This window comes from Pelodiscus sinensis, chromosome 5 (genome assembly GCF_049634645.1).
Source record: "Pelodiscus sinensis isolate JC-2024 chromosome 5, ASM4963464v1, whole genome shotgun sequence".
NCBI classification, from domain to species: Eukaryota; Metazoa; Chordata; order Testudines; family Trionychidae; genus Pelodiscus; species Pelodiscus sinensis.
Window position 1 is genome coordinate 75496314 of NC_134715.1, and position 501774 is coordinate 75998087.

The 501774-nt window shown below is 43.1% G+C and overlaps 4 protein-coding genes, 1 long non-coding RNA gene and 1 other non-coding gene across 21 annotated transcripts; 4 read left to right on the forward strand and 2 right to left on the reverse strand.

Moving 5' to 3' along the window:
• Positions 1-9411: 9411 nt before the first annotated feature.
• RWDD4 (RWD domain containing 4) lies at positions 9412-17978 on the reverse strand. Its single transcript, XM_075930276.1, has 7 exons — positions 17844-17978; positions 16466-16546; positions 15677-15786; positions 15424-15568; positions 13122-13239; positions 12453-12661; positions 9412-11119 (listed from the first exon to the last, which is right to left on the reverse strand). The coding sequence occupies exons 1-6, from the start codon at positions 17865-17867 to the stop codon at positions 12603-12605; spliced, it is 537 nt and encodes a 178-aa protein (XP_075786391.1). The 5' UTR covers positions 17868-17978; the 3' UTR covers positions 9412-11119; positions 12453-12602.
• A 158-nt stretch (positions 17979-18136) lies between these two features.
• Positions 18137-67710, forward strand: TRAPPC11 (trafficking protein particle complex subunit 11). 2 transcript variants are annotated; one of them, XM_006130162.4, is made up of 30 exons: positions 18137-18215; positions 19275-19498; positions 26057-26226; positions 27007-27077; positions 29146-29260; positions 29459-29558; positions 31523-31596; positions 33833-33929; positions 35560-35693; positions 36621-36768; positions 40879-40972; positions 42370-42449; positions 42543-42621; positions 42734-42788; positions 45420-45565; positions 46951-47012; positions 47105-47237; positions 47928-48058; positions 48967-49122; positions 49692-49879; positions 50579-50727; positions 53136-53257; positions 54950-55069; positions 57152-57217; positions 57325-57481; positions 59713-59824; positions 63053-63144; positions 63456-63589; positions 64958-65125; positions 66678-67710. In XM_006130162.4, exons 2-30 carry the CDS (start codon positions 19295-19297, stop codon positions 66720-66722), a joined length of 3402 nt encoding a protein of 1133 aa, XP_006130224.2. In that variant the 5' UTR covers positions 18137-18215; positions 19275-19294; the 3' UTR covers positions 66723-67710. The 2 variants fall into 2 exon arrangements, with proteins under 2 accessions (XP_006130224.2, XP_075786392.1); XM_075930277.1 differs by having other exon boundaries at positions 18188-18326.
• Positions 67711-99483: 31773 nt separating this feature from the next.
• STOX2 (storkhead box 2) lies at positions 99484-329315 on the forward strand. Of its 13 annotated transcripts, XM_075930279.1 has the most exons (8): positions 101506-101643; positions 244561-244724; positions 286182-286481; positions 286876-286947; positions 287286-287399; positions 293382-293534; positions 313665-315930; positions 323606-329315. In XM_075930279.1, the coding sequence occupies exons 5-8, from the start codon at positions 287381-287383 to the stop codon at positions 323799-323801; spliced, it is 2634 nt and encodes an 877-aa protein (XP_075786394.1). In that variant the 5' UTR covers positions 101506-101643; positions 244561-244724; positions 286182-286481; positions 286876-286947; positions 287286-287380; the 3' UTR covers positions 323802-329315. The 13 variants fall into 13 exon arrangements, with proteins under 13 accessions (XP_025044024.2, XP_075786399.1, XP_075786393.1 ...); XM_006130166.4 differs by lacking the exon at positions 244561-244724 and having other exon boundaries at positions 101533-101643; XM_075930280.1 differs by lacking the exons at positions 101506-101643; positions 286182-286481 and adding an exon at positions 209231-209367.
• LOC142829735 (small nucleolar RNA SNORA76) lies at positions 129317-129449 on the forward strand. Its single transcript, XR_012904479.1, has one exon. It is a non-coding gene; the product is annotated as a small nucleolar RNA SNORA76 (small nucleolar RNA).
• A 23995-nt stretch (positions 329316-353310) lies between the features above and the next one.
• LOC102450432 (uncharacterized) lies at positions 353311-373614 on the forward strand. The gene is made up of 3 exons (XR_012904260.1): positions 353311-353849; positions 368152-368228; positions 372863-373614. It is a non-coding gene; the product is annotated as an uncharacterized LOC102450432 (long non-coding RNA).
• Positions 363332-456902, reverse strand: ENPP6 (ectonucleotide pyrophosphatase/phosphodiesterase 6). Of its 3 annotated transcripts, XM_075930286.1 has the most exons (9): positions 456832-456902; positions 454703-454851; positions 400464-400643; positions 388214-388325; positions 383082-383223; positions 381144-381323; positions 376911-377048; positions 370070-370193; positions 363332-368069 (listed from the first exon to the last, which is right to left on the reverse strand). In XM_075930286.1, the coding sequence occupies exons 3-9, from the start codon at positions 400618-400620 to the stop codon at positions 367864-367866; spliced, it is 1059 nt and encodes a 352-aa protein (XP_075786401.1). In that variant the 5' UTR covers positions 400621-400643; positions 454703-454851; positions 456832-456902; the 3' UTR covers positions 363332-367863. The 3 variants fall into 3 exon arrangements, with proteins under 3 accessions (XP_075786401.1, XP_006130237.2, XP_006130236.2); XM_006130175.3 differs by lacking the exon at positions 456832-456902 and having other exon boundaries at positions 454703-454855; XM_006130174.4 differs by lacking the exons at positions 454703-454851; positions 456832-456902 and adding an exon at positions 429455-429784.
• Positions 456903-501774: the final 44872 nt, after the last annotated feature.

Sequence of the window (501774 nt, forward strand, 5' to 3'; positions counted from 1 at the left end):
TTTCTCGCCCCAGAGGAGGCGGGCGGCGGGACCAGGCATCCCGCCGCTCGAGTCCTTCGGGGTGAGAAAATCCCCGTTTGTAACTGCGGATCCGACATAAGTCGGATCCACGTAACTCGGGGACTACCTGCAATAGTAAAGGCAGCTGACAAAACATATGCAACTTCTTATTTAAATGTTACCATATTGTAGAGTACACTTTCAAATTTTTGCATTCCTGAATTTTGCCCAGAAAACAAAAGCAGCTGCACTTATTTCCAAAGTGTCCATGAAATGAGGTGGTGGTGTTGCCCTCTCATAGATCCTCTTCAAGTAGCAAAGAGAAAACACTCATAGATCCTCTTCAAGTAGCAAAGAGAAAATATTCATCCATTTCCCCTCAAGTCCTTCTGACCTTTTAGAAGGTTGAGTTTACTGACTCCCAAGTAGCTCTAGTAGTCCACAGCAACGTCCTCTTGCCCTACCTGTTCGGGTGGTTGTGCCTTCCACACACACAGGCTACGTCTACACTGCAGGCTTCTTGCGCAAGAATGGCCGTTCTTGCGCAAAAACTTGTGGAGTGTCTTCACTGCACGCGCTTTCTTGCACAAGTAAATTTACAGTAAAGCATTGGAACAGAGGGGTTCTTGTGCAAGAGTTATTCCTCTCCCCATGAGGAATAAGCCCTCTTGCGCAAGAAGGCAGTGTGGCTGGGCAACAGGGGTTTCTTGTGCAAGAAACGTCTATGGCTAAAATGGTCATCTTGTGCTTTCTTGCACAAGAGTTCGTCTACACTGCCATGGACACTCTTGCACAAAAGCATATGGCAGTGTGGACATGCTCTTGCACAAGACCTTTTGCACAAGAACTCTTGCGCAAAACAGTTCTTGCACAAGAAGCCTGCAGTGTAGACGTAGCCATGGAGTTTCTCTGCTAATTATATCCACCCTTTCAACACACTCAGCTCATATCAAGCTGCTAGGTTTCATAACAAACCATTCAACAATTCACCAGAAAAATAACTTCTGAGTTACTTCTCTGGATGCAGAGAGGTGCTAGAAGAGCAACATTTTATTTTACATCTCAATTCCACAAGTTCCCTTTTCTCCTGTGTGAAACAGAATTTTTTGTTTTAAAGCTTGTGTATTGTTGGGTTTTTTTTTAAATAAAACACCAGCTTTTTGGGACACTATCTTTACTATGTATGTACAAGGAGCCTTGTCAACTTGTCAAGCACAATTAAAGTACAAAATTGCCTCAGACCACTAGTCAGCAAAGGCTCCATGGTCCTAAATGAACTCTGCATCTGCAGGCATTAGTCTGTTCTAAGAAGGGAAGAGCCATATAAGCCAGAATTTAGCCTTATGACTATCGGGGGGGGGGGGGGTGGCTCCTGCATTTGAGGAGTCTGGGTGTGGGTGCTCGAAGCTCTCTAGAAGAGGGGGAGGACATTGGTGGCCATGCTGTGACCCTGATCCCTGTCCCAAGGCCCCACCCATGTTCCACTCCTGCTCAGCCCCCTTCCATGAAACCTGCCATCTTACCTCTCTTCCCCTTCCTCTAAGGACCCCATCCCTTGAGAATCTCCCACCTGCCATTTACATCTCTCTGCCCCTTCTGCAGAAGCCCCTGCCCACTATTTCTCTGAATTGAAAGGGAAAAGCAGTCTCATTGGTTACTGGAACTTTATTAAACCAGTACAGAAGTATATAACTACAGGCAAAATTTATTACTATATTGCTTGAGTATCCTCATAGCACTGGCCAGACTTCTGTTCCAGCATGCGTTGCGCTGAGAACAAAACACAGTCCTGTATTAGGAAATAGACTAACTGGGAATAGTAACTTTTCTATTTATTTCAAAATCCTTGTTAAAACCCAATGCCAAAATATTATATACTGTATCGGTTGAGAAGACGACGCCCAAATTAAGCTCTTTAATTGGCTTAATTGAACATTTACTGCAAACATATACACAAATTTGGTAATATCTTTTCATATCACAAGCAGCTTGCCTTGACACTGATTTTTTTCAAACATTAAAATAAAAAAATACGGGGGCTTAAAGAATTGCCAATGATCAGAAATGTACAGAAGTTTAAAGAACACAACATAAACACAACACAATGTTTCTAATTTAAAACAATATCTTTTAAACTCTTCCAGTCCATTTGTAATTTCTGCTAATTAGGCCATTCCAGCACTCCTGAAAGATACGTGTTTTGATTTCTCTTTCTCTAGAGAAGACTGCTATAAATTCTCGAAATAGGCTCCATAAGCTGAACTGTCCTTCAGCCAGTATCTGTCAATGAGAAGTAAAGAGGTCACATGAGTTAAATAATCTATTGGAATCTGTGTCAATATTTATAAAACATGTACATTAATTACAAACATCATCATGTTTATTGGGATATATTGTGACAACTTACATTCTGTTTGTTGTTTTTTTAGAAAATCTGAACTGTTTTGGAAAAAATATTTTTAAAAGTGAAGTTAGTATTTGTAAAATGTGTTAAGTTGTTGACTCAATGTGGTAGCTGGCCGGAAGCACTATATTCCACCCAACCCATTCCCTACTGCTGTGTCTAGAATACATCCCTCTGTTGGCAGAGGGATGTAAATGAGGCACTTCAAAAGTGCAAATGAAACAGGGATTTAAATATCCCGTGCTTCATTTGCATAATTGAATCATGGCGCTCTTTCGAAAAAGCGCCATTTCAAAAGTGAAACAACGGTCTAGATGCGGTTCTTTCAAAACTGGCAGGCTTTTTCTAAAGTTCCTGTACTCGATCTTTCGAAAAAGCCTGCCGTTTTCGAAAGAACTGCGTCTAGACATCAGTTAAACTTTCAAAATGGCACTTTTTCAAAAGAATGTCATGACATGATTATGCAAATGAAGCACGAGATATTTAAATCCCCGCTTCATTTGCACTTTCAAAGTGCCTTATTTACAACTCTCTGCTGACAGAGGGATGTAGTCTAGACACAGCATTTATGGCTCTAGTTCATTTGCCTAGCACAATGCCAATAATCCACAGAACCGGGTCAACTGAGTTTTGGATCATAACCCCCGACTATTCAAATTTGAAATTTGGTATTGAGAGTTTTAAAGGTTAAAGATCAGTGACCATGAACCAGAAAGCATCAGTGGAAGCAATCAAATAATCCATCCTATATACTACATGAGACTACATGATACTCCTTTGGGGAGGGGGCAAAATAGTACGCAATCATATGATTAGAGACTATGAAAATTTACGTGAACAAAAGGGCAAACTTATTCTTGTACTTCCTCACTTTTGAGTAGCTAACTTTGCAACTTTAACACTACTTTAACTTGATTGTTTGTACTTGAGATTGTGATGTTATAAGAAAAGGATGTGGGATGGGGGAGGTAAGATATAAACAAACCTACACTGCATGCTAACTCTTGTACTAATATTCCTGGGAGAAAAAAATAAAACTGATATACTATAATATTTTGTAATGCAGATACAGAGTCCATGCACTTAGTGCACTGATGAAAACCTGATATGTTCCCCTTTGCTATCAGAATGCCACTTCAAGGCCAAAAGATCAATAGTCTTCCAATTAATAGAGATCATTCCTATGCTGGAGATTGTATCTCGCTAGATGAAAATGTTTTTCCCATTCTTATTTTCCTTGCATCTCAAAATGTACTATTGACACAAAGATACATTTTTCCTTTAAAAGTCTACTCATGATGTATACTCTAACATAGGCTACTCAACTTTGGAAGCCCTGGGAGCCACAATGATACTCTCAGCACATGCAGAGGGCAGCAGCTTAAGTGTGATTGTATATACACGTAAGAAGATATTTGCTTATATATTTTCACATTGTTGGGCATAAATACAAAAAGTAAGGCACGCCTACACAACACACAGGCCCCATTTATGTCAGTTCTGCTGTTATTAATAAAATGCAAGATTTACCCAATTTCCACTCATATGACAGCACTTTTAATGAGCAATGACAGTCCAGGAATTTAACTACTAAAATGCATACCAACAGAAGACCGTTATATTAACTACTTTTTTGTTTTGGGTCTCATCTGCAGGCCGCGTGTTGAGCCCCCTGTAAACCCAAACCATACCACGGGCCGCAAACAAACAGGCCACGGGCATGGGCCGAGTATTGAGTAGCCCTACTCTAACAGATTCTTAGCTTCTGAGAAAAAGATTATCTATTCTGAATGATACTTTGCAAACTCATCATGGGCACTGAAAGTCAGGTCGAACTCTTTCACTGATAATTACCAGTAATAGAGGCTGCAGAACAAAATTGTGCCCTCACACATTTGCACAAGCCTTTTATACTCCTGTAATGTGATGCAGTTACAATTTGGTCTGCTCTCTCTGCCACTGCTACCATACCTTCTAATGCTGTCACCTTATCAGCAATTACAACCCAGGCAGCTTGGGATCCACAACCCAGGTGAGAGAGTTACAAATCTGTCAGAAATTTGGGGAATTGGAGAAATTTGTGCATCAAGCACTTGAAATCACATTTGCTGTCAACATAAGTGCTCACATATTATGTCTCGTGAAATGAGGTTTACAGGAGCTGTTGACAAAGGCTTCCTCTGTCGACCAATCCGCGTCTTGAGTGCTGCGCTGGGCTGACAATCAGCTGAGCTAGTGCAGCACAGCGGCCATTTTTATTTTAATGAAGCCAGGGATATTTAAATCCCCGCTTCATTGACTATGTCGGGTAGCCTATTTTACATGCCTCTGTCAGCAGAGGTATATAGTCTAGACATACCCAGAGTGAGAGGATGGAAGGAGAGGTAGAGGACAGAGAACTTAAGTCTGAGAGTAAGCCCTAACAGCTTGAGAGCAGAAACAGCGGGGAGGGAGTCCTAGAAGGCGTGGTGGGACCCCCTAACCCAGAAATGAGTGGCAATCTCCAGCCCCTGGGAAAGGAGGCAAGCTACCAGCGCAGGCAGTGGCCAGGGAAAGAGGAGCCCTTGCTACATGACACAATCACCTCAAAGCAAAGGATATACATGAGCTGTGCTGCTGCCATGGAGAGGCTGGGAAGTGTGCTACCTAGCAACATGGCAAGGAATGAAGGGAAAGGGATGTATTTGGTGGCAGTGAAGGGGAAAAAAAGAGATCTGATGCTGAGATATTTTGCTTATTTTTCTAGTTAGTGTTGTAAAGCAGGCTTTTTCTGTCCATAGCCTTCGCGTATAGCCCATCCTGCCACACAAGGCCCCTCACACAAAACCCAGATACTCAGAGGAGCATGGGCAGCACAATGCAGTTTTGTGAATGGAATTTGATCTTATAGGCATTCTGGGACTCACAGGCGCCAAAAAAAATAGGGAGGTGAGCATGACTAGATAGTGCTTACAGATAAGCCTCATTTGACCGTTGCTTGACCAGTCTTAGGGGCAAGGGAAAAAGTAAACATAGGGTAATAAAACATAATTGTCTAACACTAACTATGCCCCATCTGGTCCTGTCCACAAGGGGATCATGCATACATCACGAAAATTCCTATAGGGCAGTATTATCATACTACCTCATCACTAGCCTATCAGGCCCTGCCAAATGCAGACCCTAGCATGGCAACAGACACCGAATTTTTGTATAAAAGACCCTCTACCCCTTTGTTCGATGGAGGTTCCGTGTATTGAGGGCACGTGTCTTTTTTTTGCCCGGCTAAAGGATTGATCACCCTGAGGCTGCCTCCCCACCCTTCGAATCAAATATAGGGGTGCACGAGTCCTGAGCATGCTCCGAGTTCTAGTGTGTCTTTATGTTGTTATCGTTTCTGGATTTGTAAGTATTGCTTAAATTTATTAATTGATGGTTTAGTTAATAGTTAAGTTGTATTAATTATATCCTATAATCCTGTGAAGTATAAGTAAGTCATATTAATTGTATTGTATAGATAGTGTGATTTTGTGCTATGTTAAAGGGTTAAGCTTTAGCCCAGGTATTAGTGTTAGAAGAAAAACCTTTGAGTTGTCAACTTGTAACAGTAAAAAATCAATGACTAACTCCACCAGCTGTCCTAAAGTGACATTGGAGGGATTGGCTGTGGGTGGTTCTTTTATTATCATTATTTTGGCTTTGTTTTTTGTATTTTTCATTTGTATGCTACGTTGTCTTAGGCGAATTAGGGATAGTGATTTGATATAAGTGAATTGTAATCAAAGAATTGTAATCAGTTGGGTATAATTGTGCCCAAGCTTTTCTACGCTGTAAAAGTACTAAGCAATTGCTAGTTTAAACACCTACTTGTTAATTGCTGGTTGTGACCACTTAATAAATATCATTTGTTTCACCATCATCCAGTAGTTTTCACTGGGTAGTCGGCTTTAACCCTTGAGGCTCCCATCACATCACCGAACCAAGGTGTAACAGTTAGAAAATGAAGTAAGATTTAATGTATACAACTCAGTTCAAATGTTAGTCTGCATCAGCTAAAATAACTTCACATAATACTTTGGGATAAATGAAATTATTCAAAAAGGACAGAGGTGCTCACCAACCAAGCTACTACAAGACAGATGCATTTTTGTGTTCAGAAAACCATTTTGAGGTGAAGGTTGGTTTTTTGGCTAACACACAGAAATATGGTACACCTGAACCTCTTTAATCTGCCAACCCTGAGAAACAGGGTTGCCAGATTAAAGATTTTGTCAGGCCAGAGAGGGTGTGGGGGGAGAGGGAGGAGCATTTTCCTGGAGATTTGCATCCCTTGCTGCTCCCTAAGGGCATGTCTACACTGGGGAGTTATATCGAAATAACTCCTCTTATTTCAAAATTAGGCAAGCGTTCACACAGCAAGTCCATTATTTTGAAATTTTCAAAACAACAGGTTGTTTATTTTGAAATAATAACCCCTGCTTGTTATGAGAATAATGCCTATTTCAAAATAACTTATTTGGAAATAATCTCGTAGCGTAGACGTGGCCTGGGAGCAGCAGGGAAAAACTTCTGGCGGAGCTTGTTATGGTGCAGCTGAGCGGAGAGGGAGCGGCCACACACACAGCCACTTTCTTCTCTCCCTGCCCATACCATGGGTGTTCCCTAATTAGGGATACCCAGAGTTCAGTGTACTAAAACATTCCCCAAAACAAAAAAATCTAATCTTTACATCTACCAGAATGAATCTACGAAATTGGTGATCTCCAAAGCATTATAAGAGAAGGCATTAGAATTTAGTTTACAGTGTAGTTGCAACATTGTGTATTTTGCCTAAAAGAGTAAAAACAATCCTGTGATAATTTCTATTAGGAAATAATAATGGTAAAATACGAGGGACCAAGTAAAGTGCTGTTTATATTCCATACTTTACTAAGTTGTAAATAATCTTTTCAATATTGCTTTCAACTGTGCTTCAGTAGAACACAATAGGATGTCTGTATGGCAAAGAAACACATAAATTCACTCTTTCCTCTTCATTCCATCTACTAACAACTCATCTCAGCTTTTGTTCATTCTGCACATTGGATATTGCAACTTCTATTCTCTGACATTCCTCACCCATCCTCCTCTTCCACTCCACTGCAAAAATACTCCAACTTTACCAGATATTATGGCCCTACACTCAAGAAACCCTTATCCCCCCACACACACCAAATTCAAAGGTTGTATGACCACTCTGTTCCTGACCCCAGTAATGCTATTGGTTTAAGTTTTTTAAAGATATTCCAACAAGGTTTTAGTTCAGCTGCCAGTAACAGAGATCCCTACTCTCAATGAATGTCTTTCCAGCATGAAGTACCAGAGCTGCTTTTTCAGTTATAAGATGTTAGCTCTTGTATAATACCAAATACATTTTCCTTCCCCCTCCCTCCAAGCCCCATTTTCTATTAGAACAAAGATATTACCTTTCCAGCTCCCAGAGAAACCAACAAGTGTACAAGGCTGAATTGTTCCTTATCCAGTTTATTGTCATGGAGACAGGCTTGTAACATTTACTAAATTAGTGGAAAGAGAACAGAACTGGAAGACAGGCTGTTTTGCAAGCATATATCTCCTTGGGGTATAAAGTGCCAGGATAACTTCAGATCAGCCCACACCATAGAAGCCAGCACAGAAAGCTGATGATCAAGTAGTTCAGAAGCCACATGCTGTACATGTACTTGACTTTCCTTACAGCAATAGGAAAGGACAGGGTTGGAGGTGGTTCCTGTGCCCGCCCCCCACCAAATGATCTATTCAGATAAATTGTCATGGTAACTAAATTCATATACCAAGGAAAACAGAGAGTTCAGGGAGCTTTTGAATATAAAAGCCAAATCCTTCTGAGGCTGGGAAAAATTAAAGCTGCAGTGATCGCCTCCCCTGAAAGAAATACACCAGCTCATGAGTCTTTCTCCTAAGGTGTTATTGGCTTCTTGGTGTTCTTAGCTTTATTTCTTATACAAACGCATTTTTAGTTTAAGAATCCAACCAATAGACTTGCAACCAAAAGTATCTAATTTGTCAGACGTTTAGCTTTCTCCAGAAGATGTAATCTTATCTAATATACTTTCATTTTTGGTACTCGTGGTTCAAAACTGAAAAACCATTTTCTGATTATTAAAATTCCATCAGAAGTAATAGTTGGTGGTGCCTTTATCAAAAGAACCTGCTCTTATAAATCAAATTCTGTTTGCTTTTGGTTTGCACTGACCTGTGTGTCACTTTAATACAAAGTGCAACATTTTAATTCATTATTTGAACAAGGACTTGCCAGAGCTCACTGCTTTATAGGTCTCCTGGATCTTCCCCTCTCTCTCTAAGCAGACAGCAAGGCACATCCAGCACACTTGTCTTCCACAGACTTAATTTCATACCATTGCTTTTGCAGAAGAAAATACAGCTGTAATTTTGAAGTGAATTTAATCTAACCTGCTGGAGAATGGGTGTGGAGGATGGTGGGAAAGTAGTTTGTTGGAATTCACAACTGCATTCATGTGTGTAGTTTATAACCCTGCTAGTGTATCAGTAATCTATATCATCCAATAATAAAGCAAGTCCATTAGCTGAAACTGTCAGATTAATTTATGCTACTCTTATCAGGTGACCTCTCCTGTACTGGGCTGCTCAGAAGCATGACTCAGCACAAATCTTCTAGGGAAACCCAATCAGTACCCTTAACATCGCTTCCTTCACTAAATGTTGTATTACATGCAACAGAATGCACTTTTTAAATGAATGGTGTTTGCTGCATGACAAAGCTCAGCAGATGTGTATCCGATGGCTTCACATCAAGTGTGACTAAGTGTCCCCAAAATAAGTACACTGCAACAATTATCCTGAAAAGTATACAGTGTAAATACTGAAGAAAAAAGGATTCTCTTGATAATTTAAGAACCCCTTACTTCATAATGGGAAGAATTTTATGTAAATCTAAACATACTACTATTTGCACAATATAGGTCTCATGCAAGAAACCTCACGCCATGGCAGATATAGGCATTTATTAAGATAAAAAAATCTCAAATATTAAATGACATTAAGGCATTTCATATTCAGTTACTGTTTTTGTAATAAAGAAGGTTTTTTCTTTGAAACAAGACAACAAACTTGTAACAAAATGTTTTCCCAACACATGGGGGAGTGGTTATTTTTTAATCAGTGTCCTATAACTCATACAATAAAATCCTCATTGTAAATGATTGGTTATCCAATAGAAAAAGCCACCAAATCATAAAAATCAGAAATTGACTATCAATAAGACAACTTCACACAAACACCCTAGCCTCCTGTAAAGATACATGTGAGAATGACACCACCACACTGAGCTGAACTAAAAATGCATGCTGGTATTGTAGCCACTTTTTTCTTTGTTTGATTGTATCTAGAATAAGGAGCGTGTTCCTTTTTGAACTAGCATTTACAACTGTCATGTGCTGTTACCTTCTCTACCCCTGTCTAGTTGAAACTTTGAGCTAATTAATCAAAACCACAGAGTCAGAAACTTATTCTGCTTTCAGATAATAGCATTACTGGCAAACCGATGGGAACTCAGATGTATCATCACCCAGGGGCAGCCCGTCCATATAGGCGAACTAGGTGATCGCCTAAGGTGCCAAGTTAAATGGGGTGCCAAATTCAAGTTAAATGGTGGCGCAATATCGTTGAGAGGCTTGGGGGTGGGGGCGCTGATTACATGGTTCGCCTAGGGTGCCAGTTGCTGGCAGCTAGTCTAGGGCCGCTCCTGTCACCACCACATGTAGGCAGTTCAATTCACTTAGAACAAGACCAAAATCTTTAGGCGCTCTCTAGACTCATTTTTTGCTGGTAAAACTTCTGTTGGCTTGGGGGGGGGGGGGGGAATACAACCCCGACACACATAAGTTTCACTAAAAAAAGCACTGGTGTGTGGCCAGTGTGGGGTTTGTTGGTGGGAGTGGTTTAATTATGCTTCCTCGGAGCGGCTACACAGGGGACCTTACAGTAGCATTACAGCATTCTGCTGTAAGATCAATAGCATAGACACAGCTCTCTTCCACAACGAGCAGCTACACTGGTTACAACAGAGCAATTGGAGCAGCACAGCCACACCAATGTGAGATGTGCAATGTGGACATAGCCTAAAGGTCTAGACAAATCCTTGGTTATAACTGTGTAGTGTTCCCTTTCTGCATTTGTAGAGGAACAAATCATGAAGGCTTTGTTTAAAGAGTTTATTTATTTTAATGTACTATATGCTGTCAAGTGATTAATCACTTTTAATGTTTTTATTCCATTGGAATGAGAACTTCAGGAAATGGTCAAAATAGCAGAGGATTCACTAACAGAATTTTACTATATTCTTACTACAGAATAAAACAATATAAATTAACACTGCATATTTTCACTATCCTTTTCAACATTCAGCAGAAAGCAAATAGGTTCACTCAACATTCTGTATAAAAATGTCACACTTATCTTCTGTTTAAGGCAAGTTTTTGTTTATGAAGAAAGATGTAAGACCAGAATAATCTCTGGATAAGCATCTGTGGTCAGGTTTAATAGTTAGGAAACTGTTCTTTTATAAAATGTTCCACTCTAACAAGAGCAAAAAGCTATTAAAAGAAAGATGTTGACCCAAATTGCACTGTATAAAAAGGTGAAGTTTCCTTGTATCAAAATCCATTATTCATCATCTTTAGAACCCGTTTTGCTTAACTATAAAAGACAAAGAAAAAATGTTCAGACATATTGCATTTATTAGGCATTAGAAACTATATTTCTATTTTTCACTACATACAGGCATATTCAGTTACTAGTACCAACTCACCAATCTAATGCATCTAAAAGTTAAAATGACTCAAAACTAATCCTTTATAGCTTATACGTTTATATTTCATTGACCTGTGAACTTAAGACTCCGCTTTCCCATATTTTATGAACAATTTTATATCCAAAACATAGTACATTCTGCAGTTAATCTTAGACCAGTTTAAACTTTGTGAAAGACAGTACCAGAAATTATTAATGTTTCCGTTTAATAAGAAAAGGCTGATTCCAAAAGTGTGTGGGGATTGGTAAGTCAAATAGTGCAGTTTTTAAAAGTATCCCACACATTTCTACAACAGTCATTAGTGGATTATTTAGTGTTTAAAAACTGTGACAATGCTCACTTGTATTTAATTAAAAAACATATTTGGTGGGCAATGTGACCTGGTTTCTAAAGATCAAATGTAATACTTAAAACAGTTGTAGTCTATCAGGAAAATTCTCTGAAATTCAAGACATCTGTTCTAAATAACTACTTTCAATTGTGAAGCCTTTCATTCACAAAAATATTTCTGTATCACTCACTGCTGCAGTTTTAACATAGTATTTAATCAAATATATTTTGTTATAAAATGGAACTTGTTAAAAATAGCAATGTCAATTTATATTCCAGCAGCAGAAGTAATGAAGTGGAAATGGCAAATGAAGGAATTAACGGATCAATATTGTTGGATTCCTTGTACTACCCATCCTATCTGTATTCATCTCTCTCGTCTTATAGTTAATGTTTTTTAGCTCTGTTAGTACAAACCTAGCATAGCAGGGTCCTGATCCTAGGTGCTACAGTAATACAAATCAATAATTAATAAGTGGGCAGGAAAAAAAGGCAGAGGTGACAGGCACGCAGGAGACAGTGTAGCTGCTGCTTAGAAGAATTACAATTCCTGAAGCGGCCCCTTGCTTCTACTTATTGAGGAGTCTGTAAATCTTGGCTGCATCCCTATTAGTTGCCCATTTGAAAACAGCACATTCAGTGCATTCTGGAATTTACAGCTGAAAGTTCTCTCCTCAAAAACTTAATCTGAAATGCTCAAAAGATACATTTCCCCTTTAAACTCAGGGTATAAGACAGTTAACGCTTTCAGATTAAATATATCTTAAATTTCAGAAGAGATGTATTTTTAAAGCTTTGTAAGAGACTATCCATAGGATTTATGGAGAAATGGATAAAAGTCAATTTTTGCAGATTGAGAGACAATTTCTAAAACTTGAAATTACTTACATGCTGGATTGTATACAGAATTTAATCAGAGACCACAGTCACATCCAAATGTTGTAGGAAGAAAAGCAAGAAAAGACAGATTAAATATAATTTATCACTACATCTGCAGAAAAATAATGTTTTTATGCAACAGTTTCACAGTTGTAACAGTCATACTACCTTAATTACATCTACCCAGTTCCATCCTCGAGGAAGCTCTCCTTTGTGATCTATAGAAGAAATAGCATTTATTTTCAGCTCTCAGACTGCAAAAGGCAGACTCTAGCAAGATGTTACAATTTTAAGAACTGAACTCTCATATTATTGGTCTGGTCAACACAATATCCGACAAGTGACTGCATGGAAAGCAAGAAACTCATAGTACAAATTTGCGGCAGGTGTAGTGTGCAACTCTGTGCGAACTTTCCCATTCAGGAACTGAGGTAAATAAGCAGAACTAATTGCCATATCACTGCTATGTCAATCAATTTTTTGTGTCAGATTGCTGTCACTGATGAAAAACTGTTTGGTAGTTTTATGAGCAAAGCAAGTGAAGACTGGGATGAGACCCAATTCATTCTCTTGTGACCCAAGGTGGATCTGAATCTGTCTTTGAATGTACAAAACTAACCCAAACACACGGCATTATTTCCTCAATTCTGTAAAAGGAGTAGACTATATTGAACAAACCTGTTCTGTCTGCTAGCTTTCGTTTCTGAGTTTTGGACAACTGTTCCTTTTTGTCTCTTTTCTTACTTGATGGAGCTATTTCTTGAGTTCCAGCTGAGACATTATTGCCTACAGATGTCTGAGAGGAAGAAAAGGTATAATTTAAATGTTTCTCCAACAATGACTGAACTGACAATTGATAATTAAGGTATCACCATGATGGGTAAATTACAAATAATGTTTGTAAGATTTCTTATTGAGATATTCCAAGTATTTTTAATTACATTACTACTGAATGCTGTCTGTGCTTTATCATCTAAGTTTTCAGCTGCAGTTTAAAAGTAGTCTGCTATATATCTGAGAGAGTTTATCTGTCTATGCATCTATGTAATTGCTCAAGAAGTCCCCTAAACAGTCTGGGACTGTCCCAGCTTTGAACCTCCCACCCTCAGGTGCCTTTTAGGGAGGATGGGGGGGAGGGTGCTGAAATGATCCCCTCCCCATTCATTGTTCGCCTTTGTCAGAAAGCCAGGGGAAAATACACAGTTTGCTGCATTCCTCATTCTGGTTGGGGAATGCAGGGGACAGATGGCCTGGCCTGCCCCAGTTGAGAGACATGTATCCCCACCCCTGTCTGTGCCCACTGGAGCTGCAGCAGAGAGGCGCTTCTCACCTGGCCTCCAGTTGCTGCGGTAGTCCTCTCTGGGGCACCCTTCATACTGAACCCCACATTACCAGCCCCACCCCCGAGCAATTATTTAAATGAAGAAAAACAAAAAACTGAGTTCAAGACTCAAGCAATGCCAGGTTAACCTTCTATATTTTAGTACTATATATTTCTAATGTTCTCACTGTTGTATCTAAATTGTACAAACCCCACAACATGCCCTGACTTAGTGGGGATAGAAGTGGTTCCGTGTAAATATTGCCAGTACCACTCACTCCTTGCAACACCCTTTTAAATACCTGAAAACTGCTATCATGTCCCCCTCAGCCTTCTCTTTTCTAAACTAAACAAGCCCAATTCTTTCAGTCTTCCCTCTTAGTGCATGTTTTCTAGGCCTTTAATCATTTAATGCTTCCTTCTTTCTCAGACTCTCTACAGAGAAAAAGTACATCAACAAGGGTCCAAATCTAGAGGCTTCTCTCTCTCTCTCTCTTTTTTTAAATAAGATAACATGTAGAAAATGTGAATTGGAGGCTGGACAATATGAAACATAAAGCTTCCAATTTTAACTGGCTCAAATGGAAGCTCTCGGGAATCAGAACATCTATGTTAGGATAATTCTAACCTAGTTCTGAACAAAATTATAAATCAAATAGATAAAAATTGGTGCATATGTGTTTTCTAAAAATAGATTTTTGTCAAGTTTCCCACTCCAGATGAAATGCTGCTTTTAATAGATAGGGTTAGAAGAGATGGTTTTAATGAAATCACTTTGAGCAGAGAATGTGCTTCATGTTCTCTAGACTACTGAGCTACTTAGAGTAGAACATAGAAGTGTTATCTAAGAAATTTAATATTTTTATTTCCATCAGCTAAATATTTTTCACATTCATTGTAACTGATTTGTTGCTTCTGTTATTCCTTCCCTCGCTCTTCTGCTCAAACCCAAGCTATCAGCCTAGCTCATCCATTCAAAACCCACTTTGGCTCTAACTGACTTTCTTTGGCACTAGTTCTATAGTCACCCTGGTTCTCTGTGTTAGATTAGGAAGTGTTTCGAATCACTGCTGCTCTCATTTTTCTCATAGGGCACATCTACACAGCAGGGCAAAAGTCGAATTAAGCTAGGCAACTTCAGCTACGTCAACTACTGCGTAGCTGAAGTTGAAATACGTTAATTTGGCTTTTGGCACTGTCTACACAGCAGGAAGTCAAAGGAAGAACATTCTTCCTTCACTCCTCATGAAATGAGGGTTACAGGAGTCGGAGTAAGAAGTCCTCCAGATTGATATTATTTTGAAATAATGGCTTGCTGTGTAGACGCACATTTCTTAAATTTAAAAACAACATCAATTAATCTAAAATAATGCTGCTGTGTAGATGTGCCCATAGAAACTTTTTGGTAAGAGGATGAACACTGAATACTTCAGGTCACACCCGCAGAGCAGTGCTACACTTCCTTCCATCTACTTTTTCCTAGCCGTTATCTTGTTGACATACACATTGATTTGCACCTCATAGATATGCTCCAGAAATTTTCTATAACAATGTGAGATGTTTAAACTTATAGTAACTAACCTTTCCATTCCTTTCGTTGTATTATAAAGAGTTTTTCTAAATCTGAACTTTTTTTTAATACCCCAGTTATAGACTTACCACAATATGAACAGGTTGATTTTCCATGAACAATTCTTTATTATCTTTGGCATATTCAAAAAGTGTATATGTCATGGCAGTTCCAAGATTAACTTGAACTTCTTCCATTAATTTATCTAATATACTTTGTTTTACAGCTACAGATCTAGAAGAAAACCATAAAATCCAATTACAAGCTCAAAAGAATTAAAGAATATGGTCAGAGAAAGACCACATATAAAACTAAAATGGAACTACTAACTGAAATACTTACATAGTGTTGTTGAAGAAAGCATTCATGGATATGTTTGGAGCTGTCTGTGGGTATGTTTCTGGCCATGAAATTTCTATTAGGAAAGCTTTGGGATCACCATTGTCACCTATCTGAAAAGAGATGAAACATTTTACAATGGGCAGTCTGTTTATCATCAAACCTTAAAAATAAAGTGGGTGGGGTTACCTCTTTCAGTATATTAAAAAACCCCTTTTCCTGAAGGACGACAGTGAAGTCATCACATGACACTGTGTCCCGCCTGCCTCCTCTCTCTCTCTCCTCCCACCCCCATCCCCCTTTCCCAGTTCTAGGATGCTGTGCAGTGTCTCCTTCCTCCCCCCACCCCTGTGCTCAGTGGCTGGGAGAAGAGCACAGGGCCTAAATATGCTCTATATTAAATATAGTTCATATTTACCTTGACTCAAAGTTTCAAATTTCTTCATAGTAAGCTTTCTGAGAGTAGCAACATGCCACACATTACTATCCAAGATATCTGTCATAAGGATGTTAAAGACTAGTCAACTATCCGATAAGCAAATGCTTATCGGATAGTCAGTTGACTAGTCAATTTCCTTCCTTCCCTTCCCCCCCACATCCCTTGCTGCCTCTAGCTGATAGAGGCAGCAAAGGGGGGAGGGAAGGGGAAGAAGGGGTACTTCAAAGTGGCAATGCTGCACAGCTGAACTGAGGATCAGCTGTACGGCGCTGCCACTTTGAAACCCCAATAACTTTAGAATAACTTTAAATGAATGATATATTACACCTAATTAAAGCTCCATGTGGTCTTACCCTATACTGAAAGGAAACAGGACTAAGTTCTCTGAAACATTCATCTCCTTCATAAATAGAACGTAATGCTTCTAGCTCCATCTGAAAAGAACAGGTGGATGAAAGGTTAGGAATTTCAATACAATATTAACTTTTAAATTCTTTCAAATGCTTTATATAAAACAGACGAGTGTCAGCATAATATACAAGTAGTTTCTCTCTCTCTCAACCCACTTCTTTAGATGAGATAATCTTGGATCATGTCTCAAGACCATCTCATCTGAAATGGGTTTTGCCCACAAAAGCTCATGATACTATCTATCTATAGATATATAATGTTAGTCTCTAAGGTGCCATAGGACTACTTGTTTTTTAAGTTCCATGGCTACCCCTCTGAAACTTAAGCATGATATACCAAAATCCACATTTTCTGTTTTTCATTAAAAACAAAGAAATTAAAATGTAGACAACAATTGATCCAAGATATCCTGGCTATTACTGAAACAAAACACAGGACTATGTAGCGCTTTAAAGACTAACAAGGTGGTTTATTAGTTAGTCTTTAAAGTGCTACATAGTCCTGTTTTTTGTTTCAGCTACACCAGACTAACACGGCTACATTTCTATCACTGGCTATTACTGTACTTCTATAATCCAATTTCAGGGTTGTAGAATAGGACCTCAACAAACCTGGCACACTAGTCTGAATACAATTTACTTTTCTGCAAATCCAATCCCTATCTTGGCACCTTTTTCCGGCAGTCCTGAAGACCGCTTTTAAAAAAAACAAACAAACAAACAAAAAAGCTTTATTCTTAGCTTCCCACAGGAAAAGGCCAAACATTTGTTTCAAGAACGTATCTATCCTCCCTATATTATTTTCTACAGAACTACAGGGACAGGATTCCATAACTGAGAAGATCCCAGAAAAACCTACTAATCGCCAAGTACCTATCCCAGGACGATTTTCTGCAGGGCATATGCAGTTACTAGACTCTACCCAGAGCGTACCCAATGTACATGCTCAATGTACGAAAGCATTTTAGAGAATTTACCAACTCCACGGATAACTGCACGATGGCATCCAAGAAACAAGGGGGCTGACGTGGGATTCACCTGACGGGTAAATGCTCGGGGGCTGACCTAAAGTCTCGGACAATCTTGGCTTCACAGAGAAGCGGCAGGGAATCCCGCCTGCAGCCAGGCTACCGGCGGGAGGGCAGCGGCTCTGGCTGGCGCGTGTGGGGTCAGGCTGGCGAACCCCGCTCCCGGGGCTTGTTCTGCACCCGCTTTCCGAGGCGGGTTTATGGGGGGGGGGTTAAAGTTAATCCGCGATCGCCAGGCGGGCACAGCCCGGAGTCGGGGGCAGTTTCGGTCCCCCAGAGGGTCGGCGTCTCACCTCCTGGTCCTCGTTCGCCGCCATGGCCCCGGGCTGGGAGTCCCTGCCTCGGCCCAGGGGCTCACAAGCCACCCGCAGCCGGGAACCCAGGCCACACGGGCGCGCATGCGCAGCCGCCCGCCAGCCAAAGCACACCCCTCAGCCAGGGCTGCTGTATTGAATGCCTATCTCTCGCTATGATCGGGCTCGTCTGTGACAACGTTATCAATCCCGCTCGGCAATTGGCTAATTCTTGCGGCCTCGCCTCTGTCCCCTTTTTTCATTGGTTCCTACCCGGGTTATCGAGAGTTCAGGTTTGACTTTTTTTCTTCATTAAGCAGGGAACGCTGATTGGTGGCACGGGCTGTCACTCCTAACCTCTTGTTTCCGCAGGTCAGGCTCTGGCTTTCAGTTGCTACCGGCCGGTCGGCGCTGCGGGTTGGGGGCTCGCGGAACGCCCGCCGGGGGCTGCTGTTGGCTGCGCCGCCCGTCCCGCGGGGAAAGGTGCGGGGCTGGCAGGAGCAGGGAGAGGCGGTGGCGGGGCCGGGGCGGGGACTCTCGCGGCGGGAGGGGGGGGGCGGTTGTTCTTGGTGTTTGTCTCCCGCTGCCCCCGCTCGTGCCCGTTACTGGAAGGTTGGGCAAGCGCCACTGACCCCCCCCTCCCCCCAGTGGGAGCAATAGTGGCCCTTTTAATATCAGGTTCTAAACGAAACAACGCTCTGCACGGTGGGCCCCTCCCCCGCCCAGCGAACTGCGCCTGTCGGTAGATACTGAGTATGGAGCTTTTCAGAGCAGGGGTCATCTCTGTACAGTGTATTGCATCAAACCTGAGGCTGGTGCTAAAAAACCCAGTGCCACCATGGTGAGGTCGAACATGCTTGTTGCTCCATACAGTACCTAGCCCTTGCAAAGCCTATTTAAGCAGGCTGTTTCTTAGTGTGTAAGAGAGAGAAGCCATGGCCTGCAATTGACTCTGCAAGCTCCTATATTTGCTTATTGGGGCCATCAGAGTTCTCAGACCATCTGCTATCTACCTTTTCAATTTCACATCTTGGGGCAGGGAGTATTTGATGAACTTATTTGTTGTACATCTATAGTTAGTGGCTGTTTGGCTTACTATTTTAATAATAGTGAAAGTGTTTGAGCAGTATGAATAAAAACAGATGTTTGATCTTAATTGAGATGTACTGCATGTGTGCCCTCCCCTTTCTGGTTCTTTTATGCCCTCCAAAAATTGATTGATTGTTGGAGTTTTTAAAAATAATCCCTGCATCTAAAACTGTTTGCATTCCTTTACACAAATGTATTTTAAGTTGCACGAGCAGGCTGGATTTAATTTGGAGCCTATCTAAAAAGACTGGTTTAATTTTTTTAAAAAGATAGTTTTCCTATCTCATAGGAAATGGCATGTTTGAAAAGAGATTTGAAATACAGGGTACTTTTGTTTTTCAGGCATTCTGTAAAACCTCAAGATGAGCCCAACACAGTGGGACTTCCCCGTGGAATTATGTTGTCGGCCTATGGCCTTTGTAACCCTCACTGGCTTGGATGTAGTGTATAATGCTGTTCATCGTGCAGTTTGGGATGCCTTTTGTGCAAACAGAAGAGCTGACAGAGTACCAATTTCTTTCAAAGTGCTCCCTGGTGACCATGAGTATCCCAAATGCAGAACAAAGGTACATAGTTTGTGGAGGTTTTTATAAAGTCTTAAAATATACTAAACACGTTATGAAAACTATCTTCCTGTCAAGTAACGAGGAGTCGTGTGGCACCTTATAGACTAACAGATGTATTGGAACATAAGCTTTTGTGGGCAAAGACCCACTTTGTCAGACGAAGTGGGTCTTTGCCCACGAAAGCTTATGTTCCAATAAATCTGTTAGTCAATAAGGTGCCACAGGACTTCTTGTCGCTTTTACAGATTCAGACGAACACGGCTTCCCCTCTGATACATTACTGTCAAGTGTTTGCTATTTGTGATTTTTTTTTTTTTAAATCTTCAGTCATAATAAATCTGAAAGCATTGCATGGTAAAGGGGCACTGTAAGTCTTAAATCAGCAATTAGGACAGAATTTTAATGTCAAGTATCCAAATTTTAGATGTTAGAAAAAAAATAAAATTTGTTTGAATGAGAGCAAAATACAATCTGTACCTCTATATGCAGCACTACAGTGAAGTTGAAACAGTATCACAGTAGTTAAGCAGCATAGTCCAGTGGTTACAGTGAAATGCTAAAAATCAAGAAACCTAGATTTTATTCCTTAATTTTCTTTTTAATTGACTGTGATTTAGGACAAGTAACTTGCCTTTTGTCAGTTTTTCTTCCTGTGAAATGGGGGTAATACCCATTTTATTTTATAAAACATGTTGTTATCTTTACATGACAGATACTACAGGTTGGACCTCCATGGCCTGGTAACCCCAGGACCTGACCAATCCCACATCAAGGATTTTGCCAGACCAGAGGAGATCATTTCTGGCCCCCCTGATGCTAGCCCCCTCTGGCTCTGGTCCGATCACTAGCCTCCCAGCCAGCTCTCCTCTCTTGCTGGCAGGGGTAGATGAGAATTTTGCAGGGCCCAGGGCAGCACAATTTCACGGAGGGCCCCCCTCAGAGAAAAAATAGAAAAAAGACCTCCGCCCTATGCCCACTCCACTCCAGTAGCCCCACTCTGATCATGTAAGCTACCTCTCCTCATCTCCTCTCCTAACACCTCCCTACATGCCTGCCCTGCCTCTCTCCTCTGGTGCTGGTCCCTCCCCTCCAGGTGTCTGCCCTTCTGCTTCACTCCTAGAATCCTCTGGCACCTGCACCTTCCCTTATCCCTGCACCCTCCTGTTGCCTCCCCTTTCCCTCACTGCCCCTGATGCCCACCCCCTCATCACTCTCTGCCCCCATTCTCCTCATGCCCCTGTGCCCTCACACATGCCTTGCTCCATCCCCACCTTCCTCATGCCCACCCCTCCTTTCAAGCCTTCTCCCAGCACCACCTCCTCCCTCCTTTTGCCCCCCATGCCCTTACCCTCTCCTCTCCCAGCATCACCCTGTCCCCCCTTCCACTGACACCTCCCCTCCTGCCCTTTTCCTCATTGTCTCCACTTCGTCCCCTGGCATTTGTCTCTCCTCCATGCTGTCCCTTTGTGCCTTCCCCTTTCTTCTCATGACCTGCCCCCCTCCTCTCAAGCCCTTTCCTCTGCCATCCACCTTCTGACTTCCAGTTTGCAGGCTGACCGCGACCCCAGCCCAGGCTCCAGACCACGTGCCGAACCGAGCGGTGTAATGCTGAGCCGCGCAGTTTTAAAGTCCCGGGCCGTGACGTCATGCCACACCTGGGCATCTCCCTTCTCAGCTGTTGTGTGGCGTTTCAGCACGCTGCGCATGCCCTCCCTCAGCCCCACATGATCGTACTGGCCAGCGCCGGGGAATTTAAAGTGCGGGGCTGCGGCGCCCTATCACAATCCCCCTTCTCCTCCAGCAGTCGCCAGCTGGCCCTTCGGTGGATGGCCCACCGAGAAATACCCAGTATCCCGTCGGGCCGGGCCAGTCCGCTCCTGGTGCTGGCATGGGGCCTATTGAAGCGCGTGGCCCGGGGCAGCCACCCCGCTCTCCCTGCCCTGTATCCTCCGCTGCTCGCTAGCCCCCCACTGCCCAGTTAGCCCCTGCTGCAGCACCTGCCAACCCCACTGCCTCTGCATGCACCGAGGTCCTACTACCATGCTGGACAGCCCCGCTGATTCTGTGTACCGGGATCCTGCTGCAGTGCCCAGCTCCTACTGTTGTGCCGGGCAACCCCACTGCCTCTGCGTGCTGGGCTCCCGCTACTCTACTGGGCAGACCCACTATCCTGCCACGAAGACCCACTGCCATGTGTTGGTCTCCCGCTGCCCTACCAGCCTGCGGGGCTCCCTTGCGCTAGCTCTCCACTGGGACTTTGGCAATGCCAGACCAGAAAATCCCAGTTAAGAGAGTTTCAACCTGTTCCTAAGTGCATATTATTTTATTTTTCCCGAAGTTGACTTTTCTTTAGTTTCATAATCTCTTCTTCTTCTTCCACCTCTGTCACCTCCTGCTTATGTAAATCTATTTTTATAATATGTCTGTGGTGTACTTCTGGCCCTTGAGCCAGAATAGGGTGGAAAGAAAATCCCTTCATGCCGTCTCCCAGTGTTTTTCTCAGGAATTGAAATTAGAGGGGGTGTGAGGGCTGATGAGGGGTGAGACTGTGAGGGTGAAGGTGGGCTGTATGGCACCATAGTAAAAACTGAAAAATGTTTCATGACATTTAATTAGATTTAACTCATTTTAAAATCTCACAAATTAAAGTTGGCTATTCAAGCCTTCTATGAAGCACTACGTCTACATCCTTCTTGGTTTCTTGTTATAATTTTGCACAACTCTGTTAATGAACTTCTCAAATGCAGTGCATTCATCTTCGGTGGCTTCTTGTGCATCCTGTACTTCCATTCCTTCAATTGATATGCTCGTTAGTTCATTCACATGATCAGGCAGAAGGCGACTTCTGGCAGAACACAAAATTCTATTCAATGATGAAAAAGAACGCTCAACTATAGCTGTTGTGACTGGGAGTAGCAAGAGATGAATTCCTACTTCTTTCATCCCAGGAAACATAGCACAAAGATCCAGTCAAGCCACTAGTGATGATAAAAAAGAAGTTGAAGTCAAATCTTCATTCATTCGTCGTATGATATTCCACTCTGTTTTCAAATTCTCTATTCTGTCCTGAGCACATGGGAGCCCCATTACTGGTAGTGCCTCACTCTACTCAGTTGTTGTCATTTTATAGGACAGGCATCTGTAAAAGCTACATAGAGGTTGAGTAGAATCTAGAAGTCGCTGTTGTAGATTTTTAAGAATCAAGTCTGTGTACTTTTTCAGTTGTCTTAACAAACACTTCTTGTCCTCTTCGCTTAAGGATTCAGTATAAATGCCTTCATTAATCAATTTCTGGACTGAAATCTTTGTTTCCTCCAGTACTTTTTCAGTGGATAGCTCTGTGATCCAAATGTAGCTTCTATTGCTGGACAAAGATCTACTACTCTTGTAGCACATGCCTGGATGGCATTGTTTAATGACCCAAGTGGTTTCAACAGTAGGTTTACGAGAGAGAGAATGGTGGTAATCTTCTCTGAATGTAGTAGCAAAAGTAATCCACCAGCCTCACTACTTAGATCCATCTCATCTTGAGGTTTAATAGAGAGAAATGCAAAGTGCTCCACTTAGGAAGGAACAATCAGTTCCATACATACAAGATGGGAAGCGACTGTCTAGGAAGGAGCATGGCGGAAAGGGATCTAGGGGTCATAGTGGACCACAAGTTGAATATGAGTCAACAGTGTGATGCTGTTGCAAAAAAAGCAAATATGATTCTAGGTTGTATTAACAGGTGTGTTGTAAGCAAAACTCGTGAAGTCATTCTGCCGCTCTACTCTGCACTAGTTAGGCCTCAGCTGGAGTACTGTGTCCAGTTCTGGGCGCCACATTTCAAGAAAGATGTGGAGAAATTGGAAAGGGTACAGAGAAGAGCGACAAGAATGATTAAAGGTTTAGAGAACATGACCTATGAAGCCAGGCTTCATGAACTGGGCTTGTTTAGTTTGGAAAAAAGAAGATTAAGGGGGGACATGATAGCGGCTTTCAAATATCTAAAAGGGTGTCACAAGGAGGAAGGAGAAAATTTGTTCCTCTTGGTTTCTGAGGACAGGACAAGGAGTAATGGGCTTAAAGTGCAGCAGGGGAGGTTTAGATTGGACATTAGGAAAAAATTCCTAACTGTCAGGGTGGTCAAATATTGGAATAAATTGCCAAGGGAGGTGGTGGAATCTCCCTCTCTGGAGATATTTAAGAACAGGTTAGATAGACATCTGTCAGGGATGGTGTAGACGGAGCTTGATCCTGCCTTGAGGGCAGGGGGCTGGACTCGATGACCTCTCGAGGTCCCTTCCAGTCCTATGATTCTATGATTCTATGATCTTGGAAGATACTTTCCAAACCCAGTAATAACGGCTGGAGTAATTTTAAGACAACAGCCAAGGATCGCTCATGAGAGAGCCTGCGGGTTTTCCCAGATTGGACTAATTTGAACTTTAGTCCCAGTGTATCTTCTATATTTTCCAAGATATTCAGTCTTTTTGGACTCTTGCTGAAAAAAAGAATATAATCAAGACATTAAATTTATAGCTTTTAAAATGTCTTTCGAAGATTCTGCAGCTTGTACTAGTGCTAGTTGGAGTAGATGGCCTCTGCAATGTGTATAGGAGAGATTAGGGTTACTCTTGAGCAAAGCTTGTACTCCACCATGTCTTCCAGAGAAGTTTGCAGCTCCATCAAATGCACAAGCAACCATCTGTTTGGGGTCCTATTGACAAGCTTTTAACTCTTCTAAGATGTGGGTTGTCACAGATGCAGCTGATGTGTTTTCTATAACTTGAACATCTAGAAATGCATCTGCTGGCTTACCTCTGACATCAGGATAACATGCACAATGACTTGATGCCCACTTGCATTGGTGCATTCATCAGCCATGTATGCAAATATTTTGAATGTGGTGAGAAAGTTCTTCACTTCAACTGTTGAGTCTTTCAGTGTTGCACCGCTGCTTCTAGCTAGTCAGCTGAGTTTCTTGCAGAAAGATAATGAGCATTTGCTGATCTTGTTCGGAACCAGTGTTCAACTTCAGGATGAACAAGTGACAATGCACTTAACATTGGCCTCCAGTTTGTAGTGTGTGGTATCTCTTGCTTAAATAGAAAGTATGATGCCACAGCCATGTTTGTTTGCGTGAACTGTGTTGTGTCTCCAGCATTCTTAACGGCCTCATTAAGTACTTCTAAAATTGGCTTTGAAAGAGGGCTTATAAGGCTTTCTGCATGTGGATGCAATCCAGAGGCCTGGTATTTTGCTGCCTTTTCACGTAGTTTGTCAGCATTGGCTTTGCTGATCGGTCTGATAAACCAAGCTCCTCCACTTTTACCAGTTATAGCATTGGAAAGCTTTCCTTCTTCGTAAGCTTTTTTGCAAGAGGTGCCATCTTTTGTAACTTCAATAAATGGGAACATTTTGATCGACAAACGTCAGGAACTGCTTTTAGGTTTTTCTGAAGAGACGCTGTTTCTTCAGTAGGTAGCTGTATTTGTGCTTTGGGCTGGTTGGATGTAGATACACCACTTGACTCTTCAGATGACATATTGATATATTCTTGGTTCTTGATGTGTTCTTTACCTTGTTTAATTTTTGAGGCCTTTGAGTGGAAAAATTGTTGTATTGTTTTCATTTTCACTTTGACCAGTAATGTATAAAAGAGATATGAATAAATTAAATGTTTTGTTAGGATAATGCAAATTTAACATAAGGATAATGCAAAATACACCAAAATACATAATAGAAAATATCATATTGCCTCTATATAAATCCATGGTACGTGCACACCTTGAATACTGGTGTGCAGATCCCACCCCATCTGGTCACCCCATCCCAAAAAAGTTATATTGGAATTGGAAAAGGTACAGAGATGGGCAACTAAAATGATTAGGGGTATGAAACAGGAGGAGGGATTAAAATGACTGGGAATTTTCAGCTTAGAAAAGAGAGGACTAAGGGGGAATTATGAGGGGGGGGTCTATAAAATCTTGACTGGTGTGAAGAAAGTGAATAAGGAAATGTTATTTAATCATTCACATAACACAAGAACTAGCAGTCGCCCAATGAAATTAATAGGCAGCAGGTTTTAAAAAAACAAAAGGAAGTACTTCTTCACACAACATAAAGTCAACCTGTGGAACTCTTTGCCAGGGGATGCTGTGAAGACCAAAACTATAACAGGGTTAAAAAAAAAAAACCTATATAAATTCCTGGAGAATAGGTCCATCAGTGGCTATTAGCCAGGATGGAGAGGGATGCAATATAAACTGTATATGCTTTTAAAGTGTGTATTAATGTTTCAAATTCAATTCAGATTTCCAAACAATCACTAAATTAGCATGTAACTAGTTCACAAAACTGGGGGGGGGGGGTTGGTGGAAATTTGGGAGGTATACACCCCTCATAAGAGGGGTGTAGGGAAATCCCTGCCATCTCCATTAGGGAGAGAGCAAGATTGTTGGAGGAAAGATAAAGTATCCCCAAGACAGACATGGAATTTCTCATACATATGCCAAATAGCACAAATAAATAGCATTGGTGACTTATTAAAATAAGTTAAATTAATATTTTCAGAGAACTTCCTATGAGTGGTACATTCCAAAAGGGATATTGAAGACTGGCTGGATGAACAAACATCTGAATCTGGTCCCAGCTCTTGTTGTGGTGTTCTATGAACTGGACTGGGATGAGGCACAGTGGAAAGAAAAACAGTCAGAATGTGCTACTAGAGTAGAAATTGTCAGGTACAGTTATTTTATTTGGTTATAAGTATCTACTGAAGTGTAGGTCACGAATTACTTATACATGTCCTAAAACAATTTTATCTTTTCTTTTGTTTTAAAAATACAATTTTACTCTGAGGTGAAAAGACTCCTTACAGATAAATTATAATTGAAATTTTATTTTTATATATATATATATATATATATATATATATATATATATATATATATATAAAAATAAAAAGAGGCTTTAATGAAGTTTTACTTTAGAATGTAAATTAGCAAAAGTTGCTTGGCACTGCCTTTACTTCCTGTTTTCTGAAATCAGTGAGGTTATGCCTGTGCTACGGCTTTTGCCCAGAGTATGCAAATGAAGCACTGATTAGCATTTTGTCACACTTCATTTGTATAATCTATTCTGAGCCGATTTTGCACAAGAGGTTTTTGTGCAAAAACAAGCAGTGTGGACTTTTCCTTTTTGCGCAAAAAGGAAACGTCTACGCTGCTTGTTTTTGCGCAAAAACCCTTTACACAAAAACAGCTCAGAATAGATTCTGCAAATGAAATGCAACAAAATGCTAATCAGCGCTTCATTTGCATACTCTCTGCCGGCAAAAGCTGTAGTGCAGACAAAGCCTGAGGTGGTGTAAAATGCAATTTTTACATGTTCCCTGTCGTTTTTCAGACACATTGTATTTTGTAGAAAATGTGTGCTTTTTTTAATGGATAATTTTTAAGGAGACCAAAAGTCATTGTACAGATATGAAATATGAGCTTGTCATTACAATTCTTCTATTTCAGGCAAAGTTTGCAAGGAAGAAACACAAAAGTTGCTGTAGTCTTGATTCAAAAGAAAACACCCTTACCTCCAGGTATGAAAAGGTTAATCAAACTGCAGTGCATGCAAATATGAGGACCAAATTTTCGAAGGGGCTTTAACGTGGCCATCATTTGTGCACTTGCATGCACAGTTCTCATGCACTGCACTCCTTCCCCCTAAATTCACTCACTGTTACATGTACACAAACAATACAGGTTGAAATTCTCTGGTCTGGCAACATCCATGGTCCAGCACAGATGTTGCAGGATCAGAGAGTCCTGGTGGAGGACCAGCAACAAGGATCCCAGTGGGGCCGGGTCCAGCAAGGTAGTGGGCTTCCCACAGCAACCTGATGGTGGGTCTGCCCAGTGCATGGCAGCAGGGTTGAGAGATCCAGTGCATGGCTGTCTGGCGGGGCTGGTATCCGCAGTAGGTAAGTGGGGCAGGGAGCCACAATGCACGGCTGCCCAGTGGGTCCCTGAGCTATGGCAGCAATGGCTGACTAGCAGGGTCGGCTGGGCCAGCAGGAGGTGGGGAGCGAGCTGGGGGGCCAGTGTCAGGGATCCACAAATGACCTCCCCTCATCCAGCAGAATCCTTCATCTGGAACCAATCAGGTCCCGAGGGTGCTGGACCAGGAAAGTTCAGCCTGTAGAACTTTTTCTCTGAAAAATTGGCTGTAAAATCCCTAGTACTTTTTTCATTACCTCGCTCTAGAAGGAGGAGAGGAGGGGATTTAATGTCTAGCTTCCTATATACAGTATTAAGTCTAGTGCAAATATGGCTGTTCAAATATGGCTGTAACCTGTTCTATAAAGTGGTTGTAATTTAATGCTTACCTGAGATCAATTTAAAAATAAACTATAATTGCAGCTGATTTAAAAGTTGCACAGAAGCTGTAGCATTTTGGTTTAAGAATATTCAAATGTCAGCATGAATATTTCCTGTACAGGCAGTCCCCGACTTACGCGGATCCGACTTATGTCGGATCCGCAGTTACAAACGGGGCTTTTCTCGCCCCAGAGGACACGGACTGCGGGACCTCGCGGTCCTGCCACCCGTGTACTCCGGGGCGAGAAAAGCTGCTCTGTCTCTCCCTGGTCTGCGGACCAGGAAGACGCGAAGCAAAGCCGCGGAGGGGCTCGGGCAGCGGGGCAGCCCAGACAGAGCAGCTGGGGTGCTGCCTGGTTGGTCCCCGCAGCGCCGCCCCTGCGGGGACCTACCCAGCAGCGCCCCAGCTGCTCTGTCCTAGGTGTCCAGATTCAGCTGCTGTTGAAACTGATCAGCGGCTGATTCCAGGCAGCCCAGGGCAGAGCAACTCTGCCTCGGGCTTCCTGTAGTCAGCCGCTGGTCAGTTTCAGCAGCGGCTGAATCTGGAAGCCAGTTCCGACTTACATACAAATTCAACTTAAGAACAAACCTACAGTCCCTATCTTGTACGTAACCCAGGGACTGCCTGTATTAAAATGTCAGATGGGAGCATGCATGATGCTTAAGGCACTTCATTAAGTCTGTGCATTTAATCATTCTCTGTTTCTTTTACCCATACTGTTATGAGTCTCTCATTTTGACTGGGGTGGAGAGGTGTTTGTGTTAAGAAGTGAACGTAGTACATTTTTTTTTAACTCTTGACTAAATTCTGCAAGGGACAAGTTCTCCTGCCTGACTGTATGTTAGTTGTCCAGGAAAGACATTTGAAGGGGTTGCATCTTGAATCCATCTATCCCAGGTTGTAACTGCATGAAGTCATGGAAGGTGGAGCTTCTTTGTTTTTACTTGTAATACCTCTAAAAGCTACTGAATTGTGAGTTTTTTCTGTCATTGGCAAACCATTCTTTTACACCCAGGATAAGTTGGCTTGCCAATCAAACTTCTTTTTTGGGGGGATTTTTAAATGACACAACTAGTACCGTAAATTTATTTGTAATGTGCTATGTGAGTTCCCAGTTTGTTGCCCAGGTCTGGGGGTTGTTAAATCACAATAGTATTCTGCTAATCAAAGAGTCTCTCATTTTAGATACGTCATCTTTTCTGTATCTTATGATAGTCAAACTTCAAGAGTGCAATTTGACACTGCTCTGCTAATTGATGTTTTCTTGCATGCCCTGTTGCTGTCATTAGGGGAAGATGTTATTGCTTCAGAAAGAGCAGCAGCTTTATGTAATGCTTGTGACCTCTCTGGAAAATCCTTGTTTGTATTACCCCACACTGATCATCTGGTTGGTTATATTATAAGGTAAGTGAACTGGCAAAAGACTTTTCCTCTAGTGCATTTTTCCCGTGTATAAGGGAACATATGATATACCAAAAAATTGACATCTGCACATCAGCTGTAGAGCAGTTGCAAACTTAATTTTTAATGTATTTTAGAATTTGTGTATATTGAAAGAACTTCCTATGTGCTTAAAAAGTGACAAGCAATTTTCTCTTGCAGATTAGAGAATGCTTTTTATGAGCATGCACAAACCTACTACTATACAGAAATAAGAAGAGTAAAATCTCATAAAGAATTCTTGAATAAAACAACACATCAGGTAATATTACTCTTTTTAAAATAAGATCATTCAAAACATATATTTAATGTACCCTATATATTACACATGGGATATATTACGGCTTTTTGAAGTATCAGAAGGTTCAAAGAAAACAATTACTTTCACACTTTTTTTCACTTCTAGGCAGGGTTTTTTTCTTAACTTACAGCAACTAAAGTTCACCTTTTAAAGGTGAACTTCAAATTAAAAAAGGACTGTGGAATTAATTTCAGAGTTACATTCTTAAAGCTTCCACTTGTCAGACTTGAGGGGGTGTATTTGTAAGCCGAGAAACAAATTTTCAGCTAGCTTCTTAAAAATAAAATGTGTGCTAGAATTGTTTTGGTACTTCTGTCTGACTTAAGGTATTCCAGAAAACAACACACCAAATTCCAGGTGTCTTGCTGCAGTCCTTGTAATCACTGGTGTCTGTATAGGACATCACAAATTGATGTATTATGGGCTATTCTCTGACTGGAGAGGCAACAAACAGATTGTAAAAACTTTGCAAGACAGGAGAACTTACTTTAAATTTCAGAGGGGTAGCTGTATTATTCTGTAACTGTAAAAACAATAAGCAGTCCCGTAGCACCTTAGAGACTAACAAATGTATGAAGCCAGGAGTTCTCAAACTTTGTGATACTGCGACCCCCCTCCCAAGTTGCTCCCGGGGGGTCGGGACCCACAGTTTGAGAAATGCGGTATTAAGCCATGAGGGTTTTGTGGGTAAAACCCACTTCATCAAATGAATTAAAGCAGAATTTGTGTGTGTGTGTGTGTGTGTGTGTGTGTGTGTGTGTGTGCGCGCGCGCGCGCACACGAGAAATTCTGTAAATTCTGCTCTCTATATATAAATAAAATAAAACATCAAAAGGAGTTACCTGTCAATTGTAGGATCAATGTTAATGAAACTTACTAAGTGGAGGTGGATGTGTCTCATTGACAGTATTTTCCCTGCCTTTGATTTTCCCATTTCCATACCAAATACTGTGAATGACAGGTAACTTATTTTGCTTTTATATATACTGTGGATTCTGTAATTCTTTCTTCAACTTATCTGTTGGAGTGGGTTTTACCCACAAAAAGCTGATGACCTAATTAAATTTGTTAGTCTCAGAAGCTATGTTTAGACTACAGAGGGTTTTTTTAAAAAAGTGGCCTTCTTTCGAAAAAACTTCACCTGCGTCTAGACTGCCATCGCGTTCATTTGAAATTAAATTGAAAGAACGTGGCAATCTTTTTCGACAGCGGCAAACCTACTTTTACAAGGAAGAACTCCTTTTTTCGAAAGAGCTCTTTCAAAAAAAGGCGTTCTTGAATGCCAATAGGGCTTTTTCGAAAGAGCATCCAGATTGTCTAGACAGTCTCAAGACTTTCGAAAAAGCAATCTGCTTGCTCAAAAGAGAGTACCCAGGCAATCTCCTTTGAAAGAGCTCTTTCAAAAAAGCCTATTTAGTCTAGACGTGCCCTCTGATGCCACTGGACTGCTAGTTGTTTTTAAGAAAGTTTTAGTGTTTTTTCTGTGCAGTGCTCTCACTCCGGCTGTAGAGGGACTACAGACTTCTGGCCTTAACTTGGTTCTCATTTGTTGCCTTTTCCATTCAAATATTGATTTGGCACAAGAACTTGTGTTGCAACCACCAACTGTCCTCCATTTTGGAAGGCAATAAAAATTGCCTTCAGTACCACCAGATGTATCCTTAAGGTATCTATTTATGATTGCTGATGGATAGTACAAGGTGGTCTCCTGTTCCTTTTGGGGGTAAGAGTAGTAAATTAGGTTCAGCAAAAAAACTCTGTGCCTGCTGTTCAACTACTACTCATGTAATTGTTTTCTGCTGTACTCTTATATTTTGGATAGTTCTAAGGGATCTGTGGTTTCTTTGAGTGTTAAATATATTCCAATTTTGTAAATGTTGTGTTCAGTTTAAATTATGGCACCATTATTGGTTTGTGTTTTGCAGCTTTTATTTGTTAGACATCAGTTCAAAATAGCATTCTTCAGTGAACTGAAACAGGATACACAGAATGCTCTGAAGTATGTAAACTTTTTTAATCACAGTGATTTCTTATTTATGTTGGTTTCAGGGTTAGCAAAATGTAAAATTTAAATGTTGGCAGTGTCAAATACTCAATATTTTTAGTTCATTCTACAGTGTAAGGAATAATGCTTTTGTTAGTCTGTGTTCAGAGTAAATATTGATTCAAACAATTTTCTTGAGTTTGTGTTCACTTTTTTTGTCGTATGTCAAATGTGTTTCTCAATTTACATTGATGTAAAATTACTTATAGACTAAAACCCAAGTAGGTGTTATCATTTTAAAATTTATTTGGACAGGTAGTCAGTCAGTTCACTTTAATAAATGAAAATAAAATGGTTGCATTAACAACAGGGGGCTGGACTTGATGACATTTTGAGGTCTTTTCCAGCCCTAGGATTCTATGATTCTGTGAACCCTCCTTTTCCAACTCCTCCTGTTTTCCCCCCCTCCCCCCTGCCCCCCCCCCCCCCCCCCCCCGGAAAATCTGTAAAGGTTAAAATCACAGTCAGGAAGTACAAAGGTTAAGATTCCTACTTCATCAGTAACTGATGATGTGTTGTACTCTGTAAAATGTATAAGATGTACATTAGGACCCAAATAGCAATGCTTTAAAGGTAGAATTTAATTCAAAGGGTATAGTAAATACTCTATGCACACATGCTCAAACTCTGTCCCCTCTCCCCAACATTGCTTTTGGAGCCTTAATAGTTGGGTTTCCTTAACAATGTGCATCTGTGCATCCTTAATGTTACATTAAAATAACTTTTGCATCTAATTCCATTGTTGTTAATAATGAATATCTGGAGAGACATATATATGCCTGTTCTTAATATCAGCATTTAAAAAAATCTCAGTTGGGCTCTAAATCACATTTCTGTTGATGTGAATGGGATATAGGAAATGTGAGCTCCCAATCTTTACTATCATCATTTGTCAATATCTTTGCAATAAAAAAAAAAATTAACCGCAAGTTAACTGCTTTGTTCGATTAGGGCCTCACTGCTCACCAGGGCTGTCTCTAAGGGGGTGCAGGACAACCTCCCCGCCCCCATCCGACCCCTGCCTGACCACTTCATGCCCCTGCTCTGCCCCACCTTGGCCCTTTCCACCCTTTTTCTCAAGCCTCTTCTTCTGAGCAATGCTTAGAGCTGGCAGAACAGAGCAGGCTGGGGCTAGGTTGTTCCACTTCCCATGAGCCCAACCCCTGCTGTCAGCACCAGGCTGCACACTAATCACCCGAGGTGCTCTTGGGCCTGCACTTCTGCATCCTCCCAAAACATGGGGCCCTCCAAAGCGTGGGGCCCAGAGTGATTGCCTCAAATCATTTTATGGACAGGACTGCTCTGCCACACACCAAGCCACAACTCACTTTAGGTAGAAGAAGCTTGCTTGTGAGACAGAAGCGACACAGAAGGAAAGAGGTTACAACAGTACAGCCAACAATTATGTCTCCTCCAAATTACACCTGTCTTCTGTGTGAAAATCAGTCACTTAAAAATCCACACCCTTGGCAGACATCATCCTCACATCAAGAGATAGCTGGAGGATCAGGGCATAGACTTCACACTTGGAGCATGCTTAGAGCTGACCCTGAGGTGGTATTACTTAGCATAACTTGCTAAGGAAAAGCCTTTCTGTGAATACTTTCTGGGAAGGTTTCTGAATTTCACTTTTGGATATATTTAGATGTATATTTAAAACAGAAAGCTGTAACTAAATCCAAACTTCTCAGTATTCTAATTTGTTGCTTAACAAGAAACAACCACTGCTTAAATATCTTGACTTTTGTGCTATATCTCTGCATTGGTTCTACTGTTTGTCACATCTCAAGATTTACTAATATTTCAAGAATGGTTTTTAATGTTCTTTTGACAATATGAAACCTTAGTGTTCTTTTGACTGTTGCGGTTTGTATTTAGTTTGCTTGTTGGAAGCGATAAACAAACAGAATACCGCAGGATTGTGGGGGAGGATTTCTTTTCTTTTTAAATCACTCCTAAACTGCACATGGAAAAAGGCAGAAAAGTATTGTTCATGATCAATAAATACACATCAAAGTTTGCTTGAGGATGTTGTGAATGCAGAAGCAATTGCACGTGTTACCATTATCAATGAGCTTTTTACCAGAAAATTTGTTTTAGTTGAATACAGATTTTATCTTTTCCAGTAATTTGTTCATGAATAATTGTTTTGGTATGCCAACTCACCCAATTTATAAACATTCATATTTAGAAATTACAGAACGGCATATAATCTTGTACATGAATTGAGGGCGCATGAAACCAACATGTTGGAAATCAAGACCATGGCAGGATTTATAAACTACAAGGTAACACATTTATTGTAACCTTTAGCAAACCTATACATTTAAAAATATGAAGATATCTGGAGGACTCAGAATCTGTAAAGATTTAATGTTAAAGCATTAAAGCATTTAAATTACTACTCAGATGCTGTTCCCCTAAATTCTATCTTGTGGAGGTTACTTCGAATTCCATGGGGGAAATACTTGCTCAGTAGAAGTTGGGTTTAGGTGCTTAGAACTCTATTCTATCATTTAAGAGGCTAGATCAATGTTTCTCAAAGTGTTCTGCTGGCCAGCTTTGGGAAAGCCAGCGTCTGTAGTCACAGAGCCTCGTAGCTCCTAATAGCTCTGGTTTGCTGTATGGCTGGAAATGGTGAACTGGAGCCAATGAGAGCTACAAGCTTCATGGTTACAGACTGTTTAGATCAGGGCTACTCAACTTTGGAAGCCCCAGGTGCTGTGAGTATCATTGTGGCCCATGCCAAGGGCCGCAACTTAAGTGTGGTTGCATATATACGCAAATAGCTTCTTTCACACTGGTGAGCATGAATACAAAACACTTCCCACAATGCTCGGGAGCTCCCAGCACCTCCTCAATAGAGACTAGAAATGCCAACACCTTGTTACCTATCTGTTCCAGCCAGCCCATCCACTTGTCTCTTTCAATGCTTACTCCACCTGGGAGACGCCTCGCTGTTGTGGAGCGTAATCCCAGTGGAGGCCATATTCAAAGGCTCCCACCCACAGGATGCATGTTGAGCACTGTGTAAACCCAAACCGCACTGCGGGCCACAAACAAACAGGTCGCAGACCGTGTGCGGCCCATAGGCCATGTGTTGAGTAGCCCTGGCTTAGATAAACAAAGTGGTGTGGGCCTGCTTCCGGCTTTCCCAAGGTGAGCCCGCAGAACCGTTTGAGAAACACTGGAGTAGAGCTTAATATGGCTCAATCTTATGAAGTGTTTTTCACCCTTTTCAGTTCCCACTTGAGGTCAGTGGGAATAAATAGCACTTCACAGAAACAAGTGCATGTGTAGTCTATAGAATATTCATCCATTTTAAAAGGCAGAGAAGGAAAAGCAAACCTGAGGAAAGGATGGCTCTTCCTTTGGAAGAACAAATTTTACAGGACCTTGGGTCAGTGAGCAAAGTGTCTTCCTACGTACTAATTAAAAAAACTTGTGTCTTGAGCTTTCATCAAGGCCCTTGAAAGTGACATACAACTGGTTTGGATTACTGCAGACTACATAGTCTCTGTGGGGAAGATCACTGGCTCCAAAAGATATCTGGTGTTGTTCATCCCTCCTCTTCCAAGTAGCTCAGCAATTCCATGTTGGATCTGGGAAATTGTGTGTTGTTCACTTTCTTCTGTGATGATTTTGATCTGTGCCTTAGATTTTTTTTTTTCTGGACAGGACTAATCTTTCAGTTCTTGCCATAATTTTTACATCTAGAAGGACCATGTGGACAATATGTTGCTCTGAACCCTGTTTGTTTCATAGAATACGCTATCCAATGTTTTTACTTCTAAAATGTTGGGGATCTTAACATTTACCCACTATGTGTCTAATATTAGATTTACCTTTAAAAATTTTAACTTACATTAGGTTGTGACTAAAGGTTTTAAAGTCTGTCTCTTATTTTGACTCTCATAGATTTGTCGCCTCTGTTTTCAACATAACACCCCACTGGATGCTATTGCCCAGTTTAGGAAGCACATTGACTTGTGCAAGAAAAAAATAGGGAGTGCAGAGCTGGCTTTTGAGCATGCTGCCTGGATGTCTAAACAGTATGTTTTTGCTAAATAATACTTACACTGTATCTCACGTATAAACATTTCACAAAGTTAATTGTTTTTATGTCTAGGAAAGCAATGAAATTCTGAATTTTGCTCCCTAAAAGAGATGCAGTAGATATTAAAGGATATAATACTATAGTTGGGGAAAAAATACTTACATATTTATTTATTGTCCTGTATCAGACATGCATGCTACATTAATCACTGATGGTAATTTATAATGGTGGGAATCAGTATGTGGTACCTATTGTGAGATTTAGAATCTGATCCTACTGTTGTGGTTGGAAGCTTTGTCTAACAGACTTCAGTGGGTGTTTCATCTAAGCAAGGACTGCATGATTGGATCTGAAACGTCATAATGTACACCAAACTGACACAGATCTTGGTTTCATAACATTATACTGTGTTTTAAATATACACTAGATAGCAGGCCTTAGCAGTAAAGATTTCTCTCCTCTGGGAGGCTGAGGAGTTCCTCATATCAGAATTGCTGCAAGTTAGTTGTGGAGGAGTTATGAACCTTTCTTTGTCATTGCCCAGTCTTTGTTGATTCTGCATATAAACAGAGGAATTCAGTCTCCAGGGCTGTCAGTCAGCTTCACTCATGAGTATTGAATGAAAATAGAAGTTAAAACTCTACACACTTTACAAAACATAGTAGAATTATTTCAAAGTAACTGGGCCCTGACCCTTGCAGTTTTGCACTCCTGTGAATGCAGTTGTAGGAATGAGTCTTTGGGTTTCAAAAACCTATGAAAGCTTTGGATGAACTGGAGCTGTAATTTGATTTAAAATGACAAAAATTCAAATCTGTTGTGTATTGTAATTAACTATAGTCACATATATCATACAGTTAAAGCGCAGCTTCTGTTTTATAGTAAATATTCATGTAAAAATGTTTTTGTTCTGTTTTTAAAGATTTCAGGCCTTTGGAGACTTGTTTGATGAGGCTATTAAACTGGGCTTGACAGCAATTCAGACTCAGAATCCAGGTTTCTATTACCAGCAAGCAGCATACTATGCACAGGAAAGGAAGCAACTAGCAAATGTACTCTGTAACCACGATGTAAGTTGCAAACTTTTGTATCTCAATCTTTATTTCTTAATGCTTTAGTATAGATGACGCCAAAGCCAACAATATGCTTGTATGCAATAGAAATACCTAGTACAGTATTTGGAAGGATTGACAATGAATGAATATATTAGTCATCACTTTATCTCAAAATATCTCAACTGCAAAACCAATTTTTAGTTATGTAGCAGACCTTATGTAAAATATTTTCTAAATGTTTATACACTGTTCAGCACTTATGTCAGTCTGAAAAAGGAGCCTCATTGTACTTCGCTATGAATACTCAATTATAATTATACCTAACTACACTGTCATGCTGATATATCAATCATTTAAAATATTAAGCTGAATTCCTACTGATGCTATTTACCCAGCAGTGACAGATAATGTTAGGAACTGGTGAAAATAAATAAAACTGCCTATAATTGTGCAGACATTAAAAGGAAAACTAATTTGTTTTTAGCATAACCTGTAGTAAACTAACGAAAGCAAATAGGCTGTGATGTCATATAGGATTGGTGAGAATTAAGAATGGTCTGATGCAGTATAGCCGATGGTGGATCTATCACAGTATCCTGTTTTCTGACAATGGCTAGTGCCACACGTTTCAGAGGAAATGAATGTACAGAGCAATTCTATCCCATTGTCCAGTCCCAGCTTCTGATAGTCAAAGACTGAGTGACACCCAGATCATGTGGTTGTGTCACCAACTATATTAGCCAATTAGCCCATCAGGTCTCTCCTCCCATGTTGGTCTTCTTTCCTGAGCCTCCGGCCTCTTCCCCTCTCTCTCTCCCCCACCCCCCTCTATCTCCCTCTTATTGGTCACTTGCACAGTATTTTTTAACCCTTTTTTTACATCCCTACTATTAAAGTCATTGAGTGACTCCTAGTTCTTGTATTATGTGAAGAGATAAATAACGCTTCCTTATCAACTTTCTCCACACCATTCATGATTTTATAGACCTCTGTCATCCTTAGCCATCTCTTTTCTAAATGGTTCTAGAAATTTTAATTTCTCCTTATGTAGAAGCTGTTCCGTACTGCTAATAATTTTTGTTGTCCTTCTCTGTACCTTTTCCAATTCTAATCTTTTGAGATGGAGTTACCAGAACTGCATGCAGCATTCAAGGTGCGGGTATACCATGGATTTATATAGTGCCATTATTCATGGGTGGTGGGTAAAATTAAAGCTGGGAGGTAAAATTAAGCTCCAGCCCTGCCTCTGCCATGAATTTATTCCAAAATCTTCTTTTGTTATGCTTCCGTCTGAGAGAGTTCCTCAGATTTATACCTTCAAAAGAATGGCACAGGGGCAGGAACCTCTTTCACATTCTCTGCAGTGATGACTGATGTAGACAATTCATTGAACTTTTCTACAGTCGTTTTGCTGTCCTCTAGTTCTCCTTTAGCATTGGGATTGTCCAATGGCATCACTGATTTGTTTGGCCACATAGCCACTGACTCCATGGGTGCTCTGGGGCTCATGCATCCATGGGGGAAAAAATAGTGGGTGCTCAGCACTAGGGATGTAAAAGAGTACAGTAGTTGAGTTGACAACTAGTATTTCTCTCCCCTCCGCCCCCCCCCCCCCGATCTCTATATCAGAGGTAGCAAGGGGAGGGAAAAAGGAATCGGTGCTGGGGGGAGCTGACTTAAAAGCCAGTTCCCCCTAGCACCGTCTCCACAGTGTGGGGGGTGGGCAGGGGAGGCAAAGGCGCCGCAGCGCTGCGCCTCTGCCTTTTAAATGTAATAAGAGCAGAGGCTCAGAGGGGTTAGCTTCTGGGGCTGGCATGAGCTAACCCCCTTGGGCTCCTGGGAGCTACCCCCACAGCGGCTCTGCAGTTTAAATGTAGTAGGAGCCAGGCTGCTGCGCGCACCCGGTTCCTCCTACATTTAAACTGCAGAGCTGCAGCAGAGGTAGCAAGCATCTCCCTTCCCTCCTCCCCCATCAGCAACTAATTGAGTAGATGATGGAATTTCCATCGACTACTCGATGAGCTGATTAATCGCTATTTAACATCCCTACGCAGCAGACAAGAGTGAGTTCTGTGCTGCTAACACTGCCCTTGGGCTAAGGATTTTGTTTATAAACAGAGGCCGGGTGATTAGGATAACAAAAGGCTTGTCATTATGTTAAGGATCATTAGATGATCCTGAAAGCATTGCTAATCATGTCAGTTAAAAGATAGGAAATGAAGGAATGTAGGAATAAATGGTCCATTTTCAGAAGGGAGAGAAATAAATAGTGGTGTCTTCCAAGGGCAAGGGTGGGCAAGAGGTGGCTAGTGGGCCGGATCCAGCCTACAGCCGCCAGCACCTTTATTAAAAAGCAGCTGCTGCTGCTTTAAACACCAGGCTGCTAATTCCTCTTCAAGCTGGGTATGGAGGAGAAAACTTTGTGCACTGTCCCCAATCCCTTAGCAAAATACCCAAGCTCCCATTGCCCAGTTTCCAGCCAGTAGGAGCTGAGAAATTTTGCTGAAGGCAGGGGCAGCGAATGAAGCCACCTCCCTTCTCTCCCTTCCTGTGCTGGAGTAGAGCTATGTGGAGCAACTCGTCTTCCCCTTTTCCCCCCCAGGCATGGATCCTGTCTCAGGTTCATTCAAAGCTGTTGGCTGAGAGCCTGCTAGATAAGTGCCTCCCAACCAGAGCCTGCCTCTGGCACCCCACCTCTTCTCTTCCCTCCAACTAACTGCCCGGACACCACCCTAACCTTCTGTATCTCCTCTTCCCCCCCCCCCCCCCTTCCTCCACCTCACAACTCTCTCCTAGATCCTTTACCTCCTCCTAAACCCCTTCCCTTAGGTCAGAATCCTTTCCTGCACCCATATCCCTCATGACCCTGCACTCCATTCCCCTGTCCCACATCACCACCCAAGCCCCCTTTCACCCTGCTCTCAGATCACAACTTCCTCCCAGATACTGCACCCCCCCCCCCACCCCTCCGCACACTCCTCCACCAGGTCATAATCTTCTTTTACACCCATAAGCCCTCCTGGACCCTGCACTCCAAGCCCTTGCCCCAGATCATAACTCCTCCTTCACCCAAATTCCCTCTCAGACCCCCACCTTCCCTCCTGCACCCCTTCCTCTGTCTTAAGCTCCCTTCTACACCTCACCTATTGTCTCAGACTCCGCACACCCTCCACAGAAATGCGGCTCTTGACCACTTACCAAAATCTTGGAGTGTCCCCCATTAAAAATTATTGCCCACCCCTGCCCAAGGGACTTATAAAAGTGGTAAACAGAAAGGTGGCAAACTTTGCAGATGATACAAAATAAGTCCAAAGCAGGCTGCAATGAGTTACAAGACTCAAGGATCTCACAAAATTGGAAGATTTGGCAACAAAATAGTAGAGAAAATTCAATGTTAAATGGAAAGTAATGCATATGGCAAAAAATATTCCCAGCTGTAAATACAAAATGATGGAGCTTAAATTAGCTGTTACCCATTAAGAAAGAGGTCTTGGAGCCATAGTGCTTCCAGAGTACTGCAAATTCATAAGAATCCTTCTCACTGGGCCTGTATCATCCAGAACTTTGTCTTTAGCATCAGAAGACTTAAAGCTTATCTCTGGTCATCAATGGGACAGATGCAACTGAATATGTACCTGTCGTTAAAGTGCACCAAAACCATACCAGGGAACCTAGATGTAAATAAGATTGCTTATATTTTCATCCAGAAAGCTACAGAGACACATACTATCTTCAAACTGGAATATTAGAGAAGACAGCTTGTGACTATTTTAATATATTGTAATTCATGCTCAGTAATTATATAGTTCATAATGATGATGCATTCAATAACTAGAATAGGAAAGAAACGCATAAATATGCTGAAATGACTTCCCTTCCCCTCCCGGCCTCCTGCCCCAAAACAAGCAGAGTGTCCCTCACCCTACACACACCTCTTCGAAAGCACCTGCTTATCTGGTTTCATGGTAAGTAATATTTTACACAGATGGTTGAAAAAGCTAAATACATTAAGAACTTTATGTTCCTCTTTAAGTATGTGGATTTTTTGCTTATGTACTGCAGTGTTATCTTTCATATTTTTGAAATGTGAACCCTTTTTAAAGGCTATATTTGCTGAATTTACAGTCTTCTGTCATCTATCCGAATCCGGATCCATTGGAAACTCAAACTGGATTGCTTGACTTTTATGGACAGAGATCATGGCGTCAGGGAATACTAAGTAAATATTTTTTTGGTTTTTAATTGTTACAGAGATCAGACAAAGGGATTGAGGTCCTAGTCCTGTAATGTGCTTGGTTTGGCAGACTCCCAGTACCTATGTAACACCTGTTGACATCAGTGAGACTGAATAGGTGTTGTACTCTGCCCTGCAGAACAATCTGTGGGACTAGGTCCTTAATTTGTCCTTTTAGTTGGCAGTGTAAATCTGAAGTGTAATGAAGGAAAGTATACATAGTCCAGGGGTGGCCAAACATACTGAACCTCTGAGCTGCATATGACAGTTTTGAGAAGATTGAAAGCTGGGGTGCACCTGCCAGAGCTTAGGGCTTCTGTCCTGTGGGAAGCACCTGCCGGGGTTTGGGATCTTTGATCCTGCTCCTGCTGAATCCCCAAGCCCTGGCAGGCATGCCTGCGGGGCTAAAGCCCTGAGTGCCCCTCCCGACCGTTTTGGGCTTTAACTCCTGCTCCATCATCCTGCTGGTAAGAGGAGAATGGGAGGACCTGGGGGGGCCTTCACAAGCTGCACTTTAACTGTAAGAGAACCGCATGCACCCTTGATCAAGACTCTTCTTTTTATAAGATTTCTCCTTCTATATAGATGAATACATCTTGTACCCAACAAGCAATGTGTTTAAACTAATTAGTGGTGTAACACAAAATAAATAGTACAAAAATAGTGGTATCAGTTCTATATATTATATCCTCAGTTTTATATTCTGTTGCTTATGGTTCGCTCTCTCTCTCTCTCTCTCTCTCTATATGGGGGGTGATGGCTTTTTTTTGTTGTTGTTGTTGTCTTTTTCTAAAACTGGCAAGTATTTAAAATGTTGAGGCTTGAATCAAAATTATAAATATCAATGCAGTTTAAAAGTGAATAAAACTTTGTTTCCTGCTAAGATGTGAATTCAGAGGCCTGTCTTTTTTGCAACAGTTGATAGCTTCATGGATGCATAAAATAAGCAGAGAGAAGCATTTTTACATTGCTTTAAGTGTTGATGATGTCAGCTATTGGTAAAGAAATATAACTGTGAAGTCATTATTGGGAAGCCAGCAAATAGTTTGTATTATAATGTATTTGTAAATTTTAGCATTTTCTATCCAGTGATCCGGGCATCTCTGAGAAGTATGTATTTAAAATATGTAAGTTCACTTTTAAATTATTAATAATATGCCCGTTTGAAGAGTGTTTGTTGCCAAATTATCTTTGCAGAACAGAGAATATAACAGAGTTCTCCAAATGTAAACATTCTATCTCCTAAGAGATGGCATAGTTATGAATCTAAGAATTTACAGTCTTCTGAGTTAGAACTGTCTTGTTATTTTAAAAAAAAATGGTAATTCCTTTTTAGACTGGGCAAAATTTCAATGTAATGGATTTTTCATTATCATTTGCAGGTTTTGATCTTTCTGATCCTGAAAAAGAGAAGGTGGGAATTCTAGCCCTGCAATTAAAAGAAAAAAGTGTTCCTCATTCTGTAAGTTACATCTACAAAATAGTGTTAGAACAATTTAAAAATTATTTCTAAATGTAAACATTGTTATATCACTATTGCTGATTTATCTGTTAGGAGCTAATAATCACTTTGCTGAGTAATGCTGTAGCACAGTTCAAGAAATACAAATGTCCAAGAATGAAGAGTCACTTAAGTAAGTATCAGTTATCAGACTAATCTTTGAAACTCTTTGCAAAAATATTTTAAGTATTGCAATATTTAAGTATTTTAAGTATTGTAGATCCTATGGCTTTGTTCTTTTTCAGTGGTTCAGATGGGCGAAGAATATTATTATGCTAAAGATTACACCAAAGCACTAAAGTAAGTATTTGTGAATGATTCCTTAGAACATTATTTTTCTAGTTTGGAACACAGATCTTACCAGTTGTATAGTGGTGTTTAAAATTAATTTAAGAGACTTCTGCTATTGCATGTGGAGTTCTGGGAGTGAACTTTAGAGTTTGCTAATTTCCACTGTCTGACCCACTATATGGTCTACTTGAAAAGTTACCCTTGAAAGAAAGAGTAATTCTCAACTAATGGTCCACAAATAGGAACAGCCTAAAATTTGGAATTTAGTACTTGAAAGTTGCAAAGGGAATTTAATTACCACTCATACCACTGCACAATGAATGTCATGATTTTATTATTTTAAAAATGATAAATGTCATTTCAGCTGTCTAATCTGAAACTTCACAGAGATGTAATTGTAGGGATCCTGACCCAAGAAAAGGAGTTGCAACCCTCTGCCCAGCACTATTACCCTTACTTCTGCACTGTTGCTGGTGGAATGGTGGTGGTCTACCACTGGGACTGGGCAACTGGAGAGTCCTGGCTGCTGGTTGGGAGCAAAGCTCTGAAGGCAGAGCCACCAGCAGCAGCAGCACCGAAGTAAGGATGGTATGGTATGGCGTTACCACCCTTACTTCTGCTCTGCTGTCAGTATAGCTGGGCCCTCAGTAAGCAGCTGCCAATTCTGAAAGCAACAATGCAGAAGTAAGGGTGGCTTGGTATGCTATTAGGGTGAATGTGGTGCACTCGTAAGAGTTGGGAAGGAGCCACTTCCACTCTGATTGAATTGGCCTTGTTAGCACTGATCCTCTGCTTAGTAATGTATTCAGTAATGCACTGGTCCTCTCCATACTTTGCTAGGCTGGTCCTTAGGTGGTGGACACACAGTCCATTGCTGGGGTTCTACTTCAGCTTGGTAGAACTTGCTGGGAGCTTACACTCTGCTGGCATAGCCTTGGAGAGCCCAGGGTCACCTCCATGCCACGATGAGGCAACGGAGTAGAACTTTGTGGACGATACTGGCATAATGGGGGGGAACCCTCATACTGGCATAATGACAGATTTGGTTTGGGTTTTTTTGCAGTTGGTCTTAAACCCTTTCCTGATCAACAAAAGGTAAATCAAGAAAGACACTATTAGCTTAGAATAAGGGTGACTACCAGGGCTGGACTAAAGGGTGGGCGAGCTGGGCAGCTGCCTGAGGCGCCAACCGATGGGGGGTGCCTGATGGCAGTTGTAAGGGGCGCATGGGGCCCTTCCCCGTGGGGCCCTGCACGACCAGGTGCAGCCTGCCTGGGTGGCCCTGGGATGCGCTCCAGTGGCAGTGGCTGGGTAGCGCATGCGCCGTGCACATGCCCACGTGTCCTAGGGGTGGACTTGTGCATGTGCTGTGCGCCCGAGGACAGGCCCACGCGCCCTGGGGTGGGCCCGTGCATGCACCCTGGGTGGCGCTGCCCATCCGGGGCACCAAAATGGCTCGGGCCGGCCCTGGTGACTACACAGAGTTACTCCTGAGAGAGTTTTACACCCTGTGTAGGGCATAGAATTCATACCTTCTATAGATTTTTCTTTTTGGCTCCCCCACAGAAAAATGGGAAAGCAAAGAAATCGGTGAGGAACTGATTCCCTTTAATTGGGAAAGGGTTTAAGCTGAACTGGAAAAAAACAGCCACCTCTGACATGGCTGCTCCTGCAGAGAGCAGTTCACTGGGAGAGAAGGGGGAGGCTGGGCGTGAATGGGTGGAGTGATCTATGGAGAGGTGTTGAGGGGCAGGGATGGGGATGGGTGCCTGCTTGTGTGTGAACAACTGAGAGAGACTTGCTCTCGCTGCTGCTGCATCCTGGGCTTGTACATGTAGGGCTGTGAGAAGCAGGCTCTGTCCCTGAGGCAGAGCAGAAATGTAACAACAAAAAGGCAGGCTGCTAATGTTTAATTGCTCCCATTCTTAGGCCAGGTCTCCGCTAGACTTGAAAAGTTGGGTTAAGGTACACAACAACTCCAGCTATGTAAAATATGTAGCTAGATTCAGCTTACCTAAACTGAACTTGTCACTATCTTCACAGAGCCTGTCAGCTTCCCTTACTCCTCGCAACTGCAAGGAGTACTGGCACCAACCAGAATTGCCCTCCGCATTCGATTTAGCAAGTTTTAACTACCTTATGTCAAGGGAGGCAATTTGATTATTTTTACTGTTGGGTTTCCTTCATTCCAGTTGTCCCAATAATAGCCTGATAACTGAGACTAGAGAATCTTTTGTCCTAAGTGTTTGTTTGCTTTGTTAACAAGAAACATATGTTTACAATTGTTCAGTAAGTTCCATTTAAAAAACCAAAACAATACTACCAACAGGCATTACGTTTACCATAACATTTACCATTTTGTGTCTATGCAAAAGTAAAAACAGTGAAATAAGCTTCCTTTTATAAAATTGGTGATCACTGTCTAGTGGAAATGATGCATCTGTTTTACAGATTCTTGCTCAGCTTAAAAAAAAATCATTGGCTGTAATTGATAAGCTCTTTGGATTTGTTGGGGCTTTTTTTGAGGGGGATTTGGGGTTGGCATCAGTATAGTTCACAATACAATAGGATTACTTTACTTAAATTATACACAATCCATTACTTAAATTATACACGTGTCCCTCTTTTTTCCTTTTCCAGGCTGTTGGATTATGTTATGTGTGAATACCGTAGTGAAGGATGGTGGACTCTTCTTACTTCCATATTGACCACGGCTCTCAAATGTTCATACCTCATGGCACAATTAAAAGATTACATTACTTACTCTCTAGAGCTGTTGGGTAGAGGTATCCTTTAAAGAAGTTTATCTCATGCCTACTAGTTATTACAATGTTTGAGTCTTCAACGTTGTTGCTAATTGTACCAATCATATGCCTGACATTAGGCCAAATGCATCCCAGTGTAAGGGGTGCAATTCCCCTGACTTTGAAACCATCTTATGCCAGAACTGAGTTTGATGCCTTTTCTCTAAGGGTATGTCTAGGCTGCATTTCTCTTTTGAGAGAGGAATGCAAATGCAGCCAAGTGAAATTGCAAATGAAGCGGGGATTTGAATTTCCCGTGCTTCATTTGCATAATCATGGCTGTCCATTTTTTCGAAATGCGCTATTTCGAGAGAAAACTCTGTTTAGATGCAGTTATTTCGAGAAAACACCCTTCTTTCGAAATACTCCTTATAAAATGAGGTTTAAGGGTTATTTTGAAAGAAGGGTTTTTTCTGAAAATAATGTCTAAGCAGCATTTTTATCTCGAAATAGCTCATTTCGAAAAAGCAGCCGGCTGCGATTATGCAAATGAAGCACGGGAAATTCAAATCCCTGCTCGGCTGCATTTGCATTCCTCTCTTGAAAGAGGAATGCAGTGTAGACATACCCTAACACAGAAACTTGCACATTTTGCTGTGCTATAAAAGTTAGGAGTGAATCTGAAAGATATTAATCAGTTGAAATAAAACTTAGTAAAACATAACCATAGAGAGGCTTATTTCCTTTTGTAATCGCCTAGCTAAGACCATTTTCCTGGCTCATTCTGACTACGTACATGCACAGACACACAAAAGCACAACCTCCTCTGAGAGGGGTAAGTGTGAGCTTTAATTTTTAAATAAAGACTATCGATAATAACATATGTAAATGTCACTTTTACTCCTAGTTAACTACTTATTGGGGCTGTTCTGGAACAAACCAAACTCTGTTGAGTAGTTTTAGATATATTATTAGGACATTTCTTTGGTTTTAGTTTGTCTCCAGTTTTCCTGCTTCATATTAACTTGATTTCATTCACTGTTCCTATTTTGTCATCTGTTTTGAATCTTGTAAATTATTAAATACTTTACATAGTCAGAGCTTGGAAACAGACATTTATTTTGCCACAATTGGCTGAGGTGGGAATAAGAGGAAAGACTTAAAATTAATATAAAATATTAAGTAATGGCATTTGTATTTGGAAATAAGTTTTCTAAAGATTAATGCTTTAGGTGTCTTAGTTCACTTTCTTTTAATGCTGATGAAAGATTTGGATTCTACTGGTGTGGGGGGGTGTGTGTGTGTGTGTGTGTGTGTGTGTGTGTGTGTGTGTGTGTGTGTGTGTGGTTTTTTGTTTTGTTTTTGTGGGGGTTTTTTTGTTTGTTTTTTTGGTAGTCTACTTTGCTTTCCTTAATTCTGTTCATTAGCATCCACTCTAAAAGAGGACCAGAAGTCTCGTATAGAAAAGAACTTGATTAAAGTTATTATGGTAAGCAAAAAGAATATAGCTTCCTTGAAATATGTGCAACAGATTTTTCAATATTTGATTATTTTATTTTCTAATCTTCTGTCTGGGTACAGAATGAGAGCCCAGATCCTGAACCTGATTGTGATGCTTTTGCTGTGAAAGCTGCGCACAAGTTGTGGGCTGACCGTGTTTCCCTCATAGGCAGCAATATTTTTACAATAGAAGTTCAAGATTTTGTACCATTTGGTAAGTAAGAAAGCTTAAAACAGTAAATGATACGTTGATAATGTAAATTGCACTTATTTGCTAGATACACAATTGAGAATAAATATGCAAAATGTATTATAAATGCCAGCATTTAAAGTTAAGCTTGTGGCAACAAATTCTTTTTTTATCTACATCATTAGGGTGGGAAGATAGTGAGGAAAGAAAACAAATTATATTTTCCCCCTTTCTTCTTCTCCCAAATGGATACATGTAATTGGTACAAAAACAGATTGCAAGCCTTGCCTAAGGAAGAATCCTCTGAACTGCAGCTGATCCACAGAAAGCCTGGAAGAGAGAAAGTTCTGCTGAGCGAGGATGCAATCTCTCTGAAACAAATCTCCCCAGGGGTGCAACAAGGATATGTACTAGCTTAAAGCTCACAAATTCAAGGGCATATGGGGGAGGCATTAGCAGCTACATAATTGCAGTGAAAGTGCGCAGTTTTCAGCTGAACTGCTGTCCATTTGTATTTCTCAAAACCCTGTGTAGCTCTCCAATGTTACCAAGCATCATGCAGGAGTAATATACCCTAGTATATTTATGAATAGATGGTACTACAAATTGTATTGTGTAGATGTCACATACAAATTGTACCCAGAAGAGGGAGTTTATGATGGCATTCCAGTGTTCTTATCAACTTAACAAATACCTTTTTGTTTTAAATTCTAGTGCAATGTAAAGCAAAATTTCTTGCTCCAAGTTTTCATGTGGATGTTCCAGTTCAGTTCAATATTTACTTAAAAGCTGATTGTCCTCATCCAATCAGATTTTCTAAGCTATGTGTTGGCTTCAATAACCAGGTAATTATGTTTTATACATGTGTGCATCTTTTAGGGAAAGGTTAGTCTCTTTTAAGGGGTATTACTGTAGCTTTGCAGTTTCATTATACTTTTTCCATTTTAAATATTGAAAAGGGATCACTTTTACCTCCTGTTTTTCTAGGAAAGTATTCTCTTCTCCATCACTCTTCTGCTGAGGACTATGCTGTTTTAATAAATTCTCCAACACATCAGTGATTTAGTATAGACAATAATACAACTTTTTGTCTCCTTGTGGAACTTGTAAAACAACACTTGAAATTAGGCATTTTATTTAAAATCTAGAATTACAAATAAGACTTTCTGTATGTTAAACTAGCTAGGATAATTGCATTTTAATTAAAGCAAAGTGCAATTATGCAGTACTATTGTGGAAACTTTTTCCTCTAAAGAAACTTATATCTAGGCAACTGATAGATACATTAGGTTTTTGATCTGTACCACTAGGGGTACATATACCCAGCAACGTTATTTCAGAATAACTGATGTTATTTTGAAATAACATAATGGACATCTACACACCAAGCCATTATTTCGAAATAACTTCGAGCTGGAAGACTTCTTACTTTGACTCTAGTAACACTCATTTTGTGAGGAGTAAGGGAAATTGAAGGAAGAGTGTTCTTCCTTCGACTTCCTGCTGTGTAGACAACTTAATTCGGTTTTGGCGCTATTTCAACTTCAGCTACGTCAGTTGTGTAGCTGAAGTTATGTATCTTAATTCGACTTTTGCCCTGCAGTGTAGACACGCTTTAATGTTTACCATTATAAGAAACAGAGAGCTCTAACAGGATTTCAACTTTAGTCAAGTAACACAGATCATCAACATTAATTAGATAGATATCCTATTGCTGATAATATATTAACTTCATTTGTTTCATTTGCTATAGGAATACAATCAATACTGTGTGGTAGAAGAAGCATATCAGAAAAATGACATTCTAGAGTATTCATCCCAAGGACCAATGTGCCTAGTCCCTGGTAAATCAAGAAAGTTTACTTTCAAATTTGTTGCAAAAAGTGAAGATGTGGGAAAGAAGATTGAGGTTAGTTATCTCGATTCATAAGTTTGGCTTTCAAAGTTCAAAAATGCAAGATTGATTGCAGTTCTTTACTAGTTAGTAATGTGGCAGTATTGTCCAAATTTAAATATAATTTGCTTTTCAAATAGCATTGCAAAGTTAAGTATAAGATTTCATTGCTTACTTTTGGTATTTAACAGTTGAAATAATTTTTATAGAACAATTTTTCCAAAGCAGATAACATAGACTTAAAATTCTTGGCATCCACTTTAAAAAACTGATTAGAAAAAGGAACAGGAAGGAGTGAACAATATCAAGAATTTCATATTAAAGGGGAGTGTGTGTGTGTGTGTGTGTGTGTGTGTGTGTGTGTGTGTGTGTGTACACACAATAGTGTGTCTGCTCAAACGCATCCCCATATTGCTAAAGTTACGTAATTGAAACAGCCTGAACTGCAGAGCCTATGTTGAGATTTTAATCTCCTGTGCTGTAAGCAGATTTAGTGGCAATTTGTATGTTGTATATAAAATGTGTGTATACTACAAAATTACTGGAAGAGGGAAAAAAATTGTATTTAAATATACATGTTTCAGATCACCTCTGTGGATTTAATCCTGGGCAGTGAAACTGGCAGATGTGTGATTTTGAATTGGCGTGGCGGAGGAGGAGATGCCGCTTCATCTCGAGAAGCGTTACAAGCAGCTCGCTCCTTCAAACGCCGACCTAAACTTCCAGATAATGAGGTTCATTGGGACAGCTTGACAATTCAGGCAAACACTATGTAAGTTAAAGTTTAAAAGCCATAATGGTATAGATTACAAATGGTACAGATCACAAATATCTCCCATATATATGTGTAAAATAAAAAAAGTAAAATGTAACTTGTTAAAGTCTTTCTCAAAGACTTACTGATTTACCTATTGCCCACCCCGTCATCAGTTATCTTCATTTTCTTAGAACAGAGACGGAGTGAATTCAGATCACCCTTGTCCATATCTCCTTTATCATGGCCCAAAGAAGACCAAACAAGCTTTAGCCCCCTTTATTCATCTTGCCAATTTGTTTTTCTGAGTAAAACAAACAAGGAAGAGTTATTTATAGCAGTATATAAATACACAAAGGCTTGAAATGATATACAAGGAACTATTTTTAGTATATTTATTAACTTTATTACTAACTGGCCATTTTCAGAATGAAATCCTTACTTTTACAACATTTGTTTTTTGTTCAATGTGGATTTCTGTATCTCTGGTTACAGAAATGTAAGTTCCCAACTCTTACTGGGCCTCCAGGCATTTTTAATAGGAGCTGTGCCTGTGTTCTGTGCCACTGATTTTCAGACATTTCAGATACCCTGTTTCAATTATGTACCTCCCCTAGAGTTCTCATTTGAGTAGTTGGCAACTGTAAGCTAGCTAATATGGACTAAAAATTGAGCCATCCAAGAAATGTGGACCAGTATTTTCTTTTTTGATTAAAGGATCATTTCCAGAGTGCCAAATATTTCTGTTCAACTACAACATGAGCCTCCTGCCCTGACTAATGAAATGTATTGTTTGATTGTAACTGTCCAGTCACATGAGAAGACAGTTGCCAAAGATGTGAAGCTCACGGCGGGTTTAAAACCAGGTATTTATTTCTGTTATGGTAGCATCTTACATGTCCGATTTTTCCTAGTTATTGTACAGAGTTAACACAGAGCCACGGAGAGCTTACAATCTAAATCTAGAGTTTACACAAATCATGACATCAATAACAGCTAAACAGGATGGAAATGGAGGTGGAAAAGGCTATAGTGGAGGCAGATGTGTGTGAAGGACTGAGTGGCAAGAAGGGTCTCATTCACAGGAAGTTGCCAGCTTAACCAATACTAGATAGTAGTGTTTTGTAGGCATCTGCAAAAAAGGCAGGTTTTAAGAAGGGATTTAAAGAGAATTTTCACGTGGTCTAACTGTATGTAACGCTATTTTTGCCAGTAGATTGTAGATATTTCTTGCTGAGCCACTAGCAAGTTTCAGTTACAGAACTAGATTTAAAAGTAATGTTTCCAGTGCACTTAATTTTTCCTCACAAGGTAACCGTTACATTTCAGGTAGCTTCGCATAGTTATCTGATGAAGTGGGTTTTGCCAATGAAAGCTCATGATACTATATATATTTTTAGGGAAGCTGCCTTGTTAATCTGTAACTGAATAAACTTAAACAACAAATAGTCTTGCAGCACCTTAGAGACTAACAAAAAATATAGATGGTCTCGAGCTTTTGTGGGCACAACCCACTTCAGTTTATATATATTTTGTTAGTCTCTAAGGTGCCACAGGATTACAGGCAACCTCCCGACTTATGACCTTCCACATTTACGACTGTCTTGCTCCGGCTGCCAGCTCCACCCGACACAGCCCCAGCCGGCTCTGGGAGCATCTCGTGCCACACTGCCTCCACCCAGCACACTGGGGACTACAACTCCCAGGAGGCAAAGTGGGCCACGAATGGAACCCCCATTTTTATCATTGCACCAATGGGGGGGGGGGGGGTAGGGTTTGACTTACGACGGCTCAACTTACAATGTTCTCCAGGAACCAATTAGGTTGTAAGTGCGGGGGTCGCCTGTACTCGTTTTTATGGTTACGTTTTGTTAGCTTAGACTTTGTATTCTTATACCTATTGATGACAGTAGTGGTTGAGAAATATGCTTTGCTCTTGTATGAATTTGTGTATATATTATAAGCTCATGCAGAGTCTCATTCAAAGGACATAGAAATAGCAGTCTTTCCATTGATCAACTTCATTGAGATATTTGGATCGGATTCATAATGGTGTGTCTGAATCCCTGTCTGTATTCCCCTTTACTCAGATTCTCAAAATTTGATAAACGTGTCATTATGGGCTTGCTGGTTACTTTAAAAGAGCTATCAAAATGTACGAGTTCTGTTATAGGAAAGACTGTTTCCTGTGACAGGTTGTCAGTGATGTGTGATGCAATTTCTAAGATTTTTTTTCATTACAAGACTTTGTAAATTGAGCCCATAACTGAGCAAGATTCCCATGAACTTTTACAAATATGGTTTTACATACGTTCAGTGTTTTAGAGCGTGGAAGCTTTGTTCTCTTAAAATATTTTATTGCAGAAAAAAGTTAAATTGTTCACAATTTGACCCCTACGACAATGAATTATGTTTCCCACCAAACCCATTTATTCATTGGTAGGCTTCTACCAAATTCACAGTCTATTTTGATCAATTTTATGAACATAGGATTTAAAAAATAATAAATTTCATTATTTCAGCTATTTAAATCTGAAATTTCATGGTGTAATTATAGGGGTCATAACCCAAAAGGAGTTGGGGAGGAGGGAGGAGTTACAAGGTTTATGTAGGGGAGGTGATAGCAGTGCTATCCTTACTACTACTGTTGATGGTACTGCTGTGAGATACGAGTAGCTAGAGAGTGGTAGCTACTGGCCAAGAGCCCAGCTCTCAAGGCAGAGCTGCCGCCAGCAACAGCAAAGAAGTGAGAGTGGCATAGTATGGTATTACCACTTTTACTTCTGCACTGCTGCCTGCAAAGCTGGGTGCCCAACCAACAGCCACCACTCTCCAACTGCCCAGCTCTGTAGGCAGCATGAAGTAAGAGGGGGCAAATGCTGCAGTCATCCTAAAATAACCTTGACACCCCGCATAACTCCATTTTGGTTTCCTCCAATTTGGGAAAGGCTTGTCTCCCCCCTTAAAATATCTGTATATATGTGATTAAAAACAAGCAAAAGACCATATTTCATGTAAGGAGAACAGATTTCATGTGCTGTGTTTTTTATGGCCATGAGTTTGGTAGAGCCCTACCCATTGGCATAGGTTGCTGAAAATCCATCAGTCTAACTGTTGACAAAAAATAAATCTTTATTCTATAAAGCATTCATGTAGTTTTGTGTCTTGCTGTTGATAGCATTTGGTCAAAGTACATTTCTGGTAGCAGTAGTGATTTTGTTTTTGTTATACATATTTATTTTGGGGGTGTAAAAAGAGAACATTTGTGTCCTAGGGCAAGATGCCAATCTGACTCAGAAAACTCATGTGACCCTTCATGGAACAGAAATGTGTGATGATTCTTATCCTGCATTACTTCCTGATATCCCTATAGGAGATTTACAGCCAGGAGAAAAGGTGAATCTAATTATTATCCCCATTTTCTGACTAGGAAGATAGTTTAGCTATTAAAAAAAACCGAAAATGAGCATTGGCTAGTAAATGCTAAATTTCATACAGATATCAGAAAGACTAGAATTTAGTTTCAGTTGTGATGATGCCCAGTGTCTGAACTTCTGTCTAATGCAGCAGTAGGGATGAGCCTTTAACTTCCTTATATTTCAGTTCTATGGACTAGTTTGATACAGTGAGTTTGAGGTTTGTGTCATATAAGAGAAAAAATATCTATTTTAATATAATCCAAGGAGTCTGATCTCAGCTGTAAATCCTTTACCGTATATTCCGGCGTACAAGACGACCTCTGATGTTAAAAAACATCCCCCAAAAATCGGGGGTCGTCTTGTACGCCGGATGCCCCGCCGCCGGAGCCCCTCCGCGGCGGCTTTCAAAGCCGCGGAGGGGCTCCGGCGGGGGGGCAGCCCATGCGCGCCTGGGATGCCCCCCCGCCGGCTTCCCCCGAGGCTTTCAAAGCCGCGGAGGGGCTCCGGCGGGGGGGCAGCCCATGCGCGCCTGGGATGCCCCCCCGCCGGCTTCCCCCGAGGCTTTCAAAGCCGCGGAGGGGCTCCGACGGGGGGGCAGCCCATGCGCGCCTGGGATGCCCCCCCGCCGGCTTCCCCCGAGGCTTTCAAAGCCGCGGAGGGGCTCCGGCGGGGGTGGGGGGGGCAGCCCAGGCGCTCCTGGCGGCTTTGCTCCCGATGCCTCTGGTCTGCTGGGGACCATCTCCAGCAGACCAGGGACACTGGGAGCAAAGGAGGCGGAGGGGCGCTGGGGTATAAGATGAAACCCTATCTTTTAATTAAAAAGATAGGGGTCGTCTTATACGCCCAGTCGCCCTATACGCCGGAAAATACGGTAACTCAAATAGGCAGTTAACTTGACAGAAGATTTTATTCTTAATGTGTTAGTACCTGAACATGCTGAAGGGTAACAGAATTGTTAAGGTGGTTGGAAGAGCATAGAAATAGGGGGGTTTTCTGTTGTCCTAGAAGGCTGAAGAGAAGGAAGGGGGTAAAGAAAATGATCAATTTTCATTCCCCATTTGGAAAGAGGAGAATTTATTTAGGATGAACTTGTTCTTCTGCCTATGGGTTGGCAAATATTAAAGAATCACTCTCTCTTCTACAAGTACACACTGGAAAGACTGTAAGCTGCACTGATAATTTAACAGCCTGAGTGCTAAATCTCATAAGAATGCAGAGTTGAGTGACACATACTGCTTTTTGTTTTTGTTTTTTTAAGGTGGTAGTGGTAGGAAGGAAAAAAGGATTGGGTTGATGAAATGGACAGCAGTTAATGTCTACTAGTAAGAGTAACTGTAGTCCTACATCTTCACAGTAATATGGTAAAACTCATGCAGTTTGAACTAATAGCTAGTAAATCATAGGCTTGTTATGGCAAATTATACCTAGTAATGGCTCCAGCCTAGTAATTGCTCCAGCCTATTACTCTAAATAGCAGGAGAACATCAGTAGTGGAATGGCCAGAGCTGCGCTACTCCTGTATTGGCATTATACTTCATGCAGTCAGTAGCTAGTTGCCCATTATGATTCCCTTTAGTCTGAGTTAATTGACGTACACTAAATGAATAAAAGGCCATCTCTGGTTGCATTTTGAGTACTATTTAACTGATTTCTTCTTTATATCTTATAGCTGGAAAAAGCTGTATACATTCGTTGTGGAACAGTTGGTACCAGGATGTTTCTAGTCTATGTTTCCTATTTAATCAACACTACTGTTGAGGAAAAAGAGATAATCTGCAAGTGTCACAGGGTATGATCTGCTGAGTTCAGTTTGGGATGACTCTTCATTTTATATTTATATATGAAATGGTTAAGGGATTTGGATTCTTTGTGTAGGATTTTTAAGAGCAAGTCTAATTTCAATGGTATCCATAGTAGAATAGTACTAAATGGATTAATTAGATAACCTTGCCAAATATATTTAAAATTTATTCTTTCAAGCTCATACAATGTACAGAATATCTAAAATAAAGTGCATAGGGCTCTCACATGAGATTGTGTAAAAGAAAAACCTGTAATTTAACTTCTGCTATAAGGGAAATATTGAGTCCAGATAGCAATGTAAGCAACTAGTTGAGTCACTACTTGACTACTCACCTCCTCCCCCCCCCCCCCACCCTGCTTGCTGCCTCTGGCAGCAAGGGGAGGGGGAGCAGGAGCCAGTGCTGGGGAGAGCCAGTTTAAAAGCGGTCTCCCCCCAGCACTGCCTCTGCAGTGCAGGGGGAGGGAGCAGAAGAGTCAGAGCTGTGGTAGTCTGGGACCCGACGTCAGCTGGGACTGTTGAGTCCCAGCTCAGGCCAGGTCCAGACCTACCCCAACGGTGGCTCTGCCTTCTAAATGTAATAAGAGCCACCCAGCTCTTTTAAGAGCCACGTTTAAAAGGCGGAGCTGCAGCAGAGGACTCAGCATGAGCCAGGACTTGGACTGCTGTGCCTCTGCTTTTTAAATGTAGTAAGAGCTGCCTGGCTCTGCCTATATTTAAAAGGCAGAGCCACAGCTGGGGACCCAGCATGAGCTGGGACTCAGCAGTCGGCTCTTACTACATTTAAAAAGCAGAGGTGCAGGATTCCAGGACCTAGCATGAGCCGGGACTTCTGAGCCCCAGCTCGCACCGGGTTCCAGACTTACAGCCTCTTTGGCTCTTCAGTTTAAATGTAATAGCAGCAGGGCTACCTTTGTGTCGGGATCCTACCATGTTTAAACTGTAGAGCCACAGAGGGACCCCTTATCAACAAATTGTGTACTTGATACAAATTGTATCAAGTAATGATTAGTCAGTTACCCAGTTCTTATCATCCAGAAGTGATATGGTTACTTTCTGAATGAGGAGAAAGATGCACCATATTGCCTTGACTGAGAATGCCTAGTATAAGCTAGACATCTGTGTGTGTCATCTTGAGAGAATGTTGCTTTTCCAACAATTGCTATTGAAAGATTTAAGGGGCAAGATTAGAGGGATAGAGAAGAATAAATGGACGCGAGAAGCCATATTTTTGAGGTGACTTAACTTCTGGCAAGTGTGGAGGAATATAAAATCATGTGGTGTTCCTTAAAGCTTAATGTTGGAGCAGCAGAGTTTTTATATATCTCGAATAATTCCAAGTCCTAGTGTGATTCCTGAACTGTGTAGGGACACTGTTAAACTGATTTTTTTTTTAATACAGGAAAAAGTTAAAAGTAGCTTCTTATTCCATAGTCACCTATCAATTTTTGTATTAAAATCAAATTTTCCTACGTCTGATATGCATTTTTCTTCATATTGGTGTCTTAAGTACTCAGAGAAAAGTTGCAGAGTAAAGCTGCCCATATAAAGAAAATAAGTTTCTCTCATATCTTAAATGTTACTTGTAACACATTGTCATGATTGCCTAGGGTGGGGAGGAATGTTTGGACTAAAGTGCAATGTTTTGCTTTTGTTTAAGTTGACAGTGATCCTTCATGTTAAAATTATTTTAGGAAACTTTATTGAGAACAGGTATTGCATCAACATTTTATTTTACACTTTATTTAATTCTGTTTCAAGTGTTACATATTTAATAAATTAATAATCAGCGTAATTGTAATTATAGTTTATAAGGAAAAAAGGAAAAATGCCCTTATCTGATTGAGTGAGCACCTTCGCAAGTATATACAAGAAAGGAAATATATTGATTTCTATAGTTGCTTTGTCTGCCCATCGTTTAGGGAGAGGGACAAATGATTCATTCAAATGATGACATGGGGAGGACTGGGGTATGTTGTGATGAATTCAGTTTTCTGTAAATTCTTTCCTGTAATCCAATGTCAGTATTTAGACTTGAAATTTAATACAGTCTTTTCCTTCTCCATGCAGGATGAAACTGTAACTATAGAAACTGTATTTCCCTTTGATGTTGCTGTTAAATTTGTTTCTTCAAAGGTATGTGTTTTGCAAATTGATGGACATATCTTAGAATCATAAAAATCTGAGTAGAGAAAATGTGACTAATGAAGTATTGACACATTGTTTGTCTCTTCTCTTGGTAGTTTGAACACTTAGACAGAGTCTTTGCAGACATACCTTTTTTATTGATGACAGACATTCTGAGTGCTTCACCTTGGGCTCTTACTATTATAACTAGCCAGCTGCAGCTTTCGGCTTCTATGTTACCAGTAGACCAACTGGAATCTTATGTGGAGAATGGTGAGAATTTATATAATTCTTGCTTCTTAAATAAGATTACATTCTTCTAAAAAAACCAGTGGGAATTGGGAAGAAATACTTTGTAATATGGGTTGTACCACCAAACATCGACACTCTCTGGTCCGGCAACATCCTTCATCAGGCAGGACCATAGATGATCCTGGACAAGAGAGTCTGGGAGCCTAAGGGCAGGAGGGACAGCTGGGGCAACAGGGTCGGCAGCCCAGCTGGGAGCAGCACAGGACTGGGACTGGAGCCTCACGGCAGGACCTGGGAGCTTGCGGCTGAGGCTGGAACCTCACAGCAGCAACTGTAGGCATAGGGCTGGAGTTTCCTTGCAGCCCCAGGAGCATGGGGCCAAGGCACCGCAGCAGCCCACGGGAGCATGGGTCTGGAGTTAAGCCCTGCAGCAGCCTGCTAGAACGCATTGGACTGGAGCCCTACGGCTGCTACCGGGTGCACAGGGCCAGAGTCCCATGGCAGGAGCTGGAGCTTGTGCTGCCCAGGGAACAGGCAGCAACTGGGCAAACAGCCCAGCCAGGTTTGGGGGTAGGGAGGTAAGGACAAGGCAAAGTGCTTGCTGGGGCATCCTTCCAGCGGCAGGCGATGGGCTTGGGGTTGTTGGCAAGAAAACTCCCCTGGTCTGGCAAATTCTCTCATTTGGGACCGGTCAGGTCCCAACAGTGCCAGACCAGGGTGGCCCAACCTGTAGCAGCCTATTGATATTCATTTGGAGTTTCTCTAAGTAAGATGAACTCACAGAGAGGAACATATTAGTTTGGGGTACAAATAGAGTTTCACCTTTTTCAGCTGTCTCTTGTTATTTGGAATGGAGAAGCATGGAAAGTCTAAATTAGACAGTGGTTGATCTGATTTGGAATAGACACAAGTACAGATGGTGATTTGAGTTATGTAGAATTTTGCTTAGCACAGCTTTCTGAAAGTCATTGACTTCTTGTGACAATATAAATTCTGAATTGTATATAGAAGGCTCTGGAACTGCTGGCAATTGCTTAATCTTTTTAAAAAACATTGCTTTGTTGAAAGGTAACATTAATATGGGTCAAATGAAAGATGAGTATTAATTACTTCATGAAGCCACCCTCAAGTTTTGTCCAGCAGTCATTCTTGTTGTATGAAGCAAATGGATTGACTGAAAGCAGTGCTCTTTTCCTGTTTAGGAGCTGTTTACAGAGAGAGAAAAAATTACTGTCTCTGGTTCTGTTACACATTTCAGCACCAAATAGGACACAAAGTAAATAGGCTTGTTTTTAAAATGAGCTAAAAAAGTCCAAATAAACAGATATGAAAAGTTCCTTCTCAACTTTACATTTAGTAACATGGAAATAAAAGGTGTTTAATCCAGATCCCTAGAAACCAGATCTCAAGTGAAGCACCTGAGACGACGGATTCTCAAGCAGCCATTCTTGAGAAAAGGCATTTGATAAAGATCGGCTTTTATGTACTACAAATACCTTTTGAAATGTACATACTATGCCTCTAGAATGGTAGGTTTTGAAATTGTAAGTCCATACATATATGATTACTCTCACTCACGCATGAAATAGTGTGTGAATCTATTCACACTAGCCTACGAAGAACAATTACATTCAAGCAATTTCTCCATCCTGTATTGCATACTGTCTTATTAGTTAGAATATCTTGTAGTTAAATAATAATGTACTCCATTCTTCTGAGACTTATACGCTAAGGACTGAGAAGTAGAGCAGTCAAAAACTTTTCAGTCTTTTATTAGGAAATGTTGACTTCATGAAGTTGCCGTGTTCCACAGGAACTTGCCAGTTCTGTTGAAACTTGCCACAGAACCAGCCTGGCATGCCAGCCCACCTACCAACCAGTTTCTGAGGCTCCTACCATACTCCACTTGGATGGCTACTGGAGAGCAGTTGCTTCCAAGGTTCATAGCTCAGCTAGGGCACCCTGTTTGGCTTCCTTCCCTATGTTTCCTGACTTCAAAGAAGGTTCAGGGAACCAGCTTTCTCAGAAGTTTGGCAGCTCTGGCTCATGATCTCTGATGTTTTTGTGTACAGTTTGTGAATCAGTTGGGGACCCTTTAGACTGTATATATTGCATTATATGCAACACCTTTATTCCTAAAATGTGTATATAATCTGTATGTATTAGTAATTTTAGTTTTTCAAATCTGGATGGTTTCTGTGTGAATATTCAGCATGTCTTTTGCTTTAACATTAACAGAATATTGCTGATAGTTGTTTTGCAGACAGGCGAGAGTGCTAGTGAATGTTTTTGCCTTCAATGTCCATCAGTTACTAATGGTCAAGGTGGAGTGGCTACTGGACATTATGTAATCTCCTGGAAGAGGTAAGGTTTCCTTCTCTGGTTGTTTTGAAAGCAGACTTAGAGTGGGGTAGGATAGGTAGGCTATATTTGCTTTTTTCTTCCTTGCTGGTCTTGATAGTGGAATTGTTCTGTTTGAAAGCAGCAGAAACCCTTTTTAAAAGTGCACATGCTGCTGACATTGCATCTAAATGGTGATAGTTCTGTTTTTATTAAGTTTTCATCTATATGATCTCCTACACTAATTCTTAAGTTTTCTAAAGTCTTCTCCTCCTCATCACATATGAAATACTATTTAAAAGACCAGTTAAAGACCACTCCAATTGTATAAAAAGTACTGCTTTAATGGTCAAACAAAAAATAAGTGAACCAGGGCTGTCAATAAATTGCAGTTCTCTCATGAGTAACTCAAAAAAAATCATGATTTAAAAAATTAATTGCAATGAGTCATTGTTTTTTTCACACTGTTAAACAATAGAATACCAATTGAAATTTATTAAATTTTTAAATTTTTCTATATTTTCAAATATATTTATTTAAATTATAATACAGAATACAAAGCACTAACATTATAATTATTTTTATTACAAATATTTGTACTGTAAAAATGACACAGTAATACAGTAAAAGCTTTGTTATTCAGTATTCAGTTTACCAGAAAGCTCAATTAACCAGCATTTCTGATATTTTCCAATACAAATCTTCAATCTAGTAACCAGGACTAATATACTTCCCTATATGTTACAGGGCATCCCCACTATAAGTTGCCCCAGTATACCTCCATTCCATGCTAATGTCATTGACTCTTGTAAGAACTGATGTGTTATAAGTCCTCCCATTCCCTGCTCTTAATTCATACAAAAAACCAACAACCCCAATTTGCGCAAATGGAAGTCAGCCACAGGAAAAAAATTCCCTGCTTTTAAGTTGTTTCACTATAAGTCCAAGCTATTCAGAACATATACAGCAAGGACAGCCGTAGGTAGTTGCATATTCTCCATTCTACTTCCATGCAAAAAAGCAGAAGGCAGTTAAGCAAGCTAAAATTTATTCAGGAGCTTATTCAATAAAAAATAGCTTCCAGAGTATGTCATTAGGCTAAATCTGTAATAACTCCTGCACCCTCTACATCTGCAATGATAATTGATGTCAATAATGATAACCCCGAGGCACTGCCAAGATCCTGAAGTGCCTTCTGAATCATCAAAGTAAGATTAAATAATGTTTAGTATAGTTTGTATCGTGTATTTTCAGTGATCTAAGTGTATGCCATGCGCTGCCCATAGAGATAGGTAGTATTATAAGAGAATCTCCTGTATAGGAAACTTTACCTGTATACACCAAGTGCTTCAAGAAACTAGTGCAGTGCTGTACTACTAATAGAATGGTGAGTATCGGTATACTATTTTATACTTTTTATTATATTCTACTTTGAAAATTGACATTCCATATGAAAGTATAACTTTCAGTTAACCAAAATATTTGCTTAACCAGCACTGCTCATGCCACCAACATGCTGGATAACAGAGCTTTTCCTGTAATGTTTTTCTGTTCACTTCATACAAGTACTGTGGTGCACTCTCTATATTGTGAAAGTGCAACTTAACAAATACAGATTTATTTTTGTTACATAAACTGAATGCAAAAGCAAAACAATGTAAAACTTGAGCGCTTACAAGACCACTCAGTCCTATTTCCTATTGAGCCCCATAGTTAAGGGAAACAGATTTGTTTACATTTACGGAAGATAATGCTGCTCACTACTTATTTACAATGTCACCTGAAAGTGAAAACAGATGTCAGCATGGCACTTTTGTAGCTGGTATTGGAAGGTATTTGCCTTTTCATGCTTCAACCACCATTCCAGAAGACAAGTTTCTATGCTGCAGCTTGATTTTTAAAAAAATGTGTTCCTTACATTTGTGACTGAACTCCTTGGTGGAGAACTGTATGTCTCCTGCTCCATAGTTTTATCTGCATTCTGCCATATATAACAGCAGTCTCAGATGAAGATCCAGCGTGTTTGATTTAATAACTCTTTCATTGCAGATTTGGCAAAACACAAAGAAGGTTCCAACATTAGCTATCTTTGAAATCTACAGTTTGAACCTCTTTAGTGCGGCTCTTTCTGGTCTGACAACATCTGTGGTACAGCATGAGTTTAGTTAGCCCGATGACACGTATTCATGGCTATAGCCAAGTTTCCTGTGGTCCCATAAAGTTTGTTTACTGCCACCAATCCTGGCTCTCAGTATTCTGTGTTGTTGTTTAACTCTAATTTACTCCTAAGAGCCTACTAAGCAATGAAAGTGCTGGTAATGCTTCTAGACAATATTGACCTACCCTGGTCCAACAAATTCTCTGGTTTGGCACCGGTCAAATCCTGATGGTGTCGAACTAGAGACGTTCAACCTGTACCCAAAGTTTAAGAATCCGAAGTGCCTTCCATACTCTGAGAGGGTCGAGGTGTGATGCATATTTCCAGAAGTTTTTAAAAAGAGCAGCACTGACGTGGAAACTACAGAACCCAAACTACTAAAAAAGAAAATCAAACTTCTGCTGGTGGCATCTGACTCAAGACGATGAAGATGAACATGCATCAATCCACACTGCTTTGGGTCATTATCAAGCAGAAACTGACATCAGCCTGGGTGCATGTCTGCTGGAATGATGGCTGAGGCATGAAGGGATATATGAATCTTTAGCACATTGAATGCAGTTATTTTTGTACATAATTGAACATTTGTAAGTTACACTTTCATGATTGAGATTGCATTATAGTATTTGTACTAGGTGAATTAAATACTATTTTTACAATGCAGACATTTGTAATCCGAATAAAGTAAGCGCTGTGCACTTTGTATTCTGTATAGTAATTGAAATAAAAATATTTGAAAATGTAAAAAAGTCAAAATATTTAAATTTATGGCATTTGATTATTTTTAACAGCGTGATTAAAATATTTGTATAATTGCTTAACAGCCCTAAAATGAGCCTAATCTTTCCCATCTTGATATATGGATTTGTATTTTAGAGCAGATATTAGAAAGTATCTCTGTCTTCTCTAGATTTTAACATCTTTTTACAAGATTATTATAATAAAAACATCCAGCTAACATTTTTCTCATTTTTGAACTGTTAAGATGACTAAATATTGCTTGTTCGTTTGATTCTTGATCCCAGTTTTCTGTTGGTTTAGTGATTTGATGTCAAGAATATAAATCAGTCTACCTTTGTGGTTTTCTTTGATAGGAGTTCAGCTATGGAAAATGTTCCTGTTGTTTGTACTGTGATCACTTTACCACATGTGATTGTAGAGAGCATTCCACTCCATGTTAATACAGGTAATACTAATATGCATGAAATATTTAGCCCTAGGATGTATGTGTGGCATGCTCAATCAAGGCTGTGAAAGTCATAACAGACATTGGTCCGTAGGCATTTGTCCTTTATTGCCACGGATTAATTTATAACATATTTTAATGATCTATTCCTGAAGCATCTGATCAAATGTACTTTAAATATGTTTTGTGCCACTTTCTGCAGATTTCTACTTTTATTGAGTCAAACTTGATTTTTTTCATATGTGAAATCAAGAAATTTATCGTCCTATCAGATTATATAACCTTTGCATTCATTCCATTTGTCTCCCAAGATCTGCCGTCATTTGGTCGAGTCAGAGAATCCTTACCTGTCAGATATCATCTGCAAAACAAGACAAGTCTAGTCCAGGATGTAGAAATATCAGTGGAGCCAAGTGATGCCTTCATGTTTTCTGGTCTTAAACAGGTACAGATGTCCTCTCTCTCACTACAGTGGGATGATACTTTTGATGTTGTTGTTAAATTATTTTAATAGACTTCAAATGGAAGTGCTGGCCTCTTTGGAAATCTTAGAGTTTTTGAGCCCCAAGTTTTGAAAAACTCCCTCCTGTGATGATGATAAACTTTTGCGGACTCCTTATACATAATCTACAGACTCCCCAGAGGTCCACAGACCAAGCTTGAAAGCCACTATTTTAATTTTACAAATTGTATTTAAATATGAAATGTTATTTTTAATGTAACTTTACTATAAAATAGTAAAAGAAATATTAAAAATAAATAAATTGTAACAAATCTGTCACCCAGTTCAGTTTCTGCCAAAACATGGGTTGTGAAATTTTCTCTTGTCCTTTTGAATCAGGTGACATGCAAAGAAACATAATACACTGTAACAAATATGGGCTACCCGAAGTGAGTGATAGACTTATAAATGTTAGCTTGTGATAGCCCATTAGCTTGCTATCTAGGGTTGCTAGGTGTTCGGTATTGTCCCAGACAGTCTGGTATTTTCATCTCCTATCCAGTAAAAAATTCAGAAAATACTGGACACCTAAAATATCCAGTATCTTCTGTTTCTTTGTAACTTTTTTTTTTGCCTGCCAGGAGGCGAAAATACCAAACACCTAGCAACCGTACGACACACTCAGCAACTGGGCCCAGCTCCTGTCTCTCCAGCTCCCTCCCCCCCCCACATCCCCTGACTTACCTGGTTCTGCAGGGGCATGTCTTGTTGCTGGTACAGAAAAACAAAATGGCTGCTGGCAAAAAAAACCTCTTAAAGAGGCCATGCTAATTTTTTTTTTTTTTTTTTTTTTTTTTGCTTATCTGCTGTCGGGGTCCTATTTTTTTTTTTTTTTCTCATCTCAACAACTTTGGTCTCCTCCTTTTTTTGCGGGGGGGAGAGTTTTGGTATTTTTGGTTAAACCATTTGGCAACCCTATTACTATCACATTTGCTATTATCCGATCATATTGCCCTAGAGTTATTTAGTAAATACATATCCTTAAGATCTGGTGAACTGAAGAATGAGCAATATATCTGGAGGAATATGCGCAGCCAAACTTTTTTTTTGTTAATCTTAGGAGGACTAAAAATCTTCTTAAGAATGTTTAATTACGGTATGTCTTTCTGGATAGACTAAGGAAATGCATGTTGACCATATGATTCAGTTTGTGAAACGGGGTAGAAAAGAAAGGACTATAATACCTTTAATAGTGCTTTTAGTCTAATTGATTAAAGGGAATAGTTAAGAGAATAATGTTTAACTTTGGAGTGTGCAGATGTTTAACATATGTAAAACAGCTTTCTTTCCTGGAATTATTTATGATTTTAGATACGATTGCGAATCCTTCCTGGCACGCAGCAGGAAATACTATATAACTTCTACCCTCTCATGGCTGGATATCAACAGTTACCATCTCTTAATATCATCTTGCTGCGGTTCCCAAACTTCACTAATCAGTTGCTCAGACGATTCATACCAACGCACATTTTTGTAAAGGTACAGTTCTAATGAAGGCTTTTGGTCTATTTATATTATGAATGAATTCTTCCAGAACTAACTTGGGATTTATTTTGCTTTTGAGAAGGACAGCCCCAGTTCTGCACTAACTGAGTGGACAATTCATTTGAGAGCAGACTTTACTTGCTTTAGGATGCACAGGCACAATGCTGTATATACATGGAGGCCTGTGGACTTCACCGGGGCTCTGTGTGGGTGCAGCAATCTGCTCAGGCATTACACAATGCTGGCCAGGGCTCTGTATGAGCAACAGGAACTTTGCCCATAAAACCAACCAGAGTTACTTTCCTGAGTTATGGTTCTCCTCATAGCTGCAGTGTATTGCCCATTTTGCAGAACATTTTTGTTCTGAGTAATGTGTTAGGTCTAGAAAGATAATAGTAATTCAATAATTAAAGCTTCAATTTAAAATTTGGCATGCATTTGAATATTGGTGGAACTATATTTGGTTAGAATATTTCCAAATTTTCATTTCTTATCTGACACCCCATATTATATTTATATTACTCAAGTCAGAATTGATTGCAGAAAGGGAAATGTGGGTGTTCATAAAACCCTAAAACTCATCACAGTACAGAATATTTCCAAACCTAAATTACTATTAGAGTAGAAGATTTAAGTGCAAATGACATTTATGATACTAGACTTGCTACAGTGTTGCAGCTACTCAGATATGAAAACATTATTATTTCATCCCATCATGGCAGACAGGTTTCATGCAATCTCTGGCCCTTTCCAACTTACTTTAAAGCCTTTCACTTAAAACAGGGCTAGCTAGCATTGTGTCTTTCCTTTACAGGATCTTATGTTAACCTTTCCTATTGGAGCATAAGCAATGAGTGAGAGGCCTGAAGTGTTCCTTTATGTCTTTGAGAGAGTCTTGTTTGAACATCTATAATCCTCTTATCCCTTGAAGCAGGCTTCGCGTTCCTCCAGTTTTACTGCAGCTAAGAAGGCTAGGTGGAATTTAGTATTTATACTCACTGTCAATCAGTTATCAAGACTTGCTTTTAGGTCAAAACAGAGATTTGATATGCTCCCTCCAGGGAAAATAGTTCTGAGCATTTATAAGAGTTTTTAATTCCTTTTTTCTCTTCTCTGAGGTTATCGGAATCCCCCTGTTCTTTCCTGTATACTCCTGTGCACAGCTATGCTATTCCTCTAGCCCTTTTCCCAAAGGACCCCACTTGAAACTTATCTTAGAACTTTCTGGAGCTGTTCCTGCTTCCTGCAAGTATTTGTCATCAGAATTATTATCAGTGTAGAATTTGTATTGCAGTAGTACCAAGAGACTCCAGTCATGGTCAGGCCTTATGCTAGGTGCTGTACACACATGTGTAAGGATATGGTTTCTGCCCTGGAAAGCTTATACAGGAAGTTGGGAGCGTTAGAAGACTTGAATGTAGAGAACATCACAATATTTTGTGCTGCCATTAGAAATACTTTGATGCTAGGAAAGTTACAGCACTGATTATACATTGTTGCATCCTGTTCGTTTATGGATATGTAAACTGACTTTTTTTCTTTAAAGCCACAAGGTCGACAAGTTGATGATACCTCTATCGCAGCTGCGTAACTGCAGACATGGACTTATGCACTAGAAGGAAATGCGATTTTTCACAGAATGTATAAAATTTTGCTTTTTGAACCATAGCTTTGATCAAACTTTAATTCATAAACTTTTATTTTTTTAATTACAATTATGACAACTACCATTAGAACTCATGTTTAAACATTTAGTTTTTCATAAATTTTCACTAATGAATAAATATACAGAATACGTTGGTGCTCTGTTTCGCATGCACATTCTTCTAAAAGTTAACTTCATGAATGTTAAATACTTTAAGAAGTATTATTATACCTTTGGATTGTCTTGAGAATGAAAATGAAGAAAACCAAGTTCACTTGACCAAAAAACAGAAGTGCCACTTTCTTCATTAATGATTGCTTGAGGTGCAATATCTGTACTTTTTATCATCAGGTTTTGCAGCAATGAAAGTGATCATATCTGATAGAAGCTTATTTTTGTGTTATTTATATTCAGAGGGTAGAACCGTATGTAGCAGCCTGGACTTCGATTCATAAATAACTTACTGCTACAGATGGATCTGTTGGCATTGAGTGGTTTCCTCATGCTTTAAGAAGGGTCATTAATTTAAAAGGCACTTTCTCTCCAGCAGTACTAGTACCGTCTTTCAAAATGTTTCACTCAGCAGTGACTAATCAGTAAAATATGCAGCCTTTGTGATTTTCTTAATTAATTAATAATACCATACAACATTAACCTGAAATGATTTCAGTTATTAAAAATGCACTGCTTCCAGATCAAAGACACATTTTTCTCAGTATTCTGCTTTGTCAGGTTAGAGATACCTCCTTGTGCAGCTTTGCAAGCTGATATTAAAAATATACACAGTAAATCATGTAAATAAAAATTGTGTTGTGAAATCTTTCATTGTTCATCTTTCTAAATAGTTAAATTAAACAATTGCATTTTGATCTCCTGGAAATGATCGTATTTATTGTCCAAGTGAAGTGATATTAAACAACTTATTGTAACTGAATATTTGTGAAACTGAATTCAATGTGTTGATTTCTTAATTATATTGATTTGTATGTAATGAATAACTGTCCACTATGGTCTAGTGCAGTGGTCCCCAACGCGGTGCCATTTCTGTGCACCTGCCAAGTGATCAGGGCCAGCCCCGGGCGCGTGGCGTATGGGCGGTTCCAGCCCCTGGGCACGTGGTCAGTGTTGGCCTCGGGCACGCAGCAGTTAGTTGGCCCCAGCCCCGGCCGCATGGCACAGGGGCGGGCGTGCGGCGCATGGGCGCCTCCGGCTCCAGGCACACGGCGCATGGGCGGTGGCAGCCCCATCCCGGGCACATGGAACTTGGGCTGTTCCAGCCCCGGGCGCATGGTGTATGGGCAGCCCTACCCCAGGTGTGCAGCACAGTTATGGCGCCAGCCCCAGAAGTGCGGCGCATGGGTGGCGCCAGCTCCGGCCCCGCCCCCAGGTGCATTTCTGACCTCGCCCCCAGGTGCCCGGCGTGTGAACGGCCCCACCTCCGGGCGCCCGGCAGCCCCAAAAGGTTGGAGACCACTGGTCTAGTGTGTTAGTGGAAAATATCTGGATTTGATTCTCTTATGTCTGCCTTCAAACTTTGGTAAGCTCTAAACCTAAAGGATCCTGATACTATGAACCCCCTTCCAGATCTACCTGCTACCTGTATATCCCTACCCTATTCATCTCTGATATTTTATGGTCGTCTTAACACTACCTGTCATTAGCCATCTGTTAATATTTCACTGTTACCTACCAATGTAGTATGACATACACAATAAAAAAACAATCCTAAGGTTTGAGCTGTTAGATTGAACAGTTATTGGGCAACTGAATCCATGCTTTACAATGATTGGAGGGGCTTACATCAGCACTCTGTGCATTTGTTTTTATGGCAGTTAATTTAATTCAAGATGCAGCAATATTATATAATCAAACTTACACACTGTTTTAAAGCTTAATCTGTGTAGCATATTACAAAAATGCAATACAGGCATTACGTACAAGATAGGGACTGTAGGTTTGTTCTTACGTTGAATCTGTTTGTAAGTTGGAACTGGCGTCCAGATTCAGACACTGCTGAAACTGACCGCCAGTTCTGACTTACATACAGAATCAACCTAAGAACCCCAGGCGTCCCCAAGTCAGCTGCTGCTGAAACTGATCAGCAGCTGATTCCAGGAAGCCCGGGGCAGAGCAACTCTGCCTGGGGCTTCCTGTAGTCAGCGCTGGTCAGTTTCAGCAGAAGCTGACTTGGGGACGCCTGGGGCAGAGCAGCTGGGGTGCTGCTGGGTTGCTCCAGTAGCGCTGCTCCTCGGTGCTACTGGACCAACCCAGCAGCACCCCATCTGCTCTGCCCCAGGCGTCCTGATTCAGCCGCTGCTGAAACTGACCAGCAGCGGCTGAATCAGGACCTGGGGCAGAGCAGCTGGGGTGCTGCCGGGTTGGTCCAGTAGTGCCCAGAGCGGGCGCTGCAGGACCAATCGGCAGCGCCCCAGCTGCTCTGCCCCAGAGTCCAAAACAAAAGCCTGCTCTGCTGGGGGGGGTGGGGGGAGCACACTAGCTGCGCCCCCCCCCCCCAGCAGACCAGGGACACGGGGAGCAGAGCCGCAGCGGCAGCGGGGTGCCGCGCCTCTGAGGCTTTGCCAGAGCAAAGCCTCAGAGGCGAGGGACCCCGCCGCAGCTGCCGCTTCAGTCCCGGTGCCTGTGGTCTGCTGGGGACGGTCCCCAGCAGACCACAGGCACCCGGACTGAAGCCGCAGCCGCAGGGGGGTCCCGCGCCTCTGAGGCTTTGCCAGAGCAAAGCCTCAGAGGCGCAGGGAACCGCCGCTGCTGCCGCTTCAGTCTGGGTGCCTGTGGTCTGCTGGGGACCGTCCCAGCAGACCACAGGCACCCAGACTGAAGCGGCAGCAGCGGCGGTTCCCTGCGCCTCTGAGGCTTTGCTCTGGCAAAGCCTCAGAAGCGCGGGAACCCGCCCGGTGCCCCTGGTCTGCTGGAGACGGACTCCAGCAGACCAGGAGCACCAGAGCAGCTTACGAACGGGGCTTTCTCGCCCCGACCTCCGGGGCGAGAGAGCCCCGTTCGTAAGTGCGGATCCGACATAAGTCGGATCCGCGTAAGTCGGGGACTGCCTGTAATTAATAAATACAATCCACCACTGTAGTTTTTCCCATGAAACCCCTTAGAGATGTCTCAGAATCTGAGGGGGTATGTATATGATAGTTTTGGAACCCCTGCTTTCTGGGGGAACCCTTTCATCACTTGAACAAAAACTGTGGTGAAGCCAGTAAAATTTTTTGTTTGTAAGAACTTCAGGGTCTGGCCCTAGATGGCTGATTTCAGAGTGGTAATGGGAGCTTGAGGGAAGTTGTATACACCAACTTCCAAGAGATTAATACAGCATTTCTGGGGCGCACATGCAGCTGGAGAGAGGTTGTTGATTATTGGAATGAGGGAAAAGAGCTACAAACCTGTTGCTTACTTTCATTATTTTCTTCCAATTGCATTTGCTCTTGTAGGGATATGTCTAGACTACATGCTTCTGCCGACAGAGGCATGTGAATTAAACATACCGACATAGTCAATGAAGCAGGGATTTAAATATCCCCTGCTTCATTATAATAAAAATGGCCACCGCATTGTGCCGGCTCAGCTGTTTGTCGGCACAAACCGGCAGTCAAGACTGGGGTCAGTAGACAAGGAAAGCCTTTGTTGACCAATCCCTTATGCCTTGTGAAACGAGGTTTACAGGATCGGTCGACAAAGGCTTTCCTTGTCAACCGATCCCCGTCTTGACTGCCGGTTTGTGCCGACAAACAGCTGAGCCGGCACAATGCGGTGGCCATTTTTATTCTAATGAAGCAGGGGATATTTAAATCCCTGCTTCATTGACTATGTCGGTATGTCTAATTTACATGCCTTTGTTGGCAGAGGCATGTCGTCTGGACATACCATAGTATGGCTGGCATCCGGTATTTGCCCCCATTAGTTCACTTTTCAACAGTTTTAAAAATAGAAGTTACATATATTTGACCCTCTTGGATTGTCCTCAGTTTCCAGCCAAATGTTTTGTTTAAACTACAGTTCAGGTTGAAAGAAACTTCAGTCTTCTATGCTATTCTGCTTTGTTCTGAAAGTATTTATACAGCTATAATATCGAGACCTGAGATCTTTCCCAGGTAACATTCTATCAGTAAATTATAATGACTTTCCTTTTGAAAGGCTACAAAGTGCGTGCATGTGTATAGATACACAAACACCTTTTCTTAGTTCCAAAAACTTGAAAAATGTTTAGGAGCAGTGAAGATTACCATATCTGTTCTAAAAATGAAATAAATGAGGTATAATTGTACATTGAAGATCAAAAGTACAATTTATAATGAACATTATACAGGCAGTCCCCGGGTTACATACAAGATAGGGACTGTAGGTTTGTTCTTAAGTCGAATTTGTATGTAAGTCGGAACTGGTACATATTGTAGGGGAAACTCTAGCCAAACATTTCTCCAGAGCTCAGTTTTATTCTCCCACACCTCACTTCCCTCGGTCCTTTATTCTCAAGCTGAGGTGTCTGCTGAGAAAAGCCACTCTGTGTCTCTCTGGTCTGCTGGGGGGGGGGGGGGCGCTAGCTTCGTGTCTCCCTGGTCTGCTGGGGGGAAGCAGCTAGTGCGGGGTTGCCTCACCCCGTTTGTATGTAACCCGGGGACTGCCTGTATACTTAAGTCGTACACTAACCAGAAACATGAACTTGTGAAATACACTGTGTAGGGAAAAGTTACCAAAGAATTGTATTTTTTATAATTTTATAAGAGCAGCACTTGGACAGTGCAAGTATAATCTCAGTGACAGACCTTCAACCAGTCTAGGCTTAGGTGGTCTATGATAACCATTACACAGACCTTTTTAATAGACATTGTATATGCTGTTCCCTAAGCTCTCCAGTCTTTCCCACTCCAGTTGACCCAGGCCAGTTAAGGAGGAATGAGTTCCAATTGATGGCATTAAGAAGATAATGACTTTACTAAAATGTTTAAACCCTTAGATATGTAAATAATACTTTTAAAAAATCCCATTTCTTCAAGTGATTGCTCTTGTTAATTCCACATACGTATGTGCGTGCTGCATGCACGTTTTGTCAGAAGATTTTCCCTTAGCAGTACCTGTTGGGCCATTAGGGGAGCACCCTGGAATGGTGCCGCTATATTGGCTAATCTATACACCTGCTGGCCCGCCATATCCTAAATTCCTTTTCTGCTCGTGATGGAACTACACACTTTGCTCTTGCTTTGCAAGCGCCTCTTAGCAGTTCTCACCTGTTTTTTGTAGTGTGTGAGAGTGTTTTTCTAGCTGATTGTTTTTATCTTGTAAATATTTAAGTGTTTAGTAGTTACTTAAGCAAGGGGCTTGCTTCGTGTCCCCAGTGTGTGGGGTGGGGCATGCCCAGACCCCAAGGCTTTAAGCTCTGTGTGAAGTGCCAGAAAGCCTATGCCCTGCGGGGATCCCCACAAAGCCTGCCTCAAGTGCCTTGGAGAAGTCCACCTGTCCAAGTTGTGTAAGATCTGCAGGGACTTCATCAAGTTGCAAACCAAGCAGGAAAGAGTCTTACTTGAAATCATCCTCATGGAGATGCTTTTATCTGGCACCAGTGTCGGATCGAGCACCGGCAACCCAGAGCGCACTGGCTTCGGTGTGTGAGACACCGAGTCACTTGTGCGCCTCCCTAGTGCTGCGAAGGCCTCGGCACTGGTCCCAGTCTTTATTGCCTCAGGAGAAGCAAAGACCTAGTTAGGGCAGTCTCTGGCGAGGCATGTGCTATCTGTGCACCCTCAGGCAGTGCACGTGGCACTGGCAGACATGGCACTCAGACCATTGTGATCAGGTCAGCACGGTGGTCAGGTCAGCCTGTGTTGGGATCCAAGTCCTGTGGAGGCCCTTCCGGAGCCCTTGATGCCCAACAGCTTTGAGGCCACGATGGACCTCATTGAACTTATTTCATCTTTGACCCTGGTACCGTGAAGCCAGAGGGCACCATCGCGTGAATCTGGCACGGGGTCTTGGAGTCTCTCTGGTACTTCTCCCTTTCAGTAGGGGTGGGAGGAAGTAAAAACTCTGATTGGGATAGTTGGGTTTGGGGCATTTGAAAGAGTTTATTAATCCTCTTTTTTGTGAGACTGGGACCAGGGAAGTAATTTGATAAACTACTAGGAATTTGCTCGCTGCTATGGCAACTAGTTTTCTATCCAGAGTTATCCCAGGATTTCATCAAGGGCTGAAAGGTGAAATGCTAGGCACGGGCCTGCAGCTCTCTACTCATGTGAGGCATCCCTTTGAAGTCAGTTGACTCACAAGGGGATTATTTCTGTATAGGCTGCAAACTAGGGATGTAAGCAACTAGTCGACTACCCAATAAGCCTGTTTCACTCCCCCTTGCTGCCTCTATATTAGAGGCAGCAAGGGGGGGAGCAGGAGCTGGTGCTGGGGGGAGCCGGCTTAAAAGCCCGTTTCCCCCCAGCAGCGTCTCTAATGGGGGGAGGAGAGGCAGAGACGCAGTGGTGGGCAATGGTGTGAGTGGGGACTGCTTCAATCCCCGCTCTCACTGTTGCCCACTGTGCCTTTGCCTCCTCTGCCCCCCTGTCCAGGTTCCCCACTGTGCCTCTTCCTTTTAAATGTAGTAAGAGCCACAGGAAGCTCTTACTACATTTAAAAGGCAGAGGTGCAGCTAGGATAGCAAGTGCTCCACCCCACCCCTTACCGATGAATCGAGTAGTTGATGGAAATTCTATCAACTACTCGATTAGCTGATTAATTGAAATTTAACATCTCTATTGCAAACAAGATTACCAGCCAGTCAGATGGGATTCTGGGAGGGCAATTTACATATATTTGTTTTATTTCCTAAAACAGCTTTTGCTGACACTGACCATTCCAGTGATACTCAGCTAGTTGCTTCTGCCACTTAAATAAGTACTCCAGATCCTTTGTAAACAAAATACGACTTTAATCCTTCTGTTCAATTCCATGAGTGTTCTCCAAGGAATTATTCTGTAGGAAATTGTGTATTGCATAGTGGAGGGTCGTGGTTGGGTAGGGAATATTAACTACGCCAGGGATAAAGCGCTGTGCTTGGTAATTGCTTGCTGAACCCAGTTATGACAGCAGCAAGGTCTAGGCAAGGCTTTAAAAGAAGTGAAAATTCCTCTGATAAAGAAATGGAATTGGTTTGTGCCTAACAGGCATATTTTCATGGGAATTTTGAGGAAATTGTGCTCTAAGATAAAGAGATATCTCTTGATCTTAAGTAATTATAGAATAGCTTTGAACTGGGGATCAGATAAAATAATCATACCTCCTCATCTGAAACCAAGAATATGATTACTGTAAATTAAAAACAGAATATTCTTTGATATTTGATAAAAGACTAAATCTGTAGAAAAATTAAATTATTTACCAGAACACTATGTTTCAGTATGATGAAACTATGCCAAAGCAAATAAGCCTGATAGAGATAAACTGAGAAATGCTCAGTAGTCCGGTAAAGTTTTTTTTAACCCGTTCTTATTCAACAAATCAGTTACACTTTTTTGGTTTAAATGAATAAATGTTTAACAAATGTTTAAATGTACAAGTAACACAATGTCTCTGTTCAAACACTAGTGTCAACATTTTATTTTTCTGTTAGCTTAGGTATACAATTGAGTGCATGTAAGAAATAAATGGTAGAAGACCAACCACAGCTGGAAAATACCCCAGTCAATAATATTAATGGTCTTCATGTAAAAGCAAGGCATGTATTTAATGTTATTTCTTTGTGATGTATATACGGCATTCATGTGATCTTAAAGATTCATCATGGTGACTTATAGGAAACTCTGGAAGCATGTTTGAGTGGTTGTACTAAGCATACAATGTCAGGTCTCAAGAGTGCTGGACTACAGAGGTTTACAGCACTCAGAAGCTTCAACTCCTTTTTAGCATCTAAGGGTATGTCTACACTACCCCGCTAGTTCAAACTAGCAGGGTAATGTAGGCATACCGCACTTGCAAATGAAGCCCGGGATTTGAATTTCCCGGGCTTCATTTGCATAAGCTGGGCGCCGCCATTTTTAAATCCCAGCTGGTTCGAACCCCATGCCGTACGGCTACACGCGGCACGGGGTTCGAACCAGCCGGGATTTAAAAATGGCGGCGCCTGGCTTATGCAAATGAAGCCCGGGAAATTCAAATCCCGGGCTTCATTTGCAAGTGCGGTATGCCTACATTACCACCCTAGTTCAAATTAGGAGGGTAGTGTAGACATACCCTAATGGAATTAAGCTGCATGGTTTAAAATAAAATTCTGTTTATGGCTACATCTATACTTGGAGCTGGGGCCATGGAGATCTGGGTAGATGCCACTGATGCCACTGCTTGTGTTACCATGGCTACACTACTATTTTTAGCACTCAGTGAGAGCTAGTCCAAATATGTCTGCCTTAGCTGGGAATTACAAATCCCAACTCTAGGTGTAGACATACACTATGAGAAATGAATTGCTGGTCTCAACCCAGTTTCTAGGGGAAGGGTTGCTTTTGCAACCCTTCCCCTATTACAGTAGGCAGACATTGGCATGTTAACTGGCATTCTTAGCAGAAAGGACATGGACTTTTTTTTGTCTAAGCAAATTATTTCTATGGTGGAAAGACAAGGAATTTCCCCGCTCTAAACCATCTTTTTTGCTGGCTCTAAACGGTCAATAACTACCCAGCCAATAAATCTATTTGTAGCCTGATCTGTTTGCATTATAATTGAAAAATATGATGATGCACAGTTTACAGCTTTAAGACCTTTTCATGTGCCCATTTGTCCATGTCCTTCTTGGAATGTCATACATGAAGGGCCTTCCAAGTTAGGGTTGTGAATGCCACTGATTTATGTGTTAATGCAGGCACCCAGGCTAGAATATAATGATCTCACCTCTCCTATCCCTATTTGCCAAAAGTTGGAAATGGGTGACAAGGGGATGGAAAACTTGATGATTACCTGTTCTGTTTATTCCCTCTGGGGCATCTGGTATTGGCTGCTGGCAGAAGACAAGATCCTGGGCTTGATATAGACCATTGGTCTGACCCAGTATAGCTGTTTTTATGTTCAGTGAATAGAGAACATCACTCTCCAAGACTTTCAGCAATGTTCCCTGTAAGCTGAGCATTTGGGCAGTCACCCAGGAGAGATTCAAATGCCCCCAGCTGTTTAGCAGAGCACCCAGAGCTGACAGCATGCATTACCATTGGTGGTGCACATGCCTTGGTGCACATAACACGATTTATTCTGCACATGACTGGAAAAAATCAGAAGGAACATTGACTGTCAGTAAAGGATAACTCATGTTTGAGACAACATGACTTCTCCTAATGAAACAGGTTCTTATGGCCAATCTTGCATGTGGCTATTCCTGAGTTTACAGTGGATCCCACATTTCCTTAGTCAGTGGTGTACTTGTTTCCAACTAATTCTAAAGTGCCTCAAGCATTAAGACAGCTAAATGACTCCAAACTCTAATCCATCCAAACAGGATTAATCTCATTGCAAAAATTCAATAGCGTATCAATGTTTTGTCTCCAAAAGAATATAGGCACACCCACTGTAACAAGTAACCTCCCCTCCTCTTTGATGTGTCCTGCTTCATTCCTTGCACCTGGAAAGTATGAGTCAGGTGAAAGTGCGGAATCAGCCATTCCCTGTGGTTGGCCTCTTTATTACTTTGCTGTTTAATTTGAAATCACTTCATTGCTTCTTACTTAGGAAAATGCCCATTGATTTGGCATGGAGCTATACCTGAGTTCTGATTAGATCTCTTTGATTGAAGATGTCTGGGCAGGACTGAATCCAGTAATAACTGACACCTAAATAATCTACTGGTTGTCAAATGGAAAACAAGTCCTCAAAAGAAAGGGAGGAAACAAAACAAGCTGTGTCTGACATGCTGTTTTATGCATTATGTAAATATTGATGTACCCTTTACGTAAATGCAGTTTGCATTATAGGCAGAGAAGGAAAAAACCAACTATGCAAACTTGCAGTGACATGGATTGCGATGAATCTGAGAATGGATTTAGAGATTAGGCACTAGAGTTTCTTCCTCTTGACTGTAGTCCTCCTAGTTAAAGAATAGATGGGTCTGTTTCTGTGTGTCTTTTATGTTGTTTTTACATCAGTGGAACTTCATGGACTTTAATGATGCTGTTCCTGATTTTTACCATTGTAAATGAGAAGAGAACTACATCTTAAGTTGTTACACATAGGCTACGTCTACACTGGCATGATTTTGCACAAATACTTTTACCTCAAGAGTTTTTGCGTTAAAAGTATTTGCGCAAGAGAGCATCTATATTGCTCCAGGACTCATCTTAAGAACAATGCGTTTTTGCGCAAAAAACGCGTCTACATTGGCGGGACGCTTTTGCGCAAAAGCAGAAGCCTGGAACCCTTTTTGAAGAGGGCAAAAGGGCACCAGCCCTTTCTGGGGGCAGGGGCTGGAGCTCCTTTGAGACACGTGCTTAAAGGGATCTCCCCAGACAGCCTTTTCTCTCCTGCTGTGTGCTTTAGGCCCTCTTGCAGGGACTGACAGCCGTAGCAGTTCTATTTGTGGTTGCCCTCTGCCTTTTTGGACACCACTGCCTTGTGCCTTTTAGTGCCTTTGGCTGATTTTTTTTATCTCAGCTTGTTTCTTGTGCCATGGAGCCAAGGGTGGCCTTGTGCCTGCTCTGGCCCCTTCTGGACATTTTGGAGTGCCTGCAGCTGCTGCTCCAGGCTGCTGCACTCCTCATCCAGGACCTCGAGGTGCAGGTCGCTCTGGACTCCCTCACCAGGGAGGCCATGGCATTCCTGTGGCATCCCCAACCCACCATGCAGAGGTCCTTGTGGAGACTGGACACCAGTACCGACTGGTGGAACAAGCTGGTCCTGGGGCAATGGGATGACCAGCAATGGCTCCGCAACTTTCCCATGCGAAAGCAGACGTTCCTGGAGCTATGTGCCTGGCTTGTCCCTGCACTCCAGAGAACTACCACTTGGCTGTGGGCACCCATCCCAGTCGAGAAGATGGTCGCCATCGCACCACCTGTCGGTGCTACCGATCGGTGGCACACCAGTTCGGGGTGGGCAGATCGACCGTCGGTGCCGTTGTCATGCAGGTAAGTCCCAGGGAGAGTGTGTGGGTGGGTGGGTGCTGCACTCCATGCCCAGGGGCAGGCCAGACTCCTCAGGCTGGGTCACCCAGAGGCTTGGGCCGTCCCTTCCTTGCACAGGCCTGCTGGTGGGGGGGGGGGTGCCGTGAGGCAAGGGGGCCCTGTTGCGCGCGCGTGTGTGTGTGTGAGGACAGGGCATCACAGTGGGGGGCCCCCCAAGGGAGCACGCACTCACCCTGCCTTATGTGATGTGTTCCCTTGTGTTTTTCTGCACTCTTCTGCAGGTCATCCATGCCATCAATGATGTCCTGCTCCAGAGAGTCATTCGCCTACGCGATGCGGAGGCTACTGTGGCCGGCTTCGCTTGTCCTTGGGTTCCCCAACTGCGGGGGAGCCGTGGATGCAACCCACATCCCCGTCGATGCCCCAGGCCCTTGTGGACCACCATGGCCGCTTCCTGGACATTTATGTGGGCTGGTCCGGCAGGGCACATGACGCCCGCATCCTACGCAACTCTGGCCTGTTTGGCAGGCTGGAGGCGGGCATTTACTTTCCCCAGTGGGAATTTACTGTCGGGGACGTGCCCATGCCCACGTGTTGTGGGGGATACAACCTACCCCCTGCTGCCCTGGCTAATGCGACCCTACACAGGGCAGCTGGACCACAACCGGGCCCTGTTCAACGACCACCTCAGCCGGGCCCGCAACCAAGTGGAGTGCGCCTTTGGGCGTCTGAAAGCCCGGTTCCGTTATTTGCTCACCCGTCTGGAGATAGGTGAGTGGAATGTCCTGGAGGTAGTGGCCGCGTGCTGCGTGCTCCACAATCTCGAGGAGCGGAGGGGGAGGTCTTCCTCCCGGCATGGATGGCAGGCGAGGGCTGCCTCTGCCTCAGGGCTGGAGGGTCCCTGGCTCCTGTTTGGTCCCGCTGCAGGAAACAGAAGAAAGGATGGGTCAGTCATGCATCCCAGCCACTGTCTCCACACCCCGTGCCCTCCACCCCTGAGCCCTGGTGACACCACAGTAGTGTGGCTTGGGCCCACTCGGTTACCCCCCGTGTTCTATGTTTGCATACAGGACCGCCCCTGGAGTAGGGTCCTCCTCCATGTATTGTAACCACCGGTCTGTGTCCTGGCCCCTTAGGGGGTGGGAGGGTGCTTGTGTTGTGTTATCCTGTGGAACTCCCTGCTGGGGGAGGCTGTGAGGCTTTGGGCTAATCAATGATGTTTGACAGGGAGCAAGATGAATCCCCACACAGTGCCTGGGAGCACATATGGCAGATGTGGTCTGGGCTCTCAGATCCCCATCACTTGGGATGTCTCCTGGACGGAACCAGGAGAGTGACTGGGAAGTGTACCATCCTTGCAGCAAAACTCAGGTGGCCCTAGGGCCAGCCCGAGTGCTTCTCCCCCCCCCCCTCGCCCTCCCACTAGCCCTCACACACGGTAGCCCAGGGACATGTGTGGCCGCAATGGGGACTTCCCTCAGGGGGCCAGCCAAGGCACCGGGAGCAGGCGAGGGGCTTAGTGAGAGCCACACTCACAAGGTTGTGATGCTGCGGTTTTCCCAGGAGCAGATGGCTGTGCCTCACAGCCAGGCACGGAACAGTGTGCCGTTCTGTGTGCCGCACCCTTGTGGAGGTGCGGGCTCTGGCCTGAGCCCCTGGGGCCCTGGTTGGTTCCAGCCGGCATCCACCCTTCCCCCCCAGTCCCGCCGTATGTGTGTGAGCAGCACGGTCCCAGGCATGCCCTGGAGCTGCCTGCCGTGGCTACATGCCGGTTGGTCACCAGGCTGCACGTGGTTGCATGTGCTGCATACTGCTAATGCTACATAGTGTGCAGCGCATGCGGCCTGAGTGACGTGCTCTTCCCCTCTCCCCTCCGGGCGCCTGACTTCCCCCCACCTTGTGAGTGCAAAGTGCAACTCTCACCGGTGGATCCTTCCCCGGCCTCCGAGGATGCACAGAAGACATTGGGGCTGCCGGAGGGGGCCTCCACCTGGAGGGTTGCAGTGTTGCCCTTGTCCTCCAACCCACTGGCTGGCTCATCTTCCTCCCCTGGCCTGCTGGGCCAGGTGACGGGGGGCAGGGGGGCAGTTGCAGGTGTCCACAGGCACGGATGGGCCATGTGGTGCTGCCTGTCCCAGGATCTGGTGGAGCCGCTGGTAGTGGGGGCAACTGTTGGCTCCTGCCCCCTGGCTCTCAGTGGCCCAGACATAGCCCAGGTGCAGCTCTTTCACCTTAGCCCGGACCTACTTGAGGGTCTGGGCTGGATGTCCCTGGCGCGAGAGCGCCTGGGCCATGCGGTCAAAGATCTCTGCATTGCAGCGACGGGAGCAGGTGTCGTGGAGGGCGGCCTCCTCCTCCCACAGGTCCAGTAGGGCCTCCAGCTCCCCCGGAGACCAGGATGGGGCCCTTCGTTTTCTGCCCTTTGGGGCCTCCTGCGCTGGGGGCGCGGGTGGCTGTTCCCCCTTCCCCCCCCCCCCCCCGGAGCGGCCATCCTGCTCTGGTGGCTGTTGGGGATGGCAGCAGAGCCGAATGACAGAGCTCTGGGCAGAGGCGACAAAGCTGCTTCTGCCTCGTGGCCTCTGCCTTTAGGGGGTCTCGGGTTACCAGGAAGTCCAGAGCCGCCTGCAGGTACGGAGCGTCCAAGCAGCCACTAGGGCTTTTTTCCATTTAGACTGCTTTTGCACAACATGTCTTGGCTGCCTGTCTACACTGGCCTCTTGTGCAAGAACACTTATGTAAGAGGACTTATTCCTGAGCAGGAGCGTCAGAGTATTTGCGCAAGAAGCACTGACTTCTTACATTAGAACGTCAGTGTTCTTGCGCAAGAACTCGCGGCCAGTGTAGACAGGCGGCAAGTTTTTGTGCAAAAGTGGGTGCTTTTGCGCATAATCTTGCCAATGTAGACACAGCCATATTCTACACAGAAATTCAGCTCCAAATAGAAGCTTCCATACGTAAGGCAATGCATAGCAACTAAATAGCTGTATACTATATAACACAGATCTACTCCTTATAGCATGCTCATGTTGGTGCTGCAAACAGTAATGTAGTATGTCCATGCATTAAAATGTTCTCAATGGATGTGAAAGCAGGGCAGAACTCTGGTCCCTGTGAAATCAAATGAAGAAGACAGTGGGTTGGATTGTCTGATATCTCTGCTCAGAAGGCACAACCCCTGAATTAGAAGTGGGGGAAGGATAGCCTTACACCATCTTTGCACTACTTGGTTTATGGTCAGCTGTGGGGGCTGGAATGGCCTTCAGCATAAATTAGAGCAATTCTAAGGAACCTTTAACTGATGGCAGCTTTGTGCAGGCTACTTATGTGCTACTGTACAGCCCAGAATCCTGTAGCACTGAGTGCTACCAATATGCCCCCTCTTGGACCAGTCTCCAACATGTCTGCTGCAAGGTAAAAGACAGCATAAATCAATTTTGAGAGATACCCAATAGTGTTCCTGGGAATTCTGTCCCAGGCTAGCCTGTAATGACCCCCTATCTGTTGCTAGAGGTAGAAGGGCAAATTTTGCCCATTATTTATTCTTATTTATTCTATAAAATTGAAGTGAAAATGAATTGCCAAATTGATCTGTCTAAGGCTACGTCTACACTGGCATGATTTTGTGCAAGAACTCTTTTGCGGAAGAGTTCTTGTGTAAAAACTCTTCCAGAAGAGAGCGTCTACACTGGCATGTGCTTTTGCGCAAGATCATCCTTGCCAGTGTAGACGCTCTCTTGCGCAAGAAAGCTCTGATGGCCATTTTAGCCATAGGGCTTTCTTGCGCAAGAAATTCATGTTGCCTGTCTACACTGGCCTCTTGTGCAAGAACAGTTGCGCAAGAGGGCTTATTCCTGAGCAGGAGCATCATAGTTCTTGCACAAGAAAAACTGATTTCACACATTAGAACATCAGTGTTCTTGCACAAGAACTCGTGGCCAGTGTAGAGAGGCAGCAAGTTTTTGCACAAAAGCTGTCTCTTGCACAAGAGCGCGCCAATGTAGACACAGCGTAAGGGTGGAGGGTCCTGTTTAAGGTCACAAAATTCACCAAACTTCAGCAATTCTGATTGTTGTTGTATTGGTTGCTAGGTTTAATTCTGAAATTTACCCAGCTGTATCTCAGGTATGGCATGAGCAGCACAAATTATGAGATGACCCCCTCCCCTCCAGCCATACATTTTTGTGATAGTGTGTCCATCCCCACCACCAAGGAAGGAATTAAAAGCAGAGGCTACAGAGAGGGCAGCCAATCAGGACCTGGCAGGATTACATAAAAGGAGCAGTAGGCCAGGGACAGTTAGTTACTGCAGGGAGCTCAAGGAGTGAGAGAGTGCTCCTAGTGGGCTGCAGGAAGGGCAGAGTATTGGACAGAGAAGGGGATGGGGTTAGGTGGGGAAACAAGAGGGAGCTCCTGCTTGGGTGCTGGGAATACAGGATCCCTGGATTGGGATCCAAAGTAGTGGGTGGGCCTGGGGCAGTCGCTGGACTGTTGAACTAAAATATTTCTCCTTGGGGAGAGGGGAAACAAGACGGTAACATAGCTGGAGGGCTGAGTGGCTAAGAGAATGCTGCAACATTGGACAGAGGCTGGTCTGCAGGCGGAGACAATGATAGGAGAGGCTCTATCTGGAGAAGGTACACTGGGTTGGTAGAGCTAATACCCAGGACAGCCAGTAAAAGAAGCCACTGTGGTGAGTCAATCCTGTCAGAATGTCTCTTGTTTAAAGCTGTCTCCCAACTGAAACTGGATTAATGTTGAAAAATGCTGGAAAAAGAATCTCTCTCATGACCAGTTCCAGTGTGGTACCTATCCTCAGAAACCCAGAGACTGCACTTAACTATAAGGAGGAGGGATAGCTCAGTGGTTTGAGTATTAACCTGCTAAACCCACGGTTATGAGCTCTAATCCTTGAGGGGACCATTTAGGGATCTGGGGCAAATCTGTCAGGAATGGTACTTAGTCTTGCTGTGAGGGTAGGGAACTAGACTTCATGACCTCTCAAGGTCCCTTCCATTTCTATGAGTTGGTATAGATGGTATAAAAACAGCTACCTGCTAGCTAGATGCAAGGAGGTTGCCCTGAAGGAAGCCAAATTCCTTTGTCAATTGGAATAGAAGTGTAATGGTAACTCTGTCTAGATGAGGGACTCCAGGTTTGGTTCTGCTTGGATTTTAAGTTTAAAAAAAAAATCTAAGAGACTTTAAAAATGCTTCAAGAATAAACTCTTAGGCTATGTCTAGACTGGCATGATTTTCCGCAAATGCTTTTAATGGAAAAGTTTTTCCATTAAAAGCATTTGTGGAAAAGAGCGTCTAGATTGGCACGGACGCTTTTGCGCAAAAGCACTTTTTGCGAAAAGCGTCCGTGCCAATCTAGATGCGGTTTTGCGCAAGAAAGCCCCGATTGCCATTTTCGCCATCGGGGCTTTTTTGCGCAAAACGGTTCTCAGTTGTCTACACTGGCCCTCTTACGCAAAAGCATTTGCGCAAGAGGGCTTTTTCCCGAACAGGAGAGTCGTATTTGCGGAAGAACACTGACATTCTTACATTAGATTGTCAGTGTTCTTGCGCAAATTCAAAGCGGCCAGTGTAGACAGCTGGCAAGACTTTCCACAAAAGCAGCTGCTTTTGCAGAAAAACTTGCCAGTCTAGACACGGCCTTAAAGAACTTGACTAACTTTTTTGATTGTGAAGGCAGTTCACCTGCCTCGCCATGTACAAATACACCCTAATATTTGCCCAGTAAAGACTGCATGCCTTATTAAAAAATTCCCCTCAGTCCTTGATTGCCATCATGATGCAGAGTCTGATTTTTAGTGGGATACTCCCTTCTTGCCATTCACTGAAAGAAAAATACATTTATATCACAGAGTTTAACCGCGGGAAAAAACTCACCAGATAATCTAGTCTGATCTCCTGAGTTTCACAGGCTACCAACACCACCCAGCACCTGCTTACTGAACCTAACAACCAAACTCCCTTCCAGCAGAGAGAGCTGTCTGCACCCTCCCATGGTCACCCCCCACAGAAGCAGCAGTCCATGAGAGGGGCAGGTGGCAGTTGGTGCTTTTGTGAAGCCAGCTTAAAAGGCAGCTCTCCACAAACACTGGTTCTTAGGGAGCCGTCTCCCTGCATGTACCGGCTCCTGTTGAACTGACTGGAGGACAGATGGAAGATGATAAAATATGGGTAGGGTTTGATGAGAAACAGTCAAAGGAAAGAATCCCATTCAATCACATCAATAATAGCAGACAGCTAAAAGGTGACAACTTTAAGTGCTTATTTATATACAAATGCTAAACGTGTAAATATTAAGATGAGTGAACTTGAGTAACTTGTATTAAATGAGGCTATTGTAAAGCAGAATAGCAAAAGAATATAACAACTCCAGTTTTGTAACAAATATGTAACAATCCAACTGCTAAGTATAGTAACCCAATGAATGCAGATGTAACATCCAATGTGAGCCTTTAATGTATCATCTTGAACAGTGCATGTAAATGATACAGGACTGAAATATCTGAATGCATATACATCCACTCATTATGTTTATAAATGTAACATCTATGTGAAACCAATCCATATATGTAAACATGTCCTATTTCAAAATGGAGTCCAGAACTCCATTTTAAGTTGAGAATTCTACTGACATCCATTTTAAGTTAAGATCTTGTCACGTATTAAAGCTACCTGTATATCTCGCTGTTAGGATTTAAAATTCAAGCTAGTATACGGGTTGAAATTTGAATAATATAAATATTCATAAGCATCTTATGTCAGCCAATGATTTTAAAACATGCTGTTAAGCATCTTTTCTAAGCCAATCAGATCGTACCTAATGAATATGCATGAACCCAGACTTTTTAAGTCTCTGCCGCGCAGCAGTTGCTGTTGCGTCGGGGCATCGGGCTTAGGGATAGGCTTAGCTTAGGTTACAGAGAGAGTGAGTCATCCTTGTCCTAGGTGTATGAAAGAGGTCCTGTAAAGATATTCTTCTAGAGAAGCTAGCGGAAGGCTATGCTACCTCTATTTTATATAATATAGTATTTTCTTGAGTCAGGCTGGCGGAAGGCCAGACCTCCTCAAATAGATTAGTTAGGTTAGTTAGTTTAGTATTTTAGATAGATTAGCTATCGTCCTCGAGTTTGTACAGCAGGTTGCGTCGGTCCTCGCATGTCGGCCGTCATCGTGCTTGTTCGTCGGGCTCGTCGCGATTTAGATAAGGTTTTATTTTAGGATAGAATTAGAGTAGATAGGACAGAGTCATCAATCGCCTGATCCGGCTGCACCGAAGCGCAGAGAAGAGGCAGCAAGGACCAGAGGGCTTCACAGAAGGTGAACCGACCATCTTCGTCCTCCATCCGTGCTTCGAGGGATCTTCTGGGCTGTTCCTCTCCTGCAGCTTTAATTAGCCAACGGATTGTAGGTCGCCTAGCGTCGAGATCAGCCGACGAGAGACGCCTAGCTGTCCTCCCTAAAGGCTTTCAATTAGCCCGAGGGTTGTAGGTCACTAGCAACTCATCAATCGTCTCCGTCGCCGTAGACTCTGTGTAGGTATAGGGGCCTGGAGGGACTTCCCCTCCTGGTCCATTTAATGTAAAAAGGGGACTGCCCCCTCACTTGTTCCTTCAAGGCACTGTTTGTTAAATTTTGTTAAATAATATAGCCTTGTGGTTTTCAATGAAAATTTGGTCTTAAGTTTTCATTTTATACACACCTAACATCCCTGAGAAATTATATACTCTCCGGTGATTAGATACGGAGTGAGAGTCGCACCTGAGATACCATCCCTAGCGGATGAGACCAGGGTACGGTTACAAAGTATCCATCTGGAGTAGCTAGTCTACAGGACACTTCTCCATCTGTTCAAAGATTACAGTAACAGAATTTGGCGACCGCGGCAGGACTCTCTAGAGTGTATTTTTCTCAGGCTTTTATTCTAGTATAAAATACCTTGAAGGAACACTTGAGTGTGGTTCGGGGGTTGTTTTATTTAAGGGCTTAGATAGATAGATAGAGGGTATCCAGGAGGGGAAGGATTGAACCTAGCTGTGAACTGGCCACTCATCGTTTGGGGATTCCTAAAGCTCCTGGGGCCCAAAATCTCCTTTCCTTTTTAAAACGGTCCCCTTATCACCAAATACCCCTCTAGTGTAGTGTAGTTAATTTAATAAGTGCTGTAATTAAAGAAAATCCATTAAGATTTATTCCTCTTAAGGTCCATTGACCTAAGAGAAGAACACCTTGGAGATAAGAGTAACCCTTGTCCAGGTGTTTCTGATCAAAGAAATTTTTTCCTTGGGTTCTGTAAGGTGCTTGCTGTTGTCTGCAGCAGAGCAAGCAGCCTCAGGTTTTAAACCCCTTTAGAGGTTTTTCCTCTGGGTCATAGAACGTTCGTGGCAAGGTTGCCATTCAAGGTCCGCCATTTTGAGAGGCCTCCTTAGAACGTTCGGGCGTGTCCGCCATTTTGTAATTTGCATTCCGCCATTTTGGCTGTCCGCCATTTTGTTATTGGGGAAGCCATTTTAGGTATAGAACGCTCCGCCATTTTAGGTTGGCTTTGGAACGTTGGGTGTGTCGCCATTTTGAGGCGTTCCGCCATCTTGGGATTTAGAACGTTCATAGTTTCGCCATTTTGTAGTTGGCTTAGAACGTTCGGTGTTGCTTGGCAACCGCCGCTTTTGCTGCGCAGCACCTTTGCAAGGAGCTTGCCCAGCCAGTTTAATATTAGTTTATGGTAAATTTCTGCAGGACAGAGGCCTGATCAGCCTGCTGTTCCTGAGTAACCCAGAATTTTACCAGGTTTTTCCCAAACTTGTAAGGATAAAGTAAGGTCCTTATAAGTTTTAGCATGGCAGCTAAGAAGATACCGAGGATCTTCGGGCTAGATGGCAGCAAGCCGGCTGTGCAGATTAATAAAATTATTTTGGAACAAGATATTAATGTATTCATTAAATATGTTAATTTTTGGGATGTGAATGATTTAAAGGGAGAAAACTGTTTAGATAACTTTAAAGTTATGTATGAAAATTTTGTAACAGCTAAACCTAAGCCTAGTATAAAACATAAGAAAAGAGCTCTTATACAAGGACTGGCTATAGTAACCAGATCTTTGGATGCAGAAGTAAAAGCCATTGCTAAACAGCTAAAGGACACATTAGAGATCAAATTGGCACAGGACGTGACAATACAAAAATTAAAGAGTGATTTAACTTTGAGAGAGAGCAAGAATGATACGCTGCGCTCTCAAAGAGATATGTTATCTCATCAAGTAGATGATGTCCTCAAGAGATGCCAACAGTTAGAGGGGGATCTAACTGAGAAAGTAGCAATGTTTAATGATTCAAAGGCTACTGTTAGGCACCTCTTGAGTGAGAAAAGACAAAATACACCTGTCAATGTAGATCACTCTGGATGTCAGCATAGAATAAAAGAATTAGAGCAAAGATTAGGTCTTGCAAGGGGTTTTGTCTCTGCCATAAATGAAGGGGTAGAGAAAGATATATATAACAATACTATTCTAACTAATGAATTAGTGGAAGGAATGATGGAGCCCATCATTACAACCAAGGTGTTCCACCCTAATAATCCAAACCCAGTAGTAAAATATGAGAGAAGGGTTCTGTCACCAGAGCAGGCCAGAGCTGTAGGGCAAAATCTAGGACCTTGCAGAAAAACGAATGCCATAGACTGGATGGCTAAACTAGCAAGAACAAACCTCACCAGTGATGACATGTTGGTTGTCCTTCAAGAATGTCTACTCCCCGAAGACCTGATTGCTTTTCCCGCAGACCTTGCCAACTCAATTAATCCAGACTTCAATCAAATGTACAAGGCTTTATACAATGTTTTCTACCCAAATGATGACATCAGGGGTAGATTCTATTCTGAAAAACAAAAGGAAGGAGAGAGACCTGAACTCTATTTCATCAGGAAAGAATTTCTTCAAAGATTAGCAGGATTGAGTACAGGAATCGATGGAAATATAGTACACGATACTCCTGAGTTCAGGAAGTCACTGTTTTAGGACTACTTCCTTCCATTAAAGCCACCTTAAGCAACATGGATGTGGAGAGAATTCCACTAGAACTAATGAAGAACCGAATAAGAGAAACATTTGAGTGGCAAAGGCAAGCCAGGCTAATAAAGACAGTGGTCCCACCAAAAAGGATTGCTGAAGTCAAAGAAGCGAAGCCTCCAGTAAAAGGGAGAAGACGACCTCCTCCTCCTCCCCCAGCACAGAATAGGGCTGAAGGTGCGACCCAATCTCGTCAATTCCAATCAAGACAAAACATTCAACAAACAGAATCTTCAAGAATACCCTTTCAACCCACAAAGCTCTTCAGAGGAAAGAGGGAAGAATTGGCAGCTACCAGACAAGTCCTCACTAATAGACTGTCCAGATACTTACCTTGGCCGAAGATTCAAGGAATGGACATAGACCAGATATTTAGTGAGTTGACCAGAATTGAACATGGTGGAGAGCACCTTCAGAATGTTCAGGTGCCACCCACTGGCAGCAGCGCCACCTACTGAAGAAGCCTAGATTGGCCTCAGCCCCTGCAAGAACTTACTAGAATAGAATATGACCAGTTCGGAAGACCTACTGTTCTAGTTGAACTGAGAGGCCAATTTGGGGCAACCAAGCAGAAAATGTTGGTGGATACAGGGACGTCCACTAGCATCATATGCACAAAAACATCACCTATGACAAAGAAATCTAACTATGCTTTCTCCAAAACCTTGCAATCTTATAATGGAAAGACATCAACGATTCCTTTTGCTTCAGATATAACATGTAGGATTGGGACAATAGAAGCCAAGATGCCTATCGGTTTGCAAAACCTAGACGGTGTCGGCATAATGGGAATAGATGCAATGAGAGAACTCGGAATAATTATTGATCTACCTAATAGACGAGTTCTTAGGGCAGGAAAACATCATTCAGATGCTGCTATAGTCATCTCCAGTGTACATCGCTTAGGAGCCATCAAAGCGAGTGAGGACCTGAAAATACCAACCTGGGATGATGACATTCAAGAAGCCATTAAAGATCATCTAGCAGTGTTTGCAAGACACAAGCAAAGTTGTGGGAAGACCTTAGAAGTAGTAGATGTTCCTGATCCGGATCCGAGACCAATGAAACAGTACAGGTACCCTGTAGAAGCAGAGAAAGGCATCGAAGAAACCATTACTAACCTGGTTTCCCAAGGAGTCTTAATAAAGACACAGAGTCCATGTAACTCCCCGATTTGGCCTGTAATAAAAGCTGATGGAAAAACATGGAGACTTACAGTGGACTACCGGGGTGTAAATAAAGTAACCCCGAGTATGGCTCCTGTTGTGGCCAAATTCCCTGAAATCATGGCCCAAATTGCTGAAGGCGCCAGATGGTTCTCGGTATTGGACATCAGCAACGCATTCTTTTTAATACCAATTGCCACCTCTGCTTGGCATAAGTTTGTGTTTACATTCAGAGACCAGCAGTATACATTCACTAGGCTCCCCCAAGGCTTCCATAATTCGCCTACAATTTGCCATCGCACCATACGTAAAATCTTGAAAGATCTCCCATGTGCGAGACATGTAATGTCATATGTCGACGATATCCTTATTGCAACCGAAGACAAAAAGACACATCTAAAGGTGCTAAAAGTTGTTTTAGGAGCTCTGAAACAGGCTGGACTTTTAATTAATCCAGAGAAGGCACAGCTCGTTAGACAGGAGGTAGACTACCTGGGTGTACATCTTGGTCAAGATGGTAGAAGACCAGATCAATCCAGAGTGGAGCTGATCTCAAAGTTACCTGCTCCAACGGATGTACACAGCCTCCGTACGTTCCTAGGCCTGATCGGATTCTCACGAGATTTTGAGGAATTCGGTAAAAATGCCCGACCACTCTACAAATTATTAAATAAGAGACAAGAGTGGGAGTGGGGCCAAGAACAACAACGAGCCTTCCAATATCTACGGACTGCCTTAATGAAAGCACCAGCTTTGGCGTATCCCAACCCTGAAAAAGAGTACCATCTTACCTTAACAACAGGAAAAGAAGCATTAGGAGCGGTTCTTTTACAACACCAGGGCACCTCTTTAAAACCGGTGGCCTATGGGTCAAAAACCCTATCTGGTGTAGAAAGACAGTACACCACTTGTGAGAAAGAGGTATTGGCTCTGACATGGGCGCTAATCCACTGGGAATACCTAATTGGAAAGGCACCCGTAGTCTTACGAACCAGTCATACCCCAGTAAGCTACATAATATCCGGCCAGGCTAATAATGGAAGAGTTAGCCATCCAAGGTTAGCAAAGTGGACACTAGCCTTGTTGAATCATGACACCAAGATCGAGCCAACGAAGCCCACATCATTGGTTCCATCAGTCCTTGCAACACCAATAAGTCCCGAACAAGATCATGAATGTCCAATTCCAACTCAAGTAGAAGCAACAATTAAATCACCTTTCAATTTACTGTCCAAATATGAGGATGTCAAGAACGAAGCTACTCATAACGTCTGGGTAGTAGATGGCAGTTGTTACCGCCATGAAGGCAGTATAGTTAGTGGTGCTGCAGCGCTCCATGCATCTACAGGAAGAAAGATTCAAAACCCTGTAAGTTTACCATCAGCACAAGCTGCAGAGATCATTGCAGTGATCCTGGCATTGGAGAATGCTGATACCACAGAAAACTTAGCTATTTGTACCGATTCTGATTGGGTACTCCGATCTTTTATAGATTGGATGGTCATCTGGAAACAGCAAGACATGTGCACTAACGACAGACGACCAGTGAAGTACGCTCAATTGTTGAACTATGCCTGGAAGTTAGCTGAGGCAAGAAAAGGAAAAACCTATCTCTTTAAAGTACGTGCACACAGGAAAGATAAAAAAGAGATATCTTTGCTTAATAATCATGTGGATCAATTAGCTAAGCAAGCTGCCATTTTGGACAAGAAATTGACTTGGAATTTACCACCACAGCATGAGAAAATCGATGCTGTCAATGTTGCTCCACCATTAAGAGATACTGTGGACATTGTCAAGGTGCAAAATTCTGATAAGGAGATCAGCACGCTATTAAATCAGGGACAATATAAAAACTATAATATCAAGAGACATGAAAAAGGACCCATAATGGCTCAAGAAGTTGTGAATGGCCAAGATACTGGGATTCCTCTTCTGGTAATGCCAACTGCACTGAGAACAGACTTGATCGAACTAGCACACGCGCAAGGTCATTTTGGCCTAGAAAAGACCCTCTGCCGTATCAAGACAGTGGCTTGGTGGGCTCAGATGAGAGCAGACACAGAAAAATACATCAATAATTGTTTAAGATGTGCTCAAAATAATCAAAAAGCAATGAACAATCGTATCCCTTTAAAGCATCAATCCATCGATGGGCCTTGGAAGCGTATCCAAATCGACTTCATCGGACCGCTACCAAGGACTGGCAAGGGAAACGAGTACTGTTTGGTGATCATTGATCCATTCACCAAATGGATAGAGGCTATCCCCACTAGAAACTGCGCAGCCAAGACAACAGCTCGTGTGTTATTAAATGAGATCTTCTCAAGATACGGATTACCATCAGTTATTGACAATGACCAAGGGTCACATTTTACAGCAGAAATCATCAAACAGCTTTGTGTAGCGCTTGGTGTTAGACAGCGTTTTCATATCGCAGGACACCCACAGTCATCTGGACTAGTGGAGCGTTCAAATCGTGTCCTGAAAACAGCTTTGAGAAAAGTTGTGGAAACTTCAGGCAAGCAGTGGGATGTACATCTCCCATTGATCCTGATGGCTATAAGGTCAACCGTAGGAGCACATAGCTACACGCCCTACGAAGTCCTCTTCGGCCGATTGATGAGAACACCGGAATTATGGTGAGTCGAAGGAGGGGTGCCACCAGAAGGCTTCCATCCTCGGATAAAGACCTCCGAGTACCTGAAGCAACTACTGGAAATGTTGAGTCAAATTCAACAATCAGTGGCGGTTACCTTAAAAGGAAATATTCAGAAGATGGATAAAAGATTAACTGAAGAGCTAAAATTCCACGAATGGAGTGTCGGTGATAAAGTCCTATACCGACACTTCAGTGAGAAAAGCCATCCCTTATCTCCGAGATGGATGGGGCCTTGTTATATCATTAATAAAGCTGGTCCAACAGTGTACCAAATTGAAATACACACCAAAAAGAACCGGAAGATTGCTAAATGGTTCCATTCAAGTCAACTTAAGGAATGGAAAGGAAATTAGGACACGATAGCAGTTAGATAGTTAGGAGGGGTAGGAAGAAGTTAAACATCAAGAATGAAGATCATAACTAATACCCTATTATGTTTTGTCTTTACTTAGGAAAGTCGTCAAGAAGGCCTTACTAAATACTGCTTATACGTATAAGTAGAATGAAAGTTATACATCAATATATTGGGTATATAGTACTGATTGTAGCCAGTGTTTGGACCGTTACATTAAGTGATGGAGTATCTTATTTTGAAAAACTAGTAATAGGGCAAGATGAGGTATGGAGATGTCGCGCAGGGGATATTCCATTAAAATATTGGAATATTATTAGAACCACTGCGAGTGACGAGTCTCTAACAGATCATTATGTATGGACAGAAGCGACATCTGTAAATCCCATCTTTAGTACCAAATACGTTGAGACCTTTAAAGTTCAACCAAATGACGAAAGATGGCAGAACAAAGTACCAGTAATCCCGGTATATGCTCCCCAGCGTATTACTCTCAGGGTCATCCGGGATAACAAGCACTGTCATCTGGAGATCCGTGATGAGAGGGTGGGAAACGTAGTTGCATTTTTCGTTAAGCACTACGATACCACCAAACGACTTGAAATCAATGTTCCGGGTTGGTTAGACGCAAGTGTTTACACCATGAGAGGAAAATGTAGGTGGGCTTTTACGAGTGAAAATCTATGTGTCAACAACAGCACAACAAGGTGTTTAATTGGTTGCACAAAAATATTATCCAGTTGGTCAGGGCCTCCATGTATATACATGGATGTGCTGTATACCCCAATAATTAGGAAAAAGCAAAATCAAGTGACATGGATCATAAAAGTATATCACAACCAGAATGTCACGAATAATTTCCCAGCAATGGTGACATTCCCTACTGGAGCAGTCACAAACATATTTTTAAGTTGTAGAGAAAATTCAAGGCCTAAGTTACGACCCCAATACGTGCAATCACCTAGTTGTGAAGAAAACCCACAGCCTGCAACGTTTGTCTGTGTGGGACATTTCGTGGAAAATATCACCGAATCTGGTACCTGGGTGATATCCAGCATTTTTGGCGTACAATATTATGCAAAGATACTGGTAGCAGAACCTCCCCAGGAGTATGAAATGGGCCCATATGTGGTAAAAACGAATATTGCCAGGCAGGTGTTGATTGAGCCAAAATATCAAATAAAATGGATACATGTACCTTTACAAATTACTACTATGAGCATAAAACCATCCTGTCAAAAATTTGTAAGACCTCTGATGGATAGATGGGAAAGGTGGTTGTTGCAGATTGCCTCTTCCAAAATATCTCGTATTCGAGGCAGGTGTGATCTAGCAGGTAAAGTGCTGGGCGGTCTTGGTACTGGCCTAGGCATGGTATCTGCCATAGACAATGCCAGATTGGCCAAAAATATCGCCAAAGTTGCCTTAGGGACACAAGACATGGTCCACCCAATAGAGGAATCAATCCGGGGATTAGATAAAGTTCAACTTGATGTAGCAGAATTGCTCCCAATGTGGATAAAATCCCAGGAAGAGGATCATTTAAAATTGATCCAAGCCATGCAGGATATCCAGAATGAAACTGCATTGGCCTTGGCTTGTGTTCAAATTCAAAGCATGCTGTTAGAACTAGTGCGAAATATAATACGGGAAGCACTCACAGGCCGTCTTCCTCTTGAAATTGCCACATTGGTCAAAAACATGTTCTCTCCATTCGAACAGGAGAATCCGGATTTGTGGACCATGTTACATTCTCAATTTGATCCTGTATTGAATACCTTACATCTGATGATGTTAACGGTTATAGATGCCCGTAAAGAAGTCATATTCCCAATAGCCACTCTGGGTATGTTTGTTAACGGTTCGGTACTCATGCCAACATTGGACCGAGCATGGGCATACGAAACCGGTGAGGGAACATTCGCTGCAGTTAATATGCAAGCCTGTTTTGAACATCTGAAAATGGGCTATACCTGCACAACCGGTTTATGGGATCAGGGTAACTTGTGTCTAAATTCGTATGAGGGAGAGTGCACTTACGAACTTCGCCCGGTACCACTACAGAATAATATCTCAGTAGTAATTCAAGTGGATCAATCATGCTTTTGTATTCGCAGCCTATGCCGCGAATTCACCGTCAACAGATTCTATACTGTAAAAATGCCTCAAAGAACAAATCTCTGCCTGTGTAAGGTATTTGAAATCAAGGGGTGTGATATTAATCTGAAAATGACAGAGACCTCTTACCAAGAGATTACGGCTAAATATGGCATTATTAAGACGGTGGCCCCAGTCTCTTTGGGTCCAAGTTTAGAAGTGGTAAAATCAATGATGATCCACTCAGATTTGAAAGATATCATTAACAACATACATAATGTCAGCGAAAAGGTACATGTAGTGGTTCAACACGCTGCCAATAAAATTGTTAACATTGGCAAACGAATGCAGTCCAAAACCACGTGGTGGCAAACACTATTTGGTAACATCTTTGGTGACATTTCAAAAATCAGTATGGCGTCCCTTTTAACTAACCCTTTGGGCATTATATATATCATTATGACATTGGTGATTATATATATACTGGTACTCACTATATACATCTGTTGTCCATACCAGAGATCTGTACCTATTTTTGCATTTAATTCTGCTGAGTAAAATGTGATGAACATCTTCTGTTTCTCCTCAGCTGTCCATCAAGGAGGGGAAATGTAAAGCAGAATAGCAAAAGAATGTAACAACTCCAGTTTTGTAACAAATATGTAACAATCCAACTGCTAAGTATAGTAACCCAATGAATGCAGATGTAACATCCAATGTGAGCCTTTAATGTATCATCTTGAACAGTGCATGTAAATGATACAGGACTGAAATATCTGAATGCATATACATCCACTCATTATGTTTATAAATGTAACATCTATGTGAAACCAATCCATATATGTAAACATGTCCTATTTCAAAATGGAGTCCAGAACTCCATTTTAAGTTGAGAATTCTACTGACATCCATTTTAAGTTAAGATCTTGTCACGTATTAAAGCTACCTGTATATCTCGCTGTTAGGATTTAAAATTCAAGCTAGTATACGGGTTGAAATTTGAATAATATAAATATTCATAAGCATCTTATGTCAGCCAATGATTTTAAAACATGCTGTTAAGCATCTTTTCTAAGCCAATCAGATCGTACCTAATGAATATGCATGAACCCAGACTTTTTAAGTCTCTGCCGCGCAGCAGTTGCTGTTGCGTCGGGGCATCGGGCTTAGGGATAGGCTTAGCTTAGGTTACAGAGAGAGTGAGTCATCCTTGTCCTAGGTGTATGAAAGAGGTCCTGTAAAGATATTCTTCTAGAGAAGCTAGCGGAAGGCTATGCTACCTCTATTTTATATAATATAGTATTTTCTTGAGTCAGGCTGGCGGAAGGCCAGGCCTCCTCAAATAGATTAGTTAGGTTAGTTAGTTTAGTATTTTAGATAGATTAGCTATCGTCCTCGAGTTTGTACAGCAGGTTGCGTCGGTCCACGCATGTCGGCCGTCATCGTGCTTGTTCGTCGGGCTCGTCGCGATTTAGATAAGGTTTTATTTTAGGATAGAATTAGAGTAGATAGAACAGAGTCATCAATCGCCTGATCCGGCTGCACTGAAGCGCAGAGAAGAGGCAGCGAGGACCAGAGGGCTTCACAGAAGGTGAACCGACCGTCTTCGTCCTCCATCCGTGCTTCGAGGGATCTCCTGGGCTGTTCCTCTCCTGCAGCTTTAATTAGCCAACGGATTGTAGGTCGCCTAGCGTCGAGATCAGCCGACAAGGGACACCTAGCTGTCCTCCCTAAAGGCTTTCAATTAGCCCGAGGGTTGTAGGTCACTAGCAACCCATCAATTGTCTCCATCGCCGTAGACTCTGTGTAGGTATAGGGGCCTGGAGGGACTTCCCCTCCTGGTCCATTTAATGTAAAAAGGGGACTGCCCCCTCACTTGTTCCTTCAAGGCACTGTTTGTTAAATTTTGTTAAATAATATAGCCTTGTGGTTTTCAATGAAAATTCGGTCTTAAGTTTTCATTTTATACACACCTAACATCCCTGAGAAATTATATACTCTCCGGTGATTAGATACGGAGTGAGAGTCGCACCTGAGATACCATCCCTAGCGGATGAGACCAGGGTACGGTTACAAAGTATCCATCTAGAGTAGCTGGTCTACAGGACACTTCTCCATCTGTTCAAAGATTACAGTAACACTATTGATGTAAGAGAATGTTGGTGGAATGAGGATAAGCAATGGGACACAGTAACAATAGCGTACAAAAATTTTCAGGACTGAATAGGTCCCTTTTTTGAGCAGGTGTCCCTTTTTGATGCCTCGTAATCTTAAATATGCCTGGTACAGAAATTAGGCTTACCGGCCTGTAAAGGCTGGGTTGCCTCTGGAGGCTTTTTTTAAAAATTGGCATCATATTAGCTATCCTCCAGTCCATAAATGCTGACTCCATGGGTGCTCCAGAGCTCAAGCACCCACTAAATAGAGCCTCAGCATGGAATGTGATGAGTTCTGTGCTATTAACAGCTTCTGCACCTGAGGCAGGGAGTCTGTTGTTATGAACAGCAACAACTTTTCCCCTGGAGTACTGGCACCTTTTTTTGTGTGTGCACTGTGCAAAACCATATTCTGAAGTGTTCCCTAGCCTCTGTGTTACCCGAACAAAATTCTCTGCCACTTCACACACTCTAGCCTAAGAGCACCCACTCTTACCTGTTCCTAGGGCTCAGGTGTAACATCAATATAAGCATTCACCCTTACCTGTATTTAGGATCAGGCATAACCTTATACTCTGTGGATTTGCAGGGTCTTTTACAAGTAATGCAGATGCTGAGAATACAATTCTGACCACTCCCAATAAGATAGATGATCCTAACTAGCCATCAAAACAAGTTCAAGACCACCTGGAAAACTCCAGTTTGAGCAGAGTCATTGGAAGAGCGTTGAGATCTGGCAGTTTTGATCTTGGAACTGTGTCTTGGGAGTTGGTTTCCAAAGAATTCCTTTTAGACCCGTTTATATAGTAAATTTTGAGTCCTGCTTGGCTCTACTTTAACCCAGGGGAGGGCAAATACCAGCTTGAAGGCTAGATCCGGTCCACCAGCGTTAGCTCCTGGTGGGTCCCTGGAGCATCACCATATTTATTTGTATCTTCGCAGGTACAGGTGATCACAGTTCCCATTGGCCATGGATCTCTGTTTCTGGCCAATGGGAGCTGCAGGAGTTAGTATCCCAGTTCATTCTGCTTCTTGTTGCTCCCATTGCTGGGAAGCAGTGATCTGCAACAGCTGGCATCTACAGTTGTTTAGAAAATATAGCGGTAGGGGGCTGTCAGCGCCTAATCCTGGTGAAGAGCCACGATTTTATTACCCACTCCTGCCTTAATCAATGACTCCACTAAAATTTTAGTAACTAATCCTAAAATACTATAACAGAATTATCTAACCAATGATAGCCTACCACCTTAATTGATGTTCACCTCTCAAAATTAAATACACAGCAGAAAACCCCCCCAAAGAATAAGACAGAGATCATTCAGACAAACAGGAGGAAAGTGAGGACCATAATGATAGAACAATAAAGAACTGATGATTTCACAACCCTAACTCTTGAGAAGTAGTTTCTTGTCAGACTGAATGCTATCAAACCAAATTTTCTTTTAAGATCTTTTTCTTTATCTGGTGATATTGGGTGCCACTAGTGTCGGGTTTCCTTCTTAGCCTATTACACACTTTTAATGCTTCTCAGCTAATAGCTTTGTTTTTTTCAAACTGGCTTAGATAAAGGCTGTAGACTTTAGGCCTTACAATATGGCTACAGAAAAAGGCCTTATCTTTACACTCGCATCTGTTTGCCAGAAGCTGGGAATGGGCAATGGGCAAGAATCACTTGAAAGCTGTAATGGTCCCTCTTTGTTTCCCCATTCTTCAAGGCTGGGACAAGGCCATCCCATATCCACCCCAGGATAACCTGAGCACTAAGGGAGCGCAGATATGAATCTTGAGTGACTGCTAAGTTGCTGCTTGGCTCTCCACCCTGTATTACAATAACTGTACGTTCAGCTACATGTTCTTTCAGACAGCTACATGGGGGGAAAAAGTAGGATATAAATTTCAAAAGTACTTAGCTGACCTAGAAATCTATGTACCATTTTTAAAAGTGAGTTAGGCACTTTGGAGCTCAAGTCTCACTGACAGTTGACAGGATTTAAGTTCCTAAGACCCAGAACCTCAAGGATACTGAGACACAACTCCCATTTTCACTTAGGCTATTAAGGCCATGTCTACACTAGGGGACAAGTTCAAATTAAGATACGCAACTCCAGCTACGTTAATCACATAACTGGAGTCGATGTACCTTTATTTGAACTTTGGCTCCGTCCAGTTGGAGGTTGACAGGAGAAATACTCCCATCAATTTCCTTTACTCCTCACAAGGCGTAGGAGTACAATAGGGGCACTCTCAGCATTTGATTTAGCAGGTCCTTACTATACACTCTAAATCAAATGCCAAAAGATCAACCTCCAGAACACTGATCTGCAGGTAAGTATAGGTGTGGCTTCAGTCACTTAGCACACTTGAAAATTTTACTTGCAATCTTCTTAAATGAACAAGAGAAGTAGGTGACTTTAAAGGAGCTACAGTATAGCCCATTTGCCTGCAGCTGTGTCAGCACATTTCAGGGATGGATCTGGGTCCTTCAGTTTATGTAATCAATTGATCTTCTGCTCTGTTGCATAAACCACTGTAAGGCTGTGTCTAGACTGCACCCCTTTTGCGGAAAAGGGATGCAGATTAGCCACAGCGCAATTGCAAATGAAGCGGGGATTTAAATCTTCCCTGCTTCATTTGCATAAACATGGCTGCCGCTTTTTTCCGGCTCGGGGCTTTGCCGGAGAAAAGCGCCGGTCTAGACGGGGATCTTTCGGAAAATAAAGCCTTTTCCGAAAGATCCCTTATTCCTCTTAAAATCAGGAATAAGGGATCTTTTGGATCTTTATTTTCCGAAAGATCCCCGTCTAGACCGGCGCTTTTCTCCGGCAAAGCCCCGAGCCGGAAAAAAGCGGCAGCCATGTTTATGCAAATGAAGCAGGGAAGATTTAAATCCCCGCTTCATTTGCAATTGCGCTGTGGCTAATCTGCATCCCTTTTCCGCAAAAGGGGTGCAGTCTGGACACAGCCTGAGGGAGCCCCTTCAACTTGGAAACACTGATATAAAATATGAAGCCACTGGGAAAGAGCAACCGCAAACAGAAAAAGAAGTCTGCACTTTAATCAGTGGAAATTAAATAGATAAATGTTTTATTTTGTTTTCTACAGGGCCACCTCTAAAAAAGACATCAATTCAGGATTTCTGAAAGTGAGAGAGAAGACAACATAACTATATAGGCTTCAATCCTGTTCACCTTAACATAATATACTTGGGTAGTGTAGACCAAATGTAACTATTACAGAAGGCATGTTTACAATTTAATTTTAAAGGCATTAGGATGAATTTGGTGAGCCTTGGATTTGGGCATAATCCAAATTTGGATTGCTGTCTTCCCCTCTTTCCATCTGGGAAGACAGCTATAAGCTGTTAAAAACTGAGGAGTGATAGGAAATCAATGTTCCCATAATGTTTTTTAAAAATCCCCTTGTAGAAATTTCAACTCCTTTGTTAGGATAATAAAGAACTTGAAGAAAAAGGATGCCCTTATGGTAAAAGCTCTGAACTAGAAGATCTGGTCTCTGTTTAAAAACTAGATCCACTCACAGATACTAATAATTTCATGCACTTAATGCTGAAGTGAGGTTGAATTAACCCTTGCGTAAAACTGTCCAAGTTAATGAAAGAGTTCTCCCACCAATCAATCTGCTACCTGTTGGAGAGTGGGGTTAACTACATTATCAGGAAAACCTTTTATGTCATTCTAGCAAATGTCTTCACTATGGCACTACACCAGCACAGCTACAGGGCCATTGGTGTTCTCCGATGAGTGGTTTGTCACAAACTAATTAGGGTCTGATCTTCAGAGGTACTGTGCATTGACTAAGTATTGTGCATGCTCAGCCCTCAGAACATCAGGCCTTGAATTATTCAGGCCTCAGTTTCCCTTCTGTGGAAAAAGGGAGTACATTGCTCTTGTGAGGGTAATTCATCAATGTTTGTAAAGTGATTTGAGATCCTCAGATGAAAGATGACAGAAAAATGCAAAATATACTAGTGCATGAGAATCTAAGTGAAACTAACTCATTAGATTGTTATTGTCCAAGCAGAAAAATAAAAGCAAGAGTCCAAAAATAGAATAAAGGGTAAAAAGTCAATGAGCATTTTATGCAAACTTTTTGGACCAGGAGCAATGTCTTTCACCTGTTTACAATGTGCTGCTGGGTTGTAGCGGGCTGGGTATGAAAACTAATACTGGTCTTTCCCCTTGCAATAAATAATCTGAGGTATCACTTCCAAGGGAGGGGAGGAATTTTGTTTTAAAGGCTTCCTTTGTAAATCTGTAGCGTTGGCAACCCTTGCACAACTCGTCATGGCAAGAAAGAGACAGCGCTGAGTTTGGTGGGCCCTTGGGCTAAGGGGTGAAGCTGAGCAAAGGAGTGGGAGGGAGGAGGCGTAGAGAGATCAGTAACAGGCGCCCAGAGAGGCAGGCTCTGGTAGCTGCACTTCTAGCCCTCCTCCCTCAGCAAACCTCGGGGCTGCTCGAACCATCGCAGTTTAGTTCAGGCACGGCCCCTCCCCCCGCCCAGGGTTAATTCCCCCAGGCTAGCTCCAGCCACTTTGCTTCTCCTCCCCCAGTAGGAACCCGCTGCCTGCCCTGAGCAGGAGCCAGCGCAGAGCATGCCTGGAGCTGGGAGAGGAGCCCGGCCCAGGAGGTAACGTGTCTGCAGGGCTCCGCAGCTGGCGGGCAGAGGCTCGGTGGGGAAGGGGGCGGCAGGCGGGTGGAGCGCGCACGTGCAGCAGCGCTGGCCTGTGCTGGGGGGCGGGCAGCGCCAGGGCCAGCCCGGCCGGGGGTGCAGGCGGGGAGAGCTGCGCCCGGCTCTGATGGGGACTCCGGGGGGCTCTGTCGTGCAGGGGCTGCGGCGGCCCGTAGTCGCAGCAGCGATGCCCCGCAAGGCGGAGAAGTTCCTGCAGATCGCCCCGCACTCCCTGGCCGTCGTGCTGAGCTCCGGGGAGGGCCGGGAGGACGCAGAGCGGCCGCCGCGGGCGCTGCCGGGCGAGGGGCCGCCGAGGCAGCAGCAGCAGCAGCAGCTCGGGCGCCACCACCTCGGCTACGAGATCTTCGCGGACTTCAAGCAGGAGAACATGCAGCACTTCTGGAACCCGCGGGTGACGGCGGCCGTGGCCGAGACCTTCTTCCTGGGCTGGCTGGACGAGCAGGTGCTGCTGATCCAGGGCAAGGAGGAGCACCTGGAGGCGCTGCGCGAGGGCTGGGCGCGCCGCTCCCTCAAGCCGCCGGTTGGCTTCAGCATCAAGTGCCTGGGTAAGTGCCGGGCTCGGGGCAGGGATGGCGCGGCGCCGCCTGCTGCCTTGGACCCGTTTGCCAGGGGGCGCCCCCCCGGGAGGAGTGGCTGGGGGGTAGCCTGTGTCTACACCGCCTCAGGGCGGCGCCCTTGACCCCTCACTGCGCTGTGGGGTTTGTGCCTCTCGCGGATAGCCCGTCCCGTCCTCGGCCCCCGCGGTGCTTCTGTGCCGAGCCACTGACTTTGTGTCTGGGAGGAAGCCTGTTGAACCTTGCTCGTGTATGAAATATTCGCTGCAGTGTGGCCTGAATGGCAACATTTTACACCGCGAGCATGTTCACTGATTCAGCCACCTTAATTCTAAGGCAGCGTTTCTTAAACTTTTTGAGACAACGGAACACCAAACAATAGTATTTTTTTTTATGCGGAACACCTATGAAAGTGTTTTATTTAACCAAAAAAAAAATTGTCAGACAAAAAAAAGACAAAAACAAAGAAGAGGTCAGGACACACCTGTGAGTTGTTCACGGAACACTAGTGTTCTGCGGCACGTACCTTAGAACAGTGTTTCTTAAACTAACTTGGATTCTTTCCCCACACCAACTAAAACGCTGATCACAGAATCTTTATTACAGTTTAAGAAACAAAACCTGAGGCAAGGGACGATCCTTATGATGTTCCCTTGCGCATGTGCTGCTTTCTTTCATGACCCTCCCAGCCTTTATAACATTGGAAAAACAGTCTCCCTGCTCCCAGTGCACGTATATCAACAGCTCTCATCTGCTCTTATGTACTTAATTAATGGCAATACTACTGTGTGAAAATTCACTACTTTTACTTTGATCATAGGCACACTTAAATAGTGATGTATACACTGAGTTTTTATGTACTTTACATAGAGGAAAGACCTACAGGCACAAGGCAGAACAGAATTCAGCTCTTCTCTCCATAATGGTATTGGAGCAAATGTTTGTCTTTCTCAGTAAAACAAGCACATATAAGTCATAATACTTACAGCTGCTGATCCAAAGCCCATTCAAGTCAATGGAAATCTTTTAAGTAACTCAGACAGCAAATAACTCAAGTAAAATAATCCAGTGTTTAATCATTTTTCTTACTAAAATCAGCAACTAATAGCCATACACAAATCTGTGGACATTTGGATTGGACAAGCTCTAACAAATGTAGAAGTTAAAAAAAATTCGGTATGCTTGCCCATTCTGAACTGGTATTGTATATCAGAAGAGCATGTTTTAACCTAATTTTTTACAGTGTTTTGTAGGGGAGTGTAATGCTTTTATTCTGTATTTTCCACTGTTTCTGTCACCAGCACAGCTCTTCTCTCTCCTCATTCTCTTCTAGAAAACAGGAGCACAAGGGTAGACAACTGGTGTGTTAAACACTGTACCATCCAACCTAGAACATGGTACTTAAAAAGCTGCAGTCTTTGGTGGCTTTTTCCTAGAGGTGTACACATTGTTGCTCCTGCCAGTGATGTTCCCCAATTGTAGGAAATTCCGGGTCAAAAATTCTAGTCTGGATAAGGCTAAAACGTGTGTGTTTGTGTGTGAAAAATGTGAGACTCAGTACATGGGAGGAGAGGATGAAAAGCAGCTGGAACTTGCTGATCCTGAACTATAACTGTGGTTGATATTAAGATAGTGTACTATTGTCTTAACCAGTTCGTTTTCGCCTTAATTTTCCCTCAAGTTCACACATTCTTCAACTGTGCATTTAGTTTTCTCTCTAATATCCAAATCAGTTTTATTCGGTTGTTTTTAATCTGCAAGCAATTCATGACTTTTCTCTTTAGTATTTGGGGTCAGAATTTCAAGTAGCACACAGGGTCTTTGATATAATTTAGGCACAACCACCTCTCTCAATGTCACTGTTTTCTTATCTGCATTCAGTTCAATTGAAGGTTTCCCTGTACCAGGTTCTTCCTTCTCATATAATGGATAAACTTTTAACGCATTTCTCATTCCTTAAATTGCACAAGTCTCTGCACAGTTCTGTACTGAACAATGATAACTTGTAAAACTTGCCGTTGCCGTAACCGCTGAGTTTCTTTCATGCTGGGGTATATTTCATGGTGCCTGTATTATCTTTTATCAGAGAAGTTGCATCAGTACAAAACACACTAGTTAATGACTTAAGTCTTCTGTGCTTATTCTTTATCCAACAATATTTACTGTGACCATAAACATTGTGGTTAAGTGCAATGCTTGTGTTTGAATTGGATTTTAATAAGTTTGAGTGCTGTAAACAATAGAAACTATGGACATTTCATTGTGATAGTCCATATTATCTGTATAATCGCGGTACTTGTTAAGCTTTTAAAGGGCAAACTATTTGGAAGTAAAAGCTTCAGAGAGGTAGCCAACTTATTCTGTAACAGGAAAAACGTAAACAACCAATAGTCTAGTAGCACCTTAAAGACTAACAAAACATGTATATGGTATCATGAGCTTTCATGGGCAAAACCTCCTTCTTCTTTGTTCAGTAGTTCAAATTCTCAAAATATTTTCCGCTATAGAAAAATAACGATAAGCTATAGCATTCTGGAAATTTGAGTGATTTAAAAAAAAGTTTCTTTTTAAAGTTGTATACCATTTTTGAACACACATTATTATTTTTTTAAAGTAGGCCACTGGGTGGAGATAAGCAATGAGCTGGAGGCAGTTTGCAAGAGTTAGGTCCTGGCAGGTAGCCAGTGCCTTATTTACCTGTGCATCTGGAAGTATGACTGTTTGCAATTCACATTAGCTGCAGATTACTGTTCCCGACCAATGGGAGCTGCAGGAAACAGCGCAGACTGGGACACTGCTTCCTGCAGCTCCCATTGGTTGGGAATGGTGATCCATGGCCAATGGACGCTGCAAGCAGCTGTACCTGCAGATAAATGGGAAAATAAAGCACCAGCAGCCCACCAAGGGCTAACCCTGGTAAACTGCCTCCAACCCATGGGCTACTATTGTCCACCCCGGCACAGGGGCTTCTAGTAAATTCAATAACTATAGTAGGCTCACATTTCTTGAGTATCTTCCTCTTCAAAAGAGTGAAGTTATTGTAAATTAGACATTTAAAAATGTCTATTGCTGTTTGAAACATTAGTTACACTTAGTTTGAGTCTGTTTCTTCCACTCATTCCTCAGGTTCACTTATGTCAGGCTTAGTTAGTAGGAATACCAGGGGCCAAATCTGGATCACTAGATACTTTTGAACAGACCCTGAAATCTTTTTATTTACTTGTTTCTTTTATTGTCTCTGGAGCCTGGACTTTGACCATACCTTTTCGAAGAAATGTAGTCCTTGACAAAAAATAATTGACTATCTGTCCCTGACTTACTTTGTAGTAGCTTCACAACAAAAAGATGAATATATTAAGAACTTGACAATTTTTCAGATGCTCCTATAAAACATTATTAAATGTGATTAGTGGCATTTGAATTAAGATTTGACCTTTAATTACACAGCTAGAGTAGTAGTCACTTAATTACAACAGAAATAATCCATGGTTTTGTAATCTGCACCTAAAAAAAAAAACACACCAAAAAACAACCAAAAGACAAAAAACCAAACCCCAACACATTGTAATTTGGGTGTTCCTGGTGGCTTGGGCTAGTACATGCCATAATAGGAATTTGTATGGTAAAGAAACTAAGGATTGCACTAGGGGTGAATTCCTTTTACAATTTAATAAATGGTCTTTGAAGCAATAGTTGATGTCTATCATGTTTTAATGCCTTTTTGTAAGAGAGAAATCCTGCATTTATGCAGGATTTATGCCTATATTCTAGGAATTAGTGACTCTTTCTGAGTTTAAAGAGAGAGAGTGTATTGTTTTCAGTATTTGTTCTAACTTGCTAGAGTACAAGGAATTAAGCGGTGGCTCGCCATTGTGTGTTGAGGGAGTGAAGGGCAATTTAGGAACTGAAATTCTGATGAGTAACTTCCAGGTCCTAGGGTAATTTCCAAACTGAAGCCCTTACAATTTCACTTACAAAGGGAAGACCTAGTTTCAAGGTTTTATTTACAGATACATGTTATATCCCTTTCTATAGTCAATATGGTTGTGAAACAAACTACTTTTTCTTTGTTTAGCAATTCTTTACCTCTTGTGCTTTTTACAAAAGGTCCCCAAAAGAGCTTACAGAGTTATGGGGATGCTGTCATGTTAAAAATTGTGTGTCTGTTTAAGGCGTTTTCTTTCTGGTGCAAATTGCCCGAGTAAAGTTATTATGGTAGGGATTAGTAATCCGCTGGCATAGCCCTCCACCGCTCTGTGGCCACAGTTCATTGTTCCAAGATAATGGCAAACTATGGCCACTGGGAACTGTGGGGGGCCATGTCTGTAGACTCTTAGCATCAGCAAAATCTTTTGTGGCCGGCCAGTGGATTCCCTGGCTGAGCTGAGAGCCAAAGGTTGCCAACCCCTGTACTAGGGGGAACAAAGTTTACATGTTTTGTATTGCTTAAAATCTGAAGATCTATTCTAATTTAATACAGTGTTTTGGGAATTATTATGTCTCTCCCTTATGCTCCCTATTGAGTGTTTAATTGCTATGTAATAATTATATATTATTGTAACATTTCATAGTTTAAAATAGTCATAGAGTTGGCTCCCATTGTGCTAGTCACTCTACAACATACAATGAAAGATGGTCCATGCCCCCCAAAGAGCCTACAATTTAAATGTAATACAAGAGACAACAGATTGTCACATGGGGGAGTATGATGAAACAGTACTTGTCACATGATAGGCAGTGGTCTCAGTACACCAGAGAAGGGGGAGCCAGGGGTGGGATGCTAGAAGAGAGGTGACATGGTCAAAGCAATGGGCTAGAAAGTAATCTTGGCAGCATCATTTTGAATGGATATGAACAGGGCAGGAGTGCATTTGTCAAGGCTGGGGAATTCAATGATCAGGGCAAAAGCCTGGATGCAAATTTCAGCTGGTGTGAATTTATAGAAAGGTAATTGCTTCAAGATGTTATGCAGACAGCTTTGGCAAGATACAGCTGAGCCTGGAGGGACTAAGCCCATGGCAAGCCTTGCATCTTGAAAGTCAACTGATAGGCCTGTTTTCCCATATTTGGCAGAAATTCTCTCTTACCCAAGCCAACAAAGGGTGTGTCTACCTCGTAATTAGGAGGGTGCTTCCCACTATGGGTAGATACCTGTGAGTTCTGCTTAAGCTAGCACTGGAAAATAGTACCCGGGTGGGACTGTGCTTAGGTGACTAGCCTAAGCTGCTGCATGTGCCACTGCTGCCATGCTGCTATTTTTAGCTATTACACTAGCTATGTCCAAACTGTCTATCCATGCTGGGAAGCATCTTCCTCACTGCTGTTTAGCCATAACCAATAGTGTTGTGATGGGTAGTATAGGTAATCCTCTTTTTTGGTGGAAATGGGCTCTGATGCTTCAAAAGGGGAGAGAGAAATGATAGGGAGGTCTCGCATCAGGCTGGGAATTAAGACGAGTTGCTCTGAATTCCAGTAGCCAGCAAAGGGAGGTGGGAGAGTCCATGTGTACACCCAACATAAAATAGTTATATTTTTATTTTAATTTAAAAAATGGGCCAGAAAGCTGTTCCTTATCTTCACCTAACCTTTGGAGTTTCCTGATAGGGTAGATCAGCTCTTACTGTTGTTTTGTGGTTTCAGTAGGGTCAAAGCAGTGTGGTACTCTGGTGGGAGGCACAGGGAGCAGACCAAGTCTAGGCTTGTGTATGGGAGGGGTAATGGTAACATTTTCAGTTTCATTTTGGGGTGGCTATGGAATTTCAAACTCTGTAGCACCAAGGGTTATTAGATGGAGTTCTAGAACTCTGACATTACTAATCTGATGCTATGATTATGCAGAATTAGAAGTGGAATGTAAACTGGTAATTGAATCCTTCCCATAATATGGAAATATAACACTTGTTCTAAAGTTTGTTAATAAGTGCCTTGCTCAAGTGTAAATAACATGCATTTTGTGGTTTTATCTGATGTTCTTTTACTTTTACAAAATACCTGAACCTAAAGTTTGCATATGATTTAAACCCCCACCCTAAGAAAGCATAACTCAGCAGTTGATATAAACTTTGAAGCTACAATTGGAATGAATGTATCATGGTTCCTGTATATGTGGTATTTTTAGTTACTATAAATAAGATGGGAAGGACTAAATTTACACCAAGTGCATGAGTTTGACAATTTCAGACCATTTGTACATAGTCACGCATGTACTGTAATGCTTTTAGAGGTTTGAAGTCAAAGGAACTGTACTGCTAAAGAGGAGGTAAATCAACAATCAATCATAATTTATAATTGGTGAGTGGATATTTGGGAACGGAATGGAAAAATCTAGCTAGAACTTCAGTGGTTTTTGGGTCTGAGGCTGGAGCTATTCGATTCCTTTGGAAGTGATGATTCAGAGAACATCATGAATACCAAGGGCTGCTCAGCGACTGTGATACAGTAATAGCATTGAACACTGTTGCTGTGGTTGATCTCTGTACTGTCAGTTACTTCTCTCTGCCTCATCAGGTAGGCAGGATAGCCATGTAAGTCTGTGGAACACAGTGGAGACAATTCCTGCTAACAGCTGTCGGTTTAAAAAAAACCCCTTTTTCTGGACCTTTGAGGAAGAGAGTTATAACTTTCTTCCCCACACACAAGATTGGTGTGCATGCGTGAGAGAAGGCTGTGTGTGAAGGAGTGTTGGAGGGATTTGTTTCCTGTACTGGAATAATCAGTGGGAGAGAAGGTATCTCCCTGTCCCTTCCCTCACTTCCTCCACTGCCATGAGCTGGAGGTGTTTCCTTTCTTTCTTCTCTATGCTCTCACATGAATGTCATGCACAGTTGTGTGTGAGAGTCTGGAGAGGCCACGACAGGTGATCAGAATTCCCATCTCTTGTATAATGTAGGTGTTAACATTGTGCAGTCATTATAGATGCACCCTTGTTTGTAGAGTTTAGGTGAAATTATTTAGATTTGTGGTGGTGGTCTGAGACCCAGAGCTACCTTGTGAGTTAAGGTATCAGGGTTGGGATTGGAGACAGTGGTTCAAGAGATTATCTCATAGATACTAGCCCTCCTCCTCACTCCCCTTCTGTCCTAAATCTGATTTGTCAGTTTTATAATGTGTTCACTTTTTTCATTATATTCCTTTGGTATATATGGTCATGCCAATTCTCTTCCAGAATTTGATCTGAGGAAGTGGATCTGGCCCACGAAAGCTCATCACCTAATAAACCATCTTATTAGTCTTTAAAGTGTTGCATAGTCCTTTTTTTTGTTTCAGCAAGATCAGACTAACACGGCTACATCTCTGTTACTAGGAAAAGGGAGTGAGAAACTTCTGTGTTATGCGTGTGAGAGAGAAACTAACAATAAATGCACAGAAAAGGAGGTGGTATCTGCATTGTGTCCAAATATTTCTTTTAACTCTCCCAGATTTAAAAAGTAACTTTCATATAATCTGAAAACATCATAATATCCAGTTCAAGAGCTGGTGGTGAGACTGATATTGTCAGTGATCTGCTGGTGAGTGCAAACTAGAAAATAAATGAACGTAAGGTGTATGTATGATTGATTGTAATGTCCAAGTATTCTGGTCTGTGCTATAATGTAGGCTCCTACCCTGCTCTAGTGTAGTACAAATAGGCTAAGAACATACTTAATATTGTGTTTGTAATGTTTGTGTCTCTTAGGAGTGTGATTTTTTTCACACAGATCTTCAGTGCTTCTGTTGAGTGGCTTTCTTACACAATATGGTTATATTGTAATAGCTTGTAAGGTGTGTTGAAATTTCTGCCTTGGCTGGAGAGAAAGCTTTGGAAAACATTTGAAGATTTGGAGCAAGCTGAGTCTGGTATACTAAGGTGCTGATGAGGAGACCTTACAGGCATGGCATTAATCATGTTTGGTAGAACTGATTGCAAGCTTTCATGTAACTTTGTAGTGTTCTGTAACTTGAAGTCTTTGAGTGTTACAAAATTAATGATAGAATAATGCCCCCTACTTGACACTCTTTTCATTTGCCTCTATTATTTATTCTGTATCATCCTTGATGCTGACCTCTCCTTCTTTCATGTCCCCTGTGCCAACACAAATCAGGACTATGCTGTTTGTGTGTTTCCACCTTAGCAGACATCTTTTCATGTCTTTATCTCCTCTTGCGCTGTCTGTAACATCCTCCTTTATTGCTGATGCCTGAACATTGTTTGGGTCCTCAACATTAGACATGTTTGAAAGGCTTCCATACATTTTATGGGATGCCAGGCCTTTTCATTATAAGGATTATACTAACAGCGGATTTAAAAGATGTTTCTAACCTTACAGTAATAACTCTCTTGGTTATGCCCAAAAGTAGGCTTCCCACGTAGAAACTGAATTTTCAAGAATGTCTGTGCAATAATTAAACTAGCACAATCCAATCTATTGGAGGTATTGTCCATTGTTTATATGCTACCATGCATAACTGTGGAGAGGTTATTGTAACAGCTTTTTTAGTTGAAGCTAAGTGCTGCCATTCTCTGCTTTTGCCCTCCCAACAAACAATTAACACCCCACTAATTTAGCTTTAGAAATTCTTTCACAGTGATTTTGTAGTCATTAGTGGTTGACTGTAGGATGTGTAGGCTACTGGGCATTTAATGCTTTTGATTTATAGCTAGTCATAAAACATGTTTTCTTTTTCTTAATTATCTCCTTTAAACTATGAAAACTACTTTTCAGTGAGTGTGTGTTTCATAGTAATAAAATCTCTGAGAAGGAGATTAGCACACACTCCTATGCACCTTTTGTGTGCCTCTTGGTATTGCCATACAAACTGAGGTGATTTTGGCAGATTTTTCTCCCTTCCTCCTGAGTAGTATTCCCCAAATAACTTTTATTTCCCTGAAGCATTGTTTAGGATTTTTTTTTTTTTAAATATAATGAGTAACAAGTTGGGGTGAACTTTTAACTTGACAGTATGATGAAGATGCTTACAAAGTTGTTGGAAGTAAGATTTTCCTCACTTGAGCTGTGCTTCTATGAAAAAGTGCAGGATCACATATTTAATGTATCTCATATCTTGAGGGAGAAAGAGGATGAAAGATTAGCGGGTAAGAGTGGTGGAGGGAGAGGGAGGAAAATTGATAGGTATTTGCCATGAATCACTTGTCAGAAACAGCTCCATAGGCTAATTTGATCACCTGACAGTGGAGTCCTCCTTGAACCAAGTAACACAAATTGTATTTGTGGTTTCTTCCGTACACTAAGCAACTATATGATGTGTTTAGTTAATTGTGGTTTTCAGTACTTCACCGGGAAAATAAAAAGCATAAATGAAAAATAAATACATCCCCCCCCTTTTTTTCCCCCCACTCAATGCAGCTTCTGATCTAGAAGCAAAGCCAAACACACTGGTGCATTGTATTCGTTGTGCAACATGAGTAAAGGATTTATAAGGTTAATAGGCTGCTAGCACTGTATTTCTCCCTTCCCAACCTCTCTTCTTGCGGCTTCCGCCCCCCCCTCCCCCCCACAAAGAGCACCATTGTATACTAAAGAGTACTTGGCGATAACAACTCTTCCATACTGTCCAAGCTTTTAGTTCAGCAAATGTCTTGTATGTTCTGAAGAAAAAAATGACATAGAAAGAAAGTTTAGCATTGCCAAGTGAAGCCCTCAAAGGTTAGGATATGCCAAGGTGAAAGTTGCACAGGCTGCCCTAACTCTTTCCTGCCATAGTCATCCTCAGGTTGGATGTTGCTTAGTGAATGACGCAACTGCCAGGTGGTATTCTCACCATTTAATGTGTGCTCCCTGCCTTAGTTACGATATGCCATTTAACTCCCACACTAGGGATGTTAGATATAGTGTTGTTGAATAGTCATGTAACCACATGAAATCTTTTTGGTTATGTGACTATTTGATAGTCCCCAGGGATGGAACGGACAGCCAGTGTGCTCCTGGCCCCATTCCCGGGGAGCCCCCTGCCATCCCGCACTGCTGCCTCTCTATCGGGGAGCCAGTCCACGAGGGGAACCGGTTTAAAAAACAGCTACGCCATGCAGACGGGCTGCTGCTCCACACTGCTGCCTCTGATACAGAGACAGCAGCATAAGGTGGCAGTAGCCTCTGTCTGTGGAGGTCCGAGCTCTGAGGCTGAGCTCCCTGCAGACAGAGGCTGAGCTCCCTGCAGACAGAGGCTGCCACGGGAGGGGGGAAGAGGAGATGGGGGAGGCTGCTGTGAAGCAGCCTCAGCCTGGGCCATTGCAGACAGGCTATGGAAAGAGGCTGGTCTGCAGCAGCAACCCCTGTCCCCTTCTCCAAACTCTGATGGAGGCAGCAGCACAGGGAGAAGGGGAGGAAGCAGGTGGACCCACGAAGCTAGTGCTGGTGCGAACTGACTTTTAAGCAGGCTCTCCCCAGCACTGGTTCCTGCCTTCCCCACTGCCGCCTCTGTAGGAGGCGGCGGAGGGTAGAGATAGGGGGGTAGGTGGGTCTATGGAGCTGCCATGCAGGGATAGCCAAAAGCTGGCTCCCTGCATGTATTGGGTCCAGTCTGCCCCCCATATCCTGTGAACTGCTGCCTCTCCCATAGGCAGCAGTGCAGGGTTGGGGGGAGGCAGATCTGGTGCTGTGGGGAGCCTGCTTAAAGCTATTTCCTCATGGGCACTGGCTCCTGCTCTGTCCCCCCCCCCCCCCCCCTCTTGCTGCCTCAGAGGCAGCAAGGAGAGAGGGAGTGCATGCAGGGCCGGACTAAGGGGTGGGCGAGCCAGGCAGCTGCTCGGAGCACCAACCGATGGGGCGGGGGCGCCTTATGGCAGCTATAAGGGGTGCACGGCACCCTTTATAGCTGCCATCAGGCGCTGCGCACCCAGCTCCCGGTGGGCTGCAGTGGCCGCTTGTGGTGGGGGCCGCGTTAACCCCCTCAGTGCCTCCCCCCCCCCCCCCCCCCCGCAGGTGCCGGGCCCTGCCTGGGTGGCCCCGGGCTGCATGCCAGCGGTGGTGGCCAGGCAGCACATGCGCTGTGCGCCCGCCTGCACACTCCGGGAGAGATGGGGGGGTAGGCTCGCGCATGCGCCATGCACTCTTGGGCAGCGCCGTCCGCCCGGGGCCCAGGATGCCAAAATGACTCGGGTCGGCCCTGAGTGCATGTAGTCAATAAGATTAACTGATAAGCCTCCCCTGAACATTGCATATTGGTGACTTATTCTAGGAGCCCATGCAGCTCGGTAGTCAGTACTAGGGGCCCCTGTAGTCCTACTGTCAGTGCTACCCTAACCCCACTCCTAGACTTCTTTAATTTCCAGCAAATGTAAAAATAAAACATATTCAAAAAATTAAGACATTTTTAAAAATAAAAATTTATATTCATTGTTGAAATAAAAAATGAAATTCTGCTAAACATAAACACATCTCTAGGCTGCAGAGTGAGTTTTCACACTCTGTGTAATCATGTGTAAATATGGTACCCCTCTAGGGTTGCCAGGTGTCCAGTTTTGAACTGGACAGTCCAGTATTTTAGCTTTCTGTTTGGGAAACAAATTGAGAAAATAGAAATGTCCGGTATTTTCTAAATAAGATGTAATGTAGATTGTCAGGGCTTGACAAATAATGTAATCTACTCACTCATGGTGAGTAGCTTACAACCCGGAAGAGCCGGTGCAGAACGATCTGCGCATGTGCAGAACGCAGAACCACGCGGCTGGTGAGTGGGCTTGCTGCCGCTTGGTGAGCCCTGTAGATTGTGATGTAATGTGTGTCCGGTATTTTTGTTGAAACCATCCGGCAACCCTATACCTTTCTGTGCATCTAGCTAAGATGTGTGTATCTGTCTGTCTGCAAGTCCGTTTGTTCAAGAACTCCTCTTAAACAGTAAGAGATAGGTATGCAACTTCCTCTTAACTTAAAGCAAGGTCAGGGTTTGATTGTTCCAGGAAAATGGGAAATGCTGGGAATGGGACTGTTCTCTATAACCTGGAAAGGGAGCGGCACAGAGGAGGAATGCAATACTGAGAATGGGCATGAGCCCACAGGGGAGAGCTATACTGCAGAGACCTCTGGGGGCAGCTGCACCACCAAGGGCATGGCCAGGAGGACTGGGGCTCTACCATCTTGCCTGCCAGCAGACCAGATAAGTAACCCCCTGCCCCAAACACTTTTCCCCCTCCCTGCTTTTTGGTTTCAGTGCCCGGGGTGTGGAGGGATAGAAGATCCCTGACGGCAAGGGGGAGGCTGAAGGGAGACAGAAGGCCCCTGGCAGCCAGGGTGGAGAGAATGCCCTGCTGGATAGGATGGCCTGCCCTGAGCCCCTCCTTATCCCCCAACCCTTACTCTCCCCCTTCCACACTCACAGCCTCCTTTCCTACTCCTTCCCCCACATCTCCAAGGCCCTGATCTGGCTTCTGCACCCCCCATAACACCAGCCCCCTGCCCTGAAGGACCCAGGCAACAAGTTATAGAAAGAAGTAAAGCATATACTCTTTCTTTGTAGATCTATTGAACTTCCATTCGTTTTCTTTTCCTGATTTGTGTCTGCTAGAGGGGCTCTCTTTAGGTATAAGAATTGTGAAAGCACTGTTCCACTAGGATTTGAGCTGGGGGCTCTTGATAAATCTGTTTTTCCTGTTAATGCAAATATTATAGAAGTATGAGCACCTTTATATGTCTTCCAAGGATCTACAATATTATCACGGCAAGTTACTCACACAGACTATAAACCTGTCCTATCTTACATTAGCCATATTTGTCTGCTTCAGATGAAGGGAACTCCAAAGCTTTAACCACATTTTTTTGTGTATCGAAGACAACAGTTTAAAAACCGAAACACAGAAGATGCAGCTCAGAAATTGTAGCTGTCTTCCCAGGAAAGACCCTTTGGGCTCAACCCTGCATTTATTACACATTCACATCTTCCACTGACTTCAGTAAGGGCTTTGAGTGATGAAGGATGGAGCTCTTATTTGAAGTCATGTAAAAGCCACTGCTGATTGAAAGGAAAATACTAGCAATAGGTGGTAGTGAATGTATGGGTAATTGTGCCTGTAAGCGCATGTGGACTGAGGGACAGCTTAAACAACAGTTAAGCCTAAATGCAGCTTTGCAAGTAGATAGGATAATATAAAATAGAAAGCTGTATCTGATCTTTATTTTTTTTAAACCTTTTCCCTTTCCTTAACATGGATATTGGTTGTTATTGCATTACAGTAAACTTCTGATAATCGGGCACCTTTAGGACCCAGGGGGTGCCGGATTATCAGATATGCCGGACTATCAGAAGGGGGGGCTATGAAAGGTCTGGGGTGGAGTGGGGGGGATGCGCCCCTTGGCGCTGTGGGACCAACCCAGCAGCACCCCAGTTGCTCTGCCCCGGGCTTCCCGGAGTCAGCCGCTGGTCAGTTTCAGCAGTGGCTGACTTGGGGAAGTCTGGGGCAGAGCAGCTGAGGTGCTGCTGGGTTGGTCCTGCAGCGCCGAGGGGTGGCACTAGGGGACCAACCTTTCAGCATCCCAGCTGTTCTGCCCCAGACTTCCCCAAGTCAGCTGCTGCTGAAACTGACCAGCGGCTGACTCAAGGAAGTGATCGGAGAAGCCGGGGGCAGAGCAGCTCCAATTGTCCGGCTGCCCGGAGCACTTCTGGGTTCCAGATGGTGCCGGACCACTGGAGCTTTACTGTACCACCATATTAAGGTTCTGTCTTGGACCTAGTCTCTGGATGGGCCAGGTTTGAGAATGCTTTTAAATATATTGCACTCCCCCTTTAAGCACATTGTCCTCTACACACTGCACTCTATCCATCCACCTATGATATGGAGTTTAATGTCAGATCTAAGTCTGTTGGCATATCTATTTGCTTTGTTAATGCACCTGTAGATGGTTGATTGGGACATCCTATAAATATGGAAGGGAAAGAAAATAAAGGAAGTTCTGACAATGTGTGGCCAGATCATTCATTATGTATATGTCTACTATAACAATAAATGATTCTGACCAAAATGCTACACTCTTAAAAGGATTAAAAAAATGGAAAAAATCTGGACAATCTGTCTCCCGCCTCTTTTTTTTTTTTTTTTTTTTTTTTTTTTTTTTAAGACTCAGGATTCTAGTTCTGCCTCTGGGCTTCTAGTGAGCCGGTGTTTGAATTTGGATTATGAATATGCAATGCATGAGTGCACATAGTACACTAAACCTTTTAAAGTGAATGTTAGAGTTGTCTTTGGATGTATTTCAAAATGGATAAGTGGTGTGTCAATGATTTAGTATAAAAGCTGTTTGTTACGAAGATACCCCTTTAAGCCATGTAGTTCAATTATTTTACCAAAGCACAGCCTTTGCTTCTTATCACAAAACATAGCAAAATTCCAAACACACAAGTCACACTATAGCCTTTTAGCTTAACCTTGAGTTCTGGTAGTAACTGATTAACAAAGAAAACACTGTATAGAAATTTACTGCTCTTATAAACTGTATCCAAGTCCTGTCTACTTTTCTTCAAAAAGCTTAGTTAATTGAGTTATACTTCAGGACACTGAAATATCCATACTCTATTCTTATTTCTGTACTTAACCTTAGTTTCTGTGATTTCATTAGCATACACTTTTAAAGGCATTTCTTACTGCTCTTACCATAGTGCTCAATCCATGAACTGGCCTATGCTCTTGTTCAGGGGAGCAAGGATCCTATGCTAGCTGCCATATCACTGGTCACTTGCAACCAGGCATGCCAGTGGTGGGGAAGGGGAAAATGAGGAAGCTGTCCTAGAGCCCAGCAATTCAAAAGGCAAGAGCAGAGGTGGCAAGAGTCTTGGGCTCTTTAAATTGGTGCTGGAGCCTCAAGCAGTGTGCTCTGGGTGGTGCTGAAGAAGGCCCTGCCCCTTCTGCCTGAGGCTCAATCCAATGGTTTCCTGATGCACTGAAGATCAGGAAGTTAGTGGTGTCTTGAATATAGCAAGGGGAGTGCTGAGACCCCCAAATATCCAGAAGTCACCTACTACAGGAGAGATCCAACAAGGAAAATAAAAGAACACCACTGGCTATCACCTACAGCCCCCAGCTAAAACCCCTCCAACGCATCATTGATGATCTATAACCCAATCTGGAAAGTGATTCCTTGCTCTCACAGACCTTGGGAGACAGACCAGTCCTCACTTACAGACAACCCTTACCTGCAGTAAATACTCACCAGCAGCCATACCCCCCACCACAGAAACACTTAATCCTGAAACCTGTCTTGCACCAAATCCCATTGCCAACACTGTCCATATATTTGTACGAGTGACACCATCACAGAACCAAGCCACGTCAGCCACCCCATCAGGGTCTCATTTACCTGCAAATCTACTAATGTGATGTGTGCCAGCAGTGCCCCTTCTGCTATGTATATTGGCCATACTGGACAGACTCTGAGCCAAAGGATAAATGGACACAAATCAGACATCCAGAAAGGTGACATACAAAAATCGCAAGGAGAATGCTTTAACAACCTTGGACACTCAGTAACAGATTTAAAAGTAGCCATCCTTTTACCAAAAAACTTCAAAACCAGACTAGAAAGAGAAATAGCAGAGCTGCAATTCATTTGCAAATTTAACACAATCAAATTAGGACTGAACAAGGACTTAAAATTGTTGTCTCACTATAAATACAAAGCAAAATGCAAACCCCGTTGCCAGCTTTGTCCACATAATCATTCTGCTGATACCATTATTGGACCTAACCAAGTGAGTTATAAGATCAAGAACACATATTCTTGCACATCCAGAAATATAATTTATGCTATCATGTGCCGAAAGTGTCCGTCTGCTATGTACATTGGACAAACATCTCAGACACTTCGCCAAAGGATTAATGCCCACAAAACAGATATCAGACAAGATCACAAAGAAAAAACAGTTTCTTGCCATTTTAACCAGAAAGGACACTCTTTCAATGACTTAACCACCTGCATTCTGCTACAAAGACCTTTTACATCTGCACTTGAAAGGGAATCCTCTGAACTGTCATTCATGTTAAAATTCGACACTCTCCGGGAAGGAATGAACAAATGCTCAAACTATCTTACCCATTACCAAGATAGCTTCCCCAATTATCACCTCTAATACCATTAGCTCACAGACATCCCACTCTCCCCACCTCTAATATCATCAATTCACAGACACTTACCACCTTCCTTCCTTCCTCCCCCCCCCCCCCCCCCGCATCCTCCTCCTGTTCTGAAATGTGATTTGTCCTTTTCATATGTGTTCATTTTTTAATTGTATCCTTTGGTATACATGGTTGTGACTATTTTCTTCCACTATTTGATCTGAGGAAGTGGGTCTGGCCCACGAAAGCTCATCATCTAATAAACCATCTTGTTAGTCTTTAAAGTGCTACATTGTCCTACATTTTGCTTCAGCTACCCCAGACTAACACGGCTACATTTCTATCACTATAAATACAAAGACCCTCTCTTTGTATTCAGACCTTCCCATCAACTGCTGGGAGTGAGTCCACATCCATCCTGACAGACTTGGCCTCATTAACACAGGTCCTACACTCCCTTCTTTGGATATGCTAATACATTATAGATATCCCTACCTCTCTGATTTCCACTTCATGAGTCTGACAAAGTGGTTTTTACCCAAAAAAACTTTTATGCCCAAATAAATCTATTAGTCTTTAAGGTGTCAAAGGACTCCTTGTTGTTTTTGCAGATACAGACTAAAATGGTTACCCCTCTGAGCCTTTTTTATTATACTCTATGTATCATGTGAAAAGATTCTCACAAATAGCAAGGGAAACTAACTTACTGTTACAGGAGACACAGTGAAAATGACCAGGCCACCAACTGGAAATAATTGGGGAAAAAATCTGTCTCTTCTTGTAATAAAATAATATTATTCAAAACTTATTCAGACAAAGGACTTTTTCAAATTTGTTCTGTCCTTTTAAAGATGAGATTCTGTGATTTCAAATGTCTAAAATTCCTTTGCTGTGAGTTTGAATATTTTTATGCAAATGTTGGGGAGGGATAAGGCCAGTCACCTGTTCTAGGTTAGTTGAAATGTGGAGAAGTGTCTTGGTTGTTCACTTGCTTGCAAATGTTGTTTTGATGTAATGTAGTAGCAAGTCTGACAGCTGCCAAAACAATTAAAAACAATTGCCCATCTTGATTCTGATTGATTACAGTATTGATGGTTGCTACATTTGCATTCATCTTCCTGAGCTCCACAGAATGTCATTGGGAAGCTGGAGCATCAATCTTCCTCTTTCAGTCAACTAGCTATGAGGTCAATAATCCTACACCATTTTTTTTTCTTTCTAATCACTTTTGGGTATTAGTTTTCTTAATGAAGTTTAGTTTCTAAATATCTGTATGAAAGAAGCTTAAGATGACTTGCAGTTGGAGTTCTTGTCTCTTTCATTTCATTTTCGTTATTGGAGCAGAAAGCAGAGACCTCCTAATGCATTCCCTGAATGCTTGAGTGGCATTTTGGGCACAACGTCCCTGAAGTACTCACCTGCTTAAAGTGTTGAATACCATATGTTCTGTTTGTCTATTTACTGTATGAAAGGATAGGGTTAATTCAAGAAGAGGATGTATGCACTTAGGAAAGGGTACAATGGCTTCAGATAACATTCACCTGCCAACAGTTAACAGACCATGCAGGAGCCATTCCATGTCCTATCTCCCCTTCCCCCCCCCCAACTCATTGCACATGGTTTTCAAGTGGCATTGGTGACCTGATTGGTTTGTAAACACAGGAGACTCAAAAGATCTGTGTGTGAACAAGTAATGCCCTTTCTGGGGAGGGAGCAGCTATTTAGGGCAATAAAGGGCAATAATTTCAGTCTGTCTGGTCACTGTATTCACCACTGGACGCAAGCTCCTGAAGGGAAGAACTGTAGACACTGAACTCCAATTGTTGCTGCTGGACAAGCAGCATAGGTTCGCAGGTTGCTGTGGCCCTTGGCCTGGAGAGTGGGAAAATCATCAGGGCTTCCACTCCAATAGTTGAAGGCCCAAGGCCTAGCACCTGAGAGTGTGCACTCATGGAGAGTGGAGAAGGCTCAGAGGTGCGTCGTTACCCCCATAACCGTGTCCTTGTAGGACCTTGCTAGATCAGGGCGAGTGTTCTAATGTTTTATTTTTGGATGTGGTCAGTGCAGTTGATTTAGTTTTCAGTTTATTTCTCTGAAATTATCGTGTCCAGAGTGCTGAATAGGACATTTAAGAATATAGGGAGAACTACAACAAGGAGGAGAAAAAAAAGATAATTACTTCAATTGTAATTATCCCAAACTCTTTCCCTGTATGGATATTTGTAGCCATGACTAGGGTCATTTTTTCATCATCAGCCCACTATCTTACATTAATAATGTATTTTTAAGCTCTAACTGTATGCTTTCTGGTAAGGATGTCAATGTGTGTAGTTGAATACGTGATTAACTGATAAGCCTAGTCTTATCAATTAATCTGATCAATCACACACAGCTTATCGAGTCTACATGTTTTAAGTTGGCTCCCCATGAGCACCAGCTCCACGGAGCCACCTGCTCCCTCCCCAAACCCCATGGTGCTGCCACAGATAGGGTATGTCTACACTACCCCGCTAGTTCGAACTAGCGGGGTAATGTAGGCATACCGCACTTGCAAATGAAGCCCGGGATTTGAATTTCCTGGGCTTCATTTGCATAAGCGGGGCGCCGCCATTTTTAAAACCCCGCTGGTTCGAACCCCGTGCAGCGCGGCTACACGGGGCACGAACTAGGTAGTTTGAACTCGGCTTCCTAGTTCGAACTACCGTTACTCCTCGTGAAATGAGGCGTTCCCAGGCTTCATTTGCAAGTGCGGTATGCCTACATTACCTTCCTAGTTCGAACTAGGAGGGTAGTGTAGACATACCCATAGAGAGGCAGCAGCGCAGAGCATGAGGGGGCAGGCAGGAACTGGTACACACCAGAAGCCAGCTTTCAAGCCAACTCCACAAGCATATTGGCCTACACAAGCCACTTTCCCCTTTCCCCCCCACCCTCCGCTGCTTCTCTATCAGAGGCAGGAGCAGGTGTGGGGGGGAGAGGGGTAGGTGGGAACTGATGCATGTAGGAAGCCGGCTTTTAAGTCGGCTCTCCTTGTGCAATGGCTCCGCAGAGCCAGCTGTTCTCCCTCCTCCCCACTGCCTCTCTGAGGCAGTGAGGGGTGACAGGCAGGAGCTGATGCTCAGGGGTAGCTGCCTGCACCTCCCTGAGGCAGCAACATGGGTATGGGCGTAGGGGAGGCTACTGCAGAGCAGCCTCTGTCCACGGTGGGCCCAGGTTCTCCTTAGACAGAGGCTGCTGCTCTTTGGGGTGCCGGTTCATATCCTGTCTGTGGGGAGCTTGGGCCCCCATGGACAGTGGCTGATGCCACCCTGCCTGCTGCCTCTGTATGAGAGGCAGCAGGCAGGAGCCCGCCTTTGTGGGGAGCTAGTTTTTAAACTTCTACAGAGGCAGCAGCATGGGGTTCCCCAGTAGTGAGACTGGAGCACACTGGCTGCCAGCCCTGCCCTTGAGTAGTTGTGTAATCACTAAAATTTGATGTGGTTACATGATTATTTAATTAATCGCTGTCCTATTGTGAGGCATTCGGGGAGGGGGGGGGGGGGAGAGATTGTTGATACTTGCTTGGTACAAAGCAAATAGTTGGCCCTGGCTCAGCCATGTTTTGCTGTACTTTTAATATAGATAGGCCTGGTCAAGGATTTTTGACTTCTTTTTACTCTGATACTGTCTTTTGTGACCTCTTTTCTTTTGACAGTTACTTCCATCATGTCCATTTCTATCGTGTATGAACAACAGCTCCTTTAAACAACTGAAATATAACTGTACATTTGAAAAGACTTTTCCCTGCTTTGAATGCTGAGAGGTTGTATCATAATGAATGGAGGAATGGAATATGGACAAAACAAATGAACATGCTTATTTCTGCCACAACTTCATTTTCCTGCTCATTGTAACTTTGCTCTCCTTTATGTAGTTGAACTGTTCTCAAGGCAACCACAATGTTTACTTAGGTTATTGAATCATTTGATTTAGTCTGACTTTAGACTCCTCAATTGTTCCTGTACCTGAGTGTTTCCTGTTTGTCTGTTCTCCTTTTTGCTCTTATCAAGGGTTTGATCCTGAAGTTAATCTGTTAAGAACATAAGAATGGCCATACTGGGTCAGACCAAAGGTCCATCCAGACCAGTACCCTGTCTGCTGACAGTGGCCAATACCAGATGTCCCAAAGGGAGTGAATCGAACAGATAATGATCAAGCGATCTCTCTCCTGCCATCCATCTCCACCCTCTGACAAACAGAGGCTAGGGACACCATGTTCACATTTCAGAGGAACTTTCACATTCTCTTGTGTCTTGTTTCAGATTTCTGTTGGCTCAACTCAGCTATTTATTTGTAGGAAGTAAATTGGTTTTAAGAACAAGAAAAATTGGAGGTGGATTTTTGTATAAATCAGGATGATTTGGAACAACAGACAACTAAACTGGACAACTTATAAGTCACTTTGTAATTATAATGATTGAACAGTATTGAGCATTGGCAACCAATACAATCAAAATTTCTTTGCTATATTTAAAAGTTGCTAGATTCTCATGTCTTATGTATCAGAGTTTGAGTTACTGTTGTGGCTAATAATTTTGCACAATGGGATTTAATGTATTTTACATTACTAAGTGTCTAAAAGTTTTTTTGCTAAGATTTCTCTAGGCTAAGACTAAGTACCCACAAATGTAAGCCTAAAACGTAGTAAATGTTCTGAAACATGAATGTCTGCAAACAGGAGGAAGAGCAGCTAGAAACTGGCACAAATTAAGATTTAAGCAGTTGCCTTCTAATTTTCAGCTTTTTAGTATTTTCCAGCTTGTGCTTGACATGCACTGATATTTCAAAATGTTTTTGTTGTTAAATTTCCAGCATATTAAATAAAGGGGTGTGTACATGTGAGCATGTTACACTATTCTCCTTGTAATGAGTCATTTGAAATCAGTTTTTACATCAAGAGAATTCCTTAAGAATTTGCAGGAAGACTCTTGAGAGAGATTTGTAGTTGCCTCACATAGCTAAGAGAATCACTGAAACCTTAGATTGATACAATTATGTCTTTCCTGTGGTGGATTGTCACCAAATTTTCCAGGTCACAGGTGATTAAAGTTTACAGCAGTTTGACTTCATTAAGTAGGAGAGCAGAAATAGTTGGTAGCACACCGCGGTGTGTGTCATTGAAATCCAGAAAACGTGATGTATTGGTTTTCCCCTCCTCCTTGCCCTGAGGTGCTCCAGTTTGAGTTCACCATTGTCAGGTTACATGGGGTCACAGCACTGGTATGCCAGCTATTGTACTGCCTTGGCTCTCCTTTTACGGACTCACCTTTTTCGTCAGGACCAGAAAAATGAGTTTGTGAAGTTGTATCTGTCACTGAAAGGAAAACAGTGAGATCTTCCCTGAGCTCTAAAATTGCAAGCTCTTGCAGGAAGTTGTGGTAACTGGAGGCATATTACTAATGGAGTTGTTTATTACGATTATTCTCACCTCCCAAAATAAGTCTTCTGCTGTCAGCTCACCCATGGTGAGAGATCCTGTGGTGGTCAGAGGAAACACACTGTCAATACATCTTTGTAGCATCTCAAGAAAACTGATGTGGACATCACGAGCAAAGGTGCAGGGACTATAGGAGTGGCAGGTGCTGCAGCACCCCAAGTTTTATGCCTGACATTCTGGCCGCCCAGGCCACTGGGCCCACTACTACCCAGGTACTCTACCACTGACCCTGAGTCCCACTCGGCTGCCGGCCTTATTCCTGCTGCTGGCTAAGGGCACTGCTCTGTAGCCAGCCTTGTGTCTGGGTGTTCCGCTGCCAGCCCCTGCATGTGGTGTGGCCACCGGCCCTGTTGCTGCCAGGGGGCCCCATTGTCTGCGCATGGTCTGGCTCCGCTGCCAGCCCCGCATGCAGGGTCTGGCCTGGCCACCCCTAGCTGTGGCCCCAGCCTCTGTCACCTTACCCTGTCTATGTCATCCTCTCCTGAAACCACAGTCCTATTCCCAGTCCCAGCTCTAGGGGGCAGTGAGGGGTGCAGACAGGGATAAAGGGGCTCAGCATCCCCACTCCAAAAGCTCTTCCCATGTAACTGATCACAGGATCGGAGTACTGAGCCACTAGCTGATCCCAGTGGTGCCGCATCCTCTATCCTGAAGTCTTCCTTTCAAGGAGTAACCCTCACAGCTGGAAAAAGAGAGGGAAGGAAGGAAAAAAATAGAGAACTTTTCCACAGCAGGCTGCTGGCCTGTCACAAAACATCTGCACCTATTGCAGGCAGGATCTGTGGTTCCAGGATCATATTCCTGAGTCATCTCAGCACCCCTGTGTACATCTGTGATAGAGATTATCCTTAAAATGGCAGATAGTCAATAATGGTCATTTTAGAAACTGCTTTTAGTTTGCAAGCTCCTTACTCAGATCATCTTTGCTTCAATATCTGACAGGCCTGTGGGCCCCAATCTTTGCAGACACCTATGCAAGTACAACTGTATTCAAATGGGTAGTTCCATTAACTTTAATATGATTATTCATGAGGAAAGTTATACACTTATGTAAATGTTTGCTGACTCAAGGGCTTAAAGCAGGGATCAGCAATTTTTCTGTAGGGGCGAGCCAGAATTTCACCCTTCTGCCTTGGGCCATGCTGCTCTCCTCGGAAGGGGAAAGGGATTCTATGCATTGCAGGCTCCACTTGGGCTCTGCTTCATCTTCTCCTGTGATGCTCTCACAGTTTCACTTTTTTTTTTACATTAAATGATTAATATTAAACATGAAATAAGTATAAAAATAGAAATCCAAAATAAACACCCTTAATCCCTTTGTCAATAATAAAGCAACTAAAGCAATAAAAATTATCATTAAATAAAATTTTTAAAATAATTATAGGTATTCCTATAAAATACAAAAATTAATACTTATTATTTAAAATCTTTTAAAAGCTCAAAAAAGGCCAGCAGCTGGGTGGTTTTAAAAACAAAAAAACAACCTAGCGCGTGCATGTGTGCACGCAGATCAATATAAAACAATAAATCCTAGGTATTAAACTCCTATTCAAAATAGGTATGTGAATGGTGAACATCACTCTTACTGGATGATGCTTATTATTTATGGTCATTGAATTGCTCCAGCTCTGTGGGGCCTAGTGTGCCACAGGCAGGGATGCTCCAGTCTGGCAGGATCAGCCGCCTCCCCCCCTCCCTCCAGGGGCTGCTGGGGCCGCCACTGCCTGACACACAGCTTCTATACGCATGGGGGAAAGGGGAGCTGAGCTTCCACCTTTGAAATGTAGCAAGAACTTTGATACATTTCAAAGGTGGAGGCATCGTTATCAACTAATCGATTAGTTGATTAATTTAAATTTAACATCCTTAGTACAAGATAAAAAAGGGGAAGCTGGTCTGAGGTCCTGTGGAAATTCTAGATGTGCTGGGTGTATGGGTGTGCCAGAAAGAGCTTGAAAGGTGTAGTGGATGAATAGGGGAAAGGCTTGTGCCTATGGGTAGGTGTATTCAGGTTTGAGGAGTAGAGGCAAGGTTTTGGATAAGTATCTAATGGTTGGCTTATTAACCAACTCTCTGGATCTCTTGGGGCTTACCTTTTGGTAGCTGTGGTGTTTGACATCACTTAGTGACATTCTTAAGTTGCATTGACTCTCCTTGTTCCCATTCTTTACATCCATCTCTGTGGTACTGTATATTCAAACTACCTTGAATACTTTTAAATAATGGTCCATGCTGCAAGATTTTGAATATATTCATAATTGGTATTCTCTCTTTATGCAGGCGGAACAGTATGCAATAGACACACTTTGGACATACCTATAGTTTAAAAATATTAGCATTTATTTTACAGATGCCTACAAGACCACAGTTATATCCTATTAAAGTAAAATAAAAAAGGATTTATACAATAACTGCATTCCAGGTAATTATTTCTATTTCAGGCTTTCATCCTTAAGAAAATTAGAAATTACAGAAAATAATCCTAATGTTACCTCTCATTCCTCTACATGATCCAACTGGCTCACTCAGCCAGATAAATCAGCAACAGAGAAACAATAACTGCATAATACATTTCTATATTTAAGAATAGGTTAAACAAATCCAAAGTGCTACAGAAAGACAGCCTCTTCTTTTCTCTGAAATACCTTAAATTATATCCCATAAAGAGACCACCAAAGGCTGTTCTCATCAGTGGGAGTTAATACTCTCAATCCCTTGCTGTTCCTTGGGATTATCATAAATGTTGGTTCCAATTCTGGTACTAAATTGTGGGCTCTTATTTGATGTCCACAGATGCTGACCTATGTGGCTGAAACACCAACTTGAAAACAATTAGTGGGTGCTGTGCACCCACTGGCAGCCTGCTCCCCTCGCCCCTGACCTCCAGTGCCCCCATTGATCTTCTCTCCCAGCACCCAGTGCCTAATGCAATCAGCTGTTTTGCAGTGTGCAGGCATCTCTGAAAGGGAGAGGGAGGAGTGGGAATGGAGGGAGCTTGAAGAGTGGCAGGTAAGAGGCAGGACAGGGTTGGGGGGCTTTGGAGAAGAGGTCAGGTGAGTTTTGGGGTGAAATGAGGGGGGTTGACCATCTCCCAGAGCTAAAGGAAGTCAATGTCTGTAGTATGTCAACATTGCAGTAAACAGCCCACAGCAGTGAGTCTCAGAGTCTGGCTCAGCTGACTCGACTCATGCCACGGAGCTAAAAGCAACAGTGTAGACGTTCCCACTTGGGGCTCTGAGACCACCACCCTCTCTGGGTTTCAGAGCCTAGGCTCCAGCCTCGGTTGAAGTGTCTTCACTATTTTAGCTATGCAGCATGAGCCATGTGAGCCAGAATTAGTTGACCTGTTGGGTTACCAACTTTCTAACTGCACAAAACCGAACACCCATGCCCTGCTGCTGCCATGCCCCCTTTTCCGCGGCCCACCTTCTCTCACTACATCACTCGCTGTCCCCTTGCTCTTACTGACTTTCACCGGGCTAGGTAAGGCAGTTCAGGTGTGGGAAGGGATTTGGGCTCCGTCTGGGTGTGTAGGCTTTGGAGTGGGGCCAGGGATGAGAGGTTTGGAGTGTAGGAATGATCTGTGGGCTGAGGGTGAGGGGGTTGTAGTGTGGGAAAGGGCTTAGGACTGGTGAGGGGGCATGGGCTCCAGAAGGCAGTTTGTGTATGGGAGGGGGCTCCAACCTGGGGCAGGGCTTTGGAGTGTGGGAGGGAGTTTGGGGTCAGGGTCTGGCCAGGTGGTGCTCACTTCAGGTGGCTCCTGGAAGCGTCTGGCTTGGCTCCCACCACTCCCATTGGCTGTGGTTCCTGGCCAACAGGATCTGTGAAGCCAGCACTTGGAATGGAGCTGTGTGTAGAGACCCTGACACTGCCCCCAAGCCGAAGGAATGTGCCAGCTGCTTCTGGGAGCCTGCCTTAGCTCTGCTGCACTGCCAATTGGACTTCTAGCTGCCAGTCAGCGGTATTGACCAGAGCAGTACTGATCCCTTTTCAAATGAGCATTCTGGTCAAGAACCTGATAGCTGGTTATCCTATTGACTGGGCTCTGAGACTGTTGGGTGTTTTTTCTCTCTCTTTTTTTCTTTTGGTCATGTAGACATACCCTTAATAGCTTGGCGGATTTATCAAAAGGGAAAAAATGGCCTTGTAACCAAAGACAGGAATTCATGAGACTGAGTTATTCTTTCTGGCTCTGTGTCTGACTTTTTGATATGCTCACAGTCACACAATTATTCTGTGTGCCACATTCTGTACGATGGAGATAATACCTTAGCAGTGTCAAAGGAGTAGTAAGGAAACGGTGGGAAAGCCTGTGTTTTCTAATGAGTGGATTTAAAAGAATGGAAACCCCATTCCCATGGATGAAATTCTCACCCTCCAAAAATCACTTGTATCATCAAAAGGATGAAAAATGTTTTAGTGACCTGAGTCAGTGATTAAAATAAAACCTCCATTACTGAGAGAGGGTAAGAGTGTGGCCTTCACTATCCACAAAAGGTGCAGCATTGTTGCTCGGGATGGGGAAATAGTGGCCTTCTGCCAAAATTTAGTAAAGACTTGATGAAAAGAACCAAACTTTGTCTCTAAATGAGGTCACGTGTGTAAAGATGTAAATTAGGATCCTGTTTTTAGGAGAGGAGAGTTTTTTACTAATTATCTTAACAAATAGCAAAAGACTATTAGCTGCCAAGCAAGCTCTGGCCAGGGTATTGTGTCTAGCTTAATGAGTAAAGGGAAAAAAATCATATGGGGCAGGAAATGTATTGGGCATCTGTCTCTGATATTTTGGTAGTTGCTTTAATCAGTTGTTTGCATAATTTAGCTGGCTAGCTCGTCTGAGCCTTGCCATTGTGTTCAGTAGTGATCCAGCAACAGAACACAATGCCATGCTATAGGGATCTGCAAAAAAATTGCTATAATCTTCCTGTGAATTATTTTCCTTTAACAAATTAAAGGGTTTGGACTAATTTGTATCACATATAAAAGTAAAAATCTTGTGCAATGTGAAGAGGAATTGGAATTTTCAAGGCAAAACCAGAATCCCAAAGAACAGCTGCTTTGTATAGATCTCTAGCAAGGACGGAAAGCAGCTATGAGTGCAGAAAAGTTTATATTGTTGAGGAAGGGAAAGACTCATTTTCTCATAACTGAGAGGAAAGGGTGTGAAATCCGGTAATAAGTGGAGGAAATACCGATCATGTCAACTGCATAGTAAAGTATGTGGAAGTAAACATTATGTTTAACCGGTTAACTGATCAAAAAGGGGCGGTCCCCTTGCCTGTACAGCTGGGCTGGAGTGGCCCTTCCTGCTGCAGGTGGGGGATACCCTAGCCAGACTGGGCCCGCTGTGGACAGGGGCTGCTGCAACTGGGCTGGAACACCCTTGCTTGCCGTGGGTGGGGTTGCTCCAGCTGGGCTGGAGTGGCCCACACCCTTGGGGTCCTTCAGGGCTGGAGTAGCCCCCTGCCTGTGGTGAGCAAGCAGGGCTAGATTACCCAATAAGCAGACTAAGCATGTGCTTAGGGCACCAGCAAAGCAGGGGCACCAAAAAAAAAAAAAAGATTTTACGGTATAGTATTGTTTTTATTTTGAATTACATATGGGGGGCACCATAATCTTTTCAGTGCTTAGGGCCTCTAAAGGTCTTAATCTGGCCCTGTCAACAAAGGGCTGCCCACCCCACCCGTTAACTGTAACTACTAAGTTTACTGGTTAACCAGTCACATCCCTACTTTCCACTTCACTCAAACTCTCTCACCAGGTTTGTGTGGTGTGTGTTTTTTGTTTTAATGACCTTTTTCTGGGCATATCTCAGGACCTGTACTGATTTCTCCTTCTCCTTTGCCTCCCCTGCTTTCAACACTGAACACTCTCCTTCTCCTGATTCTCCTACCTCTCTAGCGGTTCCTTCAACAGCTCCTCTGGTAGGCTCTTGGTACTCTCATTTCTTACTATCCAAGAAGGTTCCATTTTGCACTCTCATCACCTGTCCCTCCGTCTTTCTCTACTCCACAAGCTGCTATCATGGTTTCAACTACAGACTTACATTGGATCCGCACTTACGAACAGGGCTTTCTCACCCCGGAGCTCGCAGGCAGTGGTCAGCCACCTTGATCTCCGGGGCGAGAAAAGCTGCTCCCAGTGCCCCTGGTCTGCTGGGAACCGTCTCCTGCAGACCAGAGGCATCGGGAGCAAAGCCGCAGCCCCAGCGGGTTTGCTCGCGGTGCCCCTGGTCTGCTGGAGACGGTCCCCAGCAGACCAGGGGCACCGCGAGCAAAGCCGCAGCCGTGGCGGGGTCCCACGCTTCTGAGGCTTTGCTCTGGCAAAGCCTCAGAAGCGCGGGACCCCGCCGCGGCTGCGGCTTTGCTCCCGGTGCCCCTGGTCTGCTGGGGACCGTCTCCAGCAGACCAGGGGCACTGGGAGCAAAGCCGCAGCGGCGGCGGGTCCTGTGCCAGAGCAAAGCCTCAGAGGCGAGGCACCCCACCGCTGCGGCTTTGCTCCCCGTGTCCCTGGTCTGCTGGGGGGGGGAGGCGCAGCTAGTGTTGGGGGCCAGGAGGGTGGCCGGGAGAAAGGGGGAGCGGGCAGCACTGCTGGCGGGAGGGGGGGGGAGTGCAGCGGTGCTGGTCGGGGGAGATCAGGAAGAGGAATGGGCCAGTGGGAAGCAGAGCTGGGGGAATTGGGGGCCGGGAGGGTGGCCGGGAGGAAGGGGGAGCGGGAAGCACAGCTGGCGGGGGGGGGGGGCGGGCGGGCGGGAGTGCAGCGGTTCTGGCCAGGGGAGATCAGGAAGAGGAACGGGCTGGCGGGAAGCAGAGCTGGGGAGGTGCAGGGGGCTGGCTAGGGAAGATCAGGAGGGGAAGTGGGGGAGAACTGGCCTGCCAGGAATTGGGGTGTGAGCAAATTGGCCGGCGGGGAGTGGGACTGACCTGGGCACTTGCTGCCTGTCCTGCTCAGGCTCCCAGCGACGCACGAGTGAGGAGGAGGCTTCCCCTTCTCCTCCTCACACTCAACCGGCTGAGTGCTCCCTGCGGCAGTCGCGGCTCCGCCTCCCAGTTGGGACTCCCAGCCACTCCCCCCGTGCATGCCTGGCTTCCATCCGGTGCGCAGCCAGAAAAGTCAGAAAATACTGGACATTGCATATGTCTGGTATTTTCTGTGGCTTTTTTTTTTTTTTTTTTTACTGGACAGAGCACACAAATACCAGACTGTCCGGTACAATACCGGATACCTGGCGTGTGTGTGTGTGTGTGTGTGTGTGTGTGTGTGTGTGTTCACACCCTCAAGCAACAAAAGATTTTTTTGTGTAGACTTGGCCTAACTGTCACTCTTGGCTCTGCCTCCTTAAATGTAAACTACTTGTTCTCCCCTTCAGGATCCTGCATAACAACATCCCTGTCTGCCTATCTAGCTTTGTATTTGTGTTGCACCCTCTCTGCTCATTGCTTTTTCTCTCTTTCATCTTTCACATTCTTCTCTGTGCCACTCCCTATGCAATGAACATCTTCCTGAGCTGGCACGCAACGTCATTACCATTTACACATTCAGATACTTGCATTGCACTGCCCTGTGGATGTTTGCAATTGTAAGGTCTTGTCACTGATTTTGAATCTCTTAATACCTTTGACCTGCAATATGTGCACTTCCCAATGGGATTTAAAATCAGGTGCCAGATGAAAGATATCAACAGATTAATGCAATTGGAGATATCAGGAGAAGACTTCCTCCACCTAGTTGCTGCTATTACTTTCCGGAGTATATGAAAGAAAAGAAAACCACCTTCCACCAGAGAGGGTGGGAGAGGAGGTAGAGCAATCCACCTTCTGTAATGTACTTTTACTAAAGAAAAGGAGAGGAGTCAAAGGGAATAAGGGTTTAATCTAGCTTTTGGCAGTGTAACTTCTGCACAAATATAGGAAGGGATTCAACTAATATTGTACTTTGTGTGAAGCTGTTCATTTTGTTGTTTGTTTGGTTTGTTTGTTTGAATAGCAGCCAGATAATTGGTTTAGATGCTTGGCTTGGGCTTCTGCCCAAGTGTAACCATATGGTATAGCAGTTGATGGAATGCAGATAATAACTTCATTGGCTTTACTGTTTAAGTACATACTTGTGCTAGCAGGTACCTTTCTTAGCTTTGCCCAGACCTGCTAGATGAACTTTAGCAAGTCATTTAATCTCTATGCCTCAGTTTCCTTCCCTTAAATAGGAGATAATGATACTTTTCCTCACTTGTAAAAGCACTTTGAAATCTACAGATTAAAAGCATCATATGGAGGTAAGTGTTTTAATTATTGGGCTTTATCACTTCCTTAACCGGGCTTTGAGATGGCAATACCCTGGGTTGTGGCAAAACTTGTGCTTTCTATGCTACAGGACATAGTAATGCTGCCAAGTCACTGGGCTCACCCATGACTTAAAGTATTGTTAAAAATTTACATTAATAACTAGTCACTCCAAAATGGGTCTAAAACTAAAAATAAAAGCTTGGTTAAAACTTGAGGCCTATAGAGTCAAGAAAACTCAAGTATTATCGCCATAAAATGTAGTCTATTTATGACTATAGGAGTATAAATGCAAAAATATTTAGTTTGCTAGATAACTGACAGTGGAACTAGCTATTTTTCTGTTAAACTGTTACTGCTGTCTCGATGGTGAAATCCACTTCCACCAGCCCTGAAATACAGTTTTTTAAGGGTTTGATCCTATCTATGCTCATTGCAGTCAGTGGCAATACTCCTGCTGTCTTTGACAGTGCAGGTTTAGGACCTGAGTGAATGGGTAAAATAGCTTTTCTCCATAAGCTAATACACCATGTGAATGGCCACTTAATAAAATTTGCAATTTGAGACTTCTAAGAAATCTTTTGTAAATGCAAAACTTGAGTATAGTTTAAATGTTGGATAGAATGTGGGTATTGTGCACCTGTCTTTTCCTGGGGTTTCTTTATTTCTGTTCTGTTTTTAAATTGTTTCCCTTCTTGTGTGTGTTTGAACCATTATGGATTTTTCTTCATGAGACTGCAGGTGTTTTGAGTAGTAGTTCAGCATTGCAATGTACAAAAATATTATGAATATTACTGATTTATTAAGTGCTGACTCTGATCTTTACTATGTTTTATGCCTATTGTGTGTGTCTCTTGTGCTGGGGTGTGGGTGGTGGTGTGTTTTTTTTTTTTTTTTTTTTTTTTTTTTTTTTGCAACTCTGGAAATCTTGAATATGCAGTTTTTCCCTTTACCTCTTTCCATTCTTTCCTCTCCTCATTCTCTAAAACTTCCCTCTCTGTTTTGTCTGTCTGTCTTTACGTCTCCATTTTTTTTTCTTTCAGGGTTCCTCTTATGCCTTCCCTTACACATACTCATGTTCACATGCACTGGCTTTATAGTGCTCTTTTTATTTCGAGTGGGATTTTTTTTTCTGCACTGCATCCTGTAAAGTGGTTCCTAATGCCTTTTTCAATACCCTCCCATAAAGAGAACTCAGCAAGGGGCAAGGATGTGTGATGGGGCTTAAAAGTGCCTGGATAATGAACAAAGTAGAAGTGACTAAGCTTGAGCTTCTGGTGTGTTTAATTGTTTGGAGTGTGGTGATGGTGAGAGTTACCTCAGACTTCTGGCAAAGCTCCAACAGCTACAGCATGTTCTAAACTCAGTGTCTGAAACAACATTTTGAAAATAGTAATTTGAGCTCAAATGCCTGTAATAAAAGTTAGATATGAGAAGTTAGGAGAAAAGCTAAAAAATAAAAAAAGTGTAGCTACCTACAGTATTAGATAAGATACCTATTAATTATCCTGTTAAGTGGTTAACTGATATAGTCTTAGATCCTCCAAACATAGAGGCAAGTAACTTTACATTCAGGGATCACTTGTGTATAACAATATTTTTATATATAAGTATTTGTAGGATTGGGTTCTTAAAATATATTGCGGTGTTGTCTTAGAGGAACATTAATAGTCATTTGCCTTAAAAACTGAAAACAGACAATTGTTTTTAATTAATATTTGTCATTGATTAGGCAACTGTTTGCCAGAATTCACTTAGTTAATTTAGGTCCCTGATCCTGTTATGAATCCATCTGACTGAAGTCAGAGAAGCTATTCAGAGTGCTTCAGGTTACCTCTTTGTGGAATTAGGGCCTTCCTTGGTACATAGTGAGGGGTTAGGGTGGGAAGCCCCCTCCCTTAACCTCTTTTAACCTCCACCTTCAAAAATCTTAACTACTTATACCTTTCATCAACTCACACCCTCTTGCTGGCTTTTCTTGCTGCAACTGTACACCTTTTAAGCACATAGAGTAGACCAGAGATGGGCAAACTATGGCCCATAGTCCTCTTCCGTCTGGCCACCAAGCTCCTGACAGGGAGGAGCAAGGTCAGTTCAGGCTTGCTGGGAAGAGCCAGCCCAAATTCCTATCAGCGCTATGAATAGGAGTTGTCAGTAATCTAGCTGCCCCTGGGGGCTGGCCCCTTCCCTTCTGCCCCCATTCCCTCCCTCCCAGCCATGGTTCCTCTAACACCTGGTCGGTGCAGTCACAACACTTGCCAGTCCCGATGCTGTGGGCAGTGCTGTTATAGCTGACTGGTGTAAATCCAGTGGAATTGCTCTGGTGGTATGAAGATCAATCAGTATCTACCATGAGCTGGATTAAGGAGCAGGAGAGTAGATGACAGTGGACCTATATTTGTGATTCTGATTGAATGGAATATATTTATAAATTTAATCAGCTGATTTGTTTAAAATTAACTTTCAAATGATGCGTCAGTCATTTGACCATCTTGATATGGCTGACAGACACCAGAGATGTGCCCTGGTACTTGCGGGCAGTTTATTTACTTTGCGGGCAGTACTATATCATTAGTTGTATGTTAGCTATATAGATTACATTTCAAAGAGAGTCAGCTCCAACACATGAACCAAGAAGTAACTGTGGAGATGGACATTGGATATCTCTGAATGTTGTTCAAACAAATATTTGTTGAACCAGTAATGCTGCCTTATTGATTTCATTTCTGTGGAGAGAGTAAATCATTAAACCACTTCTTGCAAACTTATATGTTTAGTTCTGGCTCTTTGATCAAGATCCATGTTTGGATATTGGGGGGAGGGATCTGGAAAGATAATGCCAGGCTGTGGGAGATAGAAGAGGGCCATAATGACCCTTGAAGAACTGGAAGGGGGAAAAGGTATTCAGTTGTCTGCCTTTGATATATTTCCACTAACAAGTCTCCATATTCTCCCAGCCCGTGTAAGAGGGAAGTGGGTGGAACGATGGCTGCGATCTAACCTACGTCTTTACTTTAGTATGGACTAGGGATGTAAATTCCCATTTAATCAGTTAACTGGTTAAATGGGGATAGGTGGAGGAGCTGCTCCAGCCCAGCTGGGTGGGGGCTGCTCTGGCCATGCTGGGCCTGCCATTGGCAGGGACTGCTCCGGCTGGGCTGGAGTGCTCCCCAACTGCAGCACGGCAGACTGCTCAGACCAGGCTGGCCTCACTGCAGGCATGTGCATTTGCTACCCACAATGCGGTAGGCTGCTCCGGCCAAGTTGGGCTGCTAATCTGTAACCAGTAAGCACCATTCAGTGATACTTATTGGTTGTCCATTCACATCCCTAATACGGACAGCACAAGCAAGTCTCTTCTCTGCATTTGCACAGTCTACTGGATGAAAGCACTGAAGGGAGGAGGAGCTCCATGTGCCCCTTTTTTGCCATGGGCCCCCACACACAATTCATTAGGTGAAATGGGATTTTCTTTCCAAAGTGACATGTATACCTACAGTGATGGCATTTATAAAACAATAATTTATTTTTTTTAATTTAAGTAATTTATCAGGGATGAGTAATTTTGGCACGGGAGGAGTTTACAAGGAAAAGATATATTTCAAATTAATCACTAAAACAATCTATGTGCAACATAGATTAATTTCCATTTTTGAGCTCCTGTTTGGAGGTATTAAAAAGTAGCTGATAAAATTTGCTTGAAGTTGAAACTAATTGTCATGGAAGTTTTTTTAGCTTGGGATATAAATCAGTTGGTCATTTCTTTTAGTGTGTGCATGTGCTTGTGCATTTATGCATTTGTGTATTTAAAAAAGTCATACTTTACTACATTGTTTAATATACACACATAATTGCAAACATTTAAGTTGGAATGAAAGAATGTTGGAAATCTTTTTTTTACATCTTCCTGTTATGAATGATTGGAAACAGGATGAAAATGAAATCCAAAATACATAGTATATAATGGAGCAATCAGATATTTTTTCCTTGACTGATTTGTAAAATAAGCTAGAGTGAGGAAATTGGCGAGAGAGAGAGAGAGAGAAAGAGAGCAAGAAAACAAATTCATATTCTATTTGGGGAGAAAAAAGTTTTTTTTTTGTTTTTTTTTTTTTTAAAAGGTACTAATAGGAACTTTCCATTCTAACTTCTATGGTTTTTTAAGTCCCATTGATAATTCCCAAGGCCAGGAGCCTTCCTTCCTTCCTTCCTCTGAGTGTGTGCGTAAGTACAGACATTCAAAAGTGGTATTTCATTTTTGTGTGCTTATATAATACTCTGGACATTCTCTCTCACACACAGTATGTAAATTAGGAATAATATTTACCTGGTGAAGGGGTTTCCACACACTTTGAAGCTTGTGCAGACCAAATTTATTGTGCTCACGGGGGCTTCTGGCAGTCCTCCAACCCCTTCTTGTTTGTCCCTCTTTTGTAGAGTCTCCCTGCAACTCTCCTCATTCTCTTTGTCTCCATACCAGCATGTGTCTGTGCACTCCTATGCTCTCCATGGTCCTCCATGCCAGCAACTCTGTGTTCCCCCCCCCTTTCCCTATACTATACCAGATTCCCTCAGACTCTCTGCTTCTCACCCAGAGCCTCTGGTAGGACTCTCCATTCTCTCCATCCTTTAGCCAGCCAGTCTTCTTGCACTGGAGCAATGTTTGAGCAGTGGTTTGAGCATTGGCCTGCTAAACCCAGTGTTGGGAGTTCAATCCTTGAGGGGGCCATTTAGGGATCTGGGGCAAAATTGGTCTGGGATGGTGCTTGGTCCTGCTGTGAAGGCAGAGGACTGGACTTGGTGACCTTTCAAGGTCCCTTCCAGCTCTATGAGATAGGTATATCTCCCTATATTTAACTACATGTTGACATCCCTAGAGTGCAGAGTTAATGTCTGCACTGAAGCACTACTGCAGTGCAGCTGCAGTGTCTCAAGTGTAAACAAGCCTGATCAGAGAATTAAAATCAAATAGCTGTCATGGTAGATGTTTCTGTAACTTTTGTTTTTTTACGGATAGGGTTGTTAACCCTAAGCCAACCCATTTTACCTCAGTGAGAGGAGATCCAAATTTTTCTGGTCTCTACCCTTAGACTGGATTATGAGCAGGATAGCAGATGGCCATCAATGGGGCATTCAGTGGACTCTCTTCAAACAGCTAGAGGACATTAATTTTGCTGACGATGTTATCCTCCTTTCACACCAACATGAATGCTGTGGCGGCGCATCGGGGTTCCCCTGTCTCCTGCACCCCCGTAGTGGCACGAACAGACTCCACCAGCCAGTAGAGTAGAGGGAGTTTATTGCTTCTCCAGGATACAGCACAGCAAAGATGTAATCTGGTTACAGGGCAGGCCTAGGATGCCTCAGCCCCCCTTGAGATGGGGGAGACTGGGCCCCTAAATCCCAGCCCCTTGCTTAGGCTGCTTCCTCCATGATATCAGACAGAAGCTACCTCTCTTCCAGCCCTGCCCCCCCCCCCCCCCCCCCCCCCCCGGCCAGGTGTTGGTCTCCATCTTCCTTCCTTTGTCTCTATCCCTGGGAGGCTGAGCCTGGGTGTCTGGGTTAATACACATTTGGGAGAGTCAGTGAGACTCTCCCATCACAGCGCAGGGGGACCCCGGGTCACAGAGCAGACAGCACCCCCACTATGCCACAAATGCATGGAAGAAAAGGTCGTAACACTAGAAAAAACTTCCTCAGTGATTGGACTGAGCATTAACAAGGGAAAGACCAAGACAATGAGGATCAACCAGTCCAACAACAATGCCATCACACTGGGAGGAGATGACCTGGAAGATGTGGAGCAGTTCATCTACTTGGGGAGTATTATGGGCAGAGACTGAGGAACAGACAAGGATATCAATGCCAGGATAGGGAAGGCAACAGCTGCATTCAAGACTCTTCGTCCCATATGGAGTTCACAAATAATATCTGCAAAGACGAAACTGCGAATCTTCAACACAGATGTGAAGAGTGTGCTCTTGTATGCATGCGAGACCTGGCATACTAAAAAATCTTCAAATCACAAGCTACAGACATTAATAAACAGATGCCTGAGGTACATCCTTCTCATCAAATGGCAAGACTTTGTCAGAAATGAGGAGCTTTAGAACAGAGCAGGGCGAGAACCGCTTGATGTTCAAATCAAGAGAAGAAAGTGGGGATGGCTAGGTCACACTCTGAGAGAACCATCGTCCAGCATAGTCAGTAAAGCTCTCACATGGAACCCACAAGGAAAACGCAAAAGAGGAAGACATTGGACAATGTGGAGAAGATCTACTGAGACTGAAGGACAACAACTGGGGTACTCCTGGAGTCAGCTAGAAGTTTTGCCTCAAGACAGAGTGAAGTGGAGGAGACTTGTAGATGACCTATGCTCCACTCGGAGTACAAGGGTTTAAGAAGTTAAGAAGAAGCTGTCATGGTACCATAGAGTTGGACAGCCAAGCCAAAGCCACAATTAATGTTGTTTAAAAAAATGAAAAATAAACACTCTGAAAGATGAAAGTGGCCCTATTATCTTAGATTGAGAGAGAGTGAGTGTATGTGCATTCTTTTCTTTAAATATCAAGCCATGGAAATAGGAATATAGTTTTAACTATTAAAAACTAATTTTAAATATTTACTGCATTCCACCTCTGACTGACTCTCCTACTTAGCTGAAATTTCTATTTATCTCTTAGGCACCAGCATCTATTGAAATTGTGGTAATCTAAAGGATGTAGTGAGTTGTGATAATAGAATGTCTTTGAATTATCATAAAGCTGGAATGGTCAGGTTTTTTGTATCTAGTCAAATATGATGTAATTAAATGCTATGAATAGTGGACAAAGAACATAATTGTAATAAATGTCCTTTGCAATGAGAGTTGACATGAAGAAAGCCTGACCTAATAACACACGTGTTATAAAAGCAAAGTAGTAAGGGCTGCGATTGAGTTTTCCAGACTTTGTTCAATTCTGCCTGGCTAATAAAAATTAATATAATTATTGATTATGTGAAAGGGCATAGTCGTGCAAACTGGAATGCAATCTTAATTCAAATTATAATTTAAAACATTTTTTCAGCATTTCAAAAGTATTATTGAATGAATAACAAGATTGATTTTAGAATCTGAAACTTAAAGGTTTTAACACAAAAAATTAAGTTTTAGCCCTACCCATGGTTACAGAAATCTGCCTTGGAAGCTGTTAAGTTCCACTTCTTTTCTAAAACTGGAATCTCTTTAAGACTTCCCACCAGATATTTATTGGGATGGGGTTTAATTTTAAAATGTGTATGTTAGGGATGTAAGCGACTAGTCAACTACCCACTAAGCATAAGCTTATCGGATAGTTGAGTAGTCACTCGACTAGTTGCTTCCCTCCCCTCCCCCTTTGCTGCCTCTGTCAGAGAGAGGCAGCAAGCTGGGAGAGCAAGAACTGGTGCTGGGGGAATCCGGCTTAAAAGCTGGTTTCCCCCAGCACCATCTCCACAGCGGATGGGGGACGCAGAGGCGTCCCTACCACTGCTCCTCCCTCTTAGAAATGTACAAGAGCCTCTCGCAGCTCTTGTACATTTCAAAGGAAGAGGTGCAGGAATGTACACCTAAGCAGTCCCCCTGCGCCTCTTCCTTTGAAATGCACAAGAGCTGCGGATGCTCTTGTATGTTTCAAAGGGGGAGAGGCACAGCAGGATAGTGAGTGCCCCCCTTCTTGGCTAATCAAGTAGTTGATGGAAATTCCATCGACTACTCGATGAGTTGATTAATTGACATTTAACACCCTATTGTGTGTGTTTTAAAAGAAATGCCAAGTTTCATGTTATAGCAACTGTATTTTTTTTTAAATTCTAAAGCTTTGATATAATCCCAGAAAAATATAGTGCAGTGGGAGTGCTGATCCATCATGAATTATATAAATGTGAAAGCTCTGATGCTTTTACTGTCAATCTTGGTAACATCATCCTAAAAATGGCTGTTAGAATTAAATTCATATAATATGCTTACTAATTATAGTCCTGTTTTATGTTTTTAACTGGCTTTTCTGATAGTTCTCATACTAAGCTGTGTTTCTGATGTCATAAATACTTCAGGTCTCTGTAGCGTATAGCCACTAATGAACATATATCCATGTTGTACATTACAGCTAGGCATTTAAGTGGATTCCGATAACTGGACTGTAATGTTAGAAATCACATAGATGCCAAGCTGATGAGACCTCAGTGACACCTTTTAAAATACAAGTTTTGTTTCAGATTAACTCAGAGTCCATATGGGTAGCCGTGTTAGTCTGAATCTGCAAAAGCAGCAAGGAGTCCTCTGGCACCTTATAGACTAACAGAAGTGTTTGGAGCAATGACCCACTTTGTCAGACCCACTTTTTCAGAGTCCATAGTGTCTTGTTGATGCTTTACAATGTGCCAGTGCTGTAGACAAATAAACTGTATTGCTAACCATTTTAGCTTCCACCTCATCCCCAGCATCATCTCTTGTGCAGAACCAAATTGGTTAAACTTTTTATTAGAGCACAGTAAGTTACAATTATTTTTATGTTGTAGGAACCACTGCCAAAAATCAACTTTTTTCATACTAATTCCAACAAAACACATTGGAGAAATTTGAATATGTTATGGCATGCTGACTACTGTTGTCTTTCATTTCTATCATTTTGGTAACTTTTGAGAAAATACTGCTCAATTGCAGTTGAAGACACTTTTTTTTTCTTTTTGAGATGTAGCTCTTAACTTTGCACCCCTTTCCCAATCAAATCGCATAATTGAAGATCTTGATGAAGTGTGATATTATCTTCTATTAATCACAGCCAAGAAGTTTGTTTATTCCCTCAAATTAATTTGAGATTTGTTCTTTCAGTAAAGGAAAGTGAGCATGTATGTAGGGTAGGGACAGTATTAAAGACAGGCTTTGCCAGATTCCTTCGGGCCCAGTAATATAGTGCCTGTTCCAATCCTCCTGAAGTCAATATGACTTTCCATTCACTTTGTTGAGGCTGGAATTAGACCACTTGTTAACTACCACCAGCTACTCTTAGCAGAGCAGGATTAATACTGTACAGTGTCACTTGGATGTGCTGATTCCAATGAACAGAACATGAATATCCACCTCCTCTTCAATATTCTTTTGCTACATCCTGATCTATGGGCTCTTGTATATTTCAAAAGCAGAAGTGCTGCAGGGAGCACAGGGTTAGCAGGGACTCTATAAGAGGTAGCAAGGCGGGGGGATAGGAGCCAGTGCTGGGGGGAGCCGTTTTATGGTTCCCCCCAGCACTGTCTCTGGAGTGCCTCCTCCCTTACCCCCTGCTGCCTCCATCAGAAGCAGCGGGGGCAATAGGGGACACTGCTGTGAAGCAGCCCCTGTCTGCAGGGGTCCCAGTGAGGAGCTGAGTCCTTGTGCGGACAAGGGCTGTTGCTGCCAAGCAACCCCTATTCGTGGCAGCCAGGGCTGCCAGCGCCAGCCCCTGTTTAGAGCAGGCGGGCTGCTAGACTCAGCACAAACTGGGATCGAGCAGTCCCAGCTCCTGCTGATCACTATGCCTCTGCATTTTAAATGGCTCTTACTACATTTAAAATGCAGAGTCACAGGGTGGGTAGCTCTGGAGCCGGCACAAGCCAGGACTGCTCAGTCCCGGCTCGAGTTGGCTCCTGGAGCTACCCCCGCTGTGGTTCTGCAGAGTGGCGCTTATCAACTAACCGTATAGTCAATACAAATTGTATCGACTATACTATTAGCTAGATAATTGTATTTTAACACCCTTAGGATCGGCACAGCTAAAACAACAGTGTGTGTATGTTGAAGAGTGTTCATTCATCCAGAGAGCCCTTTTCTCCAGTATTCCTATTTAAACATAATATAAAGTAATACAAATTGGAAAAGAATAATCCCAACTATACATATAATATGATTGTACTAATTTAGCTACAACTACTCAAGAGAGAGCTCTTGGAGTCATTGTGGATGGTTCTCTGAAAACATCCACGCAGTGTGCCTATTGGAGTCTGGGAGGTGGTCGTCAGTTAGACCATCCACATCTGAAGGACCTCCACCCAGCCTATGGGGAGGGTCCACTGAACCCAGAAAACTAAGTAATTACTTGGGACAAATAAAGATAAAACAGGGACGGGTGTGAGTGTCAAAGGGCTAAAACAAGGGAACCGGATGGAGACACCGAGCAGAGAACCCCGGACAGCGCCTACTGCCCCTCCACTCAGTGTGCAGCAGCAGTCAAAAATGCAAACACACTGTTAGGAATCATTAAAAAAGAGAGAGAGAATAGGACAGAGAATATCTTATTGCCTCTATATAAAACCATGGTACGCCCATATCTTAAATACTGCCTACAGATATGGTCTCATCTCAAAAAAGATATATTGGCATTGCAAAAGATTCAGAAAAGGACAACAAAGATGCTTAGGGGATTTGGAATGGGTCCCATATGAAGAGAGTTTAAAAAGACTTGGACTTTTCATCTTAGAAAAGAGGAGACTAAGAGGGGATATAATAGAGGTCTGTAAAATCATGACTGATGTGGAAAAAGTGAATAAGGAAAGTTATTTACTTATTCCCACAATATAAGAACCAGGGGTCACCAAATGAAATTAATAGGGAGCAGGTTTGAAACAAAGGAAGTTTTTCTTTACTCAGCACATAGTCAACCTGTGGAACTCCTTGCCAGAGGATGTTGTGAAGACTAGAACTTTAACAAGGTTTAAAAAAGAGCTAGATAGATTCATGGAGGTTAGGTCTATCAATGGCTATTAGCCGGGATGGGTAGGAATGGTGTCCCTAGCCTCTGTCTGGAAATGGATGACAGGAGAGGGATCATGTGATGATTACCTGTTGTGTTTTCTCCCTATGGGCATCCGGTATTGGCCACTTTCAGCAGACAGCGTAGTGGACTAGATGGACCTTTTGGTCTGACCCAGTATGGCTGTTCTTATGTAACATGAAGCCATGTTTAACATTTTGGTTGCAGCAGATAAGCTGTGTGTTGTTTCAGAAAAATGGTTTATTTTTCTTCAGTTAACAAAATCTCAGCATTTAGTGGTAGTTCCTGTAAATGCTGGTACATATTGTAATCCATTCAGTAATCCGCCTCAAGAAGTTTTCTGTTAAGTTTGGTAATTAGTGTTACTTTGTGCTCAGAGTTATATGAAAGATGATACAATTTAAGGTTGCATTCCTGCTTTCAGTGTTCCAGTTCTAAATTAAAAAGGAGACTGTGAACAGGTCCTGTCCCCTTCGGCTCCTGTAAGCCCGGGCTAGTGAGGGTTTACAGGAAAATTGCATAGCATACACAATCTACTGGGGTATGTTCACCAAGTGTGTTTTATTGTTGTTTTTTCCTTATGCTCCAGGTACATAATATAGCAACAGATGAATAGTAGCCCCTTCCTGCATCCTGGTTCAGCTCTTTATATGGCTTTCTGTTCTTCCATGGTTCTCCAGCTGGTGAGCTTGTTAGTTCATCAGCCACCATACCAGCTGTAAGCAATCCCCTGTAACATTCCAAACCCAGTCAGACTCCCTCCTACTCTTAACTGCAGCAGGGCCTAGGGCAGCGTTTCTTAGTGTGTTCTGCGGCACACCGGTGTGCCACGAGGCAGTCGGAGGTATGCTGTGGAGAGAACAGAATTCAAAATGGCCACCCTTAAAGGGACAAGCCTCCTTTTTTTTTACTTTTTGTTTTTTTGCTCAACAACTTTCCCCTGGGGAATAGTCACCCTGAAAGGGGCAAACTTCTCCTTCTCCTTCTCCTTCTCCTTCTCCTTCTCCTTCTCCTTCTCCTTCTCCTTTTTTTTTATTAAACTCAACAAAAAAATATCCTAGGTGTTCGTCGGTCTTAAAACGTTTAAGAAACACTGGCCTAGGGTGATATAAATGACTAGGGTGTAGACCTCCAAAGTTGCTACAAACGTAGCCCTAACAGCCCTCAGTCACAGAGATGAGTAACAATCTGCACTCTGGTCAGTTATATCACCTGGTTCTGTGCAAAGTTGCCATAATTTCAAACATTTTTCAGGATAGAGGTCTTAAGGGCATTTTGTGTGTATTCTGGTGAGTTTTATCATTATATAACTGCTTAATCAGAACACTTCTGTAAAGCAGATAATCTGGTCCCCATGTTACAGGGGCTCTCAGGAGCTGCTGGAGCTCCACTGCTCTGGCACCGCCAGACTCCGCTGTCATGGGGCAGCCAGAGCTTCACACCTCAGGGCTGGCCAGAGATTGCTGCCCCGAGCTGCCTGGCACTTCGGGGCACCATTGCTCCGGGGCTTCATTGTGCTGCAGCTGTCGGGGCTCTGCTGTGCTGTGGCTATCGGGGCTCTGCTGCCCCCAGGCTGTTTGTTCTGTGGCTCCAGGGCTGCTGGGGTCCGCAAACCCATGACTGCTGGGGCTACAGGGGCTCTGCTGCCAGCTCTGCAGCTTGGAGATTCTGACTCCCTTCTTGCTGCGGGGCTCCCAAGGCTCTCTGGTCCAGCAACTTCCATGGTTCTACCTGTGGTTTGGAGGCAAAGCTATTCTATGCCTCCTCAAGCTGTAGTGGGGCTCCTAAAGATTCAGTTTATCTTTACAATGTAATTGGAATGTTGGTTTAAATAAACACTCTACATTTCTTATTCCACTAGAGGTCAGTATAAACAAAGGAAAAGCAAGTGTGGCTACAGCAATTGTTTTTCTTTAACATCTTTTTTCTCGTCCTTTTTGAATAAAATACTTTCTAGATTCTTTACCAGTTGTACAATAAGGCTACGTCTACATTGCAACACTATTTTGGGATACCAGATTATCGTGAAATAGCTATCCTATGTCTTAACAGCAAGCCCATTATTTCAGGCTCACTATTCTGACATCCCTGTAAACCTTATTCCACGAGGAATAAGGGACATTTTGGAATAGCGGGTTATGTCAAAATTTTGTGGTGTGGACACAACTTATTTAATAATTTGGCACTATTTCAAAATAAGATACGCAATTTGCATAGCTCAAATTGTGAATCTTATTTAGAACTATAGTTCAATGTAGACGTAGCCTAAGATATTGATGTTTGTGGATGTCTTTTAAATTCAGTATAGCTTAAAATCAGTCTAGTACTTTGTTGTAATTATACAACTGAATTAGCCACAACAATAATTAAATGACACTATTCATCCTGTATGTAGGAAGATTGGTTTTTAGAACCAGAATATGAGCAGCACAGCCACTTTTAATAAAACTGCTCAGATTTGTAAGGAATTTCCTTTTAAATATTAGCATTAAATACATGTACATGTGCATTCACTTTTATTAAAAAGAATGTTTATTCACTTCTTAAGATGTTTGAGGCTTGAATATTTGAATTTGTGACCATCCTGAAAAGTGCAAAATAAATTTAAAAACTCAAGGCAGAACATGATATAATTCAAATGCATCTGCTTTGAAAGGCCTTGAGAGGATTGGATGTTCAGTGCCAGGAGTGGGGCTGTAATGGTGACACACAGGATAAAACCTGCACTGAATAATCTTTACTACTGGTAGTAATGCTGGAAAGACCCAACTTGACTTTCAGATCTCAAACTGAAATTTGCGGAGTTGGCAGGTAGTAATCCAGACAAAACTCTGTCTTTTTCAAACACTTTTCATAAACACTTGAATTTATTTTTTGATAAGCAAGCATTTTAGTGGAAAACTAAAAACAGGGCACAGAGTATATCTTGACTGTCACAAGATGGCTGATGAAGTTCAACATAATATTCTTAGAGGCAAACTAGATAAATAGGGCTGAAGTAGAAGTCCGTGATGACAGTAATAAACTCATTTGGTAGAAATGAATAGATTCCATGCTAGTTATGCATTCAGAATTTAATATTCCTTTCAGTGCACACTGAATCTCTCACTGATGTCAGTTGTAGGTTTGCACAGAAATCAAGGAAATACAGCCTTTATTAATAACTGCATTTTTATTTATTCAGTTCATTGTCACAGTCAACAATACTCAATGGGAAATTCTGTTCCTCCTTAAACTGCATCTAGTTCTGCCTCCTCACTTCTTTCCTGTTTTTCTTTCTCTTTGCCTGTATTTGAGACCCATCTGTTCTATATACATTTCCTTTCCTACAGCAATTCCCATCTTCCTGAGAACTTCATTTACACTTGAACCACCAGCAGTGAAGTAGATCATGTGGACATGAAGGCTATGTCTACACTGCCGGGTTCTTGTGCAAGAAGTCTTGCACAAGAAAACGTCCACACTTCCATGTGCGAGCTGTGCTTTTGCGCAAGAGCTCCCATGGCAGTATGGACGCTCTCTTGCGCAAGAAAGCTCTGGTGGCTATTTTAGCCATAGGGCTTTCTTGGGCAAGAAATCCCTGCCAAGCGTCCACACTGCCCTCTTGCGCAAGAGCTCCTACACCTGATAAAAAAAGAGCGTAGCTCTTGCACAACAAGCCCCCTCTAACCACGCCGTACTGTAAATTTCCTTGCGCAAGAGTGGGCGGGCAGTGTGGATGCTTTGCAGATTCTTGCGCAAGAATGGCTGTACTTGCGCAAGAAGCCGCGACTGTAGACATAGCCGAAATGTACTGGGGATAATTGGGGAGCAAGACAGTTCACATACCTCATCTACAGTATCAGGTTCTTTGCATACTCAAGCAGACAGTGTGCTGGTTTACACTTGCATCACATCTGGAAGGTTTTTTTTTTTTTTTTTTTTTTTTTTTACAATCTTGGTTTTTTTCTTTACAATGACAAGATTTTGAAGAATCTGAAAAATATTATGCAAGCCACATAAATGCATTGTATGGGTTGAATCCAGCCAGCCAGAAGTATGTTTGAGATCCCTCCATTTTACAAAAGAGCTAAGTGACTAAAATGGCTTAGTATTATCAGTGATCCATAGTCTGATTTGGAGGAGCAATAACTAATTACATAGATTGTCAAAACAAAGCAATTCAGAGTTAATTATGACAACTTCCCCTTTTTTGTTCCTACATATTTCAGGAGATACAGTGTAGTATGCACAGATCTTAGTCGTGCAAAGTTAAAGAGAAACTATAAAAATGTAATAACTGATTTTTTTCCTTTAATTACTTTTTACATCTGTTTATTTGTACAGCCACCATTTTTGGAATTAAGGGCATCCCTCTTATGACAGGTTGGGTCACAGGTTGGGGAAAGCTGAAGTACTCAATGCTTTCTTTGCCTCTGTATTCACGGACAAGGTCGGCTCCTGGACTTCTGTGCTAAGCGACGCAAGATGGGAAGAAGATGGACAGCCCTTGGTGGGTAAAGAACAGGTTAGGAACTATTTAGAAAAACTAAACGTACACAAATCCATGGGTCCAGACTTAATGCACCCAAGGGTACTGAAGGAGTTGGCAAATGTCATTGAGGAGCCTTTGGCCATTATCTTTGAAAAGTCGTGGAGATCGGGCGAAATCCCGGATGATTGGAAAAAGGCAAATGTAGTGCCCATCTTCAAAAAAGGGAAGAAGGACGATCCAGGGAACTATAGGCCGGTCAGTCTTACCTCGGTTCCTGGAAAAATCATGGAAGGGATCATAAAGGAGTCCATTTTGAGACACTTGAATGAGAGGAAAGTGATCAGGAATAGTCAGCATGGATTCACAAAGGGCAAGTCGTGCTTGACCAATCTGATTAGCTTCTATGATGAGGTAACTGGCTCAGTGGACATGGGAAAGTCAGTGGATGTTATATACCTTGACTTTAGCAAGGCTTTTGATACGGTCTCCCACAATATTCTTGCCAGCAAGTTAAGGGAATGCGGATTGGATAAATGGACGGTAAGATGGATAGAAAGATGGCTAGAAGGCCGGGCCCAGCGGGTAGTGATCAACGGTTCGATGTCAGGATGGAGGTCGGTTTCTAGTGGAGTGCCCCAAGGTTCGGTTCTAGGACCGGTTTTGTTCAATATCTTTATTAATGACCTGGATGAGGGGATAGATTGCACCCTCAGCAAGTTTGCAGATGACACTAAGCTAGGGGGAGAGGTAGATACGCTTAAGGGCAGAGATAGGGTCCAGAATGACTTGGACAAATTGGAGGATTGGGCCACTAGAAATCTCATGAGATTCAACAAAGACAAGTGTAGAGTCCTGCACTTGGGACGGAAGAATCCCAAGCATAGTTACAGGCTGGGGACCAACCAGTTAAGTAGTAGTTCTGCAGAAAAGGACCTGGGGGTTACAGTGGATGAGAAGCTAGATATGAGTCAACAGTGTGCCCTTGTAGCCAAGAAAGCTAATGGCATATTAGGATGCATTAAGAGGAGCATTGCCAGCAGATCCAGAGATGTCATTATTCCCCTTTATTCGGCTTTGGTGAGGCCACATCTGGAGTACTGTGTCCAGTTCTGGGCCCCCCACTACAAAAAGGATGCGGACGCATTGGAGAGGGTCCAGCGGAGGGCAACCAAAATGATTAGGGGTCTGGAGCATATGACCTACGAGGAGAGGCTGAGGGACTTGGGTCTGTTTAGTCTGCAGAAGCGAAGAGTGAGGGGGGACTTGATAGCAGCCTTCAACTTCCTGAAGGGAGGTTCCAAAGAGGATGGAGAGGGGCTGTTCTCAGTAGTGACAGATGGCAGAACAAGGAGCAATGGTCTCAAGTTGTGGTGGGAGAGGTCCAGATTAGATATTAGGAAAAACTATTTTACTAGGAGGGTAGTGAAGCATTGGAATGGGTTACCTAGGGAAGTAGTGGAGTCTCCATCCCTAGAGGTGTTTAAGTCTCGGCTTGACAAAGCCCTGGCTGGGTTGATTTAGATGGGATTGGTCCTGCCTAGAGCGGAGGGCTGGACTTGACGACCTTCTGAGGTATCTTCCAGTTCTGATTCTATGATAAGGGGATGGTTGGATGAAATAACATGATCTTGGTAACTAATTGACCATTCATTTCCAGTTGGAAATAGGTCAATGGAGGGATGATAGGAGTTGCTATAGGGAACTTTCTGGGTGTCTGGCTGGTGAGTCTTGCCCACATGCTCAGGGTTTAGCTGATCGCCATATTTGGGGTCAGGAAGGAATTTTCCTCCAGGGTAGATTGGCAGAGGCCCTGGAGGTTTTTCGCCTTCCTCTGTAGCATTGGGCACAGATCACAGCTGAAGGACTCTCTGCATGTTGGGGCCTTCAAAGTATTGGAAGGCTTCAATATCTGAGACATAGGTGAGAGGATTATTCTAAGAGGGGTGGGCGAGATTCTGTGGCCTGCACGGTGCAGGGGGTCAGACTAGATGATCATAATGGTCCCTTCTGACCTTAAAGTCTATGAGTCTATGAGATCCCTTTGAGACTGTCACCTGATGGACTGATCATACCACTGAGCCCACCTACTTGCCCTCTGGGTTGCTCCACCACTGTGTCTTGCTGAGCAAGGTGCTCTAGTAGTCTCTCACAGCAAAAGCACAGAGCTGGAGTAACAGCCTCTCCCCAGCAGAGTAACATAGACACTGAGAGCAGAAGGCGCACAGTCCCAATGAGACCAAAAAAAAGTTCACTCCTTTATCAATGAAAGAGAAGAGATGCACAGCTGTTGTTCCCTCCCCACTTGTAGCAATTATTTATACTGAATTTGATAATAGTGGTTTTATTAAGCATAAAAAGTTGGAGTTAAGTGGTTGAAAGTGATGATAGACAGATCAAAGTAAGTTACTAAGCTAAAATAAACAAATAAGGCACTAAAGCTAAAATAAACAAAACATGCCAGCTAAGCCTAATATACAAAGAGAAGTTGTTACAAATCATAATTTATCACCCTACTTATTTCAGATAAAGTTCTTCAGACCAGAGCTGATCTTTTTCTGACCTGGGTCCAGATGCTTCTCTCCTCCTCCCCCCATTGTTAGAGGGTTTTGTTTCCAGGTCTCTCTGTGCCCTCTTGTGAGGAGGAACAGTATGTGAAGCCAGCTCAAGACAATCATTATTTGCTTCCCATTCCTTAAATAGAATTTCTCAAGAGTGGAAAGTCTTTGTCTCATTCCCCCTACCACTGTAGAGAATACCAAATTCAAGCACCGGATGTCATGGCCACATCTTTGTAGGACCACCACAGCTTAGTCTTACAGGAAGAACAAAACTATTCACAGATCCTTCTCTTGAGCACCAGATCATTAAGTTCCTTAAGTACAACTAATGGCTTTCACTAGAAGACCTAGATTAAGAAATAGGTTTACACTTTATATTTGTAACTTCACATACAAGAATGATACACACACACACACACACACACACACACAAACAGATATACACATTTGGGGGATTGCAAGCTCTTGAATTGTAGGTTACATACCCCCATTTGAATTATGCGTATTCATATTCCATTAAAAATATTGATAATCTCAACAAGAATCAAATTTAACTTTTTGCATGTATTGGTGAAACTGCAACTTTTTCTAATGTCACTACTTTTCGAGAGGAAAACTGAGTAGCATATGTGATATGGCTTTTTTAGTCATTGAAATAAATTCTATAAATACGTATTTTGCATGTTAAAGCTTTCCCAGTATTAAGTAGCACAAAGGCAAGCTTTACAAAGTAGATTGAGCCAAACAGCATAAATGTACTTTTCTGTGTTAAGATTCTCTATTGAATTTTTGTGAAGACTCTTATGCCAGTAAGGAATCTGTTCACATGCCAGTAAATGAAATAATTATTATTTAAGGTATTATTGATATGCAACCAATGTAGAATATATATCCTAACAATTAAGTACTGTTATCTGCCTCTTCCCTTTATTAATAGATCTTAAAAAATTAGTTTTTCAAGTATGCTGGTTTTGAGTTTAAAGGAGTGCAAAGTCACAGCTATTAATTCACATACATTACTCTTATAATCTAAATATGATGAAACCAGGAAAGTATTTGCTAGGTGAAAATTGGCTCCCAAATTTCAGCCTCAAAGTGAATTTTTATGGATGATTTTTCAAGCCTGTAAAAGTAATAGATTAGAGAGAGGATGCTGTCACACTGCCCTTACTGTAATGTGTGTCTATAAAACTCAGTCAGCCTATCTTATGTCTTTTATATTGTTTAGGTTTGGCTGTGTCTGTCCCAACTGCACACTGTCTTCATATAATGAAAAAATAGAAAAAGTATATGATCTGAATAGGTAATATGAAAATCAAATGCAGAAAATATGAAGTGAGAATGAAAGTACAAAACCAACAACTCCACCCCATGTGAAATTCAACTTTAAAAGAGTAAAACATATTTGAGATACTATCTTGTCCCCCTAAGAGGAATTTTCATATGCAAACATTCTTTAAAGTGAGTATTTGAATAGCAGTATCACTTCTTAAATTCTTTATGAAATATACATTGGCTAATTGTAGTAAAGGTTTTGTTTTCATCATGGGTTCCTTTTGAGTATGTGTTTTCTCATCTTCTCTCCCATTTCTGTTTATTTTAGTTTCAAGTTTACACATTGATCTCCTTTGTAGATAGACTTGAAGGTCTGTTGGAGGTCAAGTGGTGACTTGTGAGAACTGAAATATGATAGGGAGGCAGTTTATGTAGCATTACATTCCTTGCAAGTCTTCCAGAGCAGTTTAAGTGTGTTGATGAACCAAACCACAGTTTCTGGAGAGTGGGGAGAATATAGAGGGGGCAGGATCAGTGCTAGTTTTAAACTGCTGAATTTATTGACACACATATTGAAATACACAATAGCCGATGGAAAAGGGGTAATATAGTAATGGATTTGTCCTTTGGATTCAGTGACTAAGACTTGCTTAGACTCTGCCAGTGCCACTTTTCCCTTTTCTAAATCCTTGCATGCTGTTTGTGCCCTGCCAGCAACTTAACCTTAACATTTTTCTGCCTCAAAAGTGTCAGAGGAGTAGCTGAGTTAGTCTGTAACTGAAAAAAAAATAATGCATAGTCTTGCAGCACCTTAGAGACAGATAAGGAGTGGGTTGTGCCCATGAAAGCTCATGATACCATCTACATTTTTTGTTAGTCTCTAAGGTGTTGCAAGGCTATTAGTTGTTTTTTTAAGATTCGTCTGCCTGAGAGAGTTGGCACCATCAACTTCTTTCCATCTAGCATGTCCACCCAACCCTGTCTTCATGGATTGCTCAGGACTTTTATCCACATGTACTCTGGAGTGTTCTCTCCCCACTTACTCCCAAACCCAGACTCTAAGTCTCTCCTTCCTGGGTCTTTTCACAAATCCCTATATAAGAATATAGGAATGGCCATATGAATGGTCCATCTAGCCCAGAATCTTGTCCTCTGTTAGTGGCCAGTGCCAGATGTTTCAGAGGGAATAAACCGAATAGGGCACTTATTGAGTGATTTGTCCCTTGTCCTTCAGTCCCAGTAAGTGGTTTAGGGCCACCCAGAGCATAGGGTTGTTTCCCTCATCATCTTAGGTCCATCAATGGCTATTGGCTATCTTCCATAAACTTACCTAATTCTTATTAGACTTTGGCCCTCACAACATCCCTTGGCACTGAGATCCAGAGCTTGACTGTGTATTATATGAAGAAATAATTCCTTACATTTTTTTTAAACCTGATGCCTATTAATTTCATTGGGTGATTGCTGGATCTTGTGGTATGGGACAGGGTGAATATTTTCTTATTCATTTTCTCCACACCATTCTATTATATCTGCCCTTAGTTGCCTCTTTTCTAAGCTGACTCTCTCTAGCGTCTCCTTTATAGCAGATTTCCATTTCTCCATTTTTCAAAGGGAGCTAGGAATCTCATCTATTAGTGGCAGTCTTCTGTATCTTCTGACTTTCCAAGGTTCAGCCCTTTTCACTGACAGATTCACTCTTTCCATTTTTCCCATTGTCTTATCCTTCTCTCCATGCAGCATTTCCTTCTGTTATTTCTCTTCCCTCTAGGGAAGAGTCCCTGGGGGGTGCTATGCAGGAGCCAATCCTCAAGGGGAGACAGTTTAAAAAACAGCCCCCCTGCAGACTCGCTGCCTGCTGCTTCTGATACAGAGGCAGCAGCGCAGGGTGGCAGCAGCCCCTGTCTGTGGGCAGTCTGAGCTCCTCGCACACACAGGCTGCTGGGGGTGGGGAGAGGGAGCGGGGGAGGCTGCCGTGAAGCAGCCTTTGTCCACAGCAGCCGAGGCTGGCCGCAGAGAGTTTGGTTCCCAGCAGCAGCCCCTGTCTGCAGGGGGTCTGAGGTCTGTGGGAGCCAGAGCAGCCTCTGTCCAAGGAGACCTCAGACTTCCTGCAGACAGGGGCTGCTGCTGGGGACTAGCCTCTGTCTGTGGCGGACCCATTCTCACCGTGGACAGAGGCTGCTCCGTGAGAGGCAGAACAGCCTCTGTCTGCAGGGAGCTTGGGCCTGCTTTGGACAGAGGCTGTTTCATGGCAGCCTTCCTTGGCCCCCTCCACCTGCCATGCTGCTGCCCCGATAGAGGCAGCAGTGCAGTGGGGAGAGGGGGGCTAGGAGGCACCACAGAGTCGCTGCTTGGGGGCGCCATAGAGCCGGCTCCTGCTTCCCACCCCCGCTGCCTCTGAAACAGAGGCAGTAAAGTGTGTGTGCGTGGGGGGGGGGGGGGGATGCGGATAGTTGACAAGATTAACCGATAAGCCTAGATGTATCAGTTAATCATATAGTCAACTACACATTGACATCGCTACTTCCCGCCATGCTGCCCACCACAAAGCAAAGGAAACCTTGTTCCCTCCTCTTATTCCATTCAATAGGTGGGCAGCCCTGCCTGTTCTTCTCATCCCCATATTTTATTTGCAGTACAGGCAGTCCCTGACTTACGCGGATCCGACTTATGTCGGATCCGCACTTACGAACGGGGCTTTCTCGCCCCGGAAGTCGGGGCGAGAAAGCCCCGTTCGTAAGCTGCTCCGGTGCCCCTGGTCTGCTGGAGACCGTCTCCAGCAGACCAGGGGCACCGGGCGGGTTCCCGCGCCTCTGAAGCTTTGCCAGAGCAAAGCCTCAGAGGCGCGGGGAACCGCCGCGGCTGCGGCTTCAATCTGGGTGCCTGTGGTCTGCTGGGGACCGTCCCCAGCAGACCACAGGCTCCCGGACTGAAGCCTCAGCCGCGGCGGGGTCCCTCGCCTCTGAGGCTTTGCCAGAGCAAAGCCTCAGAGGCTCTGCTCCCCGTGTCCCTGGTCTGCTGGGGAGGGGGGGGGCAGCTAGTGTGCTCCCCCCCCCCCAGCAGACCAGGCTTTTGTTTTGGACTCTGGGGCAGAGCAGCTGGGGCGCTGCCGATTGGTCCTGCAGCGCCCGCTCTGGGCACTACTGGACCAACCCGGCAGCACCCCAGCTGCTCTGCCCCAGGTGCTGATTCAGCCGCTGCTGGTCAGTTTCAGCAGCGGCTGAATCAGGACACCTGGGGCAGAGCAGATGGGGTGCTGCTAGGTTGGTCCAGTAGCACCCAGGAGCGGCGCTACTGGAGCAACCCAGCAGCACCCCAGCTGCTCTGCCCCAGGCGTCCCCAAGTCAGCTTCTGCTGAAACTGACCAGCGCTGACTACAGGAAGCCCCAGGCAGAGTTGCTCTGCCCCGGGCTTCCTGGAATCAGCTGCTGATCAGTTTCAGCAGCAGCTGACTTGGGGACGCCTGGGGTTCTTAAGTTGATTCTGTATGTAAGTCAGAACTGGCGGTCAGTTTCAGCAGTGTCTGAATCTGGACGCCAGTTCCGACTTACATACAGATTCAACTTAAGAACAAACCTACAGTCCCTATCTTGTACGTAACCCGGGGACTGCCTGTACTCCAGGGCCAGTTCACAACTCTCCTTCCTCCTGTAACCGTATCCTCCAGTGTTCACATAATTCCAGCATTGCTGGGCATGGGGAAAAAATTGGGATTAATCTCAGGACGAGGTGCTTGTAATTCCAGTTGATAAACAAGGTAATGGCCAGCAGGTGGGAGTAAAGAGTTACGCCGAGTTTGTTAGCAGTGATAACTCAATAATGAAGATATTTTGTATTCCTGTGGCACATTCAACTGGGGCCCTGTTGGTATTTGAGAAACAAATGAATTAAGCCTTAGAATAGCTTCTGGAGGTAGGTGGAAGTAAGTATAAATATCCCTCAGGAGAAACTGAGGCCAAGGAAAGGTACAACTTGTGCAAAGTCACATAGCAAGTCAGAGGTAAGGCAGGAACTGGAACTTAGATCTCCTGACTCTGATTTTTATTCTCTAGAGCATTCAGAGGATGTATGCATCAACATCTGTGAAAGAGAGAGCTAGGAAAAATAGCTGTGTGTGTATTGTATTGGGATCAGCTGCCAGCTGAGTGCCTCACTTTGGCTAGAAGACACACTCAGCCCTGCTTTCTTCAGAAGGGATCCTTAACCAAACTCAACCCAAGCAAAGGAGCCTAAAATGTTCCCCACCTGTGGTGCACTTTATTCAGTTCCCAGATATGCATTGGACCTCCAGGCCCCAACATGTGTTCAGTGTCTCCTCCCTTGGGAAGTTACTGCTTCTCCCCCCCCCCCCCCCAGACATGGGCACAGTTCAGTGTTTCTGGCAAGGGCCTTGCTGACTGCTGCTGCTTCAAGCTAGTGACAGCTTCTCAGGCTTCTCTTTCCTCAGCGTTCCCCAGCTTGATGCGGCCACTTGGTGCTCTTTCTAGCAAAACAGCTTTTCTCCTACAAGAGTGCACCACCTTTAGTACTCAGGGTTGGCTGGTTCCAGGCGCCCTAGCCATTAAGGGATGAGCCACTCTGTGACACGTGTGATTTTTCTTCATTCACTCTCCAAAGGAAAGAGGCTGAAAACGAATATTCTATGTCTAGGTGTGGTTTTTTTTAATTCCCAAAATAATTCTACTGAAGAGGGCAAATGATAACATTTCAGTATTGAGCCGCCTGTGGCATATCCTAGCACAAGTTGTATCCAGAAGGCTTGTTTTATCCTGTAGTTAAATGGTTTATTGAACTTGGAAGTTAAAACCAGAGCAGGAAGATGATAAACAGGGAAGTATTTTCCTGAAAGTAGGAAGAAAAAAGCTCTTATCCGTACTCACTCATCTGTTGAGAATATTATTAGATCTGCATGGGAACATCTTAACAAAAGGCGGAGACTTACTAGGCAAGTAAGGCAACATTACAGAGTTTGTGAGGATATGATATATTTCAAACAGTACTCTGGAGGTGAGGCAGCCGTTTCTTCCTTAGTCAGAAACATTCCCCATTCCTCCTCAATCGACTGGATTGATAGAGATAAACCAAATCTTTAAGAAGGAACTTAAATGCTTTAACAGCTGCTGTTCAAGTATCCATGTCAATCTAGACCTCACTGCTAGTCTGATGTGATGAGCCTGAAGGAGAAATCAGACATAGAATGGATTGTAGTTTTGCATGAAATCCCTCTGGTAGTAGTGACCCTGTCCAGTTATTCCTTCCTCCAAGGGTTGTGGAGTGTAGGAAAAAGTTGTTGATGTGCCTGTGTCACGCAAGAGATCAAATGCCAAGAATTGCTGAAATGACCAGAGGTAAGCCCTTACTTGCAAGAGCAATAGCTGATCTCACAGAGTAAGAAGTATAGTTTACTTTCAGTAAAGAGAATGCAAACTTTTGTTTTCTTCAGATAGACAACAAATCTTTGGATGTAGCAGGGGATTAAGGTTTAGCAGGACCAGAGATGCATAGGAGATCTGGAAACCAGCCATTATAGTCTGATAGACTGCCCCAATTAGGGTCAAATACTGAGAGAGAGGACAAGCTACCTCATTTCAAGGAGTAAGTGTTTATGATACAAAGGTAATATCAATGACTTAAAGGTCATTAAACACTTTAAATCTAGGTTTACACTGTGACCTCTATCCAAATATGTCAAGCAATAGACTGGGCGAGAAGCCCTTCAACATTCTGTAGTGATATGGTAGAATGCTGGTGGGAGGCTATTCTTGGGTAGTACTCTTGTTCTGGTGTCATTCTGAAAAGTGTAGAGAGGAATTTCTTAGGAAATATATGTGGGAAACAAGCTTGCATTTGGAAACATTGGCATAAGTCTTCTTTCCCATAACTTGATTGTGGCAGGAGCAAGGGGGATGTGCTGAGCTTTTCTGGCAAAGGGATGGAAGCAGCTCTCCAAACACGCATGACAAGTTGGACATAATGACCTCCTTACTTTAAAGAGGAATGGTGCAAATTGAATCTGAAAAAATAACAAATCATATTATGAATGGACAGGCTTTATTGCTTCTAATCTGCTTAATCAAATCATCTGGCCTTTCAGTATTTCTTGTGGGTAATAGTTTCTGATACGTATAGCAGATATACAGTACTGCAGAAGAAAAAAAAATCACCTGAGTTTTCTGGTAGGTAGGCTTTATCGAAGAAAATAAAAAATGAACATTATCTTAAAAAAAAGCCGTTGTTAGGATTAAACATACATTAAATATATTTGGATTGTTATCATAGCTGTACTACTGTGTTTTCTCATTCTCTCTTCTACTGATTTGTAAGGACAAGCTTTAGTAGGAGTCAAAATGAGCAGTCTTTGCTGTGAGGTAAACCAGACTAATGGTTTGCATTGACTGCTCCTCCCATAGACCAGAAGGAGAAAAACCCTATAGAGAGGGAATTGTTGGAAAAAATGAGTAGGTTTTCCTTTCATTTTCCTTTATCCACTTTTCTTTTATCCACTGCTGCTTTTGCCTGTAGTTTACTGATCTTACAACTTTCAGTCTTGTCATTGGCTTAGCTCTCTTGGCCTGAAAGATTGTGGTACGGGAAAAATTTTTAATGTTTGTAAAATTGATGGAAAATAATATATATTTTATTACCTAAAAAGTAATGTTTTTGATTAAAAATCTCTGCAATATTTTACAGAGGGCATTCCAAACTGTTTCTGCATTGGTTGTAATGGTAAAAAAAAGTTTTGTTTGTAGCTTTGACTGGCTTGGTTTTTATTTTTATATATTTCTTGTATCAAACACCATTATTCCACATATTTACTAGATAAGTGTAAATAATCTGCTTAGTGCTGAAATGATGCTCAGTCACTCTCCCAAAAGCCTTACCAATCTAATTAATACAAACTGGGAAGTCTATTGTATTTATTGTCTCTTGCATTATGCTTTTGTTGTTGAGTAAACATCTGGCAATCTGGAATATCCCTCTGACTTTGGCGGTGGTTTTCATGATTTACCCTGTCCCCCACAGAAATAGTTTTCTGGAGCTTAAAGGCACCAAACTGCATCTCTTAAAGGGCTCTGGGCTGGGCGTTGGATGATTGAATAATCTTGCTTTAGCAGAAGCAAAATGCAGGACAATTTAGCAGGCATGGATGGAAATGCACAGTCAGATCCAGATTGGCTGTTTTATTTTTTTTAATGAAAGTTAAAAGTAACTCCCCCTCTCCACAGCTGCGAGTCCATGATGGTAGGCCATGTATACATGTACAGCACTGTGGCGGCACATCTGTGCTGATGCAGCTGCACGGATGCAGCATGTCTGGCAAATACACTCTATGCTGAGGGGTCAGAGCTCTCCTGTTGGTAGGGTTGCCAGGTGCCTGGTATTTTCGCCTCCTGTCTGGTTAAAAAAAAAAAATCAGAAAATACCGGACATCTAAAATGTCTGGTACTTTCTGATTTTTTTTTTTTTTTTTTTTTTCCCCAGTGAGGAGGAAAAAAATCCCGGGCTGTCTGGCTCAATATAGTTTTTTTTGCTCAACAAACTTTTTCCTCGTGTGTTTTTTTTTTTTTTTTTTTTTTTTTTTGTTCTTGTTGTTCATCATTTTTTCTGAAACCATCTGGCAACCCTACCTCTTGGCATAATAAAACCACCTCCATGTGTGGTAGAAGCACTGACATAATGCTTACGTTGGTGTAACTTACATTGCTCAGGACGGTGGGTTATTCTGAGTGACATAAGTTATGCTAGCAATAGATGGGAGTGTAGAGATCAAATACGGTAGATACGAGCCTAAAATATAAAGATCTGAATTATTCCACAATTTGGGGAAGTTTGGATCCAAAACTTTGCATACATCTTCACTTCAGGGTTGGCCTAGGCTTTTACCCTTTGGCTGTCAGGATGGTGGATTAGGCTGGAAACCAGTAGACTGTGTTCTTATCCCTCCTTTCCCATGGATTGACATAAATAATTCTGTGCACTTTGCAGACATTGCAGTCCAAGTCCTTCATCCTTGACTTAGGAGGCAAGAAAGCATTATTCTCTCGTTTTAGAGACCCTTTCCATTAGGGCTACATAGGAAATCTTAATTCTGGAATTTTAAAACTTTTGAGATTTGGATTTTGCATTCTTCTACCACTCTGTGGCCTTTTTGTGTAGGATTTTATTTGTATTACAAAAACCATAATTTTAGGGGGTTTTATTTGTACTTGAGTGGTCACTTGAGGTGGTTTTAAAGGGGAGGGCAATGTTGCAATAATTGTGAGGGGTGTATAAACTGAGGGGAAACTGAGAGAATGTGGTGGAGAGGATGAGGGAAGTATAATGATTAGGGAAAAGGAGGTTGGGGCAGGTTGCAGTGGCAAGAGGGCCAGTAAGAAATACCTATATCTGATGTCTTGCTCTGGAGTACAGTCAAGGGTGGGCAGCAGTGTTCCCTCTAAGATACAGGGCAGCACAGCTTCACAGGTGATTAATCAGCCCTGCCTAGTGAGTCAGCTCCCTGCTCAGAGCTTAGAGCCTCTGACTGGTTGGGGCGGATTAATCACCTGTGAAGCTGTGCTGCCACTCAGCTTAGAGGGAACACTGGTGGGCAGTAATTTTTTATAGGGGGCCACTCTATGAATTTGGTAAGCGGTTGAGGGCTGTACTCTCCCATCAGGTTGATGTGCGGGGTCTGGGAATGTGGAAGGAAACTTAGGAAAAGGGATTCGGGTGTGGGATTGGGGAGGGAGTTTGGGTGAAGGAGGAGATTTGGGTGCAGAGTCTGGGAGGGGATTGTGACCTGGAGTAGAGGTGCAGGTATTTGGGTTGTGACCTGGGACAGGGGTTTGAGGTGTAGGGTCTGAGAGGTGGTATGGGTGCAAGAGAGGATTCTGGCATGGGGGAGGGATGTAGGAAGAGTGAGTGCAGGGTCTGGGAGGGATTTGTGACATGGGGCAGGAGTGAAGGGAGAGGAGGAAGAGGGATTTAGGCTGTGACCAGGGATAGTGGATTAGGGGACAAGATCTGGGAGGGGGTTGTGACCTGAGGAGTGGTGTAGGAGGAGGGGCAGTGTTTAGAGAGGTGTATTGGGGCTAGGGTAGGGGTATAGAAGGTTTGGGTTACATGGGATGGGGTGCAGGAGGGGTTCAGACGGTTGGGAGAGGGCTGGGCTGGGGTGCAAGAGGCAGGCTCTGGCTGGGAGACACTTACCTGGGCAGCTAGCAGTCCAGCAGGTTCCTTAGCGAGGATCCCTGCCTTCATGCCCCATATGTATTCAGAGCAGCTGCAGGGACCATGCTTACTGCTCTGACCTCAATGCTGTGAACTTAGGGGACGGAGGGGCATTTCACATGCTGCCTGTCCTGCAAACAGGCAGCTGCTCTTGGCTGGAAATTGGCCAGTGGGAGCTTCTGGGAGTGGGGGCCGCATGAAGCCTCTTGCCCCCTCCCTTGGACTCTCAGCATTCAGAGATGCACACATGGCTCTACTTTTCTGAGTGCTGAGTGGAGGTGCAGCAAGCAGAGAGCCAGCTGAGGCTCTTGCAAGCCAGATCCGGCGGCTTGGCGGGTTGAATCTGGCCTGCCGACAATATTTTGCCCAGCCCTGGGTTAAGTGAATGATTTTAGGAGTCTGAAGATTCCTCCTAGCTGCTGCTGCGGCTCATAAAGGGCTGGGTAGGAGAGGGGAGACTGCTCGGCCCAGTGGGTCTCTCTGGATCTGGCAAGATGTGGCAAATCGGGGCTGAATGATCCTGACCCATCTTCTGCCTTCTGCACTGTAGTTAGTGCATGCTGGGAAAGAATGCATAAATGTTTGTCCATATCCTGAATTTCTGAAAGGTCTTTCAGAGCTTTTCAGTATTTTGGATAGTCTAAGGGACATAAGTTGTTCTACTCCTTTTAAATTGAATCTAAAACCTGGCTGCCAAGGATGAGCTTCTTCACTCTCTAAACTATGGTTTAAGACACTTGAGTCGGTTGTTATTTAGTGAACATTCTGTATAACATTGCTGTTAATTATAGGTCTGAGCCTCAGTATCTCTGGGTAGAGATTAAGATCAGAAGTCATGCTCACCTTCCTGGAAAGGAGAGGAAACCGTTTTAACCCTTAAAAAGGGGACAGGATACAAATTGTAATTGTCTTGCATCCCAGAAAATGAAGCTTTTTGGTAGTTACACAGTTCAGATTGTTTCGTGTATTAAACTGTTATTACAAAGCTATGCCACAGCCCTGCCCAGTAGGTGCCTCCGGGATTCTGTACCTGTCTTTAATCTCTTGCCCAAAGCATTGTCTTACTTGCCCAGACAAGTCATTCACCATAACAGCAGTGTTTGGGAAAATAACCCAATCAGAGCGACCAAAGGCAATGTAATGATTGTACATTAAGCCCAATGCATTAAGCATTTGGAGGAGAACTAGCATGTACATTTAAAAAAAAAAATCTGGAAGCGTATACTTCTAAATGTGTGTGAAATGTAAAGAGTCTGAAATTTCACACACAGGTAATACATGGAAAGAGAGAAAAGTACAGAGTAAATGCACAGGCAGCTTCTTTTTAATGTTTGGGATGGCTTTTGAGAATCCTGCAACTTTGTACTTTTGTTCTGGGAGTAGTTCTGTTCCACTCAGATTAAATCTGAATGTAAGGGAATCTCTGAAATTGAAGAGAGAGGAGGAAAACAATGATCATGAGAGCTATTTAAGTTGTTCCTATTACCCTTGAAGTCTATACATCTTGCTCAACTGAAAAAATCGGAATACATGGACACTCATACTGAATGTAAGTATAAAATTAACAGGAAATGTTTCCTGACTAAAGCAGGACTTTCAACAGAGCTTCAGATGGGAGTTATTTCTGCTTTTGCAAAATGTAATCTATATTTTGTACTATCATTAGGAGCTACTATTTAAGAGACATCAATGAAATAAAACAGGCCTGTGTATGGTATGTAAATGATAAATAAAATAATTTGTTAATAAGTGGACATTAATTTTGTGACCGAGATCTTTTTCAATAGCTTTATTTGTATGATACCTTAAAAAAAATGTATTCTAGTTGTGATCATTTTTCCTATAGCATTTTAGGACACCAGAGTGAATTAATTACTCTGTATGATTATAGAGCAGCTTAATTCTGATTGACTTGAGCAGAGCTTGGCTTGAAACCCATAAGAACAGCTTATTTTCCAGTTTTACAAAGTTTATTGTACTTTTGGAAATAGGTTTTTGACTAAAGTTTAATTGACTAAAACCCTCCCACCACCACCTTTCGGCAATTAATGAGGTCATCCAGCCTGATTGCCAGGCTCATCTGTTGTGTAATTTATGAATACATTTTTAAAAGGGCAATGTGAATTGATATTATGGTAGTTGTATTTCTGATGCCTCTTTGGTTTGCAAGCACAGTCATTATATGGGCCAATGTTCTTGAGGAAGGATTTTGGTTAAAATAGTATATACCTGCCATGTGTTTGAGAAATGCAAGCATCCTACACAACTACTGTGGCATTCAGAATAGTGTATTTTCTTGAAAATAGCAGTTGATGGCAGATTGTAGAAATCAGCCAGTTCTTCTTCAAGTGACTGTCCCTGATGTGTTGTGCAAACATTCCATGCAGCACGAACCAGAAAATTTTCTTTATTCGTGTCCATGTGGTTGGTGCAGGACTCCATTCTCCAGGTGCTCCAGAATAAAGAGGGCCGCTAGATTGTCACCATTGTAGTTCCTTCTTACTGCTCATGGTCTAGAGCAGAGCTTCAGTGTTCATCTGTATGTCTTCTTACTGTGCTTAATATTTAAATAGTTGTTATAGTCTCTTAGTTGGCTCTTAGTGCAGTTAGTTGAATAGGGGTCTGTCTAGTTCCTTAACCTGGAACTCTACTGTGAGGTGAGAAGCCATTGTTGTAATTGCTTCTGCCCTGCCCCTCTAGTGCAGTGTTTCCCAAATGGTGTTCTGTGGCACCCCAGGGTCCCACGAAGTGAAAAGAAGGGTTCTGCGAGAAAATTCCAGTACAATAACGTTTTATGATTTTAAAAAAATATTTAATCATTTATGAATTTTATTGAAAACAATTTTAATTTGTTTGCCATGATAAGTGTCCCTGTGTAATGCCAACTTAGCCAGAGAGTGGGTATGATGATGTCACTACTAAGCGCTGCATGCATAGTCAGTGGTGCCATCGCCTGTTGCATACCACCGGAAATCCCCGTACTCACTCTCAGTGGTCTACTTTTTCAGCTCCATATATAAGACTGTTATTAGGGGTTCCACAAAATTCTTCTGAGTTTGAAAGGGTTCCTTGGCCAAATAAAATTGGGAAACACTGCTCTAGTGGTTGCAAAGTTTATGTGTAAAAGAGAACTTCAAAAGCTGCAATATGTGCCCCGAGACCTTTCCAGTCACAGACTCCAGATGAGTTGTCTGAAAATTGTTCCCTAGGTGAACTAGAGAGTTTAGGATATTTCAGAAAACATAGTTATAAACATGCAACTATGTAATTTTTTTAAAAATAATTCTGCACATGTTAAGCATGACAGAACTAAATGCTTAAGTCCTCATATATATCTGCAGAATAGATACTATGTGTTTAGAGGTAGTGCACGATTCTCTGCAACATACTTTTCTTACCAAGAAGTGGTGTGAAAGGTTTCTAAAAACTTATTTGCCATTTCTCCTCTAGATTTGTAAACCCATAAATAAATTACCTGTTTCTGGGATAAGAGTTGAAACCTGTAATCATCAAAATGACTCCTGAAATACTGCACAGTTAGAAGCTGTAATAGGAATGACACTCTTTGCTCCAGTGGTATCACAGCGGTATCATAGTCAGGAATACAAAAGGCACAGTTATTTTCTGAATTATGCAGTTAACAACAATGCAGTGGGCTACACGTTAATGACTGGTTTATTAGTGTAAGCAGTATCCGAACCACTGCTTCCAATGCAGCTAGCTGAAAGGGGAATGGATTCCTGGGTGTGGTTGTTCTCATTCAGTTGTTTAGCCCTGCAAGTTAATCAACTGTTGATGTGTAAATACAGCTCATGCTGGAATGGGAAAGAGATCCTAGGTGTGGTTATGTAAATCCAGTTCAGGCAGTGCTATAGGCTTGGTGGATGGTCAGTTGTTTATTGTAACTAATTTGGCTGTTGTGGGGTCACAAACCATGTTAACCCTAAATGTAGGAATTGTAAAATATGACCACCAGTGCTTGCAGGAGAGACGCTTGTCATTGTAAAGAGTCTCGGGTGGATAAGCCTCCCTCTTCCAGACTCCAATGGACTGGATTGGGGGGAAGGAGCTTGAACCAGAGTGAGCTGTAAGACTGGTTCAACCTATCTCTCACCCCTCCCTCTGCCCCTGTTCTAAGGATAGACCTAAAATAGACTCCATAAGAAGTCTCTCTGTTATTTTGAAATATTATTCCAGTGGGAGCTGGAATCTTTTGGCCAGCCTAGGTGGCGGGCCAAGAGCTGAAATCACTGAGAAACTGACAAAGAGCTGAAGTCACTAGGTTTGGCCCAGAGCCAGACCCATCATGGAAGCAGCAGCTGGCAGGAGCAAGTGGCCAGCAGGGTGGCTGGCTGGAGCGGGGGGCTGGTAGGAATAGTGGCAGGTGCCCAGAAGGAGCAGGTGGTCAGCAGGGCGGCTGGTGGGAGCGGCTGGCAGGCAGCCCGGTAAAAGTAGCAGTGGATGGTTGGCAGGAGCACCGGTGAGTGGCCAACGGAGTGGGTGAGATGCTCCCTATCCCCTACGTTCCCCTGGTTGGGAGGTGAGCTCTGAAAATCACCTCTGAGCTCTGATCTGCCCTGACCAAGGGCAGCAACTGTGAGTGGGGTGCAGAGGAAAGTTTGGGCATGTGAATGGGACACTTACGTTGCTGGACTTTGAGTCTGAGAGGCAAAGGACATTGCTCAATCCATTTGAGCTGGGACGTTTACTCATGGTTTGGTTATGAACTCAGTTTGTGGTATTTTCCCCAGTTAGTACCATATAACTTCTCTCCCTCTCATTAAAAGTTTCTTTTCTAAGCTCAGACTCTATGCTTGCAAGTGGGAAAGTATTGCCTCTCAGAGGTGCTCAGGGATGTGTGAATTTCCCAGGCTACTGGGTGTGGGCTCAAGCCAATTCTGCGTGGGATGGATGAAAAGGAACCCCTAGATATTGAACCCGGCCTTGGCTGCCACCTGCGCTACCTGGCAGAATGGTTACATTAGTATGAAATCTGAATCCATGGCACTGTCTAGTATGTTACATGTTGCTGGAGAGAACAATAACACTGGGATGTGGCATGTTTTAAGTACCTTTCAGACACCTTACTCTTTGTGAATTAAAAAAAGGCAGAAACTATCTATTGAGAGAAGTGGAAAGTCACATTTCTGAGAAGAAACGTGAACAAAGAGGATGGTCATAGTCTGTTGGGGCATGTTGTGGGTGGTTCTGTTGCCCAGATTGTGGAGGTGGTAGATAATGAAATGTTAAAACAAAAGTTAACAATGTGTTTTTGTGCCAGCCTGCGCACAGGGATAAAAATGCTCACTGGCTTTGAGAGGGAAAAAACACAGCTTACTCGACAAAGGTTGCAGGTATTGTTTTTTGTTGGTGATGTTTGCAGAGACACAAAATAGGTAGAGTTGCAGGTTGATACTTTTTCTCATCCCCGTTGTCAGAAACAACCATTATAGACGTCATATCAAGATAATACTGGGATTTGAAACTGCACCTAGCTGTGTGGTTCCAGTAAAACTTAGCTGGTTTCTGCGAATTGGGCTGTGAGGGTATTGTTAATCCAGAATAAGATTAGACCATGTTTAATGCCTAGTATGGGGTTCAGGGGCACTGAAATCTCTGCAGTATTTGGACAAAAATGCTACAAATACATGGAGTTCCATTAATTTATGTAGGTTCAGCTGTTTTCACAAGTCTCAGAGGGGTAGCTGGGTTAGTCCTCAAAGTGCCACGGGATTCCTCATTGTTTTCACAAGATTTCAGTTATCTTGGGCCAAAAATCCTGTGCAAATGTGGATGGGTTTGTGAGGTTTCAGCTACATCTCAACTCGAAAATTAAGCTCATGCAGTTTTGGATCCAGCCCAGAAGAACAAGCTGGGGTTCTGGTTGGGTTTGAATCCATGGATTTAAGTCTAAATTCTTTTTCTCAAAATTCAAAGGAGGTCTGATGTAAGATTTTTTTTTTTTTCCATCCTCAGTGATTCATCTATTATGTGCTTGCAGTCAACCTATAATTATAAAGCTTTATCATCACGGTCATAGGTATTTTCTGATGCAAACTCCTGTAGCAAAATACCAGGCTAGAGTTGTCTTTTTTTTTCTCTTTCTAGCATGAGAGAGGTGTTTGAAAATGTTTAATGCAGAATTAGATCCGAGAGTGTTTATCTTATTTGCTTTACCTCAGGCTTTTGAGTTATTTCTTAGGCCATTATTACAGCTTCAGCAAGCTAAGGGTTTCTGTGTTTGTGGCAGCTGCAGTACTGATGAAATTAACATTGGCTAAGATAGAGAAACCCTTTCTAGGAGGGATACCAGTAGTGGATGGTGCTGCAGGTAGCAAGGAACACAGACATCGCCACATGGATGTGGTCTCCCCTCCAGGTTGACTATATTTTCACAGTTTAAAAAAAATCTGAGTCACTATAGTGGAATGCAGGTATCACAGAGAAGAATCTGGTGAAGACTTAGAGACATGCAGTCACAAACTTCCGAATCGATTGATCCAGCAGGGGTCAGTTTAACAAACACAATAAATAGACCACCAAGCGCTCTTCCATTCACTCTGGTACTCCACCAAAATGAGAAGAGTAGGTAAAGTTGATGGGAGAGAGCCAGCTGTCAAGTTTAGTGTGGTAAGCAGACCTAAGTACATTGACTTCAGCTATGTTATTCACGTAGATGAAGTTGCATATCTTAGGTCAACGGCTCACGGTAGTAGAAGTAAGGCCTCAGGGAAGCTGGTGGGTAATTAGGATACCCTGTCTCTTGTCACATACCCTCTCTCAGAATAAAAGACGGGAACATTTTACTGTAAAGGGCAGAAAGAGAGAATATTTATCCACACGTATAATTTTCTCCAATTTCTAGCTTCTTCCCTCCACTCAAGTTCTTTCTTATATTTGTCACAATATTCTTCTCTTCACAGACTCACTTTCACTTCATCCATACTCCCATTCACCATTTCATTCCGTTCCCCTCCACACTCAAGTCTGCCCACACAGCCTGCTCCCTAGTGGGTCAGAGTCTTCCAAGCCCATTCAGTTTTCATCAGCCCAGGTGAAAAGTTAGTGAAAGCCAATTTAAAGATCTCTGCCTCTCTAATAATCCGATTTTCCTTCTGATTTTGCACATCAGCACTTTTAATGCTCCAGCAAGCAAAAAACATCTGCATCTGTCTTACATATGAGAGTTTGTGGTAGAAAAGGAACTTTCACAGATCAAAAGTAGACATGGAAGGTAGAAACAACAAGTAATCTCAGAGGATGTGGGTTTTGCCCACGAAAGCTAACAAGTAAGTGTGTGTGTGTGTGTGTGTGTGTGTGTGTGTGTGTGTGTGTGTAATATAATTAATAAATATATATATTTATTAGTCTCTAAGGGTATGTCTACACTACAGCGCTAATTCGAACTAATTTAGTTTGAATTAGTTCGAATTAGCTTAGTTCGAATTAACTAACGCATCCAGACTAAAAAACTAGTTCGAATTAGCGTTTTGCTAATTCGAACTAGCATGTCCACATAGAGCGGACCCTGAATCGGGGTTAAGGATGGCTGGAAGCAGTGCCGGCAGGGCATCAGATGAGGACTTAGCGTAGAGCTGCTGTCTCAGGCTAGCCGAGGGCTGTGCTTAAAGGGATCCGACCCCCACCACGGACAGACAGTTCTCAGGGGTGCCCTGCTTGCAAAGCAGTCCTGGCTTGGATTGCCCGGAGTATCCACACTGGGCACATCACAGCACTCGGCCATCAGACCGGCTGCACTTGCTGCGGGCTGCCATCTGGGGAGAGGGGGCAATTGGGGGGCTGCAGGAGAGGTTCCACCCTCAGAAGCCCGCAGAGCCAGCCCAGTCCTCCCCATCGAGGGCTCGTGCCCCATTCCTCCCTCACCTCCTTCCACTTACCCTTCCCTAGCCCCCCTTCCTGATGTACAAAATAAAGGACAATTGTGTTCAAAAATAGAATCTCTCTTTATTGAACAAAACTGGGGGAGACTGGGAAAAGGAGGTGGGAGAGGGGAGGGCAACTACAATGATGAGGGGTTTGGAACAGGTCCCCTATGAAGAGAGGCTAAAGAGACTTGGACTTTTCAGCTTAGAAAAGAGGAGATGGAGGGGGGGATATGGTAGAGGTCTATAAAAGCATGAGTGGGGTGGAGAGGGTGCATACAGAAAAGTTCTTCATTAGTTCCCATAATAGAAGGACTAGAGGACACCAAAGGAAAGGAATGGGTAGCAGGCTTCAAACTAATAACAGAAAGTTCTTCTTCAAAAAGCAAATAGTCAACCTGTGGAACTCCTTGCTGCAGGAGGCTGTGAAGGCTAGAACTAGAACAGAGTTTAAAGAGAAGTGAGATAAAGTGATGGAGGTTGGGTCCATGGAGTGGTATTAGCCAGGGGGTAGGAGTGGTGTCCCTGCCCGAAGTTTGTGGAAGGCTGGAGAGGGATGGCACGAGACAAATGGCTTGGTCACTGTCTTTGGTCCATCCCTTCCAGGGTCCCTAGGGTTGGCTGCTGTCGGCGGACAGGCTACTGGGCTAGATGGACCTTTGATCTGACCCAGTACGGCCATTGTAAGCTCAGGGCTCAGGGTCGGGGGTCTCAGTGGACCACCTTGATTTTCATGCACACCTGCTCCTGGGTGGCCAGGCTGGCAGCTCTCCTGCCCTAGACGGCCGCTTTCCTGTGCCTAGTGCGGAGGTCGTGGATGAGGTCCACAATGTCTGCACTGGACCAGGTGGGTGCCCGCCTCTTGCGGTCCCGGGCAAGCTCCCGGGAGCCGCCAGCCTGGTCCCGGGAAGAGGGGGAGAGCTGGGGGGCATCGGGTGGCTGGCTCGAGCCGTGCCAGGTGCAGGGTCTGCTGGCTGGGTGCTGGCAGGCTTGCACCTGGCACGGGCATCGTAGCCAGCCCGTGCCCCTTTAAGGGGTCCGGGGCCGGGAGGGGGGCAGACGAGTTTCCCTGGTGTTGGCCAGAGTGGCCACCAGGGAAAGCTGGGGAGGGCTAGCCTCCCAGTAGTTCAAATTAAGGGGCTACACAGCCCTTAATTCCAACTAGTAAGTTCAAACTAAGCTTAATCCTCGTGGAATGAGGATTACCTAGTTCGAACTAAGCGCTCCCGCTAGTTCGAATTAAGTTCGAACTAGCGGAGCGCTAGTGTAGTGCCTATCAAAGTTAATTCGAACTAACGTCCGTTAGTTCGAATTAACTTTGTAGTGTAGACATACCCTAAGGTACTACAGGACTAACTCATTGATTTTAAGTTACAGACTAATATGGCTACCTTTCTCAGACTTATTGAGGGTAGAGAGCCCAGCATAGTACTTGCATTCTCATACATTTTTAAGTGTTAAATCATGATGTAGTTTAAATGAAACATTTAAAAATGTATCCCACCTTGTAAAGAAGATAAAGAATGTGATATGGTAATTAGGCATCAGAGTGTGAGAAGCAAGAAGCTTGGCAAAGCAAGACGAGGATAACAAGTAATCTTGTTTCTCAGAGTAACTTGACAAATTTGCAAAAGTAGAACAATCTTTCCTTTTTACTCATCTGGGACTTAAATTCCATCACAATTGCAAAGAATACAACACCTTCACAGTCCCCAATAAGAAGATTAAGAAAACACTTCAGATCTTTAGCATCAAGAACAATTTTTTTTCTCAAATGTGTTTTGGCACTGTTGTATTCCCAAATGAATTTAATCAGGTGTAAATTTGAGAACTTACTTTCACTAGTCCTGAGCTGCTACACTTTTCCCAGTAGAAACTTTTGTCTGGCATTTAAAAGTAATAAAAGTTACCTTAGTGTTAACAAATTAATTGTTGCAAGGTGATTATGAAAATCATATAATTTTCTCTTATTCTTAAATTGTAATGATATTCATTCTAGGGCAGCTATTAGCCCCTTCATATACCTTTCTAAATATTTTCCAATACTGCTGTTCCCCGACTTACGACCACCTCGACTTACGACCATCCAAACTTACAACCAACCTCACAGCAGCACATTGTGTTTGCGTGTCTGTGGTCGGGCAGCATGTTTACGTTTCATTTCCTCACAGTGTTTTAGGTGTTTGCTTATGGCCATCGTGTCAAGTAAAAGGGCTGGTGATAAGGGTGGTGAGAAAAGAAAGAGAAAGACTATTGATTTGGAACAGAAAATAGTGATAGTGAGATAATACAAAGGGGGTCAAACAGTGTCCTTCATGTTGCGGAAGTTAGGGCTATCGAAATCCACTATCAGCACCATTATAAAGGATAGCGATTGCATTCGTGAAGCAGCGAATGGGTCTGCTCCTATGAAATCAAAAATTCTAACAAAGCTAAGAGCAGGTCCTATCCTGGAAATGGGAAAAACTCTTAGTGCTTTGGATGGAAGACCAAATTGAAAATGCATGCCATTAAGTCTCATGAAGATACAAGCTAAGGCTCATAGTCTTTTTGAAGACTTAAAAAGGAGGAGTATGACAATGACTAAACTTTCACAGCCAGTCACGGTTGGTTCAACTGTTTCAAGATGCGTGCAAACCTTCATAATCTGAAATTAAGTGGGAAGGCAGCCAGTGCTGATTCGAAAGCAGCAGAAACTTTCATAGAAGAATTGGATAAGCTGATAAGAGGGAAATTATTTTCCAGAACAGATCTTTAATGTTGATGAGACAGGTCTCTTTTGAAAGAAAATGCCTGAACGTACCTAAATACATAAGGAAGCAAAAACTATGCCTGGTTATAAGGCTTTCAAAGATCGTCTAACAATCTTGTTAGGAGACACTGTTTCTGGGTATAAATTGAAACCCCTCTTGATTTGTCACTCTGAAAACCCTAGAGCCTTCAAGAATATCAGCAAGGCTACTTTACCAGGCCATTATCGCGCTAATAAGAAAGCCAGGATGACGCTTGCACTTTTTGAAGATCAGTTCATGAACTGCTTCATCCCTGAAGTAAAGTAGTATTTTCAGGAGAAAGGAATTCCTTTCAAAATGTTGCTTATTTTGGATAATGCTTCAGGTCATCCTCAATACCTAAATGACTTGTATTCCGACGTGAAAGTGGTGTTTTTGCCTCCCAACATCACATCTATTCTCCAACCCATGGACCAGGGGGCCATAGCTGCTTTCAAAGCATATTATCTTCGCAACACATTGCAAAGGCAGTAGCTGCCACAGAATGTGAAAACGGCAAAACATTACGTGAATTTTGGAAGGACTACAACATTCTGCATTGCATAAGGAACATTGCTGCAGGGTGGGAAGAAGTCACTCCACAATGTATGAATGGCATATGGAAGAAAATCCTAAAAAGATTTGTGAACTGTTTCAAAGGCTCTGAAAAAGAAAAGGCCCTGGAAGACATTTCTAATAACATTGTACAGCTGGCGAAAGAAGTGGATGTGGAAATGGATAATGAAGACATACACCATATGGTTGAGGATGTTGGGGAGGAGCTGAGCAATGAAGATTTAATGCAGCTCGAGGTGGAGAGGATAGCAGAGGAAGAGAGACAAACAGCTCAAGAAGAAGAAGAAGAATCATCAGCCCCCAAAAACTCTGTGATGAAAGAAATGGCTGCACCTTTCAGCAAGATAAATGAAGGAATGCAAATGCTTGAAAAAATGGACCCTAATGTTGTGAGATTCTCAAAGGTGGATCGTTTAATTCAGGATGCCCTGGCTTGCTATAAGGAAATCTATAACGAGAAGAAAAAAACAAATTGTCCTGTCAAAAATGGATATTTTTTAAAGAAAGCCCCCCGCAGTGCTGCCTCCCATACTGAATCAATGCCTTCTACAAGCAAAGGAACTGCTGAAATAGAAGATGAATCTGTTGATGATGTTGTTACTGTAGTTTTTTACTCCTCCGATTCTTCATCCAAGTAATTCAATTCACATTACAGTAAAACTCCATTTGTCCGGCATCCAATGCTCTGGCACTCCTCATGGTCCGGCACCATCAGGAACTCGGAAGTGCTCTGGCTTCCGGACAATTGGAGCTGCTCTGCGCCTGGCTTCCCATTCAGCTGCTGCTGAAACTGACCAGCAGCTGAATCGGGGAAGCTGGGGGTAGAGCAGCTGAGGTGCTGCCGGGTTGGTCCCGTAGTGCTGCTCCTTGGGGCTGCGGGACCAACCTGGCAGAACCCCAGCTGCTCCGCCCCAGGCGTCCCCAAGTCAGCTGCTGCTGAAACTGATCAGCGGCTGACTCCAGGAGGCCCTGGGCAGAGCAGCTCTGCCCTGGGCTTTCTGGAGTCAGCCCTGATTAGTTTCAGCAGCAGTTGACTTGGGGATGCCTGGGGCAGAGCAGCTGGGGTTCTCCCGGGTTGGTCCTGCAGTGCTCTTCCCCAGGTGTCCCCAAGATCAGCTGGGGTTCTGCCAGGTTGGTCCCGCAGCCCCAAGGAGCAGCACTACGGGACCAACCTGGCAGCACCCCAGCTGCTCTACCCCAGGCATCCCAGATTCAGCTGCTGCTGAAAATGACCAGCAGCAGCTGAATTTGGGACGCCTGGGGCAGAGCCGGACTATCGGAAAGGGGGGCTAGGAGGGGTCTAGGGTGGCATCCCACCCCAGACTTCTCATGGCCCCCCCTTCTGATAGTCCGTCATATCTGATAATCCGGCACTCCCTGGGTCCTAAAGGTGCCGGATTATCGGAAGTTTACTGTACTGTATTTAAGTTACTGTATTGTGTTTTGTATTTCATGTTCATGTTTGTTAAATAAAGTTTGTTGTTGCTGCAGTAGTGTTTTTTTTCGTATGTTTCTATTTTTCCTTGTTGATTGCTGTGTTGGTGCTTGGTTACGCTTCGGTGCTTCATATGGTGTATTTCCGACTTACGAACAAATCGAGTTATGACCAGCTATTTGGAACATAACCTGTTCGTAAGTCGGGGAACAGCTGTAGAAAAGATTATTTTTCTGAGAAGTTCTTAACACAGTGATGGGCAGCCTTCAGCCCTCATGTGGCCCATCGGGATTCTGTATATGGCCCTTGAGACATTTAGTTTACAGTTGTCCACAAGCAGGCTTGCCAGATTCCACTGGTTTCCTTCCTTCTGTGTAGTTTTTTCCCAAATGTGACATATATGTAAAGCATGGGAACAGAGAAGAGGTTCATGCTGATAACACACTACATTGACTGTGAGAGCCATGTGCTTCCTCTACATACAATCCAAGCACTGCTACAGTTCAAGCGAGAGACCCAGCATATTCTAGGTACGCCAGCACAGTTAGCAAAACTACCCCATCCCAAAATACTCATGAGGCCCATTCGCTAACCTAGGCTGCCCATCACTGTCTTAATACTGCATTGTTTCCTGCAGGCCTTTCATATTTCACAGGGAGGGCTGTTGGGTTAGAGAAGTGTCTTTTCTTAGTTTCACTAAACCTTGAACAGAATTTCAAAATAGATACAATTTCCAAATTGCCATTTTCTTCTTCTGGTTTGCACTCTGAGGAAAATGTCACTCTCATAAGAACATAAGAATGGCTATATTGGGTCAGACCAAAGGTCCATCTAGCCCAGTATCCTGTCTACCGCCAGTGCCAGGTGCCCCAGAAGGGGTGGACCGAAGACAATCAAGCAATTTGTCTCCTGCCATCCTTCTCCAGCTTTGACAAACAGAGGCCGGGGCACCATTCCTTACCCCCTGGCTAATAGCCTTTTATGGACTTAACCTCCATGAATTTATCTAGCTCTTTTTTAAACTGTTATTGTCCTAGCCTTCACAGCCTCCTCAGGCAAGGAGTTCCACAGGTTGACTGTGTGCTATGTGAAGAACAACTTTCTTTTATTAGTTTTAAACATGCTACCCATTAATTTCATTTGGTGTCCTCTAGTTCTTATATTATGGGAACAAGTAAATAACTTTTCTTTATTCACCCTCTCCATACCACTCATGATTTTATATACTTCTATCATATCCCCCCTCAGTCTCCTCTTTTCTATACTGAAAAGTCCCAGTTTCTTTAGCCTTTCCTCATATGGGACCTGTTCCAAACCCCTAATCATTTTAGTTGTTCTTTTCTGAACCTTTTCTAATGCCAAAATATATTTTTTGAGGTAGGAGACCACATCTGTGCACAGTATTCAAGATGTGGGCATACTATAGTTTTATATAGGGACAGTAAGATATTCTTCATCTTTTTTTCTATCCCTTTTTTAATAATTCCAAGTATTCTGTTTGCTTTTTTGACTGTCACTGTACACTGTGTGGATGTTTTCAGAGAACTATCCACGATAACTCCAAGATTTCTTTCCTGATTAGTTGTAGCTAAATTAGCCCCGTCATATTGTATGTATAGTTGGGGTTATTTTCTCCAGTGTGCATTACTTTACATTTATCCACATTAAATTTCATTTGCCATTTTGTTGCCCAATCACACAGTTTGGTGAAATCTTTTTGAAGTTCTTCACAGTCTGCTTTGGTCTTGACTATCTTGAACAGTTTAGTATCATACGCAAACTTTGCCACCTCACTGCTTACCCCTTTCTCTAGATCATTTATGAATAAATTGAGTAGGATTGGTCCTAGGACTGACCCTTGGAGAACACCACTAGTTATACCTCTCCATTCTGAAAATTTACCATTTATTCCTAACCTTTGTCTCCTGTCTTTTAACCAGTTCTCAATCCATGAAAGGATCTTCCCTCTTATCCCATGACAACCTAATTTACACAAGAGCCTTTGGTGAGGGACCTTGTCAAAGGCTTTCTGGAAATCTAAGTATACTATATCTACTGGATCCCACTTGTCCATGTGTTTGTTAATCCTATGAAAGAACTCTAATAGATTAGTAAAACATGATTTCCCTACAGAAACCATGTTGATTTTTGCCCAACAAATTATGTTCTTTTATGTGTCTGATAATTTTATCTTTACTATTGTTTCAACAATTTGCCCGATACTGATGTTAGACTTACCGGTCTGTAATTGCCAGGGTCACCTCTAGAGCCCTTTTTAAATATTGGCATTATGTTAGCTGTCTTCCAGTCCGTGGGTACAGAAGCTGATTTAAAGGATAGGTTACAAACCACAGTTAATAGTTCCGCAATTTCACATTTGAGTTCTTTCAGAACACTTGGGTGAATGCCATCTGGTCATGGTGATTTGTTACTGTTAAGTTTTTAAATTTGTTCCAAAACCTCCTCTAATGACACTTCAATCCGGGATAGTTCCTCAGAATCATCATCCATAAAGGACAGAGCAGGTTTGGAATCTCCCTAACATCCTCAGCCGTGAAGACTGAAGTAAAGAAATCATTTCGTCTCTCGGCATTGGCTTTATTGTCCTTGATTGCTCCTTTTGTATCTCGATCATTCAGGGGCCCCCCTGGTTTTTTTAGCAGGCTTCCTGCTTCTAATGTACCTAAAAAACATTTTGCTATCACTTTTTGAGTTGTTGGCTAGCTGTTCCTCAAAATCTTTTTTGGCTTTTCTTATTACATTTTTACACTTAATTTGGCAGGGTTTGTGTTCCTTTCTATTTACTTCACTAAGGTTGGACTTCCACTTTTAAAAAGATGCCTTTTTATCTGTCACTGCATCTTTTACATGGTTGTTAAGCCATGGTTGCTCTTTTTTAGGTCTCTTACTATGTTTTTTAATTTGGGGTATATGTTTAAGTTGGGCCTCTATTATGGTGCCTTTGAAAAATTTCCATGCAGCTTGCAGGGCTTTTACTCTAGTCACTCTGCCTTTTAATTTCTGTTACACAAAAATGAGGAGGTTAGTTAAATACCTCTGTGTGAAATTAAATGCCAGTGTTGGACTGCTGAGGTGTTCTTCCCACCCACAGGAATGTTGCATGTTGTTATATTATGGTCACGATTCCCAAGCGGTCCTGTAATATTTACCTCCTGGACCTGATCCTGCGCTCCACTCAGTACTAAATCAAGAATTGCATCTCCCCTTGTGAGTTCCTGTACCAGCTGCTCCAAGAAGCAGTAATTTAAGGCTTTGAGAAATTTTATCTCTGCATCTCGTCCTGAGATGACATGTACCCAGTCAATATGGGGATAATTGAAATCCCCTATTATTATTGAGTTTTTTATTTTGATAGCCTCTCTAATCTCATTTCCCTTAGCATTTCAGCATCACTATCACTGTCCTGGTCAGGTGGTCGATAATATATCCCTACTGCTATATTCTTATTAGAGCATGGAAATACTATCCATAGTGATTCTATGGTGTTGATTCATTTAAGATTTTTATTTCATTTGATTCTACACTATCTTTCACATATAGTGCCACTCTGCCACCTGCATGACCTATTCTGTTCTTCCAATACATTTTATATCCCAGTCTGATTGTGTCCCACTGATTGTCCTGATTCCACCTGGTTTCTGTGATGCCTATTATGTCAATCTCCTCCTTTAATACGAGGTACTCTAGTTCACCCATCTTATTATTTAGACTTCTAGCATTTATGTAGAAGCACTTTAAAAAATTGCCACTGTTTATTAGTCTGCCCTTCCCTGATGTATTCTTGTATATGCGATTGTTTCTTGTCTGATCTGGCCCATACTTTATCATCTCCCCTCCTCTCTTTCTGACTGAAACCTAGAGAATCTCCATAAATGGACTCTCCTCTAAGAGAAGTCTCCGTCCTATCCATGTGCTCCTCCGCACCAATTGGCTTTTCCCCATCTCTAAGTTTAAAAACTGCTCTACGACCTTTTAATGTCAAAATAACATTGACTGTTGTACGCCTGTATTATGCAATAATCAAAGCAACAGCTCTGAGAATGCCTGGTAGCTGCTAGAACAACTGTAACAACCCCTGCATCCAGTACATTGTTCATTCCCTGCATCTTCATTCCCTGCTCTGGGGTCACCAGGTAGGACAGGAACTCCCTGGTGAAAGGAAAAAGAGACGGGTCAGCTCCTCCAGCCACCCACCAGATCCATCAGATGGCACCAGAGGTGTCATTGCTTTCTTACATAGTAACCAGTAAATAATTCTGTATTTGAGTGTTGATTGAGTTATGGGGCTATATTGTTTGCCTTTGATATTAAGCCTTGCCTAAACTGAGAAAATATGTGATGCATGTCCTCTCCCTGTGCTGTTCCTCATAACAACACTTGTTTGAAATACTACTAAGCACCTAGTATTAAAATGTAGTTCAGCATCTTTAAAAGTCCTACAAGGACAATCCCAGAAGCTAATCTGGATTTAAAGCAGGACTGCCAGATGTGTAGGTGTCATGTGAAATATGCAATACTTAGTAGCCCTGCTTTAAATTCAGACACTTGGTAGCTGTGCTTTCCTGCAGACAAGCTCAGTTCTGCATTCAGTGTGGCTACAGAAGTCACTTGCAGTGGTAACGCATGGTGCCAAGAGGCATGTACTGTAGCACCTCCTTATCAGACTGCTGAGCAGGTTTTGTTTCACTGAAGCTATCTGATCTATAATAGGCCCCAAATAGTGATTCAAATTGGGTTAAATAACACTATTTTAAAAACATTTTCTTCAGTACAGACAAAGCCTTAGAACAGTAGTTCTCAAACTTTTTAGCCTGTGGCCCACTTGGCTCAATGCAAACCTTTCCATGGATCACCAGTTGCTAATGGAAATTCGCCATTAATTACATAATTACACTCAAGCCATTTTGCTTGTGCTGCAGTTAGGGAGGCTGGGTTAATTTAACCAGTAAGAAAAAAAATATTAATTTAAACAGACTAAATCCTTTAACTTTCTCGTGTTAGTTTATCAAACTTCATTTTAAATATTACTTTATTTAAAGTAAAGTCCAACACAAAAGGTTCCTGTGTTTTCTTTCTTTATGGAGGGCTTAGGGAAACTTTTTTGAATCAGGAGCCATTGACCCACGGGGGGGGAAAAAAAAACCTCTAAAAATCCCCAGCTGAGATACTTCACTCCTCTGGTGCTCCAGCCCCATCGGGGAAGGGAGAGAGGGAGGGACAAGGAGAACTGAGGTTCAGGGCTTCCCACAGGCCAAATTTACTCTTCTAGGATTCCAAGGTTAGTGGATTTTGTGGACCCCCAGTTTCTGCGGTTGGGACAAAATGAGGGTTTCCGTGTGCGGGACAGGGCTGCCAGAGAGAGATGGGGGTACAGAATCTGGGCAGGAGGTGAGGTCTGGGAGGGGGTGAGAATGCAAGGTTTGGTTGAGAGGTGGGGTGCAGGAGGGAGTGAGGGTGCAAGGTCTGGCTGGGAGGCAGGGTGCAGGAGCAGGTTTAACCTGGCTGGGATTAGGGTGTCTGGCCAGGAGGAGGGGCCAAGATAAAGGAAAGGTGAACTGTGTGGCCAGGAGGAAGGGTGCAGTAGTAAAAGAGGATGCAGGAGCAGGCTGGGGGGGTTGGTGTCTGGCCAGAGGGGAGGGTACAGGAGCAGGCTGTGGGTGTGGAGTCTAGGCCGGGAGTACATGAGGGGGTTGGGAAGCAGGGTTCTGGGCATGAGGGGATAGGGGGGCACTTATTTGCCTTTGCATCCTGCACCAGTTCCAGACACCGCCTCTTGCTGCTCCTGTTTGCCATATTCCAGCCAATGGGAGCAGTAGGGAAAACCTCCAAGGCAGCATGCCTGTATGCTGCTGTTTCCCCCAGCTGGGAGAGGAAGAGGGGGAGTGCTTCTTCCCTGCGGGCCAGATCATGTAGCGAGGCTCAGTGCTTACTCTCTTCCCCTCCAACCCCCAAGCAGGAAGCCGGTGCTGGTGCTCCAACTGCACAGGGGAGGGAGGGTGAGATGGGACCACCAGTGTGTGCTTCCAGCTTGAGCTGCAGACCATCTGAAAGGTGGCCACAGACCACTGTTGTTTGAGAACCACTGCCTTAAAGGCAAATCCAAACCTGTTTATCAAACTCAGCATATGAGTGCAAATCCAGGGCAAGCGGAGGAAGAGCCACTGTTTTCTATGGTATGAAAGAAAGGCGGGTCACTCAATGGCATAGTTCTGGTGCTGTAGATATTTTGCTGTGGCTCAGTAGGGCAGATGTAGACTACAGTTACAGAAGGGGGTTTTCCATTGCTGTAGGAACTTCCAAGAATGAAGGTAACTAGCGAGAGTGACAGAACAGAAGTACCCTTCTGTCAACCTAGCTGCTCTACAGAAGGGTTACATTGTGGCACTCGGGTGTGGATTTTTCAAATGCCTGAGTGCCATAGCTTTCTTGACCTAAATTTTAAGTATAAAACATACCTAAATCTTACTCATGCTTCGCATGCAGCACCAGAATTTGGCCTGCAGTGCTTTCTGTGACCTTCATTGGTTAAATTCCTTTTACTTCATTAGCTAAAAAGGCTTTGTTATCTTAAGTGATACCTATCATCTATCTCCATTTCAAACTACGCAAAACACAGAATTCTTACTTCCTTGCTCCCCTTCTTTGTATCATCTCTCCCTTTCATGCCAGTTCAGAAATTGTGTGGTGGTGTAAAGAGACTATTGCATGTGTAATTAGTACACAGTATTTATATTTGGTGCTGACCATGCACATATTTATATCAGTTTTCCATCTATGTATGCACTTAAGCTATTTATGTACATGCTAATGTATCATAACATGCCATGTTTTCATGGCATAACTCTTAAATGCATTATTGCAGGGTTTTTTTCAGTAAAAATTGTATTAGTACAGGTGAAATAGACAAGTCCAACATCCTGAAAACCTAGTTCATTAGACAGTCAGAATTCATAGCCTGTTTTAAGAGAATATATGTTAATCTTCTTAAAGACAGGAGATAAGGTTTCAGAATCAGATTAAATGTGTGTTCCATGTTAGCAGACCACCCTGATACTGTCTAACAATCAATAATTTCTTCTCAGATTCATTGTTCTTTCAGTCTGCATTTAGCTCTAAATTGTGAGCACGAGAATTTTTTAAACTGTTATTACATCTATATTTGCAAGTAAAAATATTAAAATATTAAATAGTTGACTCCCTAACATAAATACATTCTTTTCTGTTTAGCTGAGAATAGGCAAATGTGCATCTTCAGCATTATTTGATTCCTAAATGTTTCTTAATATCTGGGTTTAATAGTTGAGCGTAGAGAGCAATTTATTACAACTACATAGAATAGTCTTTCTCCACTTCTCCCCCACTCATAATATTTAGGTCTGATCTGCTTGGTGCTCAAACTTGCTTTTGGCATTAATGTTCCACTATTTTAGATGTGGGTGGTAAATTGACAATTGCTTCCAGACAATCCTGGATTAAAGGAGGGGAGATAACAGTCAATACTGCATATGTTTGCAGAACTTACTCTGGTTTCTAAAAATACTAATAGTTAAGGGGAAAATGCTTGACTTTGCATAATTTTCTCCTATTTGATATAAAACAATGCTCTGTTGATTAGCATTCTTGCTTATTGCCTGTTTATGCAGCAGAGGGCACCGTGTGGTATCAAAAGTTAAAACAATTGAATTCCTTTTTTCTTCATTAATTATAAAACTACCTATTGAAATACTTCTTTTTCTATTTTGGTTACCACCTACAATATTGTTTGCAGTTTTGCTTTGGTATCCAGGTTCTATCCAGCCATCTCTTCATGAGACTGAGAAAATACATGGTTGTGTAAATCATCAAGGCCATTTTTTAATTAAAAAATACACCTATGGTACTAATTTTTTTTCACTTAACCCATACTGTTTCCTGGCATTGTTGTTATGATTCAGGCATTACAGTTATGGGAATTCTATAAGGATATGTGACATCCGTCCTGTGACAAACTGTATTTATCAAATGTATATTAGAATCACGTCTTAAATACTGATAGCATGATTTATTTGATTAACAGGGTTCTTCAGTGTTCAGCTTGCTATATATCTAGTTGAATATTATTTTCTAAAAAGTTATTCAGTGAATAATGGCAATATTTTTTGACTAAGGTACAATTAATTTTTCTTTCTCAAAGATAGCCTCTAAAGAAAAAAAACATATACAGGATGATAAACCTATAAATTAAACAATTACTTTATGTAAAGTTTTCAGTGACATCTTAAGGTTCAGGTTATTTTAATACATTATAATATGTTGTTGATCATTCAAGTAATAATTAAAGATGTAGAATTCAAGACTGGTTAATCTCTGCACATGGAAACAATGGTATGTCTTCACTGCAGTAAAACATCTGTGGCTGTCCTGTGTCAGCTGACTCAGACTTGTGAGGTTGGACAGTGGGCCTCTGGATGCTGGACTAGAATCCAGGCTCTGGGTCCCTCTGAGCTGAGGAGGGTCAGGAGTTACTCTTCCCTGGTGGCATGGTTGTTCTCAGGGGAAGTTGATGACACACTCCTCTAGGTGCCTCCCCTGGCAGCAGCTCCTGGAGGATGATGAAGGTGGACTGCAGAAGTGAGGTGATCTATAATAGATCTGTAACTCCTATCCCACAGCTCTTTCACACTGCCCCCTACTCTTTGCATCAGGACCCTCATTGTGATATTTCAGATGAAATATCGTGAAATTGACTACTTTTAAAATCCTAAGGCCATGAAATTGATCATGGACCATGAATTACATAGGGTCCTAAGTCTATGGTCTACTTTATCCATGTCATGTTTATATCTGCATTCATCAAAAATTAGATTGTCCTCCACCTCACACAATTCTTTCTTTAAAAAATCAGTCTTAAACCCAAAGTTTTTTATGACAATCATGGGTTCAGCGTATTTATTATTTATTTACATGTTTTAAGATGATATAATAGGTTTAGGCCTTAACATATTTAATATTAGATTCAGATTTCATTTTAAATGTTTATTTTTAAAAAGGAAAACTGTTATAATTTAAATAACAAAATTAATTTTAAATAAAAATTTGATTTAGATAATCTGGTGGTTTTCAAAATTTATTTAAAAAAATAATTTTTATTCATTCTGTTTTCGGTGACCTTAAATTAGCCTCTTATGCCAACATTTTAAAAAATGTACAGTAATTTTGGCGTCTGCATTTTTAGATTCTTTATTGAGTTCTCTATGACCTGATTTTTTCAGAGATACTAAGCACAGTTAAGTCTCATGGGTTTCAGCTGGAGTTGTGGGTGCCCAGTACCATTAGGAACTGATCAATAGATATTTCAGCTTGGATGCCATACAAATGGAGGTATCCAAAATCATTGGGCAGTTTAAAAAATAAGGCTATTCTCTGTTTTGGTTTCCCCAGCTATAAAATCTCCCATTTCATGTTTTCATGAAGAAAGATGGGATATTTTCTTCATGGATTGTTTTTTTTTTTTAATTGAAACAGATATGGTGTAATGTATGCATTGATATATGAAATGTCTTTTGTTCTTTTTTGTATGTGGAATGAATAAAGGTGGCATTTTAAAAAGCTGTTCTCTCCTGTAGGTCTCCACTTTGAGTCTGGAGATGACACTTATAATTGTCCATGTATCCATTAATTTTTATTGGGACAAATGTCATGGTTTTTAAACTTCATGCACTTGTAAAAAGAAGTAATTCAGCTAATTAAATAAATAAGCCAGGAAGTGATATACTACATTTCGGACGAAAGTAAGTATATTTGGCTTGAGTGTTCTTTCCCTACATAGAGACTTGTGTATTTCTGTTTGTGTACTGTGTGCTATGGTAATTGCTTATCTGCCAGAAAAAAAAATCAAATTCTACAGTCAAGCAGATGGTGTTCATGAGTCTCTCTATATAACACTTCCTACACCAGTAAATGGGAGGAGAGATGGGGGTAGACTTCTTTATATTGACAAGCAAAAATGGAAAAGTTCTGCCGTAGATATACAGCAATGGTGACTCTAGTAACAGATACTATTGGGTCAAACTGAAGATCTTTCTTTATGAAGGCCTTTCTCTCCTCCATTCTATTTACATTCTTCCTCAGGGCATTATCCTACAAACATCTCTTTCTAGATGTAGTACTCCCACTTGCAAGCAGTCTAATGGGAATACTTGAGAGCATTGAGAGCAGCCCTTAAGAATGGGGATATATAGGTCCTTAGAAACATGAAAAAAAATGTAATGGGTTAAGTATTTGGAGTGCTGTAGTTCAATAACTGATCCAAAATGGCTTCCCCCACCATTAGATCTACTTTCTAAGCACAGAAGACTCATCCGTTATTACAATATTGAGGTTTGTTTGTGGGAAATGGATTCTGTCTTCCCTTGCTGGCCTCTCCTCAGAGCATGTTTCTGTCTGTAATGCCTCTGATAAGCACTTCCTAACTTACATTTAAATCCTACTAATTTGAAAAAGTTATTGAACCATGAAAAATGTCTTGCTCTACTTTCTGTGCTCTTGCCAATAAGTAAAATTATACTAATTACTTTGAATCTCCCAGTTACTTCAGTTCAGAAATACTGCAGTATTTGCAAATAGCCTTTTTCTTCAGGAAAAAGACATACTGTATTTTCCGGCGTATAAGACGACTTTTTATACTAAAAAACATCCCCCAAAAATTGGGGGTCGTCTTATACGCCGGGTATAAACATACAGGCAGTCCCCGACTTGCAGGTACGAACGGGGCTTTTTTCGCCCCGGAGGACACGGACTGCGGGACCTAGCGGTCCCACCGTCCGTGTACTCCGGGGCGAGAAAAGCTGCTCTGTGTCTCCCTGGTCTGCAGACCAGGAAGACGCGGAGCAAAGCCGCAGATGGGCTCTGGCAGCGGGGCAGCCCAGGCGCGCCTGGGCTGCCCCGCTGCCCGAGCTCCTCCGCGGCTTTGCAAAGCCTCGGGGGAAGCTGGCAGCGGGACAGCCCAGATGCACCGCGGCTGTCCCGCTGCCGGCGTCCTCAGAGGCTTTGCTCCCGGTGTCCCTGGTCTGCTGGGGACCGTCTCCAGCAGACCAGGGACACCGGGAGCAAAGCCGGGGAGGCGGAGGGGTCCCGCGCCTCTGAGGCATTGCTCTGGCAAAGCCTCAGAGGCGCGGGACCCCGCCGCGGCTGCGGCTTTGCTCCCCGTGTCCCTGGTCTGCTGGGGGGGGGGGGGGCGCAGCTAGTGCGCCCCCCCCAGTAAACCAGGCTTTTGTTGTGGACCCTGGGGCAGAGCAGCTGGGGCGCTGCCGGTTGGCCTCTTAAGGGGGGGTAGTCTTATACGGTGAGTATAGGCGAAAACTTATGTTTTAACTAGAAAATTAGGGGGTCATCTTATACGCCCAGTCGCCTTATACGCCGGAAAATACGGTACTTGTACAGGAAAAATATGCTTAGTTGGGCCTTAAGCATTATCATGATTGGTGGGCTCTGAAATGGGAGGAGGTGCTAGACACAACTTTAAATGGGAAAGGAGGTGCTCCATGTAGTAATATATGTGGGGAGGGGAGACAGCCTGTTTTTTTTTTAAACATGATTCTCATTATGGATCCTATTGCCAGTAACACCGAGTATAAATAACACCTGTGAAAATTGGATGAGTCAGTTTCACCATGTAAATCAGTTAAATGTAGAAAGAGTTCAACAAAGGAAGCTGCTCTTGTTTTAGAACTGTAGTAGAAAGACTGATAATGATATCAAAGATCAGTACCCTGGCATGTGTGCATACAAAATTTCAATGTTTTAAACACAATTTCAAGAAACTTTATAATAAAAAGCATGCCTGGAGAAGAGAAGGAAAAATAAGTATTGGTGTTAGAATGGCATGTTTCCATTCATCGTAATTAGGGATACAGTGGTTTGTGGATATCCATGTGGATATTTAATTTTAGGGATAGCAATAAGCACTGTGTAAATAAGGTATCCTAAAGATTATGTAATATGTTTGTTGTTTCTTTTTGCAAGTAATAGAGTAAATACTCAAATTTAGGTCATGTAAATCGATAAACGAAGAGTGATAACTAATTGGTCATCTGTTGTGTTGTCCCCTGAATCTCATTTTCTCCTTGCTTTTTTGTGTGTGTGTATTTAATACCCCACACCCCAAAAAGGCAAGTTGGATATATGTGCATTAGTATATTGAATTTAAAGAGAATCTTAAGCCTTTCCTTTATGGGTGAAATGCTGGTCTGTTAGCAGGCTGTACTGTGGATATCCTGTTACGCTACAAAAGAAGAATTTTGCACTTCTATTCAGGAAAATAGTCATATAATGGGTATTTATAATAAATGTAGTTTGGGGTTGTCCTCAGAGAGTCAGCAGTCAATTCCAGACCTCCCCTTCAATGGTCAGGCCCTGTTTGTGGTAGGGATGTAAACTCCCATTTGATTAACTGGTTAAACATAACGTTTAACCAGTTAATCGATGAAAGGGGAGGTGACCGCAGGGACCACTCCATCATAGCTGGTGGCTCCCCCACCACAAACAGGGCCTGCTCCGGCTGGGCTGGATTCTCCCTCCTTACACAGTGGGTCCTGCAGGGCTGGAGCAGCCCCCTGCCCGCAGCAGGTGGGGAGCTGCTCCAGCTGCTATCAGTTAACCATTCACGTCTCTAGTTTGTGGAGCAGATGGGCAACATATAATCTGGGCTGAAAAACTCCTGGGCAACCCTGAAAACTCTAAGGCTCTACATTCTGGTCTTGGCATATATGTGGCTCACACTGCAACTGCCTCAGGTGCAAGGGAGTGTACACAAGCCTGTTGCCCCCATCCTCTGCCCCACTGAGCTCCACCTGCTCCAAGCAAGTAGGCAAGAAGCTTTTTTGATGGTTGTTTTGAGGGCGACTACCAGAATATTCCTTGGATCTAGTTTTCCCAGTCTTTTGCCACCACCTTTCCCTTTTCCTCTGACAACACATGGCAACTGCCTCCAATTTATTTCCATCTCTTCTCTCCGTCCCTCCTCAGGGATACTTCTCATGAGAGTCTTCTCATACACAGGACGTTCAGGGGCTCTTGTAGCTGCAGGCAGTGGAAGAAGTCCTGCCTTCCTACTGGAACAAAGGCTTTTATTCTCCGTATTTTTTATTCAAAAGGCCCGAGGGGTCTGCGTCCCATCCTGGACCTACAGGACCTCAAGAAATACAGGCAGTCCCTGGGTTACGTGGGTCTGACTTAAGTCAAGCCCCTAGTTACGAACCGGGGAGGGGTCCCCGCTAGTGCGGGGTGCCTCCCCCACTGTTGCCGCCTCTGTCGGCGTGGGGGGCGCTTCCCCCCAGCAGACCAGGGAGATGCGGAGCTAGCGCCCCCCCCCCCCCCCCCAGCAGACCAGGGAGACGCGGAGCGGCTTTTCTCGCCACGGAGGATGTGGGCAGCGGGACCGCGGCGCGTCTCGGTGGTCCCGCCACCCGCGTCCTCCGTGGCGAGAAAAGCTGCTTTGCATCTCCCTGGTCTGCTGGGGGGGCGGGGCGCGCAGCTAGTGCCCCCCCCCCCCACCAGCAGATCAGGCTTTTCTCGCCGACGCCTGGGGTAGAGCAGCTGAGGGGCTGCTTGGTTGGTCCCACAGCGCCGAGGGGCGGCGCTACTGGACCAACCTAGTAGCACCCCAGCTGCTCTGCCCTAGGCGTGTCCGATTCAGCCGCTGCTGGTCAGTTTCAACAGCGGCTGAATCTGGACGCCAGTTCCGACTTAAATACAAATTCAAATTAAGAACAAACCTACAGTCCCTATCTTGTACGTAACCCGGGGACTGCCTGTACTTAAAAGAAGCTAAAGTTTTGCATGGCCTCTCTGGCCTCCATTAGTCCCTCCTTGGATCCAGAGATACAGATGCTTTCTTTATTTTCATGGTGGGTTCAGCCCACCACTAGCAGTTTACAGTTCTCCTGTTTGGCCTGGCTACACCACCAAGCAGGCCCAGCCAAAAAGTTTGCAGTGCCCAAGGTGACATGCTGACAGTGTGGCCCAGCCAGTGGATGCTCTGGTTTATGTCAGACACAGTTGAGGGGTCACAGAGTCCTGCCCGGGCAGCACAGGTTGCTCGCTGGATACATTCCACAACAAGATTCTCTGCTGACCTGTGTGACTCTCCCCTCGATGCAAATAAAACACAATCTGTGGCAGACACGGATAAAGGTGATTGGCTTGGGGCTCCAATCCAGCTCATGAAGACCAAACACAGCCTAGAGCTGCGAACACACACACGGTATGAGCCATTTCCTCCAGCCTTGCCAATGCAACTGGGCTGGAGCCCCCATGCCTGCAGGGTGAGGCAGAGGGACCCCCTCCCCTGGGGCAGTGGCAGGGAGCCAGGCTGCAGGGCTGTCTGGGTGGGTATCCATGGAGCTCTCCTGCGTAAAGGCCAACAAGATCAGCAGCAGCCCCATGGCAGCGCGGGTGACCAGCTTTTCCATTGCCAGCTCCAGCTGCAGCCCCTTGTACTTGGGCTTGGCGTAGCGTGGGGCCCAAAGCAACCACTTTGCTCCCCTTGCCCTAAGGCAGGGCCTGGCACCAATAGGGTTTGCCAAGTGCATGGGACTAGTCACACTTAACACAGGCACAAAGATATCCAGATTAACCCATATCTTGATGAATGGTTGGTCAAAGGCAGTTCAAAAGCACAGGTCTAATGTGACATCACTGTGCTGCAAGCCACATGCCACTACATGGTCATTGATAACAAGTCCACATTAGTTGCAGTTCAGAGGATAGAATTAATTGAAGTGGTGCTCAACTCGACCCATACGAGAGCACTCCTGGTGATAGATAGGTTTTGGGCCCTAGCAAGCCTCATCGTGGCAGTATCCACAGTTCCCATGATGACAACCAGGATATGTCTGAACCAAGTGGGCCAAATGGCAGCATGCATCTGCCAGGCTTTACATTTGATCCCTGAGTAATGTCTAGTTTCGACCTATTCCCAGTTCCAGGGCCTCCTGGAAAAGATCATCACCAATCTCCCAGTCGTCCTTGCCTCATTGCAATGGTGGCCTGATCACAAGAAGGTCCTGGGAGGAGTCCCATTCGACAGTCCAGCTCCCTCTGTCAAGGTGGCGTTGGATGCCTTGAAACTCAGCTGGGGTGAGCACCTCAGAGATCTCAGGGCCTATGTGTCATGGGGTATTCCATAAGTGTTCTGAAAATATTGCTTATGAATGTGACATAACTGGGATATGCTTTATGTAAAAGGCTTCATGTTAAGGTATCTTTGGAAAGTGTGTAATCTACCCAATATGTTTATCTTATTTGTGTGCATGTATCATTCCTGTATTGGAAGTTAGAAATATGAAGTATAAACCTGTGTTGTTAAAGTACTAAAGTGAGGGCCATTAAGGGTACTCCAGAATCTTGATGGCCCATTGTTTACTTGCCAATTAATTGTGAATGGACGTGTTTTTCCTGTAAGCTTGGGCGAAAAGGCTATGGTTGGTCCTACCAAGACGTGGAACCATGTTTTACGTAGTTTTTCAATGAAAATGAGAAAAAGTTTAAACTGAACAAAATCTATATAAAGGTGGAAAGCCAAACAAAAGGGGCTGCTGCCAGATGACAGGGCACCTCTGCTTACCACCCAAGTCGACTGCACGAAACATCTAAGACTGAACAGGGGAAGGATTGAGCTCAGATTGGGGAAACTGTCCAGTCTGTGAAAGAAGCTTCTCAGAATAACTGAGGGTGAGATATGTATACGGTGACCATACATCCCTTTTTTCCAGGACATTCCTGGATTTAAGGGTTCTGTCCTGGTGTCCCAAAAAAGGTGATAAATGTCCTGGAAAAGCCGTTGCGATCCAGTTACAAATGCCACCTCTCTGGGATACCCTCACAGACACCCAGCGCTACCGCAGCACAGCAGCAATGCCCTGCCTCCACGCGGCATGTAAGCGGCTCCCTTGCTGCTTTGCGTGAGCACCCACGGCTGCTGCTGGTGGCATGCAGTGTCCGGAGAGCCAAGATCCCCTGCAGCCCCGGCCATGTGGCCCTTCCCTCCTGCTGCAGGACTGCCTCTTTCATGTGCAGTGTCCAGCCTGGCCTTCTCCATCCACAGGCCGCTGCCGCTGCCAGAGGGGGAGGGGCACTGGTCAGAGCTGGTGAGCCGCTCCTGGGAGCTGCCTGAGTCCCGGAAGTGACCGCTTGGAGCCTCACTGGAGTGCTGCAGAGCGGGGAGTGCTCGGGCTCTGCTGGTGTGCTCTGTGCACGGACCTTTCCTTCCCCCGCTCCCCCTTCCCACTCTGCTGGGGGAGCAGCCGTGCACAGACCTGCTTACACTGTCACGCTCCACAAGTCAGTTCTGGGTCGGTGGTGGGTTCCCCCCCAGTGCCCCTGCTAATGGGAGCCAAAGCTGGTGTGGGGACTGCAGTAAAATTAGCACCGTAGGCGGCCCAGTTCCAGGCCCAGCAAGCGGTCCTGCCCTAGTAGCACCTGGCATCAAGGCTGTGGGGACTTCTGGGGCACGACCACAGCCTCCAGCCCCGCAAACTGGAAGGCAGAAGGTAGGGGAGGGGCAGGGAGAAAACTAGGTATGGGACTTTTCAGTTTAGAAAAGAGGAGACTAAGGGGGGGATATAATAGAGGTCTATAAAATCATGAGTGGTGTGGAGAGAGTGAAAAAAAAAAAGTTATTTATTAGTTCCCATAATAGAAGAACTAGAGGACACCAAATGAAGTTAATGGGTAGCAAGTTTAAAACTAATAAAAGAAAGTTCTTCACACAGCACGTAGTCAGCCTGTGGAACTCCCTGCCAGAGGAGGCTGTGAAGGCTAGGACTATAACAGTTTAAAGAGAAGCTAGATAATTTCATAGAGGTTAGGACCATAAAAGGCTAGTAGCCAGGAGATAGAAATGGTGTCCCTGGCCTCTGTTTGTCAGAGGCTGGAGAAGGATGGCAGGAGACAAATCGCTTGATCATTGTCTTCAGTCCACCCCCTCTGGGGCACCTGGTGTTGGCCACTGTCGGCAGCCAGGCTACATAGGGGCTAGATGGATCTTTGGTCTGACCCAGTACGGCTGTTCTTATGTTCTTAGGTAGGGGGAATGAGGGTGGGAGAGGAAGGGGATTGTGCTGAGGGGAGGGGAGCAGGGCAGCAGAAGAAAGGGGGAAGGCACCAAGGGACAGGATGGAGGTGAGACAAATGCCAGGGGGCCAAGTGGAGACAATGAGGAAAAGGGCAGGAGGGAGGGAGGGAAGGTGTCAGTGGGGGTGGGAGGGTGGAAGGGATAGGGTGATGCTGGGAGAGGAGAGGGGAGGGGCATTGGGGGAAAGAAAGGGGCACGGTGAGGTGCTGGGAGAAGGGTTGAAAGGAGGAGTGTGCATAAGAAAGGTGGGGATGGAACAAGTCATGTGTGAAGGCACAGAGGGAGGGGCCTGAGGGGAACTGGGGCAGAGGATGGTGAGGGGGTGAGCATCAGGGAGAAAGAGGGGCAGTGAGGGAAGGGGGAGGCACTAGTAAGGGGTAGGAGGAAGGTGCCAGAAGATTCTGGGGGTGAAGCAGAAGGGCAGACACGTGGAGGGGAGGGACCAGAAACAGAGGGGAGAGGCAGGGCAGGTGTGCAGAGGGAGGTGTTAGGAGAGGGGATGAGGAGGAGTAGCTCACATGATCAGAGTGGGACTACTGGAGGAGTGGACATGGCGGGGAGAGAAGGGCTGGTACAGGGAGGCTGGTACCCTGAGGGCAGTGAGAAGGGCAAGAGTCAGGACAGCAGAGGAAGAGGAGGGGGAGAGGGCAGTAGGCACCAGGGGAGCTGATGGAGCAAGGGAAGGAGACAGGGCAGCAGAGAGAAAAGGTAAAGGTTTATAAGATATTTATTAATAACTTGGGTGCCACAGTGGCACTTCCAAACAAGCCACATGAACTCACAAAATTCATTCCGCTCATAGGAAGAAACTCTTAGAGGGAACGCTTCTCCCAGCATTTCCCTCCCCCTCCCCCCCCCCCCCCCCCCCGAGTTAGTGACACAAATTGGGTTAATGCAATTGCAGGATAGTTGCATGAGGGTGGTTTGGTGGGGGCCAAACTAATCCCTATTGGTAGGAGGATGGTGGAAAAAGTTCTTAGAGGGGGTCACATGACATCTTTTATTTCTGGTCATGTGTGCATCTTGACCACGAGAGTGTTACCTCCAGGGCCGTGGCTAGTGGGGGTCAGGAGGTGTGGCTAATGTGTCCCTAATTTTGGTTCCGAAAATATGGTCACCATAGATATTTAGCCAGTATCTTAGTTTATTAAGCTTATCTTATGTGTTTTTGTTTTATTTGTAGTAACCTACATTGTTCTGCCTACTCTTTCTTATGACCATGTAAATCTGTTACATTTAATAAAGTCAGATTAGTTTATTAATAAACCCCGTATAAATAATTGTTACCTTGGAGGGGGAAGGAGCAAGCACTCAAAGAAGAAAAGACAGTTATCTGTTCCATAACTGGTGGTGTTCGAGATGTGTTGTTCATGTCCACTCTACAACCTGCCCCCCTTTCTCACAGTCAACGTTTCTGGCAAGAAGGGAGTGACAGTGGGGGGAGCCAGCAGAATCCCTAATACTGCACCATGCAGACACTATTCCAGAGAGTGCCCGACGTGCTCCCCTACGGATACTGCGGAGGGGAAAACTTCTGGCACTCGTGCATATGGTCAGCGCACCCCTAATGATGTATGGATATGAGCAACACGTTTCAAAGAACACTAGTTATGGAACAGGTAACTTCTTTTCCTGGGTTGGTTGACAGTGTTTTGAAAAGATGGATAAAACAAAGCAAAATTCATGTTTCTAGCTGTACTAGCCCAACACGTTTTGGTGCTTTGTTTTACTGGATCCCTCTAGAATTGATTAAGTTAAAGATCTTGGTTACTCATCAAAGCCCTTCGTGGACATGGCCAACTATACCCCTAAGAATGTGTGTGTGTCTGTTTGACAATGATCTCCTCCAGTAGTCACATTCGTCATGAATTATGCAGCAGTCAACCTAGAGTTCCTGATAACATGAGATAGGGTTTTTTGGGTAATAAAGCCATTGCTTTGAAAATCATTATGGGAAGAGGTAAGAGTGACCACAAACCTTCATATATATATTTGTTAGTTTCAGAGGCTACATCTAGACTGCATCCCTCTGTTAACAGAGGGATGCAAATCAAGCACATTGAAATTGCTAATGAATCAGGGATTTAAATATCCCACACTTCATTAATATACACATGGCCACTGCTTTTTTTTAAACAGAACTTTTTCGTGAAAAAAACAGCAGTCTAGATGCTGATCTGTCGAAAATAAACCCTTTTTCGACAGCTCCTGTATTCCTCAAAAAATGAGGGGGAAAAAAAAGCTCCGTTTCGAAAAAAAGTGGCGGCCATGTTTATGCTCATGAAGTGCGGGATATTTAAATCCCTGCTTCATTAGCAGTTTCGATAGGCTTGATTTGCATCCCTCTGTCGACAGAGGGATACAGTCTAGACACAGCCTAAGGTGCCACAGGACTACTTGTTGTTTTCAAAGTTACAGACAAATCTTCATGTATCAGAATTGAGTATAAAATGTTTTCAACTTTTTGCTTAAAATGTCAAAAAAGAAAGGAAGAAAAATAAATGAAGGAAACAAGAAAGAGGGGAAAGGTATGAAATGGGAAGGGGTGGGGGAGGAACCGCCCTCCAGTCCGAATGCTTTGGGGGTCATGGAAATGCAGGAAAAAATGTGGTCACAAGTCAACTCTGATTTTTGTTCTTAACTCAGGATATGCTCAGATACTCTTACTGTAATGGGAACTGTGTTAAAAATCTAAACAATATGATTTAATTCTAAGGACTTGTTTTTGATGATGAACCCACCTTTGCAGGGTTTTAGATTGTGTTGCCTAGCTCATCACATCCAGCTTGGCCTCATGTATTTTTTCCTAAGGACTCTAGCAGTGACTCTAGCCATTTCAGCTGATGCTGTCTTCTTGGGGGGAAAGTTGACATGTCACAGTGGTGATTTCTCCAGGCCCTTATTGGTGATTGCTTGGCTGTCCTCATAATTTTTAGGTATATCATTATTCATATTAATCAACAAGAACTATGCAAAAGAGGTTGGTAATTTTATGGGAAAAAGGGTACTGATAAACTAATGTAATAATTCTATATTTCTATGTTTATTTATCAGGAAGTTGCTAGTGGAAAGATAACTCATCATCTGGATTTGCAGTGCAATGGAGACCAATAATATATAGGCCTGTATTGGTGCAGACAGCCTGGTTCTGGAATCCAGAACACAATAGAAGCTTTTTATATATAATGGGTGGGATTTGGATAATCAGAATAAGACAGCTGATTAGATAAGGAATTAGTCTTTCTAACCAAAAAACAGGATATCTTGCTTATTGGAGACTGGTGAGCACAAAGAAGTAAAACTTGCATATTTTGGCAGCTGTTTCCAGCTCCAATTCAGCTATTCCATTCAGCTTCTTTCATTTAAAAAGAAGTTAGAACCATAGACAATAAAAAATTGAGAACATGCTGGTTATTGAAAGCAAATCAACTGAGGAATGAATTTTCAAAAGCTGTACATTGTATCTGTTCTTTTTATAAAGAATGTTTTCTTTATGACCTTTTGCAGCTTAGTATTTAACATTTCAAAGAACTTTGGAGGACTGTGTGTAGGCTGTGCCTTCAAGAAGCAATCACCAGGGATTTAAACTATTGTCATCAGTTGCCCAGAAGCTGAAAAATGTAGGCAATTTTAATCTCAGCATTTTTAATCCCAACCTTTTGTGTTCAGATTAGGAGCACAGGGGAATATATATGAGGGGCGTTAGCAGAAGTTTTTTTCTTTTGGCGGTTCAATAATAGCATCAGCCTTTGGAAATACTTTTCCTCCTATTGTTTTTTCTTTCAATGAGTGAAATCTGTGGAGTTTAAGTACTGCTGAAATGAGTAGGGGATCAGTACTGTAAAAATATAGGTGCTTCTGCTTGCAGATGTTTGCTCCATAGGCAGTTGAAGCAAAGACCCATAAATGTCTCCCTGATGACTTACCTTTGTTTCATTTTTAAACAGAACGTGTCTCTGTTTCTTACTGGATCCAGCATTCAGCACAATGTTGGGAACTATCCTTGAAAAGAGAAGGACTTTGAATCCATAGGACTTAGAGGGCAATCTTCTGCTCTGCTTTATAGGTGTGGTGGGAGGGAGAGGAAGATGGTAGTTCCATCAAGGAAGTGATTGAGTGCATGCAAGTGGAGTTTCCGTTACTCTTTCACAGAACCGAAGATGGTTTTAGAATGAATACGTGATTAATCTCCGAATACCTGGAGAAAAGAGCATTTTAAGTGTGTGTAGCAGGGTTTGTCATTCCTTCAGAGTTTATAGGATTATTAGAATGACTAATGACATTTACCTCAGTTAACTAAAAAAGTATTGATTTCAGTTTGAAAGTGATCAGTTTTTAATGAGAACTCCTGAGAAAGTATTCCTCAGTATCTGTATAATTTCTTTGGGTGAGAATGTTTATGCTAAGAAATGTGGGATATGAAATTTCTTCTAAAATCACCTAATTTAGGTTTTGATTATTTAAAGGATTTTTTTAGATTTCTTAAGTACAAATAGTTTCCTGGGCTTCACACAAATGTACAGAAATGTGAAAAACATTTACTTTGGAAGAAACATGATCCTTTGCTGTTCCTATACACTTGGTTTGCTCAATAGTTGATGAAGTAAGTAATCTTTTACCAGGAAGCATTGAGGATTTTATTTTACAGCGCAAGAGTGGCTTTTAATTATATATTTCAATGTCGCTGTTTCTCTGTGGCTATGGCAATAGCATTCCTGTGTAATAATCCACTCACACTTCATGGTGTTGGCAAGTTTCTGTTCTCACTCTTTACTTTGGAAGATTTGTATGTTGAAAAATTCACACTAGGGCTTGTTCTCATCCCCAGTGTGACACTTCCTTGTTTTCTGTTAGGAGTGCAGTTTTTTTCAGATGAGGCGTTATATCTAGGCTCCGTCTGTACAACTTCAGGAAGAGTTAATGATCCCATAGCAGGCTTCAGACAAGCTAAGAGAAAACCCTTCCATGTTAAGGATGTTAAGGACTAGTTAAGCACTAAGGACTAGGATGTTAAGGACTAGTCGACTATCCGATAAGCAAATGCTTAACAGATAGTCAGTTGACTAGGTGATCCCCGCCCCCCCCCCCCCCATTGCCTCTATCGGATAGGTCAGCCAGGTTCCACATGGCATTTCAAATCAGCAGTGCAGCATGGAGCCCTAGGTCAGCGGGGGACTCTGAGTCCCCCACTGGCCCCAGGCTCCATGAGGGTGCTTCCGCTTTGAAATGCACAAAAGCCTCCACTGGAGACTTTTGTGCATTTCAGAGCTGGCATGCCCATGTGCAGCCCAGAGTCAGTGGGACATCCTGCTGGCCCCAGCTGCAAGCGGAGTTCCGCATTTCTCCTTTGAAATGTACAAGAGCCCCAGAAGAGACTCTTGTACATTTCCAGGGAGCCATGCAGCAGTGCTTATCGACTAGTTGAGTAGTTGATGGAAATTCCATCGACTACTCAACTAGTAAATTAATCGCTAGGTAACATCCTTATTCCATTCTAGGTAATGCTTTTTCTTGTAATTTAAAAAAAGAAGAAGAAATAAACTGAATATAGTGTATTGCCGCGTTTCCATGGGCTGGTGGTCTTGCTTTCACAGTTTGCGTTATTATGTTAAATTAAAACAAATGTATTTTCTTTTGCATAATTTTTTTTTAATTAAGAACTTAAAAAAGTTGTGATGAGAAGATGTAGGTTTTGTTTATGCCCCATTATTATACTCTTGGTAAATGGCCCTCCCTTTATCCTCTTCTTGAATGTAAAGCACATACACCAAGGGGGAAGTACTCAGAAAAATACATTCAGATATGCAAGCATAAGTTGTGCCTGTAATTTCCTCCACAGCCCATAAACATGACAGTGGAATCATCTCTGGGTTTATGGGTGAGTAATGTGAGTGTTGTTACAAAGGAGAATTGGAACACGATTCAGAAGGACAACATGCCATGGTAGTGGAGAATACACTTGGTAAGCATTCCTGTGATATGTAGGTCCTCCCTTTCCCCCCACATAAATGGCACCGGGGCAACAAAAATAATGCAGGTGGGACCTCCTTGGTCCAGCACCTTTGGGACCTAACCGGTCCCAGATGAGGGATTTTGCTGGACCATGGGAGGTCATTGCTGGTTATCCCCCTCCCCTGCCCTGCTACCAGCCCCTTCCAACCCTGGACTGGCTGCCGGCCAGCTCTCTGCCTCTGCTGGTCCCCACATCCCCTTGCCTGCTACACTGGGCAGCCCAACTCCAGCCCACTCGCAGCATGTCAGGCTCCCAGTCCCACCAGGAAGTCCCACTATGGTACACTAGGCTCCAATCCCACCGGGCAGCACAGCTGGGGCATGCCGAGCTCCCAGTCCCGCCAGGGAGCCCCGCTGCTTTGCGCCAAGCTCCCCCTGGCACCCAGGCAACTCAGCAGGGTCGAGCCTAGCAGCACTGCTGTGGTGCGCCTGGCAGCACTGCTGTGGTGCGCCTGGCAGCACTGCTGTGGGAAGCTGGGCTCCCGCCCCGCTGGCAGCTTGTTGCTGGCAGCCCACTGCCCTGCCAACCTGCTGTGCTCTTAACCGCCAGCTCTGCGCCAGGACTTTTTGCTTCACATGGTCCTGCTGGGCCATGGATGTTCCAGGACCAGAGAGTCTCGGTTTTCAGAGGTTCAACCTGTAGAGCAATCACAACTCTCCACTTGCAGTTCATCATTTCATGGCTGTTGTAAGTGTGGGAGCATAGTAAATGTGCAACCCTGGCACCAGATCCAAAGTTTATTGAAATCAATAGGAATTTTTCCATTGTTTTAAATGGGTTTTGGATCAGGCCCATGGTAAGCGACCTGCAGTTGTCCCTGCTCATGGGCCCTATCTTTTGTGCTGTCCTCGGGCAATGTCCATATTTATGTGAGGTTAGACCCAGCAATCGCTGGCATTTTGATTAATAGTAGTGTTTATTTCTGTGGTCCATTTTCCTTCTAAGTATGTATGTTAAAGCTTCAAGAGTCTGCTTTAACTTCCAACATCTCCACTGTAGCAGGGAAACAGTTCTTACAATTGAGCCTCTGGCCATTTCCTGGTTCACCCCAGGTGTTTGGTGTACATAGGAAGCATTCTGAATCTATACACTGCCTCTATATAAAAGTGCTGGGATTAGTGTGCGGCATAAATTTGGGATCAGCATGTAGCTTTCTTTTTATTTCCTCCTTTACTTGGTACAGCTTCATCATTTTCTCTCATCTGTGCGATAGCAGAGTCAATGGAAGGATAAAGCTCCACTCTGTGCTTTATTGAGAATATCTTAGGGTTGCATAAGTGAGGCAAAGCCACAACTTCAATCAGTATTAAAGAAGTTTCTTCCATAGCTCCCTCTGCTGTGTAATAAGAGATTAATTGACCCGATAGAAAGTGCTTGGCTTTGCTATTGTTCAATAGCCCATCTTTATTTCCCAACATAGGAATGACATGAGATGCTAAAAAGGAATTAGGTTTTATCTGAAACCTTGTAAAATATTCAAGGATTACTGACCCACGAAGATATGGTGATAAATTATTTGAGACTCTTTAATCTAGGATACACCGTGCTCCCTTCCTCCAGAACATTATGTGGAAATAAAGTATTTTCAGTGTTACACATCTCTGTGTTAAACTCTGTGAAGAGCCTCAAGTAATACGAGGAGTATTCATGCTTAAAGGTGTTTAAACTTTTTTCCAAACTTAGAGGCTTTCCTATCCTCGTAAAAGTTTAAAAACCCTTTCGTTTATACATGATATATATATAATATATATGTTATATACTTATAACCAAGGATTTTTAAATTGAATTTAGTGCCTAGTAGTTCAACAAATGCTCCATGGAGTTTTAGCAGCTGTCAAGATTTAGTTCCCTTGATATGTAGTTTTAAACTGTCCATCAAACATTTGTTGGCTCATTTGCAAATGTGCCTCTGGTGTTTTGTTCAGGTTTGTGTGTGTGAAAGGGGAATACTTTTCTTCTGTATAGGAGCTTGGAATTTAAAAATAAATGTGTCAGTGAATGGTAATTGCTGAAATATACAGAAATTGCCCACTTAGTGTAACTACATGCTTCCTTTTAATTTTGGAATGTTATTTTTTTTTTAAAGGAACAAACTCTGAGTGCCAATTAATTTCTTTAAGGGGGAATGGGGAAAAAGGCAAAGAAGTTTATGCATAATAAGTCTTTGAAAAACAGTGATAATATGTAATGGGTTTTACTACTACTAAAGATTTATTAGATATTTATTTTTATCCTTTTTAACATCCCATTGCAGTTGGTTAAAGTTGTATCTAATTTATAGTACAGCTGGCTCCTGCATATCAATTTGTTACTTAAGTATCAGTGTACTGAAGATATGTGACACCAGTGGAAAACAAGAAAGTTGAGGTCGACATTTTTGGCACATCCTTCACTATTATTTCTTTTGTGCAAGCAATCACGAATGAACTGAACTGTTACTACTCCAGTATTCCAAGTTTTTGATTTTTATTATATATGAGAGGTTTAATAAGTTCTTGGCTGTTTAAAAGTCTGCATAGAATTCAGTTTTTTTCTTTGTCCAGCTTGTATCTAAAGGCAAAATACCACATCCTTTCCCTCTTGATTTACATGCTTCACAACTCCATGATAATTAGGAGCTAATAGCTTGTATCAAGAGAAGACTATAACATGTAAAATGTATTCCCTTTAGTGCCAATCTGTGTTTTCGAGTAACCTGGGCTACCCAGATTAACACTCCCTTATCTATTGTCTTCTGTACAGAAGAAACCATGAATGCAATAAAAAAGTCTGGAGTGGAAACACATACAGGAGGGCCTTTTTTCCCTTAGAAGGAGTAGGGGAAAGGTAGGATTTACTTTAAAGCTTTGCTAGCTAAAATAAATACTGGACTGTATAAGTTAACACACAGAAAAATTAACGGGTGAAATACAGCATGTGTGCAGCAGCAGTGCATTCCTGTCATCACATGTTCCTGAAACATAACAGTGAGAGAAATATGATCTGAAACTAGCTTTAGAGGTGGTGTAATTAACCCAGGATTATTACCATAGTATAATATAACTTGATATCATTCAAGAGTTAGGCTGCAAGGTTGTAAGAAACTTGAAATATTTTCCCCTCTTATTTTTGAAAATTTCTTCTCACGATTGACTTGTGGATTCTCTCTCTCTCTCTCTCTCTCTCTCTCTCTGTGTTTTCACTGCCACAATATACAACTTGATATCTAAAAGTAGGATTGAAGTATAACAGATATAAGAACATAAAAATGGCCATATTGGTGAGACCAAAGGTCCATCTATCTCAAGACCCTGTGTTCTGACAATGGCCAATGTCAGATGCTCTAGAGCCGTGGTCCCCAACCCGGGTGCCCCGGCCCCGGCCTTGGCCCCGCCCCCGGGGGCGCCGTGCGTGCCCTGGCCCTGGCGCCGGCCCCGACCTTGGCCCCGCCCCCGGGCGCGCGGCGCTTACGGGGGAAGAGCCGGCCCCGGGCGCACGGCGCTTACGGGGGGAGCGCCGGCCCTGGGCGCGTGGCGCTTACGGGGGGGGGCGCCGGCCCCGGGCATGCGGCTGGGGGGGGCCGCCCCTGGGCGGGCAAGTGTCCCCGCCCCCTGGCGCCCGACAACCTGAAAAGGTTGGGGACCACTGCTCTAGAGGGAATGAACAGAACAGGTATTCAAGTGATCCACCCCCTGTCACCCCTTCCTAGCTTCTAGGAAACAGAGGCTAGGGACACTATCTTTACGCATCCAAGCTCATAGCCATTGATGGACCTATCCTCCATGAACTTATCTAGTTCTTTTCTGAACCCCTTTATAGCCTTTGCCTTCATAACATCCTCTGGGAAAGAGTTCCATAGGTTGACTATCGTTGTGTGGAAAAATACTTTGTTTTCTTTTAAACTTTATTGCCTATTAATTTAATTTGGTGACCTCTAGTTCTTGTGTTAATACTTCCATATTCGCTTTCTCCACCCCAGTCTAGATTTTATAGTCCTCTATCATATCCCCCTTTTAGTCATCTCTTTTCAAAGCTGAAAAAGTCCCAGTCTTAGTAATGCTCCTTATATGCCAGCTGTTCTATAGACCTGATTATTTTTGTTGTCCTTCTCTGAACCTTTTCCAATTCCAGTATATCTTTTTTGATAGGGTAACCACATGTATATGTAGTATTCAAAATGAGAGCATACCATGGATTTATATAGAGGCAATAAGATATTTTTTCATCTTATCTGTCCCTTTCTTAATTCTCAACATTCAATTAGCTTTTTTGACTGCTGCTGCAGACTGAGTGAATGTTTTCAGAGAACTAGCCCCAATGACTCCAACATCTCTTTCTTGACAGCTAATTAGGACCTCATCATTTTATATGTATAGTTGGGGTAATGTTTTCCTATGTTTCTTACTTTGCATTTATCAACATTAAATTTCATGAGCCATTTTTTTTCTCAGTCACCCAGTGTTATGAGATCCTTTTGTAGCTCTTTGCAGTCTGCTTGGGACTTCACTATCTCTGGCTTTTATTTTTTCTACTAGCTTCTCTCCCGTGTTCTTAGTTTTTTTCTATCTTATTATTTTTCTTTTCTTCTGTTACTATACTTTTGCTCTTCTTCTTACTGCTTTTTTGTGCTTTCAGCTGCCTGTATTGATTTCTCTGTTTTCTCAGTTTGTCTTCTGCTCCACTCTCTTTTTGTATTTTCTGCTATCCTTCAGTTTTCTCCTTAGTCTCATCCATACCCTTTTTTTCTCTCTCTTCTGTCCATATGTCAGATTTTTAATGGTGTATTTGATTCACACTCTGTTCCCATAGCCTGTTCTCTTCTTGGGACCTCTGTGGGGAGAAGAGGCCTAAAAAGGATACATGGTACCACAGTCTAAGGAGCATTCCACTTTCCTTGGTGCTGCCTCATACCTGTGTACTGTGTGAGCCTGATGTTTTTTCTGTTTTCACCAAGACAGAAAAAAAAGTAACACCGGCAATAAATTCCTGGGTAGCTTTTGTGTTGCAGCTGCATAGTAACTTTAGGACAATGCTAGTCCACACCTCATCTTGAAATATTTAGAAAATCCTTAGTTTTATAAATACAACCAGGAGGCCAGGTTTTCCTTTGGAAACTGAATCTATTTATAGTATTCCAGCACACATGGTTACCCTCCTTCTATATTGCCTGTGTGGTAGTAACTACCATCTCTTCTGCAGGACAAACACAAACTCTCATATTCTTCCTTGCTTATTTCTACACACTTTGAAAGGATCCTTATAACATGCTAAGAGTATAGAGACTGAAGTTTCAGCATTATTTGCAGGGAATTAAGCGCTATACCAAAATTGATTCCTGTGATTATGTTGGAAGCTTGTCAGCTACCAAGCTCAGCCAATGGTAATAAAGCAAAGATACTTTAATTTCCTCCTTGTAAGACATCTGATTCACTATATGCAATAAACTAGGCAGGACAGTGAGGTAAAAATCAAACCTTCAGTACATGACCTAGACGTTTTGATGTTAAGATTCAGGTTCATTTTTTTCCTGAAAATGAGGGGTAAAGCTGTTCACATGCATCCTCGATTATTTCCCCAATTTCTGAAGTGGTCCCAGGCTGCACAGGAAGGGGTGAGGCATGGAGCAGAAGGGGTGGGGCTGAGATACTTCTGGGTTCCCCACCCCCCAGGTCCTAATTGGCCTCGGGGTGGAGGAGAAGCAGAGTCCTCACAGGCCAGATCCACCTACTTAGTGGGCCAGATCCAGCCCATGAAGGCCCTTTTTGCCCACCCCTGGTTTAAACCCTTGTTTCATTTAGAATCTGAGGCAATTGACACTATAAGCCTTGACAGCTAAAATGGCAGCACCCACTAACCCAGCTATTTTAGATGTTAGTTTTCTATTTGTGAATTAGTTTCTTACTTTTTAAATTTCAAAGAGGATCATAATGTTACTCAAGAATCTTCATTTTGCTAACCCTTGATTCATCATATTATACCGGAGAAGTCACTTGTTTTATAAATCAGAGAATGGTGTGGTCTGTGAACTGGAAATCAGTGACTTTTTGATTTCTAACTACAGCTTTAACACTGACATGCTATGTGATTTCATTCTGTCTCAGTTTCCCTATCTGTAAAACAAGGATAGTAATACTCAGGGCTTGACAAACCGCAGCGAAATCCACTCGCCAGCCCCGCACCACGCATGTGCCAGACCCGCACTGTGCATGCGCTCATGGCTTGTGAACGGGGTGACCGGCTGAAATCTACTCACCACGGGCGAGTAGATAAACGGATTTGTCAAGCCCTGGTGATACTTAAAAATGTCAAGGAGGGTTGAATATTACTGTTTATAAAGGGTTTTGATGATGTAAACTAGAGATGTAATAGTGCAGTCGATTAACTGATAAGCAAAAGCTTATAGGTTAATGCTATAGACCAGTGGTTCCCAACCTTTTTGAGCATATGGACCTCTTTTCAATCTATTAAAATTTCGCAGGCCCCTCCTCCTTAGGTGGAGGAAGAAAAGGAAAGAAAGACAAAAGTAAGTTGTGGGCCTGATCCTTATTTTTAAACTTTCCATGGACCCCCTGCAGTACTGTCGTGGACCATCAGGGGTCTGCAGATCACAGGTTGGGTACCATTGCTGTAGACTACAGCCGGCCTCCGAGTTCGACCGTTCGCAGTTACGACCTAAACTGTTGTAAATGGCGGACCCTGAGTTACAAATGCGATCCGAACAGCACGATCACGTGTAACTCTGTGGGGTCCGACTTATGAACAGACCAAGTTACGACCAATTGCTTTGTCTGTATCTGGTTCATAAGTCGGGAAGAGGCTGTATATGCATTTCCCCCTCTCTCCCCACCAGTAAATTTTTTTAGCAGGCTGGCCAGCAGTCCTGTCAGTCCTGGCTTTCGAAGGGTCTGGGACCTACCCCTGCTGTGGCTTTTCATTTAAAGTGTATTAGGAACAGGGCAGGCAGGCAGGCAGCCTGGCTCAGTCCTGGCTCACACTGGGTCCGGGATCTACCTCTGCTGTGGCTCTGCATTTAAAATGTATTAGGAGCCAGGCGGGCAGGCAGCCCAGTTCAGTTCCAGCTTACGCCAGATCCAGGAGCTCAGACCCACCCCAGACGGGCTGCTGCCATCTTGCGTTACTGCCATCTTGTGCTGAAGCAGCACAGGGCAACAGGCAGCTGGTCTGCAAGGGGAGCTGGTTTTAAACTGGCTCCCCTTGCGGACCAGCTCCCACCTGGCACCCTGCACTGCTGCCTCTGAAACAAAGGCAGCAACGCAGAGTGGCAGGAGCTCCTCAGGAATGAGGTTGGAGCACACTGGCTGCCAGCCCTGCCCCTGGGGACTATAGAATAGTCGATTGATAAAAATTCATGAGGTTACTTGACTATTCAATTAACCAATATTTAACATCCCTAATCTAAGCATTTCTATTACTTTTTTGTAATAGTTGTTTGCTCATTTTTAAATAACTTGTGAAAACATTTGAAACTGTTCTACAATTATTGCAAGTTATTGACCTTTCTTAACTCTCAGTAAACTCACAAGTAGTTCTAGTTGCTCAACATACTTTTTACCAAATAATAAAATAAATACAATAATTTACAAATTTCTATAGAATACATCCGAAGTATTTTATGTCATTCTCTTTGAATATATAAGACAGCATCTTTGAAGATAGTCTGCTTCTGGTAATTAAACAAATTAAGGGGGAACATGGATGTTAAGGCTGTAGGTTTCTTCTGTTCAACTCAAAACACTTCAGGATCTTTGTGATGTGTACACTGCTGATTCTGCCTTTCATTTTAATGATGCGTCAGGGATATCCGACCATCATTTTAATGATGCGTCAGGGATATCCGACCATCATTTTAATGATGCGTCAGGGATATCCGATCGTGTTAAGGGCATCCAGCAGTAACCGTCAAGAACAACAACTATACTTGAACCTGGTTTGTACCTTCTCCTTTTATTTTTTTTAAGTAAGGAAAGGACCTAGATTTAGAACCAGAGTCTTTCTCCTCTATATCTACTAGAGCAAGTCAGTAAAACCCTATTATCCTTTAAATGCCATTTGCAAGGGGCATTTTCCCTAGCCCCATTCTTAGCTGAATGTCATTACAAATTTGGTTGAAGCTCCTTCCCCCATTTCCCTCCAATGGAAACAGCCAAAACTTAAACTTGAACAGCAAGTTATACATTTGATTTTATATAGTACTACTAACACCCTTCGCTTCAAACAGATACAACATCAAGAGGAAACTTGATCGGATTCTTTTCTTCAAAAGGAGGAAAGCTTTCAGATATGTCAGAAAACTCCTTCCAGCTTGTGCCTACAAGGAATACAAGAGGGAGAGAAAGACCTAGATGGTCATGTTGATAAGGTGCTGCAAGTATGAGATGGCCTCTAAAACATGCTTCAGACAAAAATCTAAAACAGGAGCAAGGAGGGAGAGGAGAGGAGGTTGGTGTTTGTGAGGCAGTGTTCCCTGTAAACTGCCCCAGCAGCACAGCTTCACAGGTGATTAATCAGCCCCACCCACTCAGCAAGCTCCCTGTAGGGAACCCTGAGCCTCTGACTCAGTGGGGCTGATAAATCACCTGTGAAGCTGTGCTGCCATGCAGTTTAGAGGGAACACTGTTTGAGGGTGTATTTATTTGAACAGAAATCTGACTTGACTTTTTATTCTGGGACAAATATATAAATTTGCTCTAAATTATATCAGGACAAAAATGCAGCCTATGTCATGCTAGGGTCCCAAAGCAGTAATCCTGGAAACACACATACTCATTCAGAAGAAAAGATGTGATCTGATATTAACCATATAAAATGCATATTGCCATAAAATATCCTGTATCAGCTGTACATGGAACTTACCAGGAAACTAAATAGTCAGGTTACCTTGTAAGATATGTGCACTCTTTAAAGTAAACAAAAGTAAAATGCAATAAATTACTGTCCATGTGTTTCTCAGGCTCAGAAAAAAATTAGAATTAAATACTCTGCATATCAGTGGCTTGAGTATATGCACCTTTGTGTTTAATGTAACTATTCCTTATATCCCCACTCTTTCAGGGCAAACTCTAAAATTTAATTTAGTAATTTTCAGTAGGGAATAATTTAAGGATGTTAAATAGCAGTTAATTTATTAGTCGAGTAGTCAATGGAATTTCCATCGACTACTCAAGTAGTCTATAGGCACTTCCGCATTCCTCCTTTGAGATATACAGGAGCCCCCGCTGGGGTTCTTGTACATTTCAAAGGAGGAATGCGGAACTCCATGTGCAGCCCGGGGCCAGCAGGAAGTCCCACTGACTCCAGGCTGCACATGGGCGTGCCAGCTTTGAAATGTACAAGAGTTCCCAACATGGGCTCCTGAGCATTTCAAAGAGGAAGTGCCCTCACGGAGCCTGAGGTCAGTGGGGAACTCAGAGTCGCCCACTGACCCCAGGAGCCATGCTGCGTTGCTGCTTTGAAATGCCACGTGGAGCTTGGGGTCAGCTCGGGACTCCCCAGCTGATTATGGGTTCTGCGCAGCATTTCTCCAGATCCCGGGAATGCCGCATGGAGCCCAGGATCATCTGGAGTCCTCAGCTGACCCCGAGCATCACATGGTGTTGCCACTTAGAAACGCTGCCTCAGTGTTTCAAAGGGGCAGCGCCGCACAGCTGATCCGGGGACCAGCTGTGTGGCGCTGCCACTTTGAAGTACCCCTCTTTCCCCTCCCTTGCTGCATCTGTCTGATAGAGGCAGTAAGGGGGGAGAAAGAATCGACTAGTCGACTCGACTGTCCGACAAGCACTTGTTTCAGATAGTTGACTAGTCCTTAACATCCTAAGAATAATTATGTGGAAAGCCAGTATCAGGATCTCACTGCTTGTATGGTCCTTCTTGGTTGTCAATATCTTATTTTGCTTCTTCACTTTCTCTTATTTCTTGGTCTTATTTCCCCGCATTATTTACTCCGTTTAGACCTTTGCTTCAGCCTGCCTCTTTTTCCTAATTTATTTTTTTGTTTGTTTTACCTGTCTAGCAATTCTTTTATTTTTTGTGGAGCAGTAGAATGGCAGCTCCGTTTTTCCTGTGCAGAACTGCATTATTATGAAGCCATAAAAAAACAGACCTGAATATAAGCCTTTGTCTAGGCTAGGAAAAAGTTTGAGTTTGTCAATGATAGGTAATGTGATCTGGCTCACCCTCACCTAAATTTAAACATATTTTTCCTAATGTAGATTCAGGGAACATCATTAGCTCAATTTTACAGCCTAGGATTTTTGCTATGACTCGCCATGTATATGAGGCAGCAGCACAGGGCAACAGGTAGCCTGTCTGGAATTAGTGAACTGATTAGTAAATTGTGTACTTTAAAAAAAAAATTCTTTAATTGCTTTTTTTTTTAAATGAAACTCTTGGTCATATCTTTGCTGCTCTTCATTTTCATGTTGACTTGAATTCACAAAGGAGAAGCGTCAAAAGTATGCAATACAGAAAAATGACCAGAATATCCATCTGTTAAATTTTTACATATATTGGTTGGAAAATAAAAGTGAATGGCAAAGAATCCCTCTCTGTTTCATTTTCAAAGCTGTCTGTAGAGTTTTAGTCATGTAATTCCTACTCACGTTGAGAGGGGCATATAAACTACAAATAATTCTTCTTTGCTTTGTCCAAGTAGGGTGACTGGTCAAAGGCAGTGACTTTCCCAAAGCAACACAGGTCAGCAGTGGGATTTTAACTCTGTATTTACTGACTCCCATTGCTTAACTTACTTTTCAAGCCTTTAGAATTTTAATACTATTAAATCACTTGGCGTTGCTGTCAAAGTTAGTCCTATAATTATCAACCTTTGAAAATGTGCAATAAGCTTTAGAATGAAAGAGTAATTTATAGTAAAGAAGTAAATTAAAGCTGAAATAATAATTTTTTAAAGTAAGTAATGTTTTTAAAATGCTGCTTTTATAGTAAACTTCACATTACAGCATAGATTCATTACATTATCGCATTACAAACCTGTCCATTATAAAAGCCTCGCTAAGGAGAAATTCTGTGTTTAATATATTTTTAGAAGTCTGTAAATTCATACTTTTGTGAAAATCTGAGTCTGGATATTTCTTCAAGGTGGCACATGGAATTTAGATAACAGGAATTTCTTTTTTGGGTTGAATATTATGTAATCTACAGAATAGGAAACTACTGGAGAATTTCCTGCTTCTTTGATACATTGTTTTGATTGTTAATGTATATCATTTTGTTAAATTACAGGAAACAGCACTGGGGGTGGGGAGCAGAGAGGTGCATCATTTGGAATCCATCTGTGTCACTGTGTAGTTCTTCATCTGGACCGGGAAGCAGTTTTCTCTTGACCTACAAGCCCAGCAGTGAAAAGAAAACTTGAAAGACTGATTAGACTATAGGTGTGATGGTGGTGGGGATGTCTGTGGGATGAATATTTGAATTCTGGTGAGGGATTAACCCGTTTCATTCTATGCAAAAAAGAAACATCTGAATTCAGTTTATTTGAATTATTAATTTATAAACATTCTTTTAAATATAGACGTAGAACAATATAACAGCGGATAAACACATATTTGAAAATGGGCTCTTTAATCTAGCAGTGAGAGAGATAACATGATCTGGTGGCTAGAAGTAATGAGGTGTAACTTTTAACAATGAAGGCAATTAACCACTAGAACAATTTCCCAAGAGTTGTGGTGGATTCTCCATCACGTCCAGGCTTTAAATCAAGATTGGATATTTTTCTTAAAAGATCTGTTTTAGGAATTATTTTGGGTGAACTTTTGTGGTCTGTTATACAGGAGACATATTAGAGGTCACAGTGGCCCCTGCTGGCCTTGCAATCTAGAAAGAGTCATAATTGTGTGTGAGGAGTTTGAAGAAGTGAAGCACTATGGAAATTCTAAGTATTAATAAATAAATAATAATTAATCGTTTGTAATCAGAGTGAAGTTTAGTTAAACCAGAGAAGCTGAAAATAATAGCTAAAAAGGGAACAGCACAGAAGACCACAACACTTACTCAACTGAGTTTTAACTTTTATGTGGCAGCAACTTGGGTGTTTTCAGACTTGTAGCTTAAGCTGAAATGTATCTGCTTCCCTGTCTGCCCCCACTACATGCACTGTTGTTCTAAAATGATTGGCTGTGGGACTAGAAACAGCTGTATTGAACCTTGATTTTTAAAGAGGTTGCAGGTCTTCCTGCTGCTTAGCCAGTTGGTAGCAGTTAAGACTAGAGAAGAGAGTGAGAGCAAAGTAGCTGTTTCCATATAGTTTCAAGACAGCTTGATTCCTGTGTGATGGAATGTGTTTGCAGCTGTCAGATGAATTAATCCTTGCTATCCTCATTTTGACTTGCAATCCGTTGGGTTTGTGCAGATGGAGAAGTTCTGCAGCAAATATTCTTTCCAAACAAAAGATTTTCTTTCCTTTCCTTCCCTTTATTTTTTATTTTTGGACTATCCTAAAAACACATAACTTTGTATGTAAATATATGCAAGCTGATTATAGGCTGGGGCATATGCCAAGGTTTGAATGAACTCAAGAGTGTTTCACATTAAAATGTGAAGCCCTGACAGGATCAGTGCATCTAACTTAAGACAGCTTCTTGATTAGCATGAGACTGGGTGGCTGCCTTGTTTCCTGCCCTTCAATAGCTATTCACTGTTTTCAAAGGCGGAGAACTGTTCAGCGGAGGAGCTGTGGCAACTTGAGCAGACTATACACGGTGGACTCACTGAGAACAAATGTTTGGATTTTTTGCAATCTAGCCTCCCAAGCCTGCAGGAGCTTGTGTATTAGAGAGGAATATACATACATCCATTAAAACAAATAACTGCACACACAAAAGAAACAACTGGCAAACTGCTGCAAGAGGGCAAAGGACAGAGAAGCCTCAGCCATTATGACCATCTGTTTCTCCTGGATTCTACAAGAATACATTTGCTGTTTCCTGTAGGTGATATATGCTAGATGTGTGAATGAGACACATGCACATCCAGTGTGTATGGATAAGCGGTGGGTGCTGCTAACAGGAAGATTGATCGAATGATTATTGCAGCAATGGCTTAGGCTGCTTCTATTGATTCTTGGCTTGGATCCTGATAAGTGAAGAAAAATGACTTTCACTGTTATCAAAGGGTCATTCTAATTCTGTGATGCTGGAGATTTGACAGTGCTTCTTACAGTTCCTGGGTGCTCTGTGTTTCGGGTCAAAACCAAAGGCAGTGGGGCTTTCGTAATTTGTTTGGGTCTTTTTTGTTCTGGCTCACACTTGGCTAAGCACTCCTATGCTGAATCGGGCTATTGTTTGGGATCCCAGAGCTTTTCATGCTGCAATACCCTACCCTTTCACCCCCCCTTGCTTAAGAAGCCACATAATGTGCCTTTCCTCCACATGAATCTGGAAGCTATAAGCTGGACTGATTGCAAATGAAGTGTAATGCATTGTGGGACGTGTGTAAAATTGGATCATTCGAAGGGGGGGGGGGGGGAGAGAAGGAACAGACCTGCAGTTTGCTTCATACAAGAGGTAGTGGCAAAATGTTTGCAGATTCTACCCAAGCTGTGCCTGTAGCAGACTAATGAAACGAAGCATCGCAAGCACGCTGTGAGGCCTGACTCATGCCACTGCTGCGGGAGGATTAGACTGCAGGTAGCCTCAAAATGAAGAAGACACGGAGTACAACCTTACGGCGAGCCTGGCCTAGTTCAGATTTCTCTGACCGGGCCTCAGACCGCATGAGGTCCCGCAGTGAAAAGGACTACCGACTGCACAAACACTTCCCACCAGCTTTTATTGCCCAGGCATCACGGGGCTACATGACATCAGGTTTGTAACAGCATTTTTGTGCTTATTACAAGGCTCAATGTTGGGTGTTTATTTGGCTCGCTAATACTGTGTTGATAGGTAAAAGGGTATCCTATGACTGATAGCATAAGTTGTTATGAATAATGCAAAAAAAAAAAAAAAAACCAAAACCCCGACATCCACCATTTTGTACCTCAGCAAGATTCACAGCAGGGCCCTTTCAATATGGTGTTTAAAATCTATTAGTAAAAATAAAATAAATGAAAAGAAATAATATTCATATCTATATTTTCAGCTGAGGATAGGTAAAAAATAACTTGGGTTTCATGATCAGAGCAGTCACTTTGCTCTTCTGCTTTATGAATAAGTATGTGCTGAATATTTGCTACCAAACCAAAAATTCCCTTTCCATCTAGTTAAGTATAATTATCTCTGTGGAGGCGTATCTATAGTGCATTTTCTAAAGAAGTGTCACCTGTAATTCTGAATGCTCTTGCCCTGTTCCAAGCTTGTCGGATTTCAGAAGCATAATTCTATACAGAGAAGTGGATTTGTAGTGATAATGAATATAAATACAGTATTTGTGTATAAAATCTGTCTGTGTGTGTGTGTGTGTGCATGCGCATGTACACATGTTTATTCATCGTTTTAAACATAGGTTATATGGAAATAATGGACCCTGCATCAAAATGTTTGTGCGTGGCAAAAAGGAAGCACAAATTGTAGGAACAGAGAGGCAAAAATGAGAGGAAAGATTTATGCTTCAAATTAGAACTTTTCATATAAATGAAAAAAGCTTCAGTATTTCTAAATGAAAGCTTATTCCTTTTTAAATGTATCGTACCAGCCATGTAATTTAGAAATTCGAGAAACACAAGACGAATACTTGGGAGAATGCTGGGGGGAGGGGTAAAGAATCCTGGAAACCTTCTTTGTTGTTCTACTGCTTGGTTATTGTGAAGATCAGACAGAACATTTCATTACTGTGATGTCAAATATCAATTCATCATGAAGGCACATTTTTCCTGTAAGGTTTAGTATAGGTTGAGTAGGCAGATTCCTTTAAAAGGGAAAAAATAGGAGGGAGAGGGAAAATGAAGGTATTTACCATGTACAGTTGAAAACATTTCCAAACCCATAAATGCTTGAAAGGCTAAACCAACCGCTTGTGGTTTTTAGTTACATTCATACTTTACTATTGCTCTCCCTAATAAACATGGCTCTTTAGCCAGGAGTGGGTTCTCATATTTTAAAAATGTCTCATGACTCTTGTGTAATTAGCCCCCAAATCTAAACAAAATAATGTGCATTATATTGCAAATCTGCCTACATATGGATATTGTGCTGTTTTGACAATAATATTTTTTCTTTCATGGGATGGCTCATATTTAGGGGAAATAGCAAGTATAATAACTTATACTTAAGCAGCTGAAGGAAGCTACCGTGGTATATTTTTGGGTGGTGATGGTGCAGCAAATTTAGGAAAGAGTCTGAAAGCAGATCTGACTTCAGCTTGTAATTCTAAAATCTGAAGAGTTATTTTATTACTTTTCTGATATTCTTAGTTTGCGATGCACCATGTCAGTTTTGGCTCAGACATCACTTTTAAGCTTTTCTTTTAATATGGCAATCAATTCTGATGTTGAAGAAGCTTTCAGTAGTGTTTCTGAACAGTTGGTTGTGTGGGAGTTGTTTTGTTTTAAGGACACAACAAAGATTCATTTGTCTTGGAAACAGCATTATCATAGAAGCATTATCTTGACAGATTTCTTATGATCAAATTTGAGTCCTCCTTAAGATCAGATGTGTAGCTATCTGTATTTTAGAGTGGGTTGATCCCACAACGTGATGTTACAGCTGTGAACATACAGGAGTCTGATTTTTAATGTTAATGCACACCAGTGGAGGAAGTAGGTGTCATCTAGTATGAGTAACCTACTAAAGTTATTATAGGTATAACAAAATGGAAACAAAAACCAGATTTTTTTTTTTAATTAAATTGGCAGAATTTTAGCTGGAAATGTAATTGTTGCATTTTTGTGAGTGGTATGCTTTTTTCTGTGTGTTTTTAAAAAAAGAAAAAAGAAAAAAAAAAGGGTCCCATCCAGTGCCCTTCCAGATATTAGGTTTGAGAGGAATGAGTACTTTGTCTAAGCACTTCTAGCTATTTAAACTAATCTCTCTTCCTCACAGGAAATCCATAGGAAGTCTTCTTGCATAGAAGTTGTGACTATGACTACAAATACACCCAAAATGTTGTACAGGAGAAAGTGTCCGGAACACACACAATTTTCAGACTTCTGCATTCTATTTGTCCAGTCATTTAACCTAATCACCATTACTATTGTTGTGGTTCTTTTTAATTAAATGCTGCATTGTTTGGGGGGGAGGGGAAGGAAAGACAAAGCTTATTTTTTGGCTTGATTGCTTTAGATCAGGGATATAACATAGAGATAAGCAAGTGAGAAAATAACTCTTGATGAGGCACTACAGATCTTAAATGCTGTATAACTCGGAATTGTTTGTGGAAAATTCAGTACATAAACATTATTGCTTTAAACAATACAAGAAATTGTGTTATGAAGAAATTGTGTTAAAAGTAAAGCTTTGGAAAAATGCAGTCTCTAAATGGCATCTAGTGTATTATAAAGGGAGAAATGTAGGCTCCTTACTAGAGAACTGACAGTGCACCATTTTTAAACAGTCTTTTCATTAATAATGAATGAGAACCAATTTAGAAATTTGAATTATAGTAAGCAGTATTGATTTTTAGTATTAGCCTTTTCAGTACCTCCAGGGCAAACTGCCAGTAACCTATGGCAGTTATTGCAAATATGGATGAAGTGTATATGGGGAAGCCCTCACAGAGATTGTCAGATCAGTGGAGAATAAATTAAAAATATATAAATCTAGAAAAATCTCGCATTTTACTGTTGAATAATCTCTTAGTGCTGGCTATCTAATCTGTTGTAATCCAGAGTTTCTTCAGGCCTCCTAGCAACCACTGGGTTCAAAGGCCATGCAATGTGTTCATTGTTTATGCTGAATATTAATTTGCTAGTGGAAGACTAAGGATAAAAGCTTATCTATTGCTGAAAAAGAAAGCTATTACAATGAAGATGTTTGCTGCTGCATGAGAGATTTTGAACAAATGGATGCAATACATTTTGCACACCTCACAAAGAAAAGGAATTTGATTTTTTTTAAATTTTTGTTAAGAGTCTTCATTTTCCCTCTAAGTAATAAAGTTCTATAATACCCCACTCAGACTGAAGTGGAAGTGGAAGTGGAACTTACTGGGTGTTTGTTTAATCAGAAGAGGAGATCCACGTGCTGAAGTCTACATAGCTATCAAATTGTGCTACCAAAATTGGATTGGTTGAGTTTTTATATTGTTATAAACTAATAACATTTCAACTATCTATGTGCTGTTTTAATTAAAAGCTGTTGGGGTTCTAGGTAACTTACTAATTTGAGGTTGGAAAAAACCTATTCCCCTTCACCATAAAGAAACAGTCTAATGTAAACAGCATGAGAGCATGTCTGAAGGATTTTAAATGAGTACCTTCTGAAACTACAGAGGTTACTTTCTGAGAGATCTGCAGTTCTGAGCTCAAAACTTAACAATGACAGCATAGTGGATGAAATTTAGCTCTGGTGTAAGTCAGTCGATGCTCAATTATGAGCCACTACTTTTACAAAAAGTTTATTAGCTACAACAACAACACAAAGACAAACATTCAAATAGTTTTCCCTTAGTTTTTGCCTAGTATAAACTTTGCTTCTGAAGGAAAAAGCTTGCTGTTCTTTATCTTTTGAGGGATTAAATTTTGACACAAAGCATAGTAGTAGTTCTTCAGCTTCATTTAACAGAGGGAGTCTGCCAGTCATTTGAGAGAATCAGAGAATCCTAGAGCTTTTCTTAATCTTGACCCTTCTAAATTAATAAAAAATGAGAGATGTCCATAGAAGCTTGGTGGTCAAAAGAATACACATTACTGTAGCTGAGGGACTGCAACAACAGAGAAATCTTAGGGGCTTACGTAGGGGTTCTCCCTTCAGTTGATTATTTGAAGGAACATGTACTGGCCTGAAAGTTGTGTTGTAATTGTTAGTGAAATAAACAATATTCAATTACCTACTTTGTTTCAGTTCGAAACTTAGAGACACTTTCCAACCTAGCTGCTTAATAGTGATGTAGTATACAAATCTGTGGATTCTGAAATGGTCTAGGTTGAGCCCATTAATTGGGACAGTAAAAAAAAATCTTGAATCAGTTGGCGTTATGGTTGCAGGGCCAGCTGAACCCTGTCCTCATCTCTGGTCTCTTGGAACAGCAAGGTGCTTGGCTTCCAAGTGCAGCTTTTCTCTCTCAAACTACAGTTTTTTCTCCTCTGCTGCTAAATTGGTTTGGATGGGGCTAGATTGCTCCTTTGTTCACTGACTAGGCCAAGCTTGTGGTCCTATCTGTAAGTGCTAGTACTAGAGGACCTGGGAATGCTGCTGTAATCCCTGGCTTGAATTGGTTTCCATTATATACATTGGGTTTATATTGTGGTTCAGTGCTCTCAACACCTCCATTATAAAAATTATTCCAGCACCACTGGGTCTACCCATCCATTCTGTCCTTTGGGAAATTCACCTGCCCTGCAAGAGACCTAGGACCCTCTACTGGGTACTGTCTGGTCCCCATTATGCCTCTGTTCAGCTTCAAACAGGAAAATCACCGGCTCTGACTTTTTTAGTTCTTTAGAGAAGATTCCTTTCTTCGTGTAACTCCACTAGCTAATCTTTCTAAAGCTACTCATAGCTTATTTTTCTTATCTATCTTTTCCTTGTTTCTTCCCGAAAAGAACGCAAGACATTTTTTTCCTGTGCTTTTCCCTTCTACAGTGCTTGTTTTTACTCTGTGCTCACTTATTGGACATTCATAATTGACACTATCCTACAACACTGATATTACTATATCACTATTATATTGCATATCTTCAACTCCTTCCTGGTCTCTTTGAGTGCACTCTTTCAGGCCTCAGGCCTTCCCCTCTAATAGGGTAAAATTTCCCACTGTTAGACCAGGTCCTAATCTGTAGAACCCTATGTATCAAACATCCCTGCTCAACAGGTCTTACTGGATTTGGATATCCATAGCTCTACCGTTCAGAAGCTTGTGACCATTTGTGAGTACAGTGACCACAGTGGTGTTTTAAATCATGTTTTGTTTGTACTGTTAAGATTAAAGGATTTTAAAACAACAAATGTTCTATCTATATGCATGCCTGTTTTACTTAGAATCCTAGTCAGATCTGTCTAACCCAGACCCATAACCTCTAGGGGTCTGGATCTTAATCTGTTGTCCTTAACTTCCTCTGCCTCTATCCTCAAGGGCCTTTCTTTCCAGCCAAAGTTCCCATCCTCCCAGCTCACATTCTCCAAAACAACTTTAATGAGCGCCACAGGGGGTCGGAGCCAGTGGTGGTGGGCCCAAAGCCAGAACATCCAAATTAATGGCTTTTGCATTGTCTTTGAAGTGTTCACTGGGAAGTGTATATCTGTTTCCACATCACTCCCAGGTGCATTTCCTCAGTCCTGCTATTAAATTAATTCAATGTATGCTTACAGCACACATCACAATAATCCAATAAAGATACATACCCCTTCTTCCTCTCCCCGCCCCTCCCCTCCAAGAATCAGACAAAAATATAAAACACGCAGTATACATAAATTATTACAGGCAGTTTCAAATAAATAACAGAAGCTACACTCTGCCTTCGTAGTAAAGATTTTTCTCTTTAAGGCCCACTAAATCTGTGAAGTTGATTTGATAAATCTGGAAAAGATGAAACATCTTGCCAGTCTGAATATAAACCACATCTTTGCAAAGTGCATTGCGGTGAGGGGAGATGGAGGAAGCTGAGTCTTGAGAACTCTCCATTAGTCTTGGTCCAGCCCAGTGCCCTGGTTAATTGCTACCACCAATGAGAATTAATTTGTGTGCACTCAGGCATCGGGTGTCAGACGGAGGATTAAACTACCTGCTGCAACATTCTGTGCACAGTTTTAATACTGGGCTATCCGGTTAAATTTAAAAAAAAAAAAAAAGATGGAAATTTGCTAAGATATTGTAGCATTCTTCCAAATCCAAAAGATTTTTTGTTGGTAATATTCTGGAGGGAAAAAGTTTTGAAGAATGGCACAGGTTCATTGCAAGTTTCCTCATTCTGTGAAAATTTGTAATTTACCTCCACTGATAGTATTCCAGGTACAGGCAGTCCCCGGGTTACGTACAAGATAGGGACTGTAGGTTTGTTCTTAAGTTGAATCTGTATGTAAGTCGGAACTGGCGTCCAGATTCAGCCGCTGCTGAAACTGACCGCCAGTTCTGACTTACATTCAGATTCAACTTAAGAACCCCAAGTCAGCTGCTGCTGAAACTGATCAGTGGCTGATTCCAGGAAGCCTGGGGCAGAGCAACTCTGCCTCGGGCTTCCTGTAGTTAGCGCTGGTCAGTTTCAGCAGCGGCTGACTTGGGGACGCCTGGGGCAGAGCAGCTGGGGTGCTGCTGGGTTGCTCCAGTAGCACCGCTCCTCACTCCTTGGCACTACTGGACCAGCCCAGCAGCACCCCAGCTGCTCTGCCCCAGGCGTCCTGATTCAGCCACTGCAGAAACTGACCAGCAGCGGCTGAATCAGGACCTGGGGCAGAGCAGCTGGGGTGCTGCCGGGTTGGTCCAGTAGTGCCCAGAGCGGCGCTGCAGGACCAATCGGCAGCACCCCAGCTGCTCTGCCCCAGGGTCCACAACAAAAGCCTGGTCTGCTGGGGGGGGCACACTAGCTGTGCCCCCCTCCCCCCCAGCAGACCAGGGACACAGGGAGCAGAGCCGCAGCGGCAGCGGGGTGCCGCGCTTCTGAGGCTTTGCTCTGGCAAAGTCTCAGAGGCGAGGGACCCCGCTGCGGCTGCGGCTTCAGTCCCGGTGCCTGTGGTCTGCTGGGGACGGTCTCCAGCAGACCACAGGCACCGGGACTGAAGCCGCAGCAGCGGCGGGTTCCCGCGCTTCTGAGGCTTTGCCAGAGCAAAGCCTCAGAAGCGTGGGAACCCGCCGCTGCTGCGGCTTCAGGGGCACCGGGACTGAAGCCGCAGCAGCGGCCAGAGCAAAGCCTCAGAAGCGTGGGAACCCGCCGCTGCTGCGGCTTCAGTCCCGGTGCCCCTGGTCTGCTGGAGACAGTCTCCAGCAGACCAGGGGCACCGGGAGCAGCTTACGAATGGGGCTTTCTCGCCCCGGAGCTCGCAGGCAGCAATCCGCCACCTCGACCTACAGGGCGAGAAAGCCCCGTTCGTAAGTGCGGATCCGACATAAGTCGGATCCGCGTAAGTCGGGGACTGCCTGTATTACAATTTCTTGCTGCCCGAATCTGGGACAGTGGCTCAATCTATGTTTGAAGAAAGCCATGTTTGTTCCTAATGTTTAAATATAGTTCAAACCTGACTTCCTGTAAACTTTTATCTTACATGCTTTGGCCTGCTGGAAGAGGCCAAGCAATGGTAAAAGCTTGTTCAGAAACTTAGTTTAGGGCTTATGTGGGACAAAGATCTAAAATGAATGCTCACCAGGAAAATAAAGCATACCTGGAATTTAAAATAACCTGGGATTAATTCAATGCCTAAAGAATATGATATATAAGCCTTGGAAGGCTGATCATTCTGCATTACTAATTACAATAATTTAAAAATAATCAGAGTTGGGAACATCTGCTTTGGATGAAGCAGAGGTATATTTGCATGTAGAAATGAAGGATGCCCTTTTGTTGTAAGAAGTAGTTGAGCATTGATGAACGATACTATATGAAAGTAACTTGCTAGGTTTAGTTTCCTAAAATATTACACTTTTGACACTGAAAACTAGATCTTCCCTCTCTAACCCAGAACTCCAGTAATGGTGGGCGTTTTTTATACAGAGAGATGTTTCATAAAACAGTTATGGAAAAACAGTTATGTTGTGGCTTTTCAAAGCTACAGCAACACTATGTACCTCTATACATGCACTTGCAGAAGTTTTTGGTGCATTAAGTTGGCTGTGGGCAGAGACAGTCCTCCTGGGTCTCTGAGGAAGAACACTCAGATATGGCAATTACATCTACCCTTTAAATAGATCTAGCATTTGCTCTTCTCAGGGGCTATCAATAGTCAGCAGTTGATGGGGATGAGGGCTTGCCCAACTCTGTACAATAGCCACTTTGCCATACCTCATATTCTGTGTATAAGCACTATCATTTTCTGCCCCTGCAAAACACCATTGGGAGAGTGGGAAAAGAAGGGCTTATTGTGCCTGTTCTCTTCCCCTGACTCTGAGGACTCTTCCCCTGACTCTCTTCCCCTGACTCATGGGAGAGGCACTATGGTTCAGTGGATTGGCACAGGATTGTAAATCTGAAGATAGAGTTCTAGTCCCCTCTGTTCCACTGGCTGGCTGTTACCTGGGGCAAACAGTACGTACCTAGTGATATTTCTCTTTCCAACACTTTCGGTTTGTTCTTTTAAAGCAGGGTGAGGACTTGCCTAGATCTCGCCACTCACCCCAACATGGGGAGCTTGTGCTGGTGCTTCAGCCTTCCTGCGGTCCCTCCAGAGGGCTAGAGTGCACTAAATCTACTAGGCTGCTCTTCCTCCCTCCCCCCCCGCCCCAGGCTCTGGTATGCGAGGGAAATATAGGGAGTGTCTTTCTCCTTCTCAGTCGGGTGCTACAGTGAGGGTTTTTTTCCCCTGCTTCTCACTTGTGTTTGGCCCACAACTGATTTTTCTGTGGGTCATTGCCCCCGACCCTAAAATGGTTCCCCGCTACTCATGTAAAGTATGTTTTTTTGGTGCAAGAGCTCTTGTTATGGGCTTAGCAGGACCCTTTTGTGGGAAGCACTGCATCTCAACTGGGATCTCTAGATGATATTGTAATATAAATAATGATGAGCAGCCAGAACATGTTCCTTAGCATGCAGAGAGAAATCAAGGTTCTGCAAACAGAATCCTTCAAACCAGCTTCTGGATTCTGTGGCACACATTAGACATTTCCATCCCCCCTTCATGCTGGCTGAAAAAGAAACCTACTTATTCATAATACCAGCAGTAAATGATGTGGAATGACTGTTATTAAGTACTGTTATCACTTTTACCATATCAACCAACTCTTCACAAACCAGAAATAGCTCTATTTTTCATCGAATTGTAGAAGATGTGATTCCAGTAATTTGAAAAGAGTGGGGACGGGCTCCTGTTAATTCTGCAGGAAACATTAACTTCTGGGAATAGTTGCAAATTCGTAACTTATTTTAAATTTCAATCTGTAGTTCTGACTTTCCAGGAATAACAAATAAATAGATGTTGATAGTTTAATAGCTAGATGAGATATGAGTAGGATTTGAAAATTGAAAATAAAAGCAAATGTATTTGAATAGAAAACCAACCGTAATTATGCATGCAGTTATTTTTTCTTTATAGCAGTCCCAGGGCCAAATTCTGCGGGATACGTGGCACCTTCATTTCCCAGTGAAATCAGTCCATGTAGACCCAGATATGATCAGAATCAGGTGCTATATTTGAGAATTGTTCATGTTTCCCCAATAGAATAGCAAGAAGAGGAATCCTTCAGAACAGAAATAAGATTCGGAGAGCAGAAACAGGAATATTCTGTTTTATCTGGTGTTTTGTATACTTCAAATTATTTAAATTTTGTTTGTGATCTACTGAAAGTGTGGGCTTGGGACATGGCTATACTTAGCAAACATGAACAAACCAGGAAACTGTTATCATGTCCTCTCTCAGTCTTCTCTTTTCCAGACTAAACAAACCCATTTTCTTTCCAGTCTTCCCTCATAGGTCATGTTTTTAGACCTTTGAGCATTTTTGTTTCTCTTCTCTGGATTCTTTCCATTTTGTCCATACCTTTCCTAATATTTAAGGCTAGGACATGGCTATACTTAACAAACAAATCAGAAAAATACCACCTAGATGGAAGGGCATAACAATTTGGTCCTGCAGTAATTAATTCTGCTTCCAGTTCTGTTCAGTACCTTCATTGGTGATTTAGGGTGTGTCCCTCTTTCGACAGAGGGTTGTAAATTAGACACTTCGAAATTGCAAATGAAGCCGGGTGTCACAGGGCTGACTCACTACCCTGGTGCCTCCAGGCAGCAGTTCTGGGAATTAGCTTGCCTGACTCATTGGGTGCCTCCGTCTAGGTGGCGTCTCCCCATGTTCCCCTTGTGCACGGCGTCCTCTTCAGGACACTGCCCTCTGGCAGTGCCCACTCCAGTCTCTCTGGAGTGAGTCCCCTCTTGGGGGTGGGGGTGTTATTTCCTACGCATGTACATCTAAACTGAACGCTTTTTCAAAAGAGCGCCATGATGCGATTATGCAAATGAAGTATGAGAAATTCAAATCTGGCTTCATTTGCAATTTCGAAGTGTCTAATTTACATCCCTCTGTCGAAAGAGGGATGTAGTCTATGCCTTAGATAATGGCATAGACCGGAGTGGAGAACCTTTTTTGGGTTGGGGGCCACTGACCCACAGAAAAATTAGTCAGGGGTCACACACAAGTGAGAAGAGGAAAAAAACAAACCCAAACTCCTCACTGAGGTGGCTGAGGGAGAAGACTTTCATCTCACACACCAGAGCCTTGGGGGGGCCCAGGCTAGTAGATTTTGCGTGATCCAGCCCCCAGAGGTACTGGAGCACTAGCGTGGGCTCCCCAATGCTGGGGGAACCCCTGAGCCTCAGGGGCCAGATTCAGGCAAGCTGGAGGATGCATCTGGCCCCCAGGCCTTAGGTTCCCCACCTCTAACAATGACAGTATGCTTATATGGTTTGCTGATGATACTGAGGTGGGAGGGGTTGCAAGTGCTTTGGAGGATAGAGTTAAAATTCAAAGTGATCTGGACAAACTGGAGAAATGGTCTAAAGTAAATAGGATGAAATTTAACATGGATAAATGCAAAAAGTACTCAAGTTAGGGAGGAACAAGTAGTTGCACACATACAAAATGGGAAATTATTTCCTACGAGAGAGTCCTGTGGAAAGGTATCTGAGGGTCATGATGGAACATAAGCTAAATATGAGTCAACAGTGTAACACTGTTGCAAAAAAAACCCACATGTCATTCTGGGATGCATTAGCAGGAGTGTTGTAAGCAAAACACAAGGAGTAATTCTTCAGTTCTACTTCTACTCCATACTATTTAGGCATCAATTGGAGTATTGTGTCCAGTTCTGAGTAGCAGATGTTAAGAAAGGTGTCAACAAATTGGAAAGAGTCCAGACAAAGGCAACAAAAAATGCTTAAAGGTCTAGAAAATATGACCTATGAGTGAAGATTGAAAAAAATTGGGTTTGTTTAGTCTAGAAAAAGAGAAAACTGAGAGGAGACACAACAGTTTTCAAGTGCATAAAACGTTACAAGGAGGAGGGAGAAAAATTATTCTTGTTAACTTTTGAGGTTAGGACAAGAAGCAACCGCTTAAATTGCAGTGGGGGAAGGGGTAGGTTAGGTTGGACAATAGGACAAACTTCCTATCTGTCAGGGTTGTTAACCACTGGAATAAATTGCCTAGAGAGGTTGTGGAATCTTCATCAGTGGAGATTTTTAAGAGCAGGTTACACAAACCACTTTCTGGGATGGTCTAGATGATGCTTGGTCCTGCTGCGAGTACAGGGATCTAGTAGACTAGATGACCTCCTGAGTTCCCTTCCAGTCCTATGTTTCTATGTGTGAAAATTAATCTGGAATAAAGTACTATGTCCATTTATAGAGGATTAACTTCCTGATCTCCTATGTGGAGACTCTTGTTCTGGAATAAAAGTGTTTTATTTCTAATTAGCTCTTCTTTCCTCTTATGACTTTTAATATTATGTCAGGAGGGCAGCAGTGTGAATGTGTCAATGGAACTAAGTTCTTTTGAAGCTGATCTCTTTCCTTCTCTCACTTATCATGTTCAAGCCTGACAAGTGCGGTTACTGATTTGATTCAGATGCTGAAGGTGAAGCAATTTGAGATTGTCTTCTTGGTATATCCTTCTGGAAGGTATGCCCCTCAGGGCAGAGACATGGTCCTGCTTGTTTGCTTGTGAAGCAGCTAGTACACAGGGTAAATTCCACCCATTGCAAGAGCCACTAACTTCAGGAGTAAAAGTAACTTAAATATCTTATTGGTGCCATCCTCCCACAAGTCACTGTTGGAGGGGAGGGTTAGAACAGGAGATGTGCGTCTGAGGGTTGCTATTGAACAGTAACTAATAATTGTAAGTGCAGGGGGGAGGCAGGGTAGAGGGTGTTGGGGGTGCAGGAGTCAGGGTGGGGAGGGAGATGTGAGGGTTCGGGAGTCAGGGAAGTGGGGGACTCGGGACTAGGAGTGCAGCCACTGCACTACCCAGGTGACCCAAGCAGTGGACCTGGCTGGGGCTGCGGGGACCATGCTACCCCAGCAGCCTGAGCACTGGGCTGCAGCCTAGGAACATTATGGCAACGTAGCCCAGGGGCTGTGGTTGTTGGCTGCGGCCCTCACTCCTGGCCCCCTGGTGGTGGTGTCAGGTGGGAGGTGGCTTGGGCCTCCTGTAGGGAAGCAGGGGGGAGAGGGAGGCTAGACAGGGAGGGGTGGGCAGCCCATACCCAGCACCAGCATGGGAACCTTACCTGTATACGGTGGCCAGCAACTTGCAGAGTCCCACCCTCAGCTGGACAGATTCTTACCGGGGGTGCCACACTGGGGCACACAAGCTTACTTTCACCTTTAACTAAGGGGAAACTTTTGGTGATCTCTAAACATTTTCATTTTGTATTTTATGTTTATACAGTAAAACTCCAATTGTCTGGCATCCAAGGGTCCGGCACTCCCGATAATCCGGCACCAACTGGAACCCGGAAGTGCTCCGGCAGCTATTTCAAGAAGTTGTTAGTCAATTACAGTACCGCCGGGTGGATCCACAGGTGACAGGCTCGCAATTTATCTTTCCTCTACTGCCTCCGGCGGGGGCTCGGCGGGGAATAGCACAGCAAGGGGTGAATCCTCTGCCGTTTTGCAGGAAGGCAAAGCCTGCAAGCGGTGGAGAAGGGGTGAGAGGCAGGCAGCTGCTTCAAGAAGTTGTTAGTCAATTACAGTACCGTCGGATGGAGGCAGTATAGCAAAGAGAAATTGCAAGCCTGTCACCTGCCGATCCACCCAGCGGTACTGCAATAGACTAACAATTTCTTGAAGCAGTTGCCTGCCTCTCACCCCCTCTCTGCCGCTACCGCTTGCAGGCTTTGCCTCCCTGCAAAATGGCGGAGAGTTTACCTCTTGCCACGCTGTTCCCTGCCGAGCCCCCGCTGGACGCAGTGCGGGTCCCGGCAGACCCATCACAGCCCCCCACCAGAGTACCTCCCGTTAGTCTGGTATATCTGACAATCCACCACCACCTGGGTCCCAAAGGTGCCGGATTATCGGAAGTCTACTGTATTTCCTTCCTCAGCAAGAACAGTTAAAAATAAATTGACCTTTGTGGAAAAGTTTGGTTTCTAAAATCTGAGGCAATAAATATTTTAATAGACAATTTGAAAGTATTGATTTAATGCTAGCCTGGAAAAGGCAAAGATCTCTATGAAAGATCTGGGTTAATCACAACATATCTCTTGGAGGGCTATATTATCTAAACTAATGTGCTGGCCACTTACGTTGTTTTCATTCCTTCCTCACCCCCATTTTCCTACAATTTTCCTGCAGCCTACTTTCAGAAAAAAAAACTTCTGACCACGTGAGAGAATATTCCGAATACCATAAGTTGAATTGCTTCACTTTGTCTTATAAAAGTGAGATACGAAACTTTTTTTTTAAATTCTAATTTTGCCTGTCAAAAATGTATACAGCATTTTAGAGTGAAATATCAATCTTATAACTATTATAAGGTTTGGCAGAATTTGATTTTTATTTTTTTAAATTTTAACAGATATTGATATTTTAAATATTTATATAAATTTTCATAATTGTGGGAAATTCTGATGGTTCAGACAGTTGTGGGTGTTAGAAAATTACCTAATGGCAGTAGACAATGATATTCAAAAAGTTAAAGCTTTATTACTGTTAAATACACAAGTTGCGTATTTCGACATATGATGATGACACAGGAAATATCCTTAAATCAAATTCTTAAGTTCTCAAACAGCGTTTTTTTTTTTTTTTTATTTTGCCAATCTTGTAAATGTGGATTATCATCTATGGAAATAATTTTGTCAGTTAGAGTGTGTGCAATTAAATCAGTGTTTATAAACATTAAGGCCTGATCTATACTAGGATCTTAGTTTGAAATTAGCCCCCCAAGGTATATTTTGTAAATGATGCATTCCACACAGCCAAACCCATTATTCCAGAATAAAGGGCCATGGAATTCAAACTCTGTAGTCCTGCTTTTCATGAGGGGTAACGCTGTTCCTGAACTTGTAAGTCCGAAATAACGTTAGTGTCGCATGCCGCTAATTCGAACTAATTGGCCTCTGGGATGCAGCTATTAAAGTTGCAGAGAATAGTCATCTAAACATCATGTCTGAAATAGCTGCAAAGCTAGCCTAAAATCTAATGCTTTTGTACTACCCTTTGTAAGTTATTGGGTAGATGCCAGTTACTAAAGGTGCACTAAAGTCCTAAACTACAACTTAGCTCAAGGACCTATCCTCAGTTTTGATTTTTTAACACGAAGATTTGAACCAAGAACTAAGTATGAGCTAGAATCAGGTTCCTTGCCTCATCATAAACCTTAACATGCTGGAATTTAAGCAGAAATGCTTCTTCCCATGGATTTGGCATTAATCCACCTTCTGGGCTGATAGGGGATGGACCAGCAAAAAGGTCTGACCTAAGTGATTCCTGTGCAGTGGCCTGTATAATGCTGCAGATTAATTTGAGCCTTGGAGTTGGGAGGGCAAAAATCTTTTCCCAGGTCAAAGACTGCCACCTGTCAAGTTTTAAGTGCCTGCATGGGTTAGAAATTAAATTCCCCCTATGCGACATGGTCACACAGCTGCCTATTAAGCACCTTGCAGGGGCTCAGGGCTGCGGCAGGAAGACATACCTGTCCCCCAGCACAGACCTACTGTGGTGGGGAGAGGCACCCCTTTCTGCTGGCCCCAGAATGGACCTGCCCCAGACTTGCTGCAGCCATGGGAGAGCTATCCCTACCCTCCAGTCCAAGTGTTCCTGTAGGGTGGAGAAAGGTGAAGGGAGTCCTCTTTTCCTGCAGTAGCCCCTGGGCAGCCTGCATCCCAAATACCTTATCCCTAGCTCCACCTAAGAGCCTGCCCCCCACCCCCGAGCCCTCTGCTGCAGCCCTCAGCGCGTGCGCACGCATGCGCGCGCACACACACACACACTCTCTTCCCCCCCCCCCCCACCCCTTTGGTCTTGTCTCCACCACATGAATTTTGTTTTATATACCAATATGGAGGTGATGTGCCACAATAATAAATGTGCACATAATAAAATTAATTCTGCACGTGTGGGGGAAAATTTAGAGGGGACACTTTTCAAAGAGAAGGTCATCAACATTTCCTAACAGGGATAAAGCAACATATTTTACCCTGACTTTGTTTTCAGACATACATGAACTATTTTGGCTGTTCTTTTTTTAAAATAGTTCAGCCTGAAGTGAACACTGAGCACGGAAACTTTCAGCACAATAAAGTTTGAAAAAGTTATAAGCAACTGAAATTAGAGTCTTATAATGGCAAGTGTCAGACAGCCTTAATAATAGGCAATGCTACCAGCCTTGCTTGTAACATATATTTATTTCCATTATAAATAAATGTTTTATGTATTATATTTATTACAGCGGAAATGGTAACAAATTCGAAGATGGGCCTAAGACTTGGGCCTTGCTTTGTGCATATGTGAAGTTGCCATAGAGTCAGAGCTCTCCACAAATACAGGAGTTTCTTGAGTCAAATTGCAGGACTGGAACTGGTTCCCTATGGAGGAGCTCATCATAAAAAGTAGTCTGGTTGGAGAATTTTGACAAAAAACAAAAGCAAATGTTTTCATTATTAGTTTTTCTCTGTTTTCCAACTAGCTCTACTAAGTGTATAGTAAGACATTTTCTGTAAACATTTTTTCCTTATTTTTTCCCTTTATTTAATTCAAACTTAACATCAGTCTAAGGAATTAAATTAGTCTAAAAAATGTGATCCAATAATCACTAACAAAGTTCCAGGGCCTTTTGGAAATATATATTTTTAACATGTCTTTAAAATCTGTCTACACAAAAGACTGAAATAGCTATGTAAACAATGCTCATTTTAAAACCACATGCAGTAGCTGTTCATCAGACCTATAATTTGCTGTATTGGCCTATTTATTGTTTAAAATACATTTAAAGAAAATATATTCACATACATTCAAAATCTGGATGAGTTTGGTTTCATTTTCAGTAATGTGTGAGGGCCCCTAAGAGCCAATTCTTCCTCTTTGATAAGTGAGCAAGTAAAAGTTTGGTTGACTTGTAGCTAGGAAGCATACTGCATCCCTGCTGTTGCCTCCTTGTATACCTTACCCTTCTCATCCATATATGCACTTTGTATCCTTCTTAGTGGTATTAAAAGCTACTGAGGGCAGTAATGCTGCTTGGAATAGAACACCTGAGTAGTTTTCACTAAAGTTCAGAAGGTTTGCCTTTAGAGGAGGGTCATCCAGTGAACAGATAGGAAAAACGGAGGCAGAGACATTCATCCTTAAGATAGAGGGCCAGCACAAGTTCCTTTGTAGGTTGTAATAAGAGAGGGTCAGGGAAGAGTCCTGAATTGCATCACTTACGTTGTGGGAGCTTCATTGTAGCCTCGCAGCCTGATCCCAGGAACTTTTGCCTCCTTAACTCACTTGTAGATTTCAGCATCAATAATTTAACCCAGATCTTATGGCATATCTGCATCATGGCTACATTTTTTAGTGAATCTGAATCTGATATATAGATGAGGTAACAATTCTATTCTAATATATTACAGTCAGAGTAACATATAGCCCAGCAATACAATAAACCCATCCATTAAGACTAAAGCTATTTTATCTAAACAATTTTGATTTTATGATTTAAGGAAACACACTAGAGTAAAATGAAAAATGCTTCAGTTTAATAACTTGTATACAATTAATTGGGATCACTTTTAAAGTAAGATTCAATATTCAAATGAAGATTTATTTGTTTAAAAGAAGTTCAGAAATGAAGCACTCCACCTTTACGGGATCATCTTAATTCATACGGAGGGGCCATATGTTAAGGAATGCCACAAATTTACACAGTGACTGTGGCTGCTGGATTTTAATTTGGTTTGGCATTAAACCAAAGTTGCATACAGTTGAATCATAGAATCATAGAATAATAGGACTGGAAGGGACCTCGAGAGGTCATCGAGTCCAGCCCCCCGCCCTCAAGGCAGGATCAAGCTCCGTCTACACCATCCCTGACAGATGTCTATCTAACCTGTTCTTAAATATCTCCAGAGAGGGAGATTCCACCACCTCCCTTGGCAATTTATTCCAATATTTGACCACCCTGACAGTTAGGAATTTTTTCCTAATGTCCAATCTAAACCTCCCCTGCTGCACTTTAAGCCCATTACTCCTTGTCCTGTCCTCAGAAACCAAGAGGAACAAATTTTCTCCTTCCTCCTTGTGACACCCTTTTAGATATTTGAAAACCGCTATCATGTCCCCCCTTAATCTTCTTTTTTCCAAACTAAACAAGCCCAGTTCATGAAGCCTGGCTTCATAGGTCATGTTCTCTAAACCTTTAATCATTCTTGTCGCTCTTCTCTGTACCCTTTCCAATTTCTCCACATCTTTCTTGAAATGTGGCGCCCAGAACTGGACACAGTACTCCGGCTGAGGCCTAACTAGTGCAGAATAGAGCGGCAGAATGACTTCACGAGTTTTGCTTACAACACACCTGTTGATACAACCTAGAATCATATTTGCTTTTTTTGCAACAGCATCACACTGTTGACTCATATTCAACTTGTGGTCCACTATGACCCCTAGATCCCTTTCCGCCATGCTCCTTCCTAGACAGTCGCTTCCCATCTTGTATGTATGGAACTGATTGTTCCTTCCTAAGTGGAGCACTCTGCATTTCTCCTTATTAAACCTCATCCTGTTTACCTCTGACCATTTCTCTAACTTGCTAAGGTCATTTTGAATTATGTCCCTATCCTCCAAAGAAGTTGCAACCCCACCCAGTTTGGTATCATCTGCAAACTTAATAAGAGTACTCTCTATCCCAATATCTACATCATTGATGAAGATATTGAACAGTACGGGTCCCAAAACAGACCCTTGAGGAACTCCACTTGTTATCCCTTTCCAGCAGGATTTAGAACCGTTAACAACAACTCTCTGACTACGGTTATCCAGCCAATTATGCACCCACCTTATCGTGGCCCTATCTAAGTTATATTTGCCTAGTTTATCAATAAGAATATCATGCGAGACCGTATCAAATGCCTTACTAAAGTCTAGGTATATGACTGAATGTTGACACACTGCTCCCTATTGGCAACATACCTGAGGAATCTCAAGAACATGGTCACCTAAGTCCAGTTATAATTTATGCTCAATATGCTGACTTCAGATCTGCACATTTCAAATGAGAAGCATTAAACAGGTGTTATGTTAATGTAAGGAGGGTAACATTAGGGTTGCTATTTTGTCATAAGGCTTGAAATTAATAAGTGATCCAAGTGATTTAAATCAGGCAAGCAGAAAATTTTTTTAAATAATTGATTTTAATCTTGCTTTGCTTTTGTAATTTTTTGTTGTTTTTCTGAAGAAAGGTTGTTTCTCATTTTCTGATATAAGTTGGCACTTTTTATTTTGCTATACATTATATATGTACACATTTATTTAAGCAATTATATAGCTTAATATTCATTTTAGTCAGATTCTTAATTTTTGCACTTCTGTTCAGAGAGGTGAATGATGCATTTCTTAATATTGGATGATTTTTTTACTCAGTTTTGTCAAGCTATATTTGGGTGGAACTTGGAAATCCAATTATTAAGACATAAATCATCAGCTTAAAATAGTTTCTGTTACTTAAATACCTTAAATATGCTTCATACATAAGAAAACAAAGTTTAGTTTATCAAAACATTGTTTTGTTTAAAACAAAAACAAAATTTATTTATTAAACAAAAGAATTATCTGAAGCTAGTGAATTTTCTTGAAAATGTGAGAACAAGTAGATCTTTTCACCCCATTTTTATTAATAGTTTGAAAGAGGAAAACAAGTTTGTTGCCTTTGTAACTCCAAGTTGATTAATCAACTTGAATGACCTATTCATAAACTGAGCTAGTTGAATAAACTTAAATTAAGAAGATATCTTCTCTGTATCTACAGTTAACTCTGGATCCAGGTGCTTAGTCAGCAACTTCATAGAATCATAGGGTTGGAAGAGATCTCAGGAGGTCATCAAGTCCAACCCCCTGCCCAAAGCAGGACCAACCCCAACTAAATCATCCCAACCAAGGCTTTGTCAAGCAGGGACTTAAAAACCTCTAGGAATTGAAATTCCACCACTTTCCTGGGTAACCCATTCCAGTGCTTCACCACCCTAAAATCCAGCTTACACCTCCCCCACTGCAACTTGAGACCATTGCTCCTCGTATTGTCATCTGTCACTACTGAAAACAGCCTCTCTCCATCCTCTTTGGAACCCCCCTTCAGGAAGTTGAAGGCTGCTATCAAATCCCCCCTCACTCTTCTCTCCTGCAGACTAAATAAGCTCAAATCTTTCAGCCTCTCCTTGTAAGTCACCAGTTCAGGGGATTTACTTTCTTTAAAACTTGACTTGGCAGCAAACATGAACTGCTTTTTAAATTTTTTATTTAAATGATTTTCATAGAAAATAGTAAGATTTGGCTTTAACAAAGGTCATCGTCATTTCCTATTTAATTTTAAATAGGGTTATTTATTGTGTCATTAAATATATTTAATTTAAATTTAAAGTAGGTTTTTATCCCCCTGAAAGTAAATGTGACATTTTATGGCTACTTGACATTATGTGTTTTGAAGAAAAGAGAAGGATTGACTGGAAGCTTTGAAGTAGGACTGAATTGCTGGCAGGATAGATGGATGGAAGTGGAGTAGAGACGTACCTGCTAGTCCTTTGGAGGGCCATACTTTTTGAGAGCTCGGAGAGTTCTTTATGGAAATGCTAAATCCCAAGATAGGGAATTTGGTGGTGCTGGTGATGATGATAGCTTTAAACAAGGGACTTTTCCTCTTACCAGAAATAAATTGTGACACTTGTGTGCCTTAGGAGGATGGGAGTGGAGACGTTAACCTTAGTTAATGTGGGACTGCTCTGTGAAAATCAGGGTGGCATCTCTGTGTTACTTTTTGTTGTATCAGCCTGTTTTGGGGGCCTCCCCATATTACTTTTGAAGATCAATTCCACATTTGTGATAAAAATATGCGGAGCTGTAAAAGATTCAGTGGCTTTATACATTTTGAACGCATAGCCTGCTATCTGCCCTGCCCCCGGATATGTCACATAACATTCCAGAATCTTAATCATACATATTATAGCATGGTGACCCTTACAAATTTTTTATGTGCACAGCAGATTGTGATGTCCTCAGAAGGAATGTTTTATTTTCATTCACCAATTTCATTTCCCACCTACCCCTTCTCCAGCCAATTTTCTTCCCCTCACTTTTCTTGTCCTCTAACTCTCTGCCCCTTTGGAATCCTAGTTCTTATGGAATAAATGTATGTTACCTAATTAAGTATAATGTTGACTCCTGATTCATATTGCTCATCAGGTTTGATGTCAGGATTCCACAAGGTTTCACCTCCTCCAGTTATTCATCAGTCCATCCATAATGCCCCTTGAAATTTCCTGGGAATAGACCACAGCATTGGAGGGCCTTGTGCTCTCTCCTTCCCTAAGGAAACTGTCTTCATCATGGTGAAGTGCTGAGCACTTAACAGGATTGGGTCCCAGAGAGACATAATTATTTATCTCTGTTGCTATTGTCTGAAATTTTCCAGCACTTTTCTTTAAGCACCTAATGCTGGGTTTTATGCCTGAAGACCCATGACTTGTACTGATGACAAACTCCCACAGCTCCAGTGAAGTCAAAGATAGCTCTGCATGCTTAGCATCTTTTAAAATCAAGTCTTAGTTATTATGCCCATCTTAAGGTTTGGCAATGATGGCCATAAAGTATTTTATCCAATCCTGAGTTTTTATGTATGGAGAGGGGGCGGGGTAGATCAGTGGTTTGAGCATTGGCCTGCTAGGGTTGTGAGTTCAGTCCTTGAGGAGGCCATTTAGAGATGTGGGGCAAAATCTGTCAGGGATGGTACTTGGTCCTGCTGTGAAGGTAGGGGACTGGACTCAATGACCTTTCAAGGTGCCTTCTAGCTCTAGGAGAGAGGCATCTCCATTCATTTATTTTATTTCATTTATTAACACCTAGGACACTCTGAACATAAGAACGACTATACTGGGTCCAACCAAAGGTCCATTCTAGCCCAGTATCCTGTCTGCCGACAGTGGCCAATCCCAGATGACCCAGAGGAGGTGAACACAGCAGGTAATCCTCACGTGATCCCTCTCTTGTCATCCATTTCCAGACAAAACGGTAATATCAATACCCAAAATAGACAAAGGCCCGTCTAACCAGACATCCAATACCATCAGGAAAGTTGCTATAAAAATACCTTAATCACATTTAAGTACCCCATGGGTTCATGGAATAGTGGTATAGAAAGTTACATTGAGATTTTTTAACTTTATAGTGCAAATTATAGTTTAAAATCACTACTGTTTTTAAGAAAAGAGTTTTGTTTCTTTACAGTAAATTAATGGAGATTGCCTATCTCTTAGGACTGGAAGGGACCTTGCAAGGTCATCAAGTCCAGTCCCCTGCCTTCACAGCAGGACCAAATACCATCCCTGACAAATTTTTGCCCCAAATAGCCTCCACAAGGATTCAACTCACAACCCTGGGTTTAGCAGGCCAATGCACAAACCACTGAGCTATCCCTCCCCCCTGATGAGATGTAGACAATATTCTACAAATATATCAGAAACAAGAGGAAGGCCAAGACAGGGTAGGCCTATGACTCACTGAAGAGGAAGAAACAATAACAGAATGTGTGGAAATGGCAGAGGTGCTTAATAAGGATGTAAGCAAGTAGTCAACTACCCATTAACCATACGCTAATCAGATAGTCGAGTAGTCACTCAACTAATCACTCCCCCCCCCCCCCCTGCTTCTATTAGAGAGAGGCAGCAAGGAGTGGAGAGCAGGAGCTGGTGCTAGAGGGAGCCAAGTTAAAAGCCGGTTCTTCCCAGCATGGTGTGGGGGGGTGGGGCAGGGGAGACAAAGGTCTCCCAACTGTTGTGCCTCTCCCTTTTAATGTACAAGGCTATGTCTAGACTACATCCCTCTGTCGGTAGAGGGATGTAAATGAGGCACTTCGAAAGTGCAAATGAAGCAGGGATTTAAATATCCCATGCTTCATTTACATAATCGTGTCATGGTACTTTTACGATCAAGTGCCATTTCAAAAGTAAAACTGTGGTCAAGACCTCATGGTTTACAGGATCTTTCAAAAAAGCGCCCCGTTTTTGAAAGAACCATGTCGCTACCGTGGTTTTACTTTCGAAATGGTTGTTGATCAAAAGAGCTCCATGACATGATTATGCAAATGAAGCATGGGATATTTAAATCCCCACTTCATTTGCACTTTCTAAGTGCCTCATTTACATCCCTCTGCCGACAGAGGGATGTAGACTAGACGTAACCTAAGAGCCATGGCTCTTGTACATTTGAAAGGGAGAGGCGCAGAAGTGGGGACCTAAGCAGTCGGGTTGCGCCTCTTCCTTTGAAATGTACAAGACCTGTGGGCAGCTCTTGTACATTTCAAAGGGAGATGTGCAGCAAGATAACGAGCACCCCAGTTATCGACTAATTAGTTGATTAATCAACATTTAACATCCCTAATGCTTAGTGATTTATTTGTTTTGTTTTTTTATCAAGAATTTTGGTGTTTACTGGATGCCTAAGCTAGTGAAAATGGGGTAGGAACTAAAATAGGAAAAGAACAAGTTAAAATTACTTAGAAAAGTTAAATGTCTTGAAGTCACCAGGGTGTTGTGAAATGCATCCTAGAATACTCAAGGAGTTGATTAAGAAAGTATCTGAACCATTAACTATTATCTTTGAAAACTCATGGAAGATGGGAGAGATTTCAGAAGACTGGAAAAAGGCAAATACAGTACCCATTTATAAAAAGGGAAATAGGGACAACCCAGGAAACAGACTAGTTAGTTTAACTTCTGTGCCAGGAAAGATAACGGAGCAAATAATTAAGGAATCCATCTGCAAACATAAGATGATAATAAGGTGATAAGTAACAGTCGGTGTGGATTTGTGAAGAACAAATTATGTCAAACCAATCTAATAGCTTTCTTTGATAGGCTACCAAGAAAGGGGAAAGCGGTAGAAGTGGTATACCTAGATTTTAGTAAAGCATTGGATATATTCTTGCACTACCTTCTTATCAATAAACTAGGGAAATACACCATAGACGATACTATAAGGTGGCTGCATAACTGGTTGGATAACTGTTCTCAGAGAGTAGTTATCAATGGTTCTATTCAACATCTTCATCAATGATTTAGATGAAAAAATAGAGTACACTTATAAAGTTTGCAGATGATACCAAGCTTTGGAGCTTAGGGTCATCATTCAAAATTATCTGGACAAACTTGAGAAAATGGTCTAAGGTAAATAGGATGAAGTTCAGTAAGGACACTTAGGAAGGAACAATCATTGCACACATACAAAATGAGAAATGACTGTCTAGGAAGGAGGAATGCAGAAAAGGATCTCGGGGTCATAGAAGACCACAAGCTAAATATGAGTCAACAGTTTGACATTGTTCCAAAAACCCCAAACATCATGAAAAGGCTTTCTTCCACTCTATTCTGCACTGTTTGGGCCTCAAAAATATTTCAAAATAATGGGTGTGTTTAAAAGACATGGGGTAGCTATTTTGGGATACCTCTACTGTCTAGACATACCCTGAAAGAATTGGGTTAGTTTAGTTTAGAAGAGAGAAAACAGAGGGAGCATGATAGCAGCTTTCAAGTAAATACTTAAAAGGGTGATACAAGGATGAGGGAGAAAAATTATTCTCCTTAACATTTGATGATAGGACAAGAAGCAATGGGCTTAAATTGCAGCAAGGGAGGTTTAGATTGGACATTAGCAAAAACTTCCTAACTGTGAGGGTGGCTAAATGCTGGAATAAATTGTTAGGGAATTTGTGGAATCTCCATCCTTGGAGATATTTAAGAGCAGGTTGGATAGACATCTGTCAGGGATGATCTAGATGGTGCTTGGTCCTGCCATGAAGGCAGGGGACTGGACTTGATGACCTCTTTATGTCTCTTCCAGTTCTAGTGTTCTATGACTCTGTATACACACAATTATAATTTTATCCTTTTTTAAGGTCAGAAGTGCAGACTGCCCTTCTTTAACTCACACCTTTATGTTGGCTGTGTAGTTTTTATGTCATGCTCATCACCATAGTATCTGAGCATCTGTGTCAAATACTGTTGTGAAAAAGAAATTTGTATGTATTGACATTAATATGTTCTGTTGGTGTATGGATTGTGCACATGCACAGGTGTTTAATTCAGATATTGTTGCTGTCAATAATTAGTGTTGTAGCAATATTTTTCTATCCGAAGAAAAACATGAATGTTCATAAAAATAGTGGAAGTAGTGTGACATATGCAGGATAGAAAGGAAAGTACAAAATTACAGCTAATTAAGGTGCTTTATATAAAAATAAGCTTAACTTGGAAACACAAGTATTCAAACCCAAAATCCTGAAAATCAGTTGCTGTTTCTTTAGCCTGTAGAAATGCTATTAACCACCATGATAAAGTTTAGATTAATCACAAGAGACTGACTTCTATGTTCCTGTTTCTGGTCAGTCTACTTTTAAAATTCTTCATAGTGTGTACTTAATTAAATACACAGAATAACTCCAACATAGATGTATTCTGATCCTATAGCCTGCGTCATTCTGATCTCATTGGAAATTTTTTAATATATTTGTTGCTCTGGTTCTCATTAAGAACATATCAAATACCCATAACGTTACATACATATGTTTTACTGATTTTTTTTTTTTTTATGTAATCTTAGATAGTGAAGTGAGCCATAAATTCAGCAGCTGGTCTTTAGAAGTGGCAAACATGGGTGAATATTTTTAATGTTTTCTTTCCATATATTGGCTTTTCTGTAATGGCTGTATGATTGGAGGTTAAAGATGAAAAAAGACTTATTAGATCACTGGATCTGATTCTCCTTGGACTCTCATACCAATTTAATGTCATTGATTACAATGAAGTAACTCCTAGTTTACAACAGTTGATAGGAAAATCCACTGAGTCTATAGCCTTGCAAATAAAAGATATTTTCCCCAGACAAAGTACTAAAGAACAAATTCACAGTTCACTTGATCATGGCCAAAAGGCCAGGAAAGATCAAGATGAACTGCAAACATTGAAATCAGCAGCCTTTTAATATGTGTAGGAACATCCCTAATTTTTAATTCAATTTTTAAAAGCCAGATTCTGCTATCATTACTCACATTGAGTAGTATTGTATTCCTGCAGTAGTAGTACTAAAATGAATGGTACTGCTCTCAGGTTAGGAATCTGGCCTTAATTAAGAAGATGGTATCATAAAGTGACAATCCTTCCTTCTTATGAATTACCTACTTCCTGTCATTGACCTTTGTACATAAAATTTCCTATCCATTTCAATGGGTTTTTTTGTTTTGTTTTTTGGTGCTGGTTGAATCAGAAATGAATGTATGAGTATTGTATATGTATGAGAATGTATGAATATATTGGATTGGGCCAAAAGAAACCTGATGAGGTTCAACAAGGACAAGTGTAGAATCCTGCACTTGTGACGGAAGAACCCTAAGCATTGTTACAGGCTTGGGACGGACTGGCTAAGTAGCAGTTCTGCAGAAAAGGACCGGGGGATTATAGTGGATGAGAAGCTGGATATGAGTCAACAGTGTGCCCTTGTAGCCAAGAAGGCTAATGGCGTATTAGGGTGCATTAGGAGGAACTTTACCAGCAGATCTAGAGAAGTGATCATTCCCCTTTATTCGGTTTTGGTAAGGCCACATCTGGAGTATTGTGTCCAGTTCTGGGCCCCCCACTATAGAAAGGATGTGGACGCATTGGAGAGGGTCCAGCGGAGGGCAACCAAAACAATAAGAGGGCTGAAGCACATGACCTATGAGGAGAGACTGAGGGATTTGGGTTTGTTTAGTCTTCAGGAGAGAAGAGTGAGGGGGGGATTGGATAGCAACCTTCAACTTCCTGAAGGGAGGTTCCAAAGAGGATGGGGAAAGGCTGTTCACAGTAGTGACAGATGGCAGAACAAGGAGCAATGGTCTCAAGTTACAGTGGGGGGAGGTCTAGATATAATATTAGGAAAAACTATTTCACTAGGGGGTGGTGAAGTACTGGAATGGGTTACCTAGGGAGGTGGTGGAATCTCCATCCCTAGAGGTGTTTAAGTCTCAGCTTGACAAAGCCTTGGCTGGGTTGATTTAGTTGGTATTGGTCCTGCTTTGTGCAGGGGGCTGGACTTGATGACCTCCTGAGGTCTCTTCCAGCTCTATGAGTCTATGATTCTGTGAGTAAAAGGAAAGTAACTATATAGTTTTGGAGGCAATCAAGGACTAAATTCAGTGTTCAGGGGGAATTTGTTCTGAGCAGGATTTGTTCTCTAATAATTATTCCCATGAAGTTAGGAAAAAGTCACAAATAGGTTTTTTTAATACTTTAAGATATTCAACTTTATTAAACAATTAGATTGTAATAAAACTACTGTACTTGTGAGATCGCCATGGAGAAGTGCAACTGCTTAGTTAATACTTCAGTTGTTAAGATAATTTGTTTCATTCATCACCAGTGATAATCCTAAGTGGGTAAATATTCAAGGAATGTACCAGAAAGGAAGCAAATGTCTAAATGTTGGAACTTTCAGAAAAAATTACACAACTCCAAAATGGAGTTTTTAAACTTCAGTGTAAGCAATGTTTACATTAAATTATTTCATTAAGATATTATTGTGAACAATTATACCTGTCTTATCACAAGAGTGTATCTTCAGCTAAAGCTAAAAAACTTATAATTTAAATTGCTTTGCATTTTTTGAACTGTTGGTGTGAAATATATTAAGCAAGTGGCTTTTCTGTGCAAGAAGTTCTGAAGTGTCAGCTCCTAGAATTACAGGGATTTTTTTTGTTGTTTTCTTATTACTTTTACTTTTGAAGACACAACACACACAAAATAACTAATCAAAAGAACTGAAAAGGCAAAAGCCTGATGGATTTCATTTCCAAAATGTTGAAATTTGTAGTTTGTTTATATCTTTCTCTCCAACATCTGTACATCCACATACTAAATGTATGTGTTTGGGGGGCGGGGAGCGGGAGAGATTTATACCATACATTACCATCATACATTTTATTAGAGCAAATTCTTCCCCCTCTTCCTGAGCTACAGAAACAACAGAAATCATTGTGCAGTTGTTGGTTGGGGGAATGTGGCTGGATGCTGGCACTGCCTGCAGAGGGAAAATATGCCCTAGATCTTCAATGATGTCTTCTGACCTGTGGTGGCAATATGATTGGGACTGGGGTTCTGCTTCATCAGAATTTCTTAAATGTCATATATGGTGGTAGGGTAGTTAATTTGAGAGTCCTCGCGTGCTTACTGTGCTCTGTGATGTAGAAGCTGCCTGAAAGCAGCATAAGTAGTACAGGCAGTCCCCAGGTTACGTACAAGATAGGGACTGTAGGTTTGTTCTTAAGTTGAATCTGTATGTAAGTCGGAACCGGCGTCCAGATTCAGCCGCTGCTGAAACTGACCAGCGGCTGACTACAGGAAGCCCAAGGCAGAGTTGCTCTGCCCTGGGCTTCCTGGAATCAGCCTCTGATCAGTTTCAGCAGTGGCTGAATCTGGACGCCAGTTCTGACTTACATACAGATTCAACTTAAGAACTCCAGGCGTCCCCAAGTCAGCTGCTGCTGAAACTGATCAGCGGCTGATTCCAGGAAGCCCGGGACAGAGCAGCTGGGGTGCTGCCGGGTTGGTCCAGTAGTGCCCAGAGCGGCGCTGCGGGACCAACCGGCAGCGCCCCAGCTGCTCTACCACAGGCGTCCGGAGAAAAGCCTGGTCTGCTGGGGGGGGGGGGGTAATAGCTGTGCCCCCCCCCCCCAGCAGACCAGGGAGATGCGGGCGGCAGACCAAGACGCACCGCGGTCCCGCCGCCCGGGTCCTCCGCGGCTTTGCTCCCCGTCTCCCTGGCCTGCTGGAGACCAGCAGACCAGGGAGACGGGGAGCAAAGCCTCTGAGGTCACTGGCTGCGGGACAGCCGCGGCGCGTCTGGGCTGTCCACTGCCCGCGTGCTCCGCGGCTTTGCTCCCCGTCTCCCTAGTCTGCTGGAGACCAGCCGACCAGGGAGCACGTGGGCAGCGGACAGCCCAGACGCGCCGCGGCTGTCCCGCTGCCGGTGTCCTCAGAGGCTTTGCTCCCTGTCTCCCTGGTCTCCAGCAGACCAGGGAGACGGGCAGCAAACCCCATTCGTAACTGTGGATCTGACGCAAGTCGGATCCGTGTAACTCGGGGACTGCCTGTATCTATGCAGTGAGGCCCAGCATACTTGTCTGTAGATAATGAGCACCGTTATTTGGACCTAGCTATGCCCATGTGGTGTCTTCATATAGTTTTTGTTGTATAAAGACCGAAAGGCACACAGTAAATGGTTATTTTTTCATATAGACTCTGTTTGTAGATGTACAGCATCCTTGTGGGACCGCAGGAATTGTAGACATTGAATAGTAATATTATGAAAATATTTAATAGATGTTTAGTGTCTCTTAATACTGTTTTTAATGGCCATGTTTTCCAACGTTTGGTTTCTTTTACGTTTAAACTCAACACTGTTTCTTAGGTTTCATATACCAGCCTACCAAAGTGCTTTCTCTCTTTTTTCTCCCCACCCTCTTTCCCCAGTCTGAGAATTGAATCTTCCCCCTCCCCATACACAGGAAGGTAAGTAGCAGGATATATAGCAGAGGTTCTAACTTCTACTTGATATTGGAATTAAAGAATGCAAGGAGCAAGTAGTTCTGCAGGGTGGTAGAAGGCAAGGATCTGAGAACTTTTTCCAGTGTGCAGTCATGGAGCTGATGGAGTTTAAAGAAAATCTGAACCACATTTTTTTTTAAACAGGGAAAAAAGGAACGTCACAGTTAGAGCTGAAACTTTTTCTTGTAACTAATCTTCCATGTCAAGATATGCGTTTGCTGGGTATTTTGTTTGTTCCTCTGGATTTCTTATTTATATGGTGTGTCATTTATGCTGCAAAATGTAGATTCAGCTGTGAGAAATAGAGTTCACAGTTTCGGTTTAAGTCTGAGTATCCTGGCTTTTTTTTAGGAAGTGTGTCCAGACTTCTAATATTTGAACTAAAATATAAAGGCATACAGTGAACAAAATCACTGTCTATTGCAGCAAAAAACTATTCAGACCAAGATTTTAAAATATAGGACCTTAAGTCAGGCTCTTAAATCTGTATTTAGTGTTCTAAATACAATGGGAGCACCTGGATTCTCAGCACTTTTGAAAATCAGGTCACTTATTCCTGTTCTAAATGTGCAAAAGGGGTCAACTGTCTATAGATTTTAGACAGAGTATAAGCATGTAGTTACTCATAACTCCGATCTTGCTGATTTTCAGAAACAGCTAATGAGTTCTGTCAACTAAGTAAAATCCAAGTCTGCTGCAGCATTTTCGATACTTTTGAAAGATCATCTCCTTTCTTGAAGATAATATGTTGCTGTGTGTTGTTAAAGGCTAAACCCTCTTTTCCTTACATGTCCAGGTCCTTTGTAGCTAGTCTTTCATGTCCTCCACTTAAAGAAACATTCTCTTTAGTTATATTCATTTGGCACCTCTTAGTCCACTCTAAAAATCCATTGGAAAAGTTAATGGCCAAACAGGTTTCTTATGTTTTAGGTTTAAAAGTACTCTTCAAAAAAAATAAACTGCTGACCGCACTTAGATGCTGTTCCTACACACACTTTTGGGCATGTTTCATTTTACTCCTGTGAGTAACTCATTGAAGTTAATAGTACTACTGACATGAGTAAAATTAAGGCTGCATGTAAGTATTTGCAGGATCATGACTTAAATCACTACAGGTTAGACTAGGGATGTCAGCAACTAGTCGACAACCTGATAATGACAGATTTGATACCTTTCCTTCTACTTTCCTCCAAAGCATTCACTACCCATTGTTATGCTTCCACTCTTGGGCTGTGTCTACATTGGCACTCTTTTCCGGAAACGGGATGCTAATGAGACAAGTCGGAATTGCAAATGCCGCGGGGGATTTAAATATCCCCCGCGGCATTTGCATGAACATGGCTGCCGCTTTTTTCCGGCTCGGGGCTTTTGCCTTTCCTGATTTTAAGAGGAATAAGGGATCTTCCGGAAAAGGATTTATTTTCCGAAAGATCCCGTCTAGACTAGCGCTTTTCTCCAGCAAAGCCCTGAGCTGGAAAAAAGCGGCAGCCATGTTCATGCAAATGCCGCGGGGGATATTTAAATCCCCCGCGGCATTTGCAATTCCGACTTGTCTCATTAGCATCCCTTTTCCGGAAAAGGGTGCCAATGTAGACACAGCCTTGTTGTTTCAAACTATTTTATCATGTACTCAGCTGGTTGTCCTTGTACTGTCCTGGTGGCATGTATTTACATACTTCATGTGCTTCTATCCATGCTAGCAGTTCTAGTGCTAAGAGACACGGACTTGCAGGCAAACATTTGCTTTAGACAGGGCCTGTCTATTACTCATAGTATAACTCTTATTCACTTTGGTTCAAGCATCAGGGTCTTTTTTTCTCCTACAGGCTTCAGCCTTGCTGGGCAGCCCCTCTGCCTGTGGCCTCACCAGGCAGCTCTGCTGGGCGGCAACGGAGCTGCTGGGCTTTTTGCTCTGAGCAGCCCTGCTCCTGGGTTCCTGGTCCTGCTGCCAAGCAGCCCAGTGGTGAGGCTCCTGGCCCTCTGGGGCGGCTGTGCTGCCTCCCAATCCTGCCAGGCAGCTAAGCTGCTTGGCAGTAGCAAGTCTGCCAGCTTCCTGGTTTTGCTGCCGGGCGTCCCTGCTGCCTCCCAGTCTCACGGCGCAGTTTCTCTGCCTGGCTGCAGACCCACTGCCTCCTGCTGCCTTCCCTTCCCCTTTCCTCCCCGTAGAGTCAGCACCAGGCGGCAGCCCTACTGATGTGCTGCTGGTTTCAATGCCACAGGGCAGCCCTGCTACTGGGGTCTAGCTCCACTGCAGAGCTCCCAGCCACTAACCCTCCACCAGGACTCTCTGGTCCTGGGACATCCATGGTCCTGCCGATTGTTGCCAATCCAGAGTGTTCTGGTTAAGAGAGATTCAGCCTGTACTTGATAGACTGTGTGAAAAGTTTAGGCTGGAGATCTAGGTTGAAAAGTTGCACATATTTACCATCTGAATGCCCAGACTGGGATGTCAGGCTCTGTCTTCACAGACCTCAGTTAGCTTGCATAAGCTATCATGTGCTTTTGTTCACAGGCTTACTAAAAATTAAATATTGGAGAGTCAAAATCTGAGCACAGATCTGTCCTCTAGTTTGGGGACATATTGTGACTTGTGAAGTTTTTTTAATAGAAGTTGCTTACACACACATGCTACTTTTTATTTTATTTCTGCATTAATTTTGATGCATACTAAGGAAACTACATGTGGTCATGAGTAAGGGCTCAGCAGAACCCCTTATTGGTGTGAACTGCCAAATTACTTCATAGAGCCTACTTATCATCCTTCAGACACTTGCTGACTATGGCCAGATTTGAATAGGTTATGTAGAAATATATTTCATTAGCAGCTCTCTCAACTGTTCAGTATTTTAGTAATGACTCTTATTATGATATTGTTTATTCCTTTTATATTATTATGTCTATTTGTATGGGATTCTGTGTCCAATTCATAACATATGCAAAGAAAAATATCTTGATCAAGAGTAATGGAAACAGAAGGAAATTTTGTTTGTTGAGAAACAGCTCTCAAATTCTGTTTTTTCCTTTGGAGGTGAAATAGTACTAAATTTAACGATACATCCATAATTGTTAGTAAATTGTACTAAATTTTTCCATATAGCTCAGCTATTGCCAGACATTACATATGTCTGAGAGAATGTGTCTCATTATTTTATTTCTACAGAATATTTAATTTAGTTTACTGTGGGATGCTTGATGATTGCATTCATATATGGAGTTATCTGGATAATATAATCTTCTAAATTAGAATTACAGGATGGATCGTTTTTATTCAGATCTGTCACAAACAGTGTGAAGTAAGAAAACAATATAGTGATAGCAGATGTTCAGTGAATTACATACTCTATCAACTTAACAAAGTACATTAGTGCCTCAGAAGTATGAATACCAGTGCTATGAACTGACTAGTCAGCCACTCACTAGGGATGTTAAATTGCATTTACTCAACTAATCGACTAGTCAATGGAATTTCCATCAATTAGTCAATAAGCAGGGGAAACTGCGGAGCTGCGGTGGGGTTAGCTCCCAGCCCCAGGAGCCAATAGGCTCTCGATACATTTAAAAAGCAGAAGCGTAGTAGGGGACGGGGGGGGGGGGGGGCGGGGGACGGGAGGGACCAGGCATGAGCCAGGACTGCTGATTCCTAGCTCACACCCGATCTCTCCCGCTGCACTTCAGCCTTTTAAATGAATTAAGAGCCTGCCAGCTCTTAATACATTTTAAAAAACAGATACACAGCACCTGGGACTGGGCGTGAGCCGGGAACCAGCTGATTCACCTGTGCCTCCCCTGCCCCTCAGAGACAGTGCTGGAGGAACTGGGTTTTAAGCCAGTTCCTCCAGCACTGGTACTGTTTCCCCCCCCCCCCCCCCTTGCTGATACAGGCAGCTGGTGGAGACTAGTCGAATCACTACTCAACTATCTGATAAGCTTATGCTTATCAGATAGTCGACTACTTGCTTACATCCCTACCACACACCTCCTTTTGAACTGGTAGTATGCTATGATGCAGCAGTAGAGAGAGAGACACACACACACACACAGAGAAAACCAGTGCAAACACAGTACAGTGCTGTGTTAGATATGTCCTTTGGAAATGGCAGTATACAATCAGGCAGCAGCAGAGTGAGAGATACATACACAAAACCAACGTAAATACACTACAGTGCTGCTTTAAAAAAAGGAAAGCTTTTAAACAAAGTTTTGTCAAGGTAAAGAATCAGGTTCTTTTGCTTGTTTCATTTAAATTAAAATGATTAAAGGCAGCATTTTTCAGTCATTAACTTTTGAAAGAACAAACAGAACATTTTGTTCAGCGTTTCAAACATTTCATTCCAAGGTGTTTGTAACTCTGAGGTTTTGCTGTAATACATCAGTGGAGGAGCCAGTTTATATTGTATTGAAGCAAAGCTATGACTAAGTGTGGGTAGCCAAATGTGTCACAGAATATCAAGTTGCTCATAGAACATGTTTGTGTAGTTGATTTCAAAAGAAGTTTCATTTCCATCAGAATTACTTTTATTGTTTTATTTACAATGAAAAAGTGTACTCAGTGCTGCAAGGCCTTTGATACCTGTGCAGGCTTTCAGTAATCAAAGATGTTGTCTTGCTTTTCCACTCAGTTTGTTGCACGTCAGTTTCACAGGTAGGGCAAAGAACTTCCCAGATAGGTGTACGGTTGCCTCCACATTTTTCTGTTTCCAAGCTCAGTCTTGGATGAGTTGCTGTACTTGAAGAGTAATTAATCACCAGCTAAGAGATGGCACAAGGGCAGCTCACATAACAGGAGGAGCAAAATTGTCTGTTCATTTCTGGCAGAATGGGGTGTGTCTCTAGGAGGGCTGTGAGGTCTCTCTCATTCTGATATCTCAATTTTAACGTGTTACCCTACCAACCTCTCTGCACGTTTTAATGGATTGTTTTCAGATCACAAGGAAGACTGCACTTGGCCTTTTCAGGCACCTTACTGCATTCTTGCTTATTTTGCAGAGAGGTACAGGGAGGGAAACTTTTTTATTTTTACCAATCAGTCCATCGCTAATTTTGCTCTTGGTATTACCATCCCTTACACTGTCACTGATGCAAGTAGCTGTTACATACATGCAAACGGTGACTGGAAACCTATTTGGATCTTATACAGGGTCATTTCCACTCCTGGAGGAAGGACTGCATGTTAAAAAATGTGGTCTGGGATAGTGGCGGAATTAAATGTAGCACCTGAACAGCATCTTTCACATGTAACGTATCGGTGTTCTTACCTTTCCAGGGCCTGAAGACCCTAGTCAATTTTAGTAAATGTGATTCTTAATTTATTTATTATAGGGGCATGTAATATTGCAGTCATAGTTCCAGACCTTGCCTGTTTCCACTCTTACAGTTTTTAAATGCCCTTCGAAGTCAGTAGTACTTCTTTTTGACAATTCATGTGTCCAGACGGTCATAACTTAAAAACCATCTCCAGTCAAACAACTCCATTAATATAAAATATCAACATGTGACAGTTAAGACAGCTAATTCTAAAGACATTTCTAATGATCCTTTAAATACAAATGGGAGGTCCTCATCTTGGCTCTGCCCTTGACACTGAGCAAAGGGAGCAGAATGGCATCAAGACATTCTAAAGACCCCTGATCTACCTGGTGGGAGAGGGGAGGGTGAGGATTCCTTCAATGCAGAAACCATGAGAAACAGCCATAAGCCTGCCTTCCAAGAAAGCTTCCTAATCCCTAGCACCAAAGACAGAAGGGATGTGTGGAAATGAGATTTCAACACACTGCCCTGCAGAGATACCAAGAACTGCGGCAGCCCAGAGGGCAGCCTGGGAAGGCTGCTGTAACCAAGTTGCGTTGGGAACTGCAGCGCAGCCAGAGGTTGGGAGGGTGCAAAAGTGGTTGAAAGGTGTAAAGCCCACCTTTGCCCACCTCCTCCTGGGCTGTGAGTTTTGTGTGGCCCCTTAGAGGCTCAGCACAGAATCTCACCCAGTATAAATATTAACCATTCTCCATTTGCAGGCAGGGAGAAGAAAAAGGAGCATCTCCCAAGATGCCAGATGTCACTGCTCCTATGGGAAACTCTTTAGACATTAAAGCAAAAAGGGCAAGAATGTAGATACCATGTTGGACTTGTAACCTTCATATAAAAAAGCCAAGGCAATTCGCTTCATTGCATAACTAAGGTAACTACTGTATAATGATTATACTGATTATAATGTATCTCACAGTGAAATGTATTGCTAAGCTGTCATGTTAGCATTATTGTCACATATGCCATCGCTTAGCACCATGTAGCTTTATCACACCCCAAACTGTAAATTACTTGGAGCTACAAAATTAGCATTATCTTCAGGCATTATATTGTTAGCCACTGTCAGAAATGGTACAGAACAAGATATCTGTGTGGTGTCCTTCTGTCCCTCATAGAAAACCTCAGTATTGACGGGAGCTATCTGGTTCAGCTATCTCCAGTGAATACTTATTCAACAAATGTAATTCTTTTTTTCTGCTAGTGAATTAACCACTCACAGGTTTGTGATTGCTTATTCAAAATCATTTCATTTATTTTAGCATTTTGGTTGATTAGGTGTCTTTCTTTTGAACCTTGTGGGATGGAAAGGCTGCTAGATGTGCACTGCCTTGTTAGATTTCATATGGAATTCACAGTTTTATGTGAGAGGTGCTAGGATCCTGGTTGGGCACCTTATTATGAATGTAAGTAAATATGAATGGTTTCTGAAGACACATTTTAGCCTATAATTTGCTCATTAATTTTCTCCATGACTTACTCTGAATATTCACAACTCTGTATTTTGCTTTTTGTGTTGTATTTGGCCATTTATGTGCTATAAATGTGTTGTCTTCCTAGCCAGTGACTCCCATTCCATAAAACCTTTTATGTTGGCCCCTTGAGCACTTCTGTTATGAATGCTCCTGCAAGTACATATTTGCACAAGCATTCACCACCTTTTCTCTTTCTGCAGTCATATTCGTGAGCAAAGTCTAGTCATTAATTTTTTCAGAAATCTGATAAAGTGGGATGTGAATATTATAGAAGTAAATTTGCATTTTATTCAAATGAATGCCTGCAAATACTTTCACAGTATTTTTCCCAATGTTAGTACTGAATTCTTCAAAGACTGAGTCAGACACTTCATTTTCCTCTCACACTTTTTTTAGGAGGTGTTTGGCTGAGGCAGTGTCCTAGAAACTTATAAGCTAGTTTTCTAAATAACTTGGACTTGGGGTAGGTATGTAAATAAGGTTTACACGTTTTGGTTGGTAAAAACTTTCTTTGTTCCTCTTCCTTGCTTTGAATCACTGTGAAGGTGTTCAAAATCAGGAAAAGAAGTATATTGTGTTCCTTTAAGTTGGGTTATTTCTATCTTCTTGTTGCACCCAATAGAAGAAACCTTCTTATGTTCTTTTATATATATTGTAATTACTGTATTGGTACTATACATCATCTCCATATTTCTGTTGGAAACTTTGCTATGAAGCATATTAAGTCTGGGTCCTCCAGTCAAGCAGGTAACCCCCTATGAGAAGAGACATCCCCCAAAGCAGATCAATTATTTTGTAATGATCATTCTACAATTAAAAAATCCCTCTTATTAGTTGTTTTCATTAATTATTTCTTTTCAAGGAAAAGATTAATAAATTCCAAGGCCAGGAAGAGACCACAGTGATCATCTACTCTGACATTCTTAATAACACAGGCCATAATGTCCCCAAATTAATTCCTACAGCAGATCTTTTAGAAGAGCATCCATTCTTCATTTAAAAATGGTCAGTGGTTGAGAATTCACCGCAACCTTTAAGTTGGTCCAGTGTTTAACTACTTTCATCCCTAAGAATGTATGCCTTATTTCCAGTAGGAATTTGTCTAGTTTCAACTTCCAGCCATTGGACCATGTTATACTTTTCTGTGCCAGATGGAGGAATTCATTATTAAATGTTTAAATTAGTAAATGCCCATGTGGGCACTTATTGATTGTAATCATGTCACTCCTTAACTTTCATTGTGTTTAATCTAAATGGATAGACTCAAGAAGGTCAGTTACTAAAAGGCATTTTTTAAATTCTTTAATTGTTCTCCTGGCTCCTCTCTCCAATGTATCAACATCCTTCAAGAATTTGGGGGTGCCAGAACTGGACGCAGAATTCCAGTAGCAATTGCACCAGTGACAAATACAGCTACATGGTGAAAACATAGCACCAAGAACCCTGGTCTATACATAATTCATAGCTGGAGTCAGTTTAGCTTAAGCTGAGCCATGGAAGCGTCCACACAGTTGGAGGCCAGTGGGAGCACACACTCCTGTCGACTTCCCTGACTCCTCTCAGAACGAGGAGTACCAGATGCTAGCTGGGGCTGCTCTCAGAGTTTGATGTACAGGTCTACATTAGATCCACTAAATCAAATGCTAGAAGATTGACCTCCAGAGGGTCGATCTTCTTGCAGGTGTAGACATGCCCTGAGTGAAGTGACAGGGGTGCAGTCCAGAACCCCTAAATCAAAATGTATCTTAGCCCTACTCAATTCCGAACAACCAACTGCAGGGATTCCTTCAACTTTCCCAGCTCTAACATCAAACATACCCAAGATGCCAGATCTGAACATGGATATCCCAAACCAAATATACACCCCACTACAGCTCTGAATCCCCCCATGTACTCCAATGTCCCAGCTGCAAGTTGCCCCCAAAGCAGCCCTATAATCCCATCTCCAGCTATTCCTCTCATGACAGAGTCTCTGCTGTGAACCCTGTCAGATATATCAAGCCCCAGTTGCAACCATCCAGTCACTCTGGGGCTCGGCCTGGATTTCAATTTCTGCAGCGGAGCTGGGCTTTAGCCCCTGTCCGAAACTCCCCGAGACTGAGTCACAGTGACCCTGCAACAGGGGTGCTGTTTTTGACAGAGTCTGCAACACTCGCTTGTCCAGTCCCTTTTCTATCCCAGGCAGCCCCCTCTCTGGTTCTGCAGCAGGAGTTCACGGATCTGGGGCAGAGGACAAATCAGGGAGACAGGCCGCTACTTCTCCCAGCTGGAGCCCTGTCCAGTGGGAGTTTGCTGAATAATGAGCCAATATTGTAGCATCTGGAGGCCGTACAGAATTTAAAGATACTTCTTTTATGGTTTAAAGGGAAAAACGGTGCTTGTGTTCTTTTAATAACTCTTTCTCAAAGTGATCAGATGGTCCTGATTAATTCCCAAAAGAGCCAGCTTGCGTATATAGGGCAAAAATGCCAAAATAACTTAATCTTGAAATTTTAGCCTAGAGATGGTGAGATGTGGGCTCAGTCTGATGGCTGGAGGGTGGATTTCCATAGATAAAGGCCCTTTACTGGCTATCATCTTCCCATGAACATGAGTTCTAACCTGGCTCCATTTACTGAAGGATTCCACTTGAGAATAGCAGGCCTGGTGTAGAGCACAGATCATGTATTGTATTTCAGTAGTGCCTAAGTGGCCAGCCAAGATCAGCACCCCTTGGTGCCAGGCAATCCCTGCTCTGAAGATCTTGCATTCTCAATAAACAAGATAGACAAAGAGTAGGTGAAAGGGTTACAACATAAAAACAAAGTGCACAGGGTGGGACTTGACATTTTTTTTTAAATCCAGAGGTGGGTTTTGTTAGGAGGGGTTATTGAATTGGAAAAACAAAAGGAAGGGACAATGGGAGAAGGGAGCATGAAGAGCAGGTGGAGTGAGGCTGAGGTGAAGGGCGTGTAAGAGGGGGCGGGGGGAATGTGAAGGTTGAAGTAAACAGTCCCTCAAGATAATGTCCTGAGAGAAAACTATAGAAAGCAGTTTTGACGTTATCTGGTATCTTGTGGAGGTACCAGCTGAGGCTGCTCCTTGCTATACTTCTGTTAACTAGAGTTTCTCTGAGACTAGCTCCTCCTTGGAATTTCTTTCTTCCCCAAGCCCACATGGCTCAGAGAGTGGGAGTAGGATGCTATATGAGTACTAGTGCTCCCAGTGAAGGAAGCCTAGAAAGTATCCAGTCCATTTAGGATGGCGAAGAAAAGGAGGAAGATCTGCAGTGTAAACTAGTATTTATGTGGCAACCAATGTAGAAAGCACAGGGCAGTATGTTCCCATGGTCTGTCCTGTTTAGCTGGTGAACTGTTGGATACTTCACTGGGTACAGCTTCTGGAGGGTGTCTCAGGTCAGCCCCAAAAGCAGTGTATTGCCATCCTTCATTCTCAAAGTGTCAAATGTACAAGTCTGTTTTACTGTTTTTTTAACAATTACTTCATTTGTCACTGCTCTGGTATTTCTTAGGTACCCTTCTGTTCCATTAAGCTTTTAGTCCATGTTAGTCATTCTAGTAAATAGCAATCTGATTTCATTGTTCAGTGAAGTTGGAATGTTTCGGGTTTTTTTGTAATGTATCCCCTCATTTTTAAATTTTTCCATGAGTATTTTAAGAGAATTTTCTTATTCTGACTCTGGAATAATTGGAATTGCAGTCCTATGGTAGACACAGAGAATCCTGTGTTTGAGCACCAGTCACTTTTTTTAAAGTCTTTTTTCTATGGTCGACTTGTAGTTGTTGACTTTGGAGTCTCTTTTCGGTTTTTCATATATAATGCTTGTACATTTTGTTAGTGAAATAATAGAGCAAAAACCCAGAACATTGAATAAAATTCAAATGAGAAACCTTCACTTGGAATTTTGTGTACTCAGGAATAGAGGATTGAGATCTTGAAACTTCCCTCCCTTCTTTGCAAAGGGGCCACTACAATGTACAATGCTTTCTTGTACAATGCTTCTCTGGGCAATTAACTAAAATACCCTACCTCTCTTATGTCTGCACTGCTGTCAGAGGTGTCATTGCAGCATGTGTCGATATCAGTACTAGCTTTAAGCTAGCTAATGAGAGTTCTGATAGCAGTGAAACCATAGGTACAAAATTTGTACAGGTACAAATTTTGAATCCACATCCTCATCCATATCTGCAAAAAATGAGCTTCGAATATCTGTATCTGCAGATTCCAGTACAGACAGATATAAAGTAGATATCCAAGGAGTTACACAGCTCTGACTAAGGATATAAAATGCCATTTAATCATTTAACTAATTAAAAGTGGCATTTAATGAGTTAAATTAAAGGGGGGACAAGCAGGGGACTGCTCCAGCCCAGCTCGGGTCCCCCACCCCACCAGCCGCAATCAGACTGGAGTGCACCCTCTCTCCCTCCTCTCTGCCTCGCCACAGGCAGAGGCTGCTCCTGACAAAGAGAGAAGTGGAGAAACACCAGTTAAAATAAATAAAATCTGGAATGGTAGAAAGAACTCTACATATTTTAAGCATTAGGTCAACTTTCCTTTCTTTAATGGCTTAGTATTGATCTACTCAGTACCCACACTAAACAGTATTATGGACAATTAATGGCTGACCAAGCCTAGATTACACTCTACAGGAAGAAGTCCTGCACATGCAGACGGAGTATTTCTGCACAGGGAGTTGCACTGAGAGTACGAGAAGATTCTCTTTCTTTCCCGTCCTCAAGGTGGTCTCAGACAGGGAGCAGCTATCATTTGGCTGGTGCAGCAATTAGTGTTCCATACCCAAGGTAAGATAAGTGTGGGCAGATGAGACCATGACTCCGGGTCCTGCTGCCCAGTGGCAAGTCCTGGAGCTTCTGGTGAGTGCAGTCCTGTCCAGGGGTGCTTTCAAGTGCAGATCTAAAACAATTATTTCACTTTCCTAAAAGTGAAAGTCCATGTAAGTAAATGGACAGTTGTTTTGTTTTTTTGTTAGGATCTCCCTGTTTCCTAACTGTTTAGCTAACTGTGGAAGAGTTATTTCCCCCGTTGTCCCGGGGCCCTTACCTGCAACCAGGAAGAAAAGCATATGGGTCAAATGGGCAGCTGTTAAGTATTTTTTTAAAAGAAAATCCTGCATGAATCCTTCACTTCCTTCTTTTCTTTAATTCTTCCTTTCCCTTTTCTTCTTCTGTTTCTGTTCTTTTTATCTTTTCTATTTCCCTAGTACTCTTAACTGCTTTTCTCTTAGAAATTCAAAAGCTGCCACTTCTCATTCCTTTTTTCATAACCCTTTAGATCTCTCTTCGTTCTCTTCATCTTCCCTTCTCATTTTGGAACAGTGTTTTCCCTTTCTCCTTATATAATAAGTTCTCTGTTTCCCCTTTTTAAAAAGTATTTGGCCTTTTCTCATGTCTCTCCTCCTCCCCCCTCCCCCCCCCGCCATTTCTTCTTGATAGAAAACACTGCTAATCACCCTTATTTTTCATCCCCTTTTCTGAATCTTACCTGAAATCTTTCTGATTTCCATGTGTGTTCTGTGGCAGTAGGTACCAGGATTGGTACAGAGTAAGACTGAAAGCAGACTCACTGAAGCAACAATCTGGAATCATCTGAAAGCAAAAAGCTAACCTTTTGATTCATTATCTCCTGAAAACTAAGAAAGCTTTTACCATCTTTGTGTTATGTGCTTATATTTTGAACTTGTTTGTGAAGTTTAGTTGAATAGGAAAGCATATGGGATGTGGGTATTAATGCATTGTTCAAACATACTTTGTCTTTTGATGACTGGGGTGGGTCACATAGTTTTTGATAAAAAATTGGCTTCTTGTGAAGAGAAAGGGACTGGTAGGATCAGAAAATGGAAGAAGCCAATATTACAAACAGTTGCCAGTTTACTTTGGCAAAACACAGGGCCACACTCAGTGCTGACATGTAAGTATGAAACCTTATAACATTTAGTAGAAATATATGAGTAAATGAGCACAAATTGTGACCGCAAGACTAGAGAGAGTATTCCTTAGGAAAGTTGCTTGTGGCACTAAATGGTATTGGAAAGGTCTTGTCTTATGGTCTTTTTAACGCCGCAAAAGCCTCATGAATTGCAGTCGTTAACTGCAGAAGTAGCAACAATTATAGGCTGTGAGGCTTAATTAGATACCCACATACATTGAGGCTTCAGGCCCAAAGGCCTGTGTGTTTTGCCATCCGAGAAGCTTAGTGCTTTTACTGTATTTTTGAGGGTCTACACTTGCTTTTACAATATATTTTTTCTTTTATATAGTTAAGATGCCGCGTGAGTCCTGACCTGTATTGTTACGAACTATGTGTACAAGGGTAGCCTTGCTACCTAATCCTCTCTTCCACGGAAATCAGCAGGCATGGAGTATGCTCATTGCCTCATGAGAGGCAGAAAACACAATGTAGAATTTGTTTCTTACTTGGACATTAGTTACATCTGAATGTGCCATGTGTTGGGCAGAAGTGCAGATAGACCAAGTGCTTGACCAGAAGAATTTTGTTATAAAAGACAAAGATGGATGAAGCATGCATCAAAATTTAACAAAGAATTATAGAATCATAGAATGGAAGAGACATCAGGAGGTCATCAAGTCCAGCCCCCTGCCCAAGGAAGGACCAATCCCAACTAAATCAATCCAGCCAGGGCTTTGTCAAGCTGAGACTTAAACACCTCTAGGGATGGAGATTCCACCACCTCCCCTAGGTAACCCATTCCGGTGCTTCACCACCCCCTAGTGAAATAGTTTTTCCTAATATCCAACCTAGACCTCCCCCCATTGTAACTTGAGACCATTGCTTCTTGTTCTGCCATCCGTCGCTACTGTGAACAGCCTTTCCCCATCCTCTTTGGAACCTCCCTTCAGGAAGCTGAAGGTTGCTATCAAATCCCCCCTCACTCTTCTCTCCTGAAGACTAAACAAACCCAAATCCCTCAGTCTCTCCTCATAGGTCATGCGCTCCAGCCCCCTAATCATTTTGGTCACCCTCCGCTGAACCCTCTCCAATGAGTCCACATCCTTTCTATAGTGGGGGAGCCCAGAACTGGAGACAATATTCCAGATGTGGCCTCACCAGAGCAGAATAAAGGGGAATAATCACTTCTCTGTATCTGTTAGTTGCATCTGAATGTGCCATGTGTTGGGCAGATGTGCAGAGAGGCCAAGTGCTTGACCAGAAGAACTTTGTTATAAAAGACAAAGATGGATGAAGCATGCATCAAAATTTAACAAAGAATTCTAGAATCATAGAGTTGGAAGAGACTTCAGAAGTCATCAAGTCCCAGCCCCCTTATATCACTTTAGACAGGGAATCATCATGGAGCAGGTGCGTTTCCAGTGTGGGTGATACAGGGACAGGTTCTCTTGGTCCTACGTTAATTTAACATCTTTATCAATAAAGATAAACCTGGGAAATAGTGAATTTGAAAAAGGTTTGGGGTTTATGATGGCTCATCAACTGAACATGGGCTCCTAGGATGATGCTACCCCCAAAAGAGCTAAAGCAGGCCTAGGGTTCCTAGTGTATGCACTCTCAGAGAGAAGTAGTGAAGTTATGTTAACTGTATTTGGCAGAGGTGTGGCTTCTGCTGAAGTTCTGTGTCCAGTATTTGTATCTACAATTCAAGAAGAGCTATGAGAATGGTTAAGGATTAGAAAACATGCTTTGTAATGATAGATTCAAGGAGCTCATAATAGAGATGGCTAAGAGGTGACGTGATGATAGTCTATAAGTACCTACATGGGAAAAATACTTAATAATGGGATCTTCAGTCCAGCTGAGGAAGGTGTAATATGATCCAGTGGCTGAAAGTTGAAGCTCGACAATTTCAGACTGGAAATAAAGTGTAGATATTTAATAGTGAGAGTGATTTACCATTAGAAAAAATTGCCAAGAATTGCCACCATTTTAAAATCAAGATTGGATATTTTTCTAACATACCTGCCCTAGGAATTATTTTGGGGGCAGTTCTATGATCTGCATTATACAGAAGTTGACACTACATAATCACAGTATCATCCTTCTGGCCTTAGAATCTGTTGTCCCTTTGGTCCCAGGGTAGCAACAATTCAGGTGTTTGCAGGGTGTTTTTAATTTGGATGAGAAATTGGTGACAGGTTGTTTTCTTAATGTAACTTGTTTATTTTCTGATTCCATGAACAGGAGCAAAAAGAAACACTGTAGAGGTAGCCTTCTTCAGCAGAACTGCCAAATAAGGCATGTCCTAAGAATCAGCTGTCTTTTTGCTTCTGTTTTCTGCAAGGGTGTGTCTAAACTACATGGCTCCATCGATGGAGCCATGTAGATTAGGCTGATCGGCAAAGGGAAATGAAGCCGCAATTTAAATAATCGCGGCTTCATTTAAATTTACATGGCTGCCGCACTGATCAGCTGTTTGTCGGCTCAACGTGGCAGCCATGTAAATTTAAATGAAGCCATGTAGTTTAGACGTACCCCAAGGGACCCATAGATACTCTTTCTGCTCACTTGGTTTAAGACAGAGCCCTCTTCTAATCCCCAGACACTGTTTTTGGAACCAGGAAAACCCTGTTAGCTTCACGTATCTACTAGGTCTGCTTCTCTTCCTGAGGTGTGTCTGAGCCATTCACCTCATAATATCCAAACTGCTGAGCTGATCCATCATCTAGGAGAGATGAAAGCATGCTCCAAACAATTCCATGATTCCAATTCCTTTGGTAATTTAAAACCATGATTCAAAATAAAGGAACCAAAACAGCCTGTGGGCCCCAAGAGTCTTGTCTTAGCCTTTGGCTTCTGGGCTTCACTATTCTTACAGCCCTTTTCCCAAGACTTCACAGTTCTCCCCAGTTGAAACTTCTTTGCCAGCTGGCTCCTGCTCACTGAAATTGCATCCTTTTCCGATGGCAGAGATGGAGAGCCCTTTGCCTGTCTGTCTGTCTGATTCTGTGTCTCTGCTGTCTTCATCTTGGCCTAAAAGGTAGGAAGTGCCTGTATGGGACAGAGTAGGCACGTGACCAGCAAGTACAGCTTCCAGTTGAGGAGCACTGGGACACATATTTACACCTGAAGGTTAAGTGCTCTGTTGCAGTGCTCTAGTGACGTTCATGGTGGCTGTCTGCATGGCACGGGTTTTGCCTGGAGTGACTAACTGTTATCACTTTTAATGGACAGCTCATTACATTTCATGGCAGAAATGTTCAGCTCTGTTACAGATTTATTACTTTCACATTTTTAATGTTTGGATGGTCTGTGGAAAAACAAAGCATTTTCAAATAAACACTGGACAACTTTTGTGAAATGTCCAGTTTAATGATGTTATTGACTTTGCTAAAGGTTGGATAAGCCTGTTTGATGCAGAACTGCAAGAGTTGTGTGGTTTGTTACTTTTTTCAGATTAATGTTGTTTGAAATTAGAGAGAAAAATCCTATAAAATTGTGTATATTAGATATATAACTAACGCTTTGGAAATCATCTGTTCTGTAGCTTAACTGCTGTTTCCTTTAATTTCTTCTCAGTTTGTTTTCAGTATAAATATGCTGTATGAAATCTTTGTCTCAGATTTAAAATATTCCTGCTTTCTTTTTGTAATATTTCTTCAAGCTTTTTTTTTCTTTTCTTGCATGCATAAAGTGCTTAATGCCCTTGATCTCTGTGAAACTGTTTTGTATATAACTTTAAAAGCTCCTTTAGAACTGTAGGTTTTTTTAATGGAGCAGTTTGAACATTTTCCACAAATGCATATACAGGGTAAATGGACTTACAAAAATTAAAAGAATATTTGTTACATATTTCCAGTGTTTTTATTAAAGATCTGTAGCTGCAAGTATAGTAGAAATATATTTGTAAAACGTATTTTGAATAACTTCTGCTATTGGTAGAGAAATAAATGAAGCTTATATAAGCTAGGAATTCAGATATTAATGAGGAGAGAAACAATAGCTATTTAGATTGATCTGATTTTATCATTGATTTGCTATTCTAGTATTTGCATGTTTCTAAACATAAAATGAATAAAATATTCAGTTCACAAAGAAAGTTAATGAGGCAGGAACTTCAAATGATGTGGATATGAAATAAGGCAACAACAGATCAACCACAAATCTTATGTACATAGATGTTTAGAATTAAAATGTTAAAACCGTCCCTCTCACATACGTATGTGATATTAGACTCTCAAAATATATTGTATATTGAAACTTGTTTCAGAAAAATCTGTGGACGAGAAGAAGACTGAGATTAGAAATTCTGTTTTGCAGAGGATTTCAAGATTTCAAAATTTGTTGTTGCTCTAATTCAGAACAAAACCTTAATATATGCAAAAGCAAATTCCAAATAAAAATTCATTTTGGGACACACAAAACATTTATCGTCAAAAATCAAAATATTTTGCTATGATTTTGCTTTTTAAAATTTTATTATATATAATTAGAAAATTTTAAAATTTTCTAATCAGAATATCACTTTGAAAGGACAAACTGAAACATTTTGTTCTGAAAATGCCAAAATGAGATTTTTTTATATTGTCCAAACTTTCCCTATATTTCCTCCAAAATAAAAAATCCAGTGAATTTAATACCATTTTCTGAAGCATTTTGAGGTAAACTGAACTGCACTATCTCTGAAAAATGGTTCTGTCAAAGTTTTCCAATTAGCCATAGTCTTGTGTATTTAGGAGAGTGCTCTTGTATTCCTTGCACTGAAGCTGGTGGAAGTTCTTGAACAAAAATGCAGGATATGTATTCGTTTTTGTTAATTGCTGTTGGTCTTAATAATAATAATGCATCTCAAAATCCTGTGCACCAAGGGGATTTGATCATTGCTGGTCATGGTTTTCACTACATTCCTTTGAACTATTGCTGAAACTGGTTATGTCTTCATGCAGTCGGTAAAAGTGTTCAAACATATTTACAGAAGCATGCACTCCGTTGAAAATTTGAGCATCTTGTGTATGATTAAGTCATTCAAAATGGCCTGGTAAATAGGATAAAATAATTTCAGTCCCATTAGCCTTATCCACTATCAGGAGATTTTGTAAAAGTTACCCACCATCACAAAGACAAATTCTGGAAGATCTAGACTGGGTCTTTTCAAAGGGGGATTAAGTTTGAAAACCAAGGAAAGTTAGGTAGTAAACTCCGTCAGTCTCCTTTGAAAATCCCAGCTATAGCATAAGTGAGCTCTCAGGGTATTGAACATTATGTTGATTAAACTTGCTGTGAGTAGCTACCTTAGATGACACTGGGTTTATGACATCAGTGACAGCTAATAACCTGTCTCTACTAGGAGCCCCAATGCTGCTAACACCGATGGCATTAAAACTGTGTTGGCAATGAAGGGGTATTTTTGCAAAATGTTTCTAATATAGCCAATACTACACACACCTTCTGAAATTATATTGAAAATTGGGTTTGTCTTGTCTACAGTAGTTAAACTACTTCCAATATTAATTGAGGGAGAAACAATTTCTGAAAGTAATTGTTAGCAGTGGCTCTGATTCAAAGTGTGGGATCATCAGCAGTGGTTTGATGTCTGAAGTTTCATTGGTGCTCAGAAATCTACCCATTGCTGACATTAGATGTCAGCTATGTATGTGGCTGAGCTGGTGCTTAATGGTTTGAACTGTCTCCTGAGCAGGACTCCGCCACAGTTTCTGAAATTGAATGAAATGGTTTGGTCCTGTCTATACTTGTAGTTAAGCAGTTCAGCATCTGTGATAGGCACATAAGCATTCTTGAAAATTTCTTGGTGTGGACACAATTTAGACACAGATATTAGGGATGTTAAGAGGCGAGTAATTGACTAATAGGGTAGTTGATACAATTTGTTTAGTTGATAGTGTATTGACTAATAGTGTAGTCGATAAAGGAAGGTGCTCTGTCCCAGCTTGTGCCGGTCCGGGTGCTACCCTCACTGTGGCGCTGCAGTTTAAATATAGTAGGAGCCGGGCTGCCTGCGCCACGGAGCCACAGTGGGGGTAGCTCCTGGACCGGTTTGAGCTGGTACAGAGTGCCTTCCCTTACTGACTAATCATGTACTCAATATAAATTGCATCAACTACACAATTAGTCGATTACCGTCCTCTTAACATCCTGACAGTATAAACATTTTGATAGGTGCATATTGTGTGTTCAACCCCAGATCCCTATTATAAATGTAGAATATGGCACATCCAATAACTTTTTTTTGTATGGGCTAGGTGTATAACATTTTCTTTAGGATTACTACTACAATTTCACAATTGAAAATACACATGAATGGTCCAAATGAACAAATGTGTGACTAGAGTATGCTGAGTTCTAGATTATGGTTTTAAGCCACCTTTTCACTCCCTGATCAGCTTGTTCTAGTGTGGATGAGGTCAGACTGAAGGTTACTTTTACAGCAACAGGTGCAAATTAAAGTCTATTGCAGGAGCTAGGGATTTTTGGGTGTACAGATTTTCTATACCATGCTCTCTGTGCTTAGAGAAAGAGGCCTTATAGAAATACACCCTTTGATTATTCCCCTCAACAGGCAAACTCTTCTGAGGGCTTTATTGCTGTTCATTGCAGGGAGGATTAAAGCTTCAATTTTAATACTTGCCACAGAAAAACTGCTTGATAATCAGAACCATCTTATATGATCTCTTGCTCTGGAGCCAAGTAGGGGAGGAGAGAATAAACGAAATACTTGACTGAACTGTTGCCAAAGTTAAAGTAATAGTCTTTTTCCAGGGGAAAGATGAAAACAACAACAAATGTGACACTCCCTATCACTTCCAAGATGAACCAAAATTTCAGTAACTTCTTTTGTGCAAGACCTTTATGCAGAAGTAGTTAGATTGTATCTTAAATGAGTATCTTAAAAGCACTACTCCATAAAGTAAAAAGACAAAAAGAGATGCGTCCAGATATAGCATAAATATGTATGTAACAATTCCTCCCAGTAATCTCTCTAAGTGCAAAAAGTGATGCCATGTGGAGACCATATTTTCAGAGAGTATGCCAGGGTGGGCAATAATTTTTGATGGGAGGCCACTCCAAAATTTTGGTAAGAGGTCAAGTGCTGCACTTTTCTACGGAGGAAGTTCAGGGTCTGGGACCCAGGTTGGGTGCAAAAGGGAGCTTGGAGTAGGAGACTGGGGTGCAGGAGAGAGTGTGGATCTGAGAGAATTTTGGTGAAGGAGGGGGTTGTGATCTGGGACAGGGGATTGGTGTGCAGGGTCTGGGAATGGGTATGAGTGCAGCAGGAGAGGATTCTGGCCTGGGGAAGAGGTGTAGAAGGGAGTGCAGGGTCTGGGAGAGAGTTGTGATAGGAGGTACAGAGGGTTTTGGTGGTGATCTGGGGTAGAGGTGGTGGCCTGAGGCAGTGAGTTGGGGTGTCGGTGGGGTGTCAGTCAATTTCTGGCCAGGAGGCACTTACCTAGGCATCTGTCAGCCAGCAGCCCTGCAGGACCCAGAGGCAGGCTCCCTGCCTGCCACAGCCCCAGGCTGCTCAAAATGGCTGGCTGCTCTCTATGGCTCTCTACTCTGGGCACCTGAGGGAGGAGGAGGCTATGCATGCTGCCTCCACCCCCAGCACCATTTCTCAATGCCTGTTGTCCAGAAACCAGCCAATAGCAGCTGAGAAATTGTGCTAGGAGCAGGGCCAATGTGGCATACCTCCATCTGCCCCTCCCCCACCATCAAGCACAGGGAGCAGTCAGCTGCTTAAAGCAATATGGGACTGCTCCATGCTTGAGGGTCTAAGTAGGGCAGCCCCCGGGCCAGGGCCGGTGGCGTGGTGGGTTGAATCTGGCCCACCAGCCACTTCCTGCCCACACCTGCAGTAGGCTCGTTACCTTTAAGCTAACCATTATGTCTCTTCTTCAAGAACTCATGCAAGTTAGTTTAACTATAAGCTGTTGTCACTCATTTTGTGCTCTCTTGTTGTTTGCCAAGTTCTGCCATATGCACCTGGAAGAAAAGAAAAGCATGAATGTTTAAGGCAACCTCCACTATGCTTTTCCATCCATCTCCCTGCCCCCTGCAAGTCCTGTACAAAATTTACAAGAATCAAGTGACAGTCATGCTGAAAGCTCCCTTTCAGATTTGCCAATATAGGTTCACAGACCTCCTCTGCCACTCTGTTTGCCCCAATAAACTTCCACATATGCCTGGGTCTACTCATGCAGATGCAGGGAAGACTCAGGCACCCCAACCCAAGCCTGCTCCACCTCACAGCTTGGTATTTGAATGGAGCTTGTAAGTAGACAGAGCACCTTTAACCTCATGTGCGAAGTGCTCATGGACAGCAGGAAACAGTCTACCAAGGCCTGTTGTCGGGTGAAATGGAAATGATTCACCACCTGGGCTCACCACCACCACCACCACTACCTGTTGTACTACATCTACATTCTTATTCTCCTTGACTACCTTGTCCACCTCAAATTGTTGGGCCTCACTCACCGTTCCGTATGGTTCACCTGATGGTGCTCAACACTTTCCTCTTTTGAATGGACGGTTCCTCTGTCTTCACGTGTCCAATTGCTGTTTGTTTCTTCAAGGGTATGCGCAACACTTTTCCACTGATGATCAAACTGGCTGCCTTGTAGGAATTTAATGTCGCTCTCTCTGCCCTCACCAAGTCACGCTTGCGATGTGCTCTCTCTCCCAATTTTCAGTTAAGGTTATCCTCTTTGTGACTGTCCCCTTACAAGACATGTTAGTGAACTGGCAGTCTTGATGACTGACACTGTCTTTCACAAGGACAGTCTGTACTAAATTAATCTCTAAATTGGGGTTCAAGAATTACCTCATCCAGAGCCTCCACCTCCCAGTGTTCTATCCCAAACCTTATGACTTGAACAGAGCCAGGACATGGCACTCTCTCAATATCCCCTTGCACTGGCCTTCTACCTCCAAGGCATGTGGGCACTCCTAACCTCATCCAGACTTTTATTGCCATTGCCAAACACTGCCAAGACCAATCCCGCTCCTCGCAGCACATCTCCAAATGGGTCTCCCTTTGTATTTATGAATACTGCACTCTCCAGCATACTGACACCTCCTGGGCTCCCGGCTCATTGTACACGAGCACAAGCTGTCACATTTGCCTGCCTGGCAGATGTGTCATGGGAGGATGTTTGCCTCGGCAGTGGCAGGTGATGCAGTCATCAGCCGTGATGTCTTGCAGTCGGTGATGCATCCTTGCACCCACCTCCGTACTGATCATTACTCACTCATATTTGGAATCCATATAGGAACCATCACTCTCTAGGATGAGGAGAAGGTTATATACCTGTAACTGGAGGTTCTTTGGGATGTGGAGTCCCTATTATATTCTAATAAAGTGGTGGGCAGCAGGCTGCATGCAGTCTACTGGGACTCTACCTGCGGCCCACAGACCCCATTTTTGCCTCTCTTCCCCCACATGCCTCTCATGCACTCGGGCATTGCAGCCCTGAGCTTCCTATTTCTCCCTCTCCCTCCCAGCACTTTTGGAGTGCTGTGAATCTGCTGATTCCCACTCAGTCTCCACTCCTCTCCTTCCACCTCAGAACGCTGCGAATCAGCTGTTAAGTGTCTTGGCTATATTCACGAGGGCAAAGCATGTGTGGCTCAACAAACACCACTACAGAACTATTCTGGCACATGTGCATCTCTGTTTGGAATCCAAATAGAGACCACACACCTGGAAGAGCCTCTAGTTACAGATTAGTAACCTCCTTTTTTTAGGGCCCCTCGTGTTACTCTCAATATTTTACCAAGCATAAGTGTGACAGGGTAGCCCCGCCCTCGGCGGAGAGCCCCGCACCGGCCGCCCTGTACAGCGGGAGGCGGAGCGCCCCCCGCCGCTGCCCGCGGTGTTCGGCGGCGGCGAGGAACGCGTTGGCCTCCGACGCACCGGAGGACGTCATCCGAGCGCGCCGGAGCCTAGACCCCGTTGCCCTGGCAACGGACAGACGCCCCGGCGCGGAGGGCGGGGGCGGCGCAGGACGCCGCGGCCGCGCCCCCGGCGCCAACTTTAAAATGGGACCGCGGCCCCAAGGGAGGGGAGGACCGCCGACCGCGGGCGGAGGACAGCGCCGTGGAGAGCGGCGCAGAGCAGCGCAGCGCGGCTCCGCACCCCGCCGCACAGCCCCACACCGGACAGGGGAGCTACGCCGCGACAGCGGACTACCCCCAGGCTCGCGGGTACCCCTGACGGCGGCGAACTGGTGAGCTCGGGAGCACGAGGGGAAGGAAGCAGCCCAGGGTAGAGTCAGGGATGACTGGTGGGCTGGCGAGTTAAGGGGTCGAACCCCGTCAGCCGGGTTCGGGTCACTTGGACCAGAACCCTTAGGGCCCTGGGCTGGGGCCCGTGAGAGTGGGCGGGCCCGGGCCCCCCTTCCCCTCCTGCGTTGTTGCGGGGGGGAAACCGAAGACGAAAGCACGGAAAAGACTAGCCGAGGGAACTCGAGACTCAAGGACCATAGCGAGCCCTCTGGGCAAACGCCGCGGGGCGGCGTGGGGGCGTCACAGATGGTGGAGAATGTGGGCATAGTGGGGATCCTACCCCGGATGTAAGGGGTGATTATAAAAAAAAAAAAAAAAAAAAAAAAAAAACCCTACTCACGAACCCAGCCCCCCCCCCAGGAAGGGAAAGGGGGTGTGAGAAGGCTTGGGGAGCACTAACAGGGGGGTGTTTTGTGGTGTTTTTCGGAAAAAGGGGAGTGAGAACTGCACCGGGACACGCCATGGATCCGGCGCAATTCATGGAGTGGGTCAAGGAGACCCAAAGGCAAAGCCAACAGCAGCAGTCAGCCTTAATCCAGCAGCTCACCACCCAGCAACAAGAGCAGCAAAAACAACTGATCCGGGAGGTAGCCGAGCAAATGAAGGCGCAACAGGAAGAGTGGATGAGACGATATCCACCGGCAATGGTGGCCCCCCTGAGTCCAGCGTGCCCCGAAGAGGAGGGGCCAGCCGGAGAGGGGGAGGTGGTACGCCTGCCCATACGGCTAACTAAGATGGGGCCGGCTGACGATCCTGAGGCATACCTCGCCACCTTTGAGAGGGTGGCGACGGTAGCCCGGTGGCCAGAATCCCACTGGGCTACAATACTGGCCCCATACCTAACGGGCCCGGCTCAGTTAGCATATAGGGGTTTAAGTGACCGCGAGGCCCTACATTACTACCGATTGAAGGAGGCCATACTCGACCAAATGGGGATCACGCCTGAGACGCACCGCCAGAAGTTCCGGGGTGAACCCTACAGCGCCGAGGTTCGCCCCCGGGCCATGGCCCAGAAGCTAAGAGAGGCCGCGTGGCGCTGGCTGGAGCCTGAGCAGCACACGGGGCCCCAGGTGGCAGAACAAGTCGTCCTGGAACAATTCGTCAACATCCTCCCCGCCGGCGGACAGCGATGGGTCCGCAGACACCATCCCTCCACCCTCCAGGAAGCCGTGGAGTTGATGACAGACTATGAGGCCGCCGAACGGGCCGACGGGCGCGACCGCGGGCGGAAAGCCACCCCCTCACCGCGTCTCGACATCGGACGAGGAGTCCAAAGGAGAAGGAGCCCAGAGAGGGACGGGCCGCGGAGATGGGCCGCCGCAGCGAGGCCAGCGCGGGGCGAGGAGGGGCCACGGGAGGCACCGCAACCCCGGCCTGAACCCCCCCGGCGTCAGAGGCCGGGCACCCCACCTCCGGCCCGCGGGACCTGCTTCCGCTGTGGCCAAGAGGGGCACTTCATCCGGGACTGCCCCTATATGGACTGCTCCTACGCCCAGGCCTTGGCGGGGGCCGAACCTGAGGCCAGCGACGGGCAAGGTAGGATATTAAGGACCGTAGGGATAGGGGGTAAGACGGTGGTAGCCCTTGTGGACTCTGGCTGCAGCCAGACGATTATAAGAGCCGATCTACTCCCGGAGGGAGGACCACGGGGCCCGCCGGTCTGGGTGCAGTGCGTACACGGCGATTCCCACCAATACGCTACTGCGTGGGCCCAGATATCGGATGGGGACCGCCAAGAGTGGTGCTACGTGGTGGTCGCCCCTAGGCTAGTGTACCCCGCGCTCCTAGGACGGGATTGGCGGGGCTTCCGCCGGGCCCTGAACGCATGGCGGGAACGAGGGCCTCCCCAGAGAGAGGAGGGTATGATTGGGGACCCCCGCCCCGGCCCACGAGAGGGCGAGACAGAAGGACCGCGAATACTGGAGCTAGTGGATGGTGACTTTATACAGGAACAGCGGGAAGATCCGTCACTCCGACATGCATGGAGTGCCGCCCGGGATCCGCAGGACGAGGACGCTCCCCAGGCCGACAGGCCGACCAGCCCCTACTTTGAGGTACGACACGATCGGTTGTACCGGGTGGACGGAGGGCAGGGGGGCGATTCAGGGGCCGAGCAGTTGCTGGTGCCAAAAAGGTACCGACAACGCCTCATGGAGCTAGCCCACGCTAACCCCTGGGCCGGGCACCTGGGGGCAGAAAAGACTGTGCAGCGTATCATTCGGCGGTTCTATTGGCCGGGCATCTTCCGCGAAGTACAGGACTTTTGTGGCTCCTGCCCCGAGTGCCAAAAGGTTAGGCCGAAGGGGGTACCCAAAGCCCCCCTGGTGCCGTTGCCCGTGGTGGGAGTGCCCTTCGCGAGGGTCGCCATGGATATAGTCGGCCCGTTGGATAAATCCAAAACCGGGCACCAGTATATTTTGGTGCTATTAGACTATGCAACACGATATCCGGAGGCCATCCCGCTCAGAAACGTGCACGCCAGCACCCTTGCCGCGGAACTCGTGAAGATTTTTGCCCGAGTGGGGCTGCCGGAGCAGATTCTAACCGACCAAGGGACTAACTTCACCTCGAGACTGATGAACGAGTTGTGTAAGTTGTTGCGGATCGAGCGGCTGAAAACGGCCATCTACCACCCCCAAACAGACGGGTTAGTAGAACGTTTTAATCGAACGCTAAAGGAGATGCTAAGGAAGTTTGTAGGGCAGGAGCCCCGGGATTGGGACGCGTTGTTGCCAGCGCTTCTGTTCGCGATACGGGAGGTGCCCCAATCCTCTACAGGATTTTCCCCGTTTGAACTATTGTTCGGCCGACACCCGCGGGGGATACTAGACATTATTCGGGAGAATTGGGAGGAACAGGGGACCCGAGTGCAGGGGTCGGTACAGTATGTCCTGAACCTCCGGGAAAAGCTGCACAGGCTAGGGGAGTTCGCGAAAGAGAACCTGGAGCAAGCCCAAGCCAAGCAAGCCCGGTACTATAACCAGGGAGCTCAGTTGCGGGTGTTCGACCCGGGCCAACGGGTCCTGGTGCTGTTGCCGACCCCCGGCTCGAAGTTGTTGGCCAAGTGGCAAGGGCCCTTCGAGATCCTGAGGCGTGTAGGGGACGTCGATTATGAGGTTAAAGTGTCAGGGAGGAAGAATGACACACGCATTTACCATATTAATCTCTTGAAAGCCTGGAAGCAACGGGAGGCCTGCTGGATCAACCCAGTGCCCCCCGACCCGGAGTTAGGACCCGGGGACCTCGACGGGGCAACCCCGCCCCAGGCCTTCCCCACAGGAACCGACCTAACTGAGGCCCAGAGGAATGACCTGGAGGAGCTGCTACGGACCTTCGGGGATGTCCTGACGGCCGAGCCGGGGCAAACCACCCTCATCCACCACCACATAGAGACGGAACCCCGGAAGACGGTGTGTGAACGAGTACGGCCCGTGCCCCGGCGGATGTGGGAGACGGTGCGAGGGGAGGTGCAGAAGATGCTCCAGTGGGGAGTCGTGGAGGAATCCTTCAGCGAATGGCGCAGCCCTATAGTGCTCGTCCCGAAGCCCGACGGATCACTACGATTCTGCATCGACTTCCGTAAAGTCAATGCGCAGTCGCGCTTCGATGCCTACCCCATGCCACGGGTCGACGAACTGCTAGACCGGCTCGGAGGCGCCCGGTACCTGTCCACTTTGGATTTGACCCGAGGATACTGGCAGATTCCCCTGACGCCGACCTCCCGAGAGAAGACGGCCTTCTCGACCCCATTTGGGCTTTACCATTTTACACGAATGCCCTTCGGGCTACATGGCGCCGCCGCGACGTTTCAGCGCCTTATGGACCGGGTACTGAGAGAACAGGGAAGATGGGCGGCCGCCTACATCGACGACATCGTCGTGTACAGCCAGACATGGGGCGAACACCTCCAACACGTAGGGGCCGTGCTACAGGCTCTGCGGGAAGCCGGCCTGACGGCGAACCCACGAAAGTGCCGCTTCGGGGAGAAGGAGGTAGTCTATCTGGGGTATGTAGTGGGAAGGGGTCAAATACGTCCCGTGGTAGAAAAGGTTGAAGCCTTGAAGAGCTACCCCCCACCCAAAACAAAGAAACAGGTGCGCCAGTTTCTCGGGTTAGCCGGATACTATCGGCGTTTTATCCCAAACTTCGCAACGATAGCAGCGCCGCTAACGGACTTAACTCGGGCCGCGATGCCCCAGAAGGTAGGCTGGTCGACCGAGTGCGAGGTAGCCTTTCAGAGGTTAAAGGAAAGTTTAAGTCGCGACCCCGTATTGGCCCAACCTGACTTTAACCTCCCCTTTACGGTCCTAACAGACGCCTCCGAGACGGGGATCGGAGCGGTCCTCTCGCAGGGTGAAGGAGAGGAAGAACACCCGGTGGTGTACATCAGTCGCAAGCTCTTCCCACGGGAGCGTCGCTACTCGACCATTGAGAAGGAGGCCCTTGCGGTAAAGTGGGCCTTAGACATGTTAAGATACTATCTTTTAGGGGGACGGTTCAAGGTGGTCACGGACCACGCCCCACTCCGGTGGATACAAACTATGAAGGACGCGAACCCGCGCCTGATGCGGTGGTACCTGGCCCTCCAGCCATACGCCTTTGACGTGGCCCACCGACCTGGCGCGCAGCATCAAAATGCGGACTTCTTTTCGAGAAGGTACGAGGCAGACTCGGAAGAAGAGGGAGGGCAGTTAAAGGGGGAGGTGTGTGACGGGGCAGCCCCGCCCTCGGCGGAGAGCCCCGCACCGGCCGCCCTGTACAGCGGGAGGCGGAGCGCCCCCCGCCGCTGCCCGCGGTGTTCGGCGGCGGCGAGGAACGCGTTGGCCTCCGACGCACCGGAGGACGTCATCCGAGCGCGCCGGAGCCTAGACCCCGTTGCCCTGGCAACGGACAGACGCCCCGGCGCGGAGGGCGGGGGCGGCGCAGGACGCCGCGGCCGCGCCCCCGGCGCCAACTTTAAAATGGGACCGCGGCCCCAAGGGAGGGGAGGACCGCCGACCGCGGGCGGAGGACAGCGCCGTGGAGAGCGGCGCAGAGCAGCGCAGCGCGGCTCCGCACCCCGCCGCACAGCCCCACACCGGACAGGGGAGCTACGCCGCGACAGCGGACTACCCCCAGGCTCGCGGGTACCCCTGACGGCGGCGAACTGGTGAGCTCGGGAGCACGAGGGGAAGGAAGCAGCCCAGGGCAGAGTCAGGGATGACTGGTGGGCTGGCGAGTTAAGGGGTCGAACCCCGTCAGCCGGGTTCGGGTCACTTGGACCAGAACCCTTAGGGCCCTGGGCTGGGGCCCGTGAGAGTGGGCGGGCCCGGGCCCCCCTTCCCCTCCTGCGTTGTTGCGGGGGGGAAACCGAAGACGAAAGCACGGAAAAGACTAGCCGAGGGAACTCGAGACTCAAGGACCATAGCGAGCCCTCTGGGCAAACGCCGCGGGGTGGCGTGGGGGCGTCACAATAAGGAATGGAACAATTCTTCCATTCACCTGTCACCTCTAGGGGAGATAGATTAACTACAGTGACAGAACCCTTCCCATCACTGTAATGCAGTGTTCTCCAACCTTTTAAAGCACAAGATCCCTTTTTGAATTTAAGTGCAATCCAGGATCTACCTCAAACCCAAATACTCTTGCCCTGCCTCCTTTGTACCCCTTCTCTAAAGGTTCCACCCCCTGCTCACTCCATCCTCCCTCCCCCATCCTCACTCCCTTTCACTAGGCTAGAGCTAGGGTTGCCAGATGGTTTAACCAAATATACCGAACATCCCCTCTCCCCCCAAAAAAGAGGGGAGGACCAAAGTTGTTGGGGGGGGGGGGCGAAAGGAACCAGAGAATTATTAAGCAAAACAAATTAAAAAAACAGCATGACCCCTTTAAGAACAGGAGGTGTTGTGCTCTTTCTCTCCTAACCAACAGCTGGTGGCCATCTTTCCTCCCTCCATGCTCTGGGCCAGACAGTTCCCCTGCAGAACCAGGCGGGGAGGGGGTGCCCGGGCCAGATTGCTGACTGTGTGTAGGGTTGCCAGGTGTCCGGTATTGACCCGGACAGTCTGGTATTTTCGCCCCCCTGGCTGGGAAAAAAATCAGAAAATACCGGACATTTTTAATGTCCGGTATTTTCTGAAATTTTTTACTGGACAGGAGCTGAAAATATCGGACTGTCCGGGTCAATACCGGACACCTGGTAACCCTAACTGGGGCCCACGAAAGCTCATCACCTAATAAACCATCTTGTTAGTCTTTAAAGTGCTACATAGTCCTGTTTTTTGAATAAGCACATGCTTATTGGATAGTTCACTAGTTGCTTACATCCCTAATCCTGAATGTATCTGGCCCACTGTCACTAACAATGGAGATGTGAATTGCAAAGATACAGTGTGAAGTGTTCAGGATGTGGGGTTAAGTAGCTTTTATTTGGGCCCAAAAATGTTAGTATCTTTTATAAGATGAATTCATAGGTATCTAGGAGCTTTGTTTTTACTGACGTAATGAACTGACAGGAAAAATTTTCCTCATGAAAGAAACTTGTGTTAATTAACTGGTCAGTGAGATGGTTGCAAGTTAATATGCCCACCTCTTCCTCAGCTAATTTTGTTTGTTTATGAGTATCTCTCTATTTATCTAAAATATACAGATAGTCTACCCTCTTTATTGTGTTTACATTGTGGAATTATGGGTGAAGCATCTTTAAATTAGTAGTGCAGTAGTGTACTGGGGAAGAATATTTAATGAACAGGTTGACCTGGAAGGATTCAAACATTACAACATGTTGCATGGATAGGTTCATGTGTTATAAACAGGGAAGAGTCTCTATTGCTATATGCATGCTTTTTTTTTGTAGCAGAATAGCGTTAGCGACAAGGTCCATCTGGCCCGGCTACCCAGCTGTCTCTCTGTTGATTGGTTACAACGGGACTTCCTAGGACCGTCCTTCAGATTGCTTTTTTTTTTCCAGGGCATCTTCAGCACTGCTGTGCTGAGACAAGGAGACTGTGTTTTTGCTGTTTGCATCCAACATGCAAAACACAGGTCTAAATTTTTAATTAGCTAGAGCAAGTGGTGAAAAGAAAAAAAGTAATGTAACAAGCCTCCACAGAGAGCAGCTGGGATGTGTTGCCATGACAACAAGTTCAGTAGGCTGCCAGCTAACATGTCAATGGGCAATGCAGGGAGGGAGCTTTCAAACCGTGCCTGCTAGCCACAATGTGATTGGTCACGCCTCTCTTGTCTTTGTATAGACTAGGGTATGCTGGGTAAGACCCAGAGTGATTGCTCAATTTGTCTCAAGGCTGCGGTGAGGTAATGCTTCTGAATCTTGTGGGATTATGAAGTGGATCTCTGAAAGGCTGCAGCATAGAGTGTTTTCATTCCCTTTTGAATTAATAACCCACTGTATCATATTTAAGAAGTGTTGTAATTGTATCTGGCTGTATTGATATGTAGTCTGTATTGATATGGTAGAAGGCAGGAATACGAGGTGCACATTCTAACTTTTAGCTGCAAGCAGATCTGAGGATGGATGAGCTGCTTTTAGAATAATCTTGTAAATCTGAGAGTGAAGTTAAGGTGCTGAATCCCTTTGTAACTCATAATAAAAAGCTGTTATGGGGGAGGGATAGAAAAATTGGAATTGCATTCTCACCATTTACTCTTTCACTTTGGCTGATTTGAAGAGGTGCTCAGCAGCCAATAGGATGATGAAGGTTCTGAGGTTGCATTGGCATCAGACACACTACTGAGCAGGCTAATTCTTTACTCTTTGCTACTGGAAATTTAAATAGCCTTGTTGCTTTTGTATGCAGGTTGGCACTAAGATTAGATTTCCTCATTCTCTGTTACTTGAACACTATATTAGTCTCTTTTTGGTAAAAAGTAGGTAGAGGCTCTGGAGTAAGCAGCCACAACCCAAGGTATGTCAACACAGCAAAAGCTGTGCTGGACTAACATACTATGCCAGCCTAAGTCTCACTAGCCTGGGTAGCAACAACAGTAAAGATAGTGAGGCATTGGCTGCAAGACAAGTTAGAGAGCGGAGTATATAGGTAGAGTCAATGCTATGCTGTCTTTCATTATTTTGTTACCTGTGCTAAGTGGATTCAAGCTAGTTAGTGCACAGCTTTTGCTGTGGAAACGTACCCATAATTGAAAAAAGCAGCTTTACCATTCTATAGTAGGGCTGAATTTAACTCTGTATCTGCATGTCTGTAGGTTTAGAAAGTTTTTGGTGTCAGTGGTAAAATAAGCAACTCCAATGCAGTTTAGGGACGACTTCTTAGCAGTACTCTGGATCTTTGGATGCACTGCAGGTTATCAAAGCACAAAATATATTCTTTGGTACATATTACAAAAATGCATGAAATAAATTTGCCAAAAGAGATCTGGTGATCAGCCAGTTATTACCTACAATCTGAATCTCTCTGGTTTGGGTCATTCTGCCAAACCATAGATAAGCTGGACCAGAGAGACCTGGAAGCTGGGAATCTGGCGGTGGCCAGGAGCAGAGCCCAGAGTCCGGCAAGATGGGGCACCGGGGCCAGAGGAATCTGCAGACCCCGGCAGCCCCGGTGCAGGGAGCCCAGTGCTTGGGACCAGCAGTGAAGCCCATTCCCTAGGAAGGCAGCCCGGAGTCCGTCAGCAGAGGAGCTGGAATTGACCTCCCCTGGTCCAGCAAACTCCCTTGTTTGGAACTAGTCAGGTCCCAATGGTTCCGAACCAGGGAGGTCCAACTTGCTGTGCACCAAGTCTACGAACCCTTTCTAGAAGAAATCTTGATTTGACACTACAGAGTCCCAAACCTCTTGCAAATGTAGAATGGAAATTGGCACGACCCCCTGTACTTCTAAAGGTGAAACACTGCTCTTTTGAGGAGGAATAGGATACAAATAGACTTTTTGTCCTAATCCTGGGAAAGTCGCAAGACATTTTCACACCATAAAACTCCACTAAGAATGCATCAGAGTGTAAGTCACTGCTCATAAACCTGTCTTTCTAGAGCCTCCTTCCCCTCTGTTTTCTTTTTATCAGGCCTAGGAATCAAATACTCAGGTGTAGTCTGGGTGCTTGTAAAAGCCTAAGACCTAATTCACTGTCTCTCCACTCTGCAGTTTCATGCAAACCTTCAGGTTTCCATAGGAAATGTAATCGCCTCTGTCCGTGTGGAGCTCAGCAGTCAGAAGACCTACCGCATGATTTACAATACTGTGATTAGTGTTGCCACTTGAGCTCAGGACTAGGGATGTGAACAGATTAACTGGTACCCGGGAGCAGCCCGCAACCTGGTGCAGGTAGAGGACTGCTCCAGCCCTGCGAGGGTTGGGAGCTGCCCCCTCCTACATGGAGCAGGAGACGGCTGCCTATGTGAAGGGGGACGGGGAGCAGGAGTCAGCCTCTTCATGCACTGGGCTGTTGGCTCTTGTTGCCATTCAGGCCTCCCCCTGCCCCCATGGGAGAGCCAGCAGAAGCAGCCAGGAGCCTCGTGCGTGGGGGAAGGGGGACGAGGAGTAGGAGCTCCCCCCCCCCATGCTCACAGCTGCTGGCTCCTGCTGGCAGCCCCTCTGCATGTCCGTGGGGCCCCACAGGAGTGGGACCCCAACTTAATTGGTTAACCTGTTAACTGATTTTACATTCTGAGTCAGGATGGCATTTTGTGGTTTTGTCTTGGTTCTGCGACCTCTCAGAAAAAAATAATATTTATTAGGAACTGACAGTATATCTGTGATCTGATCAGTTGTCCTGTTTGCCTGGTCAGCTGCTAAAATAAGGAGAAGACAGGTGGCACAATGATTATATGTTTTAATTGGTGTATGTTCTTTTTAATTTTTATTTGTGTGCATTTTAATATTTTAAAATACTCGGGTTAATTTGTTTTATTGTAATATATTTTGATTTTGCCACATGGGCCTATGGCTAAGCCACAGTTAATAATGACTTGAGTAGGTTTCCACAGAGTATCAGTCAGTTCTGAATTTGGCTTGTCAGCTTATACCTACCTGCTCTACATTTACCCAGGATGGAGAGGCCATTAGGTGGGAAGAATTGGAGTTTGGAAAAACTGAAAACTAAAAACTGAATAATTAATTTATTTAGAAAACATTTGTATATCGTATTATTTATTGAGCAGAAAATCATTGAAATAATTTATAATTGAAAAGTAAATAATGTTGTTTGGCATGTAACGTTGTATCTCTTATAAGTATTTTTTCCTTTAACAGTAATTCTTATAATAGGGCTTCCTGTTACTGCAGGAAAAGTGCAGCACATTCGCCAATTTCCTTATAATGATTGGTGTTTCTTGCATTTTCAATCCACTGTGAATTCTTTATCCAAGATGCAAGCAGGTTATATATATATATATATAAAAAAAAAAACATTTAGGGGGTAGTCTCCTAACCTGGATTTCCTCACAAAGCTACTGCCACTGTTGAGATGAAGTGCTTGCAGATTTCCCATTCCTTTTTGACTCTTGGGTCACTTCCTCAGATTAGGTGTCTACCTACTCTGAATTTGCCATTGAAATCTGTGCACAATCTGGCCAGCGAAGGATTCCAGGAGAACAGGATGCCTGTAAAATACTTTTATGAAACCAAATGATAAAGAGAGAGCAAAAATTCTGCACTATGCTCCAGAATCCATTTACCCTGTGGTAGCTCTGGAGATAGCTGCCAATTCAGTGGGTCCCTAGGAAGCCTTGAAAAAACCAGCATCTTATTTCTCCAGTGCCCTTGAAAAAGGGGGACAGTTCAAGCAAAGACTGTTTTCTGAGCCAGTCATTTTCAGCAATCCCATAGCTGCTGTTATTTTAAATAAGTCCCATCTCTCTGACAGGGCAGCTTCTCATTTTCCTTAATCCTTCAGTAAAGTCATAATCCTGTATTTGTGACCTCAGAGTCTGTTGCTATGGAAAATAGAGTGATATCACAGAGCTGGTGTTGTGACTTCACTGTAGATTGGAGCAATTGGCTGGGAGCAATTGGCTGAGAGACAAGCCTTTCTGTATGGAGGAAAAATCGTGCATTTCTGATATTGTGCTATAGACCTTACATCCATCAGCAGACTCTAAGCTACAATAGAGACCTATTTGAGTCTCCTGCTGTATGGCAAGAAGGCTTACATAGTGGATAAGGCTGTTGATGACGTTTTATGTAGTTAATAAATGCAAGAGAGAGTGAAGTGAGTAGTTATTACACACTACAGGTTGTACCTCCCTGGTCCAGCCCCCTCCAGACCCAGTTGGTCCCGAACCAGGGAATTTGCCTGACCAGGGGAGGTCAGTACAGGAGGTAAGGTCCACTTTCCCCCGGGTGCCCCAGGGACTCTGTTTTTCCCCAGGCAGCTTCACTGCTACCCAGGACTCTGCTTTCCCCACAGCACCAGGTGGAAGGGAGCTCTACTTTTCCCCCCGCGGCTTATTTGCCACCAGGGGCTCTACTCTCCTGCTGGAGTTCTTCTTTCCCTGCAGTGGCCAGGGAATTCACTGCCTTCTGGAGTTTCTCTCCCTCCCCGGGGGGAGGGGGGAAGAGGAGGAAGTCCATTCTCTCTTGGGTGGCTTTGCTCCCGCCTGGAGATCCGTGCTCCCTCTGATAGCCAAGATCTCCGCTTTCTCTCCAACAGCTCTGCTGCTGCCTGGGGGCTCTGCTACTGCCTAGTGGCTCTTCACTCCCCCCAGCATCCTGCTGCCTCCCGGGCCTTCATGGTCCACCCAGCAGCTTTGCTGCTGCCCAGGGAGTTCCACACTCCTCCAGGCAGCCACGCTGCTGCCCGGGACTCCATGTTCCACCCAGTGGCTCCTCACTTCCTACAGCAGCCCTGCTGCCACCTATGAGCTCCAAGCACCACCGAGTGGTTCTGCTGCCACTTGAGGAGTCTCCGTGCTCCTCCCAGCGGTTCTGCACCCCCGCTATGTCCCAGGGGGCAGCTGCCCCCCCCCCATTGACAGGAATCTCCGCTCCTCCCTCTCTCTCAGACCCCGCCAAAAGACTGGGGGCTCAGAATTCCTGCCAGTGGCTTGGCTGCCCCCAGGGCTCCATCTCTGCTCCTGTCATGGGGATCATCCAACAGCACTGGACGAAGGGGTGTTGCCGAACCTGGAGGAGTCCAGATTATGGACTTCAACCTGTACAAAGCTGATCCTTTACTTGAGTGGAAAAGGTCACTCAACAAAGAAGAGGCAATTCAAATGTGATACATACAAGGCATTCTCATGCCTTAAAAGCTTTGCTAAGGAATGTGTCAAATAATAGAATCAATCTGCCTAAAAACCACTGATTTTTTTTTCTGACTTGGCATCTGTCTTTGCTATCTCCTTCTGTTTTCCCCTCCTGCTTCCTGTTTTCTAGTCCTTCTTTCCTTTCTCGCTGTTTATTTCCCTCTTCTTCCTGAGTGAAACTCTTGTACTTGACTTTTTTTTAGCTGCTCATGGACATTAAACAACTTACTTCATGACAACTTAAATTGTGATTCCATATGTATTGCTACATGAGATGCATTCTTAAAGGCATCTTTTCTCATAAACATATTGAATTGCTTGTGCATTTACCATGGGAGATTGCCTGTACAAATCAGGCATCTTGCTACAGAAGTTTCAGATTTTCAGTAAGTGTGCAAACAATTTTCAGTAAGTGTGCAAAAAATGTAGTGTGATCAGAAAGTATAACCTTCAGAAATATGCCCTGAGTAGTATGCAGTCTTTCTATATGAACTTGGTCTAACTTAAAGCTCTCTGTATCCAAGTGAATGATAAAAAAAATATATTTATTAGTAAAAGAGAGGGATTAGTAAATCCCGTATGACGAATAGTGAGGAAATATAGCAAGAAAAATTAAGGAATGTATTGCATTTAAAAGTTTTCAGTAATATGAAAATAAATCTTCTAACACTCCTCTAACAAAGTAATGACCATATGTTTCAACTAGCTTGATTGTATACATGTCACAACTGTAAGCTAAAGTACTGCTTCGGGGTGGATCAATTCTTATAATTTGATATTAATGCCTTATGCTTTTTGTAGATCATTGTAATGAGGAGACAGTGACCGGTATGGTAATGATTTGCTCAAACCCTCAGTCACCGCAAATGAAACCAGTAAATTGGTGGACAGTGATGGTTAACCAAAATGTGCTGTTAAGACTGACAGCTTATAGAGTTTCCAAAAAGTGACAGTCCTGTTATGAACATATTTATCGCTTAGGTTTAGGAGATCTGACTGGATTTTCTGAAGAGTGCTTTTGTGTTTTAGGAAATATGCATTGTAAAATAATTCTGTGTATGTTATTCAGTGCCTTCCAATCAAGACAGTGGTGATCAATTAGTGATGTTGACTTGTCCCAGGAAACTTTCATGCAGTTGTCCTTCAGTAATGAGGCCTAAATGAAAGAAAGTGATAACATACATGCAGTGAAACTTTCAAGCCATGCATAGAATCATAGAATCATAGAACTGGAAGAGACCTCAGAAGGTCATCAAGTCCAGCCCCCTGCTCTAGGCAGGATCAATTCCAACTAAATCAACCCGGCCAGGGCTTTGTCAAGCCGAGACTTAAACACCTCTAGGGATGGAGACTCCACTACTTCCCTAGGTAATCCATTCCAGTGCTTCACCACCCAACTAGTGAAATAGTTTTTCTTAATATCCAACCTGGACCTCTCCCACCACAACTTGAGACCATTGCTCCTTTTTCTGCCATCTGTCACTACTGAGAACAGCCTCTCTCCATCCTCTTTGGAACCTCCCTTCAGGAAATTGAAGGCTGCTATCAAATCCCCCCTCACTCTTCGCTTCTGCAGACTAAACAGACCCAAGTCCCTCAGCCTCTCCTCATAAGTCATATGCTCCAGCCCCCTAATCATTTTGGTTGCCCTCTGCTGGACCCTCTCCAATGCATCCACATCCTTTTTGTAGTGGGGGGCCCAGAACTGGACACAGTACTCCAGATGCGACCTCATCAAAGCCGAATAAAGGGGAATGATGACATCTCTGGATCTGCTGGCAATGCTCCTCTTAATGCAACCTAATATGCCATTAGCCTTCTTGGCTACAAGGGCACACTGTTGACTCATATCTAGCTTCTCATCCACTGTAACCCCCAGGTCCTTTTCTGCAGAGCTACTACTTAACCGGTTGGTCCCCAGCTTGTAACTATGCTTCGGATTCTTCCGTCCCAAGTGCAGGACTCTACACTTGTCCTTGTTGAACCTCATCAGATTTCTTGTGGCCCAATCCTCCAATTTGTCTAAGTCATTCTGTACCCTATCTCTGCCCTTAAGGGTATCTACCTCTCCCCCCAGCTTAGTGTCATCCGCAAACTTGCTGAGGGTGCAATCCATCCCCTCATCCAGATCATTAATAAAGATATTGAACAAAACCGGTCCTAGAACCGAACCTTGGGGCACTCCGCTAGAAACCGACCGCCATCCTGACATCGAGCCATTGATCACTATCCGCTGGGCCCGGCCTTCCAGCCATCTTTCTATCCATCTTACCGTCCATTTATCCAATCCACAATCCCTTAACTTGCTAGCAAGAATATTGTGGGAGACCGTATCAAAAGCCTTGCTAAAGTCAAGGTATATAACATCCACTGACTTCCCCATGTCCACCGAGCCAGTTACTTCATCATAGAAGCTAATCAGATTGGTCAGGCACGACTTGCCTTTGTGAATCCATGCTGACTATTCCTAATCACTTTCCTCTCATCCAAGTGCCTCAATATGGATTCCTTAAGGATCCCTTCCATGATTTTTCCAGGAACCGAGGTAAGACTGACCAGCCTATAGTTCCCTGGAACATCCTTCTTCCCTTTTTTGAAGATGGGCACTACATTTGCCTTTTTCCAGTCATCCGGGATTTCTCCCGATCTCCATGACTTTTCAAAGATAATAGCCAAAGGCTCCACAATGACATTTGCCAACTCTCTCAGTACCCTCGGATGCACTAAGTCCGGACCCATGGATTTGTGTATGTTTAGCTTTTCTAAATAGTTCCTAACCTGTTCTTTACCCACCACGGGCTGTCCATCTTCATCCCATCTTGCGTCACTTAGCGCAGATGTCCAGGAGCTGACCTTGTCCGTGAATACAGAGGCAAAGAAAGCATTGAGTACTTCAGCTTTCCTCACATCATCTGTCACTAGGTTACCTCCTTCATCCATTAGGGGCCGCACACCCTCTCTGATCACCTTCTTCTTGTTAACATGCCTGTAGAAACCTTTCTTGTTATCCTTCACATTCTTAGCCAGTCGCAATTCCATTTGCGCTTTCGCCTTCCTGATAACCCCCCGGCATTCTCGAGCTATACCTTTAAACTCCTCCCTGGTCATTTGTCCAAGTTTCCACTCTTTGTATGCTTCCTTTTTGTGCTTAAGATCACCAAGGATTTCCCCTGTAAGCCAGTCCGGTGTCCTACCATGTTTGCCTCTCTTGCTACGCGTCGGGATGGTTTCTTTCTGTGCCTTCAATAAGGCTTCTTTAAAGTACTGCCAGCTGTCCTGGACTCCTTTCCCCTTCATGTTAACATCCCAGGGGATTCTGCCCATCAGATCTCGGAGGGAGTCAAAATCTGCTTTTTTGAAGTCCAAGGTGTGTACTTTACTACTCTCTTTTCTTCCTTTGGTCAGGATCCTGAAATCTTCCATTTCATGATCACTGCTTCCCAGGTTGTCACCCACCTCCACTTCCCCTATTAGTTCCTCCCTGTTTGTGAGCGGAAGGTCAAGCTGCGCACGGCCTCTGGTCGGATCCTTCAGCACCTGTGTCAAGAAGTTATCCCCAACATTCTCCAAAAACTTCGTGGATTGCCTGTGTACTGCCGTATAGGTTTCCCAGCAGATGTCAGGGTGATTAAAGTCCCCCACGAGAACCAGGGCCTGCGATCTGGAAGCTTCGCTCAGTTGTCCGAAGAAAGCCTCATCTACCTCATCCACCTGATTCGGTGGCCTGTAGCAAACACCAACCACAACATCAAGGCTGTTGTTTGCTCCTTTAAACTTAACCCATAGACTCTCAACAGGTTTTTCTCCCTCTTTATGCTGGAGTTCAGAGCAATTGTAGTGCTCTCTTACATATAGTGCAACTCCTCCTCCTTTTCTCCCCTGCCTGTTGTTCCTGAACAGTCTATACCCTTCCACGACAGCACTCCAGTCATGCGAGTCATCCCACCAAGTCTCTGTTATCCCAATTAAATCATATTTCTTGGTCTGGGCCAGGGCCTCCAGTTCTTCCTGTTTGTTGCCCAGGTTTCTCGCATTAGTGTACAAACACTTCAGGTAACCAGTTGATCGTCCTATCTTCTCCATTCGAAACATGGGTCCTCCTTTCTTGCCCCTTCCTCTCTGCATTTCTTCCCGGTATCCGACTTTCCCACTCCCCTCAGGGTTTTGGTCACCGTCCCCCGACGAACCTAGTTTAAAGCCCTCCTCACTAGGTTTGCAAGCCTGCCTGCGAAGATGCTCCTTCCTCTCTTCGTTAGGTGGATCCCATCTCTTCCTAACAATCCTTGCACCCGGAACAGAGTCCCATGGTCGAAGAAACCAAAGCCCTCTCTGCGACACCATCTGCGCAACCACGCATTTACGTCCTCAATTTGACGATCCCTGCCCAGTCCTTTCCCTTCAACAGGGAGGATGGAGGAGAATACCACTTGCGCTCCAAATTCTGGGATCCTTCTTCCCAGCGCTACATAATCCGCAGTAACACGCTCAAGATCATTCTTGGCCGTATCATTAGTTCCCACGTGGAGAAGCAGGAAGGGGTAGCGATCCGAAGGTTTGATCAGCTTGGTAAGCCTCTCAGTGACATCCTGAATGCGAGCTCCCGGTAAGCAGCACACCTCTCGAGATTCCAGGTCCGGACGGCAGAGGGATGGCTCAGTCCCTCTTAGAAGGGAGTCCCCGACCACCACCACCCGTCGTTTCCTTTTGGGCGTGGTGGCCATGGAACCCCCATCCGTAGGACTACGCATCCCATGCCTTCCCGTAGATGCACTGACTTATTAAGAAGAAGCAGACTGAATTTTCAGTGCTAATAGTTACAGGTGTCATAGCCTGAAATTAGTACTTCCTTTTCGATTTTGGATGGTAATGTACCTCTGTGACTTGAAATCTCAGATCTGTAAACTTTTTCCAGCACCATCAGTTTTTAACTAGTTAGTCTACACATTTGTGGAATTGTCTATAATTAAAATTATAGAATCATAGAATACAAGGTCATCAAGTCCAGTCTCATGTACTTATGGTGGGACCAAGCACCAGATCTTTAATAATAATCTTTATTATAAAGATTTGCAGCTATTTTTCCTAAGATTATAGCTTTTGCTGAAATATTTGGCTTAATGTCAGTAATAAAATAATTGTGGAAAGACCTCTTAAGGTCACTTTTGGTGTTATGCTGATATAACTAGTACATTCCCTCATGTCTTAAGGTCAATTTCCTTCTTATCATGTTCCTCCAACCCTTTTAGATTCGAGTACGCCTCCATTCTGTGGAAGTGTTTTTAATAAAAACGAATCAGTGGGCTTTTAATTGTAGTCTTGGTGATATCCTGTTAGAGGATTTGAGTGCTTGTTCCTTTGCTGTTCTGGGGGTTTGTAGAAACTGATGGACCTTTTGCATACTATCTAAATATAATGGCACTGAATAAATGATTATTAATATATATGCTGTTTATCTCTTTAATTTTCTTAGAATATCTTCCTGAACTAGTTTTGATTTTTGTGTTCTGAAAGCATGTGAACAAGTCACTGTGGGGAGCAGTTTGAATATTTTCTTTTGAAACACCCTGCCCTTGTGCTCCTCCAAAGCATGTAAGAACTCATTGAAAATCAGTGAAGAATGAATACTCCCCAGGAGCGGCAGCTGGGCATTTTCATGAGAATGACTTGCCTATAGAAAATGCTCCCTCTGGCGGTTAGTTAGCTCTAGAGTTTGAGCTTCAGGGTGCAGTACAAGGCACTTTTGTTCTGTCAGGCTTTTAACTGAAACTTTTAACTGAGGCTTTTATTGAATCTTTTATGTGGCAGTGATGCTGGCATAAGCTGTTTGGAGGGTGAAGGTCAGTCTAGTGCATAAGGGCAAAAAGAAAACAAAACAAAAGCATCCACTCCATGCACAGGCAATGCATGTAAATTAGCTTTCTCCCCCTGTAAAGTAGCTGTATTCCCGCTCTATACTTTTTCTCCACTCAGCTACTCAAACTTGCCTTCCTTCTGCTTCACTGACACCAGTGATCTAGTGGACTCAGCCTTTCACAGCCTTCCTATTTCTGAGTTACTAAAATAATGTCTTACTGTTATTTGGTTATTTTTCAAATTATCTCAGCCTTCTTAACTGTTGTTCTTATTTGTCCATCAGCATGACTTATGCTAGATTTCCCATTTTTAAAAGGAATTAATTTGGCCCAGATAATCCCTTCTCTTTCATCATTTAGATAACATGTAGACAACTACACAATTAACCTATAAGACTGGGTTTATTGGTTAATCCTGTCACCTACATGCCTTAAGCCAGCTCCCCAGGAGCAGCGGATCTGCCTAACAACCCTGCTCCTCCTTCACTGCTGCCTCTGACACAGAGGCAGCATTGTGGAGGGTGTGGGGGCAGGCAGGAGCCGATACACATGGGGAGCCAGCTCCGTGGACTTGCCTCCCCAGCTACCTCGCACAGAGGCAGCGCAGGGTGGGGCTGGGGTGGGAGAACGACAGACGAATCCAGTGTTCATGGGGAGCCATCTTAAAGCGTGTAGTTGACAGGATTAACTGATAAGCAGAAAGAGGCTGCTCTGACATCCCACAGAGCAGCCTCTGTCTGCAGCGAGCCTGGGCCCACCATGGACAGATGCTGCTCCATGGTGGCAGCTCCTGTCTGTGAGGAGTCTGTATCAGAGGCAGCAACAGTGGGAGCTGGTCTGCACTGGAATCCGGTTTTTAAACTGGCTCCCCTCGTGAACCGGCTCCCACCTTCCACCCCGTACTGCTGCCAGTGATATAGAGGCAGCAGCGCAGGGTGGCAGGGGACTCTCCGGGAGTTGGTTCGGGAGTGCACTGGCTGCTGGGCCACCTCCAGGGAGTATTGAATAGTCATATAACCACTACATTTTGATGTGGTTACATGACTATTCAGTTACATGCTACCACCCCTAATTTAGTCACATCATATTTTTCCTGTTTTCTTTCTTTTATTTCATGTATATGTTCTGGGTACTTCACTGAAATGGGGAGAGATGGCACAGGGGAGTTTCCCCAGACCATTTGCACCCCCAGCAGCAGAATAGACCCAGAAAGACCCAGTTCCAGGACTTTCAGAAGGCTAGCCCCTAGAGCAGTTCTAGCCTTCCAGAAGGGCTATCCAGGTACATTTATTGCACCCCAAAATAAGGTTGTGTACCATCAATCCCATACTGAGCTGCTGAAAGGCACTGTGCGATCTGGATCTCCTGGTCTAGCAATGTGACACTGTAACAGCCTCAGCACTGGGTGTGCGCCTTAAATCAAATCCAGGATTAACACTGTCATGAATTATGTTCCATTGTGAGAACATCAGTCGTGTTAATTATATGGGTAGAATGATGGTTGCCATTTCTTAACTAGTTCCACCCATTACTGCCTGATCCAATTCTTACGTACTATTTGGGTGTACTAAGGTGTATTATTTAGGTGTGTCCTTATATATATTTTAGATCAAAAGGTTGTTTTTCCAACCTCATGTTCTCCCATGGCATGCAGCCACTTTATATTAGCTGGAGGTGGCCATTATTATTGTTTTAATATAACTTTTCCATATGTATTCTCTGATCCTTCTCAGCATTTTGTTTTCACCATAATCTTACTGTTCCATTGGGCCAAAAATGAACCCTCATGAGCTGGTATTTGTCTTATATTGGCTTGGTGATAGTGTCCTCCACCCAGAAATAGTCTCTTAACAGTCTGTGGAATACTTTTTATAGCATTATTCCTGCGCCGTATGCATAGGTATAGCTAATAGGGAGGCCTTACCATATACTATTGATTCTTCCCAGGAGAAATGCCATTTTTATCATAGAATCATAGAATAATAGGACTGGAAGGGACCTCAAGAGGTCATCGAGTCCAGCCCCCCGCCCTCAAGGCAGGACCAAGCTCCACCTACACCATCCCTGACAGATGTCTATCTAACCTGTTCTTAAATATCTCCAGAGAGGGAGATTCCACCACCTCCCTTGGCAATTTATTCCAATATTTGACCACCCTGACAGTTAGGAATTTTTTCCTAATGTCCAATCTAAACCTCCCCTTCTGCACTTTAAGCCCATTACTCCTTGTCCTGTCCTCAGAAACCAAGAGGAACAAATTTTCTCCTTCCTCCTTGTGACACCTTGTGTTATGTTGTTCTCCTCCTAACGTCTGGTATTCTAATGCACACTTTTTTTGTTTAACAGTTCCCAAAGTATTTATAATATTGTGCCATTATTATTTACTCATCATTTACTAAAACTCATTATTTGTTCATTCTTCCTTGTTCTTAATGGATTTGTATAGTAGGTTTCCTTATATTACTCCATCCCTAACAGGCTTTGTCTGACCTGAGTGCTCCTCCACACCTATTGCTCTCAGCTTGTAGTTCAAATATTCACTCAAAAACCTCTGTTGTTTCCAGCCATCAGTTTCTGTTTTAGTTTTAGATGGAAATCAGCCCTAGTACCTAATGAAATCAACTTCTTTGTAGTGTTGTCTCTATGGATTGTTGTTTTCAGTTCTTTGAAGGAGTTAGAAAAAAAAATGGTGACTAGAAGGTTACTAGTATTTTCTTCCCACAAAGCTATGGGCTTGATTGTGACTCACTATAAGCAAATGAGTACGAGAAATTTTCCCTCCACACACTCATGTTCTCCTGCACAGGAGGTAGTCACAAAGGCACCCCAAGAGCATAAAGACATTTTTGGGGCATATGTGTGCTGTATTGTAAACCTCAGTTTACAATTGCAGGACACTGGTCTCGTAGCCATGTTAACACGTCCATACTGCACTATGCAGACCTTCTGACTCCTATCTGCAGTTTGAGTTATGTTTGCACTGCAAAATGACAGTGGAACCTGTCTCTGACCTTGCATGGTTCTAGGATCCACGTCTTGAGTACTTGCCACTGCAAGTCAGAGTGATTTATATCTGGATGAAAGAAGGATTTAGGCTTAAACCTGAGTCAGAGCCAACACTTAGTACGTAGTGTAGACATACCCTTCCACGCACACTAGTATTCCTCAATGAAAGATTCAGAGGGGAAGTCCTGTCAGACCTAGTTAAAATCGAAAAAGCAAAAAATAGAAATAAATTACAAATGCTCATCATTTCCACCCATAATGAAAAGTATTCCTTCCACGGGGGTAGGAGGTGGGGGAAGAGACCTAATAAACTCTTGACTGCTAAGCCTTTGGAGTGTCTAACCTATTTTAGTTGATTCCATTCCTGGCTTTTTCATCTGTTCTCACCCATGTAGGAAAGACTAGGCTGCTAAGGCTTCTGTGGTGCCAGGGGACACATGTTAAGGGGATTCCTTTTCACTGTGTGTAGGAGAGTCTTCTTTTTAATTGCAGTTATTCACCAGTCATTCGTTTCTAAAGCTGTAGCCATTGCAGCCCCATCTTTTGGATGGAAATTCTCCCACACTTTTCACCTGTCATTGGAAATAGAAGTGCACTGTTTTTTATTTGGGTCCTCTCCCTGATAACTCAGGGTCATCCCTCACCTTTAGGAATTCTTGTTGCTGGCAGGCTTGCTTTTCTGCTGGTTGCACCGTCCCCAGCTGCACTGAAAATGTCTTCTGGCTAAACCCACGTGGACATAGAAGTCTCTGAATACTGAACAGTGTGCAGCTAAACTAGCCCACATACAACAAAGAAAACCCCATAACTGGGCTCTGGGACTCTTCCATCATGCAGGGTCCTAGAATCAGGGCTGCAGCCTGAACCCAGAAGTCTGTACTGCAATCAAATAGCCCCATGGACAAAGCCCCGTGAGCCCAAGTCAGTTGGCATGACACCAAATCAGTTGGCACAGGCTAGCCTACGGTTGCCAGTTTTGATTAGACCTATTCCTAGAGGCTTCATCACATGATAACCTTTAATGAAAAATTAATCTTTAATTCCTGGAGAGAGGTTTTGTTTAGTTTTTTGCTGTGAGAACATACCCTTGGAGGTCAAGGTAACCTAGGAGAGATGATAATCATTTCTAGACATGCTCCCTTTCTCTGTCAGACTCGGCAGTTTAAGACTAGCATCAGCATCTCTTCATATGGGTTCCAGGTTGATACCATTAGTGAGTGAGACATCGGTCATTTTATTTGCCTTGGGTTAGGCAGGGTTGATGATTATTTTTTCTTTGTTTTCATGGCACATTTAGATATGTGATAAGTAAGGTTTTCCAAGACTTATTGGATATGAAATACTAGCTCTCTGAGCATGGCCGATATTAATATTAGCTACTGATAGTTGCTTGTCAACGGGAGAACTAAGCAGCAAGTGATGGCACTCAAGTCCAGGAATAAACTTGAGAAAAGGAGGCAGTGGGTGATAGAGACTGGAGTTTATGCTGGAAAGAAGAGGTGTCACGTAAGAGATTATAATGTAGCAGGTAAAATCCTTATGGGGATGAGGTGACCAAGGTAGCAAGTAGGGATATAAAAATAGATTAAAAATATAACACTACCCTCTAAAAATCATAGCAGAGTTCCATGTACTGCAGGCTTTATACTGCAGAGCCCACAGCAAAGCCCCGCTCTGGGAAGTCAGTGGGTAACCTGCAGTGAGGGGGCAGCAAGGGGGAGTGAGGTGGGAGCCAGTGCTCCCCTAGCCCTGCCGCCTCTGATAGAGCAGCAGAGGGTGGGGAGGGCAAGTGAGAGCCGATACTTGAGGGGAGCTGGCTCCGCAAACCCACAACAGAGCAGTCCCTGTCCATAGGGAGCTTAGAGCCCACTACGGACAGGGAGTGTTGCCATCCCGCACTGCTGCTTGTGATACAGAGGCAGCAGTGCGGGGTGGCAGCCGGCTCCTCAGGAGTGGGGCAGGAAGCTCACTGGCTGTCAGCCCCACATCTGGGGACTATCAAATAGTCATGTAACTGCTAAAATTTGATGCAGTTACATAGCTATTTGAGGAGTCCTGTGGCACTTCATAGACTAACTGAAGTGTAGGAGCATAAGCTTGCTTGTCACATACGAAAGCTTATGCTCCTACACTTCAGTTAGTCTATAAAGTGCCACAGGACTCCTCGCCGCTTTTGCAGATTCAGACTAACATGGCTACCCCTCTGATACATAACTGTTTGAATACACAATAGCTAACAACTCTAGTGTATACCTTTTACATGGCTAACTCAGTATCCAAACACATGGCTTCCTAGTAAGACCTTGATAAAAGTTAAACTTGGTCTTGTATACAGGCAGTCCCCAGGTTACGTACAAGATAGGGACTATAGGTTTGTTCTTAAGTTGAATTTGTACGTAACTCGGAACTGGCTCCAGATTCAGCCGCTGCTGCTGAAACTGACCAGGGGCTGACTACAGGAAACCCGAGGCAGAGTTGCTCTGCCCCCAGCTTCCTGGAATCAGCCACTGATCAGTTTCAACAGCGGCTGAATCTGGAGCCTGGGACAGAACAGCTGGGGCACTGCCGGGTAGGTCCCCCCAGGACCAACCCGGCAGCACCCCAGCTGCTCTACCCCAGGTGTCCACAACAAAAGCCTGGTCTGCTGGGGGGGGGGCCTAGCTGCACCCCCTCCTCCCCCCCAGCAGACCAGGGAGACCCGGAGCAGAGCCGCAGAGGCGCGGGACCCCGCCGCCTCCAAGGCTTTGCTCCGGGTGTCCCTGGTCTGCTCCGGGTGTCCCTGGTCTGCTGGGAGGGGTCCCCAGCAGACCAGGGACACTTCGAGCAAAGCCGCAGAGGCGGCGGGGTCCCGTGCCTCTGCTGCTTTGCTCCAGAGCAAAGCTTTGGAAGCGGGGACCCCGCCGCCTCTGCTGCTTTGCTCGGGGTGTCCCTGGTCTGCTGGGGGGTCCCCAGCAGACCAGGGACACCCCGAGCAAAGCCACAGAGGCGGCGGGGTCCCGCCGCCTCCAAGGCTTTGCTAGGGGTATCCCTGGTCTGCTGGGGACCCCCCCAGCAGACCAGGGACACCCGGAGCAGCTTTTCTCGCCCCGGCGGACGCGGTGGCGGGACCACTGCGCGTCTGGGTGGTCCCGCCGCCCGCGCGTTTCGGGGCGAGAAATGCCCCGTTCGTAAGTGCATAAGTCGGATCCGCGTAACTCGGGGACTGCCTGTACTGTTCTCTTGCATATTTGTAACTGCATGCGTTACAGGATTTTCTGGACTTGTGAGTCTATGTGCTTTTAAAGTGAGGGCACTAAGCAGAGCTTTAAAGAAAGATCCATATTAAGATGCCTTTGTTTTCTTTTTTTCCCCAGCCTCTTGCATATTATTTTTGTTTCCTTGACAGTTGAATATAAAATTTCTTCCAAATAAAAACAATTTAAACATTTTTTCAAAATGAATAAATGCATCCTTCTCCACCCCAAACAGTCTAAGTTATCCTGCACTTACCAAGGAAACGGAAGCCTCACATTGAGAGTGAGATGTTGACACAGTGACCTCATTCTGAACGTTACCTTCTTTGTCAGCAGAAGCAGCAGCAGCTCCACTGGCTCTCGGCACTTGGAGCAGTTTGACGATTTCTGCTGGCTCGTTGGCATGATTTCAGGGCTTGCTTTATTGTGGACCTAGCTGGTGAATGGGATGACAAGACGTAAGCTTGCAAGGACTTGTTCAACAATGTGAATTTTTGATAAACAGTTCACAGCTGCACAACTTTGATCCAGTGTACATTAGAACTAACTATCTGTATTATATACATAAGTCTGCAGCTTTCTCCAGACATGGAAAAGAAAAGCAAATATTTTTTGTGATTATAGTAAATGTGGGTAAGTGTGTGAGCTAAATTGCAAATTAATTTAGAAATAAATGCTTTCTGTGTATGTGTGTATTAAATCAGGAGTACATTCTGCTAGGTGTAAATTTTGTAGCTTGTCTCAGAGTTAAAGCTTTAACTTGTCTTCTTAATGCATGTAAGTGACTCTTTTGCCCACTTGGTGAGGAGACTGGTTTGTTACTTTTGTACAGTGCAGCGGTGTTTTTACAAAAGCAGAGACCTTCTGTTGCAAAGACAAAGAAGCATGCACAGACATACGGAGAAATCTTGGAGCATCGTACAGTAGCTTTTCTCAGAACGATGACTCATTTCAGTTCACAAAGGATTCTGGGCAGGGTAGTGTGAAGACAGGTTGGCTGATCCATTCCTATGACTTCACTTTGCAGAGAACCAGGCAGAAGAGGAGTGACACTGCAGAATCCTGAGGCATTGCAGTGGAGAGTTGCTTTACTAAGACTGTGAGTGCCTTCAAAACAGGGGGTGGTGGTAGAGTGTGATTCCAACTGTTCCATGAATATAGGGTGAAAGAAGAGATATTTTTGAAGATGTGTTTTCATAACACTGAGTAGGAGGTATTTTTGCAGAGCTCTTTAGAGAGTTTTCCACCTAATTCATATATATATTTATATCTCCTGTGTACAAAATTATGGGATGATTCAGATATTATGAAATTCCTTAAAGATGACCCACAAAGATAATGCATTAGCATTTATGGTCTGGAGAGCCCCAAGCAGCTTTTGTAAGAGATGAGTATTCAACATATTGTTGTTTAAAAGCATGCTTTATTTTTATTCAGGTCTTGTGGCATTTATCGCTGCTGCAGCCAACCAGATTCCACTATGATGTAATGCCCTGGCAATGTTGTGACATCACAGCTACTATAGAACTATAATGGAGCATAGGGGTTCAGGTAAATCCCCTTTTTAACATGTTGTGTGCTGAAAGTATAAACTGTAAAAATCTGTAAAAGAAACTGTAGAAATCAATTGGGATAACTTAAAAAAACTCTTTCTTTTATAATGTATAAATATAATATACAAACACATATATAAAAAGGAATTTCCTAATATTCTCTGGGACAGTTCCATGTTCCAACAGATTTTTAGTAGCTTTGTGATCATAGCATTGCACAGGCTGAAGCATCGCATTCAGGCAGGAGTCGGCTGGCCATGGTAAAAGAATTGAAGCAAAATACATTCAGATATTTAGATCATAATGTGTTGAGTGTATGCGCATGTGTGAGCCAGCCTGACAACTCTGGGCTTCATCACATACTAACAAAGTTACTGACATTTGGTATGTTCTATCTGTAGGTCATTTATAACCAGATCCAAGGAATAGAATAGGTCATTTTACATGCTTCGAACAGAATTAATCACTGACAGCATTCAAATGCTACTCTAAGAATGTTAACACATGAAGCAAAGCCTTGAGATTTCTGTGTAGCTCCCAAGTCCAAAATAGTTTGAATGGTCTTGATGTATAGTTACTTTCTTGCAATATTAGTTGAATTATAAAACAGTGATTTGTATCTGTGAGAAGAAGGTACAATTTGTGTGCATATATTTTCGGTGGTGCAGAATTGTCTAGCTGGTAAAAGATTCTGTTTTTGTTATCATCATCAACCCTAAAAATCCCAGTCTTTGACCGGGATCACATTGTGCTAGGAAGTGTATAGAAGCTTATGCCATCAGTGTGTATGAAAGTGATTAGAGGTGTAAGGTACCTTTTTATTTTGTAGTCACTGGAATGTTTGCCAATGATTAGGTTGCTCAGCAAAAACGAATAAATGAGGTTTTGCCGCCTTTTAAGCCAGAGTAAATTGCTTATTTGTTTTCTAAAATGTTTGTTCTACTCAGTTGCAGTCTTCTCTGGATACACATAACATCAAAATGTAATATTAGTGAAATAAGTCTGGAAATATGATTTAAAGAAAAAGAACGATACATCAACTTACAAGGAAGGCTCAATTATGGTTGAAAAGGATGTTTAGTTGGGACTGGACAACATATTTTTTAAAATTTTAGTGGTGGATAATAAATTAGGTTTATTTCTAAATTAGTACATTATCCTAGAGCTAATGTTTTATGAATCTAGCATTTTTAATGCTATCAGAAGCTGCATGTTCTTTCATCTCTCTATTGTTTAATGTGGTTAAAAGGTACCATAAAGTCTCAAGTGGCAATTTGATATGCACTTGTACGTTGTTGTTTTGAAATGACATTTTTAAATGTTTGTATGTTAACCTATGATGTGGGCTATTCTGGAAATAATATGACTGACCTCACCTTGAAATTTAGAGAAGAGGATGCAACCCAAGTCGAATGTATAACTTGTTTGTTGTATCTACCAATATGCACCAGTTAGGCTCACAATAAGTAATTTTGGAAATATGTCCCTTCAAAAGGGGATGTTAGGTAAACTTGGAAAGAAAATATTTATATGAGGAGCTTGTTTGGATTTTTCAGTATCTCTCTCCCTCACCCCCAGCTGCTGCTGTTAGCTATCTTTTGTTTGAAGAAGAGGTTCTCCATTATCACAAACAAGCTTTTCCTTTTGCTTGATCTCATAGTGAAGTCACAGTCATATGCTGAAGATATCAGTGTGTTGGCATGGAAATCTGTCTAAGGCATTTCTAATGCAAAACCTCCTGGGCTGTAATGTCATAACTTGAAATTTCCTTATTAATAATATAATGTTTAAAGTTTATCTGAAGAAAATTGTTGTACCACAAAAGGTTAAAGAGCTTTGAGTGGCAGGGAAAAGGGGAAGAATTGGTTACATTTGAGCTTCTTACATTTCACTGAATTGCAGAAGTGCACTTAGGGGGGTTCTTCCCCATACGTGAGGAAATAAGTGTATAAATTCTAATAAAGTGTGGTTATGCTCTGAAAAGTGACTCTGTGAAAACATTGTATTTTTCATATTTTCTGTCTCAATGGATGCATTGAATCGCCTCCATTTATAAGTCAGTGATGATTTTTCTAACTGCTCTCCCTGTAAACTGAGACGGAAAGCTGGAAGTTATACTCTGTTCTTTCTAACCACTTAATCATTAATAAAGATTCTATTGTTAGAACTTAGCTAACATTTTTGTGGCTAATGCATAGAGCAGAATGCAGTCTGTTTGTCTTTCATAATGTTTTGCCTTTAATGCAATCTCTACTGAAAAACTGCTTTTTGTCAGTAAAATAAGCAGATTCGATTCAGACATACAGGAAGCAGGTATACTGAACTAAATAGTATATAACAGATCTGGTAAATAGGGCACTGAAGCAGGGGTTTTTCATGGATTTTTATTTCCAACTCTTGTACTGATTGTGTATAACCTGGAGCAATCACTTAACCTCTTTGTGCCATGGTATCTCATCTGTAAAAAATAAATAATATTTAACCATCTCTGTAAAGTGGTTTGAGATCCATGCAAGAAAAATTCCATTTAAGAGATATGTGTTTATTTTATTTATGACTGACTCTCTCTTAATTTTCATATACAGGTTGGCCCTCCCTTGTCTGGCACCCTTGGGACCTGACCGGTCCCAGATGAGATATTTTATTATAATTCTTTTTTTTTTTTTAAGTTTGACTGTTGTTTCTTTCTACTAGAAGCTGAAATGGAATTGAAACCGTATACTTCTAGAAGCTTGATGATATTTAAACAAAAAATACAGTCAGCTGGTGAAAGCTGCTTTCTGGGTTCCACAGTTTTTCTTCTAATTTTGAACATAAACATTTGAAAGTCAAGAATAGTAATTTGATTTCAAAGGAAAGCTGTTTGAAAAAAAACATCACTCTGAGTTAATGGGAGCCATATGCTGAATTCTGTATAAAGGGTTGAGGTCTACAAAAAAAAAGTTTTTGGAAAAGAATATTTGATTTTTGTAAAACCAATCTTTCCTGAAAAGATTGTTGTAAGTCTTGTATCCAAAAGGTTAAATGGTATTTATACATATAATTGGTGTTAATATAATAAATTAAATTGTACACAAGATACTTTCTGTTGCTGTGCATCAAAGAATTTGTTCACTTAAATATAACCTCTTCATATTTGAACTTCCCAGAGCCCAAGGGTGTGTAAGATAAAACTTGGCAAATTAGTACCCCCATAAGTCTGGATCTCTCTGGCTCTCTATCACTAGCTCTACTGTAAGTTTTACAAATGTTCTGTTTTTCTTTTTGAAGAATCTCAAATTATCTCTAATAAATGGTTTATTGACAACTTTCTAACAGCAGTGAAGATGAATGAGGGTTGCCTTGTCATGATGAACTAAGTTAATCAACTCTCAGAGGAATTAGCAAGGAGTGAATTGTGATAGCCTTTTACAAGACTAATATATGTCAGATATTCCTTTTGAATTTAAAATGTGTTCAAGTGTTTAAAAGAAAAAATCACAACAATTTCCAAATGTATAGGAGCGGAATGTATTTCATACTGGCATAAAACAACATGGACATGTTTAAATTAGTAAAAAAAAAATGGTAATACAGGTTAAACCGCCAGAATCCAGGACTCTCTGGTCCGTAAATACCGGACCACGGATGTTGCTGAACCAGAGAGCCCCGATGCTCGGTAGCACAAACTGGCTGGGATCCCCGTCCCCCGGGATCCTCAGCCAGGTGGGGCAACACAGGGACCAGTGTTCCCTCTAAACTGCATGGCAGCATAGCTTCACAGAGGCTCAGGGCTCCCTGCACAGAGTTGATTGACTGGGCAGGGCTGATTAATCACCTGTGAAGCTGTGCTGCTGTGTAGCTTAGAGCAGTGGTCCCCAGTGTGGTGCCTGCGGGCGCTATGGAGCCCGCCTGGGCATTTATGTGCGCCCGCCTAGTGACCAGGGCTGGCCTGAGACATTCTTGTCATCCCGGGAGCAGGATTAAAACAAACAAATGGAAGTTTTTCTTCACGCAGCGAACTCCTTGCCAGAGGATGTTGTGAAGACCAGAACTTTAACAGGGTTCAAAAAAGAATTAAATAAATTCATGGAGGTTGTTAGGTCCATCAATACTTATTAGCCAGAATGGATAGGAATGATGTCTCTAGCCTCTGTTTGTCAGGGGCTGGAAATGGATGGGAGGAGAGGGACCACTTGATGATTTCCTGTTTCTGTTCACTCCCTCTGCGGCATCTGGCGCTGGCCACGGTCAGAAGACAGGATACTGGGCTAGATGGACTTTTGGTCTGACCCAGTATGGCCGTTCTTATCTAGTAATGTGCCAGGTATTTTGCAGACAAGTAAAATAAGAATACTCTAAAGAACATCTAAACGAGGCCCCTGACCTGAAGTCAAATAAATATACATGGGGCAGATCTTTTCACTTACACGGAGTTCAGCTAAAGTCAGTGGATCTCCGTATAGGTCCTATGGTCTGCCAGAATATATCCAATTGCAGAATGGAAACCTTTTTAGGTGGTGTGCAGTAGTGTTCTAGAGAGATACAGCACGAATAAACTTATTTTAAATCCTCCTCCTTATTTGTATGTGTGGTTGTTTAAAACATGTATCCTTACAGTACAACAGAATATGCAACTGGCATATTTGAAATAGATATATAATAAATAGTGTTAACCTAAAACAATTATAAAAACTTTTTTTACAAAATACTCATTACAACAGTTCTGTTATTGCTTATGATTAGATTAATTTGATTTTCCATTTTTTAACCTTATGCAAGCATACTATACCTGCATAGTGAAAAATAAGACAATTAAAATTATTGGACCACACTTGGAGCATCCTTTGAATTTCAGGAGTGGGTTGGATTTGAAGTCATACATTTGAACCCACTTCCGTACTTTTGGTTTCTGATCTGATCCCAAACTGCGTTCCAGTTGTTCAAATTCACTGAAATCTCATGAAAATAGCTCATGACGTTTCAAGGTCATTTAATCTAAACCTGCCTCCCAGTGATTGATCAGATTCCAATTGGACTCCTAACCCCAATTCTTCTGCCCATTGTTACTATTTAGAGTTCTGTTATGATTAAGGAAACCTCCAATCCTTCTGCTTTCTCACTGCTTATGTAGGAAGCACTGCTGTACTTTTGGGACCATCTGGAGATAAAGAGCAGACTTCAAATGTATACATACTGTACTCTTTATCTCATCAAATTGTTTCTCAAGCTGTAACTTTTTAAATTTAAAAGTTTTTTAGTGCTTTTAAAATATTGGCTAATAAAATATATTTTAAAGACTTCACGGGGAAAATTATTTGGGTAAGTAACCTGGCAAGTTAAAATAAAGTTCGCCTAAGGCAGATGACATTTTATATTTATTCATATTTCCTCACCACAACTTCAAAACTGCTTATTTTAATCTACAGTCATGCAAAGTCATTTAATCTCCATACCAAGGAAGGAGCTCTTCTGAACATAATTCTTTGGGTATTTGCTGCTTTTGTGCCACTGAGCAGAGGGCTTAGTAGAGCTGGCCAGCAGTTGCTCATTAACACTTCCAAAGTTTTCTTTTTCTAATTTTTGTTGCCATTTAAAAAAAGTTATCTCTAGGACAAACGTGAAATGTTCTATGCAGACAGTCTATAAAAAGAGAGAACATTGGCTATGCTTGCAAAAACACATTCACAAATGCACACTTGTGGGCAAAGCTCCTGCTTTGCATATTCAAATTTAGGGTTCTGCAGTTGCAATGGTGTACATTAATTTTCATGGGCTTAAGAAAATATTCCCTGAACATCCTAAAACACCTTCAGTGTGAAAAATATGTTGTGTCTTCAACTTCACTAATAAATTGTTGATCTTATTTAGAAGGTATCATCACAAGAGTGATATAAATAATACAGAATTTTGCATATTGTCATAGATACATCTCTGTACATTTGTTCTGTCAGCAATGTTCACAGAAAACCCTTTCTTAATTTCTATTGTCTTTCTATAGGTGATGTATCACCAATCAGTATGTCTCCGATTAGTCAGTCACAGTTTATTCCACTTGGAGAAATCCTTTGCTTGGCCATCTCAGCAATGAACTCTGCACGAAAGCAAGTCACACAAGAAGCACTAATGGAACACCTAACAACCTGCTTCCCAGGTAACACTACACTAATGTATCACTAATAATATGGATCTGGGTTTTTTAAGTAGCGGTCAAGGAATTCTTCCTAAAAGGTTGGTTATAATTTTGCTTTTTTAGAAAAGGAAATTTGGTAGATAATCCAGAAGGGATCGTTGTGGTTATCTAATCTGACCTCCTGTAAAATACAGGCCATAGAATTTCTCCAAAATAATTCCTAGATCATATCTTCTAGAAAAACATCTAATCTTTTGTATAAAATTGTCAGGATGGAGGATCCACTGTGACATTTAGTAAATTCTTCCAGTGATTAATACCCAAATTAAAAAATAATTACACCCTATTTCCAGTCTGAATTTGTCTAACTTCAACTTCTAGACTTTTTATTGTGTTACATTGTTGTCTGCTACATTAAAGAGCCTGTTTTCATACATTTTTTCCCCACTGGGATGAAGTCAGCCCCACCCTTCCCTTTGTTAATCTAAATAGATCAAACTCTGTGTGTGAGAAATTATAAGGCATGTTTTCTAAGGGTATGTCTACACTACCCCGCTAGTTCGAACTAGCGGGGTAATGTATGCATACCGAACTTGCTAATGAAGCCCGGGATTTGAATTTCCCGGGCTTCATTAGCATAAAGCCGGCGCCGCCATTTTTAAAAGCCGGCTAGTGCGAACCCCGTGCCGCGCGGCTACACGCGGCACGGGGTTCGCACTAGCCGGCTTTTAAAAATGGCGGCGCCGGCTTTATGCTAATGAAGCCCGGGAAATTCAAATCCGGGCTTCATTAGCAAGTTCGGTATGCATACATTACCCCGCTAGTTCGAACTAGCGGGGTAGTGTAGACATACCCTAAATCTTTATTCATTTCCATGGCTCTTCTTTGAACCCTCTCCAATTTATCAACATCCTTGTTGAATTGTGGACTCCTAAATTGGGCACGGTATTCCAATAATGGTCGTACCTATGCCAAATATAGCAGTAAAATAGCTTCTCTACTCCTACTCAAGATTTCCCTGTTTATGCATTCTAGGATTGTGGTTTTTTTTTTTTTTTTTTTTTGGCCACACCATCACATTGAGAGCTCATGGTCAGCTAGTTATACACAATAACCCCCAAATCTTGTCCATTCACTCCAATTAATCCTGAAGTTTGAAGCAAAATTGACAGAAGTTCTGAGATTTGATTCTATAACCCAAACACCCACAAGTTATTCTTACTCTCACTGGCAGTCATGTTCTTTTCAAGAAGGCTGCTCACATGAGTTAACTTTATCGGACTTATCCGAATTCAATGAAGATTTAAAGAAATTTGCAGAAATTGTACTGAACATTTACAAATTGTACAGTATGGTCTATTTTTTCTTTTCAGTTTTGTAATTGACTTCAGAATATGTTTGTCCAATATTTCTCATGAAATAGCTGAAACTTCTGCAGCATCATAATTGAAAGCACTGAGGCTATGTCTAGACTTCATCCCTTTTTCAGAAGAGCAAATTTCGAAAGTGAAACTGCTGTGTAGACACGGTTCTTTTGGGAAAAAAAAAACCCTTTTTCAAAAGATCCCGTAAACCTCATTTAATCTAGACGGCAGTTTCACTTTCGAAATACCTGTTTTCAAAAGAATGCATGGCCGCCATTATACAAATGAAGTGCGGGAAATTCAAATCCCAGGTTCATTTGCAATTTTGATCTGTCTAATTTACATCCCTCTTTCGAAAGAGATGTGTAGTTTAGACATGCACTTAGGGTGCAGTTTAACAAGATAGGTACAGCTTCTCCTTGCACCTCCTCTTAATAGTCTACTTACAAAGCACTTAAAGATGCACAAACAAGCTAATAGCAAATCACAGATAGCATTGGATTGCCCTGTACATTTTTAATCCCTAAAATTGGAAATGGAGCATGCCAGGTTTGAAAGGATAGATGCTATGTTGGCTTTTACTAGGTCATTTCAAGCGGGGTTTGAGAACCTACACCCCTTGGCTTAATTTGATCTGGCCCCATAGCAAGTCTCTGTGCTGCAGGGGAAGCCCCAACCCTCCATGCTTCCCCCTCTCTCTGCATGACTATAGTGTGGTACACATCAAGGTAAGTGTGAGTAACTGGGGGAAGGTGGGGGTTTTTTTGTTTGTTTTTTAGCTTCTCACTTGTGTGGAAGCAGGCTCTTTGCTGGCCAGGCCTCTCGCACGTATTGCCATCCAAGCCAAAGGTCAACTTCCCCTTGATAAAAACCCTTACACTATGTAAGTTAAAGGTCAGCGACGAACAGGAACCAAAACCAGACCTAAAAAGTTCATGTAAAGTTCGTGCTGGTTGTGCTGACTGTGCCATGCCCGATAAGGCAGAAAAGGAAAAACAGGAAACCATCTTACCCCCTTACCCCTGTCACTTAGCAGACAGGGTCTGCTATCCTATCACAAAAAGCGCGCAAAAACTCTCTATAAAACAGCTTCCCCTCCTGTATCAAATTGAGGAATCCCGAATAAACATTGGATGGCGGAATATGAGCCAGGTCCGAGGACTGATCACCCGAGGGCCACCTCCCGCTCTCCGAACCAAACGAGTTCCTGTAGAGTGTAACGTATACCAAACATAACAAATACCAAATTTGTTGTTGTTGTAGTTTGTGTGTCTGTTAAATGTAAGTATTGTTATCTGAAATTGTTTAGAGGTATTGTTAAGTAGTAGTGTTAAAAGTTTTAGATAAATGATTAGTCTTATAAGTAAGACTGATGTAAATGTAACTGTTAATAATCCCTAGTCCCTTGTTAACAACTATTGGGATTTAGAGAAATCTCAAAGAATTTTCTTCACTGTATTGCATTTTGTTTATTGGACATTCTAATAATTATTTAGTGCCTACGTATGTAAGAAACTGATAAAATCATAATTTATACGTAGAAGCCCTTTAATAAAAGTTTAAAAGATATTTAGTAATAGTTTGCCTGTTTCTGCGCCTCCCTGGGACTAGCCACATTTCAGAACCTTTTACTTTAAACCACAACTTGGGAGCAGGTGAGTAGTAAGCTAGAGCATGACATGAGCTTAATTAAAAGGGTGAGAGGATTGGGCTTTTTTTTTTTTTTATCTTGTGTGGCTCCCTCCCCCAACTGTTTTTTCTGGTGGATCAGTGGTCCCTGACTGGAAAAAAAGGTTCCTTACTCCTGATTTAAAGTTTCATTTACTTTATCACAGATCAAAAACAACTGTCCATTTCTAATGCAGTTACTTCTGATAGAGTTTTCTATGTACATATGCAAAAAAAAAAAAAAATCCATCTAAAGAACAGGACTCCCATCTACTGAATTAGTGGCCCTCTGATCTACTTTATACAGGATGCCAAAACTGCTGTGACATGTTACAAATAATAAAGACTATTAAGGTAGTTTGATTTTTCAAGGACCTTCAGACTTTTGATGCTGATCCTGCTATCTGCTGTCTCAAGTCTACATAGCTTAAAAAGCTGTAAGGTCTGCTGTTGGAGCTGACACTTCTCTTGCTGACCAAAAGTTGTTACAGATTTGGCCACTTTATCATAGCCAGTTTTGCTGATGCATTTAATAAAATTGCATTATTCTTCTGTTAAATTCAGGAGGTTTTCAGGTCAACATATGCTAATAATTCTTTATCAACTTATGGAAATATCCAAGGCACAGTAACACTTAGAACAGGACAAATATTAAAAGTAAAACTCATGGCCACATTGTCTCCATACCAGTTGCCTATATCTTGGGTTAATAAATGATGTAAAAGACACCCCCTTAGGCATCTCTAGGCAGGGTAATATAAAAGGGTGTAATATAAAAGGAAAATGGGCACAAGGGTGGCCATGAAGATCTCCCAGTTCTAATTTCAGCTTTGCTGCTTGCTTGGTGGCCTTGGGCAAGTTGACAGAGTCGTGCCTCAGTTTCCCCATCTTTAAACAAGATAATATTAAATTATAATACCAAATTACCTCCCAGCACTGGTCTGAAGATTAATACATTAAATTTATGTATAAAAAATGTTCCTTTGCCTGGGAAGTCCTATCATAGCTCATTTTATATTTTACACACACACACACACACACACACACACACACACACACACGGTTATTGAGTGGGCAGGGTTAGTCTATGGAATAACTGAGGATATAGAGTCATGTAGCCATAAAGCATGTAGGATTTTCCCTGTGACTGATAGTAAGATTTTGAAAAGAAAAAAAAATGGGATTTTGAACTATGTCTAAAATAAAGATTTTTGTCTGCCATTCAAAAAGTTACAGAGTTTGGGGTTCTTTAAGGAAGCTCAATTCCACCCTCCTCTAGCTGGAAAAAGTACAGTAAGTATATTTTGTAAACACTGGTTTTCTGTCTCAACCTGTGGTTTTATTTATGAAGTTTCTCCAGTCATCTCTATATACTGAAAAGTTAATGATCCAGTCTGTGGAGTATAAGGTGAAGAGGGCAATCAAAGTTCACACTTCTAGTATAGTTTATCTGATTTATTTTCTTCAAGTCAGGCTTACTTCTGTGACACTGCATTACTATGTACAGGGAAGGTTCTTTTGAGCTTCTGTATTTTCTCAATAGACATTGTATCCTTTTTTATATATGAATAGTTTATCTTCTCCAATTGGATTGTGAAGAACTAAGAGAAAGGAGAGCATTAGTGAGTAGATATATCCCTGCTGTCAAATAATCTGTGTGCCTCTCCTTCTGTAGGAACATTTGGAGTGCATCTACACAGCCCCCTCAACTCAAAATAAGATACGCAATTTGCACTACGCAAATTGAGTATTTTATCTCTAACCTATTTCAGAATATCTTATTTTGAAATTAGGTGTGTCTTCACAATGCCAAATTTCAAAATAATGCGCTATTTCAAGCCATCCCTTGTGCGACAAGGTTTACCGGGATGACAAAATAGCATGCCCAAAATATTTCTGGTATCCCAAAATAACTGTGCAGTGTAGACGTACCCTTGTATGTCTAGGGCTTACTCTAATAAGTTACACCAACCCAGTAGATGATTCAGAAGTGTGAAAAGAATGTACTCCCCTCCCTCCCTCTCTTTCAACCTCTCACCAACAGAGCTAAAGCAACTGAAATCCCAGTGTAGACAGTATTCAGTAGACTGAATTCTTCTGTAGGCCTAGCTACCATTTTTTTGTTTGTTTTTACATCAGTGGTGCTTAGTCTAGGGGTACATGTACCCTGGGGTTCAGAGAAGTCTTCCAGAGTGTTCATATCAACTCATCTAGATATTTGTCTAGTTTTAGAACAGCTAACATGAAAAGCACTAGCAAAGTCAGTACAAACTAAAATTTCCTACAGACAGTGACTTATTTATATGGCTGTATATGCTATGCACTGAAATGTAAGTACCGTTTTTATATTCCAGATGATTCTCATTATAGTTCTGTGGTAAAAATGAGAAAGTAAGCAGTGTTTCAGCAATGGTGTGCTGTGACACCTTTCTATTTTTATGTCTGATTTTATAAGCAGTAGTAATTTTAAGCAAGATGAAACTTGGGGGTAAGCAAGACAAATCAGATTCCTGGAAGGGATACAGTTGTCTGGAAAGGTGGAGAGCCATTGACCTCAGGAAATAACCCCTCCGATTGTCATAGGTAGTGTCTTCCCAGTGGCCACTTGTCAAGAGGTCACCTGTGCTATCAAGACAGGTACTTCACTGGGTTTTGTGGCATGTATAGTCTTCATAATCACAGTTGCCGTTCTCAAACTGAGGAAGAATAAATCTCTTTCCTCAGTTCACGATCTTACAGTTGTGTACTAGCTCTGTAGTTAGCTAAGCCAATGTGCAGACATAAATCTGGGCCACAGCTATATCTGAAATAAGGTATGCTAATTATTTATAACATCACATAGCAACCACTCTACATCTTAAACTAGTATTTCATGAGCCAATGAGAGTGTTTCTTTTATCCCTTGTTAAGCCATAGTGCCAGCTCATGAGAAAATCATTTTAGAAGATTTAACACCAGATAAACACTATTTAAAATGTATTTTTCATAATCTTATATAGTGATATTGGGGGGAAATGTTTATAATAACAACACACATCTTATTTATGGGCATATTGTGTTCTGTCAGTCTTTTTCTTGTTAAAGAGAAAGCACTACTACTATGAACATTGCATTATTCTAACTTAGAATCATACAAGATGTTTATGAAATGCTGCATTATGCTTATTGACCAGATTTAAAATCTCATATACTAAATGTAAATCAATGAAATCCAGGATAACAGCTAAGAATGTTAACCTCTTTTTCTGCATTTAGTATCTACCCTCTGGTATATATGAACCTGGCTTTAATGAAGCTTATAGATAAAGTTTATGGGTATATAATGAATTCGCTGGTTTTAATAGTTTTTACGGGGGGGTGGGTGGGGAGGGAGGTTAATATTGTTAACTAAATCAGCTTACAGTATGGAAAATTTCTGTAACAGAAAACATGCCCCTGTGTTAATTCTCACTTGTGAAGTAAAGAAGAGAAATTCTGATGGCTGCTGCACTAAGTTCCACCTCAAAAATATATAATTTCTGTACATTCATTCTTGCATTTAATGCCCAATGTATGTGCAGCCATGAAAAGATGTGCTTCACATTAACTGAGTTCACCTTGGGTCAGTGTTCTTTGTGAGCAACAAACAAGACATAATCTTCTGTCTAGAAGCTCTGTGGAGGGCACAGTAGGCTCTCTTGAGATACAGCAAATGTACATGTCTGATGATTCAGTGTCCAGACAGTTTCTGCTTTTGAATTATTAAAAGTACTACATAATCTTGAATAACACCATTGCGTTCATGCAGTATTTTAAATGCCAGATTCTTTCTTTCTTTCTTTCTTTCTTTCTTTCTTTCTTTCTTTCTTTCTTTCTTTCTTTCTTTCTTTCTTTCTTTCTTTCTTTCTTTCTTTCTTTCTTTCTTTCTTTCTTTCTTTCTTTCTTTCTTTCTTTCTTTCTTTCTTTCTTTCTTTCTTTCTTTCTTTCTTTCTTTCTTTCTTTCTTTCTTTCTTTCTTTCTTTCTTTCTTTCTTTCTTTTTATCTTATCTATCTATCTGGAGAAGAACAAGAAAGAAATATGACCAGCCTCTGGCAGTGATGGGGGAGTTTACATATAAATAGGACATTGTCAAAGTGTCACAAGGCAGACCCAATAGGAGCATCCTTCTTTGGGAAGCCATGTCATGACAGACATACCTGCCTCATCTTCCTTCCTTCAGAGTTCTCAGAATTAGACTGCAGAGTCTTCCCAAGTATAAATATAGCACTTGTGGGGTTCATTTTTTGCAAATGTTCTGTGCACATTTATCATAATAAAATTCCCACAATCATAGTGTAGATTGTGTCCAACATAGTACAAACAGTATATTCAACATACAGCCCTGGCATCCAGTATTCCCTGTAAGCTGAGTGCTTATGCAGCTGCTCAGGAGATATTCCAGTGCTTCCAAACTGACTAGCAGAGAGCCGACAGCTAAGTTTTTTTGTTTCTATCGATGATAGAAACACATTCACACACGCCTTTGGTGCACATAAAAAATTATACTGCACATGGATAGAAAAAATCCACATATGGATAGAAAAGATTAGAAGGAACATTACTAGCATCCCTCACCATGCCCCAGCTCTGCACAGTCCTCTCCTGCCCATGTACCAGGACAGCAATTCCAGCCCCTTGACCTAAAGTGCCACCCGCTCTTCCAGCATGACCCCTCCCACACTCTCACCACATCTCTGCTGGGATCATCCATCACTTCTCCTGAGTCTGTCATGTAACAGCAGCCTTGGAGAACTCAGCAGGTCATTTCCTCTGCTGCTCCCCTCTCTTCATGTCTCTCTAGACCTTAGCTTAGAGACAGCTAGAAATCTCTCTGGTGTTCCTCCTTCCTTGAACCCTCAACCCTAACTCTCTGGTTGGGGGACACTACCTAGCAAAACCCCTCTTACTGCTCTCTTGCCTTCAGGCTTCTTCCAGACTCCAAATATATAAGGTATGGCTACATTGCAATAAAGTATAGCCATGCTTGGCCTGGGTCTGCTGACTCAGGCTTGAGAGTGTCAGGCTGCTGGGCTATAAAATTGCTCTGTAGATGTTCTGGCGTGGGCTTTGCGACTCAGTGAAGTCCAATGTGAGCTCAAATGTCTGCATTGCAAGGGTAATCTTGTGGGAACCAGTAAATCTGGTTTCTGTTTCTGACTTTAGTTTCTATTGCTGACACCTTTGGCAAGTCACTTAACCTCTCTACTTCAGTTTCTCAACTAGCAAAATAAGGTTATTCAAAAATGCCAAGGATATACAGATCCATTGTAATCATCTAGTCTAAGCTCCTGTAAAAGAGCTGATGGAACTTTCCCAAAATAATTCCATTTGAACTAGAGCAAATCTTTTTTAAAATACACTACATCTTGACTTAGAAATTGTCAGTGGTGGCAAATCTACTGTGACCCTTGGTAAATTCTTGCAATGGTTAGTACTATCGCTATTAAAAAGATTACACCCAGTTCCAGTCTGAATTTGTCTTGCTTCAGCTTCCAGACATTGGATTGTGTTATACCATTGTCTGCTAGATTGAAAAGCCTATTTTTATATATTTGTTCCCCATGTAGATACTTAGTCTGATCAAATCACCCCTTAACCTTCTATTTGGTAAGATAAGCAGATTGAACTCCTTGAATCTTTCATTGTAAGGCTTGTTTTCTACTCTATTAGCAATTATCAGGGCTCTTTTCTGAACTCTCACCAGTTTATCAGCATCCTTCTTGAACCAGAATTGGACACAGTATTTCAGTAGCGATCCCACTCGTGCCAAATACAGAAATAAAATTACCTCTCTATTCCCATTTGAGATTCCCTTCTTTATACATCCAGGGATCACATTATCTTTTTGGTTACAGCATTGCCTGGGAATACATGTTCAGCTGATACTCCACTAAAACCCCCAAATCTTTTTCAGAGGTACTGCTTAGTAGGAGATCATCCCCTCTATTCTGTAAGTGTAGCCTACATTCTGTACTCCTCGGGGAATTCTGTGTCACTGCTTGTGTGCAGAATTCTTGGCCCCATGCAGATGTCTTTGCTTCCCTGCAGAAAAAATGACTTCTGATAGGGAAGCAAAAGGAAGCTACAAGAGGGGTCCTGTGCCCCTCTGTGGTAGTGCAGGCACCTTAGTTTGGTCACTCAGAGCAGCCGCTAGAGAGATAGTGATGAGCACATTATGATAACCTAAATAGATAGGTCCTATTTCTGCCTTGTTGCCATGTCTACCCCTATGTAATTCTGTTACGGCTATAAACTTTGTAAATATTAGTACAGACAAAACACTTTTTTTAAAGTTTACCATTGTCTAATACTGTGTCCATCAGCACATCATCTGGTGATAGCAGTAAATGGAGGGCTCTCTTTAACTACTCAGGTTATTGTTTGTAATACATTGGGAGAATCTCAGCCACTTTGCCCACTTCAGATGTGAAACCCAATGCTAAGAGAAAAGAACGTGGTTAACTTAGAGAGAAGTAAAAGGAGTGTGGAAAGGTACTGGGTAGAGAAAAAGATGAGAAAGAAGAGAGATTAATAGGAAGCCTTAACCAGGGGGTAGAGCTATCAGGAAGGTTAGGGCTATATAAAGCCTGCTAGTAAGTGACCAGGGAACTAATGAACAGGAGGTGCTAATGGGTAGTTTTGTGAGGGAGTTTAGAGGGGGAGTATGAAGGGGACTAGATACACTTGGCATTCTTTAAAACTGCTAAACTAAAACCAAAACTATCTGATTTAAATAAAAACCCTGTCAATAACCTAAGTAGCTGTAGGAGAGAACGCGGCAGGAGCCCAGCAGCAGAGTGGGGGCTATCCTGTTTATTGCACTCGATGTGGCATGTGTGATTACCTGCCCTATGGACAGGTGGTGTATGTGAGCATTCGATGCAAAGAGCTTCTGGCCCTCAGAGACCACATACGGGCTTTGAAGGCCAGCGTGGCTGAATTGGAGGAGCTAAAGAAGACAGAGGTATGTAAATGAGGCTTCCTGGGACTCTGTAGAACTGTCCCATCTCCAGTCAGACAGCCCCTGAGCTGTTAAGGAGGATGAAAGACTCAGGGAAGGAGAACATTCAACTGGAGCAGAGGGAAAACATCCCATAGTTGGAACCCTCATTCCAGATGATATTGTGGTATCCTCTTGCATTTAGGATACCTCTCTGGGGGTGGGAACTCCAGTCATTAGGAAACCTGCCTTTTTAGTAATGGGGGATTTGATCATTAGAAATGCAGACAGCTGGGTTTGTGATAACTGGGAGAACTGTATGGTGACTTGACTGCCTGTGTGAAGGTTGTGAATCTCTCAAGACATCTAGATAGACTTATGTGTTGTCCTGGGGAGGAGCTAGTGGTTGTGGTACATGTAGGTACCAATGACATAGGGCAGGGTAGGAGAGAGGTTCTGGAGGACAAATTTAGGATGTTAGATAAGCTATTGAAATCCAGGACCTCTATGGTAGCGTTCTCTGGGATGTTTCCAGTTCCATGGGCAGGGCCAGGTAGGCAGGGAGAAGTTCTGAGTCTCAATGCATAAATGAGACAATGGTGTAGGGAGGAGAGGTTTAGATTTATTAGCAACAGGGAAAACATTTGGGAAAGGGGAGCCTATACAGGAAGGATGGGCTTCACCTAAACCAAAATGGAACCAGACTGCTGGCACTTAACATTACAAAGGTCATAGAGAAGTTTTTAAATTAAGGGCGGGGGAAAGCTGATGAGTGCAAAGGAGCACATGGATTAGACAGAGACATTTCATTGGGGAGGGTCTATTAAGAGAGATTCTTTATATTTTAGTTAGGAGGAGAAGATGGAAGATGATAAAATATGGGTAAGATCAGATGAGAAACAATCAAATGAAAAAGAGTCTAACATCAGGAAATGGCAGACAGATAAATAGTCACACATTTTTAAAGTGCTTATACACAAACATTAGAAGTCTAAATAATGAGATGGGTGAACTAGAGTGCCTTGTATTAAAGGAGGATATTGGTATCATAATCTTGGTGGAATTAGGACAATTAATGGGACATAGTCATACCAGAGTACAAAATATATCAGAAAGACAGAACAAATCATGCTGGTGGGGGAGTGGCACTATACATGAAAGAAAATGCAGAATCAAATGAAGTAAAAATCTTAAGTGAGCCAAAATATTCTATAAAATCTCTATGCAGAACAATTCCATGTTTAATAATAAGAATATAGCAGTAGGAATAGATTATCGACCACCTGACCATGATAGTGATAGTAACTATGAAATGCTAAGGGAGATTAGAGAGGCTATCAAAATAAAAAACTCAGTAATAGTGGGGGATTTCGACTATCCTCATATTGACTGGGGACACATCACCTCAGGATGGGGTGCAGAGATAACATTTCTTGATACCTTAAATGACTGCTTCTTGGAGCAGCTGGTTCTGGAACCCACAAGGGAAGAGGCAATTCTTGATTTAGTCCTAAGTGGCGCGCAGGATCTAGTCCAAGAGGTAAATATAAGTGGACCACTTGGAAATAGTAACTACAATGTAATAAAAGCTAAATCCTAGTGAGAAAAATAGAAAGGAGCATAAACTCTGTCAAATTAAGTGTACAATTACAATAAGAAAAGCCAAAACGGAGTGTGAAGAAGAGCTAGCCAGAACCTCAAAAATGAGCAGTAAAATGTTTTTAAGTACTTCAGAAGCAGGAAGCCTGTTAAACAACCAGGGGAGCCACTGGATGATCGAGATACTAAAGGAGCACTCAAAGACAACAAGGTCATCATGGAGAAACTAAATTAATTCTTTGCTTTGGTCTTCACATCTGACAATGTTAGGGAGATTCCCAAACCTGAGTCATTCTTTTTAGGTGACAAATCTGAGGAATTGTCCCAGACTGAGGTGTCATTAAAGGAGGTTTTGGAACAAATTGATGAACTCAACAGTAACAAGTCACCAATGCCAGATGGCATTCACCACGAGTTCTGAAAAAATTCAAATGGGAAATTGCAAAACTATTAACTGTGGTTTGTAACCCATCTTTTAAATCAGCTTCTGTACCTAATGACTAGAAGATAACTAATGTGATGCCAATATTTTAAAGGGGCTCTACTGGTGATCCTGGCAATTATAGACCGGTAAGTGTAATGTCAGTACCAGGCAGATTGGTTGAAACTATAGTAAAGAATAAAATTGTCAGACATATAGATGAACGTAATTTGTTGGGGGAAAGTCAGCATGGTTTCTGTAAAGGGAAATCATACCTAGCCAATCTACTAGAATTCTTTCAGGAGGTCAATAAATGTGGAGAAAGGGGGATCCAGTGAGTATAGTGTACTTGGATTCCCAGAAAGCCTTTGACAAGGTTCCTCACCAAAGGCTCTTAAGTAAAGTAAGTTGTCATGGGATAAGAGAGAAGGTCCTCTTATGGATTGATAACTAGTTAAAAGACAGGAAACAAAGCGTAGGAATAAATGGTAAGTTTAGAATGGAGAATACCTCAGAATGGAGAGAGGTAACTAATGGTGTCCCCCAAAGGTCCATACTGGGTCCAGTACTATTTAACCTATTTATAAATGATCTGAAGAAAGTGGTGAACTGTGAGATGGCAAAATTTGCAGATGATACTAAACTGCTCAAGACAGTTAAGACCAAAGCAGACTGTGAAGAGCTTCAAAAAGATCTCACCAAACTAAGTGATTGGGCAACAAAACGGCAAATGAATTTTAATATTGATAAGTGCAAAGTAATGCACATTTGGAAAAAATCCCAGCTATCCATATAAAATGATGTTGACTAATTTACCTATAACTACTCGAGAGTGACCTTGGAGTCGTTGTATTTTTTCCAATGTGCATTACTTTGTATTTATCAATATTAAAATTAATTTGCCATTTTGTTGCCCAATCACCTAGTTTGGTGAGATCTTTCTCTGAAAACATCCACTCAATGTGCAGCATCAGTCAAAAAAGCAAACAGAATGTTAGGAATCATTAAAAAAGGGCTAGAGAGTAAGACAGAGAATATTGTATTGCCTCTATATAAATCCATGCTATACCCACATCTTCACTACTACATACAAATGTGGTTGCCTTATCTGAAAAAAGATACATTGGCAATGGAAAAGGTTCAGAAAAGGGGCAACAAAAATGATTAGGGGTTTTGAATGGGATCCCATATGAAGAGATATTAAAAGGACTTGGACTTTTCAGTTTAGAAAAGAGGAGACTAATGGGGGGATATGATAGAGGTCTATGAAATCATGACTGGTATGGAGAAAGTGAACAAGAAAAAGTTATTTACTTGTTCCCCTAATGTAAGAACTAGGGGTCACCAAATTAAATTAATAGATAGCAGGTTTAAAACATACAAAAGGAAATTTTTCTTCATGCAGCACACAGTCAACCTGTGGAACTCCGTGCCAGAGGATGTTATGAAGACCAGGACTTTAATGGGGTTCACAAAAGAACTAGATAAATTCATGGACTTGTTAGGTCCATCAAAAGCTATTATCTAGGATGGGTCGGAATGGTGTCTCTAGCCTCTGTTTGACAGAGACTGCAAGTGGATGACAAGAGAGGGATCACTTGATGATTATGTGTTCTGTTCACTCCTTCTGGCATTGGCCACTGTCGGCAGACAGGATATCAGGCTAGATGGACATTTGGTCTAACCCAGTATGGCCCTTCCGTTCTTATGAATGGAACAGAAATACCAGGAAACTGTTAACTGAAATGAAAAAAATTACAGGCAGTCCCCGGGTTACGTACAAGATAGGGACTGTAAGTTTGTTCTTAAGTTGAATCTGTATGTAAGTCGGAACTGGCGTCCAGATTCAGCCGCTGCTGAAACTGATTAGTTTCAACAGTGGCTGAATCTGGACGCCAGTTCTGACTTACATACAGATTCAACTTAAGAACCCCAGGCATCCCCAAGTCAGCTGCTGCTGAAACTGATCAGCGGCTGATTCCAGGAAGCCCGGGGCAGGGGCTTCCTGTAGTCAGCCACTGGTCATTTTCAGCAGCTGCTGACTAGGGGACACCTGGGGCAGAGCAGCTGGGGTGCTGCTGGGTTGGTCCAGTGGCACCCAGAGCGGCGCTACGGGACCAACCCAGCAGCGCCCCAGCTGCTGTACCACAGGCGTCCAGAGCAAAGCCGCGGAGCACGGGGGCAGCGGGACAGCCCAGACGCGCCGTGGCTATCCTGCTGCCCTCGGGCTCCGTGGCTTTGCTCTGCTTTGCTCCCCGTCCCCCAGGTCTGCAGACCAGGGGGAGGGGGAGCAGAGTAGAGCAGAGCGGCGGAACGCGCGGCCAGCTGACAGCCCAGACGCGTCTGGGCTGTCAGCTGGCCGCGTGCTCCGCTCTGCTCCCCCTCCCCCTGGTCTGCAGACCAGGGGGAGGGGGAGGGGGAGCAGAGCAGAGCGGAGCAGAGCAGAGCGGCAGAACGCGCGGCCAGCTGACAGCCCAGACGCGTCTGGGCTGTCAGCTGGCCGCGCGCTCCGCTCTGCTCCCCCTCCCCCCCCCCGCAGACCAGGAGGAGGGGGAGCAGAGCAGAGCGGCGGAACGCGCAGCCAGCTGACAGCCCAGACGCGTCTGGGCTGTCAGCTGGCCGCGCGTTCTGCCGCTCTGCTCTGCTCCGCTCTGCTCCCCCTCCCCCTGCTCTGCAAACCATGGGGGGGGGGGGAAGCAGAGCGGAGCACGCGGCCAGCTGACAGCCCAGATGCGTCTGGGCTGTCAGCTGGCCGCGCGTTCCGCCGCTCTGCTCTACTCTGCTCCCCGCCGCTTTGCTTCCTCTCCCTGGTCTGCTCGAGACCAGGGAGAGGAAGTGCCCGGTTCGTAACTGCGGATCCGACGTAAGTCAGATCCGCGTAACTCGGGGACTGCCTGTACCTTTTGGCAGCTGGTTTTCCTTCTATCATTTACATTTGTATATTTAATTAAAATTTCAATTGTAATTATGATCATTCATGGCTGCTTATTGTTAACGTGTTAGGTGCTTCATGGTATAAATAAACCTTTTGGACTGTACCTGTTTTTATTTATTTAGTCCAAAATATCAGATGCAGGAAGCACTGTTCAGCATCTTGGGACCACTTAAGCAGTATCATATGCAAAAATATTTAAAAAAAAGTAATAGGAGGCAGCCTAGTGCCAGTGCTTTCTACTGCCAAGAAGGCAACCTATATTCAATTCTGGATTTCTTGTCTCGATAGGGACTTCTTTGTTCCAATGGGCCTGAGAAATGGTGACCATAATACAACTGCTAGCTGCTTTTAGCAGTGGCATACCAAGGGGAGGGGAGGTGGACAGTTGCCCCCGGGCGCCACACTAGGGGGGCACCAATTTAGTCCCCCTCGACTCCCCCTGTCATTCCTCGGCTTGCCTGTTCCTCCTCCACCCCCGCCGGCTGGAGCCTCCTCCCTGCCTCTCCACCCCCAGCCTGACCCTCCTCCATCTCCACCGGCAGGTTAGTGCATGCGAGGACCCAGCCCCAAACGGGAGGGGGCGGGGGAAGATGTGGTACAAGCTCCCTCCTTCCCCTCAAGGTTGGGCTCAGCCATGTGCCAGGTTCGAGGGGCTGTGGCGGGGGGCACAAGTTTTGCCTTTGCCCCCTGGCACATAACACCTTTGCTTCACTTCTAGCTTTTAGTGTGTAGGCTCCAAAGAATTCTGTCCAGTGTTTTTGCAGCTGAGATGTAGAAATGGGGGGTTATATGCTAAGTTCTCTCTAAGCTGAATTACTGCACTGCAACAGGTGCTCAGGGCTTCAGCAGAGAGAGATGCCTTTCCCTCAGTCCTAGACCTGCCACAGTGAGAGAGGTGTCTCTCTGGTCTGGCACCAGCCCTGGAGCTTTCACAGTGGGAAGAGGCACCTCTCCTTGCCCCCCTCTCTGCTGTGGGAAGAGAGGGCTAGAGGGGAGTTCTGCAGGTGGAGCCTGAGCTCTAAGCACCCTTCCACACCATGAACCCCTCATCTTCAGCTCCATCTCAGATCCTACAGCTGGAGCCTTCATCCACCCACACCCCCAACTCTCTGCCCCAGCCCTGAGCCTCATCCCACATTCCAAACCCCTGCACCCTCCTCCCCGACGCTCTCAGCCACACACCACCTCCATACTGGTGTCCATAACAAAATTCATTAAGTAAATGTATGGGGAAAAATTAGAAGGAATGTTGGTGGTATGGTGGCATGATAAAGGGATGTCCTCAAACTATACTGAGGATGCAGAGGAATCCAAGGAAAAGGGAGAAGAGAGAAGGCTGATCCATTTAATTTGGTGAATTACTTCCTGCCCAGGCATTGTAATTATATTTTGAAAAGATTTTTACTTGTTCTTTGTATTTATAGAAGGTAGTCGCACAGTATAACTACAGAGCATCAGCTAAACCAGTGCTTAAAGAGTCTTTTATGCAACACTTTATAGTCATTATGGTCTGTTGGGTGAATCATACATATTTTTTCAAATGCATTTGCAATACTTTTTCTGTAACAACAATAACAGCATCAAAAGATCCATTTCAGTCTTTAAATATCTCTTTCATAATGCTCCCAGGAGAGAGCTTTTTTCCTTTCTTTTTTCCTATTTTTAAATAAATATTGAAAAAACAAGTAAAATTAAAATTATCTCTATGCAAGGGAGTCCTTGGTAGGGAACAGGGAGGTATCTTGCCTTGGTGTGACTGGCTGAAGACACCATGTCACTCGGAGGTGCAGTATCTCTGGAATGAACTTTTGCCCCACTACCCTTGCACTTCAATGGGAGTGAACTGTGCAGTGCATCGTGTACATAGACCCCCCCAAAAAGCTGAGAGAATCTGGCTTTCTGGTTCACTGCCACTGTTAACAAAGCTAAGGACAGAGGAGGAAGGGGCAGCATTAGCCAAGTAAGCACCTAGGTGCACTTTAATACTATGAACCAAAGATAAACAGGAAATACTTATCAGGCTTTGTCTGCACCGTATTCATTCTTGGCTCTTTTATCTTGTGCTAAGAGCCTGCTCAAGCTGGGGGTATAGTTTTGAAGTTATTTAATTGTAGATGCTTGAAGTCCAGAAAGGGAGTTTGTGTAATGTGACTTTGTATTGGCCAAGGGAGATAAGACAAAGCTCTGGGCTCTTTGTGTATGTGCTAAGCTTTTGTCTATCTACCAGTACACATTCCCATTTGTTGCTGGTGTTTGTGTGTCCTGTCCCATCCAGGGTTGTCAGTCTCTGCTACTACTTCCAGGGTGATCTCTTGCAGCCAGGGTACTCTAGCTGGAAAGGGAGAGGGGGAAATCAAATTCTCTTACCTTACTTCTATGATTATTGCATGACATTTATGTGACCCAGAATTTGGGTCACACACATTAGGTTATTTGGGGGTGCCTTTTTCACATCCCTGAGCAACTTAAGCACTACTGTAGACAAGCCCTTAGTAGTCCTCTCTTCCCACTTCTTTTGCAGCTGCTCTCACTTTTGTATCCATGTTGTTCCTATTCAGCCTCTTAATATGTCCATTATGAGCAAGCCTTTCCTGACAAATATTCCTGATAACTTGCCTAGTAAAGACATCTCTAAATACAAGTACCATCCAAAGCCAGATAAGAGAGCAGTAGTTATACATACTGCAATACAGTACCTCCAAATGGGGTGAGTAAGGAATAATGATTAACATGAATTGTCAATATCTTGGCTATTGTTGGCTCATGTCAAAATTTCAGAAGAGCTGAGGGCTGTGTGTATGCAAAAACATACAACTGCAATTGCTAAAATAGTGAAACGCTCCTGTACCTTAGAATCCACTCTAATAAAACTTGGACAGCAATAGCTTAGCTTTGTCATTGAAATGTTCTTCACGTATGGAAAAGAGAAAAATGCTTTACTTTGTACTCTTCTGTAAAATGCATTCTAGAAGCTCTTATTAAGAACATGCATATTATGTAAGAGCTTTTGACTGTAAAGAAAAGGGATAATGACATTTCACAACGAAATTTCAAAATTGCCTTTCACTAAAATGTTGACTGAAAAGGCCACAAGAAAAAATGCAACCCAAAAGGGTTTTGTTATGGTAACTGGGGGAAGTTGAGGTTTTTTTGTTGTTTTGTGTATTTAAGCAGTCAGACCTTCAAAAAGCCCTACATCTCATTCCATCTTTAATTTTTTTTAAAAGATAATCTTTAGTTGTTGAGTGCCAAAAGGTTCTGTTCTACTCTGTTCTCCTCATTCTGGAGAGCTGACTGCTCCCACTGGTCCTTTAATACAGACAAAACTAATGAGGAATAAAGAAATGTTGGCACTCATTTCTTAGCATTCCTCATTTTGCCAGTATTTGAAGTCTGTTGTCATAACATCACACCAACACTTAGACATCATACTGTTCACTTTGCTGGTCCTATGTTGTCGTCCTACTGCATTCAAATACAAGTAGCAAAGTGAAACTGCAAACTGACCCCTGAAACATGGGTGTGGAGTTGGTATCACATGCAGTAGGACAGAGAAGAGAGCACCTTAGCTATTAGGGTATGTCTAGACTGCACCCCTATGCCAGCAGAGGGATGCAGATTAGGCTGGGTGAAATTACTAATGAAGCGGGGATTTAAATATCCCACACTTCATTAGCATAAAAATGGCCACTGCTTTTTTCCGACACAGAGCTTTGTCGGAGAAAAGTGGCAGTCTAGAGGCTGATCTATGGCTAAAGAAAGCCTTTTCCGATAGATCCCTTATGCCTCGTAAAACAAAGTTCCGTGCCGGCAAAAAGCGGCAGCCATTTTTATGCTAATGAAGCGCAGGATATTTAAATCCCTGCTTCATTAGCAATTTCGCCCCACCTAATCTGCATCCCTCTGCAGGCAGAGGGGTTCAGTCTAGACATACCCTTAGTGTGAATGTGGAAAGTTGTTTGTCCTATATGATACTTTTATAAACCAATCCATTCCTATCCACTCCGCAGCAGCAAGTATCTGATTTGGTGCTGAATGAAGTGTTAAGGATTCGATCCAGCACCACTGAAGTCAGTGGAGTTTTTAGGTTAATTTTAGTATGTGCATGATCAAGCTCCTGAGGCCCAGTCCTCAAAATTACTTACGTGACCCTTACATATTAAATATTAAGGGAGCCCCTTTGCCTGTATTTGATATCTGCACTCAGGAATGTGCCCATCACACCCCCACTTAAACTTGTTGGGAAGTTCTTAGAAGATAGATAAATAGCACCATTGAACATAGTGAACACAGTTGTTTGAATACAATAGATTCATGTGATTTTCTTGGAGAGGCTCAGGAGTTTGGAGCCTGATGGGGGTAATTGTTTATTCATGAATGTTTTGATGGGAAAGTCAAACCTATTGGGTTGTGTTGGAGGTGTGAGCAAAATATATGGGTGCCTATTTATACAATGCTGAAAATCATAATACAGTGAAACCTTTGTTATCCGGCGCTCTGTTAACCAGAAAACTTTAACTGGCATCGCCCCCAGCCACAATACTGTCACATCTTCAGGTGCACAGGCCTGGCTTGGTTTTCCATGACTGGCTTAGCAGTTTTTTATTTAAGAAGTAATAATCATCTTTAACTCAAAACAGAAATGTGAGACCAGCTGCCTCACACTACAAAACTATCAATATTAAAAACTTGAGTTTTATTATTATTGTCCATTGGTTTTTCCTAGGTTGATGAGACTCTTAGATAACCGGAATTTTTAGATAACGGGAATGCCCTAATCCCCGAGCATGGTGGATAACACAGGTTTTACTGTACATAAATATTGATGAATTGGGATTAAATACTTTACTAGAATAACAACAAACATTAAATCTTCCTTTGAGTCTCTCTTTTTTTTTTTTTTTTTTTTTTTTTTTTTTTGTAGAGGTTCTATTTTATAGTCACCTACACAATGAAAGTAACTAGAAGGTTTTTTACACTCTGTCAATGTCCTCTTTTTTATTTAGTTAATAATTCATGTAATTGAAGCGTAGGAAATAAGTGGAAATACAAGCAGACTAGAAAATGCCTATCAATGTGCTCGGTTTGAATTGTTTGATCAGCATGCACTAACTTTTCTGTTGGCAAAACTCTAGGATGGTGGGAGGGAGCCAAAGAACTTTTCATAATGACACAGTAGCTCATATATATTTACTGTTGTTTTAGGCGTGCCAACACCCAGCCCTGAAATTCTTCGGCATACCTTGAATATGCTTGTGCGAGAGAGGAAAATATATCCAACTCCAGATGGCTATTTCATCGTGACCCCACAGACTTATTTTATAACCCCATCCCTGATAAGAACTAACAGCAAATGGTACCATTTGGATGAGAGGATACCTGACAGGTCTCAGTGTACCTCTCCACAACAAGGAACTATAACTCCCTCCACCTCAGGCTGCGTCAGAGATCGAACTTTACCCAAAAACCACTGCGACTCTTGCCATTGTTGCAGAGAAGACATGCATAGCATGCATGCGTCCACCCTACAGAGAAAATCAGCAAAAGACTGCAAAGACTCGTATTGCCCTCCTTCTCTATGTCAGGTACCACCCACTGAAAAAAGTAAAAGTACTGTAAATTTTTCTTATAAAGCAGAGACACTCTCAAAGCCTAAAGATGTAGAAAAGCAATCTAAAAAATTTGGACTGAAATTGTTTCGGTTAAGCTTTAAAAAGGACAAGGCAAAACAGTTGGCCAATTTCTCTGCTCAGTTTCCTCCTGAGGAATGGCCCCTGAGGGATGAAGACACCCCTACCACTATACCTAGGGAGGTAGAAATGGAGATTATTAAGCGCATTAACCCAGACTTGACTGTGGAAAATGTAATGAGGCATACTGCACTAATGAAGAAACTTGAAGAAGAAAAAGCTCAAAGAAGCAAAGCTGGTTCTTCAGCTCACCATAGTGGGCGAAGCAAAAAGAGTAGGAATCACAGAAAGTCTCATGGGAAATCTCGGTCACATAGCAAGACCCGGGTGTCCAAAGGAGACCCTTCAGATGGTTCCCATTTGGATATACCAGGTGAAAGAGAGTATGAGTTCTATGATCCCCTTACTAGATCCCCTCGGGAAGGCTGTTTCATAATAGAGCACAAAGGAGATAATTTTATCATGCACAGCAATCCTAGCGTGATTGAGTCTCACTTTCCCATGACACCAGAATGGGATGTATCTGGTGAACTGGCCAAAAGAAGAACTGAGATGCCTTTTCCTGAACCTTCAAGGGGAAGCTCCCATTCCAAAGTCCATCGAAGCCACAGCCATACACAAGATAGAAGGTCAAGGAATGAAAGGTCTAACAAAGCCAAGGAAAGATCTAGATCGATGGATAACTCTAAAGGACCTCTAGGTGCTGCTACTTTAGGTACACCTGAAGACGTAGCTGAAGGCTGTAGCCCAAGTGACCAAACAACTAGCCAAGCATATATTGATGACAGTACCTTAAGGCCTTCACAATCACTCAGTCATCAAAGGGCTCTGATTTCATCTGCAAATTATAAAGATGCGTGTGTATCTGAAATAGTTAGTGGCAATGTAGAAAGTGCCAGTTCCTGTGGCCTATTGGAACAAAGCAAGCCTACAGAGAATTTACCATCTTATAGTGATCTCAACTCCTGCACAACAAAATCAGCAATTGATGATTATTTTCAATGCAACACTTCGAGTGAGACTGTACTTACTGCTCCATCACCACTAGGGAAAAATAAAGAGGACCATGACACAGTGACTTTAACAGATGGAATCAAAAAACTTTCTCCCTCAGAAAGACAACCCCAACACATAGCCAGAGAACCTGCAGTGCACAAAGAGGAGTCCCCTAAAGGTCCAAGTGGGGGTCCAGTTGTTGCTGGCCAGACCCCTGAGGTGATTGCAAATGGGCGGCTGGTTCAGCATCATAACGCTGAATCAAGCAGTCTGGACAAAAGGAAAGAAATATTTAGCAAAGATACACTTTTTAAACCCCTGCACAATACACTCTCTGTGAATAGTTATCACAAGTCCAGTGTGCCCCTACTCAAACCCCATCAAAAGACAGCCTCTGACACACTGCCAATCCGATGTGAGAAATTTGAACAAACTATAGTAACCTCAGCTCCACAAGTTTTACCCGTTTCACAGAGACAGCAAGAGTCAGTTGGGAACCAGGAAGCCACCTTTGATTATTACAATGTTTCCGATGATGATGACTCAGAGGAAGGAACAAACAAAAATGCTGAGGAAGAAAAAAACAGGGATGATGTGGGCACTATGCAGTGGCTGCTAGAGCGGGAAAAGGAAAGGGATCTGCAAAGAAAGTTTGAGAAGAATCTCACTCTTCTCACCCCAAAGGAAACTGAAAACAGCAGCAACCAGAGAGCCACCCATTCAGCTCGACTGGACAGTATGGACAGCAGCAGCATTACTGTAGACAGCGGGTTCAATTCGCCACGGTAGGATGGTAAAATTAATTTTAAGGACCACTCTGTTTTCAGTAATAACTGTGTTTCGTCTGGGTAAATGGTTGTGGGAATATGTTAAACTGTTTCAGACATTTTTTCAGACAAAATTTTTCTGCAACCTCAGAGAGTCTCTATACAGACTGATGGCTCGGTTTCTTTCCCTCACATAGATAACAGCAACAAATCTAACCACTGCCTTTTTGCTATAGGTTCATTGTCCCTCTGCCCCAAACATTTCTGTATCACTTTTTCAGATTAATATATATTGTACTTAGAATAGGAGAAGGAAAAAACCTCAAAAATAACAAGACGATTAACTGGAAGGATGGATACGGAGTTGTGGCAGAATCTTTGGCTGAGACATTACAGATAGGTAAACAGAGGATGTAAAGATACCACCTATACTTTTCTAAGGTATTCTTTTAAAATCATCTTTCTGAAGCCATGTCTGTCACCAGTGTAAACTGGTAGGTTTTGAAGAGCAGTCTCTTCTACCTAGAAGAAGAGTGGAAAGAGGTTCAGGAAGATGCCACAGCTCTGAAAGTATTAAGGATATTTGGTCTCTGAAGATGATAAAACAGTTCATCAGCAGAGGTATCTAGCCTGTAATATCTAGGAAAAGAGTGTAAGGATTCTATATAGTGCTAGAAGTTTTACCTATGGGAAGAGACAGTTGCTACTGTTTAATAAGAGGAACAAAGATATGCTGAGGGACCAAGAAGCAGCACAAAAACCTATGGGAAGAGACAGTTGTTGATATAATTCCACCTTGAGTACTTCACAGTGTCATCTACAGTTTAAAAGTCCTGTGATGACGTTGCTTGTATAGATGTGTGGACAGAGTTGGCACCAGACTTGATAAACTGCTTTAATGCATTATCAGCAATCTACAGCCTATCCTGGAAAATGACCCCCTCGCTCTCACTGGCCCTGGGGGATAGGCCAGTCCTCACCTAAAGACAATCACGTAACCTCAAATAAATTATTTCCAGCAACCACACAGCACACCTCCATCATACTCATCCAGGAACCCAGCCCTGCAATCAACCCCGGTGCCAATTCTGTCCACACATCTGTACAAGCAACATCACAGGACCTAACCACATAAACCACCACATCAAAGGCTCTTGATCCCTCAGCATATCTTTGTCCCTGTTACTAAACAGTGGCAAGTATTTCATACCACAGCCTGTCAGGGGAAGCTTTCCTACTGCAGGAATGCTGTGCAGTTTTGTTTCATACCTCCTCTGCTGCTCCGTGACTGAGGTTAACTCTTCCGTGAAACTTTTATCCCTCCCTGGTTCAAGGGGTTTTTAAAGCTACTGCTCTGCCTGCAGTACAGCTACGTGCTGCACTATCCACCAAATCATTGAGTAATTTATTTTTAAAATACACTTTAATGGGGATAATTATTTCTAGCAGTAAATTTTAAATTATATTTTTAAGGGAGAAAGAGCAATTAAGGTTCTTCTTCAAGTAGATGCAGCCATATATTTCACTTAGGTATGTGTGTGCCCAGCACTCTGGAGCCAAAGTACCTTGCCTCCTACAGGTTCTGCTTGGCAACACTTGCACCTTGTGGCCAGAGCTTATACTCTGGATATAGCTTATACTCTGGTGCTGTCCTATTCCCACTTGATTCTGTCTTACCACCTCTGGCTGGAGACAAGAGTTCTGTGTGGTTTTCTATCCTAAGACTTTTATTTGTACTAACATTTCTAGTTGTATATTGTTAATTAGTACCTTATGTACAGAGTTAGCTATAGTTTCAAGTATTTCCCTCGTGATGCCCTCAGTGGGGTTTAAACATTGTCTGTCATGTGGGTCGTTGCACTCCTCAGCAACGATCTCCATCTGCAGTGCTTGCTGGTGTTCAATTTTCAGATCATTCACCAAATGGATTAAAGTGGCAAGGGATCTTCATTTGAAGCAGCATCTGCTCAAACAAGTTATGAGGCCTCCTTCGGCACCAAGGCCCTCATCAGTTCAGAAGTCGCCCTCAGGTTCTGAGAGCACTGCAGCTTTGTGTCCTGGAGTGGGCACCTCTCTGAAGATGGTGAAGTTGTTCTCCATTGAGTGTGCCATAATAAAGTTCACCTAAGACTGACCAAGCCTGCTCCAGATCCCAGGGAGGCTCATTTCTCTCCTCCAGAAAGAGTGTGGATCAGCCTGGAGTGAATGCCAGTGTATGAAATGGAGCAAGGCCTCCAGAGTTGTTCCATCCAGGACAGTCAGTTCTGGTGCTGTATCCAGCTCTGGCAGAGTTAATCACTCCATCTTTGTCCTCAGATGATGTCATGGTTTTGTGGCCTGTGGCTGCTTCTCAAGCTATCGTAGTGGAGTTCCTGCAGAACACCCATGAGTTAGTGTCTATCCCATAGTCATCTGCCCCTCAGAGAGCCATCCTGCCCATTAACAATGAGCCTGCTGGCTTCAATAACACTTGCAGGGTGAGACCCAGTTTTGACCTTTGCGGCCTGAACAAATATATCAGCTACATGAGATTCCAAATATTACTCTATCAATATCCTCCCCGTGTTGTCTCAGAATGACTGGTTTGCCACACTGGATCTTTAGGACACCTAATTTTATGTGGCAGTTTTTCCAGGCCCAGGAAAATTCCTTTGATACATCATAGTGGAGAGCCATTTCCAATATATGGTCTTCCAGTCATCCTCTTGTCTACCCTTTTGGTATTTACGAAATTCCTGGTTGTTGTGATTGTGTTTTTCAGGCAGAAAGGAATCCACATCTTCCCAGATCTGGGCAACTGGTTACAGAATGGTAGGTACAGAGAGGAATGTCTTGCTCACATTGACAACACTGAACTTGCTTGACCACCTGGGTCTCATCCTAAACACTGGAAAGTTAACTCTGATTCCCACTCACAAAATTGAATCTATTGGGGCCCCCTCTACATGTTCAAGAGCATTTCTGCTGACCTACTGTTTTCAGGTGATTTGGCACTTTTGCCTCAATCTACAAACTCAGCCTTCCACAAGTTTGGATGTGGCTGAGGCTCTGAGGCCACATGTCCACTGTCCAGCTCTTCACCCATTAAACAGATAGTCTGTCTTCTTCAACTGGTCTTGAGATCCTTGCAGTGGTAGATACCCCCAGAGAATGTTTGCCAGGGCAATCCACAATGCACGTCACTTTTCTGGACTCTATCAGATACTTAGTGGTTCACATATTACTGACAATACCACCACGATGTATTATGTGAACGAGCAAGGAGGAACACACTTCAGGATGCTCTGCCAAGAGACAGCCAGGTTGTGGCAGCTCTGCATTGAGGAGAGCATTACACGGATAGTGACCACTTGCCTGGCGTCCAGAATCACAGAATCATCTCAGCAGGAATTTTTCCCTGAATCATAAGTCGTGTCTGAAGACAAACATCGTCCAGGACACTTTCATATCTTTGGGCATTCTGACAATCTACCTATTTGCTTCAAAGGACAACAGGAAATGTCCCCTATTATTCTCATAAAGGAGTCTCAGTCCGAGCTCCCTTTCAGACACTTTCCATCTCAGCGGGCAATCAGGTCCCCTGTAAATCTGAAAATCTGCTTTTCCCCTAACACCAGTCATGCCACCAGCCATCCTCATTCTAAAAGCGGATATAGCCAAACTCATTCTGATTGTCGCAGCATGGCTGAGATAGTGCTGGAGTTCCAATTTTCTTGTGCTGTCAGTTCAGCCTCCATTACCCCTTCCTCTCCACACTGACCAACTGACTTAAAGTCACGGTCACATGTTGCATCCCACGTTCAGTTCCCTGCATGCCCTGGAGTGGCTACTTCCTGGCTAAATGGGGAGGAATAGCAGTGTTTGGTGGCTATACCAAAGATCCTGCTCAGCAGTGGAGAGTGGTTTCCAGAATAGCCTTATGCAGTGAAATGGAAGCAGACTGTGGTTTGATCATTGGCCTGCGGAATTCAACCAGTGTGGAACTTTATCCAGTGTTGGACTTGGTAGTACTTGCTGTACCTGCAGTCACTGGTCAGTTCGTTGGAAGTGCATTTGGCAGAGATATTGGCATTTCATCCCCCATTCAGGGACGGTCAGCCTCCGTTTGAGCTCTTGGTATCTTGTTCATTTCTGCTGTTGTGTCAGAAAACTGTGTTTCTAATAGTAATAACATCCAAAAGGAGAGTCTGGGAGTTGCTGGCTCTGGTGGCAGATTCCCCTTGTACACAATTCTCTAAAGACTAAGGGTACGTCTAGACTACATACCTCTATCACCAGAGGCATGTCGATTAGGCTACCAGACATAGGAAAATGAAGCGGCGATTTAAATAATCGCCGCTTCATTTAAATTTACATGGCTGCCGCGCTGAGCCGACAAACAGCTGACCAGCTGTTTGTCGGCTCAGCGCGATAGTCTGGACGCGCGGGTGGCGACATCAAAGGTATTTGTCAACCACCCAGGTATGCCTCCTGGCGACAGAGGCATGTAGTCTAGATGTACCCTAAGTATCTGTACTGCTGCGCCCCCATTTTTGTCTAAAGTGTTTTCTTAGTTTCATTTGAAACGGGGTATATTTACCTGTGTTCTTTCCTAAGCAGCGTTCATTTGAAGAGGATATATGAAATGTCAGTTGATATCTAGACATCTATCTGAACAGGCCTAAACTGTTTCATGCTTCACCTTACCTGTTTGTGTCTCGTGCAGTTAGTGTGAAGGGTCAAGCAGTCTCTTCACAGACTCTCTAAATGGATAACATCCTGGTTCAAGACTGCCTATGAGATAACTTCAGCTATGCTTCCTCACCAGGGCAAGCTCATTCTAATGGTGCGCAAGCAGCTCAGTAACATTTCAGTATTGGACACTTGAAGGGCTGCTCCATGGTCATCCACACACACATTTGCCAGCCATTATACCAATGCTGCATCTTGCAGAGCAGCTGCAAGTTTTGATAGGGCAGTATTGCAACTCTTGCAAATGCAGACTCTGAGCCCTTCCTCCTCGGGTGGGTACTGCTTGTGAGTTACCTAAGTGGAATACATGGCTACATCTATTTGAAGAAGAAGAAGAAGAAACAGCTACTTATTGTAACTGTGGTTCTTTGAGATGCAATGCCAACAGGCTCGTACGCAGGAGGTGCGAAGGGTTCAAAGGCACCTTCCTATAATCCCCAATGGTCTCGATTCCAGCCGGGCAGGGAAGTCTGGGGCTGATTTGCATTGTATTCTTATAAATTAATCTTTTATTATTAAACAGAACTATACTTCCACTTTTACTTTTGCCAGATAGCACTTTTCACCTCCTACCCAAACCATTTGATCTAAATTGGTAAACAGAGCTTTCCCATTCTCCAGGCAAGCAGTTGAGCCAGTTCTGCTACTACTGTTTGGCTAACTGGCGCGATTCACACATGTGATTGTATACCTCAGATCTTCAGTTCAGACACTGCAAGAAGATACTCCATCCACCCTCACTCTGTGTATTGAAATTGAAACCTCTTACTCTGTCCAGCGTAACGTTTAACTAGCATGATCAGGGAACTGATGTTGTTAGTGTATTGTACTGCTGTACTAGCTTTATCTAAAGTCAAAAGGGAAGTGGAAGTGGCAACTTTTAAAGTTAGCTTTATTGTATTATCTGTATTTGCAATCTACTTTTTAGTGTCTCTTTATGGTAAAAGCCATTAAAATGAATTAAGAGTAACACAACAGTCAGGATGTTAAGGCAGAATGTATTATGGATCTTTCAAGCTCTTTCATGTATTCATAGTATGAGTTTTATTGTGAGATTATTAAAATGGGTTCTTTTGGTCAGTTTCATATCCAAAGTAACTCCTTTAAAGTAAATGGAGTTAAGAGTGAATTTGGCCCTTTAATTATAATTAAGATACCATTATTACCTTCCCACTTTACAATAAAAAATGTGGCTTTTGGGTTCCTTTCTATGAAGGAAGTGTGTTTAGTGCACCTGAATAACCAAAATTACCACTTCAGGATCATAACAGGAAAATTATATTTTCAAAGGCAGACAGATTGGGAAAAGTACACTTTAACAGGGTTTTGATTGTAAAAGAATTCTTTCTAAAGTCAAAAGGCGTAGAAGGGTAGGGTTTGGGGGGGATTGTAAAATTCTGGAATATGTTATCAGGATTGGAAAAACTTCTGTTATACTTGCGTTATATTTTTCTGAGGCTGGTATTCAATTTGTGTGCAGCATTTGTTGGCTCCAGGTGCCTTTTTTTTAAGAGGTCATGAAATCCTAGTGCTTTTATCTCCCCTATAGTCAGACCTAACCCTGCCACCAATCTGCACACACAACTATTATTGCAGAATGACAGTAGTCTCAGGATATACATGTTGTAATGGTTGGTTTGTGACATCCAAAATGAAAATGAATGAAAATTTGAAAATGATGGTTATAAGCTGTGTAATGAGATTTCATGTGAGATACAAACATCAGGAATTCATGAATTATATATAAAAAAGTTTTTCATTAATCTACCCAGCCTCCACAAAACATTTGGAAAAAGAAGTTAGAAAATAGGAAAGGGTGTATTATTGTCTGTCATACACACCTTAAGTGGTATGCAAATTGTCCACCTAAGCCAAGGCAAAAGATTGCCAATGAAGAGCAGAACTGTACCTATTATAACATGTCTCAAAGTTTTCCACAACACATAAGTGATTCTTAGTTGTTCTGTTTAGTCCCCACCTGAATTCATTCCCCTGTGTATGGTTTTGAAATCATTTCCACAGCAAATAATTGTCATTAACAAAGGATTATGGCTATAGGTAGAGAATAAATAGCAGGAGTAAATGATTCATTAAAATAAAGTTTGTCTTCAAGCAAACATCCCCTAAAAAGAAGAGGTCTAATATAAAAGTAGAAGTAATAGGAGTAGAATTGACTTTAAAAATCTTGACCATAGTACATAAAAATTGGTGTCTCAAGTTTAGGTTTTTCTGTCCATATTTAGATTCTTTATTAAGTTGCCTAATTTTGAGAGAGGCTGAGCACACAGCCACTCCCACAGATAAGCAATTTACTTGCATTAAATTAACTTTCTATATTAAAGTGAGATTACAACACTAATGCTGTTCAGACATTCAATCGTGCAAGTCCTCATAGTGGAGGACACTCGGAATCTCAAGGCTTGGATGTTAGCAGCAAGAAATATTTGAAGAGATGTGTCATAACTGGAAATATTACAGATTTAATAGAAAATAGCTACCAGAAATGGTTTGTGTTCAAATATACACACTGACGGGGAGGCATAAAAATATGGCCTAGAGGAGAATTCTCATAGCTCAGTTCAGCCACATGGCTGATTCAGTGAACCAATACTGTGATTTAGTGCACCAGCCAGGAAAGAAAGGTGATATATTTCACATGGAAGTTATTTGCCTGAATGAAAAATTCAGATGTTTGATATTGGCTCAGACTTACAAAGTTTGTGTGAGAACTTCAATTCTGTTTAGTACTATACCTGCATGATAACCTGTTGACTAGTGAGTACTTCTGCAATACACTTTTCAGCAATATGTTTGAGTAATCAAATGGGTCTGATCCAGTGATGTTGACACTACATGCAAACACAGGAAGCCTGTTTGAAAACATCCCAGTCACTTTCCTTCTTTAGTAGATATATGGAGGGGTGTTTGTTTATTTGTTTATTTAATTTATTTTGCTTTTTAGTACTCGAGAGAGCCTGGCTTCCAACACTTCAAGTATTGTTGAAAGTAATAGACGTCAGAACCCAGCCCTGAGTCCTGCACATGTTGGTGCAGGTCCAATGTTCAGCTTTCGAGCAACTGCAGATCCTCCAACAAGTGAAGCTGAAAAACTGCAGAAACCTGCTAACTGCCTACAAGCTTCTGTTACTAGTGTTTGATAGTCATTCTGCCTCTGTTCTTCTGTCTCATCCGATACAGCAAAGTTTACGACACTGGGACTGATGTTTACATCTTTGGAAATAACAAGCATCTCATCCACGGTTTTTGTGCTTGCTTTAAACTGTGCTGCTATGTAGGGAAAACAAAGAAATCTTAATTTCAAGGTATTGCTTTTCACATTTGCAGCTCTGTAGCAACAGACTAGCAGTAGGGATAATATGTACACCTTGCTTCACTTAATTGTAACTGAGCACATATATGAAAGTCTAGACACTGTAAGTGTAATCTGCATTTTCAATGTCCATGCAGTTGCCAATTCCATTTAAAAATGCCACAGATGTGTGATGCCCCCGTGAGTGGTTAAACTTGGCCACAGAGTTGATCCTTTTATTTAAAAAATTGAGCCACCACTAAATATAAACAGCTAGGTCACCTTGAGGGAAAACAAAGCCAAACATGATTAGTAAAGACCTAGCTCTGCCTGTGAATTATTTATACATCAGTCATTTTCACTGTGAGTTTTTGACACACAATTTTGCAAGAATCTATAAAAAGCAAGTCAAAAGAGGTCATGTTTTAAGTCTGTTGGGTGGGAATTAAGGGGGAAATGCTGCATTTAATTTTTATTGTTTCAAAAGTATATGAGATGCTTGTCTTAAACTTACTATGTTAACCTTCCAGAATTGCAAACAGAGATGTAGGCCTTTTAATTCAGGTGAAAGGAGGGGATGTCTAACAGTGTTTGAGGCAAAGCAAATAGTTACAGAAAAGGTGGAGGGGTGGGTTTAATCAAATGTTTGAGGTGATGGTCTCATTAGTGTGGCACATCTGGTATTCCAACTTCCTGTTAATAGAATAATCAGACTATCAATGTGTTTGAGCAAAAGAGAAGTTTTGTGTGGTACAAATGCCAAATGTGGCCTGAAGAGTTGATTTCTTTCTAATGGAAGGACATAATTCTATTTTAGATAGCTTTTAAGTAGAATGCCTAAATTAGGCTGTTGAAAATAGCATGCATTGTAGTGGTTATCAAAGGAGAATTTTAGAGAATTATAAACTTCAGGCCTTTTAGTCAATGGATATAATTTACAATTCAACATTGTACGGACATAAATAGCTTTTAAAATTACACATGATTAGAAATGAAATGTGTTCAAGAAATCCTAATTCTGCAGGTGTGGCATATTTTATTTGTACTCCCTTAAATTGTTATTCCAAAGTAATTTATGCTAAATGATTACGCCAGAGTAACTTCTTACAGATAGGCTAACTCCGAGTAATTTTTAGGTATAAAGGACCATGTTCTGCTCTGTTACTCATGCACATGTATACAGCAGCAAGCTGTCTCCAAAAGGTCCCATAGTTGCTATTTTATCAGAACTGGAAGAAAAGCTAAAACATTAAGAAAGATGTTTAGCAACGTAAATATTTACCCTGTCTTTTGTTGGTACCCAAGTATTACACCCCTCAGCACATAATAAAAAAAATATTTTCTTCAGTTTCTGGTGACATGTATAACTTGTATAAACCATTTGAGCTTGACTCATGTTTTGTATTGTCATCAGAATGAATCTTTAGTAAAGATGCAGCTTTATATTACATAGTTGGATATAGCTTACATACAAATGAAAAGGCTTTATAACTCTGGACTTGATTGGCTTCTGATTCTGTGAGGTATAGCACACAGAACCTTTCTCTGTAATGCACACAACTAACTGTTTTCCTTATTTTTATGCATAAATTCCATTTCATCAGAGCAATAAGGCCTTTCAGTGCACATAAGGGAAATTACTGTATTGTGCTTCTTAGTTGGTTAAAATCACTTGGCCCTCTAGCCTCCTGCCTTATCATACCTTCCAAGCCATGCTATAATGACCTAATAATACATTGCCTGTCACATCTTATTGCTTAAATATATACCTTCAGGATTGCTTATTACATGCCGACTTCAGAGTCTTTTTTGTGAGGCGTCGTTGCATACAATACAGTGGCTGACTGTGATTTTTTGTTTCTGAGATATGCTCTGATGTTAGTAATATGTATCAATTCAGTAAATAAAAATGTTTGAACAATATCTTAACTTATAGCTGATTATCTGAAACTACAAATTGCAGTATTAAAATGTGAACAACAAAGACAAAGTTTACTTCTTTGGGGAAAACGTTTTTTATGTTATAAACTTATTAAAATTTATACAGGTACAGAAGACATCCTTTCAGAGAAATAACATAGTATCTATTTTAAAACTTTACAATATGTGATTTCCCATAAGCCAACAGACAACATAAAATGTCATATTAATGTTGACATGGCATACTACTGGTATTAATGTAACTCGGAATATGGAATGTAAACAGAAGTTTCAAATAGAAACATTCTGATCTTTGATTTTCAAAAAAATTCAACAAGGGACTATAAAGAAATTCCTAGTAACAAAACCATAGGAGTAAAGCATGTGTTACCTTAATCCTTCAATGAAATCATAGCCTTGTATTACTTGGTTGTTTATCTATCATTCTTCTTACTATTTAAAAGTTTACAGAATTACATTAGGTTGAATCTCTGTGTTGTGTCAACTTTAAAGGGTCAACACAAATCTGTTGGCATTTTGCACACTTTAATATGTATTATTATAATACAACATGTTACTTTTATGGTGATTTTTTTACATATATAACTACCTCCATGAATTTGATGAAATGCAGCAACATAAAGTGTATTATAAAAAGCAAGGTTAAAAAAAATTCTGAATCCTAAAGTTATGGTGTTCTCTTATGTGTCAGTGTTTGCATTACAAAATCATTATGTTTTCATTGCTACGATTTTCTTTTACTGTATTAAATTTGGCTTTCAGTTTAATAATTTGAGTTTTTGATAAGGCCACATAGTTTTGTTAATAGTAACCGGAAGTCTAATACCTTCTTTTATCTCGCCTTTACTGCTAAAGATTTTATCTAGTAGAAAATCATAATACTAATTGTAATTTAGCAGATTATTATTCCCACGGGGTATGAAATATGATGGGCAGTTTGGGGTATAACAAAAGACACACCAGGTATTATTTTTTTGCCAATCTTCAAACACTTTGTGCCCTATTCTGCCTTCACTTATACCAGCATATCAAATCAGACCTCTTAAGTGGCAGGAGTTGTGCACTATCCCACTGTCATTTAAATGATGTGCGCTTCATTTTCTAAATTCCATGCATCTTAGATACTTGCTTCCATTGAAAATAATGATAAAACTAATTGACTTTACTGAAATTAGTATCAGGGACCCTGAGTAAGATATATATTGAGATGTCCCTCCTGCAAAGAAGCTGGGCAGACTTCCAATAAATAAGGGATTAACTGTAGATTTATAAACAATTACAAGTTGCCTTTTAAAAAAAACTAGAAAAATTTCAAATACCAGGGAAAATAAGTGAAAGCTGCCCCTTAGCAGTTCTAATTTATGTACAAAACCTGCGTTAATCATGACTTTTTTTACATTACTCAGCTGTAAATTAGTCTGCAATCATTAGATGACTCAATTTTGCTTTGTAAGTATTTCCATTTTTAAAAAATAAGAGAATAGTACTCAGCAGAGCGGAGTAAAATGCTTGCATTGTAGAAAGCAATTCTCATCCCCATTCAAACAGTAAAATCTATTTGAAAACAAAGTTTTTAATTAAAAAAACTTGGTCTTATTGCCGGTGGTGGTAGTTTATTTTTGGAAAAAATAGAAATCATGAACAATATTTGAAGCCCATCATAAACTATTATTATATTTTGCACTTACAGCTCATGCCTTTTACTTGAGAATCTCAAAGCACTTCACAAACTATTAATTCAGCCTCACAAGCCTGTGAGGTAGGCAAATTTCATTATCCCTATTTTACTCACTGACATATTGAAACATAGAAAAGTTGTGATATATCCAAGACCACTCAGAGTCAATGAAGTGCTAATCAAACTGTTTCTTTATTTCAGTTGAGTCATGATAATAGTTTTAATGTTTTAATATTTAACCAAAGTGCTTAATGTTTACATTAGAAAGAGATTCTTCTGAGGTGTTAAATTTATTAGAGTAGGAGAGAAACTAGTTTATAGTCCTGCAATGGTTTTGATATTGGAAGTGCCAAAAAACATTCACATTTCAGCAATAGGGCTGCTGCCAATAGTGGTGTCAGAAGTCAATTTTAACTAAAAACATGTTTTTCAAATACATTTTACAGGACTTTCCTGAAAGTGATACATCAAATTGCTATCCTGAGTAAATAGATAGTCTTAATCTAGTGTCACGCCATCATTTACAATCCTCTCTGCTCCTCTGAAGAAGACAGTATAGTATTAAAGAGAAATGCTGCAATTTTTTACATAATTCCTTTAAACATATATACTTAAATGTTACCCTTAATATATTAATGCGTCAGAATTTCCTGTTAATATACAGCATGCCCAGCTGGAATTGTTGAAGTGACACTGGTGTAAAAGAAGAAGAAGGGGGTTATCACTTTTTTTTTCTTTTGGTAGCAGCATTCCCAATTTTTTGCTTTACACAGGTTATATCTGGAATAACCCTACTGGTTTACACTGGGGTGACTGAGATTAGACTCAATCTTTAACTCCATTGGAGCTTTGTTCTGATCTAAGGATTTTTGTTTCTTTCTCTGGGTTGAATATGTAGGAGAGGCAGAAGGCCACTTACACCTGGATTTGAAAATGTGACTTTGGTTGAATAAACAGATGTTTCTCCTATATAAGAAATCTGTAGTGAAATGCACGGTGAGCAAGCCTCCTACCCCCCTGGTCTGGATACTAATGCACAACCATCTGTTTTGCACAATGGAAGGGCAAATCTCTGTTCAGTATATTGCACTCATCAAGCTGTACAGTCGATAAGAGCCACCCAAAGGATGCCCATGTGAAAGTATGAAAGGTCTGAACAGGGCTGTTAAAGTAATTGGCCCAGATGTTACTTTTAAACATAAAGGAGACTTAGTTTAAAGGGATCATACTTCTGCAGGTAACTTTCTGTGAGTGACTGAATGTGACTGTCGCATTAGGTTAAAATGAGTTAATAAATGCAAGTGGGACTTACTGTATGTTAGAAGGGAGTTTTGCAGCCAAGACTGCCTTGTATAAATGTGTTTGCACTGAAAATAAATTTTAAAAATTACTTGGTCTCTGGTTGCTGTAAAGGTCATCCAAGATGGATGTTCTGTTTATATTGTATAGTATTTCATATGAAATAATTACAGTTCATGAAATGTCTTCCCTAATGTTACTGATTTATAACAGCACATTTGTAACATGGTTTTTATTGTGTCAGTGTACCATATTGTAAATGATGATAACTTGTCATGCTTAGTATAATAATTTAAAGGAGAAAAGGACAGGGATTTTTGTAAGTCTATATATTTGAAAGTCCCTCCATATGGTAATATTGTGTACATGTTGTTTATGTAGTGTTGTGTGAAATATCCATTTTGGATTGTGTTACTTTTTAAGATATTAAATAACATTTGGTTATATGTTTTCAGTGATTTTTTGGGCTCCTTCAGGGAATGTGGAGGGCACGTGTCTTCTCAAGTTACATCCAGTGTTTCTTGCCCTCATTTAGTAAATGCAAAAAATAAAGGTAATTGCGGCTTAATATTTTTATGGATACTGAATGAAATCGCTATGATCATATCATAGAATCAGAAGACACCCCTGGGCATCATCAAGTCCAATATAGCAGAACCAAGCACCATCTAGACCAGCAGTGGGAAATAAAACTGCGGCGGTTTGCCAGGCTTAGCCCCTAGTGGGCTTGTGCTGCTATATTTATGTATGCCTCCGCAGGTACGGGTGATTGGAACTTCTGACCAATGGGAGCTGTGGAAAGCAGCGTGGACTGGGACATAGTTTCCTGCAGCTCCAATTGGCTGGGAACAGCAATCCGTAGCCAACAGGAACTGCAGTTGCTCGTACCTGAGGAGGCACAGGTGTATATATATTAGCACTGGCCTGCTAGGGGTGCTAACTCTGGCATACTGGATCGGGCCCATAGTACAGTATTTGCCCATCCCGATCTAGACCGTTCCTGACAGGTGTGTGTCTAACCGGCATTTAAATATCTTCAGTGATGGAAATCCACATCATTATTTCTAGTACTAGAGAAGCAATAGTGAAAACTAAACATAGGTATTGGAATTAAAACTCCCAATTTGAATTGGACAACTTCAGTGAGCACATTTATTATTGAATTTACAAAAATATAGTTCAGGTAGATCAGACTTCTATGAGATGGAAAATCCTTTAAAGCATTGCAATGTCAACTGGAAACAAATGTCTCTTTTCCTTTTTCTTTTCTTTGCTATCTGTGTAGTAGGGATGTTAGATACTGTGTAACTGAATAGTTGTGTAACCACATCAGATCTTAGCGGTTACACGACTGTTCGATAGTCCCTGGAGGAGGGGCCAGTAGCCAGTGCCGTCCCAGCCCCACTCCCACGCTGCTGCTTCTCCATCAGAATTGGTCTGTGAGGTGAACTGGACACACCTCCTGCCTGCCGCCCCGCACTGCTGCCTCTGATACATAGGCAACAGCGCAGGGGTGGAAGCAGCCCCTGTCCGTGGAGGGTCTGAGCTCCCCACGGACTGGGGCTGCTCTGTACTGGAGCAGCCTCTGTCCACGGGGAGCTTGGACGCCCCCATGAACGGGCTGTTTTGCAGCAGCTGCAGCAGCAGCTGCCCTAGCTCCCCGCGCTGCTGCCTCTTTCAGAAGCAGCAGTACAGAGGGGTTCAGGCAGCTCTGTGGAGCCAGTGCTGGGGGGGGAGCTGTTTTTTAAGCCAGCTCTGCCCAGCACTGGCTCCTGCCTCTTCCTCCCTTCCTCCTACAGCAGCAGCAGGGGAGGGATAGGCAGATCAATGGAGTTGGCATGCACAAAAGCCAACTCCCCACGTGTATCTCGTCCCCCTCACCCTCCACACTGCTGCTTCTCTATCAGAGGCAACAAACAGCACATGAGTTGGGGGAGCAGATGGATCTGGTGTTCGTGAGGAGCCTGCTTAACGCAGGAGCCCCACGGCCATGGCTCCCACCCCCCACCCACCCTCGCTGCCTCTGAGGGATCAAGGGGAGGAGGAATGCATGTAGGTGACAGGATTAACCAATGAGCCTAGGCTTATTGGTTAATCGTGTAGTCGTCTACACGTTTACAACCCTGCTAGGCTAGAACAGACAGTGGAGAGGAAAAAACACTAGCAAGTACCATCTAGAATCAGATGTATTGTTTGGTGAAGTGCAGATGACATTGTGAATATAAACAAACTTTACAAATCAGAAATGAGATGCACACAAACCATTTTCCTGCCCTCCCAGGGAAGTCAGGAGGAATGGTTATGAAGATATTCTGACCCCAGATGCTTTGGACTGGCTCTGGAGTATTGCCTTGACTACCAAAACTACCACCATTTTCCTGAATAAATATTCATATATGCCTCAAGGTTGGGTATAAAGTATTACGTGTTAATGTTTTGCATGTCATGTCAGAGTTTCTATTTGAAGTGGGTTCTGGCATCCAGTTCCTTGACTTGTCAGTTCTCTGTGATATGTGCAACTATAAATACTATGCATTCTTTTCTATAGACAAGAAAAACTTCATCCTTTCATCCATCCATCTGTTCCCTGTTGCTGTTTATAATCCCATCCCTAAGAATTTTTTTAGCCTAGGAAAACTGGTCACATTTCAGTTGGGGTTGGCTGACGAATTTTAATTAAACCCTCATCTACTGACCCTTTCTCCTTGTGTAAATACACCCTAAATTGAGCCAGTTTAGACAAATGCTTTAGGTGGCTTGTGGTAAAAACAGCCTCACTAAGCATGCCACCACTTACCAGTCCTACAGTCTAGTTCTGGTAACCCTATCACTGTTATGCAGCAGTAGCTTGGATACAGGTATGGCGGGGGGGGGGGGGGGGGCGCGGGTTTCTCAAAGACATCTCTTCTGATTTTTCTTTGGTTTTGTTTGCGTATTTTTGGAAGATATCACAGGATGGCTTTTCAGCTCTTAGTCTGTGGTTTCACCTGCCCATTGTCTAGGAGGAAACCTAGATACTGTTCCCAGGCCCTTTATGCACATACCCTAGAACCATATTTGGAAACCCATTTTTCCTGAAACCTATTCAGGCTGAAGGTTCAGAAATCTGGACACTTCATGCAAATATCTTTGTGTTCCAATTTCCATATGGGAATATGCTTTAGTTTACAGATATTATGGCCAGTGTCCCAGTTACCAGAACTGTCAACCTGACATGGGTGTGGCATGGAATGGGCTTTAGAAACAAAGGGATTGCTGTGCTCTGACATCTCCCTAGAGTGGTGTTGAGAGAACATGGGCAGCAGCTTGATGTTCTGCCACTGGCCTCTGCTTCTGCTGGAGTAGACAGAGGGGTGGAATTCAGTCGTCTTGCTAGCTGCTGGTTCTGGCTGCTGCTTGGCCTGAACTGAAAGGGCCATCTGACAACTTCCTGCCATTTGATGGAAGGCAACTCCAGTTAGACAGAAGCTGGGTGCCTAGTTCTACCTGTTACTTACTTGGCTGCACCTGCCTGTGTGGAGGGGGACAGGGAGGTGTGGCAAGGGCGGAGATGAGGCAAGTGGAGTGTGGTGAGGATCAAGAGGACTATGGCCACTGATCCCTGGTTACTGCCCACCCATCTGGCCATGCATAGACAGCCCAATGTCACTTTAACAATAGCCCTGAGCCTATGGCCATGGGTAGGCTGATCAGAAATGTCAGGGGTCGGCAACATTTTCTCTGGCCCATCAGGGTAATCCACTGGGGGGCTGCGAGACATTTTGCTGACATTGCAGCTCCCAGTGGCCACAATTTGTCATTCCTGGCCAATGGGAGCCGTGGGGATTGTCAGCTGTCTTAGCCACTTCCCACAGCTCCCACTGGCCAGAAAGAGCAAACTGCAGCCATTGGGAGCTGCGGAGAGCCAGGCCTACAGACACGCAACAGCCGCCAAATGTCTTGCAGCCTGATGGCCACAAACCAAAGGTTACCGATCCCTAAACTATGTTCTCTTGCTCTTTAATTGGTGCCCTTCATTCCAGCCATAGGTTTCCCACCTGGAGTGACTCTAAGCATGCAGCCTGGAACATCTCCCTAGCACTCCATATCAGGTAATATAAACTCCGAGACAAGATTAATGTGGACAGCAACTAAAGGAGATTCTGGCTGGCATCTCATCAAGAGATTTTAACAGCTCTCTGTCTAAACATGGTTTTATTTAAGTTGCTTCAGAATCAACTTGGTCACAGTGGTTGGTTTCCACGCAATAACTTTTTAAAAATATACACAGTGTCCTTCCTTTTCTCCACGCATCCCCCTGTATCTAGTGTCTGTACCTTTTGTGTGTGTGTCTTGAGTTTTCCTGCAAACTGATTTTTCTCTAATGTATCTTTCGCTTTTTCCAGATTATCTTCTGATTCTGCTTCTTTTTAGCATCTTATTTTCCCCATCAGTATTTCTTACTACTTCTCCTTCACTCTACATGTTCCCTATTTCCCCTTTTAAATTGAATTTCTTCCTTATTTTTTCCCCTTACCTCTCTCAAAATCTTATCCTCTTTGTACAAACTCTTCCTCTTTCTTCAGTCTCTTTCTCTTTTTCACTCCTTTCAGCTAATTTGAAATAGCCCAGTTGAAGAGAATAGCTCAATAGCTTCAGGAAAGGAGCTCCTGTCATTATATGCTTTGTGAAATGCTGCTCAGGATTTATGATTTCAAAAATGTGAAATACGCCCAGCCTTTCATCAGGACTGCCACTTATATATCCTCCTCCTCATTTCCCTCACTAGCCTTTAGTCCTGCAATGTGTTCTTCTACCAACCTTCTCGGTGTGTATTTATAGCTGAACGAAGATGACTAAAATCCCAGCCTGTGAAGAGCTTTGTGATGTGTTTAGACCAGATTGCTTTCCTCTGCACAATAGGGCAAGGTAAGTGGGTTTTGTGTTTTGTTTAAGTCCATTTGTGTTTCAAAAATTGCTATCTGGATGCTGGTTTCTTATCACATTTTCTGAACTAAGATATGTAGAGTTCACAATTCAGACTCCCTACTTGCTTGATGCAGCTGATAACATCAAGGTATAGAAAGTCTTGCAGCAATTCAAAGGTCCAGGAGTTTTGGTGGTCAGGACCTTCATGCTGATGTCCTGACAGAAAGGGATGGACTAAATGAAATAAGACACAGCATAAAAACCCAGTCTGCTAAATCTGAAAAATACTTTTATAAATATCATTTTCATTAATAAATACTTAATAAATATCATTAATGTTGAGCAGTGTGATGTATTATTAATCTAGTCTTCTATAGGCAGATCTGTTCCAATATTATCTATGCTTCTATGTTATATAGAGCCCCAGGTGCTATATAGAACCCCATGCCTAGTGGATTTCAGAGGTGATGATTTAATCAAGCAATTTATGTTGCAGGATTCCTGTTCCCTTTATATGAAGTATAAAAAGGTTTTGCAGGAGAGTGTGGGAGCAATGCAGAGGGACCAACTTGTGCAACATGCCCATTTCCTGAATGGGTTGTTCCTCCATGAGCACATCACTCCTGAGCTCTGTCTACAGGTTTCCAGTCATAGACCTGGTCATGATCAAGACCCAGCAACATCAGTGACCATTTGTATTTCAGCTAGGCATGTGTGCTCCTTGGGGGGGGACAGCAGTTTACAAAGCCTAGGGTGAAGTGTGTAAGATCCAAAATTGAAGCAGTCTCAGATTGATGGTGTTTATTGGTGGAAGTAACTTCCAGAGGAGCCCAGGCTAAGCCTGTGTCTGACCACCATCAGGACCATCTTATTTTCCCCATCAGTATTTTCTCTTACTACTTTCCATGCTCTTTGGCCAAGCATTCGCACTGAAATCAGCACGATGATGATGAGAGAAAATATGCCCCAAGTGCAGTCTCCTTTTTGAGCCGTTCCCTCTTCTCTCGCCATCCAGAACATCTCGTCTTGTGGTGCCATGTAGCAAGAAGCAAAGAGACAAACGAATGAAAGCTGTCGTGACTGAGCTAGCAGCATTTCTGTCTCTTTTCAACATTGCACCAAGTGTGTCCTTACAGGGGTCAAGCCTCAGCTTGAACATCTCTGTGGGTGGAATTCTGCAGTTCACTCTGTCTTGGGTCAGGACCCTTGAGTTACCGCCCCTGGGGTACTACCTCTGACTGCTTCAGAAGGTCCAATTAGAGTGCTGAGTCTGTTAGTTTCCCTTCAGCCAGCTAAGACAGCAACTTATTAAAGTGATCCAGAAACAACTTCTTCAGAACAAAAGCATTATTTAGTCTTTCATCCAGAAGGTACAAAGCATGTAGGGCTGAGATGTAAAACAAAGAGTTCTACACACACACGCACACACACACACACACATTGCCTTACCTAAACTTCATTTCTCTAGCCATCTCTCAGGCAGGTCTATCTTATTCCCCATCCCTTAGGTGGTATAAATAGCCAGCACTGATTGCAGCATGCTCCTCTCGTGAAGTGAGTCTCCCCAGTCTGTCAGATTGGTCACAGAAGGAGTGGGCAGCCTTTCCCAGCTCATACAACCCTCTTCCCATTTCTAGGGTCTTGAAAGTGTTAGAATCTCCTTTGATCCCCACCTTAGTCTTGGGAACAAGTTTCCCATGGTAGCCTGGATAGAGCCAGATAGGTAACTTCTCCTTACAATTGATGCCCCAATCCTTGTTATCTTAACACCTTTCAAGCTCTGCATCTGAGAGGCTTATGTCATTGTTTTACCTTCTTGCTCAGAAGCTTCAGAGGGTAGCCGAGTTAGTCTGTACCGAATAAACTTAAAAAACAACAAATGGTCTGGTAGCACTTTAAAGACTAACAAAACATGTAGCTCAGTGGTCCCCAATGCAGTCCCATGGCGCCCACCGGGGCATTTGTGTGCCTGCTGAATCATCTGGGCCAGCCCCTGCCCCGAGCGCATGGCACATGTGCGGTGGCGGCCCCGGGAGTGCAACGTGTGGGCAGTCCTTGCCCCAGACGCATGGCACATGCGTGGTGCAGGGCGCGTGGGTGGCTCCTGCCCTGGGCATGCAGGACATGTGCAGTGCTGGTCCCGGGCGCGTGGCGTGTGGCCGGCCCTGCCCCCGCTCCCAGGCACGCAGCACATGCGTGGTCCCGTCCCCAGACACATGGCGCATGAGTGGCCCCGCCCCCAGGTGCCTGGCAGCCCCGAAAGGTTGGGGACCTCTGATGTAGATGTTATCACGAGCTTTCTTGGGCACAGCCCACTTCTTCAGATGCCCAGAGTTTTGAGTTTAGGATATGCAGACCTAAAATAAATAGAGGAGAAGGGAGAGGGGGAGGGAAAAAATGGAAGGGGAAGGGAAACAAAGAGCAGAGGGTATGAAAATATCAAAGGGAAAACCAAAAAGGCAGAACTGGTAACCTATAAGCACCTAAATATTGGGTAGTTAAAGAAGCAGATAAGGATCAAAGGATAGCAATTAGAGAGGAAGGGTACTAACGCAAGAATCTACACAGACAACGAGTCTGAATTGAATGTTAGGTTGATAATGTCCCAACCATCTGTTATCTCGATTGAGGAGGCCATGAGTGTGAGAAATGAATTTGTGGATGAATTGTAATTCCAATGCCTCTCTGTGTATTTGGCTTGTAGAATTGGTTTGTGACAAGATAGCCACTTGGAGATCTTTTAAAGAGTGATTAGGTAGGTTGTTCTCCAACAGGTTTCTATATGTTCCCATTACATATATCTGATTTCCCTATGGGAAAGAATCAATAGATACAAATCAGAAAAAAAACCCTAGTTACAGCGCTGCTGTAGCTTACCCATCACCAGTGGGGCTGGATATGTTAGTTTTCAGTATTTCAGAGGGCTACCGTGCTGTGCTCAGGTCTTCCCTTTATCTCAGGCAAACATATGCTGGACCCTGGTTTCTCTTACCCTTGCTCATTAGCAAATGAGGGCCTTTTGTTCAACAAGAGCTACTTTTTCTTTGTCATTGTGTTGGGTTCTTCTCTCAGCAGCCCCTTTCCGAGGCAGGTTTCTCTCAGATTTCTGCCGTGGCTCAGGGTTTAGCATCTGCCAATGGTGGGGGTGAGACTAATCACTTCCTTCCCTAGCTTTCTCCTCAGTGTCAGGTTTCCCTCAATTTTCTTTTGTCTTTTTCTGTAGCAGTTTCACAGCAGAGATCTGTACATCTCAGCCACCTACCACTTTCACTTTTAGCTGCTCTGTTAGTGGGTCTCCAATGTGGCAGCCCCATAGAGAATTCTCAAAGCCCCTAACATCCTCCCTGGTGTCAGTGCCTGTCAGCTTGCTAAGGCCCAAATGTAGGGCAGGATGTGGGCAGGAAAAACCCACAGAGGGGGGACAAATTATTTATGCAAGAAATTTAAAATGTTGTGGGGTTCATTCCTTAAGGGTCAATCACACTCCATAAACTCCGTTCCATTATTCTTAATTTTCTTTAAATAAATGTAAGGGGGTATTACATTAGTGTGGTATGTAGGGAATCTTGGGACTAAATGAGTGATAGTCTAAAATCTGATTATATACGATGAGTGTGCTAGTGTCCTTTAGTGCCTGCCAGGTGCCTGCTGACTTACTCTTGGAGATAAATGGCTGCCCAGCCTCATGCTCTGGCTCCCTTCTCCACTGACAGCATATTGGCCTGCGAGACTCAGCTAAATCTAGTTTCTAAGCACCTGGCTCCTTCCGCACCTTCTGGGTCCTATTAGCCAGCTTGGCCCCAGTAAGGCCAAAAATGAAGGAGCTGTTCAAAATGCCTGGGATCATTAATTGGTAGGGGACACACACACGTGCGCACATGCATGCATACTCACAATATGGAAATGCTGGAATTAAGTTTAGCTAAGCAACTCCTGTATGGATATATGTAACAAGACTTTCTTTACATGTATGCAGCGCTTGCTGTTGATGTGTCTGTCCCCAGATGGTAATATCTTTTATTGCACCAACTTCACAGTTAATGAGAGACAAACTGTCGAATTTACACAGAGCTCTTCTTCAAGTCTGAGAAAGTTGGGTCATTAACAAAATATTACCTCACCTATGTCTCTCTAATTACATGATCACACTATTTTTCCATAGAGCCCATACTTTGTTCAGCATACAGAATAGACAGTGTTCACCTAACGAGCAGCCATTCAACACTGTATTTCCTGCTTGTTGTTCAGTTTGTGCTCTGGCACTTTATACACTACATGCTACTTAAATTCTGTTCTGAAACTAGAATTATTAATTTCCTCAAACTTTTCTATAGCGCCCATTACTATATTGTATGAATATTTCACAAACATCAAGTTGTTTTCACAACTTGCTGTGATGCAAAAGGGCAGGATTATCCCCATTTTACAGCTGGGGAATGGAGGCACAGAGGAATTAAGGGCTAATTCTGACTATCTAATTTGAGGTAACAAGGACCTATTTTTAAAGTATTTAGCAATATTTCTGTTTAAAGAATAGTTTCTTTTAGCTTGAGTTACCATTATGTGTGCTTCTGCCAATCATAGCAGAGGGTCACGAGTCAGGTACCTAGAAAATTAGGACCACACAATTAGTGATTACTATAAAACAGTTAGTTAATTTCAGTGACATGCCCTTACACTCTAGCAGCAGCAGGGATAGACTCCGCTTCTCCAAGATGGTATTCAGGTACCTTAAACCATGAGATCACCCTTTCCAGCAATCCTCTGCTACATTCGCTGCACACCTTGTAGCGTCTGGAACAAATAAGGCAGTGGCCCTACAGACAACAGCCTGCTTTATTACACAACCCTTATTCATCTCCTGAGCAAGTTCATCCTGAATGAGACAGGGGTTCGGTGGGGAAAAAAAGATTTGTAATCATGTCAATGAATTAAGGTTGGGTGGGAGATTTTAATTCTGCCATTCCCTAATGTTTTGAGAATTTCCTCAAGCTTGACTTTGTGTCCTTAATAATCTCTTAGGGTACATCTACACAGCAACATTATTTCAAAATACAGTAGACTTCCAATAATCCAGCACCTTTGGGACCTAGGTGGTGCCAGATTATCGGATATGCCGGAGTATCGGGAGGTACTCCAGTGGAGAGCTGTGATGGGTCTGTCGGGATCTGCACTGTGTCCAGAGGGTGGGCGGGGAATGGTGCTGCAAGGGGTGAACCCTCCGCCGTTTTGCAGGAAGGCGGGGGAAGCCCTGCGCAGCCGCCGGCAACAGGCCAGCTGGGGAAACCCAGCCGCCAGCCTGCAAGCGACAGCAGAGAAGAGGGTGCGAGAGCTAAGTCCCCGAACTTGCCCCGTTCCAGCTGCACTCAGCCCCGTGCCACTGCCGAGAGTTTCCGAGAAGGGACCAACCCGGCAGCACCCCAGCTGCTCCGCTCTGCTGCTTCCCCAAGTCCGCCACTCATCAGTTTCAGCAGCAGCAGCGGAGGACTTGGGGAAGTGGCAGAGCAGAGAAGCTTGCGTGCTGCCGGGTTAGACCCGCAGCGCCGCCCCTCTACCCCCCTGCTTGGCAAGAACTACTGTAGTCTGGACCACTGGATGCCGGACAATTGGAGTTTTTTACTGTAACTAGTGTTATTTCGAAATAACTTAGTCCGCGTTCACACAGCAGACAGTTATTTCAAAATACTGTCAAGCTGGAGGACTTCTTACTCTGACTGCTGTAACCCTCCTTGTACGAGGAGAAAGAGAAGTCAGAGGAAGAGTGCTCTATTTCAAAATAAGTGCTGTGTAGATGCTCCCAATTTCGAAATAAGCTTTTTCAAAATAAGCTACGGAATTGACGTATTTTGAGTTAAGCCCTGCTGTGTAGATGCACCCATAATCTAGTTTTTTTCAATGTAATCTCCTAATTACAATCATGTGCTAGACCCTGGTTGAAAAAAGGATATTTAAAGGATATGTAATTAAATTGCAAAAAAGAATATTTCCATATAGATTCTTGATATGGGCCATCAGTATGGTTGGGATCTTCAGCTCCATAGCACTCTCCTGTTCCAATTGAGTTAGGAATCTTCTGTGAGTAACTCCAAGATCTTATAATCTACTGCTGTATGGATCAGACACTAACAGGGAATGGAGAAACAGTCTTTGCCAGTGGGTTTCAAAGCTGCTTGCCACACAGCAAAAGTATGGTGAGACAGTGTCTCAGGCCATGTCTTCGCTAGGGGGAAGATCAACACTGTTGCAATCAATCTTCTGGAGTTTGATTTAGCAGGTCTAGTAAAGTCCTGCTAAATCAAACACAAAGAGCACTCCCATTGTCTGCCAGTATTCCTGCTCCTGCAAGGAGTAACGGAAACCAACCAAGCGCATTTGCTCTTGTCGGTCTCGAGCTGTGGGGACAGCGGAGAAACTCAAATTAAGGTATGTCAACTCCAGCTACATAATTAACGTACCCCTTTAGTGTAGGCCTAGCCTCAGGAATAGTGGGTTTAATTGCAGCTTTTGGAGGGGAGTGTTCTCTAGAGCAAGGGCTCTCAAACTTCACTGCACTGCAACCCGCTTCTGATGACTGAATTTACTGCCTGACCCCAGGAGGGGAGAGGGGACTGAAGTCTGAGCCTACCTGATTCCCACTTCCTCGGGCAGGGAAGGGGTCAAAGACCAAGGGCTTCAGCCCCAGCCAGGGGGCCTGTAACCAGTTACCTGCTACCCAGGGCTGTCCCCCTCCGGTTTCAGCTTTAGTCCTGAGCCCCAGAAAATCTAAGCCAGTCCTGGCAACCCCATTAAAACACTATGATCCACTTTGGGGCCCCAATCCGCAGTCTGAAATCCACTACTCCAGTTTCATGTTTCCTTCTGCTCTCATACCTCCTCCCAAGTGCCTGCTTGTCCCCACTCTGTCTGGCTACTGCATCCTGTCCCTCACTCTGCTCCTATTTCAGTCCCAGCTCCTTCCCCAGTATTTCCTGCTCCTACATTTCCCAAAGCTCTTCCCTTCCTCTTGTTTTTACTCCTCTCTGCCTTCTGACCCCTTCTGTTCTTAACTCCAGGTTCCTACCACCCTCCCTCCAAAGCTTCTCTCCTGCATTCCTTCTCTGGCCCCTGTTCCTCACCCTTGTGCCCTCTAGTCAGGGAGCTGCCTGCCTCCTCCTTCACACTGCCTGGGTTACAGAGCATGGGGAAGAGAATCTGTCCTGCTTTTAATTTCTGTGCTCAGTACAGGAGCAGCAGTTACAAGAAAGTCCTGCTAAGCCCCTGCAACCCAAGGCTGAAGCATGCTAAAGGTAAGACATAATCTTCTACAAATTCAAATGCCAAATTCCAACAAGCATGTGCAAATTTTCAAGTGTTCTTACCTTTGATATTCATAGGCATGGCAAAAAAATATCCCTGAGGAGACCCTTCCTGTCCCGTCCCCTCCCCTCTCCCACACAGCCAATTTCAAGTCCCTACTCCAACTTAGGGAGATGCCAGAGTTTCTTATCAAAACATCTGAAAGATTTTTTTAAAATTGGCAAAACAATGTATTTCTCTCTAATACTTTCAGAAAGGGCGGAACCGTTTCTGCTGGAATTTCACCTAAAAAATTCATCCTCAAGCAAATAACTGGCATGGAACATTTCAGCCCAAATAATTTGTTTGCTAAACGTATAAGCGACTGAAAATACAGTCTTATTAAGGCAAATATTAGGTAACTTTAACACAGCTCCACCTCTGCAGCCCAAGATACAAACTGAACACATTTTGATTATATTCCTCCCCCTAACCTCCATATATTGCTTGTTCTTAGATAGTAGTCGAGAGAGAGAGAGAGACAGTCAGTCTTGACCTCAGTCTCTGGGCATTAACCTAATGCTAATAAGAATAACATTTATACTGATTAAATTCACATCACTCTCACAAAGGCAAATTAATCAGGTTTTTTCCAAGGGAAGTGTGGAGTGAGGCTACATCACTTGAAACTGGCATCCTGTCTGTAGCCCAGCTTCATCCCCTATCCCACAGACATTTTCTCTTCCTTGTCACCTGTACATATTGGTGGAATCACAAGAGTACAGCTGGATTCTGTTCTCTCTCCTATGTGTTCTACAGCAGCTCTGTGCCACAGTTGTCCTCTTAGCAGCTCTCTTCACACAACTGACAGGCAGAATTTAACTAGGGAAGTGGGTCTTGTAGGCTGTACATCCACTATGTTTTGTAAGACCCTTCCTCCAACACATAGCATTTGCTTTCCTTCTCTTGTTTCTTTATCTTTAAATAACTAGTGTCTTTCAATTGCTTGTGTCCCTTTAAATTAAGCTCTGGGGGACTCGGATTTATTATTCCTTTGTAATGAAGAAACCTGAGAACCCTCAGATCTAATGTAACTTATGTGCCATCTCTTCTGCTATTATTTTACTATTACCAATTACCTGGCATATAGGAAAAAAATGTTCTCATACATCAATGATATATAGCAGATAGCAACTGCACCAAATCAGAAAGTGTTCAAAAATGCCCTTTAAAAAAATACTCTTTCTGTGGTAGAAGTAAGCGCCAACAAAAAAGATGAATCATTATAGAATGATAAATAGTTCCAAAGTCTCCCTGGTATTTAGAGTGTTCTCCTGTACTGAAATGCACTTTCATTGAACCAGAAATTGTAATAAAAGAGTATTAGGTAAAACTGCTTAGACCCTTCCTGAATTTTAGAAATAAGGGATGGCCTGATTTAGCAGGGATAGGTTAACAATTCACATACCCCATGTGTACAAAGCAGCAATAAAATCAGATCCTTTTTGGTCACTGACCTCTGATGAACTGCTGCAACTTGAAGGTAGGACTTTTATTTATTTAAAAGCTTGCAACTTTTTTTTAAAGTTGACGAAATAAGCCTCAAACGTGCTGTACATAAATATATCTTTGCATTTATTTTAAAGTATGTTTGTCCTCCTAAAAATGAAGTATTTGTTTTCTGGGAATGCCATTGAGATCAGACTGATAGTTACAGGTACCAACTAAGCAGCAGAGTAAACCCAAGACTTAGTGGAGCTCTTCAGTTTATTACTTCAGAATGTCAGGCTGATTATTACTCAGACTGTTGAGATGACGTTCATAAAGAGAAACAAAAATTACCATCTACTCTTTACTTTTTAAGAAATGATGATCCTATTTGGTTTTGGTTACCCCGATCTGGAATGATTTGTCATTTTGATCACTGTAGTCTGGAACTAGTCCCAATTTGCAAATACAATGAAAAACATGGAGCTCTCAGCATTCTTCCCCTTCGTGTGAGCAGACTCCTGAAACAAATACAAGAGAAAATTGTTCCTTCTAACCCCTTTTTCCATGCAGTCACATGGGGTTTGTGTTCATCAAGCTTTTGGAAGCCCTGAGGACTCTTATTTCATTCAGAAATGAAAACTTTCTAAACTCCTACAGTGCATGTAAAAACATGCCATTTGTTCCCTTTTAAAATCTGCACCATATTAGTTTAGTATCCAGAAAACATCTCTTCTCTTCTGCAACAGAAGGTATGTGATGAATCCCAGATGTCTGCACATGACAGCAATCCCCAGACATAATAGATTACATCAGGGAGACAAATGATAAGAAAGCAAGCTCTTCCTCTCTCCCCCTTCTCCTTAAGGGTATAGCAGGTTTTGAGATTGAGTTTATTTACTGAATTGATAGATGAAACCTTTGCTTCACATTTTAGTGACTGTCACAACCATCAATGTTAGAAGCCAGCAGCAATTGGGGAAGGTTTTGGCTTTCACAGGGAGCTCAGGATCTTGTGAGTTTCCTGGTGGGACTTGTACACAAGATTTACAGAAATGCTTTTTCCTCTTCAGATATTTACTGTCAGCCCCAATCTGATCTTTTATGACCTCATCTGCAATATATGGGAGGGCAAGGAAAGGGCAGTTAGAAATGCTCAGTGTCAGAAGTGTTGCTCCAATATTCTAGGAAGAGAAAGATGTTTCCTCTGATAAATACACATGGGCTACGTCTACACTGGCATGATTTTCCGAAAATGCTTTTAACGGAAAAGTTTTCCGTTAAAAGCATTTTCGGAAAAGCACGTCTAGATTGGCAGGATGCTTTTCCGCAAAAGCTCTTTTTGCGGAAAAGCGTCTGTGGCCAATCTAGACGCAGTTTTCTGCAAAAAAGCCCCGATCGCCATTTTCGCGATCAGGGCTTTTTTGCGGAAAACAGTACTGTGCTGTTTACACTGGCCCTTTTGCGCAAAAGTCTTTCGGAAAAAGACTTTTGCCGGAACGGGAGCAGCATATTATTTCCGGAAAAGCACTGACGATCTTACATGAGATCGTCAGTGCTTTTCTGGAAATTCAAGCGGCCAGTCTAGACACAGCCCTGGAGTCTAGAATACTAAAACAGACAAGGTGGATGTCACAAGCCCATCACTGCAACCCTCATTCACTGAATGCAGTCCAACTGTTCCTACAAAGGGAGGCTACCTCTATCAGTAAAGAATTGTAGGGGCCTCCCCATCCCCCAAAGAAAGATTTGTGGATTCTGGAAGAAATACTGTAGTATCAATATTTAGAAAGTCCAAAAGAGTTTGTATTTTCAGATGGTCTACAAATATTAACTGGTGCTTTTGCCAATGTTAGCCTGCAAGGTCTTATTTTAAAAAAAATAAGGCAAAATAGGGGAGAATTTGTATTTCAAATAGTTAATAGCAATGCAAATGAATAAGGAGCTCATCCAACAAATCTTACTAGTATGAATAGTTCCCTTATCTTCGACAGCCAGACTTTTGTGAATAAGAATTGCTAGCCGGACTTAATAAGGATTTGCAGGAGCAGGCCCCAACCCCTTGTGATAGGTAAGTCTTGGTAGAAGCATGTTAGGGTACGTCTAAACTACATCCCTCTTTCGAAAGAGGGATGTAAATTAGACATATTGAAATTGCAAATGAAGTTGGGATTTGAATTTCCCATGCTTCATTTGCATAATCATGTCATGGCATTTTTTTGAAAAACGCTATTTTTAAAGTGAAACTGCGGTCTAGACGCAGTTCTTTCGAAAAGAAAAGCCTTTTTTGAAAGATCGTGTAAACCTCATTTTTTGAGGAGTACAGTATCTTTCAAAAAAGGCTTTTCTTTTTGAAAGAACCACGTCTAGACCCCCATTGTACGAGGAGTAAGGGAAGTCGGAGGAAGAGTGTTCTATTTCGAAATAAGTGCTGGGTAGACACTCCCTATTTCAAAATAAGCTACACAATTGATGTAGCTCAATTTGCGTAGCTTATTTCGAGTTAAGCTCTGCTGTGTAGAAGCACCCCAAGTGGTTGCCTGGTTACCATTTCTGTATCATTAAGCAAAGAAGTCTGCTGCTCAGACTTAATCACCTGACTCTATAAAAGGGGTGCAATTTAGCACACACCCCACTGATTGGCATCACCAATTGATTAACTTAGGCATCTTTCTGCCTCGCATGTTGGCTATTGTGGCTCACATTCTAGGGTGCCTCTTCCTATTCATTGTACAGGGAATCAAAGTACCTAACTCAGTCAGCTTTGTAGATTGCAGTGTTGTTCCTATGATTTTCTAGACCCATAAAAGCTAGGCACCATGAGGCTCAATTAAGGGCACGTCTACACAGCAGGGCAAAAGTCGAATTAAGGGCAGGAACCTTCTCTCACTAAATGTTTGTATGGCTTTGATTGTGGTTGGAGCCCATAGGCACTACTGAAACAGGAATAAAACAATCTATTTTCATTAACTGGGTACTTCATTTGCTCCACATAGTTTGTGCAGTTTAAATGGGAAAGTGTGATATGAATGTCAAATTTGCATGAGATTCAAGCTTACACATTGCCTAAAAGTTCATGAAACTGTCCCATAAAAGTGAACCTTTTGTGTCTCTTGACAAATTTTTTCCACTGCTGGTATAAAAACCTTCTTGGGAACTCCTGCCAGCAATAACAGCCTACTGTTCCCTTTCCAAATTCATCTGAAAGACGATGAGTGAGATCATTACTGCATTGAAGTAAATGACAAAACTCCCACTGACTTCACTGGGGCCAGCAGTTCATCTTATATTTTCTTACTTGCCTGTACTAGTTTTCTTAATCTCGCTCTGAATTTTGATTTTCTTTGCACTTTATAAATAGATTATTTAAATCACTACAGGGTTTTAGGATACGTTTTTTCATACAAAAGTTGCTATGCAAATGAAGGGTGCAGTTCTGCAAACATGATGTTTATGCTATTTCATTCCCGTAAGTAATGCCATTGAGGTCAGCAAGTCTACTGAGTAAAGTAAACCTGTCTGTTTGCAGTTCTATGCCCTAAAATTGGATTACATTGCAGGAGTTATCTCAAGAGGTGTATGAAATGTTTCCAACAAAAAACAAAACTATGCATGTGTGTGTTTCACATTTTCATTATAAATTGAAAAATGGCTCATTTTGCAGAAATACTTCCCATGTGTCATTGATCATTTGCTGATAAGCAAGTCCTTGTATCAGTGAAAATAAAACCGTTTCCAGAGGAGGAAAGGGGAAGGTCCATTTTAAGGGACAGGTAGTATTAAAACTCAGTTTGACTGGAAGTGCCATAGAATATATGATCTGTAAGAAATTATCTTCAAGATACTATTTAAATGATATCTCATACCATCGGGTTACTCTCTCTCTCTTTTTATATATATATATATATATATATATATATATATATATATATATATATATACACGTACGTACGTATGTACGTACGTGTGTGTGTGTGTGTGTGTGTGTGTGTGTGTGTGTGTATCCCATTGACTGGGGATACATGTTGGAGGAATCATGGTGAAAGGGGAGATTTGATGATTGATGTTTTATATCTGGTGTTTTTAAGCCAGTCATTGTTAAACCTGTTAAAACTTCCTACATAAATAATTATAACCCCCCCCTCAGAGTTTGACATTTTAAATTTGAACTTTTGCGCAACCTTTCAATGGACTACTCATATCTCTTTGAACGCTGCAGACTAGAGAAATTGAAGACTATGAGATCCCCTGAAACAGCTAAAACTGTCATGTGAAACTTCATGGGAAATTGTTCATTGTTTTTGAATGATCTAGTTCTCACCAGAGCTCATCCTGAGGTACTCAGCATTTACACCAACCCAATTTGAACAAGAGCTATTTCTGGAAGTGTTGTGTTTCTATTAGGTGCCACTGATTTTAACCCCATTTCAGCTTCGGCAGCCTTTGAAGAAATGCTACTCAACCTCTTTGGTGATGTATCCAGAAGGACATGAATACTGTGAAAAAGAAACTGTAAAATGGATCTGTTTTCAGTTCAGTCTGCATTTTGGCCTCTACAATGCAAGGTTCAGTGAAACTCTTGGAGTTGTTGAGCACTGTCAGTTCCTATAGTGGGAGCTGAAGCAGCTCAGTCTTTTGCAGGCAAAGCCCTTTATCCAATATGTTATTCCTCCATTCCCTTAAAAAAGACAGAGCCTGGTTCATTCATTTCTGTTCCTATAGCTTTAAGTCTTCCATCTTCTTCCTCCTCATTATTGTTTTAATTTTCTCTAGCTATCATGTATGAACACTTACAAAGTGGTTTATTATTATGAGCCCCCAAACTTTGCCATAAGCCACAAATAGCCTAATAGGCCATACTGTCACTGACCAAACAACAGCAGCTAGCATTTAAAATTCAGCCTTTATGAGTGACTATGTTATTTCTCAAAGTGTGGTTAATCTCTGTCCCTTTTCAATTTGCTCTTAGCAGTTACTACTTAGAATAGATTCTAGTTCTTTCTTAATCTCCCTTTCTCCAGTGTTCTCTATATAATGGGCTTTAAATATGCCCTTTTTAACGAAACAGGTATTTGTTTTTCTAATTTGCATTCTGGCATTTTATCAACAAAAGGAGAGTGCATGACAATAAAGCAGAAAGCCTAATTAATCTCTGAATTGTATCTTGTTTGCAGAGAAAATAAATCTTTGTCCTTTAACAGAACTGTGCTATTATATTTACATTCATTTCCTTTAACTTAAAAATTATTTTTCTGTTAAAGCGGTGTCATCAGTATTTCCTGCAGTTCGAAGTGTGTGTGTGTGGGGGGGGGGGGTAGTTTTGTTTTTGTTTTGAGTGGGGGATTGTCCTCTCGTAGTATTTGGTACTGTTGTTACTTGGGTCCTTAACAAAAATTTTGCTTTTCTTCATTTAAATCATTGTTCTGGGATAGGCCTGTGAATCAGTGGTTCAGTATGCAGGCTGCCCCAGGGAGAGAGGACAACTCCAGTCCTCTCTCACTGCAGCAGCTTGGGGACAAGTGAGAAGTTCCTGTCCATGAGGAGAGGTGCATATCCCCCAACTGGGGGACAGACACACAGATGACAAACACTCCAAAATATACAGTAGAAAGCTGTCCTTTTCTCCACCCCTGCCCCCAGCTAGCCCAATAGGGTTCAAGCTTTTACAGTCTCCATTTCTGGCCCCTTGCTGCCCCCCTGTGGTCATTCTGCAGTATAACTTCCTCCTACCACACACACTCCTTTGTTTCTAATAAAAAGGAATCAAAATCTAGGCACATCCCATTATCCTGGTGCAACCAAACCCTGACCTTGCTTTAAGTTATGATAAAAAGCTGCATACCAAATTTGGTGGGACTAACCCTTACCGCTCAGGAGGAGTTCTTAAACAGACTCACAGATAGACACACATTTCTAAAATATATACTAAGATCATGTATTTCTGTTATAGTATGCTATGGGTCCCAACAACAGATGGTCTCTGCACTGAAGAGCTTATAGTCTAAGGTAGGGCTGGGCAAAATTTGTCCCAGGGGCCAGATCTAGCCACCAAGCCACAGGATACGGACTGTGGACTACCCTGCCAGGACCCTCAGGAACACAGCTGTAGTGTTTTAAAACCCAATCCCTGCCACTCTCTGCTCTGCAGGGAGGGGGAGGCTTTTTGTGATCTCCCCGCCCCCAGAGCAATCCTGAGCTCCTATTGGCCAGAAACAACCGGCCAGTAAGAACTGACCTCAGCCAAACTCTCAGTTCCTATTGGCTGGAAACAGCCAGCCAATTGGAGCTGAGAGATTGGCCTGAGAGACTGGAGCAGCTCAAGTTCAGAGCCACATGGAGGGACCCTCCCCCAGATCGCCATCCAAACTCTCTGCACCCCCTGGCCCAGGTGACAGCTCCCTCCCAGACCCTGTACCCCCCACACATCCCTCCTCCAGGCCAGAATCCTCTCCTGCAATCACACACTCCCTCCCTGACCCTACACCCCAATCCCCTGAACCAGGTCACAACCCCCTCCTTCACTCAAACTCCCTCTCAGACCCCACACCCCCGTCCCTAACCCCGTGTGCCCTTCTGCACCCAACCTAGACCCTGAACCCCCTCCACAGAAAAGTGCGACCCTTGACCTCTTTCCAAAATCTTGGAGTGGCCTCCCACCAAAAATTATTGCCCACCCCTGGTCTAAGGCCTGGTCTACACTATGCATGTTGATGTAAGCTGCTCTGTATCAGCCTACCTGTGGAAATGTCTTCACTTAAATTTGGCTCCTGCCAACATGCGTTTCTCTATACACCAATTTAGTAATACCACTCCCTCCCCCCACAGTTGAGAAGAGTCAAAATCAATGTAATTAGTTTGATGCAGTGTCTGTGTAGACACTGCATTGCTTATATCAAAAGTTACTGGCTTTCAGGAGCAGTCCCACAATGCCCCGTACTGACAATGAAGAGGTGTGGAGGGGAATGAGTGAAGGAGGTTAGGGACTAAAGAATGAAGTGAGGAAAGGAAAGAGAGGGCCATAGAGAGTAGTTGGAATGCAAAGCAAACTTCTCCTGAATTGCCTTGTGTTCCGATTTAATTGCAGAAACAGTTAATTTATGTGTCTGTGGCTCTTTGCCATTTTATACACTTCCCCACTGAATTGTGACATTTCCTCAGCTAGGTTTGAACAATAAGTCTGCTCTTATGTCTAGGTGATCTCAATTACGTAACTGTAACAGTCTTGGCGTGCTAATGTACTTCTAATGCAAATGTGAGAGCACAGGAAGACAGTCTGACATCTTCGGTGCATGGAGCATTCTTGCAGTGTTGGATGCCAAAGTAATTATTATTGCTGTTTTATGACAGGCTAAATTGTTTTCATATAGTCTGAAGCAGTTACTGTTGCAGAAAGAAATCCTGGCTTAGATCCTTAGCTGGTGTGAATCAATGCGCTGCTGATTTATGTCGTCTGAGAATCTGGCCCATCAACCATAATATTTCAGGGTGAACTTAGCACTTTCTCATGTTTTCTTCTATTTCTTGTATTTATCATTCTTTTGGAAGATCTTGGTGCCATATAGATATTTTTATTGGATCAGTATCCAGAAAAACAAACAACAATAGTAGGGGGGGGTATTATTTTGCATTATTTTGTTACTATTTTGCTTTTGCACCCAGAGGCTCACTCATTGTGCAACATAATACACAAACATAGAGGAAGACTGTGATAAATGGGAGGGATACTACCCTTCCCTGGATATCCCAGCCATTCAGTTAACTAAATTGCCTGTAATGGTTAAACCCACAGATCCTAGAGAATATCCAGGAATGCTAGGGAAGTAGGAAGTGTTAGCAGGAATCCAGGAGAACCAATGAAAAAAGAGTGGGTTTTTTAACTAGAAACAGTATCTTCCTACTGCAGGGCCAGCCCGAGCCATTCATGCACCCCGGGCTCCAGGAGCGTGGCACCGCCTCCGGAAGTGCGGCGCATGCGCAGCTCCGCCCCCAGGCATGCGGCACCCCCGAGTCGTGGGCGCCTGGCGCATGCACGGCCCCGCCCGGTCTGGCAGCCCTGCGTGGCACCCCCTACAATGGGGCACCCTGGGTGGTAGCCCGGTCAGCCCGTAGCTTGGGCTGGCTCTGTCCTGCTGCAGTATTTGTGGGCACATCTACGCAGCAGGGCTAACGCCAAAATAAAGTACGCAACTTGAGCTAGGTCAATTACATAGCTTAAGTTGAAATAGTTTATTTCAGCTTTCTGGCGCTGTCTACACAGGAGGAAGTCCGAGAGAGAGCACTCTTCCTCCGACTTCCCTTACTCCTTGTAAAATGAGGGTTACAGGAATTGGAGCAATTCGACATTATTTTGACATTATGTTGAAATAACGGCTTGCTGTGTAGATGCGGACTCTGTTATTTTGGAATAACGTCAGTTATTCCGAAATAATGCTGCTGTGTAGACATAGCGGCTACGTCTACACTGGCCCCTTTTCCGGAAGGGGCATGTAAATTTCACCTATCGTAGTAGGGAAATCCGCGGGGGATTTAAATATCCCCCGCGGCATTTAAATAAAAATGTCCGCCGCTTTTTTCCGGCTTTTAAAAAAGCCGGAAAAGAGCGTCTACACTGGCCCCGATCCTCCGGAAAAAGCGCCTACTTTGAAGTAGGAATAAGAGCCTCCGGAAAAGGGCACTTTTTCCGGAGGATCGGGGCCAGTGTAGACGCTCTTTTCCGGCTTTTTTAAAAGCCGGAAAAAAGCAGCGGACATTTTTATTTAAATGCCGCGGGGGATATTTAAATCCCCCGCGCATTTCCCTACTACGATAGGTGAAATTTACATGCCCCTTCCGGAAAAGGGGCCAGTGTAGATGAGCCCAGCCTGTGTGACCAGAGCACAGCTGGACAGACATGAGTAAAGCCAAGAAAACAAGCATGAAATATTCAGTGACATCCATGCCTATGGAAGGACTAAATCTTGAAACTACAGGTATGTAAGTAGAAGAGGGGATGTTTAGTCAGACACAATCAGGTTATTTTCTTTATTTTTGGGGTTTGTTGAACTTCCCTGTGTTGAGCCCATATACTACCCCCCATCATAGACAATGTAACTTTTAAACTGAGTCCCAGAGAAGCAATTCTATGTGTTTTAATCTTCCTTTTCTCAGTTGCTGTGTAACACCTAACAACCAAGTAAAGCATGTTTTCCATGTTTTGTTAATAAAAAAATCACCTTTTTAAGACCATGTGTCCTAGAAGGTAGGAGGGTCTGTGTGCATGTGCCTAAGACTGCAAGGTCAGCTATTAAGGAATTTAGAGGGTTGTGGGTTTTTTTAAGCTCTCTCCACCAGGAGGGTTAAACAGCTTAAGGGCAGCCCACAGGAAGAAATACCCAAATGCATCTTCCTGCATTCTCAAAGGGGTTTTTGCATTTGGGTGATGGCAGCAGTACCATCCAAGGTCAGGAAATCTTTAGCCTTGAGGAGTTTTTAAAAAGAAGTCTTTAGTGGTGGCGTATTTTAAAGCCTTTTGCAGGCCCCCACATTCTTCATTCAAAGTGCCAGAGTGGGGAACAGCCTTGGCAAAGACATCACCAATCCATCTAAACTAGGGTTGTGACTGACTTACCTCCCCTCAAATATCTAATTTTCCTGCTCAGGGAAAGTCTATGGAATTAGACGTGCATCTGCTATAGCATAAAATATTGTGATGATAGAAAAGTACAGAAATTAGGTTTAAGAAATTAAACATAAAATGGAAGTCAATGGGAGATTCACTATTGACTTTCAGGGGCTCAGGAGTTCACCATAGGTCCAGTAGATTCATATATCAAATAAACTTGCAACCAGCAACAAGTTTAGGTTTATCTTCAGGGGATGTTCTGAGTTCTTGCTGGTCACGTGAGATGGAGCAAAAGGGACTTATTTGATTTGGGGAAATTTATTTAAGCAAACAAAAAGTGATAATTTGGAACACCAGCTCTAGTCATTCCACATCAACAGTGTCACTGTATTTGGGAATCAGTTGCTGCATCACTGTAAATTCAGATTTTGAGGGGTTAATTGTTTATTCTATTATTGAGTTATATACAACATTGCAGTGTGTCTGGGCATCATATAGACAATAAGATAACAAAGTTCCTTCTCCCTCTTCCCAAATTATACTTTAAAGAAACACCATTCAGATAAAGGGTAGGGAATGATATAAAACGTGCCAGAAAATGAAGTGGGTGAGCAGCAAGCTTTACATCTATAGTGAGTATAATGAACATTCCATAGTTTTTGTGTGGCTTTAGAAGAATTAACATTCTCTATCATCTATCTCTTCAACACTTATTTAAGGGGAGACTAAGACTTCCTGGAAGAAGTCTTAAGGGATTTATAGCAAATGTTCTCTGTGGTTACAAATTGGCACATTGCATGATCTCGGCCTTCTGCCAGATCTAAATTCGAAAACAGTCTATGCTACATCTCCTCAAGCTTCAGCTTTGCTATCCATTCTCTTTTCATGTGTGCGTGTGTGTACATGTAAGAAAAATATATTATATGGTCAGTAATTCTGTTTGCCATTAATGTACAAAACAGAAACTAGTTTAGTTTCCATTCTTGTTTTGGAATACTTATTATAGAACAGAATATTCTGAGACATTTGTTCTTGCTGACGACTCCCATTAGCATTTGTGAGTCATGCAGATACATCTAGCAGATTACACTACCGTATAAAGCCTATGCAGTGAACTGGAGGTGGAACAAGAGCTTGCTCTGATGCTAAACTGGGAACCAGAGACGACTGAGTTGTAAGCCTTACTGTGGCCTATGTGTGTGGCCTTGGCTAAGCCACTGGGCCTCTCTTACCAGTGGCTACATTGTAAGGTTTCAGGCCTTTGTCTGCAGCCATATTTGGGGAGCTAAAACACAGAATGTCACATCTCTCACATGATATGTAAATTACATGAAAACAATGTAATATCTCGCGGTAAGAAGGTGATCCTGTCCTAATAGCACCCACTATCACCAGATAAAGAAACAGATATTAAGATGGTATGACAGGACAGATTAAAGGGCTTGATGGAAGGGGAGAGAGACAGCTCTTTTAAAAACAAAAATACAGCAAGGCCCCTGGCTAATCAGGGGCAGCTGAGACAGGGCTGCTATAAATCAATTAAGGGCCAGGTGAGCTGACTTCAAGCTGCCCACAGGATCTCTTTAAAAACCTTCCCAGTGGGGGTGGGTAGGGGAGAGTGGAGAAGGAGTTTGGAGAGGAATGAGCAACTGATAAGGAGACTCAGAGGAGCTGAGCAGAACATCAGCACGGCTAAAGGCTGCAGGGTAAGGTGAGGGGTCTGATAGGGAATGTTTGGAGGCTCCCTTCCCCACCAAGTGGCCAGAAACTTCAGCTGGTGGCTGAGGACTGTTTATTCAGTCTTGACTGGCTAGGGGCATTGGCCCCATCACCCTTTTTTTTGCCAAGGGACAGAAGGCCAAACACTGAGAAAAGACAAGTGGGACTTATAATGCAGCCCCTGAATTGTGGGATAGTGGGCAGAACAGGGGTCTGGGACTCAGAAGTGGGACACTGCCACAGTGGTTAAAGAATACTTTGATGGCATTCTGGCAAAAAATCACTTATCAATGGCTGTGTTTTGTCTTTACGATCCCTCCCCCCCCTCTCTATTACTTATCTGTATAATCTCTCTCCTTCTTTATTTCTGTCAGTTGCATAACTAATTCATAACTAAATCAACCATGGTGGTGCGCTATGACTAGTTAAAGAATTGCTTTCCAATATGTTAGGATTGCTTAGAAAAGTGTTTACTAAATGTTTTAGTAATATACATGATCATGGTACAGCTAAGCCAGACTCAAGTTTCACTATATAAACGGGGGTTCAAAAGAAAGTTTTTGGAAACTAACTCCAGGACCCACCCCTAAGATCAGAGCTGTCAGACTTCAACACTCTGCTAATGATACCATGCAGAAGCTGGAGTTACCCAGATAACCAGCGGGAAAAGTTTTTCTGACTTATGGGGAGTGGTGAGCATTGTACACTTAGTGTGTGCATTCTGTGTTTATGACTGTTAAATAGAGGTTAAGTAGGATATTATGGTGTAAGGCTCTTTGCAGGATCTTTTACATTGAAAGATACAAAAGATTAAATCCTGTGTCCACAAGAAATGGGTGTTTGCTCTGAGTCCTTGGAGGAGTAGAGCCTGGAAGCTTATGAATTGGAAAAGGCTAGGGGCACCTAAATAAAATGGATTATGCCAGGAGTCCTTGGAACTAGGTAGAAGTGTTCAGGCAACATATTTAGAATAATGTTAGATGCCTTAGAATGTGTGTAACAGAATTTTGTGCAGTTAGCACTTTTTTTTTTTAAATCTGTACTGTGGAAAGAAACATTTACCTTACTTTGTGAATATTAATTTGTCCTCACAATGAGCTTGTGATACAGGTATGTGTGCTGAGTAATGCATTATTAATTTCTTAAGAGCAACGAAAGGCCTTTCAAGAGCTATCAGTGCCCACTCCTGCAATCTTAGAAAATTTCTCATAAGATACACCCACCTAATACCAGCAGAGGTTGATGACATTTAAAAGCTCGTAGGGAAAACTGACACATGTATGAGCAGAGCCAGCTAACAGCATCATCATAGTACACCTGGCTCTAAATGGGTAAGCAAAGCTCTGACTACCCTGAGCAGCCTTGACTGCCTGAGCCTCATGCTTATCTATTTTTAAAGCCAGTTTTGTACAAACACATGACCTTCCCTGTGTAACATCATATGAGGGCATGTGTATATGGGAGCCAGCAGCCAGGCCAGGTCCTTGGACAAGGTCAGGGAGAGGGGCAGCTCTGCATGCCTGGAAAAGGCAGGGCCTCAGGTAGAAAGGGCAGGGCTGAGGGCAACCGGCCCTCAGTGCCACGCAGACCATTGCACCCGTCCCGAACACTGCAGTTGCCCCGTTTGACTGTCCCTCCTCCTGCCCTCTCACCTTCACTCCCCCTCCCCCTCCTCCCGGTCAACAGGTCTAGATGTGTGTATTGTCTCTTTAGATCTATAATAGCCAGCCAGATAGGAGGGAGCTCGGAAAAAGTTCTAAGCAGAGGAAAATTTTTCAAAAACCACCAGAGAATTAGGAACCTTTAGAGATGTTTACCTAGTGGCTAGGCAAAGGAGCAGAGAGACACTTCCGCTTTCACTCCTACCATCCAGCGGTGGATATAGGGCAGGGTAGCTGCCCCGAGCTTCAACAGGCCCTACGCATGCACTACTACCTGTCGGCTGTGGCGTGAAACTGTGCTACCCGGGGTCCTGCACTTCAATAGGCCTGGGCCTCACAAAACTCTCATCTGCCCTTGCTACCATCTCCTAAGCATTTTCTCCCTATACTGCTCTTTTGGATCCTCTTACAGGGCCATAGGGAAAACAATTGTCAAGCTATTTGCATTTCCCATTCCGATTGTCCACCTCCTCCATTTCCTTGCCTTCTAGGGATGGGCAGCCAATCAGTCCTACTGCATAAATGAAGAATAGCAAAGAGTAGAAACATGAGCTCTTCCTTTCCTTGGTCTTGCCCCAGTGTAAATGGAGCTCTTAGAGTTCAGAACCAGCATGGGAGCAAGTGCTCCCAATTTCCTCCACAGCTCCTCCCTGGGACTTTCTGCTCATTGTCCACTAAGACCTCAAAGGAGGAAGGCTCCACCAGGCTTAAGGTTGGGAAGTTTCTTTTATTTACCCACTTCCTGATCCCAGGCCTGAGAGAATAGAAGGGAAGCGCAGTAGCTGGTGGCAGCTGGGGAAGATTGCTTACTCACCCCCACAGGCACCTTCCTGCAGGATCCTGAACTGAGGTAGCAGACTCAGTGGCAGGGTGCAGAATTGACACTGCATCTGGAGCAGCGAAGGGGAAGAAAGGAAATCCCTGGCTCCTTCCTTATCTCTATCAGTTCTGCTGTGGAAATGCCTTCACTTCTACCCAAACCCTCTCTTCTCCCCCAGTCAAACACTCTGTTTTTTCTACCAAGGCCAAATGTTCTCTCTCTGAGAAAACTGAGGAAGGATGAGGGGCTAGGGAGAGAGATGACCTGAACTCCTCCCCCCCACACACACACACCCTCCCCACACCCACAGGGTTGTACCGTCTAGTCTCTCACCCAATTCCTGCCTTTAAATCACTGGTGTAAGGAATAGAAGCCAGTCCTTCACAGTGTGAACCTCAGTGAAGCCAACAGCTTCTGTAGTCCCTTGGGCAAGCTATGTGGGGGAGAGGGGGTGGTACCTATGCTTCTGCAAGGGGCAGGGTCTAGGGCAGCCAGCCTTCAGCACTGCTAGAGTGCAGTGCCCCTCCCCCTAGCCCTTAGCACTGCTCAGAGTGTGTGCAGCCTAGCACTCCAGCACAGCGCTCCAGCAGGAATTTAAAGGGTCCAGGGCTCTGACCACTACCATTGCTTTGAATTGCTGGGTCTTGGGGCATCAGTCCCCTTTGCTCTCCTGCACTCCCTCCATCAGTGGGCCTGATGACCCTGGCCCATGGCAGAGGAGCAGAGCTGGAAGTCACTGAACTTTCAGGAAGCACTTTGATATGGTCCTGTGTAAATTTTAGCAAAGGGGAGAGTCATCGGCCGCTGTTGACAGATGAAGCTATGGAACAGCAGAATATATACTCCAAGAAGAATGTGACGTTGTGAGTCATTACCACTTTCACAGAACATATAACAAATTCTATTCCAAAGTATATTGCAAACTATTTCCCTTATAGCCCATTAGGAAAAAACATAATATCAATAGCAAATTACGATCTTTCCAAGTGAAGGAACATGTGCAGTGAACCATTTGCAAATGAGACATGGGATGAAGTATGTTTGCACATGAAATATTAATGGAACCACAGCACAAATAATTGTCAAGTAGTGATCTTTTCACACATTACAAATTCAATAAACACTAAATATAAACTGTTTGCATTTGATAATTTCCTCCTCTCAGTTGAGCAGAACTTGGTAAAGAAGGCACACTGAGGAGTAGGATATTTCATTTTATCCTTTTTTATTTCCTTCTCTTTTTTCCTCTTTTCTTTGAGTCCTGATATCTCTTGCTCTCATTGTCCATCAATATTGCCTGAAACCAGGGCTGGCCCGAGCCATTAGTGTGCTCTAGGCTCCAGGAGTGCGGTGGCGCCCGTGTGGGTCCCCCCCCCCCTCCTCCCGGGCGCCTGGTGCATGGGTAGCCTTGGCCCTGCCCGCCCTGACAGCCCCGTGTGGTGCACCCTACAATGGGGCGCCCTGGGCGGTAGCCCGGTCAGTCCGTAGCTTGGGCCGGCTTTGCGTGGAACTTCTTTAGAACTCTTGGAATCCTTTAAAACAGTTAAATTACACTTATAGCTGGAAGCTTTGACCCTCACCTAGAAAGGGTTTTGCCATAACAAGGGCTGAATAAATGAGAAAAATGTGATCCATGAGATTATGTTAATGCCGGAGGGGACTTCCCTATGGAAAAGTAAATGACACACCGAACAGTTGCTTTGCACATTGAACTAACCCATAAATTATGGTGACCATAAAAAAATAAAAGCAACAAAAATCATCTCTTGAAAAAAGGTCCTATGTTCTTTGGTCTCGAGCATTTGGCTGTTCTGATTCATTATGAAAGCCGCTTCCATTCTAATTGAGATTCAGTAAATCATCTCTTTTCCCTCACTTGTAATTAGATGGAGGGGTATGATGCAGTTATGGAATTGCTTTCTAGACAACCAGAAGCATCTTTTCAACTATACCTCACTGTGTATTCCTAATGTCTAGTCTCATTAGCATCATGTACTGGATGTTCCCATCTTTTTGTATTTTTGAAAGTTCTAAATTATTAGAGACCATCCTGAACCAAAACACCCTGACTTTTGGTAGTGAAGGGGGTGGATCTAAAAGTGATTCAGATCAGACCAAAATTTCTCTTTTTTTTGCTTTCTCAAACAAGTTCTCTGAAACAAAATCCTGGAACTTGCTGTTATGCCCCTTGATACCAGCTCCTTAAAACAGATATTGAAACTGGATAGTCTTTCCATGGACTTCACTGTTTTAGAACAACCCCCAAAATCCTAATGCAGGGGTGGGAAACCTCAGGCCTAGGGGCTGGATGCCCCCAAAATGTCAGGTCACTTTTGTACAAGCCATCAATATCAGCATTTTAGGACAATTTTTTCACCAAGTTGATTTAACAAAATTAGCAAGTCTCAAGTCCCAAACAATGAACCTGAGTCGAGTCACCTAGGTGACTTAAGTCAGACTTGAGTTCAAGTTGTGGGATTTGAGTCAACAACTCTGCCACACACACTCACTCGCTCTCTCTGCCTGCATGGGGTTGGAGGAAGCCCACAATCTACTAGGATGCCCTCCTCCCACCTTCTCCCTTCACCCCCACCCCCAGGCTCTGGTATGCAGGGGAATGCTGGGAGTATATTTTTTTTTTCCCTCAGCTGGGGGGCCATGTCAGAGAGGGGTTTTTTTTGCTTCTGACTTCTGTGCAGCCCCCAACTGATCTTTTTTATTTTTTTTTTAATGTGGGTCAGTGCCCCCGAGCCAAAAAAAGTTCCCCACCTCTGTCCTAATGTTTTATGTTTTGTCAGTCTTTAAGGTGCTACTAGACTACTTGTTGTCTTAAGTTTTTCCCGTTATAGACTAATTTGGCTACCCCTCTGAAGCTAATGTTTTATGCCATTCAAGGACTGGGAAAAATTTTTTAATGGAAATAATCTCTGGTGGTTCCAATTTCCTGTTCAGGTATGTGTTGGAACATCACATTGGACACCCCCTGAGCTTTAAAAGGGTTTGAAATCTGGTTCTATATCAGAATTTGGTGGTGATGTGCCTATCTTCCAAAACTTGTGTACGTCAAAGCACCTTCCCTGCCTTAGTCCACCATGTCATTACCGCTTCATTAATGCTCTGGTTGATACACTGTGTCCCATTGTACTTGTGCTATCATTAAATACAGAGGTCTCTCTCCTTTGCCTTTGTTTTGTGGATCATTCTGTACTTTTAGTTTCATGCATGACAATAACAGGTTTTTATAATAGCTGATTTACAATAGCACACCAACTTTTCCTTTTTCTGTTCCTCCACATGCTCCTACAAGTCACCAGCACATTTTGGAAGGCAATTTATAAATACCTCCAGCGTTGTCTGCTTGAGTAGGTGTCAGACTGTTGCATTCTGCCATGATTTCTGTTACCTTTCATTTTCAGTAAAGGTGCTAATGTTTCTTTTCTATTTCCTAGCAAATTCTTAATGTGCTGTTGGGTTTAGATTGAAGTACAAAGTCAACCAACCCTATGTGAAGCCAGAAGAGGGAGCTCTGAGACAGATAATAATGGGACACTGTGTCCATCATTAAATACAGAGGTCTCTCTCCTTTGCCTTTGTCCTCAGCCAATACAATGTGACTCCTCAATTTTTTTTTAAATCTGCATCTGAACTTCCTTGTTGTTCTCCATCTTATTAGGCAAAAATTAAAATAAATTCAAAACCGTGCTCTGTACAAAAAAAATAAGGGATGAGGGAGTAGGATTGGTAAAGTATTCTAAATCACCAGTTCACATCTATCTTCTGGCAGGAGTAGCTGTTACCAGCTGATGTCAGTGCAGTGGACTGTGAGAAATGAGCTGGTGGTCTCAGTCTAGTTTGCTCAGGCCAGGTGGCTGCATCACCAATAGCACATGACAAAATTGCCACTATTTGGCATTGTCATGTTTAGCCAGAGGGCAATGGTGGGATGGAAATGGAAACGGAACCATCACTCCCTCCAGCCCTGGTCTTAGGCACGTTGTCAGAGCAATGTGGGGTAGCTTACAATGTTAGTGCTCCTGAAGTTGTCATTACAGGACTTCAATTTCCAAAGCTGTCAAGCTGACATCCTTCACTAGCACACTGAGCTTAAAAAGAGAGAGAGAAAGAAAAGGCAAGAAGACACATTAGATCCATAGAATTCACTAATACAACATGGAAGATTTTTGCCCACGAAAGCTCATGATACCATCTACATTTTTTGTTAATCTCTAAGGTGCTGCAAGAAGACTGTGGGTACATCTACACCAGCAGTTCTCAAACTTCTTGGGCTCTGGAACCCTGTACATGCGTAAAAATTTATGCAGAGCCTCAGTGGTCCACTGATTGTATGTGTTGTACCTATCGATGTTTCCAGTTTGTCAACCTCGCCAAGCCCCTGGAGATGTCTCATGGAGTCGCTGGGGATCCGCGGAGCACAGTTTGAGAAACACTGATCTAGACTGCAGGCTTCTTTTGGAAGAAACTTTTCCAGAAGAGATCTTCCGAAAAAACTTCTTACAAAAGAGAGCGTCCACATTGCTTTTTCAATGCGCTTTGGCAATCTGCTTTTTCAAGATAACAGTGTGGATGCTATCTCACATTTAAGCTGTGATTACTATGGATGAAGTGATCACCAGGACACCTATGCTTTTTCTTCTTCTTTTGAAAAAACTCCCTCTTCCGCATCCACACACGTCTTTTTCCGAAAGCTCTATCAGAAAAGGCGTTCTTCCTCATAGAATGAGGTTTTCCAGTGTCAGAAAAACCCTTGTGTTGTTTCAATTTTCTTTTGAAAGAATGCAATAGCAGTGTGGACATAAGTGAAGGCTTTTCAGAAAAATTTCAGTTTTTCCGAAAACCCTGCAGTCTAGACCCATCCTATGTGTTTTTCCAGTTACAGACTAACATGGCTACTCCACTGAAACTTTTTTATATGGGGACTTTTTAAATAGCTTCTGAGTGGAAATGGGCCATTTAATGGGGGAGAGGGGAGTAAAACAAAGTCACTGCTTGCATTTCAAATAGAAACCTATGAAAGTTTCACAAACCTGGAAGGCAGAAAAGAAACTCTAGCATTGCTGCCAACCTGACTACATGTCTATTTGATGTGAAAATAGTATTCATTGTATTTTATATCATGTACTTAATTTTCTCTCCGTCTCACAGAAAACACTAGTTTAACATATCTTGCTAGAAAGTCAATGCTTATTTCACTTTTGTCTTGAAAACCAGTCAAATTAATCACTTTCATTTTTCTTTAAGATGTTATGGTTATTGATTTATAATTTGTATGTATCTTTCTAATGTGTGTTCTCTTGTGGCTCTAATTTGAGAGTGTACTCTTTGTAACCTCTTGATATTCCCAGCCATTAATATACAAAATGGAAAGTGGATAAAGTTCTGAGAGGTTCCTAATTACAAACTCTTTGTACCTTTTATAGAGCTGTTTGTTCAAGTTACTTCTCTTTTCTTGAACCATCAGAGAAACTCATAACTAATGGGGAAAAAATAAATTATGGACTGGTTTAGATTTATCTTTGTTTTGAGTCTTGAATGAGGAAACTTTATCTGTATGCTTGTCGTTATCAATAAAATATCCTGGCCTGTCAAGAAATCCATAAAACTGTTAATTTTTCTACTGGACAGAGGGCGCAAATACCCGACTGTCTGATAGAAAACTGAGCAACCCTAGAATTTTCCTGGGACAGCGCCCCTCCTCTCCAGTACCCCAGACATGCGCAGGGCCCAGAGCAACCCCTCTGCCACAGGCCTTGCCTCTGCTCCACCCCTGTCCCTTAGTACTGCCCCTGCTCTGTCCTCTTCTCTCCCTCCTCCCCCCGCTGATGCAGGGCGGCAGCAGAGGTCACCCTCCCCCACTCACTGTGGTGGCAGGAGCCAGAGCAACCCAGCAGCCTGCTCCACTCTGCCTTGCTGCCCAATCCCAGCCTCTGTGCCTCACTTCTTTGCAGCAATAGGAAGCAGAGCAACCTGGGATTGGGGCACTCCACTTCTCTCTGCCCCAGAGAAGTAGAGTGCAGCTGGCCAGGAGAGGGTAGTGTGGTGCAGGTTGCTGGGCTGTGCTGGCTCTCACCACTGCAGTGAGGGGGGATCCCTGCTGCCACTCTGTGCCAGGCCTCCATAATTCCCTGAGTCCCTCCCATCCGTAGGACAGCTACTGCAGGGCCCCCCCAAAAGCATGAGGCCTGAAGTGGCTGCCCTGAACTATCCTATGGTTGGGTTAGCTCTGTCAATAACTCTTAGTTAAGGATGGTACTAACTTGGGCAGGAACTGTCAGGTTATCAAGCTAAAAAACTGAGATCAGAAGGAGGTTGCCAAGGGAGTAATCGGCAGTCACTCCTTGACCGGAGTGAAGTATGTTGGACATTACTGAGTTTGAGAAGCCAGAGGGGGTAGTAGCCCTGAGAAGTGGAGGAAGTTTGGACAGGTGGTAAACCCAAAGGTGCCAGAGGATAGAAAGGAGGAGTAGAAGAGAGCCCAGAGAAGTGGCAAGTAGGTCTGGGAGTAAGTAGCTCAGTTGTGGCATATAGGGTCCTTGGGCTGGAACTCCACTGTAGAGGATGAGCCCAAGTTCTCCTACCAGCCACTGGGAAAGTGACACAGCCTTGGATGTACCATGGAGGACTTCCCGGAACAGCAGAGGAGTACCTTGTCCAAAGAGACTGACAGGCCATCCCTTTTGGAGTCTATAGTGATTGGCCAAGTCACGAACATTACTCAGTTCTGGAAGGAGAGAAAATGCCCAGATGAGCCATGAGGAGGCACACTAGTGGTGAGTAACAAAATCTGTTACACCCCAATGTGCAAGGTTTAGTACAATACAAAACAAAAAGACATCCCTTCCCAGGGAGCTTGCAAACTTAATTAGGAGTGTTTACAGCTATGTCCCTAGTTGACGTAGAAATACCAGAGGACCTTGCATTATTTAAAACCATACCAGGTGTACATGCAGTTGGAAGGAAAAAACCTACACAGATTCAAAAGTTTAACTTTATTATAATACCCCTGGAAAAATTATCCAACATTATTTTGTGCCATTTTATTAAATATCTTATTTCATATATATTTTGAGGACTTCATCATTTTAAAACAATGTTATCATTCATCCCGCTGATTAATCAGTATAAGTTTCAAACATTGTTTATGCTGTAGTATCTCTATTTCTCAAAGGGTACGTCTACCCAGTAGCGCATACCTCGAAATAAGCTACACAATTTGAGCTACGCAAATTGCATAGCTTATTTCGAAATTTGGTGTTGTGGACACAGCACTTACTTTGAAATAAGGCGCTATTCCACTGACTGCATTAATCCTTGTACAATGAGGTTTAGAGGAAGTCAGAATAAGAAGCCCATATGTACTCTGCTGTGTAGACTAATCCTAAATGAGAAGTAGACCAATATGACTACATTTGATGTGACAGTCAACCAGGAAATACAAAGTGTTCTAGGATTTTTTTAATCTTACATTATTTAAAAAAAAACAACCCAAACCAACAGTTCTTACAGAAATAATGCAGTGTCCTTATAATTATTCACTTATTCACAATCAATCACTGTTTAAAAGAATCATTTAGACTCATGGCTTTTAAAACATATTCATCTCAGTTACCTGTTACACAGATAAGGAGACCACCGAAAAAATACCTTTTTTTTTTTTTTTTTTTTAAACCAGCACGTGATTCAGTATAGTGGTACAAAAATACCAACAAAGTAAGATGCACTTCTTAAATGTGTCTGATTCTCAGTTCTCTTGGAGATGACCAATTTTATATAAATCTGTTATAGAATCTTCCTTTCACAGATTGAACACATTTTGAAGTGTTTTACAATAGGATGTTGCACATAAGACTCAGACATTTTGAAAATGTACTTAGCAATATTTGCAGAAACTCAGCATTTTTTAATATGGACACTTGCTTTTCTAACTGTTACCCACAACACAGATGCAGTAGTGGGCCAATGTTGATTTCATTTATTCATATAAATGTGGAATAACGCAATTTAATAATTATTCTTGATTTACTCCTGTGTAACTGACATCAGAATCTGGTCCTATGCCTTATGCTCTTTTTTTCCCCTTGCAAGGAAACACTGAAACCTTTTTATTATGGGATTTGAGACTCCAGAATGTGAAGGGATTAGTGTGTTTTCAAACAAAACTTTGTAATTTAGTCATTTGGTTCTCTTTCATACTGATAATTCTCTCATTTAAAAAAAAAAAAATGTGCTCCAATGAATTCGTTGAGCCGGGTCCATTAAAGAGCAACAGGGAACTTTGAACAATAGATGCTTGTTTCACCGTCACTGTAAATGCTTAGAGAGCCCTAAATTGCCTTTTATACTCAACAGCCTGATAACAAAGAGTGATTTTTCTTTTTTTTTTCCAATTGATTTGATGGTTCACTTGAGCTTTAAAAACATTACATAAATCTTTACAGCAATTACAGAAGTCTTTTGTCAAGTTTAATTTGATTTTTTTCATGGTATAATCGTTTATCTTGAAACTAACTCTATCAAACTAACCCAAAATGTGCTTTACTCTGGGTTCATGTGCTCATTAGTTTTGAGAGATTCCTTCCTGAACCAAAAAAACCTAATTGTTCCACAGGAATTCAATCCTGCAATGTGCTGAGCTCCTCCTTTGAGGTATGGCCAAGTGCCCTCTATTCCCTCAGTATCATGAGGAATATTACTAAGGGAATTCAGAGTCTTTGGAATGAGCAAGCTCTAAATGTCTCTCCTAATTTTTTTGTTTTTTACAATTAAATGAAGATGTGTAAATCTCTTATTATTAACATTATGAAACATATAGATCCCCCTTTTTAACATCAAGCAGTACAGCAGCAAAATACTTTAACTATACAAAATTAATCTGCCATTTTATGTTGACTAGAACCTGACTCTAGTGATATAATGCTAGTGAAACCAATTTAAAATCAGTTCTTAGTTGGGATTTGCTATCTCTGTCTCCCTGTTTGAGTTCAGATTTATCTTTATCTTGGGACTTTAACCATGGAGATTAATTACCTATATCTGCACTGGAGCTCAAGAAACAATTTCTAGTTGGGGTTGAAATATCTGTGCTGTCTCTGATCAACCTAGAATGCTGAAACTAGGTAGCAAACATGTAGTTACATGGGCAGCAGGATGAGCTATCAATTCTGAATTCATCCTGAACCCTAGCATGTGCTTATCTAATCCATTTCACTGCTAGTATAGACATTGCTTTTTTTGGCATGCTAGATCAATCAGCTATGCCTACCAAAACTGGGATTTACCCCTTTCAGTTCCAGTGTCCACATGATATCACAAGAGTGTATTCCTATCTAACTTCACCAATACAATGTAGGACTGGGTCTGAGGTCACTGTGAGCCTGTCATCCTTTGTGTGAGAGATGGCTTTGAATATAAAACTTGGAAAACTCCTGTGAGCTCCTCCTCTCACTATTGTAGCACTGGTTAATGAATAACAAATCTTTTGAAAGTCCACCACTATAAACTTGTCCCTTTGCTGCTGAAAGCACCTTATGAAAGGACAAGAGCCATGTATGTTGCATGCTCCATTGCTTGAATGGGAGTTACTGAAAAACATACTCTTCACTGATGCTGTTGGTGGGAAAAATCAATGCATGCTGAAAATTCTCCAGAGTTTTGCCGATGTATAGGACCACTGAGAACACGTTAGGTTTTGCTACGTCATCCAGAAAAACACATAGGTCAGTTGTTTCAAACTATACATGGCTAGCATATTTTGATTTATGGCTAAGGCTCTCTGTCACATGGTTACATCTCATTTCTTCACTTGTGCATTTTGAATTTATTGTTTCTGTTTTTCTCTTCTGTCGTCTTCGTTGAATGCATGTGATTGACTGACTAGTATAAACATTGTGCCACGGAATTGGAAGGCCCAGACCTCCCTTTTAGTCTTACAGGTGTTCAGCTACCCTAATGAGGGGTGCAGAATAAGATTCTCTGTGCCTTAATTGTGGAAAAATGTCCCTGCATTCTGCATCAGGCAGGAAATTTGGTGGCCTTTCATTTAGATGAAACTGGGAGATTTTTAATTAATTCTGCATGAAAATGTAGATCGCAATTAGCACAATAGTTCCTCTGTTGTTTATTCTGAAACACAAATTTATTTTCTGCCATCTCTGCTTTCAATTAATACCCTGGAGATTTTTGCACTAACAGTGCATATTGGTATCTCAGAACTTGTGGGGAGGCTGGATACTTCTGCTAAAATGATTAGCAGTGAAATAGCTAATGGCCTATATTTTAATTGTCATCCTTTGGCTTCAACATCAATGTCCATAGAGAAGAACAGGACAATTCATACCTTCCAGAGCTACTGTTATCAGCAGACACTTAATTCACATTTTTAAAGTTTTCTTCTCAACCTTAAGGGCTTAAAAATGTTCTCTGTGGGTGGGTGGGTTTTTTTTTTTTTTTTTAATGAATCTTAGATTCTGAGATGAAAACTATGGGTAGTAAATTTGGTGGGCCTTAGAATTGTGAAATAAATGGCACCTTCTGTATTGGCAGGTGGTATGTTAAATTTAAAAATCACCAATGGGCTGTTCTAATAAACTGACACATGGATGACCTGGGTACATTTTTTCGCGTCGCTGTGGAACTTTCACTCTCCGTTTGCGCTCAAATTCATTCAAGTTCATGGCAAAACTCTTGTGACTTGAGTGGTGCAGGAATGGCCTCTGTCTTGGATGGCTGAGAAACAAATAACAAATCTTGTATCTTGGCAATGGGTTTGACTAGATGACCCTTCTGGTCTCTCTAACCCTAGGTTTCTATGTTCCACGAGCTGATGGAGTGATGCTCTTGAGGGAAAAGGAAAGACAATGTCTGGGGAAGGAAGGATGCCACAGCTCTTGGGTGCTCCTATCCCTAGTTTCTAAGGATTGTTCTTATTGTAGCTAAGTGGAAAGAGTTTTTCTTCTGTTTACAGAAATGGGCCAGCAAATACCTTTCATGTACTGCTTTGTGAGGAGGGAGCAAGGTTGTAGCAGAGAGAGATAATCCAGAATAAAACAATTGGTAAAATTACAAAGGCTCATATCCAGTCTTCAGCCCCTAACTATGCAGAGGCGAATGTCTCCTTGGATGTAGCAGTGGGGAGGGGGGGAGGAGTTCATTCTCTGTCTCCTAGAGTAACTCTCATGCTTGCTCACACAATGGGCTCCATTCTGGTCTCGTTGACATTGCTGTATATATTTACAACTGTGTAAATGAAAGCAATATGTGCTTTATATTTGTTATAACCACTGTGATAAAATAATGGATCAGATTCATCTCTTGTGTAACATAAGGGAAGAATTTGGATTCATCCCTTGTGTAACTTAAGGGATAAATTTGGGTGAATATGTGCAGTTTACCTAGACAGTATTCTGTTAATGAAGCCATTATTCAAATAAAGAACTCCAAACAAAAAAATCGTTACTGCGCACACTGGTTAACATTGTTTTGGGGCCAGAGTATTGAGATCTGTTATGCAAACAATAAAAGAAGAATAAATGCCAACACACAGCTGCTCCACTGGAATAATTGTGCCAAACTAGCATTATTTTTTAACATACACTCCACTCTGGACCAGGATCCATTGTTTGGTAGTGGCTGTATTCCTGTAATATTGCACATGATGTTGTAAACATCGACTGATCTGATTGGAGGTGCCCTGTAGTTAGATCTGAAATCTGAAACAAAGAAATGCAAATAAATGTTTTAGTCTCTGAATGCCAGGGAGGATTTAACATTGTCTAATTCCTTTTGCCACAGGTCTTGAATTGCAGGAGCATCTGATAAACAAGGAATTAAGAAGAATGGGGACCTTATGTTCTTCCAGAGAAAGTCTTGTGAGTAGGACAAATATCTTTAACTAGTAATTGAGCAATAAGAAAAAACAATGGAATTATTAAAACCAAGAGTTATTTAAATGTTTACCTGTTTGTGCATTTAAACATCCCCGATGCCTTTTCAGCAGATAGTTTTGCTTTGCATTGATCATCTGACAGATTCTGATTCTACTTTTTTCTTCATCTGTGAAGCTTATGCACTAATCAATATTTAAAGGGTCTGTGACTCAGAAATTATCTAAGTAACAGATGTATAACCATGTGGATGCTATCAAATGGGCTATTCTTTCTTGAGCTCTTTGCCAAAAATAAAAAAGAATACATGTATTTCATATAGAATTAAAAGCTCAAGCCTAACTGAGAACAGCAAGGTTCAATAGATTGGAAATTGTTTTGGGATTTAGGAGACTAGCCTGTGGCAAACTACCTAATGTCTCTGTGCTTAGTTTCCCCATCTGTAAAATGGGAATAATAGTATACACTTAGAGTATATTCACATCTGCAGATCAAAGCCTGAGAGTTCTGTATAGTAGTAGTAGTAGTAGTAGTAACATAATATACAAATACACAGAGATTAGAGCCTGAGACTCCACTTTGTCCCAGATAATTACTGGCTGGCTAGAATGTCCATGGTACTGTGCATATCATGGAAGTGTACATCGTGTGATGGGGTCAGGCCAGATGGTTACAAGTAAGTAAGAGAGAGCAGGTATATTAACCGCAGGTTAAACAAGTTCCTGTTTCCCTGGTAACCAAACAAGGTCTCCCCTTGGTTAATTAAGGCACCTGGATGTAATCAAGAACCTGCTAGAAACAGCCAAGACAGGTTTGATTGGGACAGATGGAGCCAATCAAAGACCAGCTGGAACTGTTTAAAGTCTCCCCTTTAGTCAGTTGAGTGATGGGAAGAAGACATGCTGCTGAAGAGCAGGAACAATAGAAATGCTGTCAGGTACCAGAAGGAAACTTTGCAGCTACAGAGGCATGGGAAAGGGAGAGTCCTGCCTGGCAGGTGGGCAAGAGGGGAACAAGCCCCTTCAGGCCCTAGAAGTCTGAGGGACATAAATCCCTGCTAAAGAGCGAGAGACTAACAGATGTAAGAAATCTAATCTGTTATCTCCACACCCAGATAGGCCACCAGAGAATAATTGTTTTTTCTCCTCGCTTTTCCCCATGCTATGCCAATGATAAGAGTGGTTAAATCAGACTACGGCTTGCCTCTGAAGTAAACAGAGCTGTAGTGAGCTACGGAGGCAAGCAATGAAACCAGGATTTGCCCTTTTCCCCAGACAAGGGAGATAATACTCAGCCTACTGCTGCCCAGAAGCGCAGGACCCACTGTGAAAATTAGATTTGTCACAATAGCAGTTCATTATTTGTTGCCAGTGCATGGGATAGAAGTGGTCAATATGCCAAAGTCCTCTGAAGGATTTGAACAATTGAGGATCCCAAACAATAGAGGAACGATTGATGTGCCCATGTGTGAGCATTGGAGTACATTAACAGGAAGGAATACTTGGTGCTGATCTGAGTCTTGGTGGATCTTAGTGATAGGTTCCTGCACACTTACATCAGGCAGCAAAAGTGTGTGATGTAAGAATGGCTAAGTAAATATAGTTTGGTTCTCCCTCAGTTTCACATAAGATTTAAAGGCTGAAAGCAGAGCAAGCTTGCTTTACTTTCACATAGGCTGTGATGGAAAGGCTCCATGTCCAGAATTAATATCTACATCAATCTTCACCCACAATGGTGCTGTAGGTCTGCCTTTTCTGTGAAGCTATTGTAGATCTGGGGTGGAGTGAGTGTTCTGTGATAATTATCTGATGATTCATTTGGCCTACCTGGTCCATACGCGAGGAAGAATCCCCTCATGTTCATAAGCTCATTGTCATATCCATGCCACCCATTCTGCCAGGCCTCCTTTTTCCCTGTACCATTCTCCCAAAACGGAAGATTCGCTTTACTCTGTGGGGGGAGGGGCAGAGAGAGAAACACAAGTTGCCATAAGAGGGAGCTTTTAAATAATGAAAGAACTGGGTAAATACTAATTGTACTGTAACCTTTATTTTGAAATGGAGTTTATGTCCTGCCACCATAGATGTAGGGCCATAGTAGTCACAGATGGAAAAGACTTATTAGATCACCAAATCCATCCCCCTGAAAGGGCAAGATATCGTCACCAATAGGGCATATAGCAAGTATATTGAAACGACACTTCACTGGAAATGGAATGCAAATGAAAAAGGAAAGCACATAAGAATATTCTTATATTGTTATTGCCTTTGGTGGTATATAGCACCTTATCGTCAGGCCCTATGCTTGAGGCTAGCTAGTGGGGAAGAGAACCTTTTCCATTTCTACTCCCCTCTTCTCTGGTTCTGGTTGGTGAACATGGATACAAAACTGTTCCATATCACTGAGTTCTACTATGGCTGCTTCTTAGCAATGCCATTTTCTGACCAATTTCTGTTCCACGAAAATCAGTGGAACAATTTGTGGTATTTTTTACTTTGCCCTTACTAGTGTCATAAAAGCCGGAAAAGCCGGGGGGGGGGGGGGGAACCCCTTATTCAATAACTTGGTCCAATTCATCCTCTCAGTCCAATCAATACAGAAGTCTTCCATACAAAAAAATCTCAAATTGTCCTTTTTGCTTGCTATATTATTGGAACAATTAGGTTTCCTTTAGGAGAATATTCCACAGACCTGATTTAAGAAGTTTTTGCTGATAACATTCGCCTTATGTTTTGTTTTGCTTAGTTTTATACCAGTACTCCTTCGTGGACCACTCCAACAATGGTGGAATTTCAGGATGGTAGTGGGGCCAGCAGCCTCATACTCAGGGACATGGCTTGCTTTTCATCCCATCCCCCTGAGGGAGTGAGGGGAAAGTACTTGCATTCTGTGCACACCTCACACCTGTCTGGTGAAGGGAGCTCACCAGCCAAGTGTGAGAGGCATGCACAGACTGCAAGTACTTTTCCCTCACTCCATTACAGTGTGTCTACACAGCAGGGCTTAACTCGAAATAAGCTACGCAAATTGAGCTACGTCAATTGCATAGCTTATTTCGAAATTGGGAGCATTTACACAGCACTTCAAAACAGAACACTCTTCCTCTGACTTCCCTTACTCCTGATACAATGAGGGTTACAGGAGTCGGGAGTAAGAAATCCTCCAGCTTTGACAGTATTTTGATGTTATTTTGAAATAACTGCCTGCTGGTGTAGATGTGGACTAAACCTGGCAATGGGATGAAAAGGAAGCCGCATTCTGGAGCGCATGGCTGCTGCCCCCTCTACCTTCCTGAAATTCCACCCTTGCACTCCAAACAATTCTTTTCCTTCAGTGTCTACATTCCTTAGCAGCTTGTACACCAGTGTTTCTTAAACTGTGTTCCGTGGCACACCAGTGTGCCACGAGGCAGTCGGAGGTGTGCCGTGGAGAACAGAATTCAAAATGGCTGCCCTTAAAGGGGCAGGCTACTTTTATTGTCGTCCCCCCCCCCCCCCCCCCCAAAAAAAACTTTCCCTCAACTTCTTTTTTTCCCCCTCAACTTTCTCCCGGACTCTCCCCCCCCCCCCCCCCAACAAAAAATCCTTGGTGTTCCTCAAAAAAGAAATTGTTTGTTCTTTGGTCTTAAAAAGTTTAAGAAACGCTGTTGTACACGGTCATTGTATCTCCAGTTTGTTTTCACTTAACCATGTTACATAGAAATAGTACTTTTTGCATTAAGAATTCTCTCCCAGCTCAATAAAAATAGTTCTGTAGTACTTTTCATCCAGGAGGCACTTAGAGGTCTTAATAAACTGATGTACAAACAATATGGGTGGGTTCTCTCAACCATCACTGGATTGCATCCTCCCTGGAAGGAAATGTTGCAGCTGTTGAACACCATACAATGCCACACACACATTTTTGGGCATGAAGTAAAGAAGAGAACATGGTTGTCTGAAACTGCAGAGGGAATTTTAAAAGACCATAATGCAATTATCAGAGTTGGAATTTTGCCAGAACCCTGGAGTTAGCATACTTACTGTTTTAAAATGGATCATGAGATCCTGGATGAACACAAGTAGTCGGGAATCAGGATTTCACTTTTACTTCTCATCCAAAAAATGACACGTTTTGCAGTGCCTACTAACACCATGCTGAGACATAGGATCAGGACTAGAGCTGGGTAACCAGTGAGAAATAATTGTATCCCTTCAGTGACTTCTAAAAATAATTTCACCTCATCAACCAACGATATGTTAAAATGCCCTAGCCTCATGAATGACAGTAGTATTGATAGAGTAGGTCCAAGAGAAGAGTGACAGTCTGTACATCTTGCATCCATAGCTCCGTTACGTGTGGATCAGTGATGAGACAGGCATCTTGAATCATTCTTTCTGGTTTACTTATACTTTTGTCCCCCTTGCCATCTCCCGAATATCTGATCATGAATAAAAACTGTTGGACCTATAACAATTTTTATTCTAAAGTGTAGGGCTCTTTACACTGCTAACTGCAGGAACCCTTTGTGGATCAAGGCATTTCTTTGCATCTAACAGGCAGCAGATGTACTCGGTAATTGAACCAATCTAGCTGACAAATTAAAGTTGTTGTCTTGTTTCCATCTCTTTCACTGACAGCACTCTGAGCAAGCAGAAGAGGAAAATGGACTCCGTCTGCTTTTCCTACTATATTGTCTGTCTACACTATTCTGCTTAATGTAGTTCCAGGAAACTATCTGTTAGTGGGCTACTCACCACAGAACAAGCTGTACAGCATTTTTTAGCATCAGCTCAAGCCATGCCAAGTCTTATCTGAGTTACGGAGTTCCTTTGGAGATATCATGACATAGCTGAAGCTAAATCTTTTAAAAGCATTGTCAGATATTATGGACTTGGCTGTTTCTCTAGCAACATCAGACTCAGGAAACAGAATGCCTGTGGCCACCAGCCCAAGTACAGAGAATAGTACCTTACTGCAGATGTGAAACGCAGTCAGAAAAGCAGCAACTTCTATCTCGGTTTCTGGTATATGGGTGAGAAAACATGCTACTTTCTTTTACATTGGCAGATGGTTATATGGAGTCATTAATAGCACTGACTTCAGACAGTGTAATATGAGCAGGTGCTATACAACTTCTCGGACAGAGCTTTCCAAGATCACCACACTCCTGACTTACAACAAAAACCTCTTGGTAACCCTGTCCTGCGCTTCTGTTGAGAAGAGAATGCCAGTAGCTCAGAACTCTGCCAGTTGCATGATTATTTTGTGATATGCACAAATGGGAGCTAGAATAAGATTTGACCAGCCCATTTCTCGTATCTAAATTAAACCAAGACTGAACATTGATCTGTAACAAGTGAACCATAAATGTGCAAGACCATTCCAATTCTGTAACCATACTGACATTCTAAAGTTTTCCTGCATGCTTATGTATTTTTGTGACTCTGAATTCAGCTTGTTTAAACTGCAGAAAGTACAGCTGTTGAAGTACTGTACATAACATACAGACTAGCAAGCAAAGCACTTAAGTAATAGAGGTACTGTGGCACAAATATTTTGTATTCAAAATTAAATTGGGATGAAAAAAATGAGTAAATAATTCAGTCCTGATTCAGGAGGAGCAAAATAGTATCAACACTGAAACCAACAAAACTAAAAAGAGGGGGAAAATACAGTTTAAGTTTTGAATAGCGAAATGAAAAAGTGATGTCTGGAATGTATGGTGTCCGAGAGGGTAAAATTCCAGAGACATTCCCTCTTTCTGCTCAAAATTATAATGCGTAGTAAGAGAAGTAGAATTTTCATCTTGCTCAGAGTACTAACAATTGAGAATAAAAAATATATATTTAACAAGCAACGAGAGTAGGGAAGAGCCTTTCAAACTCTTCAATTATTTTTCTGTCCAAATCACTGAAAAATCTCTATTGCTTTAAAAATGACACCATCTTTTTCCAGCCTGAGTCTCCAATAATGAAAATGCCTGAGGATGGGATGAATAAAAGAGCATTTTGAAAATCAGAAACAATAGGGACGAATGGGCAGAAAGAGGGGAATAACTTTATAGTAAGCAATGTTTGCTCCACTGTTACTAAAGGGTTTGTCAAATTTCCATGATTTAATATTTTTTCAGTATTTGTAAGTGTTCTGTATGTTAAGCTGATTCTTAGAAAATATTTTAGTTAACCCTTTTTTGAAAAATCAGCTAAAGAAAATGTTCAGATAACTTTTATACTCTTGAAACTCAAAAATGGCATTTAGATTCTTAAACTGAAAACCTGTAGTTCATTTGTCCATATTCAAGAATGACCTTTTAAAAAGAGGGTACTTAAAGTTTGTGAAACCCACCATCACAAACTAGAGGTATTATATAGGAATGTGGCATTCAGATAATTATATTATAGGTATAAAAGGAGCTCTTTTTATCTGTGTTAACTAGACCACACTTGCCTCCCTAATTATTAGAGTGGGAGCTAGTACTCTTAGGTTCTATTTCCAACTCTGTTACTGCCTTACATCGCTACCAAGTGACCTTTAACAAATCACTTCGGATAGTGGTGACTTCATTTATAAAATGCGTTTAAGCATACTACCTAACCTCAGAAGGGCATTGTGAGGATTAGGTAACGTGTAATTGAGGATTTTGCTTGAAAAAGTTTTGTGGAAATGTTTTTCACCAAGGTGGTTTGTCAAAAGAAATTATTTGTGGATGGGGGAAAAAACTTCAGTGAGTTTCCCAACTTTAAAAAAAAATGTTGAAATATCTCATTTTGACATTTTTGGAACATGTTTTAGGATTTTGATTCGAAACTCTCTTTAGTTTAAAATTTTTTCAAGATTTTTTTTTTTTTTTTTTTTACTTTTAATTTGCCCCCCCCCCCCCCCCCCCAAAAAAAGATGAAAAACTTTTCAAAATCTTAATTTCTCACTAGTTAGGAAAATTGTTTCGTGCCCAGACCTAAATACAATGTAAGACTTAGATGAAATATAAATACTAAATAATGGTTGTAATTTTATAATGATGAACGGGTATGAAAGTTAAATCCTGTATACAAATTGAGTTTTGTAATATTTAATTGTTTGCATACTAAAATTCAGACTTGCAGTTTCAATTGCATAATATAGCCTTTATTTCTGTGGTGGCTAATTTATGCACTGCAAGAAATGTCCAACTCTGCAAAAGAAGTGCCTCCTGGGGGCATTTAGCATCCTTCTGGAAGGTACTCTGAAATAGCCATTGTATTCCACCTCAGCAGTGATTGTATTTCAGTGGTGATTAAACTGAGACCTATGCATAGAAATCAGTGATTTTGATTATGCATTCCCTCTGAAGCCCAAGTTAAATAGGTGTTTGAATATACAAGGAACGGAAGATTGAAGTCTTTGTTTTCCTTGTAGATAAAGCAGCCTACCCACATATGTCAATTACATTTCAGATTATAAAGAAGAATCAACATAATTACACAGCTACAAACTCTGTGTGTGTGTGTGTGTGTGTGTGTGTGTGTGTGTGTGTGTGTGTGGAGAGATGCATACATACACACACACACACACACACACACACACACACACACTAGCAAAGTAGTGCTTATGGAAGAAAATGAAGTACTTAGCTTCAGTGACTAGTAATTGTTCACTTACATACACTGAAACAGTTACATTGAGTAAATGCTGTATTTTGTACTGCATTTGGGCATGAGCACCTTTATAAAGAAGTTATCTGTGCCATAAAAGTCCATCTCTTTTGAATTAATCAGAGGATGGGTGGAGAAATTACCAGGAATAAAAGGTACTGTATTATTGAAAACTGTAGTAATGTAGAGTTTAGTGGTGGGAGATGGTAGCAAATAACTGGAAAGGAAGGGAAGTCAAGAAAGCCAATAGTATTTTTAAAGGACAGTATAGTATGAACGTACCTGGGGAATCAAGATATCTGGGGAACCAAGTTGAGGGTACTATGATAGAGGAAATATTGTCATATACAGGCAGTCCCCGGGTTACATGGATCCGACTTACATCGGATCCCTATTTACAAACGGGGTGAGGCAACCCTGCACTAGCTACTTCCCCCCAGCAGACCAGGAGATGCGAAGCTAGCACCCCCCCTCCCAGCAGACCAGGGAGACGCGGAGCGGCTTTTCTCAGCAGACACCTCAGCTTGAGAATAAAAGACTGAGGGAAGTGAGGTGTGGGAGAATAAAACTGAGCTCTAGAGAAATGTTTGGCTAGAGTTTCCCCTACAATATGTACCAGTTCCGACTTACATACAAATTCAACTTAAGAACAAACCTACAGTCCCTATCTTGTACGTAACCCGGGGACTGCCTGTATTAGCATAAAATTTGATTGGAAAAGAAAGCAATCTTTGAATCTCGCCAGAAGATGGTTGAAAGGAAAAGAGAAACTGGATGGATAGGAAAATTAATTTTAAGAAAACAAAAGGAATAAGTTTCATCTCTTATTATACCACAATAGGACCAATCTTAGATATGGTGTGACAGCTATACCACTAGTTCCATTAAAACACATATTTGAAATATTTAAATGTGAGGCAGAAGTATTTACCCCAGCTAAATGCTGAATCAGTAGTATAAATCACCATTAATCTTATAATTTAAAATCTTTTTTCTTGTTCATTTGTACTTTTTAACCACAACAGTAAATCAATATTTTGTTCATACACTTTACCTCTGCTATGAACCATCCTTCCTCAGCCACAAGGGTTAAAGGAGACACAAATTTCCCTTTTTTGTAATAGAATCTGTCTGGAATTTCACCTATGTTATAAACATTCATATGTTGCACAGCTTTCAGTTTATTATACACCTGTAAAGGAAACACAAGTTATAAAACCATCAGCCTATAAAAATTGCATATGCATCTGTTGGTGAGGAGAACTGCTGCATTTTTAAACTGAGTAATTTATCTTCATACATGTCTAATTATATGTACATACTCAATGCATATGAATCAGACTTTGCAGGTATATTTTAGTAGGCAGGGCTTTATGAAGCTTGGGTAGGGAGAGGATTTACGGGGAAATTGCCCTGGGCCCTTGTTTGAGGAAATGGCACTCGTCTATCTCCTAAGAATGCCGTGAGATAAATTCATTGATATTTTCATGGAGCTTTGACAATTCACAGTGCTACCTAACTTCAACTATCTTGTAAATATTATCCTATTTACAATTTCAGCATACAAATTTAACTGGAATCATTGAGCAGAAATATTTAGAGAATGTATCTGTGGAGAAGAGTCATTTAACTTCAGAGGGTATAAATCTCTCTCCACATTTTTTATGGTTATAACCTACATGAAAGGATAGATGCACTGTGTGGTAATGTTCACAGCCTTTAAGTGAAGTTAGGCCAATGGCCTAAATAATTACTTGATGCTTTCAGATGTGAGCAGGGTGGATTTGTTTTTTCACTGTGGCAGACTGACTTTCTCTGCTAAACATATTTCCCATTGAAACTCTGCACAAGTACAGCCACCATCAAGAAATAATGCACCAGTATAATAACTGGACTCATTGGGTCATGCTTATGTTGAGTAATACCTTAATTCATAAATAGTTCTGCTTCAAAACTGAATTGGACCACTCAAAAGTGTTGTACTGGTTTTACTTCAGATGAGTCAAGAAATCATAGAATAATAGGACTGGAAGGGACCTCGAGAGGTCATCGAGTCCAGCCCCCCACCCTCAAGGCAGGACCAAGCTCCGTCTACACCATCCCTGACAGATGTCTATCTAACCTGTTCTTAAATATCTCCAGAGAGGGAGAGTCCACCACCTCCCTTGGCAATTTATTCCAATATTTGACCACCCTGACAGTTAGGAATTTTTTCCTAATGTCCAATCTAAACCTCCCCTGCTGCACTTTAAGCCCATTACTCCTTGTCCTGTCCTCAGAAACCGAGAGGAACAAATTTTCTCCTTCCTCCTTGTGACACCCTTTTAGATATTTGAAAACCGCTATCATGTCCCCCCTTAATCTTCTTTTTTCCAAACTAAACAAGCCCAGTTCATGAAGCCTGGCTTCATAGGTCATGTTCTCTAAACCTTTAATCATTCTTGTTGCTCTTCTCTGTACCCTTTCCAATTTCTCCACATCTTTCTTGAAATGTGGCGCCCAGAACTGGACACAGTACTCCAGCTGAGGCCTAACTAGCGCAGAGTAGAGCGGCAGAATGACTTCACGAGTTTTGCTTACAACACAAAAGGGAGAGTCTGGTTTACAGGAAAAAACCAATGGAATTGAACTTAATGGAGTCTGTCTACATGGCTAGCTTTTAGATGGCTATTTCTGGTGCTGTTAAAGTAATTGCTTCTTCGGCCAGTGTTTTTCAAACTTGGGCCGTGGGGTCACCAGGGTAAGCCGTTGGCGGGCCTCTTTGTTTACTTAATGTGTCTGTAGCCACAGAGCTTTGCAGCACCCATTGGCCGTGGTTCACTGTTTCCAGGCAAGTGGAGCCATGAGGCTCTATGGCTATGGAAACATTAAGTAAACAAAGCAGCATGGGCCCGCCAGTGGCTTACCCTGGCAGTCCTGTGACCCAAATTTGAAAAATGCTGTCTTACGCTACAAGTTCACTTAATATGCTACAGTGGCACAGCTACAGTGGCACAGCTATAATACTCCAGCTCCAGTGCTTCGGTGTGGACACTCCCTACTGCAACAGGAGATGAAAAAGTTACTAGCAATTACTCTGTGCTGTGGACTCCTGAAGAGAAATCCTTCAGAAAAAGAAGCCCCATGAAGCAACATCCTGCATTCTACCACTACCTGGGGATTTAGAGTTATTTAAAGGAGGTTAAACAGATGATTTGTGGAACTGAGCTATGTCTATGTGACTATAGTAAGATAAAGGCCTAAAACATAAGCTCATGTAGCACAGGTCTAGTCAGAGGCCTAGCTAACCATGGATAAAACATGGCTAACATAAAGCAAAGCTAAGCTGGGCCTGCCTCTTGCTCACCTGCTCACAGAATTTGGCATGAACAAGTCTGAGAGTGCAAAACACTAGTTGATAATAGGCCCAGCAGTAGAAAAGCAATTGGTACTGGTCATAAGTTGAAAGCACATTGTGTCACCAGCTCATTAAAAAAGACCTTGGTGCATACTCCGCACAGATACAGACCCAGGTTCAGGAAAAGGTCTAAAATGACAGCATGATGGATAGAGATGATCTAATCAAACCACGGGGTACAGGGTGATGGGTGGTATCTAAGTAGTGTCAGAGGGTGATAACCTGACCACATCAGAGGGGGGCAACATGACACATCAGGAGTGATGTGTAACTTCTTTGTACCTGTATAAAAGTGGTGTCTTGGGAGGATAGTCTTTGTATGACATAGGGGGCAGCGAAACCACCCACTGGTTAAGTCATTCCATTGTTAGGGGATACATATGCATAGTGGTTCAATAGAGTCTACTGACAACTATTACTGTACTTGGCTTAACAATAAACCTGGCTGAGCACCTTTGATCTTTATCTGATTCGTGGACTTTGGGGGCTCTTTCCGGGTCTGCTGTGGTGACTAAGTGTGTAAGCCAACATGGCACACATAATTGAGAACACACGCGAGCCGCAGCATTGAGGGAGCCAGAGAGCAGTCTGGACACCATGGTAGTAAATCCTGTCCCTACTCAGTCACTGTTGTCAAGTCACAAACAGGCATTACAGGCAGCTGGCTTACAGATTGAGTCAAAAAACATAGCAGTCTCTGAGATATGATTGAGATGGAGAGAGGGCATTATGAGTATTTTAATAGCCTGTGTCAGACCTAAATGAAAAATCTGGCACTCCTTTGAGACCACTTCAAACATTAGCACTCGCTTCAAATGGTCAGACCATCAAGTCAATACAATACGAGCTCTGTTTCCTGAAATGGCTGTTTTTGTGCAGAAATCTACAGTTTGTCTTCTCCTATAATCATTTAACCTACAATATACAAGTGAGTTATGAAACTGTCACCACCAGAAGATGAACTGTAGGAAACAATCTTGCACTGGTAGTTACCTGGACTGGATCACTTAACACATTTATTTTTCCAGATTCTATGGAAAACAGTAAACGTTTTTTAAGAGTGTTTGTTTTTTAGTTAACTATCGAGGGGACATACTTCATTGTTAACCATATTGCACTGTCCGAAAGTTAGTGTAGAACTTCACCTGGTTTGCATAATTTTATTCTCAACAATCTCAAAGCCAGCAGTTTTGGGTTTATATCATTTATTGAATTAAAATGCAAATACTTCAAAATTGTTGTAAAGAGATATTGTTTAAAAAAAAAAGTCAGAATTTTTAAATGAGCCTAATTCAGTTAGACAACTAAATGCCATTACAATTCAATGGAACTGAGGTGCTTAACTCCTTTGAGACTCCCAGCCTGGAAGCTGAAAATTAAGGTTCTGTATAGGTGCCTAAAAATAATTGTAGAACTGACCTAATTCTGAGACATTTTGTGCTCCTGTTGAGCTCAAAGGAAGCTGCTGGATGCTCATTTATTTACCAGGTTAGAAAAAGTCTATAGTGTTTTATAGTATTGAACAAAAAATTTAGAAAACAAGTCTACCTATGTCCCTAAAGCCAATAGATGTTGCTAATGTGGGAAAGATATGTATTTGCACAGAGAATACAATTCAGAGAAAGACTACAGTGTTTTTTATTTGCATGATGGGAATTTTATTAAAAAATGTTTTGCACTTTACCATCCAACTTTAGATGAAATCTGAATGACAGGACCAAATTCTGCCTTCTGAATGAGAGACCTGGCATGGGGGAGCAGAAAGGGTCCCACTGACTCCTGTGGGGCCTGTACATGCATATCTGACAGCAGAATTTGACTCTGATATTCAAACTAAAGCTGAGAAATTAGTATAAAACAGAAGAAATAAGAAGTGATTCTTTTGCTTGCCTCATTATACTTCTCCATAGATGGCCACAGACTCACAACAGGGCCGCGGTCTTTTATTTGGACAATATCAGTCATATTGATATAGTTCTTCAACTCAATCACTTTGTCCATCCAGGAAATGTCAGTCATCCCATGATCGGAGAAAAGAATGACATTCAAGTCATTCTCAAGCCTCTTGTCCTGTCAAATTAGTGAAAACAGCAATTATAACTTGAAAAGAACGCTGTGTTCTGGGTTCAAAATTCTGTGATAGATGGCTGAATTCATCCTCTCCTTAATTCTACTGCAGTCAGTGGAGTTACGTTTGGGGGTGGGCTTTGCCTGGGATATGTTAGAGTAAATTACAACAACAACAACAAACAGAAGACTGGTCTTACTCTGTTCAGACAGAGAGCCTTCATGAGACTTTTTCCATCCTTTCCCCTGACATCTTTCAAAAGCTGGTCACAAGTGTTTTATATTCTCATTTGAATCCAAACCTTACTGCTGGTTCAAATTTAAACCTGACCATCACACTTTCCCTATCTCAATTCTAATCCCCATCTGGATAAGTGCTATCAAACTTCTTGGCACTATTTCTAGTCTTAGGTAGTGTTTCATTCCTACACCTTTGTTGTTAATGAACATTTCATACAAACTCTTATGCACAAAATCCTGATCATATTGAAGTGAATGCGAGTTTTACCACTGAACTTGCTGGGATCAGGATCTCACCCAATCTCCTGTTCTCTTCAGTCAAAGCAGAATGAAGAAACTGTTCATACTACCCTCTGCATTATATTGAAGGGTCATTTTTCTCAAATATAAAACTTTCTCTCTTCTGATGCTCTTATAGTTTACTGCCACTGAAATATTCACCCCCTTCCTTATATTATTCATTGCTGAGGAAATGAATACCTCAAGGTGTATTTACCACTGGACAGATATCAATAACACTTCATGTTTCCTCGTGGCAGAGAAATTCACAGAACTGGCTCTTACCCAGCAGTTGATGTGCTCGTTCCCTACTATAAAATTATTTGAATACTTTTAAAAGCAAAGTTGCAGTATACAGAGTTATAAATAACATAAATCTGCCATAAAAGGGAATTCTCTGATTCTACAGCCCTTATAAAAATGAATAATCTTTACTCATCTCCCTGCTATAAATTCCAGTTGACAATCTGTTTCTGAAAAGAGCAATGTCCTGACTGGTGTATTGCTTTCTAGGCTACTGATACTAGCATGCAAGCTAACAGACGAACATATGGTGTCTACTGAAATTAAGAGCTGAAGTATCATGCCTTGAATTCCCAACATAGCAATAACCTCTATTATTGCATAAATACAACCTTAATTGTCACTACATGGGTGTAAACAGGACTTGATTCTCAAAGAGTAATTCCCAGAGCGAGGGAGCCCCCCTTGTAGGCATTGAGGTCTGGGGCATCAACCTTGTGTGTTTAAAAATATTTACTAAAGCTCCACTCCTGACAGATCCTGCTGAATTTGAGCCCTGAGTATGAATATGCATAACATTCTCCATAGTGTCTTGCAGAGAAATGTTAACCTCCTCAAACAACATAGTATTTAACTGAGACCATAAAACAATTTCAAAAATATCATATTAGTCTCACTTTTGTCACACACATGTTGCAACAATAGTTATTTTAGGGGAAGGCAACTCATAACTCTGAACTGATTCATTCATCTAAGTACTATGTTCAAGAAAGTAGGCAAAACAGAACTATAACCACCAAATATAACAAGGAACCTTTCCGTACCAAGCATTTGTCAATCACGGAAGAACATTTACAAAAGGAAAATTATGTATAGCTTGGACCCTTTGAAATGCCACATGCGTCCAACCCAGTGGATTGTTGCAAAGGAGCTTTAGTGGTAATAAGTATCAGGGTAAGAAGAAAAATGAAGCACACAATGTTTTGTCACATCACTGACCTTGATTAGTTTGGTCATGTTGTTCAATACTTTGTCCACTGCCATCAAAGCATTCTTCCTCTGAACAGATGAAGGACCATAATGGTGGCCTTCCACATCAATGCGTTCATAATACACTGCTGCCATTTCTGCACTGCCATTTCTGGGGTTGTAGCATGTTAAAAGAGTCAGGTGCCAACATGTACAGTTTTACTTTTCCCAGGGGCCAGTATCACTTTCTTATTCACACAAACACTGAATTAACCTTAACTTGTCTAGCATATATCAGATATACTATACCTTATCAACAGAATATACCATCATCCACATTAGAACATACTACCATCCTCATTAGATTTTTGTATGAGTTTCTTTAGACTTCATTTTCTTATTTAAAATAGTATTCTATAGTAATGGTCCAAAACACTGCAGTTTATATTAATGCTATTGCTGTGTTTTGAGCCATTAATGTAAAATACTTTAATTAGTTTTCCTTTTTACTCATTGGCTTCAGCCAGTTTTGGAGAGAGATCCCAAGATAATCTGAAAATCATGTCTTCTGTTGGCCACTCTAGTAGGAAAAAAAAGAAAAGAAAAGGTGGAGGAATCATGGAAATCAGATCTTGGAAGAATGTGTTAAGGTAGGGATTATCAACGTGTGAATTGAGAACAGGTCTTGGGGTTGTGACCGCCTAATCCTTCCAATGTTGCTAAATGAGAAAGATCCCAGTAGACAAAATGAGGTCCTCGCATGGAAAAGGATGAGAGCAATTGTGTTAAGCAATTTAGCCTACCTCTGTTACTTATTCAGTTCAAAACACTGTCTCATTCTTATGTCTACTCTAATATAAAATATTTGAAGTTAAGGTGTCTTTATTTTATTCCTCTGAAGACTATTCACAGTGAAGTAGATCTCATTGATTGCAATATTTCCACTTTATTCAGTCTAAATTAATTTTTCTTAAATTCATTTGGTTACTTCTACTATATATGTACCTTTTGAACCTCTCAGAATAATTCTCTTTCTCTTTGATGTTTACAGCCTTCAATTACTTGTATCTGAGGTGTGTTTTCCCTCCTCACCCCTTCCCAAATCATCAGTTAGTATTATATACAAGCTGTATAAGAGCTAAATATTGTTTTTATTCTTGTGATGAATGGACTTATTTAGACTGAGGTATGAAATTTTTTTAGTAAGGACTCAATCATGTAGGATAAAAGGGACAAGACACATGCCGAAAGTTAAGCACATGCATAAGTGGTTTGCAGGATCCAGGCTAGACTGACCAGAATCTCACAAACCTGAGCTCTTACTACCTGTCAGTGTCTTTTACCATGAAGAATGATGAAGAGAGCTGGGCATATGGGATAGAAATGCTTTGCATTTTCAAAACACTGTTTCATCTTCACAACACCATTTTGTAGGTGGGGGAAATGAGACAGATTTTGGCTTAAGTTTTCAGATGTGTATATGTAAAATTTGGCTTCCAAATATAGACAAGGGAGCTTATTTTAGGGCACACAGCTTTGAAAATGTTGGCTTAAGTGACTTTTGCAAGGAACCTGATTCAAAGAAATGGGGGAATCTTCCTGAAACAATCTTTCCTTTGACATCAACAGGAGTTGGGCTGGGCCTGGATCAAGTCAGTGGACACTTCAGATGTGAAATCTTGTCCCCACTGAAGTCAATAGCAACTCCTTTCAGTGAAGCCAGAATTTCACTACAAGATTAAATTATTTTTCTATACCCAAGTTGTGGTACATCCCAACACCATGCCAGCACTCATAAAAGGCTCTATCCTCTGAAGTCCGTTCAGGGTTTGCTAATGACTTTAGTAGGAACAGGTCCAATATACTAACATCTAATAACTGCTTCATAGCTTATGTGCACATTTTGGAGATTGTAATTTCAGGCTTTTCTAACTGCAGCTTCAAATCTTAAACTGAGTGACAACCTGGTATGTCATACTTGGCATTCTTGCCTTTATGTGGAGGAATAACTTTGCCATGTGCTGCTTTCCCATACATAGTTAGTTCCAGACAGACATGAGTTGGTTTAAAATGTATTTATTTAGTATGTGGAAAGGGGTCATTTTATAATGTGGAATGGATCTATTTACCGGCCTTTTATAGCACCAAGAATCAGAAGCTCTTCCGGCCATGCATAGTAATGGAAATTACTAATGAAGTGTCTTTTACACTGAGCTTGAGGGTCCCAATTTACACCTCTAAATTAACTATATTTCCAAAGTATTACTTTCAGCTGTATATCTAGCACCACTGGATAGTAAAACAGCCCACTGTTTCATTGTCAGTAGTGACAATGGATGATGATCAGGAAAAAAAAAAAAGAAATGAGTGAGAACATGAGTAAGAGGCATTTTATCATTTTTAATCCCATCTTTTCTCCTCCTTTCTCTATCTCCTCTCCCCCTCACCTCTCCTCCCCCCATTTTCTGTAAGGAGCTATCCTATTAATACTTATGACTGATTTTATTTTCCCTTTCTCCATCATTTTTTCCTTGCTGTGTGTATGCAGAAGTTAACTTACAAGAATGTGAGTTTAAGGAAATGGAGCTCTGTCTCACCTACAGAAGTTTGACAGAGTTGGAGAGGAACTTCTTGAAATGGAAATAGGAAATTAAAGGTAGTTGTAACTCTCCAGTTACTGCTGTACCTGCAGGATTTTGGCTCCTTGCATGGTTACAGGTGGTGTTTACTACTGATATTACAGTACCATCAGTTTGCTCTGTTAACTGAAATTTCCAGCTCTCTCTTCTTGTGAGCTGTGAACAGCTGTGTGTGACTGGGAATTAGCAATGGAAATGTTTTCAGTGGGATTCAGATTTCCAAAATAACAGCTTGAGGAACCAGATCTTTCACAACTCAGTCATTACTTCATCAAACCTTTAATAATTTTCTAAATCTGCCAAGTCAAGACTAGAGTCTCTCCAAACCAGTGGTTCCCAAACTTTTTGGCATCATGCCCCCCTTTTGATTTTTGAGAGACCCTCATGTGCCCCCCCCTCAAAAATATAGCAGAAAAACTTGGGGTGGGATTGATGGGTGTGTGTGTGGGGGGGGGGAGAGAGATTGTCACCTCATGCCCCCCCTGGAATTTCTTCACGCCCCCCCAGGAAGGCATGTCCCCCAGTTTGGGAATCCATGCTCCAAACCCTCTTATGCACCTTGCTTCCCAGAAACCAACCAGGAAGCAGCAAGCATGACCATTCTGACTCCTATATGCTATCCCTACAATCAAGTTTTCAATCACTGTTTTCAGTTCTCTCTTATTACTTAATAAGCTGATGCTGATCATTAAGGAATACTTAATAAATATGGTCTAGATGATGAATTGCTTCATGACCATCCATCCATCTACCCAAAAATTACCGACAAACAGGGAAATTATTTAACATCAGGTTTCCAGCTTCCTCATAAACCTTGCTCTGCCCCTGAGGACTATAGAATAGTCGACTAACTGCTAAGAATTTATTTGGTTAGTTGACTATTCTATTACCCAATAGCTAACCTCTCTAGTGGATGCAGACGTCCATTCCCAGAAGAAGTAGAAGAGGAGTCCCCTTATCGCAAGCATGTGGCAGCAGCTGTGGCAGCCTATTATAACCACTGCCCAGGGTTTTAGACTGTCTGAAAGGTAATTTTCATGGTATACTTAGGCAAAGTTTGAAACTGAGGTCCATTTAATTTTCTATATATTTGCAACTGTATATAGACTCTTATGCACTGGAAATATATACTTAGAATGAACACTGATCAGTGCCTATTTTCTGCAACAATAATCTTCCTAGACATTTCAGAGTCTTGATTATACAGCAGTCTACCACATTTAAAAGGTAACGATATAATAGATTAAAAATGTTCAGTAGAGTAAGGGTATCCTGGAAATGAACACATTTTGGTAATAACAAAGTTGCTAATTAAGCAGTGTGTACCACGTGCTCTGGATAATGGGGCTGTGTTGATCTTTAATACTCCAGATCTTATCTAGTTTTAAAAGCTAAGTAGGACTTTCCTTGATTAACATTTAGGGTGCATCTACACAGCAGGGCTTGACTCGAAATAAGCTACGCAAATTGAGCTATGTGAATTGCATAGCTTATTTTGAAATTGGGAGCATCTACATCTATTTCAAGAAAGCCTTCTTCCTCCAACTTCCCTTACAAAGAGGGTTACAGGAGTTGGAATAAGAAGTCCTCCAGCTTGACAGTATTTTTGACATTATTTTGAAATGACTGCCTGCTGTGTAGACGCCAACGAAGATATTTCAAAATAATGTTGCTGTGTAGATGTGTTGCTGTGTAGATGTATCCTTAGTTGGCAAATGTCTGGATCTGAACAAGCCTTTATTTGAGATGGCTCAAATCCAGACCTCAATTGTATAGGTTGGGCCCATCTGCATATGGAAAGTTTGCATATGGGTTCTAATGTTAAGTTTCTAAATAGAGGTAGGTTTGTTTACACAGCAGTGTTATTCTGAAATAACATAATCTGCATCTACATTATAAGCAATTATTTCGGCATAATGTCAAATCCATGTCAAGCTGGAGGACTTCTTACTCTGCCTCCTGTAAGCCTCATTGTACGAGGAGTAAGGGAAGTCGGAGGAAGAGTGCTCGCTCTCAGATTTCCTGCTTTGTAGACAGTGCCAAAAGCTAAAATAAGCTATTTCAACTTAAGCTACGCAATTTATGTAGTTCAAATTGTGTGGCTTATTTCAGCTTTTGCCCTGCTGTGTAGATGGGCCCTAAGTGACCTGATCTAAATCTCAAAAGAGATGAACACTTGACAGCTCTGTTTGACATTAAATGATTAAAAATCCTTTTGTGATTAAATGAGTTAATGCCAGTAGTCCGATACATACACGGATTAAATCTTATTTCTCTATTAATAGCCAATATATAGAAAATAATTAATCATGATGGCCTATGCATGCCATATCATAAACAAGAAGACATTGAGAATACATATTTTTGGTGTCCATTTTATAATAGCAAAACCAACCATGGCTTCATCAAGTCCTTCAAACTGGTCATTAATCCCCAAGAAAGTGCCTTAAGGCAAAACTATAGTTGCTCAAATTCTAATGCTTGAGAAAAGAAATACCATGCTAAATAACTTGGGTTACTTACCTCAGTGACTCAAGAGCATTACTGACAGCATCAGAGAAATTGGTGTCCGTTGGGACGCTGAAATATGGTTGACAAAAACTGGGTCTGACACCAAGAATTTCAACCTCACAGCCTAAAAAGACAAATATTGAACATTTTGTTGTTTGGGTTTTTATTATCAACTACAAGCGTGGGGGGGGGGGAGAGAATATTTCTTGTACTTCTGGCCATATCTGCTGCAGATTCTGAAGTCTGACAAAGCCAAAATGCCATCTGTTTCGCATTCTTAGTTTGTAAAAGACTGAATGGCACTTGTATGTGTGGACTGCATTTGATGGAGGCCCTGGGAAATCCATTTATTTTATCCTTATTTTCCCCTTCAAAAAGTGCCACGTTGGTGTGACCTTCCCTTTCATAAACTCTGATTCCTGTGTGGCAGGTCTTTGCCGTTTAGATCACCAGCTTGGCTCCTTTTGTAATAGCATTCAATAATACAATCATCTTCCTTCCTTCATTTCCAAGCATCCAATGTAACAGAGGCCTGGATTATTATTCATAAAGTAGATTCTTCAATTATACCCAACATCTAGCATAAAAATACCCTCCATAAAATATATTTTGCTATGTGAGACTGAAGCGGAACTATTAAATTTAATTATCAGGCATTCTTGTTAAAACACATAAGGTCAATTAATTCTCTTAGTAACCTACAGCCTTTTCTAGCAAAATACAATGTATTTTGTGGCATAGCAGCGTGCGGCAACATATCCTACAGGAGAACGTTAGTTCTTAATTCTTGGGAACAATTTTTTTGTCTGGTTACTGCACTAGTGGGTGTCATTAATATTTATAACTATCTTACTCAGTAACACAAAATTCATGCAATTTAGCTTTAAATACCCCTGGAGACCCCAAATTGCAATAATATAAATTTCTCAGGATGAAGACACATGAGAGAATGAGAGATCTTTTGCAAAATGGCTTTATGGCATAGTACATAGCAAAATATTTTGAGGTGTGTCTAGGTTAACAAGAGATGATTTTTCTACCCTAAACTGGTGTTACCAGCACTCTGAAATCGCCAAAATTTGAACCACTTTGCAAATCTTATGGGATTAAATAGCAATGTCTTAAGGAATGCTGGGAGCTAGAGTCTGTTGTAAGAGGAAATAAAGTCACACAGCATTGTTTTATGTTGCTATATTGCTGAGTCCATGAGGGTTAAGCAATCATCAGGCTACATGACCTGAAAAGAACCCTTAAAGACATATTAAAAGAGAACTACAAAGACCATTCCTTACAGATGGTTAGCAAACCCATGTTAAATAAACTAGAATCCTTGAAATGTAAGCCAGTATTGTTAGAGAATTAGGAATGGATGTGACTTGTATTTGTGTTTATCTATATCTTGTAGGTAAACTCGTAGGTGTTAACTATCTTATAGGTGCTAAACTTCAGTTCTGGTCTACACTGTTTCATTACTGTATTCTATTGATTCAAAGACCAAAAAGGGATGTCATTTAGATTGGATTTGTGGTGTAATAATATAACTGTATTTGTTCCTCTTTGAAATATATACAGGTTGAACTTCCCTGCTCCGGCACTCTTGGGACCTGGCTGGTCCCAGATGAAGGATTTTGCTGGACCAGGGGAGGTCATTTCTGGCCCTCTGCCAGCCTCCTGGAAAACTCCCCTCCCCTCCGCCCCCCCCCCCCCCCCCGCTGCCAGTCCCACTGCCCTGATGGCCCCACTGGGGTTCCCAGCTCAGCCAGGTGGCCACACCCAGCTTCCAGCTCTGTCAGGAAGCCCCTCTGCTACATGCCAGGCTCCCAGCACCACCAGGCTCCCAGCCCTCCACTGGGACTCTCTGGTCCTGGTAATCCATGGTTCTACTGGATCACAGATGTTGCTGGATCAGTGTGTCCCAATTTAGAGAAGTTCAACCTGTAGTAGATGACCTAGAAACCACTGAGTTAATTGCCTTATGTTAATGAATGCCACTAGTTACCAGAGTAGGCCTAGATGCCTTTATTTCATTCCTCTGAAGATTATTCACCGTTAAGTAGATCTCATTGATTGCAATGAGAAATAGAAAGTAGCCTCAAGGCAATACATTCCCTATTCTTCAGCCACAAAACCCTGCTGTGACCACAGCTTGCTCCAGCTATAAAGGAAGTCAAGCCTGATCCTGTTTATTCTCAGGTCTATTTAAACTTTGCCAGGGAAAATTTAAGTAGCAAGACTAAGGTCTCCAGGTCGGATCTCCATTAATTTATCATAAGAATTTCAATGAAGTCTTCACATGGACTGCCTATTGGACTGTAACCTTTTACATTTATGGATTTCTGCAAATCCGTATCCTTGCAATCTCTGCTATGAAATTTACCTAAGAACTTTATTTGTATCCGTATGTATTACAACCACACTTATTCTTTTTCTTTTTTTTAAAAAATCCTAGATTTAGTCAATAGGGATTGGCTGTACACATGTTTGAGTGAGATTTGAAACATTCATTGCTCTGGTAGCTAATGTGTCTGATCTTTTTTTGAAATGATAGAACTTTATATATCGTGAATAATATTTTCAGTAACCCTCACTGTTAGACTTGGCTATCTGGGTGGGAGTCAAAGGCTGGATTGCTTAACGGCTTCTTGGTAACCAGTAAGGTATTGCAGAAGATCAGGGTAGATAAAAATAGATGATTTACAAAAATATTTTATTTAAATTTGATTTTTTATTATAAATAAACACTAAATGTCTCATTTAAAAATAGATTACAATTAAATTTCATCATAAACATGCTACACCTACACTTACTGTCTCATGAAAATGACTTAATGGCTGTAGTCTGTCCAGCCTAACAACCAGTTCTTACTTCTTGAACATTCTGGGCTTCCAATTTCTGTTTCTCAGTAGACTATAAAGTAATATGTGCAAAGACAGACAAAGGATGGTAGGACTGGTTTTGTTCTGTGCTTATGTAGTGGTGGACCTGGCCAATCATGGCAAAGAAGTTAGTTAAGATATGAATTGAATGTATGGCTATCAAACAAGTACAGGTGTGGTATGGTCATATGCCTTCTGATATACTTCTTTAGAATTGATGCAACTGGCTATAGATTCAATCTGTTTTAAATAGTCTTCTATAGCAGTAGCTCTGAGTTGTGAGGCGGGCAATGTAGGTAGTCAGTAATGATGGAATAAAAATTTTTGACTGAAACATTTTTTTTCCAGAAAACAAATGCAGATGAGTGGTGCCAAAATGATTTACAAGTTCATGTTAGTTTTGCCAAATTAATTCTCTTCAACTTCCCTTCTTTTCAAAAATGTTGAAACATTTTAGTTAGACATTTTGTAAATGAAACACTTCAATTTTTTTCAGTTCAAAACAATTTTTTCGATACACAACTTCCTATAATATAATGTAAAAATTCAAAAATGACTAAAAATGCTCAAAATCTAAGCAAAACTCTTCCATGGTTCTTGGAAATTGCCAAAAGTTATTTGCCCAGATGTTGTAGTAAGTCTCTTCTGATGTTTGGTGCTGTGTGCTGTTGTAAAACTTCTAACCTATACTAAATAGACTAAGAACATAAGAACGGCCGTACTGGGTCAGACCAAAGGTCCTTCTAGCCCAGTATCCTGTCTGCTGATCGTGGCCAACACCAGGTGCCCCAGAGAGGGTGGACCAAAGACAATGATCAAGCGATTTGTCTCCTGCCATCTCTCTCCAGCCTCTGAAAAACAGAGGCCAAGGACACTATTTTATCCCCTGGCTAATAGCCTTTTATGGACCTAACCTCCATGAAATTATCTAGCTTCTCTTTAAACTCTTTTATAGTCCTAGCCTTCACAGCCTCCTCTGGCAAGGTTGACTACAGGCTGTGTGAAGAAGAACTTTCTTTTATTAGTTTTAAACCTGCTACCCATTAATTTCATTTGGTGTCCTCTAGTTCTTCTATTTAGGAAACTAAGAAATAACTTTTCTTTATCGGCCCTTTCCACACCACTCATGATTTTATATACCTCTATCATATCCCCCCTCAGTCTCCTCTTTTCTAAACTGAAAAGTCCCAGTCGCTTTAACCTCTCCTCATATGGGACCCGTTCCAAACCCCTAATCATTTTAGTTGCCCTTTTCTGAACCCTTTCAAAGGCCAAAATATCTTTTTTGAGGTGAGGAGACCACATCTGTACACAGTATTCAAGATGTGGGCGTACCATAGTTTTATACAGGGGCAGTAAGATATTCTGGGTCTTATTTTCTATCCCTTTCCTAATAATTCCTAGCATCCTATTTGCTTTTTTGACCGCCGCTGAACACTGCGTGGAAGTTTTCAGTAACTGTCCACGATCACTCCAAGATCTCTTTCCTGATTTGTCGTAGCCAAATTAGCCCCCATCATACTGTACGTATAGTTGGGGTTATTTTTCCTAATGTGCATTACTTTACACTTATCCACAATAAATTTCATTTGCCATTTTGTTGCCCAATCACTGAGTTTGGTGAGATCTTCTTGGAGTCCCTCAGTCTGCTTCTGTCTTGACTATCCTAAACAGTTTTGTATCATCTGCAAACTTTACTACCTCACTGCTTACCCCTTTCTCCAGATCATTTATGAATAAGTTGAAAAGGATTGGTCCCAGGACTGACCCTTGGGGGACACCACTAGTTACCCCTCTCCAATCTGAAAATTTACCATTTATTCCTACCCTTTGTTTCCTGTCTTTTAACCAGTTCTCAATCCAAGAAAGGACCTTCCCTCTTATCCCATGGCCATGTAATTTACACAAGAGCCTTTGGTGAGGGACCTTATCAAAGGCTTTCTGAAAATCCAAGTATACTATATCTACTGGATCCCCCTTATCCGCATGTTTGTTAACCCCTTCAAAGAACTTTAATAGATTAGTAAGACATGATTTCCCTTTACAGAAACCATGTTGACTTTTGTCCAACAAATTACGTTCTTCTACGTGCTTCACAATTTTATTCTTTACTATTGTTTCGACTAATTTGCCCGGTACTGAAGTTAGACTTACCGGTCTGTAATTGCCAGGATCGCCTCTAGAGCCCTTTTAAATATTGGTGTCACGTTGGCTACTTTCCAGTCATTAGGTACGGAAGCCGATTTAAAGGATAGGTTACAAACCACAGATAATAGCTCAGCAATTTCCCATTTGAGTTCTTTTAGAACCCTTGGATGAATGCCATCCGGTCCCAGAGATTTGTTAACATTAAGTTTTTCTATTTGTTCCAAAACCTCCTTTAATGACACTTCAATCCGGGACAATTCCTCAGATTCATCACCCACAACGGACGGTGCAGATTTGGGAATCTCCCCAACGTCCTCAGCCGTGAAGACTGAAGCAAAGAAATCATTTAGTTTCTCCGCAATGCCTTTATCGTCCTTGATTGCTCCTTTTATAGCTTGATCATCTAGGCGACCCACAGGTTTTTTAGCAGGCTTCCTGCTTCTAATGTACTTAAAAAACATTTTGTTATTTCTTTTTGAGTTTTTGGCTAGCTGTTCCTCAAAATCTTTTTTTGCTTATTACATTTTTACACTTGATTTGACAGTGTTTATGTTCCTTTCTATTTATCTCACTAGGATTGGACTTCCACTTCTTAAAAGATACCTTTTTGTCCCTCACTGCTTCTTGAACATGGTGGTTAAGTCACTAATTATAAGTTTGGCTTAAGTGTTCGCACACTTCTGAGACAAGGGCTGAATCCATTTAGATTTATTAGCAGAGCTTTTTCTCCATTTTTTCCTATTCTCCCTGGAACTGGATTTAATTTATACACACACACACACACACACACACACCCCACACACACATACATATATATATATAGGGCCCATAGTACAGCCAGTAAACATATTTACATAGAAATTACAACACTGAATGCTACATGTAACTGAATATAGGTGCTGATTCCATGGCCCCAGGTCTGGAGCACCCATAGAAAAAATTTAGAGGATGTGTTTAGCTCCCACTGGTAGCTGAACTTCCCTTTTTCTCCCTACACTTCTGCCTGATCGTGGATCCCAATCACTCCTCCCTCTTCTTCCAAGCACCTCCTGAACACAGCAAGCTCAGGAAAGGGGACAGGGAAGAGGCAGGGCAGAGGTGGAACCTTGGGGGAAGGGGTGGAGTGGGGGTGGGCCTGGGGTAAAGGAGGGGTGAACATCCCCTAAGTAAACAGGAAGTCGGCACTTATGTACCAGCAAAAGTTGGGCAGCCCCCATAATTGCCCATAGGAATATATCAATACAAGGCCCCACAATACCTGTCTAACCCAACCTCCAGCAAATGCTTGAGCAAACAAGGGAATCTCACCTCATGCACTGATGGCTGACTAATTCGAATTCCAGCTCACCAAGGGACAGAATGAATTCTAGAGCTAGTGCTTCACGGAAAGCACCTTACCTCTAATAGCTACACACAGAAGAGCATTGGGATGATCTTAAATATCATGATGGAGCAATATCTCCCTAAATTTGTGCATGTGTCATTATACAGAGATGGACCTGAACTGGAACTTCAGATCCAACTTTTCCTAAATTCAAGGGGCAGAGAATACAAATCCCGACCAGAATTTTGAGTGTTTCAAGTGGGGTGACTAATTACACATAACATATAATCAATTTGATTAATTTAGCTTTTTTTTCTGTTCATATACGGTCTTGAAACAGGTTGCAGTTTTCTCAAATGCAGTTTTTCAATATTACTTTCTAAATTATTTTTAAAATATTAACCATATTGGGCTGTGTGTAACTTAGTTGCTATTTCTAAACTGCTGAGTGATCACTGTGATATGGTAGTTACAAATAGAAATAATTTCTAGTGCTACTACGGGATAAGGTCGAAGTAAGATATGCCATTTCAGCTACATTAATTGCGTAGCTGAAGTCGAAGTAACGTGGCAGCTTCGATCTTTTCTGTAGTGTAGACATACCCTGTGTGAGCAGTTCATTGAGAAGTATTGACTATTTTCAATTCATGTTGCTAGATTAGACAAAGTCCCATGATATGTTTTATTCTCTCTTTGATCATTTAAAATCAGGCTTCCAGTGTGAATACTTGTTACAAAATAAAAATGTTCTTGTATATTCAGTAATAATTATTTGAAATTCACTGTATCAGTGATCATTACTACTGGTAAATGTGTTCACGATCATGCCAATGGAAAGCAAACAGGAAGTGTGTAAAACCAAGTAAAGTGAATTTGTTTCAAAACTCAACTGATTGCGAAAAAGGAATTTTACAGTATATACTCAGCTCTAATTTCAGACATTTTTATTGAACCATTGCACTATTCTATTTATTTGTCCTTTCGGCTCCTAATGGAGCATAGGGCCTCCAAATCATTCTCGATCTCTTGCGATCCTTAGCAATAGTCTTGATTTGATCCCACATTAAGCCAGCTGCTTTTACTTCATCCAGGAAGCTTCGTCGCCGTGTTTGTTTGGGACGTCCTCTTTTCCTCTTTCCCTTTGGAGTCCATTCTAACGCTTGTCTCGTGATACATTCCTCACAGTCCTTACGCAGGATGTGGCCTGCCCGTTGCCATTTTCTCTTCTTAATCTGGACCTACATTGGTTTCTGATTTGTTTTGGTCCACAAGGTTTCGTTTGGCATTCTATTGTACCACGTTAGCTAGAGAATGTGTCTAAGGCATTTATTGACAAATGTCTGAGTTCTTAGTGTTGCTCTGGACAACGTGCCGCACCTCCAAGCCATACAGCAGCACTGATTGATTTCAAATTAGAAGTGAAAATGTGTAGTTTGGTTCTTGTTTAAATGGTTCTTGTACCCCAGACTGGTCATCGTATGGCAAAGGCTTGTTGCGCTTTTCGTATTCTTGCACTGATGTCCTCTTCAGTTCCCCCATTCTTGCTGATAACACTCCCCAAGTATACAAACTGGTCAACCTCTTGCACTGCTTTTCCTTCTATTGCAATTTCACCTTCCTGTCTGTTGTTACTGCGCATCAACTTGGTCTTCTCTTGACTCTGAGGCCCACTCGCTCAGCTGTTTCCTCAGCTGCACCCATCTTTTCTTCCATATGCTCTTAAGGCTAAGTCGTTTGCAAACAATTGCACAGCTCTGACCTATTGTTTTAAAACACTAAACTTCTGGGACTGGGGGAGGAATGAGGACCTTTTTCATAATGATTTATATGTCATTCTGCTTCTTTCTTTTTTTGACACACAGACTTGAACCTCTGCCATTTTTAACTTTAATTTCTAAATATTGATTTAACAGTTGGACGTTGTGTCATAACACACAGTTTTGAAAACTTTCCAGACCTGCACGTAGGTCTGGAAACTATCTTGTTTAAATGGAAAATGATGTTTTGTCTTTTCTCTCTTTCACATGTAAGAGGTGCCTCTATACTTCACTTTAAACAAACTTGGATATGCAGTTGAAAAATCGGGCAGCTATAGGATTATTGGTTATAATCCACACCATGACTGACTGAGAAAAGGAGCGAGAGACCTTTAATCCTTTCATTGCAGTAGCACTTAAGGATGTTAAGGACTAGTCGAGTCAATTAGTTGATTCCCCACCCCTTGCTGCCTCTATCAGATAGAGGCAGCAAAGGGGGAGGGGGAAGAGACGGTGCTTCAAAAAAGCAGTACCGCATGGAGCCCATACTTGGGCTCCGTGCAGTGCTGCAGCTGTGAAATGCCGTGGTGGCATTTCAAAGGGGCAGCACCACATAGCTGTGCATCACCCCTCAGGGGCTCTTGTGCATATCTGCCCTCGTGGAGCCTGGAGTCAGGGGGACTTCTCACTGGCCCCGGGCTGCACATGGAGTTCCTCATTCCCTCCTTCTAAGTGGGGCTCTTGTACATTTCAAAGGAGGAATGCGGAAGTGCCTATCGATTAGTCGAGTAGTCGATGAAAATTCCATTGACTACTCGACTAAGGATGTTAATTAACATTAACTAAGGATGTTAATTAACAAGTAATTTACTAGTCAAGTAGTCAATGGAATTTTCATCGACTACTCGACTAGTAAATTACTCATTAATTAACATCCTTAGTAGCAATCCTCTGAAGTGCGATGGTCCACTGGCATATCAGTACTTCCAAGTGAATTAGAAGGGACATAGGGCCATACATGTCATTTCAGATGTACTACAATTTGCTGCACATTACTTAGCAGAAAATTATTTAAAGGATACATGATATTTTGCCCATGGATAGTCTGGAAGAACAGAGACTGCTTAATAAATTGTTTGCTCATCCCTGAAACAGACCTCTTTGTGTAGTGATTAGAAAGGAGCAAATGTTCCATAAAAAAAATGCTTAGAACACTGGTTGTTTTTTTTTAACACAGGCAGCAATTAGGCACCCTGTTGGTGGGGATACTTTTACTTCTATGTTTCCACTCAGATCAACTGTGCCTGCATTTTAGCTTTGTTATTTCTTGCATCCTCACAGAAAGCGATAGATGATTATTCACAACAAAGCCTTTTCTGCTTTCTATGTTCTTAATTGCTAACTTTTTAGATTTAGATTAAATTTAGATTTTTAGATTATCTTCTCTTGAACTCTGAGCTTTCAACATAACTTCAGCATGCACCTGTCATATTGCTATATGTTTTAGACCCAAAATTCATGTCTCAAAACTGTCTGATTCCTATGAGGAAAATGCAGTCCTGCTTTTTTAGCTAGATGGCACTTGTTTTGTATATAATGTCAGTTTGGATTAGTCTTTACTGTTGATCAGAAGGCAAATTTCACCTCCCATCACCAAACACAAAGAAGCTGACCCTACATTTCTGTGACGGTTAGAGCATTCCAAATCTTTCCTGATCAGAACTTATAACAAATTTCCAACGTCCATGATCCACTGCTAAGCAAAATTGTCCTGTACAGTACCCTAAGAAAAATCAAATGTTGGAAGATCACATAATCCTGAGTGCAAAAACTATGTGGATCATGCATTCTGAATAGTTTTAAGCCATCACTTCAGCTTTTCTACCTTTCTCTGTCTGTCTGTCCTGGCCTTTCTTCTTTTCCCCTCTGTCTGGATAACTCACCTTATAGAAAAATATTATAGAAATTAATAGAAAACTAAACCTTTTAAACATTAACAGCTCTGTAGAATTTAAAGGAGAATTCTCTACCCTGTAAAGGAATTCTATACAATGTTTTTTTTAAAAATCTCATTCTTTATTATATTTTATTGTAATTGGAGTCAAGTCAATAGAACTCTATTACATTTCTATAGAATCCTATTAGTTTTATGGTCCCGTTATCCCCCCTTTACATGTTTTCATTGGGACTACTCTTACAATTGAGCACCTGCTTAAGTCCTTTGGCATAGTAACTCCACCTAAAATGCCTGCTGTGAAGGCTATAGATAATTGAAATATAGCAATCCTAGTCTGTGAGTGAAATCCTAGCACTACTGAAGTCAATGGCAGAATTCCCAACTTCAGTTAGGACAGGATTTCACTCCTAGTACCTAGCAGCAGGTGATCCAGGTATTAGTGGATGCACTACTAACTTTGAAGCCTGACCAATAGAAAAAATAGATATACACCAACATCTGTTAGTTTTCTACTGAGCATACTATACAAGCCCTTCTGTTCCTCAGGGAACATTGCTCTAAAATAACACACCATCTCTTTCAATTCGAGGTGTAATAATGATGATAATACTAAAACTTACTTCATTAGAAAATACTGGACAGAAATTTGTTTCCCCGACAGAAAGCTCAAATACTAGACTGTCTGGTTCAAAATCGGATACCTGGTAATCTTAGTGGTGTTACTCACTGTGGGCACTAGTCCTGAATGCTTCATAGAGACGAGGTGCGGTTATTTGCCCTGGTCCATGCACTCAGGGTGGAACACTCTTTGAGAGGCCTAATGTCCTATCCCGAAAAGAGACAGGCATGCTCGCTCTGACACCATGCTATAAAATTATATAGGATGTTTAAATATAACATTTAAAATATTAAATTATGTAAGTGTTTAGAACAATTTCCATAGACAACTGTTACATTTCTATAGAAGCTTATTGGTTTCAGAGCTGTTACATTCTCTTCCACTATTTGATCTGAGGAAGTGGGTCTGGCCCACGAAAGCTCATCACCTATTAAACCATCTTGTTAGTCTTTAAAGTGCTACATAGTCCTGTTTTTTGTTTCAGCTGCACCAGACTAACACGGCTACATTTCTACCACTATTCCACAGTGTATGTCCATAAACATAGGCTTTCGGTTTTGGTGCTCAGAAAATATTTAATAGGCACTGCTGATGATAGCAAATATTTGTGTAATTGGGCCCACAGAGCAATGTTTCAATACAAAGTTTCCTGCTTTATTCAGTAACAGTGATTTAGCTAATTTATCTGCCAGCATATGAACATAAACCATTAAGTATTGACACTTCTGTCTGTTCTTGTGAGCTGTTGTCCTTTCTTTTGCATGTTGCTATGCAGTATTGTGTTAAGAGAAGGTGACTGGGCATATGTGTGATAGGATGAGATGGATTGGCAGGGAGCCTGAATGAGTGGGTCAGCTTCCCCCGCTGTGTTCACCAACACTGGAGTTTTCCAGTTCTATGCGTCTGATGCGTAATCCTCTAGTAAATTACATATATATGACTCTGAGTATATTAATGCAGTGCTTGGACTACAGTGTTAAAATGATAAAAAAAAAAAAACCTCAAGAAGTGAAAAGCTCAAGAAGTGAAAAGCTAAGTGCCTTGTATGTGTATTTATAACAGGTCCATGCTACATATTTGTAACAGTTCTGTCTTATAGTGAGGATATGTGTTGATCCCAGGATATGACACACACAAAATGGGGGAGGAAATTTTTTTTTATTGGACCAACATCTGTTGGCAGAAGAGAGAAACTTTTGAGCTACACGGGTCTCTTATTCAGGTCTGCAAAAAGTAAGCAGAGTGTCAATGTTGGGAAATTATGAAAAGTGCTTATCTTACAGGATATACTAGATGTGTTTCCTAGGTATTCTGAATATTTGGTATTAAAATTAAAAGTTTGGTCATTTCCTGTCTCTTGTGTAAGCTAAACCATTAATAGTGACCTTAATCTTTTGCATGTGCATATTTTAATACAAAAATTAAATAGAATGGTCATGAGGGAGTGTAAAAATATATTTGCCATTGTTTCCATTTCATAATGGCAAAGTATTCAAGAATCATCCTACATAACTGTCCATAATTTTTGAAGATGCAACAACAGATGGTGGTTTTGAGTAATTGCATTTAGAGATACTAACCAGGCCAGTAATACATATTCACTTTCTTGTTTGCTTTCATCATGGTGACCCACAAAGGCTCCGATCCATTCCACCAAAGAGGCAACAAGCTCTCTTTATTCACACCAATGTCAAAGGATGTTCCTGTACTTGGGTCCCACATGTAGTTTCCAGTCATCTGATGGACTTCACAGTGGCGACCTAAAAAAGAAAGAGTGTTTTAATTCTCACTCGTAGCCCTTATCTGCCACATTCTATTTTCAAAGTACTGGGAAAAAAAATAACTAATGAATCCTTACAATGCCCTCGTGAGATAATTATTCTTCCCATTTGGCAGATAGGTAGATTGAGGGAGAGTAGTTAAAACTCTTAAAAAAAAAAAAAAAAAAGGCTTCTAATTTCAGGTGCCTCAGTTTTTGGGTCCCTAACGTTTATGCACATGGGCCTTGAGCTTTCAGAGATACTATGAACCAGCAGCTCCTTTTGATCTTATTTGGAGCTTTGGATATTCAACCCTTCTGAAAAATCTAGTCCAAGTGACATGGATACTGAGGCCCCATTATATTGAAAGCCCTTTATATTTATCCATTTTAAGGCCCTCTTGCACAGCCAAGCTCATGTAAAGGGGCTTAAGTGTAAATAAGAATGAGGTTCTACAGTGGGGCTCCAAAAGCCGAGGCATACCCAATTAGAAATCAGTTTAAAAATATCTGGCTCCAAGTGATTTATCTAAAGCTCCAGGGTGAGTCAGCAGCAGAGCCAGGATTAAAACTCAAGAGGATTAAAACTTTCATCTAGCTGAGATTGACTCCAATCCCAAACTCACCCCTCTAGAGCAAGGCTACTCAATTTTGGAAGCCCTGGGGGCCACAGGGGCCACAATGATGCTCTCAGCACATGCCACTGGCTGCAACTTAAGCGTGGTTACGTATACATGCAAATATATGCAAAAAGCTTTTCACACTGACAGACACGAATACAAAAATTAAGGCAAGACTACACAACACACAGGTCCCATTTAAGCCAGTTTTGCTGATATTAATAAAATGCAATATTTACCCGATTTCCATCATATGACAGCGCTTTTAATGAGCAATGACAATCCAGGAATTTAACTACTAAAATGCACATCAACAGTATCAGAGAGGTAGATATCTGAAATGGCAACACACAAAAACCTATAGAAGAACACTTCAATCTCCCAGGACACACAGTAGCAGATTTAAAAGTAGCCATCCTGCAACAAAAAAACTTCAAGAACAGACTTCAAAGAGAAACTGCAGAGCTACAATTCATTTTCAAATTTGATACTATCATTTTAGGATTAAACACAGACTGTGCATGGCTAGCTAACTACAAAAGCAGTTTCTCCTCTCTTAGGGTGTGTCTAGACTACAGAGTTTTGTTGACAAAAGTGGACTTTTGTCGACAAAACTATACCTGCATCTACACTATCGCTGAGTTCTGTCGACATAACGTCGACAGAACTCAGCAGTTTTGTCAACGCTGGTAAACCTCATTTTACGAGGCATAACGCCTTCTGTCGACAGAGTTCTGTCGACAGAAGGTGTTATTGCATGTAGGGTTGTGTCTAGACTATAGGGTTTTGTCGACAAAGCAGCTTGCTTTGTCGACAGAACTGAATGTAGTCTAGACACTCTTTGTTGACAGAAGTTTTGTCGACAGTATCTGTCGACAAAACTTCTGTTAACAAAACCCTGTAGTCTAGACGTACCCTTAGTGTCCACACCTCCCCATCAGCTGCTAGAAGTGGGCCTCATCCTCCCTGACTGAATTGACCTCATCATCTCTAATCTTACTCTTGATTGAAACTCTTGTCTTATGCCTGTATATTTATACCTGCCCCTGGAATTTCCACTACATGCATCTGATGAATTGGGTCTTTGCCCACGAAAGCTTATGCTCCAATAAATCTGTTAGTCTATAAGATGCCACACGACTTCTCATTCTTTCATATCAACAGAAGACCATTACATTGACTACATTTTTGTTTTGGCTTCACAACAGTCCAGGAATTTAATTATTAAAAAACATATCAACCCAAAGAGCATCACAGGCTGCAAACAAACATGCCGCGGGTCGCATGCGGTCCATGGGCCACATGTTGAATAGCCCTTCTCTAGAGTCTAGACCATGGTACCTCCCATAGGCAACAGCTTATTCACTTTCTCCACACAAGCCATTATTTTACAGACCTCTATCGTAGCTCCCTTAGTTTCCTCTTTTCCAAGCTGAAAAGTCCTAGTCTTTTTCATCTCTTCTAATATGACAAGTGTTCCAAACCCCTAGTAATTTTTTGTGCCCATTTCTGAACTTTTTTCAATACCAAGATATCTTTTTTGAGATGAGGCAAAAAAAAGCCATATCTGCACACAGTATTCAAGATATGGGGGTACTATAGATTTATATAGAAGCAATAAAATATTATGTCTTATTTGCTATCCCTTTTTTAACGATTCCTACCATTCAGTTTGCTTATTTGACTGTGACTGCACCTTAAGTGGATGTTTTCAGAGAACTATCCACAATGACTCCATGATCTCTCTCTTGAGTGGGAATAGTTAATGTTACCACCATTTTGTACTTATAGTTGAGATTGTTTTCTAATACACATTACTTTGCATTTATCAACACTGAAATTATCAATACCAAAAAGTTGAGACATATGCCAGTCTGAGACTGTTTTACAGCACTCACTGTCCAAATTATTCAGAATGCAAGGTGTAGGCAGTGAAGCTGTTTGCAAACAACAGACCATTAAAGTATTATTAAAAAATAAACATAGGGCAGTTTCTGCATGGGTGGTTGGTGAAAATTGGGCTGGGGGAGTCATGCCACCAGCCCTGCTCTTTCTGCCCAGGCTATGCTCCAATCATGGGGAGGGTGCACAACACACAACCTGAACCTCCTCATCCCCGGTACATAGGGAGGGCAGGCAGCATGTGGCCTGAGCCCCGACTCCAGAACACCTACAGTAGGCATTATGGGGGCTGAGCGTGGGCAGGGCCAGGCTCACGGTTTGGGAAGGCAGTGCCTTTCCCTGCTGAGCATACCGGCTGCCCATGAGTTTATGGTAAATTATATTTTCCTTGTGTTTGCTCTTGTGTGCAGCATCAGGAACATTTTCTCCAGTACTGTATTTAAAATCTTATGGCTTTTTTAACTATTCAGAATAAGATCTATGGCTGGAAAGACAAAGCCTCAGCAACAGTAAGAAAGGCCTCAGATTTTATGCTTATTCTACAAAACAGGACTGCTTTCTGCTACCCTTGCTCAGCTTGAGTAGTGCCTTGCTATACAAACAGCTCTGATAAGCTCATTGGGACCAACTCTGGCAGCAAGATACTACTCAGCAGAATCAGAACTGCAACAGGTTGAACCTCTCTAGTCCGGCACCCTCATGACCTGACTGCTTCTGAACCAGAGAATTTGCTGAACCATAGGAAGTCAATATTGTCTAGAAACATTACAAACACTTCCTTAGAAGGCATTTAAGAGTAAATTAGAGCTAAATAAAAGCACAGTACTCTGAGAGGAAGGGTTGGTGGCTGTAAAAAATGTTATGGGACCACGGATGTTGCCAGACCAGAAGGTGCTGGATTAAAGAGATTCAGCCTGCATTATATATTGCATAAGGGTAAGTGATGCTTTACCAATATAAGGGAACAATGGGTCCTTGCCTTGGCTCAAAAACCCTTGTAGTCTTACTGAGAGACACGCATTATATGATACATAGGTGCTGAAACTATAGGGCTACGTCTAGACTGGCATGATTTTCCGCAAATGCTTTTTTCCGTTAAAAGTATTTGCAGAAAAGAGCGCCTAGATTGGCATGGACGCTTTTCCGCAAAAGCACTTTTTGCGGAAAAGCGTCCGTGCCAATCCAGACATGGTTTTGCGCAAGAAAAAAAGCTATTTTCGCGAACGGGGCTTTTTTGCGCAAAACAATACCGCATTGTCTACACTGGCCCTCTTGCACAAAAGCATTTGCGCAAGAGGGCTTTTGCCCGAACGGGAGCAGCATAGTATTTCCGCAAGAACACTGACAATCTTACATGAGATCGTCAGCGTTCTTGCAGAAATTCAAACGGCCAGTGTAGACAGCTGGCAAGTTTTTCTGCAAAAGCAGCTGCGGAAAAACTTGCCAATCTAGACGCAGCCAAGGTGTTTCACTGGCTTGAAGTGGTTACCATTATATACAGGGTTTACAGTTTGGTTCAATGGCTCTTGGCACCTCCACAATACAAATTGTTCCAGCACCTCAATACAGACATATGAGTAGGCACGAAGAGCCCTAAAAATGGACAGAGTGGGAACCACATTTTTACAGGGGTCTCAGCCCTTCTTTCTATCTTCCTAGGCACAATCTTAATGTCATTTAGAAAAATTGGGTTCCTGAAGACTAACTGGAAGAAGTGAATTTTAAGGTAGAATCTTAAGGAGGTTGCTTAGTGTGCGCTTTGGAGAGTAAGGCTTTGTCTACTGGCAGCATGCTTTAACACAACAGTGTGGTTTCAGTGCCAATACTTGATCTTTCTGATACAGCTTGACAAGCATCCACTGGAGATGACCTAAGTGTTTTTACAACCAAGCTCAGAATAGTTTTTGATACAAGTTTGTTGTAAATTTACTATACAAAAAAAGAATCCAGGCTCTCATATTTCTTGCTGGGTTTCTATAATTTCCATGCATTACTAGAAGATGCAGGTTGGACCTCCCTGTTTGGCACCCTCAGGATTTGACCGGTCCTGGATGAGGGAATTTGCTGGACAACGGAAGGTCGCCTGACACCAACTCCTCAGCCCACTGCTTCTCCCTGCTGCCGGCTCCTTCAACTTGCCAGGCTGCCTGCTGGCCAATCCCAGACTTGATTCCGCTGCTGACTGGGCAGCACAGAGCCCCATCAGGCTGCCACAGTCCCAGCTCCGACTCTGCTTCCTTCCAGGTGGCATGGGCTGCTGCAAATCCAGCCCAGTTTCCCCTTCTGGGCTGCTGCACCCTTGGCCAGGGTTTTTCCCTTCAGGCTGCTGCAGCCACAGCGCCAGCCCTGCTGCCTGGTGTCATGTGACCGTGACTGTGCTGTTTCTCCTGGGCTGATGCGTCCCTGGCCAGGCTTCCCCTCCTGTGCTGCTATAGTCCCAGCCCCGCTGCTAGGCAGCAGGCAGCCGTGATCTTGTTCCACTGCCGCTGTCCTGGCTGCTGTGGCCCCATCGCTACTAGATTTGCTGGGCTCCCAGCTGCTGGCCCTCTGGCTCTTGGGCTCTCTCATCCAGGAACATCCGTGGTCATGTTGGACCATGGATTTTGCCAGATGAGAGAGTCTGGTTAATGGAGGTGCAACCTGTAGAATATTTAGTCTTTTAAAAAAGCTCAGCTAGGGTATGTCTACACTTGCTCCCTAGTTCGACCTCGGGATACAAATGTAGGCGACTGAAATTGCTAATGAAGCAGGGATTTAAATATCCTGTGCTTCATTAGCATGATCTCACTGGTGCGTTACTCCGCTTACCAGCTGATTCGAACCAGGAAGTGCGCACTAGGACACGTTAGTTCAAACTAACATGTCCTGGCGCGCACTTCCTGGTTCAAATAATCTGTTGAGCAGAGTAACGCGCTGGTGAGATCATGCTAATGAAGCGCAGGATATTTAAATCCCTGCTTCATTAGCAATTTCTGTTGCCTACATTTGCATCCCTAGTTCGAACTATGGAGCAAGTGTAGATGCACCCTCTAGAGATTAATTTTTAAAATAATGTTAAAAATTAAGTTGAACTGAAACTTCATGATTTGCGCATCTTAAAAAAACCCACTGATGTATGTGTGAGACATTCATCATTAGCCTATGAGTCACAGATATTTGCAAGAACCAAGATAACAGGCTTTGATTATTGTGAGAACAAGTGTAGCAGTTTCAACTAAAATCATAGAATCATAGAGTGGAAGAGACCTCAGGAGGTCATCAAGTCCAGCCCCCTGCCCAAGGCAGGACCAATCCCAACTAAATCATCCCAGCCAGGGCTTTGTCAAGCCGAGACTTAAACACCTCTAGGGATGGAGATTCTACCACCTTCCTAGGTAACCCATTCCAGTGCTTCACCACCCTCCTAGTGAAATAGATTTTTCCTAATATCCAACCTGGATCTCTCCCACTGTAACTTGAGACCATTGCTCCTTGTTCTGCCATCCATCACTATTGTGAACAGCCTTTCTCCATCTACTTTCGAATCTCCCTTCAGGAAGTTGAAGGTTGCTATCAAATCCCCCCTCACTCTTCTCTTCTGCAGGTTAAACAAACCCAAATCCCTCAGTCTCTCCTCATAGGTCATGTGCTCCAGCCCCCTAATCATTTTGGTCACCCTCCGCTGGACCCTCTCCAATGTGTCCACATCCTTTCTATAGTGGGGAGCCCAGAACTGGACACAATACTCCAGATGTGGCCTCACCAGAGCCGAATAAAGGGGAATAATCACTTCTCTAGATCTGCTGACAATGTTCCTCCTAATGCACCCTAATATGCCATTAGCCTTCTTGGTTACAAGGGCACACTGTTGACTCATATGTAGCTTCTCATCCACTGTAACCCCCAGGTCCTTTCCTGCTGAACTGCTACTTAGACATTCAGTCCCCAGCCTGTAACAATGTTTGGGATTCTTCCGTCCCAAGTGCAGGACTCTGCACTTGTCCTTGTTGGTCCTCGTCGAATTTCTTTTGGCCCAATCCTCTACTCTGTTCACATCACTCTGGACCCTATCCCTGCCCTCCAGCGTATCTACCTCTCCCCTTAGCTTAGTGTCATCTGCAAACTTGCTGAGGGTACAATCCATCCCCTCATCCAGGTCATTAATAAAGATGTTGAACAAAACTGGTCAAGAACTGATTCTTAGGGCACTCCGCTAGAAACCGACTGCCAACCTGACATGGAGCCGTTGATCACTACCCATTGGGCCCAACAGACTAGCCAACTTTCTATCCATCTTACAGTCCATTTATCCAATCCATACTCCCTTAATTTGCTGGCAAGAATATTGTGGGAGACCATATCAAAAGCTTTGCTAAGGTTTATCACATCCACTGACTTTCCCATATCCACAGAGCCAGTTACCTCATCATAGAAGCTAATCAGATTGGTCAGGCACAACTTGCCCTTCGTGAATCCATGTTGACTATTCCGGATTACTTTCTCCTCTTCCAAGTGCTTCAAAATAGATTCCCTGAGTATCCCCTCCATGATTTTTCTGGGAACTGAGGTAAGGCTGACTGGTCTGTATTTCCCTGGATTGTCCTTCTTCCCTTTTTTAAAGATGGGCACTACATTTGCCTTTTTCCAATCATCCAGGATCTCTCCTGATCTCTACAAGTTTTCAAAGATAATGGCCAAAGGCTCCGTAATGACATTTGCCAACTCCCTCAATAGCCTCGGATGCATTAAATCCGGGCCCATGGATTTATGTATGTTTAGCTTTTCTAAATAGTTCCTAGCTTGTTCTTTCCCCACCAAGGGCTGTCCACCTCCTTCCCATTGTGCGTTGCCTAGTGCATTTGTCTGGGAGCAGACCTCCTCCGTGAAGACAGAGGCAAAGAAAACATTGTGCACTTCAGCTTTTCCCACATCATCTGTCACTAGGTTACCTCCCTCATCCAGTAGGGGCCCCACATCCTCTCTGATCACCCTCTTATTGCTAACATGCCTATAGAAACCTTTCTTGGTATCCTTCACATCCCTTGCCAGCTGCCATTCCAATTGCTCTTTCACCTTCCTGATAACTCCCTGCATTCTCGAGCAATATATTTATACTCCTCCATAGTCACCAGTCCAAGTTTCCACTTCTTATAAGCTTCCTTTTTGTGTTCACCATGGATGTCCCCTATAAGCCAATCTGGTTGCCTACCATATTTGCTTTTCTTGCTGCGCATTGGGATGCTTTCTTCCTTTGCCTTTAATAAGTTTTTCTTTAAAATACCGCCAGTTCTCCTGAACTCCTTTCCCCTTCATATAAGCATCCTAGGGGATCCTGCCCATCAGTTCTTTGAGGGAGTCAAAGTCTGCTCATCTCAATATTATTTTTAAAATTAGATCTTTTGAGTGGAGGACTTCATATCCTTTAAGTATATATGGTGTTGAGAAGGGGTTTTTAATCACTTTCTCTGCCATGTGTAATATATTGATTCAATTTTAATGACACAAGCTGTTTCTCACTGAACTCCATCCTTGTACTTCTGTCCCCTAAATGGAAAAGTAGCATCTGTTTTGTTTTCAACTTTAATTTTTTTTTAACTTCAAAAATTCCCAAACTGTGGCACACTTAGTGTGATGCATAACAGTTGCACTGCAGAGTCATGCCTCTGGAAGAGTTATTTTGGGACTAGCAATACAGACACAGCCATGGAATGGGCTCAGTCCTGTGAGCTACTGCGTGAAATGGCAGTATTTCAGTAGCATTTCAAAGTGTAGCATGCTACAGTACAAATGTTTTATAGCGTCTTCTAGTCTATCCCTTTTTAATTCACGTTCTGCCTACCCTCTGACCTCTCCTGCCTAGCATAGAGCCAAAGTATTGTTGCTTGCTTTTTGTTGCTGTTGTTGGCCTGAGTGGTAGGCCCATCTTCACAGCTTGATGGGTTATTTCCACTGGGTATTGAAATTGACGAGAGCCATTTCTTCAGTATAATCCTGTTTGTTTATAATTAATGTACACAAATCCCTATTTCCTGGATGTAGTAAGAACAAACAGGAGCTATTTGCTTTCCTCCTAATTCCAATTCTGCCCAAAAGAAGCTCTTTGTTATGGCTTCCTCTCGGGGCCACACTCGCTAGTGCTTCTAGTGCTGTTGATTTCCTAGCTACTTTTCTGTTTTTGGCTTTCTGCTTGACACACACAGACATGCAGCTGCAATCCAATCAATTCCAATGTCTGCATTTGTCCTCCATTCTAACCCATGGCCTTATGCTGGTCCATGACTTGGGTAGTGAATTCTATTGTTTCAGCTATCACTAGACCGAGGGGCCCATCACCTGCACTGTGGTCCGTGATTGCCCACAGTTCAAAAACACATTTATTGCTAGCTACATTACACGCTCCATTACAACAGTAGAAACAGGCTGTGTGTGGGGAAATGAGGCATAGGATTGGGGGAAGAAAACTGTCCCCTTCCCTTGTCTGTTTCTAACTCCCTTGTGGGTCTGTGCAGAGACTTGGTGCATATGGGACCTCCTTCTCCATAAACAATTTCATTCTGTGTAGTGTACCAGTATAGTCTGAACCTCTGTGGTCTGGGACTCTGGTTCAGAAACATCTGTGGTTTGGTAACATCTAGTGGTTAGCAGTATGCAGGGCCAGTATCCTGGGGGCAGGGAGCCCTGCCAGTGGGCTTGTGGCTGAGGGAAGGAAGCCCCACTGGCCAGAGCAGGGCTGGTTGCTTGGAGAGTCGCTCCACCAGAAAGCATAGAATTATTCAGATCAGTGAGAAGCTTATGATGCTGTGGATTCAATCTTTTTTTTTTCTTTTTTTTTTGGTAACTGCAAGCTCAACAAGGGCATGGGACATCTGTTTTCATTCTCAAGATTCCCATCACACTTTGTAAAAGAACTTTGTGTTCTGCAAATATCTACAGAATGAGTTGGACTGTTCAGGGTTTCCACATACAGAAGTCCATGGGCTTACAATAATGAACTATTATAACACACCCATAATGAGGGGAGGAGGAAACTGGAATTTCAAACTTGCAATAGATTTTATTATAAGATGTAAGCACAGAAGATCATTTAAAATATTTTTCAGATTCATAAACCAGAAGTGTCCGTTAGATCACCTAGTTTTCCTTCCTGCTTAATATAAGCCATAAGTAGAACCCTGCAAATCTTGCAGATAGCTGTTTTATATCAGTAGGTAGCTGTAGACCATGATTGTAGATCGTGGATCAGATGCACATACAAATTTTGTATCTTTACAGGGCTCTAGCCAAAAGACTTCACCTGTTGCCCTGAATTGAGCTCAATAGCTTGTTTGACCAAAGTGTTTTTTTTTCCAGAAAGGCATTCAGTTGAACTCTAATGACACCAAAAGATGGAGAATCCATCATCTCCCTTGGTAGTGGGCAAGAGTACTGGGAATTATTGAACCAAACTGTACCCTTTATCTTACGGAAACTACTTCTGCACTCCTAGATCCGGCACCTATGATCGATTGTGCCAATGGTTAACCACCATTAACACTATAAAAATGTGCGCCTTTTTTCTAATTTGATTTTTGTCTGTCTTTTACCTCTGGCCATTTATGCATCTTGTGTCTTTCTCAAATTCCTGGTATTTTCTCCTTGTGAAGGTACATGGTATTACCTAATCTCTTATACTTCTTTATGATAGCTAAACAGATTAAGCTCTTTAAGTCTTGTTACTGTAAGGCATTTTCTCAAGCCCAAGAAAATAAATTGCGGTTATTGTTTTAATGACTGTCAAAATTACATCACTGCTTTTTTAGCAGGCTACCAAAATGACATGCTGTATTTATTACTACCACTGTTGTTGCATCCTTTTATAATTAAACATTAACAGGACAATCTCAAGTGGAACAATAGAGCAAAAGGCAGATACCATATGCAATTATCAGTAAGATAAAGTAACTGTAACAGCAGTATCAAAACTTCCCTTTGCTGCTTACAAGATCATAAATCCACTGAAAGTTGGCAAAACTCTAAGATCTTTAGGCACTTTCGAAAATGTGAGGTGCAGTCAAGTTTATCTGAACTACAGTTAATCTGAACTACAGATCTTATTGAACAACATTCTGTGTTTAGAAGTAAATGTTTAACTCCTACAACTAGCAACACTGTAGACTACATAAGCACAAGCAAAATGCCCAGTGATCATAAAACAAAAACTATTAGCTCTTCTGCTGTCCCATTTGCATCACATTTACTGTTGATAAAAGGTTTATTTAATGAAAAAACAAAAAACAGAAACAAATGGGAGAATTCCCAAGAGTATGGTACCATCCACTTTTGAAAGGCTGTCAGAAAAATAATTTGCATGTTTACAAACTACAGCTAATTTAGTATGCTACGTTTATTTTCTGTATTTCGCTCTCTTCCAAGCACCTTTCCCCAATTGCTGTTGACAAAAATGCCTAGAGCTAATTATACTGAATGCAAGCATGAAATTTTTTAAAAATACCTAATCAACTGCCCCAAACAGTATTCACTCTAAGGGAATGCTTAACGCTGTCCTCCCTGGGCTACTTCCTATTACCCTCTAGTGACTGTCCCAAAGTTGTCGTCTCGATTAAGGCGGTGTGAAGGGTGTCCATGTGCCACAAGGCAGCCTCTGTCAGCTATTTGTAGCCTGGTAGTTCTCTTTGTTTCTCCAGCAGCAATTGCTTCCTCCAGTGGCATGGTCCACCCTCCTGGGACACTGCTGTCCTAGGGCTTTCCCCTGCTTGGGGTAGCCCAATCAAAACACAGGTGATAAACAAAGTGATAGAAATGTAGCCGTGTTAGTCTGGTGTAGCTGAAACAAAATACAGGACTTTGCTACATCGTCCTGTATTTTGTTTGTGATAAACAAAGTTTGGAGTTTCTATGAGAGAGGGGGATGTTTCCCTCTCTGGTTGTCTCTGTAGCATGTCCACTTCTCTCAGAGAGGAAAATTTGGGCATTTATATACACACACTGAAACCAAGGGTTCCTCACGAGGGCAGAAAAGCAGTTACCCAAAGCTAACCCTCTGGAGCTCTTGCAAAGAAAGGAATGAATCACTCAAGTAATCTCTTGTCCCTTTCTTAGATTTGCATAGGATTCCCTGCAGCTGGAGTTAAATCAGCACAGTATATGCCTTCTTCTGAGTCCCTTTTTATTTTTATTTATTCAGATAGAATAAAAGGAAACACCAGGGAATAACAGTCACAGTGCAATGGAAGGCATAGACCCCTAAATTACACCACCTGCTGCTCTACTTTACTGCCAGATGCCATTGGGCCTGCTGCAGGCCCTATCAGAGGCAGGTAGGAGGGAAATTTGGCCCAGACCTCAAGAGACAAAGGGGCCTCAAATTTTGACATTTTTCTACCAACTCATTTCCATGTATTATACACCTTGAACATATAACAGAGACAACAAAAGAAGCAATATACACTTGCAAAAAATTGATTTAAAACATTGAGTCCATGGGCCTTTGCTAATTTTCGGTCACATCTGACTGGAGTAGTTTCTGTGATTAGTGGTTCTACGTTATGAAACGTTGTTTACAGTCTTTGCGTAGCTTATAGGTTTTGAAAGGTGTAATTTATTCTGTTACTGTAAAGTGATTTGCTTTATCTGAGAGTGAGTTTAACCTTTAAATTAGATGTTTATCTCTGCATAGGAGATTTTCGTATTCCTGTTTTTTCTTGTGTCTTCGTATACAATAACCATACCAGGCTCAACTCTTTGTAAGTGAATTCTTTGTCCAGTTTTAAAGTCACCTTTTTAAAGGCTTTTTTGTGATAAACTTTTTAATTCTGGTGGTTTAATAAACTTCATATCTAATCTGGCAATCGTCCAGTGTTCATATTCATGATAACACACCAGTTATTAGAGGAATTTACTAATGGGAACATGTTAGCAGATGAAATTTCAGTACTTTTGAAATAAGGCTTTAAGGGCCATTGTAAATAACACCTTTAATCCATTATTATATAATATTATTTGTCAAGTATATACAATTAAAATTTTGTATAACCAATAGCCTTCAGTGAATTAATTTACTGTGTGTTACTCTGTTTTAAAAGAACCCCTTCTATATAAAAATGAAGTGAAGATGTGAAAGTGGTGCAAGTAAGAGACAGCACAAGCAACAGAGTGAAAGAGCAGTTGAGAGTTTAAAGCTAATAACATCATTTCTTGTAGAAAAGATGCCTTAGCCATTAGAGTTTAGACAGCGACCATACTGACAGTGACACTTCCAGTTCTGATGAGGGAAACTGTGTACTCACAAATGATATTTCAATGCCACTGCCTCAAAACGAGGAAGTCATTAATCAAGACACAGAAATGCCAACAGTAGTAATAGATGCAGAATCTATCAATTAGAGACTCTATTTAGAGACTGTGCAGGCAGAAAATTAGGACCTCGGAGATGCTGCGCAGCAAGAACAAGAACTTATGACTAGAACAGGACACAATGTAACAACAGTGGCATCAGAATCTGATATTGGATTTCTTGATGAGAATAATGGTGCTTAAATGCAGTTGTTTCTCAAAGTGAGTTGTTTTCAGATTCCAGGTAATATAATGAAAAATGGTGAAAATCGTGGTTTTCCCACTCATCTGCTGACAAAAACTCTTCCAAATGGAGAGATCTACACAAGAGACTGACTCTTCTGGAGCATGGAAAAGCAGGTTCTGTACTGTGTACTCTGTTTCATTTTTAACAGTAATACTTAAAATGCATCCATACTGTCTGATCCATCTGGTTGGAGCATCAGTAGAGGTTGGAGGAAGCTGAAAGACTGAATACATGCATATGAAATTTCAGTATCACATAAAGATAACTAGGTTACATGGAAATCAGCTAGTAGAGCAGCACTAGCTGACAATTCAATTGAAAACTTACTTCTGAGTGAAATAAACACAAAAACTAATAACTGAAAAAAACCCTCCATGAGTACATATTGAATATCATTCTTTTTCTTTCTGAATGGGGATTGGCTTTGTTTGGTTCCAGTCAACGTATCGGTAACCCTATAAATGGAAATGTTATTGGTATGCTTGAACTTCTTAGCAGGTATGACCCACTTTTATCAGGCCATGTAAACATGTTCGTGAATCACAAGAGAGCAGAAAATGCAAGCAAGTCCGTTATCTGTCTACCAAAATACAAAATGAGTTTATTGAGCTGTGTGGGACATTTGTGCAAATAACAATTTTTGAAGAGATACAACATTGGAAGTACTTTTAAATTATTATTGATGCAACTCCAGACTGTTCTCATAAAGAACTTGGTGGTGTGATATATTAAAATTGCTGGAAGTTCAAAGGTTTCAACTGAAGAACGATTCATTTTGTTCAATAATTTCATGAAAAAAACTGAAAAGAAATCACAACTCATCTATTAGAAATTCTGGAAGGCTTCAAATTAAATTTTCAAGCCTGCATTGGCCAAGCCTATGACAATGGTTCCAATATGGCTGGGAAGTACAATGGAGTACAAGCGGTCCTTCTTGAGCAAAATCCAAACTGTATTTTCTGTAGTGGTGGCAACCACCCACTAAATCATGTCAATTTTGATGGTGCTGAATCATGCAAGGAAGCAATCACATACTTTGGAACAATCCAGCAATTGTACAACCTCTTCAGTAGCAGTCCTTGAAAGTGGGAAATTCTGAAGCAGCATCTGTCTGTTTCTCTTCACGGCATGTCGACAATGAGATGGTCAGCATGAATTGATGGCATTAAACCAGTTGCAGAGCATTTGGACTCTGTGAGAGAGGCTTTAAGTGAGCTTGAATCTCTTACTCTCACAGCACAGGTTGGCTTGCACTGAGCTTATGTTAATTCAGAAGTATACCTCCAAATTTGAATGTATCTTAATGTCGTCCATGTGGATGAAGCTGCTAAAAATGATCCACAAAATTAATCTTGTAACTGAAGCATGCAATGCTATATTAGATGTTGAGAGGGATAACACTGAATGACTTCTTAAAGATATTCAAAAGATTCGTGATCAATAGGGGACAATCCTTTCTGAGTCCAAATCAGTTGCACAGGGTATTGATATTTCATCTGAGTTTTCCATCAATTGCAGTCTAACATCTCAATCTGGTGCAGAAAGGCACCTTCACTTCCATTCTTTTTTTGTTATTATTGACTCCATCAAATCTGGTCTCACATGTCAATTTGAGTCACTGCAACAAATGTGTACCCTTTTTGGATTCCTTTGGGAGTTCAGGGAACTAAGTAATGAAGATCTATATTCAGCAGCTAAACAGTTTCAACAAAGGTACAACAAGGAAATTTCAAGAGAGCTCTGTGACAAGATCATCTTCCTGAAATGTATACATTCCACCAATTTTAAATCAGGCTACAAAGCCAAAAGAACTGCTTCAAGAAATATTTGATTTCAGCCTGTTGACTGTATTTCCTAATATCACAATTGCATTACGCATTTTTGTCAGTCTCTTGCATAAGTGGCTTCAGATGAATGCACATTCAATGTGTTAAAACAAGAACTATCATTGTTCTACAATGGGACAAGAGAATTTGAATGGGCTCTCAGTGCTTAACACTAAGGCTACGTCTACACTGGCCCCTCTTCCGGAAGGGGCATGTAAATTTCAGCAGTCGTCGTAGGGAAATCCGCGGGGGATTTAAATATCCCCCACGGCATTTAAATAAAAATGTCCGCCGCTTTTTTCCGGCTTTTAAAAAAGCCGGAAAAGAGCGTCTAGACTGGCCCCGATCCTCCGGAAAAAGTGCCCTTTTCCGGAGGCTCTTATTCTTACTTTGAATAAGAATAAGAGCCTCCGGAAAAGGGCACTTTTTCCGGAGGATCGGGGCCAGTCTAGACGCTCTTTTCCGGCTTTTTTAAAAGCCGGAAAAAAGCGGCGGACATTTTTATTTAAATGCCGCGGGGGATATTTAAATCCCCCGCGGATTTCCCTACGACGACTGCTGAAATTTACATGCCCCTTCCGGAAGAGGGGCCAGTGTAGACGTAGCCTAATAGTCATGTTGCATGTAAATTAGATTTTTCTTTAATTATGAATGAGTTTGCATACAACAAAGCCAGAAAAGCATTCCTAAAATGAAGAGTTTTACTTGTAGTGGAAACTCACAATTAAAGTTAGATTTTTAATATACATGCTATTGGTATAATGACTTAATAAATAAATGTCTCAGGTGTTCACTATAGTGGCTACTGCTTCAGAACTGGTTGGACACCACCAGTCTAAGATCTGTATTATAAGAGGCTCTAATGAATGCCTCTGTTAAATGGTAGAACTGTTGAATTAATGACTAGAAGTTCATATACTACTTAAGCTAGGGCCAGCCCACAAAATTTTGGCATTTGAGGCGGGGAGCTCAAATGACACTCCCATGTCCCCTTGCTTGGGCCAAAACTTTGAAAGGTCTCAATTCTTTGGGTTCTCATGGCGCCCTCCCACAGTCTGGCACCTGAGGCGGCCGTCTCAGTTCATCTCATGGTAAGGCCTGCCCTGTCTTAAGGTCTTCTAGTGCTGAAGAGTTATATACTTTCAAATCTAAGTATACAAATACCTAGAGATATTAGAGTCCAGCTACTGCTAGTTTTAGTTGTTCCTTTTATTTAGTTTATTTAGTCGTTTCCTCAACTCTCATCCCCTATTACCCTTCTCTACTTACGCTACATCGATGACATCTTTATGATCTGGACGCATGGCCAAGAAACACTGGAGACATTCCACAGAGATTTTAACAACCTATACCCCACCATCAATCTCAGCCTGGACCATTCTACACGAGAGATCCATTTCCTGGACACCACAATACAAATCAGTAATGGAAAATTAGACACCACTCTCTACAGAAAACCCACTGACTCATACAATTACCTACATCCTTCCAGCTCCCATCCAGAACACACCATACAATCCATCATCTATAGCCAAGCCCTTTGATACAACCGCATCTGCTCTAGTCCCACTGACAGAGACCAGAAACTTCAGGATCTCTACCAAGCATTTATAAACCTCAACTACCCACCCGGAGAAATAAAAAAGCAAATTGAAAGAGCCAGACAAATACCTAGAAACCATCTACTTCAAGACAGACCCAAGAAAACCAACAATAGAACACCACTTGTCATCACCTACAGCCCCCAACTTAAACCTGTCCAACACATTATCAATAAACTACAGCCTATACTGGAACAGGATACTAAACTCCAAGAGGCTCTGGGAGACAGACCCATAGTCTCCTAGGGTGTGTCTAGACTACAGGGTTTTGTTGATAAAAGTGGACTTTTGTCGACAAAACTATACCTGCGTCCACACTGCCTTTGAGTTATGTTGACATAACTCACAAAACTCAGCAGTTTTGTCGATGTATGTAAACCTCATTCTACGAGGAATAACGCCTTTTGTCGACAGAGTTCTGTCGATAGAAGGCATTATTGCATCTACACTGTCCTTTGCGTCCACACTGTTATGTCGACAAAGCGGCTTGCTTTGTCGACAGAACTGGATGTAGTCTAGACGCTCTTTGTCGACAGAACCCTGTAGTCTAGACATACCCCTATAGACAACCACCTAACCTCAAGATGATTCTTACCAACAACCACAGGACATACCACACTAATACCAACCCTTGCAACAAACCCCGTTGCCAGCTTGGTCCACATATTCACTCTGCTGATACTATTATTGGATCTAACCAAGTGAGTTATAAGATCAAGAACACACATTCCTGCGCATCCAAAAATATAATTTATGAGCAGGGGCAGCCACTCAGGTGGCAGGAGCGGTCTCTTTTAAATATAAGATAAACTTATCCGACTGGTTCCTCCGGTCCCTGGCTCTGCAGGAGGGAGATTTGGTTGGGAGGGAGAACGGGTGCTGCCTCTGGCACTAGCTGGTAGAAAACCTGCCAGTCTCCGGGGGCAGCTCATGCTTGGGCAGGCCAGAGCCAGGGGGCACGGAGCAGGGGGTGGGGAGCCAGAGGCGTGTAAGGGCAGGCAACGGCAGGGGGAGAGCACATGTGGAGGGTGGGTCTTGGGAGGAAGAGGTAGCTCAGGAGCATTTTAGGGGGAAGGACTGTGTGTGGGGGGGGATCACGGGTCCAGGTGCTTGTGCCCCCCAACCACACTTTTTGGGCACTTCGGTGATTCTAGGCTAGGAGAGCCAGGCCTGCCCTGGAGCAGTGCCCAGCCAAGGCAAGGGCCAGCACATGTTAAGGACCTGGAGTAAAGTGATGGCTTGGCTGGCAGGGAAGTGAGAAGAGCGTTGTAATTTGTGAACTCTGCCCACAAGTGCTGGGAACTGAGGCATAGGGAGCCCCCTTCCCTGTACGCTGCATTTGCCAGTGACCCGGCGCCTGGCACCCGGTTCCCTACCCACTGACTTTCAGCCAGTCACCTGCCTGTCACTGGACCACCTCACTTGATTTCATACGGACACAAAGGGCTGTCAAGCAACTGATGGCACCCTGCGCCCGCTGGAATGGTACCAAGCCCACATGACAAGGCAAGCCCTCACTCTGCCTATTGGTAGCACTCAGAAGGAGGCCAGCATTCTTCCCATTTTACAGATGGGGAAACTGAGGCACAATGGGGGCTGCAACATAGCTGAGGTCACACACCAGGCTGAACTAGAAGCTCAGTTTCCAGTGGTTCAGGGGCTGTTTACTCGGGTAGTGAAGATGTGACCGCAGAACAGCCCGGCATAACCTGGCTCGCTGCAATCTGGCTAATGTGAGGAACAATAGCGGGGTGGAGGGGCTTCAGCAATCACACCCAGGCTAGCTCGTGCTGCAATCAAGCCGCCCCTGCTCAGAGGAGACAATCCTGGGAGCTGCCCGCCAGCCCACGGTGCAGCCCAACTAACGGCAGCAAGGGGCAGAGACTGATACCTGGCAGCCACCCCATGTCCCCACTTCTCCCATCTGCTCAGCCCTGCCCCCCAGGCTTGCTGAGCCCTATGGGGGGAATGCTTTGGACCTAGACAATTCACTCCCCTCACGCTGCGACACCTGCCTTAGGCACCACAGGGTCTGGCCCCTGGAACCCCACAGTGTGGGAGAGAACAGGGCCGGACCTGACCCCCAGTTCAAGGGATCCACCTGAGGATCCTTGCACCAAAATCCCACTGGTGCTCAGAAGGCTACAAGACTTCTCTGGGGCACTGTCTCCGGTTCAGTCCCAGGGCAGGGGGCACAGGCTGGCTCACGGAGGTACAGATGGGCTCTGGGGACACGTCCCTTCTAGGGGACACCAGCCCCTATCTAACCCCATACGGACAGTATAGAATCGCAGAACACTAGAGCTGCAAGGGGCCTTGAGAGGTTATAAAGTCCAGTCCCTTGCCCTCACGGCAGGACCAAGCTCCCAGGGCTACTCAACACATGGCCCGTTGGCCTCATGCTGCCCACAGCTGGTTTGTTTGCAGCCCGCGGTGCGGTTTGGGTTTATGTGAAGATCTACATGTGGCCTGCGGGTGGGGGCCAAAACAAAAAAGTAGTCAGTGTAATGGTCTTCTGTTGAGATGTGTAGTTAAATTCCTGGACTGTCATTGCTTGTGAAAAGTGCTGTCATTTGGGTGGAAATCGGGTAAATGTTGCATTTTATTAATATCAGCAGAACTGACTTAAATGGGGCCTATGTGTTATGTAGTCTTGCCTTAATCTTTGTATTCATGCCCGTCAGTGTGAAATAAGGTATTTGCCTATACATTTGCTTGTATATGCAACCACACTTAAGCTGAGGCCCTCAGTATGTTCTGTGAGTATCAGTAAGGCCCCCAGGCCTTCCAAAATTGAGTTGCCCTCGCTCATCCCTGACAGGTGTCTGTCTAACCTGCTCTTAAATATCTCCAGTGATGGAGATTCCGCAACCTCCCTAGGCAATTTATTCCACCCTCAAAGGTAGGAAGTTTTTCCTAATGTCCAACCTAAACCTTCCTTGCTGCAATTTAAGCCCATTGCTTCTTGTCCTATCCTCAGAGGCCAAGGAGAACAATTTTTCTTCCTCCTCCTTATGACACACTTTTAGATAATTAAAAGCTGCTCTCATGTCCCTTCTCAGTCTTTTCTTTTCCAAGCTAAACAGTCCAGTTCCTTCAGCCTTGCCTCATAGGTCATGTTCTCTAGGTCCTTCATCATTTCTGTTGCTCTTCTCTGGACTTTCTCCAGTTTCTCCACATCTTTCCTGAAATGTGGGGCCTAGAACTGGACAAGATACTCCAGCTGGGGTCTAATATGGATGGCTCATTCCCTGCCTAGGGGAAGTGAGATTGGGTGGGTTAATTTCCAATCCTCCTGTTTATCCTTTTCCTAGCAAGGAGGGCTCAGCGGTTCTGACGGATGATCTGCAGGAAGTCAAGTTGCACTGTCCCCTGCCTGAAACCCCTGTGCAGGTGTTAAACAGCTGTCCAGCCCGCCCCAGAGGTGACTGCATTTCAGCGTGCCTGAAGCAACACAGCACCAGCAATGGTCAGGGGAATGGCTCCCTGGCATGGCTTGCTCATGACTGCTTCAGTCCCATTGGATGGGCCTCAGCCCCTTTCCTTCCCCTCCCCCACTTTGCAATGGGGCTGTAGACTCTAGGGGAGATGGGTGGAGGCAAGCAGGGGTGTCTCCCTGTACCAGATGTAGACACGTCTCTGTATTAATCATTCTCTTAGCTTTGTATTGAGTCCTTTTACATGGAAACTTCATATTATGTCTTGGTAGAATAGTCCCTAAAACAAGTGAGGTAGAGACTGTCCCTGTGGGGTGAATGAGGTGGGAATGGGTAAGGCGGAAGGCAAGCACCTCTGGGCAGTTGCAAGGGTTGGAGACGGGATGGAAGCCTGATCCAAGACCAATGAGCCCTGGGAAGTGGGCCCATTAAAAGGAGACTGGACGTGTGGATGCCTTGGGAGTCAGCAGCTAGGACCTGCTTTGGGAAGCCCCCTCTTTGGAAGTGAATGTGGCAGCATTGAGACACCCCACAGAAGTAGGTACCACAGACACTAACTGCAGATGCCTCGGATGGCTCTCACAGATCTTGCACATGCGTAAGATGATAGATCTGCAAGAGGGGGCAGCAGTCGTGTAGTGTGGGGGCCAGAGGGGTCAGTTGCTCCTGAGCACCATGCTAGAGAGGCATCAATTTAATCCAATTCTGCTCTCCCTGTCATCCCTTGGCTCGCCTGCTCCACCGGCAGCCGGAGCCTCCTCCCTGACTCTCTGCTCCTAGCCAGACCCTCCTCCATCTCTGCCCTTGGGTTAGTGCATGCAGGAGCCTGGCCCCAAATTGGAGCAGGTAGGGGAAGATGCCGTACAAGTTCCCCTCCCCCCACGTCCTCCCAGGGTCAAGCTCAGCTGTGCACCAGGTTCGGAGCCCTGCCACATGGCAGCGATGGTGGAGGTGAGGTGCAAATTTTTCCTTTGCCCCCGGGCGCATAACACCCTCGCTATGCCTCTGGGAGTGAGGCCTGTGCCACTTCTCTGCTGACACTAGGTCAAAACTAGCTGACTGCAGTGTAGACGTATTTTTAGATTCTCCAGTGGGGTAACCAGCCTCTCAGTAGTGGTGCTGCAAAGCTAGCTATAGTATGTGATTCACAGAATGTCATTTGAAATTTAACAGTACCACACTCAATAAGATGGGACACTGTAAACTTAAAAATGATATGCATTAACAAACGTGTTACTGCTGTTGCTAATAAAACTTTTGATTGTCAAAAGAGAAGGAAACTTTCAAGCTGCTTGTGACAATGCTCTTTGTTCACTTTTTTCATTGCTCTCAGCTTGGACAATGTAAATTAGTGAAATGAGTCTCTATTTGGTTTTTAATTTCACTTGGGTTCTAAATACTCCAATTTTTGTGTTTCAAACACTTCATAGGTGATGTTTATATATTTTAAAATGTTTTCTTTGATACTGTATTTCATTTGAGACTTTAAAACATGAAATATTATCTTGGTCTGTTTCTTACAGAAGCTTACATTGACTCTAAATTTAGGAAAAACCGAACCATTTCTTTGTCAAAATCAGATGATTTCCTTCTCTCTGCCCCCAGATTTTTGGTTTGTCTGTTAAACAAAAACTTCAGTTATTTGCTCAGCTCTAGTCCTCCTGATAAATCTCAGGTTTGATTGGGGAGGAGACAGTAGCTGAAGATGAATCTTCATTTTACTCTAAAAACAATGAAGCTAAAACTGTAAGCATCAAGTGCTATTTGGGGTTTGGATTTTGCCATTATTCACGAGATATTCTGCTAATAATTTCTTTTAAAAATGCTGCTCTAATAACTATAACTAGTTGCCAAGAATAACTAGCTGCCAAGGCTGACCCATACTGCCTTCATGTGCATTTAATTTCCATTCCCCATTCTTTTGTGGTGTTTGTGTTTAATATGCTAACACAGACTGCATCTTGCATTATTCTATTAACAACTCTGATATCTGTTGAAGTCACAATTTAGGAAAATGCAGTTTTTAAAACTAACAGCAAGGCTCAGAGGTTGAATCACAGCTTTTGTGTTCCAGCTCAGACCATGTTTTGTCCTTTGTGAATCACAAAGGAGGAGATTGTATCTGTTAACCCTTTGCTGTTTAAATACTGAGAATCTGTCCTATCGAGCAGGAGAACTTTTACAGCAAGTGAAAAATATGTAAGATTATTTGGGTATACAATGTGTTGGATGCAAATCAAGGAAGGACACATAGCTGATAGAGCAGAGGGCACATTTTACTGGAAGGCAGTCTCAAAAGTACTACTAATAAACATGAAATAATTGGCTTGAACATGTCCTATTTCATCAAAGAGGAAAGGTGCGGTATTAGTCTAAGATTCTGTAAACAAGTATGAAAACAGGAAGGGACTGTGAACACATCAGGCCATCATGCTGTGCATTTTGGTCTTCTCTTTGTAGATGAGACCAGACTCGTGCTATTGAACTGTAATATAGCTATATAAAGATCAAGGGACTGCTCCTATTTCCATATTGAGGGCCGGGACGTAGGAAAGTCAAGAGAAGGTGTCATGGTTGGGACCCTTTTCCTATGAAGTGGTATGCTGGAAAACCACTGACTTAAATGCTTTATGAAGTGATTTGAGAAGCAATACAAATAAAAAGTTCTACCTTAAACAACTGTATTTCATTGTATCCAAAATACCATGGCTTTCAATAGGACCTTTCATTTTAGATCAAAATCTTTCAACTGTCTATAAACTCCACTCTGCTACCTGCTCCTACTCCAGAAATTTTCCACCTGTTGCATGAGTAGGAACGCCCTCTCCTTTTCATGGAAGCCAAATAAATGTATTTTTGGAATGTAATGTTTTAGATTAAATTGGTTTTCTGACTTGTTCTAAAAACTGAAGTGCCAAAAAAACTATTTTTGTTGATGAAGTCTTAGAAAAATTCCCTCCTTAAGTTCCAGCTAAGATATGATACTATCCAATTACAGGCAGTCCCCGAGTTACGCGGATCCGACTTATGTCGGATCCGCAGTTACGAACGGGGTCCTCTCCCTGGTCTCCAGCAGACCAGGGAGAGGAAGCAAAGTGGCCACGTGGTCTGACCAGGGGGACGGGGAGGAAAGCAGAGCAAAGCGGCGGAACACGCGGGCAGCGGGCAGCCCAGATGCGTCTGGGCTGTCCGCTGCCCGCGTGCTCCGGGGCTTTGCTCTGCTTTGCTCCCCGCCCCCCTGGTCAGACCACGTGGAACACGCGGGCAGCGGACAGGGCTTTGCTCTGCTTTGCTCCCCGTCCCCCTGGTCTGCAGACCAGGGGGACGGGGAGCAAAGCAGAGCAAAGCCCCGGAGCACGTGGGCAGCGGACAGCCCAGACGTGTCTGGGCTGCCCGCTGCCCACATGTTCCGCCGCTTTGCTCCGGACGCCTGTGGTACAGCAGCTGCGGCGCTGCCGGTTGGTCCCGTTGCGCCGCTCTGGGCGCTACTGGACCAACCCGGCAGCACCCCAGCTGCTCTGCCCCAGGCGTCCCCAAGTCAGCCACTGCTGAAAATGACCAGTGGCTGACTACAGGAAGCTCCTGCCCCGGGCTTCCTGGAATCAGCCGCTGATCAGTTTCAGCAGCAGCTGACTTGGGGATGCCTGGGGTTCTTAAGTTGAATCTGTAGGTAAGTCAGAACTGGCGTCCAGATTCAGCCACTGTTGAAACTGATCGGTTTCAGCAGTGGCTGAATCTGGACGCCAGTTCCGACTTACATACAGATTCAACTTAAGAACAAACCTACAGTCCCTATCTTGTACGTAACCCGGGGACTGCCTGTATTAGTATTGGCTGAGGCCTAAATTATAAAAGGCCTTATGAGGTGCTGCATTCATTCAGCGGGAATTCATTCAGGAAGTTGGAGATGCTCATTATGGAGTGGATGTCTCTTTATATCCATCTTATTGTTTACTCAGCTCCTTACAAAGAGTCTTTTAGCACCTCTGAACCCTATCACAGGCCACTAACAGCACCCATCCACTAACCCCAACAACCAAAGTGAGATTGAAGTATAACAGCCCACTGGAGATTAGATTAGTATGTGCCACAGACAAAGAACAACAGAGACCAAGGTGCACCACTGTCCAAGGTCCCCACAATGCTTGAGAAGATACCCAGGTAATCCTGGCATGTGACCAAGCCCCACACATAGCAGAGGAAGGGTAACTCCTCCCCCTTTCCCTCCCCCCCATCGCTCCCAGTGACCTCACATATGAGGATCAGTTAGATCTTGGACATGTGAGCAAGAATCAGCCAAACATCTGAGTGAGAATATTTGGTGCCAGCTAAGAAACCGAGCCCTCCCTGTCTAATATCCCATCTCCAGCTGTGGCCTGCTCTGATGCTTCAGAGGAAAGAAATAAAAAAAAAAAAAACCACACATACAAACTTTCAGAATATCCTGGAGGGAACGTACCTTCCTAGCCCCTGAAGGTAGCCAACTGAAACCCAGTAGCACGAGCTGTTAGGAACATACAACAACCTGTTAAAAAGGTAACAATAGGAATCTTGGACATTCCATGTTGTTAGGATTAATGTTCATGAAGTTCCTTCAGTATTGTAACACAGGCCTATTAGTGATTCTTCTGTTGTTGTTGTATGTCACATACAGTAAAACCTGTGCTATCTGGTAGTTAAGTATCCGGAAAACTTTAGAAACCGGCACATTTCCTAGGGCTGTGTTTCCCAAATGGTACTCTGTGGAACCCCGGGGTTCTATGAAATGGAACTTAGGGTTCTGAAAAAATTTTACTCCGCCACTCTCTGCAGAGCCTCTAGGCAGCTCCCATTGGAGCTTTGCAGGCGAGCATGGGCTTTCAGCAGTGCATAGCTCTGGCCGCTCCACCATCCACTGCGGCTGCCTCACTACCACACACGGTGCGGCCCCCTCCCCACCCTGCAGGACTGCCCCTGTCCCATGGGGACTCTGGTGCTGTGCAGCCTTCTCCTCCACATGTGAGGTGGCAGCTTTTACAATGGCTGCTGCGTAGGGTTGTCAGGTGTCCGGTTTTCTACCGGACAGTCTGGTATTTGCGCCCTCTGTCCGGTAGAAAAATTCAGAAAATACCGGACATGTGCAATGTCTGGTATTTTCTGAATTTCTGGCTGGGCGCTGGACGGAAGCCTGGAGAGGGCGGAGGAGCGACTGGGAGGTGGGCCGTGATTGGTGCGGGGAGCCCTGCAGTCGCATGCAAAAGCCGGGCGGGGCAGGTGCAGTGGCTGGGTCTGTTGGACTCCAGCTGTGGCTAGTGGCTGCACCCTCCCCCCGCCAGCTCGGCTTCCCGCCCCCCTTCTTCCGGTCCCCCTTCTCCTGTCCAGCCCCTCTGGCCTCCAACTCCCCCCCCCCCCCCGCCACTAGCCCTGTCTTCCACCCCCCCTTCCTCCCAGCCAGCCCCGTGGCCCCTGACCCCCCCCACCAGCTCTGCTTCCTGCCCCCCTTTCTCCAGCCCCCCCTCCTCCTGGTCAGCTCTGTGGCCCCCAACTTCCCTCCCGCCAGCCATGCTTCCTGCCCCCCTTCCTCCCAGCCAGCCCCGCGGGCCCCCCCCCACTAGTCCTGTCTTCCACCCCCCTTCCTCCCGGCCAGCCCCGTCCCCCTCCCAGCCGGTCCCTCCCCCCCAAGATCAAGTGTGTCCGGTATTTTGGGGGGGTCTACCTGGTAACCCTAGTTGGGAGGGGAAGGGGTGGCTGGGTCCGAGGTGCTGAGTAGCTTCTCTCGGACCTTGGCATTTTTAAACTGCCGCCTGCACAGAACTCAGCTCAGGCTCTGCTGCCCCACCCCCCCTTGCGGTGCGCTCGGGCTTGCTGCCCCTCAGGAGCTGCTGCTCTTTCTCCCACAGGCGCCTCTCTAGCCTGCTGGGGAAGTGGCAGAGTTTGGTCAGGTGGGGAAGGTGGGGGTTTCTACACACATACCCCATGCCCTACCAGCAGGAAGTCTGACCTAGTGCTGGGTTCCCTACTGCATGGGGGGGGGGGGGGGCTGAGCTCCCTCTCCCCCCGCCCCTCCCCAGGAACAAGAGCATGCTGCCTGGAGGCTTTCCCTGCTGCAGCAGGGTGCCAAGCCAGGTAAGCGTCCCTCCGCATACCCAGACCCAACACCCAAATCCCCTTCACTCACTCCGCTCCCCCCACCAAGACCCCGTTGGTAATGCTGCTAGACAATATTGATGTCCTATCATCCAGGAAATGTCTGGTTCAAAACAGGTCAGGTCCCAAGGGTGCCAGACTAGAGAAATTCAACTTGTACCGGATATATCTGTTGTATCATTCTTTACATAAACTCTTAGATTATGACTACACAGCAGTGTTATTTCAGAATAACTGATGTTATTGACATGGCACAAGTTGCATAGCTTATTTTGGCTTTAGCCCTGCTGTATAGACATGCCCTTAAATTTGTATACCCTCACCCATCCTTGAGTACCTAGTGCTAAGAGACAAAGGCCCATCCCTACCTTCACTATGCCAGTGATTCTGATGGGGTGAATTTTGTGTTGTTTAAAATTTATAGACTGTGTATAGACCATTTATAGACTGTGTAAAGTTTATAAACAAGTTCAAAGGGAGGGCATTAGCTAAATATGCAATATTGTGGTAAAGTTATAATTACTGAGGGATAATATTGTTGTAAACACAATTATTGCTGCATTGCAATTTACATGAATGGGAAAGATCACAGACTTACTCAAAGCTGAACGATTGTTAAAATGGTATTGTCAAAAATGTTTTCAAAGACATGAAAATGAGTGAGCCACATGCTTCAACTTTGTGCCAACACTTATCCTTAGGAGGAATGCAGTAGATGGGGTCTGTGACACCACACCTCACCACTTGTTTTGATAAAGGTTATGCAAGAATGTAGTCCTTAGCCACAGCCTGCAGTCACTAGTCCAAATACTTCACTCTCCCCTTAACTTTTGAGGAACTAAATATAGCTTACTCAATGGCAAGAGCTGGAACTTTACAGTAAATGGCCTCTGCAAAGAATGGGCATTGGGGCAAACTCCCCTTTTTGTCCCCTCTAGGCGGCTCTGCCTGTATAAACCTAATGGCTGTGATGATCAAGCTTGACATGAGAGAAAGCAATCACTTTTTCTACATTTTTGGGCCAACTTCAGGAAAAGTCTTTTTATGAAGCCTTTTTGGTTAAACACTGGGATAAATTGCCTAGGGAGGTTGTGGGACCTCCATCTCTAGAGATATTAAGGGAAAGTTAGACATCTATCAGGGATGGTCCCAGTACTGGGTTCTGCCGTGAGGGCAGGGGACTGGACTTGATGTCCTCTCAAGGTCCCTTCCAGTTCTAGTATTCTATGACTCTATGAATATTTAGTGATATGTGATTTGTTTACATATCAAAGAAATGATCCGTGATGCAGTTGCACCCTTATTCTTTATAACGATGTTGACTTTGCAAAAAGGGTTCTTCATGGACTTGCCCTGGACAGTGATGAAAAGTGGCCATTTGCAATTTTTCTAAGAAATTAACATTGAAAAAGGGCATTCACTTCCAAGTTCAGGAAGGAAGGATTAAGTAATTTTGAAATAAACCAGGCAAAACCAATGTCAGATTTTTTTGATTTATAGTGACACCTGATTGTTTTCAAACAAGCAGTACATGAACTGTTAGTCACTGTATTCTAGAAATAGTCACTGCATATCTAGAAAATAACTGATTTTTTTCTAGTGAGTATGAAGAGCTTGTTTATTGAATAATTGGGGAGGCATTCAAGTTTGAGAGTCTATTCCCTGCTTACAGTAATGTCTGATTATTTAGCTGATGTTTATTCTCCAAAGTAACTTTCCTATGTATGTGGCTAGTCTGCTACTGCATAATTGTCTAGTGTCATGCTGAGTTAAAAAGAAAACAGTTTCAACATATGCTATGAAAACAGATTGAATGAGCATTCATAATATCTTGATCACATTGCCTCTTTGTAAGAATCTTTCCTTGGCATTCAGAAAATGGCAATATGTAATGGTAATGAGCAAAAGCAAGAATCATTACACACTTTTCTTTCTAATTAGATGCTTCCTAATCTTTTACAAATATTGGGTCTTAAAGGAGAATAAAAACAGAATCCAATAAATCCCCATAATCTAAATGCCAAAGCAGGATGTCACCGTTTTGCTTAAAGACCAGTTTAACACAGAACTGTGTAGAGCAGCTTTGCCTTCTGAAAACAAGACATATTTGGTCATCCTCAGTTTATATTAGTCCTTGTTAAATGCATAAATTAAGTCTCCAGGACATACTTTGTAAATTTACATTCTATGTGGTTCCCATCCATTTCTACTTTCTAACTGTATCAGAAAGAAAAAAGACACTTATTAATACAGTATTCAAGCACTGCAGATATTCCAGACAAGTTGGAAAAAATAACATTTTATACGAAGTTGAGGAATTTTGTCTGTCCTGTATCTCAAAGAAAATGAAATGCAACAGGAGAAGCAAGCAGAGCTCACCTCTGCATATAAATTACGGAACCACAAGTACAATAATTTTCAATAAACTTTATTATGCAAACTACATAGCTGGTGAGCTAGTGAAAAGGCAAACTTTTGAAAACAAATCCTAACTGCCGAGCAAGATTATATTTACACAGCATGTGTCCGATTTTACTTTAGATTGGAGAGAACTGATTGTCTTGCTGTCCTCATTGAAATTCAGAGTGAGTGCTGTAAGACTTTTTACACCTCACTAAGAGTAACAGCCCAGTTGAAAGCCTAACCTAGAGTATATTCATCTGCATAACCCAATGACCTTACATCTAGGAAGCTAGCTGACAGCTCTTAAGAACATCACAACAAAGAAAAGAAAGCACTCACCAGTCATCAGTGTGTAATAATTTGGATAGGAAAGGCTGGGAAAGTCTGGGGTCATATAATCCACTTTCACTCCCCTTTCCACAATCTCTTTAAAGCCAGGCAGGGACTCCAGTTCGTTGTCATTGATGTAATCATGGCGAAAGCCATCGATCAGAAACACTAAAAGCTTTCCGTGTGCAAAGAATGAGTTTGCCATAGTGAGAACAAGGAAGAAAGAGAGGGTCATGTGCTTTGCCATGCTGATAGAACTCTCCCCAGAGCACTGTCAGTGCCGCCTGTCCCTTCACAATGACTGTGGGTGAGGTATCTGAAGCTGCTTTCAGGGGCTGGACCTTACACTGCTCTCCTCGCTTAACTGATTCAACGTGGCACAGTTTAAAGGTACAGCACCATTTATTAAAACTGCTAGGCTTGCAAGGTTACAGATGAATTGCAAAAGTATGATTAACTTTGCATCTAACAGTATAGTGTGTGTGAAAAAGAGAGCATGTAACCTTTGTGTTTAAGAAATGTATTAAGCAACGGGGAAACCCTGTGTACAGGGCTTTGGCGACTAAGACGAAAAGCCAGGGTTAAGTTCACACTGCCTTCTGGTCTAACAAAAGAAAACAGCAGGAATAATGTAGCATTTAGGTTTCCAATTGCTACGTGCTCTTTCAGTGTAGAACTCCGTGTCCCACTAGGATAGCTATGTCTGTAAAAGCTACAGGAATAATGCAGACAGCTTTTAAAAAGTAACCAAGTTAAGTAGAAGAAGAATTCTTATGGAGTTTAAAGACCACTTTTTGTGTGTTTTAAAATTATCTCTAGGGACATAGGTGTGCATTTTATTTTCATGGCGTTCTGTAGAAAACTGGACTAAGATTATCATACACCTCTTCCCCCTCCCACACACCTCTCATAATTTATTTGTATTGCTATAGAACGTAGGTGCTCCAGTTAATGGACCAGTACCCCTATGCTAGATGCTGTACAAACACAGAACAAAATAACTATCCCTGCTCGAAAGTGTTTACAGCCTCAGTACCCACTTGTTCTCTGTTGTGGGAATACTAGACAATCTATTAACACAGCCTTGTTGTAAATGGACTAGTGTTCTGTTCTGTAATATTTTAAAATATCCATTAGGAACTGAGTGATTTACAAATTCACACGTGAAAAACATGTTAATTTTACCCATAAACAACAATTCAGCTTCCTCCTGCCCACCCATTACCAAATAAGGTGATCAATTTAAGCCCAAAATCTATAATTTTCCATACAGAGATTGATCTCCTTTGAACTCCTCCTGCTATGCTTCTCCCAAGTCTCACATCTTATGCAGTGGCACCAAGCTGTAGCACTCCTTTGATTCCCCTTGTGCATATCTGCCAGACCAGAGATTCCACACTCATTTCTATGGCATATGAGTGCAGAACAAATGTACAGACAGAAAGAGTAAGACTCTGGGACTTCTTTATCCTATATTCTCTCCCTTTCCCCTTTTAACTTCTCCTCCTATGGCCAGTCCGCCTGACATTTCAGTCGTACTTTGCCTGTGCTACTGCCATGTTCCTTCTTACATTTTTCATGTATGTAAGCAATACATTTTATGTGCAATGAAGTACGTACACATGTGCACCATCCCTAGAAACAAAAATCCTAGATATCTACTATATTTTTGAGAGCATGTGTGTGCCTGTCTGTCTGCCCATCTATCAACTTGTGAGTCTGTTCAAGAACTCCTAAACAGTAAGAACTAAGACCACCAAATTTGTTATGCAGCTTCTTCCTATCATAACTTAACTCATGGTAAGGGTTTGGTTGGGCCAGGGCAATGGGCTGTGCATGGTACATGATTGTTTCTCATCAAATGGAAAGGGAGGGCTGTGATAGCAGGAACAGTCATATGCCCGAATGACCACAGTGGAGCAGCAAGCAAACATGCCCCCATTGCTCTGTGGGCAGTACGGCCTCCGCCACTCCGGCCAACCCCAAGGAGCATCCGCTGGGTGCCCCAACCTCCTCCCCTTAGGTTCTCCCCACACTTCCCAGCCCCCTACTTGGATTTCTGTATCCCTTTGCTCTGACTCCTGCATCCCCACCAGTTGCCCTGAGATGCTCCTTACACCCAACCATGACTCCTGCATCCCCCACACCCAAGCCCCCTGCCTTGAGACTTCCACATGCCCAAGTACCTGCCTTGAATCCTACATCCTCACCCTCACCTCCAACCTCCTGCCCTGAAGGACCCAAGCAATTCTGGGTAAATCTTCTAGTAATATATATTTTTGAAAAGTTACCGTAGGTATAATTACTCCAGCTAGGACAAGAACTTACTACTCAAAGAGAAATAAAAATTATGAAATGCACAGACCATTCAAAACTCTAAAATAGCACACTTTGAAAGAATAAAATTACAGAGAATATCTGTGCATTGCAGGAAATACCAAGTGGAAACAATAACAATAATGCAAGTATGCGTTGGGGAGTGAGGGTGTCGCAGAGACAAGACAAAATATGTGTGAGTTTGTGCGTGTGAGACATAGGACAGCGTGTGTGTGAGAATGTGAGAGACCCAGGGACAGGACAGTGTGCATGTGTGTATTGGGTGGGAACAGAATGATGTGTGTATAAGAGAGTGTGAAATAGACAGGACAATAGATGTGAGAGAGAGAGAGACACAGAGACAGAACAGTGTGGGCATCTCCTCTCAGAAATGTGTGACCTGAAAAATATTCACATATCCAAACTAATGCTATGTTATACTGCCCTGGATATGAGAAATAAAGAATCACCCCCTAAGGAGGAGGAGGAGAAGCCATGTACCTCCAAGGCAGGGAAATCTGCAGCCACCACTTTGAGAAGGAAACATAGGATAGTGGTGTTCGGAGACTCTTTTCTGAGGGGGATGGCAGCACCCATCTGTAGTCCTCACATGGTATTCTGGGAGGTATGCTGCCTGCCAGGGGCCCATATCTGAGACATTAGAGAAAGATTGTTGAAGATCATCCAGCCCTCTGACCAGCGGCAGATATAGGGCAGGGTGAGCAGGGCGGCTGCCCTGGGCCCCGTGCTTCAATAGGCCCCACGCCAGCGTCAGGGGTGGACTGGCCCGGCGGGATACCGGGAATTTCCCGGTGGGCTGTCTGCCGAAGGGCCGGCTGGCGGCTCTTGGAGGAGGAGGAGGGGGATTGTGATGGGGCACCGCAGCCTCGCATTTTAAATTCCCCAGTGCCAGCATGGGCCATGCGGGGCCGAGGGAGGGCATGCGCAGCATGCTGAAATACTGCACAACAGCTGAGAGGGGAGACGCCCGGACATGGCGTGATGTCACAGCCTGGGACTTTAAAACCATGGAGCCCAGCATTGCATCGCTCTGTTCAGCACGTGGTCTGGAGCCTGGGCCGGGCTCACAGCTGCCCTGCAAACTGGAAGGCAAAAGGTGGATGGCAGAGGAAGGGGCTTGTGCTTAGGGGAGGGGGGCAGGTCATGAGAAGAAAGGGGAAGGCACTAGGGGACAGCATGGAGGAGAGACAAATGCCAGGGGGCCAAGTGGAGACAATGAGGAAAAGGGCAGGAGGGGAGGTGTCAGTGGAAGGGGGGACAGGGTGATGCTGGGAGGGGAGAGGGTAAGGGCATTGGGGGCCAAAGAGGGGAGGGGGAGGTGCTGGGAGAAGGCTTGAAAGGAGGGGTGGGCATGAGGAAGCTGGGGATGGAGCAAGGCATGTGTGAGGGCACAGGGGCATGAGGGACATGGGGGAAGAGAGTGGTGAGGGGGTGGGCATCAGGGAAAAAGAGGGCATAGGGGGCAGGGGCAGTGAGGGAAGGGGGAGGCACCAGGAGGGTGCAGGGGTAAGGGAAGGTGCAGGTGCCAGGGGATTCTGGGGGTGAAGCAGAAGGGCAGACACCTGCAGGGGAGGGACCAGCACCAGAGGAGAGAGGCAGGGCAGGTGTGTAGAGGGAGGTGTTAGGAGAGGGGATGAGGAGGGGTAGCTCACATGATCAGAGTGGGGCTCCCAGAGGAGTGGGCACAGGGGGGATGCCTTTTTTCTATTTTTTCTCCGAAGGGGGCCCCTGTGAAATTGTGCTGCCCTGGGCCCCGCAAAACTCTCATCCGCCCCTGCCTCTGACTACTACCCCATGCTAATCCATGTGGGCACTAATGATACTGCCAGGAGAGACCCTGAGCATATCAAAAGTGACTACAGGTCTCTGGGAGTACGGGTGAAGGAGTTTGTATTGCAGGTGGTATTCTCTTCAATCCTTCTGGCCAAGGTAGGGACCCAGGCAGAGACAGGTGCATCCTGGCTGTAAAGATGGTGTCTCTAGGAGGGCTTTGGCTTCCTTGACCACAGTATGCTGTTCCCGGAAAAAGAATTGCTAAACAGAGATGGGATTCACCTATTGAGGAAGGGGAAGTGAGTATTTGGATACAAACTAGCTAATCTAGTGAGGAGGGCTTTAAAGTAGGTTAGATGGGGACAGGTGACCAAGCCCAAAAGTAAATGACAAACATGGAGACCTGGGAGACAGGTCAGAAATTACAGGGAGCTTGGGCTATAATAGCAGGGGAAAAGGGGTGACAAGGTAGAACTGGGGGGGCAAAATCAAATCAGTATCTTAGTTGTCTGTATACAAATGCAAGAAATATGAAGACTAAGAAGGAAGAATTAGAAATGCTAGTAAATACATACAACTATGACATAGTTGGTATCACAGGCTACGTCTACTCTACCACCATAGTTCGAACTAGGGTGGTTAATGTAGTCATACGAACTTGCAAATGAAGCCCGGGATTTGAATTTCCCGGGCTTTATTTGCATGTTGCCGGGCGCCGCCATTTTTAAATGTCATAAGAACATAAGAACGGCCGTACTGGGTCAGACCAAAGGTCTTTCTAGCCCAGTATCCTGTCTACCGACAGTGGCCAGCACCAGGTGCCCCAGAGAGGGTGGACCGAAGACAATGATCAAGCGATTTGTCTCCTGCCATCTCTCTCCAGCCTCTGAAAAACAGAGGCCAAGGACACCATTTTATCCCCTGGCTAATAGCCTTTTATGGACCTAACCTCCATGAAATTATCTAGCTTCTCTTTAAACTCTTTTATAGTCCTAGCCTTCACAGCCTCCTCTGGCAAGGAGTTCCACAGGTTGACTACACGCTGTGTGAAGAACAACTTTCTTTTATTCGTTTTAAACCTGCTACCCATTAATTTCATTTGGTGTCCTCTAGTTCTTCTATTTAGGGAACTAATAAATAACTTTTCTTTATTGGCCCTTTCCACACCACTCATGATTTTATATACCTCTATCACATCCCCCCTCAGTCTTCTCTTTTCTAAACTGTAAAGTCCCAGTCGCTTTAACCTCTCCTCATATGGGACCCGTTCCAAACCCCTAATCATTTTAGTTGCCCTTTTCTGAACCCTTTCCAAGGCCAAAATACCTTTTTTGAGGTGAGGAGACCACATCTGTACACAATATTCAAGATGTGGGCGTACCATAGTTTTATACAGGGGCAGTAAGATATTCTGGGTCTTATTTTCTATCCCTTTCCTAATAATTCCTAGCATCCTATTTGCCTTTTTGACTGCCGCTGCACACTGCGTGGAAGTTTTCAGTAACTGTCCACGATAATTCCAAGATCCCTTTCCTGATTTGTCGTAGCCAAATTAGCCCCCATCATACTGTACATATAGTTGAGGTTATTTTTCCCAATGTGCATTACTTTACACTTATCCACATTAAATTTCATTTGCCATTTTGCTGCCCAATCACTGAGTTTGGTGAGATCTTCTTGGAGTCCCTCAGTCTGCTTCTGTCTTGACTATCCTAAACAGTTTGGTATCATCCACAAACTTTACTACCTCACTGCTTACCCCTTTCTCCAGATCATTTATGAATAAGTTGAAAAGGATTGGTCCTGGGACTGACCCTTGGGGGACACCACTAGTTACCCCTCTCCAATCTGAAAATTTACCATTTATTCCTACCCTTAGTTTCCTGTCTTTTAACCAGTTCTCAATCCAAGAAAGGACCTTCCCTCTTATCCCATGGCCATGTAATTTACACAAGAGCCTTTGGTGAGGGACCTTGTCAAAGGCTTTCTGAAAATCCAAGTATACTATATCTACTGGATCCCCTTTATCCGCATGCTTGTTAACCCCTTCAAAGAACTCTAATAGATTAGTAAGATAGGATTTCCCTTTACAGAAACCATGTTGACTTTTATCCAACAAATTATGTTCTTCTACATGCTTCACAATTTTATTCTTTACTATTGTTTCAACTAATTTGCCCGGTACTGAAGTTAGACTTACTGGTCTGTAATTGCCAGGATCGCCTCTAGAGCCCTTTTAAATATTGGTGTCACGTTGGCTACCTTCCAGTCATTAGGTACAGAAGCCGATTTAAAGGATAGGTTACAAACCACAGATAATAGCTCAGCAATTTCCCATTTGAGTTCTTTTAGAACCCTTGGATGAATGCCATCCGGTCCTGGAGATTTGTTAACATAAAGTTTTTCTATTTGTTCCAAAACCTCCTCTAATGACACTTCAATCCGGGACAGTTCCTCAGATTCATCACCCACAAAGGACGGTGCAGATTCGGGAATCTCCCCAACGTCCTCAGCCGTGAAGACTGAAGCAAAGAAATCAGTCCTAGTGCGGACTCCGTGCCCGCACCGCGGCACGAACTAGATAGTTCGGACTAGGCTTCGTGGAACGAGGCGTACAGATAGTTCGGAATAGGAAGCCTAGTCCGAACTATCTAGTTCGTGCCACGTGTAGCTGCGGGCACGGAGTCCGCACTAGCGGACATTTAAAAATGGCGGCGCCCGGCAACATGCAAATGAAGCCCGGGAAATTCAAATCCCGGGCTTCATTTGCAAGTTTGTATGACTACATTAACCACCCTAGTTCGAACTAGGGTGGTAGTGTAGACATACCCACAGAGAGTTGGTGGTATAATACACATGATTGCAATATTGGTATATAAAAGTACAGCTTACTCAAGAAGGATAGGCACGGAAAAAGGGAGGCTTATATATTAAAAATGTATACACTTGGACTGAGGTTGAGATCAACATAGGAGATAGACTTGTTGAGAGTCTCTGAGTTAGGTTAAAAGGGGTAAAAACAAGGGCGGTGTCATGGTAGGGGTCTATTACAGATCACCTAATCAAGAAGAGGTAGATGAGACTCTTTTTAAACTACTAACAAAATCATCCAAAGCACAGGACTTGGTGGTGATGGGGGACTTCAACTAGCCCAGACATCTGCTGGGAAAATAACACAGCAGGGCACAGATTATCCAACAAGTTCTTGGAATGGGAGAGGCTGTTCTAGATTTAATTATAACAAATAGTGAGGAACTGGTTGAGAATTTGAAAGCAGAAGGCAACTTGGATGAAAGTGATCATGAAATGATAAGAGTTCACGATTCTAAGGAATGGTAGATGAGAGAACAGCAAAATAAAGACAATAGATTTCATGAAGTCAGACTTTAGTAAACACAAGGAGCTCTTAAATAAGGTGCCATGAGAAGCAAAAGGAAAAATAATTGAAGACAGTTGACAGTTTTTCAAAGGGACGTTATTAAGGATGCAAGAGCAAACTATTCCACTACATAGAAAAGATAGGAAGTATGACAAGAGACCAGCCTGGCTTAACTAGATCTTGAATGAACTAAAAATAAAAAAGGAGTCTTATAAAAAGTGGAAAGTTGGTCAAAGTACAAAGGTCAAAGTACAAAGGATGACTAAAAACAAATAACACAAGTATGTAGGGGAAAAATTAGAAAGGTGACAGCACAAAATGAGTTTAATCTACCTAGAGACTAAAAGGGTAACAAGAAAACATTCTACAAATACGTTAGAATCAGGAGGAAGACCAAGACAGGGTGTTTTTCCCCAATGAAGAGGGAAAATCAGCAACAGGAAATGTGGACATGGCAGAGGTGCTTAACAACTTCTTTGTGTCAGTTTTCACCAGGAAGATGAAATTGGATGCACCACCGGCCCAACAGATCTGTTCTGCAGTCCCCAGCGGGTGCTGGGACTCAGCAGCATGCCTAGGAACCCTGCAGCCTGCCCTAGTAATGTAAAAGGGCGCTGATCTCCCAGGCACTGCTACTGTAACATTGGCTATAGGACCCAGGTCCCTTTAAATCATAGGGCTGCCAGATGGTTTCAACAAAAATACCAGACACACTTGACATTCATCATAATCTACATTACATCTTATTTAGAAAATACCGGACATTTCTATTTTCTCATTTATATTTTCTCAATTTGTTTCCCAACAGAAAGCTCAAATATTGGACTGTCCTGTTCAAAACCAGACACCTGGCAACCCTATTAAATCACCTGGGCCCCTATGCAATTGTCCACTTTGCCCCTCTGTCAGCTGGCCTGTTTGTACCCCAGCTATGTGTAGTTATTGGGGGAGCAGAGAGAGGTGATTTCTACCTATAGTTGTGTTAGCCTCAGAATTCAAGGCTTAAGCCTGGCCTATACTACACAGTTAGTTCAATGGAAGGCAGCTTATGTCAATCTAGTTGTGCATGTGTCTCCAAACCGGGGATTGGGGAGTGCTCTACTGCACCCTGGCACCCTGGGCCAGGGAGTTCCCTGCTGCACCCCCATGTTCCAGGCCAGTGAGGTGTGGCAGGGATTACCCCTCCCATTCTTCGTGTCCCACTCCCCCCATTCCTGCCCACTCCACGCCACTGCTTTGCATTATGTTCAACAGTAATGCAAGAAACATGCTGTGTCCTATATCCCGTAAGTGTTAAGACATTAACTTCAGCAAGTTAGCATGAGACTTGAGACCTATGAACTCTGAACAGATAAACTTAGCACAAATAAATGACTTAATGGAAAACCCTAACTATCTGGGGCACTGAAAATAGAGTTTATGGGGATGTTCATACCACAGGTAAATAATTAATCCACAGAAGTGTCCTGGCAATGAACTGACATACATAACAGATATGAGATATATTTAAGGCTAGCCCACTTGTTTGCCTATATATCTTTTCCTATTTTCTTATGGGTTTCTTTGTTCTATTCTAATAGGTTTACAGGTTTATATTAGAGTATATTTTAGTCACAACACAAAGGACCTGCAGGCCACAGCCTCTCTGTTGAGCTAAAGCAAAATTAGCATACCTATGTCTAGGGTCTTTCACCAAGATCGGGGGTTCTGAAACTGTGGGTTGGGACCACAAAGGGGTTGCCAGAGCTGATGTTGCACTTGGTAGAGTCTGAGGCTATGAGTGACCAGTGGAGTGAGTAAGATGCCTCTTTACCTCTCCCACCCAAGATGGGAGGTGAACTCTGTGGATGTGCCTCTGAACTCTGGGTTAGCAACTCTGAGGAGCTGCAGAGACAGGTTGGCGTGTGAAGGGGGTATTCAGATTTCTAAACTTAAGAAACTGAGAGGAAAAGGATACAGCTTGACCTATTTGTAGTGGGACTTTTACTCCTGATTCCTGATTTATATTTATGTGTAGGGGTTCCCCCCCGTGCGGAGGAGCTTACGTCCGCCCCTCTCAGTTAGCGACCCAATGCGCCCGGCTTCGCTTGGTTCAGCTTGGCGGTTGCGGGAAGGGGGTCCGGGCCCGCCCTCGCTCCGGACCCCGACCCAGGGCCCTAAGGTCAGGGAAAGACTCCCCACCTAGTGGGGGGGGGTCGAGAACCCTAAACTCCCCCGCTCTCAGGGTCTGCGTCCCTGCCCTGGGCCACTTCTTCCCCCAGGTCCAATTGGCTCACCTGGGCTCCCCCTCCGGTCCTGCCCAAGGCCTCCAATACCGGCGTCCGCTCACCGGCTCTTGGGGGGAACGTGCTTCCTCGGCGTTCCCCCTCATTGCCGGCCCTCTGTGCCCATTTAAACTGCCCGCCGGTCGCAGGCAGATGATGTCACCCCCCTCGTCGGCCTCCGGCCCCTCCCCGGGCCGGCCTCCCCGTGACGTCATTACCCTGTCTGCTCTTCTCCGCCCCCTCTCATCACTGTCTGCCGGCCCCGGCTCGTCACCTGGCCGGTGCACCGGCCCCCCCGCTCGGGGACGACAGGCGGCTCTATATGCCGCTCCGGTGGGTGAGCCTTCCCCCCGCGATCGCGGCGTCCCGGCGGCTTCCGGGAGGGGCGGGGCTACCCCACCACATTATGTTTGTGGTAGTTTCCCAAATTAATGCCAATTTTTTATTAAAACTTAGTAGTAAGTTTCTTTTCTACACTCAGACTCTGTGCTTGAGAGTGGGAAAGCATTGTCTCTCAGAGGTGCCCGGGGTAAAGTGTGAATCACCCAGTGGGGGTTCAAGGTACCGAATCCAATTGGACCTGCTGTCTAAGCACACTTGATACACAGGGTACTGTGGCCCAAGGACATGTCTAAGAATGGGAGGATCGTGAGATTCCGCTACAGCAGAGAAGTCAATGGTACAGCTGGCCCTGTAACTGTGGCTCTATACAATATTAAATTGTATTTGTGCATGCGATTCCCCTGAAGAATGGGACTGGTGCCAAACAGTCTAACTTGGCAGAGAGAGAATTTGGCACTAGAGTTCATCCCCACCAAGCAATGTTGAGTGTTTGGGTCACATTCATTTGTAAACACACTGTCTGCACAAAGCCCCCAGATGGCATGGGAAACTCTAGCATTACAATAGCAGCGTACAAACTCTCTTATTGCTATTAGAGCCTGGAGTCTGTTGTCAGTAATTCTTTCAGTCTGGGAGTGAGAATTTTTAACCATGGGAAGGAGTGGAAAATAATATGAAATCCCTCACTCCAATATTGTGCACCATCGGGGACTCCACGGACATGCTCTAAATTTTCTCTTGGATCTAACTACCATTTATATTGCTCCAATAAATTATAGATGTATAGGACTGGAAGGGACCTCAAGAGGTCCTCATCTCATTTAGTCACTTACACTAATGGCAGGACTTAGACCAGGGCTCCTGAACGCGTGGCTCATAGCCCATTTGTTTGTGGCCCGCGGTGCAGTTTGGGTTTACGCAGGGCTCAACACGCGGCTCACGGGTGGGATCCTTTGAACATGGCCTCCACTGGAAACATGCTCCACAACGGCGAGATGTCTCCCAGGTGGGGTGGGCGTTGAAAGACGCAAGCAGGCAGGCTGGCTGGAACAGACGGGTACAACGTTTCTAGCCCCCAGGGAGGCAATGCTAGGAGCGCCGAGGCATTGTGGGAAGTGCTGGCTGCTTAGCCTTGTGGGCAGAGCCTGAGAGGTGCTGACTGGCTCTCACTGGCCACTTTTGGGTCCAGCGCCGCGGCTTAAGGCTTAATCTTTATATTCATGGCCATCAGTGTGAAAGAAGCTATTTGCATATATATATTTGCATGTACATGCAACCACACTTAAGTTGCGGCCCTTGGCATGTATTGTGAGTATCATTGTGGCCCCCAGGGCTTCCAAAGTTGAGTAGCCCTAATTTAGATCATCTCTGTGAGGTAAGTTTGTGTAACTTGCTCATAAGCAGGGCTCAACAAATCAGTATATCTACTCGCCCGTGGCGAGTAGATTTCAGCTGGTTGCCCCGTTCACCGGCGGCGCGCACATGCACAATGTGAGTCTGGCACATGCGCAGTGCGGGGCTGGCGAGTGGATTTCGCCGCGGTTTGTCGAGCCCTGCTCATAAGTATTTCCAAGTATGGAGTTTCCACAGCCTCCCTAGGCAATTTATTCTAGTGCTTAACCACCCTGCCAGCTCCAAAGCTTTTCTTAATGTCCAACAAAACCTCCCTTCCTGCTCAATGATGTTAAGGACAACACTTTTTTTCTCCCTCCTTTTTGTAACAACCCCTTTTTTATGTATTTGAAAACTGTTATCAATGTCTCCTCTCAGACTTCTCTTCCCTAGGCTAAACAAACCCAATTTTTTCAATATTCCTCATAGGTCATGTTTTCTAGACCTATTAGCATTTTTGTTGTTGTTCTTTGGACTTTCTCCAATATGTCCACATCTTTTCTGAAACGTGGAGTCCAAAATTGGACACATTACTCCAACTGAAGTGTAATTAGTACAAAGTAGAGTGGAAGAAATACTTCTCATGTTTGCTTACAATACTCCTGCTAATGCATCCCAGAATAATATGAGAGATTTTGAACAATAGTGTTACACTGTTGACTCATATTTAGCTTGTGATCCACTATGCCCACCCCTCAAGTCCCTTTCTGCAGAACTCCTTTCTAGGCGGTCATGTCCCATTTTATATGTGTGCAACTGATTATTCCTTCTCAAGTGGAGTACTTTGCATTTGCCCTTATTAAACATCATCCTATTTACCACAGACCATTTCTTCAGTTTGTCCAGATCACTTGGAATTTTAATCCTCTCCTTCAGAGCGCTTGCAACCCTCCCCCCAGCTTGGTATCATCCACAAACTTTATAATTGTCCTTTCTATGTCCTTATTTAAATCAGGGTTTGGCAACCTATGGCACGTGTGCCATAAGTGGCATGCAAGATGATTTTCACTGGCACGTAAACCTCCCTGCCCAATCCATCGTGCAGGGAACACTAGTCCCTCCCCCCCCCCCCCTTCCCTCCTGCTCTGTGTGTTGCCATTTCCCTTTCCCTGGATGGGCTAGGCTCACACTGATGCGGCCCAGCAGCAATGGCCTCCTTACCTCCTGCCCCCAGAAAACGTAGGTGCTCTGGGCACTTTGACAGCAGGCAGCCGGGGTAGCTTACAGTGGCATGCAGTTTCTGGAATCCAGAATATTTTTTGAGTCCTGGCGAGCCCCCACCACCCACTGTGACTGCCCCCCACCACACACTGCATGTCCTCCTCCTTCCCTCCACGGGACTACCTCCGCCCCACGAGGCTCTGGTCCAGCCGCACAGCCTCTTCCTCCAGCTCCAGGCAGCCACTTGTTGTTACAATGGCTGCTGCTGCCAGAGGGGGCAGGGGTCTGGGTCCGTGAAAAACCCAGCGGAGCCGCTCCTGGAACTCGGTGCCTTGTAGCTGTTGCTTTACCTACAGGAGGGGCTGCGCAGACCCCTACTGGAACACTACAAGGCTGGACGTTCTCAGGTTTGGCAGGTGCCCTCCGTGTTCTGCTGCTCTCTTTCCTCCCACTCCTCCCCACCCCGCTGGGGGAGTGGCAGCATACGGAACTGCTCACACTGCCACTCTCAACCATGAGCGAGGTCTGATGGGGAAGGTTGGGGCTTTCTTTACACCCCCTTCCCCTGCATGCTCTCTGAGCGGGAAGCCAGAGCTGATGCTGCAGCTGCACGGGATCTCTGCTGTGTGTAGGGGCGGGGTGGGGGCTGAGTTCCCTCCCCCTTCCTATCCCTCTGGGAGAATGGCAGTGCAGTGACATGTGAGGCTTTCCCCACTGCAAGGGGGCGTGAAGCCAAGTAAGCATCCCCCCTCATGCCCAGACACCCACACCCCAATCCCCCTCACTCACTCCCCTTCCCCCACCAAGACTCCACACCTCCAGCTTGCTCCAACACCTTTCCTTGCTCCTGCACCCTCCCTCCCAGCCAGACACTCCCTCCTGGCCAGACACCATACCCCCAATCCTGCTCCTGAACCCTCCCTTCTGGCCACACACTGCACCCTCCCTTGCTCCTGATCCCCCACTTGGCCAGTCACCCTATTCTGAGCCTGCTTCTGTGACCTATCTCCTACCCAGACCTTGCAACCTCTCCCCCTTCTGCGCCTACTTCCCTCCCAGATCCTGCACCCCATCTCTAGCCTACTTTCTGGCAGTCGTGTCTCACACTGAACCCTTCATTTTTTACTCCATCCCAGAGCCTAAAGAGGGTTCTCCAGAACCCCAGAGAAGTAAATCTGGCCTATGGGGAGCCCTGAACCTCAGTGCTCCCTATCCCTTACCCTCAGCCCGTGAGGCTAGAGCTCCAAAGGAGTGAGGTGTCTCATTTGGGGACCACATCAGTGAGGGTTGGAAGGTTTTGGAGGAGGTTTTTTTTTTGCTTCTCACTTGTGTGGTCCCCAACTGATTTTTCTGTGGATCAGTGGCCATCAACCCAAAAAAAGGTTCCCCACCTCTGCCATAAATAAAGAAAACATTGAAACCTTTTGTGTTTGACATAAATTAAGATTTTACTTTATTTAAAATGAAGTTTGATAAACTAACATAAGAAAGTTAAAATGTTTAATCTGTTTAATAATTTAAATTAAACTGTTCTCCCTAGCTGCAGCTGGTTCAGAAAATATGGTCACCATACCCAGCCTTCCCCTCCCTCCTCCTCCACCTGGCATGTAGCTCTATAAATAGAAGTGAATAAGTTAAATCTTGGCACACCACTTCTGAAACATTGCCAACCCCTGATTTAAATCATTAAGTTATTGAACAGAAGTGGATTCAGAACTGATCCCTATGGGACCCCACTCAATATGCTCTTCCACCTTACTGTGAACTATTGATAACTACTCTCCAGGAATGGTTTTACAACAAGTTATGCACCCATCTTATAGTAGATCCATCTAGGTTGTATTTCCCTAGTTTGTTTATGAGAAGGAAATGTAAGACATTATCGAAAGTCTTTATTCAAGTCGGTATAAACCACATCTACCTACCTCTGCCCCCATCTATAAGGTTTGTTACCCTGTGAAAGAAAGTACTCAGGTAGTTTGACATGATTTGTTCTTGACAAATCCATGCTGACTCTTACTAATCACCTTATTACCTTCTACAGGTTGAACCTCTCTAATCCAGAACTTTCTGGTCTGGAAACATCTGTTGTTCAGAATTCTTTTAGTTAGCCGGATGTCCACTTTTCATGGGCATGGCCAAATTTTCTGCCATCGCATAAAGTTCGTTTATAGCCACCAGTCCTGGCTCTTAGTGTTCTGGGCTATTATTTAGTTCTATTTTACCCCTAAATGTCCTCTAACAGCCCAGTAAGCAGTGGAAGTATTGTAATGCTGCTAGACAATATTGATCTCCCGTGCTCCAGAATATTCTCTGGTTCGGACCCAGTCAGGTCCTGAGGGTGCTGGACAAGAGAGATGCATCTTGTAGCTATTTGTAAATTGATGTTTAATTATTTTTTACTATTATTTGTCCAGGTATTGATGTTAAGCTGACTGTACTGTAAGTCCCCAGATTGTCCTTATTTCCCTTTTTATAGGTTGGCATTATATTTATCCTTTTCCAGTCCTCTGGAATCTCACCCATCTTCCATAACTTTTCAAAGATAATTGCTAATAAAAAGCAGCTCCGTATTTGTAGTAGCCTGGGGGCTGTCATTTCATTTGATCCTAAACTTTTCATCTAAGCAAAGAGATGAATTGAGCAGCTTTTCTCACCTTGACAGATGGAACAAGTAGATTACTGTTCCTCAGTCCAGCGGTTCCAGCCTGGGACCACTCTTTCCCAGTTCCAAGTCTTTATCTTCCAGACATTCATCCAGGTGTTGAGATGGGGGGAGGGGAGATGCCAAGTGATGGCTCGCTCGCTCTCTGTCTCATATTTTTTGTATATAGTGTTGATGAGCCATTCACCCTACATGATTATTGATGGCTACTCCTGTGTTGTAACTGAAAGTCTCATTCAGAGGTGTTTCCAACCTCACAACATATTTCAGTAAAATGTAGAGTAATACCGTGTCCTTTCACATACAGTAATAATACATACAATCCAACAAGATATTAATGTTCAACAGATCAAGACTTGTAAAATGATACCTCACAAGGTGTACCTGGTACAAAACATACCATATCACCATGATGAATATCGGGGTTCCTATACAGGAGTTCTGTATTCTGTTGATGTACAACGTGCCATGACAATACATTAGAAATAGACAAAGTACAGCGGGGGATCAAATGCTGCCCACAAAGATCTAGAATGTGGACCATGGTCCAGAATACAGTGTTATATTCTGAGCCATGCAGCTTCCATCTTGTTCAAAGTGGAGCCTAGTATGCTGAGAGTTGTCATCTCTGCCCGCCATACTACCATTCTATTTCAGCTGATTTTACTTTATGCAAAATAGATCTGGCCTCTGGCATTTGGTAGTTTGCTATCCCAACCTTTTATCTTTCAATATTTAGTCACTCCTAATACATGCATTGTGTATTTACATTCCAATCATAATTATATATTGTTGGCTTGAGCAATTAACCAATCTTTAGAGCTTTGCTACATTGTTTTAATTGGAGGGAGAAATTATGATAGAAATCAGATATTTCTTTTGTTCAACCCTGTTTACTTACAAAGAATGCACAGTGTGGTTTCCCTGAACACAGTAGAAACAGACAACAAAAGAGTCAGTTTTCTTGTGCAGAAATCCCACTCTGCCTTTTTAGCAAGAACTGTGCCCCAAAAATGTTCTGTCTCTTGTTTTCCACCCAGGGCCAGGCTCATCACAGCTTCTGTTGCTGTTTGCTGGCTTTCTAGGCACTTTCTGCCTCTCTCAAACCCAGAGAGACACAACTGCAGCCAGTCAATGCTCCCCCACTAAACGCATGCAACCCTTCCCTCCCCAGGGAAAACCCTTTGCCACATGGCTTAGCTTCAGTCCAGGCCTTGCCACACTGGCTAGTGCCTTGGGTGGTAGCTTTCCATTGTCTCAGCTCTCATTACAGTAACCCCTTTTGGGGTTTAGTGAGCATGGCCCCTTTAAATCTTTTTCCTAAGGAGGCAGGAGGGCTGGACTAATGCAGGGGCTTTAGGAGCTGCAGCCTGGAGCCCTTCAAAAAGACCTTGCAGCAGTGCAGGACAGTGCTCAGACAGGCTGCCTGCATGCTGTGGCTCTACACTGCTCACGGAAGCGGTTTCCAGCTGGCGTCTCTGCAGCCCCTGGCATGGATGGGGATGGCAACTCCGAATGCTGCCATTCCCCATGCTGGGCTGGAGCTGTGAGCACTGTGATCAGGGAAGCTTCACATGCTGCCCCCACCTGCAGCCAACACCTCTGCAGCTCCTATTGGTTGGGAATCATGAGGGCAGCACACGAAGCCAACTACCCTTCTGGGGCATAGTCAACAAGGGACATACTAGCAGCTTCTGGGAGCGGCGTGGGGCCAGGACACGCAGGGAGCCTGCCTTAACCCCACTGCGCCACCAAACGGGAGCGACACCCTTCACCCCAAGTGCCAGTCCCATCCCTGAACCCCCTCCCACATCCTAATTCCCAGACTCCCCACCCACACCCTAACCTCCTGCCCTGAGCCCCCTCCTGTATCCCAAACTTCTCATTTCCTACCAACCTCAGTTGGAACCCTCACCCCCTCCTGCACCCCAGCCTGGAGCCTCCTCCTGAACCCTTCATTTTTGACCCCACAATGGAGCATAGGGGAAACGCCAAGCCTCCTTCCTCCACAGGTATCATAGGAAAAAGATTTGTATACAGGGACCCCACAAAAATCTAATAGCCTTAGGAGCACAAAAGAGTTAATCTAGCCCTGTGGGGAAGTGTCGGCACACAGAGTTCAGGATCCTGGACTAAATTCCAGTACCAGTGGCAGGCCTGTACGCAGGAATTTCTGTGGGAGTTGCTTTTTTTGTAAATGTGGACCACAAAAGTGTGAATGTGCCCCAATGGTCCCCCAAGTAAGTGGGGAAATCAGCCCCAGCCTTCTCCTGGCTGGTCAGAGCATGGGGGAGGGCAACTCGGGCAGTGCATTGCTGGCTAGCCAGAGCATTCTGATTTGGAAGACCACGGGAAGTTTTTTTGCACTCTTCGCACCCTCCTCCTGCATACAGCCCATGAAAGCTCATGATACCATCGACATGTTTTGTTAGTCTATAAAGTGCTACCGGACCATTTGTTGTTTTTAAGTTTATCCTGTGCAGACTATCCTCTGAAGCTTCAAGACCATTTAATGCAGTGTAGTATGTGTGACAGGCGAACAGAAGTAGGTAGAACATGCAACTTGAGTCCCTACATTCCTTCTTCAAGCAAGAGGAGTTTTTAAAGAGAAAGGAATGTAGAACTACGCTTCACCTTAGCTCATCTTTTGCAAATATCAACACTGTGTTTTCTTCAATAATGACACAAAATATTGTAGTTTATAACAATACTATTGATGTGGGATAAAAGGGATTTTAGCCCTGCAAAGGGATAAAACAGTGGATTTATTTAATCAGTCATGTGTCTTCACAACCCCATACTTCTGTTTCCCATCTCACTCTCTGCAAAAAAAGCAAATATGATTCTAGGTTGTATCAACAGGTGTGTTGTAAGCAAAACTCGTGAAGTCATTCTGCCGCTCTACTCTGCACTAGTTAGGCCTCAGCTGGAGTACTGTGTCCAGTTCTGGGCGCCACATTTCAAGAAAGATGTGGAGAAATTGGAAAGGGTACAGAGAAGAGCGACAAGAATGATTAAAGGTTTAGAGAACATGACCTATGAAGCCAGGCTTCATGACCTGGGCTTGTTTAGTTTGGAAAAAAGAAGATTAAGGGGGGACATGATAGCGGTTTTCAAATATCTAAAAGGGTGTCACAAGGAGGAAGGAGAAAATTTGTTCCTCTTGGTTTCTGAGGACAGGACAAGGAGTAATGGGCTTAAAGTGCAGCAGGGGAGGTTTAGATTGGACATTAGGAAAAAATTCCTAACTGTCAGGGTGGTCAAATATTGGAATAAATTACCAAGGGAGGTGGTGGAATCTCCCTCTCTGGAGATATTTAAGAACAGGTTAGATAGACATCTGTCAGGGGTGGTGTAGACGGAGCTTGGTCCTGCCTTGAGGGCGGGGGGCTGGACTCGATGACCTCTCAAGGTCCCTTCCAGTCCTATTATTCTATGATTCTATGATTCTATCTTGTCTATTTTAAATTATAAGCTTTACGATAGTTACATATAGCGAGCCAACAGGGAAGCCCCAAACAGGAGAGCTTGAGTGAGAAAGAAAGAGAACGCTCTTCTGAATGAACAAGGTGCAAGTAATAACCTTGTGATGAGTTTACTTGAATGTTTGTGTTTTTCTTTCTCATTTAGTTTCAGCGGGGTAACCATGTTATTCTGTAAGCGTGCGTCTATACGGCCCCCTAAACTTGAAATAAGGAAGAAGTGGGTTGTGGCCACGAAAGCTGCTGAGACCGTCTACATTTTTTTGTTAGTCTCTAAGGTGCTGCAGGGCTATTTGTTGTTTTTTAAGTTTTCTCATTTAGGTTACGTTAGCTATTTCAGTTACTGGGTCAGTTGGGATTGTGTTTCTGGGAACTGAGCCTTCCTTCCCTTGATCGGCCTTGAACATCTTTGATCAGCCTCAGTCAGTCTTGTGATCACTCTTCCCCACTATGTGATTAATGCGGGGGTAGGGCTAACCTAGGAGAAAAGGCCTTAAAAGCCAGAGGCTAAGTGACAAGGGGAGGAGGCGGAGCTAACCAACAGGGGAAACCCCCCGAATTTCAAACTTTGGCCTTAGTGCCAGAGGCAGTACTTAACTTCAATAGAGTTTGTGCTGCTCCCAGCTTTGCTTTTGGAGGAGGTAGAGTGATTAAGATAAAAGGTTTTGTTGTTCAAGTGATTGAAGGATAGTTAGAGCAGCATGAAAACATTGTCTGTTACTCCACTTAAAAGATAAATCTGCATTTGGACCACTGCTGTTAAACTTCTCATAAATGTTCTTGAAAAAGGGGTAAACAGTGAGGTGGCAAAATTTGCAAATGAAACAAAACTACTCAAAATAGTTAAGTCGAAAGCTGACTGCAAAGAGTCACAGGGGCTGTGTCTAGACTACACCTCTCTGTCCATAGATGTAGATTAGGCACATCGAAATTGCTAATGAAGTAGGGATTTAAATATCCTGCACTTCATTAGTATAAATATGACCGCCGCTTTTTTCCTAAATGGATTTTTTTCGAAAAGAAATGGCAGTCTAGACGCGGAGCTGTTGAAAATAAACCCTTTTTCGACAGATCCTGTAAACATCATTTTTTTAGGAATACAGGATCTGTCGAAAAAGGGTTTATTTTCAACAGCTCCGCATCTAGACTGCCGTTTTTTAAAAATATCTCCGTTTCAGAAAAAAGCAGCAGCCATGTTTATGCTAGTGAAGCACGGGATATTTAAATCCCTGCTTCATTAGCAATTTCGACATGCCTAATCTACATCTCTCTGTCAACAAAGAGGTATAGTCTAGACATACCCAAAGGGATCTCACAAAACTGGGTGAAGATTGGGCAACACAAGGGCAGATGAAATTCAGTGTTTAATAAAAGCAAAGTAATCCACATGGGGAAAATACAATCCCAACTATACATACAATAATGATGGGATCTAAAATAGCTATTACCACTCAAGAAAATCTCAGAGGGGTAGCCATGTTAGTCTGTAACTGAAAAAAATTAAAAAACAATGAATGGTCCTGTAACACCTTAGAGACTAACAAAAATGTAGGTAGTATCATGAGCTTTCATGGGCATAACCCACTTCTTCAGATGAATGGAGCAAGGGGGGTCCAGAGGTATAAATAAATAGCAGGAAAAGAGGGGAGATGGAGAGGGAAAGAGAATCAAAAAATCTTGTCAATTCTGTCATCTAATTGCTAAGTTATCTGCCCAAAAACTGGAGTTTTCCAGTATCTTAGTAGCTCCTAGAAAGAGGTGATGTGGGGGGGAGGACAGATGAGGTCAGTTCCCTGCAATTTGCTCTTTGGTTTGTACTGAGATTCTCAGTAGCACTTCTGAATCCGCTGTCTTCATTCTGCTCCTCCCTCACTCTTCTGCCCCCCCGCCACGACCACACATGTACAGGTCAGCTCCCGCTCCCCACCAAATTTGAAATGGCACCCCTGCCTATCATAGCCACTATGGTTACGAAGAGCTGCATTGGCAGAACTAACACTGCTTCTGTTTCCTCTACCTATGCCTCTGCCTAGATCCTGGAGTGGTTCTGCAGCCACCACTTCGATGCGGAAATGTAGGGTAGTGGCGGTTGGAGACTCTCTTCTGAGGTGAACAGATGCACCCATCTGTCATGCTGACATGGCATCCCCGGAGGTATGCTGCCTGCCAAGGGCCTGTATCCAAGTTGTTACAGAGGGTTTGTTGAGGATCATCCCTCTCTCTGACCACTACTCCATGCTACTCATACATGTGGGCACTAATGATACTGTGACATCCCCCCCCCCCAGCAAATCAGACGTGACTAAAAGGTTCTGGGAGTATGAGTGAAGGTGTTTAGAGTGCAGTTGATGTTATCTTCAATCCTTCCAGTCAAGGGTAGGGACTGAGACAGGGACAGATGCATCCTGAAGATGAATGCCTGGCTGTGAAGATGGTATTGCCAGGAAGGCTTTGGCTTCTCTGACCACAGGATGCTGTTCCAGGAAGGAAGACTGCTATGCAGAGATGGGGTCCATCTATTGAGGAAGGGGAAGAGAGTTTTGTATACAGACTGGTTAACCTAGTGAGGAGGGGTTTAAATTAGGTTCAACTGGGGCAGGAGACCAAAGTCCACAGGTAAATGACAAACATGGAGAGCTGGGAGACAGGTGAGAAATTAAGGGAGCATGTGTTGTAATAACAGAGATAAAGGAGAAACAAGAGAGAACTGGGAGGTTAAATCAAATCAGTATCTTAGTTGTTTGGATACTAATGCATGAAGCATGGGAATAAGTAGGAAGAACTCATACTGCTGGTAAACAAACACAATTGTCATGTAGTTGTCACCATAGAGACTTGGTAGGATAATATGTATACAGGCAGTCCCCGACTTACGCGGATCCGACTGATGTCGGATCCGCAGTTACGAACGGGGCTCGCCCTGGAGGACATGGACTGCGGGACCTCACGGTCCTGCCGCCCGTGTACTCCGGGGCTTTCTCCGCATCTCCCTGGTCTGCAGACCAGGAAGACGCGGAGCAAAGCCGCGGAGGGGCTCGGGCAGCAGGGCAGCCCAGGCGTGCCTGGGCTGCCCTGCTGCCCGAGCCTCCCCATGGCTTTGCAAAGCCTCAGGGAGGCCGGCAGCGGAGCAGCCCAGGCGCGCCTGGGCTGCCCCGCTGCCTGAGCACCCCCCCCCCTCCCCGCGGCTTTGCAAAGCCTTGGGGGAAGCTGGCAGAGGGACAGCCCAGACGCCCGCGGCTGTCCCACTGCTGGCGTCCTCAGAGGCTTTGCTCCCCGTCTCCCTGGTCTGCTGGTCTCCAGCAGACCAGGGAGACGGGGAGCAAAGCCACGGAGGACCCAGGCGGCGTGTCTCGGTCCGCCGCCCGCGTCTTCCTGGTCTGCTGGGGTGGGGGGGGGCGCAGCTAGTACTCCCCCCCCCCCTCCTCAGCAGACTAGGCTTTTCTCCAGACGCCTGTGGCAGAGCAGCTGGGGCACTGCTGGTTGGTCCAGTAGTACCGAGGAGCGACGCTACTGGAGCAACCCAGCAGCACCCCAGCTGCTCTGTCCTAGGCGTCCCCAAGTCAGCTGCTGCTGAAACTGACCAGCACTGACTACAGGAAGCCCGAGGCAGAGTTGCTCTGCCCCGGGCTTCCTGGAATCAGCTGCTGATCAGTTTCAGCAGCAGCTGACTTGGGGACGCTTGGGGTTCTTAAGTTTATTCTGTATGTAAGTCAGAACTGGCGGTCAGTTTCAGCAGCGGCTGAATCTGGACGCCAGTTCCGACTTACATACAGATTCAACTTAAGACCAAACCTACAGTCCCTATCTTGTACGTAACCCGGGGTCTGCCTGTACCTGGTTTATTTGTATAGAAGGGTACAGTTCTTGCTCAGGAAGGACAGGCAGAGAAAAAAAGGGAAGAGGTCCTGCTTTATATATAAAAAATGTATACACTTGAAGTTGAGATGGAAAAAGGACACAGACTTGTTAAGAGTCTCTGGGTAAAGATAAAAGGATAAAAAACACCTAAACCAGGAAGAAGGGGTGGATGAGGCTTTCTTTAAACAACTAACAAAATCATCCAAAGCACAGGACTTGATGGTGACTGATGGGGGACTTCAGCTATCCAGACATCTGTTGGGAAACTAACAAGCAAGGGCAGAGATTAGTCAACAAGGTCTTGGAATGCATTGAAGACAATTTTTTTTATTTCAGAAGATGAAGAAAGCTCCTGCAGGAGAGGCTATTCTAGATTTGATTTTAACAAATAGGGAGGAACTGGTTGAGAATTTGAAAGCAGAAGGCAGCTTGGATGAAAGTGATCATGAGATGATAGCGTTCATGATTGTGAGCATAGGTGGTGAGTTCTATGGGCTCATAGTGCCCAGAGACAAGGAATATTTCTGGCCCAAGGGCCCTTCCCCACCAAAGTTCATGGCTGGGTCCTTCTCCAGCCCTGCCTGCTTTCTCTGCACATTCCCTCCTCCCCTCTATACAGTATCTATCAGAGAGGAGCTTAGGGTTGCAAGATGGTTTCAACAAAAATACCGGACACACTTGACATTACATCACAATCTACATTACATCTTATTTAGAAAATACTGGACACTTATATTTCCTCATTTATATTTTCTCAATTTGTTTCCCGAACAGAAAACTCAAATACTGGACTGTCCGGTTCAAAACCAGACACCTGGCAACCCTAGTAGGACCATGAGTTTAGTTGGAGCCTACAAATGTTAATGTAGATGATAGATAATCGTCTGTATTCTTCAGTACAAAGAAGTAGAGCAATGAGGTTATTTACACGTAATTCAAGGTCAACTGAGAACTTCTACCTAACTCCAAATCAGCTTTATCTATATCTGGCTTTGAATTCTGGAACTCCTCTCTTTAGCTCTTAAAATCTCTTTCATTACAGTCTTGATCACAATTTAAAGATGGGAGGAAAATGTCTGACAAGAGGGAGGGACTGACTGACCATATTTTAAAACCTTAATTTGTGTTTTTCCTCATCTGAAAAATCAGTTCAGTGCTTTTCTATTAGTTTGCATAATATACCAAACAAATACACAGAATCCGCTTTATATCTGCACCCATGGCTCATTTTTGTAGATACAGATGCGGATACAAAATTTTGTATCCATACAGGACTCTACAGACAAGCTTTCAGCAGTGTGCAGGTATAACATGATAGCATTTCAGATATATAACAAGAGAGAAAATAGCCACTAGATGGTGCTATATTGTTAAACTACTGGCATAGTAAGCTTCAGAGGGGTAGTCAAGTTAGTCAGTAAGAGGAAAAACTTAAAAAACAACAAAAAGTCTAGTAGCACCTTAAAGACTAACAAAACATGTAGATGGTATCATGAGCTTTCATGGGCATAACCAACTTCTTCAGATGACAAGAGTGTTGGAAGTCCAGATCCAAGAATAAATAAGGGGGGGGGGGGAGGGAAGGGAGGGAAAAAAATAGGTTTGGCTGAAGGCAGGAATTCTTCCCTGGAGCAAAGGAGGTCCCAGAGCTATTTCTCTACATTTGTCTAAGCTTAGCTGGATGAACAGTTCAACAAGGGCTTTCTGGAGGAAGAAAGCTTTACTCAGTGGTAGGATAATTAATTTGTGTTGACGTTAAGTCCCCTTTTTTCACTGATTTTTTTCGTGAGTTGCAACTCACTTCATCAGATGCACGAAGTGAAAGAAAAAGAAGCAGATAGTAGGGATACAGAGAGATAGTAGGGATACAGAGAGGAGAGTGTTGCATCAGAACTAATTCAATCAGAGTGGAAGTGTCCAGGAATAACATGTGCCCACCCTAACTGAAAAAACTTAAAAACAACAACAAATGGTCCTGCACCCTGATTGAATCAGCTCTGATGTAACAGTCCCATCTTGATATCCCTACCATCTGTTCCTTTTTATTTTACTTCATGCATCTGATGAAGCAAGTTGCAACTCACAAAAGCTTATGCCAGCCCATAATAAAATTGTTAGTCTTTAAGGCACCACCAGTCTCCAGGGGATTTTTTGCTGAAACAGGCTAACATGGCTACCTCTGAAACCTGACCTCATTCACATTGAGGCTCCACACACTAGATGTCAGCATTGTTCTAAAAGGCCTTTGGTTGCTTCTCAGACAAACTCTTTTAACAGCTTTATGCAAATTCATTAACAAATTGATTGGGCATCTTTTCAGGTGAGTTGTTATGCAAATCTTTAATGTTGCTGAACTAGTTTTCCTGGATTTTGCAGGAGGCTTTGATGTTCCAGGCTTTGAAAGACAAACATTTAAAATAAAGCACCCTCTCTTCTTTCAGTTGTTGCAGCTAAATAGCAGCTAGATCTGCCTGCAGTCTGCATTGTAATGACAAAGTGCTGGTTATTATGGAATGGAGTACAAGAGCTTATATTTTTACTTAAAGTCTACGAAATTTTATGTACTTTACATAAGCCAAAATAAATAGAATTTCATACAGGTACCTTCTGAAGTTCCATTCTTGGGATGTCAGCTGAAGCTGGAAAGTGACCAGCCCCTCACAGGGGTGAATTTCAGCAGTCCTCTTCCTTCCTGACTATCACGGTCAGCACTGGGTAACACATCTCAGAGAGGTAGCCATGTTCATTTGTACCTGCAAAAACAATGAGTCCTGGCCAAGACCATGCCACATAGCCTGGGGCTACAGGTAGCTCAGCCTCACCAGAGACAGTCTAGTTGTTCCTGTTACTTGTGCTTTGCAGTTTCTGAGCTGACTTATATTGATCAAGCGCTCTGTAGGCATAAAAGGAACTACCTGGGGAATTAGAATATTTCCTATTATATTTGGCCCTGGGATCTAATGCATTTTCCTCTCTTCTTGTTTTGGAGAAAATCCCCATCCACTGTTCCCCCTAAGCCTGGGGCTTAGCTTCATTAGGGGGAAAAGCTGAGCTAAGCTATGCAGTTTGAGTTATATTAATAGCATAACTCAAATCAAGCTTATCTTAGATTTATTATCATGAGGTCCAAACCCTGCTGTGTCAAAGAGAAAAATTTTCCAGTGATGAAGCAGAATGGCAGTCTGAGCCATCAGCAGTCAATTTCGCAAGTCTTCACTAGGGATGTTAGAGTATAACCAGTAAACTGATAAGCAGAAGCTTATCGGTTAATGTTACCGGTTAACTGAACACCCACCCGCTGCAGCTCTGCAAGTAAATTTGGAGCTAGCAGGCAGGCTGGTTCAGCCACTGTGCCCAGGCTGCTCCCACTGCAGCTCTCCCTTTTAAAAAACTAGGAACCGGGGCATCCTGGGAGTGGAGGTAGCTGCCCGGACCCGGTGTGTGCCAGCTTCAAGTTCAAAATGCAGAGCTGCAGCAGGGGCAGCTGCCAGGACCCAGCGCATGCTGGGACTGAGACTGCCAGCTCCTACTACAAAGCCCGCAGTGGGCTGTAGTAAATACCCTTTGTAAAAGAAACGGTTAACCGTGTAATTGACAAGATATTTAATGGTTCAATGGTTACTGAATTACATTATTTTTAACATCCCTAGTCTTCCATTTACCTGTTAAATTGGCCCCCCAGTAGATCAATCTCTGCAGACACTCTGCCTAACTATCCACAAATTCTCTCCAGAGCTCCGTGCAATGTACATGTCCCATCCTGCCACCTATTTTGGCGGGCATGAAGGAACCTCAAAAGTATCCTCAAGTCAGGACTAAGTATTATCTAGACCATCCCTGACAGGTGTTTGTCTAACCTGCTCTTAAAAATCGCCAATGATGGAAATTCTACAGCCTCCATAGGCAGTTCATTTCTAGTCCTTAAATATCCTGAGAGGAATTTTTTCCTAATGTCCAGCCAAAACCTCCTTTGCTGCAATTTAAGCCCATTACTTCTTGTCCTATCATCAGAGGTTAAAGAGAACAATTTTTCTCCCTCATCCTTGTAATAGGACAAGAAGCAATGGGCTTAAATTGCAGCAAAGGAGGTTTGTCCACATCTTTCCTGATATGTTTAGCCCAGAACCAGACACACTAGTTCAGTTGAGGCCTAATCAGTGCTGAGTAGAGAGGGAGAATTACTTCTCATGTTTTGGTTGCAATACTCCTGCTAATGCAGCCCAGAATGATGTTTGCTTCCCCCTCCTCCGTGTTACACTCTTAACCAAGGGTGGGCAATAATTTTTTTATGGGAGGGCACACCAAGATTTTGGTAAGTGGGCAAAGGCTGAACTTTTCTATGGAGGTAGTGTGGGATCTGGGATAGAGATTGGATGCAGAAGGGAGGTTAGTGTACAGTGGAGGAGAGGGTGTGGGGTGTAAGAGGGAGTTTGGGAGAAGGGGGGTTGTAACCCGGAGCAGGGGATTGGGGTGAATGTCCAGGAGGGGAGATGGGTGCAGGAGAAGATTCTGGCCTGGAGAAGGGATGGAGAAGTAGGTGCAAGGTCTGGGAGGAAGTTGTGACTTGGGGTGGGGGCGAGGAGGGTGCAGAAGGTTTGGGTGGTGACCTAGTGCAGGATCCAGGAAGGGGTATGGGTGCCAGGAGAGGATTCTGGCGTGGAGGAGGGGTGTGTAGAAGGGGGTATGGGAGGGGATGGAATGCTAGAGGCAGGCTCTGGTCAAGAGGTACTTACCTAAGCAGCTCCTGGCCAACAGCACTCTCAGGAAGGCTTCTCTGCCTGCCAGCAGCCCCCGTCCACTCAAAGTGCCTGTCTGTTCCATATGGCTCTCTGTGCTGCCGAGGGAGGCTTCACACTGTGCCATCCCCAGCATAATCTGTCAGCTCGTATTGGCCAGAAATCGGTCAATGGAAACTGAGAAATTGTGCTATACTGCCCCTGCATCTCCCACAGCACAGAGAGCCACAGTGAGCAGCCAGCTGCTTTGAGCAGCCACTGCTCTGTGTTGCAGGGGCAGGCTGCAAGCCAGATCAAAAGGCTTCTGTCATGTTACTGGATTTTAAAGGGAAATGCCATATCACTGCTGCATTCATGGGGGGGAGGGTGTTTGCCCCAAAGTATGTACAAAGGGGGGCATGGGAGGTGTCAAATGAAAATTTGTGTTTTACTGCTTCTGTATATGCTATTCATGTATTTTTTGTGTGATATCTATATGTGGAGTTATAAATATGTGCTCTGTGCTTATGCTGGAAGATTCTCTGAGACAGAGCAGTGGGCAAAGAATGTTCAGCCAGTGACTATGATAATTAGCAAGGCTCCAGGGACAATGGCTCTTTAGGTGCCAAATACACACCTCAGGAATGTGTCTGGGACCTGCAAACTAGCCAGAGCATAATGGCTGCCAGCGTGTGAAAGGGGGATAGGTCACTGGGCCATGTAACCTACTCTGGCTAGGAAGATGCCAGGAGAGGTATATAAGGCCCATGTGGCAATCTCCATCTTGTCTTCAGTTCTGCTACTGATTCCAGATGCAGCCTTGTGAGGAACAGTGAGCCGGGAAGAACCGTTGGCCCATCCTAACATAGGATGTACACCAGAGACTTTTAAGATAGCAGTTTGTAATATCTCTGCTGAGAGCCTGCATTGAGAACTTGGTGATTCGATGCATGTAATGTATTTTCTTTAACAGCCTTGTTCTTTTCTTTCTTTTATTAATAAACCTTTAGATTTTAGATTCTAAAGGACTGGCCCAGCGTGATCTTGTGGGTAAGATCCAAAGTGTAAATTGACTGGGGATTTGTGGCTGGTTCTTTGGGACTGGAAAGACCCGTTCAGGGTAGGTGAGATTGGGTTCTATAACCCCTCACCTGTGTGAATGGTCCAGGACTGATGGTGGCACAGGGAGAGCTGGGGTCTCAGAGGGGTTTTGCTCGTGAGGCTTCTTGCTGGCTGGAGTGGCAGCTGAAGCACTTGATGTGACTGGTTTGTGGCCTCTTTGGGAAGGGCCTCCAGTCTGGGGCTGTAAGGAACCCTGTTCTTGAGCAATTCGCCCTGAGCGGATGCTCTCAGCTCTGCCCAGACCCGGCCCGGTCCGTCACAGCTTCCAAGTCCAGATAGGGCCTGTGGCCCATATCTTGCCTGCCCCTGCTCTTAACTAATGTTTAGCCTGTGATCCATAATCGATCCCCAGATCTTTTTCCACAGTATTCCTTCATAGGCAGTCATTTCTCATTTTGTATGTGTACAGCTGATTGTGTATTCAGGTTTGGGCACTGAAGCCAGGAACTTAAGGAGCCTCACATTTGCCTGAACCAGCTCTGATCACACTCCCCCCTTTTTCTTCTACTCCCATCTTTTGATTTTTAATGTTTTAATAGTCTTAATTTATTCAAGTTTACCAAGCCCAATCCTACAAAAGCTGCTGAAAAGGCAGTGGCAGTTACACACATGTAACTCACAAACCTAGTGTGGTTCACTGTCCCATGCAATGTCACCAAGACCACAGCAACAGTTAAGATCAAGAGACCTCTACAGCAGGGCTTCTCAACACGTTGGCCTGCGGCCCGTTTGCAATCCACGGTGTGGTTTGGGTTTATGCGGGGCTCAATACGTGGCCCGCGGGTCTGAGCCAAAACAAAAAAGTAGTCAATATAATGGTCTTGTGTTGATATGTGTTTTAGTAGTTAAATTCCTGGACTGTCATTGCTCATTAAAAGTGCTGTCATATGGGTGAAAATCAGGTAAATGTTGCATTTTATTAATATCAGCAGAACTGACTTAAATGGGGCCTGCGTGTTGTGTAGTCTTGCCTTAATCTTTGTATTCATGCCTGTCATTGTGAAAGAAGCTTTTTGTATATATTTGCAAGTATGTGCAACCACACTTAAGTTGTGGCCCTCAGCATGTGCCCAGTATCAGTGTGGCCCCCGGGGCTTCCAAAGTTGTGTAGCTCTGTTTTACAGCATAGGCTGAGAGCCAGCTGGGCTTTAGCTCAGAGGGTAGAGCAGGGGTCGGCAAAAGGGCCTTCATGGGCTGGATCCGGCCTGCCAGGCGGGTTGATGGAGCCCAGGCATGGGGGCAGGGGAGCCCACAAAGCTTTCTCACGCTCTATGAGCAGCACACAGCACTTTGCAGGGCAGGGGAGTGTGTGAAACCTCTTCCTGCTCTGCCAAGGGCATGGCAGCTTAGTGGGAAGGGGGGGGAGCACAAGGCCTTCTGAATTAGGCCCCTCCCCTTCCAGGTTGGCCCGGGGCCATTTCAAACACCCCTGGGGTAGAGGATCCTATACTAAGCTTCAGAGGTCCCAGGTTCAAATCCACCCGGTGGTGGTAAACATATACATACACAGAGCACTTTCAAGGTCAGATTCTATAGGCCAAATTCTGCTCTCATTTATACCTGTGTAAATCCACAGGAATTGAGAGGCAGTTAATGGCTTTACCCTACATTTCAGGACAATGCAATCAAGAACAGAATTACTTCTGTTGTCTGTGATATTAGAGGTCTAAGTAGCACTGGTGATTTCAAAGCACTTCCACATTTTTGCCTTAGCAGTTTTAAAAAATATCTCCCATTTGCAGTGAAGGATTTTTCTGTGTTTTAATGAGACTTTTAAAAATGTTATTTATGTTACATATGTATAGGCTCCTAGACAAGAGGAACCATTGTAACCTTCTAATCAGACTTCCTGCATGTGCAAGCTACAGAACCTCGCAGTCCTGTAATAGATCTCTATCCACTGTTTGAGTTACTGACGTCCTCAAATCATGTTTTAAAAAATTCAAGTTACAAAGAATCCATCATTTTTATACACACTCACACATACATATATAAAAACCTGGCCTACCTAGACAGCTCTATATGTAGTTTGTTCTGTTGGCATAGATGTTATCCTTACTTCATTGTTTGGATAACTTCTATGTAAACTGGTTTGGTGAATTTGTTGATACTAGGGATGTTAAATAGTGGTTAATTAGCTAATCAAGTAGTAGATGGAATTTCCATTGACTATTTGCTACCCCAGCTGTGGCTCTGCAGCTTAAATGTAGTAGGAGTTAGACATGCAGAAAACCCAACTCCTACTACATTTAAACTGCAGAGCCACAGCAGTGTTAGCTCTTGGGGTGGCATGAGCCAGAACTAAGCAGTCCTCGCTCACGCTGGCTCTGGGACTATTGCAGCTCTGCATTTTAAATGTAGTAAGAGGCCGCTGGTGCTCAATACAGAGGCAGCGAGGGGGAGGAAGCGAGTAGTTGAGTAGTGACTGAGCTTGTCTGGTAGTCGACCACTCAAGTAGTTGCTTACATCCCTAATTGATATCACTTTTTGTTCTTGCATACCATGAAAATAAATTAAAAAACACAGTACAAACAATGCACACTCCATGATTAGTGAGATTCTAAAGGGCAATCAATGAGTGATACTTTAATTACTGGGGTGGGGGGGAGGTCACAGGGTTACCATTGAGGGCTGCTCATCAGAGACAGGATGTGACAGAAGATTTTATTTTCCAGGAATTAACATGAAGTACCTCAGTATTTAAAAAGTGGAAGTGGAGTCTTGCATTTTGATGATAGGATATTTTAGCTTTTTTGGGCGTCTTGCTTCTGGCTGGGATCCTAGCAATAGTTTATTACCCACCAATTGTTGTCATGGCTACAAAGGTGGAGCAGTAAACAAACCTCAGAGCAGTGTTTCGTGAGGAAATCACGGCAGTGAAGGCTCACTTTTGCCCTTGAAAGAAGCCCCTCTTACTGACAAGTAGCTCTTCTGCCTTTAGACTCAGGTAATGCAGCATCTAGCAAGGCGCCGCATGCGGACTCCCAGCTGCACAAGAGACTCTGTTCAGAACGTTATAAATGTTTGAAATCCTTTGGATGTGTTTAAATCTTCAATGTTATGTCCTTTTTCAACAAAGGCTCATTTGCCACAGTCATGGAGACTAATATTAGAAACTGAGAAAGGCAAAAGGCCTATTAGATAATCTAGTCTCCTCACTGAGGAAGCCAGCAGGATTACAAAATACCGGTTGCTCTATAATGCATTGTCCAGTTTTAAATTACTCAGATCAGAAAGTTTCCCCCACTTGTGGAATAAATCTTGCAGTTAAGAGAAGCTCTAAGTTAATAGTGCAAAAAGGTATTTGCAAACATTGATCTGAACAAAACCATCTCATTTTTTTGGTATTTTAAAATACTTTTGTATGCAGCCTGAAAGCAGTTACACAGCCATCTTGAAAGTTCTTTTGGGACAACTGTTTGAAAAGCAGTGAGAGTCTGGGGGTAAATTTGCATATGGAAATTGGGGCCACATTTGCTGAATGTCTGTTCTAGTATCAAGGTTATTCCTGATACGTAGCCTACATTTTTCTGAATTTAATTCCCTTACTCCTGATTATTCCCACTTGTATTCTAAATAGTTCCTTTCTCTTGTTATATTGATAGAAATGTAGCCGTGTTAGTCTGGTGTAGCTGAAACAAAAAACAGGACTATGTAGCACTTTAAAGACTAACAAGACTAATAAACCATCTTGTTAGTCTTTAAAGTGCTACATAGTCCTGTTTTTTGTTATATTGACACACTTCAGATATTCGTATGATGTCCCTCCACTCATTCTTCCTTAATATTTAATATTTTTAATAATTTCTCAAGTCAGTGCTCCTTAATTATTTCTGTTGTTCTGCAAATCCTTTCCAGTCGATCACCATCTGTTTGATAAGTTGTGCAGAAATACGCACAGTATTCCAGGTGTGATATCAACCTTCAAAGTCTAAGCTGTTATGCCCTTTTAATTAAATAACATAAATATAATTTTAGTGTTTGTAGCCTGGGTCATTGCAGCTTCCTTAATTTTTTGTTTTCAAAATATACGTAAGAAAGTACACCACAGCAGACTTTGTTCCCAGGTATATCAGTGAGTTCTTAGATGGTTTTCCATTTTTTACTAAAAAAAAACATAGAGTAGCTCTGACAGAAATCCTAGCCTACCTGAGCTAGGTGTCTTACAGACTGTTAAAGCAAACCTTAAATTTTTTAATTCACTTTAGTTTACCTGTGTGTAGCCCAAGGTCCTGTGTGCTTCAGGAGCAGCCCTGGGAACCACAAGTTGTAGACTACAAAATGTGGCATGTTGGGAGAATGTCCTGGTTCCTGTCAGGATGTGCCCTCTGCTCTGTCCCCTGCCCCCAGCAGAGTCTCAGCACTGACTGAGCTGGGAGCACTTAGGCTGCAAGCAGAGAAGAGGCTGCTGAACTGTAATCCTGTTCTGTGTTCTTTACAGAACACCGGTCACAACATTTTGGCACCTGAGGCAAGGAGCTCAAGTGATGCCCCCATGGCTCCTTTTCTCCAGCCTGCCTGTTATGTCTCTTGTGCCCTCCTTCCTCCAGCACAGCACTCCACCTTCTCTATGCATCTAGAGCAGAGAGAATACATATGCACCAGCAGCAGACACAATTTTCTTCACTCTGGGTCCTAGTGGTGCCCTCTCATGGTAAGGCCAGCCCTGGAAAACAGCCTGTTCCTGGTGGTTTCTCTGAGTGGGTCTGATCTGAGGTGCACACACTGATATACAATGAAGAACACATAAAGGAGCCTCAGGCCTAGTCTCCCAAAGTTCTGTAAAACATCACAAGGCTTCCCCTATGTTGAATAACCTCATCCTGAGCCAGTGAACGTAGGGTTGACAGGTGTCCGGTACTGAACTGGACAGTTAGGTATTTTCACCTCCTGTCTGGTAAAAAAAAAATAAAAAAATACCGGACACCTAAAATGTTCAGTACTTTCTGAGGGGATGTCAACACAGCAAAGTTATTTCGAAATAACTTTACTAGCATCTACACAGTCAAATTGCTATTTTGAAATAAATTCGAAATAGCGGAGCGCTTATTTTGAATTTGGTAAACCTCATTCCATGAGGAATAACGCCAAATTTGAAATAGCTATTTCGAAATAAGTGCTGTGTAGACACTTATATCAAAATAGGAGGCCTCCAGCCTTCCCAGGGTGCCCTGGTGGCCACTCTAGTCTCAACCAAGAACACTCCTCTCCCTCCCCCCTCCCCGGAGCCCTTAAAGGGGTTGACTCTGGCCACAGTGCCTCTGCCAGCTTGAAGCCTGCCAGCCCAGAGCCAGCAGTTACTGCCCCTGACCCAGTGGCCCCAAAACATGATCCAGCAAGCTACTGGCAGCCAGCCTTCCACCGCTCCCCAGGAGCAGTCTGTGAGCTCCCAGGAGCCTGCCAGGGCCCGGAGAAGGTGGGCGCCTTCCTGGTCCAGGATGGAGATCATGGACCTTACTTAGGTTTGGGGGGGATTCCCCCAACATCCATGATCTCCGCCCTAGATGGAGGAACACAGCCGTCTATGGCAGGATAGCTGCCAGCCTGGCCACCAAAGGCCACATGTGAACCCAGGAGCAGGTTTGCATGAAAATCAAGTTGGTCTGGTGAGACCCCCAACTCTGAGCCCTGAGCTTCCCCTCCCCCTTCTTTCCCTTGCTTCCCCCTTCCAGCTCCCTCCTCCAAGGTTTCTCCCTCCCCTCTCCCACCCTCACTTCTCCCCTCTCCCACCTCCTTTCCCCAGTCTCACAAGAGTTTCATTCCCCCCCAGTTTTGTTAAATAAAGAGAGTTTGTGTTCATGAAAATACATGTATTTTATTTGACATCAGGAAGGGGGGTTAGGGAGGGGTAAGTGGAAGGACGTGAGGGAGGAATGAGGCACAAGCCCCCAGTGGGGCAGACCAGGGAGGCTCTTAATGCTCCCCAGGGTGGAAGCTCTCCCGCAGGGCCTCCGGGATACTGACAGCCCCCTGATGGACCTCCCCGATGGCAGCCTGCAGAAAGTGCAGCCAGGCTTGCATCAACGCGTTCACGAGAAGCACCAGGGGCAGCTCTGACTCCATGTTGCAGAGTGCTGTGGTGTCCCGAGTGAGGGCAACCAGAGGACACAGAGACAAAATGCTTTGCTGTCCCTCATCGAGGTAGGCAAGCAAGCAGGGAAAGCTGAGAACCGGCTGTCCGGGAGGTGGGGAGGGTCCCTTTAAGCACAGGCCTCAGATAGCCTCAGGCAGCAGACACACAAAGTAACTCCTGACCTGATGCCCTGCCAGACCTGGTTCCAGCCAGCCTTAAATGCAATTCAGCATCCACTCAGTGTGGACACGATACTTCAAAATAGCAAAACGCTATTTCGAAATGCATTTTGCGTGTAGACGCGTTATTTCAAAATAACTTATTTTGAAATAACGCTGTAGTGTAGACATACCCTGATTGATTTTTTTCCTGGCCAGGAAGTGAAAATCTAGGGTTGCCAGATGGTTTCAAGAAAAATACCAGACACATTTGACATTACATCACAATCTACATTACATCTTATTTAGAAAATACTGGGCATTTCTATTTTCTCATTTATATTTTCTCAATTTGTTTACCGAACAGAAAGCTCAAATACTGGACTGTCCAGTTCAAAACCAGACACCTGGCAACCCTACAAAAATCCTGGGCTGTCCGGCTCAATACAGAGGCAGCTTGGCAACCCTAGTGCTTACTGGGTTCCGCAGGGGAGCTGTCTGGCCCCACGCAGGAAGGCAACATGGTGGGTGGCCACCGACAGCCTGTTAGGGCCAAAAAGCCTCACCACACATTTCTTACAGAGGCCATGCTGGGGTTTGGGGGGGGGGGTTCGCTTAACAACTCTCAGGGGCCTTTTTTTCGGGGGGTTTTCCTGAAACCATCTGGCAACCCTAAGTGAACATGAGGGGCTACATATGATAATCACCTATCATGCTCTTTCTGAGCTTTGTGGCATGAACTTTTATTTTGCACGTTGGTATGGTGTATTGCAATTCTTGAATGCAAACATTTCAGCTCCCATTGAAATTAATAGTCATGGACTTTTAATGTCTGTTGGATCCGACAGGGAGAAGGTGAATGGTTCAGGTACAGATCTGAGTCATTCAAAATTACCCTGGTCACATGTGCTAAGGCGAGTCCAACACACTCTCTTCAGCAGATTCTCATGTTATGAAAGGGATCATGTTTGCATCACATCACCAACCTAGGACTTTAACCTGAATTTCAAATTCTGGCTTCTCTGATGTCAAGGGGGTCTACAACTAAAGGAGGATCTCAGACTGTCATGCCGTTCTCTTCATCAGTGCTAAACTCTCATAAAAAAGGAACAGAAGTATTTATTAAAAGACTATAAGAAGTAAAATGTATGTTTAGAGCAGTCAGGAATCACACTGTAACTTAGAGCAAAATACAGGCCTATGTAGCACTTTAAAGACTAACAAGATGGTTTATTAGATGATGAGCTTTCATGGGCCAGACCCACTTCCTCAGATCAGATAGAGGAAGAAAATTGTCACAACCATAGGGGATGCGGGGGGGGCGGGGTTACCTCCCCGCATCCCCCTTCTGTTCTGAAATTTGATTTGTCCTTTTCATATGTGTTCATTTTTTTAAATTGTATCCTTTGGTATATATGGATCTGACTATTTTCTTCCACTATTTGATCTGAGGAAGTGGGTCTGGCCCACGAAAGCTCATCATCTAATAAACCATCTTGTTAGTCTTTAAAGTGCTACATAGGCCTGTATTTTGCTTCAGCTACACCAGACTAACACGGCTACATTTCTAGTACTGTAACTTAGAGTGAACTTTTGCATTTGCATCATTAACTTGAACCTGTGCCCAAGTCTTGTAATCTATTCTTGTTACCTCCTGTTTTTAGCTCTTCAAATGAAAGTGAAGTTGAGATTAAGTGTAAAGATCAAACTTTCTCTTTTGTGTCAGATATAATTTAGCACATGACAGAGTTGGTTCTTCTTTGGTATCCATAAACAGCCTTTGAACTGGACCTTAATGATACTTGGGATAGGCCTTTGCTAGGGATGCGCTCATTGAACAATCTGCAAGCTGATGTCCAATCAAATTGCAGGTTCTCAATTAATAATCAGTGTGTTAATAAGCCAGGAGGATAGATCAAGATCCAACTTAATGATCCTTGGACAAGTAGTGTTTTAAATGTATTCATTTTTCTTAATAATATGTATCAAAATGGTGACTTTATTTTAGATGACATTTCTTTATCAGTTTTGCAGAGAAATCCTTTGGTAAAATAAAGGCTAAGGAAGCCGGAGCTGAACAAAGGACAGCCTCCTGAATTGTTTGCTTTTTCTGTAAACGTGGTTAATCACATCCACTCATCTCCAACTCCATTTCACATGTGTAAACTGCTTCTCCAGTCTCACTGGTGTACTGCATGTACTAGAATTAACTCCTTATCACTGTTTTTAAGCACTAACAGTGTGATTGGTACTATACAGACTAGAGGAGAGCTGGGCCCTCTACTCAGGAAATACATTCTAAGCAGAACAAACAGCGCAGACAATGGTCCAAGTAATGAATGATTAGAACTGGAATCAGCAAACTTTTTCTGAAGTGGCATGCCAAGACTTAACCCCCCTGCCCTGGGCCTCCCTGCTCTCCTGGGAGGGAGGGAGGAGCTCTGTTCACCACTCACCCCACTTGGTCCCCTGCCCTAGGCTCCACTCCGAATTTTCCTGTGGGGAGAGAAGGAGCAGCACACACATGCTTGCCTGCAAGCCAGATCCAGTGCAGAGCCTCGGGACTTCCGCCCTGCCCCCACAGGAAACCAACACTGGCTCCAGTCTCGTAAGGGGCACAGTGCTGGATCACCAGCACAGGCTGGGGTCAGGGTGGCTCTGGGGATGGGGTTTAGGGAAATGGGAAAAGTGGGGGTGGATGGTGGGTGACCCTGGTGTGTCCAGCCCCGCTGGGGGTGGGGTCCTGTGGGGGTCCGGTCCATGGTGCACTTGCCTTCCTGCCAGGGACCGAGGAGCCCAGGGGCCAATGCAGCTTTGGGGCAGAGGGACCCCCATGAGTTTTCCTCTCCCCTCAGCCACCCCCACTGCCGCCCAACCCTGGGAGTTGCAGCCCGGGCAGCACTCGCCCTCTAGTGGGGGCCCAGCTGCAGCAGTGCTGGTGTCTGGGCATGACATCAGCACTGTCTTTAGCCCACCTGCTTGGGGCACCGAGAGGCAGAAAGGGAGGCAAGCGGAGCAGGGAGTGCTGAGGCTGCAAGGCTGGGGCTGTGCAACAGGGCAGAGTGTGGCAGGCTGGAGGAGGCGGAGGGGACAGTGGTGGAGGGACTGGAAGGCGGCTCCGCAACCCTTTTCCCTCCTCTGAAGCGGGAAAACATTTCCCCAGAGCGAGCCTCCCTGCAGCCACCGCACCATAGCCCAGCTCCAGCCTGTCCCCGGCAGCTGGCTCGGAGGTGCCCCTCTCCTCCACGTGGGCTGGCTATCCCCAGAGCAGACAGCTGCCACACCGCTCTGCCGACCGGGCCACTTGGCTGCCCCCAGCAGGGACAGACTCACCATGGCCCAGCTTCAGTCGCGGCACACAGAACAGCCGCCCACCATGCAGCCCTGCCAGCCGAGCTGCGTGACTGTCGTGGAGCAGGAACCAGGGCTGTGGTGAGGCTGCCCCAGCAGAGACAGCTTCACCGTGACCCAGGTCCAGCCACGGCACACAGGGCAGCCACTCATCACACATTCCCACCAGCTGGGTCACATGCCGTTCATAGAGTTGCCAGGTGTCCGGTTTTCTACCAGACAGTCCGTTTTTTGGGCCCGCTGGTAAAAAAAAATCCAGAAAATACTGGACATGTGCAATGTCCGGTATTTCCTGGATTTCTGACTGGGCGCTGGACGGAAGCCTGGTGGAGGCTGGGGAGTGGCTGGGAGGTGGGGCGCGATCCATGCTCGGAGCCCTGGCTGCGTCTGATGACTTGGGGGGGAGGAGAAGCCCTGTCCCTGCTCCTGAGCACGTGGTGGAGCCTCAGCCAGACTCACGCGTCTCTGGACCGTGCATGGGACTGACAGCGCCACAGGATCTGCATGTGCCCGGGTCAGTCCTGCCCCCCTATTCCCGACCAGCTCCGCTGCCCCATACCCCCTCCCAGCCACTCCTGCTTCCTGCCAGCCAGTTCTTATCCTCCCGATCACCAACTGTGCTGCTCCCAACCCCTCCCCCATCTCCCTCAGCCAGTCGCGCTGCCCCCGATCCCCCTGCATCTCCTCCAGCCAGCCGCGCTACCCTTGACCCCTCCCCCATCTCCCTGGGCCAGCTGCGCTGCCCTGCCCACCAGCCCCACCCCCCGCCTCCCCATCTCCCCTGGCCAACCATGCTTCCCTGCCCCCCCCCCATCTCCTGCAGCCAGCTGCGCTGCCCCCGTCTCCCTCCTGGCTGGTCCCCCCCCATCAAGTGTGTCTGGTATTTTTTCTAAACCTACCTGGTAACCGTAGCCGCTCAGAGCTATGAGCCCTTTCAATTGCTTCTGTTTAAAGTAGGGATGTGAAGGACTAGTCGACTATCCAATAAGCAAATGCTTATCGGATAGTAGACAGGCTAGCCGACTAGTCAGAAAGAGGTAGCAAGGATGGGGAAAGAGGAGGGAGTACTTCAAAGGGGCAGAACCACAAGAAGCCTGGGGCCAAACCCTGGTCTCCACGTGGTGCTGCCGCTTTGAAACACCACACATACCGCCAGGCTACATGCAGCATTTCAAAGTGGCAGCTTCATGTGGAGACTGGGATTAGCTGGGGACTCCCCCACTGACCCTGAGCTCCATTCAGCACTGCTGCTTTGAAACACTGCAAGAAGCCTGACTCGGGGATCCCTCTGGTGTTTCAAAGCGGCAGTGCTGCATGGAGCCTGGGGTCAGTGGGTCCAGCTGACCACGGGCTCCACACGGCACTTTTGACTTTGAAGTGTAGCAACAGCAGCTGTTGCTACACTTCAAAGGCAGAGGTGCCCTACTGACTAATCAAATAGTCGATGCAAAATGCATTGACCATTTGATTAGTCAATTATTCAGTATTTAACATCCCTACTTTAAAGGGCTTGCACCTGCCAGGTGGCTGCCAGGCAACACAGCCACCCAGCAAGTGATCCCTTTAATAGAAGCAGTTGAAAGGGCTGGCGTCTCTGGCTCCCTAGCAATGTGCTTCTATTTAAAGGGCTGGCTCCTTCCCTGCTCTTGTCAGGCAACATAGCCTAGCAGCCGTGGGGGGAACACAAGAGCCCTTTAAATAGAAACACCTGAAAGGGCTCGCAGCTCCCTGCGCCTCTAGCGTGTTGCTAGGGAGCCAGAGGCACGGAGCCTTTTCAGTGTTTCTATTTAAAAGGCTTGCACCTTCTCTGCAACTGCTAGGGAAGGCCCAGGAAGACGTGAGCCCTTTCAGTAGAAAGAGTTAGAAGGGGTCACACCCCGCTCCTGCTCTGAGGCAACGCACGAGGGGGTGGGGTCTGGAACTCCTTGTGGGCCAAATCAAAGCCCTAGGCGGGCCAAATCCGGCCCACTGAGAAGCTTTTGCCCACCTCTGCTGTAACTTCTTTTTGATTCAGTATCCTTACAATTACAACACTGTGGCATTTAAGATTTAAATAGCTGAACTCATGCAATTTATTATTTTTAAAATCCTATGAGTATGAAATTGACCAAAATGGACCATGAATTTGGTAGAGTCCTATTTATGGATTAGGGTTGATGTTACCAATTATGCAATTGTCCAATCTATTATATTTGCATAACCCAGCCTATTGGTAGTGATCTACAAAGATATGGGATTGCCCTGAAGCATTAGAGAGGATGAACAGATTTGGGCGTGGAGAAAAAAAGAGAGTCCGACAACATGGCTGCATCTGTTTCCCTTTTTGCAGTCCTGACATCAGTCACCACAAATGTAAATCATTTCAAGAAGGTGTGGAATCCACCAACTTTGGCAGTGTAGTGCTGGCCAACAGCTGTTAAAATCAATTACATGGTGCAGCCTTTAACCTTTGAAAGGCAGTTCTTGTCTGAATCATTAGACTGATTCTCTATTACTGCTATATGCCTGCAGCCCTGACAGTACTGCATCTTATGGGAAAAGGTCCCCTTAGTCCCAGTCCTCTTTGATAGGGGAGCCTGCTCTGTTCCAAACTATTTTTACTCTCTCTCTTCTCAGAGGCTAAAGATTGTTTCACTTTTCTGAGACACTCTGTGTAAAATTTCTCCAATAGCAAACTAAAAGCCACATGGGCTGAAGTAAAAAATACATACTGAGAATCAGTAGAGAGAGACAGTTTAAAACAAAGTCCCATATGCATAATGTATCTTGTCAAACTCTTCAAAACCCATAGGTGTTGAAACTGGGATGCTGTCCCACCTTCTGGCTTAAAACAGTTTCCATCAGATACTGGATTTACAGTTTGGTTCAGTGGCTCTCACCATCCCCACTACACAAATTGTTTTGACCCCTCTGTCAAAATCCAAGTTACATGGCACAGTCTATGTCGCTGCCACGAAGAGGCAAAATCGTGCCTTTCCAGAGAAATTATAACCTCCTCTTAGCTAGGCCCTCTGCAAAGGTTTAATAGCAGCTGCTGTACATACAGGGAGAAAAATTGTTCTTCTTTGCCTCTGATGATAGGACAAGAAGCAATAGACTTAAATTGCAGCAAGGGAGGTTTAGGCTGGACACTAGGAAAAACTTCCTAACTGTCAGGGAGTTGTAGAATATCCCTCACCGGAGATATTTAAGAGCAGGTTAGACAGACACCTATCAGGGATGATCTAGACAGTGCTTGGTCCTGCTGTGAGGGCAGGGGACTGGACTCGATTACCTCTTGAGGTCCCTTCCGGTTCTGTAATTCTATGATTCTATGATATTACTAAGACTATTATTTTTACTAAATATATGACAGTATACTTATTGTTATCCTGTTAACTTTGTCATGTCATCACTAATTAAAACCACTATCAAATTCACACCTTGTCAGGCAATATTCTTGTTTTTAGCCTTTGTTTGCTTTGCTGCTTCACAAAATCCAGTCATTTACAATGGGTCTTCCGGTCTTTAGTGCCAATTAGCTGGGCTCCGGAGTTTCTAAGGGTACGTCTACACTACAAAGTTAGTTCGAACTAACGGACGTTAGTTCGAACTAACTTTAATAGGCGCTACACTAGCGCTCCGCTAGTTCGAATTTGAATCGAACTAGCGGAGCGCTTAGTTCGAACTAGGTAAACCTCATTTTACGAGGACTAACGCCTAGTTCGAACTAGCTAGTTCGAACTAAGGGCTGTGTAGCCCTTTAGTTCGAACTAGTGGGAGGCTAGCCCTCCCCAGGTTTCCCTGGTGGCCACTCTGGCCAACACCAGGGAAACTCTATGCCCCCCTCCCGGCCCCGGACCCCTTAAAGGGGCACGGGCTGGCTACGGTGCCCGTGCCAGGTGCAAGCCTGCCAGCACCCAGCTAGCAGACCCTGCACCTGGCACGGCACAGAGCCACCCACCCGATGCCCCCCAGCCCACCCCCTCTTGCCGGGACCAGGCTGGCGGCTCCCGGGAGCTTGCCCTGGACCGCAAGAGGCGGGCACCTTCCTGGGCTAGTGCGGACATCGTGGACCTCGTCCACGATCTCCGCACTAGGCACAGGAAAGTGGCCGTCTAGGGCAGGAGAGCTGCCAGCCTGGCCACCCAGGACCAGGTGTGCATGAAAATCAAGGGGGTCCACTGAGACCCCCGACCCTGAGCCCTGAGCTTACAATGGCCGTCCTGGGTCAGACCAAAGGTCCATCTAGCCCAGTAGCCTGTCTGCCAACAGCGGCCAACCCTAGGGACCCTGGAGGGGATGGACCGAAGACAATGACCAAGCCATTTGTCTCGTGCCATCCCTCTCCAGCCTTCCACAAACTTTGGGCAGGGACACCACTCCTACCCTCTGGCTAATAGGACTCCATGGACCCAACCTCCATCACTTTATCTCACTTCCCTTTAAACTCTGTTCTAGTTCTAGCCTTCACAGCCTCCTGCAGCAAGGAGTTCCACAGGTTAACTATTTGCTTTGTCAAGAAGAACAACTTTCTCTTACTAGTTTCAAGCCTGCTACCCATTCCTTTCCTTTGGTGTCCTCTAGTCCTTCTTTATGGGAACTAATGAAGAGCTTTTCTGTATGCACCCTCTCCACCCAACTCCTGCTTTTAGAGCCCTCTATCCTGTCCCCCCTCCGTCTCCTCTTTTCTAAGCTGAGAAGTCCCAGTCTCTGTAGCCTCTCTTCATATGGGACCTGTTCCCAACCCCTGATCATGTTAGTTGCCCTCCCCTCTCCCAGCCTTTCTCTTCCCCTCTCCCACCTCCTTTTCCCAGTCTCCCCCAGTTTTTTTTCAATAAAGACAGAGTCAATGTTGGAAGAAACGTTATCTTTATTTTGTACATCAATAAGAAGGGGGGCTAAGGAAGGGTAAGTGGAAGGAGGTGAGGGAGGAATGGGGTACGAGCCCCCGATGGGGAGGACTGGGCTGGCTCTGCGGGCTTCTGGGGGTGGAAGCTCTCCTGCAGCCCCCCAATTACTCCCTCTCCCCAGATGGCAGCCTGCGGCAAGTGCAGCCGGGCTGATGGCCGAGTGGTGTGATGTGCCCAGTGTGGGCACTCAGGGCACTCCAAGCCAGAACTTCTTTGCAAGCGGGGCACCCCTTAGAACTGTGTGTCCGGGGTGGGGGTTGGGACCCTTTAAGCGCAGCCCTCGGCTAGCCTGAGACAGCATCTCCATGCTCTAAGTCCTCCTCTTATGCCCTGCCGGCACTGCTTCCGGCCATCCTTAAGCCCTGTTCAGAGTCCACTCAATGTGGACTTGCTAGTTCGAACTAGCAAAACGCTAGTTCGAACTAGTTTTTAGTTCTAGATGCGTTAGTTCGAACTAGCTTAGTTCGAATTAACTAATTCGAACTAAGTTAGTTCGAACTAGCGCTGTAGTGTAGACATACCCTAAGATATAAATCATTTAATATGTGCTATTCAGGGTCTGATTCCCAGTTAGCTGACACAAGTGTAAATCAAGAGTTAATCCGTTTTAAGTTAATAATGGTATTATCCTGGCATCAAGCCAGTGTAGATGAGATCAGAATTGGACACTGAATCCATTTCCTACAATACATTGGTGTGATCTTAGCTTGAGCATTGTTTTTAGGATCATACAAACAGCTTGGTGGAGCCTCTGCCTACTGTTCTCCTCACTGCCTATCTGGGAATAGAAGTAGTTTGTACTCCAATGGGGAAAGCTATTTTTAAACTCATAATGTTGCCTAATGTAATATGTGATTCAGTTGCATCATGGTTACTGTTTGCTTGCACTGAAAGTTCATGCAGTTTAATGGGGACCCGCCAAGGATAGTAAGGAAGAAAGGTCAGTGCAATACCAGCCCCAGCATTGAAAGGACAATTCTGTCCTCTATATTTATCACAGGGCTGGCCTTTCTGGATTAAGGACTGCAACTGATTCTGTATTACCATGAGCAGTTCAATCCTTGATGTCAAACAACCAAACAAAAGTTTTCAGGGCTACTGTCCATAATCAGCTCTTTATTTTCTAATACAAGCAGTGACTTTGCAGACCATTTTTACAGCACTGATTTATATTTTCTTAGAAGTGAGCTGAAACCAAGCATTCTATTTAATCAGTGAGTACATTATTGCCTGTCCTGGGGATACATGTTGCTAGTTATAAGAGGAGGACTGATCTCTATAGACTGCAAAGAGAGATGTGAGAAGCCTATCAGAGCAATGAAGAGAAGAAACCACATTTTTATTAATAACTGTTTGATGGAATCACTTTTAGATGTATTGGAAATGGATTGTTGCTGCTCAAATTACTTTTCTGCCTCGTCTAAAACCAACATGAAATCCTAGACTGAAAGAGTTCTTTTACGGGCCTGGATCTGAAGAAAATTTCTGGAGAGAGGAGGACTACCACATAGGTTTTGGAGGCTAACATTCTTCAGTAAAGTGAAGGGGCTGCTGGAAAAGTTAAATGGACTCCTGGATGTAGTATTCTGTGGCACATCCCAGTGGATCACAAGGGATAGGGAGGGCAAAATAGGATGTGGGCAAGTGGTTTCTATAGTTGGTACCTCAGCCCTGATCCTTCTGTAGATTTTGTCAGTGAAAAATCTTTGTCTAGAAGTTGGCAAATTTGCAAAGATATAGTTTTGGCCACACATCCTTACCGAGTTTATTTTTGAGGTTGTGCAGTTAGATTTGAGGGCACCTTGTTCTTACTTGCACCATTACGTCCTCCTTACACTTGAAACATGGTTGAAAGATTTTGGGTACGTCTAGACTACATGCCTCTGTCGCCAGAGGCATGTAGATTAGGCTACCAGACATAGGAAAATGAAGCGGCGATTTAAATAATCGCCGCTTCATTTAAATTTACATGGCTGCCGTGCTGAGCCGACAAACAGCTGATCAGCTGTTTGTCGGCTCAGCGCAATAGTCTGGACGCGCGGGTGTCGACATCAAAGGTATTTGTCGACCACCCAGGTATGCCTCCTGGGTCACCACCCACGCGTCCAGACTATTGATGTCACCACCCACGCGTCCAGACTATCGCGCTGAGCCGACAAACAGCTGATCAGCTGTTTGTCGGCTCAGCGCGGCAGCCATGTAAATTTAAATGAAGCGGCTATTATTTAAATCGCCGCTTCATTTTCCTATGTCTGGTAGCCTAATCTACATGCCTCTGGCGACAGAGGCATGTAGTCTAGACGTACCCTTTATTTCATCTGTAAAATCACTGAAAAAGTCTGAAGAGTTCTGTCTGAAAAAGGAAGGAGGCTTATTCCTCTTGTATCTAATTTGGCTGCTTTCTTAATCAAGAGGAGGCTGGCCAGGGTTAAAGGAGAAAAATCACTTAATTTAAATACTCTGTAGAATGGAATAAAAAGAAATGCAAACCAGTGTTCTAGGCCAGCTGCCAATAGCTCTGGTTAATTCTGAAGCTCATTCCCCTTTCATACACCACAGCTGTGTGACTGACTGAAGGGTTCAGCTGAAAAGTTCCGCTTTGACATTTCATCCTCTGCTGTTGCCACTGTCACAGACATACATGTGCATTGTTTCCTACAAGTCCCAGATGTGCCAATAGATATAAACTAATCTCTGCTCCCACCATACACAGCTAAAAATGAAACCCCAAGGGAATGACACAAAAGTTCTCAGACTATAAAATTAATTGTTTGTTAGGTCCTGCATTGGAGTGTTTAATTTCTTTACTTATTTTCTTTGCAAACTGCATTAGGAGATGGGCTGCATAATATTTAATGTCCTGCTGGCAGAAACTGTGACTCAACACAGCATCACTTGCTGCAAGAAAAGTCAGTTCCCAGGAACCATTCACAATAATGTGTCCAAACAGATGAAAAAGTCTCTGCACCTGTGTACAGTATGAGCCAAATAAAGTGCCAGGCTGCACCCCAGACAGAGCAGGTTTTTGACATGGTATATCAGCAGGATTCATACTGAATTTGGTATAGTTAGTTTCAAGCCTACTGCTAAAGTCCTGCAGATACAAAATTGGTATCCACATCTGTATCTGCAAAAATGATCTGTGTTTATCCACATCTGTGGATGCGGATACTCACAAATATAAAGCAGATAGCCGTGGATTTGCAGGGCTCTCTCTGTTCATTGCCTCCATAATGATAGTGGAAGCTCTCTGAAACCATTAATTTTTTTATAGGAAGTGAGAGTGCTCAACACATTATAGGATTGAAACCTTACTTCCATGACTAACTGTTCAATCCTTACTAGTAATCTATTCCAGTTAATCAGTTTTAAGGAATCATAAGTCTTCACCTAGTTATCAACAATAAGATCTGTATACCATTAGATGAATGATCCCCAATGAACTTCAAAGCTGTAATTCAGTCAAGGTTTTCTGACCTAGTAGGAAAACCAGTGTAATTCAGTGCAAAGCAGCCTAGAGTTTATCCTGTACCAACTGTCTTTCTTTCCCCAAATATTCAGGGTCTATCCTGATGTGATTTGGGCAACAATTAGCTGAGATTATAGTCAATTTAGTTGATAAAGCTGTTTATAGAATAATAGATATAGGGGAGGCAGAGAACATCAGAGGTCCTCTGGTCAGCCTCCCTCCGTGCTGAGGCAGAGTTAAGTATACTTAGGGTATGTTTACACTTGCCCCCCAGTTCGGACTAGGGAGGCAAATGAAGCATACCGAAGTTGCTAATGAAGCGCGGGATTTAAATATCCCACACTTGATTAGCATATTGCGGCCAGTCGCCATTTTAAAATGCCGGTCACCCAATTTAACTTGCCACGTGTAGACGTGGTAGTCCGATTTAAAACCCTTCCCTCGAATTAACTGTTACTCCTCATTGCACGAGGAGTAACAGTTAATTCGAGGGAAGGGTTTTAAATCGGACTACCATGTCTAAACGTGGCAAGTTAAATTGGGCGACCGGCATTTTAAAACGGCGACCGGCCATGAATATGCTAATCAAGCACGGGATATTTAAATCCCGCACTTCATTAAGAACTTCGGTATGCTTCATTTGCCTCCCTAGTCCGAACTGGGGGCAAGTGTAGACATACCCTTAGACAAACACCTGTCAGGAATGCTCTAGCCTGTTCTTAAAAGCATCTACTGATGGAGAGTCTAAAACATCTCTAGGTAACCTATGTATGTTACTCAGATACTGAGTTGGTTTTTTTGTTTTTTGGGGCTAGCTCTCTTGGGAGATTGAGTGAGATAAGGAGGGAATCTAGAAGAAATGGAAAACTATCCCTGTTTGACAAAAAGGAAATAGGGGATTAAAATATTTTTCGTTTAGCAATTTAAGCAAATTCTTATCTCCCTGTCTCAGCTTTCCACTTATATGGCTTTGGCTAGATGCATTATTTATTTGCTAATCTCTTTAGTGTCTGTCACTGTGGCAGACCAGTACTGCAATGACAGAGATTAAAACACAAACAAATACACACTTCAGAAACTTGTGAGCTCTGAACAAAACAATGTATCTTGCTAATTGACCTCTAACTCTGTACCAAAGCCACCCCCTTAAAAACACTGGGCTCTGACACTGCTCAGAGGAGCCAGTTCCAAAGACAAGGGCACGTTAGCTAAAGGAGTTCTCCAGTTACAGGCCTCTGATACCCAGGTCTGTTTCTTTCAGCCTGACATCCGGCGCTATGAACTGCCAGACCAGTATGCAGGAATTTCGGGGGGTGGGGTGCTTTTTTTGTAAATGTGGACTGCAAGGGTGTGAATGCACCCCCCATACTCCCCCAAGTAAGCAGGGAAATGAGCCACAGTCTTCCTCTAGCTGGTCAGAGCACAGAGGAGGGAGGTTCAGGCAGTGCGCTGCTCCTGCCTCTCTGGCTGGCCGGAGCATGCTTACTTGGGGATCATGAGGGATGCTTTCCCACCCTTTGCACCCCCCTCCCTGCATTCAGGCTTGATTGCTGTCTCCCCAGACCACACCCACAGCCCAACATATGTATAGTTTAAACCAGTGTTTACCAATTTTATTTGGCCATGGAACCCTTTTAAACTTGAATGAATTTTGCGGAACCCCTAATAACAGTAACTGGTTTGACAGCTAAAGCTTCAACTTTGTCTGACGCGGCGTTAGTATATTCGTATTCAGTCACCCACGTGCTCCACGCTCCCTGAGAGTGAGTACAGGGATTTACAGTGGTGTATAACAGGCGATCGCACCATTGACCGACTGCGCACACAGCACTGAGTAGTAACACCATCATCCTCACTCTCTGGCTAAGCAGGCATTACACATGGACACTTATCGTGGCAAACACAAATGAAAATTGTTTTCAATAAAATTCATAAATGCTTAAATATTAATTTTTTTAAATCATAAAATGTTGTTATACTGGAATTTTCTCACAGAACCCGCATCTTCACTTTGCGGAACCCCAGGGTTCCATGGAACACCATTTGGGAAACCCTGGTTTAAAGCAACTGTTGGTATAACATGTGACTTTCTTGATGGGTGTATAAAATATCGTTAGCTTTCCCTCACCAGCAATTATTGTAGCAAAGGGCCAGTGAGTAGATTTCTGTGTCTGGCCTGATAAGTTCTGGACAATTGTGCAAAGCTGGACTTAAACATATCCATGGGGCTTGGACTCATTCTGTCAGTGCAGACCTTGGCATGTTGGGCGGCCAGGTGTCCAGTATTGACCCGGACAGTCCGATATTTTCTCCTCCTGTCCGGTAAAAAAAATTCAGAAAATACCAGACACCTCAAATGTCCAGTACTTTCCGATTTTTTCCTGGCCAGGAGGCAAAAATATCAGGTGCTTACCTGGTTCTGCGGGGGAGCTGTCTGGCCCGGAGCAGTAAGACAAGATGGCAGACAGCCGCCAGCAGCCTGTTAGGGCCAAAAAGCCTCAAAAACATTTCTTAAGGGGGCCATGCTGGATTTCTTTTAAATGTTTTTTTTCCTCAACAACTTTAGTCTCCCCCTTTTTTTCTCAACAGAATTTTTTCCCCTGTGTTGTTGTTTTTGGGGGGGGGGGGTGGAGGGTGGTGATCAGTATTTTTGGTTAAACCATTTGGCAACTCTATTGGCATGGTCCCAATGACAAAAAGTTTTCTTGGAGCCTGGAGCAGCACAAGGCCTAGGTAATGGAGGACATTGTGGCTTAGGGGCTGCGCTCCACTGACAGAGTGTCTCAGCAGAAGCGCTTGTTCTTATGCATAGCCAGTTGGAACTGAAGGAAATAATGATTGAGGGAGAATGGATCTTAGTTTTTCCCCACCTGTCCTGTAGTTTGCGCTTATTCCAAAAAAATACTGCAGTATTTTAAACTGTAGTCCTCAGATACTATCGTATTGACTTTGTGAGTTACAATGCTTGGGACCTTTCCTCTACAAGCACTTGCCCCTCAAAGCCGTAATGTGCAAGAATTACTTTAGTTCCCCAAGTGCCATTGAACCACAGTTTCTCCCATGCATAAATGTGGGAAGGACAGGGATTTAATACAGTAGTGCACTAATACATATACAGAAGTGCTGGCTATGGAGCAAGCTAACAGTTTTTAGAGTTCTGAGGCCCAAGATGTCTCAAGTGTACTTTCTACTCTAATTCCTCTATATGACTGCTCAAAATGCTGGCAAGAGACAGTCTAGTTTGACAGATATGTATTAATATAAAAAGCAGGTATGTGTGTGTGTGTGTGTGTGTGTGTGTGTGTGTATATATATATATATATATATACAGGGCTTGTCAAATCCGCTTATCTACTCACCCGTTGCGAGTAGATTTCAGCCAGTTGCCCCGTTCACCGGCGGTTCACGCATGCGCAGTGCAGGTCTCGTGCATGCACAGTGCGGGGCTGGCAAGTGGTTTTCACCGAGATGGTCGAGTCCTGTATATATAGATATATTTTTTTAGAGAGGAACCCTCAAAGAGGATTATCTACATACTCTACCTTTCAACTGGGTGAATTAGGCCTCCTAAATTTGAATTTTCCTACTTTGCAATATGCTGCAATTTTTATTATTTACTTTGATTTACTACATACTGGTTATGTTTCATGTATATCTGATTTATTAGTTTAATGTTTCAGATGTATTTCAGTGTAAATTTACTGCACAGTGAAGTATGTATTTCTGTTTCAAGTATATATATAGTTATTGCGAACTGGTGACCATGTGCGTGATGTTCTTAAATATAAGATAAAATCCCACTAGAAATTGAACTTATAACCATCTTGAACTAAGCCATACTGGGCAAGATTCTGAGCTCAGTTACAAGCATATAAATTCAGAGTTACTCTTGATTTCAGTGGAATCACTCCAGATTAACACCATTATAATGGAGGTCAGCATCTGATCTATTTTCTTGAATAGATCTGATCCTTTAAGCAAAGGACTTTAAACTCATATTATGTAAACCACATGCTGGATTTGTGGCTGGGGCCATAGTTTGGTAAGTGGCACACGGCATTAATTGAATAGTTCCATTTCTTTCACAGGCAAGTTGTCAACTATGTGTTATATTTTGATGCATCTTGCATTTGGTGTGGATAAAAGATTTCTTGACATTGTGTCACTTACATGGACAGAAGATGTGTGTGTTTTAAACTTCTCTTTGTTTAACAAGTTTTTATAGTTGACCTCATTTAATTTAGAACCAATGATAATTAGAGAATTTGTGCAGAAATAGTGTTGTGCCTATGTAATAGCCTCCCCATTAAGAGAATTATGGGACCATTTTTAGCCCTGTGGATCAATGAACAAAAATGACAGTAGATCAATGTAGAGCTGAGAGAATAATGGATTTTCTGACAACCTGAGAAAATTAGAAAAAAAATTGTTCCAGGTTGACCCAAATCATTACAAAACTTTAAAAAAAAAATGGCTAGCTGAAAAGTCAAAAGAAAATTTGTCTTTGTTATGCTGACAGTACCACCAACTTCTGTATCACTTTGGCTCAGAACTGGAAATGCTTCTTATCTCCTCTTTCTGTCCCTTGATACACATATCCAAGTAGCGTCCAAATTTTGCTGCCTCTTCATCTGTAACTTTTCTGAGATCCAGCCTTTCTAGCTGTCTGATGAGTAAACAGCAGCAACTCCATAGTTAGGGAGAAGGCAGCAGAGTTTGTTAGAGGCAGTTTTTTTAAGGTTATAGCTACACTGCAAGTTATAGCTATGCTTGTTGTAGCACTGTAGTGTAGACACTATAACAGTTAAAGGGAGGGTTTTCATTGCTGTTGTAAATCTACTCACTTAAGAAGCAATAAGTAGGTCAATGGAATAATATTCTGTTGCGCTAGCTGCATCCAGAGGGGGGGGAGGGGGGGACAGGTTGACCTAAGTACATTGCACACAGCATGATATTTTTCACAGCCAAATATCTAAGTTGACCCAAGTTTTAGACCAGACCTAATTGCTGTAAAATCTTGTTGCGTAGACAGACTTTACTGAAAATAGCTTAGGCACATCAAAGACAGGCCAATTGTACAAGCAGCAAAACTGGAGGTTTTGAGCAAGAGATTCTCAAGATAGACGTCCCCTAAAGTAAATCTGCTTTTTACAGTGATTAAATTTTATAGCACTTTTTTGCACATAGATTAACAGTGGACGGGGAGGATTTGAGCACAACTTATGTTGGCAAGATATAGCACCTTGTGGTAGTGGTGCAATAAGGGGAAGAAATAATGTGTTTTTAAAAATCAGATTAATCTAATGTCAGATCACAATCAATGAAATCCTAATCATATCACTGCAGGATAGACTTACGGTGATTTGGATGCCCCATTAAAGCATTCCCCTGTGTGATGGGATGTGCTCCCAATAGTGCCCCTGCAAGAGCTGAATTGGGCCTGGTAGGTCCAATCATCTGATTAATCTGCAAATGGGAACTTTAGGATGGAGAAGAAGCTCACCTTTACAGGAACAGACAGAGTCTATGTAAGCCAGGAAGCAGGCAACTGACAGGGCAGCAGGGAGAAAGCTGCAACTGCTGAGACAACATAGTTGAAAGGGGGAACATGACAGATGCCTATAAATCCATGAATGGCATGGAAAAAGTGAAAAGGGAAGTATTTGTTTACCTGTTCACATAACACAAAGACCAGGAGTCATCCACTGAAATTAGTAGGCAGTAGTTTAAAAGAAACAAGAGGGAGAATTTCTTTACACAACACACAATTAACCTGCGGAACTCATTGCCTGGGGATGTTGTGAAGGCCAAAAGTATAATTGGGTTCAAAAAAGAACGAGATCAATTAATGGTCCGTCAGCCATGATGGTCAGGGATGCAATCACATGTTCTGTGTGTCCCTAAACATCTGACTGCCAACTGCTAGGACTGGACGGAAGGGGATAGACCACTCAATAATTACCCTTTTCTGTTCATTCTCTCTGAAATATCAGGCACCAGCCACTTTTGGAAGGGGATACTGGGCTAAATGGACCATTGGTCTGACTCAGCATAGTAATTCTGCATTGTCTCAAGATCCTGAGGACCAACCTCAGGGCAGATTGCCAAGTATCAAATGAATTCCTCAGTCAGTAGAATTGCCTAACCATGGAATCACAAACATTCCCTGGGTTCTCCAATCTATCTTGTCACCCAATTCAGTCTGCCTTTGTGATAAATGGTCCCTTGCACCAAAAATCACAACAATGTTCAGATTATTCCCAGCACCATCAGCTTTAGGGCTAAGCAATATAAACCCTCACCCACGGCACAGTAGGCAGGGGGCCACTACAAGGAGCTTAGGCTTCCACTTGCTGATTTTGGTGGCCTGGCTTTTCTCTTAGGGTACATCTACACTGTATCGCTATTTTGGGATACTGAAGGTATCCCAAAATAGCTACCCAAAATAGCTACTCTGTGTCTTCACAAGCTGCCCGTTATTTAGAAATATTTTTCAAAATAACGGGAGCACTATTTCGGCATCCCAGTAACCCTCGTTATCTAGAGACCCTCCTTGGATCTGGGCCAGGGGGGTTCTCCCTGTCCCCAATCCCCACCCTTCACTCCCTTGCTCCTCAGATGTCTGCCTGAAGTTTGTCAGCTCCAGGTACCCCAGAGTGGTCTGTTGGCCCAGGCCACTACTCTCTGAGCAGGGGGGAGGGGTCTCTCCCTGCCTGCACTGTTCAGTCTTTAGCAGTGTGTGGGCCTGGGCCTGGAGGAGCAAAACTTCCACATAAGCACAGGAGGGATGGGGGGAGGGTTTAAGTGACAGTGACCTCACTGTCTCTCATACTTCCTTCTCACACACACAGACACGCATGCACCAGGCACCACAAGCCACCGCAGCAGCACTGAAGTGTGGCAATACACTATAATACCCTGCCACCCTTGCGTCTGCTGACAGTGACCTAGCTGTAGTAGTTACTCATTGTGACTTTATCTGATTAAAACATGACCAAGTAGATCAGTGTTGCAACCACTATTACATATTTGCAACAACTCTTGTACAAAATGGAACATGTAAGATGGCTCTGAAAAGGTTATGAATTGTTGAATATGATTATACTTATTTGTATGCATGTATTGTTTTTCTTTGAAGTTATGAGTATTGGCTCTATACTTGTATTTCAAATGTTTGCTTCTGGGGTAATGCCCACAAGCCAGCACATCTTGAAGGGACTAGTCAAATTAAGTGGCTCATCAAAGGACATTTAATTCACAATGGATAATGGGCGACTCCCATCTACATTGAATTTTTCCTGTGAACATATCATAAAAGTATAGGTAATGGCCCAGAGGTGATGGGAGGGAGGGCCCCATCAGAGCCAGGGATGATGGTGGGAGAGGGAGAAGGGTGCCAAAATACAAGTTTATTCAGGGCATCTTTTTCACAAAGGCCACCCCTAAGTCCCAAAAGACCAGTCACTTATTCCGGGTCAATTACTCCTTGTATCTCCCACCAGAAACAACACTTGTAGACCAACAATCCTATAAAATGCTATCTAAAGATTTATTAACCAGGAAAGGAAATAAATCTATCTTATAAGGTTGAAGCAGGTAAACATCTATATACACACACAAACACGTTACAGTTGTAAGTTTAAAAAAAAAAAGCAATAACAAATTCTATAATAAGCAATCTATAGATGTCTTTTAGGGCTACCCTAGGCTAAGCGCTGAGGATTTTCTGTTTATCTTTTGTTTTTGTTAACAATCCTTTCCTCTTAGAATCTAAGCAGCATAAACGTTACAGTTTCTTTGGGCTTTTTATTCCTTTCCACCTTCTGCTTCTAGCTGCAAATTCAGCTGTTGGGAGGAATTCAGGTGCACATCTCTTCCTGGGGAGTGGGAGGAGAAGCAATCCACAAGACCTTTTTCTCTTCTGATGTTCTACAGTAGTTTGTCTGCTGTAGCACAATGGTTTATTTGCTGTAGATGGGCCTTCTTTTGTTAGGCAAAGATAACCTTTCTTCTTGGAAATTAATATTTCACACTTGTTATTTATCTGGTGATTTACAGTTGCTGAGCAAACATTTAAATACATCCCCATAACATAGGATACCATCAATATTATAAGCAAGATTTAATGAATGTAGTAACTTACAAGCATTTCATAAAATCTAAATATGAAACTTTAATACCTGTAACTCTAATACCTATTTGGACAATGCTAATACACAAGTTAGCCAGATTAGTTCCAGCTATTTATTTGTCAGTATTTAGCTCTAGAGGCCTTGGCATTATCTTCCAGAATCACACTTGCATTCTTATGTTCTTACTTACCTTTTGTAAATCTGGCCTGCTGTTACTATGGCAGCACATGCATTTTAGAGAAATTTCAATGCACAGTTATAATACACAATAGTGAATTGTGTCATTATTGACTAAAGTCTGTGTTTCTCTCCTGCTGCCTTCACAAATATGCTTGTTTCTTGCTTTTTGAACTCTCAGGTGCACAGAGTAATAGTCCAGATGTTGTTTTATTCCATGCTGAGACAAGTTTCTGACACATTAATCACAGCAGGCATTCTGAGGTTGCAGCTGCATTTATGTAACGTTTCATTGTAGCTAGAGTCAGAACACTCAGGCTCTAGCATTCTGAAACCTTTTCCTAGAGCGGACTACATTTTAATCAAAACATTCCCTTACTGATTCCTATCCTCTGTATGAAAGCGTAACGGGGAAATATTTAATGTGGTTTTTACCTGATGTTCATTGCATCTTAGCTGCTGGAAACAAGGCATGGAAACCAGCACAATCAATCCAGACAGCTCTCCATTTACCACAGTACTGCTTATCTACAGGAGTAACATTTTTAAAAAACTCTCCTAAAAGCAGCCATTTTCCCTTAATTTCACTTCTTCTCTCAGTTCTTTGTTAAAACAAAAATCACCACAGAAGTTCCTGTTTCTTTTCCCCAATCTCTTGAATGAGGCATCCGAAGACATGTCCAAAGAGCCACTGCAATGAGAAGTACCAGAAACTTGTTCAGAAGAAATGCACATGCCTGCTCCAAACAAATAACACAATGAAGTGGCAGCATCAAAAAGCGAGAATTCCATTAATTATGTTTCTAAAAACAGTATAAAATTCCTCTGCAGGCTGATGTCTTCCTATGAAATGTATAGATACACTATACAGCTTTGCAGAGAATAATGTATTCTCTTAAGCAAGCTAAAGATGTCTTGTTCACATTCCAGTCCATTGCGCCATGCTTATATTGTAGTGGCCAGCCAGGACTTTAAGTGACTGCTCAACCTATGTTGCTTATGGAGGCTGCAAACTCTGTGAGGTGAAAACTGTTACCTGTTTTTCTAAGCAGAAGAAACTTATTTAATCTGATAGGTAAGCCATGGGTCAATTTTCATAGAAGTGGTTGCAATCATTAGACAATATTCTAGTATACTAACATCATGCTGTCCAGCTCAACCAAGCACAGTGTCACCACAAGACCTGCAGCTACCATATTGGTTACATATTCTCTGACATGTTTTAAAGTTCTTTGTACCAGCCTGCCTGAAGAGTAGAGTGGTAGCATCAGTTTAGACCTCAATCTATCATCAAATTGTTGAGATCTGGATTCACATTGTGCCTGAATTTAAAATACAGTAGTAAGACAAGGTGTTTTCTAAGGGTATGTCTACACTACAAAGTTAATTCGAAATAACAGCAGTTATTTCGAATTAACTTTAATAGCGTCTACACAGGCAAACCGCTATTTTGAAATAAATTCGAAATAGTGGAGCCCTTCTTTCGAATTTGGTAAACCTCATTCTACAAGGAGTAATGCCAAATTTGAAATAGCTATTTCGAATTAAGTGCTGTGTAGACACTTAATTCGAAATAGGGGGCCTTTCCCAGGGAGCCCTGGTGGCCACTCTGGGCACAACCAGAAAAGCTTACTCTCCTCTCCCCCAGCCCGGAGACATTAAAGGGGTAGATCCTGGCCACAGTGCCTGTGCCAGCTCCAAGCCTGCCAGCCCAGAGCCAGCAGTGGCCACCGGGGTCCCTGACCCAGTGGCCCCAAAACATGAGCCAGCAAGCCACTGGCAGCCAGCCCTCCACCACTCCCCAGGAGCAGTCTGCCAGCTCCCAGGAGCCTGACAGGGGCTGGAGAAGGCAGGCACCTTCCTGGTCCAGGGTGGAGATCATGGAACTTATTCAGGTTTGGGGGGGATGCCCCCAACGTCCATGATCTCTGCACTAGACAGAAGAATGCAGCCGTCTATGGCAGGATAGCTGCCATCCTGGCCACCAAAGGCCACATGCGAACCCAGGAGCAGGTTAGCATGAAAGTCAGGTTGGTCCAGCGAGAACCCCAACCCTGAGCCCTGATCTTCCCCTCCCCCTTTTTCCCCTTGCTTCCCCCTTATAGCACCCTCCTCCGAGGTTTCCCCTTCCCCTCTTCCACCCTCTCTCTTCCCCTCTCCCACCTCCTTTTCCCAGTCTCTCCAGAGGTTCATCCTCCCCCCCCCAGTTTTGTTTAATAAACCCAGTTTCTATTTTTGAACATACATGTCTTTTATTTGACATCAGGAAGGGAGGCTAGGGAGGGGTAAGTGGAAGGACGTGAGGAAGAAATGGGGCACGAGCCCCCTGTGGGGAGGACCAGGGAGGCTCTGAGGGCTTCTCGGGGAGGATGGTCTCCCTTAGGGTCTCCTGCATCCTGACAGCCCCCCGATGGACCCCCCCCCCCCAGGTGGCAGCCTGCAGCAAGTGCAGTCGGGCTGATGGCAATGACCCCACAAGATGCACCAGCGTGCCCAGGGGTAGCTCTGGCTCCATGTGGCCGAGTGCTGTGGTGTCCCAAGTGCGGGCACTCAGGGCACTCCAAGACAGGAATACTTTGCTGTCCCCATCGAGGTAGACAAGCAAGCGGGGAACCCTGAGAACTGACTGTCTGGTGTGGGGGTAGGGTCCCTTTAAGCATGGAGCTCAGTTAGCCTCAGGCAGCAGCCCCTCACACTAAGTCCTAACCTGATGCCCTGCCAGCACTGGTTCCAGCCAGTCTTAACTTCGGTTCAGGGTCCACTCAGTATGGACGTGCTATTTCGAAATAGCAAAATGCTATTTTGAAACAGTTTTTGTGTATAGATAGATGTGTTATTTAGAATTAGCTTAATTAAGGTAATTCAAAATAGCACTGTAGTGTAGACATACCCTAAGGCTTGCTTCTACTCCATGACCACTGAACTCAATTTTCCCTTGCATCCTTGTGCTGCTCAATGGAGCAGAGCAGGGGAGAGTAGGGATGTTAGGAAGCAGGTAGTTTGCTAATTGTGTAGTCGATAGAATTTTTATCAACTACACGATTAGTCAACAAGGAAGTGCTCAGTCTTGGATCATGATGGGTCCGGGAGCTACCCTCTTCTATGGCTCTGCATTTTAAACATAGTAAAAGCCAGCAGGGCAGGCAGCCTGACTCCTACTACATTTAAACTGCAGAGATGCAGCAGAGGTAGATCCCGGACCCAGCATAAACAGGGACTGAGCTGCACTTGCTCAGTCCTGGCTTGTGCTTTGTCCAGCAGCTCCTGTCTACAGTGGGCACTTGGGACCAACCACCCATGGACCGGGGCTGCTGCCACAGCTGGGGCTGCTGTGGACTGGGGCTGCTTCGTGGCAGCAGCCCCGTCATCAGATGGGGGGGAGGGTTCCAGGAGACAGAGGTTGCTGCCTAGTAGAGTCTCTGTTTCTGGCCAACCCAGGCCACTGTGGACAGGGGCTGCTCCATGGGATGTGGAGCAGCTTCTTCCCATGGTAAGGCTGGGCCCTCCACAAACAGAGGCTTTGTGGCTGCCTCACCTGCCTCCCGCCTCTCCCCCCCGCCATGCTGCTGCCTCTGATAGAGACAGCAGCGTGTATGGGGGGGGGGTGGAGGGAGCAGACAGCACGGAGATGGTGCTGGGGGGAACTGGCTTTTAAGCCAGCTCCTCCCAGCACCAGCTCCTACTCTTCTTCCCTCCCCCCACCCCACTGCCTCTGCTACAGAATGCTGATACAGAGGCAGCAAGGACGGGGGGAATGTGAGTAATCAGCTAGATTAACCATTAGTCCTAGGCTTATTGGCTAGTTGACTACTCGCTTACATGCTTGGGTGAGAGTGCCCTCTGCTTGAGCCAAAGATTCCTAAGGGAATTTATGCCAATGGAGGACTGGCAGAAGAGTGGATGTCTTTCTTCTTCTCCCTGGCAAGAATACAATGCTGAGCTGCCTCCACCAGTTTTATGGCAGTGAAGAATTTCCTCTGCAAGGGGAATCCAGCCTATAGATCTCTGCCAAAATATTCTCAGAAGCAAAGTGAGTATGTGGCCTTTAGCAATCTGCCCAACTTCATAATCCCACCTAATGAAACAATGTATCAGCCAAGATCATCAAGGCTACGTCTACACTGCCGTTTTTTATCGACAGAAGATATGCAAGTTGTGCTCTCATTTGCATATCTTTTGGCGATCCTTTTTGTGCAAGAAGTTTTGCCGCTAAAAAGCCCCGTGTAGACGGGGCCATTCATTGGGAAAAAAAAAACCCCTTTTCGCAAGACGAAACCTAATTTTTTGAGGAATAAGGGATCTTGTGAAAACAGTTTTTCTCCAACAAATGGCCCCATCTACACGGGGCTTTTTAGCGGCAAAACCTCTTGCACAAAAAGGATTGCCAAAAGATATGCAAATGAGAGCACGATTTGCATATCTTCTGCCAATAAAAAACGGCAGTGTAGACGTAGCCTCGGTGATCTTGGCTGATACATTGTTTCATTAGGTGGGATTATGAAGTTGGGCAACCTAAAGTGTGGTAAAGAAACTGGCGAAACAATGGTAGAATATAAATCTCCAGAATAATCCTACCATCTCCCTTCCCCCCCCATCCCACCCCTGCTTATTGAAAAGGCTAGAAACAATTAAGAAAATTCAGCATGGCTATTCAGAAACTCCCAGCTCTTATTTCTACTAGACTGATACAGAGTGATACGGCACATTAAAGGACAAATTTTCCAGAAGGGTCACTCATCTTGAATGCCTTCATTTCTGAGCGCCCAATCTGAGACATATTTAATACCCAAAAGATGAAGCAGGCAACATTTATGACAACTTCTCAAATGCTATGTCTGAATTATGTAGCTGATAGTGTTACTTGTTTTCATATCAGCTGCCACTTCCTGAAAGACAGGGCTGCTTTTTATCTTTTGCTTTTTATAGAATAGAAAACATAAAAAAGGTATTACTCTTCGGCATACCATTCCTGCGTTAATGTCAACAATAAATTGAGAATGCACGACATATGTATAGTCACTTCACTGGATAGTTTTTCTGTCTCTTCCAGTCACCTTTACAGAATGTAACATTAGGAGTAGGTTCTGGTCATATGAGGACAGATTTTCAATAGGGATCAATACACAAGGGCCACCGTTGAGAGTGGCATTCTGAAGTAATAAAATATAGACTGATATAACAAAAGACATCCTATTTTCCCACTTCTCTATTCAAATGGCATTTCACCTGATCATCAAACTGTATTCAATCCTTTGTGTAAATTTTCATAAAACTTGTTTATTCTCTAAAGCAGGGAACATAGTTAGCTTAATGGAAAACCAAACAACGGTTTGAAATCAGAGCTTTTTAAAAACACAAAATAGGTCTGATTGTTATACAATACAATTTGTTCATTACAGACTAGATAGGACATACAGCAGTATGAGACATTTGTGTACACTGTCCCTTTAAAAATGGTTTTGTAAATGAGGTCACACAGGTACTATGAGATAATGACAGTTACTATGGCAAGGCAGACAAGAAGTTACTATAGCAACTCGGGAACAGTGTGACTAGCAGAGCTAGTTCTTGTATGAAGCACATAAATGTTGTCAATCTCTTATTGATATCTAAGATTCAATTATGCAGGCAGGCACCCTTGAACTTGAAAAAAATTTTTTATCATGTTTTGTATAAGCATCTAACACATTATGTTTTGACTGGCAAATAAGGTACAAACGTGTCTATTTAGTAACCCACTGATCATTAACCCAAATTTTAAAAGGGCCTCAATCTGGCTGCTAAAACTGTGAGAATAGTATATATATTGTGTGTAACCCGGGGAGCCGATATCCTGTGCAGGTCCCTGGGCAAGGTATGGGGAGGGCAGGCTCTGGGCATGTCTATGCTAGGAAATTATTTTGAAATAACTAAATTTAAAATAATAACTACTGAAATAACAACATTGAAATAGTGCATCCACATTAGGGGGGAGCCTTGAAATTAGTCTGAGGCAGGCTCCGTTAATGTGGGTGCACTACCTTGCCACTGGGGAGTACAGTAGACTTCCGATAATCCGAAACCCATGGGACCCAGGTGGTGCCGGATTATCAGATGTGCCGGACTATCAGGAGGTACTATAAACTGGTTATATATATATATATATATATATACTGTATACATTAAATACTGTATATAAAGTGTTCTTAACCTTTTTATTGTACATACTGTATACAGTATACTGTAATGTTTTAGTTTTTTTTAAGCCTTTTTTACCCTTTTTGCTCAGTTCAGCTGCTGCTGCTGTTACCTTGTGACTCATTTTTGCCAAAGTTCACTCACTAGGCTCTTGCCATTTTGATGCCGGACTATCAGGAGTGCCGGACTATTGGATGCCGGACTATTGGAGTTTTACTGTAATTACTTTGAATTACTCTGGGGAGTAGTTATTTCGAAATAGCGGCACCAGAGCATCCACACTAATGCTATTTTGGAATAACTATTTTGAAATAAGTGTTATTCCCCGAGGAAAGCAAGAATTCAGATTTTGAAATAACCAGCCCTTTATTTCAAAATAACAGGCTTGGTAGTGTGGATGCTCCACATATTATTTTGAAATAACTCTCTAGAGTAGACCAGGGCTGAAGGAAATGGAGGTCAAGAAGAAAGGGTGGGGCTAGGGGCAGCCAGTCCTCTGTGCCACCACCTGGCTCAGGGGATAGGGTATTGGCCTGGAAAGCCAAGGGTGGTGGGTTCTAGTCCTGCCCTTAACTACTAACACAATAGCTAAGGGATGAACAGGAGGAGAGGTGAGTTCCACTGGGATATCCTGAATATAAGGGATATAAGGGATATCCTGAATGGACATCAGAGCCATCCAGAGTGCATGGCACAATGCTCCTGAGACAACTTAAAGGACTAGGGGCTTCTTCCTCAAGTGCTGCCAAAGCAGCGGGGAGCCTCAGACTTCTTTGAATTACTGGCTACAGGGCAACTACCCGTTTTGCCCCCCCACATCCCTTCATAGGTGGGTCTGTGTAATTATTCACATACAAGATTATTACAGTTCTTAAGGTTTTGGATGCAACTGTAGTTATGTAGGCAAATTATATGCGCACATATCTGAAAATATGAGTATATATTTCAAATGACAATAACTTGCTCTTGCATAGCACTTTTACAGCTGGGAATGCCAATGCATTCATTTTTAAAAAAGAGGAAACAGCTGCACAGAAAGGATGGGTGACAGGTGCACACAGCCAAGGTTCCTGATCCTGTGCACACTCCCAATCCTGTACTGTTAGACCAGTGGTCCCCAAACTGTGAGGCACCCCTAGAGTGGGAGTCACATGGAAAGGGCTGAGTCAACCTTCAGCGGGGCAGAGAGGAGATACCCCACCAGGACTGGCAGAAGCTCCCTAAAAGTGGGAGGGCCACAGGCACCTGAATTGTGGTCTGACTCCTTGTGCTGCTCCATCCCCTGAGGCCCTTCCCCCACACCACCACTTCCCCCAAGGTTTTCTCCCCTGTTCTAGTAACCCTTGGCCCCCAGTCCTGTTCTGGCCTCACCTGTAGCCCTGGTTGCAACTCCATCCCTGCTCCTATTTCCAGCCTTCTGCTGTGGCTCTGGTCCCAACTACAGTTCCCAGAGGAGTGTGAATAGATGCCATTATGCCGGGGGGGGGGGGGGGGGGTGGCAGGGGCTTGACATAAAACATTTGACAAACACTACATTAGACCATGCTGCCTCCCTAATAGTCTGTCTTCAGCAGTTCTATGTCCCCACCTCGACCATAGTAGCCAAGTGCCTCACTGGCACTAATGCATTTATTCTTTATGGGGGGAGTGATGTGAGGAAAGGAAGTGTTATTATCCCCATTTCACAGATGTGGAACTGAGCCAGAGAAGTAAATAATTTATGCAAGGTCACACAGGAAGTCTGGTAGAACAGGAAATTGAGCCCACTGTCTCTCAGGTCCTGAGTTAGTGCCTTAACCACTGAGCTATGCTTCCTCTTTCTAGCAATTTGATCTTTCATAGGAAATACTGTAGCATGAAGACCATATCTCTTGTTCTTTCTATGGCATACAGAAAAAATATAAAATTTTGATCTAGCCTTTGAGCATCTCCTCTACGCTATTGAAAACCTGATATGTACAGATTGTCAGTGACTAGTGCATTAGTTCACCACTGTCTAACTTCACTGACATGGATGATGTTACACTAAGGATGAATTTGTATCAGTAAATCCAATAAATCTGTATAACTTCACCCAGTGAGTAGAACATTGGAATCCCTAACTCATTTAATTTGCTAGATACTCACTTGTCATTGTCCTTATTAAATTCTTGTAACTGTTTCAAGCATTCTGAATTTATCTCTAAGGACATTTAGCCACAAGTTCAACACCTTCCACTCTCAGTAATCCTAAAATTTCTGAGTGTGGGCAAGGAAAAAGCACATTAAACATTCTGGATTTAAGCCTACTATTCTTCTTGGTGGCTATTTTCTTCACTAATTATTCTAAAGTTAATGGAAAAGCACTAATTGTCTTTAATTCAATGCAGTATTTCAAATGAGCTTTTTGTGGACTCCATAGTTAAATAGTACAGAGTGGTAACTGAAATACAAAGTCTACTGAATGTTGTGATGTTTGCTGTTCACAGCCCTATCTTATTGTTAGTAGCCAGTACAACATTGATGTAATGTGCAATATACTAAAGATGGCTTGTATGGATAAGTGAAATGAATGTAAATATTCCCAGGTACAGAAGAATTCTAAGCCCCAGCATTTTGATTTGTTTTCTACACTAGGTGGAAACACACCAATCACCACTATGCATGGGACCTACTGAAAATCCACAAATGTACAGTAGGGATCTGGGCCTTTTGATTAGCAGTTTTAAAACACAAATGGAAGCGCAGTGGTAGCAGTATTCTCGTACAGTAGCTCTGTTGCTATATTTGGATAGCTTACTTCTAATTCTTAGTTCATTAAACTGTTTAAGGACTCATTCCTTCTCCTGCTGAAGTTGATGGATGAGATTTGTGGCTACTACAGTACCTGTATGGCTTTGTGCCATGATGGTTTGAAGGGTTCATGGTGCACCTGCAACCTCTTCCCAGAAATGTCTGTGACTTGCTATGTTGCCTTAAGCAAGTCACCTCACTTCTGTGTCTCAGTTTCCACATAGATATGGTTGTTTTAAAAGTAAAATGGAGACTCTATTACTTTACCAACCTCACAGAGGTGTTTTGAGAATGATTCAGTCTATGCCTTTGACCTGCGAAGCACCACATACATGAAAGCATTATTACTGTGGAACCCAAAAGGTTCCAACATCCCTGAAATCTGGACAGAGTTCTGCCACAGATCAAATTTTTGCAGCTCCAGCCCATCTCTAGTCATGCCACTTGTGTCATCAGAACATTACTTCATTCTGAGTGCAGCCCTGGCAGATGCTGAACCTACGCAACTCCCTTTGACGCCAGTGGGAGGTGAAAGCTTTCAGCACTGAGTATTGGTCAATAGTCTGCTATGACTGTACCCAAAAAAAGGAATTAAAATGATCTTTGAAAACACTATATTTAATTTTGTTAATTCCCCAGAGCTCTTTAGTTTGTATTATGTATCATATCAATTTTGTATTTATTTAAACCTTCCAGACATGTTGTTGAAATACACTCAATAGCCTGAAGAAAGTGAGAGGAAACTGTTGAAGGCACTCACAGTAGTGAGAATGGGGTGGCCAGAGAAGAGGAAGGTGACAGAAGAGACCCAACTGTGGTTTATTAAACTGTGGTAAATCTTTTAGTTAAGTGTCAAGATTAGGCGACTCAGGGTCAGGTTAATCTTCAATCTGTTTCTGTGGTGAGCCATGTTGTGTGCCATTCAGTCTGGTCTGCACAACCAAAGTCCTAATTCAGGGAGGTACTTTAAATACATGTGTAACTTTTAGGACATGAATAGTCCTGTTTTATCCTTTTAGTACTTTCCTGAATTGGGGCTTATGTTTATGGATACTGTTTTAAATCCACATTTAAAATTAATTTCCTAATAGGGAGGAATAGAGGAGAATGAGTTCACCTTGGAATGTGAGGTAGATTTTTTTATTTTTTACCCAGGCTCATGAATGTCATGGTATTTCCTAATAACAGCAAGTTGCAGCAAATAACAGCATGGTATTCTCTAGTAATAGCAAGTTGTAGACAAGAAACCCTATGGTTTCCTTTGCAAGTTCTTCTAATAGTGAAGGAAGCCCACCAAAAGTTCAGACACTTGCATTCACCATGTCATGTCTTCTCACCATGCACTGTGCTAGAGCATAAAAATGGCTTTGTTTACATCTTGCCCTGGCTAACACGCAATGTGGGTCTGACAGTAGCTGCAGTTAAAGTGGTTCTAGTTTTTGTTGTTGCTCAGGAACGGGAAATCAATGCATACCCAGTCGTTTTTACCTAAATTGACCCCAGCCTGAATACTCTTTTTAAACATACTGGCTTCCAGCTAATTATTTCTGTGTATTGATAAAGGAAAGGATAGGAATATAAAGAGTACTACTAAGTATAAAGCAGCCCTTTGATGGGGGCTGGAGGAGTATTAAAATGAAAATCTCCAAATAATAAGAGCTTATCAACACATACAAATTAACTAAAAGGGTTTGTAAAATCATCAGTGTAATTCTCTTATGTGGGTACTCCTTAAACCAATTTAAGGCCTTGTCTACACTTGCCGATGCATGAGGGTGTGTCACCACATGCTTCTGTGAAATCAGACTGTATCTACACTGATATGTAGCTACAAGCAGCAATGAAAGGCTCTGAATCAGAGTCTGACAACCGGCAGCCCATTGAGGTTCTATGTGAGGCTCATGCGACCTTTTGTTTAATGTTTCCCATGTGTTTCCACTTGCACAGTCTTTTCCTGCTGGTATTACTAAAGTGACACTCATGTAAAGCAAGGGCGTGTGAAGGTAAAGCTGATTGCACACAGCATTGACTGTGAGAGCCGTGCACGCCCTCTGCATCCAATCAAAGCGCTGCTAAGGTTCAATCAGCACATCCTGCAAATTCTAGGTACATAAGCACAGTTAGAGAAACTACCCTCTCCTAGGAGACCATCTTGGTTATGCCAATCCTGTGGCCCACTGAGATGGAGAGCCACTCATGCGGCCCACTCACTAGCCTAGGTTGCCCATCGCTGCCCTGAAGGAAGGTGAAGAGCAGGGAAAGGCTATGTCAGCACGGAGGAAGCGGGACATTACAATTCTAAAAGTAGCAGTGTCACTGGAGAATGTACTGCTTGGCATAGAAAGGTTCTGGCACGTGTGCTTGGCTATGCAATGCCTTACCATCTACATGGCTATTTATATCCTTGTTGGGTGTGCAGTGCATGTGCTGTACACACCTCCATAACAGAGTCTGCAGTGTAGATGCTGAATTACCTTCACTTAATAGTAACCATGCTTAAACCAATTGGTGTCCACACAAGGGGCTGCACTCATTCAGCAAAATTGATTTAGATATTTATATTTAAATCAACATGATTCCTGTGTGTACCCCAGATTGGATTCTAAAGGTAGTTCTAAACTGTCTGTAGCAGCATTCTTCTGTCAGTCAGTCTAGGGTCTGAAATTATATAAATCTGTATGTGTGATGGCCCATTGAGATTATAGCAATTAAAATCTGCTCAGCCCTGACACTGACCACATGAGGCAGTGTTGATGAATGATTGTAGTAATATCCTCTACAATATGTCATCCAAGGATCTCAGAGCTCTTTACGTTGGGTGAATTAATCATCACAAAACCCTGAGAACTTGGGAACTTCCTTATCTTAAATTTCCAAACTATTGGTGCAAGTCGGGGGTGTCTTGCACCACCCCTACTGTGCTTTACATAACCATCCTTCAGGATGAGGATGTCTGGGCAATCTGTTCAGAATTCTTCTAGTGCTATCCTTTAACTGATGGAGGAGAGAGCAGGACTGGGACTCTGAGTTAGGTCTCGAGTGCAGCAGTGCTGAACACTGATCCCTACAGGATTTGCCAGTTCAGTGAGTGTTCTAAACTGTTTTATAATAGTTCTTTTGATCTGTACTCAAACGATGCAGGAACACTTTAATATTCCAGGAAGCTAAGCTTGGCAACTGCAAATGGAAGCTATGAAACCTGTGTGCTTCTGAGTCTACGAAAGTCAGGATGAGTCAAACTGCATGAGCTGGAGCAGTGGGGAAAACAGAGTTAAAGGGTGAGACATCTTACAAATGGCTTCTCCTCCTCCTTGCAAGAGTTTACATTGGGAACAGAATATACTATGCGGTGCACATCTGGGAATATGTATGTGTGAGTTGTAAACAGAGAGTAAGGACCCTGTTCTGCATGGTCTCAGAGATCTGAGCACCTTTAACTTCTTTGAGAATGGAGCCTGCTTAGTCCTTTGCAGGACTGAGCCCCAAATCTAGTTCAGATCTCACTCTATCTGATAGAACTGGAGCCAGATTGTGCAGGCTCTGTCCCTTGTCACAGAGTAGGGTAATCCCAGGTATGGGTGCTCATTGCCCTCAAGGGACCATTCTCACAGCTGGACATGCCCCTTGAACTGGGGACCAAGCAGGATCTAGTGTAGGGGTCCTACAACACTAATGGATTCCTTACTGCAGGGGGAATCCTCAGGATGCTGGTTAAACTGGCTTTCGGGCTACTTTGTGCTGCTGATGAAGTGCAAACTACTAGCTAAGTAAAATGCAGGACAATGTAGCACTTTAAAGACTAACAAGATGGTTTATTAGATGATGAGCTTTCGTGGGCCAGACCCACTTCCTCAGATCAAATAGTGTCTTCCACTATTTGATCTGAGGAAGTGGGTCTGGCCCACGAAAGCTCATCATCTAATAAACCATCTTGTTAGTCTTTAAAGTGCTACATTGTCCTGCATTTTGCTTCAACTACCCCAGACTAACACGGCTACATTTCTATCACTATTCTACTAGCTAAGTAATGGAAGTTTCACTACACTACATTAATTTCCTTGCACTGTGTTTCTCCAAAGAATACTGATGTTTTGTGTTATTATTGATTATTTATGATAAGACTAGAATCCTGGACCGGAGAATTAAACACAATACAAAGAAGAAAATAAAAGGTTTCTTAGACATTTCCTATCAGGGAATGCCATGACTGTAAGATTTCCGTTCATGCTCAGATGGTGGCTTCCTAGTTGTGCTTTGGCAACAGCCAGTGTGATAAATTATCAACTCCTACTTTTCAGAATGACAAATAATCTTCATGTGCAAAAAGTTTGGCTTGAGAAGTACATTCCTTGAATACTACTTGCTCTAAATGCCAGCAATTTGTATACAATCATCCACCTGAAAAATGAAACTAGCAGGGCAGAGCGGGTGTGTCTAAACTACAGGGTTTTTTCAAAAAAAAGTGGCCTTTTTTTGAAAAACCTTCACCTACGTCTAGATTGCTGCTGTGTTCTTTTGAAATTAAATTGAAAGAATGCGGCAGTTTTTTCAACCGCGGAAAACCCCATTTTATAAGGAATAACGCCATTTTTTAAAAGTGCTCTTTCGAAAAAAGGCGTTATTGAACGCAAACAGTGCTTTTTCAAAAGAGAGCATCCAGACTGCCTGGGTGCTCTCTTTCAAAAAAGCGGCTCTCTTTTTCAAAAATACTGGTTGCTGTCTAGACGCTCTCTTTCGAAAGAGGCTTGTAGTCTAGACATAGCCAGAATGTTTTGGTAACTGAAGAGTGTAAATTTCAGATCCAGAAAGGATGGAAATGGCCCCAGTAAAGCCCATTCTTCTTCACCGTGAACATCTGCAGTGTGGAACAAATGACATTAGAATTGTATGTCTGATTTTTGGATTATATTCTGTGTAACATATGGACACCAGGGGTGGACTGGCAATCAAAATAGGCCCAGGAAATGGGTTGAGAACGGCTCACTTTTTCACATCAAAGAATTTTTTAAAAATGTACTCTTTGATCCCTATTAGCCACAGCTCTGACCCCTGTTAACCATGCTCCTGACTTTCATTAGCCAGGCCTCTGGAGGTAACATTCTTGGGGCAAGATGGACACATAACCAGAAGTAAAAGGTGTCATGAGACTTCTCCCACCATCCTCCTACCAATAGGGATTAATTTGGCCCCCACCAAACCTCCCTCATGCAACTATCCTGCACTTGCATTAACCGAATGTGTGTGACATTAAGTTGGGGGCAGAAGGGGCAGAGAGGCTGGGGGAAGTGTTCCCTCTAAGAGTTTCCTCCCATGAGCAGAATGAATTTTGTGTTATGCACCTGTACTGAGTTCATGTGGCTTGTTTGGATGTGCCACAGTGGCACCCAAGTTATTAATAAATATCTCATAAACCTCTACCTTTTCCCTCTGCTGCCATGTCTCCTTCCCTTGCTCCATCAGCTCCCCTGGTGCCTGCTGCCCCCCAACCCCTTACCTTCCTCTGCTGTCCTGACTCCTGAGACCTGCCCCCCTCCACCAGCCCTTCTCTCCCCCCATACCCACTCCTCCAGTGGCCCCACTCTGATCATGTGAGCTACCCCTCCTACTCCTCTCTCTCAACACCTCCCTCTACACCCCTGCCCTGCCTCTCTCCTCTGGTGCTGGTCCCTCCCCTGCAAGTGTCTGCTCTTCTGCTTCACCCCCCAGAATCCTGTGGCACCTGCACCTTCCCTTACCCCTGCCCTCTTTTTCCATGGTGCCCACCCACTCACCACCCTCTGCCCCCATTCCTCTCATGCCCCTGTGCCATCACACATGACTTGCTCCATCCCCGCCTTCCTCATGCCCACCCCCTTTCAAGCCTTCTCCCAGCACCTCCTCTTCTCCCCTCTAGCCTCCAAAGCCCTTCCCCTCTCCTCTCCCAGCATTATCCTGCCTCCCCCCCCCCACTGACACCTCCCCTCCTGCTCTTTTCCTCATTGTCTCCACTTGGCTCCCTGGCATTTGTCTCTTGCTTCCACCCTGTCCCTTGGTGCCTTCTCCTTTCTTCTCCTGACCTTCCTCCCTCCCCTCAGCACAAGCCCCTTCCTCTCTCATCCCTTCCCCCTATTTTTTCCCCTTCCCCTCCTTCACCTTCTGCATTCCAGTTTGCGGTGCTGGAGTCTGTGATCGGACCCCAGAAGTCCCCGCAGCCCTGGCCCCAGCTGCTTCCAGGGCTCCAGACCACTTGCCAGGCCTGGAGCTGTGTCGTGCGGTGCAACTCTGCGCTGGGTGGTTTTAAAGTCCCGGGTCATGACAAACAAGAACTCAAAAAAACAAAGTACATAAATGTCTTCTAGAGGACTATTTTTATATGCATACTTCAGAGGCTTGTATTTAAGATGTGTGAGGTGGTTGGGGAGGTAATTTATCAGTGCTACTTCCTGTGACTTAAAAAAATGAGTCTGTCAGTTTGTATTAGTTGTAACATTACACAAAAATAAGTGGAGTTATCCCATGGATGAATTTGGTCCTGTGCATCCCACAAAAATAGGGTGGCTCTAGCACAGACAAGGAAATAAATATGTTTTAATACCATTGCATGTGGTTTACACTAGCAATGAATTTGGCCCAATGTTTATCAGTCCAAAGGAGCTAATATTTTCCTATGTTGTTAGAGTCTTACTTCCTGGTTGGAAAAGTACCTTATTTTCCGGCGTATAAGGCGACTGGGCGTATAAGACGACTCCCTAATTTTCTAGTTAAAACGTAGGTTTTCGCCTATACGCGCCGTATAAGACTACCCCCCCTTAAGAGGCCAACCGGCAGCGCCCCAGCTGCTCTGTCCCAGGGTCCACAACAAAAGCCTGCTCTGCTGGGGGGGGGCGCACTAGCTGCGCCCCCTCCCCCCCAGCAGACCAGGGACACGGGGAGCAAAGCCGCAGCGGCAGCGGGGTGCCGCGCCTCTGAGGCTTTGCTCTGGCAAAGCCTCAGAGGCGTGGGACCCCGCCGCTGCTGTGGCTTTGCTCCCGGTGCCCCTGGTCTGCTGGGGACCGTCTCCAGCAGACCAGGGACACCGGGAGCAAAGCCTCTGAGGATGCCGGCAGCGGGACAGCCGCGGCGCGTCTGGGCTGTCCCGCTGCTGGCTTCCCCCGAGGCTTTGCAAAGCCGCGGAGGTGCTCGGGCAGCAGGGCAGCCCAGGTGCACCTGGGCTGCCCCGCTGCCGGAGCCCCTTCGCGGCTTTGCTCCGCGTCTTCCTGGTCTGCAGACCAGGGAGACGTGGAGCAGCTTTTCTCACCCCGGAGTACACGGGCGGCAGGACCACGAGGTCCCGCAGTCCGTGTCCTCCGGGGCGAGAAAAGCCCCGTTCGTACCTGCAAGTCGGGGACTGCCTGTATGTTTATACCCGGCGTATAAGACGACCCCCGATTTCTGGGGGATGTTTTTTAGTATAAAAAGTCGTCTTATATGCCAGAAAATACGGTATTCAAATGGCTGTGTCTGTGTGACAACCGTTTGCGTTATTTCTGTTACAGATATGTGGCAAGAACAAAATAATTTATTTTAAAAGTTACTGTGGGATTGTTTTTAAAGTTTTTAAAAAACAATGGGGCATGTAAGCAAAACTACTACTGAAAACTGAAACTAGAAACATTTTTGCAAGCGCTGGAACAACTATTCTTAGCACTAAACCAGTTTCCTGCCGTTGTGTTACATTTCATCTGCAAATGCTTGTATGATGGAGTTAATAGTTACTCTTGGATAATCCTGTCAAATTCCATTAAGCAAGCAATCTGTGTTAGAACATGGCATAAGATACTGTAAATTTGACCATACCCCCAAAGAATAGTTTTTCTTTGGAGAAATATACACAGTTTTCAAAACGTGTAACTAATCTAAATCATTGTATAACGTAGACGATGACAAATATAAAGCATACCGCAGATAAATAATGGAATGAATGAAACACAAGGAGTCCTTAGAATAGCTAAAACCATCAATGAGGTGAGAATAAAAATTGTAATATTAAAAAAAGCAATAGCTTAAACCAAGATTGTTCTGTATAGAAGCACAAAAGGCATTTTAAATAGGAAGATAAAGGACCAGCCTCCACTGATGTCAATGGAGTTCCACCACTTCCTACTAGGAGAGAATTTGGCCAGTAGTCAAATATAGGTAGTGAGCTAACGATTACTCTAACAGCATTTAACTCTGTCATACTTTAAATGCAGCTGAATTATTTAGTTTAGCCCCACTCATCAAAAAATAACAGCTTCACCCTGAAAGACATTTTCCTCGGTAGTGACTGATTTGTTTAAAGCTGCAAGATATCAAAATGATTGGAGTGATTATCAGTAATATCTTCTCAAACCTGGTGAAACTCAATGTTGCATTAATGTGAGTATCTTAATAGATACACAAGCAAGTTCTTGGACAAAATGCTGTTGGTACTGAAACTAACTGCTGGCCCCTGCAGTTTCCTTCCTCCTAACAGCTATTTTCAGTATTGGTAACTAAAAAAATCTTGCACATGTCAGTATTACTACAGGGAAGGAAGTAGGCTTTACTCAAATGGTCATTGATGTGGGGGCGGGGGAGGGGGAGGGTTTTCTCCTGTGAGCACAGCACTATGAAAAAACTCAGTCAGATGCAAGCTCCA

Bases quoted from the DNA above. Each gene is read 5' to 3' on its own strand.
- RWDD4 (XM_075930276.1), bottom strand. From the start codon at position 17,867: ATGGCGGCGAACGAGGACCAGGAG. The intron at 13,240-15,423 runs GTAAGTCTATAA...TCTTCCTCTCAG, and splicing joins ATCAACCTGTTCATATTGTG to ACATCTGTAGGCAATAATGT. The intron at 12,662-13,121 runs GTTTGTTCAATA...TTTCTTCTATAG, and splicing joins AAAGCTAGCAGACAGAACAG to ATCACAAAGGAGAGCTTCCT.
- TRAPPC11 (XM_006130162.4), top strand. From the start codon at position 19,295: ATGAGCCCAACACAGTGGGACTTCCCCGTGGAATTATGTTGTCGGCCT. The intron at 42,789-45,419 runs GTAAGTATTTGT...TTCCTTTTCCAG, and splicing joins GATTACACCAAAGCACTAAA to GCTGTTGGATTATGTTATGT. The intron at 55,070-57,151 runs GTATGATCTGCT...TTCTCCATGCAG, and splicing joins TAATCTGCAAGTGTCACAGG to GATGAAACTGTAACTATAGA.
- STOX2 (XM_025188238.2), top strand. From the start codon at position 101,205: ATGGGGACTCCGGGGGGCTCTGTCGTGCAGGGGCTGCGGCGGCCCGTA. The intron at 293,535-313,664 runs GTAACACTACAC...CTGTTGTTTTAG, and splicing joins CCTAACAACCTGCTTCCCAG to GCGTGCCAACACCCAGCCCT. The intron at 315,931-323,605 runs GTAGGATGGTAA...TTTGCTTTTTAG, and splicing joins AGCGGGTTCAATTCGCCACG to TACTCGAGAGAGCCTGGCTT.
- ENPP6 (XM_006130174.4), bottom strand. From the start codon at position 429,692: ATGGCAAAGCACATGACCCTCTCTTTCTTCCTTGTTCTCACTATGGCA. The intron at 383,224-388,213 runs GTAAGTAACCCA...CTACAACCCCAG, and splicing joins AATGCTCTTGAGTCACTGAG to AAATGGCAGTGCAGAAATGG. The intron at 377,049-381,143 runs GCAAGCAAAAGA...TTTCCTTTACAG, and splicing joins CTATGGAGAAGTATAATGAG to GTGTATAATAAACTGAAAGC.